Here is a 471,021-nt window from a genome sequence, read left to right as displayed (position 1 = left end):
GATGCTCTTAATTGTGATGTGGAAACTTTGCTGAAATTCATTTCAGGGTCAAATAGAACATCAGCGCTTAGAAACAGGCTCGTTTCATGGAGGGATGGTGTCATTGGTTAGACAATGGAATTTGTAGCAGGAACAAAAGGCAATGGCTTCAGTTTTCCCAATGTTTACTTGCAATGTAACTGGCAGCATTACTATGGTGGTTACTTGACAGGATATTAGCACACCAGTGATATTTATCTAGCACCTTTAAGATGCATGAATTAAACTTCTTGACCCTTAGACTGACAGATATGTTGATTGTGGCAACCTAACATTCAGACAGCAGGAATGATAGTTTTTAATGACCATGAGATTTATTTCAGTGCTGATTAGAGACTGAGATCAACTGCAATTAACTCTGGCATAAGAGTGCACTTGTCAAACCAGCTATCAAGCCCCGGAGGAAATAACAAGAGTGTTATTTGGCATCTCTGCCAGCCAAAGGACTGTGCAGGAGGTCATAGCACTTGTACTTGCCAATTTAAAAAAACACTAGTACTTCATATGTATAAATTAAAAATAATTTTCTACATTTTAAATGTTCTCAACAAAGTACATACATTTTAAAAAGTCTGACAATTTTAAAGTGGCTGAGTAAGCTGCAAAAATTGGCAGGGGTAGATGTGAAGAAGTTTTAATAATATTAAGGAAGCGTCAAAGAAAACGTTACCTTTACCTGCTCAAATAGGAGGACCAATGGGAGGGCCATTACAGAGTATGGTCTCCCCCACTGTTATATTCAAGGAGGCATTCCTCATGTGGTTAGAAAGTATGAGCGGATTATTTGGCCACGTTGCTTGCTGAATACACCCTATTTCCCTGAATACCATTATATCTTCCCACAGGGAATCACCATAAATTATCGCTGATATGAACTCCAGTTGATCTTTCCTCACCATCTTGCTGAGAGTTGCAGCACCCATTTAGTCATTTATTTATAGCAATGAATCTTGTAACAGTACAGTATGCAGTAACCCATTATAAATCGTTCCAGTTGCTGAGCAATCAATGGAAGAATTAGCAAATTATTTGAACTTGCCAACTTAAAATACAAGCCTTAAAACTACATGGTCATCAACTTCAAGTTGAAACAAGAGGCTTTCTGAAAAATCAATGAACACATGCGAAAGAAATTATGTTTAAAATTTGGTTCTGTCTAACTAATAGAAGATGTTGATTGGTTCTGAGTTACATTGCTTAAAAATGTGTTGCTGGAAAAGCGCAGCAGGTCAGGCAGCATCAAAGGAGCAGGAGAATCGACGTTTCGGGCATAAGCCCTTCTTCAGGAATCTTCTCTGAGTTACATTGAGCAAACAATCAAATAGAGTGAAAGCAAGGCTTTCATTTATACCCTAGCTGTTATATAACAGCTGGCTTTGTATTATCATTCACAATTTTTTAAATAAACAAATTCTTTCAGTTCAGTTGAAACAATCTTAATCATTGAGATGCAAGTAGATTTTTAAGCTTTCTACAAACTTTATGTAAATTGCCTGGAGATAAGAAAAATGATTTTCGTGACTTTCAATTCTGACTTGTTGGAGAGCATGAAATGTATATTTGACCTGACATTCTTAGATTTGTTGTGACCAGTCAGTACAAAATAGCTAGATTAAATAATTTTAAACACATTGAGCACACCTTGCTTCTTCATTGCCTCTCCTCTTCTATTCAGGATGGATGTCTTTCTCCTTGTTCTATTCTACCGTACCCATTTGCAGTTAGAGAATCACTTGCAATGGCTTTTACTTTTGGTTGGTGGAAGTGAGGACTGCAGATGCTGGAGATTAGAGTCAAGAGAGTGGCGCTGGAAAAGCACAGCAGGTCAGGCAGCATCCAAGGAGCAAGAGAATCGATGTTTCGGGCAAAAGGCCTTCATCAGGAATGATTTGGAGATGCCGGTGTTGGACTAGGGTGTACAAAGTTAAAAATCACACAACACTAAATTATAGTCCAAAAGCTAGTGCTTCCACATAAACCTGTTGGACTATAATCTGGTATTGTGTGATTTTTAACATCATCAGGAATGGTGAAGGGCTTTTGCCCAAAACAGTGATTCTTCTGCTCCTCGACCTTTGTTTTTGCTTGTTGTATCTTGTCACTCCTAGAAATACAAAATAATCATACTTTTAGACACAAATACTGGAGCATTGACTTGAGTATATTTTTCACATCTCCATGTGGCAGAATGCTACATTATAAACCCAGTACAGACTGTAGTTTCAATATGTTATTCCAAAATTATTTTGGAATAATATCACAATACAAAGTCTCGCTTTCTTTAAAAACAGATAAAGGGCCTCTTTATATTAATGTAGCCATCAATTTTCTGCCCAAAGGCAGGTCTGACTCAGAGCCAATAACCTCCATCACAGGTAGGGCAAGGATGCTGGTCCCAAATCCACCCTAGCCAGAACAAGGATCAAACCACCCATGCTGTTGGCACCCAATTCAACCCCGATTGCCAAAACAGCCAACTGAACTAACTACACTGGCTACAAAGGTGTTGAAGTTGCTGCAGCAACATGCACTTTTGCTTGTATGTTGCAACTTGGAGCTGTGGGCAATGATGGTAAAGACTGCAATTTCTTTCCATCATATGGTTCACCAGGAAAAACACCACAAAGTGCAATAAAAATAGATAGAGTTAAAGAAGGAATGAATTACAGTTTTAGAAGAGCGTAATTTCACCAGCTATTATACTGATGAGATGGGACTCGAGCATATTTACAGAGCCATAACCTAATGGTTCAATAAGAATCTTTGTGGATTGTATTCGATTCAGAAAGGAAATGGAATATGAGATTCACCCAATGTATATGCAGTGGATGAAAGTCTGGCAAAATTAGCTAAAAAAGCCCTGCTCACTAAACTGGATGCTAACAGTGGATTTTGCCAATTAGCTCTGGATGAAAACTCCCAAAAGGCTGACTAAATTTATTATACCTTTAGGGCATTACCCTTTGGAATAGCATCTGCCATCCTCACCTGGTCTGGCCTACATGTGACTCCGGGCCCACAGCAATGTGGTAGATTCTCAACAGCCCTCTGAAATAGTCTAGCAAGCCACACAGTTCAAAGACAACTAGGGACGGGCAATAAATGCTGGCCAGCCAGTGGTACCCACACCCCACAAGTGAATAAAAGACTCACTTACTATTGATCCCAAAGCCTGACACAATACAAGCCAAGGCAGGTGAGACAACTTTTGACCAGTAGACTTTCTACAATCCAGAACATGCTTGACACAAATGGTCAGGGGATGACCTTCCAAGTCTTCCAAATCAGTGAAGCCAACAATTGAACAGGCTCCCTTCACCCTAACTGTGGGCAACAAGTCCACACCTAGATGTAGAGGGAAAGAGAGACTGAAGAATATATAGAGATGGCATGGATGCAACATCATCGATTATTTCCAATCATCATTGTTAATATATATTCATGTGCATTGTTACAATGTCTGCCATAGATCCTTCACTAAAGGATCTGGTTAATTTAGACCCATGTGAGAGATGAGGAGCCTCTTCATACCTGCCAAGCATGAAAGATGTTGCAGTTGCCAATAATTGTTAATCTCTCACAAGCAATGGAGTCTTCAACTGCAGAAAGCACCAGACATCAGAGATCCTTGAATCTGAACTTTAAAGACTTCAGCCAAGAAATAAAAGTAGACAACAGTGAGACAATGCCCAGAGAAATGTGAAGGCCTGCCAACATACATCATTCCACACTGACATCTACCTTGCGAACGAGAGTACAGAATTAGTGAGGATTCCACCCATCTCTCTAGGGAATTGCTATTTCTGTAAATGAACCTTTCAAGGGAATACAATGGCATTCAAGGTTGGGAGATGGTCAATGGTTTCACACACTGGCTCTCATACTACAGAAGTATGTCAAGAAAAACTGCACAAATCACAGATACTCAATACTCAAGAAGCTTGACACCATCCAGGACAAAGCAGCCTGCTCGATTGACACTACACCCATAAACATATAGTCCCCTTATCACTGATGGTCAGTAGCAGCAGTGTGCACTATTTACAAGATGCACTGCAGGAATTCACTAAGACTTCTTCAACAGCATCTTCCAAAACCATGACTGCTACCACCATAGAAGGACAAGGACAGCAGATACATGGGAATGTCACCACCTTGACATTCCCCTCCAAGCCACTCGCCATCCTGACTAGGAGATGTATTGCCGTTCCTTCAGTGTCACTGGGACAAAATTCTGGAACTCCCTTCTGAACAGCATTGTTGGTCTACTTATAGGGATTTGAGAAGGTAGCTCACCACCACCTTCTCAAGGAAAACTAAAGATAGGCAATAAATGCTGGCCCAGCCAGCAATCTGTACATCTCATGAGTGAATAAAAATGAAGCTACTTAACAATATGTATACAGTATTAAAACAGAAAATTTCCTGAAGAAGCAAGAGTTCAAAAGGGGGTCCTCAGATCGAGGGTTAACCTCGTGACTGTCACTAGGGACTATTTTACATATAACTCAGGTATCATATTCTCTCAAATGCCGTAAGAGCTTTAAGAGCTACCTAATGTTAACTGTAAGTGCGCTGTGTGATTTATTTTCCCTGAATAGTCATATAGGTGAGGTTATGTATAGATAGTTGGGATCATCCATATATCCATACTACCATGGATGGTAATTTACTCAGTAATATAAAAGGTGCAGCGTTGCAAAAAATAGCTCTTTGTTGCCATTGTACTAAGCAGGAGGATACATATTGGATAGGTCACAAATTTGCAATTAATCAAGCAAATTCTTTATCTGGCTCAGTCTTCCTGGAAGCACAGCCTGGTACAATGATACAGCACACTCTTTCTGAGTAATCCTGCAACGCTCCACTGGAATGACCCAGGCATCGAAACCTCACCTCAAGGAGAGGTCTGTTCCTGGTGGAAGTCTGAGCAGTGTTATATCTTTGAAATGTGTCATGCTGAGGATTTGTAAAGATTCGGAGATGCCGGTGTTGGACTGGGGTGTACAAAGTTAAAAATCACACAACACCAGGTTATAGTCCAATAGGTTTAATTGGAAGCACACTAGCTTTCGGAGCGATGCTCCTTCATCAGGTGTTTGTGGAGGGCTCGATCGTAACACAGAATTTATAGCAAAAATTTGCAGTGTGATGTAACTGAAATTATACATTGAAGAATTGATTGTCTGTTAAGCCTTTCATCTGTTAGAATACAGTGATAGTTTCACTTCTTTCATGTGTAAATCACAAAACCCTTTTTTTAAAGTTGCACTCTCGGGTTAGCTGTTAACAATGGTGATAGCTAAACAATATGTTGAAGGTGTTAGCCCCCTGTGTTCTCTGTCTATGACCTGATGTTTAGATTGATTCTAATCTAAAAAGTGAGATAACAGAGTTTTACATAAATTCATGCAGTTTTTGAGCTCAGAGTTCTACATGAATGTATGCAGTTTTTGAGCAAAGTGCAATGTAACTCTGCAAGTACAGAAAAATTCACCACACAAAATATATGTGTGCATGTGGGTCTTTGTCTGTCTGTGTGTGTGTCTGTCTGGGGTGGGGGTTGTGAGTGTGAGAAAGTGTGTGTGTGTGTGTGTAGTGAGTGCAGAGTGTCTTAAGTCTGTGAGGGGGTGCATGTGTGGGAGTGTGTGTGTCTATAAGGGTGTGTGTGGGTGTCTGTGTGCGCGTCTGTGTGTACCTGTGTCCGTGTGTATGTGAGAGTGTGTGTGTATAGGAATATCTGTGTGCATGTGTGTGAGGTGTAATGGTGATCACCTGTAATGTGACATGAACCCAAGGTCTCGGTTGAGGCCCTCTCTATGGGTACCGAACTTAGCTTTCAGTCTCTGCTCGGCCACTTTCCTCTGCTGCCTGTCCCGAAGTCCACCTTGGAGGATGGTCACCCGAAGGTCCAAGACTGAATGTCCTGGACCACTGAAGTGTTCCCCAACTGGGAGGGAACCCTCCTGTCTGTTGATTGTTGTGCGGTGCCCATTCATCCATTGTCGTAGCCTTTGCTCGGTTTCCCCAATGTACCATGCCTCCGGGCATCCTTGCCTGCAACATATAAGATAGACAACGTTGGCTGAGTCACATGAGTACCTGCCATGTACAAGGTGGGAGGTGTCCCCACGTGTAATAGTGGTATCTATGTCCACAATCTGACATGTCTTGCAGCGTCCACCGTGACAGGGTTGTATGGAGTTGTCCTGAGAGCCGGGCAGTTTGCTACAAACAATGATCTGTTTGAGGTTTGGCAGTTGTTTAAAGGCAAGTAGTGGAGGTGTAGGGAAGTTCTTGGTGAGGTGCTTATCCTCAGTGATAATGTGTTGCAGGTCACGAAGAACATGGCGTAAGTTTTCAGTCCCTGGGAAGTACTGAACAACGAAGGGTACCCTGTCAGTTGCAGCCCGTGTCTGTCTCTGAGGAGGTCATTACGGTTCCTTGCTGTGGCACGTCGGAATTGGCGGTCGATGAGTTGATCATCGTACCCCGTTCTTGTGAGGGCATCCTTGAGTACTTCCAGGTGTCCGTCACGTTCCTCCTCATCTGAGCAGATCCGGTGTATGCGTAGGGCTTGTCCATAGGGAATAGCTGTTTTAATATTTTTTGGGTGGAAGCTGGAGAAGTGTAGCATTGTGAGGTTGTCTGTGGGTTTGTGGTAGAGTTTGTAAAGGTATCATGAGTCATGTTTGAAGGGCTTAGCATTTCATTTTATGTTCAAATTTAAACCAAATTTGGGATTTGCCAAAGCACTTAGATAATGGAGGGGTCATACCCTTATATGATCTGTGGAGCTTGGAGCGAGGCAGAAACCTGTGAGTTCTCCAGTATCTAAGTGTTTTGGCAAATCCCCAAATTTGGCTCCAATGGTCACAAATTATTTGAACATAAAAGGAGAAAGAAACATTTCCATTCACAAATGCAACAGGTTGGTATGATAAGGCATGTTCAAAACAACATTACAACAAGTAACAATGGCTACACGGTCACTATACTGTTTTTAAAAGTCCACTTGTTTACTGAAATCAAATTTCACCATCTGCCATGGTGGGATTCATATCCCCAGAAAATTAGCCAGAATTCTGAACATAGGCACAAGTGGGTACTGTAGATGCTGGAGATTAGAGTCAAGATTAGAGTGGTGCTGGAAAAACTCAGCAAGTCAGGCAGCATCCGAGAAACACGAAAATCGACGTTGCAGGCAAAAACCCAAAATGCCAATCTTCTTGATCCCCGGATGCTGCCTGACCTGCTGTGCTTTTCCAGCACCACTCTAATCTTGACAGAATTTTGAGCATAGTCAGGTGACATTATCACTACTCCACCACTGCCTCCTCAGTCTGATGGCGATTGAGCTGAGAAGCAGCCAGCTTGTATGGTTGGTGAGTGTGCAATACAGCTTTTTGAGAGAAACATTATTTTTTCCTCAACAGTGCGGTAAAGACATTTACCTCAAGGAGTCTGCCCATCTCACTTCCTTTTACCTGTTGGATTGCTGTAAAACCTAGCTGACATGGGTTAGAGTAGAATAACTCTTAAAATGAAGACAAATAGTTGCCTTGTAGTGATCGAATCTCACAGAAGTGGATTTAAATATACACTCCTTCCATATAGTATATTGAATTATATTTTGACTATTATCTGCTGGCCTAAGCACTGTGTGATAAACTGTTCTGCTTCAAAGAGTTCAGCTGAGCTCTATATTTCATTTGAATCTGGAGAATAGATTATTCATCTCCCTCCCCAGCCTTAAAATGAATAAATCAACTTGATTCAGCTCTCAAATATTTAAATAACGGGTTACGTATGAATAAAATTACATGGATGGGCACTAATATTCTTATTTGCTTTTGTTGGGATAATTAAATAAAGTTACATTCTTCACTACTCTGACAAGAGCATTAAATAGATTCTTATTTCTTAAAATTCTTTGCACAGAGTGCTGCAACAATCCTTGTTATTCTGAATCTGTATATGTCATCCACGTTGTCTGCTTCACATTGATCACATAGGTCTCTATATTACTTTTAATCTTCCAGGTTCATTATGCTACTCAATAGTAATTATAGGAGCTCCACCTATGTCGTAGAAAAAAAAGCTGATGTTGCACTTTATCAAGATTCATAATGTTAACACAAAAATCAATTGATCAGCAAAACACTTGAGCTTTTAACAGTGCTGCAATGACATGATAATGCTTCAGGAAGAAATGGGATAATTTCCTCAAAGACAAAATCATACTCATACATTGCAGCAAAGGTTTTGGACAGATTTTATCAAAGGAAATAGAGGATAGTCAATGTACAATTAAATTGAGCAAAGGTCCATTGAATTGAGCTGCAAATACCTTCTTTTATCTGTTTGAATTGTGCAAGTCAATTTCTGCTTATTTTTCTGCGAATATCAGTTAAATTTGGTGTTCAACCCAGAAAACATTGTAGATTTGTTTTTTTTTGTCTGGACATTTAGAATGCAAGTGTGCTTTACATTAAATATCAAGTTCACAGTTAAGCAAAATGCTGAAAGGTGGAAATGGGGAAGCCCTCATTCCAAGATTTAAAGCCTCATGATATGCTGAAAACAAAAAAATGATGAAAATCACAACTGATCAGGCAGCATCTGTGGAGAGACAGCAAGCTAACATTTAGAGTCTTGATGACTCGTCGTCAGATGGTCTCTCTCCACGCCGTCTGATTCATTCTGATTTCCAGCATTTTTTATTTTCAGTACAGGTTCGGCATCTGCAGTAGTTTTCTCCTGACATGCTGCGTGTTTCAAGTGTGTTGAGTTTTGATGTTAACATTGGATTGGTCCATTGAGATGATGCATACTACACACAAGATCTTAAGTTGTACAATTTGGAATATGGGTTATACTGTTTAAGGTGACTTGAAATAGTCAGAAATGTTGAACATTCAAAAGAAGTTCCTGGTATTCATAGTTTACCACCTACTGCACTATCAAGAAGCCCAAATAAAAAGACTTGCATTTCTCCACCTTTCTCGTAGTAGAACATACAACATAGAACAGTACAGCACAGCACAACACCCCTCGATGTTGTGTTTGCCTTTTATTCTACTCTAAGATCAAACTAACCTACATCCCCTTCATTGGACTATCTGCAATGTGCCTATCCAAGAGTCACTTAAATGTGCCTAATGTATCTGACTCTAGTACCACCACTGGTAGTGCATTCCATACACCCACCAATCTCTGTGCAAAGAACCGACCTCTGATATCCCCCCTTAACCTTCCTCCAATCACCTTAAAATTATGTCCCCGCAGGAAAGACATTTTCACCACGGGAGAAAGTCTCTGGCCATCCACTCTATCTATGTCTCTAAACATCTTGTACACCTCTACCAAGTCACCTCTCATCTTTCTCTGCTCAAATGAGAAAAGCCCCAGCTTCCTCAAACTTTCTTCATAAGACATGCCCTCCAGTCCAGGCAGCATCCTGGTAAATCTCCTCTGCACCCTCTCTAAAGCTTCCACATTTTTCCTGTAATGAGGCGACCAACACTGAACACAATATTCCAAGTGTCTTCTAGCCAGGGCTCTATAGAGCTGCAGCATAACCTCAAAGGTTCTTAAACTCAATCCCCCTGCTAATGAAAACCAATACATTATATACCTTCTTAATAAGGTAAAAACAATGACTGCAGATGCTGGAAACCAGATTCTGGATCAGTGGTGCTGGAAGAGCACAGCAATTCAGGCAGCATCCGAAGACAGGCAAAATCGACGTTTCGGGCAAAAGCCCTTCATCAGGAATAAAGGCAGAGAGCCTGAAGCGTGGAGAGATAAGCTAGAGGAGGGTGGGGGTGGGGAGAGAGTGGCATAGAGTACAATAGGTCAGTGGGGAAGGAGATGAAGGTGATAGGTCAGGGAGGAGAGGGTGGAGTGGATAGGTGGAAAAGGAGCTGGGCTGGTCGGACAAGTCCGGACAGGTCAGGGGATCGAGTTGCTGGAGGTTAGAAGCTAGGATGAGGTGGGGGAAGGGGAAATGAGGAAACTGTTGAAATCCACATTGATGCCCTGGGGTTGAAGTGTTCCGAGGCGGAAGATGAGGCGTTCTTCCTCCAGGCGTCTGGTGGTGAGGGAGCGGCAGTGGAGGAGGCCCAGCACCTCCATATCCTCGGCAGAGTGGGAGGGGGAGTTGAAATGTTGAGCCACTGGGTGATTTGGTTGATTGGTGCGGGTGTCTCGGAGATGTTCCCTAAAGCGCTCTGCTAGGAGGCGCCCAGTCTCCCCAATGTAGAGGAGACCGCATCGGGAGCAACGGATACAATAGATGATATTAGTGGATGTGCAGGTAAAACTTTGTTGGATGTGGAAAGCTCCCACCCTCCCATCCTGGCACTTTCCCCTGCCACCGCAGGAACTGTAAAACCTGCGCCCACACCTCCTCCCTCACCTCTATCCAAGGCCCCAAAGGAGCTTTCCACATCCATCAAAGTTTTACCTGCACATCCACTAATATCATCTATTGTATCCGTTGCTCCCGATGCGGTCTCCTCTACATTGGGGAGACTGGACGCCTCCTAGCAGAGCGCTTTAGGGAACATCTCCGAGACACCCGCACCAATCAACCAAATCGCCCAGTGGCTCAACATTTCAACTCCCCCTCCCACTCTGCCGAGGATATGGAGGTGCTGGGCCTCCTCCACCGCCACTCCCTCACCACCAGACGCCTGGAGGAAGAACGCCTCATCTTCCGCCTCGGAACACTTCAACCCCAGGGCATCAATGTGGATTTCAACAGTTTCCTCATTTCCCCTTCCCCCACCTCATCCTAGCTTCTAACCTCCAGCAACTCGATCCCCTGACCTGTCCGGACTTGTCCGACCTGCCCAGCTCCTTTTCCACCTATCCACTCCACCCTCTCCTCCCTGACCTATCACCTTCATCTCCTTCCCCATTGACCTATTGTACTCTATGCCACTCTCTCCCCACCCCCACCCTCCTCTAGCTTATCTCTCCACGCTTCAGGCTCTCTGCCTTTATTCCTGATGAAGGGCTTTTGCCCGAAACGTCGATTTTGCCTGTCTTCGGATGCTGCCTGAATTGCTGTGCTCTTCCAGCACCACTGATCCAGATACCTTCTTAATAACCCTATCAAGCTGGATGGCAACTTTGAGGGATCTATGGACATGGACCCCGAGATCCCTCTGTTCCTCCACAATGCTCGGAATCCTACTTTTAACCCTGTATTCTGCATTCAAATTCGACCTTCCAAAGTGAATGACTTCATACTTTTCCAGGTTGAACTCCATTTACCACTAACCAGCCCAACTCTGTATCCTGTCAATGTCCCATTGCAATCTATACCAGCCCTCCACACTATCCACCACTCCACCAACCTTTGTGTCATCAGCAAACTAACTAACCCACCCTTCCACTTCCTCATTCAAGTCATTTATAAAAATCATAAACAGCAGAGGTCCCAGAACAGATCCCTCTGGAACACCACTGGTCACCAAGTTGCAGGCTGAATAATTTCCATTTACTACCACCCTCTGTCTTCTATGGGCCAGCCAATTCTGTATCCAGATAGCCACATTTCCCTGTATCTCATGCCTCCTTATTTTCTGAATAAGCCTCCCAATGGTAACCTTATCAAATGCCTTGCTAAAATCCATGTACACCACATCCACTGTTCTACCTTCATCAATGTGTTTTGTCACATCCTCAAAGAATTCAATAAAGTTTTGAGGCATGATCTGCCCCTCACAAAGCCACCCTGACTATCTCTAATCAAACTATGGTTTTCCAAATAATCATAAATCCTGTCTCTCAGAATCCTCTCCATTACTTTGCCCACCACTGATGTAAGACTGACTGATCTGTGATTCACAGAACTATCCCTATCCCCTTTCATGAATTAGGGAAGAACATTTGCCACCCTCCAATCATCTGGCACTACTCAAGTGAACAAAGATCATCGCCAAAGGCACAGCAATCTCTTCCCTTGCTTCCTGTAGGTTGGAATTTGTCACCTTCCAGAGAGTAGGCTCAGAGCTGGAAGAACATAACGGGATAGGAAAATTCAAGGGCGCAGAGCCTGTTGCATTCCTGACTCGTCCAATTAAGTACAAGCAGGAATGATGGAAAACTTCTTTCTGCCTGTAGTCCAACTGAGGCCTTTAGGTGGCCAATGAAGGTCCATACAAGAGCTTTAGCATGCTGCTTTGATTATTCTACCAATGGTGTGAGAGAGAGGGGTCACACATCAGCAAGCCACCAAGCATACCCTAGCAGTTCTGCCAGTTCCAAGGGACAGTCCACCTCCTCAGCATTCTGTGCATAACAAAGGGACCTATATTTGGCAAGAACTGCCTCTCTCAGAAAACACTCTCTGCTCTATAACGTGACTGCCCTCCCTTCAACCCTGTGAGGTCTGCCTGACTAACCAACTCTAATTAACCTGCGTGCTGACACTCCCTGGTGATTCATCCAAGGGTCAACTGCAGTACCAGCAGTGGCCAGAGCTTCCAATGGTGCTGCTGGTGTTGGAAAGCTGCCAGCCTCTGATTGACCAACCAGTGTTTGAAGCAGGACCTCCCTCTGCAAAATCAGGGTAGCTTAACGCCAGCCAGACAAATGTCTGATTGGCTTTTCCCTCATTTTGAAGATCCCAGGAATGGCTGTGGCGTTGTTTTCACCTGTGTAGATAGGTATCTACACAGACCACTAAATCTAACCACATGGGCACTGTCTACTTTTGTTCATTATACCAAAGATTTCTTTTTGCCCGATGCAAATTGTTTTCAATTTTAAAAGAACTTTATGACTGACTTTGCTACTTATTAAAAATAGATGCTTTAGCAATTTGCATTTTCTTAAATTTGACAACATTTGGGGTTACTTGCTGCACGAGTTGTTCCAGCTAACTATGTTGACAAAAACCAAAAGGAAACATGACTTTTCCTGTGTTGCTAGGTTCAGGCTTAATATTTGTAAATGCTCTTTTCCCTGAGCACTTAACATAATTAGCAGTTGGGTTGGGAGAAGGTAAGAGTGACAATTGGAGATTAACACTAGCTTTCTTTTGATCTACTGCCAGCAAAGTGAGAGGCTCCATTCTACCAACACATAATTTTCATAATTTTAATATTCTCAAGTTAAAATTGATGGATGGTGTGTGTGGGCTTGTGTCTTTGTGGGAGAATCCAATTTTGTGTAAAGAACTTGTAAGCAGCAGCTAGTTGTAAACTCTGACGAAGGAATAATTCACAAAGTTTATTCCAACTGATACTGCATTAGCAGGTCACAGGCGGGAGAGTGGAGGAGTGTGAAAAATTGACCAGCATCTCTCAGCTACAACTGGAAAAATCACTGTCCTGTAATTCCTTACTAGAACATTACAAGTGTAGTGAACAAAGTGGAATCACTCCAGAAAGCAAAAATATATTGCATTTCAAAATGACTCTTCGGATAGATAATTCCAGCAGTCTCTCTTTAAATATTTGCTCATCAATCTGTTCACAGATATTATTACACATCCCTCGAGCAGATTGGGTCTGGAACCCGGACCTCTTGGCTCAGAGATAGGGACACTTTAATTGCATCACAGAACCCCTTGTTATACACTTTTTTTTATATTCAAAGCACTACTGCACACAACTGAGCAACCTTCCTGCCAGCAAATCAATATTACTTATACCTTTTTTAAAAAACTACTAACCACCACCAGTATTCACTTGTGTAGCCAATTAAATATTTAAAATTAAAACCCTTCATGGGCAAATGCAGCCAATCGAAAGTGAGGGGGAGATAGCAAGAGAGGGAAGGGACTAAATCAAAATTGGTTCGAAGGGGGCAAAAAGCTCTGTACGCCCGTGGTGCCCACCTCACTTTCTAAAGGCATCAGGAACATTGACGGACACTGTGTGCTCCATCTCCAACACGAACTTAGCCTCAGAGGAAGAGCAGACAGTTGGTAGAGATGACCCCCTTCACAGTCCACTGCCTGAACCTGTTAATAGGCAGCTTCAGACCTCCAGACCCAGGAGCAGACCCATGATGTGGTCCTCCGATCCAGCCATACTCCTCTGAACAGGGTGCCAAAGATCAGGGGTGTGGGGCGGAAGTGCAACCAAAAACACAACAAAAGATTTTTCAAATAGCGTCAAAAATGTGTGTAATCACCCAAAATCAATATATGCATGATCTACAGACTCTATAGTGCCACAGAATAAACAGTTGGGCTGGGAATGCATGAACTACCGCAATGTTTTGCGGGACTGAGGTGTGCAACACCCTCCACCCCAGGTCCCTAATGGAAAATAGGATTCCCACATAGAGAGCCTTCTATTGGGATCCCTGCCATCCGACAGCACATAGGCATGTCAAGCCAAGGTCAAAGGTGTGCAAAAGCAGCCTATGCAAACAAAAATCTCCTTTTCAGACGGAAATACACAGTACATATACCTAAGAGGCAACTCAGGTTGTGGGGTGCAGGCTCCTGAGGAAGGTTCAAGACCCTAAGGTAACTGGGATAATATTTAACATACTCGGTAAGTCAGGAATCAGTCCTCCACTCAGATACCAACAATTCACATTAATGCTTCTGTTTAGTTTTGAACCAGGACCCAATCCCATGTTAAGTAAATGTGTTAACCACTATATTAGAGAAACAGTGCAACAGTTTCTCTTTATACAATTCTGAAAACCTATTAAATCAATTAACCAGTTAACTAAATAACTAACTCCTAAAGAAACATTGTAACTAAAATCAAACTATCAAAGGAAACAGAATGAGAGTGCTAATCACCAGCAATCTTCCCTGGTCCACCCATGTCCACCTAATGGTCAAGGAGACACAACACCGTCTCTAATTTCTCAGTAGGCTAAGGAAATTCAGCAAGTCTACAAGGACTCTTACCAATTTTTATAGATGTACCATATACAGCAATCTATCTGGATGGATCACAGTGTGGTATGGCAATGGATATTCCCAAACCACAAGAAACTACAGAGACTCATGAACATAACTCAGTCCATCATGCGAACCAGTCTTCCATCCATTCTTCCCGGTCCCACAGGAAAGCAACCAACATAATCAAAAACCCCTCCCACCTCGGTAATACTCTCTCCCATCCACTTCCGTTGAGCAGAAGATATAAAAGTTTGATAATACATATGAACAGATTCAAGAATGGCTTCTTCTCCACTGTTTTCAGACTTTTAAACTGACACTTCAAATGTTAGTTCTGATCTCTCTCTCTCTGCATCTTCTCTGTGGCTATAACACTGTATCCTGCACTCTGTTCTCCGATGCACTTTGTATAGTATGATCGGCCTTTATAGCATGCGAACAACACTATTCACTCTACCTCGCTACATGTGACAACAATAAATCAATCAAGAATAAAAGTTGAGATGTGAAGATGTCCAGATACTGCCTAAGTACCAACCACAAATGATGCAAAGCCAAAATTCAACAGCACCTTTCCTCGACTCTCTTTAAAAGTGCTCGCGGTACTTAGTAACACCCTCAACTTGTGCATCTTAACAATACAATTAACATACCATTAACAAAGTAATGAGTGCAAGTGGCCACCTAGTTGTAAATTGCATGCTAACTTATCCAGTAAATGATGCCATGAGTTATTGAGTCTGATATTATCTCAATCAAAACTGATCCCAATATGGTCAGTATTCATGTACTTTTTAGTAGGAGCTTTTGGATAAAATATTTTACACTTAGTCAAGAGACACTGGTCAGCCATGTACTAATTTTTAATGATTGAAAGGTATTTGAAAATTCTTAGTATCTTATCAATCAGTTGGTCAGGACTGAGTGCAATCAATATGGTGGGAGCTTGAATTCCATCAGAATTTAAGATGCAATAAAACACAATCATATCAAACAAAAATATACAATCATAGCAAATAGAGATGGTTGGAACACACAGTCAGCGCTTTCTTTCTTCCATCTCCTCTTTCTTCTCTTTGTGCTCTAAATTTTCTTAATTCCACATACTACTCAGGGCTGTTAGATGGAGTCTTCCTAGAGAGTTGCACAGAGCTATCCTGACTTTCAATGGGTGGATATATGGACAAGAAGCCTGATTGGATTAGGTAGCTAGTGTGTGTGTGTGTGTGTGCGCGATTCCTACTGAGGTCATTCTAGAGTCTGCTTCCTGTTTGATACTGACCATGCCCTTCAAACTATATGAACAATTATCTCTCCAACAGAGAGAGGTGTCTATGGTCCCTCGTGTGTTGCACTAATTACCTATCTATGTGTACCTGGATGGATTGTTGGCAAGGCCTTTAAAGATTTGCTTTATTTTGAAATAACATAGAAAATTATATCCAAATCTCTGCCTTTGATCTTACCTCATTTGTTTCCTGATTGCATCTCAAGAAGTTCTCCCTGATCAGAATAATCCTCTCAGTAGCATTCCATCTCAAACCTTGAACTAACTCCCAAATGTTGCATCATTTGTGTCTGATCTGATCTGTTGACAAATTGTCTATAATGACTATTTCATTCAGCTGTTCTTATTCCTTATCAGACTATCAGTTCATGTTTTGATTCACAATGGAAACTTCTATTCTACTTCCACATGCTAATGAAATTGTTCTTTATTAAGCAAGCTTAAAGGAAACACTAACACAGTTCATTAGTTATTTAAAACAAAGTACTGTAGATGATAGAAGTTGACAACAAATTGCTGGAGAAACTCAGCAGATTGGGTAACTTCTGTGGAGAGAGTAACAGTGTCAATGTTCTGGTCCAGTGACCCTTATTCAGATCAGTAAAATACTCATTCATGGCATGAAGGTGTGACGTCAGACCAGCTTTTATTGCTTATCCCTAATTGCCCAAAGGGCATTTAAGAATCATCCAAATTTCTGAGGTTCTGGAATCACACGTAGGCTAGACCAGGTAAGGAAGGCATTTCCCTTCCTTAAAGGACAATAGTGAACCAGATGGGTTTTCCCTGACAGTTGGCAATAGATTCATGGCCATCATTAGACTCTTAATTCCACATTTTTATTGAATTCAAATTTCACCCTCTGCTATGGTTTTTAATTTGATCTAAGATTCTCGGAACATTACCTGGACCTTTGGATTAACAGTCCAATGATATTACCACCAGGCTATCACTGTTCTTCGTTTTAAGTACCAAACGGTTGCTTTCCCACTTGGTCTCGTCTGTCCATGGGCTCATTCTCCAGTGAGGGACCACTGTTAGCATCTAAGCCTCGGAGCAGCAGTAGTGGGCGGCATGGTGGCACAGTGGTTAGCACTGCTGCCTCACAGCGCTAGAGACCCGGGTTCAATTCCTGCCTCAGGCGACTGACTGTGTTGAGTTTGCACATCCTCCCCGTGTCTGCGTGGGTTTCCTCCCACAGTCCAAAAATGTGCAGGTGAGGTGAATTGGCCATGCTAAATTGCCCGTATTGTTAGGTGTAGGGGAATGGGTCTGGGTGGGTTGCGCTTCGGCAGGTCGGTGTGGACTTGTTAGGCCGAAGGGCCTGTTTCCACACTGTAAGTAATCTAATCTAGTTTATGCCTTTACCTATTTCAATCTGTCAGGTACCTATTTCAATCAGTACCATCTTGAGTCATTGAAAGTTTCTGGAACCAGTTTTTAATCGCAAGATGAATACAAATGGAACAACTCAACTGTTCAAAAGAACATTCAATCTTCCGATCTTATCATTTATAAATTCCTGTCTATACTGCTTTTGAAAATGCATTTCAAGAATTGGGGGTACTTTTTCAGGAACTTGCTTTAATCAGTTTCCACTTACGTCCTGTTGTCCTAAAATTTTGTTCTCTAATTTTTATACGCATTAAATTAATTTTATGAATACTCAATAGTTTATCTTCATTCATAGCTAATTAATCTGCAGTATGAATAATTTCAATCCATCCAAATAATTCAAAGTCATTTATGAAATTTTAGAACTGAATTATCTAGTAATTTAAATTAGTTAACACAATTAGCTCACTAAAGTTAGATTCAGGGTGAAAGTGAATTATCAGATAACTTAATGAGACAGCATTAACAGTATCCTACAGTATTTTGTGTTCTGAAAGTTGCAACATTAAATTTCTTGGTGTATCTTTATTGGAGGTAAGTTCAATAGATATTCATGTTCTCTTGGGTAGGAAGCAGTGGGAAACTCGAGTTGTTTGGAATACTCAAGTGTGAATTGATCTTGGTCAGCAGTTCAAACCTATCAATAAAGAATCAGTAGCTGACTTTACATCCTGCCTGATGTTCTTCTCCGATGAAGAAATTACAGAGGAGAAATGCATGGACAGCAAATCAGCCCACAGCCATCCTGCAAGTGTAAATTAGGCAGAGTGAAAAACAGGCAACCAATTCCTGACCATACATTTATTTGGAACCTCCAAAGACAAAGATCACCCCATTGTCTTTGCCTGCCTCTGACAGGGCCACTATTATGGATCTACATTTGCCTGATGGTATTTGAACGTGTCCATCATACAAGTATCAGGTAATAACTATCTTTGACAAGACAGAATCTAGCCATTTCTCTTTGACATTCAATGGTGTTGTCACTGCTGAATCTCTCACCAACAACATCCTGGGGCTGACAATTGATCAGAACCTTAATTCGATCAGCTATTAAAATATTGTGGTCATGAGAGCAGGTCAAGAACTCTGAGGCAAGCAATTCACCTACTTCTTTCCAATTTTTATACACCATCTACAAGGCACATGTCGGAGATGTAATGGAATGCTTTCCTGAATAAGTTCAACATTGTCCAAGGTGATGCAACCCAGCACATTTTAGCAGAAGTACAAACAACCTACAAGATATACTGCAGCAAATGCCAAAGCTTCCTTCAACAGCACCTTCTACACTCACAACCTCTACTACGTAGACATTGAGAATACCATTGCTTGCAGGTTCCCCTCCAAAACACTCACCAGACTGACTGGAACTATATTGTTAGTCCTTTATTGTCATTGGGTCAAAGTCCTAGCACTGCTGACCTTCTTAACTGCATGGTGGATGTACCTGATGGTGGATGCAGTGGGTTCAAATGTAACTCAATACCACCTGCTAAGGGACAAATAGGGCTGAGCAACAAATGCTGATGTAGCCAATAATATCCACATCCCATGAAACAATAAAAAGATTTGAAAGTTGTTTGTGTATTGAAAGGAGGTGGCAGGAGGTAAAACACTAACAATGTCTTCCTCAGCTGCTTCGATTGTCTCCTCCCTGGTAAAGGGTAAGGATGAATTGTCTTGACTAGGCTATGTCCCACATGCATTTTTCCTACAAATCTACTGTTTATAAGGTTAAACTCCACCACTTCATCTGTCTATTTCCTGTAGGTAGTACTAATAGAAAATCTACTGGATTTCTCTTCAATTGGAGGACCTGTCATAACTCTGGTAGTCTAAAGATAAGTCCAGAAATGATTCCTTCAACATTACTGTATAGATGGATGGAATTTGGCAGTGTAAAAACTAAAAGCTAATTCAATATATCAGATATATCAATATGTTCTATACATCTACTAAGTCCAGTTGTCTTCTCCTGAGGCTGAAGAACCCCAGTTCTAACCACATATCTCAATCTTCCAATGCAGACAAATCAGACTTCTGGCTATTTCTGCAATAATTTCTGTGTTTAACTATGTTCTTTGTTTGTTGTTGCTTAGAAGGGGACCATATACAGCACCTGCTACCTAACCATAGCACGAGAAAGTTTAAGCCTTACCAGCTCCAATTTATACCCTGCTAATTTCACATTATAATTCACACTCTACTTACTCCCTTGTCAGGTCCACACCCCCCACCAACCCAACCTCCACTCCCGACACCTTCCCCTGCAACCGCAAGAAATGCAAAACGTGCGCCCAACACCTTCCACCCCGACCTCAAATTCACCTGGACCGTCTCAGACTTCTCCCTCCCCTTCCTAGACCTTTCCATTTCTATCTCGGGTGACCGAATCGACACGGACATTTACTATAAACCGACCGACTCCCACAGCTACCGAGACTACACCTCCTCCCACCCTGCCCCCTGTAAAAACGCCATCCCATATTCCCAATTCCTTCGTCTCCGCCGCATCTGCTCCCAGGAGGACCAGTTCCAAAACCGTACAACCCAGATCGCCTCCTTCTTCAAGGACCGCAATTTTCCACCAGACGTAGTCGACCATGCCCTCCATCGCATCTCTTCCACTTCCCGCTCCTCTGCCCTTGAGCCCCGCCCCTCCAACCGCCACCAGGACAGAACCCCACTGGTCCTCACCTACCACCCCACCAACCTCCATGTACAACGTATCATCCGCCGTCATTTCCGCCACCTCCAAACGGACCCCACCACCAGAGGTATATTTCCCTCCCCTCCCCATCAGTGTTCCGAAAAGACCACTCCCTCCGTGACTCCCTCATCAGGTCCACATCCCCCACCAACCCAACCTCCACTCCCGGCACCTTCCCCTGCAACCGCAAGAAATGCAAAACTTGCGCCAACACCTCCCCCCTCACCTCCCTCCAAGGCCCCAAGGGATCCTTCCATATCCTCCACAAATTCACCTGCACCTCCACACTCATCATCTATTGTCTCCGCTGCACCTGATGTGGCCTCCTCTATATTGGGGAGACAGGCCGCCTACTTGCGGAACGTTTCAGAGAATACCTCTGGGACACCCGGACCAACCAACCCAACCACCCCGTAGCCCAACACTTTAACTCCCCCTCCCACTCCACCAAGGACATGCAGGTCCTTAGACTCCTCCATTGCCAGACCATGGCAACACGACGGTTGGAGGAAGAGCGCCTCATCTTCTGCCTGGGAACCCTCCAACCACAAGGGATGAACTCAGATTTCTCCAGTTTCCTCATTTCCCCTCCCCCCACCTTGTCTCAGTCAAATCCCTCGAACTCAGCACCGCCTTCCTAACCTGCAATCTTCTTCCTGACCTCTCCGCCCCACCCCACTCCGGCCTATCACCCTCACCTTGACCTCCCTCCACCTAACACAATTCCAACGCCCCTCCCCCAAGTCCCTCGTCCCTACCTTTTATCTTAGCCTGCTGGACAAACTTTCCTCATTCTTGAAGAAGGGCTTATGCCCGAAACGTCGATTCTCCTGTTCCTTGGATGCTGCCTGACCTGCTGCGCTTTTCCAGCAACACATTTTCAGCTTACTTGATATTTAGTTAATTTTACACAACACCTTGACTTAATAAACGACTTGAGCTACTTCATCATTAGCTTTTTGTTTGAAATAACATTGTATTCTAATATAGCAAACACTGAAACAATATGAGAGAAATTTAAGTTCTCTATTTCAAACCTGCACATTAAGAGTGTACATCATCCTTTTATTCTTCCAGTATTTAAGTCCTCATCTTTTTCTGTTTTATCTTTTAGTAAGACTACATCTAGTTCCCTCTTTCATCATTTATCACTATCCAATCATTAAGCTCTTATACCAACAATTTGATGGAAACACAAAAAATAGAGCATAAGAAATAGGAGCAGGAATGGGGCATCTCGCCCATTGAGCCTGCTCTGCTATTCAATAAGATCAGGGCTGATCTCTTTGTGGACTTAGCCCCACTTTCCCACCCTCTCACCATAACCCTTAATTTCTCTAGTGTTCAGAAATCTATCAACCTATAGGTGTGATCTCAGGTGAGAACTAGAAGTGGTGATAAATGTACAGGGTAGATTTAAACTAAAGGATAGATCTAACTGCAGAATTGGAACTAGGAGTAAACATACAGAGAAAAATTGAAGCAAGGAAAGGACTCAAAGGTTTCTATCAGGTTTTTATTTCTATAACATTTGAGAGGTGCAGAGTTTCAACTCAGTAGATACCATATCAATAGAATCATATTTCCTGATTCGGAAGATTACTCAGTACTGATGAAAAATCTCAGAATCTTTACACCCACCAGCGCAGTTCTGCTAGTGGGTGTATACTTATCGATGTCATTAATTTCTTTTGGCCAAGGGCTTAGTTAGGGAGGTGATTTTTCTGGTACTGTTCAGGGCACCTTGCCCGCTTGTTTTTCAGAAAGTGCCAAATGTACTGATTTAGAACTCTGCCAAGTTAAATCATGCCTTGAACAGTACAAAAAGAAAAGTTCATCTCACAGTAACATTTTTATACTTTGTATGGTTGGTGCTACGTAGGTGGAGACACTGTTGTTGCATTACATTAACTCCTCAATTGTGGGTGGTATGTGACATTCAGAAAATAAACCTCCTAACTTATTTTTTTTAAAGTGTTCTGGGGATGTTGGCCCTGCTGATAAGGTCATATTTATTGCCCATCCAACTGCCTTGTAAACTCTGTGTTAGAGATGAGACCTTCCTGTTGATTTCCTGCAATATTTGTAGTGAAACTGCAGCCATAATAGTTTTTGGATAAGAGATTCCAGGGTATCCAACCAGAATGAGGCAATTGTTTCCCCCTGGGAGAAACTGAGGAATGCAGATGCTGGAGATCAGAGTCGAGAATGTGTTGCTGGGAAAACACAGCAGATCAGGCAGCATTTGAGGAGCATGAGAATCAACATTTCGGGCATAAGCCCTTCATCAGGATGGTTTCTTCCACAATGTTGCTGATTTTGTGATTTTTGTCTTTCTTAGTTCCGGAGATTAATCTATAGATACAAACAGCATGGGGATACAGAACCAAATGAAATGAATGAGAATCAATTTAATTACTTTGTCTTGTATTGAGTTTTGTAAATTTGAAGCCAATGGGAATCATGAGTTTTCCAATGGCTGAAGTCATACTTGGCACACAAGAAATCGTTGTGGTAATTGGAGATCAAACATGTCAGTTTCAAACAGCACAGTAGTGTGCCAGGTCCAAGAATCTTTAGCTGCTACTTTAATGCCTTTCCCTATGATGATCAAGATGATCACTGATGATTGTATGATATTCCATACTATTGAATCTCCTCAGATGCTGAAGCAGTCTAGATCCATTTACAGCAGGTTTAGACAACATAAAGACTTGGGCTGATTGGTGGCAAATAATGTTTGTATCACACAAGTATCAGGTAAAAGCCAATTCTGACAGAAATGAATTAGGCATGCTCATTGACATTTAATGACATTAGCATTATATTATCAGCTTGGGGGTTACCATTAATTAAAAAGTAAACTTGACCAGCCATATAAATAATGTGGCTAAGAGACCAGATAAGAGGCTGGAAGTTCACGATTTGATCACTCAAAATTTACACGGTCTCCCTGTGTCTGCACGAGTTTCTGCTGGGTGCTCCAGTTTCCTCCCACTGTCCAAAAATCTGCAGGTTAGTTGGATTGGCCATGCTACACTGCCCTGTAGTGTCCAGAGATATGCAGGTTGGGTGGATTAGACATGGTTAATGCAGAGTTACAGGGATATGAAAGGGAGGTGGGTCTGCGTCGGATGTTTTTCGGAGGGTCGGTGCAGATTTGATGGGCTGAATGGCCTCTTTCCACAGTATAGAGATTCTATGATTCATGACCAGGTTCTCTCAGTTTATCATCAATGTCACCAAATGACAGCATTGTTGGCAGACCAACAGAGCCAACAAATTTTCTCCTGCTGGCTTCCAAAACAAGCAAAAAATTCAATATAATATTTAACTTACTTAAAGTGCAACCATAAATAGCCTCAGGTCCTTAAGCATTTTATGTACATTAAGTACAGCAATTTGAGACATGGGTGGTAAAAGGTGCAGAAGCATATTTGTCACAACTACATCATTAACATTATTTTTGACTTCTTCCTGTTTGGTGCAGAAGCATACTGTACCCACTGAATCCTACTAAAAATGTACATGATTTACAAAAGGAAGAGTGATCTGATGTTATGATTCCTATTTCCTCATTTGACCTATTGTACCCTTTGAATTAGCATACACTGACATAATTGACATGAAAATTGACCTGAACAAATTCAGATATGAGTAGCTCGCACAATGTGTACAAGGTTACTGCCCTAAAACTGTTTAAAGTGCTTTTACATCTAACAGTCAAAAAGAAGTCTCTAATGGGCTCGCAAAAAGGACTTTGTAAGACACAAGCATAACTAATTTGGTAGTCTAAGCACTAATAATGAAATCCACATTCTGCATAAGAATTAAGTGCTTAATCTGAGGCCACAATTCAGGTCGTACAAGGTTATGCATAGCCTGCTGCTTTATTAACTCCTATATATAGGCTCAACTTGCCTCGAGTTTCCAACTGAAAAATAATCTGTAGTTATGCATCATCTCATGCTTTAAAAACACTAAAAATAAAAATGGGAGGCTTTGATGTTCCTCTGTTTTGCAGCTGGGAAATCACACAGGGAAAAAGTGTGTAACACCAATTAAGTTAAAAAAAATCACACAACACTAGGTTATGGGTTTATTTGAAAATACTAGCTTTTGGAGCACTGTTACTTCATCAGGTGTTAATGACAGAGGAAGACCTTAGACGCAGAATTTATAAGGAAAAGATGAAAGGGACATACAACTCATCAGACTTACCATGGACTTACTTTGGAATCAGTCTCATTCTTGGACACACGCATCTCCATCAAAGATGGACACCTCAGTACCTCACTCTACCACAAGCCCACAGATAATCTTATGATGCTGTATGTCTCTAGCTTCCACCCTAAACATATTGGAAAAGCCATCTCCTACCATGCTGGAAGTGGCTTTGACAAGATGAAGTGGGAATTCTGCCCCTCAGGAAAAGGAAGTCAACCCTCCCCCTCCAACATGCCCAGTGTTGCCAGACAGTCTGAACAACCACCAACTCTTTATTGCCAGCAGTTCCAGCTGCAAGTGGAGATAATTGCTGGGTGCGCAATCTATCCTAGTGAAAGGAAAATTGGTACTGGACTTAATGATATACCAGCAGTGATTATTTCCCACCCTTCCGTCCTCTGAAAGCATCACAGGAGACTGATGGATAACTTCCCTGGGGTGGGGTGTGTGTGTATCCCCAATAGGATACTCTGTTCCCTACAAAAGCCCTGCCAGTATAAAGAGCTACCTGACATGACCACTTCCCTCAGCCCTCCCATTTGCCACCTCCACATCCTAATCCCACCAGGACAAGCCCACTCCCATTCTACTTCTCTTATCTCTGGGCTTCCATTATCGGCTTGGACTGGGGGCTGAATATAGCTGCCTCAGTGGCTACTGATGTCGTTGTCAAGACATCCTGCTTCTTGTGGGCAGAAGCCTTAACTTCAGACAACTCATTCCCAGAGACACACACAATAACATTGTGGTTTCCAGGACTGGTAAATTTGTATGTGACTGAAGGCAGAGCCACTGTTCTCAGTGTTGAAGTCCAGACTCCCTGTCTATTGGGAGAGAGAGAGGTCTAACAATCCAGCCATAATTAGACTAATAGCCAGAGACAAGTTTTCTCTTCCTGGATAAGCGTTTATTTCTTGATTTATAACCTTAGTTTAAGCTTGGAAGGTGGTGATATCTGTGTTGGTTGGGTAGCTACATTGGCTGGATGTCAGGTTTGCAATGCAAAGTGCCACCAACAGTATGCAGTCAATTCCTGTACAGGTCTCCAGGTAGGCCATACTTTCTCAGCCTTTCCCCTCACCTGGAGCATGGTGACTCTTTGGTGAAGTTTATCATAGTTGTCTCTTTCCCATGCACCGTGGTCTAAAATTGTCAGCAATATATGTCACTTCATTCTGGGTCTTTGGCTACTACAGCAAAACAATGAATAAATGACTCCTGATTGACTGGTTTTGTTGGTGCTAAACAGGAAGTAGTTAGCTTCTTGGAGATGCTAGAAACCCCTTCTCCAAACTACAAGTGCTGCAGGAAACCCGTAAATGGAGAACTCGTGATGCCTGAATCAGTGACAGGAAAATAATGCACAGACCCCTCTGAAGTTGCTCTGAAATACTCAGTGTTATGAAGAAACAGCAATGGAGTGGGACTATTCGTCAAATCCTTGTAACAAAATACATTAACCAAGCATAGAAAGACAATTTATTTACACATCTTTATGTTCTGGGCAATGGCAAAGATCACTCCCAAGTGAATGGATGTGCTTGTGTTCGATTTATATTAAAACTCAATTTGAAAGCTGTGACTATGAATCAATTTCATAAGCTATCCCAATGATAATAATGGAATTACTGCGTGTGCATCATCAACCTAACTGCAGGGACTGGATTTTACAGTCATGCCCCTCACTTCCCCTTCAGTCGTGATTTCAGTGGGGGAATAGGGATATGTAAAATACCTGGTACTCCCAGTCAACCAACTTCGAGCCCAGGCCATAGCTGCCCATCATAAAATGGTAGGTGGTTACCAAGCTAACTCATTCTACTGCCTGTGTCATAATACGTTTAGCGTGGGCAGGCAGATTGTGTAGGCTGTTTCAGCAAGCTGGGTTGGAAAATATTATCAAGGTAAATGAAGGGCACATCTTCTGGAGATGCTCTGTGCTGCTCGGAGGCACATCCCATGCAAGCTGTTATTCCACCTTTATTCCCCCATGCCTAACCTCCAAAACAGGCTCCTGCATCACTACCCCCCTCCCCGCCCCCCCACGACCCCAACTCCCAAGGATGTCTGATTTCTCCAGACCCAAAAAGGCATGGCTCACTTGTGTTCAGCTTCTGGATTAGTGGTGCTGGAAGAGCACAGCAGTTCAGGCAGCATCCAAGGAGCTTCGAAATCGACGTTTTGGGAAAAAGCCCTTCATCAGGAATAATCTATCCTCTCTTCTGCATTGGCCCACTTTCAGTTCTGGCAGCACCCATGGCCAAGTTCTGATGTAGCAGGGTTTCCCAGCAGTAGCTGGTGATAGTGAGGAAGAGCAACAAACAAGGGAAGCTAAGTAATCCCTGTGGAATATCTCTGGAGGAGCTGGGACAGAGCAAGCACCTACAAGGAGGGTAAGAGCGAGAGAGAGATAAAAGGACTGCTCAACCACAATATGCAACTACAGGCTCAATTCAATGTAAATACCCCCTTTTCTGAATTTCATCCTTAATTTCTCTAAATGTTTGTAAAGGAGATGTGTGAGGCAATTTTGTTTTTACAGAGAGAGTGAGAGATGCCTGGAACTTGCTGCCATGGGAGGTTGTCAAAGCATATACAATAACCATGTCTAAGGGGTATTTAGACAGACTCATGAATAGGCAAGGAACAGAGGAATATGGAGCCTGTACAGGCAGATGGGATTAGTTTAGAATGGCATCATGGTTGGCATATGTGTTCTTTGATCTATGTACTGGTGGAGATCACCATGAAAGTCTTGTCTTTGCAAACTTGCCCCTCAGCTGAGGCATGGTGACCCTCAGGTTAAACCATCACCAGTCCTATTGCTCTGATGAGCAAGCATTCCTAAAGGCTTCTGAGACTGTAGAAACTTACTTTTACCTGTAGTTGCTGGGGTGGCAAGTCTCAAACAGGAAAATATGTAGTTGGGCCTCTAGCCAGGAGGTGGCAGCAGGACAGGAGGCTGCTGAGCAGGGAATTGAACAGTTCCTTTAGACCATCTCTGGAGGAAGAGGTATCTTCGTCAGGTTGGGGTTGGAGTAAGGGGCCTCATTATATGTGCAATTACATGTTTGATCCAATGTAAACACACTTTTCATAATTTTAGCCTTAATTTCTCTGAATATTTGTAAAGTCCTAATGCTAGTGGGACAAAGAATTCCTGCTTCATAACCTTTGAGCTGGTCATGAGCTTAAGTTTAATGTTACATTAGAACGTTAGAATTGACAGCAGCTCTTGAGGGCAGCATTTCTTCCAGTGAGACGCGTCAGTTCTATTCTCAGCCTGTTTAGGTTTTTCAGGTTCTTAGCTGTCAAGAAACATTTCTACTGAGAGAAGGGGTGGAGAGAAGCAAGCAGTTTGTACCAAGCCACAACCTCTGTAAAATCCAGCCTCCGGAGAAACAGAAATCCTTACACCTCTAACATGGCATTGGTAACAATAAGAAGTAATTTTCCAACTTGTTACCCTCAGTGAAGCAATATCAAAATGTTTATCAGAAATTCTGAGGTGATATTTTGTTTTAAGTATAGGCTGGAAGATTGTACATCTGAATTTCTGATGCACCTTATTGGCTGCAGAGACCAGTCAGCAGCAAACAGTCACAAAATGAACCTTTTGGAGTTTACCTTTCATTTGATACATTGGCAGGTTTTGCCTCTGTCTCATATTTGGGATCTCTTTCATGGATCAAATTGAGGAAGAGAAAACTGAATAAAATACCAGTTGAAAGATCTTTAATTTTACAACTGGAGTTACATTTCTGAAGCTGTATGTGTCATTGGTAGGACTTTGCATATACAGTAATGGCTGTCATATCAGAAAATTGTCAATGCATTATTCATTACTTTAAATCGTTTTTGCCCCAAGTTGGGTGCTGTTTGCAAGGCTCAACATGTGGTCATGAAAAATATATTTGCCTGGAGAAAGTGAGGTCTGCAGATGCTGGAGATCAAAGTTGAAACTTTATTGCTGGAACAGCACAGCAGGTCAGGCAGCATCCAGGGAACAGGAGATTCGACGTTTCGGGCACAGGCCCTTCTTCAGGAATGAGCTCATTCCTGAAGAAGGGCCTGTGCCCGAAACGTCGAATCTCCTGTTCCCTGGATGCTGCCTGACCTGCTGTGCTGTTCCAGCAATAAAGTTTCAAAATATATTTGCCTGCCTGTCTAGACTGCTACTTTAGATTGTTTGTGAATAGGGCACGGTGGTGACGATGAAAAGAGTAGTAATTAAGTTGTGCAGTAAAGTCAATATAGGAATTGATTTGTTGTGTTGTTGCATTTTATTGCTATTATATTTCAAAATTATAATTAAAATATGTATAAATTTAGCCCTGTGTCATTCATTTTCACTCTGGACAATACAGGTTCCTTGTCTAGGCAACACTGGGAACAATGGTAAATCACATACTCACAGCAAAACCTAATATACAGTCACAGAATTAATATCATAAAAGGAGGCTATTTCGTCCATTATCTCTTTGTAGAGTAATCCAATTAACAATCATACAACACCAGGTTATAGTCCAATAGGTTTATTGGGAAGTACTAGGCTTCAGTAGCTGATGAAGGAGCAGCACTCCGAAAGCTAGAACTTCCAAATAAATCTGTTGGACTATAACCTGGTGTTTGTGATGTTAACTTTGTCAACCCCCGTCCAACACTAGCAATTCATTATGGAATAATCCAATCAGCTTCATTCCTCCTTTGGCTCTAAAGCCCGACAAGTTCATTTTTTCCAATGTTCATCTAATTTCCTTTTGAAGTCATTGATTGCATCTTCGTCACATCCTAAAGTGCAGTGACTAGAACTGAATGCAAAACTCTAGTTATGACTCTGGAGAAGTTTTATAAAGGTTTGGCATTACTTCCCTATTTTTATACTCAATACCCCTATTTATGAAACCCCAGACCCTACATGGTCTGCTAACTGCTGTCTCTGTATGCTCTGCACATGAACACGCATGTTCATCTCTGGCTGCCTACTATTTGGAACTGTTCCATTAAGTCTGTTTTGTTGTTCTTTATCATTTCAGCCATACTTTAAAACATTGCAGTTCTTTATTAAATTCCATGTGCGACCTTCTCACATTATGTTGACCTTGCTCTGTCTGTAAGCACTGTTTACCATTGTCCAGTTTGAAAAACAACCAAGAATCAAGATTTGCTGTCTTTATTCTTTATTCAAGCTGACACTGACCCTTCTATTCCATGAGCCAATACTTTGTTAATCAACTTTTTATATAGTATGGTATCTGTGACTGTTTTCTTAATGACTATATGGATATTAGACTTCATACTGCCCTCATCCACATTCTGTTATTTCATCAAAAGCTTCAAGTAGATCAAGATCAGTCCAACATGATTTGCCCTTTACAATTCTCTTCAATTAATTCAAAACTATCCAAGTGCCTGTTAACTCTGATTGTTGTTTCTAAAATTGGACCCTCCACTAATAATCAAAATGCTCCAAATGCCTTTACTTGCCTTCTTGAACAAGAGTGCCAAATTTGTCACTCTCTAATTCCTAGGAAATTCCAGGTATTTCACCCATATCTAGGGAAATTCTGACCAGCGCTTCACCTCTTGGAATGCAAACCATCAGGTTAAGCACAGCAACCAACTCCCAGTATAGCCAACCTCTCTTGTGCATTCTGTTTACTTTCTCAAATTTCATCAAGTCATCAAATTTCATTAACTTTGTTTGATCGACTACCTCTCCCTCAAGTTCAATTGATATTTTGTCAATATCCACTTCCTTAGGAAACACCAGTGGAAAGTAATCATGATGTATTCTCGGTCTGTCTATATTTCTAAGCATACATCATGAGCCAGAAGGCCCAGGTCCAAATCTCATCTCTTCTAGAGGTATGTAACAACTCCCCTGAATAGGCTGATTAGAAAATATCTACATCATCTTCCTTATTCCTTCTAGGTCCTGCTTATTGCTACTATATATTCTTTACTTGCCTGTAGAAGATTTTGGCATTCCTATTTCTGTTAATTACCATTTTATTACATTTACTTGATTCCAGTCTTAATTTCCTCTTCAATTCTGCTCCAAATATGTTGTGTTGCACTTGAAGAATGTTCTTAATATGCTTCATACACCCTTTTTTTTTGTTTTATTATGTTCGTGATCTCCCTCAGAATTGAATAAACTCTGGCAATAGTTCCTCTATCTTTCCCCCGGTTGCAATAATATTTGAAACATAATCTCTGTAAAAACTTTGGTTCTATCTCACCTTGGTTAGATCCCCTTCATCCCATTGAAGTTAGCCATTTTCCAGTTTGGAAGTTCTAATGTATATATTTCCTTTCTCTTTTCCATAACTCATTTAAAGATTACATATACATACAAATATATGAAACATATGAAGAAAGCCCTCGGCCCCTCAAGCATGTTCCCCTACTCAATGGTTGATCTGATTGTAAACTCAAATCCACATTTCTACCCTTGATAACCTTTCAGCCCTTTGCATTCCAAGACTTTACTTACTCTGCCTTAAAGACTCTGATATTCAAAGACTTTGTATTATACCATGTTTTCAGGAAGAGAACGCCAAAGACTTGGTAGACATTGAGAGTAAAAATTTTGCCAATATATATTATCATGTATGCTAATGCATGCTATTTTCTAAATGGGTAACTCCTGGTTTTTAATCCATGGCCTCTAGTTTTAGATTTTCCCATAAGAAGAAACATCTTCACCAAATGTTCGTACCCCTCGTGATTCTATACTTTTTTGGTGAAGTCACCTCTTAATCTTCTAGATTCCAAGAAATACTATCCTATTCAACCTTATCAGAAAACTTACCCATTCTAGACAATGATCTATTAAACCATCTCTGAACTGCCTCCTAGCATTTACATCCTTCCTTAAATAAAGTGGCCAATACTGTACACAATGCTGTCCAGATGTGGTCTCAGCAGTGCCCTGGATAACTGAAGCATAACTTTTCTACTTTGCTAGTCAATTCCCCTCATGTTAAATAATAACGTTCTATTGACCTTCCTAATTACTTGCTGTACCTGCACATTAACCTTCTGCAATTTATGCATGAGGACACACAAATTTCTCTGCATCTAAGCTCTGTAATCTCTCACCATTTAGATAATATGCTTTTTAAAATTTTTCCTGCCAAGATGGGCAATTTCACATCTTCCCACATTAAACTTCATTTGCCACATAATTGATTGCTCACTTAACCCATCTATATCTTTTTCTATCCTCCTTATGTTCTCTTTACAACTTACGTTTCTACCTGTCTTTGTGTCATCAGCAAATTTGGCAATTGTACCTTTTGTCTCTTCGTCCAACGCATTTATATAAATGACAGACAGTTGAAGTCCCAGCATTGATTGCTGTAACACCTCTTACCAACCTGAAAAATACTCATTTACCATTATTTTGCATTCAGTCAGCTGGCGAAACATTTATACATCTGCAACCCCTACATCATGAGTTATTAGTTTCCACAATAACCTTTGATGTGGTACCTTATTAAATGTAATAATCACTTTTTACCCAAATGTTATCCCATAGACACTTGATCCAATCATCCCACAGCATCAGATCCACCTGCTTTCCTAGATGGACAGAGAACAATGCTCATCATGGAAGTTTTCCTGAACAAATTAGCAATTGTTCCCATTTCGCCCCTCACTCTTCGTTCAAATATTGTGCTTCTCCAGGTAGCATTCTCGCTTATCTGAAGGTTGCCAAACTATGAGGAAAGATGAAGAGGGAAGCCCCATGTGTACTCAGTGAGAACAGAATTGATCCCTGTTGGCATTATTTTGAACCACATGATAACTGGCAAGGCCTCTCAGGAAGTGACAATTCAAATGATCTGTAAGCCTTTGATTTGTGGGTAGGTGGGATTGCTGTGACTGATCTCCTTGATCCTGGGATGGCCTGAATGATTCTTAATATTATGAGACCTTTTGAAAGAGGGTAATATAGATTTTCCTCCACTCAACAGCCAACACCTTTGGTACCTCTGTAAACTAGCTGTTCATAATAGATATTTCAGCATTGAATTCCTTATAGTCACTTTAGTCTCTTCCTATCTGATGTGATGCTATTTTCTTCTCTAGTACTGTTAAGATAAATAATGTCCAGTTACATTACTATTATTCTATAATTACAAAATTGACTATCATTCCAGACTGTATTTAAATTCCATTTATTGTTCACATTTTCAGACTTTGGATGAATAACTTACAATGTTGTGGCTGAAAGTTTCCTCAAGTTACAAGCACACCTCAGGTGATCAATCCATAGCTGATGTAGTCAGTCAATTCAACAAACTTGCTTCTGTTTTCTTTGTCATCCAATCATCCAGCACTGAAGCAGGCCCTTCGGCCAAAATCGTCCTAGCTGACCAGGTTTCTTAAACTGAACTTATCCCATTTTCCTGCATTTTCCAGAAATTGCTCTCTTTCCTATCCATGTACCTGTGCAAATGACTTTTAAATGCTGTAATTGTACCTGCAGCTCGTTCCATATACACCTACCCTCTGAGTGAAAGTGTTGCACCTCAGATATAGAACATAGAACATAGAACATTACAGCACAGTACAGGCCCTTCAGCCCTCGATGTTGCGTCGACGTGTCATACCAATCTGAAGCCCATCTAATCTACACTATTCCATGTACGTTCATATGCTTGTCCAATGACGACTTAAATATTTCCCCTCTCAGTTTAAACCCATGGCCCCTAGTTTTGGACTCCCCTACCCCAGGGAAAAGATCTTTGCTATTCCCCTTATCTAAACCCCTCATGGTTTGTATCGAGTTCTGTAAGGTCGCCTCTCAGCCTCCTACGTTCAAGGAAGGAATGACCCACCTTATCAAGTCTCTCCTTTTAACTCAAACCTTCCAGTCTTGGTAACATTTTTGTACCCTTTCCAGTTTAATAACATTCTTCTTATAACAGGGCAACCAGATGTGTCTGCAGTACTCCAAATGTAGCCTTACCAAGTCCTTGTAACATGACACCCCAATTCCTGTAGTCAATGCTCTGACTGATGAAGGCAAGCATGACAAATGCACTCTTCATCATCTTATTTCGTTGTGATGCCACTTTCAAAGAACTATGTACCTGCATCCCTAAGTTCTCTGTTCACTCCCCAGGGCCCTACTATTAACTGCCTTACCAAAATGCCTATTGTACTGTAAGGTGACCTTCATCACTGTTCCACCAATTTTGGTGGGATAGTGGACACATCAAGTGTCTTGATGTTCCCATGAGGTACAAGAATTGCAAGCACCAGCTCTCAGCTGCTCAATCATGATCTATATGAGAATGATATTATTCCTCTTTCAGAATTTAGGTAACACATTGTTTAACTATTAATTTTAATTCATGCCTCTAGACCAAATCTGTACTCATTAATTTACTTCCTACTTATTCTATGTAAAATGTTTTACTTTCTAGTCCTCAGCTTAAACCAATGCCTTAGTTTATTTTAGAGAGAAAGAAAAGAGAAATACTTAGCATTATGTCATTTATTTGAACCATCTGTTTCAGTCTTTCAGTTTAACGTTTGCCAAGAAACTTTACTTTCAATAATGAGATAGCTGATATCTTTTTTCAGTTTCCACACTGACAGTATTCAGCATAAGCTAGTTACAACATAGCCTCTATTCTACCGTTCATTCTTCACCTTAGTTATAACAATGTAAGTTACAGAGCAGCACCATGTTTGTAATATTTCCCTTTGTCAATGCTATCCTTTATTATATCTGAGTCAGGAAGTGTAGAGCTGGAAAAGCACAGCCGGTCAGGCAGCATCCGAGGAGCAGAAGAATTGATGTTTCAAGCATAAGCTTAAATCAGGAATGTAAGGGGAGGGGGTGGTGCCCAAGGGCCCAGTCAATTTCACCAGTTTCCTCATCTCCCCTCCCCCGATCGTATCCCAGATCCCACTCTCCAACTCAGCACGACCGTCTTGAACTGTCCTATCTGTCCATCTTCCTTTCCACCTATCCGCTCAACCTGTTGCTCCAACTTTTCACCATCATCCCCCGCCTTCATCTACTTTTCGCATTCTCAGGCCACCTCCCCCCAGCCAACTCCCCTCCCATTTATCTCTCAGCCCCTTTGGGCCACCCCACATTCCTGTTGAAGGGCTTATGCTTGAAATAGTGCTTATATTGAACTCCATCAGCCACAGTTCCCTCCTGCTACCTAACCAGTTGTACTTTTCCAGCACCGCACTTTTTGACTCTGATCTCCAGCACCTGCAGTTTTCACTTTCTCCCTTTACTATACCTGTGTGTACAATCATCCAAATTACATCAGCTCAAGTACAATTTGAATTTGTCCAACAGTATTCAATAACATTTTAACCTGTCAAGGCCGTTCCTACTTTGAATCTTATTTAGCCATTGGACAGCAAAAACATTTGATCTATTTAGAATCAAACCCTGGAGGCAGCAGTGCTAACCTCTGAGCCACCCTGCCCCCCAATTTCTTAGCTGTATTTCAAAATCAAGTAAAGTAGACTGCAATCTGACAATACATGGAAGGAAAACTAAATAAAGAATCTAAAAAAAAAATTTAGAATTTTTTTTAAATTGCAGTTTTTCTTTCATTGTTATTATTTATTCAAATCTTGTTATTTCCTCTGTTTCATTGTGTTAATTTATAGCACCACAGACTGATTCTGTACAGAATACCAAAACCAGAGACATCACACTGTGACAAAACGTCATCACTATTTCATTCTTTTTGAAGAGCGATTGCTTCCCATAGGAGCAACTCGTCTATGAATGTATCTCATTAGGCGAGTAATTAGTAAAGATATCAATACTGTCCTTTCTAGACGAGAAAAGAATACTGTCCTTTCTGAGTGCTACAGCATCAGGTGATACCATTAAACACAAGTAATGATTCAAGATGCTTAGTAGTACATTGGATGCCCTGATTCCATGTTGTAAATGTCCTACAGTAAACTACATAACCTGGTGTCTGCTAACTTTATGTTGGAGCATTCCTAGTTTGGCAGGATGTGACCAATGGTGTCCCACAAGAATCTGTGTTAAGTCCCCAGTTATTCACATTATTTACCATTAACTTGGATGATGGCATAGAAACTGCTGAAAATGTGTTGCTGGAAAAGCGCAGCAGGTCAGGCAGCATCCAAGGAGCAGGAGAATCGACGTTTCGGGCATGAGCCTTTCTTCAGGAATCGCTGGAGGCTTCGGATTTGTTGTAGGTACTGGTTGTCCTGGTTGGGTCCAAATTTTGTTGGTCGGAACGTAGTCCGGAGTCCGTGCGGGGTCAGTCTTCAGGCTCATGCCCGAAACGTCGATTCTCCTGTTCCTTGGATGCTGCCTGACCTGCTGCGCTTTTCCAGCAACATATTTTCAGCTCTGATCTCCAGCATCTGCAGTCCTCACTTTCTCCTCCCTGATGGCATAGAAAGTCATGCATCGAAATTTGCTGATTACACAAAGTTAGGTATCATTGCCGACAGTGTAAACGATAGCGTAAAATTACAAAATAAAGTTGGTAGATTCAATGAAAGGGAAAAACTGTGGCAGGATGGAGTTCAATATAAGCACTTGCAAGATTACCTATTTTGGAACAATAAAGTATACAAAAGGGTACTTTCTAGATGGTATGAAGTTAAATATAGTGGAGGTCCAAAGAGACTGAGGGGTTCAGGTGTATAGATCTTCAAAATTTCATGAACAGGTACAGAAAGTAATCAAGGTTGTTAATGTAATGCTGGCCTTTATATCTGGAGGACTGGAGCACAGGATACAGAAGTTGTACAAAACTCTGGCTAGACACCACTGGGAGTACTATGAGCAGATCTGGGTGTACACCTTCGGAAGGATACATTTGCCTTGGAGGGAGGACAACATAAGTTTAGAAGAATGATTCCTGGACTTTAGGGGTTACGTTCTAAGGAGAGATTATATAAATTAGACTTTCTTGTTTCAGAATTTGAAAGGTTAAGTGATGATCTGATCAAAGTCTTCAAGATATTAAGAGAAAAGGATGAAGTAAATAAAAATAAACTATTTCTGCTGATTGAGATTCTAGAACTAGGATGCACAATCTGAGAATTAGGATCAGACCATCTAGGAGAGATGTTCAGAAGCATTTCTATATACAAAAGATGTTTGGCATTTGGAACTCCACAAGCATGTTCTTCCACAATCAGCGGTGGATGTTGGATCGTTTGTTAATTTTAAATATAAAACAGATAATATTTTTGTTCAGCAAAGGTATTAAAGGATATGGGCAAAAGGCAAGTATATGGAGTTAGGCCATGGATCAGCCACCATCTCATGGAATGGCAAAACAGGCTCAAGGGGTAGAATGCCTGTTCTCATTCCTGTGTTTTTAATTTGGCTTCTCCGGCTGTACCAGACTCCTTTGGAGATTGAAAGGTTTTCTCCCCATTATTCTGATGAATGCAATTTGATTATTTCTTCTTCAATTTTGTTGGCTTGAACAAAATAATGGAATCTCTCTGTGTTGGAGTATCAGTTTTCTATGTTGTTATCATATGGTGCCACGGTGCTAAATGGGAAGGACCTGCATAGTGTGATGTATGACAAAATGTTCAGCATGACCTCATGTCTTCCCATTTAAAACAGTGTGTTCCTGAGGCTGCCTGTTTCTTTCAGAGTTTACACCCCTACCTCAAGGCATTTCCTCCCATGTAGCGTATTCATTAATCTCAGTGATCTTCAGGGTGGAACACATAGAAAGCTTCTTCTGCACTCTTTACCTCTTCCCTGGTGTAATTCTGACTCTCCTTGCATTGGTGTAGCAATGATGTCTTTTGGTTTCTTTTCATCTTTTTGTCAAAGCACCTCTGAGACCTGTAGTGAGGACTGTGATCCTTTTCTTGTGGAACCAATGGATTGACCCAATGGATCCTGAGGTAGTTTTCATCCTTGTCACCAATTTTCATTGGCTAAGCTGCAACAAAGACCAGGAAGCCAAAGCCTTTAATAGCAGAAGCTTTATTAAGGAGATGTTTACAGGCAGCAAGATGAGATTAAGCTGTTTCCCACCCAAAATAGCTGATGATATCATCATCACATCATGCGATTGGATTATTAAAGTGACAGCCCACCATAGTGACCACATACAAAATCATCAGGGAACTGCAAGGAAATTCAAAACCTAATGTCATTAGAAGGCAGTTTCAGCAAGAGAGAATCACCTGGTTTCCTCAATAATTTCACAAAAGAACAACTCAACTACTACATTTTGACAGAACTTGCAGCATCAAGGAAAAATACAAAAGCTTAATGACTCTTGTATTTTGAATGCGAGTTGAATGTTCGCTGACAGTGCTAATTCAGCATTTAATTGAGCTATTATTGCAATAATGATTATACTTTCAGACAATTGGGAAATTCAGAGTTCGAAAAGACAATTGGGAAATTAAAGAAGTTTTTAATGCTCTTTTCATGGTGAGTATGGTTCAAACAAAAGAGATTTATGAATTGACTTGATTGTTGTGTTGAGACCTTTTTACACATTTATATTTTTTAATAAATGGCACATAGTGTTCAGACACCAGCACTTGAAAGTCTCCAAAATGCTTTTGGTAAAGTTTGAAGGAAAGATCCTGAATGATATTAGATTCTAATATGTGGAGTTCTCCCTCCTTCGTTGTTTTTTACCCATTCCATCCTGTTTGTCAAAATTAGTGCCATCAATTCTTTTATTGTTAGCAGATGTTGACAGTAATATTAAAATCAGCTGCATTTCGAACTCTACCCTTGCCATCACATAAATGCAGCAAGGATCAAAGTGTGGTCAGCCAATATTCTTCCAGAACTATGGTGAAGGGAAACTTCCTGCAGCCTTGTCAGGTGCAGGAATCCTTTTGCTACACTTCCTTTATGTCCCCATTCCACTCCTCAAGATACTGAGAAGTGCCTTGACAGTGGAAATCAAATATGGGGCGGGAATTTTACATCCTTTCTTATTTTCATCACAGAGTTGCCTTGGGAATTCAATTCCCCATCCCCGCTGTGATTGACTTAGAACCTGCCTGCTTGACTTGTTCCTAACAGTGGAAGGCAATAGCAAAACAAAGCTGACTAAATAGCTGTCAAAGAATCAGCTCAAGATGAAATAATGGTGGACAATGTGCTAAACCTTCAGGCAGACTACTTATGCCATGCAGATCATTCTCTCTAATTTATTTATTCCGTCTCAACACTGCTTAACTCGCATTCCCAATTCACCTTGTATTACACATCCAGTGCTTGGCCTATACGAAACTGATGCTTACCTGCACAATACAATAGGTATGCCAAGGCTCCATCTCTCCTTGACCATTAATTCTGAAGCTGTTTCTGTACTTCCTGACTTACTATTTGACTTTGACTCCTGAATCCATTAATATTTCCTTAACCTCAACAACGATGTTACTGAAGACATTCTTTCAAATTGTATGTCTCATATTTAGCTTGATTAATTGTCTCTAATGTCCTTTGGTCTGATGGAAAAAGTGAGGACTGCAGATGCTGGAGATCAGAGTCGAAGAGTGTGATGTTGGAAAAGCAGGGAGTCAGCCAGCATCCGAGGAGCAGGAGAGTCGACATTTTGAGCATAAGTACTTCATCAGGAATGAGCACCACCCACTTTGAATTTGGTCTGATGTCCAACGATTGTATCATATTCATTCCTGACCAAGCACCTGACAAGGCTGCAGGGAGTTTTCCTTCACCATAGTTCTGGAAGAATATTGGCTGACCACACTTTGATCCTTGCTGCATTTATGTGATGGCAAGGGCAGAGTTCGAAATGCAGCTGATTTTAATATCACTGTCAACATCTGCTAACAATAAAAGAATTGATTCCTGAACAAGGGCTTATGCCCGAAACGTCGATTCTCCTGTTCCTTGGATACTGCCTGACCTGCTGCGCTTTTCCAGCAACACATTTTCACCTCAATTTATCTAACACCCATTATGTCAGTTCTTTCATCATTGAAATGTAAAGTTTGTATCCTGCCATTTTTTTGCCATCACAAAGATCTTAATACTTGTGTGTTTCTTTTTGAAAGCTAGTTTTCTTATTAACATTAAATCAGAATTTTATGAATTCCACTCAGAGATCTTAACAAATAAACTAGAAAATCTGCTTTGTGTAATGCTAAAGGACTGCTACAATTTTAGAGGTTCTGTCTTTCATAGAAGTCAAATATACATTAAAGATCTCTTGGTACTGCTCCCGATGTTGTGGTAATATGTTGGACTAGTAATCCAGAATCTCAGGCTAATGTTCTAGAGATATTGTTATGATTCCAATCATGGCAGATGTTTAGATTAGATTAGATTACTTACAGTGTGGAAACAGGCCCTTCGGCCCAACAAGTCCACACCACCCCGCCGAAGCGCAACCCACCTATACCCCTACATTTACCTCTTACCTGACACTCCGGGCAATTTAGCGTGGCCAATTCACCTGACCTGCACATCTTTGGACTGTGGGAGGAAACCGGAGCACCCGGAGGAAACCCACGCAGACACGGGGAGAACGTGCAAACTCCACACAGTCAGTCACCTGAGGCGGGAATTGAACCCGGGTCTCTGGCGCTGTGAGGAGCAGTGCTAACCACTGTGCCACCGTGCCGCCCACTGAAATGTTGAATTCTGAATTCAATAAAAATCTGGAGTAAAAAGCTTTTCTTCTGATAACCATACAGATATTATTGTAAAAATCTATCTGGTTTCCTTTTAGGGAATGAAATCTGTTAAATATGTGTTGCTGGAAAAGCGCAGCAGGTCAGGCAGCATCCAAGGAACAGGAGAATCGACGTTTCGGGCATGAGCCCTTCATCAGGCTCGTGCCCGAAACGTCGATTCTCCTGTTCCTTGGATGCTGCCTGACCTGCTGCGCTTTTCCAGCAACACATTTTCAGCTCTGATCTCCAGCATCTGCAGTCCTCACTTTCTCAATGAAATCTGCTACCCTAGGCTGGTCTAACTTAAATAAGAGTCCAGACCTGGAGCAATGTGATTAACCTTTAATTGCCTGCTGGGTAATTAGGGATGCTCAGCAAATGTTGACCTGGCCTGTGATGTCTACATCCCATAAATGAGTAAAAATAACATCATTCTCTCAATCAACGTCACTAAAAATAAGGTTTTCATGAGATTATCTGTATACCAATTATGAAATTATCTGTATAAAAATTAGCTGCAGCATTTAATTATGTAACAGCAATAACTACACTTGAAAAGTAATTGAATTCAAACAGTTTAGAATGTGTGATGAACCAAATAACGTGTTACTTAAATGTTAGCATTTGGTTTTCAATGATATGTACATCTTCATTAACTAAGAACAGAAGAGAGAATTTAGTAATTTATACACATACCACATTTTAATCATAGCTATTAGCAAAACTTACATCTATACAGATATCTAATTTCTGATAACTGCTAGAGATAAGACCAGTAGTACTACCTCATCTTCTCAGCAATTGATAGCAGCTATACTGAAAGAAATTTTGTGAAAATTCTATTGAACAAATAGAATTGAAGATCTTCAAGAAAGAATTGCTTTAAAATTCAAATCTTGGATTTTATACTTGCTGTTGACTGAAGGAGCGCATTGTACACAAACTGACTCTCTTAAAGAAACTGTCTATCAGTGATTAGGATAAATATAATGCAGCACTACAAAGGTTCATTATTACTATTCAACACAATTAAAAGACCTCAGAGACATGACATCCAACCTGTTACTAACAACTGATTAATTAAATGAGCTGAAACTCTGCTTCATGAACAAAAGAAATCCACCACCCCACCACCAGCCTTGCAAGAACTTGTCGTCTTTGCTGTAAAAGGAGAGAATCATGTCAATTTCAAGGCAGTGAGTGACATGGAATCAGGACAAGGTGAGAGATTTTCAAGGGCTTCGGGAGGCAGGGGAGTATTACAAACAGCCACCCTTTTGTCTTTAATATCTACATGTTGATGACTCTCCACTTGGGATCTCCATTCCTCCCCAGTTATCTGACTCTGGAGGATCCATTCACTATCTTCTGCATAGTGTATAACTAGCTGTGCCCACTGCTCCTGCTCCCACTAGAAGGTAATATGTTTTAATGTCCCCTGAGGAGCCAGGGGTATTGCAGCAGGGTTTCCTCTGTCAATTAAACACTTTATTCTGTCAGGTTCTCTGGAGACTCTGGAAAACACAGTCAAACTGGCTAAGTGGGATACTCGAATGACTTAACCTATATAAGTCAAAATGAGGACTAGTACAATCAATTTGTTCATTTCCAACTGTTTTTGGCTTTTATTGCTTTTTCCCTCTGGTGAACAGGTCAATGGGGGATCACTGGTTATCATTTCAGAGGTCAGGCACACCCAGTCTGAACTCACTGCCATTGATGCCCATGTCAGATTGTTCAATTCCACCCATTGGAACAGCTCTTGGCTGTTTCACATATTGGATTTGTTCTGCTGTTTAATGAGATCGTGGATGATTTGAAATGTAACATCATGGGCATTGCCTTATAATTGCTTGATATAATTGGCTGCCAAAAGTCATGAATCTCAAATATAAAATAAACAATTGATCTAATATTAATTACCATTTGTGGAAAAGAATTCCAAACTTCTACTACCATCACATGTACAAGTATTCTCCGATTTTCACTTCTGAAGGTTTGGCTCCAATTTTTAAGGTAATGTCCCCTTAGTTCCAGACTCTTCAGCCAGTGGAAATGATGTGCATCTATTTACCCTAACTGTCACCAGGAAAATTCTGAGCGTTTCAATCTAATCCCTTCTTTACCTTCTAAATTGTAACCTTTGTTTACAATTTAATTCTTGAGTCTAGATTTCTGTTAATTTCGTGTGAGACTTCCTCTGGAGGGAATATATCTTTACTGGCATTTAATGCTAGGAGCTGCTTACAATACCCGAGATGTGCATGACCATTGTTTTGTATAGTTGAAGCATAAGTTTTACTCTTTCATATTCTCCTTCGGTGGATAAACATGCCTATTGATTGATTTCTGTACCTGTTACAAATATTTAATGACCTATTTATCTGGATCCCCAGTCTCTTTGCACATTTAGTAATTGTAGCATTTCCCAAATTAGAGAATATCCAGTATTATTCCTTTTAGTTACAATTAATCCCATATTAATTGATATTACGATGTTTTGTTGAGGCCTCGGCGAGACTACATCTGAGGTATTGTGTATAGTTGTGGTCACCTTGTCTGAGAAAAGATGTTCTGGCTTATCAGAGAGTTGAACAAAGGTTTACCAGACTGCTCCTTGGCATGGCAAAACTAACATAAGAAGAGAGACTGGATCGGTTAGGATAAGATTCACTGGAATTAAATGAATGAGGGGGCTTCTCAGATAAACCTATAAAATTCTAACAGAACCAGACAGGGTAAACATAGGAAGGATGTTCCGGATGACCTGGAAGTCCAGAACTAGGGATCACAATTTAAAGATATGAGGAAGACCTTATAGGACTGAGATGAGGAGCAATTTCTTCACCCAGAGAGTGGTGAATCTGTGGAATTCTCTGCCATTCAAAGTGATTGAAGTCAAATCATTGAATGTTTCAAACAGATGTTAAAGAGAGTTATTCAGGTTAAAGGGATTAAAGGGTATGGGGAGAAAGCAGAAAAGGATACTGAGTTAAGACTGAAATTGGGCCCTTGAAGACAGAAACAGGGGAATATATTACGGGCAACAAAGAAATGGCAGAAGAATTGAATTGGTACTTCAGACCTGTGTTCACTGGGGAAGACACAAGCAATCTCCCAGAGGTAATAGTGGCTGAAGGACCTGAACTGAAGGGAATTTATATATGCCAGGAATTGGTGTTAGAGAGACTGTTAGGTCTGAAGGTTGATAAGTCCCCGGGGCCTGATGGTCTACATCCCAGGGTACTGAAGGAGGTGGCTCGAGAAATCGTGGATGCGTTGGTGATTATTTTCCAGAGTTCTATAGATTCGGGATCAGTTCCTGTGGATTGGAGGGTGGCTAATGTTGTACTACTTTTTAAAAAAGATGGGAGAGAGAAAGCAGGAAATTATAAACCAGGTAGTCTGACCTCAGTGGTGGGAAAGATGCTGGAGTCTATTATAAAGGATGAAATTATGACATATCTGGATAGTAGTAACAGAATAGGTCAGAGTCAGCATGGATTTATGAAGGGGAAATCATGCTTGACTAATCTTCTGGAATTTTTTGAAGATGTAACTCTGAAGATGGACGAGGGAGATCCAGTAGATGTAGTGTACCTGGACTTTCAGAAAGCTTTTGATAAAATCCCACATAGGAGGTTAGTGAGCAAAATTAGGGCGCATGGTATTGGGGGCAAAGTACTAACTTGGATTGAAAGTTGTTTGGCTGACAGGAAACAAAAATTAGTGATAAATGGCTCCATTTCGGAATGACAGGCAGTGTCCAGTGGGGTACCGCAGGGATATGTGCTGGGACCGCAGCTTTTTACAATATATATTAATGATATAGAAGATGGTATTAGTAATAACATTAGCAAATTTGCTGATGATACTAAGCTGGGTGGTAGGGTTAAATGTGAGGAGGATGTTAGGAGAATACAGGGTGATTTGGACAGGTTAGGTGAGTGGTCAGATCCATGGCAGATGCAGTTTAATGTGGATAAATGTATGGTTATCCACTTTGGTAGTAAGAACAGGAAGGCAGATTACTATCTAAATGGAATCAAGTTAGGTAAAGGGGCAGTACAGAGAGATCTGGGTGTTCTTGTACACCAGTCAATGAAGGTAAACATGCAGGTACAGCAGGTAGTGAAGAAGGCTAATAGCATGCTGGCCTTCATAACAAGAGGGATTGAGTATAGAAGCAAAGAAGTTCTTCAGCAGCTGTACAGGGCCCTGGTGAGACCACACCTGGAGTATTGTGTGCAGTTCTGGTCTCCAAATTTGAGGAAAGACATTCTGGCTATTGAGGGAGTGCAGCATAGGTTCACGAGGTCAATTCCTGGAATGGCGGGACTACCTTAGGCTGATAGACTGGAGCACTGGGCTTGTATACCCTTGAGTTTAGAAGACTGAGAGGGGATCTGACTGAGACATATAAAATTTCCAAGGGTTGGACACTCTGGAGGTAGGAAACATGTTTCCGATGATGGGTGAGTGCCGAACCAGAGGACACAGCTTAAAAATACAGGGTAGACCATTTAGGATAGAGATGAGGAGAAACTTCTTCACGCAGAGAGTGGTGCCCAGAGGGCAGTGGAGGCCCAGTCTCTGAATTCATTTAAGAAAGAGTTGGATAGAGCTCTCAAGGATAGTGGAATCAAGGGTTATAGAGATAAGGCAGGAACAGGATACTGATTAAGGATGATCAGCCATGATCATATTGAATGGTGGTGCAGGCTCGAAGGGCAGAATGGCCTATTCCTGCACCTATTGTCTATCGTCTATTGTCTAATGATCAGCCATGATTACATTGAATGATGAAGCAGGCTTGAAGGGCTACTGCTAGACCTATATTCTATATTTCTATTAAAATTCACTTGCTGCAGTTTTCACCCACTCACTTAATTTATGAATAGGCCACTGTTGGAATATTGCATGCAACTCTGGTCTCATTCCTAGCAGAAAGATGTTGTGAAACTTGAAAGGGTTCAGAAAATATTTACAAGGATGTTCCTAGGGTTGGAGGATCTGGGCTACAGGGAGAGGTTGGACAGGCTGGGACTGTTTTCCCTGGAGCGTCGGAGGCTGAGGTAAACCTTTTGTAAACCTTATAAAGGTTTACAAAATTATGAGGGGTATGGATAGGAAAAATAGACAAAGTCTTTTCCCTGGGATCGGGGAGTCCAGAATTAGAGAGCATAGGTTTAGGGTGAGAGGGGAAAGATATAAAAGAGACCTAAGGGGCAACTTTTTCACGCAGAGGGTGGTACGTGTATGGAATGAGCTGCCGGAGGATGTGGTGGAGGCTTGTACAATTGCAACATTTAAGAGGCATTTGGATGGGTATATGAATAGGAAGGGTTTGGAGGGATATGGGCCGGGTGCTGGCAGGTGGGACTACATTGGGTTGGGATATCAGGTCGGCGTGGACAGATTGGACCGAAGGATTTGTTTCCATGCTGTCCATCTCTATGACTCTATGACTCTAATACCTCTGTAATTCTGTGCTGCCCTACATTTCCTAGAGTTATATTGTGAAGATAATGCTCTTTCTAGTGGTATACTTGGAAGCAGGGAAGACATTTAACTGAACAGAGAGGTGCTGGGTGAGCACCATGCTGTCTTCTTAGCTCCAGAAACATAGAAACTGAAAGCAGGAGGAAGCCATTTGGCCCTTCAAGCTCGCTCCATCATTCAACGTGCTCATGGCTGATCCTCTGTCTCAATGACTTATTCCCACTTTCTCCCCATGCCCCTTGCTGCCTTAAAAGTCAAAAATAATAATCTCTGTTAAGGACCCCATTCTGTTTACACCAATATTAACCCAGTTGTGAACGGGTTAGTCACCATTCAGGGAACCCAGCTAGTAAACCAGTTCAGGCTGCTTGCTGCCTCACTGCAAGTGGTTGGGGGCTGGGTTTCCTCCTCATTCAGATCTGGATCAAGAGACCAGGCATCAGAGAGAGGAGTACCTGATGAGAGACAATCCATCCCCTTGCTGTCAACCCCCTACTCCTCCTGTCCCATTGCCCACACCCACAAAACACTTCCGGCCATCACAGGCCAAAGGCCTGGATCACTCCTTAATTCTCGGCCTCCAGTAATGACCCCCATGGTAAGGAGCTGCCTCTGAATGGCCATCAGCTTTGAGCTCCTGGGTCCTGGTTTCAGTAAAAGATCTGCCACTGGTCTATCTAAAGCTGGTTGGTTTGTAATTCAGTAGGCCTTCTCTAAGTAAGGTCTCTCGTCACTATCCACCTGACCTCATCTCGACAAGATACTATCCTACAGCCACAGTTACAGTCAAAATGTTCACAGTTATCACTGTGCTAAACTGGCAGCAAATTCTGGCACCCGTACCTACACACCCAAAGGCAGAAATACAGAAATTTCTATAAGTAATTCCTGTTCCTCTCCAAGATATGCTGTCGATGGATATCATTTGAAAAGTATAAAATTGGTGTAAACTTCCTTTGCAACATTATTTTCTGACTGTCATAACTCTTGAATGTTCAGCCTCAATGAATAAGGAGTAACTGTGTTCCTTCTAAACAATTTTTTAATTCATGGAAAACAGATGTTACATTCCCGGAATGGCAACTTTCTCCATTCCAAGAAGAAAAAAAGGTAAGTTAGTTTATGATACTTCAATTTCTAATAATTCATGTGTACATTCAAATATTTATTTCATTTTCTATAAAATGATAAAAGTGAATTGATAAAACCTGATTGTAATTTCTTCAATTGCTATCTATCAGAATTCTTCAATATGATGGAGTGTATGGTCTGTTTGATGACATCTCTGTTGCTGGTCACCAACAATTCCCTATAATTCGTGAAACTAAAAGCAGGAGTTATAAAACCCAGAGCAGCCACCTCATTAGATTTTTATAGTCCTCTTCCTTTGAGGTCAGTGATTATGACATCGCTTCACTGTTCACCATAAAATCCAGGCCAGTGTGTAATTATCATTCATATGTCCATGAAAACAAATTCCTTTTCTTCCTTTAGCTGGTCAACATTATTCTCTGTTTGACTTGAGCATGTGGTAAGATTCAAATCTCAGCAATGACGATTGTGAAATTGAACTCAATAAATATGTGAGCTTGTAGAATAACACTCGAAATGTGAAAGCTGTTGGGTTAATGTCGTTCAGGGATGTGAATCTGTCAATGAGGATCCAGACTCAAACTATGTGATTAACTCTTCATACCTACTGATGTGATGCAGATCACCCTCTTGGTTCACTTGCATTCTGAGAATATATCGAGAGAGAATTTCATGACATTTATCCTGGTTTCAGAGGAGAGAGAAAATGAAATGGCAATACATGGTCACTCACTATCCAATCATAATTAGAGTGAGATACCTTGTAATGCTGCGTATAATGTCACTACCCCACAACAGCTGGAGGGAGAAATTGAGTCTGACTACTGAGTCATAAATAAAGGAAATAGGTTTTCCAATGACTGCGAAATGTCTGTTCTCCAGATGACAGATGTAGATTATTTCAGCTTTTATCTTCTGGTTAAAGTATTTCATTTCATTTAATATGTAAGTGCAGAACTAAAGTGCTGAAACGTGTTTAGACTTCTTCATGCAAAAACATTTAAAATCAAAATAACAAGAAGAAATATGACTGCTGATTTTACTCTCTAGGTGCATCAATATTGTAGCCACAAAGGGAGTTCACTGAAACATAATCACAAACTTCCTATAGGGCCTCATTAAAATAAACCATAAACACACCAGGCATACAGCAGGCTGCAGGGGGGCACTATTGATGTTTTGGGAGGACACAGGAAATATAGCTGTTTGCTGTCACTTCAATCCATGTGCTGGCGTTTAAGAGACTAAATGACATCTTGATGAATTATTAAACTGGTCCAATGTGCATGTATTTAGCTGGTTTGTCTTTGGACATTTTGGAGCTAAAATTCAACTTTAGCAAGACTGATGATATTAGATCATCTATCTAGTCAATATGCCGCCTCCATATTCACTTGGGTTTTGTGACCATTGAAATCAATGGAGGACAGGGTGTGTATAATGTGTGACTAATGTGCTGCCACATGCAATTCTTCCCACCACCCCCTTTTTTGAAAAATACGTTCTTCTGTATATCACTAGAATTATTCAGTTGTTCTTGTGCTTATTTTGTCTCTGCTATCATATGAAGCAAAAATTAACAAAAAAATTGATGTTCTTTTTATGGGGTTTGCACTCTGTATCTGTACCCTTGACAGAACAAGCACAATGGGAACCTCACAGTTGATTGATGTAGACTTGGGGGTGTATAGAACAGTAGATTTTTAAACAGTCGGCTATTGATGACTGTTGAGAGAGGCAAGCAGAAGCTGTTATTTGCTTGACATTGAGTTTCACATGAATTGAAGTGCGCTGTCTCCGGTGAATGAGCTCATGCTGTTGTGCCATGACTATGCCAAACAGCAGCTTATACAACAATAGGAACCACAACTATATTTATACAAAAACTGAAAGAACTGTGGATGCCTGGAAATCAGAAACAAAAGCAGGAGTTGCCGGAGTGGTTCAACAGGTCTGGCAGCATCTGTAGAGAGAAATCAGAGTTAACGTTTCAGGTCTAGTGGGCCTTGAGGTCTATGGACCTGTATCTATACAGTCCCTTTAACATTGCAAAACATCTCAACACACCCCTTTTGGCTATGAGAAAGTGAGCACTGCAAACTGTTAGAGATCAGAGTCACGAGTGTGGTGCTGGAAAAGCACAGCCAGTCAGGCAGCATTTGAGGAGCAGGAGAATCGACATTTCGGGCACAACCTCTTCATCAGAAATGAGGAGAGAACTGTTGTATGAGGAGAGGTTGGTTCAAAGTGTGCCAGTATTCGCTAGAGTTTAAAAGGATGAAAGGGAATCTGATTGAAACATATAATATTTTAACAGGGTCAGACAGACTAAATGCAGTGAGGCTATTTTCCCCATTTGGGGGATTCTAGAACTAGGGGTTACTGTCTCAAGATATGGGGTAGGCCATTTAAGAATGCAATGAGGAAAAATTCTTTCACACAAAGGGGTAGTCAACCTGTGGAATTCACTATCACAAACAAGAGGCTAGATCACTGAATATATTCAAGAAAGAAATTGACAGACTTTTAGATATTAAAAGCATCAGGGGTGTGGAGAGAAAGTGGGAATATGGCATTGAGATCAAGATCAGCCATGATCATGTTGATTAGCAGGGCAGGCTCAAAAGGACCAAACGATCTACCCCTGCTCCTAATTTCTATCAAATAGCAGAATCATTGTATCCTGACTGTCAAAGGCAAAGGTGGTTTCTTGGTAGTATTCTCACTAGGACTGCTAGCTGAATAGTAGCCCAGTAAGCAGCTTTTTGTCATTGAACCTCACCTGGTGATATCAAAAGAAATTCTGATATAAAGACTTCTGACATTCTTTTCCGGATAATTTTCATGACTACATGTTCTTCACTACAATCAGGCATATCTCCAGCAGAAACAAATAGAATAGAACCCTGTCATCTCTTGCATTATTCTTATTTTCTGGACATTATTGATAGCAGCAAAGAGGAAAGGTAGACCTTTACATTCTTTAACTTTTGCTATTATTGAAAATGATTATGTAATTTGTTATTAAGCTTTTTCATGTGGAGTATAAACACAAGTACTGTCTGGTTTCTCCAAAATGCCTTGATGCAATTCTTAAACAATGTTAACATCAACTGAATGATTTAGAGAGGCTGTTTGTACATGGACTATCACCAGGGGGTATGTACAAAGTAAGATTTGGCCAGTAACAGGTTGCTGATTGGTTTGAAAAACTCATCGGCCTGGCAACAACTATCTGATTGACTCCTGAATGCTCGAACAGCTTGTGGGTATGAATTCAGAAACTATCAAACTGCATCAAAGGACAGGGGGTGTGCCTTTCTCACCAGTAAAACACCTTGAGTTTATTTTCATTCACCAGTTGTTTAAAGTTATGAGCTTTAACCACTAATTAAGAAAATTTGCACTTTGTCTAAATATCTCCTGTGCCTCCTGCAAATCAGTTAAAAGAACCTGCAGGAGAGAGATTGGAGAACTGAAAATCCTGAGAAGCAAAAAGATCATCACAGTGAAGTCCTGGAACCGCTTCCCCTGATTTTTTTTTTCCTTCTATTTATGCCACCATATTATTTTTTGTAATGTAAGTCTGTCTGTGTATGTGTAGGGCTATTATATAAGCTCGTTGAAGTTTAACTAATGAGAATTATATAGAGATAATTTGCAATTGCTTACTTGTGGTTAAAACCTATTTATTTGTAATAAATAGGAGCTCTTATTAAGCATAGAATCCTGATCCATGTTTTCTGTTAGCTTGGGTCTATTTGCAAGTAAATTAGGAACTTAGGTACTTTGATAAACTTTTTAACTGTTGCAATGTCTCTGGGATTAGTGGTCTTGTTTTCTGGAACACTGCTCCATTGATTCATGACGAAAGTGACTGCAGATGAAAAGTAGTTCAAGGTGCTTCTTACACCCTTAGGTCTCATATTGTGAAAAGGTTAACATTTTTTGCTGGATGGTTAAATCATTTGTTAAATTTATTTAACACTTCTGATCACTCCACAACAAATTCAACTAATTTATCTTTTGTCTCCTCCCGTCAGTCCTAAGCTTTGAAGGGTCCAGACAGTATATAGTTGGAACACTGTTCTTTTTACATGTGATCTGGTATTAAATCTAGACCACAAATTTAGAATGAACTTGTCTCATTGGTGTTTATGGGGCTTCCAAATAAAATAAATTTGAGATCTCAATCCACTTGAGTGAACATGAATTCATAGCAACCGCAAAGATAGTTTCCTGAAAAAGCAATGTTGCCTTTGGGCCAGATGGGATGTTTTCCATTAGTTGGAGTTAAGGACTATGTGCAAACAGAAAAGATAATGTTTTATTTTATCTTATACTAAACCTGGGGTTTAAAAATCCAGACATTCCAAGCACATGCATTTCTCACCATTTTACAGAATCATTACTAAATGCTTTTGTGAACTGTGGTGTTTATTATATTGGGAGCAACCTGTTTTAATAAAATTTTTCCTCATCATGAAGTGTCTATCTAATTGTAGTAACAATAGTTATTTGTTGAGAGATGTGAAACCAAAAAGGCCTTTATGTTTTCAACAGCTCACAGAAACATAGCAGCAAATGACCCTTGACAGTTTACAATAACTGGAGGACCTTATTTAATGTGCACCTGTTCACCATCATGTATTTACAGGAGACTTTAGTTATTTTCATAATTTGCATGTATTCTTTGGTTAACTTTAACATTCAAATGAATAATTTTATAAAATGAAGGTAGACAGCTGGCGATGATGCACTGTTGATCCCTGTCACTATTTGAAACAGAGATGGAGTAAATATTTAACAAAGAGAACCACACGCTTATAATGTTCCACAGAATTAAAATTCAGTCAAATGCCTCTTAGTAGCATTGGACCTTGTCACGCATTTCAATTCATGTCTGATGCAATGGTCAACACTTTCAGGGTCAGTTTATTTTTCCTGTTTAATGTAATGCTCTCTTAGTTCAATTCCCCTCGCTGAGCTCTTTCATCCAATTATCTTTTGCCATAAATGTGCATTTATTCTGTCCTTCTGGGTCAATGTCACTCTGTTCACCGCCAGTGCCACCACCACCACCCTGACTCAGCCTGCATATTTTCCTCGCTCATTTAAATAATGCAAACTCTGAAGGATTAGTTGACACCTTATATATGCGAGAGGTTAATAAACCTTTTCATATACTCAAATGCACGAGGATTGTAGCTTCAAAGCAAACCAAAATGGATTGGTGATTTCCTTTGCAAAGCAGAAGAAGAAAAACCATAGACAATTTTTACATATGTTTATGAAGTGACAGCTTGTAACTTTTGGAGAAAAATTTCTTCTAAGTTTCATTTGTCTGACAATAAAGATAACATTCCTGTTTGACATAGTTGTGAAGCTTGGCTGCATTTGACTCAGTGCAACATTCTCTGATTCTAAAAAAGAAAGACTTGTTTCAATATAATTACATTCAAGGCATTCCTGACAGTAGCTATCTTGTAGTAAGTAAAACTTATAGTGGCTACTACCTTAATTGCTCTCTCAATAATTGTTGAATTAACGTGTAGAGGTGAGAAATGGAAAAATGTTGGCCAAGCAAGCAAGAGAATTCCAAAAATCTCCAAAAAGACAATCCGAGAGCAGCCCGACAGGGTTTCAGTTGAACATGATATAAAGCATCACAATTTGTACAGTACAACACCTCCTCAGTAGTGTGGGAAATTAGCAATCCTTATTATGTACTGAGATTGTGGAGTGGTAATTATTGATATTTTGGAAACTTGGACATCCTACAACAGACATCTTAAATTTCTTTGGATTTGCTATCAACCTGATTTTCTCAGTTCATCTGCATGTTTTAGCCCCCCCCCCCGGTCCATGATTACTATAATAATGTCTTTCTTACATGACTTTACTATCTCCTGATTTGTTTCCTTCCCCACATCCTGATTACTGCCAGGAGGTCTGTACACAACTCGCATCAGGATATTTTTTCCTTTGTGGTTCTTCAATTCTTCCCACACAGATTCTACGCCTTCCAAATCTACACCATTTCTTGCTCTCAATTTAATTTCATTTCTCCCTAGCAAGGCAAGGTAACCCCATCCCATCTGCCTATCTGCCCATCCTTCCAATAGGTTGTGTAATCTTGGATATTTAGTTCCCAGCTCTGATCCCCTTGCAGCACGCCTCTCGTTCCCGCCAATTTCAAGCTCATTTTCCTTGTTTCATATACCGCAAATATTTATGTACAACACCCTCAGTCCTGAGTTGACTGTCCCCCTTTCCATAGTTATTCATTTATTTGTGTACCTAAAATTAGATTCCTGACCAGTTCCTGTTATTTGTTCTGGACACGTTCATAATTTTTGGTCAGCCCTCCTCATTTTAACTTTTTCCATAATTTTGCACGTAACTGAACTCACCTTCCCCACTATTTAGTTTAAAGCCCTATGCACATTACTAGTTATGCAGTTCACCAGGAAGCTGGTCCGAGCATTATTCAGATGGGACTCATCCCATTGGAACTGCTCCTTCCTTCCCCAGCACTGGTGCCAATGTCCCATGAATTCAAAACTGCGTGTCTTACATCAATCTTTAAGCTATGTGCTTAACTCTTTAATCTTGTTGATCCTGTGCCAATTTAGTCCTGGCTCAGGTAGTAATCCAGAGATGATTGCCCCCCTCTTTGGTTCTGCCTTTGAATTTAGCATATCTAAGTATTCCTTAAAAGCTATGAGGGTTTCTGCCTTGACCATCTTTACAGGTAATGAGTTCCCACCATCGACTGGGTGAAAATACTTTTCCTCGCACCTCTAAAATTTCCGTCTTTTACCATAAATTCTTGCCTCCTAGTCATTTATTCTTCGATCAAGGGAAAGGGTTCCTCTTGTCTATTCTATGCCCCTCACAATTTTGTATATCTCAACTGTGTCTCCTCTCAATCTCCTTGCTGAAATGTAAACAAGCCCTCACACCTCCTTCTCACTCCAACCCATCTGGGCCCATTCATGTTTATTGCCTGATCGGTACACTTGCTTGGACAGCAATTTGCAAGGTAGAATGGTGCAGAATTTCCACACTGGCTGTGATCATCACAAACACTCCTCCTTCTTCACCTTGCCCCTTGCTTGAGGTGAGTGACCCTCAGGTTAAACTCACCACTAGTCTTCTATATCTGTCTCTCTGTCTCTGGATTGGAGTGTATTAGCTATAAGGAGAGGTTAGACAAATTTGGATTGCCTACGCTAGAGCATCAGAAACTGAGAGGCCACCTGATAGAAGTATGCAAAATTATGAGAGGAGTGATTAAGTCAGATAGTCAGAGTGTCTTTCTCAGGGTGAAAGTGTCAGTTACGAAAGGGGCATAGGTTTAAGGTTAGAAGGGAAAAGTTTGAAAGGATATATGCAAGAAAAGGTTTTTTACACAGAGGGTGGTAAGTGCCTGGAATGCATTGCCAGAGGAGGTGGTAGAAGCAGGTACAATAGCAATGTTTAAGAAGCATTTAGACAGACACATGAATAGCCGGGGTATAGAGGAAAATGGACCATGTGAATACAGAATAGATTAGTTTTGAATGGTATCATGGTCAGAACAGAAATGATGGGCCAAAGGGCCTGTTCCTCCGCTGTACTGTTCCATATTCTATGTTCAATAAGATAACTCACTGCAGTTCACGGAGAGAAACTCTCTATGAAATTCCCAATATCGATATTTAGTCAATTCCTAGTCAAATTCAATGGAATTGCATTGTCACATGATTGGTTTCAGGACCGTGACAGTCTGAAAGGCTTCTGTAACTATAGATGAGTTACCTCAACACCAACTTTAACTAAGGAACATTAGGCAGACATTTGTCCACCTCCTAGCGTTAGACCTAGAGAAAGCTGGGATTCAACTGAATATTGCATGAACGTGGCATCGATTACCTGGGCAGCAGGTAGACTTAGAATTTCAGGAGGCAAGAGTCTGTATGGGAACAATCCCTCAGCCTCTGGATAATACAATGTGTGAGGGAATCCCTCTAAGCTAATGAGAAGCCCAGATCACAAGAACCTCCCCAGATTTACTTCAGAAAATAAAGTGCTGAAACTTACCTGGACCTCTTTTGGCCATAATTCTCTCTGCTACTTGATTTTACTGGTGAGCCAAGTACTGAAAATTGTGCATGAAAACAATAATTGAGATATTTAATTGCTCATGAGAGACTTGCCAGCCTGATGCAGTGGAATGAACATTAATGGAAGCTGGCTGTTTAAATGGAGGTCGGTGTGAATATATGGGGAGTACAATGCCCTTGCCAAGTTATGCCACTCTGAGTTAGAATTTCAAAGTATTTTTCTCTCGGTTTTTAGTAAGAGGTTTGAAATTGTGCATTATTGGATGAACCAAGAAATAAAAGATTAGCTGAAGCAGTGTAAAAGTTTAACATATAAAATTCAAAGCTTACTTCAATGTAAAGCTGTACAAGGACAGCATGAAATACCATAAATAAACATGGATCTTAACTAATGCTATTCTGTGGATCTATCCCACAGAAAAATGATATTAGATGCACCACACAATTACCCTTCCAGTAGTATCAGTTTAAATCTCAGGCATTTCATAATTGCTTGTAACCCTTTCTTAAGCATGAATACACTGCAGTTTGAAGAGGCTAATAAGTTACCAGTCTGACACTTTATGCAGAGTGACTGCTTTTCCCTTGTGCAAAACATTGAGAATTCAAAACAGTCTGTGAGCTGTGCAATGATACATCAATCAAGTGTGATGGAGCTGCAGCTAGATTAAAAGTAAGAGGAAAGAATACAGGATCTCGTGCATTTTCAGTCCTTGTGTACAGAAGACACAACGAATTGGATAGATAAAATGCAATTAAATACTTAATAAAGGTATTTCTTGCTTTGTTGAGGTAAGTAGATTGTTCCTTCATGAACATATGCTGTTTATGGACCATTTAAGGGAGTAATTTTAACTTTTAATATAGGGTTCTAAACAGTGACTCAGCAGTCTGTTTTATACCTTGCCTTGATTGTCTCATAATTGATGTGGAACAGAAAATCAGGTGAGGGATAAATAGTCTATAGGTCCTCACTTGATTTCCTGGGTTCTAAATGTTAAAATCACTCCCAATGCACCTGCATACAATATAAAACATTGCGCACTCTACCTCAGAAATCCGTCACAATTCAGATACTGTGTATGAGTGGACTTTGGCTCATCACCCCCACTCACCTCTGGAGATGTCAGGGGTCAGCCCTACATTTTAACAACACCTTGCTAGAGGTTCTCCTGCAGGGTGTCTAGATAAGAAGCGGTGTTCTGTTCCTGATGGGCACTCACATTTGTCTCTGTCACAGGTCAATTGTCATGGGGCACCATGGGTGTTGATTCCAAGGTACATAGGTTAGTCATCCACCTGCAGCCATTCTTCCTGAAGGTTCCAGTGCAGGGAACAACATTACATATGGCTGCCCTTACGATTCTGTCCAAGTTAGTGATCCTCTACTTCTCATTTACCTCAAACCACAAGGCACACGTTGTTCACTCGAGGTGTCAAGTAGGTCTTTCAATCTTTCCCTAAACTTGACCCAGTTGCTTGGCTGTAGCCCATGGCTACTCACCTCCATACAACTTCATTTCAGATAGTCTTTGGTGGGTGGGATTCTTCCCTTCCTGATGAACAACACACTGTACTGTTCCCAGACTGTCTGAAGGAGGGCACACAGGGAGGTATCACTGAATGATAAGACTATCCTGTTGGTAAGTGACATTGCTTGGTTTTAATGCTTTGGACCTTGTTTCTCCAAATGACCATTTGGAAGTTTCGAAGAACAGTGAGGAATCCCATAGAAACCTGTAAAATTCAAGCAGGAATATATAGGGCAAATGCAGGAAAAGTGTTCCTGATGACCATCCAGAACCAGGAGTCACAATTTAAGGATATGGGGTAAGTCATTTAGGACTGAGATGAGGAGAAATTTCTTCGCCCAGAGTCTGAGAGCCTGTTGAATTCTCTACCACAGAAAGTGGCTGAAACCAAATCATTGAATGTTTTCAAGAAGGAGTTAGATGTGGTTCTTAAGGTCAAGGAGCTCAATGAATATGGGGATTGTGGAAACAGGGTATTAAGTTGGATGATCAGGCATGATAACTTTGAATGTCAGAGCAGGCTTGAAGGGCTGAATGCTACATGCTGCTCCTAGTCTCTGTTTCTATTCTCAATGTGGCTTGGTTATGAGGAGGACTGTGGTTAGGCCAACTTTGAAACTGGAGTTCACAGGATTGAGATGTACTGCTGTTAAAGTTTCCCATCCTTCACTAGGTCACTGTCAGAGAAGCACTGAGAGGGCACTTAAATTCCGTGGGCAGAGCTGTTTGCTTTTTGAAAATGTGAATGGCACCTGTGCAGCTATCAGCTGGTTCTGGGGTTTCCTCCATTACATGAGTGGATTTCCTTAGATTTATAACTGCAACGATCTAGTACTGTGTAAATAGCACCTAAAGACAGAAGAGAATACATGACTGAGACTTGGAGACAGAATGATAACATCTTCAGCAGAGTACACCATAATAAATAGGTAAAGCAGTAAGTAGTTCCTTTACGTACAATAAACCAGGTATTGTTCAAACTTATCATTAACACGATAATTGCTTCAAATCTCGACAAATCACATACAATTGGTCCTGTGTCTTCTACGTGTTAATCGTCTGTCCATCACCTAATCACATTTGGTGGTTTACTTCTGTCTGCATGACAATGCTGCCCACTTTCAGATCCACCAGCATGTCCTGAATTGCTGTGATTAAATTCTGCTCATCGATTCTACTATTTTTACTGCTATTCTTATCTCTACTCAGCTGTTTCTACAAATCAGGAATGCATGAAAGACAATATAACAGTGAGGTTTCTAAATTGTCAGTCATTCTATCTGCTTTGAGCCAATGTTCCCTTTGACTGTAAGCAGTACACCAATAAAGACAATGTGCCTCAAAACTAGAAACAGTACCACCTCTGTGATTAAACAGGAGACTGTTGGAACATTAATTGGAAGTTTCTACAGACTCAAGAGTTGATCACACTTTCTGCTCTAGCTTTCAGAGATTATATCCAGTTATCAGAGTTCCACGTTATTTCTTGAACTCCCACAAGCAATCAGTTGATAAAAGGGACCCTTCTTGACTGATCTGATGCTGGTAAAGAAATATTTTAATGTAATCAAAATGTAAATGAAAGCAAATGCTATGAATTGAACATAATGCTTGGTACATTATGATATTTTTTCCCCAACATCTGTCTTTAATGTAAAACAATATTATACCTATTCAATTAAAGCAAAATACTGCAGATATTGGGAATTTAGAGCAATAATACAAGATGCAGGGAACACTCAACAGTTTAGTTGAATCTGTAAGGATCTGTAAGGAGAGAAATAGAACTTGTTTTTTAATATATTCACTTATGGAGTGTGAGCGTTACTGGGTGACCAGCATTTATTGTCCACCCCTAGCTGCCCTTGAGAAAGTGGTGTTGAGCTGCCTTCTTGAATTGCTACAATCCACGTACTGTAGGTTGACCCACAATACCCTTAGTGAGGGAGTTCCATAATTTTGATCAAGTGACAGTGAAAGAATGGCAATATATTTCCAAGTCAGGATGATGAGTGGCTTGAAGGGGAATGTGCAGGTGCGGGTGTTCCCATGTATCTAATACATTTGTGCTTCTAGATGGTGGGGATTTTGGATTTGGAAGGTGCTAAGGACCTTTGATGAATTTATGCGGTGCATCTTGTACATGGCACACACTGCTGCTAGTGAGCATTGGTTGTGGAGGGAGTGGATGCTTCTGGATGCAGTGGCAATCAAGTTGGATGCTTTGTCCTGGGTGGTGTCAAGTAGCTTAAGTGTTGTTGGAGATGTACCCAATCAGGCAAGTGGGAAATATTCCATGACACTCTTGACTTGTGCCTTGTAGATGGTAGATATGCTTTGGAGAGTCAGGAGGTGAGCTATTCGCCACAGTATTTGTGGCCTCTGACCTGCTTTTGTAGCCAATGTGTTTATGTGGTGGGTCCAGTTAAACTTCTGATCAATGATAATTCCAAGGATGTTGCAAGCAATGGATTCAGTTACGGTAAAACCATTGGATGTCAAGGGTGGTGGTAAAATTGTCTCTTAATGGAATAGTCATTGTCTGGCATTTGTGTGGTGTGAATGTTGCTTGTCAGTTGTCAGCTCAAACCTGGATATTGTCCAGATCTTGTTGCATTTGAACATGGACTGCTTCAGTATATGAGAAGTCATGGATGGTGTTGAACATTATGCAATTACTGGCAAACATCCCCACTTTTGACATTATGATGGAGGCAAGATCATTCATGAAGCAGCTGAAGATAGATGGGCCTACAACTCTACCCGACTCCAATCAGTGAAGTTGAGCTGAAACAACAACTTTGTCTCCCTCGTCATAGATGACAGTTTCCAACATTTTCTGTTCTTTTATATATAACAATTGTATAAAATGGAGGATTGAAGTAGCCAGTTTAGATTAAGAAACTTTATCTGAGTTCTAGTTAGTAAGTGTCTTCATTATTGTCTAACAATAACATGGTGTTTTCTAATAAGCAACACCTTCAAACTCCACATCCAAAGAATGCTTAGTGATTAGTGTCTGATGAATTCACACAGGAAATGAACAATTCAATACCTACAAAGAATGATGTGGGTCAATGAATCTAATTGTGTAACAGCAAGTTTATTGTTGAGAAGGATTTTAAACTCTGGTCTTCTTGATCTACAAAGAGCAAAGCCTCTTCGGCTGAGGAAGGATAATATTATGGCAGTTAATTCAATTCAAATAGGACTCCGCAGGTGGTCAATTATTCAAGTAAAATATATGATGGAAAAAAATTTCGTAGTCCCAGCTGGCAAGATCACCCTAGTATTACAGCACATGTTGCTCTCTTTCACTATTTGAACCAAATTACTACTAAAAAGAAAATGCCTAAATAATTTGATTCATTTTTGAATGCTTAACTTTAACCTTCTATGGTCTAAAATTCTGTTCCTGACAAAAGACCTGCATTGGATCTAATTTCTCAATATTCAAGATCAGGTGAAAGCAATCTCTGAAGTTCCATTAACAAGTACTTCTCTTCTTCAATGACAACCTGAGGTTGACAATAGCTCAGTCTCAAAGTTTAGGAATTAGTGTTGTAGATAATCCTCACCTATCTTCCACGTTAAAGTTTCAGAAGGCCTGAACCAGTTTGCGGAATGAAATTCCAGGGTAACTGCTTCCTAATATTTATCAATTGACAGCATTATTATGACCAGATAGGGAGGGGTGAATTGGCTTTGCTCTTATTAACCTCCTGTACTTGCCACAACAAAGATTTTAATTCTTTTTTCCACGCAATTGAATGTTAGTATGAGTCAAAATTAATGAACCAGTAATAAAGTTTTCTTGAGTGTCATAAACAGGCATCTTGTTACTAGTAGGCGGCACAGTGGCACAGTGGGCGGCACGGTGGCACAGTGGTTAGCACTGCTGCCTCGCAGCGCCAGAGACTCGGGTTCAATTCCCGACTCAGGCGACTGACTGTGTGGAGTTTGCACGTTCTCCCCGTGTCTGCGTGGGTTTCCTCCGGGTGCTCCGGTTTCCTCCCACAGTCCAAAGATGTGCAGGGTCAGGTGAATTGGCCATACTAAATTGCCCGTAGTGTTAGGTAATGGGTAAATGTAGGGGTATGGGTGGGTTTCGCTTCGGCGGGTCGGTGTGGACTTGTTGGGCCGAAGGGCCTGTTTCCACACTGTAATCTAATCTAATCTAATCTAGTAACAGCAAGAAAAAATAAAATACAGCATCAAGCAAATTCACAAACACACTATAATGTTTGAAAAGGGGTGTGAATCTAATAGAAAAAGGAAGATTAAGAATATGCAGTTTTAAAACATAATCCTTAAAGTCCTTTAACCTGAGACCATGGTTGTTTAATTAATGCTTAAAAATGTGTTGCTGGAAAAGCGCAGCAGGTCAGGCAGCATCAAAGGAGCAGGAGAATCGACGTTTCGGGCAAAAGCCCTTCTTCAGGAAAATCAACACATATGCCCGAAACGTCGATTCTCCTGCTCCTTTGATGCTGCCTGACCTGCTGCGCTTTTCTAGCAACACATTTTTAAGCTCTGATCTCCAGCATCTGCAGTCCTCACTTTCTGCTAGTTGTTTAATTAATGTCTTGTAACATCAGCAGTGGAAAGATTTTTAAAGATCTTTGAGTGTTTGGTGAATGGAACTTCTCCACTTTGTTTTATCACTGAGCCTGTTTTTGAGAGATAGAGAGAAGAAGAGAAGTCTTTCAATTCTGCTGTTGTAAATCATTTTCTTTCTTTATGCTCTGTACCAACAATTATTACCTGAAATACAGTCCCTCTCATGCCAATTGGTGAAACTTCCATTGAGGTCTGAATTAACATGAGATATAAATTTGAACAATTAGTTTCAGTCATTTTGATATCATGTCAATTTTATTTAGATTGTTTTTTATTCATTTAGGGGACATGGCATTGCTGGTTGACCAGCATGTATTGCTCATCCCTAGTTGCCCTTGAGAAGGTGGTGGTGAGCTGCCTTCTTGAACTGCTGCAGTTCACATGCTATAGGTTGACCCACAATGCCTTAAGGAGAGAATTCCAGAATTTTCACCCAGTGATGGTAAAGGAATGGCAATATATTTCTAAGTCAGGACAGCGAATGGCTTGGAGGGAAACCTGTAAGTGGTGGTGTTCCCATGTATCTGCCGCCCTTGACCTTCTAGATGGAAGTGATCAGGGATGTACTGACCAGGGGACTTTGGTGAATTTCTGCAGTGCATTTTGTAGATAGTAAACACTGTTGCACCTGAGCTTCGGTGGTGGAAGAATGCATACTTGTGGATGTAATGTCAGTCAAGCAAGCTGCTTTGTCCTGGATGCTTCTTAATTGTTGTTGGAAATGCTCTCATTCAGAGAAGTGGGGAGTATCTCATAACACTCCTGACCCATGCCTTGTTGATGGTGGACAGGCTTTGGAGTGTCAGGAGGTAAGTTACTCACCACAGCATTCCCAGCTTCTTATCTGTTCTTGGAGCTACTATGTTTATGTGGTGAGTCTAGTTGAGTTTCTGATTAATGCTAACCCCAAAGATGTCGGTAGTGTGAGATTCAATGATGGAAACATCATTAATATCAAGGGACGGTGGTTAAATTGTCTCTTATTGGTGGTGGTCATTGCCTGACATTTGTGTGGCACAAATTTTATTTGCTACTTGCCAGTCCAAGCCTGGATATTGTTGCGTTTGTATGTGGACTGGTTCAGTATCTGAAGAGTTGTAAATTGTGCTGAACTTCGTGCAATCATTGGTGAACATTCCCACTTCTGACCTTTGATGGTTTCTTGAGTTTGACAAAACCTGAACTGCTGATCACTGTACCTGTGCCTCTTAATCAGTGCTTTTCTTTTTTTAAAAGCAATTTTAGTCAATGAAAAGGTTCCAGTTTGAAATTTGATGGTCTATTTTCATAATCATAATCATAACAGCAAATAGCAGGAATCGTACCTGTGATTCTCTCATTTCCAGCTGGTTGCATATATGGCCACCATTATAAAGACAGCTCTGAAAATTTTATATTTCTTTCTGTAATAAGGTCAAAACAGATTAACTGACTCACATTGAACAGCAAAGCCCTACATTATTTCCCAGACCACAAAATGTACTCAGCCAGGGCAGCGAATGGTGAAGACAAAAGTACCCTTTGAACTCTAGGATTAAGAAGGGGAAAAAATGGCTAAGTTTTCTGATCTTTTGTCATTGCCCAGGACCTGTTACAGGAATGTCATTTGTGTGAATGTCAGGTAAAGATCGCACCGAACTTGTCTGTATTACTCCAGTGACAGAGTAGTGGGCGGCATGGTGGCACAGTGGTTAGCACTGCTGCCTCACAGCGCCGGAGACCCGGGTTCAATTCCCGCCTCAGGCGACTGACTGTGTGGAGTTTGCACACTCTCCCCGTGTCTGCGTGGGTTTCCTCCGGGTGCTCCGGTTTCTTCCCACAGTCCAAAGATGTGCAGGTCAGGTGAATTGTCCATGCTAAATTGCCCGTAGTGTTAGGTAAGGGGTAAATGTAGGGGTATGGGTGGGTTGCGCTTCGGCGGGTCGGTGTGGACTTGTTGGGCCGAAGGGCCTGTTTCCATACTGTAATGTAATCTAATCTAACTGTGAGTAGTCAGTAGTTGTTCAGGTTTAGAAGTGAACGAAACTTGGATCAGATGCCTGAAAGCTGATGTGCCACATCAAGGAGTCAATGCAGCAATGAAGAGGGAGGCACAGGGGGCATGTGGTGGAGGGGGCCAGGTTTATTAGCAAGCAGAAAACTGTAGTATTTAACAGAAGGAAATCATTTCTCACCATTATCTCAACACTTGTACATTCATGACAGGTATTGAGATTCTCCCAGCACTAATTTGTCCTATTTTACCATGGAAAATTCTGTTGTACTGTATCTTAAAATGTTTTATTTATACTTTACATGGTGGATTATTCATCAACATTGGAGTGATGAATTGCACTAAATTAACATAAATTATGGTATTATTTGCCTGACAAAACAAGTTTTGCCAGGCAAACTATTTTCACAGGAGAAAGTGAGGGCTGCAAATGCTGGAGATCAGAGCTGAAAATGTGTTGCTGGAAAAGCGCAGCAGGTCAGACAGCATCCAAGGAACAGGAGAATCGACGTTTCGGGCACAAGCCCTTCTTCAGGAATGAGGAAAGTGTGTCCAGCAGGCTAAGATAAAAGGTAGGGAGGAGGGACCTGGGGGAGGGGCGTTGGAAATGCGATAGGCCGGAGTGGGGTGGGGGCGGAGAGGTCAGGAAGAAGATTGCGGGTTAGGAAGGCGGTGCTGAATTCAAGGGATTTGACTGAGACAAGGTGGGGTGAGGGGAAATGAGGAAACTGGAGAAATCTGAGTTCATCCCTTGTGGTTGGAGGGTTCCCAGGCAGAAGATGAGGCGCTCTTCCTCCAACCGTCGTGTTGCCATGGTCTGGCGATGGAGGAGTCCAAGGACCTGCATGTCCTTGGTGGAGTGGGAAGGGGAGTTAAAGTGTTGGGCTACGGGGTGGTTGGGTTGGTTGGTCTTGCGCCCACACCTCCCCCCTTACTTCCCTCCAAGGCCCCAAGGGACACTTCCATATCTGCCACAAATTCACCTGCACCTCCACACACATCATCTATTGCACCCGCTGCACCCGATGTGGCCTCCTCTATATTGGGGAGACAGGCCGCCTACTTGCGGAACGTTTCAGAGAACACTTCTGGGACACCCGGACCAACCAACCCAACCACCCCGTAGCCCAACACTTTAACTCCCCCTCCCACTCCACCAAGGACATGCAGGTCCTTGGACTCCTCCATCGCCAGACCATGGCAACACGACGGTTGGAGGAAGAGCGCCTCATCTTCTGCCTGGGAACCCTCCAACCACAAGGGATGAACTCAGATTTCTCCAGTTTTCCTCATTTCCCCTCCCCCCACCTTGTCTCAGTCAAATCCCTCGAACTCAGCACCGCCTTCCTAACCTGCAATCTTCTTCCTGACCTCTCCGCCCCCACCCCACTCTGGCCTATCACCCTCACCTTGACCTCCCTCCACCTATTGCATTTCCAATGCCCCTCCCCCAAGTCCCTCCTCCCTACCTTTTATCTTAGCCTGCTGGACACACTTTCCTCATTCCTGAAGAAGGGCTTGTGCCCGAAACGTCGATTCTCCTGTTCCTTGGATGCTGCACTTTTCCAGCAACACATTTAAAGCTATTTTCACACCCCATCAGGTCATTCTATCTTTTTTTAACATTGCATTGGCACAATATAGACTTGTACAGTTGCAAAGCGTGATTTTTCAACGTGGACTGTTTGCTATTGTTAGCTGTTTGCTTATTATAATTAGTGTTCAGAGTGCCAAGGTACTTCACAATATATTAAAAATAATTTTCTTGTTTCACAAAGGAAGTTTAAATGAGAAAAGCAGTCAGTACAGTTTCTAATGCATTGTTAACATATTGGCAGCAGGAGCATGTCCCCAACATAACAGATCAAATAAAATTACATCAGACTTGAATGTGATTTTTTTTTAAAGAACAACTGTATGTTACACTATTTAGACTATAGACTCTTTAAAATTATAGACAGACCACATAACTAGAATCAGATACAATTATTCACAACCAGTCATAAATTTGTGTGGAATACACAAGGTTTGCACTAAAATAAATGGGATGTGAAGGTTTGCTCATGCTTTTGCTGTGATCGGGAAGGCAGCACACGGAAGGCAAATGCAGAAAGTGGAAGTTGATACTTTTTCTATTAATATTAATCATTAATGTCAAACTGCCATTTAACAAAAGGCAGCATTTAATGAATTTTTTCTGTCAGTCATACAAAAAAATTACATAAGTGAAAATGATAGGAAATGCACAATTTAAAAATATCTCATGCTTTGAATATGTTGTGCTTATGATACAAGATAAAAATAGGAAACTCAGAGGGATGTTGGACAGAAAATAATTGGATAGTGAATTAAATACAGTGTGCATCCACAAATTATCTTTCAGACATTAAGAATGAAATAAATTACTTATAATTTTGGGTCTCCTTTTTAACACTGCAGTTTTTTGAATAGTTTGGTGGGCTATTCAACTCAACTGAATAGTAAATCACAATATTAAACTTGAAAAATGAAACTGTGAGAGAGCATTATTTGACATGGTCATGGTGAAAGAACACAGCTTGACCCTTTGTTGACAGAATAAAGGTCCAGCAAAAGATTCTTTCTGGTTGGAATGGGAGCAAATCTACAAGTGATAAATGTGTATCTCACCACACATAGAAGAAAGTGCACTCGGAAATATTTGACTTGAAGCAAATTCCCAAGAAAAGTAGCAACATAGCTTAGTGGGGATTACCGATATATTATGCATGATAATTTGTAAATAGCTGTCTGTACTGTAGATTGCCACTGATTTTCATATACTGTAACATCAGTAGACTTCAGCACTCAACCTTGCATTTTTTACATCACTTAATATTTGTTGTACCTAAGTGAATAGAAAATATAAGCTGCAGTTGTTGCTGGAGCCAACTTTTTATCATTTAAAACATATTTCATGGAATTTGGGTAAAAGTGGCAAGGCCCTTTCATTGTTCATCCCTAATTGCCCTTGAACTGAATGGCTTACTGGGCTGATTCAGAAGACAGGTAAGTGTTAACCACATCATTGACTCATAAAGAAAAGGAAGTTTTTAACTTCTTTCAGTTTGACCCAACTTCTGCTATATTGTCTCCAAATAAAGAGCTCTTCAATCAAAGCCTGCAATATTTGTACTACTTTATTAAGGGTCATCATTGTCCTTTCCATCCTTTTCCTGTGGCTTACCTTACTATAGCTCAAACAAAATCAGCACGGTGGCTCAGTGGTTAGCACTGCTGCCTCACAGCACCAGGGTCCCAGGTTTGATTGCAGCCTTGGGCGACTGTGTGGAGTTTGTACATTCTCCCTGCATCTGCGTGGGTTTCCTCCCACCATCCAAAGATGTGCAGGTTAGGTGAATTGGCCATGCTAAATTGCCAATAGTGTTAGGTGCATTAGTTAGATGGGAAGTGGGTCTGGGTGGGTTACTCTTCAGAGGGTCGGTGTGGACTTGTTGGGCCGAAGGGCCTATTTCCACACTATAAGTACTCTAATCCCAGAGGAATCCAAATATCAAAACCATTACTTAAGCAAATGTTCGTTTGCATTTCTTTTGATGAAAGTTGTGCAGTTATGTTTGCTGTCCCCTATTATTTGACTTTTAGGTTATCAAGCCTGTGATAACTCTGAATGCAGAGACAGGGAAAGAAATGGGTGATTAATCCAACACCCATGAGCCTGCAGATAGCATTAAGATGTGCCATTGGGCAGTTGTACACCTCAGCAAAGGTACAAAATCACGTGAGGCTACATCACTTAAAGATGGTGTGTCTTGACTGAAACAGGTGCTCGATGTTGTGGAAGTGTGTTTGACCTGGGTTAAAAAACACAAGAATTGTGCAGGTTTGTATAGGTGCTTGAAGCCTTGGTGCAGGAATGGGAGAGGGCAAGACATGTTGTCTACCCACAGAGGGTCAGGAGACTTTCCAGACAAACTTTCATGAAGGCAATGGCAGAAAATAATTGTGGCTGTCAGTTACTGGAGTCTCATCCCAAGGATCTGGACACTGTAAGAAGTTCAAATGTCTCACATGAATAGTCAAGCTCAGTGAATACATCATTAAGTATCCTATGTAACCAACTGCAGAATTAAACTCACACATTGCTCAATGCATTCTCCATTATTCACCTATCAATAATTTTAACAATTATGACTTATGTCTGTTACTCATCCCCACACCTATATCTCACACGTAGTTTTCCACTAGAACCACGCACATTTGTATGCACATCTTGTATGATAAGACCATAAGACCATACATCAGTATTCTACCAGTTATTTAATTACAAGTCACATCACCCAGACAGATTGCTCCACAATCACTGCTGTCTCACTTACCGAATGAACTGTTGTGTAGCCAGAAGCACCAACTCATAACCAGTGCGGGGTAGCCATTTCTGAATTTTCCCAGTTTCATGCAGAAGAGAGACTGACCATTAGACTATATGATATAGGAGCAGAATTAGGCCATCCAGTCTGCTCTGCCATTCGGTCTAGGCTGATATATTTCTCAACCCCATTCTCCTGCCTTCTCGCATAACTTTTGATCTTCTTACCAGTTAAAAAACCTATCTATCTCTGTTTTAAATGCACTCAACACTTTGGTCTCTATAGCCTTATGTGGTAATGGGTTCCGCTGATTCACCACTCTCTGGCTGAAGAAATTCCTCCTCATCTCAGTTCTTAAGGATCGCCCCTTCATCCTATGGATGTGCCCTTGTGTCCTAGTCTCTCCTAATACTAGACTAAGTTAGAGACCCAAACTGACCACACAGACAGCTGTCATCTGTGGTAAGTCTTAGTGGACTAAAATACATCCCTTCTTATTGTGCTGAATGCATTTTATGCTCAGTTCAGAGGTAAGTCAGTGAAATGATATCACCTGCCCCAAAAGCCTTGGTCGCACCTGTACTCACGGTCTCTGCTGCAGACATTAGATTGGCCTTTGTGAGGGTGAACCCACAGAAAGCGACTGGCTCAGATGGAGACCCCAGCTGTGCATTCAAATCCTGTGTGGACCAGCTGGCAGGAGTATTTGCCTGACATCTCCTGACTACAATCCAAAGTCTCCACCTGCTTCAAGAACACCAGCATCATCCCAGTACGAAAGAAACCACATGCAATATCCCTCAATGACTACTGCTCATTGGCTCTGACCTCCATAACTATGAAGTGTTTCGAGAAGTTAGTCTTGGCTCCTATCAGCTCTAGCCTCCCATCTTGCCTCAATCCCTTGCAATTTGTCTACCAGTGCAATAGTTCCATGGCAGACATCATCTCTCTGGCTCGACACATGTTCATGGTACATCTGGATAATAAGTATACCTATGTCAGACTTCTACTTATTGACCACAGCTCTGCCTTCTACACTACAATCCCAAATTCCAAGAGCTCCACAGGTCTGCCACCTGCAACTGATCCTCAACATCCTGACCCACAGACTGCAACCAGTGAGAATAAGCAACAGTACCCCCTTCACAATGATCTTCAACACCAGTGCCCTGACAGAATGTGTACTCAGCCTCCTACTGTACTCCCTGTACACTCATGACTCTGTGGCTAAATTTCATCTGAACTCTATCTACACCACCATTGTAGGCCTGATATCAAACAATGACAAGAGAAAATACAAGAAAAAGATAGTGTGCTTGGTGATGCGGTGGAAAGGTAACACTCTCTCCCTCAAAACTAAAGAACTGATCATCGACTTCAGGAAGAAAGGAGAAGGGCACACCCATATCTACATCAATGGAGCTGAGGTGGAGAGGATTAAGAGCGTCAAGATCCTCGGAGTGACAATCAGCAGCAACCTGTCCTGGACCTCCCGTGATGATGCAACGGTCAAGGAGACACAACAACACCTCTTATTCTTCATGATGCAGAGATGCCGGTGTTGGACTGGGGTGCACAAAGTTAAAAATCACACAACACCAGGTTATAGTCCAACAGGTTTAATTGGAAGCACACTAGCTTTCGGAGCGACGCTCCTTCATCAGGTGATTGTGACAATCAGGTGACAATCACCTGATGAAGGAGCGTCGCTCCGAAAGCTAGTGTGCTTCCAATTAAACCTGTTGGACTATAACCTGGTGTTGTGTGATTTTTAACTCTTATTCTTCAGGAAGCTAAAGTAAATTCGGCATGTCCAAGGAAAGTAATAGTGGATTGAGGACAGGGACTGAATAAAATTAATGTAAGGAAACAATGATAATGAAGAAATTCGTGGAAATAATGAGTAACACATCCCCAGGACATGATAGTTTTCAGCCAAAGGTGTTAAAGGAAGTAGGGAAGCACATGCACTAACTTTAGTCTTTTAGAGTTCCCGTGATACAGGAGTCAAAGCTGTGGTAGTTAGAGTTTAATGGCAGCAAGTATGAAGTTATTCATTTTAGAGCAAAAAGGATAGACCAAGTTACTTTCTAGATGATATGAAGCTAAATAAAATGGATGTTCAAAGAAACTTAAGGGTTCAGGTGTGTATATCTTTAAATTGCCATGAATAGTGCAGAAAATATTCAAGAAGGCTGATGGAATGCTGGCCTTTGTATCTTGAGTAGTGGAACACAAGAATACAGAAGTTATGCTGCAGCTATACAAACCCTGATTAGACCCCACTTGGAGTACTGATAGCATATTTGGGCCGTACACCGTAGGAAGGATATATTGGCCTTGGAGCAATTACAACATAGGTTTATAAGAATGATATTTGAACTTCAGGAGTAAAGTTATGGAGAGAGATTGAATTGTTTTCTTTAAAATTTAGAAGTTTAAGGAGTGATCTAATTGAAGTCTTCAAGATATTAAGAGGAAAAGATAAGTTAGAAAACTATTTTGAATCCAGAACTAGTGGACACAGGAGAAAGTGAGACTGTAGATGCTGGAAATCAGAGTCAAAATGTGTGGTGCTAGAAAAACACAGCAGGTCAGGCAGCATCCGAGGAGCAGGACAAGCAATGCTTCGGGCATAAGCTCTTCATCAAGAATGTGGAGATGGCCCAAGGGTGCTGAGAGATAAATGGGAGGAGGGGTGGGGCTGGGCCTGGGGGAGAATTCAGTTGGGATTGCGTTGGGTGGATGAAGGTGGGGGGGTGATGGTGATAGGTTGGTGGGGAGGGTGGAATGGATAGGTGGGAAGGAAGATGGACAGATAGGACAGTTCAAGAGGACGATGCCAAGTTGGAAGGTTGGATCTGGGATGCGGTTGGGGGAGGGAGATGAGGAAACTGGTGAAATCAAAAATGATTCCATGTGGTTGGAGGGTCCCAAGGCAGAAGAAGAGGTGTTCTTCCTCCAGTCATTGGGTGGCTAGGATTTGGCAGTTGAGAAGGCTAAGGACTTACATGTCCTTGGTGGAGTGGGAGGGGGAGTTGAAATGCTCAGCCACAGGGTGGTGGGGGTGGTTTAGTGCATGGGTCCCAGAAACATTCTCTGAAACATTCCATAAGTTGACGTCCTGTCTCCCCAATATAAAGGAGACCACACCGAGAGCAAAGGACACAATAAATGAGGTGTTTGAAGGTGCAGGAAGATCTCTGCCGAATGTGAAAGTATCCTTTGGGGCTTTGGATAGAGATGAAGGGGGAGATGTGGGCACAGGTATTACACCTCATGTGGTGGCAAGGGAAGGTGCTGGGAGTGGAGGGTAGGTTGGTGGGGGGCATGAACCTAACAAGGGAGCCGCAGAGGGGAAGGTCTCTGTTGAATGCTGAAAGGGATGGGGAGGGAAATATATCTCTGACTGTAAATGGTAAAAATGGTGGAGGATGATGTGTTGCATACAGAGGTTGATGGGTTGGAAGGTGAGGACAAGGGGGATTCTGTTCTTGTTGCGGTTGGAGGGTGGGGTTCACGGGTGGAAGTGCGGGAAGTGGAGGAGATACATTGGAGGGTATTGTTAACCATGTGGGAGGGGAACTTGCAGTCCCTGAAGTAGGAGGCAATTTGAGATGTTCTGGAGTGGAATTGGTCCACCTGGGAGCAGATGCGGTGGAGGCAGAGGAACTTTGAGTAAGGGATAGCATTTTTTCTGGGGGGAGGGTGGGAGGGGGCAGAAGGTGTTTCAAGGCAGCTGTGGGAGTCAGTGGGTATGAAGTGGACGTCGGTGTTGAGTTGATCATCGGAAAATGAAGATGGAGAGGTCCAGGAAGAGGAGGGAGGTTCCCGAGATAATTCAGATAAATTTGAGGGCAGGGTGGAAGGTGTTTGTGAAGTTGATGAACTGCTCAACCTCCTCATGGGACTCAGTGGACACAGTCCAAAAATTAGTTCCACGCCATTCAGGAGCGATGTTAGGAAGTGATTCTACAAACAGAGTGGTAAGAGGTTGTTACTGTCTTCTACAAATGATACTTAATGATAGACCAGTTGTTAATTTTCAGTCAGAGATAGAGAAATGTTTGTTAAGCAAGATATTAAAGAATAGGGGTGAAAGGCAAGTGTAGGGAGCTAGGTCACTGATTAGCTATGATCTCATTGAAGAGCAGAATAGATTAAGTGGCCTACTCCTGCTCCAATGTTCTTATATTCCTAAATTCCTGATGTATATACAGGTTAAATGTGTGGCGCATCAGCAAATGTGCCAGAAAACTTGCATATGATATCACAGAACCATAGATTTGTTACAATGCAGAAGAAGGACATTCAGCCCACCATCTCTGCATTAACCCTCTAAATTGGCAGCATGAATGAGTGTCATATTCTCCCACCACCTTCCCTCCTACCCTCCACATCATTTCCATTTAAATAATCATCTAAAGCTCTTTTGAATGCGTTGACTGAACTTCCAGGTTCAGTCAACTTCAACGTAACTTTAGACAGTGCATTTCCCACCCTAACTACTCACCGGGCAACATTTCATTTCTCACATCACATTTACTTCTGCAGCAAATCACTTTAATAGCTGTCACAGTCTTGATCCATTTCCAAGTTTCTCCCTACCTACTCTCTTCGTTTCACACATGATTTTGAACATTTTAATGAAATCTTCTCTTCTTCCCCAATGAAACAGTTCCACCTTTCCAACCTTTCCTTGCACCGAAATTTGTCATCTCTTGAATCAAAAACTTCTGCACCCTCTCCAATATGTTCATATCCTTTCAATGGTGTGGCATACAGAACTGTACAACACTTCAAACAAGTGTATTTTACAAGTTCAGCATAACCTCCTTGGGATTCTATGCACCTATTAATAAAGCTAAGGATACTCTACAGCTTATTGACGGTTCTCTCCATCTGCACTCTCATTTTTAATGACTTATGCACAAATACACCCAAATCTCTGCTCTTGCACATCCTTTAGAGTAGTACTTTTTATTTTATACCATCTCTTCATTCTCTTTCTACCAAAATGTAGCATCACAAACTTTACCACGTTGAACTTCATCTATTGCCTGTCAGCCCATTCCCATTCCACCAATTTCGCCTTGCCATTTTGAAGTTCTGCATTGTTCTCCACACAGTTTGCTGTGTTTCCAAGTTTTCTATCAGTCAAAAAATTTGAAATTGACCCCTGCATTCCAAAATCTTGATCATTAATATAAACCAGGAGAAACAAAAGTTCCAATCCTGACCCTGGGAATTCCGCTTCAAATCTTCCATGAGTCTGAAACATATCTATAGACCATTACTCTCTGAACTTACCTTGTATGCATGTCACCCTGTCTCTTTTATTCCACCAACTATAACATTTTACACAATTCTGTTGGATGGCACTCCTTTTGGACACCTTGTGGAAGTCCAGCTACATCCTCTCAACATCATTAGTCTCGTCACTTCTCTTTGTTAGCTCTTTACAGAACTCCAACTAGTTAACTTTTCTTTCTCTGAAGAAATCCATGCCAGTTCTCCCTGCTTACCCCACCTTTATTCACTTCCATTTTATCCTGAGTTGCTGTTTCTAGCAGTTAATCAAACTAGTCTGTAATTGTTGGGGCGATCCTGATAATCTTTTTTGAACAAGGGTGTAATGTTTGCAATTTCTAGTCCTCTGGCACCAGGTGGCACTGAGTCCAGGTAAGACTGAAAGATTGTGGCTGGTGTCTCTGCATTTTCCACTCTCACTTGCCTTAATTTTTGTGGATGCATCTCATCTGGCCCAGGTATCTGCGGGCAACAATAGCTTAAAAATAATCACTTCATTATCAATTTTGCATTCTTCCAATGACCGAGCTTCCTCTTTGGTCACGATAGCCTGGGTAACATCTGTTCTCTTTTTAAAGACAGGTGCAAATATTCATTGAATAGCTCAGAAGTACCCCCACTTCCATTTGTAAATCTCCCTTTTGGTCCCTAATCAGTCCCACAGCTCCTTTTATTAGATTAGATTAGATTACATTACAGTGTGGAAACAGGCCCTTCGGCCCAACAAGTCCACACCGACCCGCCGAAGCGAAACCCACCCATACCCCTACATTTACCCCTTACCTAACACTACGGGCAATTTAGCATGGCCAATTCACCTGACCCTGCACATCTTTTGGACTGTGGGAGGAAACCGGAGCACCCGGAGGAAACCCACGCAGACACGGGGAGAACGTGCAAACTCCACACAGTCAGTCGCCTGAGGCGGGAATTGAACCCGGGTCTCAGGCGCTGTGAGGCAGCAGTGCTAACCACTGTGCCACCGTGCCGCCCACTAATCATCTTTACCATATCGTGCTTTTGTGCTTTTTGATAGCTATCAATCTTTTTTTATATCAATGAGTATGGAAGAGTTTGACACCAAATAGGCACAGAGCTTTGCACAAGGAACATATCTCCAGATGGTCAAACTCCAAGTGATCATGACATCTGATTGCCAATGTTTTCACATCCGTTACAGCAGAAGCAGAAGCAGAAGCCAACTAATACCTGTGTGTTGCAGTGGGAGTAAAGTCTAAATTTATCCACGTTTATCTGTCTGAGGATGATAACATCCTCCCACCACTGCTATGCGCAATTGCTCAAACTGCTCTTGCCCTGGTGAAGTGGTGCAGTCAAAGCCAGGCCTTTGTCTGACTTAGATCCCAGTCTGGTATGTTTCATAAAAACTTCTTTCTTCAATCTATAAAACATTAAACACATTTCTATTAAGTACATCTCTCCAGTACGTCTCTCTTTCCAGATTCTTGTATATGATGACCGATATCACTATTTCATCACGTTACACATCACAGGGTTTTACATTTCCCCCTCAACATTTTCATAACATTCCTAAATTATTTTCTTGAATTATTTATATTCCTATCAATTCTATCTGAAGTCCAAACTACACAGGTTAAGCCTTTGTGCAAAAGATGCAAAAGCACCTCTCCCATGTCTTGTTTATGCTATTGTCTTCAATCAATTCCATGAATCAATAACTTTCTGTGAGTTAATTGACCTAGTTTTCTTGTCATTGAATATTGCAAGCTCGGGAATTAAAATACTTTCTATTCATTCACAGGATGTAGGTTTTACTAGCTGGGTTAGCATTTATTACCCAGAAAGCCATTGACAGTCAATCACATTGCTGTAGGTCTGGAGTCACATGTAGACCAGACCAGGTAATGATGGAGTAGTTTCCTTTCCTAAAGAACATCAGTAAACCAGCCAGATCTTTCCTGCACAATTGACAATGGGTTCATGATCACCACAGGCTCTTAATTTCAGATTTGTTTTGAGTTCAAACTCCACCATCTGTCATGGCAGAATTCAAACCTACCTAAGTCACTGGATCAATAGTCTAGAGATAGTACCACTAGGCCATCGCCTTCCCTTTTTTTTCATGAAGCTTAGTAACATTAGAAGTTTTCTGTTTCTCCTGAACTATCAGAGTTTGAATGAGAAAGGATCATGGTTGTTCAGTTTATTTAAGGACTGCGCCTTCAGGCTGTCAATCTTTGACAAATATCCTTTGACCTGGTAGTGATCTTGCTAAAGCTTTCAATCTATGCCTGTTCCTACTTGAGTTCTTCTGTTTTTTTTCCATCATTCTCTATATTTCTTCATGGTCACCTGATGTAATATTCAATTTTAGATTCTGCTTCAACAATAGAACTTGAGGTTTCAATCTTTGGCAAGTAAGCAACTGTGTTGATATGAATCCGTTACTTTTGGGTATCAGTCTATAATTCAGTAAGACTAAATCCCAATCAGTATTCTTACAGTCTTATATTTGAAGGCTGAGTTCAACAGATTTTTAATTAGTAAGGGAATCAAAGGTTATGGGAAAAAGGCAGAAAACAGGAGTTGAGAATAATCAGACTAGCAATGATCTTAGTGAATGACTGAGCCATATTGATGGGCCAAATGGCCTACTTCTGCTCCAAGGTTTTATGGACGTAAGACATTTGTATGGTTTTCACCTCTCTAGATCTCTTAATTGGCCTGCAAAAGAGGAGGACGGCTAGTAAATTAATTGATTTTATATCTTCTGCATATTTCTTGAAGTATTCATTTATGAATGGTGAGGCATTATCCAAGACAATTTCAGCTGGAGAACTATGAACTGAAAATATATTATTTCATGCTCTTATCACTGGTTTGGCTGTACTGGTGTCACCACCTTGCGTAATAACCTTTGATCAGGCACACTTTTCCTCGGCAGTCAAAGAGATCCAGGCCTATCTAAAAAATTAGATGGCAATAAAGATTCTGTTGGCGTTTGGCTATTAATTGCACAAATGTGACAAGACAATAGCAGATAATTTCTCAATTGTTTGAGAAATTCTTGACAACCACAGTTTGCTGAGCACTATCTACATTTCACAATTCCCAAGAGAACACCATGGATTCTATGATGTATCTTTACCCCTATGGCATTCCTCTCTTGGGAATTAGTAGCTCGTGATGGAATATAAGAAGATCATCCATTATCATCAGATATTCTTTCTGCTGTAGGCTTTTATTTCTACTTTCCCTGGTCAATCAGGTTACTCTGGATATCAATAACCCAAGGCAGTTCTAACAATGGAATGTACTCAATGGAATGTACTTATTACAGCAAAATATACAACAAGAAATACAGCAAAAAACTTACTCTTGCAAATCTTGTAATCACAAATGAACTCTTTTATGGGGACTTTTGTGAAGATGTTATCAGAACAGATATCAACCTGTGCAGTCTCAACTGCAAGCTATTAATCAGAAGATCTCCCCAATTAGTTAATTGTTCTATAAGGTAAGGGCTTTTGATAGTGTTTCCATACAAAGAAGCTTTACATTTACATTCTTGACACTATCCAGTCTCCAGCAAGTGATCAGGAGAAAGTGAGGACTGCAGAGACTGGAGATCAGAGTCAAGAGTGTGGTGCTGGAAAAGCACAGCAAGTCAGGCAGCATCGGAAGAGCAGGAGAATGCCCGAAACGTCAATTCTCCTACTCCTTGGATGCTGCCTGACCTGCTGTGCTTTTCCAGCACCACACTCTCTACTCCAGCAAATGATCAGTTTGACTAATTGCAAGCATCACAAATGTATCACCTACTGTGGCCAGTTTGATCAACTAACTCATTAGGACTTGCTGTCTCTCCTCAGAAAGAGGTTCATCTCTTGCTTTTAAAGTATTCTGACCTCAGCTTTAGCTTGTGTTTGACTTTTACCATGGTGACATAATCCAATCAATAATATGCACTGTACAATTTTGTGACAACCCCAAATTCAGCTGATAAATAGTCGATATTACCACATCAAATTCACTGTCTGTTTTAATCAAAACTTCAGCTTTCCCAGAGACACTGTGACAGTTCAGCCCATTACTGCTGACTTGTAATTCTTGATGTAAACACAGGTACATTCCTTCAGCAAAGCACAGAAAAACATTTTAAAACCGTGACTTTTCCAATTATTAGGACATCACTACACCTTATATATTTCTTCCTCATTTTATGTAACTTCATTTAACTTTATTTTGGCTAACCCGATAATTTTAGGTTAGTATCTACACTTAACCATGATATTTCTGCAAGAGTTTATTGTTTGGTATATATTTTGATCAATCTTCTTACGATATTTCCTCACCTGAATATGTTTGTAGTTTCTTTCTCAGAAGCTGGCTGACTATTTTTTTGTAATTCACATCTTTGAAATAACTACTAACTCTTGGGTTGCTTCTTGATCACAATTGCTCTAGATAATGTGTCTGTCATCATTATAGACGTTTTATTCTTCCATGAGAATTGCACATTGCTGACAGAGTTAGCATTTGTTTCCCATCCTGAATAACTCTTGAACGGAAGGGCTTGCAAGAGGAAAGTGAATAATCACAGATTATTCTGGACTGGGAGAAAATGAGGACTTGCAGATGCTGGAGATCAGAGTTGAGAGTGTGGTGCTGGAAAAGCACAGTAAGTCAGGAAGCATCCGAGGAGCAGGAGAATTGACATTTCAGGCATAAGCCCTTCATCAGGAAACAATTATTCTGGACTGGGATCATTTATAAGCCAAATGTAGGGATGACAGAATACCTTCCATAGCTGATAATAGTGAACCAGATGAGTTTTTACAACAATTTGATTTGATTCATTTTCATGCCTACCTAAGTACAGTGAAAAGCTTTGTTTGTGAGCAGTACAGGCAGATCATAGTAAGCAAGGACATATAGATCGTATGGTGAAAGAAATACTTGAACAGATGCATTCAGGTTACACCACACAGAGTGTACTTGGCAAGATCAACATTAGCAAGATCAGTATTATTTGAATTTAGAGAGTCCATCCATCAGTCTGATAACAGCGGGGAAGAAACTGTTCTTGAAACTGTTGGTGCGAGTGTTCAAGTTTCTTATATTTTGCCTTTAGGAAGAGGTCATAGCAGAGCATTACCGCAGTGGGAGGGGTCTTTGATGATGTTGGCAGCCTTTCTGCAGCATCGTGACGTGCAAATGGAGTCCATGGATGGGAGGCTGGCTTTCGTGATGGTTTGCACTGTACACACCACCTTCTGTAGTTTCTTACGGTCCTGGGCAGAGCGGTTGCCGAACCAAGCTGTTATGCACCTGGACAGTATGTTTTCTATGATGTATCTGTAAAAGTTGGTGAGGGTCCTTTTGGACAGGCTGAATTTCTTGAACTGTCTGAGGAAGAAGAGGTAATGTGTGACTTCCTGACTGTTGCATGTGGGAAGCCCAGGACAGGGTATCGGTTATCATTAGGCTGAAGAACTTGACACTCTCCACCCTGTCAACCTCAGCTCTGTGGATGTAGATGGCGGGGGGGAGGTGGGGGGGAGGTGGTGCTGTTCTCCTCCTTTCTTTAATTTCTTTAATTTTGCTGACATTGAGAGAAAAGTTGTTCTCATTGCACAATGTCACCAAGCCCTCTATCTCCTTTCGCTATTCTACCTCAACATTGTTTGATATCTGTCCGAATACGGTGGTGTTATCAGTGAACTTGTAGATGGAGTTCATTCAGAATTTGGCAACGCAGTTGTGGGTGTACAGGGAGTACAGTAAGGGGCTGAGGATGCATCATGGAGCGGGGGTGGGGGGTCTCGGGTTTGAGTGTTATTGTGGAGGAGGTGCAGTTGTCTAGCCTCACTGATTGCTGACTGTGGGTCTGGAAGCTGAGGATCAAGTTGCAGAAGGCGGAGCCGAGACCAAGGTCATGGAGTTTTGAGATCCGTCTGGAGAGGATAATGCTGTTGAAGATGGAGCTGTAGTCGATGAGCAGGAGTCTGCTGTAGGTGTCATTGTTGTACAGGTGTTCCAGGGATGAGTGCAGGTCCAGGGAAATGGCATCCTCTGTGGCCCTGTTATGTCGGTAGGCAAATTGATGGGGATCAAGGCAGGCTGGGAGACTGGAGTTCATCTGGGCCCTGACCAGCCTCTCGAAGCACTTCATAGTTTTTAAGGTCAGAGCCACTGGGCGGTAGTCATTAAGGCACATTGCATGTGCTTTCTTTGGTACGGGGATGATGATGATCTTCTTGAAGCAGGTAGGGACTTCGGCCTGTAGGAGGGAAAGGTTGAAGATGTCAATGAATACTTCCACCAGTTGGTCCGCACAGCATCTAGGTGCCTAGCCAAGAACACTGTCTGGGCCTGTTGCTTTCCTTGGGTTGACCCCCTGGAAGACTGATTTGATGTCTGCAGCGGTGACCGAGGGAACAAGTGTGTCTGGGGCTGTTGGGGCAGGCATCACCATGCTGCTGGCATTCTGCTCAAACTGAGCATAGAGAGCATTGAGCATGTTAGGGTGGGGATGTGTCTTTGTCTGCTATCTTGCCTGCTTTATTTTGTCTCCAATAATGTTGTATAGCCCTTGCCATGGGTGACGGGAGTCTGTTTGGTAGGTTTGCGCCTCTAACTTGGTCTGGTACTCCCTTTTGGCATCCCTGATGGATTTGCAGAGGTCATATCTGGATTTCCTGTATTGGTCTGGGTCATCTGATTTGAACACTGCACTTTTGATCTCCAGGAGGGAGTGGATTTCCCAGTTCAACCAAGGTTTCCCATTAGGGGACACCTGGATTGACTTATTTGGTATACAGTCCACCACGCATTTGCTAATGAAGTTCATGACGGCGCTGGTGTAGGTTTCGTGCTGAATACTTGAACATGGTCCAGTTCACCGATTCCAAACCCTGAGATGGTCCTCTGCTGCCTTGGACCAGCATTGTATTTCTTTCTGCGAAGGATCCTCCCGTTTCAGCTTCTGCTTGTAAGCTGGGAGGAGGAACACAGTGCTGTGATCTGATTTTCCAAAGTGTGGGCGGGGATAGAGTGGTAGGCATCTTTGATGGTTGTGTAGCAGTGACCTAGGATGTTCAATCTTCTAATGGGACAGGAGCTGTGTTGGTGGTGTTTTGTCAGCACTCTCTTGAAGTTAGCTTGGTTGAAGTTTCCAGCCATGATGGATAAGGTCTTGGGGAATTTTGTCTCCAGAGCGTTTAGTGGCATTAATATTGAGATTAGCATAAAAATTCCACATAAAAGTGGAAAAACTGTGGATGCTGGAAATCAGAAACAAATACAGAAATTGCTGGAAAAGCTCAACAGGTCTGGCAGCATCTGTGGAGAGAAGTCAGAGTTAACATTTTGGGTGCAGTGACCCTTCTTCCGAACATATTTTCGTTTCTGGTAACAATTCCACATTTAATTTAATTTAAATTCTGTCAGCTGACATGGTGGGATTTGAACCTGTGTCTTTAGAAATAAATTTAGGCCTCTGGATTATTATTCCAGTGATGACACTGATGCTCCTGGCGGCATGGTGGCTCAGTGGTTAGCACTGCTGCCTCACAGCACCAGGGTTCCAGGTTTAATTCCAGCCTCAGGTGACTGTCTGTGTGGAGTTTGCACGTTCTCCCTGTGTCTGCGTGGGTTTCCTCCCACAATCCAAAGATGTGCAGGTCAGGTGAATTGCCTGTGCTAAATTGCCCATAGTGTTAGGCGCATTAGTCAGAGGGAAATGGGTCTGGGTGGGTTACTCTTCGGAGGGTCGGTGTGGACTTGTTGGGCCGAAGGGCCTGTTTCCACACTGTAAGGAATCTAATTAAGGGTGAGGGTATATGTGGAGCCTCCTTCTGTTAGTTGCTTACTTGTCCACCACCAGTCATGACTAGTTGTGAAAGAACTCCAGTGCTTGCAGCTGTTCAGGTGGTTGTGGAATTGCTTATATCTGTCTCGTGCTTGCTGCTGAGGAAGGGTCGCTGGACCCGAAGCATTAACTTTGATTTTTCTTCACAGATGCTGCCAGATCTACTGAGCTTTTTCAGCAACTTCTGTTCTGTTTTTTAGTCTCACATTGTGAGAGATTCAACAAAGATTGAGTTTAACACGATGCAGAATTGTGAGATTTCTGCTGTTGGAACTTACATCTAGAATGTACTTGAACCTTTTACAAACACCAGATGGTGCCGCTGAATTGTATCTAGTCCCTAGGTTTGATTCTTCAGCAATGATTAGCTTCATCAAAAATAATATGAGATTTCTCAACACTGAGGACTAATTGGTCAATCTGTTTTACCTCATAAAATATCTAAACAATAAATTTAAATAGACAACAATTGAAAATTGAAATAGTTCCAGACATTACAAATTAATAATAACCAGTAAAATTTGCTTGTGTTGATATTAACAGATGAATATCTCATGTTTGTGTAACATTCCTCTGCTTGCTACTTTAAATAGCTCTATGTCTATTAAAATAATGAACAGAAGCCTGTCATGAGACCACATTGTGTTCATCTGTCTTAGTCTAACTTTACATTTGTGGCATCTATTAACCCATAGACAAAATTAATTTTAAAAGTGCTGGATGAACTTCTGAGTTATTTTTAGTGTAGTGGTAAATTAATTTATATAAATTAAACTCAGAGCTATATTAAAATAGGCAGTCTTACCATTGAGGGCAAAGTAGCAGAGGGAGTAGAACCATAGAATCATACAGCGTGGAAACAGAACCTTCGGTACAACTCTCCAATTTTCTCAAACTAAACTAGTCAAATTTGCCTGAATTTGGCCCATATCCCTCTAAACCTTTCCTATTCATGTATCTGTCCAATTGTGAATAAATCTCTATAAATCACTCGTGAACTACAGACAGCATGTCATCAAGGATTTTTTAAGAAACTTTTTTTTTAAATGATCAATAATCAAGGTTTACCGTTGCTAAATTTCCCTCAGTAAATTTGAATGCCAGTTTCACTAACTATCCTGAACATACTTAGGAGAATGATATTTTTTCATGTTCGCTGTGTCAGATCTTTGATGAAATAATGTTCCAAATTAAGCGCAAGAAATTTTGTTTAAAACTAAAGCAGCAAAGGAGAAACATCAGACTGATCTCTTACAGATACTGTTTGTGGTGTAAATTGACTATTGTTCAAATTTAGTCTATGCGATAATTTGAACAGATTGTTACAAACGAGATGGATTTCTTTCCTGATTCTGCAAGCTCTCTGGTCACAATAAAGTGAATTTAAAGTAAAGATGATATTGCCACTTATATTTAGCTAGCTGGACAGCTGGTTTGCGAAGCAGAACGATGCCATATAGTGTGGGTTCAATTCCCACACTGGCTGAATTTACTAAGACAAACTCTCCTTTTCAATCTCTTCCCTCATCTGAGGTGTGATGACCGTCAGGTTAAACTACCACCAGTCATCTCTCTGTATTGAGAGAGTAATCTGCCCTATCGTGCCATAAGATCATGGTGAATTTATCACTTTATTACTTTGCGCAGCTACCCAAAGTAAGGTTCATTAAGTATAAAGTTAGTAGATAGATTATTGCAAAGGGAACTGTGAGTACAGAAAAGAAAATATTCCTTAACTTGTCCAAATGTTGGTCTGCGGTTCTGAAGAAGAGTCCCATCTGACATAGTTTTGACTTGGACTCAAAACATTAACTATGTTTTTTCTTTCCATGGATGCTGCATGACCTGCAGAGTTTCTCAAACACTTTGCTTTTAATACAGATATCCATCATCCATGATATTTTGTTTTTTATTTTAATTGATAGCAAGGAATGCAAGCAAAATTGGAGTCAATGGGAATCCAAGAGTAATCCCTCTGCTAGTTGGACTCATATGTGGTTGAAACTTTATTGCTGGAACAGCACAGCGGGTCAGGCAGCATCCAGGGAACAGGGGATTCGACGTTTCGGGCACAGGCCCTTCTTCTTCGGCCTGTGCCCGAAACGTCGAATCTCCTGTTCCCTGGATGCTGCCTGACCCGCTGTGCTGTTCCAGCAATAAAGTTTCAACTTTGATCTCCAGCATCTGCAGACCTCACTTTCTCCTCGGACTCATATGTGGCACAAAGGAAGATGGTTGTGGTTGTTGAAAGTCAGTCCTATCAGCTCCAGGACATCTCTGCAGGAATTCCTCACAGTAGATAGTTTGTAATTAACCTGTCTAGGGATGTTATGACACTCATCTGGAGCAGGTAAACTTGAACCTGGGTCTTCCAGTTCACAGGTACCATAACAGCCCTTCAAATTCTTCAGAGTAGTTTTGTGTACAGACAATCCTTTTCCCTAATCAACTTGTTCAGAGATTATATTGCACACCTCTAAGCCAGTGGGACTTGAATCCAGTCCTCTTTGCTCAGAGATTGGGACATGACTACTGTGTCATGAGAACCCTAACCCTGCAATACAGAGCAGATAGTTTCTAACCAAACTGTTCATATTTATTATTACACACCTCGGGGTCAGCTGGGACTTGAACCCTGGCCTCCTGGCCCAGATGTGGGGTCACTGCCACCACACTACATGAGCCCTTCCAATTTCTCAGTCTATTGTTTCTCCCCATCACCATATAAACCATGGAATTCCTCGGGATAGTGTCCTGGGCCCAACCATCTTCAGCTGCTTCATCATTTATCATCTTCGAAAATAACGGCAGAAGTGGGGATATTGGCAACATCATTCATGGCTCCTCAGATATGGAAGCAGTCCAGTCATTGGAAATGGACTCCACGGTCACTCTTTTGCTTTACAGATATCAATATCTTGACATTTAGACCAAAGAACATAACAACACAAAAAAAGGCCCTTTAGCCCACCAAGATTGTGTTGACACATGATACCTTTCTAAACTAAAAACCTTTTGTCTCTGAATCCCTCTATTCCCTGCCTATTCATAGTATCCATCAAGATGTCTCTTAAACGTTGTTATTGTATCCACCTCCATCACCTCTTCTGCCAGCACATTTTTTACATCATTCTCTGTGTAAAAAAAAGCCTGTCTCTCACATCTCCTTTAAACTTTCCCCCTTTTACCTTAAACCTATGTCCCTTAGTAATTGCCATTTCTACCCTGGGAAAAAAAGACTCCAACTACCTATTCTATCCATCCGTCTCATAATTTTGTAAGTGTCTATCAAGCCAACCCTCATCCTTTGATGTTCAATTGAAAACAAACCAGGTTTGTCCAATCTCTCCTCATAGCTAATACCCACCAATCCAGGCAACATCCTGGTCAACCTTTTCTGTACCGTCTCCAAAGCCCCCACATCCTTCTGACAGTGTGGTGACCAGAATTACACACAAATTCCAAATGTGGCTGAATTAAAGTTTCATACAGCTGCAATATGATTTGTCCACTTTTATACTCCATGTTCCAAACAACATTCTCTGACAGGAATGCCATATGACTTCTTGACCTCCTTATTCATTGGCGTTCCAACTTTCAGGGAACTGTCGACCTATATGCCTAGTTCCCTCTGTATGTTGATGGTGCGTGCAATTCTGGTCTCCAGCCTATCGGAAAGATGTTGTGAAACTTGAAAGGGTTCAGAAAAGATTTACAAGGATGTTGCCAGGGTTGGAGGATTTGAGCTATAGGGAGAGGCTGGACAGGCTGGGGCTGTTTTCCCTGGAGCATCGGAGGCTGAGGGGTGACCTCATAGAGGTTTATAAACTCATGAGGGGCATGGATAGGGTAAATCGACAAAGTTTTTTCCCTGTAGTGGGGGAGTCCAGAACTAGAGTGCATAGGTTTAGGGTGAGAAGGGAAAGATATAAAAGAGACCTAAGGGGCAACTTTTTCACACAGAGGGTGGTACGTGTATGGAATGAGCTGCCAGAGGATGTGGTGGAAGATGGTACAATTGCAATGTTTAAAAAGCATTTGGATGGGTATATGAATAGGAAGGATTTGGAGGGATATGGGCTAGGTACTGGCAGGTGGGACTAGATTGGGTTGGGATACCTGGTCGGCATGGACGGGTTGGACCGAAGGGTCTGTTTCCATGCTGTACATCTCTATGACTCTATTTACTATATATTTCCTTCCTGCATTAGATCTTTCAAAATGTGTCAAGTTGCATTTGTCCAGATTAAACCCTTTCTGCCATTTCTGTACCAAGAGTCTGGCCTACCTATTTCCTGCTGTATCCTCTGGCAATCCTCCTCACTATCCACAGTTCCACCAATCTTTGTGTCATCCACAAATTTATTAATTAGGCCATGTCCATTCTCCTCCAAATCATGTGCTTGTATGTAATCCTAGCACTGATCCCTGTACAACACCACTGGTCACAGATCTCCAGTCTTATTACTTCTACCGCTGCTCTCTATCTTCTATGACTAAACCATATCCATGTAACTTCACCTCCTGATTTAAGGACCTTGTCAAAAACCTCACAAAAGTCCATATTGACAATGTCCGCCTCCCTGCCCTCATCAATCAGCTTGACATTTCCTCAAAAAACTCAGTCAAGTTTATGAGACACAACCTTCCCCACACAAAGCAATGCTGCCTTTTGCTGATATGTCTATTTTGTTTCTAAGTGTGAGTAATTCCTATCCCAAAGAATCTTCTCCAATAATTTTTCTCCCACTAAGAGTCATTAGTCTGTAATTTCCCAGAATATCCCTGTTGCTCTTAAACAAAGGAACACATTGGCTATTCTTCACTCCTGTGGGACCTCTCCCGTGACTAAACAGTATGTCAAAGTTTTGGACAAGACCCCAGCTTTCTCAGCATTCTAGGATAGATCCCATTGGATCCTGGGAACTTGCCTACCTTAATGCTTTTCAAAACACCCAGCACCTCCTCCCTTTTTATATTATTATAGAATATCAATATATCCCTCCCAAGACTCACCATCCACATGTCCTTCATATTTGTGAATACTGATGCAAAGTATTTGTTAAGGACCTCACTGACTTCCTCTGGTTCCATGCATAAATTACTTCCATTGTCCTGTATACTAAGGAAGTCAATCCAGGTTTTCCCCAACAGGAAACTCTGGATGAATCAGCACATACAAAACCTGCTAAAAACCAGATGTGAGGCCTTCAGATCAGGAGACCCACTCAAATATAAGGAATCCAAGTATGACCTTCACAGAGCCATTAAGACAGCCAAGGACCAATACCAACCCAAACACGAGACCCAGACAGATACCCGGAGACTATGGCAAGGACTGAATGACATCACAGGTTCTAAAAAGAGACAGTGCAAGATAGCAGACGATGACATATCCCTCCCAGATCGTCTCAAAGCCTTCTATGTTCACTTTGCGCAAACTTTCGACGGAGAGGTAACACCTATTCTGACAAGTCCTGAGGAACCAATCCCAATAGTCACTGCATCAGAGGTCAGATCAGTTTTCCTTTGTGTGAATCCAAGGAAAGCAATGGGACCAGGTGGAGTACCAGGCCGTGCACTCAGAGCATACGCAGAGTAATTGGCAGAGATCTTCTTGGACATCTTCAACCTCTCCCTGGTACTGTCCCTGCCTGTTTCAAGAGGACCAAAATCATCCCTGTGCTTAAGAAGGCTCATGCAGCATGTCTGAATGACTACCGCCCAGTGGCCCTAACTTCGATGGTCATGAAGTGCTTCAAAAGGCTGGTCTTGGCATTAATCAACTCCAGCCTCCCTACTACTTTTGACCCACTCCAATTTGCCTATCGGACCAACAGATCCACGTCAGATGCCATATCACTTGCCCTTCACTCCTCCCTAGATCATCTTGACACCAAGAACAGCTACGTAAGAATCCTACTCATTGACTATAGTTCAGCCTTTACCACGATTATCTCCTCGAACCTGATTACTAAACTTAGTGATCCCGGACTAAGCCCCACTCTCTGCAACTGAATCCTCAATTTCCTGACGCACAGGCCTCAATTAGTGAAGATTGGGGACAATAATTCATCCTCACTAACACTCAACTGGAGCCGCCCAGGAGTGCATACTCAGCCCCCTTCTGTACTCACTGTATACCCATGACTGTGTCACCAAATACCAGACTAATGCCATTTACAAGTTCGCTGATGACACCACCATAGTCGGTTGAACCTCAGATGGTGACGAAACAGACTACAGGCTACAGACCTGGAAAAATGGTGCACTGAGAACAACCTAGCTCTCATACCAGCAAAACCAAGGAACTCATTACTGACTTTCAGTAGGATGTTACTCATGCCCCCGACACATTAACAGCACAGAGGTGAAATAAGTGGAGAGTGTCAAGCTCCTGGGAGTGGTTATCCACAACAAGCTTTCTTGGACTCTTAATGTGGACGCACTGGTTACAAAGTCCCAACAATGGCTCTTCTTCCTCAGGCAGCTGAGAAAATTTGGCATGACAGCAAATACCTTTGCCAACATTTATAGATGTGCCTTCGAGAGCATTCTGTCTGGATGTATCACTATCTGGAATGGCAACTGCACCATTCAAGATCTGAGACAGTTACAGAGAGTGGTGAACTTGGCCCAAAAAATCACAAAGGCCAACCTCCCATCTATAGAATCCATCTACCAGGCCGACTGTCATGGGAAGGTCACCAGCATCCCATCCTGGCAATGTTTTTCTACAACCTCTACCATCTGGGAGAAGATACAGAATCCTGAACACATGTACCAGCCAGTTTTGTATCAGTTTCTACCCTACTGTCGTTAGAATACTGAATGGACTCACAAACTCTTAACATTCACCTGTAACTGTTTTTGTTTTGCCGCTGTTTACCTATTATTTACTATCTATGCTACTTAATTCTGTGATCTACCTGTATTGCTCATAAGACAAAGTTGTTCACTGTGCCTCAGTACATGTGACAATAAATTCAATTCAATTCAATTCAATTGTCCTTGCATGGTCCTACCCTTTTCCTAGCTACCTTCTTGCTCCTTATTTATGAATAAAATGCCTTGGGATTTTCCTTAATCCTGTGCTACCAAAGACATGTCGTCTTTTAGCCCTCCTAATTCCTTGCTGACGTTCTTTCCTGCTATCTTTGTATTCTCCAAGGACTCTGTCTGTCTTCAGTTTCCTAAGCCTTATGCTTGCGTCTTTTATCTTTTAGACTAGGTTCTCAATTTCTCTTGTCTTCCATGATTCCCGAATCTTGCCATCAGTATCCTTCATTTTCACAGGAACATGTTTGTCCTGAACATTAATCAACTGCTCTTTACAAGATTCCCACATGCCAGATGTGGATTTACCCTCAAACCCTTGCCCCAATCTCCTTTCCCCAGCTCCTGCCTAATATTATGGTAGTTAGCCTTCCCCCAATTTAGTTGTTTCACCTGACAATTACTCTTATCTATAATTAACTTAAAACTTATACAATTATGGTCATGGTTAACACTTCTGCCTCACAATGTCAGGCACCGGGGTTCGATTCCAGCCTCGGGGGACTGTCTGTGTGGAGTTTGCACATTCTCCCCATGTCTGTGTGGGATTCCTCTGGGTGCTCCAGTTTCCTCCCATAATCCAAAGATGTGCAGGTTAGGTGAAGTGGCCAGGCTAAATTGCCCATAGTGTTCAGGTGTGTGTAGGTTAGGTGCATTGGTCAGGGGTAAATGTCAAGTAATAGAGTAGGGAATGGTCTGTGTGGGATACTCTCCGGAGGGTCGTTGTGAACTTGTTGGACCGAATGGCCTGTTTCCACGCTATAGGGATTCTATGAATGTTCCCAAAATGCTCACTTGCTGAAGCTTCATTCACCTGACCAGACTTTCTCCCCAGTAACAGGTTCATTATGGCCCTATCCCTAGTTGGACTATTTACATATTGTTTTTAAAAAATTATCCTAGATGCACCTAACAAATTTCCCCCTAAGCCAAGCCCCTGACACTAAGTGAGTGCCAGTCAATTTAGTGGTAGTTAAAATCGCAACAATCCTGTTGTTTTTTTCATTTTTCCATAAATTGTCCACATATCTGTTCCTCTATTTTCCACTGGTTTTTGGGAGGCCTGTAGTACAACTCCATCAAAGTGATTACGCTCTTCCTATTCCTGACCTCTTCCCATATGACCTCACTGGATCAGCCCTCCTCCCAGCTCAGTATAGTTGTGATATTCCCCCTTATTCATAACACAACTCCCCACCTCTTTTATATCCCTCTCCATCTCACCTGAAACATCTAAATCCCTGCACATTAAGCTACCATTCCCTTTCTCAACTAAGTCTTTGTAATAGCTACAGTATCATAGTTCAATGTACTAATCCAAACTCTAAGTTTATCTGCCTACCTGTCATACTCCTTACATTAAAACAAATATATTTCAGACCATGAGTCCTGCTGTGTTCAGAAACCTCCCCCTCTCTGTTCTTCTTAGTCTTGCTGATCCTAGTCTCTGACTCTTCCTGGTTTGTTTCACTTGTTGACCTGCTGCTTTGGTTTCCACCCCGCTGCCACATTAGTTTCAACCCTCCTCCATGACACTAGCAAAGTTTCCTGTGCCCCTCCAGTTTAGGTGCCACCCATCCTTCTTGTACAGATCCCACTTGCCCTGGAAGACATCCCAAAGATCCACAATATCTGTAGCCATACCTCCTACACCAGCTGTCTAGCCACATATTTAAATGTGCTATCATCTTATTCATTTACTCACTGGCATATGGCACAGGAAGTTACCTGAGATTACAACTCTAGATGTCCTGCTTTTCAACTTCTTACCTAACTTCCTAAACTTCTTTTGCAGATTCTTGTCTCTCTTTCTGCCTTTGTTATTAGTACCGAAATGGACCACAACCTTTGGCTGCTCACCCTCCTCCTTCAGAATATCCTGTGCCCGCGCTGAGACATCTTTCACCCTCACACCAGGGAGGCAACTCACCATCCTGGAGTCTTACTTGCAGCCTCAGAAACGCCTATCTGTGCCCCCTACTAAAGAGCCCTCTATCATTCCTACTCACTTCAACCTTCCCTGCCATACAACAGTGTCAGTTGTGGTGCCACTGATCTGACTGCTGCTAGTGCTTTCCCCTGAGAGTATCTAATATAGTATATCTGTTTAAAAGGAAAATGGCCACAGAGGACTCCTGCACTGCCTGCTCATGCTTGCTACTCTTCATGGTAGTCACCTAACTCTCCTCTATCTGTGTAGCCCTTACTGGCGTGTGCAGCTCACTAATTTATTGTGTATTTCTTTGTGGCGTATTCTTTGCCCTAATTCATTCCCTTACCATTCTGTGAATTGAATTCTGTCTGCAATATTCTGCTCACTTGAGCAGTTCACTGACATTTCCTGAAGACAGCTTTCTGCCTCGCTATCAACAACGCAGCCAATTTTTATATGATCTGCAATTGCTTAACCATGCCGCCTGCTTTTTAATCCAAGTTATTAATGTTCAAAAATAACAAAAGACAAGGAAGCTAGTACCCAAGGAAGCTAGTTGCTAGAATCCCACTGTAAACAGTCTTCAAATCACAAAATCACCATCAGCTACTATCTTTTGCTTCCTACAACTGAGTCAAGTTTGGATCTAAATTGCCACTTTCTTTCATGAATCCTATGAGCTACCCTCATTGAACAATTGAGAAAATGCAATCAAATTAGTCCTGATGACTGCCCTTGACTAGTCCATGCCTTTTGAAATGACCAGATATACTGTTACATATTGATAATGCCATTTCTGTCAAGCTCTGAAATAAGTTAACTAAATATGCTTAAGTTACAAAGGGCAAGAAAGACAATTTTAAGGAGAGGACAAGTATTAACAAGATCACCCTGCTAAAGTTACTGTCTCTGACCATGTATCTTTAACAACTCAAATACATGTACTAGAAATTGTGGTTAGATGAGATGAACTCACTCATCATGGTTGTGATGTGTGAAACGTTTCTGGGTTATATCGCTAAAATGCCCTTTGGACGATCTGACAAAAACATTGGAGACAGCCCATATATTGATCATCTCGGATTGAAGTGGAGCCAAATATTAAGGCTATCCATGGAAAGTTTATCTAAGGTTTAACAAACAACCAGTGTCTTTGTATAAAAAGAATTTTCAATAAATTACATTGGCAATTCAATAGACGACATAAGTGAGCAACAAGAATATAAACTTATCAATAATTGGTGTTGCAAAACTGAAGTTGAGAAGCTTCACATTCAAAATGTTTATTTGCTACTACATCTGGGATTGTTTATTCAAAGACAGCTACAGTTTACTCTGCAATAGTTGAAGTCTTGCCAATACCCAATAAGCATAATGTCTAGTCACCAAGCCACTATTATAAATGAGTCTCTTAGCAGCTTTATTGGGCCAGGGAGCTCATTATACTGAATGGCCTAACAGAGGTTCTCAATCACTTGGGGAATTCCCAGGTCAGCATCTGCCTTGGATATTTCTCTTGTGATTCTCTCCAAAGTTTTGTCATTCCACTGCTGTAATTTGCTATTTTTTGCCTAAGGCCAAGATCATCAATACTCTTAGAGTTTTCTAGGCTGCAGACTAACTGCTGGCAATGACAACAAACAAAGTTCAAGCTAAAAATAAATGTTAAATCAAGATTCAATAAAATAGTCACTGATTACAGCTTTCAGTAAGACAGTGATTGCAGTATGACTGTGGTGATGCAGTATAGAACCAAAGCTAAATGCAGGAGTACTGTTTTAAATTATAGGTCACTATTGTAATGGCAGTGACATGGCCTTATTTTGTTATCACTTTAAGGTGGAGAGTCAGATATGTCAATAGTACAAAAGGAATACAATAACACAATAACACTCAAGAGCGGATGCCCAGGCTGCCCATAGAGTTGGCTCAACCATTCAACGAGATTGTGGCTGAATTGAAAACCCTCAACAGCACATTCCTGTTTTTCCCCTGGAACCCTTGATTCCCTTACAGATTAAAAGTCTGCCTGTCACTGCCTTGCTTATACTTGAAGAACATCCTCTGTGGGAAAGAATTCCACAAATTCACAACCCTCTGGGAGAGAAAAAAAATCTTTCTCATCTTTCCTAAATGTGTGAGTCATTTTTCTGAGATCATGCTCTCTGGTCCTAGACTTTGCTACAAGTAGAACCTTTCTGCATCTACCCTGCCAAGTCCCTGAAGGACCTTGTATATTTCAATAGGGTTGCCTCTCATTCTTCCATTTTACAACAAGCATAGGCCTAACCTACTCAACCTCTCCTCAGAAAACAGTCCCTGCATACCTGGTATCAGCCGAATGACCCTTCTCTAGATTCCCTCCAATGCTAGTATATCTTTCCTTAGTTAAGGGGCCCAAACTTCTCACAGCATTCCAGCTGTGCTCTGACCAGTGTGTTGTGTAAGTGGAGCATTCCCACATTTAAAAGACCTAGGATGGAATCTTCTCAGGCCTGGAACAACCTGGGCTGTGGTGAGAAGGAAGCTATCTTTCTCTTCTCTGACTTGAAGCACATGTTAAGCCTGACAAAAAAATATTAATTTTTCTTTCCCTTCAAATGGTGATGTTTGTATAATACCCAGGTGGAAATGCTGTTCTTCCACTTTGTGCTAGGCTTTGCTGGGACACTGCAGTAGACCGAGCTCAGAAATATTAGCATGACAGCAAGATGGTTAATTCAAATGGCAAACAACTGCAAGGATAGGGCCACTGATATGGACAGAGCAGAAGTGTTCTGCAAATTAATCACCCAATTTGCATTTGGTCTCACCGACGAAGAGGAGACCACAATGGGATCAGTAAAAATAGCTAACTAGTTTGAAAGCAGTACAAGTAAGCCATTGCTCCATTTGTAAGTTGTGTTTGGGACTGTGAACAATTAGAAGGCGAAGGACACATGCAACACCTTTTGTGAGGTACCATGGCAGGAAAGATATTATTCAGGAAGTGTTATGAGTGACAGAGGAGTGGACCAGGCCATCACAAAGGGAAAAAGTCCTTGCACAATGCTAACAGTAAAGACTAGGTGAGAAGAAGAGTAAGTGAAAAGAAATAGTAATGCAAAAAATAAATAAACAGATTAAAAATAAGAGGTTGAGTCCAGAAGGATAAAAGTTTATAAAAATCTCTGAATTGTTTGTGAAGAATAGAGTATTGAACATTGCAGTGAAGGTTATTGGTAACATTGACATTGTTAGGTGAACAGTAGCCTTCAGAATCATTAGATTTGCAGGTTGGTTGATTTTGTGTCATTCTGAGGCCTTTCAACAATTAAATTCCAGCATTCAGGGTAAGAGAGAGTCCTTAGGTATCCTGTTTCCTTTTTAACTGGTGTGCAGCATTCAGAGTTAGAGAAGCTCTTTACCTGCAATGCAGGGTCAAATAGGGATCAGCTACATAACTGTGACAGCATGTTAATGCTCAAATTGAGGTGGTTACACACAAGGCCATTCAGTCCCACTAGTCCATGGCAGTAAAGTTGAAATCACTGTTTCAACACATGTCCTTGTGTATTCTTTAAAGGGAAAAGCATAAAATAAATCTACAGTCTGGAACATAATCCAGAGAAGATAGTTTGCTGTTGACCAAGAGTTGCCAACCCCTCATTATCTTGTGGCCTCAAGAAATTACGGTCCAGATTGCTTGAAGTTTCTTTGACATCTTAAGTGTTATGACCCATTGATCACACTCCCTGGAGAGCTTAATTTACATCTGTAGACATTTTTGGCTATATCAGCCATTTTTCTAACAAATACATTTCAAAATTACATCCTAAAACTGTCCGCAGTACGGTGGCATTCTGACCCATTGTCATAATATTGGCATCCAAATTGAAGAAGAATTTAGACCCTATCAGCTTGGGATTCAAGCTTTCTAGCATTGGAATCTCATACAGGCATTTCTTGATTGAGAGGTCTAGATGTTTGAGATTTAGGTATAACTTGATAGTGCCTTTTTTATTCAGCATTGAACAATAAGGCTGCCGATGTTCTTTTAACAAAAGAACACAAATTTATTTTACACAAAATGTTACAAAATTATATATATATTATATATAAATATGAACAATTTAGAAATTCCTTAAGATAAAAAGCAAAAATAAAACTCAACCTTTTTGCAAACTGCACACCTTACTGTCGCTCAATCCCAGTGAAGTATCATTTCCATCTTAACTTTATTTTTGATTGACTCTTTCAAGTTCTTCTCCTTGGGACAGTTGAAGCAGCTTAACACTTTTATTCAGCTCTGATATCCTGAAAATCTCAAACCATGTGGAGATTTCAATCAACTCTCACAATCTGGAAACTGTGACAAACAAACCTCTCACAATATGCAATTCGTACAAACTATAAAACTGCCCTCCTACAAGGCAAACGTCCTCGGTCTGTTAGTGACCCTTGACCAACTGTTTCTATATGATCAAAAACCCAACTTTGTAAACGTTCAGCAATTAACTCAACAATCTGATTATCAAGTGTTTTAACTTAAGTCATGAGCTTTCTTGGAAAAGCTGATAGTTCACTGCTCAGAATAATTTTCTAACCTTTGTTATAAAAAGTTAAGTTCACAGAACTGAAAACTAAAATCTATTTTCCACCACTTTCAAATCCATATTCTCAAAATTATACTATACAAACCTATATGGTGAAGGTAGTTCAACCTCTTATGGCACTGAAACCAAGTCCTTTGAAAGAGCCCACAGCCATGGGCACCCATGCAAACCTGAACTAGCAGTTTTGTTTTAGCTGGGAGATCTCCTGTTCAAGTCAGCCGGCAAGCCAACTTCCTACTGATTATTCCCAGCTTAGAGGACTTACATGGTGTATCCCCAATTGTGGCGTTCTTAATGCCACTATGTGACATTGTCTTTAACATCAGTTTAAACTACAAAATTGTGGCTTTCTTCCCATTCCTCTTCCTCTCTGCTGTCTCAGGCTGAATCAGACTGTTTGAAATGTCAATGTTCCATTCGAAATCAGGTTGGGCTTCCAACCCCAAGCTGATCCATCAAACACTGTCCTCTACTTCGGTCTCTTAATCTTCCCAGGGGCTTCTTTCACAACATTCAGGCTAGTGGGAAATGTTTAGTGGTTTCTTTGCTGTGGCTTGAATTAAAATTGCAGTGTAGGCCCAATGACATCTTTTGACCTGATTTGTGTATTGCATGATGGATCCTGCTGGTTTTGAGTGGTCCAATTGTCAATCCATCCAGAAGTTGCATAATAATTGTGGTGGATGGGACAATTTTTGTTTTAAATTACACAAATTTAATTGGTTTCATTGTCTGGATGAATAAGTTTGAAATAATTCCCATTATTAAGTTTAGCTGTCTGTAACAGAATCAAATGAGAGAATATTTGTGTAATAACCTTATGATAAAACTTGCTGCCAACATAGTCAATGAACAAGTATGGGCAAAACATGGGAGTGCAACATCCTTGTGTTCTATTCTTTACAGTCTCATAGCACAGCCATAATAGAACCAATGATATAACAGAATCACCTACTTTCCATATCACAAAAAATATATATAGTTTGCTTGAGACTGTTAGTACGCAAAGAGGATCAAATCTTACAATGAGGCAGGGATTAAAGCTAGCTAGGATACATTCATAAGTTGATACAACTGTCATGTGCTGATTTGCAATACTTATTTCAAATGTTTGGAATATGAAGTAAAGGAGGTTTTTAATAAGATTCAGCATCCCTGAGCTTGGCACCCCATAACTGCTGCCCATTCATTACATATTTTATTGTCAGCCAGTGATAATGGGAAAACAGCAACTGTCACCTTCAAACTTCCAAACTGTCCTGAGTCATGTGCTAAAGGACCAGAAAATTATGTAACTGAATAGCCTTCAATTTCTGTAAAGTTAAACTCATTTATGCACAGACAGCCTTGTCTGTTCAAATGGTTTCTTTACAATTGATCATTTCACCTGTTAGCATAATACACAGTCCACATCCACTGCTCTGCCTTCTTTTTCCACCAATCGTCTCAAGGATGCTATTTATGTTCTGATTGCCTGTCAAATATTGAGTTCTAAAGGCATCAAAATATCCTTTGACTCAATAGTGACTCAACAAGAATGATTATCTTGTCTTTTGGTAGCATTTGAGTTCATCAGCCTCCTTAGTATACTGATCATTATAAAACAATGTCAGAATACTGTTCAACGTCAAGCTGAGTTTTAACCTGACTTCTACTCTGTTGCTAAGATTTCCCTGTTGTCTACTCATAATTGTACCTCCATCTTCACCAATGACTGAAATCCCTGTTCTTGTTTTCATGACCTCACTTACTATTTATGTTTCATGGGATATGAACATCTCATCAAGGCCAGCATTTGTTGCTCATTTCTAATTGCTCTCGACAATAGTCTACCTAATGGCTTCTCCATTACCACTATAACTCGAACACTGCAAATCTTTCCCTTTACCCAAATCCTTAGGAAATTACACACGGTGTGCACTTCAGGATCTTTGTTCTTATTTTCCGTTCCATCCATAGTTTTGCTTTAGTCTACCTGAACAAACTTTTCTGTTGGTACATATGTTTATGAATTTTCCATCTTTCTAACACTAGATATCTGTTCTAGCATTGGAGGCTCTTCGACCTTACCTTGTAAATTTTGGTCATCTTTCTAACTCATACTTCCTTTTTCACTGTATTGAGGCTTGGATACAATTTACATGAGGGTCATTATCTAAGCATCAGCTTTGACCTGTGGAACTATCTCCCCAACAATACTACCACATGATAACCTGTCTCCAATATAATATTTCATATGTCAAACTTATCAGTTACACTTTTATAATAATTAAGAAAATGCTCTGGGCAGGTATTCATTTTGAGCTGTAAGAAACCTAGCAGAGACAGAAACCCATTACAGTGCAAAGTAACACCCAGAGCAAATTGTTTTGGCTACAATGAAATACACACTCCTACATTTTCACCTCATTAAGTCCAAGCATTAAGCGATACTTCAACATGAATTAAGTCTTGTGTTTTCCATACAGCTGTTGCCATTGATGCTATTTCCCAGTAAAATCAAACCAAAAGAAAAGCCTCATATTTATACAGGACCTGTTATGACCTCAAGACTTCATAAAATGTTTCACAGCCAAAGAAATACATTTAAGATGTAGCTACACTGTTGCAGTGTTAGGAACATCAAAGCTAATTCTTGAACAACAGACAAATGGCAACGTACTAATGGTCAGAAGATGGGTATTTTTAGTAAAAGCAAAGTACTGCAAATGATGGAGCTCTGAATAAAAACAGACAGTACTCACTTGTCGAGTGAAAGATGCATTAAAGCTGAAGGATGTTGTGGATGAAGATTGTTCAGGCCTCTTCAAGGAAGGAGCTCAAAGCCTTTAAACTATTCTGATGTGGAATGGACATAAAGAGGGATCGCACATCTACGGTGAAGAGGGATCACCTGGACCAAGGGGAAACCTGAATAAGGTGTCAGAATAATCAGAAAAATTCATTCTTCCTTTATCCACTTCCCACTTCTACACACACCAGCCCCCCCACCCCACACCCTATCTCCCCACATACACCCAACACACATGCAGGCCATCGATTTCCCATAGGTTTGCCCTCAGCAGACCTGACCTGTTTTGTACTATTTACTTTCTCTATTAACACCTAGTCTGCACCTATATCTATATCCCTCCTCTATTACCATTAGCTCTGCCTTTATCATTTGCTCTGGGTATTTTCTCATCTGTACCAATTGCTTCTCCTTTCCCTATGGCAAGAGTATAGAGACCATTATTTTTTGGCCCTTTTCAGTTTATGAAGAGTCACATCAGACTCAAAATGTTGACATTCTTTCTCCCTCCATAGATGCTGTCAGATTTATCAAATTTTCCCGGAACTTCCTAACTTTCTTGATACCATTTGCAGGTTTCCCAATTTCTAACTGACCCACGTGTTCAATGCCCATATGTCTGGGTGTAACGTGGACAGGATATTTCGGTATAATGCTGTTATCACTAGGAGTAGTTACCCTTTAAATTGACTTATTGTGATATACCAAGTTTATCCCTGTATAGCCAAAAATGAACGAATCTTCTCAGGTACTTGTCTACTATGGTTAGATGATCCCTGGATGATGATATTTTGCAACTCCTGTAGCTTCTCACTTTCAGCAATTACTGATGGCAACTGTTCACACTGGCTTAGGCCAAGTTGTAACAGATGAATGTTGAGAATATCTTCAACTTTGTAGTCAAGAGCATCACTGTACAGATCAAGTGGAATATCTTAGTTTTTGTGTCAGTTGAGTAATCTGCTCAGCATGTCTGGTACCTGAATTTTTATTTCACTTCAAAGTCATGGAGATCATTGGCTGATTCAATTGTACCAGATGTGGTCTATTCAGTCACAGTGGGTGTGATTTGAATCTCATGAATTCAGACTAGATTGAGATCTGCGCATACATTGCTGGACCATTGATATTTACCAGGTTTTAGAAAGCCTGGCTGAATTTGTGTATTTGTACAGCAATGCTACACTAACTCAGTAAACCTCTCAGACAGTTTACTTTCAGAAAAGTCACATTCATGCCCTTTGCAGTTTCATCTTTTGGCAAACTATTCAATTGGCTCCTAAAGTACGACATGAGTTGAGGCCTGTTAATCCTAAAGTTAATTCTTATCTTGGAGAATCTTCTAAATCTCGACTGGATCTTTCTGATCATCAATGGGAAGACTTGATGTGTTAATACTGTAAAGCATCTTCTTGTCGTTGGCATGGAAGATTTTTAGAACTTTTTTCTTCCTCTATCGCTTGATCCACAAAATAAAACAGCAGATATTGTCAGAATGGTCTTGTTAAGGGAAAGTCTAACTAACTAACTGGAGTATTTTTTTATTAAAGAGGTAACAGAGATGATTGATGAGGGAAAACCTGATAATGTGATGTACATGAATTTCCAAAAGGCATTCAATACAATCCCACACAAGAGGCTTGTGAGGATAGTTCTAGTTCATGGTAAAAAAAAAGGGATTGTAACAATGTGGATATAAAATTGATTGACAGAACAAAAATGGAGATATAAGTGTTTTTTATATGGCTGTATGTAATGGAGTTCCACAGGGTTTGGGATTAGAAATTTTGCTTTTCCTGATACATGTTAAAATGTAAATCGATTAAGGTTTGAATATCACACAAGTCTTGAGAGAACTGTAAACTGTGATGCGGACTTCAAAATGTCAGAGCTTAGTAGAGTGGGTATGCAGGTGGGAGATGAAGTTGAGTACAGAGAAATGTGCAATGACTTTGGTACATGGAAAATGTGGTGAGATAGCATACAATAAAAGTAACTATTCCAAAGGATGTGCAGGACCAAGGAGATCTGGGTTTATATAAATAGTTAAATGTTCAGGACAGGCAGACAAAGCTGTAATAATAAACAAAATATTCTGGCTTCATAAGTGGGCATTGAGTACAAAAGCAGGAAGGTTCTGATAAAATTTTATTTATCACTGGTTAGACATTAGCTGGAGTATTATGTAGTTTTTCATGGACATGGACATCACTGGCTGAATGAGCATTTATTGCCTATCCCTAGTTGCCCTTGAAAAGGGAGCTGCCTATTTCAGATTTTCCAGTCCATGTGCTGTGGATTGACCCACTATATGGTTAGAGAGGAAATTCCAGCATTTTGAACCAGCAATAACAAATGAATGGTGAAATATTTCCAAGTCAGGATCGTGAGATCTTTTGCTATAAATTCTGCGTCTTATGGTCCTGCTCCATAGCTACCTGCTGCTCTGATGAAGGAGCAGCGCTCCAAAAACTAGTACTCCCAAATAAACCTGTTGAACTATAACCTGGTGTTGTGTGATTTTTAACTTTGTACACCCCAGTCCAACACTGGCACTTCCACATCTTGTCTAATTGTGATTAATTGACTATTTAGGGATTTGTACAACAAAACACTTATGCTAAAGGTTGAGAAATTCTCCCTTTTCTTTAATTTATTGTATCCAAAACCGTTAACCATTTGGTTTTCCAACTATCTATCACCAAGATATTGGAATCTATTCCAGATAATTACTGCTATGGAGTGAGTTCATCTCCAATATGATGTTTTACCTGACGTGGCAGTGCCTATGTTATTTCCCATAACATAAAACACTAGTCATGACTAATATTATTTGAAGAATCCAACTGAGATTTATTACAACTAAGTCTTTTGTACAAATATTGTATTCCCCAGGCTCACAAGGTCTGGTGTAACATTATCCAAGTAGTTTACACTGGAGGAACATTCTTCTATGAAAGTATCATGCTCCAAGTTAGCCAACATAAGATGGAATATGACTATACTGAGTAAAAAATATTAAGTTTTTCATTTGTACAAATCTAATTTTGTCTAACCTACAAACAGAAAGATTCAACAGGATGGCAGCATCTATGAAGAGAGAAACAAAGTTAATATTTAAGTCTGATACAACGTTTCTTCAGTGTTCTGTATGACATTGATAGGATTAGAAAGGAGGTTCTGCTGAAATAATTTGAACAGTTAGGAGTAAAATTAAAAAGAGGAATCTCCAGGGTACTACTCTCAGGATAACTCCCTGAATCATAGGCAGACTGGAACAGGGTAAATAAAGTGAAGGATTTAAATGTGTTGCTCAAGGGTTGGTGTGGGATGAATGAATTTCAGTTCATGAGACATTGATATCAATAACTGGGGTAAATGGAGGCTGTTCCAGTGGGACAGGCTTCACGTGAAACATGCTAGGACCAACACCCTGGTTAAACAAATAACCAAGGCTGCAGAAAGGGCTTTAAACTAACCAGAAGTGGGGAGGTTTCCATGGAAGGGATATCTAGGCTTACAAACCTAAAGGATATGGCAGCACTGCAAGCCAGCTATATAGGTAATGATATCCTGAATTCCTGAGACAGGAAGGGACAGAGCATGGAATCATGAAACAGAAAAGTAGCAAAGAAGGTTAAAAAAGAAAAAAAAGGCAAAAGAATGGCAAGTTTATTGGCTTGTTATTTAAATGTCCCTAGCATGTAACCATCTATGGGTAATTATGAAGCAGCAAGAGCAGAGCTGGCTGGAATGGACTGGGAAAGGAATTTAACAGAAAATATGTTTGATGTAAAATGTCAGACATTTAAGAAATTAATTTATGACTCACACTAAAGATATGATCGGGGATATGACCAGAAATTTATGTCTCACAGTGAGAAATAAGGATTCTGGGAAGGGGATAAAGTGACCATAGGTAACCAAGGAATTTAAGGATGGTGTTAAATTGAAGAGCAAGCATAAAATGTGACAAAGATCAACCATAAATTAGAGGATTGGTTGAATTTAATATCCAATAAAAGATTATCAAAAAAATGTGAGGGTAACCAGTGAGGGTAAATTAGGAAGTTACATAAAAATACCAGTCAGACCTTCTTCAAATGCATAAAAAAAAGAGAGAGGTCAAAGTCAACATGGGCCCTTACTAATGAAGCTGAGGTTATAATAATGGCGAGCCAGGAAATGGCAGAGGGGCTAAATAAATACTTTGCATCAGTTTTCATAGGAGAGGACTTTAGTAGCATTCCAAAAATTCCAAATAATCTCGGACAAAAAGTGAGGTGGAAATAAATACAATAATATCTTCTTGAGAAAAAGGACCAGGTGATCTAATAAAGCCAATAAGTGCTCTGGACCCTGATGGGTGTCCTCGAAGGATGCAAAAGTAGTAGCTGCAGAGATAGTGAATGCAATGGTAGTAATCTGCTGAGATCATTGGATTCTGGAAAAGTCTCAGAGGATTGGAAAACTGTCAATGTATAAGTTTAATTTAAACACAAAGGGGAGGTAAAATGCAGATAATTATAGGTCAATTAGTTTAACCTCTAATATTGGGAAAATGTTCAAGTCTATTCCAAAGGATGTAATAACAGAGCATTTAGAAATCCATAATATAAGAGAATTAGTATGGCATCATGAAGGAGAAATCATGCATGATAAATTTATTAGATTTCTTTGAAGAGATTACAAGCAGGATAGATAAAGGGGAATCAGTAGTTGTAATGATTTGGATTTCCCAAAGGCATTCAATAAGGTAAGACACACAAAGCTACTCAACAAGACAGGAGTCGATGGAGTTGGGGGTAGTATACTTGCATGTATAGAGGATTGGCTAGCTAATAGAAATCAGAGCATTGGTATAAAAGGGCATGTTGAGGATGGTAACCTGTAACGAGTGGAGTGAACTGGAACCATGATTATTAATAGCTTAGACATGGAAGTTGATGTACTATACTTCTCTGCTGCATTCTCTCAGTCAGTTCAATAGTGTGACATTCAAAAGTTTACTGAGTGCTCCAGCTGGGGTCTAACAAATGTCTTGTAAAAATTCAGTATGATCTCCATTCCACTTGCATTCTATGCTGCTATTAATAAAGCAAGGGATTGCACTTGTTGCCATTTTCAGTGATCCATGCATCTGTAAGGGCAGTATCTGTGAAGAGAGAAGCAATGTTAATGTCTCAAGTCCAATTTGACTTTTCTTCAGTCTTCTGAATGACATTGATAGGATTAGAATGCAGGTTCTGTTAAAAGAATTCCATCTGTTAGGAGCAAAATTAAAAAGAGGGATCTCCAGGTTAATAATCTCAGGAAAGCTCCCTGAATCATGGGCAAATTGGACCGAGGTGAATAAAGTGAAGGAATTCTCTTTGCTCCTGCATCCTTTAAGCATTGCATCATTATTTTATATCATCTTTCTGTTATTCCTCATCTTAATGTCCAGTATTTCCCTTCAGACCCCATGCTAGAATGGCAATTAAAAGCACTTGATCTACCAATACAAATACTGGATTATCAAGCACAGATTTACTTTCAAGTTTACATTTGAAGGTAGCTCACCTTAGAGCCAACTTGATTGACAAGAAAAATATCCCTTCCAAGAAGGATAATCATTAGTAAACTGATCAACTCGTTCATAACAACCGACTTATGAGCATATCCCTTGGACATTTTCTTTAATATATTTAGGATTAATGAGCCTGTCTTGCAGAGCCTCCATCTGCCTTCTAGTTGTTATGGTGTATTTCATTGAAACGTCAGTGAGTATTTTCTTCTTTTGGAAAATAGTGAGAGCGATTTTTCAAAGGAGGTATCTGCTTGCAATATCTGTATTTTCACATTTCTCCAAGTGTTTCTGAACAAACTGTCTGCAAATATTGACCTTTGCCATAATACAAAAACTGAAGTTGTGGAGACATTCAGATTTAATATGTCTTGCTATCTTTCTTCTTGTTAGAAGAAATGAGAAGTATTTGCAATTGCGCTGTTAGAGAACTTGAAGCTCCTCCAGCTTTAAGAAACAGTAGTCTGGCATTCAGAGGTGTTATGTTGTAAATTGTTGTTGAATTCTGTTCAGTGGCAAACCTCCACTGATCTGAAAGTCAGCATCACTATTCTAAGATATTCTTTGAGATAGTTCCTTATATTTAGAATCTTCCTCTTGTCACAGCCACAACAGGCCTTTGCAGAGTGATCCATAAGTTGCAAATTTATAGAGCTGATTTAGTTTTTTTTTTACGTGGGTGTGCCAATTTAGAAAAATAACCATCAATGAAGCTTTGTCTTAAACAAGGGTAATTTATTATACAGTTATTGCTAAAAGTTAATAAGTTTAAAATGTGAGACAGTTATTCACTAAAATGCACGTGCAAAGATTAAAATCTGATACATTAAAAGATACTTAACAGTTGAGAATGAGATCAGTCTGTTATCAGCCTATTATTGAATTAAAGACTGCTCTATCTAAAGTGAATGGGGTTGAAGTTGGAAGTCCAATTCAGCAGCTGTGATAGCTTGAATGGTTTGAGGTTTTCCTACAAATGGACTGAGAGGAACAGATTCTTGGAATGTTTGAGATCTCCTTTATGTCACTTGTAAGGCTCAGCAGGTTGTGATCCTGTTTCAGTCCAGCAGGCTGGTTCACTTATTCCTCCGTTGAGAACTCTCATTCTGGTCATTTCTCTCAGAGCTCTTCTTGGATGACTTTTTCAAAAATGGTGTCTCAGTCTGTCTTACAAAATTCAGGATGGCTACTATCTGAAATTCTAATGTATCACTGCCATACAAAGTAAAGTCAATTATACACCAATTCCCCGTCAAGGTCATTCCAGCTTCTTGTTTGTTTTCAGAACCTTTAAATACTGATGTCTTGAAAAGGACCTATTGTGTTGTCCATGGATTCACTGAATTCTAAATATCTACTGTTGTAGTTGATGCTGTGACAGCATATCACCCTGTTTGCCTTTCTGACTGAAGTAAATAGAAAATGCACCATCTCACAGACTCAAGGAGAACCATCTTTTTTAAGCTCCCTGCACCCATTTAAAGAGAGATTAGTTTTTTTGGCAAAATACATAATAAACATTTGGGTAAGGGACAGCCAGGTATCTTATGTAGCTTTACTGGGATTTTCAGGATTGGCATAGCATCATCTGTGTCATAGCTGACTTGGAGGTAGGCAGCCAGGATCACAGATTTATTCCTGTGCTGAAGGAGGCCATTCAGCCTGACTATCAAAATGACAACTCCGTACCTTTTCTCCATATCTCTGCACACTATTGCTATCTAAAAAAAAACCATCTTAAATTCCTCAATCAAACCTGCCTCCATCACATTTCCAGACATTCCATGCCTTGATGATGCGGTGTCTGCAAAAAGAAAATTCTCACAATGTCCTTGCTTGGTTTGCAGATCATTTTAAATCTGTGCCCGGTTCATTAAACTACTCATGAGCAATTGTGAGACACAGTCAGAGAAAGCGCGTGTTTCTGGGAGTTTGAAGCATAGTGGGAATTCGATGCAGAACGAAGAGAGGCTTTTTGCTTTGTCTTACTGTTTGTAATTTGTCATGAATATATACCATAATAATGTGGACCAGTGAATAGGGCCCAAGAGTAATTGATATTAAATATCTCGCAGAAGGTTTAATTTAAAGAGCTAAATCATGGTATGAGAGTCCAAAGCTGTGGTGTACTCTTCCTATTTGGGAAGCTCAGAACATTTCCAGTGCCCAGGGTGAGCATATGTGCAAGACGTGTCCCTAGCAGCAGCTCCAGGAAGCTCAGGTTTTGTTGATGATGAGATAGCTGGGGACACTGGAGAGCATGAGGTGGAGAATGTCATGGATAGCACATTTTAAAGAGATAGTCACACTTCAGGCTACAGCTTTGCACGCTGGATAGAAATGGGTGACTACCAACAAGTGCAAGAGTCTCCTGTGGCTAATTCTCCACAAAAATGGTTGAACCAGTTTGGATGTTGTTTTGGGGAATGGCCTCTCAAGGGAAAGCTGCAACAGCCAAATTCATTGCACCGTGGTTGGTTCTGTTGCACAGGGGAGGAATAAAAGGTAAGGGAATGCAATAGTTACAAGAGACTACATTGTTAGGGTAATAGACAGGCATTTTTGTGGCCGCAAAAAAGACTCCAGGATGGTATGTTGCCTCCCGGTTGGTAGGATAAAGGATGTCCCAGAGATGCAACAGCACATTCTGGAAGGGGAGCTGGGTTAACCAAGAGTGGTCATGGTACACATTGGCACAAATGACATTGGTTAAAAAAAGATGAGGTCCTAAAAGCAGAATATTGGGAGTTAGAGCGTAAGTCGAAAAGTAGGACCTCAAATGAAGTACCTCAGGATTACTACCAGTGCCATGTGTTAGTCAGAGTAGACATAATAGGATATTTTGGATGAAAACATGGCTAAAGAGATAGTGTGGGGGCAAGGGTTTCAGATTCCTGGGGCATTGGGACCAGTTCTGGTGGAGGTGCAACCAGTAAAAACTGGATGGATTACATCTGGGCAGCACTAGGACTGATGTCTTAGGAGAGTATTGGCTAGCATGGTGAGGGATGCCTTAAACTATAATGGAAAGAGGATGGGAACCTATTCAGGGATTCTGAGGAAGGGAATCGAGAACAAGAACAAAAGACAGAAATGAGAACAAGAAAAGCACTTTCATCTTTAATAATGAAGTCTAAAATCTCACCAATGCCTGAGGTCAGTCTTATTGCTGTTTAGTTTCCATCATCAGCCTCTCTCCCTTCTGAAATAGGACTGTTAGATTAACTATTTTCTAGTACACTGGGACCCTATCTGACTCCAATGATTCCTGAAAGATCAATACCTTTACCATCTCCTCAACTATTTCCTTCAGAAATCTGGAGTGTAGTCTGTCTGGACCAGGTGATGTTTCCACCTTCAGACCTTTCAGCTTCCCCAGCAAATTCACCACTACACTCACCTCTGTCCCCTGACTCTTGTATCCCTGCATCTGGCATAATGATGGAGGGCAAGCCAGAGATGAAGAAGTTGAAGATGGTTGGGACTAGGACAAGGTCAGTCAGGTGTTTTGTCCTGTGTGAGTCCAGGATCCATCTCTTGTAGTTCAGGCCATGATCCTTCCTTGAGGTCAACTGCAAACAGCCCAGGGTTTGTGCAGGTTAGTCAGAGTGCTATAGAGACATCAACCTGAGGCAGTAGACCACAGTCAATCATGGCTGTCAAGCTAAACCTGTCTAGAGTGGTGGTGGAGAGATATTGTGAATCATGGTCATTGAAGACAGTTTGGTTGTTAATAATTGTTAACAGCATCCTGGGGAAAGCAGGGCAATCAGGTCTGGAAGGTTCAAGCAAGTCATGGTTATTCTAGTCACTACACGGGAGGGTAGACACATAGCAAACACATAGGAACCTCTGGGTAAAGTAGGTACATAAATAGTGATGTCAAGGGGCTCAACTGAAATGGGGAGAGTTAAAAGTCTTCAGAGCCACAGAGAAATCTCACAAAAGAGAACATGAACAATGCGGGGAACATTATAGATAGAACTTGCAAGTCACTCACAAAGAAAAATTATTGGAGAAGAATTTTAGACACAGGATTTAATCACACTTGGAGAAGCATGGACTTATGAGAGATAGTCGGCATCTCTTTATGTTCTTGTCTCACAAACTTAACTGAGTTTTCTGAGGAATTAACGAAGGTGGCTACTGAGCATAAGGCAGTGGATGTTGGCTACATGAACTTTACTAAAGCACTTGACAGGGTCCCATATGTTAGAATGGTCCAGAAGTTTAAGTCATGTGGGATCCATAGTGAGTTGGCCTGGTCATAGAAGACAGTGGTAGAGGTACAGGAGTGTTTTTCTGACTGGATGTCTGGGACCAGTGGTGCTCCACAAAGATCAGTGCTGGGAACCCTGTTATTTGTAAGAAAGAGAAATTATTTAAATGAAAATGTAGATGGTCTATGAGAAAGTTTGCAGATGACATTAAAATTTGTGGAGTTCTGGATAGTGAGGAAGGTTATCAAAGGATATAGTAGGACATAGATCAGTTAGAAAATTGGCCAGAGAAATAGCAGATGGAGTTTAATCTAGACAAGTGTGATCAGATGCATCTCAGGAGGCCAAATACAAGAGGAAAATACATAATAAATGGCAGGATACTTAATAGCATTGAGATACAGAGGGATCCTGGGGTGAAAGTCCATAACTCCCTGAAAGTGATAACACAAGTGGATAAGGTGGTAAAGAAGGCAAATAGCATGCTTGCCTTCATCAGTCAGGGCTGAAAATGTGTTGCTGGAAAAGTACAGCAGGTCAGGCAGCATCCAAGGAGCAGGAGAATCGACGTTTCGGGCATGAGCCCTTCTTCAGGAATCCTGAAGAAGGTCTCATGCCCGAAACGTCGATTCTCCTGCTCCTTGGATGCTGCCTGACCTGCTGCGCTTTTCCAGCAACACATTTTCAGCTCTGATCTCCAGCATCTGCAGTCCTCACTTTCTCCTCCTTCATCAGTCAGGGCATTGAGTATAAAAGCTAGCAAGCCATTTTGCATCTGATAACATTCTCTCACCTTTAAGGTGGGCCCTTGTGTTGAAGGATGCGTACAGGCCAGGACCTGGCCCATTTCCTGGACATTGTCTTTACCTTCAATGGCCTCTACAGCAACTTGCAGGACCTTGGCAGAAATATTCAAAGGTAAGATTATTGGATTTGTTGTCAAGGACTTTGTTGCTTGCGAGAGATGAACAGTCCTTGACAATTGCAACATTTTACATCCTTAGGAATGAGGAAGGTGTGCCAAGCAGGCTAAGATAAAAGGTAGGGAGGCGGGACTTGGGAGAGGGGCGTTGGGAATGCGATAGGTGGAAGGAGGTGAGGGTAAGGGTGATAGGCTGGAGAGGGGGTGGTGGTGGAGAGGTCGGGAAGAAGATTGCAGGCCAAGAAGGCACTGCCTTCTTGACCTGCTATCTTCTTCCTGACCTCTTCGCCACCAACCCCTCTCCGGCCTATCACCCTCACCTTAACCTCCTTCCACCTATCGCATTTCCAATGCCCCTCCCCCAAGTCCCTCCTCCCTACCTTTTAACTTAGCCTGCTTGGCACACCTTCCTCATTCCTGAAGAAGGGCTTATGCCCAAAACATCGATTCTCCTGCTCCTTGGATGTTGTCTGACCTGCTGCGCTTTTCCAGCAACACATTTTTCAGCATTGATCTCCAGCAGAGCTGTGAGTGTTTGTGTTGTTTCAGTACACCCCTACTGTGTCAGTTGATAGAATAACCTTCCAAGAAACAGGTAGCAAAAAGAAAGATCTTTCTCTCTACAGCAGGATGAACTGCATTGATCTATTCAGTAAAGAACCTTTTGAGAACTTGAGAAACTTCCAAAAATCAGTGCTTTAACTTCCTCTTGAACTCTGAAAATTGAACTGATTCTTCTAATTGACTCTTATCTAAACTGAAGTCTGATATAAAGATCTCTCATTGATTCTCCAGCTGTCGTTTGCAATCTCAAGGACAGGAAATCAATTGGACTGACAGGTCTGCCTTCTTTTTATCCCTTGAGTTTTGCACCCTTGGCCCAATCAGCTGTTTTTCTCATTTGCCTTTCATTTAAAATCTACATAATCTCAAAAGATTCATATTGTAATGTCAGTCATGTGATTGCGTGTGTTTCAGATTAAGGGGATATACACTGATCCTCATTCATCATGGATCCTTGTACTCACAAGAGCAGCCTCAGATGCAAACTTTTTTTTCTCTCATTGACAGGTCACGGTGGATTGTGGAGTACCTCTGGGTGTGTTGGGATAGATGGGACATTCCCACTCTTGTGTTTTATTGATGCCCCAAACTCACACAGATAATGAGGGTAAGGTATAGTGTAGAGAAGAAGTCATGACCTTCAAATGGATGGAGAGGAGCTTTGCCAAGCTGGAGCTTTCATAGACCAAATAATGAGAAACATTATTTCCCATGTTGAGTGTGTTACAACCAAACATCATAGCTTTAAAAACAAATGGCACATGAGCTAGAGAAAACAGAAGAAAAGTTGTTCAGAAAGAGCATTCTGTGACAGAAGTTTGCCGATCCCTGCAGGAAGGTTTGCAGGTGTGTTTGCAAGAACAAGGATATATAACCTGGACACCTGCAGGTAACAATGTTGGGGTTTGGGTGGGAAATATCAGGGGGAGGAGAGTGGCCTCCTTGATAAGACCCTTTTTTGATTGGAGCCTCTGCGGTACACTCCAGAAATTCCTGCATTCATCATTCCTGAGCCCTCACCACCCTAATCCATTAGTCTTTCACAGTGATCTGCAAACTTGATTCCATCAGTACCTGAATGGCCTTCTCAATTTTCCTTGCATTCGGCTTTAATAATGAACATTGTTGAGGACTGGTTGTAGTTCCATCAATGGACATCACTGCCAGTGGTGCTGTTGTAACAAAAGAGCTGTCAGTGATCTGATTGGTCAGCAGCTCTTGGAGGTCAGACCTGTTACCATCCTCAGAAGAGTGATAGAATTTCCCCCACCACCCTTGCCTTTGCATGGGAGAGTGCAGCTCCAACACTTAGGAAGCTTGACACTATCCAGGAGAAATTAGCACCACATCCTCAAACATTTATTCTCTCTATCATCAACGCTCAGTAGCAGCAGTGTGTACTAGCTACAGAATGCATTTCAGAAATTAACTACAGCTCCTGAGACAGCACCTTCTAATCCCATGCCCAGTACCTTCTAGAAGGACACAGGGAGCAGATAAATGGGAACACTACAAGGTACTCATGATCCTGACTTGGAAATATATCACAATTCCTTCGGGGTATCATAAGTCAAATCCTGGAACTCCTTAACTAACAGCATGGTGGGTGCTCCTACACCAAATGGAGTGCAGCAATTCAGAAAGGCAGCTCACTGCCGCTTTCTTAAGGGTGGCTGGGGTTGGGCAATAAATGCTAACCCATTGATGCCCTCATCTCTTGAATGGATGAGGACATGTTCAAATTAACAGGGGCAAGATGGAAAATTTACAAATAAAGTTGCAAAGATGGAAGGTATGAAAGTGAAAGGGAAGTATGGAAGGATCTTGGGTAATAGAGGTCGGCAACATAGAGGCAGAAACAGAGAGAAAGTCACAGTGATAGGAAAGACATGGAAGAATGGGAGCTTATTTTGAGAGTGGGAAACAGAATTCGATAATGAGGTATGCTGCTGAGGGTTAAGGAACTAATGAAATTAATCAAGAGTTGTGAAAAGCTAAAGGTGGGTTTGGGGAGCTGGATGAGTCTAGAGGGGAGATAATGTATGTCAGGGGAAATTGTGGCCAAAGCCACAGTTACAGGGGCAAACTGAAGCATAAAGAAGGGCCACCAGAAGAAAAAAGATGACTGTCTCCAATGATGTTGTTTCTGCGTTTTAATTGGCTGGTCAGGAAATATTACAGAAATTTGGGGTTGGACTTAAAACCCTCATTACAGCCAGGAGCAGCACTGTGCAGGCACTAAACTTAGTTTGCATGACAGTTCTTTGATTCTATTCTGGAGGGCGAGTGATAGAAGAGCTATCTGTCCACATGTGGCAGGCAAAAGATTTCCATTCAAGGCTAAGTGAATTAATTGACAGGAACTTTCCACTTGACACCTAAATTAACCCTCTTGTCCGAGAATCTCCCGCAAGGGGAAACAATCTTTCCACATCTATCCTGTCAAGTTCTCTAAGAATAAAAATAATTTAGCAGAAGATGGTTTGGATCCATCAACTGCTGGGTCATGGTCCAACACAATCCCACTGTGCCACTCCACTAGCATTCTGCAGGTTTCTACTGGCAGCAAAGGACAGTGTGGAATCTGGAAGTGGACTCTCAATGGTCGACCAGAAGGTCAATGCTCCAGATAGTGTAAGAGGCTCTGTTTGTTAGCATGAGTACAGAAGCAGTCAATGTCAGCCCTGTACCAGGGTCCTTTATCCCATCCACACCATTTCTTCTTTAAACTCGGAAAAGATTGGAGAGATATGCTTTCATCTTGAAGGACCCTTTCCCTCACTCATCCATCTGCTGCTCCTTTCAAGCTTGAGGGCTTTTGATTGGCATTCCAGCTTTAAGACCCCAAACACTGTCCGTAATTGGACAGTGAGCACACCCACTGGGTGTTAATCTGTCACTGAGGGAAGCCACACTGAGTGACTAATGCCACATATGTGTCACTTCTGAGCCCTGTATGATTTGACAGGCTGATCCTGCAGGGAAAATCCTGCTCCTGGTTTCTAATTCAGCAGAGCACCATCTACAGGAGATCCGCTGCATTTATGATCAAGAAACAATATAGGTCTTCAATAGCTCACAGAGATATGCAAAGTCCGAACAAGGCAATATAAGGCTCGGAATATGTGGATATATTAGAATTAAAGATGTATTAAATTGGAATAAAGACAAAAAGAAACAGATAGGATTAAGGGAGACCCACAAGAAACAGAAAAACAAGTCTTCCAAGAAAATCAGATCACCAGTATTAATTTTTTTTTTCTCTAGTAAAGAGGCTCCACATGTAAAATTGAATTTTCAAGGCGAGAAAGTTTGTCCCTAAATTAGATACTGCTTATTGCGTCACTAGGTACAATGACAACAGATACATGGAAACACCACCACCTGCAAATTCCCCTCCAAGCCATTCACCATTCTGACTTGGAAATATATTGTCATTCCTTCACTGTCATTGGGTCAAGATCTTGGCACACCTTCCCTAATGACACTGTGAGTCTGCCTAGAGCATACGGACTACAGTGGTTCAAAAAGGCAGCTCACTACCATCTTCTTGAGGGGAACTAGGGACGGTTAATGAATGTTTGCCTAGCCAGCAGCACTCACATTCCATGAGTGGATAACAAATGCTCCAGTCAAAACTATTTCCAGCTTAGTACGGGGTACATTGTGCATCCAGGTACCCAGGTATGCAGTGTTGCCGTCATTTTAATCCCAAGCAAGCACTGCAATAGTGCACCTTGTTGCTGAGTGGTCTTACATCTGTTAGCAACTTTTGGATATTCACATTTAAATATGACATACTCTGAAGTTTCTGTCACTTTTCCTCTATTAGAATAGTGAGCATTGGTAGTTTCACTAGCATTCTCATTGCAAGTTCTGAGACAGTATTGGTTACCTGTGAGCAGATTTGACACACCATCGCCCGGCTTTGCCTGGCAAGGAAAATCTAAGGTGAAGGTGGAGCCAAAGACATGAGAATATTGCAAGTTTGCCTCCCCTTCAAAAAACATGAATAACAATTCTGTGGGTAAAATAATGGTCACTTTTGGTATCAAGTGTTGAGTTCAAAGTTATACTGAGGTAGGCAATGTGCTCGGTGAAGCTTCTCTATTGTTCCTCAAGAATTACACCACTTGCAGAATCAGTGTGGCACATTCTTTTCCTGTGACATTTGCTGTAACTGCTCCTTTGCTTTGGAATTTTGAAGTTTTCTCAATTGTTTGTAAATTGAGGACATTTTAATAATTCTGAATTACACCATAGAAATAATTTTTTACTTCAACATCCTTGTGAAACTGAGGCTCAACACAACTCTTCATAGTTTGCCATAGCACCATATTCCTAAATTGAACTTTACTGTTTTTTAGTCTTGTTTTATTTGGTTCTTTAAGTGTGTTAATGAGTTGTCATTTGTCCTCCAATACTGTTTTCAAGTTTGTGCATGTATCTTTAAAACATCAAATGACTTCAGCTTTATTTATAGTTCAGAGCATATAAGCTGAACACTAATTCAATTGCATGACAAATAGAATTTGCGTGCTACTGCTTCCAATGAATGGTTTCAATCATTGTTATCACATAGGAACAGAGATGTTCTAAATCACCAAGAAATCAGTGCAGCATTTTTGTGCTGCTGCCTTATACATAGAGTTGTTAATATTCAGATTAACGTTCCTAATATACCTCTTTCTGCCCAAACTTTTCCACATGAAAGTAAAAGAATTATGGATCATGCTATTATTTTCTGTGCATTTCTTTCAACAAAATTGAAAAAAAACAACTTAACCACATTCTACTTAAAGGGAGAGGAAATTCTCGGGGTTGGAGAAGATGACTTGGGAGTTGAGTATTTTTTGTTCCAAATGTTTCCTCAATATTTCTTTTATTAATTAATTTGCAGGATGGGCATCGTTGACTAGGCCTGAATTTATTGGCAATCGCTAATTGGCTTTAGTGAATCATTGTTGACCTGGGCTATGGGTGTATGCACACAGCTGTTTGGAAGAGGTTTTCATCCAGGAACAGTGAGAGAATAGTGATACAGTTTGAAATCAGGATGCTGTGTGGCTTGGAGGGGAATATGCAGGTTGTAATGGTGCTCCCATTTATTTGTTGCCTTTGTACTTCTAGGTGTTGAAGGTTGCAGATTTGGGAGGTGCAGTTCAAGGAATCTTGGTGAATTCCTGCAGTGCCTCAGCAAGAAGAATACTTTCTCCTACATTGCATCATTGGTAAATAGAGTCAGTGATGAAGGTGGTGAATTCAAATGGAATAAATTGACATGGATAGTACCATGGTTCTTAATTGTTATTAGAGCTGGAGCTAAATCGCAGATATGGTTTAGGGACTTAGAAGTCAACTTATTAAACATAGAGTCCCCAGTTGCTGATCTGATCTTCTATCCATCCCAGCCTCATTAAATTTCTGGTTAATTGGAACTACCCCGGATGTTGATAGTGGGGAATGCAGTGACATTAATGTCAGAAATGTTGAGTGAATGATCATCTTGACCTTTACCTGAGATCACCAGCATTACAGATGCTGATTTAATTCACTTTCTGCAGCTTTGATAACTGGCTGAAGGCACTGGACACAGGGAAAGGAATGGGCCCCGACAGTGCTCCTACAATAGTTCTAAATATTTGTCCTACAGAAGAAATTTCACCCCTTGACTAGCTTGAGCCACAACACCCAACAGTGTGGAAAATGTCCTATTTTCAAAAAACAGGACAGATCCAAGCCAACTAATTATGGCCCATCAGTCTTCACTTGATTGTGAGCAAGAGTAGTTTTGCCAGTTCTGGCTCGATTAGCAGAAGGGCATCTCTTGTGCTTTATGACTTTATGATTCTAAGATGCTTGGGATTGTTGATAGTGTTGTAAAGTGGTACTTGCTCAGCAACAGACCGTGCATTGGCTGGAGTCACAATCGTGCATCCATGAGGCCGAAAGGTACATTGATAAGATATTTTTACACATGGTCATTCTTAGCTTAAGTATATTTCAAAAGCTGGATGGTGAGTGCCTTGGAGGGGAACTTGCAGGAGTTTCTTTGTGCCATTTGTCCAACAAGAAAAGAGTCAGTGCTGACTTTTAAGAAACAAACTGGGCAAGTGGGTGAAGTGTCAATGAGAGAACATTTCAGTGATACTTACCATAACTCAATAAGATTTAGAGAAGTTTTGGAAAAGGACAAACATGAACCAGAAGTGAACATTGTGAATTGGGGCTAATTTTATTGAGCTAAGCCAGGATCTTGCCAAAGTGGACTAGGAACAGTCAGTCACTAATAGGAAAATCTACATCAGACCAGTGGGAGTCATTCAAAAGGAAATGGTGAGAGTGCAGGGGCATGTTCCTGTAAAGGCGAAGTGTGGAACTAACAAATTCAGAGGACCCTGGATGTCAAGGAATGTACATAATTGAATAAGGAATAAGGAGGTGCTTACAGCTGATACTGAGAGCTCAAAACAACAGTAGCTGTAGAGGAGTATAGAAAGTGCAGGGGTTACGTAAAAAAATAATGAAGAAAACAACGAGAGAGAGAATGTTGGCAAGTTTTAGATTAGATTACTTTCAGTGTGGAAACAGGCCCTTCGGCCCAACAAGTCCACACCGTTCCGCCGAAGCGCACCCACCCAGACCCATTCTCCTACATTTACCCCTGCACCTAACACTACAGGCAATTTAGCATGGCCGATTCACCTAACCTGCACATTTTTGGACTGTGGGAGGAAACCAGAGCACCCGGAGGAAACCCACGCAGACACAGAAAACAAAGAAAAATCCAAAACTATGTTAGAAATATATTAGGGGCAAGAAGATAACAAGAGAAAATGTGGGATATCTTTGGGACCAAACTAATCATCTGCGCGGAGCCGGAAGACGTAAATGAGATTTTATATCAGTACTTTGCATTATCATCCACTACAGAGAAAGATGATGTAGATCTACAAATCAGGGAAAGGGATTGTGATACACTTGAAAAAAAAATTGGGAGACAGGAAGTATTAATGGTTTGAGCAAGGTTAAAACTGAATACGTTCCCAGGCTGAGGTGAGATGATGTAACCATGCCTGAAATATTGTTTTGGGCTGGAACCCTCACAATATCTTACAAGTATACAGATGAACACTTGAAACACTATAGTGTACAAGGCTATGGTTCAAATGCTGGGAAGTGGCATTAGAGTAGATTTAGGTCTTGGTGACAGGGCCTCTTGCTGTGTTGCAAAGTTGGATGACTATTGTGTGCGACTTGTGATATTTGGCATCTAACTAGTCCTGTGTTATAGCTTCAACAGGTTGACACCTCATCTTTAGGTGTACCTGGCACTGCTTTTAGTATGCCCTCCTGTACTCTTCATTGGATCAGGATTCATCTCCTGACTTGACGCTGATGGCAGGTTACAGATTATGACTAAATATAATTCTGCTGCTGAGGGCTCACCTTGCTCCATAGGTACTAGATTTGGGTTTATAGGTTTTTTTGAAATCCATCCCAGTTAGCACGGTGGGAGTGCCACAATAGAAGATAGCCTAAATGTGAAAAGAAGGCTTTGTCTCCGCAAGAACTTTGCTGTGGCCACTCTAACCAATACTCTAATGGACAGATATTTCTGTGATAGGTAGATTAATAAGGTTGGAGGTATTATGTTCTCTTTTGTTGATTCCCTAATAACCTGTCACAGGACTAGTCTGAAAGCTTGGCCAGCCTGGTTAGTGGTGGTGCTCCCAATCCAGTCGAAGTGCTGGACATTGAACTCCCTGTGTTCATTCTGTACTCTTGCCACCCTCAGTGTTCCTCCAATTGGTGTTCAATATGGAGGAGCATAGATTCATCAGCTTAATTCTAAAAAAAGCTAGTTATCAATTTATGATGTTGTTAAGTGCCCAGCTCTTCTTTCTGATAAGGCACTCCTCGTGAAATGACAAGATGTGGAGGTGCCAATGTTGGACTGGGTGGAAAAGGCAGGCCTTGAGGTTTTGCCATTTGCTTGTTCCAACTTTAGATTGCCCTGGGAGTCAGCCCACCCTCTCGGAGGAAAACATCAGAATCCAGATTTCCTGTATCTTATCAGTGTCCAGTGATCTGTGCTTGAAATGTGCTAGTTTCAACCACAGGCAAGGCTCAACCACAGGCAAGGCTCAATTTGGGTTTGCCTCGAAATGCTTCTCATGACCAATAGCTGAATAGCTGTGTAAATGTACCCGAGGAGAATGAACATGTGGGAGAAAGACTGAGGACCAGGCACTAGTGAAACAACCTGAAAATACATATGAATTGACAAAGTTTATCTTAAACCAATCTCAGCTGGAAAAGACGATTGTGTGACTATTTACAGAGAAATCTGAAACCGGAAACAGTGAAAAAATGCATTGCAAAGGGTTGAACAATTCTGAGAAGAAATGGGACACATGACCCTTTATCCATGCACATTAATTGCACTGTAGTTAATAATTTTAAATGTAGGAATACAGAATTTATCTTGTTTGGAGCTCACATTTTCCAGTTATCACAGTTAGCATGCTCCATGTGAAGCCTCCATACCTTTGTCTTCTCACTAAAATATAACAAAGCAAACCGATGTAAACACTAAATAAAGTTTTTTTTTCTGACATTTCTGACAAATTTAAAAATATCAGTCACTTGAAAAATTACAATAGAACAATTCACATTGTAATATTAGAAGTGTTTCTTCTTGGTGAATGAGAAATTATTTAGAGAGGATCTACAGGAATATAGCAAAATGAAGATTTTGTTTTAAAATGCACTTATTGCTCTACTAATTAAATTTAATTAAGTATACCAATTGCATATTATCTGCAAGAGAGACATAATGGAACTGCAGGTATCTAATGCATACAACAAAAGAAAAACGTCGTTCAATGAATTGAACGATAGAAATAAAGAATGTTTAATATTCGTACAGCAATGAAAACGTGACCAAAAATAAATAACTGAAAATAAACAAACGCGAACATGGAAGTGCTGTAAGAACAGTTAACGCATCTCTTATCTTTGTTCTCCTCTTCTGCTGTTTCTCTATCTTCCCTGTCAAGGGAGGCTGTGAAAATACAGGCATTTAATTATTCATGGGTAGTGTACATAGACAGAATTTAAATGACTGATCCGTATAACTTGAAGTGTTTTATACTGGCGTTAAGTGCTGTAAATCAGGTTAGAAAGTAGGTTAAAAAGCGCCGTATCACTTCATGGATTTGCATGTTTTCCACATTGGGTTACTCGTTTTCATGATTATACGTGTCCAGTTAGATCATTGTCGTTGAATCTTTCCCCACGAGACAAAATCAAGCAGAGTTCCATCATAAGTAGCAGAGCAAACATGGACAAATACACAACCAGAATTATAGTGTGACAAAACTTATAAATGTAAACAAATACATGTTAGTTAAAATAATGTACCCATTCAATTTGCCAACAAATTGCAAATTAAAACACACAATTGCTTATTAAATATAATAGATGAAAAATCAAGGCTTTATAAGCACAGAAGGTGATGGTTGCAACAGAGCGGATTAAAGAGCCCCTGGACGATTGCTCGGAAAATCGGAAAGGGAGCGATGAGAATAGGGAAAAGTGAAAATACAAAATAATCAGATTAAGACCCTCGTATCTGTCGTGTGTTTCGGTTAAACAGACAAGCCCCCAAAAGCAGAAGCACATTTCATGAGAGGATCGCACATTGTGGTTAACATTTAAGAAACATCGACGATGAGCTGTCTGTAGCATCAAACTGCAAAACCCAGGATCACAACGGCAGCAGTGATCAGTACACAACGGCAGCACTGATGCCAAGAGATATTTAAATAAATATTAATACTTATCTAATTTGCACAGTGGAAGAGGCAAGGGGGCGATGGATGCTGAAATAGTTCACACGGGTTGTGTGAGTGTGGGGTGAAAGGGATTCGCGGGCGGAGGCGGTTGGTGAAGGAGGGGGGCTCTGTTTGTGGGGAAGGACGCGCGTTCAGTCCGGCGTGCGTGCGTGTCCCTGCGGTAGACAACTGTGGGTAGCTGGGCTGGCAGCTAATCTGGGTGGGTGTGTTCAACTTTGGGGTGTTTTATTGGGGTGGGCGTTTTTAATTAGAGTGGGTTTGTTTGGGATGCGTGAAATGTGTTAGGAAATGTAATAATGGAATGGGCGGCATGTGAGTGTGTATAACTGGGGAGAGTGGTGGCTTTAACTTTGGGATGTTTATTTGGGGCTGGGTGTATTTAATTGGCGTGGGTGCTTGTGAGTGCGTTTAACTGGGTGGGTGTTAGCAGGCATGCGTTTAACTGGGGTGGATTGTATGTATCTGTACCACTGGGGTGTGTGTGTATACTGGAGTGGGTGTTTGTGTAAAACTGGAGTGGGGCTGTGTGGCTGTTTAACTGGAGTGGAATGGGTGTGTGTCTCCATAACTGGGGTGTTGTGGGTGTATAACTTGATGTGTGTGAGATGTATGTATAATTGGGCTGAGTGTATTTGCACCTTGGGGTTTGGTGGACTGTGTGTGTAAAACTGGAGTCTGTGTTTGTATAACTGGAGTGCATATGTGTGTGTGAATAACTGGAGAGTCTCTGTGTGTGTATAACTGGAGGGTATTTACATGTATGCATAACTGGAGTGTATTTGTGTATATATAACTGGAGTCTGTGTGTGTATCTGTGTGTGTGAATAACTGGAGTGTTTATATATCAGGAGTGTGTCTGTATGTTTGTATATAACTGGAGTCTCTGTATGTGTATAACTGGAGTGTGTGTGTATATAACTAGAGTGTTTGCATGTATAACTGGAGTGTGTCTATTTGTGTGTATAATTAGATTGTGTATGTATAACTGGAGTTTGAAGGTGTGTGTGTGTCACAGGTGTGTATCTGTGTGTATAACTGGCATTTGTGTGTATAAGTGGAATGTGTCTGTATAACTGGAGTGTGCCTGTGTGTGTATAACTGGAGTCTGTGTGTGTGTGTGAATAACTGGAGTGTGTATATATCTGGAGTGTGTCTGTGTATGAAAAACTGGATTGTGTCTGTTTTGTTTGTGTATAACTGGAGTGTGTGTGCATATATAACTAGCATGTGTGCATGTATAACTGGAGTGTGTCTACTTGCATGTATAATTAGTTTGTGTATGTATAACTGGAGTGTGTCTGTGTCACAGGTGTTTATCTGTGTGTGTGTATAACTGGAATGTGTGTGTATAACTGGAGTGTGCCTGTGTCTGTATAACTGGTGTGTAGCTGTATGTATATAATTGGAGTGTGTATGTGTCTTTATAACTCGTTTGTGATAATTGGAGTTTGTCTGTGTGCATATAACTGGAGTGTGCGTGTGTATAACTGGCGTGTGCGTGTGTATAACTGGAGAGTGTGTGTGTATAATTGGAGTTTGTCCGTGTGTGTATAATTGGAGTTTGTCTGTGTGTGTATAACTGGAGTGAGTCTGTGTGTGTATAACTGGAGTGTGCGTGTGTATAACTGGAGAGTGTGTGTGTATAATTGGAGCTTGTCCGTGTGTGTATATAACTGGAGTGTGTCTGGGTACGTATCACAGGAGTGTGTCTGTGTGTGTTTGACTGGACTGTGTGTATAACTGGAGTGTGCGTGTGTATAACTGGAGAGTGTGTGTGTATAATTGGAGTTTGTCCATGTGTGTATATAACTGGAGTGTGTCTGGGTACGTATCACAGGAGTGTGTTTGTGTGTGTTTGACATGACTGTGTATATAACTGGAGTGTGCGTGTGTATAACTGGAGAGTGTATGTGTATAATTGGAGTTTGTCTGGGTGTGTATATAACTGGAGTGTGTCTGGGTATGTATCACAGGAGTGTGTTTGTGTGTGTTTAACTGGATTGTGTGTGTGTATAACTGGAGTGCGTCTGTGTGCATATAACAGGAGTGGCATGTGTATGACGGGAGTGTGCCTCTGTGTGTGTCTAACTGAAGTGTGTGTGTTTGTATGTGCATAACTGGAGTGTGCCTCTGTGTGTATATAATTGGAGTGGCATGTGTATAACTGGGGTGTGTATGTGTGTGTATAACTGGAGTGTGTGTGTGTTAAACTGGAGTGTGCCTCTCTGTGTGTATAACTGGAGTGTATCAGTGTGCATAACTCGAGTGTCTGTGTGTAACTGGAGAGTGTGTGTATCTGTGTGCATAGCTGGAGTGTGTGTAGGTGTGTGTGTATAACTGGAGAGGGTCTGTGTGTAACTGGAGTGTGTGTGTATATAACTGGCATGTGTGTATCAAGGTGTATATATAACTGGAGATTGCGTATGTGTGTGTGTATATATATAACTGGAGTGTGTGTTTATCGTGTATAACAGGTGTGTGTGTATAACTGGAGTGTGAGTGCATAATGAGTGTGCGTAACGACTGTCTGTGTGTATAACTGGAATGTGTGTGTATAACTGGAGAGTGTGTGTCTATAGCTGGAGAGTGTGTGTGTATAACTGGAGTGTATATGTGTCTAACTAGAGACTGTGTGTATGTGTCTAATTGGAGAGTATGTGTGTGTGTGTGTCTAACTGGAGAGTGTGTGTATGTGTGTCTAACTGGAGAGTGTATATCTATGTGTCTAACCGGAGAGTATGTATGTGTGTCTAATTGAAGAGAGTGTGTCTGTGTACCTAATTGGAGAGTGTGTGTGTCTGTGTGTGTGTCTAACTGGAGAGTGTGTGTTCCTAAGTGGAGAAAGTGTATGTGTGTATAACTGGAATTTGTGTGTGTGTCCAACTGGAGAGTGTGTGTGTGTGCTAATTGGAGAGAGAGTGTGTGTGTGTTTGTGTCTAACTGGAGTGTGTGTGCGCACGCGCGTGTGTAACTGGAGTGTGTGTGTGTCTAACTGGAGAGAGAGTGTGTATCTAACTGGAGTGTGTGTGTGTCTAACTGGAGAGAGAGAGTGTGTATCTAACTGGAATGTGTGTCTCTAACTGGAGAGAGAGTGTGTATCTAACTGGAGTGTGTGTGTCTAATTGGAGTGTGTGTGTGTCTAATTGGAGTGTGTGTGTGTATCTAACTGGAGTGAGAGTGTGTATCTAACTGGAGAGAGTGTGTCTAACTGGAGAGAGAGAGTGTGTGTTTAACTGGAGTATGTGTCTACCTGGTGTGTATGCCTAACTGGAGAGTGTGTGTGTCTAACTGGAGTGTGTGTGTGTCTAACTGGAGAGAAAGCGAGTGTTTAACTGGAGTGTGTGTGTATCTAACTGGAGTGTGTGTGTATCTAACTGGAGTGTGTGTGTATCTAACTGGAGTGTGTGTATATCTAACTGGAGTGTGTGTATATCTAACTGGAGTGTGTGTGTCTCTAACTGAAGAGAGTGTGTGTGTCTAACTGGAGAGGGTGGTGTGTGTGTCTAACTGGAGAGGGTGGTGTGTGTATCTAACTGGAGAGGGTGGTGTGTGTATCTAACTGGAGAGTGTGTGTGTGTGTGTATCTAACTGGAGAGTGTGTGTATCTAACTGGAGAGTGTGTGTGTGTATCTAACTGGAGAGAGTGTGTGTATCTAACTGGAGAGAGTGTGTGTATCTAACTGGAGAGGATGGTGTGTGTATCTAACTGGAGTGTGTGTGTGTATCTAACTGGAGAGGATGGTGTGTGTATCTAACTGGAGAGTGTGTGTGTATCTAACTGGAGTGTGTGTGTGTATCTAACTGGAGAGTGTGTGTGTATCTAACTGGAGAGTGTGTGTGTATCTAACTGGAGTGTGTGTGTGTGTATCTAACTGGAGAGGATTGTGTGTGTATCTAACTGGAGAGGATGGTGTGTGTATCTAACTGGAGAGTGTGTGTGTGTATCTAACTGGAGAGGATGGTGTGTGTATCTAACTGGAGAGTGTGTGTGTGTGTATCTAACTGGAGAGTGTGTGTGTGTGTATCTAACTGGAGAGGATGGTGTGTGTATCTAACTGGAGAGTGTGTGTGTGTGTGTGTATCTAACTGGAGAGTGTGTGTGTGTATCTAACTGGAGAGGGTGGTGTGTGTATCTAACTGGAGAGTGTGTGTGTATCTAACTGGAGAGGATGGTGTGTGTATCTAACTGGAGAGGATGGTGTGTGTATCTAACTGGAGAGTGTGTGTGTATCTAACTGGAGAGTGTGTGTGTGTATCTAACTGGAGAGGATGGTGTGTGTATCTAACTGGAGAGTGTGTGTGTGTGTATCTAACTGGAGAGTGTGTGTGTATCTAACTGGAGAGGGTGGTGTGTGTATCTAACTGGAGTGTGTGTGTGTGTATCTAACTGGAGAGGATGGTGTGTGTATCTAACTGGAGAGGATGGTGTGTGTATCTAACTGGAGAGTGTGTGTGTGTATCTAACTGGAGAGGGTGGTGTGTGTTTCTAACTGGAGAGTGTGTGTATCTAACTGGAGAGGATGGTGTGTGTATCTAACTGGAGAGTGTGTGTGTATGTGTATCTAACTGGAGAGGGTGGTGTGTGTATCTAACTGGAGAGTGTGTGTGTATGTGTATCTAACTGGAGAGGGTGTGTGTGTATCTAAGTGGAGTGTGTGTGTATCTAACTGGAGAAGGTGGTGTGTGTATCTAACTGGAGTGTGTGTGTGTATCTAACTGGAGAGAGTGTGTGTATCTAACTGGAGAGAGTGTGTGTATCTAACTGGAGTGTGTGTGTGTGTATGTGTATCTAACTGGAGTGTGTGTGTGTATGTGTATCTAACTGGAGAGAGTGGGTATGTGTGTGTTTAACCGGAGTGTGTGCCTTTCGAATGGCCCGGGAGCGGTGTCCGGGAGCCGCCCCTGCAGCAATTGGATCCAGGTTATGGAGAAGGGGACGGTCAGCACCCGGGTGCCACCATGGCTCAGCATAAATTAGCGGTGCCGGAGGTGGTGTCAGTGTAGAGAGGCGCGCCCCCGAGTGAGCGCGGCCCCGAGCCGGCCTGGTGCGCGTACTTGGCTGCCGCCCGCTGCCGCTGCAGCATCGCACTCGGAGCAAGGCAACTTTCCGGGCTGCAGGCGGCTGAGTGCAGGAGCGCAGCAATTAAGCAGGAGCCCCCGGCCCCTATCCCTCCCTCCCCCCCACCCCCAGTCACCCCTCCCCCCAAGTCCCCCCCGCACCTCCCTCGGGAGCCCAGGTAAGAGTTGCGAGCGCTGGCAGCTAACACTCTGTGCTTCTCTCACTGAGGAATCCCGAAAAGATGCGAGGGGGGTGGGATTGGGGGTAACTATCTCAGCCTCCGCCGTGCGCTCAACCCTTGCACACTTTGGCTCATCTTTTGAGGTAAATAACCTGCAGACTGCAACCATTCTTAGCTCTTGCATCGCGCCCTGTGTACGGTTCGCAAACCTGGGCTCTGAGATTTGCAATAAGGCAAATGTTTCGATGCAGGATCCAAATTGTTCAAAAGTCTTTAATATTGCAACGGCTACTAGCTGTTTAAAATACAGAGATACTTCGAAAAAATCATTTTCTGCGTACGTATATCTATATATACAAACGTGAATACGTCTGATTTTAAAATGAATGTTTTCTAATTTCGCGAATGCATCATTTTGCCGATAAAGAGGGAAAAATGCTACAGTACTTTGTGGATCATATTGTAAAACGGGCTTTTTCACATCAATTAGCATTAGGTGCTGAAGTCAGTGAAAGCTAACGAGCACGAATCCGACACTTGTAGAGGCTTATGTAGAATGACCGTTTTCCTTTATTCTTTAGCTGTGCTGTTTAACTTTTTTATTTAAAGGAGCAGCGATGAAGAGAAGTCTGACCATGAACAAGTTTCTGCCTTCAGCCCTTATTAGTCTGGCGTTGGTTGTCTCCTGGCTAGCAGGGTGAGTAGAGAGTATGAATATTAAATATTTTCTACCTATGGCTTCCTGCTAACCTTTTAGAAACTTTGGTTGTGCCAACCAGGAGGGAACATGCCCAACTTCAAATTTAAGCAATTATCCACCTTAAATCTCTGAAATATACTTGTGTGTGTCCACCATGAGAACTTCAAACAAAAGCTGAAATAACTTCTTTGTTTTTAAAATGTATTTTCTGTTTACTAGACCTGTAGGATTTTCTGAGTCCAGCATTTAACTGGCCTATTGGAAAGAGACTGAAAAATGACAACAAATCAAGGTTTAGTGCTAAACATCACTTATTTTAAATAGTTGTAATATGCTTAAAATAAAAGCTGTTGGCAGAGTTATCCAAAATGACACTAAAATCTGAAAAGTAAGGAGTTGAGTATAGTTTTCTGAATGAGTGAATTGCACTTCATTGCACAGAGGAAATGATCAGTTATGCAGCATGTATTTGTATGAAAAATAAGAATAAGCCTAAATCATACATAAGCTAAAATAGGACTGTTAGTTCTAATGTACTGTATTAGTGTGTAAGTGACAGTAGATTTAATTGTTTATGTTTCATCAGAATAAAGAAAACAGGCTTCAAGGCTAACATCTCTACTTATAGTTGCCATGTTGAAATGTTACTAATTTCAAAGTATGAATAAATCTTGTGGCAATTTCAAGTCAGTGGAGAAAAAGAATATTAAAATGATCTGAGGTTGCTAAATATTTCAATGTATTAAAACTATGGTTTTATGAAAATTGTCATTTTTTTCCAATTTGGCTCAATCAGAAAAATGAAAACCTGCTACTCAGTTAAAACCTCTAGGTGGTGTCAGCACACAACTTCAGCAAAGAAACCTGTTATTACTGCTTGAATGAGCAGGGTCAATGTTAAAATTTTGAAAACTGGCTGTTTGATTCTGGGTTTTAAAAAATACTTAAGAGAAAACTGTTTGAATATATCAGTGGAACAGTGCATTAGTATTTTAGAAGATGTAGTGCTTATTGAAATCTCTTTTGAGATTGTACTGGAGTGACTGTTATTGTTGATGTTCTCACATAGCCTGGACAAGATGGGTCCTAGATACGCAAAGTTAGTCAAGTCAATTAATAAGGTAAATTTAAAAATTTACAAACACTGCAGGTCAAATCAGTAAAAAGGGATCAAAATCTGAGCTAATGTGATCTCTCCAATTCCCTCATGAACCCGATATAAATTAAACAATTTCAAGATCACTACTTTACAATTACCAGTGGAGAAATTCTTGTGGAAAGATGGAACTATGTGGAAAGAGTATAATTTTTAGCAAAGTCGGTGTGGTTCCTTTAAGAGTAAATTGTCGGTTCCAATAAACTTTTAAGAAATACTATTTTCCTTAGATGTGAATAGCACTTTTCTTGATTTTTCACTTAACGTAATGAGAATGTTTCTATCAATGGACCAGGTTGACCATTTTCTTGAAAGGCAATCAGGCAGGAATATCCCATATTAACCCAAATGGAGTCCATGAATACTGTCAGTGAAGCCAATTCAGTTTTATTTATACTTATATTTGTTTTCCATAATTTCATATTTCCATGATTTGTTCCATTTAAATCTTTTGAATTTGCAAGTTAATTACGACTGAATTTGGTACAGTTATCTCATGAATGGATGAATTCTCAATTGGGGATCCAAACTAAGTTAATTTATGGAGTTTGGGAAATTTTCTGAATTTAGCTAAATATTGATAGAAACTGTGCATGTGGTCTATGAGGCTCTGTGGAATATATCTAATCCTGAACATTGCTGCAAAGAAAATTAGACTACTTATTATATTTTCACAAAATTAACATCATATTTGTAATCATTATTGCTAATTGGCATTCTTTTTAGTTATCCAAATATAACTGTTTCAGAAGAAGTATAATTCAGAATGTCAGATATGTCATGAATTATAATCACATATATTTTCACTATTACTTATATATACATAATTCACACGTCAGTTGTGGAATTGTGAAATAAAAATAGAAAACGTTTTTAATGCATAGAAGGTCAATCCATGTCTGAATGTGAAAGACAAGTTAATTCTTTGCTTGGGATGCTGTGTCAGAACTGATGCAGAGGAATCATGCTAGATTTCTCACAGTGGCAGGCTTATTGATATACTTGCATATCACAATTAGCAGCCGGAATTACTGGTGACATTTAAATCTGTTAGATGTGCATCACGATAAGTTTGTGCTGTGAGGTTTTATTTGCAATTATCGTATTTATTTTAAATAAGTGATATGTTAGTGCTTCAGTTGTATTGAATGTTATGTTATTTTGCTATGATGAGCAATATGATTGAGATTATTAATTTTTCAAAATGTTTTTGAATATAATTACATAATCAAATTATAATACTAACCATAATAGTGTCAATATAAGACAAAATATAACAATAATTGACAACAGTAATCAAAATGTGTTTAATGTAAAAATCAAGTATTTTGTCTTGTGAAACTCTGCAGTAGTCAGTCATGACTGGCATAAGGCATCCACCCCCTGAATCTGTGGGTGAAACAAGCCTGTTTTTTTGGAACATGTTATGCTATGCCAAGCAGTACACACTTACTCCCTTTAGAGTGGATTTTTTACTTACACCTTTAAGAAAATGTGTATTCAACATGGTCAGTCCAAATAATGCGTTAGAAATATTCCACAAACATTCAGCTTTGTAATATTTTACTAGGTAGTCATTATTTTCTTTACATGCAAAAGATTCAGCATAGAATTAGAATCTTACATACAAAGAACCCTTTAACAAAATCAGCTTAATAAGAACAATGTGAAAGTGTAAAACACCAGTTAAAGTAGTTATTGACCTGTACAGGTTTAACTTTATGTGACACTGGTATGACTAGTAACCATGTATCAAAAAAGAATTATGGACACATATTGGTTAACGGTATTTTCTGGAAGCCATGTGCCCATTATTGAAAGTCATTGAGCAATGAGAAGAGACTAATTCTATTTATATGACACCTAGTGCCCTCCTTTCAATCTGATTTTGAAGTAAATCATTTCCTTTGGTGGTTTGACTTGAAAGTCAAAGCAAATTCTCATTTGTCAACATGATTATATTCATTGGTGACTATTTACATAATTAGATTATTTTGAGCTCTTTTGTCAAAATAAATAGGCATCAGCAATATCAGTGTGTTAATATTTCAAATGTGACTTGGACATGTGTTATAGATGCAATTGATATCAAACATAAATAATTGCATTTAATAACAATCTCACCCTAGGACTATGATTTGATTTCTTTTTGTGTTTGTCATGATATGAAAAATCTCAGGGAAGTTTGAAAGTATTGGGTCAATATTTTAAAGTACATATAAAAATATCATGATCTATTAGGTGCCATAGGGATACAAACAAGCCTATTGATTTGTAGTTTTCATTTAAAAATATGGACTTGTCATATGATCTAAGTCCTAGAAAACAGTATAATAAAAATAGAGGTCAGTGTATTGAGTCACCATAAAGGAGTGGGTCTAACTAAAAATTGAGAAGTAGTAAATGCTATTTTTGAAATGCCAGTCAAACATTCCCAACCTTGTTCAAAAAAGTTGCATTTGACATGTTCACTTAAAAAAAAAAGCTCTGGATATAATTCACAACTAAATGTTGCAGGGTTTTCTCTTCTAATTCCTGCCAGCCATAACCACATCCTGAAATGTCACATGTTTTCATTATTACATTACAAAAGTTACAGTCGTGCTCATGTAGTACAAATTTAAAAACAAAAAATATTAAATGAAATAGTCGCAAAGTAATGATATTTGCTTAAAATAAATCAAAGATTTGCTAGCCTGTAAATGTTGAATGTCTATAGTGAATTATAATAATCTATGATGGTGATAAATCACTTGATTTTAATTTTTAATTTATAATGTAATCTAAACTACATAATTAGATTATTATTCCATAAGCACCTGAAGAGAAAACTATTGCAGAGTTACTGGGTAAGTGGGGAGTGGGGTACATTGGGTTGTTCTCACAGAGCTGTGGCACAGATGCCACTGGTCAAATGGTATTCTTCGGTAATCAGCCTGCTTCTGTACTGGAACTATCCTTCACTAACAGGCATCCAGTACTTTCTAGTGAATGTATTCAGATTGCACAGTGCATCTGTAGAATATTGAAAATTTATACACTGATGATCCATATATTTAAACCTTACACTTGCCAGTTCAGCAATTTCAAGAATGACCAAAGAAAAATGCACAGTAACTTTATTCCATGCAGTCTGGCTGGACATTTTCTTCATTCAGAACTGTGAAAAGTGTAAACAGAAGTGGGCAGATCATTAAAAGTGCACTTCCAAACGTAAATTAGGTATCTATCAAAGGCTGACAGATATAACAACTGCAGAAAATAATGAAGGCATATAACTTTATAAAGGAAATGTACATAAAATCTCTGATTCCAATTAAACATTGATGGCTTTGATGACCAATTGTTGGTATAGGATCAGATAAAATATCATGGATACTCTTATGTGACAAGCAAGAGTGCATGTCACACATTCTATGTCGTTCGTATCTGTGAAGGAATTGGAGTCTTTGAGGAACAGTACTGTTTTGAGGACAGTAAAGACCCTTCAGGACTTGGATGGGTTGTTTAATCAGAGAACATCCTAAAAGTGCACAAGGCATAGTTTGGTCCGAATAGTTCTATGTAGTTTCAGTAAATAGTTGCTTTTTTAACCTCTTGAAGTTCTAATTCGTGACGGAGTCAGTATTGTCTGACTCTAGAATGGGCTTGTAATATTAATAAGGCAAAGCTACATGCGGAAATGTTAGCAAATAAAAATGACTTTAAATAGTCATGGTTGTTAGGAATCATGTCGATTAACACAATATTTTTGATAGTGTTTTTAGATGTAAACAAACTGAACAATTTTTATAATACAGATATAATTCATGTGCTTTGATTACATTATTAAGTTTTTAATATTATTGATAGAACTACTGTGTTTCAATATTTCAGAGTTTAGTTTCTGGTTATGCATTTTCATCATTAATGCCATGATTAGAATCCCTACAGTGCGGAAACACACCCTTCGGCCCAACAAGTCCAGCCTGAACCTCCGAAGAGTGACCCACCCAGACCCATTCCCCTACTCTATATTTACCCTTGACTAATGCACCTAATCTAAACGTCCCTGAACACAATGGGCAATTTAGCATGGCCAATTCACCTAACCTGTATATCTTTGGGTGTGGGAGGAAATTGGAGCAAATCCAGGGAGAACATGCAAACTCCACACAAACAGTTGCCCAAGGCTAGAATCAAATCCAGATCCCTGGCACAGTGAGGCAGCAGTGCTAACCACTGAGCTACCATGCTGCTGCTTGGGATTGCATTTGTCCACTGATTCCTTCCTCGGTGTTTCCATGCTGACTATAGAGCAATCTCAAGCACCTAACAATATAAAATGTATTCTAATACAAATTCATAAATCACTAATTCATTTAAAGAATTTTTTATGATAGTGGGTTCAGATAATTTATTGCCTTTTTTCTCTTCAAATAATTATTTCTAAAATAAACCTTTGTTAATTCACTGTTTCAAATGATTCCAGTAGGATTTTACAATCCATAATGGACACTTCAGTTTTATTGTATGGGTGGCACGATGGCTCAGTGGTTAGCGCTGTTGCCTCACAGCGGCAGGTTCCTGGGCTCAATTCCCGCCTTGGACGACTGTCTGTGTGGAGTTTGCACATTCTCCCTGTGTCTGCGTGGGTTTCCTCCCACAGTTACAAAGATGTGCAGGTCAGGTGAATTGGCCATGCTAAATTGCCCATAGTGTAAAGTGCATTAGAGGAAAATGGGTCTAGGTGGGTTACTCTTCGGAGGATCGGTGTGGACTTGTTGGGCTGAAGGGCCTGTTTCCACACTGTAGGGAATCTAATTTAATAATGAACTTTGTTGCATCTTGTGCACAGATAATTTAAGAATTCCATCAGTATAAAGAAAAGTTAGCTAGTTGAAAGATATCATTACTCTTCATCTGTTTTCTTATTAAATGAATCAAGCAATTGTACCATTTTCTGGTCTTTTATCTTTTTTTTTAAACTTTGCCAGATTTTTCAATGCTATTCGGTGGAATGTACAGTTTACTCATTTTACTCCTGAGTAGGGCACATTCCATGCATGAAGGAAGAAAAGACTGAAATAGCAATGCAGTTTGTACATTTTATTAATCTCCAATTTATCTCTGTATTTGTAGACTACAGGCTTTACTTTCACCTTTTTTACTTTTGTCTTAGCTTATTCTTTTATAATGAACTCAACAGGATATTGAAAAAATGGTTTTCTGAAACATATGTAATTAAAAAAAATCTGCTTGTATTTTTGAGCACCTTGAAGAATCTGAAAACATTTCTGAAAGGATCAGATTAATTTTTGCTTTGATAAAAGGTCTTGAATATATATAACTTTTAGTAGATTCGGAGTTCTCAAAACATGTCAATACTGAATAAACTCCTTTTGAACTGCAGCCACTGCTAGACATAAAGTGGATCTACTGCCAGTTCTAGATCACAACTAATTTTCATTACTTTGAAATCAGTTGTTAGGCAAGTGGGGGGAGAAAAATCATACTTATTAATAATGGCTGATATCAATCAAAACTAATTCCCATTATGGTGGTAATGATGACATAATGAAATTGTCATATTCAACAGTATTACTTGGTGGAAGTGACAACACTTCTGGAATTCATGGAAATCCAGAATAGCATGGAAATCCAGAAATTGCTGTCTGTAATTCTATGTTTCCTAAGAGGGTTTGCAAATGAATCATTCCCAGATTACAATCAATGGAGTTATCAACTGAATTCACTAAAAACACTTGAAAAAGTGACAGATTGTTGAGAGTGTATGTGGTGCAACCCACAATTGGGTTTTTAATGGTATGCTGATTTTGAAAATAGCTACTAAACACCCGCAGTAGCTTCCTGAGAAGCTAATTTAATATTTGTGGAATGTCAAAGTTTTCCATAAAGATAACAGAATTTCACATTTTAAATTCATTTTTTAAAAGTTTGCTCATCTTTATTTTAGCTTCAAAAAATTCTGAAAATGTAGTTTTAACTGTGAAGGATTTTGTTTGCTTTTCATTTCATGATTTTCTCTTTGTGAATACTTTCCTGTTTGCTGATGTCACTGCTGCATGTCAAGTTGCTCCTTGACCTGACATCAGATTTGAACTGCCGTTGGGAATGTATGAAGCCATGCTGCAAAGATCACGGGATCTTTGTTGGCAGCTGCGTGTGCTTGCGTGTATTTCTTTTGTTTAATGCAGATAATATTTGCTGATATTCACCAGGTGCCATTTTTATTCAGTTTCCTTTTGCTTGAGCAATTCACATGTTTACATTTTTAATTAAACACTTTTTTTTTGTTCAGATACATGTTTTAGATATCTGTGTGGAATCCATTTTCTTCTGAGCAGTATTTTATTTATTCAACGAGTTTGCCTTTCTACAGGTTTTCACATTGAGTGATTAACTCACTCACTCATTACATTTAAATGAAGAATGATACATGCATGCAATACTGTCTCAAATAATGACAAACCTGCTGGTTACCTTTCTGTTGGCTTAAACTTTCTAGATGCCATTTTGAGCACCAGTAGGATTCAAGTATAACTTTTATTGAAACCACTGCTTTATTTTAAGTAAGGAAGGTGATTTTGAAAGCACTAAATAATCAGTCCCTGTCTTTATGTTGTTTTGGTAAAATCTCATGTTAAATTGTCCATTTGAAACACTTTTGTTGGAAATGCCTGACATACTTTCACTGTCATACATCCTGACTGGCTAAACCAAGTAGAATACTCTTTCATCCTAGAGAATATGAAGTGATAGAAAACAATTTGCAAACACAAGAATTGAAATTGGTGAGCGCTTTAAAGTAGGTCCTGATTTGAATCTATTTTCTGGAGATTTTCTTAAATAATTGGTTGATGTTTTAATGACGGTGAGAAATGAGTGCCACATGACTACATAATGTTCTACAATTAATCATTGATATTTAAAAATATTTTTAAATGCTTTCAAAATAAATTATTACATCAAAGTTGCAACATACTTCTGAGAAGCCAGCGCTGTATTAAAAATACCATTGAAAAATGTGACACCATTGCCAAGCAACCAAATTTAATTATTGTCTCTTCAAGTATGTTTTATAAATTTCTCAATAGCTTTGATAAAAAGAATACTGGAAATTTTGAGTTAACCTAAGAATGAAAAAGCATGTTGAGCAGTTGAATGTGCAATAAAATATAGGCTTACTACCTATAGTTTACTGCAAACTTCCACAGTCTTTTGAATTATGTATTGAAAGATAATTATTTCAAATGACGTTTTAGTTTTTGGTGAGCTAAGGGTAAATCTAGGATATTTTGCCAGTGTATTTCAGTGAGTTTACCTGTCTGCTTTGGTTGACTCTGGAACAAATGTTGATGTTCGAGAGAGACCTCTGGAAACCTTAACAGGGAAACATTCTGCAGTTATTCATAATTAAAAAGAATGTGGAAGTTTGCAGTAAACTATAGGTAGTAAGCCTATATTTTATTGCACGTTCAACTGTTCAACATGCTTTTTCATTCTTAGGTTAACTCAAATTTCTAGTATTCTTTTTATCAAAGCTATTGAGAAATTTATAAAACATACTTGAAAATGGGGGAGTTACTAAATGAATATTTTGCATCAGTATTTACTGTGGAAAAGGATATGGAAGATATAGACTGTAGGGAAATAGCTGGTGACATCTTGCGAAATGTCCAGATTGCAGAGGAGGAAGTGCTTGAAATGGTTAAAGGTGGATAAATCCCCAGGACCTGACCAGGTGTACCCGAGAACTCTGTGGGAAGCTAGAGAAGTGATTGCTGGGCCTCTTGCTGAGATATTTGTATCACAATAGTCACAGGTGAGGTGCCGGAAGACTGGAGGTTGGCAAACGTGGTGCCATTGTTTAAGAAGGGCGGTAAAGACAAGCCAGGGCACTATAGATCGATGAGCCTAACATCAGTGGTGGGCAAGTTGTTGGAGGATTAATGAGGGCAGAGCAGTAGATGTGATCTATATGGACTTCAGTAAGACGTTCGACAAGGTTGCCCATGGGAGACTGATTAGCAAGATTAGATCTCATGGAATACAGGGAGAACTAGCCATTTGGATACAGAACTGGCTCAAAAGTAGAAGACAGAGGGTGGTGATGGAGGGTTGTTTTTCACACTGGAAGCCTGTGACCAGTGGAGTGCCACAAGGATCAGTGCTGGGCCCTCTACGTTTTGTCATTTACATAAATGATTTGGATGCAAGCATAAGAGGTACAGTTAGTAAGTTTGCAGATGACACCAAAATTGGAGGTGTAGTTTACAGCGAAGAGGGTTACCTCGGATTACAACAGGATCTAGACCAGATGGGCCAATGGGCTGAGAAGTGGCAGATGGAGTTTAATTCAGATAAATGCGAGGTGCTGCATTTTGGGAAAGCAAATCTTAGCAGGACTTATACACTTAATGGTAAGGTCCTCGGGAGTGTTGCTGAACAAAGAGACCTTGGAGTGCAGGTTCATAGCTCCTTGAAAGTTGAGTTGCAGGTAGATAGGATAGTGAAGAAGGTGTTGGTATGCTTTCCTTTATTGGTCAGAGTATTGAGTACAGGAGTTGGGAGGTCATGTTGCATGTTAGACCACTGTTGGAATATTGCATACAATTCTGGTCTCCTTCCTATCGGAAAGATGTTGTGAAACATGAAAGGGTTCAGAAAAGACTTACAAAGATGTTGCCAGGGTTGGAGGATCTGAGCTACAGGGAAAGGCTGAACAGGCTGGAGCTGTTTTCCCTGGAGCGTCAGAGGCTGAGGGGAGACCTTATAGAGGTTTACAAAATTGAGGGGCATGGATAGAATAAATAGACAAGGTCTTTTCCCTGGGGTCGGGGAGTCCAGAACTAGAGAGCATAGGTTTAGGGTGAGAGGGGAAAGATATAAAAGAGACCTAAGGGGCAACTTTTTCATGCTGAGGGTGGTATCTGTATGGAATGAGCTACCAGAAGATGTGGTGGAGGCTGGTACAATTGCAACATTTAAGAGGCATTTGGATGGGTATATTGAATTGGAAGGGTTTGGAGGGATATGGGCCGGGCGCTGGCAGGTGGGACTAGATTGGGTTGGGATATCTGGTCGGCATGGACCGAAGGGTCTGTTTCCATGCTGTACATCTCTATGACTGTATATTCTGACCATTTTATCCAGCTAGTAGTTGATCCAGAATGTTTTGGTGAAGGTTTGTATTTTTGTTTTTAGCATTTCCATCACTTGAATAACATTTGTAGCTGAGTATTTATTGTTGTCAGTGGACCAACCAGCTTCAGAGTTTTTAAATTACACATGTAGAACTGCAATGACTGCATGCACACATTTATCAGTGATTAGTGATTTATTTCAGACAACTACAATGTCTTAAAATGGTAGAATCAATCATGTGTGGATCAGCCTCTCTATGTTATAACATTCATCTTATGGTTTCCAATCAAGCTTGGATCACAGACATGTTGGGATAGGAAAGGAAAGCAGGACTGCTAGAATAGCAGAAAAATAAAAACACTTCCTTGTTTTTCTTAGCAATTTTTAAGCATTTCTATTTAACTAGTTCCTGATTATGTTAACAGAGTAACATTGGATCCATTAAATCTGTTTGACTGACAGTTCAGGATTAATCAATGTTAACTGATTTATTTAGTCGACGTTTATAGAATAGATTAATAATTCTTCAGAGATGATGGGTGGTGTGTGAGCCCACTGTCACTGCTCACTGAATCATGATTTAATGCACATCATGCATATCAATAAAAATGATTTTTTTGTCACAGCTGGTAATTGCTTTCTGTTTGTGTAATAGTTCGTGTCTATACAGTTAGACTAAGTTTTCATTAGAGTACAGCAAGGTGTGAAATGTAAATGTCAAAAGACCTAAGAGTATATATAATTGGTGTCCAGAAGCATTTTCTTTCAACAATATGAAACAAAAAATATTTTTCATTCAGGATAGTGAATTGTTTTCGTAATTTTTCATCATGTAATGCAGCAAACCCTGAACTGTATATCAATGGCACAAACAATATAACACTAAAAATAGTACCAGCAATGCTTCCCTGCATCCTCTGGATTCACTGGGAGGACCACCAAGAAAATGGTAGTTTTTTTCTTGAAGCTAACTCCATAAACATTCAGGCAAAACTCTGCAAAATCACCTAGGCTGGATTTGACAAAGAAAACACATCAAAGACACTCTGAAACTTGAAGCATAGTAGCACTGATATTGATTTGGAGATGCCGGTGTTGGACTGGGATGTACAAAGTTAAAAATCTCACAACACCAGGTTACAGTCCAACAGGTTAACACCTGATGAAGGAGCGTTGCTCCGAAAGCTAGTGTGCTTCCAATTAAACCTGTTGGACTTTAACCTGGTGTTGTGTGATTTTTAACTTTGTACACCCCAGTCCAACACCGGCATTTCCAAATCATTTTTTAAAAAAGTTGCAGTCTCGGGTTAGCTGTTAACAATGGTGATAGCTAGACAATATGTTGAAGGTGTTAGCCCCCTGTGTTCTCTGTCTATGACCTGATGTTTAGATTGATTCTAATCTAAAAAGTGAGATAACAGAGTTTTACAGATGACTGTCTGGGAGGAGTTTGCTACCTGTGTGCTACATGCTACATCATATTTTGAGTCCAATCACCTTTTAATAATGAGGCAAAGAGGTGGCTGAGAAGAAAGTAAAAGGAAGAAAGTTCTGCACTCTAGATTCCACTACCTTGTGGGATGTCCTTCCCCATGAGTCCAAAGAGCTGACCTGTTCACATGAAAACCTATGATAAGCTATCCTGAGTAGACATCAAACTTGAATCATTTGACAACTGACAATATATAAATTACTGCGCAATGTGTTAATTTAACAACTAAGTAGCTTTTGCACCAAATAAGCCAATATAAACATATGACGTTCATTTCAACTTTTAATATACAGTTTACATTTTGCAGCATAGGTAATAATTGAGATTTATGTAAGTACAGTTATATCTCCTGCCCCAGAAGAGCTATTGTGTTGAAATAGTCAGCATGATTCTCAGATGCTAGAACTTCTTATGAAACAGTGATCAAGAATTGACTGGCAGAGTGCACTGGACAACAGTCTGATCAAACCCACAGTGGCATGGTCCATTTTGAAGGCCAGACTGCATTAATACCCCCTGCATCAAAGAACAAGTACCTTGGGGTAATCCATCTGCTCTGGCTTGATACAATATCATGCATCCCAAAGGATGATGTGAATATGAAAGAAATAGTTTGGGAGGAATCCATTCCTGCACAGAAGGTAAACCTGGTGGCCCCAGGGATATTGTAATAAAACTGTGAGAACACCGACTCATCTGAGCTATGTAAAATAACTAACAAGTGATCCTCCTGCTATAGTGTGAGTATGAACTAGTACATATATTGTAGAATCCTAATTTGCAATTTAAAAGATCCTACTGCTTGAATGGGCTGGTGCTGCAAGCCTCAACACAGTTCATCTTGGAAACATTTGCTGCTACCATCACTTTTCAGAACTGAGGAAGGGTCACTGGACACGAAACATTAACTCTGATTTCTCTTCACAGTTGCTGTCAGACCTGCTGAGCTTTTCTGGCAACTTCTGTCTTTGTTTTGTTTGCAAATGTGAATTTACGTGTTAGGTTTCTGATTTCAGTATTTATTTTGGATGCATTTCTGCATCTTGTGAATTGTTTTCTCCAAGATGTCAAATTCTGTGTTCTGTTTGCTCCGTCTCTGAAATTAAATCTTCTTGGAAATTATAGTTTCAGCTGTTATGACTTCCTAAAGTGAATATTTATTTTTGGTTCAAAGGCATTTAATTCAGAGTATTGAATTACAGCTGCTTTTTTCTGTTGTATCAGAAGCTTTTCCTATGCTTATGTGGCTAAGATGAATGGTTTCTGTCTTGCATGGCTAAAATGAAATATTTCTGTCTTTTTCAAATTTGTTTTGATTTTAGATACATTCTGCAATGTGTGGCCTCAATAAACCAATTCCTGTTTTCCCAATGGCTCTGGAGAACAAATTCTGCTCTTAGCACCTTTATGAAATGAATCTGACTTCTTTAGCCGATGTTACCTAGATAATTCCCTCTCTTTCACTTGTATCACAAACCAACCTCACTGCTTTTACAGACTCGTTCTTGGTTGAAACTTGCAGCCTGTAATTTAAATAAATGCTTGCCACCTTTCACGTGGCTGTAAGTAATGGATCTCTAACCTTTTCATCCTCAGAAGCCTCCAAAATGTTTATTCTGTTACACCTTACCTGCTTCAGTTTCACATTTGCCCTTTATCACTTTAATTCTGGTTTGCTTGTTCTAGGATCTGTAGCTTTGTTTTAAGTTGCTTTTGTAGCCCTTTATTTTCCTTTCTATAGCTGTGCCTCATGGTGTTTGCTGTCTCTGGCAGAGACACCTCTTCTGAATTTGTAAGTACAAAGATTTCATCTAGTTTACCAGCCTGTTTTTGCCTTCTTTTACAAGAAGTTTTCCCCTTGTCTATCAGGGATTTCAACTTCACTCGGAGAGCCTCCACTGTCCGTTTACTCTCTGGCTAAACCTCGACATAGGACTGCCCCTCTGACTCTCTATGAAATCTTTACCTGTCCAGGTACGAATTGTCTTCCCGCTCATGAAGCATCTAGCTCATATTTGCTTCTGCACTTCTCTTACCAGGTCTGAAATGCCTTCTACCATTACCTGCAGATCCTGCCTTATAGATTCTTACTACAAGGTTCTCCCCTTGAGGACTGTTGAAGGTTCCCCATGCTTTCAGCTGCTGTCTGTTTGTGTGAGTCACCTTCTTAAAGCTATGCCTGGAGAAATCTTCAGTCTTCCTCTGCTTCTTATCTAGTTGTAAGATGAAGTGAGGTTGGCGCTGTGTGGTATGATGGATCCTCATCACGGTTTACCTTGGTGGAAGTTACATCTGGCAGATTTGCTCTTATAACTCTCTTTACTGGCAGATCTAGTGTGGTAGAGGAAAACCACTTGGTGATCCAAAGAGAAGAAGCATAAACAAGATGTGAGTTATTGCATGATAGCAAGTAGGTTCAAATTACGTGGTTATGAATGACATTGCTGCAGATGATGGAGGTGACCTTGTTTGACTGAGTGTAGTATCAAGAGGCCTGAGTAAAATTAAAAATTCTTAGGAATGGTTGTGGGCCGTTGTGATGGGTGCTGGAAATCTACATCCAGAACCAAGAAAGGTGAAGATGATTGTGGTTATGGCAGGCTACCATGTCGTGCTGAAAGGCTATCTTCAGCCACTTCATTTAATGACCTTTTCGTGATAAGATCAGAATTGCCGATGCTTGCCGATGCCTGACTGACTGACTGCAAAATTTTTAGGTGTGTTCATAACTCTGTACACGCTGAAGCAATATGCCGAAACCTGGACCAAACTTTGGAGAAAATGTAACTGCCTCCCTTTGACATTCAAAGGGATTAATGCCACTGGCTCCAACCCCCTACATGACCCTAAAGCCACAGAAGCCCATTCTTCCCCATATTATGGCAGTTTTTGTTTCTTTCACAATTTCCAAAATCACTTAAAGAATTATTTCCAGCATCTGCTACAGTCACACTGAAATCCCTCTTTAAGCGATTACAAGGTGGATTTGCATAATACAGGTTAGTTTTATCTGGTGCTCATCATTGAGTTTGGTTTCTCTATTGAGGTGTGCAGACTGAAACATTTACAGCAGGCAACAAAACCATTGTGTGCTGCCTACAACATATTCAACTGCCTCAGATTTATCACACATTCAGCTTGCCCTGCTAATTTTTGGATGCTATCAAATTTAATCCCAGTAAGCCTACCTTTCCTGTTTTTGTGAGTAATCCTTAATTTATGCAACTTTAATAGACTGAAATCAAAATACAGCCATGGTATGATTTGCTGATGTAGGTTTCTGTAATGCATTGTTACTAGAATGTAATTGTCATAATGTTGCTTTTGCACTTCTGGTTCTTAGATTTTCGCATGATACTTGTCATTTAAAGCAATTTTTAAAAAAATGAAACTTTGTACTTAATAGAAGTGGAATAAATTTGCTCAATGAAGCTTTAACGAAGCTAATTTTAGGGATCTGAACATCGAGATAAGGAAGAGCGAATGGACTGGTATTTCTAAAAGAACTCATGCAGCCAATTAAATACAACTGAAATATAATCATTTGTTGTCATGTAGGAATCATGATGGCCAATTTGTACACATCAAGGCTCCAAAAACAGCAAGGAAATTAATGATCAGCTAATCGATTTCAGTGGTGTTGGTTGAGATAAATGTTGTGCAAGATACCAGGAGACTATTCTGTTGCTTCAAATAGTGCTGCTCAATCTATTAGAGCCAGCTGCAAGGGCAGACTGGGAATTTGGGTTGACATCTCATCTGACAAGTACAATATATAAGCTTTAGTGATGTACCAAGTCTCAAGTATAGAACTTGAACCCATAACCTTCTGACTGGGCACTGAGTGCTGCTGTTAACATAGTGATCGCACCAAGGCCAAAAACACAGTGATCTTAGAGCTGATGAATATATTGACAATTATGGGAAGCAAAGATAGTGTCAGCAAACTATCTTTATTTTGTCTTTGACAGTCCCTCATGGATAACATTCTTCCATTGACCTAAAGTGACAAAATAGTCCAATGCTGAATGTGCACACCTTGCCATTGGTGGGGCAGTGGTATTTGAAGAAGTGGGTAGGTTGCTTGGTTTTTTGCGTGCTCCTTCCACTGTGCTTGGCCTCCCCTTGGGCTGGACTGAGATGCTCAATGGTGGTTGGCCTGTCCTTAAATCTATTCATTATAGAGTGTATTTTGAGGAGACTTGGTTTCTCTATCAGCAAACATGAAGAGTGGTTTGTCAAGAATGGCCATGAGATCCGGAAACTAGATCTTCCAGCTTCTTAATGTTCCTGAACTGAAAATATCACCAAACTTCAAAAGAAAGAAAGCAAGTCTACAGACAAATGAAGATTGAGATCTAACTTCAAAAGCCTGCAACTTAAAGAGCACACAGTTTGCATAAAGTGTGAAATTCAGCAACTTGACAACAGCCATGATATGCATGGATACTTCAGCATTATCTGCACTATCTATGACCCAAGTAACAAAGAATTTATCGCATTGAGAGTTAAAATGGATTGGCGATCATCAAGGACCGAGATGTAGTCAGCACTAAATGAAAGCAGCATTTTGAGGATCTCCTCAACAAAGACTCTACCCTCAAAATGTATTCCCCAACTATAGCATTTTACTTGCCACCACCTCAACGTGACCCCAAAATGAGGTTGAAATGACCATCCAACAGTTGAGAACTAACAAGCCTCTGGTGTAATGGCATTCCAACCAAGTACTACAATATTGAGCGAAGCATTCTTGGCCCATCCATTTGATCTCATCAGCCTTACCTGGAAGGAGGAGATAGTAGCAATGGATCTTTAAGAGGCCACCCTCAAGAAAGGAAATAATACCAATCGTAGTAACAACAGCAGGGTTTCCATGCAGTTCAACACAGTGAAGGTCAATACAAGAATCATCCTCAGTCACCTTCTCCAAGTGATCTCCTACCAGAGTCTGTGAGATTTCTGTTCAGGAACAGGAATAGTGGACACCATAATCACAGCAAGACAAGCTGAAAAATACTGAGTGTTAGAGTAACCTTTTTTTTTAGCCTTCTTTGACTTCATGAAAGCATTCAACAATGTCAACTGTGAGGTATTATGGATTATTCTTCTCAAATTTGACTGCCTGCAGAAAGTTGTCATCTGTCATTCCTTCAGCTAGGAAGGATTGAAAGAGAGAGTTAAGAAGAGCAAAGAGAGGACACGAGCAGTCTTCAGCAAACAGAATAAAGGAGAACCCTAAAGCTTTCTATAGGTATGTGAGGAATAAAAGAATGACTAGGGTAGGAATAGATCAAAGTGGTGCTGGAAAAGCACAGCAGGTCAGGCAGCATCCAAGGAGAAGGAAAATCGACATTTCGGGCAAAAGCCCTTCATCAGCCATTCCTGATGAAGGGCTTTTGCCCGAAACGTCGATTTTTTTTTTTTCTTTTTTTTTCCTGCTCCTCGGATGCTGCCTGACCTGCTGTGCTTTTCCAGCACCACTCTGATCCAAACTCTGGTTTCCAGCATCTGCAGTCCTCGCTTTTGCCTAGGGTAGGAAGAGAGCCAGTCAAAGACAGAAGTGGGAAGTTGTGTGGACCTTGTGGAGATCAGAGAGGTGCTAAATGAACATTTCTCATCAGTTTTCACTCAGGAAAATGAGAATATTGTAGAGGAGAAGAATGAGGTATGAGATATTACACTAGAAAGGATCGAGGTTAGTTACGAACTGGTGTTATCAATTCTAGAAGGAATGAAAGTAGACAAGTCACTTGGGCCGGCTGGGATTTATCCGAGGATTCTCTGGGAAGCTAGGGAGAAGATAGCAGAGCCTTTGGCTTTGATATTTGAGTTGTTATTGTCTACAGATTTAGTACTAGAGAACTGGAGGATTGCAAATATTGTGCCCTTGTTCAAGAAGGGCAGTAGAGATGACCCAAGTAACTATAGATCAGTGAGCCTTCCTTCTGTTGTCGAAAAGGTTTTGGAAAGGATTATAAGAGAAAAGATTTATAAACATCTAGCAAGCAACAATTTGATTTTAGATAGTCAACATGGTTTCGTCAAGGGCAGGTTGTTTCTCTCAAACCTCATTGAGTTTTTTGAGAAGGTGACCAAGCATGTAGATGAGGGTAGGGCAGTTGACTTGGTCTACATGGACTTCAGTCAAGCCTTTGATAAGGTTCCACATGGTAGGCTGTTGGAGAAAATGCATGGAATTGAGGGTGATTTAGCAGTTTGGATTAGAAACTGGCTTTCTGTAAGAAGGCAGCGAGTTGTGGTTGATGGAAAATATTCAGCCTGGAGTCCAGTTACTAGTGGGGTACCACAGGATCTGTCTTGCGACCACTGCTGTTTGTCATTTTTATAAATGACTTAGACGCAGGCATAGGTAGATGGGTTAGTAAATTTGCAGACGACACAAGTCAGTGGAGTAGTGGACAGTTTGGAAGAATGTTACGGGTTGCAGGGGGACTTGGATAAACTGCAGAATTGGGCTGAGAGGTGGCAAATGGAGTTCAATGCAGCTAAATGTGAGGTGATGCACTTTGGGAAGAATAATAGATGGCAGAGTACTTGGTCAATGGAAATATTCTTGGTAGTGTGGATGTGCAGAGAGATCTTGGAGTCCATGTACATTGATCCCTGAAAGTTGCCACCCAGGTTGCCTGCAAATAAACACTCTCTTATCTTCTCCTGTAACGTATAAAGGTTGTTTTCCCTTCTCTTTTGTATTTCTTGTGAATTATCCTGATGAGTGCAAAATGAAAAACTTTGATCAAATGTGCCTTTGCTGGCAGTGTCCAAGTTCTGTATCACCCACTGACTATTTGTGAACTTTGTTCACTTGTATTGTCAGCGGTCTTTGAGTAGCTATCATACATCTGGCAGGATCTTCTTGTATCATTGGAATACCGCTGCAATAAATTAAGAATTTGCTACACTTCCACATGCAGAGGTTGCTATTCATGACTGTGGATCTGTTTGAAGGCAGTTACCATGATATCCTGCAGGGATTGTTGCTTTTTATATATGACTAAACAAATTAGGAACATGGTCTATAGATGATGCAAAATTGTGTAATTATAAGGATTGTGAAGAAAGATTCTCTGCAAACACATTTAGATGCATGAAGAGAGGAGGGCAAATTTAAGGATTTATTTTTGATAAATACAATGTGCATTTGTGTAGGAGCCCCACCAAGTATCTATTAATAGTGGAAGCAGAGTTGCCATCTACATGATCTCTTCACCAGCACTTTTGAAACCTGTGACTTCTACCACTTAGAAGCACAAATACAGCAGATACATAGTTGCACCACCATTTGCAAGTTCCCCTCCAAATCACACACCATCTTGACTTGGAACTATACCACCATTCTTTCACTATTGCAGGGTCATAATCCTGGAAATCCTTTTCTAACTCCACGTTTTCCTCCGCTACATTGATGAATGTATCGGCGCCACCTTGTGCTCCCACAAGGAGACTGAACAGTTCATCAACTTCACCAACATATTCCACCCCGATCTTAAGTTCACCTGGATCATCTCATCTACCTCCCTCTCCTTCCTGTTCCATCAACGGTGACTGACTCAACACTGACATCTTCGAAAAGCCACCGACTCCCACAGCTACCTGGACTACACCTCCTCCCACCCTGCCTCCTGTAAAAAATGCTAGCCCATATTCCCAACTCCTCTGCCCCCAGAAGGATCAGTTCTACTACAGAACGCACCAGATGGCTGCCTTCTTTTAAAGACCGCAATTTCCCCTCCCACATGGTTGATGATGCTCTCCAGCGCATCTCATCCACTTCCCACACCTCTGCCCTCGAACCCCACCCCTCAATCCACAACAAGGAGAGAACCCCCTGGTCCTCCCCTTCCACCCCACCAACCTCTGGATCCATCGCATCATCCTCCGCCATTTCTGCCACCTATAAATGGACCAGTGATATATTTCCCTCCCCACCCCTATCCGGTTTTTGTAAAGACCATTCCCTCCGCGACTCCCTTGAAGGATCCACAACCCCCACCAACCCACCCTCCCTTCCTGGCACCTTCCCCTGCCACCGCAGGAATTGCAAAACCTGCACCCATACCTCCCCCCTCCCCTCTGTCCAAGGCCCCAGAAGAGCCTTCCACATCCATCAAAGTTTCACCTGCACTTCCATGCGTCATTTACTGTATCCATTGCTCCCAATGCAGTCTGCTCTACATTGGGGAGACTGGATGGCTACTTGCAGAGCGCTTTAGGGAACATCTCCTGGACACCTGCACTAACCAATCCCACCGCCCCGTGGCTGAACACTTCAACTCCCTCTCCCACTCTGCCAAGGACATGCAGGTCCTGGGCCTCTTCCATCGCCATTCCCTTGCCACCCAACACCTGGAGGAAGAACACCTCATCTTCTGTCTCAGGACCCTCCAACCCCACATCATGATTGTGAATTTCACCAGTTTCCTCATTTCCTTTCCCCCCCACCTTATCCCAGTTCCAACCTTCCAACTCAGTACCGTCCTCATGACCTGTCCCATCTGTCCATCTTCCTTTTGACCAATCGGCTCCACCCTTCTCTCCGACTTATCACCATTACATCCAGCTCCATCTACTTCTTGCACTTTCAGCTACCTTTCCCCCAGCCCCACCCTCCTCCCATTTATATCCCCACTCTCTGGACTCTTAGCCTCATACCTGATGAATGGCTTTTGCTTGAAATGTCAATTCTCCTGCCCTTCGGATGCTGCCTGACCAGCTGTACTTTTCCAGCACCACATTGTTGATTCCTCTATGGGTGCACCTACTCTCCATTGACTGTATTACTTCAAGTTCAGGAAGACAGCTCTCCACCACATTCTTAAGCATGATTAAGGATGAGAAATGAAGGCTGGCCCAGACAACAATAGCCACACCCATAAATACTTTTTAAAAAATTTATGAAGCTCATCATCTTTCCCTTGTACAATATAAACCAGTTCATAACTTGTAGATGACCAATCCAGTCCAATAATAGGAACATGAAAGTCATGCATGAAAAATTTTAGGTAAATGTGGAGCTAGGTTTGATGTTACGTGATAGTTTTCCTAGACTTACAGAATGAGTTGTTGGCTTGCTAATACTCTATAAGTATTCAGTAGAAAGTTAGACCACTTTCTGGTTTGGGCAAGCTCACCTGTTGTAGTTTTTAATCGCTGACAGGATCTGAAGAGAATTTTCCAGCATCTACTCCCTTACTCTTGGTTTTTATCTCACCAAGGAGATTATATGGTGGCTGCTGCTGCTGGGCAGTGGGAGTCAAGCACACAGGGGCCAGAGAGAAAACAAGACAAAGGCCATCATCAAGCTGTACTCTCAGAACTTGAAACATAATGTGAGTAATTGATAATTTGTGTTACAACAACTCCACAGACCTTTTGGAATCCCTTGTCCAAAACTACCCAAACTGAAGGAAAAATATCCGCAAAGTAGTCAACTGTTTCAGGCATCCATGGCCAAACTCCAACGATGGAAGGAGCTGGCACATATTCACACATCCCATCCACTTGCATGTCAAATACCAGTTGTCCCACCTGTTGCAGAGGTTATGCATCCAGTATTGGACTGTCTAGTCATCTCAGAACTCACAGCACTGGGGTGGATGAAAATCATCCACAGTTTTAAGGGACTGCTAAGGAAGAAGAGTGGGTATCTATTCATGATACATCACATATATCCAGACTTTGTGGGGAAAGCCTGATATATAAGTCTTTTCCTGCCTCTCGCTCTCTCATCTTTGAGTGTATCATGTAAATAAAATACCGACACACTGAAAGGAATGGTTGACAAATCAGTCACTGCTAAGTGAAAAGAATGAACACAAATGTATGAAGTTATAACTGACATCTTTATAAAAACTGTGGTAAATCAAACATTCACACTTGTGGATAAATGAAATGCTGAGTGATGAATTGGAGTATCATATTGATTAACACTATCCTTATATTTAAAACAAAAGCTTGCTGTGAACAGGAAGACAACTACACTAATAGCTGGAGAACCTCATTTTGAAGGGGCTATGTTAGCACACATGAGCAGGACAAGTAATGTCTGCAGAGAGGTCGCGATGAGCACAAACTATCTGGTATGTATACATTAATCATCTATCCTGTGCTCTGTATCTATAGTATATGACATCTATACCTACAGTTCGTAGTCAAATGCTTTGTAGCTCAGATAACATAACGCTCAAATGAATAATGTCCTCCATCATTGGTAATAGTTCATTTGTTCTGTTTACAGAGTGTGGAGAATCTAATGGCCACCAAGAGGAGCGTTCACAAACTATCATCACCAACACTTGCATTAATCTGCAACCTGAATGCAGATAACTTAGCAGATTTAATTAGGAAGTAGCATAGGGTAAAATACAAATTGACTTATTATTAACTACCAGTCAACTTTGAGACAATTGGTTTAAGTAGTAGACTCAGTATGTCCAATTGCCTTCATCAGTATTCTACAGTTGAAGAATTGTCAGAGCTTACTTTCCAACAAACAAAGGTAGAATGTGTGGACAATGTTGGACAAGTATATTTTTCACTCCTGAACCAGTTTAAAATTTGAATAAAACTTGTTTCACTTCAGCTTGGAACATGGATGAAGAACAGCTTTAATGGTAGCCACTGCTTTAGAATCATAGGTAAAAATCGGCATGAATACAACAATTTGATTTCAGATAGTCAACATGGTTTCGTCAAGGGCAGGTCGTGTCTCACAAACCTCATTGAGTTTTTTGAGAAGGTGACCAAGCATATAGATGAGGGTAAGGCAGTTGACGTGGTGTACATGGACTTCAGTAAAGCCTTTGATAAAGTTCCAAATGGTAGGCTGATGGAGAAAATGCAGAGGCATGGGATTGAAGGTGATTTAGCAGTTTGGATCAGAAACTGACTTTCTGTAAGAAGGCTGTGAGTGGTAGTTAATGAAAAATATTCAGTCTGGGGTCCAGTTACTAGTGGTGTGCCACAAGGATCTGTTTTGGGACCACTGCTGTTTGTCATTTTTATAAATGACTTAGACGCAGGCATAAGTGGATAGATTAGTAAGTTTGCAGATGACACTAAAGTCGATGGAGTAGTGGACAGTGTGGAAGAATGTTACAGTTTGCAGAGGGACTTGGGTAAACTGCAGAATTGGGCTGAAAGGTGGCAAATGGAGTTCAATGCAGCTAAATGTGAGGTGATGCACTCTGGGAAGAATAACAGGATGGCAGAGTACTTGGTCAATGGAAAGATTGTTGGTAGTGTGGATGTGCAGAGGGATCTTGGAATCCATGTACATAGATCCCTGAAAGTTGCCACCCAGGTGGACAGTGTTGTTGAGAAGGCATATGGTGTGTTAGGTTTCATTGGGAGAAGGATTGAGTTCCGGAACCGCAATATCATGCTGCAGCTGTACAAAATGCTGGTTCGGCCACACTTGGAATATTGTGTACAGTTCTGGTCGCCCCATTACAGAAAGGATGTGGAAGCATTGGAAAAGGTGCAGAGGAGATTTACCAGGATGTTGCCTGGTCTGGAGGAAAGGTCTTATGAGGAAAGGCTGAGAGACTTGGGTCTGTTCTCTTTGGAAAGAAGGCGGCTAAGGGGGGATTTGATAGAGACATACAAGATAATCAGAGGATTAGATAGGGTAGACAGAGAAAGACTTTTTCCTAGGATGATGATGTCAGCTTGTACGAGAGGGCACAACTACAAATTGAGGGGTGATAGATTTAAGACTGATGTCAGAGGCAGGTTCTTTATGCAGAGAGTGGTAAGGGTGTGGAATGCCCTACCTGCTAATGTAGTCAACTCAGCCACATTAGGGAGATTTAAACAATCCTTAGATAAGCACATGGATGATTTTGGGATAGTGTAGGGGGACGAGCTGAGAATAGTTCACAGGTCGGCGTAACATCGAGGGCCGAAGGGCCTGCTCTGCGCTGTATTGTTCTATGTTCTATATCTTCACAGCTGCTATGGATATTTCTTAAAGATCTCTTGAAAATCTCTCAGCATTAATCAGATTTAATATGCTGGATCTACATCTGGTTAATCGGTCACTAGGGTACAACACGCATTGGCATATCAGCACGTACTGAAAGGTCCTTAATTTCCTGCAGCACAAGATGATTTCCAGAGGCTATTGCGCTTTTGCCTTGCTATGTCATTCACTTTGGTGTGATGACAAGTTTATACATTTCTGCAGGCTGACTTGAGAACTGAAGATGAAAGCATTATTTTCTCCGAGGTTTGAAGTTCTTGGTTGCTACTGCAGTTTTAAGGCTAGAAATAGATGTTAGATTAGAAAACATACATCTGGAGCTAAGTCAATGCCAGATTTAAGTTGAGTTTCAGTTGAAATCATATTAGTAGGGGAATGTGGCCACAATTTCTGCAATTTTACAACAGTTATTTGTCTTTGTGGACACCTTGACTCTGTTGATTTGCCCTTTGGTAACTTGCTCACAATAAGCAAGAAATAGTTTATTTTTACACAGCATAAATCTGTATTATTCCTGCAAGTCAATGATTTAAAAAAATAGTGATTACTTAATTTATGCATATATTGTTACCTTCAGTTTGACCTTTTGCACCAGTGTCAAACTGACAACATTCCCAGCTGCAGTATTAATATTTTTAGTTGGGTTGTAATGAGAATGCTGGTGGTTGATGTTCTGACTGTTACAGTAGATTCTCATTCAGAAAATAGGCTCAAGAAAGGCTGAGAACTGGCCTTGATGACTTCTGTTATTTGCTGCAGACTGATTTGATTTTCTTCAGGAAATTAAGGTATTATAGGGGCATATTTCTGTAGGGGTTCTCCCACTTGTGCTGTTGTAACTTTGGCAGAAAAGGTATGAAACAACGTATTTGTACTGCAGAACCACCACAAAGCATACTTAGTTATTTGGACATTTTATTGTTTTTGTACATACTGATAAGAATTTGACATAATCATTTTGTGTGGACATTATGAACAGATCATAGGATATGACATATTTGGTTTCAACATCTATTTGCATACCTCTCCAATTCATCAGGCCTAGTAACTTTGAAAGCCATTTAGCTATTTAGCTGAAACAAAAACAAAACTTTGACTCTCCAGGTACACTGGGATCCTCCCACAATCCAAAGATGTGAAGGTTAAGTGAACTGGTGGAGGTAAATTGCCCATTGCACAGGTTAGGTGCATTAGTGAGGGGTAAATATAGGATAGGAGAATGGGTCTGGGCGGGTTACTCTTTGGAGGGTCATTGTGGACTTGATGGGCTGAATGGGCCTGTTTCCACACTGTAGGGATTCTATTCTATGAGTAATTACCCAGATCTACAGTATTGCAGAATATATTTTTATGTATGTAAAGAATAGTTTAGACACCACAGCTTATTAAAATTATGAAGATGGAACACAAAACAATTGCCGACTAGAAAATGCTCTTTTCAAAAGAGGTCAGTTTTAAATGGGTTAAACAAACTCACAAATGTTTTAAATGTGTGTTTTAAAAGCACAAATTGGAAAACATCTTGCACTTAATTAGTAATGGTTGGAAAGAGGAAAGGTAAGTTAAAGTACCAGAGATGTGAGAACTCTCACTGAAGGGTGTATCTGCTTTTTAAATTCTATATTTGCTTTTTTTTTGTTTTGTCTGTTTGATTGGTGTATCTTTGCAAAGTATGTCAGAACAAAATACAATTAATCACTTGGTGGTTGATGTCAGATACTAGTTGGGAGATCATAAATGAAGATAACGTTCTTACTCAGTATTTAAATTGACTGTAGATGGCTATATTTCCTCTGAGATTCTGGCAGCTATACGCGTTGGCAGAGTACTGGATCTAGAATGGAATTACTTTATTTTTAAATCCAATGTCCTGCTTAAGGAAAGTGCCATTGATTCTGTCAGCCATCCTTAAGGACTCCGCCCCTCCCCCCCAAACCTCTCACTTCTCTAGAAGTCTCTACCTCTCCTCCCACACACTCAATGAGTCTCCTTTCACCTCCCTGGTAGAAATCAAGCTCATGTTCCCATGTTATTAGTCTGCTATTTGGGATCACTATCTCCACAGTGCTGTAACCTCAGACTGAATCTCAGCTAGATTTGTTTCTGCCTCAATGATAAGTTGCTTCAGGATGACCTGAGTGAAGATTTTTTTCTTCTCTGGACAGAAGTGAGACACCTCTCTGTAGTTGCCACAGTAACAACAATCATAACACTGTAAAAATCTTTTGCCATCTTCATTCCAAATGTATAAGAGGATATCGTGGAAGACCACTGATATGTCAGGGCCTATTGAAATTCCATAATTTCCTGAAGTGTTGCCTGAGTTCATCAGCTTAATGGCTGTGAAAAAGTGAGGACTGCAGATGCTGGAGATCAGAGTCAAAAGGTGTGGTGCTGGAAAAGCACAGCATGTCAAGCAGCATCCGAGGACAGGAAAGTTGACGTTTTGAGCATCAGGAACCTGATGACTGGCATATCTGTTGCCCACGGGGATAATGCGAGTCTACATAGTGTTGTAATTCTTCATTGCTGCTTTCTGCAGTCTCTTTTGCAAGACACACAGCTCTCTGAACATTTGCTCTTCAGGTGTCAAAACCAGGTCTCTCTTGGAGGTGGATATTGGATTGTTCTGTGAATCTTTTTTCAGCCTGCTGGATTTGGAGACGTTTTCTTCATTTTTTTCATCAAAGCAATACTGATACACTTGTTTCTTTAGCATTGCTTAGTTCAAGAGCAGTGTTTGCTGTTTCAGTGATAATAAGTGGATTTGCTTTCCCCTCCCTGGAGATGGTAAGGCGATAAATATTTGGGTGGATTTGTCCTAGAGAGAAAGTCATCCTCTTCTCATCACTCCTGCAATTAATTGCAGGATGAGAAGATCCATTGGGATCATGATTGCATGTACTTGAGCTTTTTAATCAATTTGTCAGGTGGTACTTGAACCTGGACCACTTAGGTAACTAGTGATTGATTTTAAAGATGATCACTACTTTCAGAGGTATGTGTTGCAGGATAAGATGGTCAAAGATCTTAAAGCGCAGAGAGAGGAGTGAATTTGGTCGATAACTGGAAAGAAGTGTGAAATGGCAGTGACTTTTTAACACAAACCACATCTTCCTAAGTGAGTTTGAGCTAGCAGTTCTAGTGTTTAACTGGGTCAGGCAGGTATAAGCATGGGTATCCAGTTGTTTCAAAAATTCTGAAACAATGTTGTCAATGGGAAGATAATGGTGAAATGACAATGTCTGTGGTCTAGTCATTGAAACCCTTGGCTAATGTTTTAGTGACATGGGTTTGAATCCGACTAGGACAGATGGTGAAATTTTAATACAATTCGGAAGTTTTGGGATTAAAATGCTTGTTTAATGGTGATGACATCACCATTGTCAATTGTTAAAAAACCCATGTCGTTCACTGATATCCTTTTAGGGAAGGAAACTTGTCATCCTCACTTGATTGGGCCTACATATGACTCCAGACCCACAGCAGTGTGGTTGACTCTCAATGGTTGTCTGGGCAATGAGAAATGGCCAATAAGTGCTGGCATAGCCAGTGTTTCCCATTACTCATTCACAATTTTTAAAAAATCTGTTGTTTTTCCACACATCAAGCCTTTTAATGCTTTCTATGATGTTGAAGGGATGAGTATTGCAATATTGCAGGTGTTGTTTCTTAGATCATTATACATTTTGTTTTCTTTTCCAAAATGTGTCCTTGCTACTTAGAAAAACTGATGACTAGCAGCTTGGCTGAGGGTGACTCATGGGTGATGCACAAAGATGGTGCATCAGACTCCTGACATTGAAAGTGGGTGAGTGAAGTTGTTGTTTCTTCGTGTCTGGTGCAGCATAAAGCTTTGAGAGACTCTGAGTTGGCATCCTACATCTGCTAGGGTCACCAGATAAACTGTACTTGAAGATTGTGCTGTTCTCTATAAAAGCATGGGACATACATGGTAGACAAAGAGAGAGCTGTGCAAGCAACTTAGTCAATAGTACATTATGCAAGTTCTCCCTGTATTTTAGCTAATCTGTGTTATGGAAGTTTATTTGCATTTTCCACACTCTGGCCTTTGCCCTCAGTAATGTAAATGAACAATGGCCTGTGTTGACTGGGAGATGTCATTCAGGATGAGATATTGTGCTGGTTGAGGAGTACCTCAAGGGAATTAATCCAAAACAGGTCAGATCAGTATTCCCAACTCAATCTCTCTCGCTCAGAAACGTGTGTCAGGCTGAGGTTGTTTGTGAAAGCCCAGGCTAGAAACTGTTCATCTCTGTCTGTTACAGTTCTGCTGCTCCTTTGTGATGTAAAGTGCTGGGATTGGGGGGGGGGGTGGGGGGATCTGCTGACCCAACTCCGCTGATGGCCTGCCCAATGCCTGCTTGACCTAGTCCTTAACTGGCCCCCAGGCCTAACAGGATCCCATTCCTGCTTCCACCACCCCCCAACCCCCCCATCCCCACCCCTACCCTCTCACCTCTTTTCCTAGCTTGGCACCCAATGAGAGCCTAAAGGATTGACCCAAATATTGCTCCAATCCACTTCCCTCTCTCAGAAGTCTTGGAGAGCAACTGGCCTCTGTTTGACCACCTCTGAGGTAGACCTTCCTGTCCCTGAGAGAAAGCATTTCTCCTTGTCTCAGCCTGAGAAGACAGGCACTAGTTTTAAAACTTTGCATCCTATTTCTGGACAAATCTCCCTGCACCCCTCCAAAAGGAAACATCTTTTCTATATCCACCTTCTTGAGACCATACAGTATTTTATACACTTCAATCAAGTCACCTCTCACTGTTCTGTGCTCCAGGTTGACTGGTAGCTATGTATCTAAATTACTTGTGTTTTACAACATATTTTTTCATCTATGCTCAGTAGATTACAAATACATCTTGATTTTGTATTACCTTGATCTTAAATTTATTACAATCACAACAGATGAAATTCTGTGATACTTTAATGTGCCGCATTATCTGTTTTATTTCTTTGAATCCTCTTAAAGTTCTTCATGATAGTAATAATACTAAACACAGCAAATCCAATTTGGTATCACAAACATTCTAAAATAAAATTATTTACTCAGAATATATTTACTCATATGTTTAAAAGTCAATCTATATTTTTTTTAAAATTAGGATTAAATGGGATGTGTATTGCGGTGGACTGACACTAATGCTGTTCTTCCACCTTATCTACTTAACAACAAGCATAAATTAGATATGCCAATGTCATAAAAATTAATCCTTTCATACATTCCATTACCTATCCTGTTATGCTAGACTAAAGCTTTTGATGGAATAGGCAGAGTTCATGGGACTGTATAAAGCTGTAGTTATTGGCAACAGGAGATTTAAGTAGCAATGGGCACAGCATTAAAATATTGGTTTGGAAGCAAAGAACAAGAACAGGAGGCATTTATGGGAAGTGAGATATGAAGGAGTATGAGGCAGATATTTAAACCTTGCTATTGTCAAAGATAGAGACGCCATGCACATGGCAGCTTCCATAACTTCAAAGGAAACAAGTGTGTTTGTTGCAGTCACAACTAATAACAGAAATTGCTGGGAATAGCCAGCAGAGAAAAGGATTGTTCATGTTTTGAGTTGAATATGACTCCTTGTGTATCTTTTATTCAACAAGCATACGGGATGGATTTTTGATCCATCTTGATCAGTGGAAATCAAGTGGTTAACCATTCAGATCTTATATTCTGCTAATATTCTGCTTAGATCCTGCAATTATCCATTCTTTTGAACGGATGGCATTTGTTACAAAACGATCTCACTGTTGTCTGAAACTAGTATTTCTGTGTGATAAAGTCTCACATGAGAAGTTATTGTGTAAAATCATTCTTAGATTGGTAATGGCTTGGAATTGAAATTGGCGATCAGGCAGGAAATAGAAAGTAGGTTTAAATAGATCTTTTTCAAAGTGGAAAGCAGTGAAAGTGGGATCCCAATATTCCAATATGTATCAACACTTTGGATGAGGGAGTCAAATGTAATATTTCCAAGTTTGCGAATGACAAAAAACTAGGCAGAATTGTGAGGAGGAAAGAGAGTGGGGTGTTTTAAGGTACCAGTCACTGAAAGCGTGCAGGTACATCAAGCAGCTAGGAAGGCAAATGAAACATTGGTCTTTGTTTCAAGAGGGTTTGAAGCCAATAATGAGGATGTCTTGCTGCAGCTGTACAGAGCCCTGGTGAGTCCACACCGAGAGTACTCTTTGTAGTTTTGTTTTCCTTACCCAAGAGAAAGGTATTAATACCGTAAGGGAATGCAGTGATGGTTCACCAGACTGATCCCTGGGATGGCAGGTTTGTCATATGAGGAAAGTTTGGGATGACTGGGTGTGTACTTGCTGCATTTTAGAAGGAAAGAGGGAATCTAATTGAAACATATAAAATTCTGATAGGGATTGACAGAACAGAGGCTCACAGTCTCAGGATGTGTGGAGACCAATCTGGACTGAAAGTTCCAAATACTATGTGTTAAGGGGTAAGGGGAGAGAGTAGTTTGGTATTGAGGTGGAAGATCAGCCAATATCATGTTGACTGTTGGAGCATGCCCAAATGGCCTCCTGCTCTGCTTCTCTATGTTTCTATGTGTGAGTTGAATTTTAGGCAGAAAAGAATTCAAAGTACATGGTGCCATGCAAAACAAGTATTTTCCTTCTCTTAGTAACCTAAAAAGAGGAGCAGGAGTTGGTGGCACATTAATGAAGCCCAGCAGTTAAAAATGAGTAACCTCATTTTGAACACTAACTTTCACCCAGAAACCAGTTGACAGTGATTTACATTGGATATAGGAACTGAAATAGACCATGCAGCCTGAACAGTCTGTGCTGATGACAATGCTCTGCTTGAACCTCCTCCTATCCTACCTTATCTAAATCTGTCATTTTAACCATGTTGAGTCTATCCCCTTAAACCTGTCTAGCTTCCTCTTAAATCTGTCTGCATTATTTTCTGATTTAACCACCCTCTATGTTACTCTTTGGGTAAAGAAATTTCTTCTAAATTTAGTATTGGATTTCTTGTTGACTATCATATATTGATGGGCCATCTTTTCAGGAGTGAAACATTCTCTTTGTATTTACTGTCCATCGAAGCCTTTTTAAATACCCCTTATTAGATTACCTCCGAGTTTTTACTTTAGCAGGAGTAAAGACCTGTTCATCCTCTCCTTATATACACACATGTTTCTGGTATTCTCTTTGCAAATCTTCTCTGCACACTCTCCAGTACCACTCTACTTATATTTTTAAAATATGATGACCAGAACTGCACACGAGAATCTTTCAGTTAGAGGTTTAACACGTCTTACTGTTTTTCAAGTCTGGCCCTCTTGGAATCAAATTTACTGCTTGGATTGTTTGTTTTTAATGGCTTTGACAAACTGTGGTGCATTATTCAAGCCTGAGTTTTGCTTCTGGATTGGAAGCACAGCATTGTGACACTTCGGTGCGAGCAAACCCAACCCAGGAGAAAGTGTCCCAAAACTTCAGATTTTGGGCTGTGGGCCGTGGGGTGTGGTTGGATTTCCTGGGAATCCTGGCTGTCGTCCTAGAAACATGGCGCAAGCCGCAGGCTGCAGAGCTGGCCTGGGTAGAAGATCTGACTTGGTGCTCTGGCACTATGTCCAAGATTTAAAAATAAAGTCTCTCCAATCCTCATTCCTTAAATGTCCCTGCAATCTATACCCTCCTACCCAGCCAGCCTCAAGGTCCCTCATACCTTCCATGCCAGCCAATGACCCTCAATGCTATCCATTCCACTCCACATAAAACCTTTTAATAGCCCTTTTATAGACTCTGCTAACTTAGTGCCAGCCCATCCCTATCCACTCACTGTCATGTTACCTTAAACCTTCTGGCCCTCTCAACCATTATCGACAGAACCCACGATGAGCTCAAATAAAATAGAAAACTAAGCACCTATTCCAGTGTCATAAAATCCTAATTCACTACATTTGCATTCCTTCAACGATATAATCCCTTTTAAAAAAAACAAACATTCCATTACACACAAAGCAGCATACTGAAAATGCTGGAAATCTGAAATATATACAGAGGAAGTGTTTAAGAAACTGAGCAATTCTGGCAGCATCTGTAGAGAGGGATTGGGTTCCAGAGAAGTGTCATGCTGAATTCAAAACATTAACTCATTTCTGTCTCCACAGATGCTTCCAGGCCAGTTGTTTCTCCAGCACCTTTCCATTCCATTCCATATTATTTTACAAACACAAGAATTGGATTCATAGTCCTGACCACTTGGAGCTGTCAGTATGTCATAATGAAAGATGGTGAAATCAGTCATGTAGCATCTAGTGATGAAAGTCCGAGGATTACACGATCGCAATTATTACTTTTATTTATGTATTTTGTGTCTACTCGAGACAAAATCTTTTCCCAATATTTACATAGCAGGAGTCATAAATGCCTTGACAGCTTATCAATTCTTGCTTTTGACAGCTCAGTTGATACACTCATGAGCTTGACAATTCCAATGAGTTGGTGTACTTTTATGCACAGTCATGTGTACTTTTAACAATAGCAAAAGGCACCTGACTATTCCCAAATTGTGACTTGTTTCCCCCAAAGGTGTCCCGGGATCATGTCAAAACGGGTGCTCTAGTTTCCAGAGTTACTTTGCAATTTTTAGATTTGTTCCCACCAGGTCTGTTCTAAAAACAGTGCTGGATTTTCATCCTTGAGCTAGGTAGTGGGAGTTGGGTAAAATTCCAGGCTTTGAGCCTATCTCAAAAAAATGTGGGATTCAGGGGTGTGTTCTTCATTGCTGAGTTTGGAGCGGGGAGCAGGGCAATGTTGTTGGGGAGTGGGTTCTAGGTGAAATCTGACCAACCATCTCTGGAAAACACGGGGAGCAGCCATGCACACTGTCAGTGGTATAGATGGGATATTTAAAAGACCTGCCTTGGTGCTGTGGGACATTATTTTAACTGTGTAAAAAAGGCTAAGGTCCCTGCTGTCCATCCTTTTCCTTAAAAACCCTGAATGATCTTTATGTCTGCAGCATTCCTTCCCAACCTCCCCTGTCCAGCATACACCCCCAGTCAAAGGTTTGGCACTTGCACTCACACACTGTATACTGTGTGGGAGAAATGAACCTATAGTAGCACTCAATGTGATTTTTTTAAAAAATAAAATGATTAGAATCATGAAAAGTTATTAATTAATCTCCAGAGATATTTATGCAATTATGGAGGGGTTCTCCATTGTTGAAAAAAAATCAGATCTTAGTCATTAATTTATTCTCAGAGATCTCCATTCATTTTTCTCACCGAGACTTGCACCTTTTCAAATAATAAATTGCTTTCCTATTCTTCCTGCCAAAATCTACGACCTTACATTGACTTTAATTTACCAATTGTTTGCCCATTCTGCAATTTAATAATGTCTTCCTATAATTAATATAGACCTCTTCAGTGTTGACTATCCCCAAGATGGTGTAATGCACAAAGTTTAAAAATTGATTTTGATTTCAAAGTTCAAATTATTCTTGTAAATGAAAGAGCAGCGGTCCCAGCACTGATTCCTGTATAATACCTCTTCCCACTTATTGCCACACTAAGTAACTGCACTTTACTCTCGGCTTTCTGCATTGCCAGCATGGTATCTTGTAAACCATTTTTACTTAACCATATCATCTTAGCAATCAAGCCATTTTGTGATCTGTTTTTAAAAACACCCAAGAGTTCCCTCAAATCTTGAGGGTTCATTCATTCCACATTGCCTGTAACCAAACCAAGATGTACCACTGATCTCATTTTGACTCAACTTACTTAGCTTTCCAGAGCATTCCCAATGTGATGATTCCACTATTGATCTTTCCCAGGCAGATCTGACCATTGTAATTTCTCGCACACTTGAAGTTTTCATCCACTTGTAATTCCTGTTTAATGTCTCCAGATTAAAAATGCCCTTGATTTCCAATGGTCTGTACAGTCCTTGTTTTGTTCCAGCAGTTGCAAAACTGCCTTCACAACTTTAAACTGCCCTCAGACCCAACCCCTCCAACCGCAACAAGGACAGAACGCCCCTGGTGCTCACCTTCCACCCTACCAACCTTCGCATAAACCAAATCATCCGCCGACATTTCCGCCACCTCCAAACAGACCCCACCACCAGGGATATATTTCCCTCCCCACCCCTCTCCGCCTTCCGCAAAGACCGTTCCCTCCGTGACTACCTGGTCAGGTCCACGCCCCCCTACGACCCACCCTCCCATCCTGGCACTTTCCCCTGCCACCGCAGGAACTGTAAAACCTGCGCCCACACCTCCTCCCTCACCTCCATCCAAGGCCCCAAAGGAGCTTTCCACATCCATCAAAGTTTTACCTGCACATCCACTAATATCATCTATTGTATCCGTTGCTCCCGATGCGGTCTCCTCTACATTGGGGAGACTGGACGCCTCCTAGCAGAGCGCTTTAGGGAACATCTCCGAGACACCCGCACCAATCAACCACATCGCCCAGTGGCTCAACATTTCAACTCCCCCTCCCACTCTGCCGAGGATATGGAGGTGCTGGGCCTCCTCCACCGCCGCTCCCTCACCACCAGACGCCTGGAGGAAGAACGCCTCATCTTCCGCCTCGGAACACTTCAACCCCAGGGCATCAATGTGGATTTTAACAGTTTCCTCATTTCCCCTTCCCCCACCTCATCCTAGCTTCTAACCTCCAGAAACTCGATCCCCTGACCTGTCCGGACTTGTCCGACCTGCCCAGCTCCTTTTCCACCTATCCACTCCACCCTCTCCTCCCTGACCTATCACCTTCATCTCCTTCCCCACTGACCTATTGTACTCTATGCCACTCTCTCCCACCCCCACCCTCCTCTAGCTTATCTCTCCACGCTTCAGGCTCTCTGCCTTTATTCCTGATGAAGGGCTTTTGCCCGAAACGTCGATTTTGCCTGTCTTCGGATGCTGCCTGAATTGCTGTGCTCTTCCAGCACCACTGATCCAGATTCACAACTTTAAAACTGACCGTTCCAATAGCAACGTCATACCAGGAATGATCAAAATTCTGATTTAATTCAATTATCCAAGATTGCCCCTTCATCTTTAAAAATATATGGATAGCCTAAGAAGATTCTTTGTTTAACAGTTGGTCTTCAGAATCTCTTTTTATCTGGGGAATTACATGAATAATTGACATTTCTCACAAAGACAGAGCAATTCTCTGTTTAATTGCAGTCTTCAGCTCCAGTTAATGGGCCCATCCGCCGATTTATTGCATTCACCTTTCTGACTTTAGCTTTGTAAGTACACTTGGAGATGTGTAAATACTTTGGGTGATCCGGCAACTTCTGAATTCCAGAATTTTAATTACCTTGCGTTTACAGATTTCAGTTTGAAGAAACAAGAGGTTATACTCCTAACATGTGAATTGCACAATTCCACATTTGCACAATGATATGTTTTCCCCACAATTCAATTGTTTCCTTGTTTTCAGGAGTCTCAGTGTTACTAAGTTTGTCTGTTCCTTTTGGCAAAGTATACTTTTTGTACTGGTTGAACACTATTTCAAATTGTCCATTAACTTTATGCTATTCTCAAAAAAATCAGTTGTCAAATAACCAAAGAACTGTGGGTACTGGAGATAGAACTATATAAATGGTACAGCACAGAAAGGGGCCAGCCAGCCCATCTTCTCCATGGCAACCCAAAGATGCCCAGATGCCCTTTGATGTGAATATAGGAGATATGATTAGACGGTACCAAATTGGGAGGTGTAGAGGACAGCAAAGAAGGTTTTTTTTTCTGAGAACAATGTGATCTTAATCAGATGGGCCAGTGAGCCGATGAGTGGCAAATGGAGGTTAATTGATAAATGTGAGGTGCTACATTTTTGGAAAGGCAAATCAGGGCAGAACTTATACACTTAATGGTAAGGTCCTGGGTAGTGTTGTTGAACAAAGAGACCTTGAAGTGCAGGTTCATAGTTCTTTGAAAGTCAAGTTGCAGATAGACAGAATAGTGAATAAGGCATTTGGTATGCTTCCCTTTATTGGTCAGAGCATTGAATACAGGAGTTGGGAGGCCATGTTGTGGCTGTACAGGACATTGGTTGGGCCACTTTTGGAATACTCCATGTAATTCTGGTCTCCCTGCTATAAGAAGGATGTTGTGAAACTTAAAAGGGTTCAGAAAAGATTGACAAAGATGTTGCTAGGGTTGGAGGGTTTGTGCTATAGGAAGAGGCTGAATAGGTTGGGGCTATTTTCCCTGGAGCATCGGAGACTGAGGGATGACCTTGTAAAAGTTCATAAAATCATGAGGAGCATTGATAGGGTAAATAGACAAGGTCTTTTCCAAAGGGTGGGGGAGTCCAAAACTGAATGGCATAGATTTAAGGTGAGAGGAAAAAATTTAAAAGGGACTTAAGGGGCAACTTTTTCATGATGGGAGTGATGCGTGTATGGAACGAGCTGCCAGAGGAAGTGGTGGAGGCTGATACAATAACAACATTTAAAAGGCATCTGGATGAATATATGAAAAGGAAGGGTTTAGAGGGATTTGGGCCAAATCCTGGCAAATGGGACTAGATTAATTTAGGATATCTGGTCGGCATGGATGAGTTGGACTGAAGGGTAATTTTTCATGCTGTACAATTGTATGACTCTGACTGTATAATCCAATCTTCCTGCACATGGCCATTGTCCTGCAATTTGCAGCACTTAAGGTGGACATCCAGGTGCTTTTTTTAAAAGAGTTTAAGGTCTCTGTCTCCATCATCAACTCAGACAGCAAATTCCAGACACCCACTATCCTCTGCTTAAAAATATTTTTTCCTATGTATCTTTTTATCCTTCTGCACCTTCACTTCAGCCTGCGACCCACAAAGTCACAAGCCTTTGAGTGAAGAAATTTTTCCTCATCTCAGGCCTAGGTCTGAGATTAAAAATGGAGAGTGCTGGCAGAAGTCAGCAGACCTGGCAGCACGTAGTAGAAAGTGAGGACTGCAAATGCTGGAGAGCAGAGTCGAGAGTGTGATGCTGGAAAAGTACAGCAGGTCAGGCAGTATCCAAGAAACAAGAGCAGGAGAATCGACATTTCGGATATAAGGCCTTCATCAGATCTGGCAGCACCTATGGGAAGAAAGCAGAATTAACCTTTCAAGTCTGGTAACTCTTCATCAGAGTAACAAAGTCTTGCTACAAGCACATAAGGCTCTGCCAACATTGCACCCGCAGTCCTGCATTTAATTTTGCTCATCTTATCTAAGGAAGTATATGGTGGACCTAGAAGGAGTGCTGTGGAGATTCATAGGATTGGTTCTTGAGCTGAGAGGTTTGTCTAATAAGAAATTGAGTAGAATGAGCCCAAACTCCTTGTGCTTTTATAAGACTGAGTGTGGAACTTGACAAGGTTAAAAATCACATAACACCAGGTTATAGTCCAACAGGTTTAATTGGAAACACTAGCTTTCGGAGCGACGCTCCTTCATCAGGTGGTTGTGGAGGATACAATTTTAAGGCACAGAATTTATAGCAAAAAGTTTACAGTGTGATGTAACTGAAATTATACATTGAAAAATACCTTGATTGTTTGTTAAGTCTTTCATCCCTGATGGACAAGTCCTACGTGCACACTGGATCTGTTCAGATGAGGAACGTGACGGGCACCTGGAAGTACTCAGGGATGCCCTCATAACGGGGTACGATGTTCAACTCATCGACCACCAGCTCCGACGTGCCACAGCAAGGAACCGTAATGACCTCCTCAGGAGACAGACACGTGCTGCAACCGACAGGGTATCCTTCGTTGTTCAGTACTTCCCAGGAGCTGAAAAACTACGCCATGTTCTTTGTGACTTGCAACACATCATCAATGAGGATGAGCACCTCACCAAGACCTTCCCCACACCTCCACTTCTGGCCTTTAAGCAACCATCAAACCTCAAACAAATCATTGTTCGTAGCAAGCTGCCTGGCTCTCAGGACAATGCCATACAACCCTGTCATGGTAGGCACTGCAAGATGTGTCAGAGTGTGGACATGGATACCACCATTACACGTGGGGACACCTCCCACCGTGTACATGGCAGGTACTCATGTGACTCAGCCAACATTGTCTATCTTATAAGTTGTAGGCAAGGATACCCGGAGGCATGGTACATCGGGGAAACCGAGCAAAGGCTACGGCAACGGATGAATGGGCACCGCACAACAATCAGCAGACAGGAGGGTTCCCTCCCAGTTGGAGAACACTTCAGTGGTCCAGGACATTCGACCCCGGACCTTTTTGGGTGACCATCCTCCAAGGAGGACTTTGGGACAGGCAGCAGCGAAAAGTGGCCGAGCAGAGGCTGATAGCTAAGTTTAGTACCCATAGGGAGGGCCTCAACCGGGATCTTGGTTCATGTCACACTACAGGTGACCACCATTGTACTATACACAAACACAGACACTTCTATATGTGTGTGCGCACACACACACAGACTCACATATACACAGACATGCACATTGACACTCATGCATACCCTTACAGGCACACACACTCCCACACTCTCACATGCATCCTCTCACTGACGTAGACCACTCCACGCTCACGCACACACATATACACTCTCTCTCACAGACACTCACAACGGCCCACTCAGACACACACACCCACTCCTGCAGATACACATACTCCCACACTCACTCATGCACCCCCTCACAGACTTAGACACTCTACACTCACATACACACACATATACACTCTCGCTCAAACTCACAACCCCCCACCTCAGACAGACAGACAGACAGACAGACAGACACACACACACACACACACACACAAAGACCAACATGCACACATATACATATGTGGGGTGAATTTATACTTGCAGAGTTACTTTGTACTTTGCTCAAAAACTGCATGAATCCATGTAAGACTCTGTTAACTCACTTTTTAGATTAGAATCAGTCTAAACATTATGGCACAGACAGAGAACACGGGGGGCTAACGCCTTCAACGTATTGTCTGGCTGACACCAATTGTTACAGTTAACCTGAGAATGTAACTTTTAAAAAAAGTTTTGTGATTTACAATTGAAATAAGTGAAACTATCATGGTCATTCTAACAGATGAAAGGCTCAACAAACAATCAAGGTATTTTTCAATGTATAATTTCAGTTACATCACACTGTAAACGTTTGCTATAAATTCTGTATCTTGCAGTTGTGTACTCCACAACCACCTGATGAAGGAGCAGCGCTCCGAAAGCTAGTGCTTTCAATTAAACCTGTTGGACTATAACCTGGTGTTGTGTGATTTTTAACTTTGTCCACCCCAGTCCAACACCGGCATCTCCAGAACTTGACAAGATGGATGCTGATGAGCTACCTCCCTGTTTGGAGAGTCTAGAACCTGGAGTCATGGTCTAAGGGGACATTAGCTTTGCAATTTAGGCATGAGATGAGGATGCTCTTCTTCATTCAACAGCTTGCGAATTTTTGGAAATCTCTACCTCCAAAAGGTTGTGAATATTTACCCTTTCAGCACATTCAAGGCTGAGGTTGCTAGGCCTCGAGGTGCTCAGTGAATCCTGCAATTTCAGAATTGGATAGCAAAGCGGATTGAGGTCGAAGTTACGTTTGTGACAATATTGATTGATGCAGGAGAGCAAAGTGCCAATGTTGTATTATTGACATTTTTGTACTGACTGAATATAAAGCATACAAAGATGTTTCATAGCAGAGGTATTTCCCAAAATTTGACATCAAGAAATGCAAGATAATATTGGAGAAAAAGAGCAAAAATCTGGTTAAAAATCTTGTAGGGGCCTTATGAGGGAGGGGGTGAAGATAAGTAGAGATGCGGAGAAGTTTAAGGAAAGATTTTCAAAGCATGGCCACCGATGGTGGTGTGGTTAAAATTGAAAATGCACATGAGCCCAGAAGTGGAGAAATGTTGATATCTTGGAGGATGTAAAGTAGAGGAGATTCTAGAATTAGTGAAAGGCAAGTTCACAGAGATATTTGATACTTCAAAGTCAATGGCTTTCTTAACCAGAAGGCATTGTTGATCAGCCAGCACAGGGCTTGATGCAAGTCAGGTTATGGACAGCAATGATTTGGATAAGTCTTATGTGATGGATATGATAGATGGAAGGGCATCTAGAACGGTGTCGAAATAATTTTGGAAGGTTGAACTCGAATGCTGAATGTAGGATTAAAGACAGGATTCTTGGCAGTGTGGAGGAACAGAGGGATCTGGGTGTGCAAGTGCATAGATCCCTCAAAGTTGCCACCCAAGTGGATAGGGTTGTTAAGAAATCATCTGGTGTTTTGGCTTTCATTAACAGGGGGATCGTGTTTAAGAGTCGTGAGGTTTTGCTGCAGCTCTACAAGTCCCTCGTAAGACCACACTTGGAATACTGTGTCCAGTTCTGGCCAGCCTACTATGGGAAAGATACAGAGGCTTTGTAAAGGGTGCAACAAAGATTTACCCGGATACTACTCTGGACTCGAGGTCTTGCCTTATGAAGAAAGGTTGAATAAGCTCGGACTTTTCTCTCTGGAGAGAAAGAGGAAGAGAGGAGACCTGATCGAGGTGTACACGATAATGAGTGGAATAGATAGAATCAATAGCCAGAGACTTTTCCCCAGGGCAGGATTGACTGGTACGAGAAGTCATAGTTTGAAGATATTAGGAGGAATGTATAAAGGAGACATCAGAGGTAGGTTCTTTACACAGAGAGTTGTGAATGCATGGAATGCGTTGCCAGCTGTGGTGGTGGAAGCAAAGTCATTGGGGACATTTAAGCAACTGCTGGACATGCACATGGATAGCAGTGAGTTGAGGGGTGCATAGGTTAAGTTACTATGTTTTACGTTAGGATTAAACCTCGGCACAACATCATGGGTCTAAGGGCCTATTCTGTGCTGTACTTTCCTGTGTTCTATAATTACATTAAGAAGCAGTTTGTCAGTCTTGCTACTACTTTGGCTGTGAAGCTTCTCTCTCCCCAGACTTCCTTCCCATTCTCACCTCATTCTTGATTTGGCTGCATTTTCCACCCTTGCCGTGCTGCCATTCACCTTCCCAGAGCCACTCAGCGATTTTTCTCTCCCACTTTTGCAGCCAATAGGCTTACACGTGAAACAGCAGCGAATGTGAGATAGTAAGAGCTTGTGATTACAGGAGCAGAACCCCAATGATTTTGTCCATTCTGTTAATAGGGATGAGTTTTCTCTGCTTGGTTACCCCCATGTTTGCAGTCGGTGTTTGGGGACTTTGTGGAGGAATTTGCTAACTGACCCTTCAGTTTTTGGAGTGTTGACCTGAAACATCTCTTCCTTTTAAAGATTGCCAGCTGTTCCGTTACAATTATCTTGTCAAATGCTGGTTCCAATTTAGTCTTTGTCCCCTCTTGTATAATTGAAATTTAACTTCTAATTTCTGTTTCTATGATAGATTGCTCCTGTCTCTTCTGTAATATTCGTCAAAATGTTATGCTGTTATAATTGTACTTAGCTGCAGCTACTTCCTACACACACGTTTACCCACCTTCTTCCTCAGAACCAGACCCAACAGTGTGTTTTCCTGGTTGTGCACCTTTCTTGAACAGCATGTTACCGAACCTACAAGGGAACATGCAATCTTAGATCTGGTGCTGTGTAATGAGACAAATAAAATTAAGGATCTCATGGTTAAAGAGCCTGTTGTAAACAATGATCACAATATGATTGAATTTCAGATATAAATGGATGGTGAAATAGTATTATCTAAACCAAGGTGTTAAGCTTAAACAAGGATCTATTTATATTTAGAAAAGAATGGGCGAATCAGTGATAGGCAACATGGTTTTGTGTGGGGGAAATCGTGCCTTACCAACTTAATAGAGTTCTTCGAGGAAGTGACCAAGTTGATAGATGAAGGAAGGGCTGTTGATGTCATATACATTGACTTTAGTATGGCATTTGATAAGGTTCCCCATGGTAGACTAATGGAGAAAGTGAAGTCATATGGTATGGTTCTAGCTAGGTGGATAAAGAACTGGTTGAGCAACAGGAGACAGAGAGTAGTAGTTGAAGGGAGTTTCTTGAAATGGAGAAAGGTGACCAGTGGTGTCCCACAGGGGCCAGTGTTGGGGCCACTGTTGTTTGTAATACACATAAATGATCTGGAAGAGGGCACTGTTGGTATGATCAGCAAGTTTGCAGATGAAATGAAGATTGGTGAAGTAGCAGAAAGTATAAGGGACTGTCACCGAGAATACAGGAGGATATAGATAGACTGGAGAGTTGGGCGGAAAAGTGGCAGATGGTTTTCAATCCAGACAAATGTGTGGTGATGCATTTAGGCAAGACTAATTCTAGAGCGAATTATACAATGAACGGAAGAGCCTTGAGAAAAGTTGATGGGCAGAGAGATCTGGGAGTGCAGGTCCATTGTACACTGAAGGTTGCTGCGCGGGGGATAGAGTGGTCAAGAAGGCATATAGTATGCTTGCCTTCATTGGACGGGGTATTGAGTATAAGAGCTGGCAAGTCATGATAAAATTGTACAAAGACATTGGTTCGGCTGCATTTAGAAAACTGTGTACCGTCCTGGTTGCCACATTACCAAAAGGATGTGGACACTTTGGAGAGATGCAGAGAAAGTTTATAAGGATGTTGCCTGGTATGGAAAGTGCTAGCTATGAAGAAAGGTTGAGTAGGTTAGGTTTATTTTCAATAGAAAAAAGGAGATTGAGGGGGGACTTGCTTGAGGTTTACAAAATCATGAAGGGTCTAGATAAGGTGGATAGAGACAAGCTTTTTCCCAGGGTGAAGGATTCAATAAGGAGAGATCACACTTTCAAGGTGAGAGGTGGAAAGTTTAAGGGGGATACACACAGCAAGTACTTTACACAGAGGGTGGTGGGCATCTGGAACGCGTTGCCAGCAGAGGTGGTACAGTCAGGCATAGTAGATTCATTTAAGATGCGTCTGAATAAATGCATGAGTAGGTGGGGAGCAGAGGGATACAGATGCTTAGGAATTGACCGACAGGTTTAGACAGTACATTTGGATTGGCTCAGGCTTGGAGGGCCGAAGGGCCTGTTCCTGGGCTGTAAATTTTCTTTGTTCTTTGTTCTTTGTTCAAGGGAAATGATATTGGGATGAGGAAGGTGTTGGCTAAATTAGACTGGGAACACAAGTTATATGGTGGAACAGTAGAGAGAAAGTGGAGGATTTCAAAGAGATTTTACATACTGCTCAAGGAAAGTATAAACAGATCAAAAACAAGGATAGCAAAGGTAGGAAGAGCCAGCCTCTGATAACAAAGGATATAAAGGAGGGCATCCAATTAACAGTCGAGAGTATGGTGCTGGAACTGCACAGCAGGTCAGGCAGCATCCGAGGAGCAGGAGAATCGACGTTTTGGGCATAAGCCCTTCATCAGGAATGTGTCTTGTGGGTCGGAGCTGAGAGATAAATGGGAGGGGGTGATGTTGGGAGGAAGTAGCTGGGAAAGTGATAGGTGGATGAAGATGAGGGAGAAGGTGATTGCTCAGAGGGGGCAGTGATGGATGGGTCCAGAGGGCAGTGCCGAGTTGGAGGTTTGAGACTGGGACTGGGATAATGTGGGGGGAGAGGAAATGAGGAAGCTGTTGAAATTCACATTGATCCTGTGTGGTTGCAGGGTCCCAAGGCAGAATATGAGGCGTTCTTCCTCCAGGTGTCGAGTGGTAATGGTTTGGGGATGGAGGAGGCCCAGGACCTGCATGTCCTTGATGGAGTGGGAGGGGGAGTTGAAGTGTTTAGCTACAGGGCAGTGGGGTTGGTGGGTGCGGGTGTCCCAGAGATGTTCTTTGAAATGATCCGCAAGAAGGCGTCCTGTCTCCCTGATGTAGAGGAGATCACATTGGGTGTAACGGATATAATAGGTAACATTGGTAGAGGCGTAGGTGAATTTCTGACAGATTTGAATGATCCCTTGGGACCTTGATCAGAGGTGAGGGGAGTGGTGTGGGTGCAGGTTTTGCACTTCCTGTAGTGGCAGGGAAAGGTTCCAGGAGTGTTTTCCAATCTGTTTCTCCACATCTCTGCTGCTATTGGGGGGCCTACAGTAAACACCGAACAAGGTGACTGCACCTTTCCTATTTCTGACTTCAGCCCATACTACCTCCAAAGGCAGATCCCCCTCGAACTGCCTTTCTGTAGCCGTTATACCATTTCTAATTAGCAACGCCACCCCCCCCCCCCCCTCCTTTTTTACCACCCTCCCTAATCTTACTGAAACATCTGTAACCAGGAACCTCCAACAACCATTCCTGTCCCTCTTCTACCCACGTTTCCATGATGGCCACAACATCGTAGTCCCAGGTACCGATCCACACCTTAAGTTCACCCACCTTATTTCTGATACTTCTTGCATTGAAGTATACACACTTGAGCCCATCTCTGTGTCCGCAAGTACTCCCTGTCAGTGCTACCTTCTCCACAGCCTTCCTATATTCTTGGACATCCTGACAAACAGCTAGCCTACTTGCTGGACTACAAGTCTGGATCCCATCCCCCTGCCAAATTAGTTTAAACCCCCCCCCCCCGAAGAGTGCTAGCAAACCTACCTCCCAGGATATTGGTGCCCTTCTGGTTCAGGTGCAACCCGTCCTGCTTGTACAGGTCCCACCTTCCCCAGAATGCAGTCCAATTGTCCAAATACCTGAAGCCCTCCCTCCTACACCATGCTTGCAGCCATGTGTTCAACTGCACTCTCTCCCTATTCCTTGCCTCACTGTCACGTGGGCCAGGCAACAACCTAGAGATGGCGACTCTGTCCGTCCTAGCTTTTAGCTTCCAGCCTAACTCCCTGAGCTCCTGAATGACCTCCCCACCCCTCTTCCTACCTATGTCGTTGGTGCCAACGTGCACCACAACTTCTGGCTGCACACCCTCCCCCTTAAGGATTCTGAAGACACGGTCCGAGACGTCTCGGACCCTGGCACCCGGGAGGCAACAAACCATCCGAGAGTCTCACACAGGTCCACAGAACCGCCTGTCCGTCCCTCTAACTAAAGAGTCTCCGATAACTAGCGCTCTCCTCCTCTCCCCCTTTCCCTTCTGAGCCTAAGAGCCGGACCTCGTGCCAGAGACCCGGTCACTGCAGCTTACCCCTGCTAGGCCGTCCCCCCCAACAGTATCCAAAGCGGTATACTTATTGTTTAGGGGAACGACCACAGGGGATCCCTGCACTGCCTGCTTTCTCCCCTTCCCACCTCTAACTGTTACCCAGCTACCTCTGTTCTCTGGCGTAACTATGTCCCTGTAGCTTCTATCTATCACCCTCTCAGCCTCTCGAATAATCCTCAGTTCATCCAACTCCAGTTCCAGTTCCCTAACTCGTTCTGTGAGGAGCAGGATCTGACTGCATTTCCTGCAGATGAAGTCGGCAGGAGTATCGGTGGTCACCCCTACCTCAAACATCCTGCAGGAGGAACATTCCACTGCCTGCGCTGCCATTACTCTAAACTTCGTCTCCAAAACAAGAACACTGAGTAGCTTACCTGTGGACTTTAAAGTTAGGTTAGAGGAGGAGGATGGGAGGGAGGCCCTAGAACACACCCACTCAAATATCAATCACTTACCTTCCCGACTAGCTCTGCGCTCCAACTTCACTTCCGCCCAGCTCGCGCCGCTCTCTACTGTGAAAAGCAAGAGAGGAAATTGCAATACCATTGGCAATGATCTTTTCGTCTTCATTGTCAACAGGGGTGCTACCAGGGGACTGGAGAGTGGCGAATGTTGTGCCCCAGTTCAAAAAAGGGAATAGGGATAACCCCGGGAATTACAGGCCAGTTAGTCTTACTTCGGTGGTAGGCAAAGTAATGGAAAGGGTACTGAGGGATAGGATTTATGAGTATCTGGAAAGACACTGCTTGATTAGGGACAGCCAGCACGGATTTGTGAAGGGTAGGTCTTGCCTTACAAGTCTTATTGAATTCTTTGAGGAGATGACCAAGCATGTGAATGAGGGTAGAGCAGTGGATGTAGTATACATGGATTTTAATAAGGCATTTGATAAGGTTCCCCATGGTAGGCTGATGCGGGAAGTCAGGAGGCATGGGATAGAGGGAAGTTTGGCCAGTTGGATAGAAAACTGGCTAACCGGTCGAAGTCAGAGAGTGGTGGTAGATGGTAAATATTCAGCCTGGAGCCTAGTTACTAGTGGAGTTCCGCAGGGATTAGTTCTGGGCCCTCTGCTGTTTGTAATTTTTATTCATGACTTGGAAGAGGGAGTCGAAGGGTGGGTCAGTAAATTTGCAGCTGAGACGAAGATTGGTGGAGTTGTGGATAGTGAGGAGGGCTGTTGTCGGCTGCAAAGGGACTTAGATATGATGCAGAGCTGGGCTGAGGAGTGGCAGATGGAGTTCAACCCTGCCAAGTGTGAGGTTGTCCATTTTGGAAGGACAAATAAGAATGCGGAATACAGGGTTAACGGTAGGGTTCTTAGTAAGGTGGAGGAGCAGAGGGATCTTGGGGTCTATGTTCATAGATCTTTGTAAGTTGCCACTCAGGTGGATAGAGCTTGTAAGAAGCCTATGGTGTATTAGCGTTCATTAGCAGAGGGATTGAATTCAAGAGTCGTGAAGTGATGTCACAGCTGTACAGGACTTTGGTTAGGCCACAGTTGGAGTACTGTGTGCAGTTCTGGTCACCTCACTTTAGGAAAGATGTGGAAGCTTTGGAGAGGGCGCAGAGAAGATTTACCAGGATGTTGCCTGGAATGGAGAATTGGTCGTACGAGGATAGGTTGAGAGTGCTAGGCCTTTTCTCATTGGAACGGAGAAGGATGAGGGGTGAATTGATAGAGGTATATAAGATGATCAGGGGAATAGATAGAGTAGACAATCAGAAACTTTTTCCCCGGGTACAACAGAGTGTTACAAGGGGACATAAATTTAAGGTGAAGGGTGGAAGGTATATGGGAGATGTCAGGGGTAGGTTCTTTACCACTCCCACAGGCAGCGCATTCCATACCCCCACCACTCTCTGGGTATAGTCAGAATCTTTGATGACCTTTAAGTGGCAATTGGATAGGTACATGGATGGGTGCTTAAGCTAGGACAAATGTTCGGCACAACATCGTGGGCCGAAGGGCCTGTTCTGTGCTGTATTGTTCTATGTTCTATGTTCTATGAGTGGGGTGTGACAATAGACAATAGGTGCAGGAGTAGGCCATTCTGCCCTTCGAGCCTGCACCACCATACATTATGATCATGGCTGATCATCCTCAATCAGTATCCTGTTCCTGCCTTATCACCATAACCCTTGATTCCACTATCCTTGAGAGCTCTATCCAACTCTTTCTTAAACTAATCCAGAGACTGGGCCTCCACTGCCCTCTGGGGCAGAGCATTCCACACATCCACCACTCTCTGGGTGAAGAAGCTTCTCCTCATCTCTGTCCTAAATGACCTACCCCTTATTTTTAAGCTGTGTCCTCTGGTTCGGGACTCACCCATCAGCGGAAAAATGTTTCCTGCCTCCAGAGTGTCCAATCCTTTAATCATCTTGTACGTCTCAATCAGATCCCCTCTCTGTCTTCTAAACTCAAGGGTGTACAAGCCCAGTCGCTCCAATCTTTCAACATAAGATAGTCCCACCATTCCAGGAATTGACCTCATGAACCTACGCTGCACTCCCTCAATAGCCAGAATGTCTTTCCTCAAATTTAGAGACCAGAACTACACACAATATTCCAGGTGCGGTCTCACCAGGACCGTGTACAGCTGCAGAAGAACCTCTTTGCTTCTATACTCAATCCCTCTTGTTATGAAGGCCAGCATGCTATTAGCTTTCTTCACTACCTGCTGTACCTGCATGCTTGCCTTCATTGACTGGTGCACAAGAACACCCAGATCTCTTTGTACTGCCCCTTTACCTAACTTGACTCCATTTAGGTAGTAATCTGCCTTCCTGTTCTTGTCACCAAAGTGGATAACCATACATTTATCCACATTAAACTGCATCTGCCATGCATCTATCCACTCACCTAACCTGTCCAGGTCACCCTGTAATCTCCTAACATCTTCCTCACATTTCACGCTGCCACCCAGCTTTTTATCATCAGCAAATTTGCTAATGTTACTATTAATACCATCAATTAATATATATTGTAAAAAGCTGCAGTCCCAGCACTGATCCCTGCAGTACCCCACTGGTCACCGCCTGCAATTCCGAGAGGGAGCCGTTTATTATTACTCTTTGTTTCCTGTCAGCCAGAAGAAAGTGAGGACTGGAGATCAGAGCTGAAAATGTGTTGCTGGAAAAGCGCAGCAGGTCAGGCAGCATCCAAGGAGCAGGAGAATCGACGTTTCGGGCATGAGCCCTTCTTCAGGAATCCGGAGTCTGTGCGGGGTCAGTCGGTTCCGTAGGCAAGTGCTGAGGAAGGAGATGTGGCTGTGGTAGCGAGTCTGTTTGAGAACATGGCTGAAGAGCTTCTGGGCAGAGGAGATGACCTGGGGGGTGCAGTGAGAGAGGGACTCACTGAAATCCTTGTAGAGGGAGGAAGAGAGCTTCTTCAAGGAAGGCATCCTTGCAAGAGGATTCGTGGTAGGTTAAAATCTTCGAGGAGAAAGTGAGGACTGCAGATGCTGGAGATCAGCGCTGAAAATGTGTTGCTGGAAAAGTGCAGCAGGTCTTGCAGCAACCAAGGAGCAGGAGAATCGACGTTTCGGGCATGAGCCCTTCTTCAGGAGCCCTCCTGTCAGCCAACCAATTTTCAATCCAAGTTAGTACTTTGCCCCCAATACCATGCGCCCTAATTTTGCTACTAACTAATGTGGGGCTTTATCAAAGGCTTTCTGAAAGTCCAGGTACACTACATCCACTGGATCTCCCTTATCCATCTTCAGAGTTACATCCTCAAAAAATTCCAGAAGATTAGTCAAGCATAATTTCCCCTTCATAAATCCATGCTGACTCTGACCTATCCTGTTACTGATATCCAGATGTGTCGTAATTTCATCCTTTATAATTGACTCCAGCATCTTTCCCACCACTGAGGTCAGACTACCTGGTTTATAATTTCCTGCTTTCTCTCTCGCTCCTTTCTTAAAAAGTGGTATAACATTAGCCACCCTCCAATCCGCAGGAACTGATCCTGAATCTATCGAACTCTGGAAAATAATCACCAACGCATCCATGATTTTTCGAGCCACCTCCTTCAGTACCTTGGGATGTAGACCATCGGGCCCCGGGGACTTATCAACCTTCAGACCTAACAGTCTTTCCAACACCAATTCCTGGCAAATATAAATTCCCTTCAGTTCAAGTCCTTCAGCTACTGTTACCTCTGGGAGATTGCTTGTGTCTTCCCCAGTGAACACAGATCTGAAGTACCAATTCAATTCTTCTGCCATTTCTTTGTTGCCTGTAATATATTCCCCTGTTTCTGTCTTCAAGGGCCCAATTTTAGTCTTAACCATTTTTTTGCCTTTCACATACCTAAAAAAGCTTTTACTATCCACCTTTATATTTTTGGCCAGTTTACCTTTGTACCTCATTTTTTCTCTGCGTATTTCCTTCTTTGTAATCCTCTGTTGTTCTTTAAAAGCTTCCCAGTCCTCCGTTTTCCCACTTATCTTTGCTATGTTATACTTTTTCTCTTTTGATTTTACATGTTTCTTAACTTCCCTCGTCAGCCATGGCCACACCTGCCTCCTCATAGGATCTTTCTTCATTTTTGGAATGAACTGATCCTGCATCTTCTGCATTATACACAGAAATATCCACCATTGTTCCTCCACTGTCATCCCTGCTAAGGTATTGCACCATTGACCTTTGGCTAGCTCCTCCCTCATAGCTCCATAGTTCCCTTTATTCAACTGAAATATTGTCACTACCGATTGTACCCTCTCCCTCTCAAATTGCAGATTGAAGCTTACTGTATTATGGTACTACCTCCTAATGGCTCCTTCACTTCGAGGTCCCTGATCAATTCTAGTTCGTTGCACAATACCAGATCCAGAATTGCCTTCTCCCTGATAGGCTCCAGCACCAGCTGTTCTAAGAATCCATCTCGGAAGCACTCCACAAAGTCTTTTTCTTGAGGTCCAATACCACCCTGATTCTCCTAGCCTACCTGCATGTTGAAATCCCCCTTAACAACTGTAGTAGCATCTTTGCGACAGGCCAATTTCAGCTCCTTATTCAACTTACACCCTACATCCATACTACTGTTTGGGGGCCTGTAGGTTACTCCCAAGAGGGTCTTTCTACCCTTTGAATTCCTCAGCTCTATCCATACTGACTCTACATCCCCTCATTCTAGGTCCCCCCGCACAAGGGACTGAATATTATCCCTTACCAACATGGCCACCCCACCCCCTCTGCCCGTCAGTCTGTCCTTACGATAGCACGTGTAGCCTTGGATATTCACTTCCCAGGTCCTGTCCACTTGAAGCCACGTCTCAGTTATCCCCACAATATCGTAGCTGCCAATTTCCAAAAGAGCCTCAAGCTCATCTATCTTATTTCTAATACTTCGTGCATTCATGTATAGTATTTTTAATTTGTTACTGCCCTCGCCCTTCCTATCAACCCCTATTTCACTCAACCTTACAGCATGATCTCTTTTTGAGTTTTCTGCTTCATTGATAACGTTGTCTTTCTTGACTTCCCTTGTTCTAACTTTCCCTTCAATTTCCTTCTTAAACATCCAGTTTATCCCCTCCCCATCGCTACTTGGTTTAAATGTAGCTGTGTTGCAGTAGCAAACCTGCCTGCCAGAATGCTGGTCCCCAACCTATTAAGGTGCAAACGGTCTCTTTTGTATAATTTATGCTTACCACAAAACATACCCCAGTGATCCAAGAATTTAAATCCTTGCTTCCTGCACCAGTTCCCCAGCCACACGTTCAAGTCCATTATCTCCCTGTTCCTGGCCTCTCCAGCCCGAGGAACTGGAAGCAAACCGGAGATAACCACCCTGGACGTCCTGCTTTTCAGCCTTCTTCCTACTTCTCCAAAGTCCCGCTGTAGTATGTTCCTCCTCTTCTTCCTGACATCATTTGTGCCGACATGTACCACCACCTCTGGCTCTTCACCTTTGCCCTTGAGGATTTCCTGCACTCTGTCTGTGATGTCTTTAACCCTGGCACCAGGAAGGCAACACCATTCTTAAATCCAGCCTGTTGCCACAGAAACCCCGTTCAGCTCCTCTCACTATGGAGTCCCCTATCACCACGGCTCTGTGCGATGTCTGACTTCTCGGCTCTGTCTCCACGCCATCCTTTGATTGACAGACCTGGCCGCCTTGCGGACTGGCAGTGTCATCTGTCTCTACTGTTTCCAAAAGATTCAATTTGTTCCTGACAGGTACTTCCCCCGGGGTCTCTTGCACCTGTCTCCTCTCTGCCTTCCTCATCGTCTGCTCTCTTCTGGTATGGTCGGTGTAATAACCTCGCTGAAGGTCTTGTCCAGAAAGATCTCGTTCTCTCTGATGAGCCTAAGGTCCTCGGGTTCTTTCTTCAGTGCTGCAATATGCTCTGTCAGTAGCTGAACGTGCACACACTTTCCACACTTATACGAGCCAGACACACCAGAGTCGTTGACCTCCCACATCATGCACGTAGCACACTGAACCAGCTTGGCAGTCATGTCTTCACCCTCTTCAACTGTGGCGTAATCACTTCACTCAACCTCCTTGTCGAAGTCTCCTGAGCTAAAGACTCTTCTCTCAACAGGAACTTCCCTGGATTCTCTTTTTCGGGTAAGTCTGTGGACTTTAAAGTTGGGTTAGAGGAGGACGGTGGGAGGGAGGCCCTACTTTGTGGGACCTGGGTTCTAGAACACACCCACTCAAATAACAATCACTTACCTTCCCAACCGGCTCTGCGCTCTGACTTCACTTCTGCACAGCTCCCGCCACTCTCTGGGCTGATGGGGGGTGTGGACCTCATAAGGGAGTGGCGGAGGGAGTGGTCTTTTCAGAACACAGATAGGAGTGGGGAGGGAAATGTATCTCTGCTGTTGGCATCCGTTTGAAAGTTGTGGAAGTGGCCTTCGTAGTGGCTGATCGATGTGTACAGGGACTGGATGTGTCCATGGTGAAGATGAGGCGTTGGGAGCCGGGGAAGTGAAAATCTTGGAGGAGGTTAAGGGCATGGGTGGTGTCAAGAACGTAGGTGGGGAGTTCATGTACTGAGGAGGACAGGATGATGTCGAGGTAGGAAGAGATGAGTTTGGTGGGACAGGTGCAGGCTGAGACAATGGGTTGATTGTAGAGCATCCAATTAAAAACTCAGATTTACAAAGTAACCAAGACTAGTGGGAAACAGGAAGATTGGGAAAACTTTAAAAAGCAACAAACGTGCACAAAGCAAGCAATAAAGAAAGGAAAGCTAGATTATGAATGCAAACTAACACAGAATATAAAAACAGGTAGGAAAGGTTTATATAAATATGGAAAAGGGTGACGAAAGTGGTTGTAGGTCTTTTGCAGGATGAGAAAGGGGAATTGATATTGGGTAATGCTGAAGTGCTGAGGCCTTGAATAACGATTTTGTGTCAGTCTTCACAGTGGAAGATGTGTCTAAAATGACAAAGAATGATGTTAAGGATATGATGGGATGTGAGGACCTCAATTCAATTGTTGTCATTGAAGGGGTAGTGTTGAGCAAACTTGAGGGTTGAAAGGTTGATAAGTCCCCTGGTCCTGATGGAATGCATCCCAGGGTGCTGAAAGAAATGGCGGAAGTTATGGTAGATGTGTTAGTGGTAATTTGCCAAAATTCACTGGACGATGGGCAAGTCCAGGTGGACTGGAAGACAGTGAATGTCACGCTGCTGTTTAAAAAAGGGTGTAGGCAAAAGGCAGGTAACTATAGGCCAGTTGGCTTAACATCTGTTGTCACAAAAATGCTGGAGGCTATCATCAAAGAAGAAATAGGGAGATATCTTTAATGGAAAGGGTTCTATCAGGCAGATGCAGCATGGATTAAGAAAGGGAAAGTCATGTTTGACGAACTTTGAAGATGCAGCAAGTGCAGTGGATGGAACGGAACAGATGGATACTGTATACTTGGATTTCCAGAAGGTGTTCGATAAGATGCCGCATTAAAGACTCATCCACAAGATAACAATGCATGGAGTTGCATGGAATGTACTGACATGGATAGAGGACTGGTTAACCCATAGAAAACAGAGATTTGGGATAAATAGGTGTTTCTCTGTTTGGAGATCAGTGGTGAATGGGGTGCAGTAGGGTTTGATGTTGGCCTTGCAACCTTTCAGGATATATATAAATGATTTGGAAGAGGTGACCATGTGTAACATATCCAAGTTTGCTGACGACACTAAATTGAGTGGAAAGGCAAACTGTTCAGAGGATGTGGAGGGTCTGCAGAGAGTTTAAAATCACACAACACCAGGCTATAGTTCAACAAGTTTATTTGGAAGCACTAGCTTTCGGAGCGCTGCTGACTGATGGACAACCACCTGATGAAGGAGCAGTGCTCTGAAAGCTAGTGCTTCCAAATAAACCTGTTGAATTATAACCTGGCATTGTGTAATTTTTTTAAACTTCGGACACCCTAGTTCAACACTGGCATCTCCAAATCAGGTCTACAGAGAGATTTCGATAGGTTACGTGAATGGGAAAGCGTCTGGTAGGTGGAGGACAATGTTGGTAAATGTAAGGCTATCCACTTTAGAAGTAAAGTAATAGGTCAGAGTGTTATATAAATGCTGAAAGATTTCAGCATGCTGTTGTGCAGAGGGATCGTTGTGCAGAGCGCTCGTCCATGAATTACTAAAAGTTGATTTGCACGTGCAACAGGTAACCAGAAAGGGAAACAGAAATACTGGCTTTCATTGCTAGAGGGATTGAATTTAAGAGCAGAGAGGTTCTGCTGTAATTGTGCAAGGTGTTGGTGAGGCCACACCTGGAGTATTGTGCACAGTTCTGGTCTCCTTACTTGAGGAAGGATATACTGGCTTTGGTGGCAGTGCAGAGGAGGTTCCCCAGGTTGATTCCGGAGATGAGGGGTTACCCTATGAGGGGAGGTTGAGCCACCTGGGACTGTACTTGCTAGAATTTAGAAGAATGAAAGGGAATCTTATAGAATCACATAAAATGATGGAAGGGATAGATAAGATAGAGGCAGGCACTGGTGGGTGAGACTAGGACTCGGGGACATGGCCTCAAGGTTCTGGGGAGTAGATTTAGGACAGAGATGAGGAGGAACTGCTTTCCTCAGCGAGTGGTGAATCTATGGAATTCTCTGTCCAGGAAGCAGTAGACAGGCAGGAGGCTGGAAGAACATAGCAAGCCAGGTAGCATCAGTAGGTGCAGAAGTCGACGTTTCGGGTGTAAGCCTTCTTCAGGACTGGAGGTGGGTGTGGGGGGAGCTGCAGATAAAAGGAGGTGGCGGGGTCAGGGTGGTTAAGTGGGGATAGGTGAAGACAGGTAGAGGGTATGACCTGGTTGGTCAATGGGAAGAATGAATCCGGTTGGTGGCAGGGAGCAGTGGAAGGGAAGGGGTGGGGCTGGGAAGGGAGTCACGGGGTGGGGAGGGACGTTATTTGAAATTGGAGAACTCACTGTTGAGTCCTCCAGGCTGTAGGGTGCCCAGATGGACGATAAGGTGGTGTTCCTCCAATAGGAGCTGTGGTTTGTTTTGGCAATAGAGGAGGCCAAGGATGGTTATGTTGGAAAGGGAGTGGTTGGGGGACTTGAAATGGGTGGTGACTGGGAGGTCCAGTTGGCTCCTGTGGACCTGGCTATTCTATTCAGGTCTATAAGCAATGTGGTTTTTTTTTTAGCTTGCTAACTCACCAGACATGCTGAACAAGCTAGATGTTGAGAATTTGTCTTGTGGAAGTCAGAGCGGGTACTGGGCAATTTCAGCTCATTGCTGGCTGAGTCCAGCCTCTCTGTTGCTCAGTAGCAAACTGCATTTTGGGGACTGGTCCATGGGCAGCAGTCACAGGCACTCCTTATACACAGTACATGGACATCTGACATGTGCCAATCCCTCACTGCCATCCTACCACCTACACAAGCTGTTAAGCAAGTATTGACTTGCATTGCAGGGTACGTTGAAAGGATTATTGCAATGACAATTTGCGCACGGGCAGGCTTCCAGCTCAAGGATTAGACCAGGCTGTGTCTCAGGTCTGTTTGCCGCTCTCTCAGTGCTCCCGCACTTTGCTTGCAGCATCCATACCAGGCATTACCTTGCCATGCTGCACCATGCCTGTCAGTGCATTGGCACTTCAATCATAGGGTATCCATACTTCCATATTGAAGGTGCTCTTTAGCTTGACACTCAGACAGGCTGCTTGTCAGTCAGGATCTGTCTGAGTTGTGGATAGTATGTTGCTGTGCGGAGCACTGAGATACCAATCTCATACCAACAACACATGCCAGCTACCTTTTAAATCAAACATACCGCATATTTATTCAATCGAATGGCCATAGATAATTCAATGGAGTCTAGCCTCAGTTCTAAGAAGAAACAGTCAGAGTAGGGACTTGGCCATAGTCGGTCATCATTTAGGAAGTTCAATGAAAGAGATATGTCCCAGTGCAATGGGCAGCCATCAGTCCTATACGGCCAGCATCAGCAGCCAGGGGAATTGTATATTGCCAAACACAGTAGTCAAGGAACTAGACTAGGGGCTGCTTATCCAAGTTGGCCAGAGGTCTGGGCCAGATGGAGGTCTGTCCATCGATTGTTCAGGAGTGTGTGAATGGGACCATTAGACACCTTGGAGGATTATTAACAAAAGGGATGGGGGAGTTGAATCTGAGTGAAAAGCAGGAGAGGCATTTGCAAGAGTAGGATGAAATATGGTAATGGGAGGAAACCCAGGATGAACGCGGATATGTAGAATAGCATCAGAGGATATGTTAGATTACAGGGTTTTGGGAGAGTGTGGGTTATTGGTAGTAACTACTACTGTGGCCTCCCCAGGAGAATGTAGAGGTGTGGGGCAGGCAATGCTACAGTGTAATGTGGCTGAGGAGAGAGGATTGTTATAGGTAATGTTTAATGTGGTAGGTCTCCACACAGGGAGATGGGTGGAAATGGGCTGTTGGGATAGTATGAGGGAGGTGGAGGTTTTGGTGGGTGTGGTGGGGAGAACCTGACAACCAGTCTGGGCCCAGTACTGATGGCATTCGCTGTTAGCTGGATTCCCTGCCATCACTTCCCATCGTACAGACGAAAACCTCTACTAGAAAGTGACCGAGACATTGCTCAAGACAGGCAGAGTCACTTGATGAGCAAAAATGTAATATCCAGGTCTGCTAGATGCTAGGGCATTGAAGCAACAAATACATGAAAGTCAGCTATATTTGCAGTAATTTTACTGCCTGTTTGCTATGCATGTAGAAGCAAGGTATTTATTAAGAATATGTACTGGTCAAAAGTAATTTGCACCATGTCAATTGTACTTGCAAATTGAAGATTGGTATCTCAATAATCTTGAAGTCGATAACAATGATGTTACACAAGCCCAGTGATGGCAGTTATCATTTGTGCAACTTCCAAGGGAGCCACACAACATTGCTTCATCATCTGTCATCTAAATGTAATCATGGTCTGTACTGAGAAGGTGAAAAGTTCATGAGTCCGGGATTTCACACTGTGCTTCTTTCAACTGAACAAAAGGGGCATCATGGTGGCTAACTGGTTAGCACTAGTGACCCGGCTTCAATTCCAGCCTCGGTAACTGTGTGGAGTTTGTACATTCTTCTCGTGTGTGCGTGGATTTCCTCTGGTTGCTCCGGTTTCCTCCCACACTCCAAAGATGTGCAGGTTAGGTGGATTGGCCATGCTAAATTGCCCATAGTGTCAGGTGCATTAGTCAGAGGAGAATGGGTCTGGGAGGGTCGGTGTGGACTGGTTGGACCAAATGGCCTGCTTCCACACTGTGGGGAATCAATCTAAAAAGAAATAAGTGACAATCATTCACTGGTTTTCTCAGGGAAATATATTGACCAATCAGAGTCAGTTTGCCTGCTTTAAAATGTAAACAGAACCTGACGGTTAAATGTCAATCAGAATTCCATGGCAATGCCTCTACCAATCAGAGTTCACTTGCCAACCAATCAGCACTCTCCTTTCATGCAATGTAAGTGTCAGTTTTCCTCTTGAATTGGTATTTTTGGTATTTTTGCAAAATGTCCTGATGAAAAGCTTTAACAAAAATGTCTTTTTTTTTCCAACAATATTCATGTACAAAGATAATTTTTAATTGCGCTTTGGGGAAAGAGGTTGCCACGGAATCCCCTTTGATTTATTTGTGACAATCTAAGGTTCTAGTTTGGGACTTGCCTGGAAGTGAAAACACTACTTCTACCTACAGTCTGTCAAATCCTTTCATAATCTGAAAGATCTGTAACAGGTAAGTACTATCAGGTCGGCCTTCAGTGCTCTCTCTTTATATCGATAAAAGAGTCACAATCTGTTCAACCTCTCAGTCATGGTACTGTTCTAGTAAATCAATTTATACCTGATTCAGTGCTTATCTATCCTCTATAATATAGAGTCTGGAACTGTTGATGCGCTCTAGGTGTTGTCTTATTCAAATTCTGTACAAGTTTAACATAACTAATCAGCTTTTCACTTCTAATCCACTAGAAATGAGCCCCAGTGCTTTGTTTGCCATTTAATAGCTTTACTACTTTGCATCATTACATTTACTTAACTATAATCTGTACCAGCAGATTCCTCTGTTCCTCTGTTCCATTTATGTGCTCATTTTTGAAATATGTCACTTCTCACTTCTGAGCTTAAAAATGTGTTGCTGGAAAAGCGCAGCAGGTCAAGCAGCATCCAAGGAGCAGGAGAATCAACGTTTCGGGCATAAGCCCTTCTTCAGGAATCTCACTTCTGACCAATGTACTCCCTTGCACTTATCTATATTGAAGATAATTTGCCAATTACATTTCTTTCAAGTTTATTCATGTCTTCCTGTATTTTGGTGACATCTCCTCCATATTGGTGTATCACCCAATTTAGTGCCTGCACATTTTGAAATTGGACTTGTAATTCATGGGTCCAGCTGATGATGTAAATGTAAATAGTCATGTAAACAGAGATTACAGCAATAATCTTTATATTATTACTCGATGCCTGTCTGTGAAAATGCTTTCAACATCTCCCACCCACTCTGTTATCTGCTGTCATTTTTTATTATTTCATACAATGTGAAAGTGGCTAGTGAGGTCATCATTTTATTGTTCATCCTGAACTACTCTCAAAATTGGATGAGAGCACAGCTCAGTTATTTCTCTAATATCCAGTTTCTAATCGTGAGCATATTGTTTGTCTTATCTTGAAGCTTCCCTGAGTTGCCACTTAATTTTCTGGCAATGTCTCCTGATGTTTCTCTTGCCATGCTCTCCAACATGCATCAGATGAGAATTGGAAGTGCACAGCTATTTAAAGCATTGTATTGCTGGAGATGATTGGATCCATACAGTTGAATGAAGCCATGGAAGGATTTGAACACATTAAATAATAAGAATTGTACAATAATGGCTTTACATCTGTGGCATTCCATATTGGCCAACAGGCACAGAGATGATTATGAATAGGACTTGAAGCAAGTAAGGAATTTTGAATGATCTCCAGTTTATGGAGAGTAGAATGTGGTAGTATATTGGAATAGTCTATTGACTTGGATAAGGATTTTCACAATTAATGAGCTCAGACAGTGTGGTACTGCGCTCTCATCCAACTTTGAAAATAATTCAGGATGAACAATAAATTGATGACCTCACCAGCCACTTCCACATTGTATGAAATAATAAAAAATGACAGCAGACAATAGAGTGGGTGGGAGACTGTGAAGGTATCAAGTAATAACATAAATTATTGCTGTAATCTCTGTTTACATGAATATTTACATTTACTATTTACATCATCAGCTGGACTCGTGAATTAAAGTCCAATTTCAAAATGTGCAGGCATTAAATTGGGTGATACACTAATATGGAGGAGACTGCTTCAAAATACAGGAAGACGTGAATAAACTTGCATATGACAGTGATAGTGTGGATATGCAATTAGCAGCTGATCACAGAATCTAATATGACACCATGTTGTTAACAGTCTCAAACTGCCCTTGCTGAGGAAGTGTTGAGCTAATGGAGATGATATCTTGATCATTCCCAATTCTTAACTGCAGGAACATTCTGCTCATCGATGACTGGATGTTGGAAAAGCAGGTGAATAATTTTGTGATAAAATATGAGTTGAGAAAGGTGGTTGTGAGGTTGACCTAAGTGCTATCAATGTACAAGTGAGAGCTGATATTGTGGCCTCTATTTGATTTCAACTGGAACAACATGTAGATGAGGCAAAACACACAATGGAGGATCTCCTCAGTACAAACACAAAGTTTTATCTCCACAAACACTGACCAGTCATCAATCCTATCAGTACTATCTTTGACATACCCTCACCAATCTAATGTTGGAGATATGGTCCAGTTGGTTTTTCTTCATTATTCTTTCCCTCACCAGCAGCTGCAAACCCAGTCTGGCCAGTATGTCCTTCCGCATTTAGACATTTTGATCAGTAGTGGCGCTAAAGAACCACATTTGGTGATAGAAGTTCGAATCCACCAACTAGTGTACATTTTGTGCTTTTGCAATTGTCATTGTTTCTTCCCAGTGATGATTATGGAGTAGGAATAGTGATGCAGAAGTTGAGAGATGATGATAGTTGTTAATCAGTACGAGGTTTCATTACCCATATTTGACTTATTGACATAAAATCTCATGAACTCTGAGCCATGGTTGAGGACTGAGGCTATGCCTCCTTGACCATGTAGTATTGAGACACTAGATTTGGTGGATCTGTCCCACCAGTGACATGGTGATGGAAGAGCTGGCATGTTTGCTGGTAGGTGTGTTTTTGTGCATGTGACTACATCAGGCTGTTACTTGACTGATGTGAGAGACCTCTGTATACATCTTCGGGCTGTGCACAGCTATTAACATCTCATTTAAACACATATTTTTATATTTTAACTACTCCATTTTGTTTTTAAACGTGAAATATTTTTGTAATTCAAGCCCTCCAAACCTTTCACAGACCTTCCTTTTTTTTCAATAACAAAAACTGACATTGCTGGAATTGCAGAATTCTGTGGAAGGTCACTGGACTCAAAATGCTAACTCTGCTTTCTTTCAACAGATGCTACTACATTTGCTGAGTTTTTCCAGCAGTTTCTGTTTTTGTTTCCGATCTTCAGCATCCACAGTTATTTGTTTTATTTTCTGCAATTCTGATGAAAATTGACAAACTTGAAGTGTTAACCATGTTTCCCTCCACAGGTGTTGCCTGACTTGTTGAATATTTCCACATTTTTGTTTCCATTTCTTCATGAAGAGCAAGAGGTAATGTGATTGAAGTGTATCTGATCTTGAGTAAAATACAACAGAGAACTGCAGATGCTGGAGATCAGAAACAAAGAAAAACTAAATTCCTGGAGAAACTCAGCAGGCTTGATCACATCTGTGGGGAGAAAGCAGAATTAATATTTCAAGTCCAGTGACTCTTCATTAGATTTTGATGAAGGATCGCTGATCTTGAAATGTTAACTCCTGCTTTCCTCCCCACAGATGCTGCCAGACCTACTGAGTTTCTCCAGCAATTTCTGTTTTTGTTGTGATCTTGAGTAGTCTTGAACAAGGTAGATGTGGAAAGGATTCTTCTTGTGGAAGAATCTAGAGTGAAGGCTCACTGTTTAAAAATAAAGTGTCACCCATTTAAAATGGAGTTTAGGAGAAACTTTCTTTTCTCTGAGGATTGTGGTTCTCTTCCTCCAAAGATGGTGGATGCAGAGAGTAAAAGGTTATCTGAGGTAAATGTGAATGTGGTTATGATCTGAGCAGCTATGATCTTACTAAATGGCAATGGAAGTTTGAGAGGCCAAACTGTCTATTGCTGCTTCAAACTGGTATGTTCAAATGTAAAAACAATGACTGCAGATGCTGGAAACCAGAGTCTAGATTAGAATGGTGCTGGAAAAGCACAGTAGTTCAGGCAGCATCAGAGGAGCTGTAAAATCGACGTTTTGGGCAAAAGCCCTTCATCGGATGCTGCCTGAACTGTTGTGCTTTTCCAGCACCATTCTAATCTAGACTATGTTCAAATGTATGAAAGTACTACTTTACACTTTGATAAACCCAATGATTTCCATATAGATATCTCATTTAGGTTAGTCTCTTGTATATTGCACCACTGTTTTCAAAGTAGCTGAATACATAAGACTGTTACAGGAGTGTATGGGACTTTGGATATGAGAAATAGAACCATAGAGTTTAAAGTCAACCAAATCTTGCTAAAGTTTGATGAATCACTGATTCAGTCTCTGTTGGAACCTTGGGCTGATGATGAAGGTTTTGGAGAAGATGCGGAGGGCCTTCTAGAATTAGACCAAGTATAATGAAATGTCAGTTACTTGGAGAGACTAAAGAAACTGGGACTTTTCTCCTTTCGACAGAAAAGTATAAGGAGAGATTTAATAAGAGTATTGAGAATTATGAAAGGTTTTGATAGAGTCAATAATTGTGCTTTGCATCCACTGACCAGAAGATGACATAGTTGTAAGGTAATTGACAAAACAGCCAAATGAGATAAATAAATCTAAGCACTGATATATAAACTGGAATTCCTGAAAGAGTGCTCAAAGTCAGAAGTCACATGACACCAGGTTAGAGTCCAACAGGTTTATTTGAGATCACAAACTGACGAAGGAGCAGCACTCCAAAAGCTTGTGATTTCAAATAAATCTGTTGGACTCTAACCTGGTGCCATGAGACTTCTGACTTTGTCCACCCCTGTCCAATACTGGCATCTCTGCATCAGAAAGAGTGCTTGGAACAGATTTAATTGTAATCTTTAAAAGAAAATTGCACATTCATTTGTAAAGAAAACATTTTCAGGCTGTGGAAAAGGAGCAGATGAGTGCTTCTCTAAAGGTAACTCTTCCACAGAGTGATCAGAGACACTATCTTCTGAAAGATCATCTTCAATGGAAGTTTTTCCAAAGCATATAAAAGTCATATATGAAGTACACACCAGAAATAATATAATTTCTTTGAAATCTTCAAATTTAAATCCAAACAATATCTTAAGACCCCAATGGTCTAGCACCAAATGCCACAGTACATCCAGACCGAAGACCCAGAAACGTAGATTTGTTATGATATAAGACAGGTATGCAATGTGCCATCTGCTTCAGAGATGTCATATGCAGGAACCTGAAAGGGTTGAATATGATCCAGGTTGTTGTGCAGTAGGGGAGACTCCACGGACTTTCCCGAGATGTGAAGGTCCTGCCCATACTTCAGACAGATTCTGTTTTTGCCAGTTGGGAAAAAGGTGTGACTTGTAGGTGAGAGAAATGAAAACCCAGCAGAGCCATTTCAACCTGGTGCTGAGTTTGAACGCACCACATTTTCTATGAAGCAAGGCCTTCTCCCACAGTATGAGAATCACAGATGTTTCAGGTAGATTAAAATGTTCCAAACATATGGAGAGGGTCAATGGAACCAACAGGCCATGACGCTATTCAAATGGTCAGTTCTTCAAGGAGCAGTCTTGGCAGGTAGATGGTATTGCTTATCATGGAGGCTGTAAGGGCTCATTTAGGGTGCTTGGGATGCATGAGTTGACACAGAGGGTATGAGGGACCATTGAGAGTGAGCAGGAGGATTGAGGTGGCATGAGGGGCAGATGGGAGCATGAGGGGAGTGTGAAGGGTGAGTGTTAGCTACATAATGAGATAAAGTCCCTGAGAACTGTAGTATGCCTTTGAACATCTCATGTCAGCATTCACCAGCCCGTCAATCCACCTCGATTCTGCACCCAGGAACAGCAAGCTGAACTCCATTGGAAACCTCCACATAAATCCTTCCAGCTCCTGAAATGAAGTTCCTACCATTCAGAAAAGTCTGTTACACAAAAATCATTTTGGGGTAGTGAAGAAATACCCGTGATTGGTATTTTAAATTAAATAAGGGCAATGATGAGGGGATGCGAGCAAAGCTAGATCAAATCAGCTGGCATATTCGGTTAAGAGATAAGGAGATATTTTAATATATACACAACAGATGGTTTACGAATGAGAACAAAATCTTCTTGGACAGGACTCACCATGCAGTGTTAACTTAAAAGGTAAAGATAATATTAAATTTAATGATAGGTCTTGAATTGTGCAAAGATAAATGGTCACTCAGACAATTGGGGAAAATGTAAAAAAAAACGAATGACTAAAAGTTAATGAAGAATGAAAAATTAGAGCAAGAGAAAGCTCTCTAGAAATACAAAAATGAATAGCAAGACTTATTTAAACAAGGAAGAGATAACAAGGTGAATATTGGTCCTATAGAAAGTGAGTTTGGGAATTAATAGAACATGAGATAAATTGCATTGGTCTGCATGAAAGAAGATACAGACCCAGAAATAGTTATAAACCAGGAAATGGAAGGGAAGGGTAAATTATAGAAAATTTCAACCATCAGAGAATTTGACCACATCTGAACAATTTGTTGTAGCTGATGTCGACAAGTTTTGAAGTTTGATGGACTTCATCCTTTAAAGAAGTGACTAGCCAGAAAGTTGGTGTGTTGGTTTAGTTTTCTGAAATTCCCCAGATTCAGAGAAGTTTCTAATAAATTAGAAAATAGCAAATGTAACTCCTTCAATCAATGATAGAGGGAGCCAGAGAACAAGAAACTACAGATGAATGAGTTTAACATCTGTAAAAGGGGAGATGCTAGGAGCTAATATCAAGGACACTGTAGGGTACTTCGTGAAGTTCAAGGTATCAGGCAGAGTCAGTAAGGCTTGTGAAATAGAATAATCTTTAACCACATTCTTTGAAGATGTAGGGTATGATGTGGATAAAGTGAAGCTGGTGGATGTACTGTACGTAGACTTCTCGATTGGAATATGATAAGGGGTCACATCAAAGTATTTTGTGGAAATAAAAACACATGGTTTAGCAGTAACATTGGCATGGATGAAAGATTGGCTATCTAATGGGAAACAGAGAGCAGTTAGAAGTGGGTGATTTTGTGGTTGGCAAGATGTAATGAGTTGTGTGCCACAGGGACAGTGTGGGGGCTTTAACCTTTCACAGTTTATATAAATAACTTGGAATTAAGTGACCAAAGCTATAATTGTTACATTTGTTGATGGTACAAAGATGAGTAGAAGAGTGTGAAGTGAAAACTGTGAAGAGAGCTTGAAGCTACTAAGGGATATGGATAGGATAAGTGAAAAGCAAAAACCCGAGCGCTGAAGGATAATGTTGGATAAAATGCAATTGTACATTTTCATAAGATTAAGAAGAAACCTATTATCTGAATGGTGAGAGATTTGTGTGAAATAGCAAAAGTTTAACAAGAAGGTAAAGCGAATAATTCAAAAAGCATACAGAATGTTATCTTTTATTGCAAATGGAATTGAGCGCAAAATTAAATAGGTTATCATTCAGTTATATGAAGCATTGGTGACACCATATTTGCAGTATTGTATATAGTATTTGCCTTCTTAATTAAGGAAGGATGTAAATGTGTTGGAATCAGTGCAGGGAAGATTTATTAGATTAATACCTGGAATGAGTGGATTGCAGGTTCTGGAGTTTAGAATGGTAAAAGAGTCTTGCTTTTGAAATGTGTTGGATCCTCAGAGATTTTGACATGGTCCATGTAGAAAGGATATTTTCTGTTGAGGAAGAACCTGGCATGAGAGTTTAAAAACAGATGAGGAATATTTCTTTTCTTTAAAAGAAGTGTCTTGAATTTTTGGAACTCTCCTCTTCAAAAGGTGGTGGACGCAGTTTTTTTTAGAATAGCATTGTTTAGATTCTTGATGTGCAAGGAGGTGGAAGGGTATTTATGGTAGATGAGGGGTGTTCAGATGAGCCACAATCTTATTAAAAAACAGAGAATCTTAAAGGGCTGAGTGGCTTAATCCTACTCCTAAGGTACATTCTCTCTCATTGTTTTCTTCTGTGTGGATCATAGTTGTCCGTGTACGACAACTGAAAGTCAGTGCTGGGAATGGTGTCAGCATGTGACCCACTGCAGTGACATCTACAGCCTGGTGGGAATATTGCTCTTCACCTGTATGTTTCTGTATGCGTTCATATATTCTCATGACTTGCACTATACTATCACTCTCCACGTTTATCTGTTAGAAACAACCTTGCAGAATAGCGTGGTGCAAATGTGCTTCGTGAGGGAAGAAAATTGAAAACTTTCAGGTATCCGGAAGAGGTATAGATTTAAACCTTTTCTATATGCTAAAAAGGCAATTCAACACTTTTTTGTGTGAGCATATTTTTTTACAAAATGCCTGGCCCTATTTGCTGAATGGAAATTATGCATCATTAGCCTCTAGTTGTCTGAATCTGTGATATTTGTTGCTTCAGGGCTGTTTGATTTCACTAAATGTTTAATAACCATGCCCATCAATCACCGTGAGCTTACAAAGACGTGTAAAACCTTTATTAAGATGACAACAGGTCACTTTATGGAATCATGTTTTTAAGATGCGATTTTTGGTCCAGTGATTGCTAGTGCAAGTGCCAACCCATGTCAAGCCACCTACCAGCAGGCTCATTGTTGCCCCTGTGCCAATTCTAATATTAGCTCGTTGCACCCCATCAATCACCCTTGGTCCTGTACCCACAGTAATGACTTATGCAGTATCCACCATGGACATCGGGAGCAATGGAGAAATAAAATTAAATAATGAACTAAAAATAATTAATAACTTTCACTATAATTAAAAAAAAACACCCATCATTGAAACCCATTCAAAAAATTTGCATCTCTGGTCATTATTTCCTTCAAAGAACAAATTCCAGTTTGTAACCCCATTGCAAAGGTATTGATATAATTCCACACAAAACAAACAACCATTACCAACCACACTGAGATGTCATTTACACATTAGAGCCCTCCTTGTCCTCCCCTGGTTAAAATAAGTGAAGATTGGGAAAACAGCAAACGTTCATTATGAGCCTTTCAGCAATGTCTACAAACAGAAATTGTAACTTGCAGAACAAGGTTTACTTCAGGTTGTGAATAATCTCTTTACATGAACTGATTTAATTATCCAGGTATCAATCACATCAAATACACAGAGTTTGTGTCCCTGATTTTTCCCAGATTAGAGTGATGGATGTCCGTTACTGATTGTTATAATCTTGGCCCTTTTTTTTTTCATTGTTAATATAAGGTTTGTACAGAGTCATAGAGTCATAGAGATGTACAGCATGGAAAAAGACCCTTCGGTCCAACTCGTCCATGCTGACCAGCTATCCTAAATAGATTTAATCCCATTTGCCATCATTTGGCCCATATCCCTCTAAACCCTTCTGATTAATATTCCAATGCCTTTTAAATGTTATAATTGTATCAGCCTCCACCACTTCCTCTGTCAGCTCATTCCATACATGCACCACCCTCTGCGTGAAGAAGTTGCCCCTTAGGCCCCTTTTAAAATCTTTCTCTTGTCACCCTAAACCTATGCCCTCTAGTTTTGGACTCCCCTACCCTGGGAAAAGAGCTTGTCCATTTACCCTATTCATGCCCCTCATGATTTTATAAGCCTCTATGAGGTCACCCCTTGGCCTCCCACGGAAATCAGCCCAGTCTATTCAGCCTCTCCCTAAAGCTCAAATCCTCCAATCCTGGCAACATTTATAAAAAGACCTTCAAATCTTCAGAATATCCTAATGTACCTCACAGCTTCTGAAGTATTTTGGAAGTTGTAGAGATACAACAGCTACACTGCATGCAACAGACTCTTACAAACAGAAAGAAGATGCTGGAAGTACTCAGCAGGTTAGGAAGCATTTGTGAGGACAGAAACTGACTATGATCAGAGACCCTGTTCAGCGATGATCATTGAGGATTATATATTGAGCAGTAAACCTGAGAGATCCCTTCTTTGAAATAATTTTCTTGGGTCTTTTATGGTCATCTGTGAGGACAGATAGGGCCACAGTGAAGCGTTTCCTCTGAAGGATGGGACCTCTGATAGTGCAGTGCTCCTTCAGTACCGCATTAGAATATCAGCTAAGAATTTATATCTGGAGTTGGATTTGAACCCAAAACATACTGAATCAGGGATGAGACTGTAATCATCTCATCATTACTCTCAATAAATACAGTCTCACACCTTTGTTTGTTTTCCTGGACTCCTTAACTCTTTGAACTCCTATATTCCATGAATTGTCATCCTTACCTGGTCTGGCCCATGTGTGACTCTGGACCTACAACCATGTCGTTGACTCTTATCTACCCTCTAGCCAATTAGGATGGCCAATAAATGATGGCCGAGCCAACAATGCCCTCATCCTGTGAATGAAGAGAAAGAAAAAGATTTTTTCAAGCTGACTGGCATAGACAAGTTTTTAGAATTTTTTTTGGAGGGCTGAGGATTTAAATAATGTCATGGCTTGACAGGCTTATGAATCTTCTCTGTGGTAAAAACAAGGACTGTAGATGCTAGAAACCAGAGTCTAGATTAGAGTGGTGCTGGAAAAGCACAGCTGGTCAGGCAGCATCCGAGGAGCAGGAAAATCGACGTTTTGGGCAAAAGGGCTGTATTCCTGATGAAGGTCTTTTGCCCGAAACATTGATTTTCCTGCTCCTCGGATGCTGCCTGACCTGCTGTGCTTTTCCAGACCACTCTAATCTAGGCTTACAAATCTTCTCTGCCCTTCTTGAGCAGTTTTGTCTACTTTTGAAATACATAACTTCAACACAGCAGTTTAAGGCTTCCTACAGAGAAAATGGGGACTGTTTGAACTCAGCACTAATTTCAAATGATCCATTTGAGTTTTGTTTTCTCTCATGTGAGTTATGTCTCAACTCCTCTACTGGCAAAATGGGATCATTTTGAAATGAGGAAAGCGCATCCGAATCTGAGTCCTTGCCACCATTCCCCATGATTCTGGGAAAATTCAGACATAAGTGTGGAGGTTTATTGGCCTCGGAAGGAGTACAATGTACATTTACAAGAATGGTATCTGGACTTCAGGGGTTAAATTATGAGGAGAGATTATACAAATAAAGCATGTTTTCTTTAGAATGTGGAAGATTGAGGAATGATCTGATTGAAGTTTTCAAAATATTAAAAGGAAAATAAATTTTATCTGTACCTATCCTATTTCCACTGGTCGGGAATTCTTGAACTAAGGGTTATAATCTGAGAATTAGAACCAGACCATTCAGGAGAGTTGTTAAAAGCACTTCTAAACACAAAGCGTGTTTGTAACTCTTCCACAACTGTTGATGTTGGATGAGTTTTTATTTTAATTCTTGAGATAGGTACATTTTTGCTAAGCAAAGGTGTTAAGGGTTGTAGGCCTAAAGCAGGTACATGGAGATAGGCTATGGATCAGCCATGGTCTCATTGAATGGAGGAACAGGGTCAAATGGCCTAATGGCCTACTCATGTTCCAATGTTCCTACGCTTCCTATGTATTTTGGGAAATAATACGATACGCTTTCATATAAAATTCCAATGTGCTGTCAAAAACCAACATCTCTGATAACATGAAGTCATTCTCATATAGGAGTGCAAATATTCTGCAAATATTCCTTTTATGAAAATGGTTTGATAGATTACTTGGATGGCTTTCTGAAATTTCATGAATTTAACAAACTGCTGAGCTTCTGGAGTATAAAGTGATAAACAGAGAGGATCACAGCCAGTGGGTCAAAGTGAAATAGTTGTGTTGGATTCCTTTCCTGTTTTTCTACATTTCTTCATAATCTGTTTTACTGAACCCTGATGACCCATTGACTGCTTCTGGACATATTTGTGAGAATACTGTGGGATGCAAAGATATTGGCTGCAAAACACAATCTTTCTCCAATTTCAGATGAACTATACCTGCTTTAGGTTTGATTACTGCCTCCGTATTTGGCTGCACTTTCAGCACCTCTCGAACTCCCTGACAGACGAATAGACTTGTTGTCTGCCAGCTACTCCCTTCCTTATCTCTAACTTGCATTTATATTCCTCCATTGCCTTTTTTTCCCATTTTTTTGATCCTGTTAGTCAATGTTTCTATGAGCAGTCTCTATGTTCCCTTGGAAATATTCCAAATGCATTATTCTAACCATAATTCCCTTTCCACTCAGTACTGTGTTAAAATCAAGACTCATCTCACAGCCTTCTATCTGTATTTAAATTCATTCTTTAAAAGGACCTCAAATTCTGTCTCTGTCCTAGAATTTTCATTTTTGAATCTCAAACTTGAATCCAATTAGTGATATCTTGCTGCTACATCTTTTTATTTTTCAGTGTTGGCTGTTTTCCTTCAGTTGGCTGTTCATTGGATTTATTAATTGAAAAGAAAATTTGTATCATGGTTCTGAGGAAGTACTTTTATACTATACACCAGTTCAGGATCCAATCAATGGTTAATTTTTCAAAAAGTGTACTTTCATACCAAATAGTGATCATTTCTAAGTTGTTTACTTGTGACATAAATCTGCTTTCAGTTGTCAAGTGCACAAGTCTAACAGTAGTCTTCTGATCAAATTTGCTGTTGAAGCTCCCCAGAGCCTGTTGTAGTAATCTGTTAGATTTCATGCAATTTGACACAGACAGGCACTCTGGACTTTCATTAAGACTTTCTTTGCTATAATACAAGGTTGTTTTTATCTGTTATCGTACTGTTCCACATGCATTGATTTCCACTTTGCGAACAACTTCAAAAGAGTCCTTCTTTGGAACTTTAAGCTCTGTAAAGTAAGCAGTAAATTGCATATTAATGTTCTCCCATCCACCCTCATATATTCTCAGTCTTCAAGTTACTCTATGATTCTTATATTATGCATATTTTTAGCCAAACATGCATTGTCATGTAGTTATCTACTACTTGAGCTAAGTGGCAATCTAGGTTCTCATGATATAGTTATCTTAGCTGTAGAAAGAGAAAATGACTTATAATATTCTCTGTTTTACACCTTTGAAGCTACTGTCTGGAAGCCTGCATGAAATGTTCATTCACTAAATTTTTAATGCTTAGGCTACACTCTCCTCCATTTCTCAGAGTATTTTTTTACTATTATAAAAGAAACTTGCAAGGCAATTAAAATATTTTCTGGGGAGCGCTATGCTTAAAAATTGAGCTTCGAGACAATCCTTCACAATCCATTACTCTCTGAGCCTGAACTTCGTCATAAAATTAAACAAGTTATGACTGAAGAGTATTTTGATTTTCACTCAATCTCAGTATTTCTCATTTATATAACTGAAAGGTCATCTACAAGTCTTACTTAAGAGAATTAGGCCAAACAGTTATTTGGTTGTTTGGTAGTGTAGAACTTCAGTATTGTATGTATAAATATGTGAACAAATAAACATGCATTTACATGGTCTGCATGATATCTGAATGAGGTAGAAGAACTGCAAAATCAAAAGCATGGTTGTCATTACGAGAGACAAATTTGGTATGCTTTGGTATTCATAAAACATTGAAATGTAAGCAATGTATACATGTTTTAAAATGCTGTATTTAAAAATTGTTGTACTTACAACAAGATTAAATTCAAGGGTGATTAAAACAGAGTCAGTTGAAGCTCATCCCTCTTCTACAAAGCTCTGAGTGTCAACCGTTTCCATGGAAATGGGATTTTGTGTATTAGTTATATTTCAAACCATACAGCAATGTTTCTGCTTCTGTAATTCTGCAATAATATAATTAAATGTGACATGTATGGAATTTTTTTTCCTTCTGACTCCTTTTATTAAAATTAATCTCGCACCAATTTCAGATGGATTAAACCTGATTCACTGAAAAGTGAAACTTTTCTTTGCTTCTTCCCATCCCTCAAATCAACAATTAAAAATTCTCAGAATGCATCACACCCTTCCATACACACTCATGAAGAACAATATCACTCTGCTTTTAAGCCCAGAAGCCAGTGTGTTGCCACACTCTATTCATCTCTACCGTCTTGTAGGTCATCTTCTGTAGCTCACAACAATTTGATTTATTTTCAAGTTCATCATTTTTCTTGCTGAACCACATTACCTTGCATTTGTCCACACTAAACACAACTTGCATTGTATCAGTGAACCTCTGCACTCATCCATTTCATGTTTAGTTTTCTGTTCTCTCCTCCCCACAAATTGATATAATTGGCAAACATGAACAGCTTTTTTCTGACCCCAGCATCACATCATTGATCCATGCTGTATGCAACAGTAGCCACAACATCATCCTGCTAATAGTGATTGCCATTTCAATACAGGCCCACTCAGAAGCATTTTTTGCTCTTTCTGCGTAATTAATTTTCAAAGCATTTCAGAAACTTATTTCTTATTCCATACCTTCCTAAATTTTCAATACATTTCTTATGAGGTTATCAAAAGCGACCACTTTCTCAAATTTCTATTCTCAACAATATTTCCTGTAATTTCCCAGAAATGTCCATTTATTAAACAACTGCCTCCTCCCATGACTTCACAATGAGCCTCCCTCATTACACTGTAACATACTTTACTCTCAACAGGGATCTGTGGCCTGTTATTATTAAAAATTACATGTGTAAACGTATTGGTGGAATTTCTTGACTCCAAATATGATTGCAAAACCTTCCTTCTGCATTATCCAAAGTAGTAGAAAGTGAGGACTGCAGGTGCTGGAAAAGCACAGCAGGTCAGGCAGCATCCGAGGAGCAAGACAATCGACGTTCTGGGAATAAGTCCTTCATCAGGAATTACACCAAGAATTCCTGATGAAGGGCTTATTCCCGAAATGTTGATTCTCCTGCTCTTTGGATGTTGCCTGAACTGCTGTGCTTTTCCAGCAACACACTCTGCATTATCCAAACTCCTGGATGAACACAATATTGAGCGTTCCTCTCCATTGGGCCACCTATGGGGAGGCATCACATATTAATACCTGATTTCTCTTGGCATCATAGTGTGCCAACATCTTGGAGGAAGATAACTGTTTCTTCAGTTCTGTGAAGACTATGCCTTGGTTATGCAACCATTTGCAAAGTTGACCCTTTTTTTAAAGATTCTGGATCAGTGGTGCTGGAAGAGCACAGCAGTTCAGGCAGCATCGAGGAGCTTCAGCAAAATCGACGTTTCGGGCAAAAGCCCTTCATCAGGAATAAAGGCAGTGAGCCTGAAGCGTGGAGAGATAAGCTAGGGGAGGGTGGGTGTGGGGAGAGAGTAGCATAGAGTACAATGGGTGAGTGGGGGAGGAGATGAAGGTGATAGGTCAGGGAGGAGAGGGTGGAGTGGATAGATGGAAAAGGAGCTAGGCAGGTCGGATAAGTCCGGACAAATCAAGGGGACTGGAAGTTTGAAACTAGGATGAGGTGGGGGAAGGGGAAATGAGGAAGCTGTTGAAGTCCACATTGATGCCCTGGGGTTGAAGTGTTCCGAGGCGGAAGATGAGGCGTTCTTCCTCCAGGCGTCTGGCGGTGAGGGAGCGGCGGTGAAGGAGGCCCAGAACCTCCATGTCCTCGGCAGAGTGGGAGGGGGAGTTGAAATGTTGGGCCACGGGGCGGTTTGGTTGATTGGTGCGGGTGTCTCGGAGATGTTCCCTAAAGCGCTCTGCTAGGAGGCGCCCAGTCTCCCCAATGTAGAGGAGACCGCATCGGGAGCAACGGATACAATAAATGATATTAGTGGATGCGCAGGTAAAATTCCACTCCACCCTCTCCTCCCTGACCTATCACCTTCATCTCCTCCCCCACTCACCCATTGTACTCTATGCTACTCTCTCCCCACCCCCACCCTCCCCTAGTTTATCTCTCCACGCTTCAGGCTCACTGCCTTTATTCCTGATGAAGGGCTTTTGCCCGAAACGTCGATTTTGCTGAAGCTCCTCGGATGCTGCCTGAATTGCTGTGCTCTTCCAGCACCACTGATCCAGAATCTGGTTTCCAGCATCTGCAGTCATTGTTTTTATCTTTTTTTAAAGAATTGATGTACTGGTGCCAGAATGGAGGGCAGATTATGTATGAACTTTCTGTAATAATTCACCAGCCCAAGGAAAGACTTAAGTTCGAGTATAGATGTGGGAGCCAGGGTACCACTGATTGCTCCCACTTTATCTTCCAGTGGATGTAACCCAGTCTTGTCGACTCTGTAGGTCAATTGGGATGCCTGGCATTTACATTTTTCCTTTCTAAGGTGTATGTCCATCTGGAGAAATGCCAAAGGATTATGTCCAAGTTTTCCAAGTGCTTTTTATTGGTCTTCCAATTAGCGACTTATCCAGATAAATAGCAATCTGCGGTAGACCTTGCAAAATTTTCTCCATCATCCACTGACAAATTGCAGTGGCTGATGATACCCCAAATGGCAATCTTGGTCCAAACCCTAATTGGAGCATATTTCAGGCAATCCTCATCTAACTGCAACTGCAGGTATGCATGGCTCCAGCTTTTTGAAGGATAGTCCCCCCCCCCCCCCCCGCCCCCGCCCCCCCCCCCCACCAGCTCTGCGTATAACTCCTGTATGATAGGGATTGAGTATTTATCCGGCGGTGAGAAAAATGGTTTGTTTAAAATCTCCATTGGGCTTCACAGTCATTACGGCCGCCTCAGCCCATTCTGCAAACTGGACTGGTGTGATGATTCCTTCGCTTTCCAAGCTCCTGCCTCTTCTTTTGTCCATAAGGCAAATGGCACTGGGCAACCCTTGCAGAATCGTGGAACTCCTTCCCGATCAACATACATGGTGGCCTCAGCTCCTTTGAAAGTCCTAGGTGAAAGTGAGGACTGCAGATGCTGGAGATCAGAGTCGAGAGTGGGGTGCTGGAAAAGCATAGCCGGTCAGGCAGCATCCGAGGACTAGGAGAATTGATGTTTCGGGCAAGAGCCCCTCCTCATGAAGGGCTTATGCCCGAAACGTCGATTCTCCTGCTCCTTGCATGCTGCCTGACCTGTGCTTTTCCAGCACCACACTCTCAATTCCTTTGAAAGTCTCTCGACCTTCTTGAAAAACACCCAGGTATTTAATTAGGACTTCACTCAGGCAGCCATTTTCTAATTGAAAAATGTTGAGCCAATCTCAGTGAATCTTTCTCGACCAATCGTCCTCTCAAGCTTAGGCCTGAGCCTTTTACTAAAATCAGTGGGAATTGAACCAGATGCTTCTCATCGGAGACTGGAACCAAAGTTGCACCTTAATCTGTAAAGGATCACCAATATAGTCTAGCCGAGGTCTTAATGGTTAGATTCCAGAGTGAATTTTGTTAAAGACTAATTCTGTGATCACTGAAACCGTTGTGCCAGTATCAACTTATATTTGAACCAGATGACCTTTTAACTAGATGTTTATTTTGATTGGTTCTGATTTGATGTTGCTAAACAATGTAACTGTTCCAAACCAGATGTAGGTGGACTCTCCAGGGTGTGCAATCCCTTGGACACTAGCCTAGGAGTTCTCTTATTCTGGATCAGTGGTGCTGGAAGAGCACAGCAATTCAGGCAGCATCCGAGGACAGGCAAAATCGACGTTTCGGGCAAAAGCCCTTCATCAGGAGTAAAGGGTTCCTGATGAAGGGCTTTTGCCCGAAACGTCGATTTTGCCTGTCCTCGGATGCTGCCTGAATTGCTGTGCTCTTCCAGCACCACTGATCCAGAATCTGGTTTCCAGCATCTGCAGTCATTGTTTTTACCTAGGAGTTCTCTTACTCCAGTTTGGATCTAGTGGAACTCTTACTGTCTCTGGTCTGCGTACTGGCAGCAACTACAATCTCTTGTTGGCATGGATCCTGAAGAACAGTTTGACCATTTGTGGTTGTTTTGCTTTTTCTTTTCTGTGGGCTGACCGAGGATCCCTCTGATCAGGATATGTCCTGAGCGAGGCTATGCAATTTCCTTCACTCAAGTCCCCCAAGCTCAATCAGACTGGTTACATTGTCCACTTGCATTGGAGTATGCTGCAAACTCATATGCTCCACTTGCCGGTTTTCCAATGACAAAGATAGTTATAGTTTCTGTTTGAAGTCACCACTGAAATAATTCCACAGAGGCCAGTATCCTGCCACCACGTAACTCTTTTTTTATTTACGTGTGGGAAGCCATTGACACTGAATCAGCTCCCTCAGAGCCAGGTCTCAGAGTGCACAGGATGTCTGACACTCCTCTTTATATTGTTTTCAAGAGCAGACTGCTCGGAGATGTTAATGCACACCTCTGGCGCCAACGGGACTTGAAACTGGCACTCCTGGCTTAAGGTATGGAGCTTGACACTGAAAAGACTGCAGCTTCCCTGGTAGGGAATTGAACCCCGGTCTCCCACGTGACAGGCGGGGATAGTGTCCACTATACTAACGAGGAACACTCCTCTTTATTTCCTTTATTACCCCCACACTACCGGCTAACTGCGGTAGTGCTTATTCTTTCCCCAGCACCCATGTGTGTGTGCAGGTGTGAGACACAGTGAGAGACACAAGGTGCACAAATCTTTATTCAGTTTCCACCTCCAGGAAGAAAGGAAACATCCGAGTGGCCAGTGACAGGCAGTGCCCTTCACATCAAAGGGAACCCTCCTCTTTATTTTGTTTAATTTTTTTTCTTTTAGGAGAGTCCTTGAACACGCGCACACACACTGATCCAGCTCCCTCAGAGGATTTTTCAACATGGAATTTTCAGCAACTATCATGAAAAATCCATGCTCAAAATCCATAGTTGGTAGAGATTCCAATCTATAAACATATAGTGTGCATGGAACCATTCTAAACTTGCATGTCGGCTATCCTTAAAAGCTTTCAACTACCACAGTTAGCATTGTCACAGTCCTTGATAGAATATTAATTGTTGATGTATGAACCTTTGCGCACAAGGGATATGCTTTTGAACTACAGTTTATATGCTAGGAGGAAATCCATGAATCAAAACTAAAAGAAAATATACAAGGCTTACATTTCAGTCTGGATGCAAACAAAGGTACAGAATGAAATAAACAGCTTGAAGCAAAGCTTGTGTTTTTCAGATTAGGTTGCAGTGACCTATTGAAAACACTTGAAAAATTATCCAAAAGGAAATGCTTCCTTATTAACAAAAGGGTCAGGCAGGTCCTGAAGAGGATACTGATAATGATTATGAGGTCAAACACTTTCATTCTTTCCTAAAGGTCTAGCCAGGAAGGCAAATCCTACACCGTGTAATGAACAAGTATTTTAATTAAAATTCAAAGTCACCTTAGCTGCAGCAATACTTAATATTAGTGTCATTGAATACCATGAACACTATTATCTTCTGTTTAATTTCTGTTAATCACCCATGACTTTCTGACTCTGATGAAAGTGCTACCCACTGAGCCATGGCTGATCCCTGTATTATACTTGGACTTTATCAAATGGGAAGCCAGCATTGACTGTGGAACCTTGGGTTTGAATGTCACGAAGAACCAAATTACTAGTCGTGATTGGGTGAGGGTTTTGCAGCGTTGCTGAAGAGTAGCATGGTGAGGCTATGAGTGAGGAATGGGAAGAATTCGGACTAAGCTAAGGATAAGGAGACATATTGAGCCTGATATCTATTTTTCAATACTGGAGCTGAGAGACATATATCAGTCACTGCACATGAAAAAACTGTTATATATAATCGTTTGCTACAGTAATGTACCCAAAAACAAATGAACTCTTCACACACAGGTAATGTGCAGTTTCAATTATTTAATAATGCTTAATGCATTTTTTTAACCCTTGATTATCAGTTTTACCACTACTGCAGTCCCTATTTAGACTGTTATCTAATAATATGTTTTCGTTTTAGTATAGTTTTCAAAATGGGAACTTGTTCGAACAGTGCTGCGAGCCATAACCTCAGCTTTTGTTGTGACGTGGTTGTTGAGCCTCAACAGACTGAATGGACTGGACCCGTTATAATGTATCTATGTTCCAGTCTGTCCTGCTCGGATGTTGAAATATGGTAATTTGCCCCATTGAGGGGTGACTTTTCCCCAGGTGTTGCTGATGGCACTGAGATGGATTCCTCGTTTCTGCAGATGGGATGGTAATGATTCCCATGGACTGCTGTTGGGATAGGGACCTACTCCTGGTCATTCCCTATTCCTGTTGCTAGTCAGGGGCGGTTTTCTGCCACCAGGGCTCTTCCAGTGGCTCTTCCTCGATTCTCTTGGGCTGGAGTCATTAGCAGAAATGGTTACTTTCTGCATGATGCACTGCAGAAAATCATCAAAGATTCGCAGACAGTTCCTTCAACATCCACGATTACTTCCATGCAGAAGGTCAAGGGCAGCAAATACATGGGAACACCACCACCTTCAAATTCCACTCCAAGCCACTTGCCATCCTAACTTGGAAATATATCAGTGTTCCTTCCCTGTCTCTGGGTCAAAATCTTGGAATTCCCTCCCTAAGGGCATTGTGGGTCTATCTACAGCACATGGTCTGCAGCATTCCTAGAAGGCAGCTTATGACCCCTGTATGCATTTTTAATGATCTGATCAAATTGTTCAGCCATCTTCAATGGCTTCTGTATCTGAAATCTCCCCATACATAAATGTGCACTCTCAGCCTTTGCCTGTCTCTCCATTCTCGTATCCTCTTTAAAATTGTACTATTTAGTTTTATGTGACTTCCTCTCATTTTCCTTCAAAATCCATCTCTTCATACTTACATCAATACATTTTATCCAATATATGTCTCACCTGTTTGTCTTCATCTTTCTGAAGTCTATTACTATCCTCAATGTGTTCTGAGTTGTGAGGTAGTTTTAAAAATGTGCAACAAATTGTGGGTAACCTTGTGACGAGCATTGTTAGTGGGTTGAGAGGTTGGAGATAGAAATCAGTACAAAAAATTCAATAACTGAGTTGTAGAATGTAACGTGGGGCAGGATTCTTGGGTTAGAAATAGTGCTGGTATATCCTGACAATGACACCAACAACCAATACACCAGTTTCTCATTTTCATTGATGAAGCAGCTAAAGATGCTTGGGTTTGGGATGTTAGATAGTCTCCATGCATAATGATATGACTGAACAGGCTGATTGAAAAATCTCCATGACATAGCTCTACTGCATCCTTTACTTTCTCAATTGCTTTCTGATTTTGAGTGCTTGGATATCCCAATTCCCTAGCTCCAAACTGTCTGACATAACCCAATCCATAACAGGCACACTGAATACCAATTTACATAAGCAAGTAACTCAAAATATCTCAAAGTTGATAGTGTGTGTATATGTCATCTCCAAGACAGTCAATTCTTAGATATACTGTCGTTTCTAGGAATACAGATTAATGTCCATTTGAGTTATTTTTGTTAAGAACGATTTAGTTTTCTGAGGAGGAAGTGGTCCCGATTTTTCCTAACCCAAGTAACTGCGTGTTCTTGCAACTTAATCTGCTCAGATAGTGGTTACTTCCCAGAGGTTTTGTTTTTCTACGTATTTAAACATGTGTGATGTTAAGGCATGCAAGGCTATGAGTTAAGGGATGGAGAATGGGATTAGAATAGTTAGGTGGTTGTTTTTGACTGGTGCAGACTCGATGGGCGAAAAGGCTTTTTTCTGTGCTGTAGACCTCTGAATCTATAACTCAATAAGTGGAGAATGAACCATCACAGGATTTCCTACAGGTGGATTGAGGAATTACTTTGCGACATAGTCACTATCTAATGCCTGTTGATTAAATTTTATATTTCAATACAATTTTGTCTGGAATTTTGACTCTTGTTTTGAGAGTATTTCATTGTTATTTTATTCAGTTTGCTATGATTTGACACACCTTCCAATGGCCAAAGCCTCACAGCCAGCAGTAGTTTCAGATGGAATCCTGTTATACATTTGAAGTATGTATTGGCTCAAGCCAAGGTCCTTTGGTACAGATCATATGGTATATTGGTACTCTGGATCTGGTAGGACAGATGTTACAGCATTTTCAATGGTCACCTAACTGGAAAGTTTAGATGATCTGTTGCCTTGGCAAACAGGGAGAAGCTTGTCCTTGTGTATTTGACCTGCAAAAAGTATAACTAATGCATAATTATCTGCTAATGGGATGTTGCTTTTATTCAAGATGGTGTTGGAGAAATATTACAATATCGAGCAACATCAGCCACTGTGCTGCCCATTAAAATAAATGGAAAATCCAAAGGAAGGGACTGATGGATCATTAAGGCCTTGTTTCTGATCAAGTCTAATCATTCCATCTAATTCCAAGCTACAGGATCTCTAGCTATGACCATACATTAAAGCCATTGCACCCAGTTTTGTCATTCTCCTGAATCCCAAATTTTTGTTGAAATAAATTATCACGTTATTCTTTGTTGAATCCCTGCTCAATATACTGATTAATTAGCAGAGGTAGCATTTCTTACTGTTCTGATGGAGCGTATTGTTACTGTGGAAATTTTGGAGGATAGCCAGATTTCCTAACCAAAGATAGGTTACCATTGGTTGATGACATGCTTATTAAACTTTCAACATTGAGTGTAAGGTTTTTATTAATTAATATTTTATACCCTGCTAAGTTGCAGGAAATATTCTTCAACTAGGCTCATGAAAGTTCAAAAGTTTATATTCTAGTGGGTGGCCTGATCTATTCTTATTACTTGCAAGACCTGTGTTAAATGGCTAGTTCCGTTCAAATACATGTGGACTTGTAAACTTAATGGTAAGGTCCTGGGGAGTGTTGCAGAACAAAGAGACCTTGGAGTGCAGGTTCATAGTTCCTTGAAAGTGGAGTTGCAGATAGATAGGATAGTGAAGAAAGCATTTAGTATGCTTTCCTTTATTGGTTAGAGCATTGAATATAGGAGTTGGGAGGTCAAGGTGTAGCTGTACAGAACATTGGCTGAGCCACTTTTGGAGTAGTGTGTGCAATTCTGGTCTCCCTCCTATAGGAAGGATGTTGTGAAACTTGAAAGGGTTCAGAAAAGATTTTCAAGGATGTTGCCAGGTTTGGAGGGTTTGAGCTATAAGGAGAGGTTGAATAGGCTGGGGCTGTTTTCCCTGGAGTGTCAGAGGCTGAGGGGTGACCTTATAGAGGTTTATAAAGTCATGAGGGATAGGGATAGGCTAAGTAGACACGGTCCTTTACCTGGGGTCAGGGAGTCCAGACATAGAGGGCATAGGTAAAGTGTGAGAGGGGAAAGATTTAAAAGGGACCTAAGGGGAAACGTTTTCACACAGAGGATGGTGTGTGTATGGAATGAGCTGCCAGAGGAAGTGGTGCAGGCTGGTAAAATGACAACATTTAAATGACATCTGGATGGGTATATGAATAGGAAAGGTTTATGGGCCTACTGTTGGCAAAAGGGGAATAGATTAATTTTAGATATCTGGTCGGCATGGACGAGTTGCACCGAATGATCTGTTTCCGTGCTGTACATCTCTCTGACTCTGTGTGACCAGCAGCCTTCACCAACCACATTAGTTTGAAGATCAGTCTCTTCTCATTCATTTCTGTAGCTTTTAATTTGAACTATGTTAAAGGTGCACCAAAATAAGTCCTTTTTTCATAACTGAGTTGCTAAAGAACAACCTTTAACTTTGTCCTCCTGACATGGAGTCTCATCCGCTGGAAATGTGAAAATTCAAATTTGCATAGTATTATTTTTACAAATGTTTTGAAAATAGTACATAGCACATGCAGTAATTTGTAATATAAGATCATAAGAAATGAGATTCTCAACACTTTGCAAAATCAGAAAAGTTTATTCCTGGATAAGTTGATAAATCCATCATTACTGTTTGATCAGGCGATTGTTTCATTTTCACCAATTGGAAGGGGATTGTTAGTTCATGTTAGCTGCTCAGAAAGTGTCTTATTTATCTGTTTACTGAGCTCCGGAGGTTAGGAGGTCCTCACACTTATTTGTCTCTTGTGGAAGTAGTTTGATACTAAGCAGCTCATAGTGTAATTGTTAATTCTTTGTTGTTGCCATTTAACCACAAAAATGTCCCAGAGGTCCAGTTAAGATTATTCATTCTCTTGCTGCATCCTGGTTTTCACCGACCATGTTTATCAGCTGTTATATGTAGTATCCCTCATTCATTTAATTGCTGTTAAATTTGTTCAGCATCCAAGCATTTTCACAAAATGGCTTTTGCTAGTATCATGTTTTTCCTGTCTAGGCCCCCATTCCACCCAAATCTGTGAGATGGATAGTCTGTGAAGAATACAAATAATAAAAAGAGTGTGCTTACTGTTAGTATAGAATTTTTAATATTCTTTGAATGCTAAAGTTATTTACAAATTTCAGTTTCTTCCAGCCATCCTTTCTGGATTTCTTTCTGAGCTGGTTAGGTAATGTTGGATAAGATTGGTAGACACAGCTCGAAGTGAACAGATTACTGACATGGACCCTGGGAACTATGCAGGTTGTCAGCAGCACACATTGTAAGCAGTCAGTGTGAAAGCAAATTATTGCAGGATGCTCAGTATACAATTTATTTAGAACTGAACAAGGTTGGGAAGGTGTTTCGTGGTGTGCAAAGGGTTATCATTCAAAGAACAAAAGAATATATAACAGGATAGGTAAACTCAACTTACAGTTTCTTATTTGAGCCGCGAGTTTGTTTTGCACTTGTTTAACTTCAGCCTTTGTGTTTAATCTTTCAAGATTGCTTCTGGGTTCCTCCTCTGTTGATTTTTATCATTTCTATATCTACTGTATCATGTCTTATCTAGATACACATTGCTAATAGGTCAATTTAAGGAATAGTTTATCTATATTCAGTTGCATCTTCTTTGATGCTAATATTTTATGCAGCTGTACGATTCTGGAGTATCACTTCTCATACTCTCTGCTTTTTGTTTCAGTAAAAGAGGAGGGGAGAGCCTCTAAGATTGAGGTTGGTGTACTTTGCAGTCACAAATTGATTAATAAAAATAGATCAGTGGTAGATGACAGTCATGAAAGATGATCAATGGAATAGAGAGGACAAAGAAGAAAGAAATGGTAAATTGATAATGCTGTCCATTTTGAAATGAATTAAGTCCCAGGTTTCCAAAGATACCTGAGAGATTTCCTGAGAGAACGTACATTGCAGGGTAGAACCTGTGAATCACATTTGTGTCCTACGTTTTCAGTCATTGAGTAACATAATAGACAACATAATGGAATTAATATCTGGGCTTGTAGAGCAGTTCTAGCATACTATGGTAATTTGGATCAGCTGAACTTAAAGAAATGTTGAAATTCAGCTCAGCGGATCTGAAAGCATCTGTGGAGAAAAAGCAGAGATAACACTTTGAATCCAGAGTCTCTTCTCCAGCAATTTCAATTTTTGTTTCAGATCTTCAGCATCCACAATTCTTTGTTTTATTGAAATTCAGCTCAATGTTCACAATTGACATTGACTGGAATTTTACAGTTCCTTTTGGAATGGGCTTGGAAGCAGGGTGTAAAAGTGGAATAGAAGATAGCAGACCAGAAGTCATGCTGACAATAATTTTGAAATTTATCAGTGGATCTGTCAAATTCTGTTAGCTGAGAGAATAGGAATTGTGTGCTAAAGTCAACAAGTTTTTTTTTTACATTAATTTTTTGGCAAATAGTAGCTCAGGCATGAATGAAACTCGGGTCAGTATTAAAGACAGTTTCATTTTCTGATGTTGACATGACAGAGGCAAATCTTTTTAAATTGATTTTGCTAAAGTGCCACTTTAGCTAAGTGTTAAGAGGTTCACTTTAAGAGTTGCACATTCTCAATTTTAATAAGTGGTAGCATTTTAGTGTGTAGAACAGATTTTGTTGTCACTGGCATATGTGAATTGAGGTAGTTTAATACATTGGAACTCTGAATGAAATTAAGTTGATGCATTACTCCGAATACACACATTGGCACAGAGTCATATGCATCCTTTTGAGGAGTATTGATTTTTCTTTTGTAATTGGCAGAGGATAAGTTAGCTTCTCCCTGAACTGCCAAACTGGTGGGACCCTTTGAAGGGAAAAGTATGTTATATTGTCTAAATGTTTCAGAAACTTAAACAATTTCGTTCAGAAGACTGACGAGCTAGTAGATTGAAGGTTGCAAACCCTGCATATGGAATGAACTGTGAAACTGGATTAGAATAAAAAAGGAAGCAGAAATAAGGAAATAAACTCTCAAGATAGATAAGCATTAACAAAATACAAATTTACCAGTCTAAATACTTTTATGTAACCAATACTTTTTAAAGTAATATGTGTAAAGTAGCACATGAAGGATATCTGGAATAACAACAGGTTAAATGCTATGGCCTAGATCTTTGCCGAATCAGGTAAAGTCAGGGTTCATTTGAAGTTGGCATTCGGGACTCAATTTTCGGACTCTCCGCAACATCAGTTTTCACTGGCATAGGATAAGAGTACAGTTAGTGAGCTGACTCTCTATACTTGTAACCTGGCCAGTTCTGTTTTGGAATAGACATTTCACAGCCCCACTGCATTTTTCATGGAGTCAGGGCTGCCCTGCAGAAGAGTAATGAAGCGTTGGCCAGATTTGGAAACCGTTTGAAAAGTAAGCGTAGTTGAGGCAGCATGCCCCCTCTCCCCTCCCCCCTCATCCTTCCTTCATGGTCACCATGTTTTCACCAGGTTTATTTCCCTGATATGCATTGTGCACAGAACCAATGGCAAGACATGGTGATGGGAAAACAATCAAAAATCTGCTTTTCTCCTATAATCCTACACACGTGTCAGTGAATAGGGGCATTGTAATATCTCTAAAAGAAGCTTTACTCAACTTCACACCTCTTAATCTTCAAGTAAACATTCAGACATTGACAAAAAAGATCAGACAGATAATAATTTACTGTTACCTCATAAAATGTTAATCAAACTAAGTTAACACTCTCAGTTTGTCTTAGTAGACTCCTGTCCAGCTCATGTTTTTGTAAGTCTTGAAACTCAACTAAATATTCATAACTAAATACAAATACACCCTCTAGCTGCTGTATTAGCAGAAACAAATGGCCAGACATATTGTTCTTCATTAGGAAAAACCTGAAGGAAAAGCTCAGAGAACCAAAGAAATTGAGGAACAAAAAGATCACCTCCATTGTATTCTGAGGACTGGTGACAGTCAACTCTTTCCCCAGTACTGTATATCTTTCCCCTCCATCCATAATACAATTTTTTTCTCTATGTCTGGTCCAGTAAGATTACTGGTAACTTTTTTTTCAAGAGTTTTAGATGAAGGTTAGAATTTTAACAAGTAGAGGTTAATATGTTGACTGTGCATAGTCATTTTTCTATGGTTAGGATATATTTATTTGTAATATACAGCATCTCTTGTTACGAGTAGGAACCTGGTCTATGTTTTCCGATAACCTGAGTCTGTCAGTCAGGTAAACTGGGGACCTTTGGGAAAGGTAAACTGAACTTTATCTTTAGCACTGTATGAGGAAATGGAGCCCTGGAGCAACAATGCTGCATCCCATTTCATATAAATACTACTGTGTGGGCAGAGTTCACACAGTCTGGTAAGACATTGGAATGAAAGAGATTCAACATATGGACATAAATACTCAAAGAAAATAGATTCTTGATTGTTTAATATAACACCTGTAGGAGGCTGGTACAAGCTTACCATTTCTTGTTGTACTTAGTATAAGATATAATAAAAAGTATTACTTTGAAGAATAACTGAAGACTTGAATTGCTTTTGCCTCGCCCAGTTTCAAACCTAAAACTAATCGTTCGGAATAGAAGTACAAAAGAAATGTTTCTAAATTCACTAAATCATTGTACAATCATGCTTTACACTCCTGTTGCGATTTTCTGAAACTAACTCTGTCTGACTGGTTTGTTTTGTGCTGGTGCTGTTCAGGGGAATGACCATGGGGAAATATTTTATTTGTGTAGCGTTTACAGAAAAATTCGGAAACACACATGTTTACAATTTTATTATAAACATGAACAAAGAAATATTCTCTTGACGTTTTAATTTTTATTATGTATTGCATTAATTTTGGCTAGAGAGATCTTATTCTTGTCACATAACCCCTGACTCTGGTGTCTGTGGTAGCAGGGCTGCATTGAATTGGTATTAAAACATTTTGTGTGTAAATCCTTAATTAAACATGCAACACTCTGTTGTATATGACTGCAGGAAGTTACTGGTCAGATTTTGAATTTCAGTGTTTACAATTTGTTTCAGAAGAGGGGAGCCTGGTTCAGTGGAAGATGAAGCAAGGGACAACATTACCATCTTTACAAGAATTCTTGACCGACTCTTGGACGGCTATGACAATCGGTTGAGACCAGGATTAGGAGGTCAGTAATTGAAAAGTATTTGGAATTTAATATTTGCTGTATTTTGAAAAGTAGCTTTATTCTGAACAAAATATTTGTGCCTTCCTGAAAAAGAATGATACAAATTTAAGATGCAGTGAGATGATGTAGCAATAAAAGAGTGAAGCAGTATAATTTACTTGGTTTAATTTGGATTTGTTTTTATCAGTAATCCTCATAGATTAGGGAACGGCTTAGAGCAGCACTCAATTTATCTGGAACCTCATCTAGTGGTTCTACCACTCCAGAGTGGCAAAGCAGTTTTGATAAATGCAGATTTACTTTCAAAACTGACAAATATCATCAAAATCTGAAGTGGAACAGTTCATGTAGAGACGACAGCCTGACTGAGGAAACAAATTTGCAATGTCAGTAATAATAATCTGTATTTAAATAGGACCTTTAACATAGGAACATGTACCTAAGCAGAGGGATAATTAGGACACATTGGACAAGAATAAACCATCAGGAGCAGCGAACAGAAAGAAGCTTGCTCAAACAAATAATTTTTGAAGATGTCATAAAAGGAAAATGAGTTGAAAAGCTGGAGCTGTTTGCAGAAAGAGTTCTAGAGATTGGTAGAACAATAAAGATCTACATTGGGCCAGAATTGGAAGACCAGAGATTGTGCAGTGAATGGGGAGAATTTAAAGGGCTTTAGGACTTTACCAAAATTGGTAACAGTTGAACAAATAGGTAAAAGTGTTGGGCAGTCGACTGAGCTGGATAATGGAGGAGAGATGTTGGAGGAGAATGGTATACTTGACAAGATCAAAGACAACAGTAAAGTTGGCATAATGAGAATTATTGTTGCATTGTAACAACGTTTCATTTGTAACTTTAATCTGGGCTAGTTTAATGAAATTGGTGGAGTGGAAGCCTGATTTCAGAGATTCAAAATGGAGTTGTAGGATGGCTGAATACAGATTTGAAAAGCGATAAATTGTTCAGGGATTTTAGGAAGGATGGGAGGTTGGAGATTTGATGGTAACATTTCAAAGATAGTGGAGTTAAGTCTTGTTTTTTGAGGAAGAGTTGTTATCAGTTTTGAAAGATAAGAAATGAAACCATTCACAATTTGTAGGGACAAAATGGCAAGGTAAATAGTTTGTATTTGACTGTGAACGGAAACAAGTGTGGCAGGATATGAGTAAATAACATTAAATTGGTTACGGTGTGATTAGAAAGAAAATCAAGGACAAAGGTGCTAGGATAGAATTTGAAATCATCAAGGAGAATGTCATTCAGTTTGGGTTATCTAAGGGACAACTTGGTCAGTCAGTAACAACTTAAAACAGATGACTGTTTGAAGCACGGGATGATACTCTACGTTGAATGCGTATCAGAGCAGCAGGAGAGACCCGAAGAGATTTAAGGTTACACCACGATCAAGATTAAAACCCCGTTCCATCAATTTGGGTGAACAAAGCTGATTAGGATGACTTCCATAAGAGGTCAAGTATTTACTGCCTTTGAGGCAATCTTAAACCAAAGTCATGGCATTAATATAGTTATTTAGATAAGGTTAATAATCGAATCATAGAATCCCTATAATGTGGAAGCAGGCCAACAGGCCCACCTAATTTACACCAATCCTCTGAAGGGGATCCCAAACGCCTACCCTATCTCTGTGATCCCACATTTCCTGTGGCTAATCCAGCTAGCCTGAACATCCTTGGTAATTTAGGATGGTCAATTCACCTAACCTGCATTCTTCAGACTGTAGGAGGAAACCAGAGCACCCAAAGGAATCCCACACAGACTCAGGGAGAATGTACAAATTCCACATCGACAGCCACCCAAGGATGGAATCGAACCTGGGTCCCTGGCGCTGTGAGGTAGTAGTGTTAACCACTGAGCCACTGTGTTGCCCTGTTAATGTTGATGGAGGCATTTTTGTGACTATGCAAATGGTCTCGGAGGAAATGCAAAGAGAGGTATTCATTGTGGATCTTGCTGAACAATTCAGAGGGGCAGTGCCGGTGGGTGAGTGAGATGACTAAGAAGTTGCAGAAGTTAGCTGAGTGAATGCACTGCTGAAGTTGTTGAAAGAGGAGGAAGGAGCAGTAGGAATGTTTGCTTCTCAGGATGCTGCAATTCATTCTTCCGTAAACACTGGGGAAAATGCCAAGAGAAGCACAGAGGAGAATCATTGGTTTATTCCAGGAGGATTCACACCTGCAATCGTGGCATGAGCACGATGGCGGAGGATGCATTATGGGAAACCGAACATTCCTTCAGTGACATTGCCATTCTGTACTGCTGTTTTTGAAAAGACATCTGATAATAGATTGACACAGCAATGAGCTTGGATAATGTCCTAGGGAGTTCAAAATGTCTGAACATTATCTTCAGTACCAATGATCAGAGCTGTGGGCAGAAGAACTGAAGGAAACTCAATGTGAATGAGACTTTATATCTTTAGTCAACTGTGAATATTTACAATCACAGTACAGGCAAACATTTCGGGAGAGAAGCTGCATATGATGAATGTCTCCTAAAGTGACAAGTGGCTGGTAAATAGAACAGAAAAACAAGTCAGGGTAAGTGAGAATCTACAAATTCCACTAATTTTGTTGTTTGGAAGATATCTGCACAAACATGCTCCATTAGCATTGATTACTGAACTCATTCTGGCTTGTTTTCAGGATGGAACCAAGTTCTGAATCTATGTCAGATGGAAAATTATTTATGAATTACAGCCACACAGTATATCAAGTAAATCTGACCAAGTTTGTTTCAAAGAAGTAGTGTTTATGTGTTGAGAACATTAGTGTTTAAAATGGTAAGGTAATTATTTCAGTAAATAAGTGCTTATTAAAGTGTTAAATGTTGCTCATTTTATGTTTGGATTTGTTCGGAAGATGCTAGAATTGTATGACATATAGCAGTGTGCACATGGACATAGAAGACAGCTCGCTTGATATTGGCGAAGATGTCCTGGAATTTGCCAAACTGACAGTGTGGTTAAAGTTGTATATTTTGTGACAAAGGATTAAAGGAGATAGACTCTTCAGAACGTGAAAATAAAAATTCTTAATCTCTGCTCTGAGAATGCATTGATCAAGATTTTGCTGGAAGGTTTTGTACTATTGTACAAAAGTTGAGTCACACGTTTTTACCTTTTTATCCTGAGCTGAAAACTCACATATAGCTGATTTATGGCAGATTTACACTGAAACTTTGCTGTATGCATATTACATAATCATTTGCACTATTCTTGAGTTACGCATGAGGTAAAATCATTTGATAGTTATACCTGATGCAGAAACCCATAAAATACAGATTCCTGTATTTGCAACTGTTTACCCAAAAGGTCTAGCTACAACACAAGCCAAGGTATATGGCAAAATCTTTTCAGTGTCGGAACATTGAGGTCTATGGCAAGATTTGTGGTGGGATTCTGACAAAGCCTGTCTTGTCATCAGGCCAACTCACCGCAAGTTTTGTGCATCTGCTGGGCAGCAAGGCGAGTTTCTCTGGCTAGTGATGAGTTGTCAAGAGAAGGGGATTATGGTTTGTTAAATATCTTATTAATGGCCCAACTCACCTCATTAATAATCAGCTTCATATCTTCTAAAACAAAATAGATGTTGAGAATTCTTGATGTGGAATTCATGGCAAATAACTGGCAACTTTAACCCACCACCAGTTCCTGAGGATCTATATCGAATAGAATAACAATTTGTTGTCGCTTGTATTTTTGTAAATACAGTCAAATGTGTACAAGACGCCACAATTCAGCGCCATTTTAATTACAGAAAATATCTAAAGAAATAGTTGAGACAAAGTTAGGACGAAGTTCATCTTCTGTTGCCTCGATGGCTCCTGGGTTTCTGAAGAGGCTGCGGGACACTTCCATTGAAGTTGCCCCAAGGCTGCTAAAGCAAGAATTTCCGGACCAGATCCACCGTGCTGCCACTGCTAAAGCTGATGCCGAATCTGCTGCATTGCCACCATAGCCAGGAGGGACAGACTGGACCCACCAAGTCACTGATGCTGAGGCTGTCGCTCAAGCCATTGCCATCTCAGTTGCTGTCCGAAACCACAGCCACGAGGAATGAACAGGAACCACCAGGCCGTTACTGCTACAGCCACTGCACTTTCGCTAGGAGGAACAGACCAGACCCACCGACAATGAAGCCTTTGATAAAGCTGCAATCGCTATGGCCACAAGGAACGGGCATCTGGATCCATCATACTCCCACCGCCGCAGCAGGCTCTCGTAACCAGGTTCCTCCACCACAATCACAGAAAAGTAGAAAAGACGAAAAAAGAAGAAAAGGTACAAAAGGGGAAGGAAGAAACAAAAAAAAAGCAAAGAAGAATGCGGCTAGTCAGGTGAGTGGGAACGTACGGCCATAGAGCCCAAACACTTCCTATCCTGGCACTAACACTCAAACATACGCCATAGGAACTAGTCACATGCACCTCTTGCCCATGGACATTGGTATCTCACATGTACTAGCCTTTAAGAGCCATCTGCAATCCACTCACACCTCACTTCAAGTTGCACCAGTAACTGTCATTGTGTATGATCAGGGTCATGCACCCAGTTCATGGACTGAACCACGATGAATCTCTGGGCTGTTCAGTTGCTCTCTTGGTGCTGACTCACTTTGAACTTATCTGGATTCTAACGACATCACTGCCTTGCATTGCCTTTTTGTCCTTTGCCCCCTGCTGAGCCAGAGATACTGAGCTCACGATACTGCTGTATTGCCAAGCTGTTTAGCATAGGCACAAAGCCACCAAACTTATCATGGTTGTCAGCAATCTTTGGTCTAATCAAGGGAGACAGCCTTTGGTCAGGGAGTCCCAATACAGGGATCCAATGCTGCCTCCAATACCAGTTCAGGGGCTGGAGCACAGTCAGTAAGCACACTGAGATAGTCCAATTCAGCATCCAGTCCTCGGTCTGGGTAAGGAGCTGAATGGTAGGCAGCCCACCACCCGTCTTGACTCTTTCACTCTAATGAGGGCTGTTTTTCTTCTGGAATGGAAGAGAGGCATGTATTGTGGGAGATGTCCTGAGCAAGGAAATAGGTATCACAGCGAGCATGCAGGGTCGGTGGTTTCGGTGATTGAGGTGGGCAACAGTGAGTTGGGAAGATGTTATTGGCAGTAGTGGGAGTGGCTGAGCATCAGGCTTGGTGGGATGTGGGTACAGTAGCAGAGATCGAGTGAGTGTGAGATGTCAGAAAGAAGGTTGTGGTACTTATACTGGTGGAATGGAGAAGGTCATTCTTATTTGTACATTGCTGGCTATTCCTACACTGAGACTGCACTGAACCACATGGCAACTTCAGACCAGCTGGCATGGTCTGCTGTTGTAGCCTTCTCTGCCATTCCTGGGGCAAAGGGATAACTTGCCTGTGCACCATCTCATCCAGGACCCTGCCCACAATACTGGGAGTCAAGGTTTTTCCCTGCCATGTCTGGGACGAATCTCAGGAACTGTGCAGGGCAGTTCCACACTGACGGCACTTATCCAGGTTCACAACGGACCTTGAAAGATGGTGCTGGTCCAAGAGATGCTTTAGACTTGTATGATTGTGGGTGTTTCTGGTAAGGACCATTGTCGAGTTGCTCCTGGACTGATTGGCTGTGGCTGAGTAGATCATATAAAGGACTATGATGAGTCAGCAACATTGCTGTGGTTATGGAGTGATTTGCAGGTCAAACTGAGTCTGGAAGGCTGAATTCTTTCTCTAAAGGATATGTGTAGCACTAGATAGATTTTCATGAAAATTGTTTTTACAATGTTGGCCATGAGACCAGTTTCATTTTTAATTCCAGAATTTATTGAATTCAAATTTCACCAATTCCTTTTTTCTGACTTAGTGGGCTTCAAGCCTATAGCCTGAGAAACATAAGCTTAGGTCTCTAAGTTACTAATGCAGTAGCATTATCAGAGAGCATTGTCTCCCCCAGAATGATGGCTTGATGGCAAAATAAAAATGTTTTTCATCATGTCAACAAGATAATGAAAGATCTAAAGAAAGGAGATTATGTATGTTTTATTCAGGCACCAACTGTTAATACTAATTTCCAGATGTGTTGCAGATTTTATATTTTTGTGTACATACAATGTCAGAAAATTTGGATGAAAGTTCCAAGAGACAAACTGGGTTGAGAGGCCGAGTTAAATTGTAACATGATTTCCTTGTAAGTACATCTTAGGAGATTTAAGGCACTAAGTTTTGATGCAAAAAGATGAATCCTAATATTGTATTCTATGATAATGTTTCCAGAAAAACTCACAGAAGAGTACAAAATAACACATGTAAAAGCTTCACTGGCAAAGATGAAGGAATGGGCAGAAAACCTGCTCTGCCGAGAATGAATCCTGTTTGAAACAAAGTGCTTGTGTCATCATTAGTGTTTCCACTTGAGCTTGTTTATCCAAAATTAACGATATGAATGGTGTTGCATTGGCACTGATTCCATACATCCAAATTATGTTGTGGTTCTGTTCGCCGAGCTGGAAGTTTTTGTTGCAAACGTTTCGTCCCCTGGCTAGGCGACATCATCAGTGCTTGGGAGCATCTTGCGAAGCGCTTCTTTGATGTTTCCTCCGGTGTTTATAGTGGTCTGTCCCTGCCGCTTCCGGTTGTCAGTTTCAGCTGTCCGCTGTAGTGGTTGGTATATTGGGTCCAGGTCGATGTGTTTGTTGATGGAGTTTGTGGATGAATGCCATGCCTCCAGGAATTCCCTGGCTGTTCTCTGTCTGGCTTGCCCTATGATAGTAGTGTTGTCCCAGTCGAATTCATGTTGCTTGTTGTCTGCGTGTGTGGCTACTAAGGATAGCTGGTCGTGTCATTTCGTGGCTAGTTGATGTTCATGTATGCGGATTGTTAGCTGTCTTCCTGTTTGTCCTATATAGTGTTTAGTGCAGTCCTTGCATGGTATTTTGTACACTACATTAGTTTTGCTCATATTGGGTATCGGGTCCTTCGTTCTGGTGAGTTGTTGTCTGAGCGTGGCTGTTGGTTTGTGTGCCGTTATGAGTCCTAGGGGTCGCAGTAGTCTGGCTGTCAGTTCCGAGATGCTCCTGATGTATGGTAGTGTGGCTAGTCCTTTTGGTTGTGGTATGTCCTCGTTCTGTGGTCTTTCTCTTAGGCATCTGTTGATGAAGTTGCGCAGGTATCCGTTTTTGGCAAATACCTTGTATAGGTGTTCCTCTTCTTCTTCTTGCAGTTCTGGTGTACTGCAGTGTGTTGTGGCCCTAGACGTGATGGTACAGAGAAGACCGAATGGAGAATTCACTACAAGGGTATACAGGAAAGCCACACACACAGACCAAGTCCTAAACTATGAAAGTAACCACCCCAACACACACAAACGAAGCTGCATCAGGACACTATTCAAAAGGGCCACAACACACTGCAGTACACCAGAACTGCAAAAAGAAAAAGAGGAACACTTATACAAGGTATTCGCCAAAAACGGATACCCGCGCAACTTCATCAACAGATGCCTAAGAGAAAGACCATGGAACGAGGACATACCACAACCAAAAGGACTAGCCACACTACCATACATCAGGAGCATCTTGGAACTGACAGCCAGACTACTGCGACCCCTAGGACTCATAACGGCACACAAACCAACAGCCACGCTCAGACAACAACTCACCAGAACGAAGGACCCGATACCCAACATGAGCAAGACTAATGTAGTGTACAAAATACCATGCAAGGACTGCACAAAACACTATATAGGACAAACAGGAAGACAGCTAACAATCCGCATACATGAACATCAACTAGCCACGAAACGACACGACCAGCTATCCTTAGTAGCCACACACGCAGACAACAAGCAACATGAATTCGACTGGGACAACACTACTATCATAGGGCAAGCCAGACAGAGAACAGCCAGGGAATTCCTGGAGGCATGGCATTCATCCACAAACTCCATCAACAAACACATCGACCTGGACCCAATATACCAACCACTACAGCGGACAGCTGAAACTGACAACCGGAAGCGGCAGGGACAGACCACTATAAACACCGGAGGAAACATCAAAGAAGCGCTTCGCAGGAGGCTCCCAAGCACTGATGATGTTGCCTAGCCAGGGGACGAAACGTTTGCAACAAAAACTTCCAGCTCGGCGAACAGAACCACAGCAATGAGCACCCGAGCTACAAATCTTCGCACAAACTTTGAATCCAAATTATGCCTGGTTTGGGTGTAGTCTAGAGCTGTTGTGGCACAATGATAGTGTTCTGGCCTCATTGTCTAGCAGGTCCAGGTTCAAGACCCATTTGCTCCAGAGGTGTACACACACATGTCTGAATTGATTGGAAATAAATATGATGCATGTATAACATATTCATTATGTACCTTTACTATGCAAAACTCTGAGAGTAAAATTTGGAGGTTCGTGGAAGGCAGTGATGAGAAAAATAATGCAGTAATGAAAGCAGATTTATAGTGGAATCCTCCATTACAAGATTGTATTAATAGGGATGGTCATGCCTCACTTCTTTCTAAGATTGATCTCTTGAGGGAGTACTGTTAAATCCCAATGAGAACTAAAGTTAGAGATATCAGCCATTCATATAACTCATTTGGTGGAACAATGCCAAGTCTTGCCATTCAGATTTAAAGATGCCCCAACTACATTAAAGACTTATGATTCAAATCATAACTAAAGTGCCAAACTATGTAATTCCCCATTCCTAAAACTAAAATTTCTGGGAATGCATGGCTTTAATCAAAACATTGTGCCCAAGTTCATTCAATCAGCATACCTCTATCAGATTTGTTATGAGAACAGGCAGAGATGGCATGGTCATCACAGTGCCAAATAGCCTTTGAAAAGCTGAAGGTAATCCTACTAAATGAAACATGTTTACCGTCCTGAATTTATGATTTAAGATGTGTATCATGTTAGTAACTTGGGGTTAAGTGAAGTTTTATTGAATGATGATGAATTGGAAATAATGAAGGCAGTAAGGCACTTATTTAAAGAAGAGTTACTTTACAATGGAAAAAGAAATTTGGGATAATTATTATTATTATTGTTGTTGTTGAATGTTTGACATTTTGATGTCTGTCCACTAAGGTTGCAAAGAAGCAGTAATATAGAATTGCTATAATCCTGTAGCTTTTATAGAGAAATTTAAGGCTCAGTGTGAAAAAAAATATTCTGAAACTAATATTGAATTAGAGACAGGAACTCAACAAAATTAAAATGAGAATCAGTAATAAAGAACATTAGGTTACTAAAGAATAGGCCAAATAATTTTCAAGCTAGAGCTTTAATGGCCAAAGGTAACAACATTGTGGATGGTAAAGATACCTTGCGGTGCAGGTTCATAGATCCTTGAAAGTGAAGTCGCAGATAGACAAGGGGGTGAAGAAATTGTTTGGTATGCTTGCCTTTATTGGTCAGTGCATTGATTGTAGGAGTCGGGAGTACAAGGCAATGGTTAGGTCACTTTTGGAATACTGCATTCAGTTCTGGTCTCTCTACTTTAAGAAAGATATTGTGAAAGTTGTAAATCTTTTCTGAACTCTTTCAAGGACATTGCCAGGGTTAGAGGCTTTGAGCTATAGGGACAGGCTGAATAGGCTGGGGCTGTTTTCCCTGGAGCGTTGGAGGCTGAGGGGTGACCTTACAGAGGTTAGCCAAAGTCTTTTCCCCAGGTGAGTGGAGCCTAAAACTAGAGGGCATAGGCTTGGCATGAGGAGGGGTCTTTTTAAAATGGACCTAAGGGGCAACTTTTTCACACAGAGGATAATGCGTGTATGGAATGAGCTGCCAGAGGAAGTGGTGGAGACTGGTACAATTACCATATTTAAAAGCATCTGGATGGGTAAATGCATAGGAAGGGTTTAGAGCGATATGGGCTGAATGCTGGCAAATGGGACTAGATTAATTTAGGATATCTGGTTGGCATGAGCAAGTTGATATGAAAGGTTTATTTGTGTGCTATTCATCTCTATGATTCGATGACTCTAATTAAAATCTTTGAAACTCTGCTTGTTATCCTGATATTTAATAAAGTTGAAAGGGGAAAAACCAGAGAATTCTACATCAGTTGGCCTTGCAACTGCTGTAGGGGAAATAACTTAAATATGTAAATTAAGGATAAAGTGACTGCACACATTGAATATTTTCAAAGAGTGTCATTGTGGATTTAAGAAGCTTAAGGCGTGTCTGAGGAATCAGATTGAAATGTTTGAGGCAGTAACTAAAGTACTGGTCAGGGGAATGTTGATAAATAAAACCAAAAGAGAAAATGCTGAAAAATCTCAGCAGATCTGGCAGCATCTGTAAGGAGAGAAAAGAGCTGACGTTTCGAGTCTAACTGACCCTTTGTCAGAGGCTTTGAGCTATAGGGACAGGCTGAATAGGCTGGGCCGTTTTCCCTGGAGTTTTGACAAAGGGTCAGTTAGACTCGAAACATCAGCTCTTTTCTCTCCTTACAGATGCTGCCAGACCTGCTGAGATTTTCCAGCATTTTCTCTTTTGGTTTCAGATTCCAGCATCCGGAGTAATTTGCTTTTATCGAATGTTGATAAATGTTATTTATCAGATTCTTCAGAAGTTGTTGGATAAAGGTCCTCAAAAGATGGTTACTTAAAATTGAAACCTATCCATTCAAAGACAAATTATTGACCTGGTTAGCAAATCAGCTGAACGACAGGAGACAGAGGATGTGGCTGATGAACAGGTGTCCTATTTGTTAGGTATGACTAATGATGTTCTACAAAATTCTCTGTTTGGCACAGTAACTTTTCACTACCTTTATTCATGACTAAGATGATGAGATAGAAAGTTATGTGCCCAGAATTGCTGATGACACAAAGATAGGCAGCAACATAAGTGTCATCGATACAAGTATAACACTGCAAGGGGATATTGCTTGAGCAAACGGACAAAACTTGTAAATCAATCATCATCATCTATGCATTGTGAGTAAGCTTGTGGTTGTGAGTTTAATTCATTTCGGAGTTACTGAAAGAATACTTTCTAAATGCTAGATAGACAAAATCATTGGTGATCTGAAGAGCCTTTACAGTCCAGATACATAATCATTAAGGTATACCTGTTTGGGTAAAAGAAAATAAGCAATAAAGGTGGTAAGGTAAAATCTAGAACTGACAGCTTTTAATTATTGACAGATATTAAAGGATGTGACACCAAGCTCCCACATTATATCAAATATGAAGCTGGGTCACCGATCAAATATGATTGTACTGAATGATTTAATAGGCTCAAGGGCCAAAATAGTTTACGTTTGTTCCTGTTCTGTAACCAGTGTCAAACTTTAATGTCCTCTCAATAATGGATTGTCCACATATACACTTGATAATTTCAAAGTGTTCTAGCCTTGTAAAATGTCTTATTACTTCTTTGCTACTATCCAGATGTGCCCTGCTTGCAAAAGTCAAAATATTACTGGCCTTTCTATGACTTCATTTATCTGCATTCACGTTTTCTCTAAGTGTGACCACTAAATTAACTAATAGTATCCCTTTTAGTTTATACATCTATTCCTTGTTTTTCTTCCCAAAACACACAATAAGACAGAAGCAGAAGTAAGCATTTAGCCTTGAGTACATTAAATAACCCAATCTCTGTAATCCTTTGAGGTAAAGAGTTCTACTGATTCATAACCTTTAAAATAATAATTCTTCCTCATCTCTCAATGGGTGATCCCTAACTCTTGAGATTTTATCTTCTCACTATAGACTCTCCCACAAGGGAAAATGATCTCTCAGCATCGGAAAAGTCATACATCTATAAGTTAGCTGCCTCTGTTACTTACTTGGTTTTCCATTGTTTAGTAAAACTGTCTTGGCTGTTATCCAAAGTCCCTACTTTTAAAAATATTAGTATCATGATTGCAGTTGCAAAGTCTATATCGTCTCTATGTACCTTCAACAAAAGTGAGCTCATTGCCTTTCTCTGAGGCACACTACTGTAAGCTTTCTTCAATCTGCGCAACCCCTTTAACCCTTAGTTTTCTATTCAACAGTTTCTGTCTGACCTACTCTATTCTTTTTTGTATCGCATTCTGACTTGTTTGTAAGTTTCTTGTGAAACACATTATCAAATGATATTCTCTTCATCCTCTGGAACCATTTGTCTGTTCAACTTCACACTTCAAAAAGATTAGATTAGATTCTCTACAGTGTGGAAACAGGCCCTTCGGCCCAACCAGTCCACACCGACCCTCTGAAGAGGTAACCCACCCAGACCCATTTCCCTCTGACTAATGCACCTCACACTATGGGCAATGTAGCAAGGCCAATTCACCTGATCTGCACAGGTTTGGACTGTGGGAGGAAACCCACGCAGACTCTGGGAGGATTTGCAAACTCCAGACAGACAGTCACCCGAGGCTAGAATTGAACCTGGGATCCTGGTGCTGTGAGGTAGCAGTGCTAACCACTGAGCGACCGTGCCACCCCAACAAGTATTAAATTTTTCAAACATAATTTCTCTTAACCCATTCTGCTCGACTTGTCCACAGTTACAACCCCACCAATTTCTTCATTCCTTTCCTCAGTAAATTATATTGCAAAACTGATGTTAGACAAATTGAGTCTATGTTTATTCAGATAAATGTATTCACCTAGCCAAGAGAGCCGTAGAAATGTACAGCACGGAAGAACCAAAGAAACCCACTTCCCTGCTTTTCCCCAATTGCCTGTCGAATTTCCCTGTTCAAGTATATTCTTGGCATCTAAGTTGAGATATTACCATTTGAAAATTATTCTTGAACCTGCTTCCATCCTCCTGCCATAATAATTTCCTGCTTAAAAAAAATCTCATTTCGCCCTCTGGTTCCTTTGTCAATTACCGTATGTTTGTATCCTCTGGTTCCTGACACTTTTGCCAATTGAAACAGCTAATCATTATTTACAGTGTACAAATACTTTATTCATTTGTCATCCTAATTGCCCTGGGTTTGGTGCTGGTTCTGAGTGAGGATGCTTTTACTGTCTTTGTTCTTCTGGATGGTAGAGATTGAGAGTTTGGAGCAAGATGTCAAAGGAGATATGGTATGGTTATTTGAACTACACTCACTCAGACAAGTGGAGATTATTTAATCAAACTCCTGACTTGTGCCTCGTAGCTGGTGGACAGGTTTTGGGGGGGTTACTTAGCTCAAAACCTAACCTCTGACCTGCTCTGGGTGCCACAGTACTTATATGGCTGGCCTTTGTCAATTTCTGGACACTGCTAACCTCCAGGTTGTTGATAGTAGGGGTGATGATAATGCAAGTGTACCTCAAGAGATGATGGTTAGGTTCGCTCATGGAGATCATCATTACCTGCATATTGTTCAGGGTTTGATGCTTGTGGATATGAACTATTTCAGTTTCTGAGCATTGAATGGTATTGAAAATATGCAATCATCGGTGACCGTCCCTACACACAGAGCATGGGTTGTGAGTCGATTCCGTTCTGGAGTCCATCGTAAACCAGAACATAATGCAGGACAATGGAAAGCAGCTGTTTGCTACTGTCAGAAATATTCATATGTTGAGTCTTTAAAATATAATCCATACACGGGATTATGTTTGTAAATTAGACATTCATACTTTTAAATTGGGCCTGGATTTTCTCAGAGTCTTGGAAATTCCTGGCCTCAGTCAAAGTGGTGTTGGGACTCAAGATGTTGAAATCCTGCTCCCATTTCTGAAGATCCCAGTTTTCCTGGATGCTGAAGAGACTGAGGACTGGATATGATTTTGAGAGGCCTTTTGTTTATATGTAAGCAGATGAGACTTCAGGCCAAAGTGGTCATGTTTTAGCAGTGACCTGTATAAAGAAAGGGACGTGGTCAGTTCTGAAAGCTGAGCAGTTCAGCCCAGAACTAGTTAAGGAGTTCAGCTGTATGGAAACAAGCTGCTTGACTCTCTTTCCTTCTGTCCTTCTAAATTCACCCTGTAAGCATTTGTTTCATTTTTATTGTGTTTCAGGGGGTTTGCTTATTGGGACTATTGTGCATATTCAGAACAGCGTAATTAAGTCTGGTTTGGATAGACAGAGTTCTGTAGGGGTTCTTTATTCTGTTGGGTTCTTTATTCTGTTCTTTGTGATTCAGTGTGTAATTTAGTGAATAAAGTTTTTGTCTGTTTTAAAACCTGGTAGTCAACCTAACTAACTTACTCCGGGTAATTTTCACTGTACAATTACCGAAACAAATTGTGAAGTTTTGGTCCACGCTGCCTGAATAGAATGTTTTGAGTGGTCTGGCCTAGTCCATAACATGGACTCACTGGCTAGCCAGCATTTTTATTGCCTGTCCCTAGTTGCACTTGAAAAGGTGGTGGTGAGATGGTTTCTTGAACTGCTACAGTGAATGCTGTCAGGGAGAGAATTCCAAAGTTTGGACCCAGTGGCAGTGAAGGCACGCTGATATTTTTTCCAAGTCAGAAGGGTGAGTTGCTTGGATCTAATTTGTAGTTGGTGGTGTTCCTACATATCTGCTGCCGTTGACCTTCGCGATGGAAATTGCAGTTGGTTCAGAAAGTGCGGTCTGAGGATCATTGGTGAATTTCTGTAGTGCATCTTGTAGATAGTATATTCTGCTGCTACTGAGTGTCGGTGGTGGATGGAATGGATGCATTGGATGTTGTGCCAATCAAGTGGGCTGCTTTGTCCTGGACGACGTCAAGTTTTTTGAGTATTCTATCCAATATTTCCTGGATGGAATACTCCCCACCCATCCAGGAAAGTGGGGAGTATTGCATCACTCCTGACTTGTGCCTTATAGATGATGGACAAGCTTTGGAGAGTCAGGAGGTGAGTTACTCACCGCAGTTTTCATAGCCTCTGACTTGTTCCTGTAGCCACTGTGTTTATGTGGTGAGTCCGGTTGAGTTCCTGGTTAATGATAACACCCAGGATGTTGATAGTGGGGGATTCAGTGATGGTAACACCATTGAATGCCAAGGGATGTGGTTAGATCATCTCTCATTGGTGATGGTTGTAGCCTGGCATTTGTCTGGTGTGAATGTTACTTGCCACTTGTCAGCCCAAGCCTGGATATTGTCCAGATGTTGTTGCATTTGAGCATGGATTTCTTCAGTATCTGAGGAATCGTAACTGGTGCTGAACAGAGTGCAATCATCTGCAAACATCCAATTTCTGATCTTATGATGGAAGGTCATTAATGAAGCAGCTGAAAATGGTTGACCATAGGACACTACCCTAAGGAACTCCTGAAGAGATGTTCTGGAACTGAGATGACTGACCTCTAACTCCCGCAACTATCTTTCTATACGCCAGATATGATGCCAACCAACAGAGAGTTTGCTGCCAATACCCATTGATGTCAGTTTTGCTGGGGCTCCTTAATTCCATACTTGGTTGAACGCAGACTTAATGTCAGGAGCTGTCACTCTTACCTCATTTCTGGAATTCAGCTCTTCTCTCCATGTTTGAAACAAAATTGTAATGGGGTCAGGAGCTGAGTGGACCTGGTGGAACCCAAACTGAGCATCACTGAGCAGGTTATTGCAGAGCAGGTGCCGCTCGATAGCACTGCTGATGACATCTTCCATCACTTTACAGATGATTGAGAGCTGACTGTTGGGTGGTAATTGCCCAGGTTGGATTTGTCCTGCTTTCTCTGTGTGGGACACACCATTGTTTGGGTAGACACTTGAGTTATGACTGTACTGGAACAGCTTGGCTAGGGGAGCAGCAGGTTCTGGAGCACAAGCCTTCAGTACTATTGCTGGAATGTTGTTAGGGCTCAAAACCTTTTCAGTATCCAGTGCTTCTAGCCGTTTCTTGGTATCATGTGGAGTAAATACAACTGGCTGAAGACTGAAATCTGAGATACTGGGGACCACTGGAGAGGCCGAGATGGATCATGCACTCGGTGTCTGGCTGAAGATTGCTGTGAATGCTTCAGCCTTCTATTTTGCACGGATATGCTGGGCTCTTCCATCATGAAGGATGGGGATATTTGTGGAGCCCCTTCCTCCTCCAGTGAGTTGTTTCATTGTCCACCATTATTTATGACTAGATATGGCAGGACTGCAGAGCTAAGATTTGATCTGTTGGTTGAGATCCTGCTCTGTCTATCACTGGCTACAAGTAGTCCTGTTTGGTAGCTTCACCAGGTTGACACCTCATTTTAAGGTATGCTGCTGCTACTCCGAGCATACCCTCCTGCACTTTCTTTTGAATTAAAGTTGATCCCCTTGCTTGATGGTCATAGTTGAGCTGGGCCATGAGGTTACAGATTATGCTGGAGTACAATTCTGCTGCTGTTTAGGGTTCACAGCGCCTCATGGATGCCCTGTCTTGAGTTGCTAGATCTGTTCAATATCTTTCCCATTTAGCATGGTGATAGTGCCACACAATACAATGGAGGTAATTCTCAATGTGAAGGCGGGTCTTTGTCTCCACAAGGACTGTGCATGATTGCTCTTACCGACACTGTCACGGATAGATGCATCTGTAGCCAACAGCTCGGTGAGGATGGGGTCAAGTATGCTTTTTCCACTTGTTGGTTCCCTCACCACCTGCTGCAGACCTAGTCTAGCAGCTATGTCCTTTAAGACCCAACCAGCTCCATCAGTAATGCTGCTACTGTCCCACTGTTGGTGGACATTGAAATCCCCCACATTGAGTACATTTTGTGCCCTTGCTGCCCTCAGTGTTTCCTCCAAGTGGTGTTCAACAACTGATGGAGGATGGTGTGTGATGGCCAGCAGGAGATTTCCTTGCACATGTTTCACCTGAAGCAATGAGACTTCACGCAGTCCTGAGTCAATGTTGTGGACTCCCAGAGCAATTCACTTCTGACCATATACCACTGTGCTGCTACCTCTGCTGAGTCTGTCCTATTGGTGGAACAGGACATACCCAGGGATAGTGATGGTGGTGTCTGAGCCATTAATGTATCTCAGAAAGGGTCCCAATCCTTATCTCTGTAGAACACCATTGTGTATTTCCATTCAATCTGTCAAACAGCTGCTTTCTGTCATTTTGTTAATCTTGTATCAGAATTGCTATTACCACCCATAATCCCAAGTAATCCCATGTTGCTAACAAAACTACTGTGCAATATTTTATCAAATGCTATCAACACAATAACAACTGCACTAATGAACACCCTCCATTGCTTTATCAAAGAACTCAGTTGGGTTTCACCGAATCACTGAATGGTCACAGCATAGGAGGAGGTTGTTTGGCCAGTTGTGACTATGCTGGGTCTCCAAGAGTACAACTTACTTACAGTGTCACTCTGACAACTCTGCACATTCTTCCTCAACAAATCATTAACCAATTCTGTTAGGTGTCTGATTTAACCTGCTTCCACAACCATGCATTCTAGATTCCACCCACTCGCTGTGTGTGAAAAAGGTTTCTCCTCAGATTGCCAATCAGCATTTATCTGTGCTACCTTGTTCTCGATCATTTCACCAATGGAAACTACTTCCCTATCTCTATGTCCACATCCCTCATGGTTTTAAATACCTCTGTGAAATCTCTTCTCAACCTTCTCTTCACTAAGAAGGACAGTCCTGTCTCTCCAATTGAAGTTTCTTGTCCCAGGTATCGCTCTAGTGAATCTTTTCCCTGTGGTGTCTTCTCATCCTTCCTATCTACCCCAAAGTTCTGACATTCAGAACTGGATGCATTGCACTATTGAAGTCTTGCCATTGTTTTTCACGGGTTTAAGATAACCTTCTTGCTTTTTTAATGAATGCCTCTATCAGTAAAGCCAGGCACACCATATGGTGCATTAAAAACTTTCTCAATTTGTTCTTTTTTACCAGCATTTTGTCAAAAATGATATATCTTTTTGACATACCCAGATCCAGATCTGTTGTAACTGAAGCATGCTCTTCCATGTGAAAATACATGAGTAATTTTCCTCTCCATTAATTCAAGGATAATTGGCTTTATCACTTTCTAATTTTTTTTTTGACCAGGACTGTAACGGTTACAACTCTCCAATTCTCTGGCATCTCTCCTGTATCTAAGGAGGATTGAAAGATTGTGGCCAGAACTTTTGTGATTTTCATCTTTATTTCCTTCAATAATCAAGAATATAACTTATCCAGATTGTGTGACTTTCCTACTTAAAGCACTGCAAGCCCTTTTAAAATCTCCTCTTTTATCTATTTTTAACTTATGTAGTTTTTCTAACTGTTCCTTTTTTTTAACCATGATATTGGAACCCTTTTTAGCAGAGATGTTACTGAGACTCTCCTCTATCCTAGGCCAAATTTTCAAATACTACGGGAGAAAGGTTTGGGGCCAATTCATCTGTTCTTTCCTATCTGACTTTCTTTAACATATTTGAGTGCAGGCTAGCAGGGTTTTGACTACTTAGGCATTTAAAGTTTATATCATCTTTACAGAAAGGATTCCTCTTTCACTGTTATCCCTCGTAATTATTTTGTATAGTGTGGTACTGGAAAAGCACAGAAGGACAGGCAGCATCTGAGGAGCAGGAGAGTCGACGTTTTGGGCATAAGCCCATCATCAGGAATGAGGCTTGTGAGCCGGGGGGGGGGGGATGCTGAGAGATAAATGGGAGGGGTGGGGGTGGGGATGAGGGAAATGTGATTGGTAAATGAAGGTGGGGGTGCAAGTGATAGGTCGCAGAGGAGGTGGAGGAGATAGAAGGGAAAGGTGATGGACAGGTTAGGAGGGAAGTGCTGAGTTGGAGGCTTGGGACTGGAATAATGTGGGGAATTGGGAAATCAGGAAAATTGAAATCCACATTGATTCCATGTGGTTGCAGGGTCTCAAGGCAGAATATGATGCGTTCTTCCTGGAGGAGGCCCAGGACCTGCATGTCCTTGACAGAGTCATAGGTGGAGTTGAAGTGTTCGGCTACAGTTCGGTGGGATTAGAGGGTGTGGGTGTCCCAGGGATGTGATCTGAAATGATCTGTAAATAGGCGTCCTCTTTTCCCGATGTAGAGGAGAACCACATCGGGTGCAACGGATACAATGGATGACATTGGTGGTGGCACAGGTAAATTTCTGTCGAATGTGGAAGGATCCTTTGGGGCCTTGGACGGAGGTGGGGGGAGTGGTGTGGATGCAGGTTTTGCAGTAGCAGGGGAAGGTGCCGGGGGTGGGGTGTGGGCTTGTGGGGCAGCGTGGACCTGATGAGAGAATCACGGAGGGAATGGCCTCTCCAGAACTCTGATAGGGGTGGGGAGGGAAATATATCTTTGGTGGTGAGGTCCGTTTGTAGGTGGCGGAAGTGGTGGAGGATGATATGTATGCGGAGGTTGGAGGCGTGGATGGCGTGGACCGGGGGTTCCTGTCCTTGTTGCATTGGGAGAGATGAGGTTCAAGGGCAGTGGTGCGGAAAGTGGAGGAGCTGTGCTGGAGGGTATCGTCGACCACATGGAAAGGGAAATTGCGATCTTGGAAGAAGGAGGATTTTCTAAGGTGGAATTGGTCATCCTGGAAACAGATATGGTGGAGGTGGAGGAATTGGGAATAAGGGATGATGTTTTTACAGGAGATAGGGTGGAAGAGGTGTAATCTGGGTAGCTGTGGGAGTCGGTGGGCTTGTAGTAGATATCCGCGGTTAGTCGGTCACCGGGGATGAAGATGGAGAGGTCCAGAAGGGGGGGATGTGACTGAGATGATCCAGGTGAATTTGAGATCAGGATGGAATGTGTTAGTGAAGGTGGTGAGCTGCTCAACCACCTTGTGGGAGCACAAGGTAACGCCATTGATGTAGTGAAGGAACAGGTCGGGGTGGTGCCGGTGTACCTGCGGAAGATGGACTGTTCCATGTGCCCGACAAAGAGACAGGCATAGCTGGGTCCAATGCGGGTGCCCATGGCTACCCCTTTGGTTTGGAGAAAGTGGAAGGATTGGAAGGAGAACCTACTTAGCTGCTCCAGACCTGTTCCTCTTTTCCCTCAGTCGCCAACTGAACCCTCCCTTCTTCTATTCTGTAGCACTTGTAGTCAGCCACCTGCACCTCAGAGAATATGAGTTCCCTGATGGAGGCTGTTAATCTGATCACTGGTAAATTAATGAAGAATTCTAGCATATTATAATATTATATTAAGGTCACTCTTGCCCAAGGGACCTCACACAACTGGATTGTTAATTATTCCTTTCTGATGACACAATATCCAGTCTAGTATGACCAGTTTTCTGGTTGGTTACTCAATAAAATGACCCAGAAAACCATCCAATACCTACTCCAGGAATTCTTCTTCTGTGGTATTGTTACTGATTTGACTTGCCCAATCTGTATACAGATTAAAATCTCATATAACTACAACTGTACCCTTTACTGTTTGGATCTCTAATTTCCTGATTTTAGTGCCTTCCCCAGTGTTACCATACTTTGGGGATCTATTTACAACACATACTAACACTTTTTGCATTGTGGTGTTTTTAAGCTCTAACCATACAGATTCCCTTTCTTTGAGCTAATGCTCTTTCTCTTGATTTTTCCTCTTTAACCAGTGATACAATACCACCTCCTTTTTTTGTTGGGCCCTCTAAAAGCTAAATACTCCGGACATTCAGTTTCCATCCCTGGTCATCCTGCAACAATGTCTCCGTAATCCCAACTATATTATACACAATCGTATCTATCTATGTGACTAATTCATTCACTTTATTGCAGATGTTCCATGTAAGGCCTGTGTTTTTAACATTCTTAGTCAGTTCACATTATTTTGCGCTGTGACCCTGTTTCATTGTTGCTCTTGAATTCTCTGCCTGTCAGTTCTTTTATTTCCTGTTTGGCCTTTGGTTTTTGCCCTTGTTTCTGCTGTCTCCTTATATAGGTTCCTGTTCCACTGTCATTTTAGTTTAAACCCTCTCCAATCGCACTAGGAAATGTTTCTCTGACTGCTTCACCGTGATACTGCTGCAGGACATTCTTTCCTTCTATTTATGGTTTGATTTGTATGTGAGTCTACAATCACAATGTAATTCAAGGTCCATTGTAGATATTTTTAATCAGCCTTGTCAGACATGTTATGACACACTTCTACAGCAAAGGGAACTTAAACCAAAGCCTTCTGGCCCAGCAGTTAGGGACACTATAACTGCACTAAAAGTGCTTTGCATTCTGTAACATTCATAAAATAAGCCATTTTTTAAAAAAGGATTGGATTCAAGGTTGCTTCATTTCAATTTAGAGCTGTGCTTTTTCTTTACTAGCCAAAGAATGTCACTATGGGTTATTCTCATAAAAGTACAACTTGCTTGAGCTGCACAGCAATGCCTCAGGTTTCAGTGTGCTATTCTTTTGAGACAAGTGACGTAGTTCATCAAGGACTGAAATAGCAAATGTTAGAAGCATCAGTGAAAGCACAAAATATCTGCACTATTCATTTTTAATGGATCTAGCTTGAAGTTAAATTGTGATGATTGGCCCTGAATGAACTGTGATTGAACATAGTACATTTTGCAAAAGGGAATCAAAAGGCTGGATCATTTGTGTTGTATTCAGAACTCTGCTGCCTATTTTGTTGGGCTTTGAGTGCAAACACTGGAGCTGAAACTGAACAAAAGATGACTTTTTGGAGTTGGAGGAGGATCCCACATCTCTCCTTAGACACGAGGACCTAGTTCTCTGGAGAAAATGCTAGCTAATGGAGGTTTTTTTTAAATTGTTAATATTTCTTTGGCAGTTTACAGACTAGTTTTACTTTTCAGATTGATCCAATGTACTGAAACCTAAAATCTAGGCGAATGCTCCAGTGCAGCACTTAGGGAGTGCTTAACAGGCAACAGTGCTGTCTTTAGGATGATGTATTAATTCAATGCTTTGTTTATATGCTCACATGGATATAAGACTCTTACGGCACTATTCAAACAACAGGTGAGTTATCCCTCAACCAATATTGTAGAAACAATTTATCACATTGCAAACATGCTACATGCAAACTTTTCGTTTACAAAGTGTTTTGGAATGTCCTGAAGTTGGAAAAGGTGCCATGTAAATGCAAGATTTTCTTTATTTTTAATGGCCTTTGATGATCTGGCCAGCTACGAAATGCATGTTATGGAATCTTGTCTCTCCTTGTAATGTTGGTTTTGTTTGGAATGTCTGGTAGCCTTGATTTTTAATCGACTCTGTGAATGTTCCAATTTGAGTCTGGATCCTGACCAACCTGACGAGCCTAAATGTTCTGTGACTGAAGATCACTGGAAGCATTGCGGATTTTCATCACATTGCTCTAGACAGGAGTGCTGCATTAGCACAAAGTCTGTGCCCAGGGATCCAGGGATATTGAGATCTCCCAGGCACTTCTGTGAGCAAACAAAGTAGAAGAGAATTTTCAAGTATGGTTCATGTATCATGTCTTTGGTCCCTTTGTGCTTATGATTTACATTCCTGTTGAATCGTGGAACTTCTTATTCCTTTTCTTCCTTATTGTCCATCTTTCCCAGTTGCCATGCAGGTAAATAACTTCTACCAGGCTGACGTGAATTCTAAACAAAGCCTGGTTCTGTACAGTCTTTGCAAGTGCAACTCTGAGACTTTGTTCACAATACTTTGTAAATAACATGAAGGAAAATTCTATAGTATTTACACAACAAAATGGAATTTACTTATTGTAAATCCATGAATGCTGGTTACTTGGTGTTTCAAATGCTTACAATGGATGTCTTCGTGATTAATAAGTCCCTGGAAGGCACAAAAACTAGGAAATTGATCTCTGTTCAGTTTAATTCCGTATGGTAATCAATTAGTGCAGACTGTTGAGAAAGAAACAGACTTGATGAATAGAAATGCAATATCGATTGCTGGTAGGGATGATGCCAAATTATATCTCCATGTTATTCAAGTCACCCCAAAACACCTACAACTAAAACGTTAGTAGACTTTAATTTAAAATGAAACAGTTGTGACAGACAATTTCTGTCTGAAGCAAAGAACAATCTGCTTTTTTTTGTAAATCAACAAACTGTGACATGATCAGTAACTTCCATGATAATAAATAGTTATTTTTCAGGCAAAAGCATTGTGGCTAAACAGGAGAAAATAATAATTTTTTTTAACTCAAAGACCACTTAGAGTGATAGAGTGATAGAGTCATAGAGATGTACAGCATGGAAACAGACCCTTCGGTCCAACCCATCCATGCCGACCAGATATCCCAATCCAATCTAGTCCCACCTGCCAGCACATGGCCCATATCCCTCCAAACCCTTCCTATTCATATACCCATCCAACTGCCTTTTAAATGTTGTAATTGTACTAGCTTTCACCACTTCCTCTGGCAGCTCATTCTATACACGTACCACCCTCGGTGTGAAAAGGTTGCCCCTTAGGTCCCTTTTATATCTTTCCCCTCTCACCCTAAACCTATGCCCTCTAGTTCTGTCTTCCCACACCCTAGGGAAAATACCTTGCCTATTTACCATATCTATGCCCCTCATAATTTTGTAAATCTCTACAAGGTCAGCCTCAGACGCTCCAGGGAAAACAGCCCCAGCCTGTTCAGCCTCTCCCTATAGCTCAAATCCTCCAACCCTGGCAACATCCTTGTAAATCTCTTCTTGAAACCCTTTCAAGTTTCACAACATCTTTCTGATAGGAAGAAGACCAGAATTTCATGCAATATTCCAACAGTGGCCTAAACAATGTCCTGTACAGCTGCAACATGACCTCCCAACTCCTGTACTCAATACTCTGACCAATAAAGGAAAGCATACCAAACGCCTTCTTCACTATCCTATCTACCTGCGACTCCTCTTTCAAGGCGCTATGAACCTGCACTCCAAGGTCTCTTTGTTCAGAAACACTCCCTAGGACCTTACCATTAAGTGTATAAATCCTGCTAAGATTTGCTTTCCCAAAATGCAGTACCTCGCATTTATCTGAATTAAAGTCCATCTGCCGCTTCTCAGCCCATTGGCCCATCTGGTCCAGATCCTGTTGTAATCTGAGGTAGCCTTCTTCGCTGTCCACTACACCTCCAATTTTGGTGTCATCTGCAAATTTACTAACTGTATCTCTTATGCTTGCATCCAAATCATTTATGTAAATGACAAAAAGTAGAGGACCCAGCACCGATCCTTGTGGCACTCCACTGGTCACAGGCTTCCAGTCTGAAAAACAACCCTCCACCACCACCCTCTGTCTTCTACCTTTGAGTCAGTTCTGTATCCAAATGGCTAGTTCTCCCTGTATTCCATGAGATATAACCTTGCTTACCAGTCTCCCATGGGGAACCTTGTCGAACGCCTTATTGAAGTCCATATAGATCACATCTACTGCTCTGCCCTCATCAATCTTCTTCAAACAACAAGTTTGTGAGACATGATGTCCACGCACAAAGCAATGTTGACTATCCCTAATCAGTCCTAGCCTTTCCAAATACATGTACATCCTGTCCCTCAGGATTTCCTCCAACAACTTGCCCACCACCAACGTCAGGCTCACTTGTCTATAGTTCCCTGGCTTGTCCTAACCACCCTTCTGAAACAGTGGCACCATGTTAGCCAACCTCCAGTCTTCCGGCACCTCACTTGTGACTATCGATGATACAAATATCTCAGTAACAGGCCCAGCAATCACTTCTCTAGCTTTCCACAGAGTTCGCAGGTACACCTGATCAGGTCGTGGGGATTTTTTTTGATTAGATTAGATTACATTACAGTGTGGAAACAGGCCCTTCGGCCCAACAAGTCCACACCGACCTGCCGAAGCGAAACCCACCCATACCCCTACATTTAGCCCTTACCTAACACTACGGGCAATTTAGCATGGCCAATTCACCTGACCCTGCACATCTTTTGGACTGTGGGAGGAAACCGGAGCACCCGGAGGAAACCCACGCAGACACGGGGAGAACGTGCAAACTCCACACAGTCAGTCGCCTGAGGCGGGAATTGAACCCGGGTCTCAGGCGCTGTGAGGCAGCAGTGCTAACCACTGTGCCACCGTGCCGCCCATTTATCCACCTTTATGCATTTCAAAACTTCCTCCTCTGTAATCTGGACATTTTTCAAGATGTCCCCATTTATTTCCCTACAGTCTATATCTTCCATCTCCTTTTCCTCAGTAAATACTGATGCAAAGTACTCGCTTAGTATCTCCCCCATTTTCTCCGACTCCACACTTAGGCTGCCTTGCTGATCTTCGAGGGGCCCTATTCTCTCCCCAGTTACCATTTTGTCCTTAATGTGTTTGTAAAAAGCCTTTGAATTCTCCTTAATTCTATTTGCCAAAGTTATCTCATGTCCCCTTTTTTGCCCTCCTGATTTCCCTCTTAAGTATACTCCTACTGCCTTTGTACTCTTCTAAAGATTCACTTGATCTATCCTGTCTATACCTTGCATATGCTTCCTTCTTTTTTTTTAACCAAACCCTCAATTTCTTTAGTCATCCAGCATTCCTTAAACCAACCAGACTTTCCTTTCACCCGAACAGGAATATGCTTTATCTGGATTCTCGTTATCTCATTTCTGAAGGCTTCCCATTTTCCAGCCGTCCCTTTACCTGCGAACATCTGCCTCCAATCAGCTTTCGAAAGTTCTTGCCTAATACTGTCAAAATTTGTCTTTCTCCCATTTAGAACTTCAACTTTTAGATCTGGTCTATCCTTTTTCATCGCTATTTTAAATCAAATTGAATTATGGTCGCTAGCCCCAAAATGCTCCCTTACTGACACCTCAGTCACCTGCCCTGCCTTATTTCCCAAGAGTAGGTCAAGTTTTGCACCTTCTCTACTAGGTACATCCACATACTGAATCAGAAAACTTTCTTGTATACACTTAACAAACTCCTCTCCATCGAAACCCTTAACGCTATGGCAGTCCCAGTCTATGTTTGGAAAGTTAAAATCCCCTACCATAACCACCCTATTATTCTTACAGATAGCTGAGATGTCCTTACAAGTTTGTTTCTCAATTTCCGTTTGACTATTAGGCGGTCTATAATATAATCCTAAGAAGGTGATCATCCCTTTCTTATTTCTCATTTCTACCCAAATAACTTCCCTGGATGTATTTCCAGGAATATCCTCCCTCAGCACAGCTGTAATGCTATCCCTTATCAAAAACGCCACTCCCCCTCCTCTCTTGTCTCCCTTTCTATCCTTCCTGTAGCATTTGTATCCTGGAACATTAAGCTGCCAGTCCTGCCCATCCCTGAGCCATGTTTCCGTAATTGCTATGATATCCCAGTCCCATGTTCCTAACCATGCCCTGAGTTCATCTGCCTTCCCCGTGAGGCCCCTTGTAATGAAATAAATGCAGTTTAATTTAATAGTCCTCCCTTGTCCCTGCCTGCCCTGACTGTTTGACTCGCTTCTGTTCTCAACTGTACCAGTCTTAGATTGATCTCTTTCCTCACTATCTCCCTGGGTCCCACATCCCCCCCACCTTACTAGTTTAAATCCTCCTGAACAGCTCTAGCAAATTTCCCTGCCAGTATATTAGCCCCCTTCCAATTTAGGTGCAATCTGTCCTTCTTGTATAGGTAATTTCTACCTCAAAAGAGCTTGCAATGGTCCACAAATGTGAGTCCTTCTCCCATATACCAGCTCCTCAGCCATGCATTCATCTGCTTTATCCTCCTATTCCTGCCCTCCCTAGCTCGTAGCACCGGGATTAATCCAGATATTACTACTTTTGAGGACCTCCTTTTTAAATACCTGCCTACTCTCTGTAATCTCCCTTCAGACTCTCAACCTATTCCCTTCCAAAGTTGTTGGTTCCGATGTGGACAATGACTTCTTGCTGCCCCGTCCCCCCCTTGAGAACATTCTGCACCCTCTCTGAGACATCCTTGATCCTGGCACCAGGAAAGCAATACACCATTCTGATTTTTCGCTGCTGGCTACAGAAACATCTGTCGCTACCTCGGACTAGAGAGTCCCCTAACACCATTGGTTTCTTGGAATCCGACATACCCCTCGTTGCATTAGGACCAGTTTCAATACCAGGAACTTGGCTGTTCGTGCTATCTTCCCCTGTGAATCGATCGCCCCCTTCATTTTCCAAAGCAGCATATTTGTTTGAAATGGGGATAGTCACAGAAGACTTCTGCACTAGCTGCCTACCTCTCTTACCTTTCCTGGAATTAACTCATCTACGTGACTGTATCTGAGACTTTCCCCCTTCCTATAACTGCCATCAATCACATTCCGTTGCTGTTGCAAATTCCTCATTGCCTGTAACTGTCTCTCCAACAGATCCATTCGATCTGATAGGATTTGCAACCAACAGCATTTATTGCAGATATAATCCGCCGTCACCCATAAACTCTCCTTAAACTCCCACATCTGACAAGAAGCGCACATCACTCTACTAAAGGCCATTTTTTCTTCTTCACATTCTACAGACCCAGAAAATAACACCATCTTATTCCTCTACAAAATACTGCCCTAGGTAAAACTAATAGTTACCGGCTTATATTTTAAGTTTAATCAAGAGACATATATCAAAAAATATATAATCAAGAAAGAACCCACTTGACTCACTACTACAGATTTTCTGTCGGCCACACTTAAAACCATTCACCTATCTGTTTCTGTGCTTTGAGTTCACTCAAACAGTTCCTCCAAGTTCAGTTGTGAATCTCACTGTTTGTTAATTTTTGCAGACTCACTCCGATGTCCAGCTGTACATGAATTCAAACAGCAAAGGCAGTAACTCTGCAGGTTCACTGTGGTGTCAGTTTCTTTCTCTCTCTCTCTCCTGCACTGACCTCACGATGTACTTCCTTTGTCTGTTCTTCTCCCTTTTAAAACTGCTGTTGTTTTGACTTTTTTTTCCCCAAAGTTCCAAAACAATGCAACAGCATATAAAACAGTACTTGCTGCTCCTGGAATTCGAGGAAATCACCTCCAACACCTAAAATACCTCAAAAAAGGAGCAGCAGTTACAGTCAGAAAGTTTTCCTGTCCTCCGTCTTAGATTACCCAGAATCCTTTGTATTCAGTATTTATGAGGTTATCTTTTAAACAAAATGAATAAATAAAATGAACTGAATTATAATCTTATATTGCTTTTCTGTAACCTTGTGAAAAGTTTAACAAGGCACTGAGTTCAAAATGTATCCCTGACCAGAAGAAATGTACAAACCTGTCTGCGGAATCATGCCAGGGAGCATCCAACTTAATTGACCACATTTTGGGAAAATAGTATAGTAGACTGGCTGTTCATAAAACTGATCAAGCAATTTGCCACTGATAAAGGTATAGTAAGACAGTAGGTTGCAAAAAAATGCAATAAAGTTTACAGTTATTGGAACCATTTTAGCAGAGGGAGACTTAGAAGAGCATTTGGGAGTACTATTTGATGAAGTCACTATTACCATTCTAAGAGAGAAAAACGAAATGTGACAAAGTGTTTATAAAATGGAATTAAGAGGATGTGTAGTCAAATCACAGCAAAAAAAGATACAGCCATTTTTACAATGGCTTGTGAGACGACAGATTTCACAATGCACTGGTCTGACTATATATAGGCCAGTACTCTGGTTCAAAAGCCAATTTCCCTACGTTAGAAAGAATGCAGAAGAGAGTGTTGCATAGTATAAAAGGGAAGGCTTGGGAATGCTTTGCGGTTCAGCAAAAAATAACTTAAGGAAGACTTCATCAGGCCCTATAAAATATTAAATGGCATAGATTAAGTCATCGCAGGTTGTTTCAAGTTAGCATCCTAAGAAGACACAGTGGTAGGTAGTAAGAAAATCTTGTTTTTCTAGAAGTGATACACATTTGCAAATCTGCCAAATAATGTAGCAGAGGCAAGAGCATTGATATCACTTAAAACATAATGAGATGGTGTGATAGGAGAAAAAATGTATTAACGAGATGGGTTTCAATGAAACACTCTTGGTGTTTCCTAAATTTACACCGTTTGGCAATAATCCAGCTTGCAATCAGACAATACCTGAAGAACCTTGTACCTAATACAGATAATTTACTAAACCCTGCTGTAGACGTAGTGTTTCAGGAATATGCAGCCGAGTCTTTGAACTATGCTGTGATGTGACATAGAAGGTTGCAATAAGAAGTGCTTAGGTCAGTGATGACTATTGCAAGAGCCTCGTGTATATGGCACAGAATCACAGAAGTGTTATGGTGCATTCTACCCATCTTGAGAACAAGCTGGCTCCTGAACTGAGCATAATGACTTAGTGACCCCCTTAATCCTTTCTTTCATATACCATTTCCGTTAATCATTCAATATTCTTTGAATACCTCAATTGACTTTACCACCAGCCGGTTTCCAGGCAGTGTATTCCAGACCAAGCCACTGGTTGTGCGAAAATATGCCGACTTTATTCTTTTTATGAATGGGAACAGTTTCTCCCTGTCTGCTCTATCCAGATTTTCCTGATTTTGAAATTCTCGATCAGATCTTTTTGTCGCCTTCTTTCTAAGGGAGATCAGGTCCAAAGTCTCCAATCTCTCCTCAAAATTGAATTCTCTTGTCCCTGGAAAATATTTTATAAATCTTAGCTACAGCATCTTCAATACATTCACATCCTTCCTATAATGCGGCATCCAGAACTGTACATCATATGACGGCTGAGATCTAATAGGTGATTTGTAAAAGCTCAGCATCACTTCCTTGACCTCGCATTCTATATCCCTATTAATTTGCTTTTATTAATTTCTTTCTCCATCTGTTCTGCCAACTCCAGTAGTCTATGTATATATAAATCCAAGTCCCTCTGATCCTGCACACTCTTAAATATTGTGTCCATGTTCTTCTGTCAAGCTTCACTTTTGTTTTCATTTACCCTTATCTGCCACCTATCGTATCTTGTCCTTTTGAAGTTCTACACTACCCACCCTACAGGTCACAATGCTTCCAAGTTTTGTAGTATCTGCAGATCTTGAAAATGTCCCCTACACACCAAGATTATAGGTCGGGAAAAGCAGGGTTCACAATAACAAACCTTAGGAACTCTGCGACAGACCTTCATTCAACCCAAAACTGATCCATTAACCAATACCCTTGGTTCAAATCAATCAACCAAGTTTGTACTATTTTATACTATGTGGAGAAACATGTGAGGTCTGGCTTAAACTTATTTAGCTTGTCCAAGCCAAACACTTACTCTAGATAAACTTGATGGAAATTATCTAATTTTCATAAATAAAGCCACCTGAATCAGAAGTTCACATCTCAGACAAAAATACTACTGTTCAATTACCTATCTATCTAAGAGATTAACAATTGGCATTTATATAACATAAAACATAGAACAGTACAGCACAGGAAAAGGACCTTTGGCCCATGAAGTTGTGCTGAATATGATGTCAAATTAAACTACTCTCTTCTGCCTGACCTTGGACAATGTCCCTCCACTCCTGTGCTTATCTACAAGTCCCTTAAGCACCTCTATTGTATCTATGTCCACCACCACTCCTGGCAGCAGGTGCAGACTCCTACCACTCTCTGTGTAAACAAACTTGCTCCTCGCATCTCACTTGAACTTTTCCCTCTCACCTTAAATGCATGCCCTCAAGTATTAGACATTTCAACTCTGGGAAAAAGATTCTGATCATCATTGCATACATGGGTGTATTAATGCAAAATATTCTAATTAGATATGATTAGCAGTAATATGCTTGTGGGAATCAGCTCTTCAAAACTTTCTGGATATATCATTCATTGCTTCAGAAACCCAAATGCATTCATTAACATCTGTTAGTGCGCATTTCTGAACAAAGTACTGTTATCTAACCTCCGTCCAGCAATTTCTAAGAAGATTTTGATGGAATAGGGTGTCACAGGCAAGACCAGCATTTGCTCTCCATCCCAAATTGCCTGAACTGACAAATAAAATGAAATAGGTTAAACTAAGTGAATACGCTGGAGCGAGTGAGTGCTATGACAGCAAGTTCACAGCCCAGAGAAACAACATGGTCCAGTCCATGAGCTGGGTGCATGTCCCTGAGGGCAGGGTGTTCTTGCAGCAACATTGCGATGGTAGTTGATAGTGTAGCACTGAAATGCAGAAGCATCCTGCAAATAAATTGGAAATGTGCCATGAGGGTTCTCAGAGGATGGCACAAATCAGATGCCAGTGTCCATGGATGCATAGTGTCTGTGACCCGTGACCATGGAGTGTGCCCCTGAAATGTCAGTGGTGAGCTGAATCCACCTCGCTCTGGTTTCCTTGTTGAGTTTCTCCAACCCGAGCTTGTTTACAAGACATGCAGTATGGGAGGCTGAATTATTACTGAGGTATGTTTAACAAGCAATAATCCCCCTGAAAGAACAAGATTCTTGCCACACCCTTTCTGAAAAGATGTTGCGAGTTGCTGATGAGGTCGAGACCAGCCTTGACAGACTTGTTGCCCCAAATCTTCCACAAACCTAACTGTAGCCCATGTCTTTCAAATCCTGAAGATTCTGCCCATAATTCTTTTTGATCTCAGCATTTAACTTGTCAAACAATATGTATAGAACTAGAATAATGACATGCCTATTACTTTCATAGAACTAGCACCCTAAGCTGAAAGTGTTATACTTACTTAGGGTGTAGTGTGTGTTAAGATGTTCAATTGTTTAGAACAGGCATCTTTATTGAAAACTACCAGACTTTTTTTTATTTCATCAGAAAGAATAACAGAAGTCAAGACAGACATCTATGTGACAAGTTTTGGACCTGTATCAGACACAGACATGGTAAGTGCAAATATGTTTTTGAAATTTAAAAAAAAAGTTAATTATTCTGCTTTGTTAATACACATTATAGTAATAATATTAGAGGACTATTTTAATTCTTGCAATTATGGGTTGGATTTTGTGTTCAGCGATGAAGCAATGTTTTTGCTGCTGCTCTTGAAGAAAGCTGCCTGAGAATGTCTCAGGATCTCTGTGACCTGGATTTCCCTTTACCTGATGGTGGTTTAAAGGGGATCTCCAAATGTCTAGTAATTGTGGTGTCAGTAAGCAAGGTGAGCAGCCAATCACATTGAAGTATGCTCATAAACGGCAAACTTGTCCATTAAAAGCACTGACTATTCTTCACTTTAACTTTGTCTTTTATTTTGTTATTTGAAAATACAATGCTTGGATTAGGCTAAAACTAAAAAAAATCAGTGTGACTTTCTTTTCCACATCATGGAGAAAATGGTCATTCTGCAAATATAAAGTTGTTCTTCAAGGTTACTAGGGGAGTGCAGCAATAATTATGAACATACAGACTATTAAAATTCCCATTGCTCCTCAATCAACAAGTATAATCTGTCCAAGAGTTTTGGCAGGAAGACCAACAGAGTCAAAGTACAAGTTTCCTTTAATTAAGTGTCTGTTTAGTTTTGCACTCAGGGTTAGCATCGAGTTTAGGGAAAACCTTAACAATGTGTCCTCTGTGGAAGCACAGCACCACAGAATCATTGAATCATAGAATAGTTACGGGAGAGAAGGAAGCCATTCAGCTTATCATGTCTGTGCTGTCTCTCTCCAATATCAACACAACTCGTCTTACTCCCAAACTGTTCTCCGTAACTCTGTAAACCTTTTCTCTTCAGATAGTGATGCGATTCTCTTTTGAAGGTGACAATTGAACCTGCCTCCACCACATTCTTTGGGAAGTGCATTCCAGATCCTTAAGCCTTGCTGCTTCAAAACGCTTTTTTTTTCTCATGTCACTGCTGTTTCTTTTGCCAACTGCTTTCAGTTGTCTGGTTCTAGATCCTTCCATAGCTGTCTATCTATTCTGTCCATACTCCTCTTAATCTTTTTCCCTCTCAGGCAGACAACCCCAGATCCAGGTAACTTAAATTTCTCATCCCCAGAACTACTGTTGTAAATAATTTCTGCATCCTCTTTAATGATTTGACATCTTTGGTGAAGTGTGCTATGCTGAACTAGATGCATTACACCAGGTGAGGCCAAGTGTGCATTTTATGCAGGTTTAAACATAATCTCCTCACTTTTGTACTTTGCATTCATAGTTATAAAGCCCATAAAACCCGTAGTTATAAACATATACCCAAATAATTGCTTTCTAAAGCTCTTCTACTACACATTTACCTCAAGGTCCCTTTGCTCCTGAACACTTTTTAAGTCTTATATCTTTTGTTTAGTATTGCTTCTACTCATTCTTCCCACAGAAATGAATCACTGAACATTTCTCTGTATTAAATTTCTCTTATCACTCAACCACCCATTCTAGCAGGCTGTACCTTCCATTTGTGCATGTGAAGATTTTCCTCTTTGTGGTTCCCAGGAGCTATGACCACAGCGGGAAGCGAACTGCGATGGAGCCCAGACAAAGGTAAGTCCCGAGTATTGGTGGAACCTGTCAGCTTTGGAATGGGACTGGGTTGCAACAAAGCTGTTGCAGAGGGGAAAATTGGTGCATTGGGTTGGGGGGGGCAGGGGAGTTGGGCAGCACAGAAATATCACAGTGAGGGGGAAGATGCCTGTGAGGGAACAGGGAGCCTGAAAAGGGTTGTTAAGAAGATAGATGGTGTGTTGGCTTTCATTAGTAGAGGGATTGAGTTGAAACTATATAAAGTTATGCTGCAGCTCTATAAAACACTGCTAGGCCACACTTAGTATATTGTGTTCAGCTCTGGTTGCCTCATTATAGGAAAGATGTGGAAGCTTTAGAGAAGATGTAGAGGAGATTTACCAGGATGCTGCTTGGACTGGAGGGCATGTCTTACGACGAAAGGTTGAGGGGGTTAGGGCTTTTCTTTTTTGAGCGAAGAAGGATGAGACGTTTAGAAGATGATGAGAGGCATCGATAGAGTAGGTCACTAGACACCTTTCTCCAGGGCAGAGATGGCTATCACGAGGGGGCATAATTTTAAGGTGATTGGAGGAAGGTTTAGACGAGATGTCAGAGGTAGGTTCTTCAAACAGAGAGTGGTGGGTGCATGGGATGCACTGCCAGCGGTAAATAGTAGAATCAGAGATATTAGGCACACTTAAGCACCTGCTGGACAAACACGTGGATGGCAGTAAAGTAAGGGTTGTGTAGATTAGGTTGATCTTAGATTAAGATAAATGCTTGGCACAACATTGTGGGTTGAAGGGCTTGTTCTGTGCTGCACTATTTTATGTTCTATGTTCTACCTTCAGTTCATGCACAGGCAAGCAGGCTTACCAATCCATGTCCCGCTGCTCTGCGGTCAGGCCAGGAAGTAGTGCCAGAAATATCCCACATGCGTGACTTAAGATCTTACAGCTATCTTTCCTCTCACTGTCCCACCCTCTAGGAACCATAAAATACTGCAGGTCATTTCTATTTGAATCCCCAGTAATGAGGGAAACAGAAAGGTCTGTAGTTACTAGTCAGAACCCTCATCCTTACATCTGAAGAGAATGTTTAAAAAATTGACTCAAACCTCTGTCATTTCCTCTTTTATCCCACTCAGTATTCTTGGTTGCATTTCTTCTGATCCTGGTGATTTATCAAATTTAGGGCACCAACTTAAGGTGCCCAGCAAAAGCAGCGTGAGGAAAAGTATTTTGTATGCAGTGAGTGGTTAGGATCTGAAGTGCACTGTCTGAGAATGTGGTGGAGACTGATAAATCGTGAAGCAACTTCAGAAAAGAATTGCATCGGGATGGGCTTGGTGGAGTTGCATTTGCAGAGACAGCACAGAAAGGATGGGCCTGCCTGCTCACTATTATTTGGGCAGAAGCTTCTAAACTGGTAACAGCCAACGGAAAATCTTTATTTAACATTTCAGCCATGCCTCCATGTGTATTTTATTTCTATAACTGACTCCACATCTTTTACTATCCTCTCTACACGCCTTCCGAAGAGGTTTCAATTATATTTTGTGTAATTTACCAGTTGTTTCTCATACTATCTCCAAGCATCTAGTATTTATTCTTTCTTCAATTGCCCTCTGAACCTTCAACATTCAGCCTGGTTTTCAGTCGTGCTTTCCATGTGCCATATCATGTATATTTTTTCTCTGCTTCACCTTAGTTGATATTTCTTTCAGCATCCAGGGGACTTACCTTTGTTTGTTTTGTGCCCTGTGTTGAAGACTGTAGCATTAGCAGTAAATGGTAGAAGTACCTGGAAATTGAAGGGGAACCTGGCGAACTTGATGCTGTCGTGGAAGGACCTTACTTGGTTATGTTGCAGCATCTGTATTTGCATGGAACAGCGCGAGAGAACTGGTACACCTCGTTCAGTTAGCTCACTGGAAATCAAGCCCACTATTCCCAGTGTTACCACTGAAGTTAAAGATCTTGCATAAGAACAGATATTTCTCAATTAACTTGTCTCCTTAGTGCCTGGTTGACAGAAAGCATAGACCAGGTTTCTGTACTTAATAATAATGACTATTTATTACAATAAATAGATTCTAACCACAGATAAATTATTAGGAATGATCAACATGTAACTCTATTCATTAAAACGCTAACTCCTGATAAGAATCCCACAATGCATACGTACAGCCACAGTCAGAAAGGCAAAATTAACTACTGTTATAAGTGAAGGGAAAAGCTGGAGAGGCTGTTCAATGGCCCCAGTCTACAGAGTTCACTGAGATGGTCTTTCTCGCTTGCTTGGAATAGTTGCTCCTCAATCTCTGTCCTCTAGGTACTTCCACTTTGCTTGCAGGAGGAGTAAGGCAAATGGTTCACAACTGATAAAATCTTCAACTTAATGGTTAAAAGTGAAAACTTGCAATAAGAGGTGAAGGAAAATAAACTGACTTTATTCAGGCTTTAGATTTTTTTTACTGTAGAAAAAACGATGCCACGTCTTCGTCCAGAGATCTGAACACTTCTGGCTATATCATTCATACTGACAAGGTGTTCAGCTACCTGACAGCCAATCACATAGCTGTTGGCAAGCAGAAGCACTTTGTCAACAACAACTGGTCACAACTCCAGAGACCACTTAGCTTCTGTTACCAGCCAAATTTTCCTTTGTACACATCCTCGCTGATAGTCCTCTTCTCATTTCAGTCCAAAATCAAAAATATAGAAGGATGTATAATTAGATAGAGGATTTGTGGAAGGGTATAAAGATAAAGGGATCCCTCTGGAAAGCAGCAAGCCATTTAATCAGTTTAGCTATCACTACCTTCATTTTTGCATGATTTGGAGATGCCGGTGTTGGACTGGGTTTACAAAGTAGAAATCACACTACACCAGGTTATAGTCCAACAGGTTTATTTGGAATCACTAGCTTTTGGAGTGCTGCTCCTTCATCAGGTGCAGCAGTGCTCTGAAAGCTAGTGTTTCCAAATAAACCTGTTGGATGATAATCTGGTGTTGTATGATTTCTAACTTCATTTTTGCATTGCATTGCATCACCAACCAAGTGCATAGTGCACAGGAGCAAGACTGAGGAGCTGAAACAGTCTAGTTCACATCATCATCATCTCCACGTTATTGAAAGAGCTGGATATTAGATATCAGAAAGCAACAAGAATTGGATTCACTAACTTCAACAATGAATAAATGATTTACCAAGTGGCATAAGAGAAGAGGGATTTATCTCTGACATTAATCTAAGCATATGAGAACTTCTGCTCCTAATAATTTCCTTACAAATGCCCTTATGAGGAACCAGCACTGTTCTCACTGATGACATGGAGGAAGACTACTGCTGTTTCTGCTCATGCATTGGGATGACCTTGGTGGCCATTGTCTAGCTGCCTGAGACATACAGGACCCTGGCTGCTGATGGGGATCTGCAGCAATGCAGGCCTCTCTATGGGCATGGCTATGTGGAACACAGGATTCACTGGTAGAGGGGCTGAGGAGTGGCTATTCATACCCTGTCCAGGCCTTAGAAGTTGAAGATCCTGTACATCTGTTGCAAAACGCACAGTTAAGAAGGAGCAGGGCCGAGTGGAGACACCAGGGGCTTTTCTATATCTTTCTTTGCACCTGCTGCATTGAGTCGAAAAGTGTAGCACTCGAAAAACACAGTAGGTCAGGCAACATCCGATGAGCTGAAGAATTAACGTTTTGGGCGTAAGCCCTTCATCAGCATTGAGCTCATGGACAAGGCAATGATATCCTCTTGCTTCTCTGGCACTCATTGACACAAAGATTGCCAGTCACTCAGTTGAAAAAGCCATGTTTTAGAATGTCATAGACATCATAGCACTTATGACCTGGATGGATTCTCCTATTACCCGCCAATGGCAGCTCCACCAGACTTTCTTCACGTGTCATTCTAGACACCCAAACGTGCTGTGTTACTAATCTTGAGCTCAGCATGAGCCTAGATTAGAATGGTGCTGGAAAAGTAGGTCAGGCAGCATCCGAGGAACAGGAAAATCGACGTTCCAGGCAAAAGCCCTTTATCAGGAATGAGGCTGGGAGCCTCCGGATTGGAGGGATGTGCGGCTGGGGAGAAGGTAGCTGAGAGTGGAGGGAGGTGGGGGTAAAGGTGATAGGTCGGAGAGGAGGATCGAGGGGATAGTGGGAAGGAAGATTGACAGGTGGAACAGATCATGAGGGTGGTGCTGAGCTGCAAGGTTGGAACTAGGGTAAGGTGGGGGGGGAAATGAGGTTGGATAAAGTTTAAAAGGAGTACCCTGGCTGCAAAATATTATAGGATCACATAGGCCCTCATCGGGCCAGTGTTGTGCATTTTTAAATGAGGAGATAGCATCATCTTTGAGTGCTGCCTTCCTTGACTAGAAAGAGCATATTCAGATCAGGAACTGCCTCCTGACAATCAGCAAAATGGGCCTTAATATATCATTAGCTTGCAATGCTTAAAAATGTTTAGCTGCAAAGCTCTTGATAAAGCTTTATTCAAATATAATATCCCAAAACACCTATTAATTGTATGATTTAGCTTTATTATGTTCAACACATTGTAAACTGTCAAGAATAGTTTTAAAAAAGTATAAACTAATCAATGGTATTAAAGTATTACATTGTTGATAAAATGATTAGCTCAGAGTGATTACACCAAATGTGACAGATTTTCTAAACATTTTAAAATCATTATTTCTTATAAATATATAACATATGTTTAACAGTACCAAACTCTTTAAAAATATTTTCACCTGAAGTTTTGCATTATTCATGAATTTGTGTGTTCTTTAATTATTTTAATCAAATAAATTAAACATCTAGAAAAATGCTCCAGGGTTTCTTGAGGGATTGAATGAGTCACAGCCATAACAGCTTTGAATATGCTCAGCTAGAACGTACACATGTTAAGATATGCTCCATGTGGTGTTTAACCATATCCTGAGGGGGGCTACCTGAATTCAAAATGAGTATCCAACTTTTGATATTAAATATAGATGCTATGAATAAAGCTGTTTTGGCACCAAGCTATCGTGAGCTTTCCCCATGGATTGTCAGCATGATTTCCATTAAGAAGTGATTATCCTTTGCAGCCAAATCTCTTACCAAAGAACGAATGCCCGTTCTTTTACAGGTCACTTTTAATTTCCACCTGCCTGTGGTACTGGCAAGAACAGAGCTTAAAATAGAGGCTGTGTCAATTGGCATAGTGCCACACCTTAACTGGCATCACTTCTAGCTTCTGAGTGACATCAGATGTGTGATGCTCTTGTTGCCTACAGCTGAGAGCATAATGAATATTCAAATGTTTCTCCTGGCACTTTTACCATGACCAGATGTATTTTTAATTGTTTTGTGGGGGATGTGAGTGTTACTGGCAAATATCTATCCGTAAAGGACACTGGTGAAAAATCAGTGATCGATGCAATAAACACTGGACCAGGAAGCATCTACAAGGCATGAGTCAGGAATGTGATGAAATATTCCCACTTGACTGGGTGAGTGCAGCTCCAACAGCACATAAGAAGCTTAACACCATCCAGGAAATAGCAGTTGGCTTGGATTGACACCCCATCCATAACCTTCAACATTCACTCTGTCTGACATTCAGTGCAGCAGTGTCAACTGTCTACAAATGCAGTGCAACAACTCACTCAAGCTGTTTTGACAGCACCTCAAACCCATGACCCTCTACCATTTAGAAGGACAAGTGTAGCATATACATGGTAACGCTACCACTTTACAGTTTCCCTCCAAGCTACTCCCCCCCCCCCATCCTAACTTGGAATATTTTCACAGTTCCTTCCCTGTCACTGGGTCAGAATTCCATAACGTTTTCCTTAATAGCACTGTTGTTGTACCTATTTCCCAAGTATTGGTTTGAATCAAAAGGCACATCACCGCCACCATCACCAGGGTCGTTAGGGATGGGTTATAGATGTTGCTGTAGCCGTAACATGCACATCCCATGAATGAATGATATTTAAAAAGTGCTGGCAATTTGGGGTGTGCGTACCACTCATATGTTTTTTCAACTTTCTTCTATTGCCTTGGGCTTGAAGAGAGACTAAAGCTCCAATTTAACAGTCAGAAAGAATTTAAGACTGTTGCTTCGATGATCTCCAAGTTCAAGAAGGTCAACTAGTGCTCTGAGACGTGTGTATTCATAACATTTCACTAAAGCGGTAGCCTTCATGTATCTTGTAGCCTTCATGTAGCCTTCATGATGCCTCACAGCGCCAGAGACCCGGGTTCAATTCCCGACTCAGGCGACTGACTGTGTGGAGTTTGCACATTCTCCCCGTGTCTGCGTGGGTTTCCTCCGGGTGCTCCGGTTTCCTCCCACAGTCCAAAGATGTGCGGGTCAGGTGAATTGGCCATGCTAAATTGCCCATAGTGTTAGGTTAAAGGGGTAAATGTAGGGGTATGGGTGGGTTGCGCTTCGGTGGGTCGGTGTGGACTTGTTGGGCCAAAGGGCCTGTTTCCACACTGTAAGTAATCTAATCTAATCTAATCTAACAAATCTTCATTTCCAGCTTGATAAACAAGCAAACAACTTGGCCAGAATGTGGTTATGGAACAAGACCGTGACAGTAACTGTGCTAAGAATATTATTATAGCTCTGTATAGGTCAGTCACTTTGCCACCTATTCTGAATAACAAAGGTGGTCTTCACTAAATTAACTGCAGCAAGATTTTATCCAGGGCTCTGTTAAATAGGAATGATACATTACATTGCACTGGAGCTAGTTCAGAAAAGGTTCACAAGATTATTCCAGAGATGAAAGGCGTGTTTTGTGAGGAGAGGTTGAGCAGTTTAGGCTAGAGTTTAGAAGAATGACTGGAGATCTGATTGAGGGATATAAGAAGCTAAAGCAGATTGACAGAAAAATTAGACATGAAGCTGATATTTCCTCTTATGGGGCAACCTGTGATAGAGTGAGGGTTGGAATGGGGAGGTCATGGGTTTAGGCTAAGGGGTGGCAGATTTAAACAGTGATGCAGAGAAATGATTACTCTTAAATGGTAAGAGATCTGTGGAATTCACGACTGACACTGAATAAATTTAAGGAGAAGGTAGACAGGTTTTTAATTAGCAATGGGTTAAAAGGTTATGGGGAGCAGGCAGGAAAGTGGACTGCAGGCTGGGATGAGATCAGCCATGATTGTATTAAGCATGGAGCAGGCTCAAGGGGCTGAATTTCCTACTCCTCCAAGATCTTGAGTTCGAAAGAAGACAATAATTGTCATTTTCTCATAAAATAAATATCTAACTTAGGTTTGTAAAATTATTTCAAATAGTCTCTGATTCACAGTTATTAAGTGCACTAGCCTTTTTTGCAGATTCTCAGAAGATAGTGCTGAAGTGAGTCACTGAGCGAGTGTAGAGTCTTACATGGTCTTTCAGTAAAGCTCAGAGGAATTTGGGAGGATAGAGCTCAAAAATTAATATCTTTAACACTGTCACGTGACTGAATTTGGAGCAAATGAAACATTTGAGATTTGTCGTCGTCTTAATATTGAGGCACAGATGTGTGACCATCATAGTTCGATGAGTCACCAGTTGATTCTATTCCTGATGATTCTACAAATTTAATCTTGAATATTTTGAATAGCACATAAATCGTGGTGTTCAAGAATGTAGTTCACCACTGCCTCCACGAGGGCAAGAGGGCAAGTGATGCCCAGATCCTGCATGTGAATTAAAGCAAATCCTATTTAATATCTTTGAGCGGTCTGCTAACGCCTCACTATAACATTCTGCACAAGTGAAACAGAAATAGGCCCAGCATCATGTTGTCTGAAAAAGAGAGAACGTGAATAGATTTTATGTTGTGAGATTTAGTACCTAACACAGGTGGAACGTAACATGTCAGCGGCTGCCACCTACTGGTTGGAGAGCTGGCATGAACCCAGTGCTACTTCCCTCTGGAAGGCCTGAAGCAGTTGAAGGCAATTCTGCAGAGTTGGGTATTCCACACAATTAAGGCTGAAAATCCCACCCACGGGAGGTACATGTCAGACATTAGCTGGCAGCTCTCCAATGCCAGCCGCACCATTAGGAGTACCAGTGCTACACATGGGACAGCCTTTTGACTATTGCTGGATCTCCAGGTAGAGGCGAGTCTAGGTGGAATGGGGACAAAACTAAGAGGGGGGAGTAGGGAGAATGGTCAGCAGCAGGAGCAGGAGCGGTGAGGTGACTTTCTATGGGACCCTTCATTCGGGTGTTGAACACAGCAAATTTTAAAAAGAGGGATCCCAATGCTAAACCGCAGGCAAACACCAGTCTGTGCATAGTGAGCTTCCCACCTGGTGCTGGTTGAATCCCAATGATAGTGAGATGAGGAGCATAACTAGCCCTTAAACTGATATAATAGAAACATTGAATTTTACAATACAGAAGAAGGCTATTCCACCCATCGTGTCTGCACTGACTCCTGAAAGAGTTACCCAGCTAGTCCCAATTGGTAACCAGGCAGAAAGATGGCTCTCTACACTTCATGTTGTATTAGTGGATTGATTCCAGACTGGACAAGCAGTCTGCCTTTAAGATGGTTAGCGGGCATTCTAACATGTGATGTTCCAGCTTAAAGATCCTTGTCTCACCTTCACAGCATTGAAGAAGTTTTCCTCCTCTCTGTACAAGAATCTCAGGGAGTCCCTCTCCCACTGCAGTATTCTATGTTACTTTCTCCCCACCCCCACCCTCCTCTCACTTATCTCTCCACCCTTCAGGCTCTCTGCTTGTATTCCTGATGAAGGGCTTTTGCCCTAAACGTCGATTTTACTGCTCCTTCGATGCTGCCTGAACTGCTGTGCTCTTCCAGCACCACTAATCCAGAAATCAGGATTCCAGCATCTGCAGTCTTTGTTTTTACCTATATACAGTAGGGTTCTGACCATATCACACTGGCTGTAGTGTATGAATAAGAAACCAGGTCACATCCCATCCAGTGTTATGTGCAGCCTGGTGAGATTCCCATCTATAACTCTCTCCAAACCAATCAAACAATTCCTCCCTGTCTTCAAACTTGGCCTTGGGATGGGATAGGGGTCATGAAATTCTGTCCTGCCTGTTGGAGATTGGGTGGAGAGTGGGCTGGGAGACAGGGCGAGAATAGGGTGGAGGTTGGTAAGTAATAGCTAGGAAGCTCTAGCTGAGGAGGCTGTCAGCTTTAGAACTTGTTCCAGTTAAAACCAAGGTGGGAATATTCAAAAACAGCCTTCCTGCCCAGAGTTCATTTCAGTGTTCCACCACTAGTGTCAGGGGCCCTTAACACGTAGACACACTATCAGGTACACCCCAGCGTGTACACCTGCAGTCCAATTTGGAGAGCTGTCCCTCCTCCTTAGGCACCCTTTGTCTAACAGAATGGCCCACCAACAACATGGAGGGAACCACGGGAAAACACCTGCCTGCCTTTTACATTATTTAGCCCCCCAGCCTTTCTGGGTCCTCCCTTACCAGTTCCAGCCATTTTGTATCATAAAGCTGTGTTTCAGCTCCAACAATGATTCCCATTCTCCAGTCTCTTGCAGTACCGGGAGAAGCCACAGCTCCTGGAGGCACTGTCGATACTGGAGAGTTGCCAACCTTTGACTGGTAGTTTTCAGTAAAGTGACAGTTGCTCTGCAGCAGAAATTCCTGTGGGATATTCCCTGTGAAGGAGCCGGGACACCTGTTGGCACCTAGCAGTCTGTCTAATTGAGATTTAATCGCTCCTGGACTTCCAAAACTACTTACAATAAGTGTCCAGCAGATAAATAAACTCTGTCCATTGTGTTTGTTAACTTGGCCACAGTCAGTGGGTCAACCTACAAAAACCTGCAAAGTTTAAATAATTAGAAGAGGATGAAAGTTTAATTTGTTTTTGTTCCCTGAGGTAAAGAGAAAAAATGTAATTTAAGATGTCAACTAATATGATCTCATCAATACAGAGTGTACAAAATCAATAGAGGCCTGGCATTTTACTGAAGAAATTATCCTGCAGAGATCAATTATTAATATTGCTTTGAATTATTCTTTTTAATTTAATTAAGATTTATAAATGTGGCAGAAATTAAAGTGGCGTCGCTTTCGGACTCAGAATCAGCACTATCTGTGAATGGCTCACAGGTGCTTCAAGAAACTGGAAACCATCTTCGAAACGAGTGGCTGAACTGGCTGCTAATGTAGGTTTCAGTGTAGAAATGGTAATTTTGACAATATCCAATTTTCTTCCCAGTTCCTTATTGCATGTTCCTCTGGCCTATTTGAGGGCCAGGAATAACTGAGGGGGTGTTTTATGGAGGCAATGGGGATTTCTGCCATTGGCAGGAGGGTCAACAACAGATCTACATTGTCTTTGTTGGAAAAGACCTGCTGGATTATGAGCCAATCGGGCAAGTAACAGGCCATCCATGGGCCTTGCCTGGGCTCAGGACCCCAGGAGTCAGGCGTGCTGCCTGTCAAGAGCTGATGGGAAATCAGAGGCTGACAGTTCTGTTCCTTGGTAGCCCCACCAGGGAGGCAGTGGCTGTTGTGAAAACCCACTCAGCAGAGACCCAGGCTCGCAAAGCAACCCAGACGAGAAGTGAGACCACAAGCAAACTTGCATACTTGCATACTTGCTTGTAGTGCAGTGACAAGCTGACCATGGATGGCAAATGGCTTGGATCCCCATCCACCACTTCCTCACTGATTAATACCAGTGCCACAGGAAAATGCCAGCAGAGATACCAGAGGTCTGCACTAAATTAGAGCAAAAGATGGAGGAGTTGGTATAAGTTCTATCTGCTGTTCTATCACCTGGCACAGATATAACAGCTGCTCTTGAGACCCAGATGCAGCAGAATGGTCAATGGCAGTCAGATAAATGCTCTGACTCCATTACCCTGGCCAAGGCAAAAGGGGGAGGGGGGGACGTGGATGAGGCACCTCCACTGCATTTTAGGTGCACCTTCCTCTCAAGGATATAATCAGCACTGATACAGGAGGAACGCTGACCAGGGCACTCCAAAATGACCTGGCTTCTTTCAGGTTCCCCTCACCCCAATGCCAGTGAATGATGCCATGCTGTGCTAGAACTCAGGCTGAGGAGAGGTTCAGGAGACTCTCAGCAGGTCGGGGACCTCTAGGCGTAGACTACTCTCACCAAAGTCATTAACAGTTACTAGGCAGAGGCAGTCAACAAGCAGCCTCCACCTTCACTGAGCATGTCGGGCTAGACATCGTAGTAAGTGAAGAAAGAAGACATTTTCAGGACACTTGGTTGGCATGGCTGTTTGTTATATGTATCTGGTCTGCACACATGTAAGTAGATATTTAATTGCACTGTTGTAAATTTTGCTGTGGTCCCGTTACGTGATTAATTGCTGACATGGTTGTTTGAAGTGAAAGGGGTGAAGCATCTTCTTACATCAGAAAGCAATGTGGTGTTCCAGTGGTAAACATTTCATTGTATCATATCATCAGTAAAGCACATGCATAAGGTGTTGCAATGGCTCAGCCAAGGGTTCTGAGGTTAAATTCTGGGATCATGACCTTGTTTGACATTGCAACAGTGAGGAGACTGGGCCTGGAATCACCACATTCTGAAGGCCACAGACACAATTTGTGTAAGTAATAGAGAACTGTGTCGGGGTTGTGCAGGCTGTAAGAAGGACAGATCTTTTCCATGATCTGTGTCTCCATGATCACGCAGAATTTCTTCAGCTTAAGAGGAAAGCAGTGCACTGCTGGGATATTAAGGACTTTGTTATCTCAGAGAGGGATGAGAGGGAAGTTTTATGGATTTGTCCCACCTGTAGTTGTGGAAGCATACTCAGTATGATTTCTCAGCAATTGCAACTGTACCACCAAGGAACTTAGTGCATTTTCCTGGACTCTAGTGACACTGAGAGAATAAGATGACAAGTCGCAGCAAGGATATAGGAGAATGGGGGAACCATGGTCCAAGGTCTTTGTGCCCTCATCTGCCAGCTGTTTATTTGGAGCAAGGCTGTGGGCACAGGAATATACGTTGTGATGCAAGCATAGTTTCTGTGCAGTTTAAGGTGTTTAAATCCTGCCAACTCATGGAAACGCTTGTTGAGTACATCATAGCTGTTTCATTTCAACTACTGATGAACACACAATTATTGTGATAATCTTGTTGAGTTCATGGAGACATTTGTCTGTTTTCTTTTCCACATGACTAAAAGGCATTCAGAAAACTTTGATGATTTTAATCCTCCTCATTCTATACAAATGAAAACTAGTAATTTACTAGATAACTAAGCTGCTAAAATACAGACACCTCTTCATTTGGATATCAGTATAATCATTTGCAATGAGACATTTTTAAAAGCTCCTTTTAATTTTCAGTTGGTAATTTTTCTTGCAATTGCTTTCCTAATGTAGATTATTTAATTTCAAATGTTCTATTTGTAAGCTAGACTGCAGTGATCCACAGATTAAGGCTATAACTTATTTAACATGTAGAATATATGATATATTCATGGAAAATTGGTGAGTCAGGAGTTCTATGGAAGTTAATTAGGAGTTAAGTTTTACTTAAAGTCTAATTATTTTCTTTAATTTAATGTGGCAATAAATTAGAGATTCCTCTTTAGAAATTAAGTTTCATTCTTCCATTAAAAACAAGTGGGTACGAGTTATCTGGACCTCAAAGCCAGAAGGTCCAGGTTCAAATCCATCTCGCCCCAGAGATGCATCCGAATATGTCTAAACATATTGATTAAAATAACTACATACCCTCTGCCAAGGTTTTTTTATGCTACAGAGGTAGTGTCTGTAACTTAGGGCCAGAAGATCTGGTTTCAAGTCCCACCTGCCCCGTCATAACATATATGAACTGGTTGATGAAAAATACCTATAGTGTCCCCAACAGCTAGTTAATGAGGTGACTGGCTTCAAATTGGTTGTTTCTTTAGGGAGCTGGAGAGCAACTTCCCTCTGTGCTGTTTTGGTCTGAACTGGGTCTTCTTTGTGCGGTATAGAGTGTAAAGTGGCAGCTTGGCGAATGAGGATGTTCACCAAAGTGCTATTAGTTTTTGTATCAGGAATCTACCAGTCCTGGAAAAGTCTCAGATAGTTGGTAAACTGCCAATGTAGCACCCTTACTGGAGTCATAGAGTCATAGAGATGTACAGCATGGAAACAGACCCTTCGGTCCAACCCGTCCATGCCGACCAGATATCCCAACCCAATCTAGTCCCACCTGCCAGCACCTGTCCCATATCCCTCCAAACCCTTCCTATTCATATACCCATCCAAATGCCTCTGAAATGTTGCAATTGTACCAGCCTCCACCACATCCTCTGGCAGCTCATTCTATACACGTACCACTCTCTGCGTGAAAAAGTTGCCCCTTAGGTCTCTTTTGTATCTTTCCCCTCTCACCCTAAACCTATGCCCTCTAATTCTGGACTCCCCGACCCCAGGGAAAAGACTTTGTCTATTTATCCTATCCATGCCCCTCATAATTTTGTAAACCTCTATAAGGTTTACAAAACCTCAGCCTCCGATGCACCAGGGAAAACAGTCCCAGCCTGTTCAGCCTTTCCCTGTAGCTCAGATCCTCCAACCCTGGCAACATCCTTGTAAATCTTTTCTCAACCCTTTCAAGTTTCACAACATCTTTCCGATAGGAAGGAGACCAGAATTGCATGCAATATTCCAACTGTGGCCTAACCAATGTCCTGTACAGCCGCAACATGGCCTCCCAACTCCTGTACTCAATACTCTGACCAATGGGCGGCACGGTGGCACAGTGGTTAGCACTGCTGCCTCACAGCGCCAGAGACCCGGGTTCAATTCCCGCCTCAGGCAACCGACTGTGTGGAGTTTGCACTTTCTCCCCATGTCTGCGTGGGTTTCCTCCGGGTGCTCCGGTTTCCTCCCACAATCCAAAAGATGTGCAGGTCAGGTGAATTGGCCATGCTAAATTGCCTGTAGTGTTAGGTAAGGGGTAAATGTAGGGGTATGGGTGGGTTGCGCTTCGGCGGGGTGGTGTGGACTTGTTGGGCCGAAGGGCCTGTTTCCACACTGTAAGTAATCTAATCTAATCTATTCTAATCTAAAGGAAAGCATACCAAACGGCTTCTTCACTATCCTATCTACCTGCGACTCCACTTTCAAGGAGCTATGAACCTGCACTCCAAGATCTCTTTGTTCAGCAACACTCCCTAGGACCTTACCATTAAGTGTATAAATCCTGCTAAGATTTGCTTTCCCAAAATGCAGCACGTCGCATTTATCTGAATTAAACTCCATCTGCCACTTCTCAGCCCATTGGCCCATCTGGTCCAGATTCTGTTGTAATCTGAGGTAACCCTCTTCGCTGTCCACTACACCTCCAAATTTTGTGTCATCTGCAAACTTACTAACTGTACCTCCTTATGCTCGCATCCAAATCATTTATGTAAATGACAAAAAGTAGAGGGCTCAGCACTGATCGTTGTGGCACTCCACTGGTCACAGGCCTCCAGTCTGAAAAACAACCCTCCACTACCACCCTCTGTCTTCTATCTTTGACCCAGTTCTGTATCCAAATGGCTAGTTCTCCCTGTATTCCATGAGATCTAATCTTGCTAATCAGTCTCCCATGGGGAACCTTGTCGAACGCCTTACTGAAGTCCATATAGATCACATCTACTGCTCTGCCCTCGTCAATCTTCTTTGTTACTTCGTCAAAAAACTGATTCAAGTTTGTGAGACATGATTTCCCATGCACAAAGCCATGTTGACTATCCCGAATCTGTCCTTGCCTTTCCAAACACATGTACATCCCGTCTCTCAGGATTCCCCCCAACAACTTGCCCACCACCGAGGTCAGGCTCACCGTTCTATAGTTCCCTGGCTTGTCTTTACCGCCCTTCTTACACAGTGGCACCACGTTTGCCAACCTTCAGTCTTCCCGCACCTCACCTGTGACTATCGATGATACAAATATCTCAGCAAGAAGCCCAGCAATCACTTCTCTAGCTTCCCACAGAGTTCTCAGGTACACTTGATCAGATCCTGGGGATTTATCCACTTTTAACCATTTCAAGACATCCAGCACTCCCTCCTCTGTAATCTGGACATTTTGCAAGATGTCACCATCCATTTCCCTACAGTCTATATCTTCTATATCCTTTTCCACAGTAAATACTGATGCAAAATATTCATTTAGTATCTCCCCCATTTTCTGTGGCTCCACACAAAGGCCACCTTGCTGATCTTTGAGGGGCCTTCCCTTTCACCCTGCCAGGAATATACTTTCTCTGGATTCTCGTTATCTCATTTCTGAAGGCTTCCCATTTTCCAGCCGTCCCTTTACCTGCGAACATCTGCCTCCAATCAGTTTTTGAAAGTTCTTGCCTAATACCGTCAAAATTGGCCTTTCTCCAATTTAGAACTTCAACTTTTAGATCTGGTCTATCCTTTTCCATCACTATTTTAAAACAAATAGTATTATGGTCGCTGGCCCCAAAGTGCTCCCCCACTGGCACCTCAGTCACCTGCCCTGCCTTATTTCCAAAGAGTAGGTTAAGTTTTGCACCTTCTCTAGTAGGTACATCCACATACTGAATCAGAAAATTGTCTTGTACACACTTAAGAAATTCCTCTCCATCTAAACCTTTAACACTATGGCAGTCCCAGTTGATGTTTGGAAAGTTAAAATCCCCTACCATAACTACAGTATTATTCTTACAGATAGCTGAGATCTCCTTCCAAGTTTGTTTCTCAATTTCCCTCTGACTATTAGGCGGTCTATAATACAATCCCAATAAGGTGATCATCCCTTTCTATTCATCCCTTTCCACCCCAAATAACCTCCCTGGATGTATTTCCAGGAATATCCTCCCTCAGCACAGCTGTAATGCTATCCCTTATCAAAAATGCCACTCCCCTCCTCTCTTGCCTCCCTTCCTATCCTTCCTTTAGCATTTGTATCCTGGAACATTAAGCTGCCAGTCCTGCCCATTCCTGAGCCATGTTTCTGTAATTGCTATGATATCCCAGTCCCATGTTCCTAACCATGCCCTGAGTTCATCTGCCTTCCCTGTTAGGCCCCTTGCATTGAAATAAATGCAGTTTAATTTATTAGTCCTACCCTGTCCCTGCCTGCCCTGACTGTTTGACTCACTTCTGTTCTCAGCTGTACCAGTCTCAGATCGATCTCTTTCCTCACTATCTCTCTGGGTCCCACCACCCCCACCCCCCCACCTTACTAGTTTAAATCCTCCCAAGCAGTTCTAGCAAATTTCCCCGCCAGTATATTAGTCCCCTTCCAATTTAGGTGCAGTCTGTCTTCTTGTCGAGGTCACTTCTACCCTAAAAGAGATTCCAATGATCGAAAAATATGAATCTTTCTCCCATACACCAGCTCCTCAGCCATGCATTCATCTGCTCTATCCTTCTATTGCTGCCCTCACTAGCTCGTAGCACTGGGAATAATCCAGCTTTTACTACTCTTGAGGACCTCCTTTTTAAATTTCTGCCTAACTCTCTGCAATCTCCCTTCAGAGTCTCAAACTTTTCCCTTCCAATGGTCGTTGGTTCCAATGTGGACAATGACCTCCTGCTGACCCCTCTCCCCCGTGAGAACATTCTGCACCCTCTCTGAGACATCCTTGATCCTGGCACCAGGGAAACAACACACCATTCTGCTTATTCTCTGCTGGCCACAGAAACGTCTGTCTGTACCTCTGACTACAGAATCCCCTAACACAATTGATCCCTTGGAAGCCGACATACCGCTTGTTGCATTAGAGCCAGTCTCAATACCAGAAACTTGGCTGTTCGTGCTACGTTCCCCTGAGAATCCATCACCCCCTACATTTTCCAAAACAGCATACCTGTTTGAAATGGGTATATCCACAAAAGACTCCTGCCCTCGGTGCCGACCTCTCTTACCCTTCCTGGAGTTAACCCATCTATGTGACTGTATCTGAGACCTTCCCCCCTTCCTATAACTGCCATCCATCACATACTGTTGCTGTTGCAAATTCCTCATCGCTTCTATCTGTCTCTCCAACCGATCCACTCGATCTGATAAGATTTGCAACCAACAGCATTTATGGCAGATATAATCCGCAGTAATCCTTAAACTCTCTTTGAACTCCCACATCTGACAAGAAGTACATATCACTGCAAAGGCCATTTTTGCTCCTTCACAATCTACAGACCCAGAAAATAACACCGTCTTATTCCTCTCCAAACACTGCCCCAGGTTAAATTAATAGCTATGGCTTATATTTTAAGTTTAATCGAGACTTATCTCCAAAAACATATAATCAAGAAAGAATCCACTGTACCCACTACTACAGCTTTTCTCTGGATAGACTTAAAACAACAATTAACTTATCCAATTCTGTGCTGTGAACTTTGCCCAACAGTTCCTCCAAGATTAGTTGTGAATTTCACTGTTTGTTAATTTTCCCAGATGCACTCCGATGTCCAGTGATACACGAAACCAAACAGCAAAGGCAGTAACTGCAGGTTTTCTCTCTCTCTCTCTCTCTCTCACGCACTGTCCTCACCATGTGTTTCCTTTGTCTGCACTTCTCCCGTTTATACTGCTATTGTTTTGACTTTGGAAAAAAAAAGTTCCAAAACAATGCAACAGCATATAAAACAGTAATTGCTGCTCTTGGAATTCGGGTAAATCACCTCCAACACTTAAAATACCTCAAGAAAAGTAGCAGCTCTGACAGGCAGAAATTTTTCCGGTCCTCCATCTTGGATTATTGAGAACCTTTTCAAAAAGGAAGACATATAAAAACATGGAGCAATAGGCCAGTTAGTTTTCATATCTATCATTGGGAAAGCATTAGATTCTATTCGAAAGAACGTAATAGCAAAACATTTCGAAATGTATAATCTGATCAAGCAGTCAGCATGTCTTCATGAAGGGGAAAATGTGTTTAACAAATCAGAGTTTTTTGAGGAGGTAACAAGCAGGATAGACAAAAGACAACCAGAAGATGCAAAATTTGGATGTCCAAAAGGCATTCAAAAAGGTCCATTCACAAGTCTTCTGAATAAGCTAAGAGCCCAATGTGTTGGGTATAGAATATTAGTATGGATAGAGGATTCACCAACTAATAGAAGACAGAGAGTTAGAACAAAGGGGCATTTTCAGACTGACAACCTGTAAATACTGCAGCGCTATGTGGTTCAGTGCTGGGGACACAATTCTTACAATATATATTAATGACTTGGATTAGGGAAATTAATATATTATCCTTAATTTTGGAGATGACATAAAAATTTGTGGCAAGGTATATACCGAGGATGACTCAGAGTTTACACAGGAATATAAACATTTAGGTAGTAGCAAGTCCTGGCAGATAGTATATAATGTGATAAAGTGTGAGGTTATGTACTTTGGCAGGAAGAACAGAAGAGTGGAATATTACTTCAATGGAGAAATGCTGCAGGAAGCTGCAGCACAGGGGGATTTGGATGTCCTCATGCAGAAATCACAAAAAGCTAGCACACAGATTCAGCAGATAATAGGAAGGGCAAGTGAACTGTTGCCCTTTATTGTCAAGGGAATGGAGAGAAAAATAAGGAAGTCTAACTGGAATTATACAAGACATTAGTAAGACCACACCTTAAATACTGTGAACAATATTGTTCCTTTTATTTAAGGAAGGGCATTTCAGAGAAGGCACTAGGTTGATCCTTGGCAAATATGGATTTTCTTATGAGGAAATATTTATTCAGTTGGGCTGTAGTCATTGGAATTTAGAAGGATGAGAACTGACCTTATTGAAACAGATAAAGGAACATGACAGGATAGATGTGGAAAAACTATTTTCCTCTGTGGCACAGTCTAGGACCAGAGGGCATATTCTCAGATAAGGAGTCGCCCATTTAAGTCAATTTAAGATACATTTTTCTCTCCGAGGGTATCAGTGGAATTATTTCCTGCAGAGGGCTTTGAGGTTGGGTCCCAAGTATATTCAAGGCTAAGATAGACAGATAGTTTATCAGTAAGGGAATCAAGAGTTATGGAGAAAAGGTAGTGAAGTGAAGTGGAAGATAATCAGGTCAGCCATGATCTCATTGAATGGTGCAGCAGACTCAATGGGCTGAATGGCCTACTTCTTCTCCTGTGTTTTATGACCTGAAGAGAGGAAAGGGGTGCTTTGTTCTTTTTCTATTTGTTAACCTCCTTTTTCCTCTGACTTAAGCACAGAAGAATAATTTGATCAGTTGCCAGTTGGTAGGTTGTTCCATTGTTTTGTTGTAATGCATAGCTTTAAAAGTTATAGTTTAGCACATCAGCTCACCCAAGTGGATTGCACATCCTGCAGCATGTGGGAAGTCATGGATGCATGATCTAGATGAACATACCAACAGGAAGTGTCAAGAGCTGCAGAAGCAGCTTGAATGATGAGTGGTGTCACTGTTGGATGTCTACGAGGCAGAGAACTACATGGATTTCACATTGATGGATCTGGTCGCTCCTCAGGCTCCAGTGAGAAAGGGCATATGCCAGGCTGCCTAAGACAACCACGCAGGTCAATAAGGAGTCCCCTGATATAACCTGCTGGCTACTCATGTCTTCCATGTTGGATACCTATTAGGGTAATTGCCTTCTCAGTAGATTGCAACAGGAGTCAATTCTGTGGCACCACGAGTGACTCGGCTTTCCAGGACAGCTGGAAGACCAATAGTGTTTGGGGCTTCCACATTTAGAGGATCGATTGCAATAAATGTAACTGTAGATTGGTATTTTGCTTCCCCAGCACCAAGGTTAAGGACGTGATGGAGCAGCTGCAGGACATTCTGCTGGGGGAGGGAGAACTGCCGGAGAGCATGGTCCACATTGGTGTCCTATAAAGAACTGTCCTATAAAGAGGGTTCAGGCAAACTGGGCCTGAATTCTCTCGAGTTTCAATGAATGAGAGTTGATCTCAGTGACACCTACAGACTCTTTAAGGGGATAGCTAGTGTGGCTGTTAGCAAAATATTTCTCCTGATTTGGCAGTCGAGAACCAAGGGACAATTTTGAATCAAAGAGGAATGCACTTAGGACTGAGATGAAAGGACTTTTGCTTTTTCAGAGTGGTGTGAATCTTTGGATTCTTGAATTTAGAATGCTTTCAAAAATCCATCCTTGAGTATGTTTAAAGTAGAGATTGACATACTTCTAAATGCTAATGACTAAGGAGGTATGGAGATAATGTGAGGAAAAAGACATTAAAGTGGATCAGCCATTATTGTAATAAATAGTGGAGCAGGCTCGATGGACTGAATAGCCTACTCCTCCTCCTGTGTTTTTAATATTATCTAACTTGTTCACTAACTAGATATTTCTAATTTCGTCAATGCTCTTTGAGATTGCCATCACGTTACTTATCAGGAAGTAATTTGAATTTTCAACAAAAGTACTGATTTAATAAGCTTAAAGTTTTTCTTAGATTGGTGTTGTCTCTTTGTGTTGTAACAGTTGAACCTGCTCCCTATGTACCTCTTCTCATTTTCTTATCCGACATGGGACGATGCTATAAAATATAGCACATTTTTCATGGCACATCAGATTGACATTTAAAAAAAGACCACAGCAAGTAACATTCTTTAGGAGCTAAGATTTTAGTTTCAAAATGTTCTTACATTTCTTTGTTCACGTCAAATCAGTTTGGCTGTCTTTACTTTGCAAAGCTGTCAAATGAATTCATACATCCATATATTTGAAAAATTTAATTGAAAAATGTGATCTGCTGGATATTATTTTAATAATTAATAAACTAAACTATGACTTTTTTAAAAGGACAAAGTGTAATTTTATTTGATTTAGTTGTTAAGGGATTAAATCAATGTAGCTAATTGTACCAATGTCAGCATTTTTAAATTATTAGAAAACACTAGATAGACACACAGGTAAATGAGTTATAAAGGACAAAATGGTACAGTTGAAGTGAGACTTAATATTAAGGTGCTACTTCATATGGTTATATAATTTCCTGTGAGATGCCTGGTAGCACTTTTGTGCAATGGGTACTAAATACCTGTTGTGAAAGCTAGGTAGGGAGGGATGGAATGGTTTTCCTCTTTTCCCACTCTCCCCCCCCCCCCCCCCCCCCCCTGTTGGTTGTGGCAGAGTTTCTGAATTTGAAAAGAATGCTGGATTGCCAGTTTATTTTGCATTTAACTTTGTGCAGTTTCAAAGCATTAAGCCAGCTAGATATTCAGATAAACATGTTAAAGAATTTATTTTATTGCCGAAACCCATCTATTTAAAAATATTAAATGTAAAACACATTTAAATACAACCCACATTCCATAGATGGGAATGCAAACACACCGACTCACCAAGCATGCAATAAAGAAATGCACCCTTACAGATTAACAGAGATTACGTTGAGCCAGACAAGCTGTAGGCAAAGAGATAAGGTCATTCAAGATTCACTGATTGCATTGGGGGTTTTGGTTTATGCTGAAACCATTGCTTTTCGATTACAGGTGGTATGTCCCCTTTTTCCAAAATTATTGCTGTAGGAAACTCAATGAAATTTTATTCGGAAATCTGCCTGCTATAAGGATGCAAGATGTTTGCTCAGCAAAACAGGGTTCAGCACTTGTGCGGGAGAGAGAGAAAGATGCTCCTTATGGTAGCTTGTGCAGATCCCATTTCCAGCATCCACACAAAATATTGCATCATTTGGTCGGCATGGACAAGTTGGACCGAAGGGTCTGTGTCCGTGCTGTACATCTCTATGAATCTATGTGAACTCTCTCCATGTTGGTTTTATATTCATATTGCTTCTCTTTAGCCATAAAATGATTGCCAAAATGATTAATTTTTAACAAACAAAAACAGAAAATGCTGCAGCAATTCAGTAGTTCTGGAACCATTATGGATAGAAAACAGAGTTAATGTTTTGAGTCCAGTGACCCTTCTTCAGTAAAGCTTTTATTTTTCTGCAGTAATCTTTGAGATGGACTTTTGTCACATTCCAGTACAATACATCTTCTACTTTCCCATTATTCATGACACTTTACATATTCAAAGAACTTCAATAAATTGGTTTAAAATGATTTCTTTTTTACCAAACTGTACTGACTGCCCAAGTATTAGATTAGATTACTTACAGATTACTTACAGTGTGGAAACAGGCCCTTCGGCCCAACAAGTCCACACTGACCCGCCGAAGCGCAACCCACCCATACCCCTACATTTACCCCTTTAACCTAACACTACGGGCAATTTAGCATGGCCAATTCACCTGACCCGCACATTTTTGGATTGTGGGAGGAAACCGGAGCACCCGGAGGAAACCCACGCAGACACGGGGAGAATGTGCAAACTCCACACAGTCAGTCGCCTGAGTCGGGAATTGAACCCGGGTCTCTGGCGCTGCGAGGCAGCAGTGCTAACCACTGTGCCACCGTGCCGCCCACAGTATCTTGAATTTATCTAAGTTATGTCTTTAATAGTTTCTATACCATACCTGTAACAGATGTTAAGCCAACTGGCCTGAAGTTTCTTGCTTTCTGTCTCCCTTACATTTTGAGTAAAGGAGTTACATTTGATATTTTGCAATCAAAAGGATTCTTTCCTGAACCTAGGGAATTTGGAAAATTTAAAACCAAGCTTCAACTATCTTACTAGTGACTTATTTTAATACCCTGAGAGTAATCCGCCTGGATCTGGAGAGTTGTCAGCTTGCTGCTTCAACAATTTGTTCAGGCTCACTGCCCTGATTATGGTAAGTTTTCTAGAGTTTGTCCCTTGCTTCCATTTCCTGATTTCCAGCAATGCCTGAGATATTATTTCTATCTTCTATGGTGTAGACTGATGCAAACCACCTGCTTCATTCATCTGCTATCTCTTTATTATATCTTATTTTCAGAATTCTCATTCAGTACATCAACTGCTCACTTTGTTAATGCTTTTTAATACCTAAAAAAACCCATCTGTTTTTATATTTCTGGTTATCTTTCTCTCATAATTTAATTTTCCTCTATTTATTAATCTTTAAATCTTTGTTTTTTTAATCTTCTGTCCAATGATCTGACTTGTCACTCATCTTTCTGTGATTATGTTTTTAACTTTTAAATTAATAAAGGTACTATCTTTAACTTTTTTAGTTGAAAGTTAACTATTCTGTATTTTCTGAAATATCCCCAGGAATGTCTTCAACTGCATCTCTGTTGACCTATCTCTTAACCTAATTTGGTTGGTCACGTTAACAATCTGTTTTCATGCTCTCATAATTACCCTTATTTAAATTTAAAATATTAATTTTGGACCATTCCTCTTCTTGAAATGAATGTAAAATTCAATCCTATTATGACTGTTACTGCTATATTTCACTATGTGGTCATGGATTGTATAACACCAGGTCTAGAAACCATTCTGTAAACTCTTCACCTAGGCTATCTTAGCCCATGGGATTTTCCTATCGATGTATAGATGAATATCCACTATGATTATTACAGTAACTTTTTGTAAGCTTCCATTACTGCTTCCTTTATCATCATCTGTAGCTACTCACAGGGAGGCTGTACACAACTCCCACAAGTGACATCTTGCCTTTATCATTCCTTAACTCTATCCAAACCACTTCTACATACTGGTTTCCTGAACTTGGGTCATCACTTTATTATGCTGAAGCCATAATTAATTAACAAAGCCTTCCCTCGATCTTTTTCCTCAGTCCCAGCTTCCTAAGTGTCATGTACCCTTCAGTATTCAGAGCTCAATATATAGCATTCTGCAGCCATACCTGTAATGGCTGTCAGATTGTACTTAATTATTTCTATTTGCTATGAATTTCCTATCAGCTCAAGCTGTTTTGTTTTGAATGCTGTGTACTTTGTGGTACAGAGCCTTTACTTTTCTCCTTTCTTTGTCTAACCTCTAGCCTTATCTGTTGGTTTTCCATTAGTTTTGTTCCATCTTTCCCTCCAGCACAGCATGTTTATTATTTCCCATATAAATAGCCTTTTCTCTACCTTTTGATTGACCACATCTTCTCAAACTTGGACCCTTGCCTGACTATTTAAAACTCTTCTGTCTAGTTATGTGTCTCATTAGAACACCAGCCCCAGTATGTTCAGACCAGGACCATCCCAAAACTAAGGCCTCCCTTTGCTGATTACTGGTGCTAGTGCCCTATGAACCAGAAGCTAATTCCCCTACACCAGTCATTGAGCCATGCATTGATTTCTGTAAGTTTTTACACCATGCCAGTTATATGGGACTTGGGTAATAATCCAGCAATTATTACTTTTGAGTTTCTGCTTAATTTGGTTTGTTGTTCCTCATACTGAGTATGTAGAACCTCTCTCATGACCTTGCCTATGTAAGTACCATTATCATGGGCTACAACAACCAGATCCTCCCTCTTCTACGATAAATTCCTCTGCCGTGCTGAGCCCTGGAGCAGCACCAAAGTAGAAACTCTCCGTGGGTTGGAGTCATACCTAGCTCAAAAGTATGTCGAAGGTCAGTCATCTCAGCTCTAGAACAGCTCTGCAGGAGTTCCTCAGTACAGTGCCCTAGGTCCAACCATCTTCAGCTGCTTCATGACCTTCCTCCATCACAAAAGCAGAAGTGCAGGTGCTCACTGATGACTGATCAACATTCAGCACCATTCATGTCTCCTCAGGTACTGAAGCAGTCAATGTCCAAATACAGCAAAATCCACGCAACATCCTGGTTCGGGATGACAAGTGCCAAGTATTATTTTTGCAGGCAATGACTCGATTAAACAATTGACAATCTAACCAACTTCCTTTAATATTCAATGGCATTACCACCATTCAATTCCCCACTATCAACATTGAGGTTTACCATTGACTATAACTGAACTGTAAAAGTCATACAAATACTCCAGCAACAAGAACAGGTCAGATTCTGTGGTACTCACCACAATTCTTGTTTGTCTATGCCTGTCCACCATCTACTAGACACAAGTCAGGAGGTCAAGGAATATTCCTCATTTGGCTGGATGAGTGCAGCTCCAACTACACTGAAGGAGTTTGATGCCATCCAGGACAAAGCAGCCCATCCTATCAATCACTTTCAACATTCAAATTCCTCACCTTCAACACATAGTGACTATGGTTTACACCATCTATAAGTTACAGAGCAGCAATTCACCAACACTCTTTCAATAACACCTTTCAAACCCATGACTAATAGCCAGAAACTATTGCTGCGTAGAAGGACAATGGCCACAGATGTACAGGAACATCACTGCCTGCCATTTCCCCTCCAATCCACACACCATCCTGACACCAAACAATATTACTGTTCCTTCAGTGTCTCTGGGCCAAAATTCTGGTACTCCCTTTTAGTATTGGTGGAAGTATACTCCAAGGGCAGCACTGGCCAGGAAGGAGGCTCACCACCATCTCCTCCAGGACAATTAGTGACAATTAGGACAATTGGGCGGCACGGTGGCACAGTGGTTAGCACTGCTGCCTCGCAGCGCCAGAGACAAGGGTTCAATTCCCGACTCAGGCGACTGACTGTGTGGAGTTTGCACGTTCTCCCCGTGTCTGCGTGGGTTTCCTCCGGGGGCTCCGGTTTCCTCCCACAGTCCAAAGATGTGCAAGTCAGGTGAATTGGCCTTGCTAAATTGCCCGTAGTGTTAGGTAAAGGGGTAAATGTAGGGGTATGGGTGGGTTACGCTTCGGCGGGTCGGTGGGGACTTGTTGGGCCGAAGGGCCTGTTTCCACACTGTAAGTAATCTAATCTAATCTAATCTAATCTAATCTTAATAGATTCTGGGCTAGTCAGTGACATCCACATCCCATTCTTTAAAAAGGGGAGCATCTGTAATCTGGAGCGAGTCAATGAAGTGAAAATGATTGATCTAAAATTGCTCTCTTAATCTGTAATTTCCAGATAACAGTCATTCTCAAATGGAACATTTGGAATTGGTTGGCGTATGTGCCTGTTTCATGTATTCATATATGCTACTAGTTGTACAGTAAGTAAAAATGGAAAGCTACCTTGGGAAACTCAACTGCAAAACTGAATTTGTCAGTGAAGTGAAAACTTAATGATGGGGCTATGTCACAAGTTCTTACTTCTTATCTCCCAGTATGTTAGACTGTCACCTGAAAACCTGAGAGTTGTAGGGTTTGTTGAATAACTAAGTCAGTCTGCTGCTGGTGAGTTGAATGGCAGACTTTTCCCCTGCTTTTTTTCCAAATTGTTGGCTGTAAGACCTTTTGGGAATAGAACGTAACTGCATGTGGAAACCTGCTGACACTGTGACAGTTTGCTTGGTCTCACTGCTAAGGAAAAGGCAAACAAAGTGGGAAATGGCCATTAGTTGGCCAATTAAATGGTTTAATTGGCCACCACCTTGAGTGCCCGTTTACATGGCGTTTCATCTTGAGAGGGCTAGTAAAATCTAGATTGGAGTCACAATCCAGTCAGACCATCGTCCAGGCAGGAGATTAGACTAACATCAAAGAGCAGGATGGGATTGATTGAGGACCAAAAGGAAACAAAGACCAGGTGAATAACATTTTGAAGTGTGGGTTAAATAAATTCATACAAGCAACAAAATCTGAAAACAATTTGCAGAACTCTGAAAATTGTAAATGAGCAAACTCTACTTCAGTATATTCTTTTACAGTTTAATTTTTACTCTAACTATTTTTCAAGCTTTGACATGTGACAGGATGATTTAAAAGATGCACTGGTGGAACAATGCACCTATTGTTTAGCATTAGCTGCCCGAACTGCACTGGGAGTAGGTAGATCTTGGAATTTACATGCTTTGCAATGCTTTCAGCAGTTGTTTTGAGGTTTTAGCATTTTGAAAAATAGAAGGAGAGGTCCTTTGTTCTGGCATCTCTGTGAATGACAATTATAGATACTGGCAAAACTGCAGTATTGAAATACAGGCTTTGGTTTTTCAGTGAATTTCTGGGGTTTCAGCAGCTAGGAAAGCAGAAAGCCTAGATGTAATTGTGGTGTGGAAGGGACAGCCTGGTAATTTAGATTGCAAATTTCACAACGATCTCTGTAAACATTAATTGCAACATTTTCTACATTGATCATGGACTTGTGTATTTATACAGATTGTAGCACCAGCAGCATCACTTCTTGGTCATGACCAAGGTGCACCTGGCTGGACTGAATGTCGAGTACCAGCTGCATCCTGTCACAGCAGGTTAGCAATGTATGTACATGGCACCAACTCATTCTTTACACCTTCATCCTTCTCCACCAGCACCTACTCTCTGGCTGGCTGCAGGGGCTCCTCGACAGTGACTGTGGCAGTGAGGTGCAACCCAATGAGACTTCACTGCGGACTGCTTCTCTACGTCTTTCAGGCATGTTGCACTGTTTCTTACAGATTCTATGTGCTGGTACAAACATTGAAGTAACTTGGCACAGGTGCTAGACTGATGTGCCGCACTGCCATAAAGCAAGATGCACACTCCCTTGACTGAGGATTGCTGCATAGCACAGCCAGTTGCTTGATTGTCTGACTGTGCCAATTGCCACCAGCAGGGCAAAAGCATGGCAGGGCAAGGCAAGGTAAGGTATGCATGCTGAAGACATGCCTTTAGGTACCAGCCATGGACACGTATTGAGACAACAGTGAGCAGCCCAGGCAAGAAATTACATTTCCTTTCCCTGTCTGGTACCTGTACCTGATGTTGCTCTATATTGCGGGTTGCCAGTGTGCCCTGCTAGACCATTCTGCCCATGCACTGCTCAGTGCCACTTGAGGATGGCAGAATAGTGGTGAGGATTCTTAGAAAGTGGAACACCAATGTGTAGTGAAAGGGTACACTCAACTGGTTCTGGGGTATCGTGCCCTGGTATGCAGTTTGTCTGTGGCCAAGATGGAGGTCTTTTGGAGAAAGCAGTGAGTTGAACCCACTGTGTTTGCCCGGGGCTAGTTTGTGTGGTGCGTTTGGGTAAGATCACATCCCATGGTGCATTGGGCTGTTAATGAAGTGTTTAACAAGTGATAATGAGCATTAATGAGAACTCACTACTCCCAAGTGAGAATCTCACCATGCTGCTTGAGTAAAGTGAATGAGGTGCAATGTGATGATTCTGATGTTGAGGTAGTTGTTGCTGAATTCTCGCTCAATTCTACCACTCATCCCACCATAGTCCACGCTGCTCAAAGCCTGGGAAGATTCTGTCCTTGGAGTTGAGATGGAAAGCCAATTATGATTGCTTTGCAGAGTGGAGTCAAAGGTGTGAATGGCCCACATTGCTCCAACTGCTTATACTTGAGGAGGCCAGAAGTTCAAGCAGAAATTTGGGGGCTGTATATTGCATCCTACTTTGTAATCTAACCAGGATTAATAGTATAAATTTATCATTACCTATAGCTTTCTTTGGAAAACCCCAGGATAGAGTCATGGAATCATACAGTATGGAAACAGACCTTTCAGTCCATGCCAACTGTGTTTTCTGAACTATACTAGTCCCATTTACCTGCATTTAGCCCATATCCTTCCAAACCTTTCCCATTCATGTACCTGTCCAACTGTCTTTTAAATATTGTAACTGTACCTGCCTCCAGCACTTCCTCTGGCAGTCATTCAACATACAGACACCCTCTGTATGAAAACATTGCCCCTCAGGTTCCTTTTAAATCTTTCTACTCTCACCTTAAAAATGTGCAATCTAATTTTGAACTTCCCCCAGCCAAGGGAAAATACCTTTGCTATTCACCTTCTCTATGCCCCTCGTGATTTTATAAACCTCTATAAGGTCACCCTTCAACCTCCTAAGCTCTAAAAAGGTCCCAGCCTACCCAGCTTTTCCCAAGGGTCCCAGGCCCTCCATTCCCTGCAACATCCTGGGAAGTCTTTTGTGAACCCTCTCTGATTTAATAATATCATTCCTATAGCACAGTGTTGAAAACGGTACAGGTTTGAAGGGATATGGGCCGGGTGCTGGCAGGTAGGTTGGGATATCTGGTCAGCATGGACGGGTGGGACTGAAGGGTCTGTTTCCGTGCTGTACATCTCTATGACTCAATAACTCTACTCCAAAAGTGGCTTCGCTAACGTTCTGTACAACCTCAACATCACATCGCAACTCTTATACTCAATGGTTTGAGCAATGAAGGCAAATGAGCTGAATGCCTTCTTAAGCACCCTGTCTACCTGTCACACAACTTTCTAAGAACACTGCACTTGTACCCCTCCATCTCTATATTTGAAAACATTATCCAGGGCCGTACCATTAACTGTATAAGACTTGTCTTTGTTTATTCTCCAATACCTCACATTTATCAAAATTAAATTCTGTCTGCCACTCCTGAGCTCATTGGTCCAGTTGATCAAGATCCCTTTGAAATCTTCATTCTCAACCATACTACCAATTTTGATGTCATCTGCAAACTTATTAACACTGCCTCCTAAATTCTCATCAAATAATTTATATAAATGACAGACAACAGTAGACTTAGCACCGATCCCTGCGGAACACTGCTGGTCACAGGCCTCCAGTCCGAGAAACAGCTCTCCACCTTCTGTCTTCTACTGTCAGACCGATTTTGTGTCAAATTGGCAAGCTCTGTCTGAATCCTATGTGACCTAATTTTACTAGTTAGTCTACTGTCATTATTATATCAAACTACATTTGCAATTTCTAAGAATTACATTATTTAGGAACGATGTGGAGATGCCGGTGTTGGACTGGGGTAGAGAAAGTTAAAAATCACACAACACCTTCATCAGGCAGTGCTCCAAAAGCTGGTGTTTCCAAATAAACCTGTTGGACTATAACCTGATGCTGTGTGATTTTTAACTTTATTTAGGAACACAGAGGAACAGGAATAAGCTCTCCCTTGGAGCCTGTTCTGCAATCAGTTAGATTTCAGTTGGGTCATCTCTGGTCTGTATCTCAACCTTATCTTGATTCTGTGATGTTTTAACAACCGTCCAGAACAAAACTCTGTAAATGGTTTTGACATTTTTAATTGACAAATCCTCAAAACCTTTTTATTCTGACTTTCCACTGTCTTTTATGTGAAGATACACTTCCTGACATCAATTCTGAATGATCTAGCTTGAATTTTAATTTGATGTCTGTTGTCTGCACTTCCACGTCAGAGGAAATAGTTTCGCTGAAATAGTGGCCGCTGAATCAACTTCATTCATCATCCTAAACACCTAATTAGATTGGCCCTTAATCTTCTACATTTCAGGGGATACGAACCTGGACCCAGTAGAAATCTCTAGGAGACATCATGGGCTGAATTTTTATTTGGGGATCAAGAACCAGATATGAAGGCTTTTTCCAGGTCCTAACCTCAACATTGTGCTTTAAGCATGACCACTACTAATTTCAAAACATCAACAATTCAAACCCTTTGAATGAGTTCACTATCTTTTATAGAATCCTAGTGTGGAAACAGACCATTTGGCCCAACAAGTCCATACTGACTCTCCAAAGAGCATCCCGCCCAGAGTTAACCTCCTACCCCATCCCTGTAACCCCTACATTTGCCAAGGCCAACTCACCTAGCCTACACGTCCCCGGACACTATGCGCAATTTAGCACGGTCATTCCACCTACCTGCACATCTTTGCACTGTGGGAGGAAATCAGAGCAACTGGAGGAAACCCACACAGACACAGGAGGGAAAACGTGCAAACTCCAAACAGACAGTTAATCGAAGCTGGTACTGTGAGGTAACAGTGCTAACCACTAAGCCACCATGCCACTAATCAGGGGTGGCAGGGTGGATTCCCAATGCTGGAAGGCCAATAGGAAGCTTTCGCTCACTCAAGGCCTTACCAATGTGAAGATGCAGACAATCAGGGACAAGTGCAGCTAGGAATTATTTTCGTTTTTATAATTCACAGCTTCTGTCCATGATCTTGGGGATATCCAAGTTGTTATGGAAACAGAACCTTAATTAAATCAAATTTGCCTTCACTGCTGACCCAACTGCATGCTGCCTTCTTTTGAAATAGTTTGGAATAGGGATCATGGGACAGTACAGATCAGGAGGCCCGTGACAAAGAAAATTATGTTTATCTTTAATTTAGACCTTTTAAAAACAAATCCAGTTTCAGTAATCACATCCTGCCAATTTTGAATATATGTTCGTTATCTGTACTCTCCAATTCTTAACCAATTCCCTATCCAAGCCAGTAGGATTCCTTTAATTCATGTGGATTTATTTAAGTCTTTTTTGTGAAATTTGTCGAATCTTTTGCAAATGCACATATTTATCATCCACACCCAAATGTTAGTTACCAAATCAAAAATGAAATAGGTTTCTTAGATATCATGCACCAGTTACAGATCCATGTTAGCTCTACAATTGGTTTGTGTTTGTTCAAGTGCTCAGTCCTTAATAATTGATGCTAGTAGCTTCCACACAATAGACTAATTGCCTGTAATTTCCCTTTTTATCTCTCTGACATTTCTTAAATAGTGGACTTAGGTCGGCAATTTTACTATCTGAGGGGACAATTCTTGAATAGAGAAATTTATTTGTATCTCAGGTCTCTCTGTTCATCTACATCCTTTACAGTTTACTAATTGAATGTTATCTTGCATTCCTTGTCTTTTTATTGAAAAATATTGACTCATTAAATTGCATCTGCCATCCATCTTTCTGTTCTGCTGAGCTATGGGAGGTTTCAACTGGATAAATAATGAAAATGCAGCAGATACAAAAAGCTTTCCTTAAGTAGCTGAATAATGTTTCTTACAATGTTTGTAAGAAGTCAAGCGTATGAGAGGAACGATATTATCATAGAGAGGTAGTTGGAAGATAGACAAGAAATAAAGGTAAAGACTTAAGCTTTGGAGGTAACAAACTGAACAGGCTTCCACACTTGGCCTAATTCTGTTGTTCATTTAAACAGATTTAGAGATGACAGAAATCCAGAAGAATGAAGACAGGTTGAAGAGTATGATTTTCACACAGTATTGATAGAATATGGAAGGATAACAGGATATTTTTCAAGTCACTATTGAGACAAAGACTGTCACATTATAAAATAATTTTTTAGAGTCATAGGGTCATACAGCACAGAAACGGACCCTTCAGTCCAACCAGTTGATGCCCACTGTAATCCCAAACTAAACTAGTCCCACCTGCCTGCTCCTGGCCCAGATCTCTCCAATCCTTTCCCATTCATGTACTTATCTAAACATCTTCTAAACTCTGTAATTGTACCCACATCCACCACTTCCTCTGGAAGTTCATTCCACACACAAATCACCCTCTGTGTAAAACATTTTGCCCTCATGTCTTTTTTAAATCTCACTCTGCTCACCTTAAAAAATGTTCCTCCTAGTCTTGAAAGCCTCCATCCTAGCGAAAAGGCAACTACCATTAGCTCTATCTTAGTCATATAATTGTCTATAAGGTTGCCTCTCAACCCCCTATGCTCCAGTGAAAAAAGTCTCAGCCTATTGAGCCTTTCTTTATAATTCAAACCTTCCATACCCAGCATAGAGTTATAGAGATGTACAGCATGGAAACAGACCCTTCAGTCCAACTTGTCCATGTTGACCAGATATCCTAACCTAATCATTTCCATTTGCCAGTACTTAGCCCATACCCCTCTAAACCCTGCCTATTCATATACACACCCAGATGCCTTTTAAATATTGCAATTGTACCAGCCTCCACCACTTCCTCTGGCAGCTCATTCCATACACGAACCACCCTCTGCGTGAAAACGTTGCCCTTTAGATCTTTTCTATATCTTTCCCCTCTCACCCTATACCCTCTAGTTCTGGACTCCCCCACCCCAGGGAAAAGACTTTGTCTATTTATCCTATCCATGCATTTCATGGTTTTATAAACCTCTATAAGGTGACCCCTCATCCTCTGCTGCTCCAGGAAAAACAGCTCTAGCCTATTCAGCTTCTCCCTGTAGCTCAAATCTTCCCACCTTGGCAACATCCTTGTAAATCTTTTCTGAACTCTTTCATGTTCCAGACATCCTTCCTCTCTCCAGCTTAATGATATTCTTCCTATAACAGTGTGACTAAAACTGGGCACAGTATTCTAGAAAAGGCCTCACCAATGTCCTGTGCAACCTCAACATGACGTCCCAACTCCTATGCTCAAAATGACTGAGCAATGAAGTCAAGTGTACCAAACGCTTTTTTAACCATCCAGTCTGCTCCTTGGATGCTGCCTGACCAGCTGCGCTTTTCCAGCAACACATTTTCAGTCTATATCTGAGGCAAACTTCAAAGAATTACATACCTGAACTCCTGGGTCCCTCTGTTCTACAACACGACCCAAGACCCTAACATTAATTCTATAAGCCTACCCTTGTTTGTTGTACTAAAATGCATTACCTAGCATTTATCCAGATTGAACTCTATCCGTCATTTTTCAGCCCATTGACCCAGCTCATCGAGATCCCTTTGTAATCTTCTTCACAGTCTACTATTCTGTCGTCCACAAACTTACGAACCATGCCTTTTTTATCCAAATCATGAATATAAATGGCAAACAAGAAAGGACCCACAACTAATCCCTGTGGAAACTCACTGGTGACAGGCCCTTCTAAAATGGTTTAAATACATGGAAAGGTACATGGAAAAGGTAGCAACATAAGGTTGAGAGAAATTAGCTCCAGCTGAGCAGTTGGACTAGGTTCCAGCACAATCAGCTGAATAATCTCTCTGCTGTACTCTTTGGATTCAAATTCATTCTGTGTCTGTCTTCACGAGTCTTGTATTTTTCAAGTTTTTAAACCTCGGTGGCCCTTTCAGATGAATTCTTGATTTAATTCCTTTATTCAGTTCTTGGTGGAATTTTCAACTATAGGTGCTGACTATTCATCTTGATTTATCAGTTTAAAAATAAATTGGTGTTTGCTGACACAAATTGAATTAAAAATTTATTGACCATTAAAAATCCTCATTCTCCTGTTTACGAACATCTTGTAGAGTTATAAAAGGACTGTTGTGTTGAGGAAGAGAACCAAATTACTGTAACCAAAATTGATACAAAATATAGTCAGCAATATTGTTCTAGTTCAACTCTTGACATGAAAATAACATTCGCCAAAATCAAAGTTTTTTGCTCATTCTGCTAATGGTCCACTATTTTGCCTGCTAGCAAGGTAATCTCCAGCAGTTTGCTCATAACAATTGCTTTCTGAACTTTTACGGCAATGGAATAGATCTTCAACTTGATGCCACTCATTACAGGATTTAATTTTTATTGAAAGGACCATTTCAGTAACACTGGCTAATATACAACATGCAGTCTTTCGATTAGATTCCCTATAGTGTGGAAACAGGCCCTCAGCCCAACAAGTCCACACTGACCGTCCAAAGAGTATCCCACCCAGACTCATTTCCCCCGACTAATGCTTCGAACATTATGGCCGATTCACCCGACCTGCACGTCTTTTTGAACGTGGGTGGGGGTAAAACCAGAGCACATGGAGGAAACCCACACAGACACAGGGAGAATGTGCAAACTCCACACAGATAGACACCCAAGGCTGGAATTGAACCCAGATCCCTAGCACTGTGAGGCAGGAGTGCTAACCACTAAGCCACCATACCACCCTATTTTGGGCTCCATACAAAATTCATTGGAAATGTAAAGTTTTCTCTCTTATATTGCTGAGTGGTGTTGTTGGCAATGTGAATATTGCATTGGTGGTGCTAACAGCAAATCATTAAAGCAAAAAAAATTAGCAATCATTATCAGTGCTTTATGTTCAGTCCACGTAGGGGGGGTGTAACAAATGAATTGGAAATTTGAAATCAGGTTCATTAAATTGGATTTCAATTGTTTTGATTGACTTCCTGCTTACAATGGAAAGCACTAACATTGTCACATCACTGCAACATCAATACACAAATCTATGTAATTTCCTGTATTTGAATATAATGACTGCAATAATAAGTAATAAAGTGAATTTTCTGAATGCATAAATAAACAACAATTATTTCAATAACTATTTAATTGATAAATGTAATTTAAAAAAGACATACTTGCATTTCACAGTTACTTTTACACCTTTTAACCCTGAAACTTGCATCTGCAGTTCAGACAATAGGTTTCATTGCCATTTATAATATCTGTTCTATCCCTTTGTATAATTGTTTATTTCCTGCAGTAAATTCTTGCAAAGCTTTTGCTATTTCTTAGATTTATGTTTAAGACAGAGATACTGCCATGACAAAATAGCCTTGATCATCTTATCTGTGCTTACTGCTAACAGAGCTCCATATATAATTTGTTACCGTATCCTGCAGATTAGCAGTGACCAGAAATTGGACGAGCCAAATATATATTATATATGTGTATAATGGCTGCAAGGGCAGGTCAGAGGCTAGGAATACAGCAGTAAATGACTCATCTCCTGACGCCTAACCTAAAGCCTAACCATCATCTACAAGGCACCAGTCAGGAGTGTGATGGAATACTCCTCACTTGTCTGAATGAGTGCAGCCCCAACAACACTCAAGAAGCTTGACATCATCCAGAGCAAAGCAGCCTGGTTGATTGGCACCACCCCCGCAGCATCCACTCCCTCTACCACCGATGTTCAGTTGCAGCAGTATATACTATTGACAAGAAGCACTACAGAAATACACCAGAGATCATTGTCATTTTCCAAACACATGACCCCGACCATCTCGAAGGACAAAGGCAGCTAATACAAGTGAACACTATCACCTTCAAGTTCCCCCCCAGAGAACTTGGAATTATATCACTATTCCAGTGTTGTTAGGACTAAATCTTGGAAAAAAAACCCACGTCTCCCCTTAATGGCATTGTTGGTCTACCTACAGCATATGGACTGCAAGGATTCGGAAGGCAGCTCACCACCATCTTCTCAAGGGCAACTACGGACGGGCAATCAATGCTGGGCCAGCCAATGATACTCACATTCCACAAGTGAATACAAAATTATCCATTATATCTGATGGGATATAATTACTGTTAAACGTTTCTACAGTAATAACCAGTGAATTGCTTCACAAAGATATTAATTGATGAAATAAAATATTGCAAGAAAGAGAATTCATGGGAGAAAAATGCTGTATTTTAGGATTAGTGCTAAGATGTAACTTTCTGGAACTTCTGCCACCAAGCCACAGAAAACATGCAGGAAATGTTAGGACACAAATCATGTACCCAGCCACTGAGGAGGCCACACAATGCAGCAACAGAGTACCTGAGCAGTCAGAGATCAAGACTGGATTCCTCCCTTCTGAAAAAGTTTAAGAAAATATGTTATTGATTATCTTTCTGAGGAGTCCATGTTTTTTTAAAAGTACTACTTGGCAGAAATGCTTGGCAGTTTAATCCAAGGCTTGCAAACATCCTTTGGTGATCAGATGCCTCTCTAATGTCACAAATACTGGAACTCGGGCTTTGGCCTTGCTCAGTTATGCACAAGTGGACTTATCAGGTGCAGGTAGAAGCTTTTCCTGGGCTTCTGGTTTTACCAGAACGAACCCCTTCCCTATTGACGAACCCCTTCCCTATTGTGACCTCATACAACAAGGGACCTCTTCCCCAATTGTGACCTCATACAACAAGGGAACTGGGCAATTCAAAGCCAAGAACAGTTTTATCAAAGTCTCAGTCCAACCTGCTAATGTTTCTCACATAATCACAATGGAAATATTACAAAATCAAGAGCCCTGGATCTTCTACCACTTTAAAAAAATGCTTTAAACCTTTTCAGCTTTGAGAAGAGATTATATCCTTCCAAGATACCCTGGTTCACACCTCAGTCACCTCCCTTTCTTATGACACCTTTCCATAAGAGCGTAAGGGATATAAGATCTGTCTTCTCACCATCCAAGGCTTCACACATTCAGTGAATCAATGATTTATTTATATCTCTTTCAAATTAGTCTGTAGTATTTCTAGCTGATGATGTGATCTCCTCTACACTGGGGAAACCAAGCACAGACTTGAAGACTGCTTTGCAGTACATCTTTGTTTAATCTGCAGGCACGAGTCTAAGCTTCCATTTACTTGTCATTTCAATTATCTGCCTTGCTTGAACTCTGAGATTTCTGGCCTTGACATGCCTCGTTGTTCCAATGCTTGAGGAACAGCATTTCATCTTTCGACTCAGCACTTTACAGCCTTCTGGACTCAATATTGAATTGAGCTATTTCAAATCATAACCTTTGTCTGTATTGGCTTTTGCTTTTTCTCTCCCTCTAGTTTCTTTGCAAACCCCTCGACTTTGCATCCAGAGAGCTGCTCTCCTACAATTTGCAACTTAGTTGGACATGTTTTATTTGCTTTCATGTACTATCCCTATTCTTCTCATTTTCTACCATGGCATACATTGCTATTTATTCTCTCCATCCTAATCACAGATGTTTCTTTTCATCTGCATTTCCTCCAACACTCCCTCTGTCAGTTGCTCAAAATGTAGCACATTTCTAACTACTGATGAAAGGTCGCAAACTCTTTTTTTCACTCTTTAGTAATGTGTCCAGACTTTCTGGTATGACCAAAACTTTCCACTTCTGTTTCAGATTTCCAGCATCCAATTCTTTTTGCTTCTTTGGGGTGATCATACTTTATAGGCAAATAGATAAAACTGTCTGTCATTCAGAGACATTGTTCTTTTTCTGAACAGGATTTATATTTGTATTGTGCATATAAAAGAATGGATAACTTTATCACACATTTTAAGTAAACAGATCTATTTCAAGCATTGCTTTATTCATTTTTAGTACCAAAGATGTGTAACAGAGATAATAGCCGACATTTCTACAGTTTCTAATTAGAAAAAGTCAGAAGTCTAATTCTGTTAACCAAGGATGGCTGAATAAATTCTGATGAATACGACAAGAAATGTCATTGACAATTGTGGTAAATCAAATTGACCCCTTTTTGCCAATAACTATAGCAAACGCTCATAATGTTATGAATTATAATTACAAAAGCATTATGGCAATATAATGATGGACATGTTTGTAATGTTTATTATGATGATTGTTTGGATCAAAGTAGCATGATAGTGTGCAAGGATGTGTGTAAAATGTGGGAGATTGGCACGAGGCAATGATGGTTCGTTCAGTGCAGGCATGATGTGCCAAATAGCTCCCTCTGCACCTTAACACTTCTGTGATTATTTGTTAATTGCAATTATGACATTGTTATTAGTCACATGCTACTTTCGCAATGTTTTTAAAATGTTATTTCATGAGATGTGGGCATCAGAATTTGTTGCCCTACCATAGTTGAGCTGGAACGTGGCAGTGAGCTCCAGTCCAGCTGGTGTAGGTGCACGCGTAGCTGTGAAGGAGGGAGTTCGGGTTTTGACCAAACGACAGTGAAGGAACAGTGATGTACTTCTGAGTCAGGATGGTGTGTAACTTGGAAGGGAAGTTGCAGATGGTGCTGTCTCCATCTATCAGCTGCCTTTGCCCGAGGAGTTAGAGGTCACAATTTTGAAAGGTCTTATTAGATGAGTGGATTTCTGTAGAGCATCTTGGAGATGGTACACTGCTACTACTGTGCATTGGAAGTAACTTGTTCCTTTGGCAGCGAATTACTTGCCTCTGAATTCCCAGCCTCTGATATGTTCTTGTAGTCTCAGAATTTTTATGGTTGGTTCATTTCAGCTTTCGGCCAATGGTAATGACTCAGACCTTCCGGTTGAAGATGGTTATAACTATTTCAGTCTCGTCTTTTGTATGGATTTGCTGGGCACCTCCATCATTGAGGATAGAGATTGTTATGGAGTTGCCACCTCCTGTTAGCTGTTTAATTGTCTACTAACATTCACCCCTGCATATGGCAGGAATACAGAGCTAAAATCTGATCTGTTGGTTGGAAAATTTCTTATTGATTAACAGAATTAGGCTTTTGACCTTTACTCTATCTCTTGGCATACAAGTTGTTGTAGCTTTGTTGTAGCTTCACCAGTTGACACCTCAGTTTTAAGTATGCTTGATGCTGCTCCTGGCAATCCTTCCTGTATACTTCCTTGAACCAGGGGTTGACCTCCCAGCTTGATAGTAGTAATAGAAACGGATGTATACAAGACCATGAGGTTAAGGGTTGTAGTTGAACACAGTGTTTTTGTTGTTGACCCACAGCCCCTCATGGATGGACAGTCTTGAGTTGCTCTATGTATTCTGACTCTACCCATTTAGCATGGTGGTAGTGCCACATAACACAGCATAGGGTAAGCTTAGTGTGAAGATGGATTGTGCTGATCTTTCCAACCTATTCTGTGGTTCTTACCGATTTTGTCAAGGACAAATGAATCTATGACAGTTAGTTTGATGAGGACAAGGTCTGGTAGGCTTTTTTGATCCTCAAATTTGTTCCCTCATCACCTGTCTCAGATGATTCAGCCATTCTGGTCAATAGTGGGGGTGCAGCAAAGGTTTACCAGATTGATTCTGGGGATGGGAGAATGGACTTATGAGAAGAGTTTGGATTTCTTGGTCCTCTGCTCATTGAAGTGAGAGGGGATTTCTTTGAAATGTCTAAAATTCTGACTGGGCTGGATAGACTAGATGCAGGAGCAATGTTTTCCCAGGTTTAGAACAACTGGTCACAATCTCAGTGGTAGTCAGCCATTTTGAACTGGGTTGAGGAGAAATATTTTCACTCAGAGAATGGTGAACACGTGAAATTCTTTACCACATCTGGTCACAGAGCCCAAATGATTGAATATATATTTTTCAAAATATACATATTTCTAGAGGCAAAAAGTATCAGGGGTTATGGGGTGGTGATGGGATTATGACTTTCAGATAGAAGAGCAGACATGATCCTGTTGATGAGTCAGAGTGGCCCACTCCTGCTCCTAATTGCTATATTTTTATGGTTCCACCATTTTGACAATGGATATTGTCATCTGATCAAAGTACATTCTATGCCTTGTCGCCCTCAGTACTTCCTCCAAGATTCATCAGATGAGGGATTGTATTCAGTAATAATCAGTAGGAAGTTTCCTTGTCCATGACAAAGGTGAAGTTATGAGATTTCATGGGGTCCAGAGTCAGTCTTAATGACTCCCAAGGCAACTCCTTCCAAGTTGCATTCAAACTTGCCACCTCCTCCATTTGAGTCTGTCCTCCCAACTGTATGGGATTTATGCAGGAATTATGATATTGGAACCTGGGATATTGGCTGTAAGGTATTATTGATTCTGTGAATATGCCGATGATCTGGATTTCGTTCCTAGGTTGGGAGTGTAGACTGCAAATCCAAACTGTAAGAAATTGCCTTGAGAGTTGGGATTTCCATTGCGGAGAGGCCAGTTTCTCAGGGAGTCTGACTGAGGGATTCCAGATGGGTACAGAGGCTACCAAGTGCGGGGCTCGGCTGGTTTTTGGCCCCTTCTGCCACTATCCCAGCAACAGAAAAACTCTACATCATTTTGATAATCCAGGCCTAAGGTAGACTGCTGCCTTAATTACCCTGTAGGACACCTTTCCCAATTTTGACAAAAGCCTTCAGCTATTAGTAAGGATGACTTTGCAGTGCTGAGTGTGCCATTGCCATTTTGTAAGGCAATCCTTCTCGTTTTATTCCTTTTAGTGTTATCCACAATAGCATAACTCAGTAGCTCAGTTAGGGCCATTTCAGAAGTCAGTTATGAGTCAGTCATGCTGCTGTGCATCTAGAGTCACATGTAGCCCAGACAAGATAAGGGCAACATGCTTCTTTACCAAAATGATATTAATAAACCAGATAGAAGTTTACCACAATCGCTGATTGATTCGTGGCGCCTTTATTAAGACTTGCTTTCAATTTCACATGCTTATTACTCAATTGAATTTTTAATTAGTTAATTGAATATGAATTCATTTGAAGTTTTGTCTGCAGAGCATTCACCTGTAGTTTACCTGTTGAGTGACATTACTTACATACCATTGTCTCTCCCAAAAAACGGAAGCAAATTTACATCAAGAAACCAGAATGCGTAGAATTGTTGTAATCTTTAATGTTCAAGGTATTATAATGTTGATTACTATTTGCAAGATTAATAAATGGACAGAATAAATAAGTTAAAGGAAAACAGTTGTTCGCTGTTCACTATAATTCTGATCAAAAACATTATGGAGGGATTTTCAGAACTGTTTAACAATGCTGAAGTTTCAAAAGTGATGTAACTATTATATTTGAATTATACCAACAGTGACATATAATGTTGTTGAGTAGAAGATTCCTATTTTCAAGCTGCACTCCCATATTCTTACTATCTAAATAAGATCATCTTTCTTTAATTTGAAGAATGGTTTCTTAAGGTGTTATCAGAAAACAGAAAGAAACTAGCATTTGATCTTGATTTCCCATCATGTGGTGAAAATATTACTGCATACATACTTTACTAATGAGATGTATCTACTGTTCTGATAAACTGATTGATGTTAACAGGAATACACGATCGATGTGTTCTTTCGACAAAGTTGGAAAGATGAAAGACTTAAATTTAAGGGCCCAATGAACATTCTTCGATTGAACAACCTGATGGCCAGTAAGATATGGACACCAGACACATTCTTTTATAATGGCAAGAAGTCAGTGGCACATAACATGACCATGCCAAACAAGCTGCTACGAATCCAAGATGATGGGAAGCTTCTATACACAATGAGGTAAAATGTTCAATATTTAAAAGCTGCAAATATTCTTTCTGCAACTCAGCTAATGTCCAATGTCCCTACCCCAAAACTAGTGTTAATGAAGAGGTACATATGATAGAGAGAAAAAAAACTTTTAAATAACTAAAATTTTGGATTGTTTCAACAGTCTTTTAACTGCAGTACAGGCCATTGCCATAGCCCTGAAAATGGTACGAATTATGTTTACTCACTATTAGCTCATAATTGCAATTATTTGTGGACGAAACTGATGAACACTATGGGTAGAAACTTAACTGTGGCCATGCGTGGCATTCCAATGGTGGAACTGGAAGTGTGCGTCATTTCTGCTCTCTACCTTTTTCTTCATTTCCTTGCCATTACAATGAGAATTTAAAACGCCAGTGGCGTGTGTGTGAGACACATGTGACTATTAGCAGGAAAGCTTTATAGTGCAGAAACTTGTTATCAACTAATAATGCAACATGAATGTGAGGACTTTAAAAGAGGGTCCTGAACAAACAGGGAGACTGTGCATCATGGCCCAATCTCTCCTGTCCAATTGCATTACCATTGCTGAAGATTCTTTGGCAGCAAGAAGCTGGTATATGTGTTTAATAAATTTAAATGTTACTTGCAATTAATACACTTTATGTTGGTTTTACTTTATTCATATGAGCATTATCATTATTTGTTGAAACTAACTTAGTCAAAGAACTAAATATACAACATGCCTTATGGTTGGCACACAGTATTGGTGAAAGGGGAGCTAGAGACATTCCTTTGCTGTGGAAGAAACATTGGTATCTTTTGCATTTACTCTTTTATTGAATATGTATATTAATGTTCAGTGTTGCATTTACCACTCTGAGACACAGCTGAGCTTGTTGATTCAGCTGACTTGCTTCCTTACATTGTAAAGAAAATTATTGGAGGTTGCTCTTAGTAGGAAGAGTTGAAATATTATTGATGAATTCGAAGCTTGTAAGGACTCTTCCAGGCAAAAGCCTGAAATGGACACACATTTCAACATGACTGAATCAGCCCTTTAAGTCCCTCCTTTTCTTATCTTTCCTCAACCCACCTCCACTCCCAACCTTTGTGTTTCCTCAGATCCCTCTTCTACACCCCCCAACTTCCTCCACAATCCCTTCACAGCTGACTCACCTTGTTGGTCCTGAGCCTTGGTGTCAGCTGCCATGCTCCTGCTCCCTCCCCTTGTCTCTCAGAGTCCAACCAAACAAATCACTCGTCTCAGACAAACTGTGCTAAACTGTTGTATGAAAGCTTTAAATGGATGTGAATAAGCTTCTCATGTGTGGCTTTATCCGGAAGTTGGGGCATCATTATAACATAGAACATAGAAAAGTACAGCACAGAACAGGCCCTTTGGCCCATGATGTTATGCCGTGGTTTAATCCTAATGTAAAATATAATAACTTAACTTACGCACCCCTCAATTCACTGCTATCCATGTGCATGTCTAGCAGTCGCTTAAATGTCCCCAATGACTCTGCTTCCACCACCACAGCTGGCAATGCATTCCATGCATTCACAACTCTCTGCGTAAAGAACCTATCTCTGATGTCTTCTTTATACCTTCCTCCTAATATCTTCAAACTATGACTCCTCATACCAGTCAATCCTGCCCTGGGGAAAAGTCTCTGGCTATTGACTCTATCTATTCCACTCATTATCTTGTATACCTCGATCAGGTCTCCTCTCTTCCTCCTTCTCTCCAGAGAGAAAAGTCCGAGCTTATTCAACCTTTCTTCATAAGGCAAGCCCTCCAGTCCAGGCAGCATCCTGGTAACCCTTCTTTGCACCCTCTTCAAAGCCTCTGTATCTTTCCTATAGTAGGGTGACCAGAACTGGACACAGTATTCCAAGTGTGGTCTCACCAAGGACTTGTAGAGCTGCAGCAAAACCTCGCGGCTCTTAAACTTGATCCCTCTGTTAATGAAAGCCAAAACACCAGATGCTTTCTTGACAACCCTATCCACTTGGGTTGCAACTTTGAGGGATCTATGTACTTGCACACCCAGATCCCTCTGTTCCTCCACACTGCCAAGAATCCTGTCTTTAATCCTTTATTCAGCATTCGAGTTCGGCCTTCCAAAATGCATCACTTCGCATTTATCCAGGTTGAACTCCATCTGCCATTTTTTAGCCCAGCTCTGCAGCCTGCCTCATGTCGCGCATAGAACATAGAACATTACAGTGCAGTACAGGCCCTTCGGCCCTCGATGTTGCGCCGACCTGTCATACCAATCTGAAGCCCGTCTAACCTACACTATTCCATGTACATCCATATGCTTGTCCAATGACGACTTAAATGTACTTAAAGTTGGCGAATCTACTACCGTTACAGGCAAAGCATTCCATACCCTTACGACTCTCTGAGTAAAGAAACTGTCTCTGACATCTGTCCTATATCTATCACCCCTCAATTTAAAGCTATGCCCCCTCGTGCTCACCGTCACCATACTTGGAAAAAGGCTCTCCCTGCCCACCCTATCTAAGCCTCTGATTATCTTATATGTCTCTATTAAGTCACCTCTCAACCTTCTTCTCTTTAACGAAAACAGCCTCAAGTCCCTCAGCCTTTCCTCGTAAGACCTTCCCTCCATACCAGGCAACATCCTAGTAAATCTTCTCTGCTCCCTGCGTGTTCAAGGACTGTAAATATGTTACAAGAAAGAAAGTGCTGATAGATATCATGAAGCCCAAACTGATGCAAACTAACTGCTGAGGTAATCTTTAAATTTGAAGGCTCTATTAGGAAAACAGCTGATGTCAGTCACCCTGTCACAGTCATCGCATGTCCCACTCTTGCAGACCCCATTAAATCACTGCTATGTCCTAATCAGTATAGAGACAAGGAAGATTCAGAGCAGTAGAAAAGACATTGTAGCTAAGCAGCTCTATGCACCCATCTCTCAAATGTAGACCTTTCATTCCTTCTATTCATCCTTCTAAACCTGTAGTCTAGAAATTGTTCTGACAGCTCTGAGAGCTAAGGCCCAGTATGCTCTTCAGCAAGAATTCAACTGTTGCAGTTAGATAGGCATTGTCCACCTTTTGTGAATAAAGACAGAAAAAATGCTCAAAACTGTTGATATGTTTTTGTCAAATGCAGTCAAAACTCTTTAAGCACCTAACCCCCTCCAGGGCCAAGCCAAGCAGTAACTTTGCTGAATATGCTGTCAGAGGTGGCATTTAAATAAGCCAATTGCTGCTATTCCTATTGCCACTGGCCCTCACACCCACGCTCCTCCTAATCCACCAAATACCTGACTCTAATGTTGGATGCGATCTGGGGATCCAGTTACCTCAGGACCGACATGAAGTTAGCAGGAGTCTGAGCTCTGACTCACCGACAGCTGCTTTACTTATGTCAGCACTGTTCAGTCCTGAGCTCCTTTTTAAAATTGTACCATTTAGATTTCCTGCCCCTGCATTCATTTCATAAAATAAATTGTACCACACTCTCATGTTTAATTTCACTTGCCATGTGCCTTCCAATTGCACCATTCTGTGCATGTCCTTCTGAAGCTTGTTAGTATCCTTCTAACTATTCTCACGTCTCTCAGAGATATGGATAAAGCAGGGACAGGAATGGTTATTGCAGGTTCTGGGACTTAGCTGTTCCAGTAAGAACAGAGAAGAGGGTGAAAGATGGGTAGGTGTAGCATTGTTAATCAAGGACAGTATTACAGTGGCAGAAAGGGTGTTTGAAGACTCTACTACTGAGGTAGTGTGGGAAAGGAGAAGTCACCCTGCTGGGAGTTTTCTGTCAGCCTCCAAATAGTTCCAGAGATGAACAGGAAGGGATAGCAAAAGTGATTCTGGATAGGAGCACAAGTAACAGGGTAGTTGTTATGGGGTCTTTAACTTTCCAAATATTGACTGGAAATACTATAATTTGAGTACTTTAGATGGGTCAGTTTTTGTCCAGTGTGTGCAGGAAGGCTTCCTGACACAGTATGTAGACAGGCCAACATGGGGCGAGGCCACATTGGATTTGGTACTGGGTAATGAACCTGGCCAGGTGTTAGATTTGGAAGTAGGTGAGCATTTGGATGATATAGACCACAATTCAGTTATGTTTACTTTAGCGATGGAAAGAGATAGGTATATACCGCAGAGTAAGAGTTATAGCTAGGGGAAAGGCAATTACGATGCGATTAAGCAAGATTTTGAATGCATAGGATGAGGAAGGAAACTGCAGGGGATGAACACAATTGAAATGTGGAGCTTATTCAAGGAACAGCTACTGCAGGTCCTTGATAAGTATGTACCTGTCAGGCAGGGAGGAAGTGGTTGAGCAAGAGAGCCGTGGTTTACTAAGGAAGTTGAAACTCTTGTCAAGAGGAAGAAGACAGTTTATATAAGGATGAGAAGTGAAGGCTCAGTTAGGGCTCTTTAGTTACAAGTTAGACAGAAAAGTCCTAAAGAGAGAGCTTAGAAGTGTCAGGAGGGGACATGAGAAGTTGTTGGCAGGTAGGAGCAAGGAAAACCCTCAAGCTTTCAATGGGTATATCACGAATAAAAGAATGACTACAGAAGGATTAGGGCTAATAAAGGACAGTAGTGGGAAATTCTGCGTGGAGTCCAAGGAGATCGGAGAAGCGCTAAATGAATACTTTTTGTCAGTATTCACACTGGAAAAAGACAATGTTGTCGAGGAAAATTCTGAGATACAGGCTACTAGACTAGATAGGATTGAGATTCACAAGGAGGTATTAGCAATTCTAGGAAATGTGAAAACAGATAAATCCCTTGGGCCAGATAGGATTTATTCTAGGCTTTGATCTTTCTGTCGTCATTGTCTACAGGAATAGTGCCAGAAGACTGGAGGTGTGCAAATGTTGTCCCTTGTCCAAGAAGGGGAGTAGAGGCAACCCTATTAATTATAGAGCCTACTTCGGTTGTGGGTAAAGTGTTGGAAAGGGTTATATGAGATAGGATTTATAATCATCTAGAAAGGAATAGGTTGATTAGGAATAATCAACACGGTTTTGTGAAGGATAGGTCATGCCTCACAAACCTTCTTAATTTCTTTGAGATGGTGACCAAACAGGTGGAGGAGAGTAATGCTGCTGATGTGGTATAGATAGATTTCAGTAAATAGTGTTTGATAAGATATCCCACAGTAGGCTATTGTACAAAATATGGAGGCATGGGATTGAGGGTGATTTATTGTTTTGGATCAGAAATTGGCTAGCTGAAAGAAAACAGAGGGTGGAGGTTGGTAGGAAATGTTCATCCTGGAGTTCAGTTACTAGTGGTGTACCACAAGGATCTGTTTTGGGTCCATTGCTGTTTGTCGTTCTTATAATTGACCTGGATAAGGGCGCAGAAGGATGGGTTAGTAAATTTACGGATGACGCTAAGATTGGTGGAGTTGTGGATAGTGCTGAAGGATCTTGCAGGTTACAGGGGTACATAGGTAAGCTGCAGAGCAGGGCTGAGAGGTGGCAAATGGAGTTTAATTCAGAAAAGTGTGAGGTGATTCACTTTGGAAGGAGCAACAGGAATACAGAGTACTGTGCTAATGGTAAGATTCTTGCTAGTGTAGATGAGCAAAGAGATCTCAGTGTCCATGTACATAGATCTGTGAAAGTTGCTACCCAGGTTGAAAGAGTTGTTAAGAAGGCATGCAGTATGTTAGCTTTTATTGGTAGAGGGATTGAGTTTTGAAACCACGAGGTCATGTTGCAGCTGTACAAAGCTCTGGTGTGGCCACACTTGGAGTATTGCGTACAGTTCTGGTCACTGCATGATAAGAAGGATGTGGAAATGTTGGAAAGGGTTTAGAAGAGAAGATTTACTAGGATGTTGCCTGGTATGGAGGGAAGGTCTTACGAGGAAAGGCTGAGGGACTTGAGGCTGTTTTCGTTAGAGAGAAGAAGGTTGAAAGGTGACTTAATTGAGACATATAAGATAATCAGGGGGTTAGATAAGGTGGACAGGGAGAGCCTTTTTCTTTGGATAGTGATGGCTAGCATGAGGGGACATAGCTTTAAATTGAGGGGTGATAGATATAGAACAGCTGTCAGAGGTAGTTTCTTTACTCAGAGAGTAGGAGGGACATGGAACGCACTGCCTGCAACAGAAGTAGATTTGCCAACTTTAAGAGCATTTAAATGGTCATAGGATAGTCATATGAACTAAAATGGAATAGTGTAGGTTAGATGGGCTTTGGATTGGTTTCACAGGCCAGCACAACATCTTGGGCCAAATGGCCTACGCTGCACTGTAACATTCCATGTTCTGTGTTCTATTTACCTTATTTCTAAGTTTTGCATAAGCTGCAGTGAAAGTGTTTATTTTATTGTGGTCAAATTGAGTTGTGTAAAATTATTAATTTACAGAGAAACATGAAAAATGTGTTAAAAGCATCAAAATGTTTTACTGTTAAAGTCAGTGCACTAATTTAGTTTTCTTTAGCTTTGCCTTATAAATATATACGAAGTACAAGTGATTTGTAATTGGAGATTTGAACAAAATTGGAACAGTAGGAGGGTGCATTTCTATTTTATTGACGTCATGTCATATTGCTGTGACAAATTGATTAATCGGTATCCTTAAAGTACAGTAAGGTCACTTTATGTACAACAGAGACCGTATGAGTCTAAAGAAGCAAACTCTCTGGTATATCTATTAATATTAGTAAAACCTGTAAAACAAAATTCTGCTGGTTGAATTAGCCTTATTCTTCTATTGAAAATGTCAGTTACAACAGCATGTGGGCTGTAAGATTTAGAAATAATGCAATGTAATTCTGATAACATGGATTTGGACATGAGGCTATTTGAAATGGAAGCAGGGGTAGGCTCCCAAGCCTGCTCCACCATTCAAATAAAGTCAAGGCTGATTGTTGCCTTAACTCAACTTTCCTGCCTGCTCCAATAATCCAATATCATTCCCTTGTGGAACAAAACACTACACAATTCAGCCTTGAATATGTTCAAAGGCAAAGTCTCCCCTATACTTTGGGATGGAGATTTGCAAACATTAATAATCCTCTGTGAAAAAGAAAAAACACTCCTCATGTTTTCCTCCTTTTTGGGCGACTCCTTATTTTCAAACAGTGCCCCTCATCCTCGATTCCCTCTTAAATGGAAACAGCCTCAGGATTTACCCTCTCAATGCTCCTCTGAACCTTATGTTTGAATAAGATTATTTCTCATTTTGCTAAACTCCAATGAGCAGAGGCCCAAACTACTGAATATTTCCTCATAAGGTAGCTCCTTCATTACAGGGATGAACCAAGTGAATTTCTCGAGCAGACTCCAGTGGATGGGGATCAAAGTGGTATATGGTGATTGAACCAATGCCCTTGACAGTTGTCACAAGAATTTGTGCTCTTAAACTCCATCTCCTTTGCAATAAAGATATTCATGGCATGCTATATAACACTAGTACTTGTATCTAGTCACTGAATGTGTGTTCCCACAGGCTTACTGTCCAAGCAGAGTGTCCAATGCACTTGGAGGATTTTCCAATGGATGCACATGCTTGTCCCTTGAAATTTGGGAGCTGTGAGTATTTCAGTTTGATCTTGTTTATTTGACAACATTTGTTCCATAATTTTGAGCCTAATGATTTGTTATTTTTAGTTTATAACTTAGTAATTAACTTTGATCTAAATGCATGGCCTTAACAGAGATGCTTATCCATTTAAAGTAAGTTAACACCTCTTGCATTATTCATAAGAAAATTTGTGTTCTATTTAAGTGTTGTACATTAATATGCATAAATATAATTTCAAACCTATTGTATTCTGCATAACGTATTTTTATATCACAATCTTCTCAAAATCAACAGAGGAGAATTTACAGATACAAAAAACGAGCGGCCAACTTGTTAATTCAGTTTACACGATTGCACAAAGTCTACTTTATACCTTGTGAGTTCTCAGTTTAGGATTGCCTCTTACATCTCTGTAATTGTCAACAGTGATTCTCAGAATACTTTGTGTTCCTGATGCTAGAACCTTACAACTTATTGTGGTTTCTACAGCAACAGATGCCAAGTGGATAGCATTTCTAAAAATTCAAATATCATCCCTTTCTCTATCTCTTTCTCCCTCCCTCCATCTCTTTCCTTCTCACCTTTTTATTTTGTTCTTTTTCTCCCTTCCTTCCTTCCCACCTCCCCTCCCTATTTGTTCCTCCCTCCACCTTCCTTCCTTTCCTTTCTCCCTCCATCCCCTCCCCCTCTCTTGTTCGCCCTTCCCTTCTGCCCGCTTTGCACTTCTCCTTCCCACTTCCTTCCCTCCCTCCTTATCTCTCCCCATTTCTCAGCCCACCCCCTCATTTCTCCCTCCCTTTCTCTTCCCTCTCTTTTTTTTCATATATCAGTCTGTCTTGTTCCCATGGCTGATAGTGTGGTTGGACCTTCACAGGTAGGTAGTTGTGGAGTTTCTGTCAGATAATCCTGCAGTTTGGGTTTCACTATCTGCTGTGGAGATTTAGATTTTTTTTTTAGATTAGATTAGATTACTTACAGTGTGGAAACAGGCCCTTCGGCCCAACAAGTCCACACCGACCCGCCGAAGCGTAACCCACCCATACCCCTACATTTACCCCTTTACCTAACACTACGGGCAATTTAGCATGGCCAATTCACCTGACTTGCACATCTTTGGAGTGTGGGAGGAAACCGGAGCACCCGGAGGAAACCCACGCAGACACGGGGAGAATGTGCAAACTCCACACAGTCAGTCGCCTGAGGCGGGAATTGAACCCGGGTCTCTGGCGCTGCGAGGCAGCAGTGCTAACCACTGTGCCACCGTGCCGCCCACAATTTATTTTGACAGCCTGGAGATTCCTTTGGTTGACAGGTTTGGTTTTCAGTCGGGGAGCACTCACTCCGCAGCAGGCTGCCATCACAAGTAGGTCACCTAATTTTACTCAAGGAAATGTGTGATGGGGGGAATGGCAAGGAGTCTTATCCTTGGCCCTGAGGTGTGCCAAGACATGGCAAGGCGCCAAGGGTGGTTATCCTTCCCGAACTCCTGCTATTGGTCTTCATGAAGCTTGGGAAACCTAAAGCAGCCACAAATAACACTGCAAAACATATTATGTATGGGTGGCATAGTGACCCAGTGGTTAGCACTGCTGCCTCACAGCTCCAGGGTCCTGGGTTAAATTCCAGCCTCAGGCCACCATATGGGTGGAATTTGCACATTCTCTCCATGTCTGCGTATGCTTGCTCTGGTGTCCTCCTACAATCCAAAGATATGTAGGTTAGGTGAATTGGCCATGCTAAATTGCCCATAGTGGTCAGGGATGTGTGGATTAGGTGCATGACTCAGGGATACATGTAGAGGAATGGGTCTGGGTGGGTTACTTTTTGGAGGATCAGTGTGGACTTGTTGGGCTGAAGGGCCTGTTTCCACACTGTAGGGATTCTAATTATTGTATCTGAGATTGCCAATCTCATTAAGATATTTAAATGGTCAACGTGCTTCCTGTGAGCAGGTTGTCTCTTCCTCCCTTGTCATACCACTAATCAACACCAAGATGAGCAGGTCAAGTCAAGCTCTAAATTTTTAAGGTTACAGCATTTTACATGAAGGCACCCCCAGGCCTTTGAGGTTAAAACTCAGCCCTGTAGTCTCTGACCTGTTTCTGGACCCTTGCCTATGAAATGGACCAATTTTGCAGGAATTTACGAGCAGCCCAATGAGGTTACTGTTCTGGCTTTATTTTCTGTCCCATCTGATCTCCACAATCTAAGCGTTGAGCGCTTATGAAATGAAATTATTCCAGACCTGTAAAGTGTCTCCACTTTAGTTCAAATTGCATGTTAACCCTTGCTGATGGACCATGATTGGCAGCTGTGGGGAGTCTCTGAGAGTTTTCTGTTACTCGGAATCAGTAAAGACAGATGATAAAATGAATCACACTCCTGTTCTTCTGAATGCAGACCAAGGACACGGGGGATTTTATCCTATCCCCACTCTTAAATCCTGAGATTTGCCCAGAAGCCCCTATTTTGTCCTAACTGAGTGCTGAGAACTGCTATGTAACGACTTAAAATTTGTCGGATGCACTTTGTATGTATTTCCACAATTAACTTTCAGCGGGTGACTGACAAACTTGCAGTGGACCGGGTGGAGATTTCAAGAGGTTAAAACTGTGCTAGTAGCCAATTTAAAGCCAGTGATTTCCAGGTTTGCTTCAAATGAGTTTGACTGGCTGCATCTCTCCTTGTTGGGAGAAGGGATTTAGCAAATAAAACATGTTAATTACTCAGTTCTTGCAATATTTTAAGCTGCATTCAAATTTTGACAATGTTTGTTAACATCTCCTGGAAGTTCTCAGTGTGCCAATTGCACATGTCCGTACCCCTAGCAGCACTGCCTGTGATATCATTCATCCCATTTGCTCATATTTATTGTGATTCTTTGAACGCTGCCATGTTTTATATTGTTCAAAATCATGTAACACCAGGTAATAGTCCAACAGGTTTATTTGGAAGCACTAGTTTTCGGAGCAGTGTTCCTTCCTTCGGTGGTACAACATTAGGTGTTTGGAATAAAAGCCTGACAGTGCTCAACAGTCTGGCTGCAGGAATTGTTTGCCCTGACTGGGAGAGTCCAAGTAAAGGGGTCATGGTCTCAGGATATGGGGCAGATCATTTATGACTCAGATGAGGAGAGATTTCTTCATTTCCAGGGTGGTGAACCTGTGAAATTTTCTACGACTGAAGTCTGTGAAAATAAGCGATTATGTTCCAGAAATAAATGAGTAAATAGTTTTCTAAATAATAAAGGTGTCCATGGGAATGGGGACAGAGTGGGTATGTGGCACTGAAATAAAGGATGAATCATGACCATGCTGAGTGGTGAAGCAGATTATCGATGGGCTGAATGGCCAATTCCTGCTCCTAGTTTCTTTGTCTCTGTGCTTCTGTAAATATAATGATTCGGAGATGCCGGTGTTGGACTGGGGTGTACAAAATTAAAAATCACACAACATGAAAGGAGTGAAACTATCACTGTATTCTAACAGATGAAAGGCTTAACAGACAATCAATTCTTCAATGTATAATTTCAGTTACATCACACTGCAAATTTTTGCTATAAATTCTGTGTTACGATCGAGCCCTCCACAATCACCTGATGAAGGAGCATCGCTCCGAAAGCTAGTGTGCTTCCAATTAAACCTGTTGGACTATAACCTGGTGTTGTGTGATTTTTAACTCTGTAAATATAAAGTGATATATTTACATGATTGCTGTTGATGTTCAGAGCCTGGATTGGAGATGCCTGTCACTGGGTAGGAATATGTTCACAGTACTTGTGTAAAGTTAAAAATCACACAACACCAGGTTATAGTCCAACAGGTTTAATTGAGAGCACTAGCTTTTAGAGCATCGCTCCTTCATCAGGTGGTTATGGAGGGCACAATTGTCAGACACAGAATTTATAACAAAAGTTTACAGTGTAATGTAACTGAAATTATACATTGAAAAATTCCTTAATTGTTTGTTGAGGCTTTCATCTGACAGGGTTGTTAAGAAGGCCTACAGTGTTTTAGCTTTTATTAATAGAGGGATCGAGTTCCGGAACCATGAGGTTATGCTGCAGCTGTACAAAACTCTGGTGCAGCCGCACTTGGAGTATTGTGTACAGTTCTGGTCACCGCATTATAAGAAAGATGTGGAAGCTTTGGAAAGAGGGCAGAGGAGATTTACTAGGATGTTGCCTGGTATGGAGGGAAGGTCTTACGAGGTAAGGCTGAGGGACTTGAGGCTGTTTTCGTTAGAGAGAAGAAGGTTGAGAGGTGACTTAATAGAGACATATAAGATAATCAGAGGGTTAGTTAGGATGGACAGGGAGAGCCTTTTTCCAAGTATGGTGACGGTGAGCATGAGGGGGCATAGCTTTAAATTGAGGGGTGATAGATATAGGACAGATGTCAGAGGTAGTTTCTTTATTCAGAGAGTAGTAAGTGTATGAAATGCTATGCCTGCAACGGTAATAGATTCATCAACTTTAAATACATTTAATTCGTCATTGGACAAGCATATGGATGTACATGGAATAGTGTAGGTTAGATGGGCTTCAGATTGGTATGACAGGTCGGCGCAACATCGAGGGCCGAAGGGCCTGTACTGCGCTGTAATGTTCTATGTTCTAATACTATGATAGTTTCACTTCTTTCATGTGTAAATCACAAAACCTTTTTTTTTAAAGTTGCATTCTCTGGTTAACTGTAACAATGGGTGTTAGCTAGACAGTACGTTGAAGGTGTTAGCCCCCTGTGTTCTCTGTCTTTGTCATAATGTTTAGACTGATTGTAAACTAAAAAGTGAGATAACAGAGTTTTACATGAATTCATGCAGTTTTTGAGCAAAGTACAATGTAACTCTGCAAGTCCAAAATCACACCACAAACGTATATGTATATGTGTGCGTGTGTGTGTCTGTCTGTCTGTCTGTCTGGGTTGGGGGGTCAACAGTACTTGTGGTAAGAATTTGGTTTGTACTCTTTGACTGCAGTAAGAATTGGGTCAGAGTGATTGACAAGCTGTCTGGGATCTGGGAGGAGGAATGAGCCAAACATTGACACCAACAGTAGCCTGCCGTGGAGAGAGACCCGCAGACCGTAAACAGAGAGGGATGTAGAGGCAGCAGAGGGGTCAAGACTGTAGAATAAACTACCAGTGTCACAGGGTGTACAAGCAGAACTCAACTTTCTTAATACCTGTGAGAGTTGGGAGACTTCTCTGACAGCTCCTAAAAAAAAGCTCCTGCTCTCTGCTGAACAATATGACAATGCATCACCAGTGGCTGTGAAAGTGGCCACAGGAGGAAATGGGTGAGATCCTGATGAATACTTCACATTGGTACTCAATAAGGAAAAGAATCAGGGTGATGGGATGCTTAGAGAGGGGTATGTTAATATTCTAGGGCATGTCAATATTGAGAAGGAGAAGGTGTTTGGTGTCTTGAAAAACATTAAGATGGTAAGTCCCATGAATGGGATCTCTCCCAGGATACTGAGGGGGGCAAGGGAGGAGATTGCTGGGGCCTTGACACGATGGCCTGCTTGCACAATGTAGGAATTCATGTAAAGGCAGATGGGATTGGTTTGGAATAGCATGATGGTTGGCACAGATGTGATGGGCTGAAGGTCCTGCTCCTATGCTGTACTGTTCCATGTTCTACAGGATGCTTGCCAAGGCCCACTGTATGTCAGCTTCGCTGCAGTCAAAATCAGTCAGATGGCCTGGCTGCTCAGGTTTGAATGTCTGGCTGGCTTTCCACACTCCTGCCAATCCCCACACCTCTGAATCAGTTAAGGGTATTTGTAACCTGTATGAAAATGCAGCGTGTGAGAAGGAAAGATTTCTGTGCTGTATTCCAGGGTATCTACCAAGATTCTTTCATCCAAGCTACCCAGTGGCTTTTAATATGCAAGCAGACTTGAAGGACAGTGATTCGAAGACAGAGGATATCCCTTTATAACTAAGCTGATGACATCTGTAGGAAACCCAAGCAATGAAACCCAAAGGGTTGTAACAAAAGCAATCTGGCTACCAGATGCATCATTGAGCAATCAATTCTCTCATGTGAGACAACAAAGCTTCACTCTTCCTTTTCCTACTGCTCCTACACTGGAGCAACTGGGTTGGTTTCAGATGAGCCCAAACCTGCCCTCTCAGATCTCTGCTCTGACTGCCATGTTATTGTTAGTTGATGAACCCTTGGGGTGTTTGATCCCCTGAGAATCCTGACAATGATCATTCTGATTATGTCAACCCTTAGAGACAAAAGGAACAACTGATTGGTTAAGAGTGGGTGACAAATATAGAATTATTACATTAGAATCCCCACTGCTATATTCATCTTGCCTAGGGGCCCGTCATATTTCACTCTTAACACTCTGCTGAAGTTCTGCTGTAACGGTAGCCATGCCTCACCAGGATGTGTTTGACTGCCGTTACTTTCAGCTGCATAGATCTGCCCACAGTATCCACGGAAGAACATTCCTCATGGTGCGGCTGCTGTAAACCTAGCCATGCTTGAGATGAACTCTTTCATGCTATCTGCAATGATGAACAGAGTGCAGGGAATGCTGACAGTGCATCAGAAATTTTCCATTGGCCCTCCATGATGATGATTTTCATTGACTTTCTTCAGGATTGAGCACTTTGTGTCCAGCTGAACAAGGCTTGGAGAGAGCATCTGCCATCCAACACAGACTTGCCACAATTGTCACTGGCACAATTGGCTACTTGTGATGATGCATAAGCTGTGAATCGCTGGGTAGTGTCTGGCTGTCATCTCACTGGATCTGGGGAAGTGTGAGTCTCAGTGCTAGTACACGACAGGCTGTGCTGTGATGGGGCACCCACAGGAGAAATAAACTGCTGTGAGAATTCATCATCCCCATGGTATAGCACCTCATGTTAAGTACACAAATAGTATAGAGGTGCCGGTGTTGGACTGGGGTGGACAAAGTTAAAAATCACACAACACCAAGTTATAGACCAACAGGTTTATTTGGAAGTACAAGTTTTTGGAGCACTACTCCTTCGTCAGGAGCAGCACTCTGAAAGCTTGTGTTTCCAAGTAAACCTATTGGACTATAACCTGGGATTGTGTGATTTTTAACTAAATACACAACCATCTTGGTGGAGATAAGAAATACGGTGAAGTAGTACTGACAAGGTAAGAATGTTGAAACTTATCACAATGAAGATAGTCATCAGTTAACATAAATATGTGTTATTTGACATAAAAACTGATTATATTTGATTATGTTAGTTGGTAATTTGCAAGTTGCCTTCTCGGGTGACCAAGGATACTGAAATGCTAACTTCTTCATGTGAAGTTCAAGAAATGTTTTTGTGGTGTTCTGTGACTTCTTCTGCACTGGACTGGCTCTTTAACTAAGCAGATTTTGACTGTGTTGAATTGGGACAGCATCATGTAAACTGCTGCATATTCAACACGAAAACAAGAAGCTGTATTATTATGAGGTGGCTCATGGAAATAACTATCTGACACACTGAAAACACTTCCAGTTCGGCCTCTCAACAGGAGACAACCCCTCTACTGAGTGACTGTCCAAGTAAATATCAGTCAAACATTCTGAAGAGCTTTTTCTAAATAAAAGGTTGAAGATTACCTAGGTTGAGTGTGCCTGAAACAAAGGTGAGCTAAATCTGACGGTTAAAAGAACAGAAGGTCTGGTGTTGCAGAAAGAATGTAAATAGTCAACACTATGGCAACACTTGACTGACGATTCCAGCATGGAGCCCCAGCGAAACAAATAGCTGGTCAATAGAAATCTCTTGGACGACAAATGGGGACGACAGAAGATAGTGGTTATGATTTAAAAAGTCAGCTGTTCAGACATTATAGAAGCATCCTTGATTCAAGCTTCATTAGTTGCCGTTCACCACAGGCCAGAGGCAGGTATTTCACTGGCTATTGCACAGTTTTCAACTCCGTTCATAAATCTACAATAACAATGCAGTACCTGACAGCAGACTGCAGACCATGATGACAGCCAGACCAATCTCCAAGGCTCTAGCATGTAATAATATTGTAACTATTTACCTGGATGAAAGTGTTTGCAACAAAACACAAGATGCATCAGACAATCCTGAATAAAGCATTCACTTGACCAGGGCTCTCTCCACCTGAATCAACGTCCACTTTGAATGTATCTCCTTCATCACTGAGACATTACGTTCTCAGTATGAATAATGCAAAGATGCACTTCAACAATTTAACAGTGATCCATTGTCTCTCTCTCTCTATCTCTCTCAAGATATGTTACCAAAATCAACATGTGCAACAGTGTTGCAGGAGCATCACCCACTTCAAATGATGTGTTTACAGCAGTTCAGGGCAAAATACTATCCATTTCCCTAAGTATTTTAGAGACGAACAATGAATATGGTTTAGTCAGCATTGCTCAAATACCATGATGTAGTAAAAAGTAATTTCCCATAGTCTAACATATGGAGCAATAAATGCATTTCAGCAGTATCTAGCTTTGTTTTTAAAGACATTGCAAAGGACAAAATTCCAGATGCTATCAAATCTGAGTGAGTTCCAAAGTTTGAAGAAACAGTGAATAATGATTTGTTGCTGATATTTTGTTCAGATTTTTGAATAAACACATGTTGAAATGCAACCGCAGCTGCTCCTGTTTGTAGATCAACCTGACTTACAGATGAGGAATGCTTGTCAGGATCATAAAGAGGCACAACTATCCAATCATGATGTGATGGACAGTGGATTCTGGCAATCAATTACTTTCAATGACTTCAGGTTTTGAACTGGTTTCCATCCAAGAACAAGCAGTGTTTCTTTCTGAAGCCTGGCAAACATGGCAGTGAGAGTCCATCATTGACTAACATTAGGTTTTGGGACATAGATTTTGTGGATAGCAATGAGGCAAAATAAAAGTTAGTATTTCGTTGATGTACTGATTTGTTCCAAATCCACAAAGTTATTAAAAATCTTCAGACACATTTGCCAAAATATTTAAAATGTCAGAAGAATAGTCCCAATATATCACTTATATGCAATCTAAATTTGCATGTCAAGTTTCCTTTTCACACTTACACCTCTCATAACTTTGCCTTTCCACCAGGGTTTCAGTCATTCACAAAGTCTAATAGAATCATGAAGGTTTGTGGAAGAGGAAAGAGTAATTCATTAAATCTGTGCCAGCACTGTTGTACTATGGGAAGGATTCAAGACCAGTTAGCTCTGCATTTAAGACATTTACATAACACCATGACGTCATGTTCTGGTATAAAAAGGTACTAACCTCGACATCAGACACTGCGTGTAGCAGAGTAGGCAGTCAACTATGCCTAAATCATGTAAAGTTACATTAGTCAGCACAGAAGCCAGATTGTGTGGAAGCCTATGATATTATTTAAGTGTAAGTAGTTAACAAACTGCAAGACATCTGTCTCAGCAAGAATCCGACTCTTCATATTGTATGTTGTAGGGACTAACATATGGAAAAATCATACAACACATCCATCAGTTCCTTAGAAAAATCCAACAGTGATGCCACTACGCTGTAATCTTATTACAGCTATGTGCTTTTCTCCCTTTAATATGTTTATCCAATTTTGTTTTGAATAATGAAATTGTCTATGCTTAAGCAGTTCATATGTCAAGACATTGCATATTCCAAAGACCTCATGCCAAGAGGTAAGTTATTATGGCAATCCACTGTTTCCACCTACAGTCATCCTTAGAGGGGTAGCAGAAGAATACATCAGAGCTGTCCACCTTGTGCCAAGAATGTTTGATTTCACGTTTGGCTGTATTCTAAAAGGAGACAATTTATTCCATAGCTGCACCTTTTGATCACTTTTTTTTCATTTGAGGCATCCCTGAATAGCCTTCTGTGCTGCATTGCCTCCCACACCTAATTACCCCTCCCTTCCCCAATCCTTCATCCCCACCCCACAGATACCAAGTTGATATATTGGCTCAGCTTCCAACCAGCCAAATCCACTGTGAATGTGAATACTGTGGTCAGGCCAGACATAGAAGTTAATGATGAATAGATTTCCATTACATTTAAACCCCCAAGATGTTTTGATGTATTCTACATGAAAGCAATTCAAAAAACATTTGAGGTCATTGACACATGTAGCAGTGAACTAAATGCCTAATGTTTTACATTTATTTTGCCTTACAAATCACGTCAGACTAGTAACACCATTCTTGTCTGTATCATAGTGTTGTCTGAAGTCGAGATAAAGATTGATCTCCAAAGCTGTGTTCTTGGGGAATTATATCTTGTATCTGCATTGAAAATCACCAAACCATATGGTTGTAATATAATTCATGCTGTTCCTGCCATTTTCATTGAGTTGTTTTTCGATTTACCCCAAGTCTTCCCTACGATTGTTGCTCACTGATATGTGACGACAATGAGTTTTGAATCTTGCAGTTTTATAATTCCTGTTGCCACTGATGATCTATCACTCAGAGAAACTCATAAATACTCTAAATGATGCAGCTTCTTAAAGTTGTGTGCAGTCATTTGAATATGCAACTACCGTTCACAAAAATGCTCATTATTTATGAGATGCACTTCATGTACAAAAGAAGCAACAATAGCAGATGTGGAGAAAGGAATAAATCATTTTACAGCTCAACAGAACACTAATGGTAGTAACTTCCCATTAGTCATAGAGTCATACAGCACAGAAACTGACCCTTTGGCCCAAATCATCCGTACCAACCAGGCTCCTTGAACTGAGCTAGTCCTATTTGCCTGTGTTTGTTCCATATGCGTCTAAACCTTTAATATCCCTATACCTGTACAAATGTCTTTTAAATATTAACATTATACATGGCTCCACTACTTTGGCAGCTCATTCCATATATGCACCATCCTCTCTGTGAAAATGTTGCCCCTCAGCTCCCTTTAAAATCTTTCCCTTCTTACCTTAAGCCTATGATGTCTAGTTTTACACTCCGCCACCCTACGAAAAAGAACCTGGCTCTTCATCCTATCCATGTCCCTCATGATTTTATAAACCTCCATAAGGTCACTCCTCAGCCTCCTACACTCCAGGGAAAAAAAGAAGTCCCAATGTATCTAGTCTCTCCTTTATACCTCAACCCTTCAGTCTCAGTAATATCTTTGTAAGATTTTTTTCTTTGCACCCTTTCCAGTTTAATAATATCCTACCCATAGCAGGGTAACCAGCAATGTATATAGTGCTCCAAGTGTGGCCTTATCAATGTGTTGTGCAACCGTAACATAATGTCCTACCTCCTGTACTTAATGTTCTAAATGCTGAAAGTAAGCATGGCAAATGCCTTCTTCACTACTTCATCTACCTGTGACACCACTTTCAAAGAACTATGTACCTGCACGTCTAGGTCTCTCTGTCTGACAACACTCCCCAGGGCCCTACTATTTACTGTGTGAGTTTTGTCCTACTTTGACCAAAATGCAACAACTCGCATTTATCTGCATTAAACTGCATCTGTCATTTCTCAGTCGCCTGGCCCAGTTGATCAAGATCCTGTTGTACTCTTAGATAACTTCTTCATTGTCCACTATACCAAGAATTTTGGCATCATCCACAAACTTAGTAACCATGCGTCCTATATTTTTATCTGAACTATTTACATAGCTGATGATCAAAAGTGGACTCACCACTAGCCCTTGTGGCACAGCGCTGGTCACAGGCCTCCAGTCTGAACAATAATACTCTACCACCACCCACTGACCTCCACCGTCAAGCCAATTTTCTATCCAATTGGCTAGCTACCCCTGGATCCCATATGATCTAACTTTACTAACAAGTCTACCACGGAAATTTGTCAAAGTCCTTGTTAAAGACAATGTAGACAATGTCTACTGCTCTGCCTTCATCTATCCTCTTGGTACCTGGTATAAAGAAGAGACACAATTTCCCACACAAAAAGTGATGCTGACTATCCCTAATCAGTGCTTTCCTTTCCAAGCATATAGATCGTTTCTCTCAGATTCCCCTCCAAAAAGTTATCCACCACTGACATTAGCCTCACCAATGTGTTGTTTCCTGGTTTTTCCTTGCAGAAGTTCTTAAATAACGACATAATATTAATGACCCTCCAGTCTTCCAGCACCTGAATTGTGGCTGTTGAAGATACAAATATCTCTGCTAGGGACCCCACAATTTCATCCATTTCTTCCCACAATGTCCTGGAATACACTTATAGTCATAAATTCACACAACATGGAAACACACCGTTCGGTCCAACTCATCCGTGCTGACCAGACATCCCAATTTCACCTAGTCCCATTTCCCAGCATTTGGCCCATATCCTTCTAAACCCTTCCTATTCATATACCCACCCAAATGCCTCTTAAATGTTGCAATTCCTCTGGCAGCTTATTCCATACGTGCACCACCCTAATCGTGAAAACGTTATTCCTCGGATCCCTTTTAAATCTTTCCCCCTTCACCTTAAACCTATGTCTCTTGTTTTAGACTTGCCCCACCCTTGAACAAAGACCTTGTCTATTCACCCCATCCATGCCCCTTATAAACCTCTACAAGGTTCCCCCTAACCTCTAATGGTCCAGGGAAAATAGCCCCAGCTCTTTCAGCCTCTCCCTATAGCTCAAACCCTCCAAACCTTGAAAATCTTTTCTGCACCCTGTCACATTTAACAACAATTTGGAGATGCTGGTGTTGGACTGGAGTGTACAAAGTTAAAAAACACACACAACACCAGGTTATAGTCCAACAGGTTTATTTGGAAGCACTGGCTTTGGGAGCGCTGCTCCTTCATCAGGTGGTTGTGGAGTATAAGATTGTAGGACACTGAATTTATAGGAAAAGTGTGGTGTAACTGAAATTATATATTGAAAAAGACCTGGATTGTTTGTTAAGTCACTCATCTTTTAAATTGGGCATGTTGGTTTCAGTTCTTTCATATGTAAATCACAGAATTTTCTTAAAGTTACATCCCCAGATAATGCACTGAGGGTGTGAGGTGCCCTGTGTGAGGCTGTCTGTGCCACAATGTTCAGATTGATCCTAATCTAAAAAAGGGATTTACAGAATCTTACATGGATTCATGCAGTTTCTGAGAAAAATAAAATGTAAATCTATAAGTACAAATTCCCCCCACAAGCTTATCTATGTTTGTGTGTGTGTGCATGTGGGCAGGGGTGTATGTGGGAGAGTGTGTGTATGTGTGTGAGTGTAAATTGGTATAAGTCTGTGGGAGTGGGCATGTGTGAATGTGGGAGTGGATGTGTGAGCATATGTGAGAGTGTGTGTGTCTGTGTGTGTGTGTGTTGTGATCCCCATGGGTAATGCAGTCGGCTATCAGCCTCTGCTCGGCCACTTTACGCCATTGCCTGTCCCAAAGTCCACCTTGGAGGATGTTCACCTGAAGATCCAAGGTCGAATGTCCCAGACCACTGAATGAAAAAATAATCAATACCAAAAGATGGCTTCATTCATAACCCTTCAAAACCCAGTTAGTTGTCTAAACACACATACACTGTACTAACTATAAACATGCAAACATGCACAACCACGTGCAAATTCAGGCCACGGTACACCCACCACCGGACACCTCCGTATCTCATTGATAAATGCATCAGCAATCACGTTTTTGCGACCTGCCACATGCATAATTGTCAAAGTGAATGGCTGCAACAACAAGCTCCATCTAAACAGTCTGGCATTTTTGTCCTTAAATCTTTCCACAAATGTCAATGGGTTGTGATTAGTGTATACGATTGTGTATCTGATGCATTGCTGGGAATATAAACACGGAAATATTGTAATGCCAACACCAAGCTTAAAGACTCTTTGTCCACTGTTGAATATTTCTATTGATGAACGTTCAACTTCCTGGAAAAATACCTGATGGGTCTTCCTCTTCCCTCGTCATCTTCCTGCAGGAGCACCGCACCGACACCCACATCACTGCCATTGATAGCCACCTTGAAAGATTTTGTGTAATCTGGTGTGGCTCACACTGGGGCAGTGGTTAACATCGTTTTTAGGCTGTCAACTGCCTTTTGACAGTCCGCTGTACACTGAAACTTCTTGCCTTTTTTAATAATTCAGTGAGTGGCGCAGCCGCACTATTAAAGTTTGACACAACTTTCGGTAAAATCCACTCAATCCCAGGAACAAAGTACTGCTTTATTCGTCGACAGTGTAGGAAATTTGCCAGTTGCTTTCATTTTCACATCCCATGGAGCCATTTGCCCATGTACAATAACATGGCCCAGGAAGATGACTTGGGATTTGGCAAATTCACTTTTAGCTTGGTTTACCACGAAGCCTGCCTTCCGAAGTCATAGAGATGTTCAGCATGGAAACAGATCCTTCGGTCCAACCCGTCGATGCCGACCAGATATCCCAACCCAATCTAGTCCCACCTGACAGCACCTGTCCCATATCCCTCCAAACCCTTCCTATTCATATACCCATCCAAATGCCTTTTCAATGTGGCAATTGTACCAGCCTCCACCACATCCTCTGGCAGCTCATTCCATACACGTACCACTCTCTGCGTGAAAAAGTTGCCCCTTAGGTCTCTTTTATATCTTTCCCCTCTCACCCCAAAACCTATGCCCTCGTGTTCTAGACTCCCGACCCCAGGGAAAAGACTTTGCCTATTTATCCTATCCATGCCCCTTATAATTTTGTATACCTCTATAAGGTCACCCCTCAACCTCCAACGCTGCAAGGAAAACAGCTCCAACCTGTTAAGCCTCTACCTGGCAACATCTTTGTAAATCTTTTCTGAACCCTTTCAAGTTTCACAACATCTTTCCAATAGGAATGAGACCAGAATTGCATGCAATATTCCAACAGTGGCCTAACCAATGTCCTGTACAGCCACAACATAACCTCCCAACTTCTGTACTCAATACTCTGACCAATAAAGGAAAGCATACCAAACACCTTCTTCAGTATCCTATCTACCTGCGACTCCACTTTCAAGGAGCTATGAACCTGCAATCCAAGGTCTCTTTGTTCAGCAACACTCCCTAGGACCTTACCATTAAGTGTATAAGTCCTGCTAAGATTTGCTTTCCCAAAATGCAGCACGTCGCATTTATCTGATTAAACTCCATCTGCCATTCCTCAGCCCATTGGCAATCCGGTCCAGATCCTGTTGTAATCTGAGGAAACCCTCTTCACTGTCCACTACACCTCCAATTTTGGTGTCATCTGCAAACTTACTAACTGTACCTCTTATGCTCGCATCCAAATCATTTATGTAAATGATAAAAAGTAGAGGACCCAGCACCGATCCTTGTGGCACTCCATTGGTCCCAGGTCTTCAGTCTGAAAAACAACCCTCCACCACCACCCTCTGTCTTCTACCTTTGAGTCAGTTCTGTATCCAAATGGCTAGTTCTCCCTGTAATTCCATGAGATCTAACCTTGCTAATCAGTCTCCCATGTGGAACCTTGTCGAACGCCTTAATGAAGTCCATATAGATCACATTTACTGCTCTGCCCTCATCAATCTTCTTTGTTACTTCTTAAAAAAAACTCTGTCAAGTTTGCGAGACATGATTTCCCACGCACTAAGCCATGTTGACTATCCCTAATCAGTCCTTGCCTTTCCAAATACATGTATATGCTGTCCCTCTGGATTCCCTCTAATAACTTGCCCACCACTGCGGTCAGTTTGATAAATGCTGTAAATGTTCCTAAATGTTCCTTCCATGGGTGACTAAAAATCACCAGGTCATCAATGTACACCACACAGTTGGGTAATCCGGCAATGACCTTATTAGTTAGTCTCTGAAATGTGGCTGGAGCGTTTTTCATACCAAATGGCATGTGTTTGAACTGATACAGTCCATGTGGCATTACGAAAGCTGAAATAGCCTTTGCTCTCTCTGACAGAGGTACTTGGCAGTAGCCTCTGAGCAAGTCCAACTTAGAAATGTAAGTTGCTTGACCCACTTTTTCGACACAGTACTCCATCTGTGGAATTGGATATGCATCAGTCTTTGTAATGGGCTTGTCTTTGCGATAGTCCACACGTAACCATTGGGTACCATCTGGCTTTGGCACCATGACTATGGGTGAGCTCCAGCCACTGTAACTCACTTCAGTTATGCCATCTTAGAGCATGCATTCTATCTCCTTCTGAACCTCTGCCAGAGGGTTATGCGTATAAGGATGTTTCTTAATCAGAACAGCACTTCCTATATCTGCATCATGCACAATTAGGTCAGTCCTTCCCAACTTATTTCCGCATATCTCCCCATGTGATAGTAATAACTCTTTCAGGTCATTTTGTTTTTCTTGTGGAAGGTGCCTCAATAATTTATCCCAATTTTTGACAACTTCCGCATTGTCCAGTTTGATTTGAGGAATGTCCTACTCAGAATCCTCCTGAACTTGGTTCTTCCTTCTGTGCTGTAATCTCCTCTTGCTTTCCTTCGCTATCAAATTACCCTTTAAGCATATTCACACACAACAAAATCTGTGAGATTTCTTCCTGTCTGGAGTCCTGGTCAAGTAGTTTACCTCACTCAATTCCTTCTCGATTTGATAAGATCCTCTAAACCTTGCTTTTAAAGGCTCACCTGTTACTGGAAGTAGCATGAAATCCTTATCCCCAATTGCCAAATTGTGAATTTGTGATTTCTTATCTGCTTCCTGTTTCATTGTATGCTCTGATACAATGCTGCCTGGCCAACTCTCCAGCTCTATTTAATTGTTCTCTAAAATTTGGACACATAGTCCAAATGGATGGTCTCTTAATTCTGACTCATTAACTTCTCCTTAATCAATATTAATGGTCCTCTTATTTCATGCCCCAAAATTAATTCAAATCGACTGAATTTGTTTGATTCACTCAATGCATCTCTGATTGCAAAAAGTACAAACAGAACTCCCTTATCCCAATCATCTGGATAATCCTGACCATAAGCCCTCAACATGGTCTTTAGTGTTTGATACCATCTCTCTAGCGCTCTCTGCAATTCCGGTTTGTATGCGGTAGATTTAAATTGCTTTACTCCCAAGTTATCCATAACTTCCGTGAATAGTTTGGATGTGAAGTTTGATCCTTGATCTGACTGGCTCTCTATTGGTAATCCGTATCTAGTAAAAAAATTTAAGTAATGCTTCTACAACATTTTTTGCTATGAATTTGCGTAATGGAATTGCCTCTGGAAATCTAGTCGATGCATCCATTATTGTTAATAAATACTTATTCCCACTTTTTGTTTGAGGTAGTTGATCTGCGGGATCAATGAAAGGTTCCTCAAATGCTGGAATAGGTATTAAATATGCAGATTTTATTACTGCCTGTAGTTTTCCGATTAGCTGACATGTGTGGCATATCTGGCAAAATTCAACCACAACCTTGTGTAGTCCAGGCCAGTAAAAATATCTCTGTATTTTAGCCTGTGTTTTCCTCACTCCTAAATGACCTCCAAGTGGGAGCTCCTGTGACACTTGCAGCATCTCCTTTCTATACCCTACTGGCAAAACAATTTGATGAATCTCTGCCCATTTCACATTTGCTTGAATGTATGATGGTCTCCATTTCCTCATTAAGATATCATTTGTTAAGTAATAAAACACAGGAAGCATTCACTTTCTTTCTTTGAAAATGCTTTTTGATATAACTGTTTTTCCTGATCTTTCTGCTGTAATTCAATCAACTTAGCAGAGCTAAAGATACTTGCATATTTACCTATTTGCTCCTGTTCTGTTCCACTTATCTGATTGAGAAAAGGTCTCAGATAACACTATGTCAGCTTCCTTATCTGTGTCTTTTGATTTCTCCTGCCTCAGCTTGTGTCTCTGTGATCTTGTGATCACACAATCAGGGAAAATTCCTGGATAAACATTCTCCAGGTCTTCAGTTGCCTGCGTCTCCATGGCTTTTCAACTAGAGTAGGCAGCATACATACCGGTGAATCAGCTATATCATTTGTGAGGACAAATTGTATTCCTGGAGCTGAGAGTTTTGTCTAGTACTCTTACCACAAATTCTCCACTCTCCTCTAGACTCCCTAGCTTCAGTTTACATATTTCCTGTTACTAGCAGGCAATAGACCCTCAGGAGTGCATATCTCCTCATCCTTCAGCATTACAGACTGAGAGGATCCTGTGTCCCTTAATATTGTAATCTCTTGGCTTATATGAAAAAACTTTACTCTTGGATGGATATTTTTAAGCAGATCTGGCACTTCCTCCTTAATCAACCTCTGATTATCTTGGTACACTCTGAGGCAGTTGTCAAACTTCCCTTGTGCTTTTTGTTACTAGTCCAATAAAACTTCCAGGTCTTGTCCTATTTTCCTACATCTGGCTTTCTCCTCGTCCACCAACACTGATTTTGTGTGGCCCACTTCATTACAATGAAAACAACTAAGCTTTTTAAATTCTTTGTCCCCCACAAGGATTTCTTTTTTACCCTGTGATAAGTTATCTTCACTGAGATCTACCTTTCTCTTTCAACGTGAGGATTTCTCTTTGCCCCAATTTCTATCCATCATGGACTGAAATTGAGTCTGGAAGCCAAACCGAATTTTATGGACCACTCATAATCATCAGCCATTTCAGCTGTTAACCTTGCTGCATTAACTATCTGTTCTTCCACATGAGTTTGCATTACTTCCTCATTGAGCCTATCCTCAGCCTTTATCTCCAGCCTTTTAAGCTGACTTTCCTTTTTAAGTATTGGTTTTTGAACTTCAAAAGCTCTCTCTTTTTCTTACTCTGCTTTCTCTTTTGTCCTCTGTTCTGCTGCTCTCTCTTTTTCCCTCTAGATGTCACAAAGCTAGTCCCTTTTTTTCTCAAAGCTGTTCCTTGGCCCAAGGAGACTCTGCCCTTTTTTTTTCAGAGGGGTAATAAACCTGGCCAGGCTCTGATCAGTCTGGTTTGGTACAGAGATGAAAAGGATTTTGAGAGGCCCTTTATTTACATATAAACAGATGAGACTTCAGGCCAAAGGGATCATGTCATAGAAGTGACCTGTATAAAGAAAGAGGAATGATCAGCTGTCCAGCTAGCTGAGCTGAGCAGTTTAGTTCAGTCTTGAACTGGTTGGAAGTTCAACAGGGAGCTATGTGGAAACTCTCTCTCTTCTGTTTTTAGTCGTAATTCAAGATATTTCATTCCTGCTGCCCTTTCTTTATCTCTCACCTCTAACTCAAGCTGCTTCATTTGCAATTGAATTCTTGCCATCTCTATAGATTCTGATGGTTACTCCAGCAAGTTTAAATGCTGAGGTACTGCTGTAATTATCTCTCCTTTCCTCACAGAAGCAGGCAGTTTCAATTCTAGCTTCTCTGCTAATTCTTGCAACTTAGTCTTATTCACTTTTTGCAAAACTTCCAAAGTCACTGCATCCACATCCAGAAAACTTTTGGCAACTGAAACAGCCATTCCTATCCCAAGCTTTGTCTACCTAACCAAGCCAACACCCGAAATAAAGATACTAGCACCTACCACTCACAGTGTAAAATCCTGGACGAGATTCCAATCGTTATGGACTAAGCCAGACCACTCAAAACATACTTAAGCAGGCAGCCCCAGACCATAACTTTGTAATTTGTTTTGTTAAATGTACAGTCAAAATTACCCAGATTACTTTAGCTAGGTTGACTACTAGATTTTAAAACAGACAAAAATCTATTCACAAAATTACACATTGAAACACAAAAAAAAGAATAAAGAACCCCTACAGAGCTCAGTCTATCCAAACTAGACTTATTATGCTGTTCCGAATATACACAACAGTCCCAATAAGTAAACTCCCTTTTCAAACCAGTGTAAATGGAACACATGCTTACTGGTTGAAATTGAAGGGAAGAAAAGAGAGAGTTTCCACACAGCTCCCTGTTGAACTTCCAACTAGTTCCAGACTGAATTAAACTGCTTAGCTCAGTTTTGGTGTCATCTGGAAACTTACTAACCATTTCTCCTGTATTCACATCCAAATAATTTATATAAATGATGAGAAGCAGTGGACCCCAGCACTGATTCTTGTGGCACACCACGGGTCATAATCCAAAAACTATTCCTCCACCATCACTCTCAGTCTCCAACCTTCAAGCCAATTTTGTATTGACTCAGGGATTTATTACCCTTTTAAGACCCCCAACATCTCCTGTTCTGTAACGTGGACTTTTTAATGGCTATTTTAAAATATTTCTACTTTACTGGACAATTCCATTCAGACTCCTTCTCAGCAAAGTTATAACTAAAGCATTTTTGTTTTCCACCTTTCGATACATACACTTCTGGTTTTGAAGGAAAACCATTTTGGAAATCGAGATTTTTTTTCACATTCTTTTGTGTGCACTATTGTCTTTTGTTGATAGGTTATTATCATGACCATCATGGCTGGTTTGAGGGTATGTTAACTGTTATGATTAAGTCAGGGGCAAAGCACAAAGGAAATGTAAATCTTTGTCTTCCTACAGTTAAAACAATGTCACAAATATTTTAATTTTAAAAAGTGGGATGTTCAAGAGATTGTCAGCCAGCTATGTGTTAGAAGTCTCACTGATTTTTCATTACGTTTGGACTTTTATCAATTTTGAATTACAAGCTGGGAATGACCTGTGGACTTTATGACAGCATGTGGTAAAAGGTAAACAAAAGGCCAGGCAAATTTAGTTTGTGGTGCCAGGCCTGGAAGCTAAAGCAGGCTGATACTTGATTTTAAAGGTTCTAACAGACACAGCAACCTTGGGAAGAACATTGTGTTTAAGCAGATAGTAGAAGTCAGCTATTAATAAGTTTAGTGCCTGACAGTTGGTTTCGGAACGTTTGTTATGGACCCACGTTGAAGCAGAAGACAGCGCTGAATGGAAATTGAGACCTTCGGAAGATTTGATTGGTGGATCAAGAAGAATCAGATTGAATCTGTTTTTTTTTCTAAGTATGTTTTCTGGGAGATGGTTTTTGGCTGTTGCTGTGGTTTGAGAGCTCCCTGCCTAATCTGCACCAGTTTCTACAAATCCAAAGAGTGAATGCTGCCTTTGTCTGGGTGAACCAAGAAAGTGACCCAGATCAATGTTTCAGAAAAGCATCCAAGGAATCTATATTGATGCCTGTGAGGCAATACATCGTGAAAGCCATTTAAGTAATCTGGCTGATTTTCTTATTTTCTTTTAATTATCGATTCCCAGTGTTTGTCTGTCTGTCTCTTTTGTGAATGGGGACTGAAAATAAATGATTCTGGTTTAAAACACAGACATTAATCAGCTTACCATGTTGTTAATTTTTTCCCTGCCAAATTGACTGTGTATTTAATAGACAGTTAAGTCTTTTGTTTATGATACATAACTATTGCCTGAAAATTAATTATTTGCCAAGTCTGGGATTGGTTATTCAAACATTTGGCTAGGAACCATTGGAGTGACTATTTGGGAATGTTTGACTGTTTTATTTAACAGAGTTATGAATATGAAGATAGAAAGTCTAATTTGGTTCGACTTTCTGTCTCTGTTGCAATAAGATATGCAGCACTGCTGCAGATTTTCAAGGTTTACAGAACTCATTTCTCTCTTCCCCCCCCCCCTTCCAGTTGGTGTGGAGGTTGCATAATGGAGTCATCAGGCATGGTCACAGAGGTAGCCCTTGTCATCCAGTAACTATCCTTCCATCTGGCCCCTCAAATGCAGCAATCACATGACAGTTCTTAAGGACATCGGCATCAGGGCAGCCACAGGGTACCTGCTGCTCACCTCCAAGATGTGCTACTGGTGCTTACTTGCACATTGATAGAATGCAATTCTTTCCTGTTGATGAACTCAGCTACTGTACAAAGTGGCTCGTTTGACATAATGTGTATAGTCTATCATGTCCTGCACCTTGGAGAGGCCTATACTGGTGACAAAGCCTACTGCCTAGGCTGCGGCACTCACCTAATTACAGGGAAACAAGGCGAAAGAGTGTGATTTGGCACAACTAATGTCAGTAACAGACTGAATACATTTGTCTCAAAAAGTAAGTGATCCCACCAAGGAGCCCAGTCGCCTCGGAAAGAGGCAGATGTATAAAAGTCAACACAGCTGTCACTTTGACAGCCACCGGGATAGGGTGGCCACTCATTTCTTCAGTTCACAGATCTTGTTCCACCAGCTAGCATGTGAGGGGCATAGAGAAGGTGAATAACCAGGGTCTTTTCCTCAAGTTAAGGGAGTCCAAAACCAGAGGGCATAGATTTAGGTGAGGGGGAAAAGATTTAAAAGTGACATGAAGGGAAACTTTCACACAGAGGATGGTATGTGTATGGAATGAGCTACCAGAGGAAATTGTCAAGACGGATACAATTACTACATTTAAAAGATGTTTGGACAGGGAGGAAATGTTTAGAGACATGTGGGCCAAATGCCGGCAGACAGGACTAGTTCAGTTTAGGAAACCTTCTCGGCACGGGACGAGCTGGGCCAAATGATCTGTTTCTGTGCTGGGTGACTCTATGAATTAATGACTCTAAGAATAATGGAGAACTTTAAAATGTTTTTGTTTCTAAAAATCCTGAGATGATAGACTCCACACTGGTAAAATTTCATAAATGTTCAGGACCAAAACGGTTGTTCATCCTTATATGGCTTTGATTTTGCCATTATAAACTGAGTTAATCCTGACCGAACAATACTTAATTTATTCACAAGTCTCCGTGAGAGACAAGTGAGTACTTAGCCTAAATTAACCATGTTATTGATTTCTGTGCACATTCCATTGCCAAGAACTATAAAGGTGCTCCACTTCAGAAGTCGTGATGCTACTAACACCAGCTTCAGAAGCCTTGCCATTATTAGATTAGATTACATTACAGTGTGGAAACAGGCCCTTCGGCCCAACAAGTCCACACCGACCCGCCGAAGCGAAACCCACCCATACCCCTACATTTACCCCTTACCTAACACTACGGGCAATTTAGCATGGCCAATTCACCTGACCCTGCACATCTTTTTGGACTGTGGGAGGAAACCGGAGCACCCGGAGGAAACCCACGCAGACACGGGGAGAACGTGCAAACTCCACACAGTCAGTCGCCTGAGGCGGGAATTGAACCCGGGTCTCAGGCGCTGTGAGGCAGCAGTGCTAACCACTGTGCCACCGTGCCGCCCACACGGGGAATAACATTAGTTCAGCAAAATCCAGAACAACATCTTGTGTCTGTGTGTGTGCCTGTGTGTATGTGCCTGTGTGTATGTGCCTGTGTGTATGTGTCTGTGTGTGTCTATGTGTGTGTCTGTGTGTGTGTGTGTCTGTGTGTGTCTATGTGTATGTCTGTGTGTTTGTGTGTAAGTAGGAACTTTATGCATAAACATTGAAGAATGACAGTGATTCTCACAAATGCAGTTATATATGCTAGATTTTATCCTGCTGTTTTCAGAAATAGAGATTTACTAAGTAAGCCCCGTTAACTTATAAAGGCTTTGAGATATTGACTCACACCTAATGATAAGCAGGTGAACACAGCAACAATTCTATTACCTCCCAGCTTCATTTCTCTGGTTAATTTATATTCCAATTGTGACTTCCACGGACAAGTCATGAATCGTGGTTTCACAGGAAAGGTCACTACACCCGCAGCGTTAACTCACTTCTCTCCATAGATGTTGCCCAACTTGCTGAGCTTTTCCAGCAATCTCTATTTTTGTTCACGAATACTTAGATTGCTATCTTAGCCAGTGGTAACGATCTCAATCCTGCTTGATCGTGCTCTCCTTCATTATGTTTGTAGATGCATATACAAGTACGGAGGTGAATTACAATTGGACCAATGAGCCAGCAAAATCTGTGGTCGTCGCAGAAGATGGCTCACGCCTGAATCAGTATGATTTGCTGGGACAAACTGTGGGTGAAGAACTCGTCCAGTCCAGTACAGGTTTGTTTAAAAAAAAACTTAAATTCAGCTGACATTTTATTTGCATGTTCAGTTGCCATGAAAATGGTTGCACAAACATGGTCTGATCCTGCAGGCACCTCTTGGGAATAACATTCTGATCTCAATTATGTGCCTGTTTTAGGTTCCAGGTTAACTTTGTACCAAGCAGGGAAGATAGGGATTTATGATTGAAGCTGTCTCTGCCAGGTTCTCACCCCTTTGTGGACATTTCTGTAATTTCTCTGAGATCCTTGGTCTGTCCTCCATCCTTGGTGACATCACAATTGGAGATAGTAGTCACATGAAGCTGGAACAACCACCTACCACCACCCCACCCCTGCAAAACAAAACCTTTCTGTAATGACTTGAGAAGGATCTTATTATAGAGTCATAGAGATGTACAGCATGGAAACAGACCCTTCGGTCCAACCCGTCCACGCCAACCAGATATCCCAACCCAATCTAGTCCCACCTGCCAGCACCCGGCCCATATCCCTCCAAACCCTTCCTATTCATATATCTATCCAAATGCCTCTTAAATGTTGCAATTGTACCAGCCTCCACCACTTCCTCTGGCAGCTCATTCCATACATGTACCACCGTCTGTGTGAAAAAAAAGACTCCCCATCGAGGAATTGAACCACTGTCTCCCGCGTGACAGGCGGGGATACTAACCACTATACTAACGAGAAAACGGCAATGCCATATGAATTTTTGAAAGCTATTAATTCAGATGAAATTAAAAAGTCTGGTCACATGCATCACATTAGGCCAGCCTGCTATCATCCCCTGACAGGGTGAGATGGTACTGCTGTCAAGTTCTGGTAGATCTCTGTGATACCCTTAATGGCTTGGGTTTTAATGGTTACATTAGGGTGAGAATCAGCATAGTTGGGTAGCCACAAATTGTTACTCTCTGTTCCTCCAGTAAGTGAGTAGGGCTCTTCATCTCCTAGGCTCCTGTTTGTAGTTTATTCTTTTTCAAATTGTTACTGATAAGCTGCCAATCTGTGTCAATTTATCTTTGTTTTGCTCTCAGTTTTGAGGACAGCTATCTGAAATGATTACCTTTAACAGAAATATATGCGCACTGTGTAATAAATCCAAATGTGTTGTGAGATTGTCAGATCAGTGTTAAAGCAGAAGGCCATTGCTGAGCATTAGCAAGACTTTTTTGGAGAAATTAAGCTGATTTTGTTCTCAATTTATTCTGGGAACTACTGCGAAAGGAAATGTCAAGCCAACTAATTTCTGTGTACAAAGAAAAACAGAAATTGCTGGAAAAGCTCAGCAGGTCTGGCAGCATCTCTGGAGAGAAATCAGAGTTAACGTTTCAGTTCGAGTGACCCTTCCTCAGAATGGTTCTGAGAAGGGTCACTAGACCTGAAATGTCAACTCTGATTTCTCTCCATAGATGCTGCCAGACCTGCTGAGCTCTTCCAGCAATTTCTATTTTGCATCTGATTTTCAGCATCACAGTTCTTCCAGTTTTTAATTTCTGTGTATGTGTTTTTCACATTCTGTTGGAGCGCCTTAAAGATGTTTACAAATGCTTTGTTAAATCATTGCTCTTGATCACAAGTTACCCTGCCAGGGTCGAGAAAGGTGGATTTCTTCAGAAAAGTATATATTTTAAGAATACAGATTACCCTTCCAAATAGACTTTAGCTGGCGAGCTTTGGGGATTGGAAGATTACAATTCTATGGAGGAATCTGATCATAGGATCACAGTAATGTGTTAATATGCAACTAAGATCTTAGGTATAATCATAGAACATATCTGAATTTTAAAAGGGCCAAGTATGTGAGCCAAGTGAGCAATGCCACTGTCTGTATCAGAAAAGAGGTCTTAAAATCTACCCCATTACCTGTAATTGTTCAATGTAAATTCTGGGCAGGATTTTAGAAGCATTGAAAATAGGAACAGAAGTAGGCGCTTTGACCCTTCTCGCCTGCTCTTCCATTAATAATGATCACAGCAGATCATCCTAATCAGTACATTTTCGCCCTTTGATTCCTTTAGCACTAAGAAATATATCTAACTCCTTCTTGGAAGCATTCAATGTTCTAGTCTCAACTACTTTTTCTGTGGCAGAGGAAGTTTACATTTGGTGACTAATCATCCCATCGCCAACTTTTTAAAAAATCCCTTCCTGAGCTTCCTATTTGCCAGCAGTCCTGCTGTTCAGCTATTCATGGGCTGCCCAACATGTACCACTGTAGCAAAACCATGGCTATAGACAAGAGTAGGCACGCCATCCACTTGTACTGACCTCACCCTTCTGCCCTGTGTAAAATCCTCCCATTTATTACAAAGCTGAGTGCACTTACATTTCACGAGATCGTAGGTAAGTATTAGGAAATGGCATTAGTGAGACACACATTGAGAACTGCACTTTTAATTTGTGTGGTGTTATACCTAGATATTTAGTTACGTTGTCACATTTCCTGCTGCGGTGACACTGACATAACCTGATGGTTGCAGTTTTGGCTGAGGCAGCCGTGGTCCGAATCAGGACAAGTCATTGGGGTTAGGGGGCAACGCTGCTTCAGTGGGCGCATGACCCAGGACCACATTCTTTTTATTTGAAGTGACACTATAACTTCTTCTGCAGTGTCTTCCTCCCCCACCTCCCCAAGACTCCCCACTTTTCTGATAGATGTTAGGAGGCTGCTAAGATTCTCCTGATATACTCCTGCTGGTAAGGTGCCACAGGAGGCAGGAAACAGCCTTTAATTGAACGTTTCAGTGGTTCAAATGGGCTTTTAGCAGCTGGGCTCTGTGCTGCTTTGTCCACTGCTGACAACATGGTACCCAGGTGGTGTCACGCATGTCAGCCTGTGCTTTCCTATTCATCCCAAAGGCTCTGTAATTTCCAGCTTCAGCCAGATCTGATCACTGCTGAGAAATGTGGATCACCAAAAAGAGACTGAAAGTAAAACATGATGCTAATTGTAGTTATTTATCCAACTAATGAACAACCATAAATAGAACATCTTTATTTTAAGTAACGTTAATGAACAACCAGGATTTCACGCCCAGTTTAGTCTGATTAAAGCTAAATGATTCCTCTTTAAAACTGCATTTACAACGTGTCTGCCCCATAGAGTAAATGCAGCTGTGATCTAATGTCAGGGCAAAACCTGATTCCAGAACAAAATGGAGCAAAGTTTAGGTATTTAGCAATCCGTAGCATTGAAAATGCAGAAGGATTGAAGACAGCTTGAAAAGTTCTAGTTTTATGTTGTGGCTTGAGAGTTTTGTGGAAGTGAGTCTCACTCAACTTCACCTTACTGTGGTGTCTGTTTAAAATTTCACAATTGATTCAGAATTGACACAAAGGGTTTCCAACTGTACCAACAGTAACCTGTTGGAATGTGGCTGAGCCATAACATAAAACCAAAACTTTTAAAGCTGCCTTCAATCCTCCTGCACTTTCAATGCTACTGATCTCTAAATATCCATGTAAAATACTAACTTTCAGACCACTTGACCTATTGAGATATTAAGTGTTGTTTACTTTCTACAATACAATCAAATGTCTTTCACTAAATTTATTGGAAGCCAATTGTCAAAATTAAGAAATATAGATGAACAGAATATTGAATGATTTTTGGTGTAAGGGTCATGTGATTATGAAGGTCCTGAATTTATTTACTGTTGTGGGGACATGCCAAGCAATAGAAGTAACAGCATTAAAAGCCTGGAAATTGAAATCTTAGTCATTATTATTGAATTTCCTTCTTGAAATTGATGCATGTCAGTGTCAGCTAATACATCGAGCTTTCCTGAGATCGACTTGCTGAGTCCCTGAAAAGCTCATTAGTATTTATTCAAATGAAGGCCAGTGGCAGTGAAGTGTTGGAAGTTACGTACATTGTATATTTCACCTTTTCATTCAGGTAATCTTTTTCCCCTACCTATGATGGGGGTTCTGAGGAGCTTGTCAAACCAGTATAGTAACAGTGGTCCCAGACTCCTCTAACTCCATCCTGTCTCATCAGCAGGAAGACCCTCCAGCATTAACACTAGTGTAAAATCTGGACAGAACGACCCTCAAAGATCTCAACATGATTCTGGACTCAGTGAAATCCCAGCTACTTGGGTCACGCCTGGGGCTGAGGAACCACCTGCTGATGATCTGCTTCAGCCTCAGCTGATGAATCTGTACTCTTCCATATTGAGCATCATGTGCAAGAAGGTGACTTGGCCACAAGTTGTACTTTGGCTCACTGGCACTATTACTGATTTGAGCAGGCTGAATCTTAGAGGACTATCTGCAGGAGTGGACATGTGTAGGTGGTGAGAAAACTAAGGATGGATGCTGGGTCCACTTGGTCGTCATTTATATAAATGAGAATATGGAAGGCATGAGTTAGTAAGTTTGCGGATGACACCAATATTGGTGGGATTAGTCAACAGTGAAGAAGCTGATCTAAAAGTACAACAAGATCTTTATTAACTGGGCCAGTGGGCTGAGGAATGGCAGATGTAGTCTAATGCAGATAAATGCAAGGTTTTGTATTTCAGTAAGACAAACCAGGGCAGGACGTTCACAGATAATGATAGAGATCAGAGGAGTGTTGTCTAACAGAGAGACCTCGTGTGCAGGTACATATTTCCTTGAAAGTGGCGTCACAGGTAGACAGGGTGATGAAGAAGACACTTGGCATGCTTTCTCTCCTCAGTCAAGAGCATTGAGTACAGGAATTGGAATGTCATGTTATGGCTGTACAGGGCATTGGTAAGATTACATTTGGAGTTCTGTGTACAATTCTAGTCTCCCTGCTTTAGGAAGGATGTTATTAAGCTAGAAAGGGTGTAAAAAAGATTTACAAGGATGTTACCGAGTCTAGAGAGTTTGAGTTTTAACAACAGGAGACTGGATAGCCAAGGTGTTTCCCCAGAGTAGGGGAATCCAAAACTAAAAGGAATAGTTTTAAGGTGAGAGGGAAAATTTTTAAAAGGTATCTGAGGGACAACTTTTTCACACAGAGGGCGGTGCGTATATAGAATAAACTACTAGAGGAAGTGGCAGAGGTGGGGGTTCAATTACAACCTTTCAAAGACATTTGGATAGGTACATGGACAGGAAAGGTTTGGAGGGAATAGGGCAAAATGCTGGCAAATAGGACGAGTTCAGTTTAGAAAACCTGGTTGGCATAGATGAGTTGAGCCAAAGGGTCTATTTCCATGCTATATGACTCTATGATTCTAAAGCTGAGCCTATTTAATTAGGGATGGAAGAAATAGAGCAACAGTAGGCCATTTGGGCCTTCTCCACCATTCAATAAGATGATGGTGGCCTTAACATCAGTAAACCCCTGGACCATATAATGTTTGACTTTCTTGTTAATCAAGCATCTACCTATCTCAGCCTTGAATATACCCAATGACCTAGCTCCCAGTATTTTATAGATTAGAGTTTTCAAAGATTAATGACTCTCTGATAGAAAAAAATCCTCTTCGTCTGCATCTTAAATGGAAGACGCTTTATTCTGAAAGTGTACTCCCTAGGTCTCGATTTCCTTCAGCATGAATCATCTCAAATCCCCTGAACATTTTATATATTTCAATAAGGTTACCATATTTTACTTCATCTCTCATATTTTACTGTATACACTTAATCAGTCTACATACATTTGCAAACTCTTTGTCTTATTTTAAAACTTCTTCTCACCATCCTATCTGCCACAGATGCATCTGCCCATGAAAGTATTGCTGGGAATGACTATTGAACAGTCCTTGTGGAGACAAAGTCCTGCCTTCACACTGAAAATCTCTCCATCATATTATGCAGCAATATGCATGAAATGGAATATACTCAGAACACACCTAATAGCTCATGAAGTGCTGTGAGCCGAAGCAACAGTCCAATTCTATTCGGTCATTATTGTGCAAGCTTATGGCCTGGCATGTACCCCATTCCACTGCTATCATCGAACCAGGAGATCAAGCCTGATTCAATGAACAGTGTGGGAAGGGATGCCAGGTATAACACCAGGCATATCTAAAATTGAAGTATTAACCAGCTGAAGCTATGACATAGGACTACATTCATGCTATATAGTGAAAACAGCACATAATAAGGATATGCAATCCCAAGACCAATGATTAAATCAAAGTTCTGTAGTTGTGCTACATTTAATTGGACACAGTAATAGACAATCAATTTACCAGAGCAGCAGGCTCTAAAAACATCCCCACCCTGATGAAGGGCTTATGCCAGAAATGTTGATTCTCCTGCTCCTCAGATGCTTTCCCAGCACCATACTCTCAACTCTGCTCTCCAGCATCTGCAATCCTCCTCAATGATCGGAGAGCCGAGCATAACAGTATAAAGCACAAGGCAGAAAGCACTTGTAACAATCTTCAACTGTAAGTGCTGTTCAATCTTAGCCATTTCCTGACTCACCCCAGAATACTGATGCCACCCTTCAGCCAATTCAATCCACCTCACATAATATGGAGAAGCAGTTGACGAAACTGGATACTGCAAAGTCTACAGGCCCTACCAACACTCCAGCAATGGTACTGAAAACCTATTCTCTAGAATTAGCTGTGTTCATACCCAAGTTGTGCAAGTTCAGCTACAACATGGGCATTTACTGGACAATGTGGAAAATTGGCCAGATGTGACCTTTACTTGAAAAATGCAAATGCGGTGAGACTTATAACTGCCCCATCAATATGCTCTTAATCATCAGCAAAGCAATAAAAGCCCTGTTATCAGCAGGGCCACATGTGTATAAATCTCAAACCAGACTTAGTCCAAACATACACAACATTCAACTCTTTTAGCTAATTACTTCAGCACCCTGGAACAGACTTACAGTGATGTCATGGAACTGCTTTCAACAGGATATAAATAGCACAGTGTGGGACGAGTTCATGTATAAAGAATAGTATTTAAGCAGATTTGAAGAGAGAACCACATGTTGGTTGTATCTTAATAATATAACAATAAAAACAATCTGAATCTGGTGTATAAAAACCAAAAGAACCGTGGATGCTAGAAACCAGAAACAAAAATAAAAATTTCTGGTAAAATTCAACAGGTGTGGCAATGTCTCTGAAGAGAAATTAGAGTTAATACTTTGAGGAAGGGTCACTGGACCGGAAATGTTAACTCTGAATCTGTGGTGTCTCTACAGTTGTGTATAGTGTTAATGTGTGATAAACAGAACTGCTTAGAAGCTGTAGCCTGAAGACAGTTTTTACCTTTCCTTCTCCTTAACTGGCCTGTCTTGAGCCCAAATTCTCCAGTGTGGATCTAAAACGGCACTACAATAGACTGCATGCTAGAGATGAGGGACTTCAGTTATGGGAATAGATTGGAGAAACTGTACATGTTCTCCTTGGATGAGAAGTTTAAAAGAAGACTTGAAAGGAGTATTAGAATCATAAGCGGTTTAACATTGTAGATATAAAGAAACTGTCTCAGTTTCATAACCAGAAGCACACCAGTTGAAATGATTAGCAAAATGATTGGGCAACGATGCTAGCTGAGTTGATTTTGCAGAAAGACATGATAGGCCAAATGGTCTTCCATGATTTAACCATCTTATGATTCTATATTTCTATATTTTGAGATTTTGGGACCAGGAACCCCTTAATCAAATTTTTGTACAAATAGTGATTTGTGTAACTGTAAACTTATCAGGACGACAGTAATAGTCAGCATCAGTGAGAGGTTGGCTGTAAGGTACAATATGAACCTCAACACCCCTGGTTATATTTTAACTTACAGGCAAGTAAGTTAACACTCTGTAGAGATGAGAAATTGAGGCTGGGTTTTGTGGCCTGGCATTAAAGGTTAGGGACGAGCCATCTCGTTTTGGTCAGGCTGCACTGCAGTGAGTTTATGACCATAGGGCCATTTATTGGCTCAGGATGGGCCCTATTCTCTGTCATGGAGGAAATACCACTTGCAAGAGCTGCCAGACAATATAAATGACTTGCTGTTCTGTAGCCTCAGCAGTATCACTGAAAGGAGTAGCCAGATCAGAGGTAAAACAGCCACAAAAATCCAGGGATACTTTGAAATGAATGTACAGAGCATTCTAGAAATCCATTCTGAAGATACAAGATGGCGGAACAATGTGTGTCACTCACACATTTTCCTGGCCTTTCCCTCTGAAATTGCTCTTCCCTTCTGGAATTACTTTAAGTATAGGTAGCCCACCATGCTGAGGAATAATGGAGCCAGACTCAGGGAAGATATGATGCCCCGGGTTTTGCTTGGTCCAGGCTGACCAGCAAGTGAGGTGAGGTGAACTGAGGGAGTAGTTCTTCAGGGTGGGGTTTTGAGAGAGTGCTGTACACACCAGGGTGAAGAAGTATGTTTTATATGTTGTGAGATGCCTTAGATATATTCTCTGCCCCAAACCTTGTTAATTATATTAGTCTAAGTTACTGAGATGAATTGTGGAAGAATGCCCACAGAAGAGAGACTCACTCTTGTTGTACAGAATAGATTTATTATATAGTACTTAGTGGCCAGTTGCATTACATCTGAGTTTCATGATAGTCTCCAGTGAGACCTCAGGTTGGACTTGAGACACATTGCTGATGTAATGTACAAACTAATCCAGTAAATCAAGGTATTCTAAATAGACTTTATGCTCAGCTGGAAACAAACTTGGCACCGTATTCCTGCTGCTTAAAGCTATTGGAAAAGTAGATAGGTGACAGGCACAATGCCACTTCCATCAATTGTACACCAATACCACCTGTCAGCCCATGCCTAGGATGGGTTACATTAAATCAAAGCCATGGTATTTGTACTTGGATGTAAACCATGCCTTACATACCCAGAACTGTAGTCAGCATGTAGCTATAAATAATTTTAAACAATTATTTAAATAATTTTAAATAATTTTCTGATTGTACAAGTCTGATACTGCACCTTAATTAATATTGGAATTAAATAAGTTCAATGCAGTTTGAATCTCCTTCATATTTCTATTGTTTGTCAACCCCAAACAATTAAAGGGAGTAGCACCGATGCTGATAATATCTCTTAAATTAATTTTGTAAAATTTAGTTAGAGTGTAGATGTAGGTTTGTTCATTGAGCTGGAATGTTTGTTTTCAGACGTTTCATCACCATACCAGGTAACATCTTCAGTGAGCCTCCAAATGAAGCACTGATGGTGTAGTCCACTTTCTATTTATATGTTTAGGTTTCATTGGGTTAGTGATGTCATTTCCTGTGGTGACGCCATTTCCTATGGTGATGTCGTTTCTGTTCTTTTTCTCAGGGAGTGGTAAATGGGGTCCAAGTGAATGTGTTTGTTGTTAGAGTTCCGGTTGGAATGCCATGCTTCTACGAATTCTCGTGTGTGTCTCTGTTTGGCTTGTCCTAGGATGGAATGTTGTCCCAGTCGAAGTGGTATCCTTCCTCATCTGTATGTAAGGATGTTAGTTAGAATGTACTGATTTATAGGACTTGTGTAATATTTATCACTGCAAACCTGCTTTTCATTGGTATTTCATTTCAGGTGAATACAAAGTCATGACAACATATTTCCACCTGAAGAGAAAAATTGGCTATTTTGTGATCCAGACCTACCTGCCATGTATCATGACTGTCATTCTTTCACAAGTGTCATTTTGGTTAAACAGAGAATCAGTGCCTGCAAGGACTGTCTTTGGTAAGCACATTTACACATCTACTAGAATATTTAGAAGCTAACATACCGATGTGTTAGACAACTGTGGAGAAAATATTGAACCAACTGGAATAAATATTTTCTAACATTTTTATTGGGATATGTAGTAACTAATGCCTTTTCACTTGAGATAGAAAAGTCAAAAAGGGATTGGTTTTGCATTAATATATTCATAATTTCATGCGTATTTGAAGATTATTTTCACTATTACCGTAAGATTTATGGCATAAGCAAATATGTAAGTGACCTCTAAAGTTTTGCCGATTAGTTTACAGCTGACAGAAAATGTAATGCTTGAACGTTATGATCTTTGTAAATGGCAGGTTTCTTACTTAATAATATCGGTAGCATGAGGCTTTGTTAATGTTATATATAAGTAATAATATTGATGTGAAAGATTATCCAACTTTATTACATTTGATACAGGATTGCTGTGGTTGAAATTACTGGAAATCTTGCAGAAAGACATTAAAAGCACAGATTTCTGATTTTTTTTCTAAAATATGGGGCAGAGCGTGAATAGTGGCAACTAACATGCCTGCCACTCTACTCCCCAGTGAGAGAACTCTTAGGATTTCCCACAGTCAGCACATTACATTACAAGCTGACAGGCAAGTGATGGTGAGTATCTCATCCTATCAGAAGTCTGGACAATAGCAATCTAAGTCTTCAGGCATCTGGGTCCTAAAGTCCACTGGTTGAAGCTGAGTCCTGTGGAGTTTCAGAGGTGCAAAGGCAAATCTTTATGATGTTCTTGTAAGGCAGGTGTCAGGGAGAGAAGGAACCAGGGCAATTGTAAGCAGTGTGTTATATTTCTGAGGCTGGCATTGATTGTCTCCAAATTGGAGCAGTTGGAGAACCCCACCCTCCTGTCAAGTTGGTCCAAACACAGAGAATGCTGGAGAAACTCACCAGGGCTGACAGCATTTGTGGAGAGAAAAACAGAGCTAATGTTTCAAGTTCAGTGAATAATGGAAGATTAAGAGAATGGAAGTGAGAAAAATGAAGAAAAATATGTAGCAAAACAGATTTCTTTGGTCAGAATCAACCACAATTTTGAAAAGAGTGCCAGATGAACCAATTACCAGCTTCACAATCAAACTTCCTGAATGGCCGTAGGAAGAGCCCATCACAAAGTTTTGTCACAAAGTAATCAATGTAAGTGGGAGCTAGATCATGAGAACAGGAGTCCACTTGGGATTCCAAGCTTGTTCTAAGGCCTGGAAACTCAAAGATCTGGACATTTGGTATATTTATTCTGCTAAATACAGAGGCACCCATGTGTTTTGTGCGGTAAACTTGTGACACTTTATCTCAGGTTGTAAAGCAAAGGAATACATTGGGATTTTGACCTTCACCTTTACGATTATTAACTTCACAATTTCACATCTCTAAAGCTGATTTGAAAGACAATTCACAATCACAGAGGAATTTGAATTGTAACTTTTAACACTTGACTTTTAAAACTCCCATTGTAGTTTTGAAGTAGTTAGAAACCACAGGTGTGCAAGAAAACTGCTTTTCGTGTTGTAATTTTACAGTTCTGTTCCACACCTTCAATTAGAGGAGAAATATACAATGTTATGATGGGGATAAAATAGTTAAAGGCAGCCCTGTGTATTTATAACAGAAAATTGTATTTATAAATCTGTTGGAGAAAAGGATGGATCCATTGGATTCTCGAAATGCAGTCTGTACAATGTGATTACGTCTTCAAACTGTCATTGACAATTACCACATGGCAGACTACTGGGGATTAAGGGATGTGGAATTCTATGTAAAAAAAAAGAAAACGAGGGAGAAAGCAAAGAGAAGGACTTAAAGACTAGTAGCTCAGGTTGAGGTTCTGGATGTAGGTTTGCTCGTTGAGCTGGCTTTGTCCGGACGCTCACTGAAGATGTTACCTAGTATGGTGATGAAACGTCTGAAAATGAACCCTCCAGCTTAGCGAGCAAACCTACATCCAGGAGTTAAAGACTATTTCTCAGAGTCAATGAAAGTGAGAAGTGGTACATCACCTGAGATTTCTGCTCTGGAACTGCTTCTATTCACAGTGTTTAACAATTATTTTGATGTAATGTTAGAGTGAGTGGCATCCAAATTTGCAGATATAGGCAAAATGGGAGGCATCAGAAATAATCCTTAATGTCAATGAAATCTGCAAGAGAATACTGGTAAAATTACAGATTGGGCAATAAAATGGGATATGAATTTCAATTGTGATGTTTTACATTTTGCAAAAGAAGAGTTTTATTTATAAAATCTGAGTAAGACCACAGCTGGATTCTTGAAGACTGAAATCACCTGTCCCAATATTGTTTTCTCTGGCTCACTGTCAATGTTTGTCTGACTTCGCTCGTTTGAAGTTCTTGCAAACATTTTACTACATTAATGGTGCTAAGTAAACAGAGATTGTTATTGTTCAAAGCATTTTTCTTAACATTATATTGAGAAAATATTGTGCAACTATGCTAAAATGCTATATGGAGAACTCAAAATAGAAATAACATTGGAAAAGCATAGAGTTGTTACTGGCTTTAATAAAGTTTCATGAAAATTTTAAGGAAATGGGAAAGAATAAATGACAAGAGACAATTCCATCTGGTTGTGAGCTCAACAACAAAGGGAAATAGATATGACTGAAAATAGAGGGGTGGAAGTTGCATGTAACATCCAGTGGTTGACCTACTGGTTTATCCCTTCCTACACCACAATTGTACCACTTGGTGGAGGTGGAAGATGACAGTTAATGTACACCTTAAGAAGCCCATGGCATAGGCAAACTCCAGCAGGGATGCTGCATGGGCTGCTGCCAGATGGGAGTGGGGCCTTCTTCCTTTACAAGTCACCAGATCTATTGAAGGTCTCCCTCTCAAGATTTTGCCTGGAATCACAGATGTGTTACAGTGCAGGAGGAATTGAATTGAATTTATTGTCACGTGTACTGAGGCGCAGTGAAAAGCTTCATCTTGTGAGCAATACAGGCAGATCACATAGTTAAGCCAATAATAGTTAAGTAAATAATAGCATAGATAAGTAAATAATAGGTAAATAGCCGCAAAGACAAAAACACAGGTACAGGCGAATGTTAAGAGTTTGCGAGTCCATTCAGAATTCTAACAACAGTAGGGTAGAAACTGTTACAATACCGGCTGGTGTGGTGTTCGGGCTTCTGTACCTTCTCCCTGATGGTAGAGGTTATAGAAAATCTTTGCCATGATGGGATGGATCTTTGAGAATGCTGGCGGCCTTTTCTTGACAGCGGGCCTGGTAGACGGATTCTACAGATGGGAGGTTGGCCTTTGTGATTGTCCGGGCCGAGTTCACCACTCTCTGTAACCATCTCCAATCTTGAATGGTACAGTTGCCATACCAGGTAGTGATACATCCAGACAGAATGCTCTTGATGGCACACCTATAAAAGTTGGCAAGGGTATTCACCATCATGCCAAATTTCCTCAGCTGCCTGAGGAAGAAGAGACGTTGTTGGGTCTCTGTAACCAGTGCATCCACATGAAGAGTCCAAGAAAGCTCGTTGTTGATGACCACTCCCAAGAGCTTGACACTCTCTACTCGTTCCACCTTTGTGCTGTTAATGTGTAGGGGGGCATGAGTAACATCCTGCCAAAAGTCAATAATGTGCTCCTTAGTTTTGCCGGCATTGAGAGCTAGGTTGTTCGCAGTGCACCGTTTTTCCAGGTCTTCCACCTCCCGTTTGTAGTCTGTTTCATCACCATCTGAGATTCGACCGACTATGGTGGTGTCATCAGCAAATTTGTAAATGGCATTCGTCTGCTTTTTGGTGACGCAGTAATGGGTATACGGTAAGTACAGTAGGGAGCAGAGTACGCACCCCTGGGGGGCTCCAGTGTTGAGTGTAAGTGAGGATGAGATATTGTCTCCAATCTTCACTGACTGATGCCTGTGGGTCAGGAAACTAAGGATCCAGTTGCAGAAAGTGGGGCTCAGTCTGAGATCACTAAGTTTAGTAATCAGTCTCCAGGGGATAATAGTGTTGAAGGCTGCATTGTAGTCAATGAGTAGGATTCATACGTAGCTGTTCTTGGTGTGGGAGGAATAATGTTCTAGGGAGGAGTGAAGAGCAAGTGATATGGCATCTGACATGGATCTGTTGGTCCATAGGTAAATTGGAGTTGGTCAAGAGTAGCGGGGAGGCTCAAAGTGACTAATGCCATGATCAACCTTTTAAATCACCTCATGACCACCAAAGTTAGGGCCACTGGGCGGTAATCATTGAGACATGCTACATGAACCTTCTTAGGCACAGGGATGATGTTGGCCCTCTTGAAATAAGCAGGGACAATGGCTTGATGCAGGGAGAGATTGAAGATGTCCGAGAAGACCTCTGCCAGTTGATCTGTGCATACTCAGTGCACGGCCTGGTACTTGGATTCACACAAAGCCATTCAGCCCATCATGTCCGCACCAGCTCTCCAAATGTATAGCCCACTGAATCTTATTCTCCTAACTTCTCCCTGCAACTTTGCTCACTGTTTACTTTTGAATAATTTTCGTCTAATGGTTGGATAATTGGAGTAGGAGAGAGGGCTTCAGATTCGGCACAGTGACTCAGTGGTTAGCACTGTTGTCTCACAGCACCAGGGACCTAGGTTCGATTCTAGCCTCGGGCAACTGCCTGTGTGGAGCTTGCACATTCTCCCAGTGTCTGGGTGTTCCGGTTTCCTCACACAGTCCAAAGATGTGCAGGTTAGGTGAATTGGCCATGCAAAATTGCCCAGAGTGTCCAGGGATGTGTAGGTTAGGTGCATTGGTCAGGGAATAAACTAGAGTATTAGGGTAGGGGAATGGGTCTGGGTGAGATACTGTTCGGAAGGTCATTGTAGGCCTGTTGGGCCAAAGAGCCTGTTTCCACACCGTAGGGATTCTATGAAAGAAAATAATTCTTGTGTTATTGGAACTGGCTTTAGAGAAAGTGTGATCTTTGCAGACTGGAAAGGTTGCACCTGAGCACAGCCGGGGCAGAGTTCCTTGCGGGATGTTTTGCAAGTGCTGTTGGGACAGGTTTAAAACAACTCAGCAGATTTATGGGAACCAGGAGATAATATCAAAAAGGAATATCAAGGGCACAATATACGGAAGGTAGATGTCTTTAGACTATAGTGTAATTAGAAAATGGGTGAAGTCAGAGTAATGGAGAAGGTAACAAAGTTTAAATCAGGGTTGCAGTGCATGTATGTGAACGTATAGAATATGGTTAATAAGCCTAGTGAGTTACAAGTGCAGATTGCCATGTGAAAAAAACATCACGGCTAGAGTTGGGTCGCTGAAGAACAGGACAGGGTTTCACATATTCCTGGATACACAGTATTCAGGAGAGAAAGGAAATGTTTGGAGGGATATGGGCTGGGTGCTGGCAGGTGGGACTAGATTGGGTTGGGATATCTGGTCGGCGTGGACGGATTGGATCGAAGGGTCTGTTTCCATGCTGTACATCTCTATGACTCTATGACAAGAAAGAGGAGGGATGTTAGTATTGATTAAGGATAGCATTGCAGTGCTGGACAAAGGGAATGTCCCTCAAGGGATATTCCAAGGACAGAGTCGCTTTGGTTAGAGCTAAGGAGCAGAAACAAAAGTCCTGATCTTCAGTGACCCAGCTTTGGCTATGACATGTTTTCACATGGCAATCTACACTTGTAACTCAACAGCCTTATTAACCACACTCTATGCATTCACATACTTACAGTGTAACCCCGATTTAAACTTTGTTACTTTCTCCAATACTCTGACTCTGAAGAAGCATAGAAACGTAGAATATCGGAGCAGGAATAGGCTGTTCGACCCTTCGAGCATGTCCTGACATTCATTAAGGTCATGGCTTATCACCTAATTCAGTATCCTGCTTCCACTTTCTCCCTGTATTGTTTGACCCCTTTAGCCCCCAGAATTACTTTCCTTAGTGAACTCCACAATAATGTGAAAGATATAAAGGAACAAATTTGCAAGGAATTTACAGAGAGGTGAAAGAATTATAAAGTAGTTATAATGTGAAATTGTAACTACCAAACATAGATGGGGACAGGAATAGTGAAAACACAGAGAGAATCAAGCATTCCTAGAGTAAAGTGAGGAGAATTTTCTACAGCAGTGTGTTTCAAATCCAACAAGAAGAGAGTTAAAATCACACAACACCAGGTTATAGTCCAACAGGTTGAGTTGGAAGCACACTAGCTTTCGGAGCGACGCTCCTTCATCAAGTGGTAGTCACTACCACCTGATGGAGGAGCGTCACTCCGAAAGCTAGTATGCTTCCAATTCAGCCTGTTGGACTATAACCTGGTGTTGTGTGATTTTTAACTTTGTACACCAGTCCAACACCGGCATCTCCAAATCATAACAAGAAGAGAGGCATTGCAAGACTTCCTTCATGGGAATGAGCTGGCTCTGAAAGATCACATGTCAGTGGATAACATTTCAGGAATAGTGATCATTTTTTGTGGTGAATAGGGGAAAGGATAATAAATAATCCAGTGTAAGAATAATTAATTGGGAGAAAGTCAACTTCAGTGGGGTAAGACTAGCTAGGTGTGAAATAAAAATAAGTCAAAGGTGAGTAAGGAAAAAGAGAAAAGATAGTTCGGGTATAGTCAAGGTTTGTTTCCTCAATGGGAAAGGTGCAGCAAACAAATCCAGAGCTGCCTGATGGAAAAGGAGGTAGGAATTAAGAAAGCAAAAGTGTACTTAAGAATGATGTCTCATAGAAAATGCAGTGGAGAACCAGGCTAAATATAAACAGTTCAGAGGGATGGAGAAACAGAAAATAAGAGAAACAAAGAGGTTGTATGAAAAAAGGAAAAAAGAGAATCCCAAAATCTTTCAAAGGCATATCAATAGTAAAAGGAGGAGTGGGTTTGATCAGGACTAAAAAGGGGTCTCGATATGGAGGCAGAGGATATGGTTGAAGTATTTAATCTGTCATTTGCATTTGTCTTTAACAGGCAGAGTAGGCTATTCAGCTCCACATTCAAAGATACCTTGGCTGTTTGTGGCCTTTGGACCATATCCCTTATTACCTTTGCTGACCAAAACGTTGGTGTGTATCAGATTTAAAATTAACAACTGATCTAGAATCCACTGCCATTTGTGGAAGAGAGTTCCAAACACTGAACACAGTTTGTGTGTAGAAGTGCTGCCTAACATTTCTCCTGAATGGTTTGGCCCTCAATACTCAGACTATACTCCAAGTTGTAGAATCATCAATCTGTGGAAATAGTTGATCTTTATTAACTCTGACTTTTCCAGTTAAACACTTGAAGACTTTAATCAGATCATCACTTAACCATCTAAATTCTAGATAAAACAGGACTAATTTGTGTAAATAGCTCCTTGAAACAACCCTGAAGGAGATGTCACCAAAACCATGGTGAATGAGGAAACATCAAAATATAGAAAATAAGAGCAGGAGTAGGCCATTCGGCCCTTCAAGCCTGCACTGCCATTCATTATGGTCATGGCTTATCATCTAATTCAGTATCTTATTTCTGCTTTCTCCCTACATCTTTTGACCCCTTTTGCCCCAACTGCCATATCCAACTCCTTCTTGAAAACTGTCAATGTTTCAGCCTCAAATAGTTTTTGTGGCAGAGAATTCCACAGGCTCATAACTCTCTGGGTGAAGAAATGTTTCCTCATCTCTGTCCTAAAGGGGTTACCCATATCTTTAAATTGTAACCCTGGTTCTGGACTCCCCAGCCATCATGAATCCCATTGGAAATGTTCTGCAACGTGATAGGATAATGGAACAGAGGCTAAAGAGAGAAGTAGACCTACAACAGAGGGATGTAGAGGAGGATGCAGTGATAGAGCATCCAGGTTTCCCTCACTTCGGTGAGCTATCTGTGAGTGCTATTCAGTCACTTGCTCCCTTATGACAAGTGCTTCATTACCTTAGTAATTTTATTGGAGGTCACAGTAATATCGCAGGGATATCCCGTACACACCTTCAAACACAGTAATCTATCACCATGATTGCAGCAGTTGGAGCATGACATCTCTGATCTTCACTGCAGCACTGAGATATGGCTGCTTTGTACCTGTGCTGCAGTAGAATCTTAAATAATTAGATTAGATTAGATTAGATTAGATTACTTACAGTGTGGAAACAGGCCCTTCGGCCCAACAAGTCCACACCGCCCCGCCGAAGTGCAACCCACCCATACCCCTACATCTACCCCTTACCTAACACTACGGGCAATTTAGCATGGCCAATTCACCTGACCTGCACATCTTTGGACTGTGGGAGGAAACCGGAGCACTCGGAGGAAACCCACGCAGACACAGGGAGAATGTGCAAACTCCACACAGTCAGTCGCCTGAGGCGGGAATTGAACCCGGGTCTCTGGCGCTGTGAGGCAACAGTGCTAACCACTGAGCCACCGTGCTGCCCAATCACATTTGCAGATCCTGACCCGAAAGTCTCTGAAGAGACTGCTGTCGAAAGGTCATATAGCAGCAGTATCTGTCTCATGTCTGACAGCACCAGATCAAATAATGGTGCTTCAGAAACCTGGCATTGATTTTGCCTTTCCTCCTGAGACCACTGTGGCTAAGGAGGCAGAAGTTGTCGTTACTCGATCAGAAAGGAATCAATTCTAAATATTCACACAACCAAAATGGTAAGGGAATGATGGGTCCTTTGCTCTTGTCTTCTTAAGTTATTCTTAAGATGAAAATGGGCAGCAATAATTATATGGAACAGAAATAATTTACATTCCAAATACTGAATTGAAGCACACTGTTGAAATGGAAACGTTTTCTGAATCACTTGTGATAAGAGTATGGTTCTTATTTGGTATAATTACATGCAGCATTTTTAATAAAATGTAAAATGTAATCCACAGAGCGAGTCAATACATCAATAAATGAGATTGAAAACTCATTCAGCATTTCTATCAGACTCAGACTCTTGCTATAATTTGGGCTCGAGTGACACATTTTACTTTGCATGAGTGTCAAGAAATAATGCATGTTGCTATTAAAACACTTATCAGCTTTTCTTTATCTGATTCCATTTCTGTGAACTATTATTGTTCTAATTCAAAGCTTCATTATTCTCTTTAATAGCATGTTGATATATGCCTATATAACCAGTTTAACTTCAATGCCTGAAAAATAAATATTAATCTTACTGCATCAGCGACAGCTTAAATAGTTTACATTTAGGAATGTTGGATGGCAGCAATCTGCAGTCTTTCTGACTTTCTCCCACAGTCACTTTGCTGGAATGTATGCGGAACAATGGGGTTTAAGCAGGGCTTTGGAAAGGTTCAAAGTGGGTTTTTGCAGGGTACCTCTGTTTTCTGCCACAGTCCAAGGATGTGCAGGTTATGTAGCCTGGACATGTTGAACTGCCTTGTAGTGGACAAGGATGTGCATGTTAGGTGGTTAGTTATGATAACTGTGGGATTGCAGGGATAGGTTGGGTCTGGATGAGATGCTGTTTGGAGAGTTAGTACAGACTCAGTAAGACAAATGGCCTCTTTCTTCACTGTAGATGTTTTATGTTAGGTTGAGAGGAAAGAAACAGAAATACCAATGTGTTATTCATGCCAGAAAGAAATATCGGGAGTTGGGGGGCAGTGATGCAGAATAAACACTTACAAATAAGAAAGGTTTTCCTGGAGCTTATTCAGCCCCTTTAAATGGAGCAGATCTATCTTCTTTCCAAGGAATAGAATAGCATCGTTATTTATTGTCACTTGTAATGTTTTACAAAGAATATGCAGCAAAACATGTTTAAGTCGCCATATTACCATGCCCATACAAAAACGGAAGTCATAGCCCATCTTAGTTAAATTCACAACTCCTGGGTTCGGGTAAAGACAAAACCGCTGCAAGACAGCAAAGTCAGGCTGCTGGAATCACCAGGTCAAACAACTCTGCACAAGCCACCCCAAGGACCAATCTCGTCGCCAATGCTGGGAAGGAAGATGTTGCAAAAACTGCCTAAAGGAATCCCAGGCCATTAGATGCCAGGCTGAAACCACCTCATCGCTGAAGCCATTGCCGATCGTCCAATACAATCCCATCTCGTGCAGCCGATGATGCCAAAGCAGACCGCCATGTGGCTGCAATGGCCACGGGTGCCATCTTCCCCACAGCAGTAGGTGCCCAAAACATCCCTCCATCACCTTGTTGATGTCACCTCCACTGATGTAGCTTGCCTCTCTGCTAGCCACCTCCTCAACACCATCTGCCAGGGTCTCACTCTGGGCTCACCAGCCATCTTGGCATCATACGTCAGAATCCTGCTCTGGCCTCACCAGCCACTGCCACACTCTGGACTCCAGTGAAGCCACCTTCTGCTTTCTCATAAAATGAGATAAGAAGGGAAAAAAGTTATGAGAAAGAGGAAGCTGATGGAGTGGATGAGCAGAGAGCACAGGATCCCAGATGCTGCCTACTTCACTGCTGCCATCTTGCAGGAAAAGGACTGGGAATGTAAATGGAGTCGGATGTTGGAGGGGCAGATTTTCAGAATCAACATTATTTCATCAATTTGCCGCCTCTGGAAGCAGGCACATACTCTTCATGGTTCTAGTATTCATTGTGAATATACAAATTCTGATCTGGTCAGCAATGGTGATTTCAGACAGATGCATACCAGCTCTTAACATTAAACTCACTAAAGAAAGACAAAAAGAACTGGAGCTTTTTCATTAGACCAGTTCTAATAATGAAGCAATGCTTGGCAGATGGAAGCAATTTTTTTCCAATAGTTAAGAACCAAGAATGTGAGCTTGTTGATAGAAGATGGAATTTAAAAATTTAAGTCAGAGATCAAGAGAAATCACTTCACACAGAAATAGGTGGCTGTGGAATTCATTTCCTGTCAACATTCAAGATTAGACAGCATCAAGTGGCTGAAGGCCAAGGGGTTTATGGGAATAGGATGGAAAATTTTAATTAGAATTATTTGCTTGTGTGGATGGTAAACACTGGCAGATATTGCTTGGGTCAAATGGTCTGTTTCTATATTATAACCCTTCTGCATTTTTATGGTTTCAGGCAACTATGATTTTATAAATATAACAGTAATTTAAACACTGGATAAACAAATTTGATTATTGTGTAATTGATGTGGAATAAATTAGTGACCTTTCTTATATTTTAAAGCTTACTTTACTATAGATGGTGATTCTCTGTGGCTGAGTATATTGGAATGCCTGAACTCAGCAACCAGAGAACATTGAGTGAGGATAATAAATACGACAGACTCAATTTCCAACCTTTTAACTTGAATTGATGAAAACATAAGAAGACTCTCTACAGATTCATGATCATTATTCCTGGGCACAGAAACAAAGTGAACCACCTACAAGTGTGTCAGAAAGTGTAGAGTGGATAACCGAGTTTGGACTGGTTGAGGTGCACTTCAAACTGCTGAAAGTACTGAAAGGCTCAAATTAGTCAGACAACTTTCCTAGAAATGGTTGAGCAAGCTGCAGCTAAAGCTTAGAAATAGCTCTCCATTCATGCTGGGTGGCAGAGGTACATTTGAGTGTTTTCTAGATCAGACAACCCAAACATTGATGAAGGATATCAGAACAGTTGACGCAGTCAGAAAGGCATTCCAGTGTTGGTCCAGGGCATTCAACATCTTTTTGCCCACATGATCCTACATGGATCATGTGGTCGAAGTTAAAATCTACTGAAGAATTCTTTTTCTTAATATTCAAGAGATGAGATTGAATAAGATTTGAAGGGGATTGGACATTTATAACAATGGAAATATCAGAGAGAGAGAGAGAGAAAAACATTAGATTTAAGTGAGAGAAAAGAATTGGAGGAAGTTCGAGAAAGAGATTGAAGATAGAAGAGGAAGAGAAAGGCTTGGGAGGAGGAAAGGGATTGTGAGAGAGACAGAGACAAAAAGACAAAAGCCACATCATTGGGCCACAATTTCTTTTCACTGAGAATCAATAAGTTGGTCTTCAGTTTCTCATAAGCTTCAGTATATTTTTCTGTTGGCAAAAGAGGGGTGAGATTAAACCTTCTTTCATTGAGGGCTGTAATTTTCGTTCTAACAGTGGGGAAATATCTGATGTGATTGTTACCTCTGTTTGGATCACAATTTTTGTTTCTAGCAGGAAGCTGGAGTTTGTGAATTGACCTTCCTTACCACCTTTACCTCAATGGAGCTGGTGTTTTGACAGTTTAACATTTTTCCCATGGTGATATGCTTGTCTTGCTGGTCAAGTGGTGGTGTGATGTATTTAGACTGATTTTCACATTTTGTGCCATAGGGTATTAGGAATTTAGATGATGTTTCCTTCCCTCCGTTTTCCGAGTATAATCTGCATGAGAAAATAAGTAATAAAAATATCTCACTAACCCTGACTCCCCAGTTTTAGCATCTGACATGGACCTAATAGCTATTTCATTAGCTGAGACCTTTGCTGAACCTGTCTGGTCCACTTTAAAAAAAAATTCAGGGCAGATGTTGGAGGAAATGGGATGTAATTTTGCTGAGCAAATGGACGAATTGTCCTTTCACACAGAAATCTAAAGGTGGCATTGGACAACAGTACTTCAGGACCTTGCTTCTGAATTATATGGAGGATGTCAGTCCAGAACTCAGCATCATACACAAACTCCAAACTTGGAGATCATTTCAGTCGAAGAATGCTCTTACGACAGGGCATCTGAAATGGGGTAGGACTGTGTGATTGAAGCATAACGCACAGAGAGCGTTGAGGGATTCTGTTCCATATTTACTGCATGCTCCCGTGTTGGAAGGCAGGTGAAAATAAACTCTCAGTTTTAATTCCTGTTACCTAATGGAAACCAGGAGGGTGGAGGTGTTAAAATAAAAAGGAGGGCTTGCACACTCCCGACCCAATGACCAATGAGGATTGAAATAAGAGACAGCCAGGACTCTCTTTAAATACACAGGTTGGAACCAGGGTGCAGTCGAATATTTTAAATCAGGATCTGATTCATGGCTTCCCTTTCAAACTAAACTTGCTGACCTTGAAAAGATCCCAGAAAAAATATATATATTTTTAAAATGTAACTTTCTTTATTGGCTACAAGAGCACCACAGTTCAGACTTGACTTAAAAGTGTTGGGCCTTGCTTCTTCTGGATTTCCCCTCCTGATCATGATCACCCAGCACTTACCTGACTGCAAAGGACCATGGGAGTCAGTGCCTGAGTAAGAATGGCCCAGCTGATAAAATCAGTCCAAACCTAAATGTTTGACTTTGTCTTTCTTCCCAGCCGCTATGCACACAGTAACATACCACATTGATAGCAAGTCCCATATGTTTAATCAACAATAAAATTGATATTATTTATTTTGTAGGACATATGGAATTTTGAAATCAATGGTGTCATGGCAGATGAACAAAAGCCCTGGGTCTGCCGCTGAGGTGCCATTCATTTCAAAAGCTCTAGCCTTTATGACAATTGGACATTTTGTTCCTACATGGTGGGACAACAATCAAAAAGTCATAATCAAAACTCAGAGAGGGGATGTTGTGGTGGTAATTTAACTGGATCAATAATCCAGAACCTCTGGCTAATGCTCTGGGATCATGTGTATGAATCCCACCATGGCAAATATTGGAATTCTAATTCAATAAAATGTGGAATTAAAAGGCAATCTAATGATAATCATGAAATAATTGTTGATTGCTGTAAATACTCATCTGGTTGTCCTTCATGGGAAGAAATCTGCTGTACCTACCTGGCCTGGCCCACATGTGGCTCCAGACCCACAGCATTGTGATTGGCTGTTAACTGCTGTCTGAAATGGCTGGAGAACCAATCAGTTCAAGGGCAGCTAAGAATGGGTAACAAATGCCAGCCTTTCGAGCAAGGCCACATCCTAGTCACAAATTTAAAATAAAGCAGATGCATCACAAATAGGAGTGGTATACATTTGAGGAATGGGTTGGCTTTGCCACTTTTGAATGTGTGATGAGATTCAGAAGGAATGAGATAATATCACATGAGGACTGAAGTGACTGGCAGTGGGGGGAAACCTGATGCAATAGAAGTTATTGAAGTGAGTGAGGCAGTGAGGAGAACAGGATAGTTGATAGATGCTGATGGAAGTGAAGTGACTATGATTAACAGGACAGAATGAAGGGAGGGTGCAGATTTCAGATCTTTCTCAACCTCATCAGTTGATTGAACCATTTATATTGTTCTGTGTTTTTGAGCTCACAGTGATGGTCCAGCTATTGTGTTCCCCTGCCATTACCAGCCACATACTTTTTGTTGTAGAAGTGAGTTATTTCTCTTCAGTGTTAGGAAAGTGTCAAAGCATCATACAGCATGGAAACAGGCCCATCGGTTCAACTTGTCCATGATGACCAGGTTTCCTAAACTGAAGTAGTCCCATTTACCTGCATTTGGTCCATATCCCTTTAAACCTTTCCCATCTATGTACCTGTCCAAATATCTTTTACATTTTGTAATTGTACCCACCTCTACCACTTCCTCTGGTAGTTCTTTCCATATATGCACCACCCTCTGTGTGAAAACGTTGTTCCTCTGATCCCTTTTATATTTTTCCCCTCTCACCTTAAACCTATGCCGTCCAGTATTGGACTCCCCTACCCTGGGGAAAAGAACTTAGCTATTCACCTTTCTATGCCCCACATGATTTTATAAACCTCGATCAGGTCACCCCTCAGCTTCCTATGCTCCAGAAATAAAAGTCCAAACCTACCCAGCTTCTCCCTATAACTCAAACCTTCCAGCCCCGATAACATTCTTGTAAATCTTTTTTTTTCACCCTTTCTAGTTTAATAAGAACCTTTCTATAGCAGAGCGATCAGAATTGTATGCAGTACTCCAAATGTGGCCTCACCAATGTCTTGTACAGCTGTAACATGGCATCCCAACTCCTACGTTCAATCTCTGACTGATGAAGGTAAGTTTATTCAAATGCTTTATTCACCACCCAATCTATGTGGGGGATGCCACTTTCAAGAAACCACGTACTTGCACATCTCGGTCTCTTGTTTGACAACACTCTCCATAGCCCTACCATTAATTAATGATTTCCAGCGTCTGCAGTTCTTTCAGTTTTTTTTTTAAATCCAACATTACCTCCTTGCTCTTATACTCTATGCCATGACTGATGAAAACAAGTGTTCCAGATACCTTCTTATCTGTACTATTCATGTGCTGTGTTGATACCTCACATAGGTCTGAATTTAACTCCATCTGATGTTCCTCAGTCCACAGGCCCAGTTGATCAACAATCTGATGTACTCTGAGATTGCCTTCTTTACTGTCCACTATACCACCAGTTTTGTTGTCTTCTGCAAACCTGCTAACCATGCTTCCTGTATTCTGATCCAAGTCGTTTATATAAATGTTGAACAACAGTTGTCCCATCACTGATCCTTGTGGAACACGGCTGGTCACAGGCCTCCAGTCTGAAAAACCACCCGATACCACCACTGTCTGAAAGAAGCCATCTCTTCATGCTCCCCACTAGAATGTCTAGAGAAGTCTCCTAGGAATAGCCTCAGCATCTTGGAATAGTCTTCAATTTCTTTGAGGTCATCAATTTTATCTTTGTATTGCACGATCATGTCAACTTCAGTAATCTTCATCCACTGTTTCTAAAGTATATGTTAAGGTAGCTGAAGGGAAATGGAGGCATCTGCATTCCTGTTCAATGAAGTAACATGATAGTCAAAGAATCACAAACGAAGGAGGCAATTCAGCCCATCTTGCCTGGACTAGTTCATAAAATGAGCATCATTACCTAGTGCCAATCCCCTCTCCCTCATAATGAGGAATGTAAAATTAGCAAGGTCCAGATGATCTGCAATGTAAATTATCATCCACTATAAATTTTGGCTCTCTTCCTACCTCCAAGTTAATAATGATGTTACTGTTGTTCATTCCAGTGATACCACAACAATCTAGAATAGAAAACCTCAACAGCTCTGTCAGCATCTGTGAAGAGAAATCAAAGTTAGCATTTTGGGTCTGATGATCCTTCTTCAGCGGACCCAAAATGTTAACTTTGATTTCTCTTCACAGATGCTGCCAGAGCTGTTGAGCTTTTCCAGCAACTTTAGTTTTTGTTTCTGATTTACAGCATCCTCAGCTCTTTTTATTTTTAATCTAGAATGGAAATTGGGCATTTACAGTGCCACCTACAGGCATTAAGAGTACTGCATTTAGGGCATTTTTGATGATAAAGGAATTTTAATATATAATTAGTATTATGAGATAGTTACATAAATGGAAATTTTATTCCATTAACTGCATTCATTGAGATTAAAATCTTAATGTAATTTGGTCTGATGAGATAACGTCATTCATTGCTATTGACAGATGTAAATATATATGGAAGAAGCAGCACCAACCAAAAATAGATTGAAGGATGATGTTGTATATGAGAGAAAGGAATTTGGGTAGTAAACCTAGTGCTTTAGTCAGTGCCATAACCATTTTAATTAATGGTATAACCTTGGAGTTCAGTGTTACTAAACTGAAATCATCTCAATTCATTATCAACTAAACCTATTAGTGTTGCTATATCCAACTAGTATTTGTTAATATTGTATTTATAGTTCATTCTTAATGCAACAAAATCTAATACAGCAAAAACAAACTTTAATATATTACCTTATTAAGTCATGAAAAATAGAACTGATTGTTCATTACTAAAGCTAAGAGATTTGTTAGGTATATTTCCACATTTGTTCTAGTCACTGGGGAGTCAGAAACAAAGATGCCCTGCCAGTGATGATTTATTTTATCTGTGATTAACTCCCTGTGTTAATTTATGCATGTAATTCATACATGCGGGTCAGCATGGTGGGCGGCACAGTGGCTCATTGGTTAGCACTGTAGCCTCACAGCGCCTGGGTTGAATTCCAGCCTTGGGAGGCTGTGCAAACTCCACACAGACATTCTCCCCGTGTCCCCATGGGTTTCCTCTGGGTGCTCTGGTTTCCTCCCACAGTCCAAAGATGTGCAGGTTAGGTGGATTGGCCAAGCTAAATTTCCCATAGTGTCCAGGGATGTGCAGGCTATTTGGAGTAGCCACGGAAAATGCAGGGTTACAGGAATAGGGTAGGGTGAGTGGGTCAGGGTGGGATGCTCTTCAGAGGGGATCGTGTGGACTTGAAGGACCGAATGGCTTGCTTCCAGACTATAGGGATTTTATGATTCCATGTAACCATTATGATTAGTGTAATAGTTTCTTACATCTAAAATCTATTAAATTAATAATTCTCACTTCGAAATATATTTGTGTCTTCTGTAGAGTGTGTTTTAATTGATGCTTGATCAGTATCATTCAGTTTTTTTCAGGAAATAAACAAATAATGATTTTAATGTTAATCTTCCTGACAAAAGCGAGTTGGGAAGGAAGAAAAAATATTGCAAGTATATAGTAGAATTGCTGCATGATTTTTATCATGCTCCATTTATCAACTTGTTAAAATAACAATGATAATCTTTATCCCAGATATCAATCTTAGGATACATATAGCTGGGTTATGGCATTGAGGGTGAGTTGGAGGTTTGGATTAGGAGTTGGCTGGCTGGAAGAAGACAGAGGGTAGTAGTTGATGGCAAAGTTTCATCTTGGAGTGCCGTTACTAGCGGTGTTCCGCAAGGATCTGTTTTGGGACCATTGCTGTTTGTCATTTTTATAAATGACCTGGAGGAGGGGTTAGAAGGTTGGGTGAGCAAGTTTGCGGATGATACGAAAGTCGGAGGAGTTGTAGACTGTGAGGAAGGATGTGGCAGGTTACAGTGGGATATAGATAAGCTGCAGAACTGGGCAGAAAGGTGGCAAATGGAGTTCAATGTAGCTAAGTGTGAGGTGATTCACTTTGGTAAGAGTAATAAAAAGATGGGGTACTGGGCTAATGGTCGGATACTTGGTAGTGTGGATGAGCAGAGGGATCTTGGTGTCCATGTACACAGATCTTTGAAAGTTGCCACCCAGGTAAATAGTGCGGTGAAGAAGGCATATGGCGTACTGGCTTTTATTGGTAGAGGAATTGGATTCCGGAGTACTGAGGTCATTTGCAGTTGTATAAGACTCTGGTGCGGCCACATCTGGAGTATTGTGTGCAGTTTTGGTCGCCATACTATAGGAAGGATGTGGAGGCACTGGAACGGGTGCAGAGGAGGTTTACCAGGATGTTGCCTGGTATGGTAGAAAGATCGTATGAGGAAAGGCTGAGGCACTTGGGGTTGTTTTCATTGGAGAAAAGAAGGTTTAGGGGTGACTTGATAGAGGTGTACAAGATGATTAGGGGTTTAGATAGGGTCGACAGTGAGAATCTTTTTCCACGTGTGGAGTCAGCTATTACAAGGGGGCATAGCTTTAAATTAAGGGGGGGTAGGTATAGGACAGATGTTAGGGGTAGGTTCTTTACTCAGCGAGTCGTGAGTTCATGGAATGCCCTGCCAGTAGCAGTGGTGGACTCTCCCTCATTATGGGCATTTAAGCGGGCATTGGATAGGCATATGGAGGATAGTGGGCTAGTGTAGGTTAGGTGGGCTTGGATCGGCGCAACATCGAGGGCCGAAGGGCCTGTACTGCGCTGTATTCTTCTATGTTCTATGTTCTATGTTAATAATATACTTTTTGAGTTGCCTAATAAATTAGATATTAGTTAGGCAATGGTAGGAAGGGTGTTGTGATTGTTGGAGGTCAGTCATCTCAGCTCGAGGACGTCTCTGCAGGAGTTCCTCAGGGTAGTATTCGACACTAACTACCTTTAGCTGCTTCATCAATGACCTTCCCTCCATCAAACATTGGGCGGCACGGTGGCACAGTGGTTAGCACTGCTGCCTCGCAGCGCCAGAGACCCGGGTTCAATTCCCGCCTCAGGCGACTGACTGTGTGGAGTTTGCACGTTCTCCCCGTGTCTGCGTGGGTTTCCTCCGGGTGCTCCGGTTTCCTCCCACAATCCAAAGATGTGCAGGTCAGGTGAATTGGCCATGCTAAATTGCCCGTAGTGTTAGGTATGGGGGAAGTGTAGGGGTATGGTTGGGTTGCGCTTCGGCGGGTCGGTGTGGACTTGTTGGGCCGAAGGGCCTGTTTCCAGACTGTAATGTAATCTAATCTAATCTGTAATCTAATCTAATCATAAGATCAGAAATGGGGATGTTCACTGACCATTGCACAATGTTCAATATCATTCATGACTTCTCAGATACCAAAGCATTCAATGTCCAATGCAGCAAGATTTGGACAATATCCAGGCCTGGGGTAACAAATGGCAAGTCATTTCCTTGCCATCTACATGTCAGGAAGTGACCACCTCAAACGTGGAGAATCTCATGTCATCCCTCGACAATCAATGGCATAACCGACACTAAATCCCCCATAATCAATATCCTTTGGGGTTACCATTAATTGGAAACAGAGTGGCTACAAGAGCAGGTCAGAGGCTAATAACCCATCTCTTGACTCCCCAAAGTCTGTCCACCACCTACAAGGCACAAGTCAGAGGTGTGATGGAATACTCCCCAACTGCCGGAAGAGTGCAGTTCCAACAACACTCAAGAAGCTTGACACCATCCAGGACAAAGCAGCCTGTTTAATCAGAGCCAATGTTTGCATAAAGCTTGGTACACAGACATGCAGCAGCCTGAAGTGTGTCTTGCAGGTCTGTTACATTTAAACATAGTCCAAGCGTGACACACAGAAATAAAAGAAAGGGCTGCCTATTTAGTACATTGGTTGCACAAAACAATACAATTATAAAAGAATATTGGTTAAAGCTCAATCTTAAGATTGATTGGGACAAGTTGCAGCAGGTATAATATAGAAAAATCAGTGAAAATGTAGCAGACATAATTCAGTAACATTACAGATGATACAGAACAGAAAACCCTGTCAGCTTCATCTGAATCTAGGAATACATTCTCCCAGATCAGTGAGTCTAACCAATATATTCATATCCAACATGGTTGATACACAAGAAGCAGAGTTCATTGATAGAGAATGCGTTTGTAACTGGAAGCCTGTTTCCATTGCGGTTCTGTAGGGCTGTGCTGGGGCACTTGCTGTTTGTAGTGTACATCAACAATTTTGAATCATTGAATCCCTTCAGTGTGAAAAGAGGCCATTCAGCCAATTGTGTCTGCACTGACACTCCAAAGAGCATCTTACCCAACCATAAACCCCCAAACTATCCCTGTAACTCTGCAATTACCATGGCTAACCCTCATAACCTGCACATCCCTGGACACTTCAGTGCAATTTGGAAGAGCCCATCCACCTAACCTGTACATCTTTGGATTGTGGGGTGAAACTGGAGCTCCCAGAGGAAATCTGTGCAGACACGGGGAGAACGTGCAAACTCCACACAGAGAGTCGCGCGAGGTCGAAATCGAACCTGAGTTCCTGGCACTGTGAGGCAGGAGTGCTAACCATTGAGCCACTATGCTGCCACCTTCCCTACATTTCATTCCAAATTAATTGCTCAGGGGTATGATCAAGATGTTTGCAGATGATACAAAAATTGGCCAGGTGTTAGATAGTGAGGAGGAGCTGTAAACTGCAGAAGGGTATCATGGACTGGTCGGCTGGGTAGTGCAGTGGCCAATGGAGTTCAATCTGGAAAACTGAGTGATAATACACTTGGGACAGTTATTGCACTGCATGGGAAGCCACAATGAATAGTCGAACCCTGCAAAGTACTGAAGATCAGAGGGACCTTGGTGTGCATATCCACAGATCCTTGAAGGTAGCAGGTTAATTTGATATGGTGATTAGATTGAAATATGGAATGCTTGCCTTCAATAGCTGTGACATTGAATACAAGTGCATGGAGGTAATACCGGAACTGTATAAAATGCTGACTAGGCCATAATTGGAGTACTGGTTCTGGTCACCATATTATAGACAGGATGTGATTATACTGGAGTGAATGCAGAGGAGATTGATCGAGGTGCTGCCTGGGCTCGAGGGATGAGGAAAGATTGGATTGGCAGAGTTTGTTTTCCATGCAGCAGCATAAGTTAAGGGACCTGGTACAAGATTATGAGAGGCATAGATAGGGCAGTTAAGAAGGCCTCAAGCCATTGCCAAAGTCTTACCAGACCATGGGGTTGCTGTCTCATTAGAGAGACAACAGGTGGTGATTTAACCTGATTCAAAAGGAGAGTCCTTCATGGTAACTTAAGCTGGTGCAAGGATTGAACCCATAGTGTTGGCGTCACACTGTTTCTCAAACCAATCGTCCAGCCAACTGAGCTAAACTGACCCCTACAAAGGGTTAATAACCAAGGGACATAGATTTGAGGGAAGAGGTGGAAGACTAAGATGAGGGCTGAGGAGAAAACTTTTGTATTCATTGGATGCTGGGAGTCTGACACTCCCTGCCTGATTGGATGGTTGAGTTAAAAACACACTTAAGCTGTATTTAGATATTCATTTGCATTGCTATAGCTTCCAGGCTGCAGGTCAATGGCTGCAAAAAAGGATTAGTATAGTCAGATCTTAGAAGATAGGATTAGGAGGCGCCATTTGACTGCTCAAGCCTGTTCCACCATTCAATATAATCATGGCTGATCATTTAGCAGAAGACCCTAATTCCCAAACTCACCTATGCATTGATCCTTTTAGCCACAAGACCCGTATCTAGCTCTTTCTTAAAAATACATGCTTTGGTTTCATCTACTTTCTGTGGTACTGAATTCCACAAGCTCACCATTCCGGGTTCTAGAGAAACATGTATCCTCAGCAATACGCTTATCACAGTCTGGGAGCTCCTGCCAATATTGGAAACTTTAATCTGTAAAAGTAAGTTTGCAAGAAGGCAGCTGGTTAAAAGGCCTGAAAATGCTAGCTCATTTAGGTAAACCACAGTAACCTCCCCATTTCAGTTTAGTTTGCGTAAGATTCTCAGGCAACTGCCATGAGGCTTTTGTCTCGCACTTCCCTGATTTTCATACCTAAAAGGAAATTAAGCCCTTGACTCTTTAGAAACCAAGGCTACCAATGAAAGCTGTGGATGATGACTGCTGTTCAAACCTCAGAGAACGGTGTTGAGAAGAGATAGATAGGACTATCTCACCACAACAAGATGAAGAGGAGGAGGAGGAGGAGGAGGAGGAGGAGGAGGAGGAGAAGAAACAGCAATAGGAGGGGGAATGAGATTGTTGAGAGCATTTGAATTTTCAACCAACTTCCTAAGACAGCCTTATTCAAGCACAGCTTGCTTAAACTTAAACAGTCCACAAGTCTGGGAGCAAAATTCTGAACACATTTGCCTCCTCACCAACCTCCATGTGCCCCTGCATAAAGCAATTCCACAATCACCAATTTATCCCTTTCACACAAACTTATTTTATCTTGGAGTTCAACCCTGTCAAGTGTGAGGTTGTCCATTTTGGAAGGACAAATAAGAATGCGGAATACAGGGTTAACGGTAGGGTTCTTAGTAAGGTGGAGGAGCAGAGGGATCTTGGGATCTATGTTCATAGCTCTTTGAAAGTTGCCACTCAGGTGGATAGAGCTTGTAAGAAGGCCTATGGTGTATTAGCGTTCATTAGCAGAGGGATTGAATTCAAGAGTCGTAAGGTGATGTCACAGCTGTACAGGACCTTGGTAAGGCCACATTTGGAGTACTGTGTGCATTTCTGGTTGCCTCATTTTAGGAAAGATGTGGAAGCTTTGGAGAGGGTGCAGAGGAGATTTACCAGGATGTTGCCTGGAATGGAGAATAGGTCGTATGAGGATAGGTTAAGAGTGCTCGGCCTTTTCTCATTGGAACGGCGAAGGATGAGGGGTGACTTGATAGAGGTTTATAAGATGATCAGGGGAATAGATAGAGTAGACAATCAGAGACTTTTTCCCTGAGTACAACAGATTGTTACAAGGGGACATAAATTTAAGGTGAAGGGTGGAAGGTATGGGGGGATGTCAGGGGTAGGTTCTTTACCCAGAGAGTGGTGGGGGCATGGAATGCACTGCCTGTGGGAGTGGCAGAGTCAGAATCATTGGTGGCCTTTAAGCGGTAATTGGATAGGTACATGGATGGGTGCTTAAGCTAGGACAAATGTTCGGCACAACATCGTGGGCCGAAGGGCCTGTTCTGTGCTGTATTGTTCTTTGTTCTATGTTCTATCTTGAACTCTTGACTTACAATTATCAGATGTTAGGCCACCGGCCCAGGTAGCAGGAAAAAGTTAACAATACTGGAAAAGGAAATCAGCAAATTTTATCGTATAAAATAATTGAATTTTTAAAATTAATATAATTCCTTTCTCTTCCTTCACCGCTGACCACTGTTCAGTTTGTAACACTCTCCCTTTTAACTCAGATTGCTAAGCGTCTTACTCAGGATTTGAGCCTAGATTGCCACCCCAGTGAAGTGCTGAGAGAATGCTGCAATGTCAAAGATGCTATCCTTCAACCTCTCAAAAGGACATAAAGTGCTCATGGTGTTCAAAAAATAGCAGAGAAGTTTCCCAACAGCCTTCACTCTAGAATGCTGTGCATGCATCTGAGGATCTGCATAGACCAATCCATGTGCTGACACAGTTCCCAACATTGACCTCCAGTTTTGGAAGTTGCTGCAAGTTACAATGAAGTGAAAGAAACAAAATTAGAGAGAATATAGATCCTAACTGTTGTAAACCAAGCAACAACACAAAAACTGATTATCTGGTTATTATGTTGCTGTACATGAAAGATTACAGTGAGCATATTGGCTTTAGCATTTCTGACAATACAAGGGTGACTAGAATTCAAAAATAGTTAATTGACTGTAAGAGTGTCAGTTGGTCAGAAGGTTATTGTGAGAGGCATGATATAGATGCAACTCTTTTTTGTCTTGTTTTTGCCTATGTGATGGTATCCATTTGCCTCTTAATCAATCTCTACTTTGACTGATTTCCTTTGGCTTTTGAAAACCATGCAGAGTCTAATACAGTTCAGAGTGCAGAGTGCACACTTAGGTGCATTTCTCTGTAAGTTACAATAGACCAATCAAGGGTTCACTATTCAAATACCAAGTAAAGAACCAGTGCAAATTTAAACTAATTGCCAATTATTTCCAAATTAATTATATTTTTATGCACTTGTAATTTCAGGCTTAAAAGGGCTTCTCCCAAATCACAAATACTTAACAAGGACTTCCACACCATTTTAAAAGTTAATCAATCAAATGTTTTTACATTTCTTGACATGAAACATTTTAAAAATTAGACATTATTTAATCTTGTTAGACAGATAGATAATGGATTAATTGAAATATTGGCATGGCAGCACATGCCAAAATGTGGTGACAAATAAAACACGATAATTCATGGCATAGTCATAGACAATCATTAAAATAAAATATAACATAAAAGGCTCGCTCTAATGATAAACATTTCTGGATACAAATAATTATGGTACATTGCAAAATGCAGGTCTCTTTTATGTACAGAAATAACTCTGCATTTTTAATTAAAGCCCATTGATCACACATTTTCAGGCTGAGTTAATCAAACTCTCAGTCAGTTATATACTATTTGTGGGTTTATAGCTAAGAGATTGGATTGACATGAGTCAATTCATCCTCGACTTTATTTGCAGATTGCTGTTTGTTAAACAAAATCTGTTGGAACTAAAATTGTTTTTTAGTGTGATGTATCAGATTTTTTAAATATCATTTTGTAAATACCCTGCTTGATCAAAATTAACTTTAAAAACATTAATGTTGTAAAGTTAATTATGCCTACTAAAAATGTTATTTCCCAACACCTCATTCAATGTGCGTGTCCAGCAGCTTTTATGTTACTGTGCCAGCCTGACCAGTTCTCATGGTGCGGTGACTGTGAGGCATGCCCTAACTGTGTGCTGTTTTTACACTAACTGGCCTGTGTTATTGCCTCACTCCAGGCTATACGAGAAGGGAATCCCCACTCAAGGCAATTGAAATTTTTACCATCATAGAGATTTATTTGCAGTTAGTGCAATAATTGCACTGCTGAGTGCAAAACTCATGCCGCTCAGTGGCATGTGTCAATCCTGCAACTAGGAATTGGATATCAGTGGCCTGAAGTGACATCAGTCTTGGGAGGATGGAGTTGGGGAGGTTTGGGTTCCTTGCCTCTGCAAATGGGAGATTGTCATTTAATCTCTGGGCTATTTGAGGATCAAACCACATCTATGCAGCAATTTTTTGGGGGGGCTCCAATATACAAGGATAGCAAACTGCCCTTTTTCATATGTCTGCAAAAACAAAAGGTAACATTATGATGTAATAGATGTTTACTTTCTAAATGGTGAGAAAATTCATAAAGCCAAAGTACAAAGGGATCTGGGAGTGCTAGTCGAGGATTCTCTAAAGGTAAACATGCAGGTTGAATCCGTGATTAAGAAAGCGAATGCAATGTTGTCATTTATCTCAAGAGGGTTGGAATATAAAAGCACCGATGTGCTACTGAGACTTTATAAAGCTCTGGTTAGGCTCCATTTGGAGTACTGTGTCCAGTTTTGGTCCCCACACCTCAGGAAGGACATGCTGGCACTGGAGCGTGTCCAGCGGAGATTCACACGGATGATCCCTGGAATGGTAGGTCTAACATACGAGGAACGGCTGAGGATCCTGGGATTGTATTCATTGGAGTTTAGAAGATTAAGGGGAGATCTAATAGAAACTTACAAGATAATACATGACTTGGAAAGGGTGGATGCTAGGAAATTGTTTCCGTTAGGCGGGGAGACTAGGACACGTGAACACAGCCTTAGAATTAGAGGGGGTAAATTCAGAACAGAAATGCGGAGACATTTCTTCAGCTAGAGAGTGGTGGGCCTGTGGAATTCATTGCTGCGGAGTGCAGTGGAGGCTGGGACGCTAAATGTCTTCAAGGCAGAGATTGATAAATTCTTGATGTCACAAGGAATTAAGGCCATGGGGAGAATGCGGATAAGTGGAGTTGAAATGCCCATCACCCATGATTGAATGGCGGAGTGGACTCGATGGGCCGAATGGCCTTACTTCCACTCCTATGTCTTATGGTTCTTTCAGTTCCAACATCTAATCCTGAACAGGAATATTATGGATGTAAGAAGGTAAAATTGCCAAAGTCCACTCTCTCATGAGAGAGGGATGGACAACTGGTGTGGTTTAACCTGCGGATCACCACAACTCTGATGAGGGAAGAGGTTAAGCAGGAGAGTCCTTCACCATTTCTAGCCAATGTAGAACTTGAGCCCACTCTTGTTGGTATATTCTGTATTGCAAGCCACCTGTCCAGCCAACTGAGGTAACCGACTCCTAACATTATAGTTACAACCTCCACTACCAACTTGCACATACAATCTAGCTTGATACTTCATGCTATGTTTTAGATTAGATTACTTAAAGTGTGGAAACAGGCCCTTTGGCCCAACAAGTCCACACCGACCCTCCGAAGAGCAACCAACCCAGACCCATTCCCCTACATTTACCCCTTCAATTTAGCATGGCCAATTCACCTGCACATTTTTGGACTGTGGGAGGAAACCGGAGCACGCGGAGGGAACCCACGTAGACACTGGGAGAATGCGCAAACTCCACACAGTCAGTTGCCTGGGGCGGGAATTGAACCCGGGTCTCTGGCGCTGAGAGGCAGCAGTGCTAACCACTGTGCCACTGTGCCGCCCACTGTTTTGTCAAGTGGTGCAACACTTTGCATGAAATGTTAATGCCTGTCTAATATATGAAAACAATCCTCGTAGAAGTATTTGAAGAAGAGTAGGGAGATGTCTTATTCAAGATTTTCCCTCAATCAGTCCCACCAATTTTGATTTGCTGGTTATGGAAAATTGCCTTGTGCAAATTGACAGTGAAATTTGCCTCCAGATTGACAATACATCATGTCAGAATTAATCCTTTACACTTGCTTTTGGGTGCCTTCAGAATCAAACAAGGTGTTTTATTTATGCATATTATTTCCTGCACTTAAGGCAATAATTATATAGACTATTGCAACAGTCCAGTTTACTGTCATATTTTCTGCATCTTTGATAAGTGTGATTACAATCGAGTATTAATATGGGACATCCAGTGTCCCATGGTGAACAGTACTGAACAGCATTTGAAAAGCCATTTAGCTGTCATTGTAATGTCTCACTCATTATTAAACCAGCAATTATTATATTCATTAGAAGTGCTTTGATCTATCAGATCACCTGCCCAATTATAAAACCTACCTGTTCATCTGAACTCAGTGTAGTGAATTCAGATGTGTTCACTTTATGGCCTAGTTGAAAATTTGTCACACAAGAAGAATTTTTTTTAAAAAAGTAGTTAACATCGCATAAAGCTTTCTCATTGTATTTGCTAATTTTGTTCAGTAATAATTATGGTGTTTTTTTTTAATCTGCACATGATACCAGAAATACGAACTATTTCTTCAGGCTTATCTTTTTCCACTCCAAAAACGGCCTGGATTTTATGTGCCCCAGTCGGGTGCATTTTCAGCTCTAAGGGGACATGTAAAATAGGTCGAGTGCCCAGTCCACCATCTTCCCACTCAGACCTGATTGGTCCTTCATAAAATAGGGCAGATGTGTGAAAATCAGAAGCCTGTCCACCATATTTAAATAAATAATGAAACAAACAGGTGAGAATGAGGGTACTATCTTCCAGGAGGTCTCCTCTGCATGCCTGGGGCTCCCCTCCCCACCAGAAGACAGTGCAGTCTTCCCTTCCTCCCTACCTGGACATTAAAACCTACCCCATCAGGCCCACACCCAGCCTTCCCATGATGCTTGAACCATTCATGCTCAGTGCCCCCCAGTTTTCTTAGTACAGGGATATACTGGGATCAGCCTGGCTGCATCCACGATGTTCTTTATGCTGCTAAGAGTTTTAGCCAATGGGATTGACCAGCTGCTCCAGAGGATGGGATCTCCTACTACTGAGAGGCAGTCATCCCTCTCTGCACCAAATGTAGCCTGCCCACCATCCGGTATGGCTGAGAGGCAGACTTCGTCTGGCCTGTCAGCTGACCTGCGACTTCCTTTCTGGTCAGGGCACTTGTAACATTCTGCTGCTGGTTTCTGAACGCCTGCTGAAGCGACCAGCTAGATGTAGAAAATGCTGCAGCAATCATATCGATTCTAATATTCTCAGATGAAACCAGGCTTTTCTTGATTTAATTTTGTGGTAAAGTCACATCTGTTTGTAAACTTCATTTACATGTTACTCTAGGCTGTTACCGTGGAACACATGGAATATTTTTTATTTTTATTTTGTTTAAATCAAATGAGAATGGACTGTAAAGATTTTGTAAGTACATACCAAAATGAGCAGCTGTTTCAACTAATTGTCAGTATTTCCCATTAACGATTATAAAGCTGGCGATGGCCTGGTGGTATAATCATTGGACTATTTATCCAGAGACCCACAAATGTTTTGAGGACCTGGATTTGAATCCTGCCATAGCAGTTGGTGGAATTTGAATTCTTTAAAAATCTGGAGTCTAATGATGACCATGAATCCATTCACTAACGCCCCTTAGGGAAGGAACCCGCCACCCTTACCTGGTCTGGACTACAAGTGACTCCAGACCCACAGCAATGCGGTTGACTCCAAACTGCCCTCTGGGCAATTAGGGATGGATAATAAATGTTGGCCTAGCCAGTGGCACTCTGACTCTGTGTCTCAATGAAAAAAAAGGTTATTCACATGCTTATGTGTTGGTTTGACACAGCTTTCAAATATACATAAAGAATGGGAATAACGGCAGCAAGTGACTGAACTACAAGGATTATAGTTGTGTCGAGTTAGAAAACGTAGAGGCATTAATTTCACGGAGTTGAACAAAATGTTACCTTCCCAGTATAGTTATACAGGAGCCCCTCCTTTATAAGCTTGAAGATACTATAATTCAAAAAAAGCTTGAAATGAAATTGAATGCGACAGCTTTACATTAGTTCAGAACAAGTTCAGGATTGATGTCATAAAGCAATTCTTCATGTGTAGGATGATTAATGACCTCTAGATGGGAGTTGGTGGCAAAAAGCAATGTGGAATTACTCTCAAAGCATTTAGGAACAAAGAGGTGGGGTATGTGCTACATTGTAAAGATTAGTTGTATGCACTGAACAGACTCCATTGTATATCCTTACTGTGATAAGAGAAACTTCCATTCCTCAGGGAAGCTGATCAGTTTGTTCTCCTTGCTGACCCGAGAGCTTTTCTCCCACTTATCTCCAGTGTGACTTTGAACTTCTGCTATTGCTCTTTGATTATCTCTACCCACTGTTCTCCTTGTACTATGTCTCTTTTGTTGGGCCTGATTTTGCTGTAGCAGAGCACCTCATGCCATCATTGTTAGACCTGCCCCTGCATTCTTCAGTTCAAAAAACATTTTCCCACAATTATAGAATCCCTGCAATGTGGAAACAAGCTATTTGGCCCAACTCACGCCCCCCCATCCCAGTAACCCTGCATTTCCCATGGCTAATCCACCTAATGTAAACATCCTTAGATACTATGGGCAATTTAGCATGGCCAATCCACCCAACCTGCACATCTTTGGACTGTGGGAAGAAACCAGAGCACCTGGAGGAAACCCACACAGTCACAGGGAGAATATGCAAACTCCACTCAGTCACCCAAGGCTGGAATTGAACCCAGAGTCTAGATTAGAGTGGTGCTGGAAAAGCACAGCAGTTCAGTCAGCATCCGAGGAGCTGCCTGAACTGCTGAGCTTTTCCAGCACCACTGTAGTCTAGACTCTGGTTTCCAGCATCTGCAGTCATTGTTTTTACCTGGAATTGAACCCAGGTCCCTGACGCTGTGAGGTAGCAATGCTAACCACTGAGCCATTGTGCCACCCAATCGCATTCATCTTCAGCCAAGATGCTGAGTGGATGATCCACATTTGGCTTATTTTTGAAGACCCCAGCATCACAGATGCCAGTCTCTGACCAATTCATTCACCACACATGCATTTTCTTTAAAATGCTGCAGGCACCAGTAGCAGCTAAGGCTGCAGGTCCCAACAACAGCCCCACAGACGTATGGAGAACCAATGGAAGTAATTGCAGAAAGAAAAAAATGAAATTGCTGGAAAAGCACAGCAGGTCAGGCAGCATCCGAGGAGCAGGAAAATCAACATTTCGGGCAAAAGCCCTTAATCTCCTGCTGTGCTTTTCCAGCACCACTCTAATCTAGACTCTGGTCATTGTTTTTACCTCTGCAGTCATTGTTTTTACCTCAGCAGGAAAGAAATCAGAGTTAGCATTTCGGGTTGAGTAACCCTTCCTCAGAACTGCTCCGCAGAACTCTGATTTCTCTCCACGGATGCTGCCTGACCTGCTGAGCTTTTCCAGCAATTTATGTTTTTGTTTCTGATTTATAACATCTGCAGTTCTTTTGGTTTTTGCCAAATTATTCCAGTCGAGTCACGGCACTGGCATCTGCATAGCAAGGTGAACGATTGCCCAGATATATCCCATCTTCAACACAGAGGCCTACCCAATTACTGCCCTATCAGTCTACTCTCAATCAGCAGAAAACTACTGGAAGATGTTGTTGACGGGTGTTGTCAAATGGCACGTACACAGCTACTTAACCGATGCTCAGTTTGGTTTCTGCCAGCATCACACGTGACCTGACCTCATTACAGAATTGGTCTAAACAAGGACAGAAGAGCTGAATTTCATAGGCAAGAGTATTCTTGACATCAAGGCGCTCAAGCAAAACCTAAGAGAATGGGAAGCAAAGGAAACTGTTATTGGTTGGAGTCATAATTGCACATAAGAGAATAGTTGTAGTTGTTGGAAGTGAATCATCTCAGCTCCAGGACACCACACCAAGAATTTCTCAGGATTGTCTCCTGGACCCAATCATCTTCAGTTGCTTCATCAATGATCTAGTCTCTGGAGTCTTCTCCTTCTCAGTAATCACCTCTCCAACTGCAAAACCTGAAAGTTGCAATAAAGTAGGTGAATGTGTGGCTTGCTGCCAGGAATACATTGCCTTCTGTATGGAAGCTGCTAAGCATGTGGCAAGTGTAATGATCTTTGCGAAGATTGTTGGATTTCCTCAGATGGAGGGATTGGTTCTGAGATAGGAAGGATCCAATGACAGCACACAAGTGGCTCTGCTACTCCGTTACAAAGGTAAATCTGATAGTACAGCTGGATATAATCCTGATTTTTAAATTAATGGTACAGCTCTGACATCATAACATATGCCATCATAACGAGGGGTGGCAATGGCCTGTTAATCAAGAAACCCTGGCAACATACTGAGGGCATGGGTTTGAATGCTGCCGTGGCAGGTGATGGAATTTGAATTCAACAAAAATCTGGAATGAAGAGTCTAAGGAAACCATGAATCCATTGTCAATTGTCAGGAAAAGAAAAATCCCATCTGGCTCACTAATGCCCTTTAGCAAAGGAAACTCTTATCCTTACCTGGTGAAGCCTAGATGAGACTCCAGACCCATGGCAATGTTGCTGACTCTTAATTGCCTTCTGAACAATTAGGGGCAAGTAATAAATGCTGACCTAGCCAGCAATACTTTCATCCCATGAATAAATAAAAAAAATGACAAGACAGTATCATGAATGTTCTCTCTTGTTCCTATTGCAGCAATTGCTGTTTTATACATTCCGTGTAATTCTCAGGGCTGCAATGCCATACGAGGTTTAATATTATGGATGTTATCTCACGTGACTATCAATATCGAAGCCCACAGTCTTGCTACTTTACAAAGAAAATTAATCATATATCATTGCTTATACTGAGCGCAAAGCATTCACCCCCTCCACCACCGACGCTCAGTAGCAGCAATGTGTACTATCTACAAGGTGCGCTGCAGAAATTCACCAAAGATTCTCAGACAGTATCTTCCAACCCACAAAGAAAAGAGCAGCAGATACTTGGGAACACCATCACCTTCAAGCTCCCTTCCAAACCACTCACCATCCTGACATGGAAATCTATCACTATTCTTTCGATATTGCTCAGTTAAATTCTTGGAATTCCCTTTGTAATGGCATTGTGGGTCATTGGCAGCGGTTCAAGAAGGCAGCTCACCACTGCCTTCTCAAGAGCAAGTAGGGATGGGCAATAAATGCTGGCCAGCCAGCGATGGCCACGTCCCACAAAATGAAGAAAAAAAAAGAACTAAAACTCCAAATGCTTGTCTTCCAGCCCCCTGTCTGGCATTTGTCTGAGACTGGGCCAGTCTGCTCGTTATTGTGGTATTGTATTTAATTTCAGGATGAGCTTTAGACCATCCAACCGCAGCATCATTCAGACTGCCTGCTTCCAGAAATCTACTCTCTTGTCACACATACATCAGGTTCCATTCACTTTGTGCTCACTGATTTATATTAATTGATTTCTGTGGCTTCAATTCTCCCTAACTATGTAATCTCTTCCAGCCTTCAACCTTCTGAGATATCAAGTCTTAGCCTATTGAGCATCCTCCATTTTAATCACTTCACCATTGGTAGCTGTGCCTTCAGCTGCTTTAGCTCCCAGCTCCAGATTCCTTTCGTAAACCTCTTTATCTTACATCAACTCTTTCCTCTTTTAATGCAACCATAAAACTACCTCTTTGGTCAAGCTGTTGATCATCTGTCCTATTATCCCTTTGCTGTCTCTAGAAATTGCTGAATATATTTCCAGTTAACTCAATGACATTTCTGTCATAGTCTGCCAATGCTTTTATCAATGAACTCCCCTACATTATAAGGTCAGAAATATGGCTGTTCACCGAATCAGTGTTCACTTCCATTTGCAACTTCTTAAATAATAAACTGGTCTGTCCCTGTTGGCAAGAAGGGATGGTGATCAAAGGACACAGATTCTAATTGGTAAAAGCACCAAAGGGAAAATGAAAAGATTTCTTTTTATGCATTGCCTGAAAGGGTAGTGAAAGCAGATTCAGTAGTAAAATTGAAAAGGGAATTGAACACATATTCAATGTAAAATGTTGCATGTCGAAAGAGAAAGAGCTGGAAAGTGACTAATTTGTTAATTCTTTCAAAGGGCCATCGTGGCCATTGAGCTGTGTAGTTACATCTTCATGTAAATGACTATTTTATTCAATTGAGAGTGTTGCACCAAGCATGGCCATTATAATAGAATATATGCCGCAGAGTTTATAAGCCATGATGCCTAAAACTAGAGGTGGTTTGAGTGGTTTGATGCCTCTTGAATTTTTAAAGATATTGCCTGCCTGCCAAGAGACTGAGTCTTGTTTATTTGGATGATCCCACTGTTCTCATACAACACTCAGGATAATTGGGGGTGAAGGGTACCAATGGTCTACCAATGGTCCATTTCAGGATGCATGGATAGCTAAAATGAGTTTGTCAACACATTTTGTTACATTTCTCATGTTTATGACACTTTCTCCAAAGGAACTGTAGTACATAGGCCAACACTTATACAATGCACAGCAAGTCAAGGGTATATTTTGATATCAGTCCACAGGCTTGGATAATGTCAATGGCCAGTCAGGGAATCTGGTCACTGAAAGTCAAGGGGGGGTTATCAGAGATCAGTGCTATGATGGGGTCACTTGGGTAGTCAATTTCAGAATAAAAACCAAAAGAACTGTGGATGCAGTAAACCAGAAACAACATTCTGAGGAAGGGTCACTCGACCTGAAATGTTAACTCTGATTTCTGTGCACAGATGCTGCCAGACCGGCTGAGCTTTTCCAGCAATTTCTGTTTTTGTTTAAGTCAATTTCAAAAACTGGAGGCGCAACACTGTGATGCAGAAGGACAATAATTGTGGAAGGGGAGTCAACTCATTGTGGAAGGGGGGTGATGATAGGGCGAGAAAGAGCAATGGGTATTGCAGGAGGGAATGTCATAAGTAGTCATCACCACTCTGGCTTCAATGGGAAAAAGTGCATAATTAAGCTGTATATCAGGGTCAGGGGTTAAAGAGGAGAGATGAGCAGTTAAGGGTTGAATGGGAACATTTGGAAGATCAGAACTGTTGGAGTTGACAGGGAAAGCAAGGCAAAAAGGAACATGAAGGTTTGTGGAGCCACCTAGATTGATAAGCTAAGCCAGTGACACACTCCACGAAGCACGACCTGTGTTGCCTTCCACCCTCAACTGAATTGCAAACGCGCAAGTGAAATAGAAAATGCTGCCACCACAACTGGAGTGGGCTGAGTAAGTGTTTTGATTTCTCTGAGGGAGCAGGACCTACTTGTGTGTGATGTGTAATGTTTCAAGGGGCAATGGTATTAAACCAGCCCCTGACACAGAGCACCTTAAAGACATCTGTTGTCACATAATTGTCTGTATGGACCTCAGGCATTGACCATCTGCCTCACTATAGCCATCTTGACCATGTCATTCAGTGTTAGAAATTGCACCCAATAATGGTGTGAAACACAAGTAAGGTAAGGCAAGCTGTAAAGATTCACCTTCATAGCAAAAATTGCAAGCAGCTTCTACAGTTCTAAAGCCTGCACAAGTTGCAAGAGCTGCTCATTTCTCGTCTTAGATTGTGATATTTCCACACCATTATTCTGTATGCCTTGTTGCATTTCTTGGGTAATGTGGGGGTTGGAGGATAGCAGATATATTCTCGTTATTGCTGCCACATATGCAATCTCCTATTGAATATGTGCCAGAAAGCTTGAGTAGGTCTATGGTCTGTAGCAATGTGCAGAATTTCAAGTCGACATGCCCTCGTGATGCAGTAAAGATCCAGGAGAGGCACAGTTCCTTGTCTCCATTGGAATTCCATACAAGTGGGAGAGAGAGAGAGAGAGAGAGAGAGATTGCCAATATACTTTTATTTAGAGGCAATGGTCAGATCACCATGTCATAATGACCAGTGTATCTGAAATGTGATTCGTTCTTCCATCGGGACCAACAAGGGCCAAAAGATGGCTCCTACCTATCATGTTTCCATCACTAGGGTTGGTTACAGGACTGTACAGAGAGAAGACAGTGCGTATACCTTGGATTCTTTGTCCTGTAAATAAAGAGATTACTTGATGGCTGGAGAGGATTCATAAGAGCTGCAGCATTGTCTAGAGTAAGCAAATGATATTTTTCAGAAGGTACTACACCTTTAACATCTTACAGCGCAGTAGTATCAGTCAAAGCAATAACAGGCAGGACCTGTTTGTTAGCCCCATGTCGTTGAATTGAGTTGTATCTTTGACTGTTTTGATATTGCAGAGGGCAGCATCCCCCGTGTAATGCCAACTGTACATACAGCTTGAATAATAATATGAAAAACAATATTAAAATAGTTAATGAATGATAATAAAAGTTCAGGTTGCAAACTAATGGAAGCCTTCACAACATCTGATGCTTCCCCTTTCAATCATAACAATGTTTCACACTAGGATAGGTGCTATGGAAAGGATAGCTAAATTCAGACAGGGAGTAACATGATGTGCACTAAGGATGGCTAAACTTTCTCCATTCACTGTTGTAGCTGAAGCGAAACTGGTAATTGCTGACACAACTGAAGATGTAAAGTGAACATACATTTACGTGTGACAGTGTGCTTACAATGCCATTTCATCCACGTGCAGTCTGAACAACCTCTTTCGCCTTTCCCTCTCACAACGTCTCAATGCAGTCTCAGGGTCCACAGCTGAGTTGGAGGGACCTAGCTGCTGGCCTTGGTTATTTTAGATGGACAGCCCTGTGGGGGGGGGGGGGGGGGGGGGCTTTGTGAGTCCAGTCATGTTGAGAGTGTCCTGCCTAGATGTGGTTTCACCCTCAGGTTGAGCTCCTGCAGGGATGGAAAGCTGAATAGAGGTGAAGGGGAATTCTAGGTGTCTTGTATGTGGTTCTTCCTTCAACAAGTACCGCTCTGTCTCCTTGTGTGTATGGGCTACCTGGAATAGCATCTAGGTCCCTCATCCCCTCTGGATGGTGCATGGGAGCTGGTGCCTCCTCTAGAGAATTTATGAGCTGATATCCTAAGGGTTTAATGTCTTAAGGCAACAACTGTGCAGATGCTATGGTGCCTGCAAGAGAGAAGAAGAGTTATGAAATAGGAGTAGAAGTTTGGGCATGTTAAGAATGCATTCAGTGTGGTGTTAATGGGAGAGCAGCAGCCCTTGACATTCAGTAGCATCGCCATCACTTAATCCCCCACTGCCAACATTCTGGGGTTGATATTAACCAGAAATTCATCTGAACTAGCCACATAAATACAGTGGTGGAACAATCTTGAGGGGCTGAATTGCCTACTCCTGCTCTTCTGCATTTTGTGAGTCAACTTGCATCTCCATAAGCAACAAAACTTGGCCCATTGATTTATTTTGCTGATTTTGCCCAAGTAATAAGAACATAAGGACTAGGAGCAGGAGTAGGCCACCCGGCCATTCGATCCTGCTCCACAACTCAATAAGATCATGGCTGATCTTTTCGTGGGCTCAGATCCACTTACCCGTGCTCTCACCGTATCCCTTAATTCATAGAACATAGAACATGACAGTGCATTACAGGCCCTTTGGCCCTTGATGTTGCGCTGACCTGTGAAACCAATCTGAAGCCGGTCTAACCTATACTATTCCATTCTCGTCCATATGACTATCCTAGGAACATTTAAATGACCTTAAAGTTGGCCAGTCTATGACTCTTGCAGCCATGCCCCTACTACACTCTGAGTAAAGAAACTATCTCTGACATCTGTCTTATATCTATCTCCCCTCAATTTAAAGATATGCCCCCTGTACTAGCCGTCACCAACCAAGGAAAAAGACTCTCACTGTCCACTCTTTCTAATCCTCTGATTATCTTATATGTGTCAATTAAGTCACCTCTCAACCTCCTTCTCTCCAATGAAAACAGCCTCATGTCCCTCGGCCTTTCCTCGTAAGACCTTCCCTCCATACCAGGAAACATCCTAGTAAATCTCTTCTAAGCCCTTTCCAAAGCTTCCACATCCTTGCTATAATGCGGTGACCAGAACTGTATGCAATACGCCAAGTGCGGCCTCACCAGAGTTTTGTACAACTGCAGCATGACCATGGCTCCGAAACTCAATCCCTCTACCAATAAAAGCTCGTACACCTTATGCCTTCTTAACAACCCGATCACTCTGGGTGCCATCCTCCAGTCTTCTGACATTCTTCCTGGAGACAATGACGACGCAAAGATCAAAGCCATAGGCACAACAATGTCCTCCCTGACTTCCCAGAGAATCCTAGGATAAATTCCATCCAGTGCAGGGGAGTTATTTATTTTCTCACTTTCCAGAATAGCTAACACCTCCTCCTTGTGGACCTCAATCCCGCCTAGTCTAGTAGCCTGTATCTCAGTATTCTCCTTGACAACGTTGTCTTTTTCTGGTGTGAACGCTGATAAAAAATATTCACTTAGCGCTCCCCCTATCTCCTCCTGGGCAGGGAATTCCATAGATTAACAACCCTCTGGGTAAAGAAGTTCCTCCTCAATTCGATCCTAAATCTGCTCCCCCTAATTTTGAAGCAAAGCCCGTTTGTCCTAATTTCACCTGCCAGTGGAAACATCCTTTCTACTTCTATCTTATCCATTCCCTTCATAATTTTGATGTTTCTGTAAGATGCCCCCTCATTCTTCTGAATTCCAATGAATATAATCCCAGTCTACTCAGTCTCTCCTCATAAGCCAACCCCCTCAACTCCGGAATGAACCTAGTGAACTTCCTCTGCACTCCCTCCAGTACCAGTACATTCTCAAGTAAGGAGGCCAAAACTGTACACAGTACTCCAGGTGTGGCCTCATCAGCACCCTATACAGCTGCAGCATAACCTCTCTATTTAAACTCAACCCCTTTAGCAATGAAGGACAAAATTCCATTTGCCTTCCTAATCACTTGTTATACCTGCAGACCAACTTTCTGTGATTCATGCACCCAGGTCCCTCTGCATAGCAGCATGCTGCAACTTTTTACCCTTCAAGTAATCTTTTTAATGTTACTCCCACCAAAATGTATGACTTCACATTTACTAACATTGTATTCCATCTGCCAGACCTTTGCCCACTCACTCAATCTATCTATATTCCTCTGCAAAGTTTCACAGTCCTTTGCACACTTTGCTTTGCCACTCATCTTAGTGTTGTCAGCAAACTTTGACACATTACATGTGGACCCCAACTCCAAATCATCTATATTAATTATAAATCATGCGGTCCCAACACCGATCCCTGAGGCACATCACTAGTCCCTGATTGCCAGCCAGAAAAGCACTCATTTATCCCCACTCTTTGCTTCCTGTCAGTCAACTTGTCCTCTATCCATGGTAATACTTTACCCTAAATGTCCTGCAGCGGCATGTTGTGCGGCACCTTGTTGAAGACCTTTTGGTAATCTCGGTGCACCATAGCCAGTGGGTGCCCAGCGCCCACCTTGCTGAAATGTCTTCATAGAATTCCAGAAGATTTGTGAAGCATGACCTGCCCTTCATTAACCCAATACTGTGTCTGCCCAATGGGACAATTTCTTTCGAGATGCCCTGCTATTTCTTCATCGATAATAGACTCAAGCATCTTCCTCACTACAGAGGTTGAGCTAACCAGTCTATAATTGCCCATCTTTTGTCTACCTCCTTTTTTAAACAGTGGTGTCACATTTGCTGTTTTCCAATCTGCTGGGCTGCCCCTGAGTCCAGCAAATTTTGGAAAATTACCGTCAGTCCACCTGCTATTTCCGTAATAATGATTGTTTCCAGGTCATCACCTACCTTAGTCTCTTTGTCGGTTACTGGCATGTTATTAGTGCCCTCCACTGTGAAGACCGATACAAAATACCTGTTCAATGCCTCAGCCATTTCATTATCTCTCACAAATAACTGCCTCTTCACATCTTCTAAAGGACTAATGTTTACTTTAGCCCTCTTTTTCGTTTTATACATTTATAGGAACTTTTGCAATTTGTCTTTATATTCTGTGGTAGTTTTTGTTTTCTTAGGTTTGATCTTTTCTTTCTAGCTCTCTTTGTGACTTTCTGTTGACCTTTAAAGTTTTCCCAATCTTCTAGTTTCATGCTGTTTTTGGCCACTTTATATGCCTTCTCTTTCAATTTGATAGCCTTCCTTATTTACTTAGACACTCAAGGCAGATTACCCCTTTTCTTACAGTCCTTCCTTTTCACTGGAATATACTTTTGCTGAGCACTTTGAATAATTTCTTTGAAAGTCCTCCACTGCCCGTCAACTATCCCACCATAAAATCTTTGTTTCCAGTCTACTTTAGCTAGGTCCTCCCTCATTCTATCCTGCATCACCCCACCCTGATTTGGAAGCCACCATTAGAGTAACATTTGGGTTATTTTTGAATCAATTGCTGTATCAACCTCTCTCCACCTTGAATAAATATTAATTATATCATATTAGTATGTTCTTTTATGCAATTCATTTGTCTGTTAGAATTTCAATAAGTAGTCAAGCCAAGTGCAGGGAAAAGGGAGGAAAAAACAAGTATTCTGTTCAAAAATAGAATAGGAGCAATTTAATGCTAAAGAAAAATATTAACATGCTTAGGAACCAATCAGGGCATATAAAGTCTTTTAATGAGACAGAATAATATTATTGTTTTAATACACAACTAGTATTGGACATGAACATAAAAATGGATTTAACATTGTAAAGGTCACAGCAAATTCAAGTTGATTAAAAAGGCAGGAGCTACACCTCAGGCAACTTGTGAATGCAACCTCCAGGTTTTTGTGAAAAGAGACCACATAATTAATAATGTTGGGAACATGTCCTCTGAAATGTGCATTGCAGCAAAACTTGTTTGATAGCAAAGAGCTGGAAAAGAATACTTCTACTTTGTCACAAACAAAACAACCATGTCCGTTTTGTTTTGAGCAATCATTAAGCATTGTTTTCTGCTTGGTCCAAAAAATAAATATATGAGACCTTTGCATGGGATATTTTGTACTCAACAGACTATTTTTGTTGTAAAATTGTCTGTTACTATTTTTTATCTTCCTGCAGGAGTTACAACAGTGCTTACAATGACAACTCTGAGCATCAGTGCTCGAAACTCGCTTCCGAAAGTTGCATATGCAACCGCCATGGACTGGTTTATTGCTGTCTGCTATGCCTTTGTGTTCTCTGCATTAATAGAATTTGCCACAGTAAATTATTTTACAAAACGAGGCTGGGCTTGGGATGGCAAAAGTGTTGTGAATGATAAGGTAAGCAATTCTTTCAGCTGCATTTAATCAAATCTTAATGTGCAAACCATGACAACAAAACACATTCATTATCTATGGTTTAAAAGATAAATTCACCATACAATTTAGTGAAGAGCAATACAGTAAATGAGGTTATCCACTGAGAAACCTCCCAGTGATTGCATCGCATTGATATGTGAAACTGTGGGTGATATCAGTTGAGACCATAAGATTATAAGATATAGGAGCAGATATAGGCCATTTGGTTCATCTGGTCTGGTCTGACATTTAGATTAGATTAGATTACTTAGATTAGATTACTTACAGTGTGGAAACAGGCCCTTCGGCCCAACAAGTCCACACCGACCCGCCGAAGCGTAACCCACCCAGACCCATTACCCCTACACCTAACACTACGGGCAATTTAGCATGGCCAATTTGCCTAACCTGCACATTTTTTGGATTGTGGGAGGAAACCGGAGCACCCGGAGGAAACCCACGCAGACACGGGGAGAATGTGCAAACTCCACATAGCCTGAGGCAGGAATTGAACCCGGGTCTCTGACGCTGTGAGGCAACAGTGCTAACCACTGTTAAAGCTGATATGATTCTCAACTTCTACCTTTTCCCCATAACCCTTGATCCTTTTATTAATCAAGAATCTATCAATCTCTGTCTTGTATACACTCAATGACCTGGCAATGAATTCCACTGAGTCACCACTCTCTGGCTGAAGAAATTGCTCTTCATCTCCATTCCAAAGGATTGTTCCATCACTCTGAGACTTTCCTCACGGGTCCTAATCTCTCCTACTAGTGAAAACATATTCCCCACTTCCACTCTATCCAATGAGATCCCTCCCTCATCCTTTTCAACTCCGAGTACAAACCCAGAGTTCTCAACTGCTTCTCATATGATAAGCCCTTCAGCCACAGGATCATTCTTGTAAACCTCCCCTGGGCCCCCTACAATGCTTGTGCATCCTTCCTTAGATACAGGGCCCAAAACTGCTCACAATATTCCAAATGCAATCTGACCAGAGCCTTGTACAGCCTCAGCAGTGTATTTCTACTCTTGCGTTCTAGCCCTCTTGAAACAAATACTAACATTGCTTAACTGCCAACTGAACCGATATGTTAACCTTAAGAGAATCATAAAGACTCCTAAGATCCTTTGTGTTTCAGATTTCCGAAGCTTTTCTATGTTTAGAAAATATTCTGTGCCTCTATTCTTCTGAACAAAGTGCAAAACCTCACACTTTCCCATATTGTATTCCATCTGCTACTTCTTTGCCCACTGTCCTAGCCTGTCCAAGTCCTTCTGCAGCCTCTCTGCTTCCTCAACACTACCTGTCGCTCCACCTACCTTTGTGTCATATACAAACTTAGCAACAATACCCTCAGTTCCTTCGTTCAGATGGTTAATGTATAGCATGAATAGTTGTGATTCCATCACAGACCCCTGCGGAGCTCCACTAATGACCACCTGTTATCATGAAGAAGATACCTTTACCCCCATCCCCTGCCTTCTGCCAGTCAGGCAATCCTCTATGCCAGTACCTTGCCCCTAAGCCTATAGACTCCTAACTTATTTGGCAGCCCTCTGTGCAGCATCTTTTCAAAGGTCTTCTCAAAATCCAAATAGGTCATGTCCACAGTTTTCCCTTGTTTAACTTGCTTGTTACCTCCTCAAAAAATTCTAACAGATTTGTCAGGCATGGCCTCCCCTTGAAGAAGCCTTGCTGACCCAACTCTATTTTGCCATTCACCTCCAAGTAGTTTGCAATCTTATTCTTAATAATGAACTCTAAATTCTTACCAATAGCCGATATCAGGCTAACCGGCCTATAATCTTTTGGCTTCTGCCTCCCTCCCTTCTTAAACAGGGATGTTACAACATCTATTTTCCAGTCCACCAGGACCCTCCCTACCTCCAGTGATTTATGAAAGATCACCACCAATGCTTCTATAATCTCCTCAGCTGTCTCTTTCACAACTCTGGGGAGTAGTCCATCAGATCCAGGTGATTTATTCACTGTCAGACCCTTCAGATTTCTCAGCAACTTCTCCTTAATGATGGCCACTATACTCATATCTGGCCCCTGCCTCTCTTAAAGATCTGCTATACTGGTGGTGTCTATCTTCCTGATACAAAGTACCTATCCCATTCCTCAGCCATTCTTTTGTTCCCCATTGGTACTTCTCCAGCCTCATTTTCCAGCAGTCCAATGTCCACTCTTGCTTCTCTCTTACCATTTGTAAATATATGAAAAAACTTTTGCAAATGTCTTTTGTTGCTCACTTCCTTACCCTTATATTTCATCTTCTCTCTGCTTGCTGCTTTTTCAGTTACCCTCTGCTCTTTTTAAAAAGGCTTCCCAATCCTTTAGCTACCCACTAACCTTCACCACATTGCATACTTTTCCTTTTGTTTTTATTCCTTTTAATTGTTGTAATTATACCGGCCTCCACTGCTTCCTCTGGCAGCCATCCCATACACGCACCACTCTATGTGAAAAAGCTGCCCTTTCAGTCCCCTTTAAATCTTTTCCCTCTCACCTTAAACTTTTGTCCTCTAGTTTTAGATTCCTCTAATCTGGGAAAAAGACTTGGCAATTCACTTTATTGATGCCCCTCATAATGTTATAAACCTCACCCCTCAACCTCTGATGCTCCAGAGAAAATAGCCTCAGCCTATTCAGTCTCTCCCTATATCTCAAATCCTCCAACCCCGGCAAAACATCATTAAGTCTTTTCTGAACTCTTTTAAGTTTACCAACATGTTTCCATAGCAGGGAGACCACAACTGAAGCAGCATTCCAAAAGTGGCCTCACCAATGTCCTGTACAGGTGCAACATGACCTCCCAACTACTATAGTCAATGTACTGACCAATAAAGGGAAGTGTACCAAGCACCTTCTTCACTACCCTATCTACCTGTGACTGCACTTTCAAGGAACTGTGAACCTGCAGCGCAAGGTCTCTTTGTTCATCAACACTCCCCAGAACCCTTCCATTAAGTGTATAAGTCCTGCCCTGATTTGCCTTTACAAAATGCAACACCTAACATTTATCCAAATTAAACTGCTTCAGCCTATCTGATCAAGATCCTGTTGTAGTCTGAGATAATCTTCTTCACTGTCCACTAAACCATCAATTTTGTCATCTGAAAACTTACTAACCATTCCTCCTATATTCATTTATATAAATGAAAAAAAGCAATGGACCCAGCACCGATCCTTGTGGTACACCGCTGGTCACAGGTCTCCAGTCTGAAAAGCAACTCTCCACCATCACCCTCTGTCGCATACCTTCAAGCCAATTTTGTATCCAAATGGACAGTTCTCCCTGGATACCATTTGATCTAACCTTGCCAACCAGTCTACCATGAGGACCCTTGCTGATTGCTTTACTGAAATCCATATAGATCACACCCTCATCAATCTTCTTCATCACTTCTTCAGAAAATGCAATCAAGTTAGTGAGACACGATTTCCCACGCACAAAGCCATGTTGATTAACTCTAATCAGTCCTTGCTTTTCCAAATATATGTAAATCCTGTCCCTCAGGATACCCTCCAACAACTTGCCCATTGCCAATATCAGGCTCGCTGGTTTTTCTTTACTACTTTTTTCAAATAATACACCACGTTAGCCATTCTCTAGTGTTCTGGCACCTAACCCATGGCTATTGATGATACAAATACCTTAGCAAATCACCCAGCAACCACTTCCCTAGCTTCCCACAAAGATCAGGTCCCCCTTGCCATTCACCAGGATTCTGATCCCAGCATGATTCAGGTGGAGGCCATCCCATCGGAACAGCTCCCTCCTTCCCCAGTACTGATGCCAATCTTCCGTAAATTCAAACCAATTTCTCCCACACCAATCTTTGAGCCATGTGTTTACCTCTTTAATCTTGTTGACCCTGTGCCATTTAAGTTGAGGCTTAGATAGTAATTTGCAGTTTATTATCTTTTTAGTCCCTAACAGCTCATATTCCCTCAACAGGACCTCTTTCCTCTTTCTTCCTATATCTCTGGTACTTACATGGACCACAACAACTGGACTTATCCCCTCCCACTCCAAGTTCCTCTGCAGCCCAGATGACATATCCTGAACCCAGTTAGCATGTTGAGACTAAGTTATGAGTTGTCTTAACTGAGTACATGAATTGTTCAGATTCATATGTAAGAACATAACTTGATAAAGATCTGAGGACTCCTGCCCTGGCTTTTGTATTCTACAAGTATGGTGATCCTTTATTTTCAGGAGTAAATTGAGTCTGGGCAAGTCAGTAGTTCAGTGTGTGTTGTTGGAACATTTGAGGTTAATGTAGGTCTTCAGCATTAATATAAAATGGACAGGAGCAATTGCCCACCAGTTTTATACCTCATTCGATTGTCTTTCTGAAGAGAGAGTTGTTTGGACAATGAAACATACTTCTCATTCACTGTCTCTCATTTTGTGCTACCACCCATTCCTAATTTTGAGCTCATTTAATTGACTTTAAATACCAATAAGTCCATAAGATTCTGGGGGTTGTAATTTATTATGACTGCATTCATGGAGTGATGATCCTGACTGCCTGAATCAAATTGCTGCATTCAATCACAAACTCCTAGAGAGCTACAAGACTTTCACTCTTCTAAATTGTATCCTCATCACCTTCTAAAGAATAAACTTAGCTATCAGTTAAGATTTGGTAGATACATTTATGAGGGTGTATTTACAGAGTACATACTCAAAATAAAATTTTAGGAAAACATTAGAAGTGCCAAATAAAACCAATGCCACTTTTTTTTAATAAAAAAAGAACAATAAAGGGAATCATAAAACAGCTACTTCCAAGTAAGCAAAGGTGCAAATCTTCTTTAGTGCTTTCTCATTTTTTGTATGTTAGAACTGGTTAAGTGTAGAAATTAAATGCTCTGGAGATGATGGGGAGGATCTAGCCTAATCATTGCATGGTTCTGGAAAATGGTTACTAATAATTCAGCAATTTTTCTATCGTGCTCCCAACTTTTATCCTCATTAACTTCATTAATTGGCCTGTAAATGTCAATCATTTACAGTGAGGTAAATAGAATATTTAGTGTTGGAAGTTAGGTATATCAACAGTTGTGTCCCTACCCCTTGCACCAGGAGGCCTGAGTTCAAGTGCCACTTGTTCCAACAATGTATAATCTCTGAACAGGTTGATTAGTAAGATCTGGCATATGAGAAATCCTTTTCTTGTCTTGGAGTTGAGATGTCATATTGGTGTTTTATTCTGAATCCAAATACTCTTCATCTGACTAGTGAAACCATAGTCAAATATTTTGCATGTAGTTTGAATGATTTTAACTTTAGGAAAGTATTGGCTCTTCCGTCAGCTGTTGGTTAACATTTAAATTTATTGCTGTTCAAATAAATTTGCAGAAGCTACATGTTCCTGCTCAGGTAACAATGCAGAGTCAGCAGTAGAACTTGTACTGTTAATGCAATGAGTTGATATAACCTGGACCAAAAGGCTGGTGAAAGGCAGACACAGTAATAACTTTGGAAACAAAATTGGCAGGGCTAATTATGAGCAAAAGCAGAGAATGGGACTAATTGGATACCCATTTCAAAGAGCCAACATGACACAATGGATAATTGTGGTTCTAATCAAGGTAAATTTGCCAGTAGTCCTATTGGACCATTGGGCTGCTCTCTCTCATTAGGCAGTGATGCTTCTAATACTGACACAGTTGAAATACAAACAGCTGTAATAATGTGATGACATGATCTCTAATAAATATGTGTGTGGTCAGAAAACACTTTTCTACTGAGATGTAGAGCATCTTTTTCAGGAATTGGCTGTAATACTGAAATAGTCTCAGAGAGGGCCGCTGAAGCAATGTTTACGATGAATGAGTCATGAAATAATATTTATTGTAAAATCTCAGTTAATGTTTTGCATGAAACTTATTTCTGATTTGAATGTGGATATATGTGACCTCCTCTTGGGATTCTCCTGATTTTGTGCTATAACTTTGATGAGAGATCAATGAAACTCAAAAATAAATAGAAATAATTACCTTCCCACACCAGCAGAATGTTCAATGTACATGGGATACAAGTCGTCTGCTATAATGCGTGTTTCATTAGTGCAAATTCACTGTAACGCTGTTGACAAATTGAGGACACTTTTTCTAAAGCATGAAGTTTTGAAGCATGTATTGGTTATAGTGCAATTCCAACCCCATTAGTTTAAATGGTGCTGCTGTTACATGGTTTTCTTATAACATTGGATTGCACAAGAGCAGAACTAGCGCTTTATAGCAGAACTGACTGTATATAACTTAACTGTTGCTGAGAGTTGAGGCATTAGCACATTTATGTTATATTATCAGCTCTGATTTTTGTCATGTGACAAACGCAAACATTTCAGGTACTGATTGCCCACTTTGATAGATCAATTGGAAAGTCATTAAGCTAAGCTTTACCCTAGCACCCCCACCCCCAATTAGAGTTTCCATTGTCAGGTGATTGTTTTTATTCATTCATGGGATGTGGGTGTCACTGGCAAGGCCAATTTTTATGAACCATCCCTAATTACCCAGAGGGCAGTTATGAATCAACCATATTGCTGTGGGTCTGGAGTCACATGTAGGCCAGACCAGGTAAGGATGGCAGTTTCCTTCCTTAAAGGACATTAGTGAACCAGGTGGAGTTTTGTGACAATTGACAATGGATTCAAGTCATCATTAGACTCCAGATTTTTACTGCATTCAAATTTCACCATCTGCTTTGATGAGATTCAAACCTTGGTTCCAGATTATTCAAACCTTGGTTCCTGGATTAATAGTCTAATAATGATATCACTGGGCCATTGCACCCTCCCCCCCCCCCTCACCACCACCCCAAACGATCCTGAGAAAGTATTACTTCTCATTTTAGCAAAATAGCTCTTATGTTTTCCTTTTTCCAGAGTTAGGTCGAAGCAGGCGAGTTGTTTCCAAATCCTTTGTGTCTATTTCAGCTGGAATGTCTGTAAAATACAGAGGGTTTCGGAAATACAGCCATGTGATCAGCCTCAGCCAGAGTCTGGCAAGGTTAGCTATTTCTAAAAGAAAGAATGCAAATATGAAATATGGAAGTGAATATGTTTTTTTTAGGTTGGGGGGGGGGATTTGTTCTCTGGACATAACACTTGTCAGGGGCAAGAAGACCCAAAACATTGGTAACCTCAATTCTGAGCCATTTTTGCCAACATCATACAAGTTCCATGCTGGGAATGGAGTCTTTTAATGCTTCAAACTCAACATCATTCCAGGTGATTAGAAGGGAATCTTTGCCAGATGCATGTGCTGAAACCAATGATCTGAAAGGCTGAATATTGTACATCTGTTCCCACTCCACACTGACAGTTCTGAGCCTTTTTAAGCATGGCCCCTGCATCAATTCATGAACACATCCACAGCATCCCTCTCCCTTGGCAGTATCATCTCTTCCATGAGATGGACACATTTTTTGGATTTATTCATGTATTTTGCTGTTGTTACTATTTTGATTTAAGTCAAAATTTTGATTTTTCCATCTGTTCTGTCATTCCTTTTGCTTTACAAAGCTTACTTTAATAAACAAAATAATTGAGAAAAGAACCACAAGCATCTTGAGGAACGTATTTTTAACACAGCAAGTTGTTATAACCTGGACTGAACGGCAGATGCAGTAATAACTTTGGAAGCAAGATTGGCAGGGCTATGAACAAAAGCAGAGAATGGGACTAATTAGATACTCATTTCAAAGAGCCAAACTGACACAATGGGTAAAAGAGCAGCCTCTCGTACAGTCTCATTCCCTGATTCTGCAGGAAGAGGAATAAATCAATGAATCACTTTCATTTACTTCCACAGAAGAAAGACAAGGCTTCTATCATGAAGAAGAATAATGCTTATGCTGTGGCAGTTGCCAATTATGCACCTAACATCACCAAGGACTCAGCACTACCAACAATTGCAAAGAGTGCAACTGCAGAGCCAAAAGAAGCCAAACCAGAGACCAAGCCACAGGAGGCCAAGAAAACATTTAATAGCGTAAGCAAAATCGACAGAATGTCCAGGATAATGTTCCCTGTTTTATTTGGAACGTTCAATTTAGTGTACTGGGCCACATATTTAAACAGAGAAACTGTTGTTAAAGAGATGAGTGATGGTGCAGCAAAGTAATCATTGATGCATTTTAAGGCAAGTGGAATTTCTAAAGAGTAATGATGCCAAATGCAACCTGTAATTGCTAATCTATGTACTTTGGTATGTTTATAGAAATAAGCCTTTATTTTGTCATGATTCACACACAGAAGAGTTGCTAAGTCCACATGATCCACAACTTGATTTAGAAAATGAATTGTATTGCGGAATCAATTAAAGGAGAATTGAAACAAGATATGGGACATTAGAAGGATTAGTATCGACGAGATGTGGAGTGGGTTGTAATGATGAGTGGGTCATTTTCAATTTGAATATCTGCGGAATTAACCTGGTGGAACAGACCACTCATTCATTGTAGACTCCAAAACATTTGCTCCTTGGAAAATTATTGAATGCAAATTAGGTATGATCTATAATAGGTGAGCAATCACTCTGCCTGGTTGCTACCCAGCTGGTAAAATTGAAATTTGCTTCCACAGAGGTGTAATGGTGAAAACTTGGGTTCATATGTTCAAATGGTTTGTACCACACAACTGTTTGCAAGGTTTTGCATTGCAGATACTTAAAATCAAAGAGTTCATATGTTAGCACTTATTGGTTGAATTAAATAATTAGGTTACACTCCTGTCATTTTTTATTGTAAGACCACATGTTATATGAAAGTGTTGATGATTAACAGTAGTACTTAGTGATTTTTAATTTCCACAGTCTAGTACACAACTGACATCGGTTCCAGTGCAAAACTTTAACTTGTAAAAAGAATTGTTTCTTATATACTGCAAGAGATAATTAATGTTTAAATAAACACAAGAAATAGGTTTCTCAAAAAATTTCATAACACAACTTTAATGTTTATTTTATTGTATTTCTTCCACATTTGTTTTGTGCTGCCATTTTGGTTTTAATGTTAAATATGACGCATGTGATTTGGGGATTTGCATGATGATACTGGTGCTGAGGTCGCAGAGCACATTGTGTGACGTACCCAACAATGGCATCATACAATGCACAGACAAAGTGCCTCAGTAACCACATTAACATCTCTGAAATCCATTTTATCTTCTGAACCAACTTTAACAATGCAGAACCTTGAGGGATACAATAAAGAAAAATGAACTCAAAGCTGTGTTTGATAGATTTTCTTCTGTAAAGTCAATGTTTTGAGTGTTTTTTTGTATAAAAACAAATGCACAAAAGTGACATGATTGTATTTTAAGCAATTTTCTTCTAGAATTATTTAAGGGTCACTGGGGTGAATGCACTTTCTTTTAATGATCACAACCTTGTACATAATTATCAATACCTTAATGTGTTTTAGTGAAACACACTGAGTGGATTAATAGTAGGAACTGCAAGCTGCTCTTAATTTTCAGAGGATATCTTCATTGCAGATGTGTTTAAGACCAGAAACAACTTCAATTCAACTTGTGGGGAAATTTGGAGATGACTGGGCGCAAGCAGGAGCAAACCATCTGCACCTCTCCCCTTCCTCTCTCACCACTTCAAGGAAATATTCCACTCAAATGCAGTGGAAATGGAATTGCTGATGAATAGAAGTCAGAACTGGTGGAAGGACAGATTGTGCCAGGGACCCAAGGTATCTGATCCCAGCAGAATAGGTAATGAGAGGAGCAGTGGGTCACAAAGTTTGTGTGTGTGTGTGTTTGCCTTGTCAAGATAACCCAAAAAGAATCTTTAAAAATTAACAGAATAATTACTGACTTACAGCTCCTGTAGGCAGAAAAATGCTGGCGCCAAATTCCTCACAAGGAATACTTGGGCTTCTGCTGCCTTGGCTTGCATTTCCACTCCACACAAGAATGCAGACACAGGCTTTGAGCTGCCAGATTTTTCTGATGGATTGGATACTGTATAGAGTTTCATCTTCCACAGTACAACTGTATGTGCATTGGAATGATGCAGTTGTAATGTAGCGCTGCTTGTAATCCTTATTTTTCAAGGACAATCCTGAATTCAGGCAGGTAAAGATTGTGGGCTGTGGGAATACATCAAGCCTGTAACACAGCAGAAGCCTCCCCACAACCTCCTACCTCAAACAAACCCCTCTATTGAAGCACCACTTTAAATTTGGCTTTTGATGATTCCTCTCTTGGTTTGATTAAATTATTATGTTTCCATTTAATACTGCACAATTAATTTTGACTCAAAGACTGGAATATTCAAGGGGTGGCCCAGCCAAATTGAACTTCGAGTCTCATTTAAAAATGGGTTCCAAGCTACTGGATGCCATATGAGGGAGGGTGATAAATTGTCTAATTTCCTGATGTATTTTGTTTTAATGAGCCAATAGTATTCCCTTTGAGTATCAGTCATTAAGCTGCTCATTGCTTGATGAAACTGGAAGGATCATTAGCAGCTGAAGAACCAGCCATTGATACCTGAATGTCACATTTGGAGTTGGACAGCAAGATGCCACTATTATTGGATAAAGTAGATAGCTGCAGCATTGCTGTTTTAGGCAGAGAGCCAGAATGACTAGAAGTGACCCAAGCTACTATTGAATCTGACACATTTGGTGCAAATGTGACACAGTAGATCAAGTGAAATCTAAAGGTAGTACCCATTTTACAGCTGGGTGACAGTAAGTTGAACTTTTCCCATAATCAGAGCAACAGAGTGAAGAAAAATCTCATAAATGGTGAAGGAACTGATTGATTTTATTGATCTTATCATTTTTCCTCCATTTGAGGCCACACTGCTATTACATTAAGAAATGCAAATTAAAATTTTGAACACAAATCTGTAGAAGTCTTTTTTCTCTATCATTAATTCAATTAAACTGCATGCAAATACAGAGAGAATGATCTTTAAGTAAGCTTAGAAACAACAATATCTCTATACAGTGGAAAGTAGATCATTAACATATCTCAAAGATTCGCATGGTAATTTCCTATCATCAATTTTATCCTTTTATTAAAATGCTGGACTGCTGAACAATATGTTCTTATTTATGCAATATGGCATGATTAAATCAAACTCCATTGTTCCATCACTCGGGAGAAAAAAATCCTCATTCTAATTCTTTTAAATGGTACAGATTTTACCTTCAAGGGCTATCGATACTACAAAAGTCCTTAATCATACTTACTTTATCCAATAATGAATGGGATTGGGTGCACAATTCCCAATTGCTGATGACATAGATTTAATGCTAACTCACTAAGTAATAATGAATAAAAAGTAGAATGTTGCTCAGTAATTAATGTTGGTAAAGGCTGATTAAAAGAAATTCAATAGTTTGACAGTGATCCAGAAGTACATAATTTTAAATATATTGAACACTTTTTGGCTTCACTGAAGCTAATATACACATACAAATTGGTCAGCCTCTCAGACCTGCTCTACCTTTCAATTACATAATGTCTAGGTTTTGAATTGCATTTCACATTTAACTCGGTAGCCTTTGACCCCCTCAAATCTATTTACTCCCACCTTAGAAAAAAATTCAGTGACTCCGCCTACACATAATTATTTGAAGTTTGCATCCCACGTAGACAGAGTGGTTAAGAAAGCATTTAGCACACTTGCCGTCATTGCTCAAACCTTTGACTGTTGGAGTTGGGAAGTCATGTTGAGGTTCTACAGGACATTGGTGAGGCTTGTTGTGGAATACTGTGTCCAGTCCTGGTCACCCTGTTACATTAAGACTACCATCAAGCTGGAGATAGTGCAGCAAAGATTTACCAGGCTGTTGCCAGGAATGGAAGTTTTGAGGCTGGATAGCTTGGGATATTTTCACTGGAATGCAGAAGGTTGAAAATTTTAAATAGAGGTTTTGAAAATCATCAGAGGTCTAGAGAAGGTGAATGGAGGATGCCTTTCCCTATGGTTGGGGGGGGGGGTTCAAAACTAGGGGGCATATTTTTAAGTTGAAAGGAGAAAGATTTGAAAAAGACATGAAGGGCAATCTTTTTTATACAGAGTTGTTCCTACGTGGAATCAACCTCCGTAAGACGTTGTGGATGCAGGTACAGTTAAAAGTGTTGCAACGAAGATGTAAATCATTTTCAGGAGGATTTGCACAGGCTTACTAATTGGACAGGAAAAAAACAGATGGAATATAAGGTGGAAAAATGTGAGGTTACCCACTTTGGTAGGAGGAAGAAATGTGGTGAAGATTTCTTAAACAATGAGATGTTAGAGAGGGTAGATGTGCAAAGGGGCTTGGGTCTTGTTAATACATCACTGAAGGCTGGCCCGCAGGTGCGGCAAGCTATTAGGAATGCTCATTGAATGTTAGCCTTTCTTGCAAAATGTACAGGAGTAATAAAGTCTTGTTTCAATTTTACACAAGCTTGGTTAGATTGCACCTGAAGTACCGTGGACTCCTTATCTCGGGAAAGTAATTATTACCATAAAGGGAATGCATGACAGTTTACCAGATGGTGCCTGAGTAGCAGGACTATCCTGTGAAGAGCAATTGGGCAAACTGGACCTGTATTTTCAAGGGTTTATAAGAATGACAGGTAATATCATTGCAAGCTAAACAAAATACATAAAAGGGATAGATAGAGTAAATGTAGATAAGACATTCCCCTTGGTTCAGGAGTCTGGAACCATGGGAGCCAATTTAAAAATAAGGGGGAAGCGATTTAGAACTGAGATGAGGGAAGGATGTTTTACTTGGAATTTAGTGACACGTTAGACTGCCCTACTGCAGAGGGACTCAGTCTTTGTTTTTGTTTAAAGGAGAGATTGGTAAATGAATGATTATAAATGGCATAAAGGGTTATGGTAATTGTGTGAATAACAGACATTAAAGTGTTCACAGATATAATCATGTTATATGTCTGAGCACGCTCAATAGTCTGAATGGCCTACTCCTGTCCATATGTTCTGAGGACCACTGCTATCTGAGGCAGAGAGTTACAAAGTTACACAACACTCTGAAAGAAGCAAAATCACATCATCTATGTCCTAAAAAGGCGACTCCAATTTTAAATCGGTGTCCTCTAGACCTGGGGTAAACATTTTTTCCACATCCATTTTGTCAAGACCATTCAGGATTTTATATACTTCGAGCAAACCACCCCTCACACTTCTAGACTCGAATGAAAACAAGCCCAACTTGTCCAATGTTTCCTCATGAGACAGTCCACTCTTTCCCAGTGTCAATCTAGTAACCTCTACTGAACCACCTCCAATCCAATTCAAATCCTTACTTAAAAGAGACCAAAACCGTGGTTAGCACTGCTGCCTCACAGCGCCAGAGACCCAGGTTCAATTGCCGCCTCAGGCGACTGACTGTGTGGAGTTTGCACGTTCTCCCTGTGTCTGCGTGGGTTTCCTCCGGTTGCTCCGATTTCCTCCCACAGTCCAAAGATGTGCAGCTCAGGTGAATTGGCCATGCTAAATTGCCCATAGTGTTAGGTAAGGGGTAAATGTAAGGGTATGGGTGGGTTGCGCTTCGGCGGGGCGGTGTGGACTTGTTGGGCTGAAGGGCCTGTTTCCATACTGTAATGTAATCTAATCTAATCTAATCAAATTCTAAACATATATGTGTCTCAAATGGCCTATACTTTCTCACAGAATTTGAAATGTCAGTATGCGGCTTAATCATGTTTTTCCACAGATGTGGTAAGAACTTAATACTAATTCCCAGTGCATTTTTGAAAATGACTCCTAAAACATGCAGTTTAAAATGATGCAGTGATCTCAAAGATAACTCAATATACCCAACCTCAAGGGAGGCTGTGGTTTGGTGGTAAAGTCACTCGACTCAAATTCCAATGATCAATTCGAAAGTTCTGAGGGAAGGAGATTGAATCCCAGCATGGCACATGGTGAAATTTGAAAGAAATAAGTTAACAATCTGGAATCAAAGCATATCTAACAGTGACCATTAAACCCTGCTAGTAAACAAACCCTTTGAAAGAAAAAAGACTGCAGATGCTGGATAAAATAGTCAAACAAGAGGCTGGAAGAATACAGCAAGCCAGGCAGCATCAGGAGGTGGATAAGTCAACATTTCACATTTAACCCAGCTTTAGGACTATTAAGTTAGGGAGAGCTCCAGGTAAAGGAGGGAGGGTGCAGTTTGGGGTGGGTAGAGTAGTAGAATGGTGAGATAGTGATAGGTGAGTACAGGTAGTCGGTACGACCTGGTTGGTCAGTGGGAGGGATGAATCCGGTTGGTAGCTGGAAGAAAAGGTTGGGCGGTGGAATGGAAGGGAGGAGGTGGGGCTGGAAAGGGAGCCAGAGGATGGATGGGAAGTTAGGGGTTAGAGAATTGAATATTCGTCAAGTACTCTGGGCTGTAGGCTGCCCAGACAGAAAATAAGGTGTTGTTCCTCCAATTTGCATTCTGATTCACCATGGCAATGGAGGAGGCCAAGCATGGGCATGTTGAAGAGAGCATGGGAAGGATAATTGTAACGGGCAGTAACCAGGAGATCAGGCTCGCCATTTTGTGCCAGGCAAAAATGCTTGGCGAAATGGTCACCTAATCTACATTTGGTCTCACCGATATAGATAAGACCACGTTGGGAGCATGGGATGCATTAGGCTTGGTTGGAAGAAATGCAAGTGAATCTCTGTCTCACCTGGAAGGACTGTGTTGGAGCCCTGGATGGAGGTGAGGGAAGTGGTGTTTCAGCGGGTGTTGCATTTAATTTTGCTTACAGGGTAAGGTACCATGGAGGCATTGGAGGGGTTGGTGGAGAGTGTAAACAAACCCAGCTGGTTGACTAATAGTAATACTGGCAGATTCTCTTCCCTTTCTTCAATATGCCTCCATGTGACTCCAATCCTACACTTGACTCTTAATTTCTCCTTATGTACACTCCTCATGATCTTATCATGATCTTTATCAGGTACACTTTATATCTGTGTGATTTTGTTCTTGTTTCTTTGTGGAGCAGAAGCAGTTTCTCGCTATCTCTATCAAGCCCAATTATTTTAAACATCTCTATCAGTTCTCCTCTAAGCCTTCTTCTTGCCAAGGAGAACAACCTGAACTTCTTTAATCCTCATAACTGAAATTTCTAAGCCCTAGAAGCATTCTTTGAAACGGCTTCTATGCTCTGTTTGTTGATATGCTCCTTCTATCCTCCCCATGATCTCCCTTTTCCATGACATCCATGAACTTCTTGATCGTGCCTCTACATTTAAGTGCAAATCATTAATATACACCACAAACTGCAAGGGCCCCAGCACCAGGCCCCATGGAACCCCATTGGAAAGGAATTTCCAGAAACAGAATCATCCCGCAGCAACCTTTGGATACAACGTGTCACTTTGCCTTGAATTTTGCTTTCTTGACAGGTCTACCATGAGGGAGCTTATCAAAACCCTAACTAAAGTCCATGTGGACCAAATCAAATGCAATATCCTCATCAGCACTCTTGGCTACCTCTTCAAAAAATTAATTTGTCAAACACGACCTTCCTTTAACAAATCCATGCTGACTATCCCTGATAAATCCCTGACAAATGCAAATATATTCTGCCCCTCATAATTCTTTCAAAAAGCTTTCTCATCACTGAGATTAGACAGACCCCACCAAAGTATTAGACTCTGATAACTCCTGTTAAACATACCCCATGGACTGACCTTGGCTCACCACCCCCTGACCAATTTGGAAAGACAACCTAGACTGATAAGTGACCAAACTCCTAACTGACCGCTGTCCAGCTCCCTAACTGACTTACTGCTAATCCCTGGACTGGTTGCATTTGATTTACAGGAATAACATTGGCCCATTCCCTGGATTGTAGTGGTATGGAATTCTGTGACTGTGAACACCCCAAGTACCCAAGTGACTGTGTGAAAATGCCAAGTAAATAGGAGAATTGTAACTTGCAGACTGATGCTCCCGAAGACACAAAAACACATATGTTGAGAGGTAATTGTTATTCAGAAATATCTTATTTTTTCCATCCTTGTAGTGTCACAGACTTTGGGGCATAGCATTCCCCATGTAAATGTCACTGAACTTGTTAAAGTTTTCAGAATGTGGGGTGAGTCCCTGTACTAATGCAGCTTCTTGCGCCTTTAAAGACACATTGTGGACAGCCATCTAGCCCCAGAGGTTCGTAAACTGGAGTGAGTGTTGCAGGAACTGAGGAAAGTGAAAGGCAACTACCAGCTTCCACCTAGTTAGAGTATACTTTAAGTGTTCTCGGATTCATTTGTAAAACTGCTGATTTAAATACTATCTAAACCTGGAGAAGATGTTTCCACTGGTAGGAGAGATTAGGATCTGAGGGCACAGCCTCAGAGTGAAGGATGACCCTTTAGACATGAGATAAGGAGGAACTTCTTCAGTCACAGAGTAGTGAATCTATGGAACTCATTGCTACAGAGGGCTGTGGAGGCCAAGCCAAGGGTGGTATTTAAGACAGGGATAGATAGGTTCCTGATTGGTCAGGGGATCAAGGGTTATGGGATGAAGTCAAGTGGACAGTTTTAAGATACATATCAGGCTTGATGGAGTGGCAGAGTAGACTCAAAAGAGCGAATGGCTTAATTCTGCTCCCACGTCTTATAGTTTTATGAGTATGCTGAGTGTCCACACCATGATTGTGAGCCAAGGTCCACAGGTCATATATGTGAAATGCTGGGAGTGGTTACCTGGGATATGCAGAGATCCTGGGAGTGAGACCAGGCAACCTGTAAGGCCCTGTGTCAATGGACTTGTTTAGAACAGATAGATGCAATGATCAATAATGATCATCAGAAATTCCAACTACAGGCACTGATTCATTATATCCAGTTCCCGGCATAATATGTGGCTGTTATACCACGTTTTGAACAGATTTATACCGATTTCAAAAGCTTTATTTTTAACAATTTGTAGTTTACTGGTTAAAGAAAAGAATTTTAACCAGAAACATTTTGGAACATTGATCTAAAACAATTTGATTAGTTCACCTCTTTTATTAGTGATGGTTTCCAATTTTTGATCTGATATTCTTTCAATATAATGATTGCTGACTCTTGTTTTTGCTTGCTCTCAGTAATTGGTATACCTGCTCACTGAGCTGTCATTTTGCTGTTTGACTAGGAATTCAAAATTTGAAAACTCACCTGACTGTTTTATACGTAACTGTGTGTTTCAAACACTGCTGCTTGCAGTGTGACAGATTCCAAAGGCATTGGGCAAAGAAAATGCTACCACTCCTGATACTTTCGACATCAATTGTTATTATTGGTAACTATTATTCTGTTCCGAGAGTTTGCGCATCGATTCGAATTGAACACCAACTGAGTTGGTTCAGCAGTTCTTGGTAATTCTGAATGCAGATTAGAAGTCTCGCCTGTAAACAAGCAGAAAAAAAACACAGGCCGAGAGCACAAATTTTTCCAGAATTTAAAAATTAAAGTATTTAAAAATATACGGGCAGGAACATTCATTTTATCTACACCCATGAGCAAGAAATGGCTGATGGTACATTTGTGAATCATTAATCATTGAGAGTCAGAAAAGACGAAGATTTAATGTTGAAGCTTTTTTTTGGCAACTTGCATCATTGTAATCATGTATCTATGATGTAAGACCCTTTCAATGGTGCAGAAGAAACGGGAAATTGTGAAGCAAGTGATTTATGTCATTTATTAATCTACTTCATATTTTCTTGCTATTTTTGTGCCATGCTGCTCTACTGTTATAGTTTACTCCTAAAAATGCCAGAGGTGATTATGATAGTCCTGCCACAACTGAAATCAACAGCAAATTCCATTTTCCTGCAGTCAAGGTTATTTTCAAGCCACTGCCACGTACAGTGTAAATAACTGCCCAGGTGCCTGGGCACATGTGTGATGTTGACTCCATACAATTTTAACTGAATTAACATTTCTTTCTGAATCATTTTTAAATTACCCAAAAGACCAGTCTGAACTCCCAAGAGTATTTTTTTTTCATTTCAGCAAACAAATAACTCTGTCTGAACCAAAGATTTAGAAAACCAGACGTATTCCAATAAAAAAATCGGAAGCTCAAGCAATTAGGTTGTGTTATTAAGTATCCATAAACATTGAATATTCAATTTCACTAACGCATATACATTTATCATCACTCCAAGGTGGCTTCAGAAATCATCATTTAATAGTCATTCTGTGTTCGTTATTTTTCTTTGAAATTGATTTCAATCATGAAATGCGAAGGCTCAGATAATCAGCTTTTAGCATCCTGGTACACAGATAATAGAGACATTGATTGATCACACCAATCAGTGTCTATCAGGCTAACCAAGCTAGGAATGATACAAGGGAAATCCCCAGTCGTGGATATCGAAAGAGAAAACAGCCGGGCAACTTTTCCTTGAAAAATACATGAATGCCTAAGGCTGTTGTTGTGGGATGCCTTGTACTGCCGACTGCATCCCGCACAGCCCACATACCTTAAACCAGTGCAGTCCTGACATTTCACAGGCTGATTGACTGATGTGTTGCCATGATGCCTAATTGGGAGGATACAAATCCAAGTGCCATCTTCAGAGTCCACTCTGCAAACGAAAAGTGTGATGCAGCAAGATGAGCTCTGTACTTGGGGTATTTAAAGGGACAGAAACGTAAATTATAGGAACGATACTTAATCAGGAATTTTTTCGATTGCAATGTTGCTGGTAGTATTCAGAACTTTTTTTTAAGAGATGTTCCATTAAATTCCTCGGTTTGACAAGGAGTTGCGTTTTCCAAGGGATGGCAGTAGAGTGGGTAACATATGAACATAAAGCTGTAACGGGAATGAGGACAGTGGTGGAGAAGGTGACGTATGAACATGAAGCTATAATGGGTATGGGGATAGCGGCGGAGTAGGTGATGTGTGAACATAAAGCTGTAATGGGTATGGGGACAGTGGTGGAGGAGGTGATGTGTGAACATAAAGCTGTAATGGGTATGGGTACAGTGGTGGAGGAGGTGAAGTGTGAATATAAAGGTGTAATGTGTATGGGGACAGTGGTGGAGTAGGTGATGTGTGAACTTAAAGCTGTAACGGGTATGGGGACAGCGGTGGAGTAGGTAATGTGTGAACATAAAGCTATAATGAGTATGGGGACAGCGGTGGAGTAGGTGAAGTGTGAACAAAAAAGCTGTAATGGGAATGGGGACAGTGGTGGAGTAGGTGATGTGTGAACTTAAAGCTGTAACGGGTATGGGGACAGCGGTGGAGTAGGTGATGTGTGAACTTAAAGCTGTAACGGGTATGGGGACAGCGGTGGAGTAGGTGATGTGTGAACTTAAAGCTGTAACGGGTATGGGGACAGCGGTGGAGTAGGTAATGTTTGAACATAAAGCTATAATGAGTATGGGGACAGTGGTGGAGTAGGTGAAGTGTGAACAAAAAAGCTGTAATGGGTATGGGGACAGTGGTGGAGTAGGTGAAGTGTGAACAAAAAAGCTGTAATGGGTATGGGGACAGCGGTGGAGTAGGTGAAGTGTGAACAAAAAAGCTGTAACGGGTATGGGGACAGCGGTGGAGTAGGCGATGTGTGAACATAAAGCTGTAATGCTTGTGGGGACAGCGGTGGAGTAGGTGATGTGTCAACATAAAGCTGTAATGGATAGGGGGACAGCGGGTGGAGAAAGCGACGTGTGAACATAAAGCTGTAACGGGACACCGGTGGAGAAGGTGATGTGTGAACTTAAAGCTGTAACGGGTAACTCTACTTTATCGGGACACCGGTGGAGAAGGTGAAGTGTGAACATAAAGCTGTAATGGGTATGGGGACAGCGGTGGAATAGGTAATGTGTGAACATAAAGCTGTAATGGGTATGGAGACAGTGGTGGAGTATGTGACATGTTAACATAAAGTTGTAATAGGTATGGGGACAGTGGTGGAGTAGGTGAAGTGTGAATATAAAGCTGCAATGGGTATGGGGACAGTGGTGGAGTAGGCGATGTGTGAACATCAAGCTGTAATGGATATGGGGACAGCAATGGTGTAGGTGATGTGTGAATATAAAGTTGTAATGGGAATGGGGACAGTGGTGGTCAAGGTGACGTGTGAACGTAAATCTGTAATGGGTAGGGGGACTGTGGTGGAGTAGGTGATGTGTCAACATAAAGCTGTAATGGGTATGGGGACAGCGGTGGAGAAGGTGACGTGTGAACATAAACCTGTAATGGGCATTGGGGCAATGATGGAGTAGGTGAAGTGTGAACATAAAGCTGTAATGGGTATGGGGATAGCAATGGAGTAGGTGATATGTGAACATCAAGCTGTAATGGGTATGGGGACAGCAATGATCTAGGTGATGTGAGAACGTAACGCCGTAATGGGTATGGGGAGAGTGGTGGAGAAGATGACGTGTGAACAAAAAGCTGTAATGGGAATGGGGACAGCGGTGGAGTAGGTGACGTGTAAACATAAAGCTGTAATGGGTGTGGTGACAGCGATGGAGAAGGTGACATGTGAACATAAAGCTTTAATGGGTATGGGGACAGCGGTGGAGTAGGTAACGTGTGAACATAAAGCTGTAATGTGTAGGGGGACAGCGCTGGAGTAGGAGAAGTGTAAACCTAAAGCTGTAATGGGTATGGGGAGAGTGGTGGAGAAGGTGACGTGTGAACAAAAAGCTGTAATGGGAATGGGGACAGCGGTGGAGTAGGTGACGTGTGAACATAAGCCTGTAACGGGCATGAGAACAGCGGTGGAGTCGGTGACGTGTGAATATAAAGCTGTAATGGGTATGGGGACAGCGGTGGAGAAGGTGACGTGTGAACATAAAGATGTAATGGGTATGGAGACTGCGGTGGAGAAGGTGACGTGTGAATATAAAGCTGTAATGGGTATGGGGACAACGGTGGAGTAGGTGACGTGTGAACATAAAGCTGTAATGGGTATGGGGACAACGGTGGAGTAGGTGACGTGTGAACATAAAGCTGTAATGGGTATGTGGACAACGGTGGAGTAGGTGACGTGTGAACATAAAGCTGTAATGGGTATGGGGACAGCGGTGGAGAAGGTGACGTGTGAATATAAAGCTGTAATGGGTATGGGGACAGCAGTGGAGAAGGTGACTTGTGAACATAAAGCTGTAATGGATATGGGGACAGCGGTGGAGAAGGTGACATGTGAAAATCAAGCTGCAATGGGTATGGGGACAGCGGTGGAGAAGGTGATGAGTGAACATAAAGCTGTAATGGGTATGCTGACAGCGGTGGTGTAGGTGAAGTGTGAACATAAAGCTGTAATGTGTGGGGGGACAGCGCTGGAGCAGGTGAAGTGTAAACATAAAGCTGTAACGGGTATGGGGACAGCGGTGGAGAAGGTGACGTGTGAACATAAACCTGTAACAGGCATGGGGACAGCGGTGGAGTAGTGAAGTGTGAACATACAGCTGTAATGGGTATGGGGACAACGGTGGAGTAGGTGATGTGTGAACATAACGCTGTAATGGTTCATGGGGACAGTGGTGGATTTGATGAATTGTGAACATAAAGCTGTAATGGGTAGGGGGATTGCAGTGGAGAAGGTGACGTGTGAACATAAATCTGTAATGGGTATGGGTACAGCGGTGGAGTAGGTGATGTGTGAACATAAAGCTGTAATGGATATGGGGACAGCGGTGGAGAAGGTGACGTGTGAATATAAAGCTGTAATGGGATTGGGGACAGCAGTGGAGAAGGTGACTTGTGAACATTAAGCTGTAATGGGTATGGAGACAGCGGTGGAGAAGGTGACGTGTGAAAATCAAGCTGCAATGGGTATGGGGACAGCGGTGGTGAAGGTGAAGTGTGAACATAAAGCTGTAATGGGTATGCTGACAGCGGTGGTGAAGGTGAAGTGTGAACATAAAGCTGTAATGTGTGGGGGGACAGTGCTGGAGCAGGTGAAGTGTAAACATAAAGCTGTAATGGGTATGGGGACAGCGGTGGAGAAGGTGATGTGTGAACATAAAGCTGTAATGGTTCATGGGGACAGTGGTGGATTTGATGAATTGTGAACATAAAGCTGTAATGGGTAGGGGGATTGCAGTGGAGAAGGTGACGTGTGAACATAAATCTGTAATGGGTATGGGTACAGCGGTGGAGTAGGTGATGTGTGAACATAAAGCTGTAATGGGATTGGGGACAGCGGTGGAGTAGGTAATGTGTAAACATAAAGCTGTAATGGGATTGGGGACAGCGGTGGAGTAGGTGATGTGTGAACATAAAGCTGTAATGGGATTGGGGACAGCGGTGGAGTAGGTAATGTGTAAACATAAAGCTGTAATGGGATTGGGGACAGCGGTGGAGTAGGTGATGTGTGAACATAAAGCTGTAATGGGATTGGGGACAGTGGTGGAATAGGTGACGTGTGAACATAAAGCTGTAATGGGTAAGGGGACAGTGGTGGAGTAAGTGAAGTGTGAACAAATAAGCTGTAATGGGTATGGGGACAGCGGTGGAGTAGGCGATGTGTGAACATAAAGCTATAATGGGTATGGTGACAGCGATGGAGTAGGTGAACATAAAATTGTACTGGGCATGGGTACAGCGGTGGTGTAGGTGATGTGTGAACATAAAGCTATAATGGACATGGGGACAGCGGTGGAGTAGGGGACATGTGAACATAAAGCTGTAATGGATATGGGGAGAGCGGTGGAGAAGGTGACGTGTGAACATAAAACTGTAATGGGTATGGGGACAGCGGTGGAGTAGGTGACATGTGAACAAAAAGCTGTAATGGGTATGGGGACAGCGGTGGAGAAGGTGACGTGTGAACATAAAGCTGTAATGGATATTGGGACAGCGGTGGAGTAGGTGACATGTGAACATAAGCCTGTAATGGATATGGGGACAGCGGTGGAGTAGGGGACGTGTGAACATAAAGCTGTAATGTGTATGGGGACAGAGGTGGAGATAGCAACGTGTGAACATAAAGTTGTAATAGGTATGGGGACAGCGGTGGAGTAGGTGATGTGTGAACATCAAGCTGTAATCGGTATGGGGACAGCGGTGGAGAAGGTGACATATGAACATAAAGCTGTAATGGGTATGGGGACAGCGGTGGAGTAGGTGACATGAACATAAATCTGTAATGGGTATGTGGACAGCGGTGGAAGAGGTGATGTGTGAACATAAAGCTGTAATGTGTATGGGGACCGTAGTGGAGTAGGTGAAGTGTGAACATAATGCTGTAATAAGTATGGGGACAGTAGTGGAGTAGGTGAAGTCTGAACAAATAAGCTTTAATGGGTATGCGGACAGCGGTGGTGTAGGCGATATGTGAACATAAAACTGCAATGTGTATGGAGACAGCGGTGGAGTAGGTGACCAGTGAAAATAAAGCTGATTTGGGTATGGGGACAGCGGTGGAGAATGGTGATGTGTGAACATAAAGCTGTAATGGGTATGGCGACAGCGGTGGAGTAGGTGACGTGTGAACATAAATTTGTAATAGGTATGGGGACAGCGGTGGAGTAGGTGATGTGTGGCCATAAAGGTGTAATGGGTATGGGGACAGTGGTGGAGTAGGTGACGTGTGAACATAATGCTGTAATGGGGTTGGGGACAGTGGTGGAGTAGGTGAAGTCTGAACAAATAAGCTGTAATGGGTATGGGGACAGCGTTGGAGAAGGTGGCGTGTGAAAATAAAACTGTAATGGGTATGGGGACAGCGGCGGTGTAGGTGACGTGTGAACATAAAGCTGTAATGGGTATGGGGACAGTGGTGGAGTAGGTGAAGTGTGAACATAAAGCTGTAATTGGTATGTGGACAGCGGTGGAGTAGGTTACGTATGAACATAAATCTGTAATGGGTATGGGGACAGCGGTGGAGTTTGTGACATGTGAACATAAAGCTGTAATTGGTTTGGGGACAGCAGTGGAGTAGATGAAGTGTAAACCTAAAGCTGTAATGGGCATGGGGACAGCGGCGGAGTAGGAGACATGTGAATATAACGCCGTAACGGATATGGGGACGGCCGTGGAGTCAGTGACGTGTGAATATAAAGCTGTAATGGGTATGGGAACAGAAATGGAGAAGGTGACGTGTGAACATAAATCTGTAATGGGTATGGGGACAGCGGTGGAGTTGGTGATGTGTGAACATAAAGCTGTAATGGGTATGGGGACAGCGGTGGAGTTGGTGATGTGTGAACATAAAGCTGTAATGGGTATGGGGACAGCGGTGGAGTAGATGAAGTGTAAACATAAAGCTGTAATGGGCATGGGGACAGCGGTGGAGATGGAGACGTGTGAATATAATCCTGTAACGGACATGGCGACAGCGGCGGAGTAGGAGACGTGAATATAACGCTGTAACGGATATGGGGACAGCTGTGGAGTCAGTGATGAGTGAACGTAAAGCTGTAATGGTTATGGGGACGGCGGAGGAGTAGGTGACGTGTGAACATAAAGCTTTAATGGTTATGGGAACAACGGTGGAGTAGATGACGTGTGAACATCACGCTGCACTGGGTATGGGGAGAGCGTTGGAAAAGGTGATGTGGGAACATAAATCTGTAATGGGTATGGGGACAGCGGTGGAGTAGGCTATGTGTGGACATAAAGCTGTAATGGGTATGGGGACAGCAATGGAGTAGGTGAAGTGTGAACATAAAGCTGTAATGGGTATGGGGACAGCGGTGGAGAAGGTGACGTGTGAACATAAACCTGTAACAGGCATGGGGACAGCGGTGGAGTAGTGAAGTGTGAACATACAGCTGTAATGGGTATGGGGACAACGGTGGAGTAGGTGATGTGTGAACATAAAGCTGTAATGGTTCATGGGGACAGTGGTGGATTTGATGAATTGTGAACATAAAGCTGTAATGGGTAGGGGGATTGCAGTGGAGAAGGTGACGTGTGAACATAAATCTGTAATGGGTATGGGTACAGCGGTGGAGTAGGTGATGTGTGAACATAAAGCTGTAATGGGATTGGGGACAGTGGTGGAGTACGTAATGTGTAAACATAAAGCTGTAATGGGTAAGGGGACAGTGGTGGAGTAAGTGAAGTGTGAACAAATAAGCTGTAATGGGTATGGAGACAGCGGTGGAGTAGGTGACGTGTGAACATAAAGTTGTAATAGGTATGGGGACAGCGGTGGAGTAGGTGATGTGTGAACATAAAGCTGTAATGGGTAGTGGGACAACGCTGGAGTAGGTGAAGTGTAAACATAAATTTGTAATAGGTATGGGAACAGCGGTGGAGAAGGTGACCTGTGAACGTAAACCTGTAACAGGCATGGGGACAGCTGTGGAGTAGGTGAAGTGTGAACACAAGGCTGTAATGGGTATGGGGACAGCGGTGGAGTAGGTGACGTGTGAACATCAAGCTGTAATGGGTATGGGGACAGCAGTGGAGTTGGTGACGTGTGAACATAAAGCTGTAATGGGCATGGGGACAGCGGTGGAGATGGAGACGTGTGAATATAATCCTGTAACGGACATGGGGACAGCGGCGGAGTAGGAGACGTGTGAATATAACGCCGTAACGGATATGGGGACAGCTGTGGAGTCAGTGACGTGTGAACATAAAGCTGTAATGGTTATGGGGACGGCGGAGGAGTAGGTGACGTGTGAACATCATGCTACAATGGGTATGGGGAGAGCGTTGGAAAAGGTGATGTGTGAACATAAATCTGTAATGGGTATGGGGACAGCGGTGGAGTAGGTTATGTGTGGACAAATAAGCTGTAATGGGTGTGGGGAGAGCAGTGGAGTAGGTGACGTGTGAAGATAAAGCTGTAATGGGTATGGGGACAGCGGTCGTGAAGGTGACGTGTGTAGATAAAGCTGTAAATGGGTATGGGGACAGCGGTGGAGAAGGTGACGTGTGAATATAAAGCTGTAATGGGTATTGGGACAGCGGTGGAGAAGGTGACGTGTGAATATAAAGCTGTAACAGATATGGGGACAGCGGTGGAGTAGGTGATTTGTGAACATAAAGCTGTAATAGGTATGTGGACAGTGGTGGAGTAGGCAATGTGTGAACATAAAGCTGTAATGGGTATGGGTACAGCGGTGGAGAAGATGATGTGTGACCGTAAATCTGTAATGGGTGTGGGCACAGCAGTGGAGAAGGTGATGTGTAAACATAATGCTGTAATGGGTATGGGGACAGTGGTAGAGTAGGTGAAGTATGAACAAATAAGCTGTAATGGGTATGGGGACAGCGGTGGAGTAGTCGATGTGTGAACATAACCTGTAACGGATATGGGGACAGCAGTGGAGTAGGTGACATCTGAAGATAAAGCTGTAATGGGTATGTGGAGAGCGGTGGAGAAGGTGACATGTGAACATAAAGCTGTAATGGGTATGGGGACAGCGGTGGAGAAGGTGACGTGTGAAGGTAAAGCTGTAATGGGTATGGGGACAGCAGTGAAGAAGGTGATGTGTGAATATAAAGCTGTAATGAGCATGGGGACAACGGTGGAGAAGGTGACGTGTGAATATAAAGCTGTAATGAGCATGGGGACAACGGTGGAGAAGGTGACGTGTGAATTTAAAGTTGTAATGGGTATGAGGACAGCGGTGGAGTAGGTGACGTGTGAACATAAAGCTGTAATGGTGGTGGAGACAGCGGTGGAGTTGTTGAATTGTGAACATATAGCTGTAATGGGCTTGGGGACAACGGTGGAGAAGGTGACGTGTGAATATAAAGCTGTAATGGGTATGGGGACACCGGTGGAGTATGTGACGTGTGAACATAAAGCTGTAATGGGCATGGGGACAACGGTGGAGAAGGTTACGTGTGAATATAAAGTTGTAATGGGTATGGGGACAGCAGTGGAGTAGGTGACGTGTGAACATAAAGTTGTAATAGGTATGTGGACAGCGGTGGTGTAGTTCACGTGTTAACATAAAGCTGTAATGGTTACGGGGACAGCGGTGGAGTAGGTGATGTGTGAACATAAAGCTGTAATGGGTGTGGGCAAAGCTGTAATGGGTATGGGGATACCGATGGAGTACGTGACGTGTGAACATAACGCTGTAATGGACATGGGGACAACGGTGGAGAAGGTGACGTGTGAATATAAAATTGTAATGGGTATGGGGACAGCGGTGGAGTAGGTGACGTGTGAACATAAAGCTGTAATGTGAATGGGGACAGCGGTGGAGTAGGTGACGTGTGAACATAAAGCTGTAATGGTTATGGGGACAGTGGTAGAGAAGGTGATGTGTGAACATAAAACTGTAATGGGTAAGGGGACACCGGTGGAGAAGGTGACGATTGAACACAAAGCTGTAATGGGTATGGGGACAGCGGTCGAGAAGGTGACGTTTGAACACAAAGCTGTAATGGGTTTGGGGACAGCGGTAGAGTTGGATAATTGTGAACATAAAGCTGAAATGGGTAGGGGGACAGCGGTGGAGAAGGTGACGTGTGAACATAAAGCTGTCATGCTTTAGGGGACAGCGGTGGAGTAGGTGATGTGTGAACATAAAGCTGTAACGGGTATCGGGACAGCGGTGGAGTAGGTGACGTGTGAACATAAAGCTGTAATGGGTATGGGGAGAGCGTTGGAAAAGGTGATGTGTGAACATAAATCTGTAATGGGTATGTGGACAGCGGTGGAGTAGGTTATGTGTGGACATAAAGCTGTAATGGGTATGGGGACAGCAATGGAGTAGGTGAAGTGTGAACATAAAGCTGTAATGGGTATGGGGACAGCGGTGGAGAAGATGACGTGTGAAGATAAAGCTGTAATGGGTATTGGGACGGCTGTGGAGAAGGTGACGTGTGAATATAAAGCTGTAACAGATATGGGGACAGCGGTGGAGTAGGTGATTTGTGAAAATAAAGCTGTAATAGGTATGTGGACAGTGGTGGATTAGGCGATGTGTGACCGTAAATCTGTAATGGGTATGGGGACAGCGGTGGAGTAGGTAATATGTGAACATAATGCTGTAATGGGTATGGGGATAGTGGTGGAGTAGGTGAAGTGTGAACAAATAAGCTGTAATGGGTATGGGGACAGCGGTGGAGTAGGCGATGTGTGAACATAACCTGTAACAGGTATGGGGACAGCAGTGGAGTAGGTGACGTGTGAAGATAAAGCTGTAATGAGTATGTGGAGAGCGGTGGAGACGGTGACATGTGAACATAAAGCTGTAATGGGTATGGGGACAGCGGTGGAGAAGGTGACGTGTGAAGGTAAAGCTGTAATGGGCATGGGGACAACGGTGGAGAAGGTGACGTGTGAATATAAAGCTGTAATGAGCATGGGGACAACGGTGGAGAAGGTGACGTGTGAATTTAAAGTTGTAATGGGTATGAGGACAGCGGTGGAGTAGGTGACGTGTGAACATCAAGCTGTAATGGTGGTGGAGACAGCGGTGGAGTTGTTGAATTGTGAACATATAGCTGTAATGGGCTTGGGGACAACGGTGGAGAAGGTGACGTGTGAATATAAAGCTGTAATGGGTATGGGGACACCGGTGGAGTATGTGACGTGTGAACATAAAGCTGTAATGAGTATGTGGAGAGCGGTGGAGAAGGTGACATGTGAACATAAAGCTGTAATGGGTATGGGGACAGCGGTGGAGAAGGTGACGTGTGAAGGTAAAGCTGTCATGGGCATGGGGACAACGGTGGAAAAGGTGATGTGTGAATATAAAGTTGTAATGGGTATGGGGACAGCGGTGGAGTAGGTGACGTGTGAACATAAAGTTGTAATAGGTATGTGGACAGCGGTGCTGTAGTTCACGTGTGAACATAAAGCTGTCATGCTTTAGGGGACAGCGGTGGAGTAGGTGATGTGTGAACATAAAGCTGTAACGGGTATCGGGACAGCGGTGGAGTAGGTGACGTGTGAACATAAAGCTGTAATGGGTATGGGGAGAGCGTTGGAAAAGGTGATGTGTGAACATAAATCTGTAATGGGTATGTGGACAGCGGTGGAGTAGGTTATGTGTGGACATAAAGCTGTAATGGGTATGGGGACAGCAATGGAGTAGGTGAAGTGTGAACATAAAGCTGTAATGGGTATGGGGACAGCGGTGGAGAAGATGACGTGTGAAGATAAAGCTGTAATGGGTATTGGGACGGCGGTGGAGAAGGTGACGTGTGAATATAAAGCTGTAACAGATATGGGGACAGCGGTGGAGTAGGTGATTTGTGAAAATAAAGCTGTAATAGGTATGTGGACAGTGGTGGATTAGGCGATGTGTGAACATAAAGCTGTAATGGGTATGGGGACAGCGGTGGAGAAGATGATGTGTGACCGTAAATCTGTAATGGGTATGGGGACAGCGGTGGAGTAGGTAATATGTGAACATAATGCTGTAATGGGTATGGGGACAGTGGTGGAGTAGGTGAAGTGTGAACAAATAAGCTGTAATGGGTATGGGGACAGCGGTGGAGTAGGCGATGTGTGAACATAACCTGTAACAGGTATGGCGACAGCAGTGGAGTAGGCGACGTGTGAAGATAAAGCTGTAATGAGTATGTGGAGAGCGGTGGAGACGGTGACATGTGAACATAAAGCTGTAATGGGTATGGGGACAGCGGTGGAGAAGGTGACGTGTGAAGGTAAAGCTGTAATGGGCATGGGGACAACGGTGGAGAAGGTGACGTGTGAATATAAAGCTGTAATGAGCATGGGGACAACGGTGGAGAAGGTGACGTGTGAATTTAAAGTTGTAATGGGTATGAGGACAGCGGTGGAGTAGGTGACGTGTGAACATAAAGCTGTAATGGGTATGGGGACAGAAGTGGAGAAGATGATGTGTGAACGTAAATCTGTAATGAGTGCGGGCACAGCGGTGGAGAAGGTGATGTGTGAATATTAAGCTGTAATGGGTATGGGGATACCGGTGGAGTATGTGACGTGTGAACATAACGCTGTAATGGACATGGGGACAACGGTGGAGAAGGTGACGTATGAATATAAAATTGTAATGGGTATGGGGACAGCGGTGGAGTAGGTGACGTGTGAACATAAAGCTGTAACGGATATGGGGACAGCGGTGGAGTAGGTGAAGTGTGAACATAAAGCTGTAATCTGAATGGGGACAGCGGTGGAGTGGGTGACATGTGAAGATAAAGCTGTAATGGGTATGGGGACAGCGGTGGAGAAGGTGACGTTTGAACACAAAGCTGTAATGGGTATGGGGACAGCGGTGGAGTTGGCTAATTGTGAACATAAAGCTGAAATGGGTATGGGGACAGCGGTGGAGTTGGTGAAGTGTGAACATAAAGGTGTAATGGGTATGGGGACAGCGGTGAAGTAAGTGATGTGTGAACATAAAGCTGTAATGGATATGGAGACAGCAGTGGAGTAGGTGGTGTGTGAACATACAGCTGTGACGAGTATGGGAACAGCAATTGAGAAGGTGACATGTGAACATAAAGCTGTAATGGGTATGGGGACAGCGGTGGAGAAGGTGACGTGTGAAGGTAAAGCTGTCATGGGCATGGGGACAACGGTGGAGAAGGTGATGTGTGAATATAAAGTTGTAATGGGTATGGGGACAGCGGTGGAGTAGGCGACATGTGAACATAAAGTTGTAATAGGTATGTGGACAGCGGTGCTGTAGTTCACGTGTGAACATAAAGCTGTAATGGTTACGGGGACAGCGGTGGAGTAGGTGATGTGTGAACATAAAGCTGTAATGGGTATGGGGACAGAAGTGGAGAAGATGATGTGTGAACGTAAATCTGTAATGAGTGCGGGCACAGCGGTGGAGAAGGTGATGTGTGAATATTAAGCTGTAATGGGTATGGGGATACCGGTGGAGTATGTGACGTGTGAACATAACGCTGTAATGGACATGGGGACAACGGTGGAGAAGGTGACGTATGAATATAAAATTGTAATGGGTATGGGGACAGCGGTGGAGTAGGTGACGTGTGAACATAAAGCTGTAATGGGTATTGGGACAGCGGTGGAGAAGGTGACGTGCGAATATAAAGCTGTAATGGATATGGGGACAGCGGTGGAGTAGGTGAAGTGTGAACATAAAGCTGTAATCTGAATGGGGACAGCGGTGGAGTGGGTGACATGTGAAGATAAAGCTGTAATGGGTATGGGGACAGCGGTGGAGAAGGTGACGTTTGAACACAAAGCTGTAATGGGTATGGGGACAGCGGTGGAGTTGGCTAATTGTGAACATAAAGCTGAAATGGGTATGGGGACAGCGGTGGAGTTGGTGAAGTGTGAACATAAAGGTGTAATGGGTATGGGGACAGCGGTGAAGTAAGTGATGTGTGAACATAAAGCTGTAATGGATATGGAGACAGCAGTGGAGTAGGTGGTGTGTGAACATACAGCTGTGACGAGTATGGGAACAGCAATTGAGAAGGTGAAGTGTGAACATACAGCTGTAATGGATATGGGGACAGCGGTGGAATAGGTGACGTGTGAACATAAAGCTGTAATGGTGGTGGGGACAGCGGTGGAGTTGTTGAATTGTGAACAAACAGCTGTAATGGGCTTGGGGGCAGAGGTAGAGATGGTGACGTGTGAACATCATGCTGTAATGGGTATGGAGACAGCGGTGGAGTAGGTGACGTGTGAACATAAAGTTGTAATAGGTATGGGGACAGCGGTGGAGTAGGTGATGTGTGAACATAAAGCTGTAATGGGTAGTGGGACAACGCTGGAGTAGGTGAAGTGTAAACATAAATTTGTAATGGGTATGGGAACAGCGGTGGAGAAGGTGACCTGTGAACATAAACCTGTAACAGGCATGGGGACAGCTGTGGAGTAGGTGAAGTGTGAACACAAGGCTGTAATGGGTATGGGGACAGCGGTGGAGTAGGTGACGTGTGAACATCAAGCTGTAATGGGTATGGGGACAGCGGTGGAGTTGGTGACGTGTGAACATAAAGCTGTAATGGGCATGGGGACAGCAGTGGAGATGGAGACGTGTGAATATAATCCTGTAACGGACATGGGGACAGCGGCGGAGTAGGAGACGTGTGAATATAACGCCGTAACGGATATGGGGACAGCTGTGGAGTCAGTGACGTGTGAACATAAAGCTGTAATGGTTATGGGGACGGCGGAGGAGTAGGTGACGTGTGAACATCATACTACAATGGGTATGGGGAGAGCGTTGGAAAAGGTGATGTGTGAACATAAATCTGTAATGGGTATGGGGACAGCGGTGGAGTAGGTGACGTGTGAAGATAAAGCTGTACTGGGTATGGGGACACCGGTGGAGTATGTGACGTGTGAACATAAAGCTGTAATGAGTATGTGGAGAGCGGTGGAGAAGGTGACATGTGAACATAAAGCTGTAATGGGTATGGGGACAGCGGTGGAGAAGGTGACGTGTGAAAGTAAAGCTGTCATGGGCATGGGGACAACGGTGGAGAAGGTGATGTGTGAATATAAAGTTGTAATGGGTATGGGGACAGCGGTGGAGTAGGTGACGTGTGAACATAAAGTTGTAATAGGTATGTGGACAGCGGTGCTGTAGTTCACGTGTGAACATAAAACTGTAATGGTTACGGGGACAGCGGTGGAGTAGGTGATGTGTGAACATAAAGCTGTAATGGGTATGGGGACAGAAGTGGAGAAGATGATGTGTGAACGTAAATCTGTAATGAGTGCGGGCACAGCGGTGGAGAAGGTGATGTGTGAATATTAAGCTGTAATGGGTATGGGGATACCGGTGGAGTATGTGACGTGTGAACATAACGCTGTAATGGACATGGGGACAACGGTGGAGAAGGTGACGTATGAATATAAAATTGTAATGGGTATGGGGACAGCGGTGGAGTAGGTGACGTGCGAATATAAAGCTGTAACGGATATGGGGACAGCGGTGGAGTAGGTGAAGTGTGAACATAAAGCTGTAATCTGAATGGGGACAGCGGTGGAGTGGGTGACATGTGAACATAAAGCTGTAATGGGTATGGGGACAGCGGTGGAGAAGCTGACGTTTGAACACAAAGCTGTAATGGGTATGGGGACAGCGGTGGAGTTGGCTAATTGTGAACATAAAGCTGAAATGGGTATGGGGACAGCGGTGGAGTTGGTGAAGTGTGAACATAAAGGTGTAATGGGTATGGGGACAGCGGTGAAGTAAGTGATGTGTGAACATAAAGCTGTAATGGATATGGAGACAGCAGTGGAGTAGGTGGTGTGTGAACATACAGCTGTGACGAGTATGGGAACAGCAATTGAGAAGGTGAAGTGTGAACATACAGCTGTAATGGATATGGGGACAGCGGTGGAATAGGTGACGTGTGAACATAAAGCTGTAATGGTGGTGGGGACAGCGGTGGAGTTGTTGAATTGTGAACAAACAGCTGTAATGGGCTTGGGGGCAGAGGTAGAGATGGTGACGTGTGAACATCATGCTGTAATGGGTATGGAGACAGCGGTGGAGTAGGTGACGTGTGAACATAAAGTTGTAATAGGTATGGGGACAGCGGTGGAGTAGGTGATGTGTGAACATAAAGCTGTAATGGGTAGTGGGACAACGCTGGAGTAGGTGAAGTGTAAACATAAATTTGTAATGGGTATGGGAACAGCGGTGGAGAAGGTGACCTGTGAACATAAACCTGTAACAGGCATGGGGACAGCTGTGGAGTAGGTGAAGTGTGAACACAAGGCTGTAATGGGTATGGGGACAGCGGTGGAGTAGGTGACGTGTGAACATCAAGCTGTAATGGGTATGGGGACAGCGGTGGAGTTGGTGACGTGTGAACATAAAGCTGTAATGGGCATGGGGAACAGCAGTGGAGATGGAGACGTGTGAATATAATCCTGTAACGGACATGGGGACAGCGGCGGAGTAGGAGACGTGTGAACATAAAGCTGTAATGGGTATTGGGACAGCGGTGGAGAAGGTGACGTGCGAATATAAAGCTGTAATGGATATGGGGACAGCGGTGGAGTAGGTGAAGTGTGAACATAAAGCTGTAATCTGAATGGGGACAGCGGTGGAGTGGGTGACATGTGAACATAAAGCTGTAATGGGTATGGGGACAGCGGTGGAGAAGGTGACGTTTGAACACAAAGCTGTAATGGGTATGGGGACAGCGGTGGAGTTGGCTAATTGTGAACATAAAGCTGAAATGGGTATGGGGACAGCGGTGGAGTTGGTGAAGTGTGAACATAAAGGTGTAATGGGTATGGGGACAGCGGTGAAGTAAGTGATGTGTGAACATAAAGCTGTAATGGATATGGAGACAGCAGTGGAGTAGGTGGTGTGTGAACATACAGCTGTGACGAGTATGGGAACAGCAATTGAGAAGGTGAAGTGTGAACATACAGCTGTAATGGATATGGGGACAGCGGTGGAATAGGTGACGTGTGAACATAAAGCTGTAATGGTGGTGGGGACAGCGGTGGAGTTGTTGAATTGTGAACAAACAGCTGTAATGGGCTTGGGGGCAGAGGTAGAGATGGTGACGTGTGAACATCATGCTGTAATGGGTATGGAGACAGCGGTGGAGTAGGTGACGTGTGAACATAAAGTTGTAATAGGTATGGGGACAGCGGTGGAGTAGGTGATGTGTGAACATAAAGCTGTAATGGGTAGTGGGACAACGCTGGAGTAGGTGAAGTGTAAACATAAATTTGTAATGGGTATGGGAACAGCGGTGGAGAAGGTGACCTGTGAACATAAACCTGTAACAGGCATGGGGACAGCTGTGGAGTAGGTGAAGTGTGAACACAAGGCTGTAATGGGTATGGGGACAGCGGTGGAGTAGGTGACGTGTGAACATCAAGCTGTAATGGGTATGGGGACAGCGGTGGAGTTGGTGACGTGTGAACATAAAGCTGTAATGGGCATGGGGAACAGCAGTGGAGATGGAGACGTGTGAATATAATCCTGTAACGGACATGGGGACAGCGGCGGAGTAGGAGACGTGTGAATATAACACCGTAATGGATATGGGGACAGCTGTGGAGTCAGTGACGTGTGAACATAAAGCTGTAATGGTTATGGGGACAGCGGAGGAGTAGGTGATGTTTGAACATCATGCTACAATGGGTATGGGGAGAGCATTGGAAAAGGTGATGTGTGAACATAAATCTGTAATGGGTATGGGGACAACGGTGGAGTAGGTGACGTGTGAAGATAAAGCTGTAATGGGTATGGGGACAGCGGTCGTGAAGGTGACGTGTGAAGATAAAGCTGTAAATGGGTATGGGGACAGCGGTGGAGAAGGTGACGTGTGAATATAAAGCTGTAATGGGTATTGGGACAGCGGTGGAGAAGGTGACGTGTGAATATAAAGCTGTAACAGATATGGGGACAGCGGTGGAGTCGGTGATTTGTGAACATAAAGCTGTAATAGGTATGTGGACAGTGGTGGAGTAGGCAATGTGTGAACATAAAGCTGTAATGGGTATGGGTACAGCGGTGGAGAAGATGATGTGTGACCGTAAATCTGTAATGGGTGTGGGCACAGCAGTGGAGAAGGTGATGTGTAAACATAATGCTGTAATGGGTATGGGGACAGTGGTAGAGTAGGTGAAGTATGAACAAATAAGCTGTAATGGGTATGGGGACAGCGGTGGAGTAGTCGATGTGTGAACATAACCTGTAACGGGTATGGGGACAGCAGTGGAGTAGGAGACATCTGAAGATAAAGCTGTAATGGGTATGTGGAGAGCGGTGGAGAAGGTGACATGTGAACATAAAGCTGTAATGGGTATGGGGACAACGGTGGAGAAGGTGACGTGTGAATATAAAGTTGTAATGGGTATGGGGACAGCAGTGGTGTAGTTCACGTGTTAACATAAAGCTGTAATGGTTACAGGGACAGCGGTGGAGTAGGTGATGTGTGAACATAAAGCTGTAATGGGTGTGGGCAAAGCTGTAATGGGTATGGGGATACCGATGGAGTACGTGACGTGTGAACATAATGCTGTAATGGACATGGGGACAACGGTGGAGAAGGTGACGTGTGAATATAAAATTGTAATGGGTATGGGGACAGCGGTGGAGTAGGTGACGTGTGAACATAAAGCTGTAATGTGAATGGGGACAGCGGTGGAGTAGGTGACGTGTGAACATAAAGTTGTAATGGTTATGGGGACAGCGGTAGAGAAGGTGATGTGTGAACATAAAACTGTAATGGGTATGGGGACACCGGTGGAGAAGGTGACGTTTGAACACAAAGCTGTAATGGGTATGGGGACAGCGGTCGAGAAGGTGACGTTTGAACACAAAGCTGTAATGGGTTTGGGGACAGCGGTAGAGTTGGATAATTGTGAACATAAAGCTGAAATGGGTAGGGGGACAGCGGTGGAGAAGGTGACGTGTGAACATAAAGCTGTCATGCTTTAGGGGACAGCGGTGGAGTAGGTGATGTGTGAACATAAAGCTGTAACGGGTATCGGGACAGCGGTGGAGTAGGTGACGTGTGAACATAAAGCTGTAACGGGTATGGGGACAGCGGTGGAGTAGGTGATGCGTGAAAATAAAGCTGTAATGGTTATGGGGACAGAAGTGGAGAAGGTGAAGTGTGAACATAAAGCTGTAATGGGTATGGGGAGAGCGGTGGAGAAGGTGACATGTGAAGATAAAGCTGTAATGGGTATTGGGACAGCGGTGGAGGAGGTGACGTGTGAATATAAAGCTGTAATGGGTATGGGGACAGCGGTGGAGAAGGTGACGTGTGAATATAAAGCTGTAACAGATATGGGGACAGCGGTGGAGAAGTTGATGTGTGAACATAAAGCTGTATTGGTATGGGAACAGTGGTGGAGAAGGTGACGTGTGAACATAAAGCTGTAATGTGTATTGGGACAGCAGTTGAGAAGGTGATGTATGAACGTAAAGCTGTTTCAGGTTTGGTGACAGCGGTGGAAGAGAATGTGAATCTGCAGCCTGACAGGGAAAATGGAGCAAACTATGAACAATTTGGAGCTTTTCCTATCCATGCTCTTTTCGCAAGACATGAGGTTGCATGGGAGGATTTCTATTTGCATCCATCATTGACACACTATCACCCTCACTGTGATCAGTGATTCCCAACGACTCTATCTGGACCACAGCCAGACCCATGTTGTGGGAAAGACTCGCCACTCTTGACCCACACCAGGAAGGTGACCTCATTCCCACTGGTTTTGCTGTTGCTCCTGTAAATTGTGTGTCAGCTTGTTTTGCAGGAGAGACGGAAGAATGTCAATGATTTGTTTGCAATTCGTTGCCTTGTGGATGAGTCATGCAATGATTGCTCCCCCAAATCCCGCTGTGCTTCACAGGCCTCCCCCTAATTGGGAAAATGTATCGACTGAAGCCCCTCCTCCTTGCTACACCGCCCTGTGTCAGAATAGCTCTATCTCCCCAACCTGATGTCCCTGATCAGGCCTTTGCTTGTTCAGCTGGGTGTCCTTTCCCAACCTTTGCTATCTAAGTGATGCCAGCATCCTGATGCCCCTGAACTGGTGTGCAGGTGGCACCTGTGGCATTAACACCAGAAGGCCTCAGGAATGGCAAACGCTTCTGACTCTGACCACACAATTCCCTGACAACAATGTCCAAGATCCTGACTGCATCATTCCCAACAGTGCCCAAGTTTCTGCATGGTATAAAAGAGCTGGATGTTTCGTGGCTCAGTGGTAGTTTGAGCAAAGTGCCCTGGGCTCGAGTTGCTCCTGGTCCTGAGGTGTGTAATCATGTCCCTGAATAGGTTGATTTAGAAATATCCACAACTGTATTTCTTCCAAAGCACACCAATTTAAAAGTACATGGACCTGCTTGTGGTTTAGTGGTAGAGTCACCACCCCTGGACCGGGAGGCCTGGGTTCAAATCCCACCTGCTCCAGAAGTGTATAATAACGTCTCTGAACAGGTTGATTCGAAAAATAAAACAAAGCCACTGCCACAAGTTTCTCGTTGAATGTTCCTTTCAGCTTCAAGAATACTTCCCCAGCTCTGTTCACCTGTTCAGCCAGATGGCTTAGTATCTGCCATGTTGTATTGCCCTATTATGAGGGATGTAATGTTAGAGCACAGAGAACGTCATAATATGTTCAAGCAGAGTCAGCATAGTATCATGGAGGAAAAATCATGCCTGACAAATTTATTAGAGGTAACAAACAAGATACAGAAAGAAGAACCATTGGATTTAGATTAAATTCCCTACAATATGTAAACAGGCTCTTCGGCCCAAAAGATCCACAATGACCCTCCGAAGAGTAACCCACCCAAACCCATTCCCCTACCCTATATTTACCCCTGACTAATGCACATAATACTATGGGCAACTTTGCATGGCCAATTCACCTGACCTACTCATCTCTGGATTGTGGAGGAAACCGAAGCAAACCCACACAGACGCTGGGAGAACATGCAAACTCCACACAGCCAGTCACCTGAGGTGAGAATTCAACTTGGATCTCTGGTGCTATGAGGCTGCAGTATGAACCACTGAGCCACCAAGCCACCTAGCAATTTGATAGAGATGGATTTCCAAAAGGTGTTTGATAAGGTGCTGCAGATAAGGCTACTTCATCAAATAGGAGCCCATTAAAGCAGTCGGTCATATCGTAGTATGGATCAAGGATTCACTAACTAAAAGGAAACAAAGAGTTGGGATAAGGGGGCATTCTCAGTTGTGAACTGTGACTACTGGAGTACTACAGGGATCAGTGCTGCACCAGAAATATTTTCAATAAATATTAATAACTTGGATGAAGGAAGTAAAGATACTACTACCAGGTTTGCAGATTTAAATAAAAATAGTCGAAAAGCCAATTGGTGAAGATGAAAATTAGGTCTGCGGAGCTACAGAGACAAGTGAATGTGCAAAAACTTGGCAGATGGAATATAATACAGGGAAATACACTTTGGCAGCAAAAGTAGAGGATGTGAGTATTATTTAAAGAGGGAAGGACTGCAGAAATCTGAAGCACCAAAGGATCTGGGATTCCTCGTGCATAAATCACATCCATGTTCAGCAGGTAACAGGGAAGTAGATTGGAATGTTTTATTTCAAGCTCATAAGAAAAGAGAATAATGCTTGTGGAAAATGAAAGCATTCTCAGCTAACAATTAATATTAAATTGTAACAACAGAGCTGACCAGCTGTGGTCAAGTAAATTATATGTTACGATATAAAATATGAACATAAACACAGAACAGTACAGCACTGTATAGGCCCTTTGGCCTTCGATGTTGTGCTGGCATTTTATCCTACTCTAAGATCAAACAAACCTACATATCCTTCATTTTACTATCATCCATGTGCCTATCCAAGAGTCACTTAAATGTGCCTAATGTATCTGACTCTACTACCACTGCAGGCAGTGCATTCCACGTACCCACTAGTCTCTGTGTAAAGAACCTACCTCTGACATCTCCCCTAGACCTGTCTCCAATCACCATAAAATGATGCCCTCTCATGATAGCCATTTCCGCCCTGGGAAAAAGTCTCTGACGATCCATTCTATCCATGCAACATGTTTGAGGTGAGGGATGCCATGGTCGTCCCTGCTGATTACACTTGCAGGAAGTGCACCCATCTCCAGCTCCTCCAAGACAGTGTTAGGGAACTGGAGCTGGAGTTGGATGAACTTAGGATCATTCGGGAGGAAGAGGGAGTCATAGATCGGAGCTTTAGGGAAGTAGTAATTCCAAAGATTGCAGACAGATGGGTGACAGTGAGGGGGACTGGGAGGAAGCAGCCAGTGCAGGGACCCCCTGCGGCCATTCCCCTCAAGAACAACTATACCGTTTTGGATACTTGTGGGGGGGACGACTTACCAGGGGTAAGCAATGGGGTTCAGGCCTCTGGCACGGAGCCTGTCCCCATTGCTCAGAAGGGAAGGGTGGAGAAGAGCAGAGCAATAGTTATTGGGGAGTCGATAGTTCGGGGCACAGATAGGCGGTTCTGTGGGGGCGAGAGAGACTCACGTTTGTTATGTTGCCTCCCAGGTGCAAGGGTACGTGACGTCTCTGATCGTGTTTTCCGGGTCCTTAAGGGGGAGGGGGAGCAGCCCGAAGTCGTGGTCCATATTGGCACCAACGACAGGTAGGAGGAGCGCTGAGGATGTTAGGCAGGTTTTCAGGGAGCTAGGTTGGAAGCTCAGAGTTAGAACAAACAGAGTTGTTGTCTCTGGTTGGTTACCCGTGCCACGTGATAGTCGAGGAATAGGGAGAGAGAACAGTTAAATGCGTGGCTACAGGGATGGTGCAGGAGGGAGGGATTCCGGTATCTGGATAACTGGGGTTCTTTCTGGGAAGGTGGGACCTCTATAAACAGGATGGTCTACACTTGAACCTGAGGGGCACCAGTATCCTTGGGGGGAGATTTGCTAGTGTTCTTGGGGAGGTTTTAAACTAACTCTGCACGGGCATGGGAACCTAGACTGTAGCTTTAGGGTGCAGGACCTAGAGTGTAGGGAGGTTAGGAACATGGCATCAATCTCAAAGGAGGGTGCCTGTAAACAGGAAAGTGTCTTGAAGTGTGTATACTTCAATGCAAGAAGTATACGAAATAAGGTAGGTGAACTTGGAGCGTGGGTTGGTACCTGGGATTTCGATGTTGTGGCTATTACGGAGACATGGGTAGAACAGGGACAGGATTGGCTGTTGCAGGTTCCAGGGTTTAAATGCTTTAGTAGGGTCAGAGGTGGAGGTAAAAGAGGGGGAGGTGTGGCATTGCTTGTCAAAGATAGTATTACAGCGGTAGAAAGGACGATGGATGAAGACTCGCCATCTGAGGTAGTTTGGGCTGAGGTTAGGAATAGGAAAGGTGAGGTCACCCTGTTAGAAGTTTTCTACAGGCCTCCTAATAGTCCTAGAGATGTAGAAGAAAGGATTGCGAGGATGATTCAGGAGAAGAGTGAAAGTAATAGGGTGGTTGTTATGGGGGACTTTAACTTTCCAGATATTGACTGGGAAAGCTATAGCTCGAGTTTGTTAGATGGGTCGGTGTTTGTCCAATGTGTGCAGGAGGGTTTCCTGACACAATATGTAGACAGGCCAACAAGAGGTGAGGCCATACTGGATTTGGTTCTGGGTAATGAACCAGGCCAGGTGTTAGAATTGGAGGTAGGTGAGCACTTTGGGGACAGTGACCACAATTCAGTGACTTTTACTCTAGTGATGGAGAGGGATAAGTATGCACTGCAGGGCAAGAGTTATAGCTGGGGGCAGGGAAATTATGATGCGGTGAGGCACGACTTAGGATGAGTGGCTTGGACAAGTAGGCTTCAAGGCATGGGCACAATTGATATGTGGAGCTTGTTCAAGGAGCAACTATTGGGTTGTGTGAGGGAGCCGTGGTTTAATAAGGAATTGGAATCCCTTGTTAAATGGAAGAGGGCGGCCTATGTAAAGATGAGGCGTGAAGGTTCAATTGGGGCAATTGAGAGTTATAAGGTAGTCAGGAAGGATCTGAAGAGAGAGCTAAGAGCAGCAAGGAGGGAACATGAAAAGTCCTTAGTTGGTAGGATTAGGGAAAACCCTAAGGCTTTCTATAGGTATGTCAGGAATAAAAGAATGACTAGGGTAGGAATAGGTCCAGTCAAGGATAGTAGTGGAAAGTTGCGTGTGGGGGCTGAAGAGATTGGGGAGACATTGAATGAATACTTTTCGTCAGTATTCACTCAGGGACAGGACATTGTTGCCGATGTGAATACTGAGTCACAATTAATTGGAATGGACGGCTTTGAGGTATGTAGGGAAGAGGTGTTGGAAATTCTGGGAAGGGTGAAAATAGATAAGTCCCCTGGGCCTGATGGCATTTATCCTAGGATTCTCTGGGAAGCAAGGGAGGAGATTGCAGAGCCATTGGCCTTGATTTTTATGTCCTCGTTGTCTACAGGAATAGTGCCAGAAGACTGGAGAATAGCAAATGTGGCTCCCTTGTTCAAGAAGGGGAGTAGGGATAACCCTAGTAACTATAGGCCGGTGAGTCTCACTTTTGTTGTGGGCAAAGTCTTCGAGAGAATTGTAAGGGATAGGATTTATGAACATCTGGATAGGAATAATGTGATCAAGGATAGTCAGCATGGTTTTGTGAAGGGCAGGTCGTGCCTCACAAACCTTATTGAATTCTTTGAGAAGGTGACTAAGGACGTAGACAAGGGTAAAGCGGTAGATGTGGTGTATATGGATTTTAGTAAGGCGTTTGATAAGGTTCCCCATGGTAGGCTATTGCAAAAAATACGGAGGTATGGCATTGAGGGTGAGTTGGAGGTTTGGATTAGGAAGTGGCTGGCTGGAAGAAGACAGAGGGTAGTAGTTGATGGTAAAGGTTCATCTTGGAGTGCAGTTACTAGCGGTGTTCCGCAAGGATCTGTTTTGGGACCATTGCTGTTTGTCATTTTTATAAATGACCTGGAGGAGGGGCTAGAAGGTTGGGTGAGCAAGTTTGCGGATGATACAAAAGTCAGTGGAGTTGTTGACAGTGAGGAAGGATGTGGCAGGTTACAGCGGGATATAGATAAGTTGCAGAGCTGGGCAGAAAGGTGGCAAATGGAGTTCAATGTAGCTAAGTGTGAGGTAATTCACTTTGGTAAGAGTAACACAAAGATGGGGTACTGGGCTAATGGTCGGATACTTGGTAGTGTGGATGAGCAGAGGGATCTTGGTGTCCATGTACACAGATCTTTGAAAGTTGCCACCCAGGTAAATAGTGCGGTGAAGAAGGCATATGGCGTATTGGCTTTTATTGGTAGAGGAATTGAGTTCCGGAGCCCTGAGGTCATGTTGCAGTTGTATAAGACTCTGGTGCGGCCGCATCTGGAGTATTGTGTGCAGTTTTGGTCGCCATACTATAGGAAGGATGTGGAGGCACTGGAACGGGTGCAGAGGAGGTTTACCAGGATGTTGCCTGGTATGGTAGGAAGATCGTATGAGGAAAGGCTGAGGCACTTGGGGCTGTTTTCATTAGAGAAAAGAAGGTTTAGGGGTGACTTGATAGAGGTGCACAAGATGATTAGGAGTTTAGATAGGGTTGACCATGAGAACCTTTTTCCACGTATGGAGTCAGCTATTACAAGGGGGCATAGCTTTAAATTAAGGGGTGGTAGGTATAGGACAGATGTTAGGGGTAGATTCTTTACTCAGCGAGTCGTGAGTTCATGGAATGCCCTGCCAGTAGCAGTGGTAGACTCTCCCTCTTTATGGGCATTTAAAAGGGCATTAGATAGGCATATGAAACAATTCTACACTAGGATAGTGGGCTAGTGTAGGTTAGGTGGGCTTGGATCGGCACAACATCGAGGGCCAAAGGGCCTGTACTGCGCTGTATCTTTCTATGCTCTATGTTCTATGTTCTATCTATGCCTCTCATCATCTTGTACACCTTTATCAAGTCACCTCTCATCCTTCTTCACTCCAATGAGAAAAGCCCTAGCTCCCTCAACCTTTCATCATAAGACATACCCTCCAGTCCAGGCAGCATCCTGGTAAATCTCCTCAGCACCCTCTCTAAAGCTTCCACATCTTTTCTATAATGAGGTGACCAGAACTGAACACAATGTTTCAAATGTGGTCTAGCAGGGCTTTATAGAGCTGCGACATAAGTTTATAGAGCTGCAGCTGCAGCTCTTAAACCCAACCTCCCTGCTAATGAAAGCCAACACATTATATACCCTCTTAACAACCCCAACCATTTGGATGGCAACTTTGAAGGATCTATGGACGTGGACCCCAAGATCCCTCTGTTCCTCCACTCTGCCAAGAATTCTTCTTTTAACCCTGTAATCTGCATTCAAATTCAACCTTCCAAAATGAATCACTTCACCCTTTTCCAGGTTGAACTCCATCTGCCACTTCTTAACCCAGCTCTGCATCCTGTCAATGTCCCATTCCTGAAGAAGGGCTTATGCCCGAAACGTCGATTCTCCTGTTCCTTTGATGCTGCCTGACCTGCTGCGCTTTTCCAGCAACACATTTTTAAGCTCTGATCTCCAGCATCTGCAGTCCTCACTTTCTCCTAATGTCCCATTGCAACCTACAACACTATCCAACCCTCCACACTATCCACCACTCCCCCAACCTTCATATCATTGGCAAATTTACTAACCCACCCTTCCACTTCCTCATCCAAGTCATTTATAAAAATCATAAAGAGCAATTCAGGCAAGAATGTTATATGTTCTTTACCTTTCATAGTCATTGTTATGACCATGTTATTATTGTACTAGGTGTAATGCTCAAAAAGAGTTAATGTTGTGCAATACATTAAGCATTGCCCAATGTGACGATGCGAGATGGTCAGGACCTCGAAGGCGATAGACCTAGGCCTCCCTCCTAAGCAAAAAATATCGATCAAATCAATGTAACCTGTACCTGGTTGTTAAACTGCAATAAGCTACAGCCTGTTTGAGACAGAAGTATTCTTTTTGTCAGTCTATGGAGTGGCTTTGTCCACTATAATAGGGCAGACAGCCCTTTAGCTCCTTATATAAAAGGAGGTGAATGGCTGGAAATCTATCCGATGTATCGCTAATCAAAGTGGATGCAATGAAGTTCCATCATACAACATGACAGCAGCAGTGCAGATCCCAATGGGCTTTGAAGAAATCTTCAGACACAACTTTAAGAAGGCTGCTGGAGCAGTCAGCATGTGAAAGAGGTGAACATACAGGAATCCCACAGAAGAAAATCTTGTGGAACGATTCTACAAGGTAGAATCCAGAGTTGATTTTTGAAGAAGAGTCATAACAGATTCAAAACATTAATTCTGTTTCTCTCTCCATTGACGCTGCCAGGGCTCTTGAGTTTCTCCAGTGTTCTCTGTTTTTATTGATTTCCAGGAACTGCAGAATTTTGCTTTTATGATTGCCAATTGATAACTGGCCAAAAAACAACCAGTCATGCTACAGCTGTTCAACAAACAGCCAGTCATGGACCCACAGGCTAAGAAAATGGCAGACCACAAATGAATTTTCATGGCACAAGCAGTTGAACATTTCATTGTGCTTCCAAGACTCGTGGTGAAGTTTAAGCATGAACATATTTGTGCGAAGAGAATTGTTTCATATATTCAGCAGATTGGAAACCTGCTAATGACAATTTCAAGAGCTGCTAGCTCTCTGTAACTGGCGTCAGTTATATCCATGTTCCCAGCACCCCATACAGCCGACAAGAAGTGATGCTGGCTTCATATCTAAGCAATGGAACTGGGCGGTCAGCACTCAGCTGTTCCTGCTCAGATTCATGAAGTTTGTGCCCTGTGGCATTGCATGACAATTTCAGATGCAATCATATTTCTAGAGCAACAAACTCACAATGTTTTGTGAAATCAGCGCACCTTCACAAGAACATAGAGAAGCACTATAAATAAAAGGTGTTATTTGAAAGGGTGTTTAGAAGCAGAGGATCCTGTGTGTATGTATAAATATGTCTTTAAACAAGGAAGACATATAGCAAGTGTTATTAATTAGGAACACAGTTTCTAGGCTTCACAAACAGGGGCACAGAATAGAAGAGTAAGGAAATTATACTGACCTTATATAGGACACTGGTTTGACTTCACCTGGAGCAGCAGGTATACTGGTGGGTGTCACACTTTAAGAAGTATGTAAATACATTGGAGAGAGTGCAGAAGAGATTCACAAGAATGGTTCTAGGGATGAGACTCTTCAATTATGAGGAAAGATTGAAAATTGTTGGGACTGTTTTGCTTTGAAAGGAGAAGGCTAAGAGGAGATTTGAACAAAGCTTTCAAAATTAAAGTTTGTGAGAAGATTTGTAGCTCGGATGCTCGTTGTTGTGGTTCTGTTCGCCGAGCTGGGAATTTGTGTTGCAGACGTTTCGTCCCCTGTCTAGGTGACATTCTCAGTGCTTGGGAGCCTCCTGTGAAGCGCTTCTGTGATCTTTCCTCCGGCATTTGTAGTGGTTTGAATCTGTCACTTCCGGTTGTCAGTTCCAGCTGTCGGTATATTGGGTCCAGGTCGATGTGCTTATTGATTGAATCTGTGGATGAGTGCCATGCCTCTAGGAATTCCCTGGCTGTTCTCTGTTTGGCTTGTCCTATAATAGTAGTGTTGTCCCAGTCGAATTCATGTTGCTTGTCATCTGCGTGTGTGGCTACGAAGGATAGCTGGTTGTGTCGTTTTGTGGATAGTTGGTGTTCAATCAGGAATGGACCACACACCGCAAAAAAAGGCACTAAAAGAAAAAATGGCCAAACTAACACACAACAGAGAGGACACCACAACACACACCTAGGTTAGAAACCTCTCCCACAACAGCTTTCAAAATCATAGGGGAATCTGCAGATTGTGGATAGGGAAAAACTGTTTCCCCTTGTAAATGGATTGAAAACCAAAGGGCACACTTCCTTGTTTTGCCAAAGAAGCAAGTGCAAGGTGAGAAAAAAGCTTCTTCACAGAGCGAGTAGTTAGGATACAGCATGCAATATCTGAAATTGTGGTGGAGGCAGGTTCAACTGAGGCAGGCATGAGGGCATGACTCTGATCTCCAGCATCTGCAGTCTTCACTTTATGCATGAGGAAATTGGAGAATAATTGTAATGGAAAGAAATGTGCAGGAATATGAGGGAGAAGCAGGAGAGTGGCAAAAAGTTAAGACATGCAGACAATTTGTGTATTATGGACACAATGGCCTTCTTCTGCATCATAATTTTGTGAATCTGTGATTCTCACTTCTCAGAGATATCTTACAGCTAATCTCATGGTTTGATTATAGAACTATCCTACCTACAGACTTTTGAGTCCATGTATCTTTTTCTTGTAAAATGAGCAGGAGCTAGTATTTTGGTATTCATTTGCAAGATGGTTTCTCTTGGCTGTGATCACAGAGATAATGAATTTTTCTTCATTGCAGCTAATATGCATTTGTGGGTTCTGTTAAATTAGATTTCTGCTGATGTCACATTAGGAGAGACACAAGAGAAAATAACTCACATCAAATATAGTTAAGGTTAGTGTTTAAATGCTTGAGAAAACTTTAGGGTTCATTTTATACTGTTCCACATCCCTTGTTCCCATGGCTCAAAAATCAAGGCAGTGGGGCAGGTTGGCAGGGTTTTGGAAGGGCTTAGGTTGTGGGGTGGGGGAGGAGGTTAATGATGGATTGGTTAATCAGAGACCAGGTGCTCACCAGGAATGGCAATGCCACCAAAGCAGTGGCAGTGCTGGCACTCCGTATGGACAATGAGGAGAGAAGTTGTGCTGAATTGGCACTTTACAAATGTTTGCAGGTAGGGTCCTTGTTGGGTACCAAACTGGAAGACCTTGGCCTGGAGGGAATGGTTGAAGTTTGAGATGCCATGGAGTGGGAGTAGAGAGGTGTAACACCATGAAGGTGCTCTCTAATCATGCCAAGAGCTTGTTAAAAAGGTATTCCCTTTCCTTCTACCAGTTAATGGAAGGAAACTTTGTTTACATATCCCTCAACAACCTTTCTCCTCCCCATCTCTGGAATCTCCTTCAACTCTAAGATATCAGCATTCTGCTAACTCTGATTCTTCTTTCATCCATGATTGTAATTTTTCTTAATTAAATGCTTCACTTAAAAGATGCTGCTTACATATAAGTTGGAGCTTTTGGGTCATTGTTGTTTTATAGTTGGCAAATATTACAGAGACAGTAGCCAATAAACATTATTGGTAATTGCTGAGGCTTTGGTCGTGAATGAGGTTAATACATTCGATGACGACAGTATCAAGCTTTCTAATTGCCCTTCTCAAACACAGCACTTAAACCACAGTTTTCTTCTGATTTGCAAGCTACAGATACTGTAAGCATTCACCACTCCTATTACACCAGCTCTTCCATAACCACCAGTTCTAAAGAAGTCATTGGACTTAAAATGATGACTTTGCTTCTCTCTCCACAGATGCTGTTAGACCTGTTGAGTTTCTCCAGCACATTCTGTTTTTATTTCTGATCTTCAGCAGCCACAGCATTTCGCTTTCATTATCTGAGGACTTTACCAGGCAGTAGTGGAAGAGAGGGAAAACACTGACAAACAAGAAACAACATTCACTCTCAACTCAGTTACTAACACTTTGTGAACTTAAGAAAAATGTATAGTTGCAAGATCTGTGCTATTCAGGGCTGAGATAGAATTTTAAATGGTAGGGGCCAATGGATACCAGGAACAGACAGGAAACTGAAATTCTAGTCAAGGCCAATTCTGACTAATTTCAAGGAGTCATGTGACTTAATCCTGCTCCTATTCTTTGTTCTTAATTGCAGGGAATATGTTGGCCAAACATTGAATTAATAAGATACGCCTGTTAAAAATCTAGTTTATTTATGCCAAAGCTGATTCTCATGTTGTGGACAAAACAAACACCTCTGGTCTTATTGCTCAAAAAGTGATTACCTGTATACATGTGTTTTGCTAAAGTTGTACATATGGACTTCTTGCAATGCCATTGGAAATATGACGTGTTCTGGCTGTCATGCAATAGCACATTTCAGGATTCAGGGTGATTATACATGGCTTCTCAGATCTAACATTGGAGGTCCTGGTGCAAGCGCTCCCAAGAAAGAGGGCTGTTCTCTATCTACAGTAGGAAAGGACACTACTTCTGTTCTCTTTGCCCTATTATCCCTTTATCCTACTGCAGATGGTGGCCTTATGTCCTTCTCCCCTTCCTCATTTGGATCTCTAGCTAGGGAGTCACTTTCTCCTGGTAACTCCAAAAAGGTACAATTGTGTGGTGAAATACCTCCAGAAAGGCTGGTATCCATCACCAAGTCACTCTTTATTTACACATGAACAGGCCTTGAACTTAGCATTACCTTTTCAGTGTGTTATGAGGTTCAAGGTTTATACTGTACCTTTAAGAGAGAGAGAGAATGTTGTTCTGAACTGAGAGATGACAGGCACCTGTCTACAGAATATGACTGGATGGCAGTCCCAGAGTGTACTGGAAAATTGAAAATATGTAACATTTGGCTGTGAAATGAATATCTGAGTTTTGGTCACTGTTTTGACAACAATTCGAATTTAACCAATCAGTTTAAATTATCCCCCAGGATACTAAAACCCAATCGAGTTTGAATTTATCATTTTGCCATCGAACCAATGAGATGACCAAGTGTTGGGGAGGTATAAGAATGCAGATATTTTGAAAGTTGGTCAGAGTGCAACTGCCGTAGAGAGAGAATCTACTGGAGAGCTAACTGCCCATCTAATATTGTGCTGTTAAAGAAATCAGAAAAAAACCCTTTCTATCAAAGATACCTTTTCATGTGAAACCTATTCACGGTGAAAAGAAAAAGAAAACCCAGGGAGGTCATCAGGAAATCTAAAGATAATGGGGAATGCAAAAACCATTTAGTTTTGAGGTTAAGTTAATGCAACTTAAGTAAGTGTCTTATTGGAACAGCATATTTTTATAGAATTGGGGTCAGATATTAAGAGTTAAGAGAAAGGATGGGGGTGCATGGATTTATGAATAGTTTTTATTGTTTAATGTTCACTATTAGATTTAGAAAAATAAATTGATATTTGTTTCTTTAAATAGTGGAATTTGGGAATTTTCTGTCACTCACCTTTTAACAGATTATGAGGCGAGGCGAGATTTTCTGGGTGTGTGGTTTATTTAACAGAAAGGTTCGACAACTGCTTTGTAATATTTTGAGGGCTTGTTGTCCAGGATTTGGACAGGTTTAGTTGGATCCAGTCTGGGATTTGGACAGATTTCAACCGATTTGGGGGATGAAAGATCCCAGCAGATTTAAGCACCTGCCGATTAGTGTCCGAGATCTTTAAATAAAACGTAGGCGAGACAGTTAGTTGAATTTCGGTTACTTGTGGTTGGTTAAATTAAAAGTGAGGGAAAAGGCTCGTGACATTGCAAAAGAGGTTCTGGGGTTTGAAGATGCTTCCGAAATTTGTCAAAAAAGTTTAGAAAGACAGAGGAAGAATATACGTTTTGAATTAGAAAAATAGTTAGGTTTGGGTTTAACCAGGGACAAAAGGAAAGCTGAAATTGTAATAGAGTTGGTCAAGCACTTAGGCATATCAGAAAAAACGGGCAAGTACAGTAGGGTTAGAAAAACCTAAATTGCAAAAGAGGCAACCCCAGAGTTAGAAGATAAAGAAAGGGACAAAAGGTTCTTGGCTGAGCAAAGAGGAGAGAGAGAAGAAAGAGAAAGAGAGAAGAAAGAGAACTTGTGGGTAATGTTAGTTCAGTCTAAGCTGGTTGGCAGAGCTAGTGAGGTATTTGCAGCACTGTCAGATGAGGGCTCAACAGATTATGCAGGTGTCAAACAGGTTATTTTGAGTGCCTATGAATTGGTACCAGAAGTATATAAACAGTGGTTCAGAAACACGAAGAAGGAACCAGGTCAGACTTATGTTGAGTTCGAAAGAATTAAACATAGTCATCTTGATAGATGGGTGCAGGCCTTAAAAATAGACAAGAGCTATGAGGCTCTGTGAGACATTATTCTGTTGAAGGGTTTAAAAAACTCAATTCCAGAGATGATAAGAACTTATGTGGATGAACGGAAAGTTCAAGAAGTGAGAAGGGTGGCAGCGATGGCAGATGAATATGCTTTGGTGCAAAAGGTGAAGTTTAGCTTCCGACAGGAATTTCATCCTGTGAAGACTAGAAATTAGGAGGGGGGAGACCCTTCACTACAAAACAAAGAGTAGATCATACTGGGAGTAGTTTAACACAGCTGAATAAAGAAGTCAAAGGGGGTGAAAAGGAGTTGAAAGGCCTCAGGTGTTTCCACTGTGGTAAGGCAGGACCCGTAAAGTCACAGTATTGTTTGCTGAAGAAAGGTACTGTGGGAAAAGATGTGGTAAAAGAGGCTAAGCCAGTGGTATTGGTGGAAGTAGTGAAACCCCAGGAAAGGCCAAGGAACTGCAGGACAGTGCACAGCTTAGGCAGGGGCTGGTTTGTGATGGTGCCTGATTTCTATAAAGCTTTCACCATTGTGAGTAAAGTTTACTCAGGAAGAACAGGGGGAGAAGGGAAACAGTTACTATTTTGAGAGATATGGGAGCTAATCAGTCTCTAATACTAAGTGATGAAAGAATTTGCACGCTTACCACGAGTGAATGGTAATTTGTCGAATAGATGGACAGAAACTTAGTGTTGCTCTGTGTAAGATCAGGTTGTAGAGCCAAACTAAGACTGGGCAAATGTTATGACACAGGGTAAACCCTCCTGCTTAATTTAACTCAGCAACACAGAAAAGATTTATCCCGTGCAGTAATCTGTGAAAATTCGATAGGCCAAGAACTAGTTAAAGTAAAAATTAACAACTCTATATCTTCAACAGAGAATTATTAACTAACATCTATTTACAACTCCTTCCCCTAATCTATCTTTTACCTTCCCCTCCTAGAGTACTAGTCTGATAAAACTCCTGATTATGATTTACAAAACAAAACTTCTCATCTCAAAACCAGGTAACTTTCGATTCTTCTCTGTATTCCTGTCTTCTTTTCTTCTCGGGGATTCTGTTTCACAAGTTACTGATTGATTAAGAGAGCTATTTTTCAGGCAATCTTTACGTGCTGGTAGCTTGGCAGTTCTCCTCCCAAAAGTTCAATTTCCCCCAGTCATATACCCCCCCCAATCCATCAGATTGTGCCATTGGCTTTTAAGATTGTCAATTCAATTCAAATTTGAATGACCGATGTCATGAAAGAGAAATGAAAGAGATTCAAACTTGATTGGAATTTGGTTTTTCCCAGTATAATTTAAATTGCTTAGCCGAATTTGAATTTGTTTTTTGTCTCATAGCAACTCAACCAGTGTTATCTGTTCTGAACCAAATTTGCATTGTATCTTATTGAGAACACCTGGGGCTCTCCCTGATAGCTTTTAACTCTCTTAAAAGTACAGTACACCCACATCTTCATAACACCTCCCCCTTAACAAAAATCAACCATCATAATGAAAAGATGGCTTTTTTTCTATTCTTTTAAAGACATTACCCTTATATACAGATAACTCGAAAATAAGAACACCTTAACTTCTTCCCATAGTCATGTATATATAGAAAACATTAAATAAGTACAAATCTCATCTAAACTCTATCGGTTAAATCCGCAATAACGCATCTGCGATTGCATTCTTATGACCCTTAACATGTATGATTTTTTAAATTAAAAGCCTGTAACACAAGAATCCAATGGGATAGTCTCATATTCCTGTCTTTAAAATGTTCTAAGAATGTAAGTGGATTGTGGTCAGTGTACACAACTGTCTCCGGCACATTGTTCGTGACATACACATTAAAATGCTGTAAGGCTAGTACCAAACTCAATAGTTTCTTTTCGGTCGTGGAGTATTTTCTCTGTTGGATGTTGATCTTCTTTGAAAAGTAACCAATTGGTAGTTCAATCCCATCCTCATCTTCCTGTAGGAGTACAGCTCCAACTCCAATGTCACTAGCAGCGATGACGACTTTAAAAGGTTTTGAAAAGTTTGGTGTAACTAAAACTGGTTTGGTGGTTAATATTGATTTCAAATGGTCAAATGCCTCTTGGCATTGTTCTGTCCACCAAAACTTTGTGTTCTTCTTCAGCAAATCGGTTAAAGGTGCCACTACACTGCTGAAGTTTGGAACAAACGATAGAATCCACTGAGTCCGAAGAATCAAAGCATCTCTCTCTTCGAGGTTGGTCGTGGAAATTCCTCGATGGCCTTCGTCTTTGCATTCCGTGACCTTTCATGACGATGTTATGTCCCAAGAATGTCATTGCTGCTTTCGCAAATTCCATTTTATTTGATCACTTCATCATCCAAATAGACTGCATAGTTTGTTAACCCAGCCACAACTCTGTTCATCAGTCTTTGGAATGTGGCGGATATGTTCTTCATTCCAAAGGAGCATCACTTTAAACTGATATAGCCCATTTGGGGTTACAAATGCATACATTTCTTTCGCCGTCACTGATAAAGGTACCTGTCAGTAACCACGCATTAAGTCCAACTGGGTGATGTAACTGGCTTGTCTGACTTTCTCAATACAGTCCTCCAATCTCAGTATTGGATATGAGTCTGATTTTGTAATCCATGCAGAATCGTTGCATCCCATCCAGTTTGGGAACTAAGACGATCAGCAAACTCCACTTGCTTTGGCTTGGTTTGATGATGTCCTCGTCGTGCATGGCCTCCACTTCCATCTGGACCTGTCTGGCTTTGAAAGGATTATACCGATCGGGGGGTTGTTTTATCGGAGCAGTATTCCTTACGTCTACTTCATGTACAAAAGCGTTAGCCCTCCCCCTCTGATTCTTGCATATGTCCTTATACTGCAGTAACAAAATTTTCAACTGTGTTCTATGCTCCTGAGACAAATAGCTTACTAACCTATCCCATTCCTAAGGAGCTTCTTCATTTTTACACCTACTTTAATCCAGAATCTGGTTTCCAGCATCTGCAGTCCTTGTTTTTACCTCTTTAGGTGCTGTTTAGCTAAATCACCCACTCGGTTTAGTCTCTCCCTCACCTCCAATATATAATCTAAGTGTGAGATCTCCAACTTTGGTCCTGTCAATTTCTCTTTAAGTAATTTCAAAGGACCCTCACTTCATGACCGAATATTAACTCAAAGGGAGTAAACTGAGTAGGTTCACTTATAGAGTCATAGAGATGTACAGCATGGAAACAGACCCTTTGGTCCAACTTGTCATGCTGACCAGATATCCCAACCCAATCTAGTCCCACCTGCCAGCACCTGGCCCAATCCCTCCAAACCCTTCCTATACATATACCCATCCAATACACGTACCACCCTCTGCGTGAAAACATTACCCCTTAGGTCTTTTTCATTATCTTACCCCTCTCACCCCAAACCTATGCCCTCTAGTTCCGAACTCCCCCACCCCAGGGAAAAGACTCTGTCACCTATCCCTTCACGGGCACCTCTAATGGCAAACAATCCCAATCATTTGGGTAATCCTGACAGTACACTCTCAACATGGTCTTCAAGATCTGATCTGGAAATGTGTTGCTGGAAAAGCGCAGCAGGTCAGGCAGCATCCAGGGAACAGGAGAATCGACGTTTCGGGCATAAGCCCTTCTTCAGGACTCATTCCTGAAGAAGGGCTTATGCCTGAAACGTCGATTCTCCTGTTCCCTGGATGCTGCCTGACCTGCTGCACTTTTCCAGCAACACATTTCCAGCTCTGATCTCCAGCATCTGCAGACCTCACTTTCTCCTTCAAGATCTGATGCCAACTTTCTAAAGCTCCCTGGAATTCATGATCATACGCACTGGATTTAACATGCTGTATATATAAACTATCCGTAACCTCCTTAAACAACCTAGCAGTAAAATTTAACCCTTGGTCCAACTGAATCTCTCTGGTTAGCCCATACAGTGTGAAGAAAGCTACTGACTCGTCTCCTACCCTTTTTGCCTTAATGTTCCATAATGGAATTGCCTCCAGAAATCTGGTAACCACATCCATTATGGTTAACAAGTACTGGTTCCCACTTTTAGTTCTTAGGAAGGTACACAATTAAATATAACCTGCATGTAAGGTTCTTCAAATGCAGGAATTGGCAACAAAGGGGCTGGTTTTATTATCACATCCCAAATGGTAGGTGTCTTACCTACCATTTGGGATGTATGACACGTATGGCAAAAGGTAACCATATTCTCATGCATTCCAGGCCAATAAAAATATTTTTGTACCTTAGCCTGAGTCTTTCATACCTCTAGGTGACTTCCTATAAGTAGTTCATGTGCTACCCGTAACACCTCCTGTCCATATACTACTGGTAACAAAATGTGGCCCATTTCTCCTCTGCATTAACCTGCAGTGGTCTCCATTTCCGCCTGGGCATTCTGTCTTTCGGATAATTACCCTCCGGAATATTCTCTGTCTCGTTTTCTAAGTACACATCCACATATATATCTTTTATTGTCTTGCCTTGTCTTACTTTTGCAAGTCTCCTCGTCTTTCAGGAGTAAGCACTTCCTAAACAGACCATCAGCCTGTTCAGGTTTTTCCTGCACCATTATGTCAAACAGGGTGTCTGCTAACTGAACCTCAATTCCCACACTTTCCCCTTACTTTTCGCTTTGCGCTGTGACTTATGATAGTGGGATCTGATTACCACACAGTCTGGGAAAATACCAGGATATTGCTGTTTTAACTGTTCAGTTTCTTGGTCTTTCTTGAGCTTCTCCACAACAAGGGGTGTCACTCCCACCTTGAATCCTGCCAAATAATTCCCAAGAAAAAACTGAATTCTTGGAACTGACTCTCTGTCAATCACTCCCAATGTAACTTCCCAACCTGATCTTACATAGGGGAACGCAACATTTCTGTCCATCTGTCACACAAATTACCACACTCTCGGGTAACAGATCAGAAAGAGTGCAAATTTGCTCATCTCTTACTATCAGCAAATGGTTAGATCTGTATCTCTCAAAATTATAAAATCTTGTCCTTCTCCCCCTGTTCTTTCTGAGTAAACTTTACCCACAGAGGCAAATTCTTCATAGAGATCAGGTACTAACTCCATACCCAGCCCCAGCCTAGGCTGTGCACTCTCCTGCAGTTCCTCAGCTCCTCTTGGAGTTTCCTTTACTACTTTCACTAATGCCACTGGCTTAACTTCTTTTACCACATCTTTTCCACCATTGCCTTTCTTTAACGATCAGCACTGTGACTTTGTGTGTCCCACTTTACCATAGTAGAAAGATCTAAGGCCCTTCACTGCCCTTCTCCCTTCTTGGGCTTTTTTATTATCCTGTGGTAAATTTTTTCCAGTGTTCTCTACTCTTGGTTTCATAGTATAGGATCTCCCCTTCTCCCAACTTCTATCCCTCACAGGACTAAATTCTGGCCAGAAGTTTGTCTTATGCACCAACATGTACTCATCTGCTAATTCTGCTGCCCTTCTCACTTCCTGATCTTTCTGTTCCTCCATGTGAATTCTTCCTATCTCTGGAAGTGAGTTTTTAAACTCGTCCAGCAGAATAATCTCTCTTAGAGCTTCAAAGGTCTTACTTATTTTCAAAGCACGCACCCATCAATCAAAATGACTATGTTTAATTTTTTTGAACTCAACATAAGTCTGACCTGGTTCCTTCTTCGTGTTTCTGAACTGCTGTGGTATGCTTCTGGTACCGATTCAGAAACACTTAAAATATCCTGTTTAACTTCTTCATAATCTCTTGACCCCTCATCTGCCGGTGGAGCAAATACCCCACTAGCTCTGCCGACAAGTTTAGCCTGAATTAGCATTATCCATAAATCCATGGACCACTCCATCTGTCTAGCCAATTTTTGAAATGAAATAAGGAAAGTTTCAATATCTTTCTCATCAAAATGTGTCAGAGTTTTGACATATATGTATATATCACTACCTTCTCTTTTAATCACCATCCTGTTAACTTGACTTTGTTGATTAAATCGCAACTTCTCAAGTTTAAATTCTCTCTCTTTTTGCTCAGCTAAGAACCTTCTCTCTCTTTCTTTTTCCTCTATCTTTCTCTCTCCCTCTCTTCTCTCTCTTTCTCTTTCTCTCTCCCTCTCTCTTTCCTCTTTCTCTCTTTGTTTGTCTTCTGTGTTTTCCTCAATTGTAATTTAAGTTTTTCTACCTCTACTGCACTTGTCTGTTTCTCTGACACACTTAAGTGTTTGAGTAACTCTCTGACAATTTCTGCTTTACTTTGTCCTTGGTTAAACCCAAATCTAACTTATTTGCTAATTCTAAAAGAATGGCCTTTTCTTCTTTCCTTCTAAACTTTCTTGGCAAATTTGAGAATCATCTTCAAAGCCCTGAACTTCTTCAGCAATTTGAGAGCCATTTCTCTCACTTTTAATTAATCACAAGTCACTGAAATTAAACGAATTGTCTCACCTACATTTTATTTAAAGATCTAGGACACTAAATTGCAAGTGTTTACATCTGCTGGGATTTTTCGTACCCCTAAGTCTATTCAAATCTGTCTAAACCACTTCAAATCCCGATGACAATTCCCCAAACTGTTACGACATAGGGTAAACTCTCCTGCTTAATTTAACTCAGCAACACAGAAAAGATTTATCCCGTGAGGTAATCTGTGAAAATTCAATAGGCTAAGAACTAGTTAAAGTAAAAATGAACAACTTTACTTCTTTAAGTATAACAGAAAATAATTAACCAACAACTATTTACAACTCCTTCCTCTAACCTATCTTTTACCTTCCCCTTTTACAATACTATTCCAATAAAACTCCCGATAAAGATTTACAAAACAAAACTTCTTATCTCAAAACCAGGCAGCTTCCAGTTCTCTGTATTCCTGTCTTCTTTTCTTCTTCTTAGGCAGTCTGCTTCACAGGTTACTGATCGATAAAGATACTTTTAAGAGAGCTATTTTTCAAGCAGTCTTCACGTGCTGGTAGCTTGGCAGTTCTCCTCCCAACTGTTCACATTTCCCGGCCGTATACCACTAAAGCACTAGATTGTGTCATTGGCATTTAAGATTGTCAATATACTCAATTCAAACTTAATTGGAATTTGGTACTTTTGGGGTGTAATTTAAATTGATTGGCCAAATTCTAAATTTGTTTTTTGTCTCATAGCAACTCAGTCAGTGCTATATATTCTGAACCAAATGTTACATTGCATCTTATTGAGAATACTTGGTGCTGTCACTGCTAGCATTTAACTCTCTTAAAGGTACAGTACACACACATCTTCATATTGGAAGTAACAATGGGAGTGATTGATAGATTGTCAGTTCCAGGAATACAGTTTGTTCTTGGGAATCATCTGGCAGGAATCAAGGTGAGAGTGATGTCTCTTGTGGTGGAGAAGCCAAAAGAAAACCAGGGAACTGAGGAGCTAAAAGAAAAATATCCTGGAATTTTCCAGATTGTGTAGTCACAAGAACCCACTATGACAAGTTACAGCAAAAAGGAAAAACTAAAGAGAAAGACAAAGAAGTTGAGGTTCAGTTAGCTGAGACCCTGTTTGATGTAATGGTACAGGAAAACCTTGAATGTGTAGAGGATCAGGCAGAGGTGCTTAGTTCTGAAAGGCTAATGGACTTACAACAGAAAGACGAGACAATAAAAAATATATACAGAAAAATAATCAGACTGTATTCTTTGGGGTTCTTATCTTCAAAATAGAATCCTAAGATGAAAATGGAGACCACGGCAGGTTATTCCAGAGAAGGAATGGGTGGAAGTGCACCAGATTGTGTTGCTGGTAGCATACAGACAGGAAGGTTATGATTGACTGTGTAGGTCCCCTCCTGAAAACCAGAAGTGGGAACCAGTACTCGCTAGCCATAACAAATGTGTCTCCCATATTTGTGGAGGCAATTCCATTATGGAGTGCTAAGGCAAAGAGGAATTGGAGGAGTTGGTACTTTCTTTACCCGGCATGGGCTACCCAGGGAGATTCTGTCCAACCAAAGACTGATTTTACTGCTAGGCTGTCTAAGGAAGCCATGGATTGTTTAGGCATCCAGCAAGTGCATACTATCCTGAATCGCAGGGAGCCTTGGAAAGGTGGCATCAGACCCTGAAGACCATGTTAAGAAGTACTGTCAGGACTATCCAAATGATTGTGATAAAGGTATCCCATTCATATTATTTGACATTAAAAATGCCCCAAATGAACCTACACAGTTTATACCCTTTGTGTTAATATTCTGACATGAAGTGAGAGGACCTTTGCAATTAATTAAAGAAAAACTGACAGGACTAATGTCGGCGATCTCACACATGGATTATGTATCTGAGGTGAGGGAGAGATTTAATCGGGTAGGTGAGTTAGCTAAACAGCACCTGAAGTGGGCACAGCTTAGAATGAAGCAGGTGGCGGATAAAAGCTCTGAAATTCTTAAGTTTTCCTGTGGGGATGACATATTAGCATCGTTACCTGTAGGAGATGTCTTCAAAGCCAGGTTTCTTTCTCCCTATCAAATTGAGAAAAAGTTGATTCAGGTAAACCACCTGGTAAAGATGCCAGAAAGGAAACAAGAACTGTATCAGGTATGTCATGTGAATATGTTGAAACTTACGATAATAGAGACAGGGAACTGGAGAAACAGATGTTAGTTACTGCCCTGCAGAGTGAGGAATCAAATCCAGGTGTCATGGAATTTGATGTGCATCAAAATGCATTAAAGAATGAGAAAGCCCTTGAGTAGTGGGATAGGTTAGTGAACTATCTATCTCAGGAGCATAGAACCAGGTTGAAAGGTTTGTTGCAGCAGTATGAGAACATAAGAATAAGATGGGGGGACTAATACTATTGTGCTTGAGGTGGAAGTAGGGAATGCTGTTCCGATAAAACAACACCCCTATCCTTATTAGATAACCATGCCGTAACTAGAGTCAGCTCATAGAGAGTCAGCATTTCTGACACTCCCCTCTATTTTATTTTCTATTTTTTCTATATAACCCCCACGCTACTGCCTAACTGCGGTAGTGCTTATTTTCCCAAGCACCCATGTTGTGTGTGTGCACGTGTGAGACACAGTGAAAGACACAAGGTGCACGAATCTTTATTCAGTTTTCATCACCAGGAAGAAAAAGAAACACCCAAGTGGCCAGTGACAAGCAGTGCCCTTCACATCAAAGGGCAATGCTGTGTGATCAAATAGTGAAGGGGAGGACAGGGAAATAATATACTCCACTCCCTGCGTGCCCACCTCTCCCTGAACAACTCAAAGGTGTTGGTGGACACCGCATGCTCCTTCTCCAGAGACACCCGGGCCCTAACGTAATCGTGGAAGAGGAGCAGGCATTTGGCCCTAACGACCCCCCTCACGGCCTGGACCTGTTTCTGGCCAGTTTGCTCTCCCACCTCCGTACTGGGTGCCTGAAGATCAGGAGCATGGGACTGAAGTGCAACCAAAAACAGAGGAGAAGGTTTTTAAGAAAATCAGGGAACTCATATTCGATGAGGTTCACCAGGCTAACCCCATTGCAATCACTCCATGTGCCAGTAATAGTCAGTGATTGACAAAGTATTTCAGAAAGTCTCAATGCATCATCAATGAGCATGACATTTTCAGCATTGAACTTAATAGAAATCATCAAAGTCCTGTTTACTCTCAAACAATTGATCAATATTAGTAGAGGGCTTTGAAGCCTGAGTCACCAAACTGCACTGCAGCTTCTGTAACAAGTGTTGACAGTTATTTTAAGTCACAAGCAGCTAATTAACAAGCCTTCATGTGGCCATTCCTAGTGCTAGTTTCAAACCCTCGTCAAGATACTGTTTTACATGCATCATACCCTCGAGCAACATTTCAGCTAAAGACTCCAGCTTGACCATGCCTTTACCTCAATAACACCAAACGCGTTCCTCAAACATCATCCCCTCTAAACCTGTTAAAGTGTTATAAATTACATTAGGCTGGATAAGTCTTCACTATTTTGGCTTATTTAGTGAAGATTTCATGGCTAACTTCACACAATTTCACATTTTTCATGAGAGATACTGATGTTGCAAAAATTGTGGAGGCGCAGGAAAGCTCAAACAGTAACTTCTGTTTTCTGATATTGAAGTGCACATGCGCAGATGCTGCAAGTTACTGCCTGATTTGGTGTTAATAATGGTAGTTGACAGACACATTATTTTTAGTAAAAAGTCTAGGCCATTCTCTTCACATGGACACATGGCTTAAATTAAAGATAAAGACTTTAATAATGGGAAGAATTCTGAACAACCTTAATATTTAAAACAATAACAAATAAATTGTTTAAATTGCTGGTGAAGCTATCACTTCTATAGATTGAGTGAAGTCAGCACTTTAGAACATTTTCCTACTTTAAAGCCAGTAATGTAATTGTCATTATCAGCTTCCATTGATGATGTATTCATCATTCTCTTTCAACACTTGGAGCAATAGTATTTGTTGAAAAACGTTCGCAATGCAAAACTCACAAATCTGCACTTGAAAATAAATCCTTGATCATGCCTTTGCAACTGGAGTCAATTCATGATTCGGAGAGTCAATGTCAGTTTTGTTTACCATTTCGTTTACCAGAAAATGTTAAACAGTTAACATGTTCCACATTTCTATTTCCTTTATTATTACTGGAAAACATTCTCTTCTAATATCTGTTGAGACTTAATTGATTCTTTATGAAGGTCTGTTTAAAAAATATTATTATCAGGGAAAGGGTAATTTTTTGATCATAACAGTTCAAAATAATTTAAAGCTTACCAATCTGTAGAAAGGGAAGCGGTGTCACTTACAGAACAAAGGTATGATATTTTCTTCTGCTTGTCTAAATGATGGATGGCAGTTCTGTGAGCTGAGCACTGTTTTCTCTTCATGCCCAATGTCAATGTGAAGCACCAGCAGGTCAGATGTAATAGGAGTTAAATAGGAGTCAAGTTCCCTCCATACAGCACAACATCTGTTTTAAGCTAAAAGCCGTGGAAGTTGACCATACAGCCTCATTCCAGATCGCAGAGATGACAGGTTTCATGCATTTCATGTCGTTAGCTGGGAGTCAACTTCATATAGTTGAAACTTTATTGATGGAACAGCACAGCAGGTCAGGCAGCATCCAGGGAACAGGAGATTCGACGTTTCGGGCACAGGCCCTTCTTCAGGAATGAGCAGAGAGTGTTCAGCAGGAGAAGATAAAAGGTAGGGAGGAGGGACTTGGAGGAGGGGCGTTGGAAATGTGATAGGTGGAAAGAGGTCAAGGTGAGGGTGATAGGTCGGAGTAGGATGGAGGCGGAGAGGTCAAGAAGAAGACTGCAGGTCAGGAAGGCGGTGCCGGGCTGGAGGGATTCGGCTGAGACAAGGTGGGGGGAGGGGGAATGAAGAAACTGGTGAAGTCCAAGTTCATCCCCTGTGGTTGGAGGGTTCCCAGTCGGAAGATAAGACGCTCCTCCTCCGACCGTCGCGTTGTTGTGGTTTGGCGGTGGATGAGTCCAATGACCTGCATATCCTCGGTGGAGTGGGAGGGGGAGTTGAAATGCTGTGCTACAGGGTGATTGGGTTGGTTCGTCCGGGTGGCCCAGAGGTGCTCTCTGAATCGCTCCGCAAGCAGGCGGCCTGTCTCCCCAATATAGAGGAGGCCACACCGGCTGCAGCGGATGCAGTAGATGATGTGGGTGGAAGTGCAGGTGAATCTGTGGCGGATATGGAAGTTGCTGCCTGACCTGCTGTGCTGTTCCAGCAATAAAGTTTCAACTTTGATCTCCAGCATCTGCAGACCTCACTTTCTCCTCGTCAACTTCATATACCCTCAGTGGAACCCTCATTAGAACTTGGAATGTCCTCCATTGGCACAACCCAGATGTTAAACAGAGTCTGCCTGACAACATTCATTTGGCTGATGCCATACCCTTACAGTCTCAATAAAAGCACCTAATTTGACATCTGGGGTGGCATGTTGGCTCAGTGGCTCAATGGATAGCACTGCTGCCTCACAGCACTAGGGTCCCAAGTTCGATTCTGGCTTCGGATGACTGTGTGTGTGGAGTTTGCACATTCTCCCTGTGTCTGCGTGGGTTTGCTCCAGTTTCCTCCCACAGTCCAGAGATGTGCAGGTCGGGTGAATTGGCCACGCTAAATTGCCTATAGTGTTAGGTGCATTAATTAGAGGGAATGGGTCTGGGTGAGTTACTCTTCGGAGGGTCGGTGTGGACTGGTTTGGCTGAAGGGCCTGTTTCCACACTATAGGAAATCTAATCTTAAAAACATAGGATTTAATCAGTAGAAAAAAAGGAAAGAATATGCTTCTTTGGGTGTGAAAATTTGATTCTCAACTAATTTAACCTTCAGCCATACACATCAGACACAGCATCTTCAGGAACTGCCAATTACATAAACAATTCTGTTTCAAAGTTATTGATAAATATGTTAGAAAAGCACATTGAACAGCAGACAATATGGAGTGGGCATCACTGATAATTACATTTAAAATTGCTCAAAAGATAAAGAAGAATGATCTCCAGTGCTGCAATTGGCTATACATCTAGTCACAAAGTGCAGATCATCAGAACACGCACAATTTGTTCATACCTATATTTAAGCACTAAGATATGAGCAGCTTTGTGGATGAAGGATTTGTTAGGTGACTGTAAAAGATTCAGGAGACATTGTATTACTTGCATGCAAAATCCAAATCTCTTCAGCCATGTTATTGGTTTCTGACCTGATTACATGTATCTCTGTGAGTTCTAGTGGGATGATACTATAGCTTTAAGAAGTGTATTTTGAAGAAAGGTTGAGACAGATGTGCTGAGCAGTCTGTTCAAAGCCAATAAAGTAAACAGCTTGTGAGGCCTTGGGATTTTTTTATATTGGAACAATAGAAGCAGATTGAAAGGGGGGGGGGTGGTGCTGGTGCTGGTGCTGGTAGGGGAGGCATCATGCCCTAAACAGATCCAGGATTCTTAGTTTTACTTTTCTGCAGTCACTGGCGTTTTGAAGCTGGATGTGGAAGCTCTTAATCCTCTCTCTCTGTTACAGCTAAGTGTTGGGGTTCTCTTCCTGCTGCTAGAATTGCATGTGAGACAATCTATTTCACTGCCAAGGGTGTGTGTTTATGGGATGTTACTATGTTGGAATGATTAGTTAATATTATATATATATTATTTTGTTAACCATTCGATAGAGTTACAGTTAATCCAGTTCTTTTCTCTTATTTTTATTTTATCTATGTTTTAACTGTCATGTAAAAATAAAGTGTGTTTTGCTTAAAGTCGAGAGGTTTGAAACTATCAAATTGCATCTGGAATGCAATGCCCACAAGTATCCATAAAATAAGAAAACAATAAGGTTGAGGCTATCTTCTTAATATATCTCGAGTGGGCTTGGTCAGTCCATAACATTTAGGTTGTACTTCCAAATAAACCTGTTGGACTATAACCTTGTGTTGTGTGATTTTTAGCTTTAAAATTAAAATTCAATTTCCAGTTTTTATTTATGTATTCTTTTGAGATTGTAACCAAAAAGACAAAAGGAGGCAGTCTATTGCAGTAATTCAGGAACCTTTACCGAGGTTGACATTCGGTCAATGGTCTCGGTTCACTGATTGGACCACAGGATAACTTCATATTTCTCATGAGGTTTGGTCACTGAAAGCTGCTGCTCATTAAATTTTTCCAAGCCCCAAACCACTGCATGATCAATTATATTCTGATACATTCTGATTGGTCTAGGTTAGAATAGACTAATTGCTAACTAGATGGATAGACTCATGATCAGTATCTAATTGGTGCTTTAAGATGATGGACATTGACTGCTATCACCTCCCACAATCTCCTGACTGGATCCTTTAGTTGTCAATTATTAATGGGCCCATCCTCTTCATTATGCGTTGTTAATGGGGTGGCATTGTGGCTTAGTGGTTAGCATGATTACCTCCCAGTGCCAGGTACCTGGATTCAATTCCAACCTTGGGTGACTGTCTGGTGGAGTTTGCACATTCTCCCTGTGTCTGTATGGGTTTGCTCTGGTTTCCTCTCACAATCCAAACATGTGCATGTTTGGTGAATTAGTTAGGGGAATGGATCTGGGTGGGTTACTCTTTGGAGGGTCGGTGTGGACTTGTTGGGCCAAAGGGCCTATTTCCATACTGTAGAGAATCTAATCTAATGTCACTTTACGAATTTTATTAAGATAAAGGGTAATTTGAAATGTTCATTCTTTCTTTAATAAAGAAAAAAGAGAAGACCCAGTGGCTAATATCATTGAGCTTATGTCTCAATGTTTGCCTACTTAGATATGTACAGCAGGGAAACAGACCCTTTGGTCCAACTTGTCCATGCCGACCAGATACCCTTAATAAATCTAGTCCTGTTTGCCAGCATTTGGCCCATATCTCTCTAAACTCTTCTACTTAATTGGTAAAGTTAGTTTTTAAAATCAGACATTTAGCTAGCCCAGATCTTTTTTAAAGAGCCATCTGTTATCTAAAGTTTGTCTTTAATTTCTGCTCTGTTTGAATGCTTGGAAATTGTTTATGTCATCCTTTATACATTGTAGGCAAGTACTGAGGTACAAAAAGTTGTTTTTGACTTCAAAGAAATATTAAAACTAATACAGAACTTCAGAAAGCTCCAGTCCAAATACAAACAGAAAAGTGTGAAGTGTGAAATATTCTTCACTACAAAAAAAGGATTCTGGGTAATCCAAGATGGAGGATGGGAAAATGTTGTGGCTGTAAGAACTGCCTATTTTGTGAGGTGTTTTAGGTGTTGGAAGTGATTACCTTGAATTCCAGGAGCAGTAATTACTGTTCTATAAGCTGTTGCAGTGCTTTGGAACTTTGGGGGAGAAGATCAAAAGAACGACACTTTAAAAAGGAGGAAGAAAGACAAAGGCAAGTGACCATATGGTCAGTGAGAGAGAGGAAGAAACCTGCACTGCTGTCTGACACAGCAATGAATCTCACAGCTACTGCATATGCTGTTTGAGTGCAAGTATTTCTGGGCAATGGAGTGTATCTAAGTCAAATGAACAAATGTCACTGTTGAATTTAGAGGAACCTGTGTGTGTTGGGGGGGAGGGGAATCTCACAGCACAGGAGCAGATAAATGCAAAGTTTTATAACTGCTGTCCTTTTTATTTGTAAATCTACAATAGCGAGTAGAGTGTTTTATGTTATATATTTTACTGAGATTCGTCTCTTGACTAAAATTTAAAATATAGAACATAGGTACTAAGTTAGCCTGGAGCAGTGTTTTTGGAGCAGTAAGACTGCCCTATTTTCTGGGTCTGTAGATTGTTAAGGTGCAAAGATAGCCTTTAGTGGGGGATGTGCCGTTCCTGTCAGATGTGAGAGATTAGGGAGAGTTTCCATCTAAGTGATGATTATGTCTGCAGGAAGTGTGAATAGTTGTGAATCCTATCAGATCGCATGGATTGGTCGGAGTGGCAATTAGAGGCAAAGAGGAATTTACAAGAACTAGGGGTGTAATAGGTGGAAGCAATAGGAAGGGAGAAAAGTCACAGATACAGTCACATAGATGGGTTAATTCTAGAAAAGGTAGGAGAGGGAGGCAGGTCGTGCAGGAGTCTCCTGTTGCTATCCCCATTTCAAACAAGTATGCTGTTTTGGAAAATGCATGGGTTGGTGGACTCTCAGGGGTATGTAGTACAAACAGCCAAGTTTCTGGTACTGAGACTGTCTCTAATGTAATGAGCAGTCCCAAATGATCGATTGTGATAGGGGACTCTCTAGTCAGAGGCAGACATTTCTACAGCCAGCAGTGAGAAATCAGAATGGTGTCGTGCCTCCCTGGAGACAGGATCAAGGATGTCTCAGAGAGGGTGCAGAATGTTCTCAAAGGGAGTGGGACCATCAGGAGGCTGTTGTATACATTCAAACTAATGACATAGGAAGGGAAAAGCTTGAGATTTTGAAGGGAGAATATAGGATGTTTGGCTGGAATTGAAAAAGGAGGTCATCAAGGGTAGTAAAATCTGGATCACTCCTGATGTTAAAAGCTGGGTAGGAATAGGAGAATGGAGCAGATGAATACACGGTTGAGGAGCTGGTGTAGGGGAGAAGGATTCACATTTTTGGATCATTATAATCTGTTCTGGGGTAGAGGTGACCTGTACAAGAATGATGGATTGCACCTAAATTGGAAGGGGATTAATATACTGGCAGGGAGATTTGCTAGAGCTGCTCGGGAGGATTTAAAGTAGTTAGATGTGGGGGGAGGTGGGACCCAGGGAGATAGTGAAGAAAAAGATCAGTCTGAGATCAGTACATTTGAGAAAAGGAGCAAGTCGAACAGTTAGGGCAAGCAGGAACAAAACAGAGAGGTAGGTTTGATTAAACTAAATTGCATTTATTTCAATGCAAGAGGCCTAACAGGGAAGGCAGATGAACTCAGGGCATTGTTTGGAACATGGGACTGGGGCATCATTACAGAAACTTGGCTCAAGGATGGGCAGGACTGGCAACTTAATGTTCCAGGATACAAATGCTACAAGAAGGACAGAAAGGGAGGCAAGAGAGGAGGGGGACTGGCGTTTTTGTCAAGGGAAAACATTTCGGCTGTACTTAGGAGGATAGTCTGGGGAATACATCCAACGAAGTTATTTAGGTGGAACTGAAAGAAAGAAAGGGATGATTGCCTTTTTGGGATTGTACTATAGACCCCCCAATAGTAATTGGGAAATTGAGAAACAAATTTTTAAGGAGATCGCCGTTATCTGTAAGAATAATAGGGTGGTTATAGGATTATAGGGAATTTTAACTTTCCAAACTGGGACTACCATAGTGTTAAGAGTTTAGATGGAGAGGAATTTGTTAAGTGTGCACAAGAAAATTTTTTGATTCAGTATGTGGATGTACCTCTAGAGAAGGTACAAAACATGACCTACTCTTGGGAAATAAGGCAGGGCAAGTGACTGAGGTGTCAATGAAGGAGCACTTTGGGGCCAGCAACCATAATTCTATTATATTTAAAATAGTGATGGAAAAGGATAGACCAGATCTAAAAATTGAAATTCTAATTTGGAGGAAGTCCAATTTTGACGGTACTAAGAACATTAGGCAAAAAGTAATTGGAGGCAGATGTTCGCAGGTAAACGGACGGCTGGAAAATGGGAAGCCTTCAGAAATAAGATAACAAGAATCCAGAGAAAGTATATTCCTGTCAGGGTGAAATGGAAGGCTGGTAGAAGTAGGGAATGCTGGATGACTAAAGAAATTGAGGGTTTGGTTAAGAAAAAGAAGGAAAGATTGGAGTGAATCCTTAGAGTATAAAGGCAGTAGGAGTATACTTAAGAGGGAAATCAGGAGGGCAAAAAGGGGACATGAGATAGCTTTGGCAAATAGGATTAAAGAGACTCCAAAAGGTATTTTATAAACACATTAAGGACAAAAGGATAATTAGGGAGAGAATAGGGCCCCTAAAAGATCAGCAAGGCAGCTTTTGTGTGGAACCACAGGAGATGGGGGAGATACTAAATGCGTATTTTGCATCAGTATTTACGATGGAGAAGGACACAGAAGGTATAGAATGTGGGGAAATAGATGGTGACATCATAAAAAATGTCCTTATTTCAGAGGAAGAGGTGCTGGACGTCTTAAAATACATAAAGGTAGATAAATCCCCAGACCGGATGGGGTGTACTCTAGAACTCTGTGGGAAGCGATTGCTGGGCCCCTTGCTGAGATATTTGTATCATTGATTGTTACAGGTGAGGTGCAGAAGACTGGAGGTTGGCCAACATGGTGCCTTTAAGAAAGGTGATAAGGAAAAACCAGGGAACTACAGACCGGTGAGCCTGACATCAGTAGTGAAGGGAATCCTGAGGGAAAGGACTTACATATATTTGGAAAGGCAAGGACTGATTTGGGATAGTCAACATGGCTTTGTGCGTGGGAAATCATGTCTCACTGACTTGACTGAGTTGTTTGAAGAAGTAACAAAGAGGATTGATGAGGGCAGAATGGTATACGTGATCTATATGGACTACAATAAAGTTCCTCATGACAGACTAGTTAGCAACATTAGATCATGTGGAATACAGCAAGAACTAGCCATTTGGATACAGAACTGGCTCAAAGGTAGAAGACAGAGGGTGGTGGTGGAGGTTTGCCTTTCAGACTGGAGGCCTGTGACCAGTGGAGTGCCACAAGGATTGGTGCTGGGTCCACTGTTTTTGTCATTTATATAAATGATTTGGATGTGACCATTAGAGGTATAGTTAGTGTTGCAATAAAATTAATAAAACTCAAATTTAGGAGTAAGTCAATCAAACTTATTAAGTCAAAGCTTTTGGGAGGGGCAACGTGATTCCGACCCTAACCACGGGACTTGACCATGCTGTCTCTCCCCAAACAACAGGTACAGCAGTTTTTAGGAGTTCAGTTAATTCACTCCACCATTTCAGTACTTTGTGGATAGGGTCTTGACACTTCTGGTTAATACCCATCAGCTGACATATGGTTTTTACAACTCCCCTGGTCAGAGTCCATCTGGGTTGGCACCCCCACCTGGAAATCACCTTCTCAGCTAAGCTCCTTGCCACAGTGTTAGCTGAGCAGTTCCGGGTAGGGTAGGCTTTGACCCACCCGGTGAATTGGTTGATAATCACAAGGCAATACGTCTTCCTATGGGATTGGGGAAGAGGTCCTGTAAAATGTATCTGTACATGCTCTCAGGCCCCTTTGGACGTGGCTGATGCCCCATCCTAATTTTAATGGGCCCGCCTGGGTTATGCTGGGCACACATCACACAGCAGTGAGAGAATCGAGCTATATCTCTGTCCATGCCCTTCCCCCACCATTCCTTCCCAATGCTGGTTATCATTAGCATCGCCCCCCACATGGGAAACACGGGGGGGCCAGGACCTTACCATTCAATCTCCAGACACCTTTCTCATCTGGCATGGCCCCCTGTACCTTCCACCTGGCACATTCACCCTCAGGGATATCAGCGTGCAGTTGGGTATTGCTTATGGTGGGGCCATCTTCAGCAAAGGTGGCAGACAAAGGATGGATATCATCTGTCTCTAGAGCTGATTGAGCAGCTTTGTCAGCAGCCTGGTTCCCCTTAAAAATGTGCCATTCAGGATTCTGTTTATCTGGTTCCTTCTGGTGGGCCTTCACCTTCAACATTGCAGCCTCCAATAGGAGCTCGCTGTCATCAGTAAGGCCTTTATTATCTGCCCATGCTTGACAGGGGTGCCCTCTGTGGTGACAAATCCCTGTCTTCCCCAAATGGTCAATTAATTGTGGACAATCCCAAATACTTAACTACTGTAAAAGTTAACCCTCTTCCCTGTCACCTCCGTGAAAGCCTGGATGAGGGCCAGTAATTCGCCACCAGGACTGACAGGCCTCCCTCTATACTCCCTGCTCAGACAACTCATTATCCCACATTCACTACTGCCCATCCCATTCATGGCAAACTGTCTACATATTTCTGCGAGCCATCCATAAGCAGGGACTCACCTGGTGCATCCATGGGTACATTCTTTATCCCACTTTCCTCAACTTCATCGTCCACATTCCTACACATGTGGTTCACCATCACCTAATATCCCTTCTGCTCGGTTTTCCAGGTATCTTGTACAATTTTAATGGATTTGGTTAGTGGTAGAAGAACAGCTTCCCATTTTGCCCTTCTCATGTTGGAAACCGTGCATAATTTCCCCATACTTAACATTTCTACGGGGGGGTGTTTGGTATGCAAGAGTATAATCCCTGTCATCACATAGACTCATTGTCCCTCAGCCCATGCAGCGCAGTCTAAAGCAGCTATACATCTGGGTTCACTATGGGACTCTCAACAGTAGAGTAGTTGCTGTTTATCACCATGGAGCTGGGTTACTACTGCAGAATGAAAAGTTGCCTCTTCGTTGCAGTAAATGTGAAAGTCTTTCCTAGCAGCTGGTAGTCCCAGTCCCATTGTTAACATTAAGTCTGCTCTCAGTTTTGTGTAGAAGTCGTCTTGCTCCAATCCCCAGTCAACAGGGTCTGTTGCAGGTTTACCCACTTTTACCAATCATTGTATGAGATAAAAAACTTTGGCAAACTCAGGGATAAAATCCCTGCAGTAATTAAACAAGCCCAAGACCTTTCTCACACTACGGACTGTCACGGGTCGTGGCAGCTGTTGTATTGTTGTCTTCCTGTCTGCAGGTATTTCTTTCATGCCTTGGGAAATTAAATGTCCCAAGTAAAGAACTCTAGTTTTCCCAATTTGAGGTTTTGTCGGGCTGGCTCTTAACCCTTTGTCCTGCAAGTGCTTCAGGATTAAGTATAGTGCCTCCTGATGTCTTGGTTTGGATTTAGAAGTCAGGAGGATGTCATCAACATATTGGAGTATCATACTGCCCTGGGTCAAGTCGATCTCCCTGAGTGTGTCACTCATTACTCAGTGAAAGATGGCTGGACTATTATGGAATCTCTGGGGAAGCCTGGTCCAGTTATACTGTGTATCCCCGATGGTAAATGCAAACTTATCTTGGGAGTTACAATGGAAGGGGATAGAGCAGAATCCATTCACAATATCCAGTACAGTAAATATTTTGTGGGGCGGTGAAAGCCCATTTAAGATTGTGGATGGAATGGTGACTATAGGATGTAATTTCGGAGTGACCCTGTTTAGGGCTGTATAATCAGTTGTGAGACAATAACTTCTATCAGGTTTACTGACCGGCCATGTGGGGGAATTAGTAGTGCTCGTAGTATCTTGGAGAATTCCCGTCTCCACTAATCCTTCCATGATTTCCACAACGGCCATTCTGGCTTTAGGTTTTATGGGGTATTGGCGGTGCGGCTTGTATTCTGGACCCTCCATGACTATGGGGTTGATTTTAATCAAGCCTGTATCTAACTTAGTTTCTGGCCATACCCTTGGGATGGAGGTGCAAATGACCCCAAAACCATTATCCCCAGGCTGCCAGTCGCATCCCATGGAGGAAGTGACTTGACAGTGCTCAAGTGGCTCGTATAAGTCCCCATTTTTTTCCTTTCTCCTATCAGGACCGGGCCAGTTTAATTCACCCTTCCCACCGTCTATATGGACTTTGTACTCCTTCATTAAATCATTTCCTATAATAGTTCCTTCATTATTTTTACATACATAAAATCATATCGGTATATACAGGTTATTGATTTCTACTAGAGTGGTTTCATTCAAGTACACAGGGGTTTGTTGTCCATTAAACCCCTTCACATAAATCATCTTGTTAGTTGTGGGCAAGGGTAGGTCAGTTATAGAAATGGAAGCTCCTGTGTCCACTAGCATCTCACACTGCCTGCCCTTTACCAGTGCAGACACATAAATCCTTCCCTCCTTATCACCCCTGCCCATGAGGGCTGCCAGACATCAGTCCAATGTATTCTGGGTGTTTGTTGGTTTGCCGTGTTTTTCCCAATGAGCGTCTTCAGAGCAGCCCTTTTGCCACTGCACGACAGACACGTGGGCTTCCCGTTGTTCTATTTCCTCCCCCTACAATCCTGGACAAAATGTCCCATCTTGCCATAGTTGTGACACTTAGGTCTGGATTTTGTCTTTGTGACGGTGCCTAGGTTTTCCTGCTTTACGCACAAGGGAGGTTTTCCTCCTGTGTTCTCCTTAACACCTGTTGTCAATTCTACCAGGGTGTCATAGTCTTGGAGAACAACGACCCCCATTTTTAGGATTGCCTGGTGGGTGGGAGATAGCGTGTCCTTGAAAGGCTGAATAAATGCACAGTCAGAGCAGTCTGAGCATTCTTGGTAGACCCTAAAGAGTCAGTCCCTGTATTCGGAGGCGCCCTCCCCCTTCTGTTGTTTGGTGTTTGTTATTTTTGCCCAGTTGGTGGGTGGCTTCCCCAGAACACATTGGATTTTGGCCCTAAATCTGTCGAAGGGCTCCTGCTGATCTTCTATATCTGCTTTCATAGGTGTAGCCTGGGTCCACCTGCCTCTCCTATAATTTTGACTTGGTTGCTGTGCTGCATCTGCTATGTCAGACCCTTCAGATACCAGACGCCACTTGTCCTGAAGGCATGCAGCCTGGACCAGTTGGTCAGTTGGTGGATATCCCTTAAATGTAGCTGGTGGCCCACCCAGATGGTATCTAATTCAGCCCAAAACTGTGTTATTACTGCGAGGCTTTAAGCGACTCAGGGAAGCTAAAATCTGCTACAATTCACCTGGTATAAACGACTTATATTTTGCAATCACATTCGCTCCTTCCCCACTGCGTGTTACCGGAGCCGAGTTAATTTCCTCAGGAAGGTTGTCCAATGGTTTGGGGGCTGTGACCGGCCCTCCCGGGCATTATAAGGTGGCAATAATCCCCACTGACTATCCTCCAGGAACTGATTTTTCTTTTTCAGTTCGCTTAGTTGGCATTGCAGCATCTGCTTTTCCTCGGTCCATTTCTTTGTGGATTCTAAAGTCTGACCTATGAGGTCAGCCAATTGATGGACCAAAAAGACACCTATTTGCTAAGTCTTATCTTTCTTTTTGCCCATGAGCCAATTTCACTGTTGATCCAGGGTCTGGGACGGATCCCACCCACTCTTTCTCATCTGTCTAATGAGTGAATGTCTGTCTATCCTATACTGGTTAATGAGAGATCCCGGAGGGTCCCCATTACTCTCCCTGTCCTGCCAAGACAATGATATGTTTATTCTCCCAGATCCTCTGTCAGATGATCGCGTTTTCCCACTGGTCGTGTCTCACCCAGAATCGTTCCTATCAGAGTCCGGCGGTATCTGTTTTTGGGAGTGATCATTTCCCCGTATCCCGCTTATTTAATCTAGGCCTTTATCTCAAGCTGGCACACTGGCATCTGAATATGACTCAACTCAGAGACCATGCAACAGGCACTCTCTCATTCAGTCTTACCAGATCAACAGCTTATGTAGTTTGACCTGCTTTTGTCTGATATCCTGCCCCAACTGCCGGGAGGTGGCCACCCTACCTAGGACCATGAACAGGATCCTGCTCGCAGTAAAATTAATAAAACTCAAATTTAGAAGCAAGTCGATCAAATTTATTAAATCAAAAACATTTGGGAGGGGCAGTGTGATTCTGACCCTAACTGCAGGATTTGACAATGCCGTCTCTCTCCGAACAACAGTTTTTATTGTCTGGATGACGTGTACAACAAAAAGCCTGTGAAAGATGGTTTCTTGTGTTCTGCGCATGTGCACAGAGATCGCTGTTTCTAGGAACGACATACCATGACATTGTGTTCAGCAAGTATTTCTTCTTTAGTTAGTTTCTGTTTTCATTAGTAAGTTTGCAGATGACCCCAAAATTGGATATATGGTGGACAGCAAAGAAGGTTACCTCAGAGTGCAACGGGATCTTGATCAGATGGGCCAATGGGCAGAAGAGTGGCAGATGGAGTTTAATTTAGATAAATATGAGGTGCTGCATTTTGGAAAGACAAGTCAGAGCAGGACTTATACACTTAATGGTAAGGTCCTGGGGAGTGTTGCTGAACAAAGAGACCTTGGAGTGCAGGTTCATAGTTCCTTGAAAGTAGAGTCACAGGTAGATAGGATAGTGAAGAAGGCTTTTGGTATGCTTTCCTTTATTAGTCAAAGCATTGAGTATAGAAGTTGGGAGGCAATGTTGTGGCTGTACAGGACATTGGTTAGGCCACTTTTGGAATATTGTGTGCAATTATGGTCTCTTTGCTATAGGAAGGAAATTGTGAAACTTGAAAGGGTTCAGAAAAGATTTACAAGGATGTTGCCAGGGTTGGAGGGTTTGAGCTATAGGGAGAGGCTGAATAGGCCGGGGCTGTTTTCCCTGGAGTGTTGGAAGCTGAGGGGTGACCTTGTAGAGGTTTATAAAATCATGAGGGTCATGGATTGAATAAATAGACAAGATCTTTTTCCTAAGTTACGTGAGTCCAAAACTAGAAGCTATAGATTTAGGGTAAATGGGGAAAGATTAAAAAGGGCTGAAAATGTGTTGCTGGAAAAGCGCAGCAGGTCAGTCAGCATCCAAGGAGCAGGAGAATCGACGTTTCGGGCATGAGCCCTGCTTCAGGCTTATACCTGAAACGTCGATTCTCCTGCTCCTTGGATGCTGCCTGACCTGCTGCGCTTTTCCAGCAACACATTTTCAGCTCTGATCTCCAGCATCTGCAGTCCTCACTTTCTCCTAAAAGATTAAAAAGGGACCTACCGGGCAAAATTTTTCACGCAGAGGATGGTGCATTTATGGAATGAGCTGCCAAAGGAAATGTTGAAGGCTAGTACAATAAAAAAATTAAAAGCATCTGGATAGATATATGAATAGAAAAGGATCTAGAGGGATATGGGTCAAGTGCTGGAAAATGGGACAGATTAATATAGGATGCCTGGTCAGCATGGACAAAGGGTCTGTTTTCATGCTGTACATCTTTATGACATGGTCTTGATGATTAATGTCTGAAGGATAAATATCTAAATGCACTTCTAAACACTTAAAATGTACCAGTAAAGGAACACAGCTATGGCAATGACTTCTTGACAGGGTTCATTATTTGAAATTATATCAACTCTGCCTCCTTTGGCCTCTAAGCTGACATGTTCTCACAGTCATGAAATGAGAATGCCCTAGACAGGGGTCCCTTGGTTTTGCAGCTGGAACTCTAAAATATTAGTGTATTGCTATCATTCTGTCACAATTCCATGATGCATTTCTTTGTGAACCTGAGCAGAGTCACATGAGGATACAGTCCCTGCCTTAGCTATACTTACATATTAGATTGATGAATGAATATACTTTAATGGTGTGATTATAACTAAACAACTTGAATCACCAAATGTTAGTTTGCTTATTAATCCTGTACTCTAATATGAACTGTACATTAACTGTGTTTAATTGCATGCACCCAATGGCCACCAACAAAGACTTGTCTGTCTATGCAGACATAGAGGTAAGCAGTAATTGTTGGGTTGAGGTATATGCTTTTAATGTGAAACTCTGCATATAAATGGTTATAAAAGTATGTCAAGATCGACTCCAGTTTTATCTTTTACTAACTGGCTTACTGGAATATAACATAATTGCAGAGAACAGTTGCCAAAAGGTGAAGGTTGGAAAATAGAAAGAAACAAAATATAATCATGAAACCATAATTCTATTGGACATTATGGAAACTACAGAAAGCAATTGTTAATTATTGGAATATAATTACACTCTGATATTCTTGGTTTCTGAACCATGTTACCAGTAAAGTAACAAAATGGATATGTGGCAATGTGTTACATATCTACCAAGAAGAAACAAAGTATGTTTTTTGACATTATCACTTTCTACAAGAAGTAAAAACAAATAATAAACTTCGCCAGAAGCATTCCAGTTGAATATTAAAAACTGAAACAGAGCTTTCTTTTCAGGCAACAAAAAAATCAAAGAACTGCAGTTGCTGGAAATCTGAAACAAAAAGAGTAACAAAAACAGAAATTGCTGGAACAAATCAATGTGTCTGGCAGCATCTGTGAAGAGAAAGCAGAGTCAACATTTTGGGGCCAGAGAACTGTTCTGGACTTTTCTGAAGCAAGGTCACTGGAGCTGAAATGTTAACTCTGTTTCTCTCTACCAAGATGCTGCCAGACCTGCTGAGTTGTTCCAGCAATTTCTGTTTTCGTTACTTTTCAGGACTTTGATTGTAAACAGTCCTTTTTCAATTTCAACCACAATCAAAAACCAATGCTTATAGAAAAATAAAAAGATATGGTATTTACATGTCTCTGACCTTAAAAGATGAAACACCATTTTAAAAAAAATGTGTTTTATCACAAAATATGTGTCACACAAAATGAGAGTTATCCCCATTCCTCATTCTCCCCTGTAGACAATCTCGTACAGTCTTGTACAGTCTTAGCATTTCTTAAACTTTTAACTTATTTCATTGGTTTAGACACTGCAATTGCATCATAATTCCCAGCAAGATGAATAATCTTTACATTGAATGGTTGAAGCAAAAGCTTCCATCTGAGTGTTCTGGAATTTTGAATTTTAAACTTTTTAATGAATCCCGGTGGAATATGATTCATGCAGGCTAATGTTTCTCTGGTACCAGGTCAAATGTTGAAATCAAACTGTTAAAGTGCCAGTAATCATGTAGAGTACTTCTTCTGATACTGTTTAGTTCCTTGGAGAAATGCCCCACTGGCTCTCCATTCCCAACTGATCATTCTGTAACAAGGCTGCATCTATCCCCAAGTCACTAGCATCAAACCACATTTTGAAAGGGAAAAATCAAAAGAGATCAATACCAGTTCATTGATTACAATTACCTCCAGCTTCTCAAAGGCTGCCTGGTATTCTGCTGATCATACCATTTTTGTTTATTTCTTTAACATTTTTATTAATGGTACAACTATAAGGCCAAAATTACACAGAAAATTCCAGTAAAACTCATCTGTTCCTAAAAATCATAAAGATTTCTCATTTAGTTTTAGGAACCAACACTGCCAGTGAACTCCAGCTGCTTCAACTAGGCTCAGTCAAGTGATTTTCCAACATGTATTAAATCTCCGTTTCCACTTGAGCTTGTTTGTCTGGGCTGAACTGATAAGGAGCTGTTGTATCTGCCCTGATTCTCCTACATCCACATCATGTTTAGCTAGCATTTTAGATCCAGATATATCTCTACAGGTTACCTTACATTTCCCAAGTAGCCTGATAAAAGCCTCCCACTGTCCTTCATCTAACTATGAGGATACAGTATCTAACTGTCCTAATATTTCCATGTTAGCTAATTGAATTGTAGAAATGATTTGGAGGTGCTGCTGTTGGACTGGGCTCAACAAAGTTATAAATCATACATCGCCAGGTTATAGCCCAACAGGCTTATTTGGAAGCACTAGCTTTCGGAGCGCTGCTCCTTCATCAGGTGGTTGTGACCTGATGAAGGGGCAGTGCTCTGAAAGCTAGTGTTTCCAAATAAGCCTGTTGGGCTATAACCTGGTGTTGTGTGATTTTTACTTAGACTTGTAGAAAGATTGCTTTGAGAACTGTTTACCTCTGCTTCTACTTTACCATCATTTTCTCTGTCACGCTCCTTAACTCTTACCATCTGAAACACTTGCTTCCTCTTTCCTCTTCTCTAAGGTGATACCTTTACAACATGCTTGTGTGACATAACCAATTCTTTTTCCTATGATCAGGAGTATTACCTTGTTTGGACTACCGAATTTGCTCTCAGAAGTTCACCTTGCGAAAGCAATGATGTGGAGATGCCGGTGTTGGACTGGGGTGGACTAAGTTAAAAATCACACAACACCAGGTTATAGTCCAACAAGGTTTCTTTCTTCAGGTCGCTAGTGTGCCAGGTACATAGGACGTAGAATTTATAAGTAAATGACTAATGTGTCATACAACTGATGCAATGTATTAGACAAACCTATATAGCTATTAAGTCTTTAATCACTTAAAATGGGGGTGCAGGTTTCGATTGATTAATATGTAAATCCCAGAATTTCTTTCAAGTCACAGCCCCGAGATAACTTCAGGTTTTATTAGTGGATTAAATAAAAGGTGACATCTCAGCTCAGACAATGCATTAAAGGTATGAGGTTGGCATCTGTTTGTATCCCAACCTTGAATCAGACTACGTTTGGAGATGCCGGTCTGTGTCGGTATGTGCAATCTTCTTGGAGATCCTCTCCACTTTAAGCCGGCGGTTAGTGGTGTCGATAGTAGTCATGATTTGGAGATGCCGGTGAATTTGTGGGGTGAATTTGTACTTGCAGAGTTACATTGCACTTTGCTCAAAAACTGCATACATTCATGTAGAACTCTGAGCTCAAAAACTGCATGAATTTATGTAAAACTCTGATTCTAATCTAAAAAGTGAGATAACAATCTAAACATCAGGTCATAGAGAACTCAGGGGGCTAACACCTTCAACATATTGTCTAGCTATCACCATTGTTAACAGCTAACCCGAGAATGCAACTTTAAAAAAAAGGGTTTTGTGATTTACACATGAAAGAAGTGAAACCTATCACTGTATTCTAACAGATGAAACACTTAACAGACAATCAATTTTTCAATGTATAATTTCAGTTACATCACACTGCAAATTTTTGCTATAAATTCTGTGTTACGATCGAGCCCTCCACTATTACCTGATGAAGGAGCATCACTCCGAAAGCTAGTGTACTTCCAATTAAACCTGTTGGATTACAACCTGGTGTTGTGTGATTTTTAACTTTGAATCAGACTAGTTCTATTTCCAAAGTGGGGATTTATAAAATGTCACACGGACTGACTGCCTACGAATTGTGTACTTTTGAACAAAATAGAATATATCTGAAATCCAAATCTGTAAATGCAAATTCACCCCATAGATTTATATGAGTATATATGTGTGTGTGTGTGGGAAGAGGGGAGGTGGAAGGAGAGAGAGAGAGGATGTGTGTGTAAGAGGGAGTGAATGTGTAAGAGTGTGAGAGTGTGTGCATAAGTGTGACAGAATGCATGCCTGTGAGAGGATGTGCGCGCGCGCATGTGCGTGTGTGTGTGTACACGTGTGCGTGTGTGTGTGCTTATGTTTGTGTGTGAGAGTATACAGTGCAGTAGGGTCACCTGTAGTGTGACATGAACTCAAAGTCCTGGTTGAGGCCATCCTCATGGGTACTGAACTTGGCTATCAGCCTCTGCTCGGTGACTCTGCATTGTTGCATATCCCAAAATCCCCCTTGGAGGATGTTCACCCGAAGTTCCAAAGCCAAATGTCCCGGACTGCTGAAGTGTTCCCCCATTGGGAGGGAGCACCCCTGTCTGGCAATTGTTGCAGGGTGTTCAGTCATCCATTGTCATACCTGCCCCACTAGCTACCTGATGAAGTAGCAGTGCACCGAAAGCTTATACTCTCAAATAAACCTATTGGACTATAACCTGGTGTTGTGTGTTTTTAACTTTACAAAAGCAGCACGATCAATATTTCATCTTCCATTTGAAACATGGTAGTTGCTGAATGTTTATCTACCATTCTTTCATTTTTGCCTGTGAAACTTTCAAATGCTCTTGTGTGACACTATATGCTCCTATCACTTTTTCTAGAAGCCTGGACAGGCAGTTCAACATTAAGGATTCATCTTCTTGTTGCACAAACTTTCTCTAATCGATTTTAGTGGACCTCTGATCTCATGACCATAAACCAATTCAAATGGACTAAACCCACCATTTGGGGAATCTCTGGTTGCAAACAGTATGAAATACAATCTTTGTCTCATCCTGTCGATATTCAAGGCAATAAACCTTAATCATGATTTTGAGAGTTTGATTATATCTCTCCAAAACTCCCTGTATTTGCAGATGATACACTGTTGACTTCAACTGTTTAATACCCAAACTGGTCATTTTATTCTGGAATATTTTAAATATGTAATTCAAACGCTGATCAGATCATATCTCAATTAGTGGTCCATAGTAAGTTTAAAAAAAACTGAGTTAACTTTCCACTATTACCTTAGCTGCATAGTTTCTGGGAATTGGGTTGTCATATCCATAATTGCAAAGATATCTTGATGTCCTGGTTTCAATTTCAGTAAAGACCATACACACAATCTAATAACCGCTGACTGGTTCTTTAAAGCTATCAAGGCTGCTGGTTATATGACATGTTGAGCTTTTCCTACTAAGTGACATGTATGGCAGTACTACAGAACTGTTCTAAGTCTTTACGAAGTCATACCCATGTAAAATATCTGTTTATCAATGCTTGTGCTTTCTGTATTTCTATACCCTAAAACAGAAACTTAAAGTGCGACTTGTATTATCCCCGAACAGTATCTAGATGGTAGCACTATTGGATGAACAACTGTTCATTCCTCATCCACAAGTCTGTGACAATAATTCCACTTCCCTCATGGAACTCTGCTTTTAATATAATAGTATTCAGAAAGTCCCTCAGTAGCAGCTTCTGTGCGAGCTCTCTGTGCTAACTTATCTAACTCTGGATCTGCTTCCTGAAACTCATTTAATGAAGACATGCCACTTCATTTGATTTGCCCTTGTTCTTAAATAGACTCCCAGCTATCCTAATATCTGCATGACCTTTGTTGATGAACTTTATTTAGCCATTGCTCAGCTCATGGTCTATGAAGGATAAATACCTGGAACCAGTTCATGCAACAGTTCTGTCTCTTCAGACTCAACTGGATTATCTGTAATTTTAGATGAGACTACAATAGAGGAACAGCAGTAGGCCATTCAGCCCTTCAAGCTTGTTTCACCATTCAATGAGATCATGGCTGATATGTGGCCTAACTCCACATACCTGCTCATATTGCTTTATATTTGTGTTGTCTCCTATTGTCTTCTCTGAATCTGTCCTCAGGTTCCAATTCCCCTCCCAATCTAGTTTAAACCCTTCCCAACAACCCATACATTTTCACTACAGGGATATTCAGCCTGTACCTGTTCAGGTGTAGACCAACCTTCCCAGAACTGCTCCCAATGCCACAAGTTAGATTGGTAAATTCTCCCATTTCAATGCATGTGGGACTGGGAATAATCCTGACATTCTGCTTTTGAGGTTCCATTTTTCCTCCTTAGCTTCTTTAAATCTGCTTTGAGAACCTCACCCTCTTTCTTACTCAAGTCATTGGTACAGCATGGTCCATAACCTCCAGTTGTTCATGCTTCCCAGAAAAATATATTGCAGCTGATTCACCACATATTTGACTTTGGGCCTAGGGTGGCAACATACCATCCTGATAGCACCTTCACAGTCCCAAAACCTCCTGTCTGTTCCTCTGATAAATTCCCCATCACTATTCTCTCCACCTCTTCCTCCTCCTCACCATCACAGCAGAGCCATACATTGTACCACAAATTTGGCTGTGCCTGCAGATCTCCAAGGAACCTTCTCACCGATAACCAAAATGGAAAACAGATTAGTGTGCAAGGCATATGAGGACTCCTACATTACCCACCTGTTTTTCTTGTACTGTCTGGCAGTCATTCAGAGTCACAGAGTCATAGTGGTGAACAGCATGGAAACAGATCCTTCGGTCCAACTTGTCCATGGCGACCAGATATGCTAAACTAATCTTGTCCTATTTGCCAGCACTTGGCCCATATCCACCTAAGCCCTTTCTATTTGTATACCCGTCCAGATGCCGTTTAAATGATGTAATTGTACCAGCCTCCATCAGTTCCTCTGGCAGTTCATTCCATACATGCACCACCCTCTGCCTGAAAAAGTTCCCCTTAGGTCTCATTTAAATCTTTCCCCTCTCACCATAAACATATGCCCTCTAGCTCTGGACTCCCCCACCCCAGGGATGAGACTTTGTCTATTTATCTTATCCATGCCCCTCATGATTTTATAAACCTCTATAAATCACCGCTCAGCCTCCGATGCTCCACGGAAAACAGCCCGAGTCTATTCAGCCTCTGCCTTTCTGCCTGTACACATCACGTCTGTGGTGTGACTACCTCTCCATGTAGCTCTGAGACGCATTGACTCCAGCTGCCAGTTGAAGTTCAAAAATTGAAGCTCAATTTTCAGTAACTGGTGACATATCCTGCACATGTAGTTGTCTAAGTCACTGAAAGCTCCATGACTTTCCATGTGCCACGGGGCTTGTATATCATATGGCCGTGCTGCCCTGCCATGTTTTATTGTTAATTCACTAACAATTCTTTTAGTTTGTTTTTATTTTTTATTACTCAAACACCTGTTTCTCCAGCACATTGAATTCCCACATGAATCTAATTCACTGCAAACTCAGTCTGTTTAAGTGTAGTCTCATGCCTCCCTGATGACTGTATGGTTTGAAAAACTTGCCTCTTATGTGGCACTTTTAATAAGTCACAAGCTAGTTTAGCTTGCTGCTACTGTAATTAAGAACAATTGGGCCAACCAGATTCAATTGATTGATAGATAATTGCCATTGACTCCTCAGGACGATTTTTGATCATTATGTACATGCACATATGAGCCTTCATCTCTAAAAATGACATTCAGTCTGAACCTGGCAATAATCTGTAATGTTGGCACCTTGGTGGATTTGAGCATTTATTTTGCTCTGGATACAATCAACATGAAGCTGTATTTTAGCCAATGGCAAGGAGTGGAGTCAGGCTGAGAGCTGCTAAAATTAGTTCCACCAACAGTCTTGATGAGTCTTCAGATCTATTCCACTTCCATTCCATTTTTCCATTTTGGGAACGTTGCACTCCGGTTTTGCAGCAAGCTGCTACGTGGAAGCAGGGACACGTCCAATAGGCCCTAAAGCTTCAAAGGTCCACCTTTAATTGGACAGTGAGTCTTCATGCTGGCCATTAATTGGCTACTCCAGGGAAAATCACAATGAATGTGGCCTTCTAACTCACATTTGTGTCACGTGTTGGGTTGAGAAGCCCACAAGGAAAATCCTGTCCTTGGTCTGAGTATAGCTGAAAATGTGTTGCTGGAAAAGTGCAGCAGGTCAGGCAGCATCCAAGGAACAGGAGAATCAACGTTTCAGGCATAAGCCCTTCTTGGTCTGAGTATAATTTAGTTAATTGCATATATGGTGGGTCCGTTGCAGAACTAAATGCTCCCAAGTGCTTGTATTTTTCATATTGGTAGGTGAAGTATCTATTGTTCTGTACTGGAACGTTGAAGGCAATTGAGTTCCAATGTCTGTGGGAGATTGAGCCTGGTTACTCTATGATTTATTACCTTGCAGTAGCAGGACACCAGAGCACTGACTCATCCAAAACTGACATATACTATGCAGTGACCATGCGTAGCGTATGAAATGAGATGTAGATATAGAGGGAAAATAAATGAAGTGGCATCATTGTGCCGTTCAACACTTTTTTGTGGCACCATATCGTGACTTGCAACCCTTGCGACTTAGTTAAAATGGCTAGATTGCTCAAGCATTTGTTTTCTTGCTGTTAATTCAGGATAAGAATTCATTCAGTTTGCTGCTGTAATGGTGTAATCTTGAATAATGCCTGTCTCCTTGGCAACAACCATTTCATAAGCACATATCAAAAAAAGATAGAATTTGAAATGCTATGAGTCATATAACCCTGGAACTATGAACTACATTTTCATCTTTTTCATCATGCAACTTTAAGCAGACTTGCATCCACAATTTTAAATCGGTGCTAGAAGCAATTTTACTGCAGTCAAGTCAACAAATCTAGAACTCAATTGAAGTAAAGCTAAAAGAAAATAGCCAATTATGGCAAATTGTAATAATGACTATTTTAAAATTTTGCTTTTGAATGTTTCCAGTTAAGTGTTATAATGGAAGAAATACTCAAATCTTCAGCAGTGAAGTGATAAAGCCTTGTACAATATAAAGCTACACAATGACATGAAGAAGCCAGATCTGTCATAATTCTTATGGCAAGAATAGCACACGTCTTTTCAACAGAATGTCTTTGGATTATCATCTCTTAATTTAGGAAAATGTGCGGCATCATATTTAAAGTTTTCTTTGCTCTACAAAGCTATCACTGTGATTCCAGCTAAATTTTATAATTTTTGCACAAGCTTTCATTGCCATAATGATCCAGTGAATTTATTAACCAACTCTATTCCAAATGTCAGAGACATGGTCCGCATCTTATAAACTAAGCCAGTTCCATACTTCATAGTTAAGAAAATTATGACTAATGAAGGAACTTGATGAATAATGTCTCAAATATTTCCTAAGTGTTCTGTGGTCTTTACAACTCATGTTATAAGCTGAAAATTGTTCTTACCATGCATGATATTGCCCAGAGTATGTCTGTGTGTGTTTGTGTGTGTGAGATTGAGGAGGAAAAATCAATATGAAACTCATAAGGAAAAGTGCAGTCTACTTCTTTCTATTTTCCTGTATTTTTTAAACATTGCCACTAATCTCTAGTTTTTTTTTAATATTCAAGATCAACTATATAAAACGCATGTCTAACCTCAGTCTACGATCTCAATCTGTATTTTTGGAGACACAGATATAGCCTCAATTTCCAGTAACTTGTTTGTGTCATTGTGCTGTGATAAATTAATCTTTTTCTCTTCAATATTTAAAAAATTCTTATTACAGTAGCTGAGTCCTGAGTTTCTCTTTCATCCTATTTATATATTCTATGGCATTCGTGCAGGCAAGAAGCATCAGCTGCAATTTTGATTAAACCTTATTTTGCTTCCCTCTCTGCTATAGTCTGAGTCTCGTGCAGTCCCTGCCAAAAATGGTGGGATTTACACAATTCAATACATCTAGAAAATCAATAAACAGTAAGTTATGGATAACCTATCTATGGTTTCCAAAATATTTCAGTCAGAGAAATAGGTATTCCAAGTCATGTGTATTGTACGTAATCCTGATGAAGGGCTTATGCCCAAAATGCCGATTTTCCTGCTCCTCGGCTGCTGCCTGACCTGCTGTGCTTTTCCAGCACCACTCTAATTTAAACTTTGGTTTCCAGCATCTGCAGTCCTCACTTTTGCTTCCTTCAAACAATGCCAATCAGAGATCAGGGCTGTGTCCAATGTCTTATTTTGTAATGATAAACAACTGAGATATTACTGTGTATTTATTTTGTTTTTAGTTTTTAACTCTTGATTTCTTAACCATTTACTTCCATTTCATTGTTATTTTTCTTTATATTTTGACATCATGAACTTTTCCTTAGTTTCTTGATTAAATATTTTCCAATTCTAACTCCATGAATATTTTGGTTTTACTCTGTATCTCTTCTAACCAGACCCATGCCTTCCATTTCAAATCGAAATCTGAAGTGTCTAATCATATGAACAGATTTCCACACACCAGCTGTCAAGTCATGTCACTCTGAGCTGCTGTGACAATGCAAGGACCATCTCTTCCATTCTGATTTCATCCAAACCAGTCCAGACTGCTGTTTTTTGATGGGCTATAACAAATGAAGTACACTGACAATCAACATTTTTATTACAATGTTTTATGATTTTAAAACATCTGTGTGTGTGTGTGTAACAGGCTCTCCAGGTAAGATCCTAACTGAGAGGTTTAGCTAAATCCCGTTAGCATGATAATAGGAGCTTAGACTCAAAAAAAAAGCAGAAATTTAGTTGCTAGGATACCTCTGCTGATATTAAATTATGTTGGTTACCTTGAATAATAGTGCGAAAGGAAGAGATATTGCAACAACAGATGAGGTTGACATTATATTCAAAGACAAAATATATTAGATATATTTTAAAAGTATTAGAATGGTATTATAGTGAAAAATATAATATCAATTCAATTAGAAATCAGCTAAATATTTACAGACACTAAAAAGGAGTTAGAGTGTAGGAAAGGTGGTATCATGTAGCCTGACTGTGAATGAAAATCAAGGTAACCCTGGGTTTAAATAAACTGCTTGTAATAATAAGAGGGATGTTTTAGGATTAGAAACCTGTCATCCACATCTTGGAATTAGAAGCAATACAAAGTATCCTATATTGTAGTACCATTGGAACTGAATTGTCATGAATTGAAATATATCCATTAACTTTGCATTCCATTTTTAGCAAAACTTTCAAAACATGGCAGGTAGGTTTACTTCAATATTAGCTAAATATCTGTATCAGTGGTGAAGTGCCGAGAAGTGCTATTGGATTGTTCATTTCACAACAAAACTATCATTGCTATCATTCAATAGTAAATGTCGTAAGGTTGCAGTAATGTGATTTGCTAAACTGGACTGTAGATTACCAAGCAAAAATATTGGTCAAACTATGTCAGACGTAAAGCCTGAACTTTTATTAAACGACAAAGAAAGCAAAGAAAAAAGCAAACATTGAAAACAGAATTTGCTTCTGGGAACTAACAGGGCTGTTTGTATTTCGACCAAAAATAATTCACAGTCTTTAATGATCATTTCAGCGAATTCAGATTTATTGGAAGTGTGTGTCAATTATGTCCTGTCTGGCTTATTGTACTTGATGCTGCACCATTCTACCATGGTGAAGGTGATATTCCTTCTGCTTCATGGCCTCATCTTCCACATCAGAAGACTGCTCCCAGTTCTTCAGCATCCATTACATCCCCTCTCTGTCTGCTTCAATTGTGAAGGGACCAAGTGCAAGGATCATGCAGAACATTCTGCCTATATCGTACTTAATCCTGATGAAGGGCTTTTGCCTGAAATGTCGATTTTCCTGCTCCTCGGATGCTGCCTGACCTGCTGTGCTTTATCAGCACCATTCTAATCTAGAATCTGGTTTCCAGCATCTGCAGTCCTTGTTTTTACCTATATTGTACTTAAAGCTCCCCATGGACTGATCTAAGGATTGGAAACTCACCTTCGGAAGACCTATCTTTTGCTTTACAATGGCAGTGGAAAAATGGGTTACATTTTATTTATGTTTGGTCATAGTCAGGGCTTGTGTAACAGAGTCATCAACCACGGTTCTACAAAGTAGTCCTTGTCTCCCAGTAAATATCTTTGTGAGGCACTGAATCAAAGTAGACCATGAGGGTTGTTAAGGATTTGGCCATTTTGGTAGCTGACACAAACCTCTAAGGTGTGGCGTTAGTGGTCACAGACGAATGTGTATCAATTGAATGGAACTGTTTTCTGTTGATGAAGTCAGCTGTATTATGATATGATATTCCCAGGCTGCAGTGCTGACCATATCACAGGGAAACTAGATAAAACAGTGTGATGTGACACAAATTACACTGGTAAAAGCCATGGTGTGTTTGTGACTTAGGGTTAAAGATCTCATACAGTTCCCCAGTGAATCGTTGGAAGCAGCCATTTGCATAGAATGATCATTCATGTTGTAGGACCCAGCATACAGTTTAGCCTTGTGACAGTGTGCGACAGTAGCCTTAATCTACAGCGATATTATGCTTTGCTCATCTGGAGGAAATGACATCAAGGATAATACACCTTGGGCCTCTTTACCCCTCCACATCATGAAGCAGTGATTTCTTTATGTGGCAGAGCAGTGGAGGCTTTTGCTAGTCTTGAGCTTGCTTTCACATTTGTATCCTTCGACTTCTATCTGGTTTTGTTCCACTGCAGCCACAGTGACAGATCCTGTTGTAGCTGAATCCATTGGTCACAGTTCCAACGAACCTATGTGGGGAACATCACATAGAGACCAGAGCCTCAGTATAATGAGCAGCTATTATATGCATCACACTCAAATGTCAGTTTAGCACGGTCCTCGGTATACTCATATGTAAACGACTCCTACAAGAAGCACCATGGAATGCCTCAACATGGACTTTCTATGCAGTGGACAATATTCTGATGTATGCAGCTCAAATGCGATAAGATTATTGAAATCTGTCTACCCAGCCACCCACCTCTTGCAAGAGAGGCAGCACTGTTTATAAGAGCACGTGAGTAAATACTTACAGTTCAAGGTGAGATGAAATCAGTAACACACCGTTTTATAGCTAATCAGTCCTTGGATTGTTTTTGTGAATTATAGTCCACTTTGAAGATTGCTTGTGCCTCTGGTTCACAGAGATGCCTATAATCAATCTGTAATAGCCAATGACACGGTGAAGATGAATTGTAGCCAGGGTTTGTATCCCACAAGGATGGTCATTGCATGCTTTTCATCCACAAAATTCTATGGTTACAGATATCTTTGACTTGCAATTGCTAACAGCATAAGAACTAGGAGCAGGAGTAGGCAATTCAGCCCCTCAAACCTGCTCCGCCATTTGACATGATGTCATCATGGCCTCAACTTCACTTTCCTGCCTGCTCCATAACGCTACAACACATTAATATTAAAAATCTGTATATATCCTTCTTAAATGTATTCAATATCCTGGCATCCAGCAAAAACTAAGGTAGTGAATTCCACAAATCCATGATGTTTTGAGAGAAGTAATTTCTCCTCATTAGTGTTTGAAATCAGCTACCCCTTCTCCAAAAACTATGACCTCTTCTTTCAAATTGCATCTACACATCTTCTCTACATCTACTTTGTCAATTCCCTTTAGCATCTTTTACATTCTTCTAAACTCCAGAGATTATAGTTCTAAACAGCTTAATCTCTCTTCAGAAGGCAAATCCCACATCTCTGGAATCAATTTACTAAATCTCCTCTGAACTGCCTCCAATGCAACTACATCCCTCCTCAAGTATGGGGACTAAAAGTGTATGCAGTACTCTTATGTGCAATCAATCAGATGGGCCAATGAGCTGAGAAGTGGCAGATGGAGGTTAATTCAGGTAAATGCGATGTGCAACATTTTGGGAAAGCAAATCTTGGCAGGACTTATACACTTAATGGTAAGGTCCTCGGGAGTGTTGCTGAACAAGGAGACCTTGGAGTGCAGATTCATAGCTCCTGAAAGTGGAGTTGCAGGTAGATAGGATAATGAAGAAGGCGTTTGGGATGCCTTCATTGGTCAGAGTATTGAGTACAGGAGTTGGGAGGTCATGTTACGGCTGTACAGGACATTGGTTAGGCCACTGTTGGAATATTGCATGCAATTCTAGTTTCCTTCCTATCGGAACGATGTTGTGAAACTTGAAAGGGTTCAGAAAAGACTTACAAGGATGTTGCCAGGGTTGGAGGATTTGAGCTATGGGGAGAGGCTGAACAGGCTGGGGCTGTTTTCCCTGGAGCGTCAGAGACTGAGGGGTGACCTTATAGAGGTTAACAAAATTATGAGGGCATGGATAGGATAAATAGACAAAGTCTTCCTCCTGGGGTGGGTGAGTCCAGAACTAGAGGGAATAGGTTTAGGGTGAGAGGGGAAAGATATAAAAGAGACCCAAGGGGCAACTTTTTCACGCAGAGGGTGGTACGTGTATGGAATGAGCTGCCAGAGGAAGTGGTGGAGGCTGGTACAATTGCATCAGTTAAAACGCATTTGGATGGGTATATGAATAGGAAGGGTTTGGAGGGATATGGGCCGTGTGCTGGAAGGTGGAACTAGATTGGGTTGGGATATCTGGTTGGTATGGACGGGTTGGACCGAATGGTCTGTTTCCATGCTGTACATCTCTATGACCTTATGACTCACAAATGCCTTGTATAGTTGCAGCAACACTTCACTACTTTTATATTCTATTCCTTTAATAATAAATAGCAAACTTCCATTTGCCTATTTGCATACCAGTTCTCAGTGATTCAGAATGGATAACCTTATACTGATCCATGTTAAACTTCATCTGCCAAATTTTGGCTAATTTGGTTAACCTATTCACATCCATTTGTAAATTTCATATATCTTCATTGCAACTTAGTTTCTACCTTGCACCCAAGTTAATAACGAAGATTGTAACTTGTTGGAGCATGGAGACGGAGCCCTGTGGCACTCCATGAGTTACATTTTGCCAGCCAGAAACGGCCCTTATCTAACTCTCTGCTTTCTGTTGGTTCGCCAATCCTCTATTCAAGCTAATAAATTATCACTAACTTCATGTGATCTTGTGTATTAATGTTTTTCTGTGACACCAAATCAAGTCCTTCTAGAAGTTCAGATATACTTCATTTACAGGATTCCATTATCCTTATTGCTTGTTACATTTTTGAAGAATTCTCTAAAATTAGTCAAAGGTGATATTCCTTTCATAAAATCATGCTGAGTCTGATGGATTGTTTTCTAAATGTTACTCTAGTATTCGCCTAATAATGAATTTTAACAATTCCCCAGTGACACATGTTAGACTAACTGGTCTATAGTTTCCTATTTTCTGTCTCCCTCTCTTTTTGAATAAGAACTTTATATTATCTTTATTCCAATCCACTTCCCTAGATCTAAGGAATTTTGGAATATTATAGCCAGTAGATCCACTATCACTGTGGTCAATTTCTTTAAGACCCAAAGATGTAGGCCACCTGGCCATGGGAACTGCCTGCCTTCAATCCAAACAGTTCACTCATTACGATTTCTTTGCTGATGATGTTCCCTGCATGACCTGTTACTATTAGGATGGTGATAGAGAGCTCCACAGTGAAAATTGAAGCAAAATATTGGAATAGTGACTCCACCATTTCTGTGTTCCCCACTCTTAATGACCCAGTCTCCAAGGAGCCAACATTCATTTTAGCTACTCTCTTCCTTTCTATATACGTTGAGAAGCTTTGGGTATCTACTTTTATATTTTGCACCAGTTTTATTTCATAATTTACCTTTGCTTTTTTTATTACCTTTTTTGTAATCATTTGTCGATCTTTAAAAGTATCACAATCTTCCAGTCTGCATTCACCTGGATAGTGCCTGGTGAATAGAATTGCCCCTTGAAGGTCCTCACATCCTGAGTGCTCTGACAGGCAAAACAGGCAGGCAGATAGCTACCTCAATGGACAAGGGGGGTAGCTGTCATGGAGAAACAGGTCGAGGTGAAGTGTCAGCAGCTGCCAGACATGCACTCCGACCTTCATTCCATCACTCGAACCATGAAAGCTTTCATTCATTGGTTTAGGAAGGGAGCTTGGAACATAGGAATTAGGAGCAGTAGTAGGAAATTTAGCCCTTTGAGCCCACTCCACCATTTAACATGATTATGGCTGATCTTATCCTGGTCTCAATTCCACTTTCCTGCTTCCTTTATCCCACTTTCCATCAGAAACATATCTATTCCTTTTTCAAACGTGATGATTGATTCTGCCTTTACTGCACTCTGGAGGAGTGAGTTCCACAGGTTCATAACCCTCTGGGAGAAGTAGTTTCTCCTCATCTGTTTTGAACCCACCTCCTCTCATTCTATATCCAAATCTATACCAAGAAGATAGATGAAGGCAGAGCGGTAGACATTGTCTATATAGACTTTCGTGAGACTTTTGATAAGGTTCTGCATGGTCAACTGATTAGTAAGATTAGATCACATGGGATCCAGGGTGAGCTAGCCAATTTGATACAAAACTGGCTAGACAGTAGGAGACAAAGTGTTGGTAGAGAGTTGTCATTTGGACTGGAGTATTTTGACCAGTGGAATCGGTGCAGGTCCACTGTTATTTATATAAATGATTTGGATGAGAATATAAGATACATGGTTAGTAAGTTGCCATTCTATTCCTGAAGAAGGGCTTATGCCCGAACGTCGATTCTCCTGCTCCTTGGATGCTGCCTGACCTGCTGCGCTTTTCCAGCAACACATTTTTCAGCTCTGATCGTCAGCATCTGCAGTCCTCACTTTCTACTATTCTATTCCTGAAGAATGTAAGAGGTAAGGGTCACCCGTAGTGTCCCTGTTGACGCAACTCCAGCTCCTCGAAAACCACGTTAGGGAACTGGAGCTGGAGCTGGATGAACTTTGGATCTTTCAGGAGGCAGAGAGGGCTATTAAGAAGAGTTACAGGGAGGTAGTCACACCTCTGGTAAAAGAAGAAGGTGGATGGGTTACCATCAGGAGATGGAAAGAGAACCGGCAGGCAGTGCAGGGATGCCCTGAAGTACAGTTTCCCCTCAACAACAAGTATACTGTTTTGGATACAGTTGGGGGGGACGATTTATCATGGGTAAGCCAGGGGGCACAGGTCTCTGGCACAGAATCTGTCCCTGTTGCTCAGAAGGGAAGGGGTAGGAGGAGCAGAGCATTATTTATTGGGGACTCCATAATTAGGGGGACAGGCAGGAGGTTCTGTGGGAACGAGACAGACTTTGGTTGGTGTGTTGCCTACCAGGTGCCAGGGCTCGCGACATCACTGATCGTGTTTTCGGGATCCTTGAGGGGGAGGGGGAGCAGCCCCAAGTTGTGGTCCACATAGGCTCCAACGACAAAGTGGGAAGAGAGAGATGGGGATTTAAGGCAGAAATTCGGGGAGCTAGGGTGGAAGGTTAGGGGTAGAACAAACAGAGTTGTTGTCTCTGGTTTGTTGACCATGCTACGTGCTAGCGAGGCAAGGAATAGGGAAAGAGAGGAGTTGAACACATGGCTACAGGGGTGGTGCAGGAGGCAGGGTTTTGGATTCCTGGATAATTGGCACTCTTTTTGGGGTAAGTGGGACCTCCTTAAACAGGATAGTCTTCACCTGAATCAGAGGGGTGCCAATATCCTGGGGGGGAATTATGCTAATGCTGTTCGGGTGGGTTTAAACTAATTCAGCAGGGGGATGGGAACCCAAATTGTAGTTCAAGTATATGGGAGGTTGAGAGTAGAACAAAGATTTCAAGATCGCAAGAAGGCACCGGCAAGCAAGAAGTTGGTTTGCACTGTGTCGACTTCAACACCAGGAGCATCTGGAATAAGGTGGGTGAACTTGCAGCATGGGTTGATATCTGGGACTTCGATGTTGTGGCCAACATAGAAACTGACCCTTCGGTCCAACCTGTCCATGCTAACCAGATGTCCCACCTGCCAGCACCCAGACCATATCCCTCCAAGCCCTTCCTATTCATATAACCGTCCAAATGCTTTTTAGATGTTGCAATTGTACCAGCCTCCACCACTTCCTCTAGCAGCTCATTCCATACACGTACCATCCTCTATGTGAAAAAGTTGCCCCTTAGGTCTCTTTTATATCTTTCCCCTCTCACCCTAAACCTATGCCCTCTAGTTCTGGATTCCCTGACCCCAGGGAAAAGACTTTGTCTATTTATCCTATCCATGCCCCTCATAATTTTGTTAACCTCTCAGGTCATCCCTCAGCCTCTGACGCTCCAGGGAAAACAGCCCCAGCCCGTTCAGCTTCTCCCTATAGCTCAACCCCTCCAACCCTGGCAACATCTTTGTAAGTCTTTTCTGAACCCTTTCAAATTTCACAACATCTTTCTGATAGGAAGGAGACCAGAATTGCATGCAATATTCCAAAAGTGGCCTAACTGATGACCTGTACAGCCGCAACATGACCTCCCAACTCCTGTACTCAATACTCTGACCAATAAAGGAAAGCATACCAAATACCTTCTTCAGTATCCTATCTACCTGTGACTCCACTTTCAAGGAGCTATGAACCTGCACTCCAAGCTTTGTCATTTTATAAATGGCGTGGATGAAGGTGCACAAGGATGGATTAGTAAATTTGCGGATGACACTAAGGTCAGTAGAGTTGTGGATAGTGACGAAAGATGTTGTAGATTATAGAGAGACATAGATAAGCTGCAGAGCTGGGCTGAGAGGTAGGAAAAGGAGTTTAATGTGGAAATATGTGAGGTGATTCACTTTGGAAGGAGTAACAGGAATGCAGAGTCCTGCGCTAATGGTAAGATTCTTGGTAGTGTAGATGAGCAGAGAGAGATCTCGATGTTTAGGTACATAGATCTTTGAAAGTTGCCATCCTGGTTGATAGGGTTGTTAAGGCATACAGTGCATTAGCTTTTATTGGTAGAGGGATTGAGTTTCGGAGCCATGAGATCATGCTGCAGCTGTACAAAACTCTGGTGTGGTCACATTTGGAGTATTGAGTGCAGTTCTGTTCAGCGCATTATGGAAATGATGTGGAAACTTTGGAAAGGGTTCAGAGGAGATTTACTAGGATGTTGCCTGGTATGGAGGGAAGGTCTTATGCAGAAAGGTTGAGGGACTTGAGGCTGTTTTCATTAGAGAGAAAAAGGTTGAGAGGTGACTTAATTGAGACATACAAGAACATCAGAGGGTTAAATAGGGTGAACAGTGAGAGCCTTTTTCCTTGGACGGAGATGGCTAGCGTGAGAGGACATAGCTTTAAATTGAAGGGTGATAGATATAGGACAGATGTCAGAGATAGTTTCTTTACTCAGAGAATAGGAGGGGTGTGGAACACACTGCCTGCAACAGTAGGAGACTCGCCAACTTTAAGGACATTTAAATGGTCATTGAATAGGCACATGGATGAGAATGGAATAGTGTAGGTTAGATGGGCTTTCAGATTGGTTCCACAGTACTGCTCTAATGTTTTATGTTCTATGTTTGTGGATGACACAAAGATTAGTGGTATAGTGCACAGTGAAGAAGGTTATCTAAGAGTGTAATGGAATCTTGGTCAACTGGGCCAGTGGGCCAAGGAATGGCAGGTGGAATTTAATTTAGATAAATGCAAGGTGTTGCATTTTCGTAAGACAAACCAGAACAGGACTTAGAGAGTTAATTAATGGTAGGGCCCTGAGGTGTGTTGTTGAACAGAGGGACCAAGGGTGCAGGTACATAGTTCCTTGAAAGTGGCCTCACAGGGTAGACAGGGTAGTGAAGAAGGTGCTTGTCACACTTGCTTTCATCAGTCAGAGTATTGAATAGAGTTGGGATGTCATGTACAGTACATTGGTAAGGCCACATTTACAATACTACCCTCCATTCTGGTCACCCTCTTATAAGAAGGAGGTCAGGCAGCATCCCGGGAACAGCATTCTCCTGTTCCCTGGATGCTGCCTGACCTGCTGTGCTGTTCCAGCAACACATTTTCAGCTCTGATCTCCAGCATCTGCAGTCCTCACTTTCTCTCTTATAAGAAGGATATTGATAAACTGGAAAGGGTGCAGAAAAAAATTCCAAGGATGTTGCCAGGTCTGGAAAGTTTGAGTTATAAGGAGAGGCTGGACAGGATGAGACTTTTTTTCTTTGATGCATCAGAGGCTGAGGGATGACCTTATTGTGTGTATGGAACAAGCTGCCAGAGGAAGTGGTAGAGACTGGTATATTCCCACAAGGGGGAAACATTGTTTAATGTCCACCTTATCAATCTCCTTTAACATTTTCTATACCTCAATAAGATCCCCCCTCATTCTTCTGACCTCCAGCGAATGTAAGCTCAAGCTATTTGTACAGCAGCCCTTGTACAACAATCCTTTCTTCCCTGGAATCAATGCGGTCAACCTCCTCTGAACTGCCTCCATCCCCTCAATGACAACAAGACATCCAGGAAATGTCCTTGCAGGATTCTCCTGTGGATCCACTCCCCATCTGCTAAAGACCTTAATGACTCCATCGGCTTAGGCTGAAGAGGTTGTGTCTGCAGCAGACCTCCAGTAGCCTGGGGACCACTAGGTTCCAACATCAGAGGACACCAAGCAAAACCCATCTGTGCAAGCTGGTATAGTAGTCAGCAAGATTCTACCAGCTCAGGTACAGCAGGTAGCATTCGTATGTAGTGGTCAGAAGAGAAAGGTTTATGCACACAGGTAATCTTCTCTCTAATCTTTCTATGAATCACTTTAAATCAATGCCTCTAGTCACTGACCCTGCTGTTAAAGGAACAGGACTTACTACTGTATCCAGGCCTCACAGTCAAATCTCACCTCAATCTCCTCTCTTGCAAGGACAACAATCTGAATTAATTCAGTATAACCTGATAGTGGCAATTTTTCAGATTTGGCAAAATCCTCAGAAATCGCCTCTGTTCCTTCGGTGGTGTAGTTACATCCTGTGTGTAATCAGGTGATCAGAACTAGCTGTGAAGTTGTGGCTTAACCTGCATTCTGTAGAGATCCAACATAACCTCTCTGTTCTTATTGAGTCAACAAATCACTGAGATGTACAGCACAGAAAAAGACCCTTTGGCCCAACTCGTCCATGCCGACCAGATATCCTAACCTAATCTATTCCCATTTGCCAGCATTTAGCCCATGCCCTTCTAAACCCTTACTATTCATATACCCATCCAGATGCCTTTTAAATGTTGCAATTGTACCAGCCTCCACCATTTCCTCTGGCAGCCCATTCCATACACCCACCACCCTCTGTGTGAAAAGGTTGCCCTCTAGGTCTCTTTTATATCTTTCCCCTTTCACCTTAAACCTGTGGGCATGTGGGCACTACTTGCGAGGCCATTTCTAATTGCTCAGAGGAGTTAACCACAATGCTGTGGGTTTGGAATCCCATCTAGGCAGGTCAGGTAAGGATGACAGTTTCTTTCCATAAAGGACATTAGATGGATTTTTCCAACAATTAACATTGGTTTCTTAAGTACCTTTTCAACCTGTTATGCTACTTTTGGGACCTGTAGACATGCACTCCAAAGCTTTTCACTTCCTCTAGACCTCTCGATATCTAATTATTTGTTGCGGATATACTTGCTGGAAAAGTGCAGCACCATAGGTTGATGAGATTAGTTTCAAGAATGGGGGGATTGTTGAATGATTTTAAGTGAACTAAGCTTACATTCACTGGAGTTTTGAAGAATGAGAGGTGACCTATTTGAAAAATGTACAGTTCTGAAGGGGTTTTATGGAAAGCTGAGATCGTGTTTCCCCTGACAGTGTCATCTCGAACCAATCTCAGGAGTGACCATTTAGGATTGAGATGAGGAGTTATTTCTTCACTCAAAGACTTGTGAATTTGCATTTCTTACATAGAATCATAGAAATCCCTAAATGTGGAAGCAGGCCATTAGCCCACTGAGTCCACACTAGCCCTCCAAAGAGGATTACACCCATACCCAAACTCCTACCCTAACCCTGTCAACCTGCATTTCCCCTGGCTAATCCACCTAGCAATCGACAATTTAGCATAGCCAATCCACCTCTACACAAGAGAGCTGTGAATGCTCAGAAATTGAGTACATTCAAGACCAAGATCCATTGATATTTGAATACTTGTGGAGTTAAAGCAAAAGGAGATAATTCAGAAAGGTAAGGTTGAGATGGAAGATAACTGTGATATTATTGAATGGTACAACAGATTTCAATCATGGATTGATTTGGCTTAAAGTACATCAATTGCATTACCTATCCAACAGAAGGTTACGCAGTTGAGATTGGACTTAATGTTTCCTTAACAATAGCTTTGAAGGCAGAGGATCTGGAAAATCCAGTGGGTGACCTACTACCCTCCACCCATTTGAACTTTAACAGTGAGGGGGAGAGGTATCAGGCAGCCTGACATCTTTCTTGGTCATATTGAGGGTTAATTAATGGCTAATTAAGGATCATTTAGGGCCTATCCCATGGACTTTGCAATTCTCCTGAGGTAGGGGGAGGCCCACACCTTATAGGAATGCTGGTTACTGATGCTGTTAGCTGGTAAAGGGTAGGGGAGGTGGTGATTCCTCCTTGGGGGGGGGGGGGCGGGGCGGGGGGGGGGGGGTCCCCAAGGCCAGGTTAGAGCATCTCATCTCTTTCCTTCAGCACCAGGTTAGGTCTTGTCCCAACGTTCGGCCTCCTTCAGGGCCTCTTGAACTGGCCCCCTGTCTCACTCATCCCCTTGCTGAAACTATTCACTCCAGCCTTAGAAGGGCTCCTCATGTCAGACTGCCTACAAACCAGCTGGGGGTCCCTGGTTAGCATTAGGCAGCTGTTTGGCCAGCAACTTGTCTCACCTCCAAGTCATTAAGATTGCTGCCACAGTTAAGTGGCTGTGGGGCTGTAGCAGAATTCACAGGCAGGTTTCTTCTAGCTCTTTCACCTTGAGGCAATGGGAAGGGGGAGACTACTAATCGCCTTCTAAAATTCAGCTCAATGTTTCCAAGTGGTGCACAAAGCCTGCTCTCTTAAATCATACAACACATTATTCATAAGATAGGGATTTATAACACTTTCAAACATCAAATTAATGGCACTGTCCCAAGATGGGTGGGTTTGGAGACACTTCTACAGTAATTGCATCTTGGTGAGATTTAGAAGCATGAAATAAATCTCACATGTCACAACAGGAAAGTGGTTTGCAACGTGAAACATTTGGACAGTCATGAATTCTGTGTGGAAAGCCCCTGTTCAGGTCAAATTTGAGGCTTTATAAATGTAAGGGATAAATTGGGTTGCTCCAAATTTCCATCACAACATGTGGAGCACAGCTGAAACTGGCATGGAAATATAGACACAAAGGCAGGATCAAAGCCTTGTTAGCACTATAGGTGGTAATTAACTTTGAATGTGCTGGTTAACTCTGTTCCAATATCAGCACAGTGAGCAAGTTTGCCCATAAACTCTGGGGTGTGGAGGTGAATGGGAAGAAGAGAGCCTGGGCCAGCAGGAAGGTCTAGCAGTACTTTGAAACTAGATTGATGAGCACCGCTGCTCTTTTTTCTAAGAATTAGAAGAATCCATACAGTGTGGAAACAGGCCCTTCAGTCCAACCAGTCCATGCCAACCCTCCGAAGAGCAACCCACCCAGACCCATTTCCCTCTGACTAAAGCACCTAACACTATGGGCAATTTAGCATAGCCAATTCACCTGACCTGCACATCTTTGGATTGTGGGAGGAAACCAGATCACCCGGAGGAAACCCATGCAGACACGAGGAGAATGTGCAAACTCCACACAGGCAGTCACCCGAGACTGGAATCGAACCTGGGTGCCTGATGCTGTGAGGCAGCAGTGCTAACCACTGAGCCACTGTACCACCTCTTTCTGGCTCCACATTAAAGAAAACCATATCTATTCCAGTGCCTTTATGCACCAATGTTAAGGCCGCATTACATCCAAAAAACAGATATGAAGATACACCATCCATTTATTTCTTTCAAGTTCGTCATATTGCGAAAACAAGTATTACTTATTAACGTTATGCATTGGCATTCGCAAGAGTTTTAGCATTGGGTCAATTGGAAGTCATTAGCTTCCACTTTGGGAGCCAGTGTAAATTTTAGGAGTGGGGCATTATATCTTAAAATTAGATCCTAACCCTTTCCCAACCCCATTTGTTTTGTTTCCAAAAATCAGATACAAATTGGAATTAGCTTCTCCCCTTATCTATTTTGCTGTTAACTTACCATCAGAAATTCAGGTAATACCTGGCTAGATACCTTAATTCCTGATTGGTTGTAACATTGATTCATTAGCAGGATTACTGCATTTTCATGATGGACAATATGAAAAAGAATTGGAAAGGCTTTTGTTACTTTTGAATCTGGTGCAAAGAGTGAATTAGTAAAAGCACAATGGCATATGTAAACCAAAATGTTTTCTCCCCCACACTTTAACAGGTAGTAGGTTATAAAAAAGAAATGAGATCCAGTAAAGATGCAAATGAAATTGAAACTTGGGATGAACTTGGGTACTTATGTGCTAAAAACCTTATTTCCTTCAAGACTTCAGTAGTGCAAATATTTTCTTCCAAATTGCAATAAGAGAAATCAAATTAAGGAGTTTGATATAAATATTTTAAAACATTCAAAAAAGATATTTGAGTGGGAGCAGCGGCCGAGTAAAGGCGAACCCGGGAAACTACAGCTAAGGTAAGACAGTTTGTTTCAAAATTACTTACCTGTAGCGGGCAGCTGTGTTTTTTTTTCTCTCTTCACAAAAAGAGCGGGAGCAGCAGAGGAAGTGACGGCAAACAGAGGGGCAGCCGGGAAGGAGAACTGTGAGTATAAATACTCACCCTTTAATCACCAACGGTCATTTGAGTGGGAGCAGCGGAAGTGAGGTTGGAGCGCATAGCTGGGCGGGAAGGTAAGTGATTAGTATTTAAGTGGGTGTGTTCTAGTGACTCAGTGTTATTGACTCAGTGTTCTTGTTTTTGGAGAAAGTGTACAGTCATGGCAGCGCAGGCGGTGGAATGTTCCTCCTGCAGGATGTTTGAGGTAGGGGTGACCACCGATACTCCTGCCGACTTCGTCTGCAGGAAATGCAGGCAGATCCTGATCCTCACCGAACGAGTTAGGGAACTGGAACTGGAGTTGGATGAACTGAGGATTATTCGAGAGGCTGAGAGGGTGATTGATAGAAGCTACAGGGACATAGTTATGCCGGAGAACAGAGGTAGCTGGGTAACAGTTAGAGGTGGGAAGGGGAAGAAGCAGGCAGTGCAGGGTTCCCCTGTGGTCGTTCCCCTAAAAAATAAATATACAGCTTTGGAAACTGTTGGGGGGGACAGCGTTGCAGGTGTAAGCTGCAGTGAAGGGGTCTGTGGCTCTGAGACTCAGAAGGGAAAGGGGGAGAGGAGGAGAGCGCTAGTTATAGGGGACTCTCTAGTTAGAGGGACAGACAGGCGGTTCTGTGGACATGGGCGAGACTCACGGATGGTTTGTTGCCTCCCGGGTGCTAGGGTCCGAGACGTCTCAGACCGTGTCTTCAGAATCCTTAAGGGGGAGGGTGTGCAGCCAGAAGTCGTGGTACACATTGGCACCAACGACATAGGTAGGAAGAGGGGTGGGGAGGTCATTCAAGAGCTCAAGGAGTTAGGCTGGAAGCTAAAAGCTAGGACAGACAGAGTCGTCATCTCTGGGTTGTTGCCGGTACCACGTGACAGTGAGGCAAAGAATAGGGAGAGAGTGCAGTTGAACACGTGGCTGCAAGGCTGGTGTAGGAGGGAGGGCTTCAGATATTTGGACAATTGGACTGCATTCTGGGGAAGGTGGGACCTGTACAAACAGGACGGGTTGCACCTGAACCAGAAGGGCACCAATATCCTGGGGGGTAGGTTTGCTAGCACTCTTCGGGGGGGGGTTTAAACTAATTTGGCAGGGGGATGGGATCCGGACTTGTAGTCCAGCAAGTAAGCTAGCTGTGTGTCAGGATGCCCAAGACTGTAGGGAGGCTGTGGAGAAGGTAGCACTGACAGGGACTACTTGCGGACACAGAGATGGGCTCAAGTGCGCATACTTCAATGCAAGGAGTATCAGAAATAAGGTGGGTGAACTTAAGGTGTGGATCGGTACCTGGGACTACGATGTTGTGGCCATCACGGAAACGTGGATCGATGAGGGACAGGAATGGCTGTTGGAGGTTCCTGGTTACAGGTGTTTCAGTAAGATTAGGGAGGGTGGGAAAAAAGGAGGGGGGGGTGGCATTGCTAATTAGAAATGGTATAACGGCTGCAGAAAGGAAGTTTGAGGGGGATCTGCCTCTGGAGGTAGTATGGGCTGAAGTCAGAAATAGGAAAGGTGCAGTCATCTTGTTGGGTGTTTACTATAGGCCCCCCAATAGCAGCAGAGATGTGGAGAAACAGATTGGGAAACAGATTTTGGAAAGGTGCAGAAGCCACAGGGTCGTAGTCATGGGCGACTTCAACTTCCCAAATATTGATTGGAAGCTCTTTAGATCAAGTAGATTGGATGGGGCAGTGTTTGTGCAGTGTGTCCAGGAAGCTTTTCTAACGCAGTATGTAGATTGTCCAACCAGAGGGGAGGCCATATTGGATTTGGTACTCGGTAATGAACCGGGACAAGTGGTGGGCTTGTTAGTGGGTGAACATTTTGGTGATGGTGACCACAATTCTGTGACTTTCACCTTGGTTATGGAGAGAGATAGGTGTGCACAACAAGGTAGATTTTATAATTGGGGGAAGGGAAATTATGATGCTGTAAGGCAGGATTTGAGGAGCATACGTTGGGAGCATAGGCTGTCAGGGAAGGATGTGGTGGAAAGGTGGAACTTTTTCAAAGAGCAGATACGACGTGTCCATGATATGTATGTACCTATCAGGCAGGAAAGAAATGGTCGTGTGAGGGAGCCTTGGTTGACGAGAGAGGTTGAATGTCTGGTAAAGAGGAAGAAGGAGGCTTACATAAGGTTGAGGAAACAGGATTCAGACAGAGCAGTGGAGGGATACAGGATAGCCAGAAGGGACCTGAAGAAAGGGATTAGGAGAGCTAAGAGAGGGCATGAAAAATCGTTGGCGGATAGGATCAAGGATAACCCCAAGGCATTTTATGCGTATGTGAGAAACCTGAGAATGACGAGAACGAGGGTAGGTCCGATCAAGGACAGTAGTGGGAGACTGTGTATTGAGTCGGAAGAGATAGGAGAGGTCTTGAACAAGTACTTCTCTTCAGTATTTACGAACGAGAGGGACCGTATTGTAGAAGAGGAGAGTGTGAAATGGACTGGTAAGCTAGAAGAGATACCTGTTAGGAAGGAAGATGTGTTGGACATTTTGAACAACTTGAGGATAGACAAGTCCCCCGGGCCTGACGGGATATATCCTAGGATTATGTGGGAAGCAAGAGAGGAAATTGCAGTACCGTTGGCAATGATCTTCTCGTCTTCACTGGCAACGGGGGTGGTACCAGGGGACTGGAGAGTAGCGAATGTTGTGCCCCTGTTCAAAAAAGGGAATAGGGATAACCCCGGGAATTACAGGCCTGTTAGTCTTACTTCTGTGGTAGGCAAAGTAATGGAAAGGGTACTGAGGGATAGGATTTATGAGTACCTGGAAAGACACTGCTTGATTAGGGACAGCCAGCACGGATTTGTGAAGGGTAGGTCTTGCCTTACAAGTCTTATTGAATTCTTCGAGGAGGTGACCAAGCATGTGGATGAGGGTAGAGCAGTGGATGTAGTGTACATGGATTTTAGTAAGGCATTTGATAAGGTTCCCCATGGTAGGCTTATGCGGAAAGTCAGGAGGCATGGGATAGAGGGAAATTTGGCCAATTGGATAGAAAACTGGCTAACCGGTCGAAGGCAGAGAGTGGTGATAGATGGTAAATATTCAGCCTGGAGCCCAGTTACAAGTGGAGTTCCGCAGGGATCAGTTCTGGGTCCTCTGCTGTTTGTAATTTTTATTAATGACTTAGATGAGGGAGTCGAAGGGTGGGTCAGTAAATTTGCAGATGATACGAAGATAGGTGGAGTTGTGGACAGTGAGGAGGGCTGTTGTCGGCTGCAGAGGGACTTAGATATGATGCAGAGCTGGGCTGAGGAGTGGCAGATGGAGTTCAACCCTGCCAAGTGTGAGGTTGTCCATTTTGGAAGAACAAATAAGAATGTGGAATACAGGGTTAATGGTAGGGTTCTTAGTCAGGTGGAGGAGCAGAGGATCTTGGGGTCTATGTACATAGATCTTTGAAGGTTGCCACTCAGGTGGATAGAGTTTGTAAGAAGGCCTATGGAGTATTATCGTTCATTAGCAGAGGGATTGAATTCAAGAGTCGTGAAGTGATGTTGCAGCTGTACAGGACTTTGGTTAGGCCACAGTTGGAGTACTGTGTGCAGTTCTGGTCGCCTCACTTTAGGAAAGATGTGGAAGCTTTGGAGAGGGTGCAGAGAAGATTTACCAGGATGTTGCCTGGAATGGAGAGGAAGTCTTACGAGGATAGGTTGAGAGTTCTCGGCCTTTTCTCGTTGGAACGGCGAAGGATGAGGGGTGACTTGATAGAGGTTTATAAGATGATCAGAGGAATAGATAGAGTAGACAGTCAGAAACTTTTTCCCCGGGTACAACAGAGTGTTACAAGGGGACATAAATTTAAGATGAAGGGTGGAAGGTATAGGGGAGATGTCAGGGGTGGGTTCTTTACCCAGAGAGTGGTGGGGGCAGGAATGCGCTGCCCGTGGGAGTGGTAGAGTCGGAATCATTGGCGACCTTTAAGCGGCATTTGGATAGGTACATGGATGGGTACTTAATCTAGGTTAGAAGTTCGGCACAACATCGTGGGCCGAAGGGCCTGTTCTGTGCTGTATTGTTCCATGTTCTATGTTCTATATGCTTATTGAAATATTGCACTTAGGAATATAGCATAACATAAGTTCATGAAAGGAAGCATGTTCGTCAAAAGTGATATTCAATTGATTTTCTCACCAAATCACCTCTCAAATATTCCTTGTGAAATTACTTAGGAATAATTCACATAAGAGATGCTGCGCAAAAACAGTCCAAACTGATGATTTTGCTCCACTCGAGTCACTCTTATCTTTTCTTGCTATTCCCTTTTCCATAATATGCTTATTGAACCTGCAATTAATATCATTTATATTTATTTGCTTCAAACACTCCCTGTGCTAGTGAATTCCACATTCTTACCACTTTCTGGGTAACAAAACTGAACTGTGTCCCGTTCTGAATTGTTACAGTTTGCTGCAAACCTCATTATCTGCTATCTTGAAGCCAGCTAGGAATTTGTTTTGCCACATGCCCTTAATGACACATTTTCTGACCTTATTGTCTATTAAGTGGCATTTTATTGAAAGCCTTTTGAAAAACTAGATAAATTACATCTACTGTATTATTTTTGTCTACTTGTTGAAATTTCTAAAGAGGTAAGGAAGGTTGGTCAAACAGACCCTCCCTTTTGTATTCCATGCTCACCATTCAATTTTATACTTTTGATTTCCAGATGTTATCCTATCATATGCAGTTTGATTGTGTCTTCTGTTTCATCTCAGGACACGCCCATTACTCATGGCTAAGCACATTTTCTCAGTACCCTTCGATATATCTAAATGTTGGTGTTATTGACTGTTATTTTTAGGCTTTGACTGTGGTGAAGATGAGATAGTTGTCCACATGTTCTTTGATCCTAATCCTGCACCATTCTCTGTCCTCTTTTCAGCAAGTAACCATATGCATCTGGTTGGGTAGGGAGGATAGGAGATGGAAAGACAGTACGGACTTCTCTTCCCCACCTAAGAATTGCAGGTGAGGGTAGCTTTTTGCTTTGAGATGTAGCTCCCAAGTTTAACATGGCCACATGAACAGGTTTGATGAGTTGTTTGTGAAATGTTAAGAGATATAAAGTTAAAGTTTCATATCTAATGTGACTCTTCTTCAGAAATCAATCAGATCTGTTCCAAAGAAAAATCAAATCCAATGAAAATGTTAACAATGCCTCTCTCTCCACAGTTGCAGCCAAGCTGCTGATTTAATCCAGAATTTCCTGTTTCTATTGCTTTACTTTACTGCTGCGGCTACTATTTCTGTTGATCTCGCTGCACTTAGGAAGAAACTCTTGTAACTGGACACAGTGCAGTAAATCAGTGACTGTTGCTGACTTTGAATTGTGATCTCGTTGACTTCAGTAGGACTTAAGCTGGCTGCTGTTCATAGGAAACTAAATGGAGTGTCACACATCTGTCTCACCTTTTGCCTATTCCTGAACATCAAAATGGTGAAATTAAATGATGGTAGCAACAAAACCAGCAGTTTCACTGGCACTTTGGTTTGGAACTGCTAGCTTAGTAGAGTTAGGTTACACTGTCGATACAATGCTATTGGATTTTCATCACTCGTTTTAGATTCAGGTACCGTTTTTAGTTTTTAACAAGTGGGTCCATTCCACAAAATGATTGCACTTCTATTAAATAGAATATAGTCATCTCCTTCTCCCAAAGAGATTGCTATGCTGCAAAGTGAGTTGAAGCATCATGGCTGTTCACTTATAGACTACAGTCCAGGACTTTACAATGTAGCTATCACAATGATAATAGTCTTCTAGAGTTCACTAAAGAGATCTTCTTGGAGCATTAGATACAGCAAAATATTCTTCCAATGGTGTACATTAGCTGGTACAGTGATGTATTCTCTTGTGATATTACGTCAACTCTGGCAACCTGAACACCAAGTCTGAGTTCTCACGGAGAGGAAATATCAGAAGAAGATTATTCATAGAATAACTAAGTATTTTAGAAGTCTATCACAAATTTGAGGATAATCTGTACTCAAGCTGGTTGGCCAACTGATTTTCCTTCAGGATTACAAGTTCAGTAGTAGCTACTTAAGATGGAGCTTTACAGAAGAATATCACAATACATGACATTATTCCGATGGCATCACTGATCTCTCTTAAAAGTACATGCTTACCTGATCATTAATACATGCAATATTGCAAAATGTTGGCGGCACGGTGGTACAGTGGTTAGCACTGCTGCCTCACAGTGCCAGAGACCCAGGTTCAATTCCTGCCTCAAGCGACTGTGTGGAGTTTGCACATTCTCCCCGTGTCTGTGTGAGTTTCCTCCGGGTGCTCCGGTTTCCTCCTACAATCCAAAATTGTGCAGGTCAGGTGAATTGGCCATGCTACATTGCCTGTAGTGTTAGGTGAAGAGGTAAATGTAGGGGAATGGGTCTGGGCGGGTTGCCATCGGTGGGTCGGTGTGGACTTGTTGGAAAAGTAGGAGCAGAGTGGTGCAGCAGGAGCGTGCTGGGCCCATAACCCAGAGGTCGATGGATCGAAACCATCCTCTGCTGTTGCTCAATGTCTCCTTGAGCAGCTTTCCTTTGTAATGGTACTCTGTTCTGTATCGTGCCTTTCAAACTACTTCCTGAGTGTCTCAATGCCCTGTATTATATCGAAACTCACACACTACAAGTAACTTGCTTTATGGGCGGCATGGTGGCACAGTGGTTAGCA

The 471,021-nt window shown here is 41.6% G+C and overlaps 1 protein-coding gene across 8 annotated transcripts; it reads left to right on the top strand.

The window, feature by feature from the left end:
- Positions 1–117,800: 117,800 nt before the first annotated feature.
- On the top strand, positions 117,801–374,206 carry LOC122550669 (gamma-aminobutyric acid receptor subunit alpha-2). 8 transcript variants are annotated; one of them, XM_043691775.2, is made up of 11 exons: positions 117,801–118,145; positions 123,945–124,032; positions 208,935–209,050; positions 230,862–230,888; positions 240,606–240,673; positions 283,559–283,779; positions 291,229–291,311; positions 314,995–315,138; positions 324,642–324,794; positions 364,727–364,929; positions 372,791–374,206. In XM_043691775.2, the coding sequence occupies exons 2-11, from the start codon at positions 123,953–123,955 to the stop codon at positions 373,100–373,102; spliced, it is 1,407 nt and encodes a 468-aa protein (XP_043547710.1). In that variant the 5' UTR covers positions 117,801–118,145; positions 123,945–123,952; the 3' UTR covers positions 373,103–374,206. The 8 variants fall into 8 exon arrangements, with proteins under 8 accessions (XP_043547710.1, XP_087843939.1, XP_043547691.1 ...); XM_087987813.1 differs by lacking the exon at positions 117,801–118,145 and adding an exon at positions 118,280–118,294 and having other exon boundaries at positions 123,951–124,032; positions 208,938–209,050; XM_043691756.2 differs by lacking the exon at positions 117,801–118,145 and adding an exon at positions 123,271–123,332.
- The last annotated feature ends 96,815 nt before the right edge of the window (positions 374,207–471,021 follow it).

The sequence above is a fragment of the Chiloscyllium plagiosum genome, unplaced genomic scaffold (genome assembly GCF_037043375.1).
Source record: "Chiloscyllium plagiosum isolate Xiang-an unplaced genomic scaffold, Cpla_swu_hap1 HiC_scaffold_1, whole genome shotgun sequence".
NCBI classification, from domain to species: domain Eukaryota; kingdom Metazoa; phylum Chordata; class Chondrichthyes; order Orectolobiformes; family Hemiscylliidae; genus Chiloscyllium; species Chiloscyllium plagiosum.
Note: the sequence above shows the minus strand (reverse complement) of the source record. Positions and strands in the feature narration are given on the sequence as shown.

Bases quoted from the DNA above. Each gene is read 5' to 3' on its own strand.
- LOC122550669 (XM_043691775.2), top strand. From the start codon at position 123,953: ATGAAGAGAAGTCTGACCATGAACAAGTTTCTGCCTTCAGCCCTTATT. The intron at 124,033-208,934 runs GTGAGTAGAGAG...AATTTGTTTCAG, and splicing joins GTTGTCTCCTGGCTAGCAGG to AAGAGGGGAGCCTGGTTCAG. The intron at 240,674-283,558 runs GTAAGTGCAAAT...TGATGTTAACAG, and splicing joins CTGTATCAGACACAGACATG to GAATACACGATCGATGTGTT.